The 478,299-nt window shown below is 33.8% G+C and overlaps 45 protein-coding genes, 3 long non-coding RNA genes, 1 other non-coding gene and 2 pseudogenes across 88 annotated transcripts; 23 read left to right on the forward strand and 28 right to left on the reverse strand.

Annotated features, from left to right (window-relative positions):
* Positions 1-10,382: 10,382 nt before the first annotated feature.
* Positions 10,383-17,620, forward strand: LOC149730908 (bone morphogenetic protein 1-like). Its single transcript, XM_089884136.1, has 9 exons — positions 10,383-11,230; positions 12,590-12,791; positions 13,123-13,298; positions 13,984-14,164; positions 14,281-14,453; positions 14,829-15,015; positions 15,337-15,512; positions 16,332-16,461; positions 16,889-17,620. Exons 1-9 carry the CDS (start codon positions 11,179-11,181, stop codon positions 17,097-17,099), a joined length of 1,488 nt encoding a protein of 495 aa, XP_089740262.1. The 5' UTR covers positions 10,383-11,178; the 3' UTR covers positions 17,100-17,620.
* Positions 12,302-14,146, reverse strand: LOC149730909 (uncharacterized). Its single transcript, XR_016385645.1, has 2 exons — positions 13,357-14,146; positions 12,302-13,295 (listed from the first exon to the last, which is right to left on the reverse strand). It is a non-coding gene; the product is annotated as an uncharacterized LOC149730909 (long non-coding RNA).
* A 1,324-nt stretch (positions 17,621-18,944) lies between the features above and the next one.
* On the forward strand, positions 18,945-31,505 carry LOC149730910 (protein mono-ADP-ribosyltransferase PARP14-like). 2 transcript variants are annotated; one of them, XM_089885201.1, is made up of 27 exons: positions 18,952-19,250; positions 19,915-20,365; positions 20,435-20,585; positions 20,960-21,017; positions 21,506-21,666; positions 21,807-21,994; positions 22,052-22,183; positions 22,239-22,392; positions 22,450-22,579; positions 22,925-23,124; positions 23,309-23,558; positions 23,829-24,019; positions 24,189-24,363; positions 24,435-24,564; positions 24,706-24,907; positions 25,046-25,207; positions 25,648-25,749; positions 26,171-26,524; positions 26,804-26,954; positions 27,294-27,533; positions 27,704-27,939; positions 28,588-28,733; positions 29,444-29,639; positions 29,700-29,811; positions 29,883-30,019; positions 30,614-30,800; positions 30,953-31,505. In XM_089885201.1, the coding sequence occupies exons 1-27, from the start codon at positions 19,100-19,102 to the stop codon at positions 31,243-31,245; spliced, it is 5,040 nt and encodes a 1,679-aa protein (XP_089741327.1). In that variant the 5' UTR covers positions 18,952-19,099; the 3' UTR covers positions 31,246-31,505. The 2 variants fall into 2 exon arrangements, with proteins under 2 accessions (XP_089741326.1, XP_089741327.1); XM_089885200.1 differs by having other exon boundaries at positions 18,945-19,250; positions 29,444-29,811.
* On the reverse strand, positions 30,587-32,932 carry LOC149730911 (uncharacterized). 2 transcript variants are annotated; one of them, XR_016385729.1, is made up of 4 exons: positions 32,805-32,932; positions 32,304-32,459; positions 31,789-31,882; positions 30,587-31,415 (listed from the first exon to the last, which is right to left on the reverse strand). It is a non-coding gene; the product is annotated as an uncharacterized LOC149730911 (long non-coding RNA). The 2 variants fall into 2 exon arrangements; XR_016385730.1 differs by lacking the exons at positions 32,304-32,459; positions 32,805-32,932 and adding an exon at positions 31,967-32,165.
* On the forward strand, positions 32,831-40,256 carry LOC149730912 (uncharacterized). Of its 2 annotated transcripts, XM_089885204.1 has the most exons (14): positions 32,831-32,997; positions 33,064-33,338; positions 33,673-33,730; positions 35,129-35,207; positions 35,673-36,046; positions 36,222-36,399; positions 36,728-36,978; positions 37,060-37,336; positions 37,639-37,784; positions 38,397-38,576; positions 38,631-38,750; positions 39,155-39,288; positions 39,483-39,700; positions 39,876-40,256. In XM_089885204.1, the coding sequence occupies exons 1-14, from the start codon at positions 32,847-32,849 to the stop codon at positions 39,943-39,945; spliced, it is 2,511 nt and encodes an 836-aa protein (XP_089741330.1). In that variant the 5' UTR covers positions 32,831-32,846; the 3' UTR covers positions 39,946-40,256. The 2 variants fall into 2 exon arrangements, with proteins under 2 accessions (XP_089741330.1, XP_089741328.1); XM_089885202.1 differs by lacking the exons at positions 32,831-32,997; positions 33,064-33,338; positions 35,129-35,207 and having other exon boundaries at positions 33,592-33,730.
* Positions 40,257-40,564: 308 nt separating this feature from the next.
* On the reverse strand, positions 40,565-49,213 carry LOC149730913 (protein mono-ADP-ribosyltransferase PARP14-like). Its single transcript, XM_089885209.1, has 17 exons — positions 49,048-49,213; positions 48,542-48,981; positions 48,269-48,326; positions 47,076-47,237; positions 46,115-46,332; positions 45,022-45,123; positions 44,501-44,854; positions 44,278-44,434; positions 43,923-44,162; positions 43,538-43,744; positions 43,275-43,354; positions 42,553-42,698; positions 41,788-41,983; positions 41,619-41,736; positions 41,409-41,542; positions 41,074-41,260; positions 40,565-41,013 (listed from the first exon to the last, which is right to left on the reverse strand). The coding sequence occupies exons 1-17, from the start codon at positions 49,196-49,198 to the stop codon at positions 40,727-40,729; spliced, it is 3,237 nt and encodes a 1,078-aa protein (XP_089741335.1). The 5' UTR covers positions 49,199-49,213; the 3' UTR covers positions 40,565-40,726.
* Positions 47,233-59,012, forward strand: LOC149730914 (uncharacterized). Of its 3 annotated transcripts, none has more exons than XR_016385731.1 (3): positions 47,233-47,474; positions 48,562-57,680; positions 57,997-59,012. It is a non-coding gene; the product is annotated as an uncharacterized LOC149730914 (long non-coding RNA). The 3 variants fall into 3 exon arrangements; XR_016385733.1 differs by having other exon boundaries at positions 47,233-47,444; XR_016385732.1 differs by lacking the exon at positions 47,233-47,474 and having other exon boundaries at positions 49,091-49,230; positions 49,666-57,680.
* On the reverse strand, positions 53,071-56,211 carry LOC149730915 (uncharacterized). The gene is made up of 8 exons (XM_089885205.1): positions 56,077-56,211; positions 55,685-56,019; positions 55,566-55,622; positions 55,009-55,198; positions 54,316-54,954; positions 54,114-54,259; positions 53,334-53,516; positions 53,071-53,208 (listed from the first exon to the last, which is right to left on the reverse strand). Exons 1-8 carry the CDS (start codon positions 56,157-56,159, stop codon positions 53,177-53,179), a joined length of 1,665 nt encoding a protein of 554 aa, XP_089741331.1. The 5' UTR covers positions 56,160-56,211; the 3' UTR covers positions 53,071-53,176.
* LOC149730916 (uncharacterized) lies at positions 56,860-67,548 on the reverse strand. Its single transcript, XM_089885199.1, has 31 exons — positions 66,870-67,548; positions 66,653-66,760; positions 65,988-66,102; positions 65,784-65,932; positions 65,400-65,503; positions 65,073-65,211; positions 64,911-64,969; positions 64,680-64,854; positions 64,351-64,512; positions 64,065-64,276; positions 63,741-63,928; positions 63,533-63,655; positions 63,120-63,273; positions 62,640-62,781; positions 62,375-62,583; positions 61,968-62,217; positions 61,550-61,758; positions 61,333-61,492; positions 61,144-61,276; positions 60,870-61,083; positions 60,676-60,813; positions 60,478-60,613; positions 60,170-60,415; positions 59,932-60,114; positions 59,745-59,869; positions 59,513-59,664; positions 59,047-59,245; positions 58,856-58,988; positions 58,249-58,472; positions 58,002-58,188; positions 56,860-57,661 (listed from the first exon to the last, which is right to left on the reverse strand). Exons 1-31 carry the CDS (start codon positions 67,036-67,038, stop codon positions 57,369-57,371), a joined length of 5,190 nt encoding a protein of 1,729 aa, XP_089741325.1. The 5' UTR covers positions 67,039-67,548; the 3' UTR covers positions 56,860-57,368.
* Positions 67,549-68,876: 1,328 nt separating this feature from the next.
* Positions 68,877-77,133, forward strand: LOC149730917 (matrilin-1-like). Its single transcript, XM_089885206.1, has 10 exons — positions 68,877-69,572; positions 69,932-70,002; positions 70,442-70,593; positions 71,071-71,182; positions 72,111-72,285; positions 73,019-73,097; positions 73,529-73,671; positions 74,146-74,251; positions 75,086-75,197; positions 76,043-77,133. The coding sequence occupies exons 1-10, from the start codon at positions 69,346-69,348 to the stop codon at positions 76,222-76,224; spliced, it is 1,359 nt and encodes a 452-aa protein (XP_089741332.1). The 5' UTR covers positions 68,877-69,345; the 3' UTR covers positions 76,225-77,133.
* Positions 77,134-79,172: 2,039 nt separating this feature from the next.
* On the forward strand, positions 79,173-83,469 carry LOC149730918 (integrin alpha-1-like). The gene is made up of 9 exons (XM_089885526.1): positions 79,173-79,290; positions 79,563-79,714; positions 80,167-80,287; positions 80,828-80,993; positions 81,168-81,240; positions 81,681-81,823; positions 82,178-82,280; positions 82,707-82,821; positions 83,381-83,469. The coding sequence occupies exons 1-9, from the start codon at positions 79,173-79,175 to the stop codon at positions 83,467-83,469; spliced, it is 1,080 nt and encodes a 359-aa protein (XP_089741652.1).
* A 1,186-nt stretch (positions 83,470-84,655) lies between these two features.
* On the forward strand, positions 84,656-94,777 carry LOC149730919 (integrin alpha-D-like). The gene is made up of 12 exons (XM_089885207.1): positions 84,656-84,800; positions 85,034-85,443; positions 87,698-87,777; positions 89,410-89,561; positions 89,997-90,117; positions 90,491-90,665; positions 91,115-91,187; positions 91,885-92,027; positions 92,727-92,832; positions 93,424-93,538; positions 93,992-94,074; positions 94,757-94,777. Exons 2-12 carry the CDS (start codon positions 85,217-85,219, stop codon positions 94,760-94,762), a joined length of 1,281 nt encoding a protein of 426 aa, XP_089741333.1. The 5' UTR covers positions 84,656-84,800; positions 85,034-85,216; the 3' UTR covers positions 94,763-94,777.
* Positions 94,086-119,702, forward strand: LOC149730920 (integrin alpha-X-like). Of its 2 annotated transcripts, none has more exons than XM_089885198.1 (38): positions 94,086-95,091; positions 95,338-95,432; positions 95,740-95,897; positions 96,518-96,653; positions 97,198-97,340; positions 98,424-98,540; positions 98,855-98,991; positions 99,353-99,546; positions 100,184-100,254; positions 100,817-100,944; positions 101,230-101,372; positions 101,431-101,618; positions 102,090-102,228; positions 102,967-103,109; positions 103,163-103,279; positions 103,781-103,917; positions 104,616-104,806; positions 105,328-105,398; positions 106,244-106,394; positions 107,362-107,447; positions 108,033-108,272; positions 108,737-108,949; positions 109,408-109,547; positions 110,052-110,200; positions 110,402-110,565; positions 111,600-111,697; positions 112,133-112,243; positions 112,854-113,013; positions 113,507-113,650; positions 113,840-113,928; positions 114,728-114,820; positions 115,235-115,337; positions 115,768-115,887; positions 116,554-116,688; positions 117,122-117,250; positions 117,784-117,888; positions 118,547-118,675; positions 119,224-119,702. In XM_089885198.1, the coding sequence occupies exons 1-38, from the start codon at positions 94,919-94,921 to the stop codon at positions 119,326-119,328; spliced, it is 5,145 nt and encodes a 1,714-aa protein (XP_089741324.1). In that variant the 5' UTR covers positions 94,086-94,918; the 3' UTR covers positions 119,329-119,702. The 2 variants fall into 2 exon arrangements, with proteins under 2 accessions (XP_089741324.1, XP_089741323.1); XM_089885197.1 differs by having other exon boundaries at positions 94,091-95,091; positions 100,817-101,178.
* On the forward strand, positions 102,348-102,502 carry LOC149730921 (U1 spliceosomal RNA; annotated as a pseudogene).
* A 137-nt stretch (positions 119,703-119,839) lies between the features above and the next one.
* Positions 119,840-128,927, forward strand: LOC149730922 (integrin alpha-D-like). Of its 2 annotated transcripts, XR_016385728.1 has the most exons (10): positions 119,840-121,556; positions 122,220-122,305; positions 123,047-123,183; positions 124,171-124,282; positions 125,233-125,410; positions 126,292-126,445; positions 127,093-127,190; positions 127,496-127,695; positions 128,000-128,179; positions 128,506-128,927. XR_016385728.1 is itself a non-coding variant. In XM_089885208.1 (9 exons), exons 1-9 carry the CDS (start codon positions 121,366-121,368, stop codon positions 128,077-128,079), a joined length of 1,236 nt encoding a protein of 411 aa, XP_089741334.1. In that variant the 5' UTR covers positions 119,840-121,365; the 3' UTR covers positions 128,080-128,927. The 2 variants fall into 2 exon arrangements, 1 of the variants encoding a protein (XP_089741334.1); XM_089885208.1 differs by having other exon boundaries at positions 128,000-128,927.
* Positions 128,928-130,325: 1,398 nt separating this feature from the next.
* LOC149730923 (DBH-like monooxygenase protein 1 homolog) lies at positions 130,326-155,516 on the forward strand. Its single transcript, XM_089885339.1, has 16 exons — positions 130,326-130,733; positions 131,880-131,990; positions 132,063-132,148; positions 133,149-133,209; positions 133,377-133,467; positions 133,689-133,870; positions 134,194-134,271; positions 135,696-135,807; positions 140,358-140,453; positions 141,221-141,390; positions 141,653-141,747; positions 142,237-142,396; positions 142,759-142,889; positions 143,253-143,349; positions 144,183-144,281; positions 155,179-155,516. The coding sequence occupies exons 1-16, from the start codon at positions 130,575-130,577 to the stop codon at positions 155,404-155,406; spliced, it is 1,956 nt and encodes a 651-aa protein (XP_089741465.1). The 5' UTR covers positions 130,326-130,574; the 3' UTR covers positions 155,407-155,516.
* On the reverse strand, positions 152,356-154,329 carry LOC149730924 (uncharacterized). Of its 3 annotated transcripts, none has more exons than XM_089885337.1 (3): positions 152,947-154,329; positions 152,794-152,875; positions 152,407-152,470 (listed from the first exon to the last, which is right to left on the reverse strand). In XM_089885337.1, exons 1-2 carry the CDS (start codon positions 153,709-153,711, stop codon positions 152,843-152,845), a joined length of 798 nt encoding a protein of 265 aa, XP_089741463.1. In that variant the 5' UTR covers positions 153,712-154,329; the 3' UTR covers positions 152,407-152,470; positions 152,794-152,842. The 3 variants fall into 3 exon arrangements, with proteins under 3 accessions (XP_089741461.1, XP_089741463.1, XP_089741462.1); XM_089885336.1 differs by having other exon boundaries at positions 152,794-152,878; XM_089885335.1 differs by having other exon boundaries at positions 152,356-152,470; positions 152,794-154,329.
* A 2,527-nt stretch (positions 155,517-158,043) lies between the features above and the next one.
* LOC149730925 (DBH-like monooxygenase protein 1 homolog) lies at positions 158,044-172,581 on the reverse strand. The gene is made up of 15 exons (XM_089884110.1): positions 172,368-172,581; positions 167,512-167,622; positions 167,293-167,439; positions 163,986-164,076; positions 163,623-163,804; positions 162,957-163,034; positions 162,456-162,560; positions 162,078-162,180; positions 161,335-161,504; positions 160,978-161,072; positions 160,338-160,497; positions 159,841-159,971; positions 159,253-159,340; positions 158,562-158,660; positions 158,044-158,362 (listed from the first exon to the last, which is right to left on the reverse strand). Exons 1-15 carry the CDS (start codon positions 172,524-172,526, stop codon positions 158,138-158,140), a joined length of 1,944 nt encoding a protein of 647 aa, XP_089740236.1. The 5' UTR covers positions 172,527-172,581; the 3' UTR covers positions 158,044-158,137.
* LOC149730926 (52 kDa repressor of the inhibitor of the protein kinase-like) lies at positions 165,157-167,160 on the forward strand. The gene has a single exon (XM_089884111.1). It carries the CDS (start codon positions 165,720-165,722, stop codon positions 167,007-167,009), a length of 1,290 nt encoding a protein of 429 aa, XP_089740237.1. The 5' UTR covers positions 165,157-165,719; the 3' UTR covers positions 167,010-167,160.
* Positions 172,582-176,127: 3,546 nt separating the features above from the next.
* On the reverse strand, positions 176,128-185,853 carry LOC149730927 (uncharacterized). The gene is made up of 6 exons (XM_089885059.1): positions 183,007-185,853; positions 182,223-182,613; positions 181,298-181,518; positions 180,587-180,711; positions 180,118-180,211; positions 176,128-178,057 (listed from the first exon to the last, which is right to left on the reverse strand). Exons 1-6 carry the CDS (start codon positions 183,388-183,390, stop codon positions 177,074-177,076), a joined length of 2,199 nt encoding a protein of 732 aa, XP_089741185.1. The 5' UTR covers positions 183,391-185,853; the 3' UTR covers positions 176,128-177,073.
* A 149-nt stretch (positions 185,854-186,002) lies between these two features.
* On the reverse strand, positions 186,003-203,900 carry LOC149730928 (integrin alpha-8-like). 2 transcript variants are annotated; one of them, XM_089885057.1, is made up of 29 exons: positions 203,200-203,900; positions 202,999-203,114; positions 202,592-202,728; positions 201,978-202,095; positions 201,404-201,581; positions 199,512-199,665; positions 199,145-199,242; positions 198,682-198,872; positions 198,322-198,389; positions 197,902-198,052; positions 197,746-197,831; positions 197,107-197,361; positions 196,442-196,642; positions 195,621-195,760; positions 195,058-195,206; positions 194,075-194,205; positions 192,192-192,289; positions 191,864-191,986; positions 191,104-191,257; positions 190,782-190,931; positions 190,165-190,253; positions 189,745-189,840; positions 189,372-189,483; positions 188,839-188,955; positions 188,290-188,424; positions 187,783-187,917; positions 187,343-187,447; positions 187,028-187,156; positions 186,138-186,454 (listed from the first exon to the last, which is right to left on the reverse strand). In XM_089885057.1, exons 1-29 carry the CDS (start codon positions 203,385-203,387, stop codon positions 186,338-186,340), a joined length of 3,921 nt encoding a protein of 1,306 aa, XP_089741183.1. In that variant the 5' UTR covers positions 203,388-203,900; the 3' UTR covers positions 186,138-186,337. The 2 variants fall into 2 exon arrangements, with proteins under 2 accessions (XP_089741184.1, XP_089741183.1); XM_089885058.1 differs by lacking the exons at positions 201,404-201,581; positions 201,978-202,095; positions 202,592-202,728; positions 202,999-203,114; positions 203,200-203,900 and adding an exon at positions 199,906-201,319 and having other exon boundaries at positions 186,003-186,454.
* Positions 195,832-234,683, forward strand: LOC149730929 (uncharacterized). 6 transcript variants are annotated; one of them, XM_089885061.1, is made up of 18 exons: positions 195,832-195,882; positions 219,115-219,603; positions 219,665-219,825; positions 224,296-224,433; positions 224,613-224,736; positions 224,803-224,911; positions 225,191-225,417; positions 225,583-225,723; positions 225,785-225,946; positions 226,007-226,143; positions 226,196-226,298; positions 226,364-226,447; positions 226,502-226,682; positions 226,785-226,874; positions 226,931-227,065; positions 227,437-227,502; positions 227,623-227,810; positions 227,876-228,445. In XM_089885061.1, the coding sequence occupies exons 2-16, from the start codon at positions 219,583-219,585 to the stop codon at positions 227,445-227,447; spliced, it is 1,824 nt and encodes a 607-aa protein (XP_089741187.1). In that variant the 5' UTR covers positions 195,832-195,882; positions 219,115-219,582; the 3' UTR covers positions 227,448-227,502; positions 227,623-227,810; positions 227,876-228,445. The 6 variants fall into 6 exon arrangements, with proteins under 6 accessions (XP_089741187.1, XP_089741188.1, XP_089741190.1 ...); XM_089885062.1 differs by lacking the exons at positions 195,832-195,882; positions 226,364-226,447 and having other exon boundaries at positions 218,996-219,603; XM_089885064.1 differs by lacking the exons at positions 195,832-195,882; positions 225,583-225,723 and having other exon boundaries at positions 218,996-219,603.
* LOC149730930 (uncharacterized) lies at positions 209,838-215,685 on the reverse strand. Of its 5 annotated transcripts, none has more exons than XM_089885074.1 (12): positions 215,562-215,685; positions 215,238-215,367; positions 214,828-214,974; positions 214,375-214,491; positions 213,296-213,376; positions 212,951-213,068; positions 212,690-212,783; positions 212,310-212,349; positions 212,041-212,087; positions 211,825-211,983; positions 211,519-211,630; positions 209,838-210,049 (listed from the first exon to the last, which is right to left on the reverse strand). In XM_089885074.1, the coding sequence occupies exons 2-12, from the start codon at positions 215,353-215,355 to the stop codon at positions 209,979-209,981; spliced, it is 1,104 nt and encodes a 367-aa protein (XP_089741200.1). In that variant the 5' UTR covers positions 215,356-215,367; positions 215,562-215,685; the 3' UTR covers positions 209,838-209,978. The 5 variants fall into 5 exon arrangements, with proteins under 5 accessions (XP_089741200.1, XP_089741198.1, XP_089741199.1 ...); XM_089885072.1 differs by having other exon boundaries at positions 213,281-213,376; XM_089885073.1 differs by having other exon boundaries at positions 213,296-213,382.
* On the reverse strand, positions 215,653-216,982 carry LOC149730931 (thiopurine S-methyltransferase-like). Its single transcript, XM_089885083.1, has one exon. The coding sequence runs from the start codon at positions 216,904-216,906 to the stop codon at positions 216,202-216,204; it is 705 nt and encodes a 234-aa protein (XP_089741209.1). The 5' UTR covers positions 216,907-216,982; the 3' UTR covers positions 215,653-216,201.
* Positions 227,824-230,150, reverse strand: LOC149730932 (uncharacterized). Its single transcript, XM_089885077.1, has one exon. The coding sequence runs from the start codon at positions 230,148-230,150 to the stop codon at positions 229,098-229,100; it is 1,053 nt and encodes a 350-aa protein (XP_089741203.1). The 3' UTR covers positions 227,824-229,097.
* On the reverse strand, positions 230,060-235,610 carry LOC149730933 (uncharacterized). Of its 3 annotated transcripts, XM_089885081.1 has the most exons (7): positions 235,457-235,610; positions 235,235-235,395; positions 231,815-231,952; positions 231,512-231,635; positions 231,337-231,445; positions 230,632-230,841; positions 230,060-230,514 (listed from the first exon to the last, which is right to left on the reverse strand). In XM_089885081.1, the coding sequence occupies exons 1-6, from the start codon at positions 235,475-235,477 to the stop codon at positions 230,678-230,680; spliced, it is 717 nt and encodes a 238-aa protein (XP_089741207.1). In that variant the 5' UTR covers positions 235,478-235,610; the 3' UTR covers positions 230,060-230,514; positions 230,632-230,677. The 3 variants fall into 3 exon arrangements, with proteins under 3 accessions (XP_089741207.1, XP_089741206.1, XP_089741208.1); XM_089885080.1 differs by having other exon boundaries at positions 230,060-230,841; XM_089885082.1 differs by lacking the exons at positions 230,060-230,514; positions 230,632-230,841 and adding an exon at positions 231,060-231,246.
* Positions 235,611-237,646: 2,036 nt separating this feature from the next.
* On the reverse strand, positions 237,647-241,697 carry LOC149730934 (TNF receptor-associated factor 3-like). Of its 2 annotated transcripts, XM_089885078.1 has the most exons (7): positions 241,557-241,697; positions 240,337-240,465; positions 238,742-238,937; positions 238,565-238,647; positions 238,193-238,367; positions 238,040-238,122; positions 237,647-237,986 (listed from the first exon to the last, which is right to left on the reverse strand). In XM_089885078.1, the coding sequence occupies exons 1-7, from the start codon at positions 241,584-241,586 to the stop codon at positions 237,759-237,761; spliced, it is 924 nt and encodes a 307-aa protein (XP_089741204.1). In that variant the 5' UTR covers positions 241,587-241,697; the 3' UTR covers positions 237,647-237,758. The 2 variants fall into 2 exon arrangements, with proteins under 2 accessions (XP_089741204.1, XP_089741205.1); XM_089885079.1 differs by lacking the exon at positions 241,557-241,697 and having other exon boundaries at positions 240,302-240,440.
* On the reverse strand, positions 241,684-245,510 carry LOC149730935 (uncharacterized; annotated as a pseudogene). The gene is made up of 2 exons (XR_016385718.1): positions 244,081-245,510; positions 241,684-242,194 (listed from the first exon to the last, which is right to left on the reverse strand). The product of XR_016385718.1 is annotated as an uncharacterized LOC149730935 (transcript).
* A 172-nt stretch (positions 245,511-245,682) lies between these two features.
* Positions 245,683-250,948, forward strand: LOC149730936 (dual specificity mitogen-activated protein kinase kinase 7-like). Of its 2 annotated transcripts, none has more exons than XM_089885068.1 (8): positions 245,683-245,978; positions 246,804-246,942; positions 247,456-247,633; positions 248,174-248,293; positions 248,677-248,784; positions 248,940-249,119; positions 249,419-249,639; positions 250,039-250,948. In XM_089885068.1, the coding sequence occupies exons 1-8, from the start codon at positions 245,822-245,824 to the stop codon at positions 250,370-250,372; spliced, it is 1,437 nt and encodes a 478-aa protein (XP_089741194.1). In that variant the 5' UTR covers positions 245,683-245,821; the 3' UTR covers positions 250,373-250,948. The 2 variants fall into 2 exon arrangements, with proteins under 2 accessions (XP_089741194.1, XP_089741195.1); XM_089885069.1 differs by having other exon boundaries at positions 246,858-246,942.
* An 832-nt stretch (positions 250,949-251,780) lies between these two features.
* On the forward strand, positions 251,781-254,422 carry LOC149730937 (carnitine O-acetyltransferase-like). Its single transcript, XM_089885060.1, has 2 exons — positions 251,781-251,980; positions 252,122-254,422. Exon 2 carries the CDS (start codon positions 252,132-252,134, stop codon positions 254,037-254,039), a length of 1,908 nt encoding a protein of 635 aa, XP_089741186.1. The 5' UTR covers positions 251,781-251,980; positions 252,122-252,131; the 3' UTR covers positions 254,040-254,422.
* A 220-nt stretch (positions 254,423-254,642) lies between these two features.
* Positions 254,643-256,174, reverse strand: LOC149730938 (IST1 homolog). The gene has a single exon (XM_089885070.1). The coding sequence runs from the start codon at positions 256,129-256,131 to the stop codon at positions 254,986-254,988; it is 1,146 nt and encodes a 381-aa protein (XP_089741196.1). The 5' UTR covers positions 256,132-256,174; the 3' UTR covers positions 254,643-254,985.
* A 2,777-nt stretch (positions 256,175-258,951) lies between these two features.
* On the reverse strand, positions 258,952-267,637 carry LOC149730939 (growth hormone secretagogue receptor type 1-like). The gene is made up of 9 exons (XM_089885517.1): positions 265,421-267,637; positions 264,353-264,481; positions 264,167-264,296; positions 263,983-264,111; positions 263,653-263,783; positions 261,944-262,080; positions 261,602-261,727; positions 260,964-261,090; positions 258,952-260,675 (listed from the first exon to the last, which is right to left on the reverse strand). The coding sequence occupies exons 1-9, from the start codon at positions 265,465-265,467 to the stop codon at positions 260,594-260,596; spliced, it is 1,038 nt and encodes a 345-aa protein (XP_089741643.1). The 5' UTR covers positions 265,468-267,637; the 3' UTR covers positions 258,952-260,593.
* A 334-nt stretch (positions 267,638-267,971) lies between these two features.
* Positions 267,972-278,663, reverse strand: LOC149730940 (whirlin-like). Of its 2 annotated transcripts, XM_089885512.1 has the most exons (16): positions 278,449-278,663; positions 277,462-277,620; positions 276,928-277,052; positions 276,626-276,715; positions 275,811-276,008; positions 275,436-275,578; positions 274,878-275,005; positions 273,499-273,684; positions 273,021-273,146; positions 272,469-272,597; positions 271,929-272,033; positions 271,300-271,563; positions 270,220-271,052; positions 269,623-269,674; positions 268,987-269,166; positions 267,972-268,659 (listed from the first exon to the last, which is right to left on the reverse strand). In XM_089885512.1, exons 1-16 carry the CDS (start codon positions 278,542-278,544, stop codon positions 268,477-268,479), a joined length of 2,997 nt encoding a protein of 998 aa, XP_089741638.1. In that variant the 5' UTR covers positions 278,545-278,663; the 3' UTR covers positions 267,972-268,476. The 2 variants fall into 2 exon arrangements, with proteins under 2 accessions (XP_089741638.1, XP_089741639.1); XM_089885513.1 differs by lacking the exon at positions 276,626-276,715.
* Positions 278,664-278,854: 191 nt separating this feature from the next.
* Positions 278,855-279,848, forward strand: LOC149730941 (anaphase-promoting complex subunit CDC26-like). The gene is made up of 3 exons (XM_089885519.1): positions 278,855-279,047; positions 279,423-279,625; positions 279,701-279,848. Exons 1-2 carry the CDS (start codon positions 278,979-278,981, stop codon positions 279,621-279,623), a joined length of 270 nt encoding a protein of 89 aa, XP_089741645.1. The 5' UTR covers positions 278,855-278,978; the 3' UTR covers positions 279,624-279,625; positions 279,701-279,848.
* Positions 279,849-279,960: 112 nt separating this feature from the next.
* Positions 279,961-281,008, forward strand: LOC149730942 (U7 snRNA-associated Sm-like protein LSm10). The gene is made up of 2 exons (XM_089885518.1): positions 279,961-280,179; positions 280,797-281,008. Exons 1-2 carry the CDS (start codon positions 279,961-279,963, stop codon positions 280,923-280,925), a joined length of 348 nt encoding a protein of 115 aa, XP_089741644.1. The 3' UTR covers positions 280,926-281,008.
* LOC149730943 (TGF-beta receptor type-1-like) lies at positions 280,099-287,918 on the reverse strand. 3 transcript variants are annotated; one of them, XM_089885516.1, is made up of 14 exons: positions 287,811-287,918; positions 287,329-287,514; positions 286,976-287,097; positions 286,427-286,613; positions 284,556-284,591; positions 284,373-284,498; positions 284,005-284,119; positions 283,621-283,781; positions 283,073-283,240; positions 282,659-282,815; positions 282,218-282,342; positions 281,951-282,081; positions 281,576-281,734; positions 280,099-280,896 (listed from the first exon to the last, which is right to left on the reverse strand). In XM_089885516.1, exons 2-13 carry the CDS (start codon positions 287,381-287,383, stop codon positions 281,606-281,608), a joined length of 1,512 nt encoding a protein of 503 aa, XP_089741642.1. In that variant the 5' UTR covers positions 287,384-287,514; positions 287,811-287,918; the 3' UTR covers positions 280,099-280,896; positions 281,576-281,605. The 3 variants fall into 3 exon arrangements, with proteins under 3 accessions (XP_089741642.1, XP_089741641.1, XP_089741640.1); XM_089885515.1 differs by having other exon boundaries at positions 280,099-280,899; XM_089885514.1 differs by lacking the exon at positions 280,099-280,896 and having other exon boundaries at positions 280,958-281,734; positions 287,811-287,917.
* Positions 287,919-292,903: 4,985 nt separating this feature from the next.
* Positions 292,904-309,948, forward strand: LOC149730944 (transforming growth factor-beta-induced protein ig-h3-like). Its single transcript, XM_089885568.1, has 13 exons — positions 292,904-294,276; positions 300,550-300,669; positions 300,993-301,087; positions 301,330-301,482; positions 301,805-301,923; positions 302,599-302,806; positions 304,233-304,412; positions 304,911-305,066; positions 305,543-305,682; positions 307,870-308,166; positions 308,711-308,815; positions 308,888-309,026; positions 309,308-309,948. Exons 1-13 carry the CDS (start codon positions 293,132-293,134, stop codon positions 309,526-309,528), a joined length of 3,078 nt encoding a protein of 1,025 aa, XP_089741694.1. The 5' UTR covers positions 292,904-293,131; the 3' UTR covers positions 309,529-309,948.
* Positions 305,406-305,477, forward strand: Trnap-cgg (transfer RNA proline (anticodon CGG)). The gene has a single exon. It is a non-coding gene; the product is annotated as a tRNA-Pro (tRNA).
* Positions 309,949-310,863: 915 nt separating the features above from the next.
* LOC149730946 (uncharacterized) lies at positions 310,864-316,770 on the reverse strand. The gene is made up of 9 exons (XM_089885569.1): positions 316,207-316,770; positions 315,415-315,570; positions 315,216-315,299; positions 314,673-314,836; positions 314,084-314,264; positions 313,516-313,740; positions 312,998-313,185; positions 311,844-312,685; positions 310,864-311,363 (listed from the first exon to the last, which is right to left on the reverse strand). Exons 1-9 carry the CDS (start codon positions 316,321-316,323, stop codon positions 311,233-311,235), a joined length of 2,088 nt encoding a protein of 695 aa, XP_089741695.1. The 5' UTR covers positions 316,324-316,770; the 3' UTR covers positions 310,864-311,232.
* Positions 316,771-318,449: 1,679 nt separating this feature from the next.
* On the reverse strand, positions 318,450-321,719 carry LOC149730947 (uncharacterized). Its single transcript, XM_089885527.1, has 5 exons — positions 321,403-321,719; positions 320,672-320,930; positions 320,007-320,120; positions 319,280-319,354; positions 318,450-318,761 (listed from the first exon to the last, which is right to left on the reverse strand). Exons 1-5 carry the CDS (start codon positions 321,625-321,627, stop codon positions 318,577-318,579), a joined length of 858 nt encoding a protein of 285 aa, XP_089741653.1. The 5' UTR covers positions 321,628-321,719; the 3' UTR covers positions 318,450-318,576.
* Positions 321,720-323,010: 1,291 nt separating this feature from the next.
* Positions 323,011-334,032, forward strand: LOC149730948 (dipeptidyl peptidase 4-like). Of its 2 annotated transcripts, none has more exons than XM_089884118.1 (22): positions 323,011-323,208; positions 325,001-325,135; positions 325,843-325,937; positions 326,074-326,148; positions 326,458-326,510; positions 326,566-326,638; positions 327,070-327,199; positions 327,481-327,635; positions 327,762-327,855; positions 328,149-328,282; positions 328,376-328,519; positions 329,119-329,219; positions 329,393-329,589; positions 330,489-330,662; positions 330,775-330,844; positions 331,251-331,375; positions 331,842-331,914; positions 332,277-332,331; positions 332,384-332,483; positions 332,562-332,693; positions 333,418-333,491; positions 333,744-334,032. In XM_089884118.1, exons 1-22 carry the CDS (start codon positions 323,127-323,129, stop codon positions 333,864-333,866), a joined length of 2,394 nt encoding a protein of 797 aa, XP_089740244.1. In that variant the 5' UTR covers positions 323,011-323,126; the 3' UTR covers positions 333,867-334,032. The 2 variants fall into 2 exon arrangements, with proteins under 2 accessions (XP_089740244.1, XP_089740243.1); XM_089884117.1 differs by having other exon boundaries at positions 323,012-323,208; positions 327,762-327,859; positions 328,150-328,282.
* LOC149730949 (uncharacterized) lies at positions 333,875-335,620 on the reverse strand. The gene is made up of 6 exons (XM_089884119.1): positions 335,460-335,620; positions 335,268-335,395; positions 334,815-334,995; positions 334,632-334,756; positions 334,348-334,422; positions 333,875-334,144 (listed from the first exon to the last, which is right to left on the reverse strand). Exons 1-6 carry the CDS (start codon positions 335,515-335,517, stop codon positions 334,049-334,051), a joined length of 663 nt encoding a protein of 220 aa, XP_089740245.1. The 5' UTR covers positions 335,518-335,620; the 3' UTR covers positions 333,875-334,048.
* A 3,163-nt stretch (positions 335,621-338,783) lies between these two features.
* On the reverse strand, positions 338,784-340,084 carry LOC149730950 (uncharacterized). Its single transcript, XM_089885002.1, has 5 exons — positions 339,925-340,084; positions 339,719-339,846; positions 339,467-339,647; positions 339,200-339,399; positions 338,784-339,112 (listed from the first exon to the last, which is right to left on the reverse strand). The coding sequence occupies exons 1-5, from the start codon at positions 339,977-339,979 to the stop codon at positions 338,987-338,989; spliced, it is 690 nt and encodes a 229-aa protein (XP_089741128.1). The 5' UTR covers positions 339,980-340,084; the 3' UTR covers positions 338,784-338,986.
* A 1,091-nt stretch (positions 340,085-341,175) lies between these two features.
* On the reverse strand, positions 341,176-348,747 carry LOC149730951 (uncharacterized). 3 transcript variants are annotated; one of them, XM_089884984.1, is made up of 4 exons: positions 348,612-348,747; positions 348,136-348,222; positions 347,675-347,805; positions 341,176-347,503 (listed from the first exon to the last, which is right to left on the reverse strand). In XM_089884984.1, the coding sequence occupies exons 1-4, from the start codon at positions 348,745-348,747 to the stop codon at positions 344,864-344,866; spliced, it is 2,994 nt and encodes a 997-aa protein (XP_089741110.1). In that variant the 3' UTR covers positions 341,176-344,863. The 3 variants fall into 3 exon arrangements, with proteins under 3 accessions (XP_089741110.1, XP_089741108.1, XP_089741111.1); XM_089884982.1 differs by having other exon boundaries at positions 348,136-348,288; XM_089884985.1 differs by lacking the exons at positions 347,675-347,805; positions 348,612-348,747 and having other exon boundaries at positions 348,136-348,266.
* A 51-nt stretch (positions 348,748-348,798) lies between these two features.
* LOC149730952 (dynein axonemal assembly factor 4-like) lies at positions 348,799-350,908 on the reverse strand. The gene has a single exon (XM_089884998.1). The coding sequence runs from the start codon at positions 350,367-350,369 to the stop codon at positions 349,065-349,067; it is 1,305 nt and encodes a 434-aa protein (XP_089741124.1). The 5' UTR covers positions 350,370-350,908; the 3' UTR covers positions 348,799-349,064.
* A 19-nt stretch (positions 350,909-350,927) lies between these two features.
* LOC149730953 (DDB1- and CUL4-associated factor 17-like) lies at positions 350,928-361,444 on the forward strand. 6 transcript variants are annotated; one of them, XM_089884989.1, is made up of 11 exons: positions 350,928-350,948; positions 353,868-354,057; positions 354,627-354,780; positions 356,291-356,500; positions 357,768-357,831; positions 358,201-358,474; positions 358,603-358,881; positions 359,496-359,646; positions 360,024-360,166; positions 360,518-360,716; positions 361,098-361,444. In XM_089884989.1, exons 2-11 carry the CDS (start codon positions 353,881-353,883, stop codon positions 361,346-361,348), a joined length of 1,902 nt encoding a protein of 633 aa, XP_089741115.1. In that variant the 5' UTR covers positions 350,928-350,948; positions 353,868-353,880; the 3' UTR covers positions 361,349-361,444. The 6 variants fall into 6 exon arrangements, with proteins under 6 accessions (XP_089741115.1, XP_089741119.1, XP_089741114.1 ...); XM_089884988.1 differs by having other exon boundaries at positions 350,929-350,948; positions 356,291-356,503; XM_089884991.1 differs by having other exon boundaries at positions 350,929-350,948; positions 356,291-356,503; positions 360,024-360,161; positions 360,519-360,716.
* On the reverse strand, positions 361,437-364,191 carry LOC149730954 (lysosomal thioesterase PPT2-A-like). Its single transcript, XM_089885001.1, has 6 exons — positions 363,910-364,191; positions 363,690-363,843; positions 363,305-363,400; positions 363,130-363,237; positions 362,100-362,332; positions 361,437-361,950 (listed from the first exon to the last, which is right to left on the reverse strand). The coding sequence occupies exons 1-6, from the start codon at positions 364,051-364,053 to the stop codon at positions 361,807-361,809; spliced, it is 879 nt and encodes a 292-aa protein (XP_089741127.1). The 5' UTR covers positions 364,054-364,191; the 3' UTR covers positions 361,437-361,806.
* Positions 364,192-374,882: 10,691 nt separating this feature from the next.
* LOC149730955 (MAGUK p55 subfamily member 7-like) lies at positions 374,883-396,010 on the forward strand. 3 transcript variants are annotated; one of them, XM_089884994.1, is made up of 16 exons: positions 374,883-375,043; positions 376,760-376,884; positions 377,811-377,879; positions 379,931-380,050; positions 384,033-384,143; positions 384,491-384,572; positions 384,834-384,991; positions 387,873-388,013; positions 388,508-388,587; positions 388,948-389,048; positions 389,582-389,665; positions 389,998-390,192; positions 390,662-390,755; positions 390,996-391,104; positions 391,615-391,770; positions 395,266-396,010. In XM_089884994.1, exons 1-16 carry the CDS (start codon positions 375,022-375,024, stop codon positions 395,440-395,442), a joined length of 1,824 nt encoding a protein of 607 aa, XP_089741120.1. In that variant the 5' UTR covers positions 374,883-375,021; the 3' UTR covers positions 395,443-396,010. The 3 variants fall into 3 exon arrangements, with proteins under 3 accessions (XP_089741120.1, XP_089741122.1, XP_089741121.1); XM_089884996.1 differs by lacking the exon at positions 387,873-388,013; XM_089884995.1 differs by lacking the exon at positions 379,931-380,050.
* Positions 396,011-396,816: 806 nt separating this feature from the next.
* Positions 396,817-412,785, forward strand: LOC149730956 (uncharacterized). Of its 2 annotated transcripts, none has more exons than XM_089884999.1 (6): positions 396,817-397,063; positions 397,659-397,816; positions 401,171-401,247; positions 401,969-402,151; positions 402,417-402,617; positions 404,646-412,785. In XM_089884999.1, exons 1-6 carry the CDS (start codon positions 396,911-396,913, stop codon positions 404,846-404,848), a joined length of 975 nt encoding a protein of 324 aa, XP_089741125.1. In that variant the 5' UTR covers positions 396,817-396,910; the 3' UTR covers positions 404,849-412,785. The 2 variants fall into 2 exon arrangements, with proteins under 2 accessions (XP_089741125.1, XP_089741126.1); XM_089885000.1 differs by lacking the exon at positions 396,817-397,063 and adding an exon at positions 397,113-397,268.
* LOC149730957 (uncharacterized) lies at positions 411,006-421,948 on the reverse strand. Of its 2 annotated transcripts, XM_089884987.1 has the most exons (3): positions 416,590-421,948; positions 416,358-416,514; positions 411,006-412,782 (listed from the first exon to the last, which is right to left on the reverse strand). In XM_089884987.1, exons 1-3 carry the CDS (start codon positions 417,474-417,476, stop codon positions 411,385-411,387), a joined length of 2,442 nt encoding a protein of 813 aa, XP_089741113.1. In that variant the 5' UTR covers positions 417,477-421,948; the 3' UTR covers positions 411,006-411,384. The 2 variants fall into 2 exon arrangements, with proteins under 2 accessions (XP_089741113.1, XP_089741112.1); XM_089884986.1 differs by having other exon boundaries at positions 416,358-421,945.
* Positions 421,949-425,222: 3,274 nt separating this feature from the next.
* Positions 425,223-433,574, reverse strand: LOC149730958 (uncharacterized). Its single transcript, XM_089885552.1, has 8 exons — positions 433,397-433,574; positions 433,175-433,300; positions 429,793-429,834; positions 429,382-429,477; positions 427,496-428,817; positions 427,100-427,342; positions 426,770-426,964; positions 425,223-426,527 (listed from the first exon to the last, which is right to left on the reverse strand). The coding sequence occupies exons 1-8, from the start codon at positions 433,501-433,503 to the stop codon at positions 426,439-426,441; spliced, it is 2,220 nt and encodes a 739-aa protein (XP_089741678.1). The 5' UTR covers positions 433,504-433,574; the 3' UTR covers positions 425,223-426,438.
* Between the last annotated feature and the right edge of the window lie 44,725 nt (positions 433,575-478,299).

A 478,299-nucleotide genomic window follows, 5' to 3' on the forward strand; every position in this document is an offset into this window, starting at 1 on the left:
CTATCACACGGGTTTAACACCTCATGCCAGCTTACGAGTTACCATGTATGTTGGGGTAATGGGCCAAGTCTGGCCTTAATCCTAGGTTCTCACAGACCTCACCCATACAGAATAGAATACCATGTATGTTACTTTGTAGGTGATTATTTTTTTGGATTTTTTTATTTTTTTTATGTATGGCTTTTTTATGTTTATGTATAATGAAAGAATGAATGAATGTCATTTGCTTTATTCTCGCGTGGCCAAAAAAGACAGCCGTTATAAAACGGTTGTTTTGTTTGATGCACCTTGTGCCAGCTTACGAGTTACCTATATAGTTATATATGTATGTTACTTCGTGAGTGATTATTTTAGAGTTTTTTTCATTTTCTCTTGTGGCTGATAATTTAGACAAGCCATTAATGACCAATGGTTGGAGCATTTTCCGTTAAGTGCCTTGCCAAATGACGCATACGCCCAAGGGCGTAGCTAGCCTGAAATGTTGGTGGGGGCCAAATGTTTTACGGTTGTATTTTGGGTTTAAAAAACCTCCTAATTACAACACAAAACACGGGTGAATGGCATTTATTTTTCACAATTACGCCGTATGAAAACACAACGATCTACAACTACATTTAAAACTCCATTCGTTGCCTGCCATTTTTGTCACAAATCTTGAGATTTGTTTTTCTTAGCTAGCAGGTAGACTGTTTATTACGAAATAGTATGGATTCACACGTGAGTTCATCCATCATAATAGCGATTGTTTGACCTGGCAACTAATTACGACATAATAGCATTTCACACGGCGATTATTTTCTAAATGTAACGGACACCAATCTCTAATTGTATATGAATTCAGGTTATATAAGTGTGCGCTTATATAAAATACAAAAACTTAACGACTAATGTTTGTTGATATACAACCGAATAAATATGAATCATTGAAACTAAACGTCATAACAAATGACAACAAAATCAACCATAGTGTTTCGTATCATCAGTATACCAAAGTACTGTGATGGTTCAATGGGTGTATAGAACTTGGTCCCGAAAAACGTAATAGAAGCAAACTTGCCTGCTTTAAAGGTAAGGTTTAGAAAATTTAAATTTGTTGTACCTTCAACTTAATATGTAATTTTCTATGAGGCATATGGATTAACCGGATATTCGATTTTGTAAACATAAATTACGAAAGTGCGCATGCGCTAAGTTACACTGACAAAATAATCAATCTGAATCTTTCTCATAAACTTTCGTTTCGTGGATCTTATTTCCACAAATATGTTTTCCTCTTCTGATAAACCCATCGTAAGCGTATTGCCTGACATTTGTTTTATCTGCTTCGGATTCGATGTCACATAATTGGTTAACTTATGTGTTACCAACTGTACGATGTTTTCAAAAGTGTATTCACTTACAATTTAAATGGGAAATATAACACGTTTATGATAAGCAGCAGGTGACATATGCCGCAAGACTTTTTCTGACTATGATAACCTTCCGTGTTGGTACTAATGCACTTAAACCTGGTTTATGTTGCTTGGTTTAGGCCCTAAGCCCTAAGGTGCTTGAACGTTATCATGTAGCCTGCAGTATATGTTGCATAAACGTTTAGCAACATAATTCATTAGGTTATCGATACTAAACTAATAAGTTTATTTCATTTTTAAAACGTTTTATATATTAATAGAGTAAAAACTTAAATCTGGTTGAAAGTCTTATTAATTCTGATTTCACATGAGGGAAAGATGGGACACCTTTTCATTCTATTTTCTCGTCCCCTTTGGCAGTGAACAAACGACATTTAAATAATTATAAACCTGTTTCTTCATAGACCGTTTTTAGTTGTTTAAAATAAAACACGATGAATAGATTTGGATATTATGTGCTTAAGGTGTCCCGTCTTACCCCACCCTGCTATATATACTTACTTACTTAACTGTATTTACAATTATATTTAAATATCTAAGTTGTACAAAATTGTGTTAATATATTTTTATAATCATGATTATATAGACAGTATTAGTAAAATGCGACAAATTTCTTTCTCCATGTTCAATCTTGCAGCAATATTAATTGCAGGTAAGTTTGTGGTAGTTGCAAAGATAGCTGGTGATCTAACCAACGTTGCATATATTCTATGGCCTGATAAAATATACTTTGATGGGGAAAGATGAGACACTATTTTTATTTCGTTTTAGTTCTATATGGTAGCAAACAAAGAATATGAATGAATGAATGAATGAATGAATGAATGAATGAATGAATGTAACTTACTTTATCCTCGCGTGGCCGGAAAATGACAGTCGCTATCACACGGGTTTAACACCTCATGCCAGCTTACGAGTTACCATGTATGTTGGGTAATGGGCCAAGTCTGGCCTTAATCCTAGGTTCTCACAGACCTCACCCATACAGAATAGAATACCATGTATGTTACTTTGTAGGTGATTATTTTTTTGGATTTTTTTATTTTTTTTATGTATGGCTTTTTTATGTTTATGTATAATGAAAGAATGAATGAATGTCATTTGCTTTATTCTCGCGTGGCCAAAAAAGACAGCCGTTATAAAACGGTTGTTTTGTTTGATGCACCTTGTGCCAGCTTACGAGTTACCTATATAGTTATATATGTATGTTACTTCGTGAGTGATTATTTTAGAGTTTTTTTCATTTTCTCTTGTGGCTGATAATTTAGACAAGCCATTAATGACCAATGGTTGGAGCATTTTCCGTTAAGTGCCTTGCCAAATGACGCATACGCCCAAGGGCGTAGCTAGCCTGAAATGTTGGTGGGGGCCAAATGTTTTACGGTTGTATTTTGGGTTTAAAAAACCTCCTAATTACAACACAAAACACGGGTGAATGGCATTTATTTTTCTCAATTACGCCGTATGAAAACACAACGATCTACAACTACATTTAAAACTCCATTCGTTGCCTGCCATTTTTGTCACAAATCTTGAGATTTGTTTTTCTTAGCTAGCAGGTAGACTGTTTATTACGAAATAGTATGGATTCACACGTGAGTTCATCCATCATAATAGCGATTGTTTGACCTGGCAACTAATTACGACATAATAGCATTTCACACGGCGATTATTTTCTAAATGTAACGGACACCAATCTCTAATTGTATATGAATTCAGGTTATATAAGTGTGCGCTTATATAAAATACAAAAACTTAACGACTAATGTTTGTTGATATACAACCGAATAAATATGAATCATTGAAACTAAACGTCATAACAAATGACAACAAAATCAACCATAGTGTTTCGTATCATCAGTATACCAAAGTACTGTGATGGTTCAATGGGTGTATAGAACTTGGTCCCGAAAAACGTAATAGAAGCAAACTTGCCTGCTTTAAAGGTAAGGTTTAGAAAATTTAAATTTGTTGTACCTTCAACTTAATATGTAATTTTCTATGAGGCATATGGATTAACCGGATATTCGATTTTGTAAACATAAATTACGAAAGTGCGCATGCGCTAAGTTACACTGACAAAATAATCAATCTGAATCTTTCTCATAAACTTTCGTTTCGTGGATCTTATTTCCACAAATATGTTTTCCTCTTCTGATAAACCCATCGTAAGCGTATTGCCTGACATTTGTTTTATCTGCTTCGGATTCGATGTCACATAATTGGTTAACTTATGTGTTACCAACTGTACGATGTTTTCAAAAGTGTATTCACTTACAATTTAAATGGGAAATATAACACGTTTATGATAAGCAGCAGGTGACATATGCCGCAAGACTTTTTCTGACTATGATAACCTTCCGTGTTGGTACTAATGCACTTAAACCTGGTTTATGTTGCTTGGTTTAGGCCCTAAGCCCTAAGGTGCTTGAACGTTATCATGTAGCCTGCAGTATATGTTGCATAAACGTTTAGCAACATAATTCATTAGGTTATCGATACTAAACTAATAAGTTTATTTCATTTTTAAAACGTTTTATATATTAATAGAGTAAAAACTTAAATCTGGTTGAAAGTCTTATTAATTCTGATTTCACATGAGGGAAAGATGGGACACCTTTTCATTCTATTTTCTCGTCCCCTTTGGCAGTGAACAAACGACATTTAAATAATTATAAACCTGTTTCTTCATAGACCGTTTTTAGTTGTTTAAAATAAAACACGATGAATAGATTTGGATATTATGTGCTTAAGGTGTCCCGTCTTACCCCACCCTGCTATATATACTTACTTACTTAACTGTATTTACAATTATATTTAAATATCTAAGTTGTACAAAATTGTGTTAATATATTTTTATAATCATGATTATATAGACAGTATTAGTAAAATGCGACAAATTTCTTTCTCCATGTTCAATCTTGCAGCAATATTAATTGCAGGTAAGTTTGTGGTAGTTGCAAAGATAGCTGGTGATCTAACCAACGTTGCATATATTCTATGGCCTGATAAAATATACTTTGATGGGGAAAGATGAGACACTATTTTTATTTCGTTTTAGTTCTATATGGTAGCAAACAAAGAATATGAATGAATGAATGAATGAATGAATGAATGAATGAATGAATGTAACTTACTTTATCCTCGCGTGGCCGGAAAATGACAGTCGCTATCACACGGGTTTAACACCTCATGCCAGCTTACGAGTTACCATGTATGTTGGGGTAATGGGCCAAGTCTGGCCTTAATCCTAGGTTCTCACAGACCTCACCCATACAGAATAGAATACCATGTATGTTACTTTGTAGGTGATTATTTTTTTGGATTTTTTTATTTTTTTTATGTATGGCTTTTTTATGTTTATGTATAATGAAAGAATGAATGAATGTCATTTGCTTTATTCTCGCGTGGCCAAAAAAGACAGCCGTTATAAAACGGTTGTTTTGTTTGATGCACCTTGTGCCAGCTTACGAGTTACCTATATAGTTATATATGTATGTTACTTCGTGAGTGATTATTTTAGAGTTTTTTTCATTTTCTCTTGTGGCTGATAATTTAGACAAGCCATTAATGACCAATGGTTGGAGCATTTTCCGTTAAGTGCCTTGCCAAATGACGCATACGCCCAAGGGCGTAGCTAGCCTGAAATGTTGGTGGGGGCCAAATGTTTTACGGTTGTATTTTGGGTTTAAAAAACCTCCTAATTACAACACAAAACACGGGTGAATGGCATTTATTTTTCACAATTACGCCGTATGAAAACACAACGATCTACAACTACATTTAAAACTCCATTCGTTGCCTGCCATTTTTGTCACAAATCTTGAGATTTGTTTTTCTTAGCTAGCAGGTAGACTGTTTATTACGAAATAGTATGGATTCACACGTGAGTTCATCCATCATAATAGCGATTGTTTGACCTGGCAACTAATTACGACATAATAGCATTTCACACGGCGATTATTTTCTAAATGTAACGGACACCAATCTCTAATTGTATATGAATTCAGGTTATATAAGTGTGCGCTTATATAAAATACAAAAACTTAACGACTAATGTTTGTTGATATACAACCGAATAAATATGAATCATTGAAACTAAACGTCATAACAAATGACAACAAAATCAACCATAGTGTTTCGTATCATCAGTATACCAAAGTACTGTGATGGTTCAATGGGTGTATAGAACTTGGTCCCGAAAAACGTAATAGAAGCAAACTTGCCTGCTTTAAAGGTAAGGTTTAGAAAATTTAAATTTGTTGTACCTTCAACTTAATATGTAATTTTCTATGAGGCATATGGATTAACCGGATATTCGATTTTGTAAACATAAATTACGAAAGTGCGCATGCGCTAAGTTACACTGACAAAATAATCAATCTGAATCTTTCTCATAAACTTTCGTTTCGTGGATCTTATTTCCACAAATATGTTTTCCTCTTCTGATAAACCCATCGTAAGCGTATTGCCTGACATTTGTTTTATCTGCTTCGGATTCGATGTCACATAATTGGTTAACTTATGTGTTACCAACTGTACGATGTTTTCAAAAGTGTATTCACTTACAATTTAAATGGGAAATATAACACGTTTATGATAAGCAGCAGGTGACATATGCCGCAAGACTTTTTCTGACTATGATAACCTTCCGTGTTGGTACTAATGCACTTAAACCTGGTTTATGTTGCTTGGTTTAGGCCCTAAGCCCTAAGGTGCTTGAACGTTATCATGTAGCCTGCAGTATATGTTGCATAAACGTTTAGCAACATAATTCATTAGGTTATCGATACTAAACTAATAAGTTTATTTCATTTTTAAAACGTTTTATATATTAATAGAGTAAAAACTTAAATCTGGTTGAAAGTCTTATTAATTCTGATTTCACATGAGGGAAAGATGGGACACCTTTTCATTCTATTTTCTCGTCCCCTTTGGCAGTGAACAAACGACATTTAAATAATTATAAACCTGTTTCTTCATAGACCGTTTTTAGTTGTTTAAAATAAAACACGATGAATAGATTTGGATATTATGTGCTTAAGGTGTCCCGTCTTACCCCACCCTGCTATATATACTTACTTACTTAACTGTATTTACAATTATATTTAAATATCTAAGTTGTACAAAATTGTGTTAATATATTTTTATAATCATGATTATATAGACAGTATTAGTAAAATGCGACAAATTTCTTTCTCCATGTTCAATCTTGCAGCAATATTAATTGCAGGTAAGTTTGTGGTAGTTGCAAAGATAGCTGGTGATCTAACCAACGTTGCATATATTCTATGGCCTGATAAAATATACTTTGATGGGGAAAGATGAGACACTATTTTTATTTCGTTTTAGTTCTATATGGTAGCAAACAAAGAATATGAATGAATGAATGAATGAATGAATGAATGAATGAATGTAACTTACTTTATCCTCGCGTGGCCGGAAAATGACAGTCGCTATCACACGGGTTTAACACCTCATGCCAGCTTACGAGTTACCATGTATGTTGGGGTAATGGGCCAAGTCTGGCCTTAATCCTAGGTTCTCACAGACCTCACCCATACAGAATAGAATACCATGTATGTTACTTTGTAGGTGATTATTTTTTTGGATTTTTTTATTTTTTTTATGTATGGCTTTTTTATGTTTATGTATAATGAAAGAATGAATGAATGTCATTTGCTTTATTCTCGCGTGGCCAAAAAAGACAGCCGTTATAAAACGGTTGTTTTGTTTGATGCACCTTGTGCCAGCTTACGAGTTACCTATATAGTTATATATGTATGTTACTTCGTGAGTGATTATTTTAGAGTTTTTTTCATTTTCTCTTGTGGCTGATAATTTAGACAAGCCATTAATGACCAATGGTTGGAGCATTTTCCGTTAAGTGCCTTGCCAAATGACGCATACGCCCAAGGGCGTAGCTAGCCTGAAATGTTGGTGGGGGCCAAATGTTTTACGGTTGTATTTTGGGTTTAAAAAACCTCCTAATTACAACACAAAACACGGGTGAATGGCATTTATTTTTCACAATTACGCCGTATGAAAACACAACGATCTACAACTACATTTAAAACTCCATTCGTTGCCTGCCATTTTTGTCACAAATCTTGAGATTTGTTTTTCTTAGCTAGCAGGTAGACTGTTTATTACGAAATAGTATGGATTCACACGTGAGTTCATCCATCATAATAGCGATTGTTTGACCTGGCAACTAATTACGACATAATAGCATTTCACACGGCGATTATTTTCTAAATGTAACGGACACCAATCTCTAATTGTATATGAATTCAGGTTATATAAGTGTGCGCTTATATAAAATACAAAAACTTAACGACTAATGTTTGTTGATATACAACCGAATAAATATGAATCATTGAAACTAAACGTCATAACAAATGACAACAAAATCAACCATAGTGTTTCGTATCATCAGTATACCAAAGTACTGTGATGGTTCAATGGGTGTATAGAACTTGGTCCCGAAAAACGTAATAGAAGCAAACTTGCCTGCTTTAAAGGTAAGGTTTAGAAAATTTAAATTTGTTGTACCTTCAACTTAATATGTAATTTTCTATGAGGCATATGGATTAACCGGATATTCGATTTTGTAAACATAAATTACGAAAGTGCGCATGCGCTAAGTTACACTGACAAAATAATCAATCTGAATCTTTCTCATAAACTTTCGTTTCGTGGATCTTATTTCCACAAATATGTTTTCCTCTTCTGATAAACCCATCGTAAGCGTATTGCCTGACATTTGTTTTATCTGCTTCGGATTCGATGTCACATAATTGGTTAACTTATGTGTTACCAACTGTACGATATTTTCAAAAGTGTATTCACTTACAATTTAAATGGGAAATATAACACGTTTATGATAAGCAGCAGGTGACATATGCCGCAAGACTTTTTCTGACTATGATAACCTTCCGTGTTGGTACTAATGCACTTAAACCTGGTTTATGTTGCTTGGTTTAGGCCCTAAGCCCTAAGGTGCTTGAACGTTATCATGTAGCCTGCAGTATATGTTGCATAAACGTTTAGCAACATAATTCATTAGGTTATCGATACTAAACTAATAAGTTTATTTCATTTTTAAAACGTTTTATATATTAATAGAGTAAAAACTTAAATCTGGTTGAAAGTCTTATTAATTCTGATTTCACATGAGGGAAAGATGGGACACCTTTTCATTCTATTTTCTCGTCCCCTTTGGCAGTGAACAAACGACATTTAAATAATTATAAACCTGTTTCTTCATAGACCGTTTTTAGTTGTTTAAAATAAAACACGATGAATAGATTTGGATATTATGTGCTTAAGGTGTCCCGTCTTACCCCACCCTGCTATATATACTTACTTACTTAACTGTATTTACAATTATATTTAAATATCTAAGTTGTACAAAATTGTGTTAATATATTTTTATAATCATGATTATATAGACAGTATTAGTAAAATGCGACAAATTTCTTTCTCCATGTTCAATCTTGCAGCAATATTAATTGCAGGTAAGTTTGTGGTAGTTGCAAAGATAGCTGGTGATCTAACCAACGTTGCATATATTCTATGGCCTGATAAAATATACTTTGATGGGGAAAGATGAGACACTATTTTTATTTCGTTTTAGTTCTATATGGTAGCAAACAAAGAATATGAATGAATGAATGAATGAATGAATGAATGAATGAATGAATGAATGAATGTAACTTACTTTATCCTCGCGTGGCCGGAAAATGACAGTCGCTATCACACGGGTTTAACACCTCATGCCAGCTTACGAGTTACCATGTATGTTGGGGTAATGGGCCAAGTCTGGCCTTAATCCTAGGTTCTCACAGACCTCACCCATACAGAATAGAATACCATGTATGTTACTTTGTAGGTGATTATTTTTTTGGATTTTTTTATTTTTTTTATGTATGGCTTTTTTATGTTTATGTATAATGAAAGAATGAATGAATGTCATTTGCTTTATTCTCGCGTGGCCAAAAAAGACAGCCGTTATAAAACGGTTGTTTTGTTTGATGCACCTTGTGCCAGCTTACGAGTTACCTATATAGTTATATATGTATGTTACTTCGTGAGTGATTATTTTAGAGTTTTTTTCATTTTCTCTTGTGGCTGATAATTTAGACAAGCCATTAATGACCAATGGTTGGAGCATTTTCCGTTAAGTGCCTTGCCAAATGACGCATACGCCCAAGGGCGTAGCTAGCCTGAAATGTTGGTGGGGGCCAAATGTTTTACGGTTGTATTTTGGGTTTAAAAAACCTCCTAATTACAACACAAAACACGGGTGAATGGCATTTATTTTTCACAATTACGCCGTATGAAAACACAACGATCTACAACTACATTTAAAACTCCATTCGTTGCCTGCCATTTTTGTCACAAATCTTGAGATTTGTTTTTCTTAGCTAGCAGGTAGACTGTTTATTACGAAATAGTATGGATTCACACGTGAGTTCATCCATCATAATAGCGATTGTTTGACCTGGCAACTAATTACGACATAATAGCATTTCACACGGCGATTATTTTCTAAATGTAACGGACACCAATCTCTAATTGTATATGAATTCAGGTTATATAAGTGTGCGCTTATATAAAATACAAAAACTTAACGACTAATGTTTGTTGATATACAACCGAATAAATATGAATCATTGAAACTAAACGTCATAACAAATGACAACAAAATCAACCATAGTGTTTCGTATCATCAGTATACCAAAGTACTGTGATGGTTCAATGGGTGTATAGAACTTGGTCCCGAAAAACGTAATAGAAGCAAACTTGCCTGCTTTAAAGGTAAGGTTTAGAAAATTTAAATTTGTTGTACCTTCAACTTAATATGTAATTTTCTATGAGGCATATGGATTAACCGGATATTCGATTTTGTAAACATAAATTACGAAAGTGCGCATGCGCTAAGTTACACTGACAAAATAATCAATCTGAATCTTTCTCATAAACTTTCGTTTCGTGGATCTTATTTCCACAAATATGTTTTCCTCTTCTGATAAACCCATCGTAAGCGTATTGCCTGACATTTGTTTTATCTGCTTCGGATTCGATGTCACATAATTGGTTAACTTATGTGTTACCAACTGTACGATGTTTTCAAAAGTGTATTCACTTACAATTTAAATGGGAAATATAACACGTTTATGATAAGCAGCAGGTGACATATGCCGCAAGACTTTTTCTGACTATGATAACCTTCCGTGTTGGTACTAATGCACTTAAACCTGGTTTATGTTGCTTGGTTTAGGCCCAAGCCCTAAGGTGCTTGAACGTTATCATGTAGCCTGCAGTATATGTTGCATAAACGTTTAGCAACATAATTCATTAGGTTATCGATACTAAACTAATAAGTTTATTTCATTTTTAAAACGTTTTATATATTAATAGAGTAAAAACTTAAATCTGGTTGAAAGTCTTATTAATTCTGATTTCACATGAGGGAAAGATGGGACACCTTTTCATTCTATTTTCTCGTCCCCTTTGGCAGTGAACAAACGACATTTAAATAATTATAAACCTGTTTCTTCATAGACCGTTTTTAGTTGTTTAAAATAAAACACGATGAATAGATTTGGATATTATGTGCTTAAGGTGTCCCGTCTTACCCCACCCTGCTATATATACTTACTTACTTAACTGTATTTACAATTATATTTAAATATCTAAGTTGTACAAAATTGTGTTAATATATTTTTATAATCATGGTTATATAGACAGTATTAGTAAAATGCGACAAATTTCTTTCTCCATGTTCAATCTTGCAGCAATATTAATTGCAGGTAAGTTTGTGGTAGTTGCAAAGATAGCTGGTGATCTAACCAACGTTGCATATATTCTATGGCCTGATAAAATATACTTTGATGGGGAAAGATGAGACACTATTTTTATTTCGTTTTAGTTCTATATGGTAGCAAACAAAGAATATGAATGAATGAATGAATGAATGAATGAATGTAACTTACTTTATCCTCGCGTGGCCGGAAAATGACAGTCGCTATCACACGGGTTTAACACCTCATGCCAGCTTACGAGTTACCATGTATGTTGGGGTAATGGGCCAAGTCTGGCCTTAATCCTAGGTTCTCACAGACCTCACCCATACAGAATAGAATACCATGTATGTTACTTTGTAGGTGATTATTTTTTTGGATTTTTTTATTTTTTTTATGTATGGCTTTTTTATGTTTATGTATAATGAAAGAATGAATGAATGTCATTTGCTTTATTCTCGCGTGGCCAAAAAAGACAGCCGTTATAAAACGGTTGTTTTGTTTGATGCACCTTGTGCCAGCTTACGAGTTACCTATATAGTTATATATGTATGTTACTTCGTGAGTGATTATTTTAGAGTTTTTTTCATTTTCTCTTGTGGCTGATAATTTAGACAAGCCATTAATGACCAATGGTTGGAGCATTTTCCGTTAAGTGCCTTGCCAAATGACGCATACGCCCAAGGGCGTAGCTAGCCTGAAATTTTGGTGGGGGCCAAATGTTTTACGGTTGTATTTTGGGTTTAAAAAACCTCCTAATTACAACACAAAACACGGGTGAATGGCATTTATTTTTCACAATTACGCCGTATGAAAACACAACGATCTACAACTACATTTAAAACTCCATTCGTTGCCTGCCATTTTTGTCACAAATCTTGAGATTTGTTTTTCTTAGCTAGCAGGTAGACTGTTTATTACGAAATAGTATGGATTCACACGTGAGTTCATCCATCATAATAGCGATTGTTTGACCTGGCAACTAATTACGACATAATAGCATTTCACACGGCGATTATTTTCGTCATAAAAGGATTGGCACCAAATCATTTAGCATGTGTAAGAAATTTAAAAACAGGCTTAAATGTGTAACACTGTATTTTATTTTTTCACCAATAACATTACTGTAAAACTCAAAATTTGGTGGGGGCCATGGCCCCTCAGGCCCCCCCTTGGCGACGCCCATGCATACGCCCACACTAGTAGCAGCGACGAGCCTTGAAACCATTACCTCTCGGTTACAGGCGAGCGCGAAAACCACTTTGCCACAGGTCCGGAAATTCATCAGTAAAATTATTCTTACGACTCGGAATTGCTCCAACCCAGTGGTCACTAATGGGTTGTCCATAAAAAATAAAAAAAACACAGGAATACAGTATGTGAACGGTTGCAACATGCTCTATTTATCCGGTGGTGCTGGTTATAATTCACCTTACTACACTTCACCAAATCTGCCAAGCAACAGCTCTCACAACTTAGATTGTTACTACAAGATAAATGCACGAAGTCGTCTCAACTTCATTAGAGTTTCATTCGACTCGTTTCACTTGGAACAAAATAGTCGTTGCGGGTAAATATCAAAACTGGTTTGACGTAATAGTATCTACATTATATAATTGGGTGGGAAAAAACGGGACACCTTTAGCACATAATATTCAAATATGCTGATCGTGTTTTTAAACAATTAACAACAGTGTATGCTGGAAGTCAAAACAACATCATTTTATTTTTTTTTAATGTTTGTTTGTTTACTATTAAATGGGACGGGAAAAAGGGATGAAAAACTGTCCTGTCTTTCCCACCCTACTCAGTGCTCTTATTTCCGTTTCTTGTGCTACTACGGCTTATTGGGGATATCTTATGTACGTCGTTGTGCTACTTAAACGCATTTATTGCTGCAGGTACGACCATATTGCAATCTACGAAGGTTCAACCACGTCCTCACGTCTCATTGGGAAGTATTGTGGAATAAAAACTCCTTTTACCGTCATGGGTCGGGGACAATACATGTACATGCATTATCATACGGACTCAACTGTGGCGTCTACTGGATTTCGATTCCGATTTAGAATCGCTGGTAAAGGATATAAATTATGAACAACATATAAATAGTTTTGTGGAATAAGATGGGGTACCTGGTACCACATTATCTTATCGTCTTCAATAAATAACAACGCCCGCGACTCTAATATTGTAGCGGCGGCGACCTGCTCTCGGGCCACTCAACACTCTGCGCTGTACGTATAGTCAGTTCACACCCGAACCCTCTTGTTTAAATCAAGGTTATTGGAAGGCTCCCGCCTCGCGGTAACTAAATTGAAAGAAATACGGGTAAAAATACCCGAACGAACGAAGTACAAAGACAAACATAAATGCGGACATATACCTGAAATAATTCTACGTAGGAGAGCGTCGAAGCAAAGTCGTCCAACGACGTCTCTACAAATTACACAATATTGCTAATGCCAACATAAAACACCATACTAACAAAAGACGAATAAAGTAACACATACCTATTAAATGCAAACCGGCACACAGCAGCAACGTTACCTCCGTCCCCTAACGGTTGTAATCAAAGAAAGAACTAACGCGAAGCGAACGAAATAAGGTCAAAACACAGAAACAATATAAACCAAGTATTACGTCACGTGAATAATCGCGAAACAGACTGTACCGCAGTCACAAATATATTAAAGTCGCGGGTTTACGTTTCTGCATTACGTACTGTATAGATTCTGTTCTTAACTGAAAGTATATTTCAGTATCAAGAACACAGTCATGCGAACAACCTTCATTACGCGGTCCCTTCGGACACATATCTTCCCCAAACTTTCCATATAGATACCCGGCTTATGCTGACTGCAGATACACATTAACCTCATCCGGTAGAACTCGTCGTATCTATTTATGGTTCCAAACATTTGACTTGGGAAGTAACTGCAAGTAAGAGTTGTTATTGGTCGAATAGTTAAACTTAAATAATAATTAACCATTTCTAATTCTTTTTTTAAGGCGTGTAAGCCAGAAATACTAATCACCTAAAGTCAAAATATCTTTAGCGATTATCTGGACATTCGAACTGGCCTTTTGGGAAATTGGTCACCAACTTCTAAGAGATATTGTGGTTCAACCCGTCCCAGAACTTTGCAGGTTATAACAGACCAACACCTTTTTATTCACTTCGTTTCGGCTGGAAGAGGAACTGGGTTTCTCATGTATTACAGTGGTTCAGGTAAGCTTTTATTATTAGGTCTTTTTTTATTATTTTATTATTTTGTTTGGTATAAAGTGGGGCAGGATGGGACTTTTTCTTTTTTAAAAACTGGGGGTAAACGAAAACTATTTACAGAATTATAACCGTATGGCCCGCGAAAGCGTTGTTAATTGTTCAAAACACGACCAGAAACTGTGAAATTTATGCGCTAACGGTATCCAATTTTCCCCCAAAGTACGATACGTCTTATCGGTCTTGTCTGAATATGCGAAACCGTTTTTGATTTTATTGTATGAAAGTGACTTTATAGTCCTACTGCGCGACACGCCAGCAGGTCTGCTTGCATTTAGTCTAAAGCTCATTTACCACAGAACATTAAACATTACATCGCAGGACAAACTTGCGACCAGTTTAATATCAGAGGAGCACCTGGCAGCAATGGTCTGATACAATCACCAAACTTTCCCGACGAATATCCACAAAACATCGATTGCCATTACAGAATTGGAAGTCTGTCTTACAGAAACCACATTACTGTTACATTCCTTGCACTAAATATAGAATACCATGATAGTTGCAGGTGAGCTAGAGTAAATAAAAATATAGTATATAGGCTGGGGTAAGATGGGACAACTTTTTATTAAATTTTCCTATTTCATCTGGTAGCAAACAAAGAACATTCGAGCACGCAATCGGGATAAAGGTGTCCCGTCTTTTTCCACCTTACTATATAGAAGGTCGGGGTAAGATGGTACGGGTTTTTGTTCTATTTCCTTGTCCGATTTGGTAGCACAAACAAAGAACATTCAAAGAATAATATAACCGTACCTCGCGATTCTAAAAGCAGTGGAGTTTAATGTATATAGTTGTAAAATAATGTACTTCTTATTTTCATTTTTAGATACGACAACCTTGATCTGTACAATGGAAACGTAGCTAGTTTACCTACCATAAGAAAGTTCTGCGGCACCACCATCCCACAACCAATAAATTACACCACTGCTTACATGTCATTCAGATTTAAAACGGATAGTAGCGTTGCTCGATCCGGTTTTAGCATAAGATACAACGTCACAGGTTAGATAAACTGCTAAGCCTATACTTATTTGTAAGCAATGAGACATATATTTCTGTTACTGCAGTTCCCTTTATTGTACTTCGGCGCCGTAGCAAAGTTGGTTAGTGCGCTACTTGCCTAGAGGTAATGGGTTCCAGGTTCTTCTCTGCTATCATTATGGGCGTATGTGTCCTTGGGCAAGACACTTAACGGCAATTGCTTCAACCCAGTGGTCACTAATGGATTGTCTAAATTATCAGCCACACATAAAAAATCGAAGAACCCCCGTAAAATAATCACCCACAAAGTAACATACTTGGTAACTCGTAAGCTGGCGCGAGCCGTCTAACATCCGTGTTATAAGGACTGTCGTTTTCCACCAGGCGGGGATAACGAAAATTACATTTATTTGTTCAAACTGTGAGTTGGAATTTGCACATGCACATATAACGTATTTATCTAGCGTTCGATTTTATTTACATTATTAAATGAATTATTTTTAGGCAACTGCAGTCGTTATAATATGGGTGTTCTGCTCCACACACTTGGCCGCTCACAAGCTATACCAGCAGCACATATATATCTTTGTTGCTGATTACTTTTTTCATTTTGTTTAATGTATGATTGACACTTTAAACAACCCATAAGCAACCACTATGTTAAAACAACGGGCTTTAAGTGTTTTGTTTAAGGACAAATGGGCCAACAATGGAAGACGTTGGTATATGGCGTCCAGCCCCGAACCCGTATATAGAGTCAAATGCAGGCACGCTTATCCCTATGTCACGGCGCAGAACACAACCTTATTGATGTTACTTATGGCTGTCATTATCACACAGGACTCTACTACCCGACACATGGATGGATACGTTCACCAGGTTATTACAAATATCCCAACAATGCTGAAAACAACTTTGTCATTCAACTACCTGGTGCAACTGCAATAAATCTGGTCTTCTCTTATTTCAAGTAAAATAATTAAAAAGCTTTTAAACAAAATCCTCCTCTTTTTTAAATTTTTTAATGTTTTATGAATGAACGTAACTTACTTATCCCAAAGTCATCGAAAACCCTATTAGAACAACCCATTGTTATATATACGTCAAGGCAAATTGGCAATTTAATTTAAGAGTTGGATAGTTAAAAACACCGGTTATTTATTTAAGTAACACACCTGTTTTGACGTAAGAACTTAAATCCAATAACATACAATACAATTTTTGATACTCCATCTCTTTCTCACAGTCTTATTTTTTGAATTTGAAAACATTGGCAATATATGCTTAAGGGTCCCGTTTCCCCCCTCTGCTATACTTATTTTAGCCATATTTAACAATAGTGTATTAAGATTATATATCATTTATTTTGTTCTTTGTTTTATTATATTTCTCTACAGTTTGGAGGGCAGTGAACCGAGCTGTCGACATGACAGTTTAGTTATCAGACGAGGAAACGAAACCGGCATTATGTTGAATAAATTTTGTGGATATAAATTGAGATTTTCAAGAAGATACTTCGTGACGAAAATAACTCTGATGTTCAAAACTGATCATTCAGTTGTCCGGGGAGGATTCAGCTGCTTTTACAGCAGAATTCTCACAAGCTAAATTATTTCAAAATATTGTTTATTGGAGACTGTTTATTTAGTGGGTCGGGGGCAACCGGGACACCTTTATCACATAATTTCCAAATATCCTGATAGTGTTTTAAACAAATAACAATGGTATATGAGAGTCGCAAAGATACGGTTTATAATGTTTTTTTGTTTAGCCTATACTATTAGATGGGGCGAGAAAATAGAATAAAAAGGTGTCCCATCTTCCCCAACCCTACTATATATAATATTAAGTTCGTTAAATTTTACCATTTCATAACATTGGGCATTTATCAGCATTGTACAGTAATGTTCCATTTTATACTTCATGGTCAAGTTAAAGGGTGCAAAAGTATATTTTGACCCTATATCAGTGTTCTTCTATTTTATTTAAACTAAATTTTCAGACTTAAAAGCGCATAATTGTTGAGACATTGACGATTAACTTAAAAAGGTTAATTAATCGATTTCACTCGATATATTATTTCTAATCGAACATAGTTAAATGAATTATAGTGTATAGTAGGGTGGGGGAAGATGGGACACCTTTAGCACGTAATAACCAAATATTTAGATCGTGTTTTAAACAATTAACAACAGTCTTTTGGAGTCGTGAAGATACAGTTCTGTGATTATTTGAATTTTCTTTGTTTACTGCTATATGTGACGAGAAAATAGAATGAAAAGGTGTCCTATCTTCCCCCACCCTACTATATATAGTCGCTCAATTAACGAGTTAATGATTACAATGCTCGCGACCAAAGTTAACTTTAACGCGTCAGAAATCGGTTAGTAACTTGTATATTTTGGCTAAGTGTAGATTATTTAGGGTTTGTCGGATTGTCGTTTCCTAGTCTAGGTTATCTAGGACTTCCACTTGCGCATCGGTGCTAACTCTGTTTACGGTAGGGTGCATCCGTCCCGTTATGGGAAAGTTAGGGCGCGACATAAAACATTTGAGGTCAATATTGGGTACCATAAAATTTGTGTGGTGTAGTACTAGGTCAAGGCGCTACAACCACAGCACAAACTGAACGGTTTTATAATTTAAATATAAGTCCGACAGGCGTAGGCAAATATTTAGTTACGAAGCTTCTTTATTCCCATTGTCTGTAACTCTTGTTCTAGGCCTACTTTCATATTACAACGTTTAAAATGGCAATCTCAAAGTTATTTTAGAATCAATTGACGCAGGATGTCACTTTGCTTGTGTATTATTTTATCAGCACATATTTGATGTACTTTGAGCAAACATTCGGTATATCGAATAGGTGGAATTATGCAGTGAAATATTTACCAACCTCGATAAGGCGGGGGATTGAAATGTTCGGTGAATACCCTTATTGACAGTGAGTTTCTCTGACACAAACAGGTGACGAACAACCTTATATAAAATTTACTGCAAGTTCGGATAACATCTATAGGGATAGCTTATGGAACGAACCACAGTTTTGTACTAAACGTTAGGCACAGAATACTTACGCGTCAGAAATTAAGATGACCAATAAAACTTTAGTCCAAGATTAAAATAAATAAATAATTTTACCTTTTTCCTTGCGTGTCCGGAAAAAAGTCTTTCTAACACGGGTATTCATACACCCCGCGTCAGCTTACGTGTTATCATGTATGTTACTTAGTGAGTGATTATTAATTTCTTTTGGATTTTTTTCTTTTTTTTATATATGGCTGATAATTTGAACAACGCATTAGTGACCACTGGGTCGGAGCACTTGCAGTTGAAAGTTTTGTGATCAAAGACAAAAAAAATGCACAATGGTAGCAGTGACGAGGCTTGAACCCATTACCTATGGGTTACAGGCAGGCGTGCTAACTATTTTGCCACAGCGTTATTCAAGGTGTTACGTATTAGGTTTATTCGTCAAAGTTTTCCGCGTTTAATCAACTTTATAGTCGTATACCTAAATTTCCAGTAGCCTGTTTGTTGAAATATTTCAGTTGTGCTTTGAATTACGAAAAAAGAACAATTCGGACGTTTGTTTTGAAGACTGTGGAATGGGTTATAGCGTCCTCGTAAGAGGTGTTCCGTCCGGCATTAGCTTGCATAAGTTTCAAATTTGGCTGAAAAGCGAAGTGAAGTCGCTTGAAAGTTTATCAAGAACCGATGATGGCAATTCTTTTAAATTATCTCTGACCGACCAGCAAGGTTTGTAATTATATTTATATATAGTTGGATGGGAAAGTTGGGACTATTAGTATAAAGTATATGTTGTCCAAAAATTTATAGAATATTAAAATAAGTGACGGTTTTGGGTAGATCCGGTGAATCTATAATATCATCAGTGGCGCACTCAGGCGGGAATATGGAGAAAGGTGGTGGGGGCAGGTTCGCGGCCGTGTAATGCATGAGAGAAATGTAGTTATGAATACTGGTTTCGTAATCTCTCCTGAGTGTACCGCTGACTTTCTTTAGTAATTAACAACAAACGGTGCCGTGGCGCAGTTGGTTAGCGTGTACTAACTAGACCCCAGCGGCACCGATTTCAAAATAACATTTTACATACGTGGTAACTGGTAAGCTGGCACAAGGTGTATGAAATAGAACACAGGTTATAACGACTGTCGTTTTCCGATCGCGCAACGTAAAGAAAGCTACATACCCTTATTCATTTCAAAGAAATATATTAAAACGGGGCAATATGGGACACTTCAAAATTCTTGTTTATTTTGATTAATAAATGAATTTATTATTATATTCAATTAACACAAAATAATATTTTACCACTTTGTCCCATCCTAGCAAATGAACATGTGTATGAAAACAAATTTGGCAATCCAAAGTTTTGGCTTAAATTTCTTTATATTTCCAGAGTCGGATAATATAATTCACAAAACTCTACAGTATAGTTTTGGTGGAGTGAAACACAATATCACCTTTGAGAATGATCACCCCAGCGTTAAAGAAAGAGTTAAAGCACTTTCAAAACCAGTTACCAGAGACTCATATGAAAATGTTCGCCCTAGAACTCCAACGATTCCACCAAAACCTATTGTGAATTTCCCACCCATTTCTGCTCCAACGATTCCACCAAAACCTGTTGTGAATGTTGCATCTATTTCTGCTCATGACTTTCCAACAAGTCCACCAATTCCTTCTCGCGCACATATACCAATCGACTTCCCTAAGCCAAGCCCTCTACTGTCACCACGCCCTCCAATTCCACCTAAACCTATAAGTAAAAGCAACCCACCTGCCACGAACGAAGGAACGAAATCCAAGGCTGTATCAGGTGTTCCCAAACCTATAAAAAAAATGAAAGGGTATGCACTAGTTTATTTTGCTCTTTGAATCTATTTCTCCAATCTACAAACATTCTTTTTTTATTGTAGGCCTGTGCATTTTGTGAAAAAAAAGTTATTTTCACCGCAACCAAAGAAAACTGATCAAGATGACCCTGTAGATTATACAAATCCAGAATCACAATCAATGGATGCAATCCAAAGCACCTCTAATGATGGGATGTATGGAAATGCGGTACAGGTATCTGTTAGATTTATATTATAAGTGCTATATATCAAAATATAAGAGCCAGTTCTGCGATGCTTTAAAGATTTTCTTGTATTGGTTGTTGATGAATGTAACCTATTTATTGTAGCATGGTGGGCAACGACAGTCTTTATAGGCAACATGGTATTCTTTTTCATACACCTCATGTCCACTAACGAATTACCGCTTGTTTTGTGAGTGATTATTTTTTTCTTTTTTCTGTATGGCTGTTAATTTAGACTAGTTCGAACAGTAGCATCAATAATTTAAAATAACTTGTTCCAAAATTAAAATTTATGTGCGATCCTAAAAGTGCATATGCAGTTATCCAACATTTTTAGTTTTTACAACAATTTTCATTTTCTTAGGGAGATGTTGGGACTTTAAATATCCGCCCAGGTCAAATTTATATGGAACCGGTTGAAGGTTAGTGGTGTTATCTCGGCCTGCTGCGAGTAAATGATTAAACGGTATTCAGAAAATTGACCAATGTTTTACCAACCGTTTAATTACATTAGTGTCTCAAATAAAACTAATGAACCTGCTACAAACAACCCACTGTGTACATCCCTGTGTTTTAAATGTGTTTACTCAATTACACAATAACAAAGTAAAAAATCTCACTTACTTCTATTATTCTTTTCTCAACTCATCCAGTATGATAAAATGTACTGTATTTCTGACATGTGGTCATTCCCTGATGAAGTCTTTCCAGATGGCAACTGAAACGAATACCTCTAATACTTTAATTCATTTCCTTTTAAGTCATCTTTTTAATATGATGTTATAGCACTATTGTACACCAGTTACAAGTTCCTATAATTTTGCTAATTAGAGGCCTAAATCTCAACAGCAACCATAAACCAACACATTTTAAAATACAGTTTTTTCTGCATTATGTATTTTGGCTACAGGACCAACACCTGTCTCTACCAAGTTTTTTGAAATTGGATGCCAACTTCATCCTGATGTAATTGAATACATCAAAAAAAGTGATTCCATAAAACTGTCTGGGGCACAGGTCAATTTTATCAAAACAGGGAACCAATACAAACTAAGAATCACAACAAAATTGGTAAAGTATTACACATGATTAAGCTTATTAATTTTTTGTTAAAGCATGGAGACTAAAAGAGCATTTGTTATGTTATGAATATGTACCCAATTCAACATATTTTAGCAATGTTTAGATAAAATATTTAAATTTATTTTCAGGCAACTGATCAAACATATTTTGAAAATTCATGTAATGAAATTGCAAGTTCACTTGTATCAAAATATACCCATAAGGAAGTGGAAATGGACCGAAACTTGTTAGAACAAAAGAAAAAACAGATGAAATGGGTGAACAGTGATCTGAACACTTTTAAGCTCGGTTCTGGAAGCGTGAGGGTCTTTTTAAGGTTGCTAAATATGTTTTGTTTTAAACAGAAATGATTATATACACTTCCTAATTGCAGGTTTACCCAGATTTCACCTTCACAACTCCGAGTTGAAATATCTGGTGAAGTAAACGTTGTAAAAATGGTTGTTCAAGAGCTAAACTTTGAATTAAAACAACTGGGCTGTACGCTTAGCTTAACAGATTATAGGTAAGATCCATACACTGTCTTTAAATAATGATTGATAGATTAAAACGTACCATAGGAAGTGGGAAGAATGTGGATGCATGCAGAAGGTTACAGAGGAATTTCAAAGTTTGGTTTCCATATTTTGTGATAAAGCAACATTGACAGTTCATCTGCATGGACATATGGATGATGTTAAAAGAGCTGAAAATTACATTCATCAATCAATTAAGGTTTAATTATTATTTTTTATGTTTAAGCTAGTTATAATTTTATATGTTAACATTTAGGAGTTGCAAGAATGTAAAGTTATTCTTGGGACATTTGAGCAGCAATTTCTGTTAGGTTGCCTTAAAAGTGAAGATTATGGATTGGTACAGCAAACCATTCAAGATTATTTTAAAAAATGTGGAATATTAGGTAATAATCTATGTTTTAAATATACTTATCCAAGTTTCTAAATTTATCTGAAAGATGGACATGTTGTTCAATGGCCTGAATATTTTATACATAGTCTTTTTTTACTTCAAATCCTATTGAACGTGTGTTATTAAACTGCACGAAAGATTAAAACACAAAACACACCAGAAATGATTTTAAACCTTGGTTAAATGGGTCAGCTTTTATCACAATTTTATTTCTTTCATTAACTTCGGCTTGAGCTATTTCAAGACCTTCTTATGTAATATTACACAAAAATTGTGTGTTAAACATTTAATTCATTAAATGCATATTTCTTTTTCACTGAAATTGCTTTATTTTTAGCTTCCCTTCAAGCTGTTGGTACTACCTGCTACCTGTATTATCCTCCGGGATGTGAGTCAGGCAGTGATGTGTTGAAAGAGCTTTTATCAAGCAAGCAAGAACCTCTACCACAGCAGTTTTATGATGTAGTGATTACACCCCTGTGGAAAGGTTTCACAGTTTCATTAACTCAGAAGCAATATCGCTACTATGTAAAACCTGTGAGTTGACAAACAATTTTTGCTGATGTTGCAACCAGACATATAGAAATGTTTGTCAATTTTGTTGTACCAACATTGTGATGTTCTTGTTGCTTAAACTATGAAAGATCTTTTTTAATTTGCTAGTGAAACATATTTTACAAGAACAATTTTTTTGAATAAATAAATGTTATTTTTTCTTTAGGGTACTTCTAACTTTCTTATTATTGCTGGATTGAAAGAAAAAATTGAAGAAGGGAGAACATTTGCTCTAAGTTTCTTAGAAAAGAATATCAAAGTGTGCAATACAGTTCCCTGCTCATACCGAGCGGCATCTTTTCTGAAAATATTGGACAAAGAAGCTGCTAAAGAACTTTCTCTGGTAAACTGGGATATAACCAACAGCAATGGAGGGGGTATTACAGTTGCTGGTACAAAGTATGATGTTACAAAAGGTATTGTAGCGTATCTTATATTTATTGGTAAACCTTACGTGATCAAACCATATTCCAACTGGCGAACACGTGACAAACACGTCACACACAGGAGTACACACGCGCGTTACAACAACATAAATAATATTAACTGCAGTTGGGGCGCAGAACGCACATTACAGCGCGTTACATGTGGAACACCAAGGAGCGCTACTGTATTTTTACTATTTCACTATTTTGTAAAATAAAAACTCTTATGTTTCTAATCATTACCAAATATGGTTTGTTCAGCTGAAGCCTGGATTCATAACAGAGTGTCGACCTACGTTCAACCACACGGGTGGCAAGTCCGTAATCGTGGATTTCCAGACTTCTTTCGAGCACCAGAAAACGCACATTTAATTAAACAAGTTCAAGCTCAAACAAATTGCCTTGTGTTAATGGACCATGATGGTATTGCAATACAAGCTCAATGTACAATGGTGATTTCTAACCTTATTTACAAAGAAACTTAGTTAACATAGATTGTTGTTTGCCTAATCCTTTAATCCTACATAATTCAGGTGTAGGTATTACATGGATATCACAAAGAACAGTTTGTTTAACTACCCCCTAATTTTTAAAGAGGTTTAAAAAACTAGTTTTATACAGGCAGGTGCACAAGGCACAAATTCTTCAACAAAAATGGTTATTTCTGGCACCAATGTTACAATCAGTACAATTAAAGCTGATCTGACACAACATCAGTGTGACGTCATAGTGGTTCCCATCAGCAGTAGCTTGTCCCTGAGTACACAAGGTGTTGCAGGTGCTATAGCAAAAAAAGGTATAAAAAACTATAGATTTAAAGAGTTTCTAAACTTCCAATATGTTATTGATTTAAAATCTTTCCAATAGGTGGAAAAGGAATTGTTAAAACTATGCAAGTTGGCAAAAACTTTCTAGGCACAGGTGGAGAAGTGGTGATCTCTGGACCTGGCAGTATTACAAACTGCAAGAGTATTATTCATGCCGTTGTTCCTGTCAGGTTGTATTTCAGTTATATTTTAAAACTAATTTGTTCCTAATAGATTAATACATAAACAAATAACCGAATAGTAAATAACATAAAAACTTCAAACAACGCCAGAGTTTTGTAACTGATTGTATAATTTGTGTGTTTGTTTAGTTGGGCACTTCAAGGGTCACAAGACGTACTAAATTGCTGTGTGCGTAAAGCAATGCAAATGGCAAATCAGCAACAAGCAAAATCTATTGCATTCCCTGCACTATGCTGTGGTCAAGATGGGGGCAAACCTGAAGATTGTATCTCAATAATGGTTCACGAAATAACTTCATACCTGAGACTTAACAATTCATCCATTGAAGAGGTATTAATATAATGAATTAATATCGAACAGTTTATGAAAAAATATTTAGCGCTGGTCCGATATTAGCTTGATTGCAGTTCTGTGTTTTCTTGAGCAAGTGCTGATAAATAATTTACATTTATTTAACTTGTTACCAAGGTGCACTTGGTGGAACTTAACAGGGACAATGTTTTAAAATGTTTCCACAACGAGGTACTTAGAGTCTGTGTGTCTTCAATTACACAACCCACAAACCAAGCATCGAACCAATGTACCATACCACAAATCACCGTAATAGTGAAAGACATCACTCAGCAAAAAGTAAGTAGAAACAATTACAACTTAAAACCTCAGTTATGATTTAGTTATATTCCATGTAATTCGTGTTTTGTTTCAACTCATCGTAATCACCAAATAAATAAAAATGCTAAAATATAGAAAATAATGTTTTACGCTACCCCATATATTCACAAGCATGAAGCTACCATTGTGTATGTGTACTTCGACAAAAACTTACCGGAAATTGCTTCGACCCAGTGTCATTAATGGGCTGTTTAAATTAGTAGTCATACAGTAAAAAATTTAAGAACTCGCAAAGTTAATATGTGGACCTCGTAAACGGGTACGGGGTCTATGAAACAGAACCCTGTTGTATAACGACTGTCATTGCCCCGTAATGCCTGAGTAAATGTCTGTTTTAATTATGAATAAACTAAATAGTATTAAAGAACATTTACCTATTTTCTGGTTACATTTTCCAGGCCGATGTAATAGTGAACAGTACAACATCTTTTGCAGTAAACAATGTTGATGGTTCCGCTCTTTCCAGAGCCATTCGTGATGCTGCTGGCAAGAAACTTCAGGTATTTCTTATAATGTAAATTATAAAAACACACTGTACACTCAAAAATCAAGACCAATCCGATTTAAATAACAGACTGGCGTTACCATTTAGGTGAAGTATATCTGTCTTTTATTATACAATTGAATTATACAATTGACTTGATTTTTCCTGTTAAATTTTCGTAGCACCAGATCCACATTGTAACACTTATTATTACTAAAAGCATATTGAATAATTATTTATTTAAGTGGTGTTTTATATAGAATGCCCCGCATTTTAATTTCACACAATAGGGCATTTACATGATGCACACATAGGTTAGAAATTGTTTCAACTGCATTTTAAATTGTATATATTTATTTGTTTTATCTTCCCTTATCATGGCCTATTTATTTTTATTATCATGTAAACTGTTTACTATAATTAAACTATTGGTATAGGTTGAGTGCAATGCCATTCCACCAGCATCGAAATGCACTTGGGGAGTGGTGGCAACAAAGGGTTATGATTTGCCTTGCAAGAACATATATCATGCAATGATTGCTGGTTGGGACTTCAGTGATGAAAACACAAGCAGATCCCATCTGAAACGAGTTGTGGCCAAGAGCTTAGAAATGGCAACAAAAGATGGACATACAAGCATTGCATTTCCCCCTATTGGTTGTGGAGGTTTCAACATTCCACCATATGTACTGGCAGAGGTTATTCAAGAAGAAGTCTATGCAATAGGCAGCAGTTCATCTCTGCAGAACATATACATTGTTGTGCACCCTTCACAACCTGAGCTTACAAAGGTACACCAATTTTTCTTTTATAGCATCTAGGTTCAAGGCTTGAAACTGCTACCATTGTGTGCGTACGTGTCCTTAGATGAGTTAATGGCTGCAAACATGGATTGTTATTGGTTTCCATATACTATATATACATATATTTATATATATAATCACCCACCAAGATAATATGTGGTAACCCACATGCGGGGATGAATTTTGTAAAGCAGAACACTATAGAACAAGATACATTCATTCATAAAAAGTATTTTATAATGTTGTATGATTTTATTTCACATCTAGGTATTTGAACAGAAGTTGAACAAAAGTTCCGGCAATGTTTCTCAAATTTATGGAAATCTTAATGTTGAAGTTTGTTGTGGCAGCATTGAAGAACAACATGATGATGTGATCATAAACAGTGTTACCACATCTATGGATCTAATGAAATCAGGTAGGTAAACTATACTGCATGACTATCACTCTTATTGGTAATTAGAAGGGTGGGTGTGGAGAGATAATATACAACAACTGAGAAGTAAATACAATTAAAATTTGTAAAGTGTTTGATATGCTTTGTTACATATATAGTGTTCCACTATCTAGTTCCAACATTGAAAGACTGAACTTGGACTCTTAGTTAGTTATAGTATATAGTTAGTCGAGCTCATCAAGTTAAGCCCGTGGTTATGAATTATGATGCAATCATGTAATACAATACATAGATATTAAATACTTCATGATATATGATAGCATGAATATAAACAATGAGCATGAACACTACAACATACAGGTAAACTTTCCCAGTCGATGGCTATAAAAGGTGGTTTTGTGATAAAGCGTCAGTTCCATGACATGAAGCGAAAGTATGCAAGTCCAACCATCAGAGTAACAGATGGTGGCAACCTTCCTTGTGATGTTATTATCCATGGTGCAACCAGTAAACTTGGTATCCAACAATTGGTGACAGAGTCTCTCAACATTGCTGAGGAAATGAGAAAATCTACTGTTGCTATTCCAGCACTAGGCACTGGTAAGCACAATTTAATTTCATAGTTACATTAATCATATGCATTTCATAATTGTAATATTTGTTTGTAAAAAAAAATGCATATTTGTTTGTTAAAACTATGCATAATATCCACATTGTACTATATATATTTATTGTGTATTAAAAACCAACATAAAACTTTCACACTGCAGGTGCAATGGGAAAACCACCACTGGAGTGTGCAAAATTAATCAAACAGGGCATTATTAAATTTGCCCGGAAAAACCCAGTTCATGTTAAAAATGTAAAAGTGGTGGTGTTTCAAAACAATATGGTAGCAGAGTTCAGAAGTAACTTACTTTTAAATTCAAGTGTAGCTCCTTCAACAACTAGCAGTGAGGTTGTTACTTTCTACTTATGTGGTTTATCCCAAGCTGATGTAGATCATGTAAGTGGCTAAGACTAGACATAATGGTATGTCAGTATTAACTTTGAACTTGGTACTCTTCTTAGTGAAAAGATTTATAAACTCTTAATATTTTGACCCCAAACCATTAATGTAGATATGTTTGCAATCAACATGGTAAAGGAAAGGTCTTTAAATTTTACATTAGGTCACCATATTCATAGGGCATTTCTTTATTTAAATGGCTCTCTGGCGCCACTGCCTTTTGATTTTAAAAAGTTTCCTGCCTTTGATTACTTTTAAATACAGTCATTAACACAACCAATATAGGCCATATACAAATATAACACGTCTAATATAACTTTGTTACATATATTTAAAATTTCCTAAAATTAACTTCAAAAACCCCAGGCACCAGAAATATCGAACCATGTACTTTTGTTGTATGCATTTCGGGAATCTTCTATAATATCTTTTGCGCCAGTGTTTCCCATAAAATATAACCTCAATATCACTTAAATATGCGACCAATCAAATATTCGATCGAACCGACTTCCAAAACATGACTACAGGGCACATTAGTAGTTCAGTTAGTTGCAAAGTGTGAAATTAAATGTGTTATGTACTCTTATTTGTCTTTTTATATAAACTTTAGTTCCTTTTTTAATTTATGAACTTAAAAAATTCTAGGCTAAAGGGAAGTTAGAAGACGTGATAAAAAAAGAGGAAGAAGTAAATAACATTGCCGATCCCTGTATTTCAAAACTGGATGCTGAGTTTGAAAAAGATATTATTTTGTTGAATCAAAAAAATGTGGAAGTTAATGTTAACAAGAGGTGAATGAAACTTTCTTTAGTGTTATTGCTGTAATGTTTTAATTGTAAATTTATATAATAGTGTAGCAGTTAAGTGTGCGTCAAGCACAGATTTCATATTATAATTTATCCATAATTTACTTAATGCATAAAGATTGAATATTAAACAGCTGTGTTGCGCAACTATTACATCTGGCGTAACTCTGCTTATGAAACATTTTGTGTTTTTTTCTGCAAAACAGGAAACTATATGCCCAGTCCGCTCGTTTGGCGAACGGATGCCACTTTTTTAGTGTAAAAAGTTCTTTCCTGTTACTGCTTTCGCACAAGTGTTTTATGCTATAAATGCCCTCCTATTTTATGTGTTGAAGGGGCAGTAAGAGCTTTCTTATACTCTTGCTGTCCTGACGTTTGTCCCCAGCCTGGTGCCACTTGTTTGTTTGATTAAAAAACTGTGTTGTCACCATAGCGTTATGAAGTCTATATGTTGAGATGGGTACGACTGCTGAACTGGTTCCTGCATCCCCCAAAATAGCATTGTTTTTAAATCATAAAAGTATATAAAAAATAGCTTGGTATTAGCTATTATAACTATAATTTCTTATGCTGTTTTGTCCGTTCAATTTTATTTTGTTTAAATTTTTTAACACTAAATTTTACATCTTAAAAACTATTTACTATAAAATCTACTGTTTAATTATAATTACTAATGTTCTTACACCTGCTTACAGCAAGGGCATAGTTGAAGTACGTGGGGTTGCCAAGTTTTCAAGAAAAGCTTTCATGGATGTCCAGAATATTCTTGGAGAATCTACACAAGCTGAAACTCTAAGAGAGCAAGTTCAGTGGCTGTATTGTTTGCAGGGAAGCAATTCATTTGAAAAATTTGGATTAAGACATAACATGCAGCTGGAAAAATCTTTCAAAGTAAGACATGTTATACTGCATATACTGCAAATTTCAATGTACATTTGTTTATTCATACAGAATGACAATAATGGGAAACTAACTGTTTCTGGCTTATCCATTGACTTCAGTTCAGAGACGGGTCAGTTAAACAACTCTGCAATTCAGATTTTTAGAAAGGATCTTCAAAAAAGTACATTTTAATTACATAATCTGCTAAAATTTATGTTTGATATTCAAGCACCAACCAATACATTAATTTAGATTTTCCAAACACTTGGGCACCAATGAAAATAGGTAAAAACTATGTAACTCCAAAAGTTTCCGAAAGCAGTCAAGAATATAAGGATGTCAAGCAAAAGTTTATAACCACTGGGACACCAATAAAGGCAGTGCAGCAAGTAGGTTGTTAACTTTTTTGGTACAAAAATATAATCCACAGTTTCTCATTGTCAAGTATACCGGAGTTCTCAGTAATGCAGAGTTTTGTAAGATTATGATTTTAAAGTTCTTACAACGGGCAACACTTGTATCTAGACCCGTAAGCAACGACTTTTATTTTCAAACACACACAGTCTTATTTGAAAAGAATATAACATTAATACAAACACCTTTCAAGACACATACGACACAATAATAATAAACTGCAAGCCTTTAACATCATGGCTGCAGAACTCCAAACACCTTGCAACATTTCTCTTTACAAAACTATTAGTATGCGGGTTATAATGGCTTGCTGGCGAAGTGTTTCTTCTTGACCGCACTTAATCAAGCACACAGTAGTAGTTTCCGTATGCAAATTATCGCCTTGGTTTTAAACAAGGCATTAGTGAAACACATACATCTGTAATACATTGTTTTTCTCCAATTAAATGTAAGTCTGTTTTTACTGTTTTGTGGCTATATCCTGTCATTTTTTTTAAATATTTTTAAATCTTTGCTACCATAATCAAAAAAACATTGCTATTATTATTATGGTTATTGTATTTTTTCAGTTGCTAAGAATACAGAACTGTTCACAGTATGGGCAGTTTCAATCAAAGAGAGATGAAGTTATGAGTGAACTGAAGGCAAACGGACTTCCTTACCCGCCAACCAGGGAATTGTTTCATGGAACTACTAGTGATATTACTGAAAAAATTTGCAGAGAGGGATTTAACAGGAGTTATGCTGGAGAAAACGGTTTGAAACAGGGTTAAAATATTATCTGGATGTTAGCTAGTTTATGTTAATAATTTCATTTGTTTTTAATAATTTCATTTCTATTCTTGATTTATTCAAACCAAACAGTTTAGGCAGTTAATTGCTCCAATACTAAGACTTATACATAACAGGGATAAGGTTTGGGAAAGGAATGTATTTTGCCGTAAAGTCATCATATTGCCACGAAAGAAACTTTGCAATGCCTGATAATAACAATGTACGAAGAATGTTTCTTGTTGAAGTAGCAACAGGTGAATATGCACCAAAACCTGGAAATGAAAGCATGATCACACCCCCAGTCAGAAACCCCTCAAGCAAAACTGATTCATACCACAGCGTTGTTGATAACCCACAGTCACCAGAGATCTTTGTAGTGTTTAAGGATGCTTGTGCATATCCACACTATCTATTGACCTACACCTAATGTGTGTATGTGTTTCCACTTGTTATGCAATTATACTAGGTACTTTTATGTTATTGCCAAATGATACGAATTAGGACAAAATATGACAAAACTTACTTTAATTGTTTATATAATCGATTTGATGATGCGTGCGCTACCATATATTTAGACATGTAAATTCCTATTCTGATCTGTGTTTATAAAAATATATATTTGCTTTAAGTAAGATACATTTGTTCATTAAAAACTTGTTTTCACCTTTACTTTTATCATTAGGTTTACATTCAAATATTAGCAATTCATTTAAATTTCTTATAGTAGGTTTAAATGTTATACATTATGAAATAGCCTACTTTAAGCGACAAAACATTTTTAATTTCAAAGAAACTGTTTGCTTATTCTCCAATTTTTTAATAGTTTAGAAAACCTTCCAATAAAGAATCCCCGAGATAAATTTTATGCGTACAATATTTACAGTAATTCATTAGAATATTTAAATCTTTAGAAAATTAAAAAAAAAAACTTTTAATAATAGGATAAAATAAGGGAAAAAAACGCTCTAACCGGTAGAAAATCATAGTGGAGATCCAATCTTTAGCTAAATAGGGATGGCTCTTACTGGTGAGGTAATCCGGACTTTTGTTTATTCCATTCCAATCTAAAATAAGTGTTAAGATAAACATTGGTATAAACAAAAGAGTGATATAGCATGAAATGATATGATATGACGTTATTCTGCGACCTTGGAATTCTATACGACTCTTCGTTGAAAACGTGCCAGGTTTACACGTTGAAACTGTAGTTTTCGGTACCGGACCTTATTTCAGGTTTACACGTTGAAACTGTAGTTGTAGGTACCGGACCTTATTTCACCAGTCTTGAACAATATTTAGCACAACTTACTGCGCAAGCGCGGACCAACATCCGGGATCAAGTTGTACATGACACCGACCTATGTAATGTCAACGCGCAATTATACTCTTCAATTGTGTTATTTTATTAACATATATTTGCATGTATTTGATGTTCTTTGAGCAAACATTCGGTAAGTGGTATTGTGCAGTGAAATATTTACTTACCTCGATAACGCGGAGGGGTTGAAATATTCGGTGGATACCACCATTCTTTGTGCTGACAGTGAGTTTTTTTGATAAAACCAATTGACGTAGGGCGTAGGCCACAACCTCACACAAAAGTAATTGCAAGTTCAGATAGCAGGCGGAGTGGTAGCGAAACTATAGACACAGAAGGGGCATGATATCGACCGAGTGTCTATACAAAAGACGACAATGCAGTTTTAGGTGAAGGTTATTGTGTAAACCATTTAGTTTTCAAAAAATTATTTTTGATTTAAAATAAGCATCTTACTATTATGCCTTTTTCATTCATTGAAAAATATTATATTCGTTTATCTCCCAATTTTGTTACTTAACAACAACTATTGCGTTTGTCACGCAGTTTATTTGACCGTGAAAATACTTTCAAATAATACTAAACATTTATTTTCATCTCCTATCAAATGAATACCCATAAAAGACGATTTTAAAAAATATTCCATTTTACCCCATTTCTCAACTTACCCCATCTTACTAGAATCTGATGTTTGTTTTGAAGACTGTGGAATGGGTTATAGCGTCCTCGTAAGAGGTGTTCCTACCGGCATTAGCTTGCATAAGTTTCAAATTTGGCTGAAAAGCGAATTGAAGTCGTTTGAAAGTTTGTCCCAAGCCTATGAAATCAATGCTTTTAACTTATCGCTGACAAATCATCAAGGTGTGTATCTGTGTGTGTAATACATGCATTTGTGTATAGTGCCTCTTTAACTGCGTTGTTTCCCAGAGTCGAATGATATAATTCACAAAACTCTACAGTATAGTTTCGGTGGAGTGGAACACAATATCACCTTTGAAAAATCAACCCCCACAATTCCGCCAAAACCCGACCTTTATCTTGCTTCACCCATTCCCACCCAAGACCTTGTAACAGATCCACCCGGTCGCCCTAATATACATTCGACAAATAAAAGTCCGGAATGCGACAAGTCGACCTATACACATACGTCAGAAATGCAACCCGAAAATGACGTTCCCAACACTGCGACAAACAGAAATCTGGTAAGCACGTTTTAGCATATTGTGTGGTTTAGTCTCTGTTAGCACATATAAGATAACCAAAACAAGGTGTACCTTTTGACTACTTTCTACTTCATTAGCTAATGTAAAAATATGGTTCTGTGGGGCAAAATGGGATACTGTTAGCAGCTAAATCCCATTAATGCTTCCTGATCGCGTTTTAAACAATAACAACGTTTTTCAGTGCCGCGGGGCCACGTTCATATATTAGTGAAAATGTTTTTTTTGTTTACTACCAAATAAACAATAAAAGCGATTAGAAACATGTCGCGTCTTACCCCACCCCACTTCTTAAGCACATCAGCTATCTTTATAGGGAGATTTCAAGCATTATCAGCGGAGGCCAGATCTAATTTATTCGCAAGCGAACGAAGGTCAGTATTGCAGCTCTATAAACAAAGATTTATTGAGCACGTTATTAACCAAGCTTATAGTTCCTTTTTCTCGAACAGTTCCATAGGCTATACTCATGAATTTTAGAAATATTGATCCGACTTAAAACCGCATACTTTTCTATAATGAACAACTATTTCCTGTTTGATCCAAAGCGGCACGTTCCAAAATACATTTATCCCTAATTAATTGATTGCCAATATTTATACCAGAGCATCGACTTATAAATTAAAGTGTATAAAATTGTCTAAATGATCATAAAGCTTACAAGCCAAGTAATTTTTACAGGTCAAGAAACACGACAAACAGAGCAGTAACCAGCAGTGCCTTTTGATTATGTTTACTTCACAGCGCAAAAATAGTTCAAAAAGATTAATAAACGCTCCAATCCCTTATTAAAATGAAATAATGTTACTGGCACCGATAAAGCCATACACCGAACAGGTTGAAATATATACTAGGGTGTTTATTCAGGCAATAATACAGAAAACTATTTTTTTGTATAATACATATTTACGCAGTAACTTTTAAAATGACATTGTAGTTGTTTTCATGTCCTTTCATTAGAGCTATGCTCTATTGTATTGCTCAAATTATTATTGCGAAATTTAATGCAGTTCAAGCTCTTGGTTTAATTGCACTGAAGATTAAATATTTACCAAAACTGATACACATGAAAAATAAACATATTAATTGACTTGGCGGCGTTTATTACCACCATGTTGCAATCACCTGTTATCTTTGTTTCATAATATCGGTAATTCAGTCTGTTGTTGTTCAGTTAAGTATGTAAATATCAGCAAACATACCTTATGCTGTGGATGACCCCTTCCGTGCAACGAGGTTCGAAGTACAGTGTGTAGTGTAGGCCGATGGAGTTGCTAAACAATACCTGTTAGTGTTACCCTAAATTTTGAAGGGTGGATGACATCTAAAAAGCCTAAAACTTTGGTTCCCAAATTACCCCACATTGCAAGTTAAAGGTATTTATTGCCAAACTTATATAAAAAAAAGTGTATAGAAAATATATTAGAAATTCAGTCACATGTACTTGGAGATAAGTTATGAAAAGTCGCCTGTGCAAAATATATTAAAACAGTAACCAATTTGTTGCAAATTATTTATCAATTGAAATTTTAGCCAACTCCTCATACAAAAACATACTGTAGGTATAATGTCAAAAACTAGATATCCCTGATACTCACTGTATAATTTATTTTGCGAAAAATGTTCATGTCGAAAATTAACTTAATACGCGAAGAAGTATTGCATCATCACATTTTCCATAACCTTACCGTTCCCGATTAAATTAAATCTGTATATAAATATAAATAAATTAACGAAAGTAATTTTTTAATTTTTGATTATTGATTTTACAGATGTGGTCATGATATTGAATAAATATGAAGTTGAGGTTGTAAGATTTTGGCAAACATCCCAACAACTGCCATGTATTTGGTAACTACTAAACAAAAATTAACTCGCATATAGGTTTTGTTTTACACTGAGGCTAGTATGCAGAAAGTGTCTATTTGAACTATGACAGCTCAATGTATTTGAATTGTGACCTAAAGTTGCCAAAAAAACACTTTATACCAAGTTACTTTGAAAAATACCAATTCGCCACGCCGTCAGAAACTTCAGTGACCAGTTTCGTTGTTTGTTTTCTTTGCTATAATCAATGAACAAAAAAACTTTAACTATACTTTCTGCAAACCGGTTAAGTCGTTGCTATGACAAGAAAACTTAATCATTGATCAAAGTTACAGTTTCTGCATACCACTCTCTAAACATCTGACCTTAAACAACCATAAATGTAGCATACTTCATGTTTTCATGCTGACACACATAACAAATAACAAAATCAAATAATTTTTTTAAGTCATTTTTACTAAGAAACATAATATAAATATGTTACTCCAGGGTAAAGTATGAAGTCCATGATGTTTCTTCTGATAAAAGAGTTCAAAAAATCAACTTACCAAAAGAAAATGTGGTGGGGTTCATGCAGGAATTTCAATCTCTACATAATGAAGCGAACAATAAAACTGTACATCAATTTTTGAATGTCCCTGAAAGTTCAGAAATTATTAAGAGTCAAATAAAATCATTGAATAATTCATGCAGAACAACTCACTGTGCTTTTTATTACAATGCACCATGCTTGGTGGTTATAATGGGAACAGATGATTCTTTGTTGGATCATTGTCACAGACAACTACTCAAGTCAAGTCAACCAATCACAAAATCAAACTTCGGTCAACATGTTGATGTTCAGGTTCTGTCTACTGTCAAAGGTGTGTTTCATGCAATTTTTTTTTAATTTTTCAAATCAATGGCTTGGAAGTGTGTTAAATAAAGATATTATCTGCACCTTCTTTCCTGTGAAAGATGTGTTAGCTAATAACATTATAACAAGCAATAGCCATTGGTTAACATTAGTGTACCAAAAAATAACTTATATGTCATAAGATGATGAATCCAGCTCAGTGAAACAAGCAAAACATGAACCACAAAATCTGAGTGATAAACCCAGGTCATTAAACTTGCATGAAGTTTTGGGAAAAGAATACACTGACACCATTACCATGAACAAAGATGTATATACCAACATAGAACATTACAGGGCCAAAGATATTAGGGAGATATGGTAAATATTTGTAATATAGCATTGCATGTTTCACTGTATATAATAGGCTTATACATGATGTTGCAGCCTCTAACCCAGAGGTAAGGGTTCAAGGCTTGTCGTTGCTATCATTTTCGGCGTATGTGTCCTTGGGCAAGACAATTAACGGCAATTGCTTCAACCCAGTGGTCACTAATGGATTGTACAAATTATCAGCCAAACATAAAAAATAATCACCCACAAAGCAACATACTTGATAACTTGTAAACTGGTGCGAGGTGTTCTGTGTTATACCATCTGTCGTTTTGTGGCCTTGTGATGATAAAGTAAGTTACATTCATTCATTCAGTAAAAGGCACCAAATCAAGATCAAAACAAGGGTAGCTGATCAAGATAATTTATACATTGACTTCATCCTTTCTGGAAGCAGCAACAAAATTTCAAAAGCTATTAAAGAATTTCAAATGTTAGACCAAGATGCAACGGTGCAAAAGAAGCCAGTTAATAAAAGGACAATTACTGTTGTGGAAACTGACAAAACGGGTTTGGGAATCAAAGAACAAGTTATCATGCTTTCAGATGGCAAAAAAACTTTAAGAGGTAATATATGTATGACTAAAACAGCTGGAATAAGAATTATATTATGTGTAAAAGCAACTACATCAAAATCACTTTCCTCAGAAACTCATAGTTACACTGAAGTTTATAAGTTTGTGACTAAAGTTGGCATCAGTGTATCAGTTGGTCATGGCAACATAGCACTTCAAGATGTAGATGCAATTGTCAGCGATTCAAACCCACATATTATGAGGGCGGAGATCGCTGGAGCTATATTTCAAAAAGGGGGTCCGGACTTCATTCAACTTTGTCGAGAAGCTGTAAAACTTCGTTATTTTCGACCATTAACCGTTGGTGAAGTGATTTCTGTCAAGGCAACTGGAGGTCTGCAGTGCAAAAGGTAATTAGTGGTGTTTTGAATGATTTCTTGATGCCGCTATCATTGTGGACATTTGTCTCATTGGGCAAGAAACTTAGTAGTAGTTGTTCTACGCCAATCAACCCTAATGGGTTGTCTAAGTTGTCCACTTTATGAATAAAATATAAACACCCACAAAGTTCTGTACGTAGTAACAGCTATGAGTATAAAAAAGAACAACCGTCTTATATCTTTTTACGTTTCCTAACCGTGTAAGGATAAATAAATGAGGTATTTATTCATTTTTTTGGTGACTTAATAACCTGTATATTATACTTTTACAGAGTTTTGCATGTAGTTGTACCACAGTGGAAAACGTACTCAGACAAACAAGAAGCCTACAAATTGCTTGAAGATGGCTTATTATCAGTTTTAAAGGAATCTGACCAATGTCGAGCAACGACACTTGCTCTGCCTCTTGTAGCTACTGGTATGAAACAATGTGTCTTTGGAATTATATATTTTTTAAATTAAAAAGACAAAAGAGCTTTTGCTAAATTAAACTAAACATTCAATTTTAGTAGAAGTAAAGCTTAAAAAATATGTAAAATAGCAGACATTACATCTGTTACCACCCTTTCTGCAGTGCTCACAACTTATGTCTTGTCCTCTTATCCTTCACATGCCCAACCATATCGCAGTCGAACATACATGTACACAGAAATTCTAGGTCTTGTTTAAATAAATGATACTTTATTTATTGTCGCGTGGCAGGGCAGCAAATTATCGGCATCAATATCAAACATGGTACCATTCAGTTATGGTGCAAGCGCCCTAACCACTGAGTCACAGCGCATGACATGCCAAAAAACTTTGAATTTATTGTGCTTTTGCTTTGTGACATGTGAATGCTTTTCATGGGTCTACAAATAAACCACAGGGATTAAAATGCTGCACACATTTTTCATTTCTCCAGACTAATTATAAACCACTGCAACATTTCATGTTCATGCAAATCTTGTGCTTTTTTATTTTGTGAAGTTTTCTGCATTACTTTATTATTGTCTGACTTGCCCAAACCTCAATGCATTGTGTTTTTCAGGAATTTATGGACCACTCAATGTTTTTGTACATGCAATAAGCAAAGCATTGGTAATTTTCGAGACCACGTATAAACCTATACTCACTTCCATCAGAATTCTCTCAAGTAACCATTCAATTGTAAATGAGTTGGCCTTCATCTTTTCCTCTGCAGGGGGCAAACTGTATTCTTTATGTCTTGGTAAGAATATTTTATTTTTTTTCTTTAAGTTCACTATGGAATCTTTGTATTCAGATTCATCTAGTCTTAGTAGGAATAAACAGCCACTGGAAGTTGTGTACGGTCGTCGCAACAGCCACCAACACCACACTGTTCAGAGATCAGAATCTTGCATCCAAAAGTGTAACCATCAAAGTAAGCTAAACCAATTCCGGCGCCGTGGTATAGTGGTTAGCGCGCCTGCCTGTAACCCAGAGGTAATGGGTTCAAGGCTCGATGCTGCTACCATTGTGTGGCGTATGTGTCCTTGGGCAAGACACTTAACGGCAATTGCTCCAACCCAGTGGTTACTAATGGGTTGTCCAAATTATCGGCCATACATAAAAAAAAGAAAAAATCCAAAAAAAAATAATTACTCACAAAGTAACATACATGGTAACTCGTAAGCTGGCACGAGGTGTTAAACCCGTGTGGAAACGACTGTCGTTTTCCGGCCACGCGAGGATAAAGTAAGTTACATTCATTCATTCATTCAATTATAATCAAAGAGATTTCTTTCACATATATCAGATCAATAACTTTTCCCCAAAATGCACAAGGTGTGAAAAAAATTAAGGGCAACCAACCAAATGGAATAATGACAGTAAAATTAGAGCGAGGCATCCATCTTCCTGGATATGAACAATATGGTACTATAAGAATTCAGTACTACTTTAAAGATGGAAAACAAGAGGTTTGTAGTTCTTTGTTGTTTTTGGTGGATTTAACTTGCCGGTGGTATCAAAGATAAAATAAATTCATTAAAAACTGAGTCTTTTGTTTGACATTTACTGTATTTAGGGAAAAATAATTATCACATAGAAAATGGTTGCTTAGAGCAGAGGAAATATTAATTATTTTGTGCTTTTACCCTTTTTCCAATTTCAGCCTGAACATCCCCAGCCCGGAACTGATTTTACCGGCACAAATAAAGAAGCTTATCTGCCAGACAATGAAGAAGGAAGAGAAGTTTTGCGATTGCTAAGAGAAGCTTTTTACAAACAACTAATTTTTACAATTGGAAGATCAGTGGAAACAGGAATGGATTACCAAGTTACATGGAATGATATTCCACACAAAACCAGCATTTTTGGTGGTGCAACCGGGTAAATGGCCAAATTGTTATGTTATACAACTGACTAAACAGACCATCGGTGAAATTGTAATTCACATTGCTCAAAAACTACATAAATAAACAGTTTGAAGGTAGACCTACAAAAGTTAAAAAAATATACTTTATGCTTAAGTTGGTTTTAAATACTTTTATGTATTTAATCACAGGTTTGGATATCCAGATCCTGACTATCTAAATAGAGTGAAAAAGGTACTTAAAGCAAAAGGAATTCAATAAGATCAATTTTGAGTGCTTCATTATTTATCTGATATCCATTTGACTAGAACAATCTTTGTTTTTTTCTTCGGGAATTTATAATTTACTGCCAGTTGGGTTATTTATACAGTTGTGGGATGTTTATTTTTATTAGAAATTATCATTTTTTTTAGTTAAAATTGATAATTATTTATTTATACATGGTGAATTCTCCAATAACATTGATGATAAAAGTGGTAACATTTATATATACTGTGTAGAAATTACTATTAATTTGTTTATATATTATTACTCTTTGATTTATATTACACTATTAAAAAGTTTTAAATTTACCTATATCTTCAATCTATGCATTATGTGCTTTAAATTAAAATAATGTTCAGAATTTTAGTCATAGGTGACCAGAGAACTAGAAGTTAAATATAAGTTTTGTATTTATGTGGACCATTGTGTGATTAATGAAGGATGTTGGTAATGCTAGGTAGTGTGGAAAAACTTTAAAACTACAGCAAAGCAGGGCTCTGATAAATTTGTTTAAAGGACTATTTGCACAGAGGTGTTTTACAGCAGACACTGCTCACTCTAATAATAATTTTTGATAGAGATTATGACAGCTATATTTTTGAGAAATGAATAACAATAAACATTACAAGGTATTTTACTTATAAAAGATCAAATCAACAATTAGGCAGTTACAAGAAATCCAAGAAAATGGACATACCATATTTTTTAAATAAAAACATATTACAACAGATTCCCAAATGCACTGTTATTGATAAAGAGTAATCACATTGTTTATTGGTTATATGTAGGTCAATAGATAGTGTGGATATGCACAAGCATCCTTAAACACTACAAAGATCTCTGGTGACTGTGGGTTATCAACAACGCTGTGGTATGAATCAGTTTTGCTTGAGGGGTTTCTAACTGGGGGTGTGATCATGCTTTCATTTCCTCGTTCTGGTGCATACTCCCCTGTTGCCACCTCAGCAAGAAACATTCTTCGAAAATTGTTATCATCTGGCTTTGCATAATCATGACAATATGCAGAGTTTCCAGCAAAATACATTCCTTGCCCGTATCTTATCCCTGTAATACATTTACATTAGTTTTATTATTATAGAATTCAGAAGAAAACAGGTTTCAAACCATTTTTCCCAGCATAACTCCGGTTAAAACCCTCTTTGCAAATTTTGTCACTCATTACACTAGAGGTCCCATCAAACAACAATCTGGTGGGTGGGACATTTATTCGACGTGCATCTAGTTCTGTCTTGACCTCTTGGCATTTAGCTTGAAATTGTACATATTGACAGCGGTTCTGTATTCGCTGCAGCTAAAATTTGATAATATGTACATTTACAATAAGCTTCAGAAATAGTTTTTACATGAACACAACTACCAATAAACACTATATGATACAAAGAAAAATTTCCGTTATCGTAAGGATCATCTATAAAAAGGTAAAGCAAAGAGAAACCAACCCGCACTACGGCCTTAATTAGAGCTCCACTTTTCAGGAATTCTGATTGGATTTTTCTATATTCATCACTGTTTTCAGGGACATCTACATTTAACCAATTTTCTCTTTTCATTGGCCTCCAATTTCTAGGATAACCTAAAAAATGTAATGTTTTTTGTTAACAACAAAATAAATCTTTATAGTGAATATAACTGATCCAGTTAAAATTTACTTTTCTGTTTGTCAACCCTGAAAATTTCTACAACTGAATTTTTAAAATATCCTTCCGCTTTTGAGAAATCAAAAAAGTCATCTTTGCCAGGCATCTTTAAGATCCCATTATTGTCAACCTAAAGGTAAAGAATATTATATTAAGATATTAAGCAACATGACATGCTTACCTTGAAAGAATTCTCAAGTTGCATATTAATTCGTAATTCAAATGCCTGAAATGAATTACTTCCTTGGACACAATACATCCACTGAACTAGTTCTTTTACAGCTGTAGCTTTGCTAAATTCTCCAAGTATTCTCTGAATGTCAATGGTAGCATTTTTAACAAATTTGGTGATTCCACGTACTTTAATCATTCCCAATCTAACAAAGATTGTTAAATTGAAGTAAAGTTAAAATGTTTGTGTTAAGAAGACACAATGTAAATTTAAGTTAAGGGATATGTCAATTAAAATAAAAGTTTGTGCAAGGATAGAAATGCTTGAATGTGACCTAAAGGTAGGCTAGCTACTTTGGGTAACTACCACTAAAGTTTCAAAAAATGAAGCAGCCTCTAAAACAATCTTGCGCTTTAGATGCAATTGAGCCGCTGAAATAAAAAGACTCGGCTGTGTGCTAAAGCATGGGATAGCAGCACTGATTGTACGATTTTGAAATTTATTTTTAACATAAAAGCGAAACTTTTTTTACTAATTTAGAAGCAAAAAATGCTCAAAAGTTGGTAGACATTTTATCTTACAGGAAATACCATGCATTGTCGCTCAGGTGAAATGTTTTACTCAAATGGTGTGATTTTACCTGATTTTTTCTATGGTATTCCCCTTTAGGAAATAACTGTAAGATGTAAACTAACCTTTGAATTAATAAAAAAATTATAGACTTGCTATCAATTCTTGAAAACAGAAATTGCAACAGAAAAAAATCCTAATTACCTTGTATCCACCTTGATCTTAACCATTTCTTGTTTCACAGATAAAATACCATTTTTAAAATCAGCATCTAAATGTGCGATGCAAGGATCAGAAATTTGATTGCTTTCCATCTCTGTTTGGATCAGATTTTGTAACTGCATTTTAGCCTACAAAAAAGGAAATTTAAGTATTGTAATGCATAACAAAACCATAACTTAAAACCTAATGCCTTAAGTTTTGCTCTTGATTTACCCCTATCAACGTAGGCACATCATGTATATAATAAAGTCAGGTTTAAACCACACAGCGTACTATAGCCCCCACTGAATAAACAGGATTGCTGGTTGGGTTAAGTGACTCCATGTTGATCCGACTTCATATTCAGGCTTTAGTGGGGTGCTATATCTACTGTAGTACTAATTGCTTCTATAACCAGAGACCAAACAGAGTTCATGATATCTTGCTATGACAGCCCGGCAAGGGCTCGTCAAGCTCGCCATGAGCCATTAACCTCGTATAACAGGGGGGTTTGTTTTCATGAGAATAGTCTCCCATTAGATAAGTCGTATCTGCAGTGTTGGCATGATTAATGGAGTACTGTGGTGGGTAATGTGACGTCACTTTGGGCGTCGAGTTGCAACAGTTCATTGACTACTATTTGGTATTTGGGGTAACCATAAATAACAAGACAGTCACATTAATCTGAGATCCATACATTAAGCACAAATTGGAATAATACTCACATTGTTTACATTTGATTTGAAGCGTCCACAGAAGGAAAAGGTAACAACCTGGTCTTGGTTTGCTCTCAGAGATTCTTTATCTGTGTTATGTAAGAAAATAGAATATTACAAATTCTAAACTATGAAAAATAAAATACTCAGCCAAAAATTACAAATGAAATATTCACATATGACCAATGCTAACTTGTTGAACGAGTCTGAGACCCTGTTAACATTTATTTTAGTATCTGCTCTCATATGCCTTTATCACAAAACTGCTATACCTTTGTCAAAAGTTTTCTGTTCCAAAGGAACTTTTCCACCTGGAGATGCTGTTATTGAGTATATGTTGTTTTTAAACTCTTCCAACATTTCCACTTGAAACACCACCACTTTTACAGTCTTAACATGAACCGGATTCTGTTTCTCAAACAAAGTAATGCCATGTTTTATTAATTTTGCACATTCCTGTGGTGTACTTCTCATAACTCCTGCAAGAGCATTAGGTAAATTACCACAAAACAGTGTAAACAAACCTACGTCAATAACTTAGACATTAAATCGTATACCAAAAATTTGTTGTTAATACCCTCTTTACCAAAAAAATGTGGCTAATACGCTCTTGGATTCAGTGTGTTACCTAAAGCACATCACCAAGATGTCTCTTACCGGTGCCTAAAGCTGGTATAGCAACACTGGATTTTCCCATTGCCTCAGCAATTTGCAGAGATGTAATGACAAGTGAAAGAATGCCTAGTGTGTCAGTTGCACCATGGATAATAAAATCACAGGGAAGATTTCCACCATCCGTTACTCTGATTGTTGGACTTGCATACTTTCGCTTCATGTCATTGAACTGCTGCATTATTACAGCACCACCTCTTTGAACGATGGACCATGAAACTGAACCTGTTTGAAATGCCAACTGTTTATAGCTAATTGAACTAGCAAATTAGGAAATTAACAAAACTCTACAAGGTAAATCAAGTACTCTTTAGTGACAATACTCAAACACCATACCAACCAGATCCCATTAAATCCATATTTGTTCCAACACTGTTTACAATCACGTCTACATGTTGTTTCTCAAGGCTACCACAACAGACATCAACATTAAGATGGCTGAACCCTATGGTGGGTTTATTATTACCAAAACTCATCTTTAGCTTGTCTTTGAATATCTGTATATGTCACAAAAAGTTACTTAATCTTTTTAGAAGACTTTGACAAATTGTTAGTTGGAATACCTTAACTAAATCTTGACATTTAGGGTGCAGAACAACATATACATGCTGCAGAGATGTATCGCTGCCTAGCGCTTTAACTTCTTCTTCTAGTAACTCTGCCAGTACATTTGGTGGAGTCTTGAAACCACCACAGCCTAAAGCTGGAAACGCTATGCTTGTATGCCCATCTGTAGCAGCCATTTTAAAACACTCAGATATGGTTCCTTTTAGAAGAGATCTGCTTAGATTTGGATTTGTACAGTTCCATGTATCTATCATTGCATGATATACGTTCTTGCACGGCAGATTGTGACCCTTTGTTGCCACCACTCCCCAAGTGCGTATTAATGCTCGTGGAATTGCATTGCATTCAACCTATATAAAGTTATAAATATTTTACATAAAACAAAAATGACAGAACAAGTAGAACCCAACTGACTTGTATGGAAATTAAGTTTTGGTTGAAGAACAACTATATAGGCTAAAATACTGCTAGTAATACTACTATGTTAATTTATTTATTTCATTTTTATCAAAAAAACCTGAAGTTGAGGGCCAGCAGCAGCAGCAATAAATCTCGAAATTACAGAACTGTCGACAATGTTCCCTGTATTTACTGCTGTACTGTTCACTATTACATCTGCCTAAAAATATCAAAAACAAAAATTAGGCATATCCAAGAGTCAAACTTGCCCGCCGCTAATCGGGATGGATAAATCGTCGAATCTTAACTTCAAATATAGCCTACAGGACATGTGAGCGCATGTGCGATGAGGACCAGGTCAGACTAAGTATATATTTTCAACGGTTGCTATTAACCTTGTCTTTCCTATTTTCGTTCCCGTTTTATTAGTAACATTTAATGGTGAAAATGAACGTCGTCGGTATTAATATGTGAAAGTAAAATTTGCGACCAGTTTGCACTTTCCTATTTGTCTAACAGATTATCCCACTGTTGCAAATTCGCTGTGGCATCTTTTGCAACTGTCGCAAAACAACGCTTGTTGCCTCGGTCGCAGACGTTGCGGGTTGTTATTAACCCCCATGCTACTAATTCGACTTTTGTATATATAGTACGAAGGGGTAAGATCGGGCACCCTTTCATTCTATTTGTCGTGCTACTTGGTATTAAACAAATAACATTCAAATAAATATACAAACGTATCATCACGACTTCCATGGACCGTTGTTAATTGTTTAAAACACGATTAGGATAATTGGATATTATGTGCTAAAGGTGTCCCATATTACCCCACAGGACTATAATGTTAACTTAATACTAATATAGAAACCCAGGGCATCTGATTGTTTACTAACCTTTCTTAACGGTAACAAATATGTTTTTTACCATGAATCTATACGGTAGCATATTTGTCCTACAGCGTGGCAGAGCAACTACAGTCGCTTTCGTTATAACACGAGTGTTCTGTTTCACACACCTAGTGCCCGTTTTGCAATTTCGACAACCCATAAAGGACCAATGGTTTGAATCATTTGCCGTTAGGTGTCTTGCCAAGTGACACTCACTACTCATACCAACGCTGGTAGCAGCAACCCGAAACTCTTAGCAAGAGAAAGGCCTGCTAAAAGCTTTGCAACGGCACCGAAAAATCATGTGTCATAATTTATACTTACAGCTTGTTTAGTGATGTCATTCTCTATTATTGTGATTTGACTGATTTGAGGTGCGGTATATTGGTCCACCATCACAACACAATTGGTTTGATCCTGCATTTTGTTAAGAAAGTGCTTGTATTCTGGTGCCGTGAAAAACTCTGGAAATCCACAATTACTGACTGACCATTCTTCCAACTCATAATAAGACGAGACTCTGTTTCGGATCCAAGTTTCAGCTGTATTTATAAAAAATGAAAATTTAATTTGTTTTCGATTTAATGGCTTTTCATTATACCTATAGTATAGTGGGGTAAATTGGGACACTTAAGGCGCGTTTACACTACGGCGGGTAAGCATTGGAAATGGCAGAGAGCAACTATCATCGGTCGAGAAAGGATTGACGTGAATGAATGAATGAATGAATGTAACTTACTTTATTCTCGCGTGGCCGGAAAACGGCAGCGTTATTACACGGTTTTAACACCTCGTGCCAGTTTACGAGTTACCATATATGTTACTTTGTGGGTGAATATTGTTTCGGGATTTTTTCATTTTTTTTATATAGGCTATGGCTTATAATTTGGACAACTCATTAGTCTACTGGGTTGGAGCAATTGTCGTAAAGTGTCTTGCCCAAGGACACATACGCCCACAATGGTAGCAGTGTCGAGCCTTGAATACATTACCTATTGGTTACAGGCATTAGAAGCGTGTTAACCACTATGCCACGGCGCCGGATACGGTTTTTAATTTTTTTTGAATGATTATTTGTTTACAACCAAATGGGACGAAAAATAGACTAAAAAGGTGTCCCATATCCCCCTACCCTACTGTACAGTGAGTATCAGGGATACCTAGTTTTTAACATAATACCTACGGTATGTTTTTGTATGGAGAGTTGGTATTGTTTTAACAATATTTGGTATTGTTAGAAATTTCAAGGGATAAATAGTTTGCCACAAACCCCACCCTACTATACCTTTAGCTACGTCTGTCTTTGTACCAGCAACTGTAATCCCCCCTCCATTGCTGTGGGTTAAATCCCAGTTTACACGAGAAAGTTCTTTTGCAGCTTCTTTGTCCAATATTTTCAGAAAAGATGCCGCTCGGTATGAACAGGGAATACTCTTGATATCTTTTTCTAAAAACTAATTCGTTTAAATAATTTAAAGTGCAATTCTTTGCACTCTCCCTTCAAAATTAAAATGGGAACATACGTACAAAGATTAACCTTTTTTAATATTGTAACAGTTTTCTAAAAAAATGCAAGTCTAATTTCAACTATAAGTGTTGTTTAGCAACTCCATCCTACACTACACACTGTACTTCGAACCAGGTTGCACGGGAGGTAGGTCAATGGGGTCACCCACAGCATAAGGTATATTCACTATATTGCTGATATTTACGTACTTTGCCTGCTGGCGACAGACTGAATAAATGATATTAATAAACAATGATAAAAGGTGATTGCAACATGGTGGTAATAAACGCCGCCAAGTCAATTAATATGTTTATTTTTCATGTGTATCAGTTTTGGTAAATATTTAATCTTCAGTGCAATTAAACCAAGAGCTTGAACTGCATTAAATTTCGCAATAATAATTTGCGGAATACAATAATGAAAGGGCACGAAAGCCACAAAAGTTACTGCATATAAATGCTATTACAGTAGAGAGACAATACGGTGGAAGGAAACATATAAATAGTTTGTCACTTCTGTATTATTGGCTGAATAGCCCTAGTGTGTATTTCAACCTGCTTCGATATACGGTTTTATCGGTGCCAGTAACATTATTTCATTTTAATAAGGGATGGGAGCGTTTATTACCACTCCGTTTTAACTATATTCGCGCTGTGAAGTAAACATAATCAAAAGGTACTGCTTGGTTACTGCTCTGTTTCTCACTGGTTCCTGATGTGTAAAAATAACTTGGCTTGTAAGCTATATTTGATCATTTAGACAATTTTATACACTTTGATTTATTTAATTAAATTAATTAAGGGTAAATATATATTTGGAACGTGTCGTTTTGGATCAAACCTTTCCAGCAAAATGTGCGGTTTTAAATCGGATCAATATTTCTAAAATTCATGAGTATAGATTATGAAAACAACTATTGAAAAGGGAGCGAAAAGGCTAATAACGTGCTCATATAGAGCTGCAATACTGACCTTCGTTCGCTTGCGAATAAAGTAGATCTGGCCTCCGATGAAAACGCTTGAAATCTCCCTAGAAAGATAGCATATGTTTTAAAAAAGTGGGGTGAGGTAAAATTTGGATATGGTAAACAAAAAATTATTTTGCTAACAGTATCCCCTATTTCTGCTAACAGTAGCCCATTTTGCCCCACTAAACATTAGCTAATGAAGCAAACAATAGTCAAAACATAGACCTTGTTTTGGTTATCTTATATGTGCTTACACAATCTGCTAAAACTCTCTTACCAGTTTTCTGTTTGTCGCAGTGTTGGGAACGTCTTCACGTTTTGGAGGATGCGATTCCACAACCTCTGTTTTGGTGTCGGGGGCGCGTGTGGTTGCATTTTGGGGTTGAATTGGTGACATATGTGTATAAGCCGACATGTCGCATGCCGGACCTAGATTTGTCGGTAGGCCTCCCAACGAAATACTTGAATAAATCGAGTTGTCGGTATCATCTTGGCTTGAGTTTTTCGGTTGAAATTCAGCAGGGTGTGAATATTCCGCCGCGGAACGTATACTAGGGCGACCGGGTGGATCTGTTACAAGGTCTCGGGTGGGAATGGGTGAAGAAAGATAAGCGTCGTGTTTTGCCGGAATTGTGGGGTTTGATTTTTCAAATGTGATATTGTGTTCCAATCCACCAAAACTATACTGTAAAGTTTTGTGAATTATATCATTCGATTCTGGAAAACAACGCAGTTTAAGAGGCGCTATACACAAATGCATGTATTACACACACAGATACACACCTTGATGATTTGTCAGCGATAAGTTAAGTGCATTAATTTCATAGGCTTTGGACAAACTTTCAAACGACTTCACTTCGCTTTTCAGCCAAATTTGAAACTTATGCAAGCTAATGCCGGATGGAACACCTTTTACGAGGACGCTATAACCCATTCCACAGTCTTCAAAACAAACATCAGATTCTAGTAAGATGGGGTAAGTTGGGACATGGGGTAAAATGAAATACTATTTAAACCTTTTTTTATGGGTATCCATTTGATAGGAGATGAAAATAAATGTACAGTATTATTCAAAATTATTTTTACGACCAAATAAACTGCTTGGCAAACGCAATAGTTGTTGTTAAGTATTAAAATTCAGAGTTAAATAATCAAAGTTGTAAGTTGGGTTAAACAAATTTTATGTTTGATTCAAAATGAGCATTTCACTTTTTTTAGCCGTTGAAAAATATTGTCTTCGTTTAAAACTAAAAGCGTTACACAATAACCTTCACTTAAAACTGTAGACACTCGGTCGATATTAAGTCCCTTCTTTGTCTATAGTTTCGCTATCACTCTGCCTGCTATCTTTAGTCGCAATTCCTTTTGTATGAAGTCCTACGTCACCTGTTTTTTTATCAGAGAAACTCACTGTCACAAAGAATGGTGGTATCCAACGAATATTTCAACCCCTCCGCGTTATCGAGGTTGGTAAATATTTCACTGCACAATTCCACTTACCGAATGTTTGCTCAAAGGACATCAAATATATGCAAATATATGTTGATAAATAACACAGTTGAAAAGTATAATTGCGTGTTGACATCACGTAGGCCGGTGTCATGTACAACTTAGTCCGGGACGTTGGTCCTTCCGCAGTAAGTCGTGCCAAATATTATACGAGACCCATGAAATAAGGTCCGGTAGCGTTTCCACGTATGCAACTTTGTGAGTTACATTTGGCTAACGATTTGAACAACCTTTAGTGACCATTGGGTTGGAACACGGCGCCCTTTTTTATTCAAACAATACCAATTGTTATATATATTGTAGGGTAGGGGAAGATGGGACACCTTTAACACATAACATCCAGATATTCTGATCGTGTTTTAAACAATTAACAACGGTCGATGAGAGTCATAAGGGCATAGTTTCATATTTCCTTGAATGTTCTTTGTTTAATACTAAATGGGACGAGAAAATAGAGTTAAAAAGTGTCCCGTCTTCCCCCATCTTACTGTACAATAATATAATGTAGGTAACATGTTAAAAAACTATAGCATTAGGGCAAGGGAAAGAATGTTTAAACTTGATTTTCAAAGCGTACAGTGTTATTTTGTGTTATTTATGTGTATTCCTAATAATAAATACACTTATTAATAAAAATTAACAATGATTTTAAACTGTCCCGTCTTATCCTGTGTTTTTTTTCGAATTGGTAAAATTTCACCTGTTGTGCGAATCGCTAAATAACTCCTCGTGTGTTTTATTATATTTGTTTGAATTGTTGTCAATTAATAAAGGAATGATAGTACTAATTCGTGGTAATAGCCCAAAACCGCCATCTATTTTGATTTTGGGTTAGAGGCCGGCCCGCTAACCAACTGTGCTACGCCCAGGACAATGTGAAAACATAGTGGGCATTTTATTTACTTACTGTCGCGTGGCAGGGCAGAAAAATTGCCCACTCGGTTTCCACAAGTAAAAAAGACCCAGAGATTCTGTGTGCATGTGTTTGACTGCATTGCGCTTGGTCACGTGGAGGATAGAAGGACAAGACGTAAGTTGTGAGCAGAGTCCAAGAGTCACATTTATTGCATAAAAGACATATATAAGCAGTCTGGTAGTAATATACTAAATCTGGCGTAAATCCCAGGTCGTCGGAAAGGAACCCATATAGAATAAAAGGTATACTTATTCTACCTATTCTAATGATTACCCATATTCTTACATGACAGAAAGCATGGGGTCAGATATAACGGCCCCTGTTCTCTATCCTTTTTTCAACTTCATTACTAACTTATTTATCCTTACACGGCTGGGCAACGTAAAAAGATATAAGACGGTTGTTCTTTTTTATATTCATAGCTGTTTTCAAGTTGCAATGCACAGAACTTTGTGGGTGTTTATATTTTATTCATAAAGTGGATAACTTAGACAGCCCATTAGGGTTGATTGGCATAGAACAACTACTACTAAGTTTCTTGCCCAATGAGACAAATGTACACAATGATAGCGACATCAAGAAATCACTTCACATTAGGACTTCAAACACCTTTTGCACTGCAGACCTCCAGACAAAAATCGCTTCACCAACGGTAATATTAGAAAATAACGAAGTTTTACAGCTTCTCGACAAAGTTGAATGAAGTCCGGACCCTCCTTTTAAAATGTAGCTCCAGCAATCCCCGTCTTCATAATATGTAGATCAGAATCGCTGACAATTGCATCTACATCTTAAAGTGCTATGTTGCCATGACCAACTGATGCCACCTTGAGTTACAAACTTATAAACGTCAGTGTAAATATGAGTTTCTGAAAAAAGTGACTTTCATGTAGCCCAGTTGGTTTTACATGTGATAGAATTCTTACTCCAGCAGCTTTGGTTATACACATTTCTTATCATCTGATCCACTCCTTTTTATTAAATCAAAATCCCTCCTTTTTTATTTCCTTTCTTTCCAAATACCTTACCATCATAGCCTACTCTACCTTAAAGAAGTAGGCCTATGCTAGACAATCTTTTATTAAACTTATCACTAACAATGTAGTAAACAAGCACAATGTGGCAGATAAAACAAACACGCTTCACAGCTTAGTTACTAAGTACATGGTAGGTAAAGAAATGTTTGCCAGAATTTTACAACCTCAACTTCATTTAATCTATAATTTTATATAATCAAAGTAAAAACAGAACTTACATGTACATTTTTGTGAGTCACTTCTTTAAAATAGGACTCTGGGATTTGTTGTTTGTCTGGCCTGTTAGGGCTATATTCATGTGCCCGACTGTACCGGTAGATAAATGTCAGCTGCCTATTCTAAAAAATTACAGATTTGGTAACCGTTTTCAGCTTTTCCTTGAGTAGAATATTAAGCAAAATGATCATTTAAACTATACTGCATTTCTGCATGTTATACAAACCAAAAAGCAATTCAAATTCTGTTTATTTCAATTATTATTATTGTCCGGCGCCGTGGCGTAGTGGTTAGCGCGCCTGCCTGTAACCCAGATGTAATGGGTTCAAGGCTCGTCGCTGCTACCATTGTGGGCGTATGTGTCCTTGGGCAAGACACTTAACGGCAATTGCTCCAACCCAGTGGTCACTAATGGGTTGTCCAAATTATCAGCCATACCTTAAAAATTAAAAAAAATCCAAAAAAAAAAATAATCACCCACAAAGTAACATACATGGTAACTCGTAAGCTGGCACGAGGTGTTAAACCCGTGTTATAACGACTGTCGTTTTCCGGCCACGCGAGGATAAAGTAAGTTACATTCATTCATTCATTCATTCATTCATTCATTATGATTGTTATATCAGAACGTTTACTGTATTTGAAGACGCGATGTTAATATTTTGTCACATACATTTAGTAAACTTGCCATAATGAGGAATATAATTTCCCCACATGGCACATAAAAAGGTCAAAAGATGACAGAGAAACATGGCAGGGCTGTTTATTAAAAGTAAACACTTATTGTTTGCTAAATCTGGAAAAGCAAATTGTTTGCTAAATCTGAAAAAGTTTATTTGCTCGTGCTCATTAGTACCAGCTTGATCGTTTTGGCTATCTTAATTATTAAGCTCATTTAATTATATTTCATCGGCTGAACCCCTTTGTTCAAATTTCATTTTACAACTTGGCACTAAATGCAAAATTGTAAACAGAATATACACGCAAAGTATGGGTTAGAACACTGCAACAAAACTAGTAGAGGCCTATCAGTAGTTATTACTTCACATAACACCAGAAGTACATAAATATAGTTTTTGGCTCAGATCTTTAATCCACTAAAAATTATTTGTTAAAATTCATTAGAGTTTCAGTTTATATTTTAATAAAAATTTAATCAGCAGGAACATATGTAAATAAATAGGGGTTTCAGATATGATAACACGATGAAACGAGACTAAACATTTTTGCATTTTCATATGTAAACTGTTCCACCAACTTTATTTCCTGAAGACAAAAATTAATTACAAAAATATAGAACTCTAATTTAGCTGAAATATATAAAAGCAAACATTTGACTAGAATATAAAAAGCAAAATTGCAGCTAAAAAATAAAGTTAATAATTTCTTACCATGCCATGCATGAGGTTGACGGGATAAAAACATGGTTTTCAAATCATTAACAGTGTCTTGGTCAATTGACAGAATTCTAATGTAATGCAGAGAACGTTGGTGACGAGAGATGTTGGTTTCAAAACATGTCAGTGCTGTGTTCATTGCTCGCACAAAGAGTTTAAGTGGGGTTCCGTAAATACCTGAATAGAAAGCAGAATTATGCAAATAATATATAGCTAGTATTATGGCCATGCATTGAAGCATCTTAAATATGGGTAAAAGGTATATCAAGTTTGCTATGTCATTTTGTTATCAGTTGCAGCTTTGTCTGGTGTAGCAGGTGTGGTAAAGTCTTTACTGTTATTGTGAGCAGGATTTTATTATTGTGTATTGTTTAATTCAAGTGAATATCACTGTTTTTTTTTTCTTTCCCCCTGATTATTTTCGTCAATATTGTTTGTTGTATGTGGTTCTTGCTAAATCGCTGTATATCTATACACCTGTACAGATCCAGTGTATCAAGTGAAGAGCATTATTTATAGTTATAGACGCTTTAGTTCCTTATTGGTTACGTCTAAAACTGCAGTTGCGTTGGAGGTAAACCCTAGCTCTTACCATATTTAATTCTTAATTACTATTTGTTTGAACTAAATGGTGCAAAAATCATGGACAGAAATTCCAATATAATTTGTGTTAATTCAACATCTATAAATTTGAAAATGGTTCAGTTTATATTACCTTGTAGTTTCAAAATTTTAACATTTTAAGCAAATCATACTAATGTGATTAATGCATACCTGTAGCTACAGGTGGGAGGGCAAGTGTGGATGCTTTACAGTAATTAGATTCCTTTAAAACTGATAATAAACCATCCTCAAGTAAATGATATGCTTCATCTTTATGAGAATAATTTTTCCACTGTGGTCCAACCAGATGCAAAACTCTTTATAATAATTAATATGTTAATAAGTTAACACTTAGATAACACAACATAAAAACCTTTTGCATTGAAGATTACCAGCTGCCTTAACAGAAACCACTTCTCCAACTTTTAGCGATCGATTTTGACGATGTTTCATTGCCTCCTTACACAGTTGTTCAAATTTCGAACCTCCTTGCTTAAAAATAGCTCCAGTGACTCCAGAACCATTTTGAATGTATTTATTTGCAGCATTAACAATTGCATCTACATCTTGAAGTGCTATGTTGCCATGAGCAACTGATACGTTGATGCCATCTTTAGTAACGAACTTGTAAACTTCAGTAAAATTATCCTGATCTGGTGCAGAACGTGGTTTTGCTTTTGCCATGGTTAGACTTAAACATTGTTCAAAAATATATTTAGCTTGTTTTAAAGCTTCTTTGTCTTCAGATAACATCGACACTTTATTGCTGGTTTCGAAAACATAGACATGTTTGTTGCCAGATTTTACAGCATCAATGGCATATTTTATATGATCTACTGCATGATCTTTCAACTGCATATCCTCCTGTTTTATATGATCCATAACATCTTGGTATAATGATTGAAAGTCGCTAATTGCTTTGGAACTTTTTTCTTTGGTGTCAGAAGTGAACTGAATCGATAGATTGTGTTTATCAAGCTTTTTTATTTTTATCTGGACTTCGTGCTTCCTCCTGAAAATGAGTATTATACCAATTGGACATACAAAGCTATGTTATCATAGTTACCATATCTGAATAACACGGTGGGCATGGGAAAGTTGAATGTAGCCATAAATATCCTTATCCACACTGATGGTGTCGGTGCGACATTTTCCCACCTCATGCGCATTTCTATTGCTGGACAGTCCAGTTTTGTATCCTTTATTCCTATTTGGTTTAACACTGCCTTGGGGTTTTGCACTGCTGACTTCATCAACTTCATTACAAGAAGAGGTTGGAAAAAATATAACAATTTAATTATTTAATGGAGGTTCTATAATTTGAAGGAGTAGCAACAGCAAGTCATTTGTGCTTTTTATATTACTGATTTTTTTACTGCATGTGAAACAAATTTCATAAAAAAATCTTTAACCTGTTTCAAATATTGCCAAAAGAAAATCATTTGCACGCCATTCTATCGTAAGATAAGCAAATGCTTAAGCCAGAAGCACAGGTGACAATGTTGTACTAAATAAGGCCAACAACTAAAAAACAGTGCTGTTTGAAACAAATGGCATCGTTACAGCTGAGTAAGGATATTCTGTTCACGTTCACTTTCCGTTTTCTTAACTAAGTTGGCTTACCTTGTGTTGAAGTTTGTGTTTGTGAAACATTAGCAAATGGAACAATACTCTTTGAATCTGGAAGAAACATTATGAACTACATAATGGTTTAAACCTAAAACAAGCTGTTTATTTCTTACATTGCCTCCAATATTCGTAAAATTGTGATTCTCTTTTATTCCATTCCTCTTTTTTACAAACCAACACTAGAAGGTTACACATATTTGCGCGGCTACCACAATACATTTTGCTGTCGCTGTTAAACTCATCAATTAATTCGATCAGACGTTTCTCATTTAATGATCCACCAAAATCAACTTTATATTCCGCAATACATATCTGCTGTCTGTAATCTTCAATTGTAGACATAGCCCGATTTGCAATTGTTTCCCATGTTTTCTTATCTTTTCTCTTTTTTTCCTTTAAAATTTCATACTGATCACCAATTCTTTTTCTATGAATGGTAAATGTTGACCTGCAAAGTGGTCATGTTTTATAATAAACATTGATAATCTAAAAACACAGTACGCACCAAAGATTTTGCACATCATTATTCCGTGAATAAAATTCATATAGATGATAATCCACATATTTCTTGACAGCTACTTTTGCCATGGTGACTATATCTAGACACAGCTGTTACAAAAAGGATTATGCAACATTAAGATATTAAAGATAAGAGAACTTCATGTAACACTTAATAAACTTGCTTGTCAATACCATTTGATTTTTTCAGTAGAATGAATAGATCAAACATAAATCACACCAGTAGTATATAGGCGTATTTCTTGTGTTGACTATTCAGCTAAAACAATCATTAATCTAGAATGTACTTCTGCATCTCCTCTGCATTTAGAATTTACTCAATAATAACATCGTGTAATCATAATGTACTACCCATCCAAACAGATAAAATTCTTTTCCGTAGTCGGGAATTTCCCTTGGCATAATTACCCTGTTTTGATGGTTTTGACATACAAACTGAAAAGCATGTCGAATTCTATTTATACAGATTTATTTCTAATGAAACTAAATTCATGGCAAAACACACGTTCATCCGATTCTCTTTGTAAAGAACCGTTATAAAGCTGTTTATTAAAAGTAAACACTTAACAAATTGTTTGCTTAAGCCAAGGTAGTTTATTTGCTTATTTGCACATTAGTACCTGCATACACGTTTTGGCAAACCTAATTGTTAAGCTGAATAATTTATATTCTACCAGTTCTTAACCCTTTGTCCTATTTTTTATAAACACCATGTTTTTTAGTTTTCCCACAAAAATCTAGCACTAGATGTGGAATTTTAGACAGAACATAGTCTACACATTAAGTATATTTTGAATTACTCCATGGTAGTATAATACAGTAACGATGGTTGCTGTGACCACCAGAAAACCAAACAAGCTTAAAGTATCCGCTTGTGTACCAATATCACATTTGAGTATCCATGTATATGTAAATCTTTCCCAAATTTTAATTTTGGACATATTTATGCTTTCGGATCATGTGCAACTGTTGTACAAGTACAAAACAAATGTTATATAGTAGTTATATAGTATGGTGGGGGAAGATGGGACACATTGTCCAACAATTAAAGACTTATACACCCCTATTTTCACAACTCCCATAGACCATTGTTGGTTCTATAAAACACGATCAGGATATTTGGATATTATATGCTAAAGGTGTCCCGTTTTACCCAACCCTTACTGTATAGAAAATGGTAATAAAAAAAGCAGATATACAAGTTTGATATATGTGTAGTTTTTTACATTTGTGCAAGTTTAAGACCACAACATAATTTTAATTGTAGTGTTCCATTGTTTATGAAGTGTAGGTAAGTAGATACTTCGGATAAGCACTAGCATCTTTAAAAACTACAAAGATTGTTGGATTTGACGAATTATCCACAACACTGTCATACAACTCAGATTTACTTAAAGCACTTTGTCGTGCAGGAGGAGCAATTATGTTTGCACTGCCTCCACAATACTCTCCAGTTACCACATCAGCAAGAAACATTTTGCAATGATTCGAATTGTTTGGGTCCGGCTTAGCGTATCTACTGGAGTAAGTGGCGTTCACAGCAAAGTACACACCCTTTCCATAAACAGTTGCTGCCAAGGGAAACACATGGTAGGGTAGGCTTAACTATGTATTGTTATATGTTTTAAAATGTTACGTTCATAAACTGCTGCTCTGCCGCAGGTACTCTAGAATTAAATATTAGTATGAAAAAAATTGTGTTTTTTACCAGAAGAACTATTTATTTATATAATCTGTTATGTCTGGTAGCATTTTGATTAACATATTTGTCATGTAGTGTAGCAAATTAGTATTGAACACACAACTGGGAATATAGATTCATTTAAAACAACAGTTGTTGTCTCCTACCACATGGTGTTAAGCAAAATCTGTTAAAAATATTTAAAAAATAAATTTTTAAACATAGCCTACCATTTGCTCCAGCAAAGTTTCGGTCAAACCCTTGCACATAGATTTTTTCTGCCACATCAAACGGGGTTCCATGAAATAATTCTTTCACAACTTCCATTTGGACATTGTCTTTCTTCATTCGCGCTTCAACTTCATTTTTCTTTGCAACAAACTGTTTGTACTGTGACTTATGTTGAATCCTCTCCAACTAACAACAAGTATAGATATTATAAATTAAAAAAAAACAAATGTTCATGATTTTACAAACCGACACCACTTTTGGAGGCAAATTTCGAATTTGCAGTTTCTGTTGCACACGACCATATGATGTCATGATCATGGCATTACCAAATCCAACTGGTTGGACTTGGAATTCAAAAGGCCCGCTTGCATTGAATTTGGCCATGACTTGATTGTATTCTGGTGTCCCGGGTTTTATGGGAACTTTAGTCATTGCCATGTTTTGCATAGGTACCCAGTTGCTTGGCACATCTAAAATACTAAAATGTTAGAATTGACTAATATAATGTAAAATTATCCAATGTACTGGTACAATAGTTAGCATGTGTTTCTTACCTAAAGGTTATAGGTTCAAGGCTTGTTACTACCTTGTGCGCTTATGTGTCCTTGGGCAACACACTTAACCTTAATTTATCCAACCCAGTGGCCACTAATAGGTTGTTTAAATTGTGAACCATATTGATATATCATTTATGGAGTTACGAACATGGTAACTTGGAAGTGGGCACGTGTATGAAACAGAACACCTGCGTCATGGAGAGTGTCTTTGCCCCACCACGCAAGGGTGAATAAGTTAAATTTATCCAGTCAAATACGAAAAACATGATTATTGTAAAAAACAGTTTTTTTCTTGCCATCATTTTTCTCTCGTCTTGCAACTTCTGTTGTTTTATTAGAATGAACGTAAACGGCCGTAGAGTTTTTAAAATTGACTTTAATTTTTTGCCCATCTTGTGTCATTACAGTTTCGTTTCCAGATTTGTTGAGCTGAAATAAATGAAAAGATGATTTTTTTGTTTTATTCTGTGCGTAAAGCATGCCAAACCCCAAATGCTCTTTCCAAAGCTGCATTATTTCGATTACTGAATTTGACTATTGATTTGGTTCTGACATCAACATATTCCCAAGACACATATCTTGAACAAGTCTCTCCTTCTTTAAAAACTCGGATTATTTCTTGGCCTGCATGTTTGGCTTTGAGCACATCCTTTTCCAATCCCTTTATTACATATCTCATTACATACCTGAGGAAGTAAACAGCATCATTATATTAGTTTAAACTTTGGCAACACACTGGATTTCAGTAGGTAATAACCAAATTGTTCTAGTTAGAGAGTAAATAAACATTTTGAGCAACTAATGGAATGCCAATATTTTTACTAATGTTGCATTAAATCAAAATGCTTAGTTACTTCAGTTAACTTATAGTTGTGAAAGATCTTGTCTTAAAAATCTACCGCAGTTTGTTTAAGAAATGTGTACATGAAATGTAAGACAACACATCCACATACATGTTGCTGACGTCCTTAATCTCAACGTTAAACTTGTTTTCAAGTGCCAAAATCTCATTTTTGTCTTCATCTTCAAGGCGAGAAATAACTTCATCTTCCAGTGGTTGGCTTGCGGAATTATCTTTGATATGAGCAATAATTTCCTTCTTTGCCTATTAAAGGTTTACCATTTGGGTAAAGTCGTAAATAAAGTATATCCACTAACTTGCTAAACGGAAAATACTAAGTATACCTTTTCTATGTTGGATCTGTTATCAGCGCAAAAGTAAAACAAAACTTGTTTCTTTGGATCAAGCTCAGTCATTTGCTCTTCAGTTTCCACCCCGGTAAACGCACTCCAGAGACCTCCAAAGAAACCTTTTGTACAAAATTCAATATTTTCAATCTCTTATGTGTAAAATTGCAATACAGTTACTTACCCTTAAGTTTCCCCTTTTGTTTTACATCAGCAAACAGACCCTGACGAAACTCAGCTACCATGCTTTGTTCAAAGATCACAACTTTTATTGTGTTTAAGTTTGCTGGAGTGTTTGAATCCACATATTCTTTGATGGCACCACGTATGCACTGTGCAATTCTCAAACTTTCAATACCAAGGTTTCCTTGAAATTTATTGTTTAAGTAATGTTTTTAAAATATTTTCATGATAAAACCTACCAGTACCAAGAGCAGGAAGTGCAAGTGTGGCTAACCCAAGCTTATCTGCAATAGTAAACACTTCTAGCAGAACTGAAGTAATCTGCTTTGTATTGTTTGGAGTAACAATATGGAATACATAACGACATTGCAGTTTTCCTCCGGAAGTTACTCGAATTCTTGGTGAATTCCATTGGCCTTGCTGGTTTTTACATTCATTCAGTACAGTTCGCCCTCCCTTTTTAAGTATCGCTTGTGATATCATGCCTATAAATTAATTATCATCTTTTTTAAAAATATTTGCTTTATGTAATATTACCAGACCTTACCCTGGGTTAAATCAAACTGTGGATTAGTACTGTTTACTATGGCATCAGAGTTGTCAAGTGTAAGGTCACCTTGGCTCACAGAGATGGAAATACTGCCAAGTGTAAGTGTGTCACTTTGACTGATGACTCCTTTATGCTGCAAGCCAAAAAAGTTGTCTAAATCGAAATGAAATAATTATAATCATATTTAACTCTTACCCCAACTACAATTTGATTTTTTACAGAGCGTGTTTTAGGAATTGCACCTCGTTGATTGTATTCAACCTCTCGTAAAACACCAAGTGCATTTACAAAGTTCACTAGAATCAAATCCGTTGTCATTTCAACAAAATCTACCTAAGAAATAATTTTTTTTTGGTTCGGATGGGTTAACAAAGCAGCTACCTCCATACCCGTGTGATGCTACTGTTTCTTTTTTGTTTAAAATAATCCAAGACTGTATCGACAATGAGTGGAATGCAAACAGATGGAACGCCACCAAACACACCACAACTTATCGCAGGTATGGAAATAGAACGAAGACGTTTACTTTCTGCCTCTTGCATAGCATAGTTTATGCAGGACTGAAGATATTTGCAACATGTGCTGTGGCTGTGCTCAGCCCACCTGAGAAAATATAATAACTAATTAAATAGAACTTATTATAACACAGCTGGTATTGCATACCTTGGTCCCACAGCATGAATAATAAACCTACAGGTTTTCAATTTACCAGCTCCAGTAATAGCTGCATCGCCAGGAAACAATTTTCCCCGTTTGCTTATCACTGCATGCATCTCTTCCTGAATCTTGTCTCCCCCTGAATATTTCGTAAACAAGTTAAACATCAATCAAACACATCATAAAATTTATCACCTGTTTTTTGAATTGCACCAGATATACCTCCAGGAAGAAGGTCTAGTTCTGGGTTAGAAGCATTTAAGATTGCATCACATTCATGTTGTGTGATATCAGTTTTCAATACATTAATAATTGCTCTAGAGTTTGTAACTTGAACTGAGATCATTGGCTTGATCTATTAAATGGCTTAAGTTAATACTTAAAAGTTTAAAGATAAAATTGCTGTTATTACCGGTACAGCAGTTTCAGCGATGAAGCTTTTTCCATTTGTATGCTTCTCGGTTTCAGGGTTGGTTTCAATGACGCAGCTGGTTTTTAATTCAGTGTCTCTCAAGAACCTTTTCCCTTGCTCACTTCTAAAGTGTTCTGGCATCCCAGGATCATGAATGTTCCATTTTAACTCGACATATTTTGCCAGTTGTTCAGAAATCAATTTTTGAGCTGATAAGATGAAATATAATAACAAACTGGGAGCTCTTTATGTTTAGGTGATATAGTATTTAAAAACATTGGATTCAAGCAAACTACAATAAAGCAACTCGTAAGGAAAAGGTAATCAAAAAAGAACAATGCTGTTTTAGGAAAACAGTGACACTGTATTAGCCTTCTATATATATAACAATATTGCTCAAGCCAAGCTGTAATTATACCTGCAACAATACCAATTTTCTTTCCTTCTATACAAATGCTATTTCCTTCGGATTTTTGATACTTTGTGTTCATGCCTTCAAGTTTGTGCTGGGTGGCTTTATCAAATTCAAGAAAATATCGTTGGATAAGTTTAGAGGCATTTATCTGAACCATCCGTACTTCATTGTTTTCCAGAAAATCCAAAACCTTCAGTTTTCCTTCATTAAGGCCAATTGTTAATCCAGATATTGTGACTTGTTTTGCTTGTTTCTGTAGAAAAATATGTGAATACTAAATCCAAATATGTGGCTTTGTTCCTTTTCATGCCCAAAAACACAAAGATCCTGCATATTTTTAAACAGCTTCCATGTAAAAAGTTTTTACCAAAGTTATTATTTATTACTTTTTACTCTCAACCATGCCTTACATCAACAAAAATCCGCCTTGATCCAGTTGTACAAAGTTGTTGCTGCTGGTTTTTCCATTCAGTAGTCATCAGTGCATTTATCTGAGCCGGTCTATCAATTGAAATATAAGTACTGGACACCAGTGTCTTGATTATGCCAACTGCAGCTATGTAACCCTTCTCATTGTGATAATACAACACAATGTCCTCATCTTTCAAGTGTAGGGAAGCTGCAATGTAAAAGTATTGCTACAGTTACATGGCTATGAGCAGCACATACAATTACCTCGTACACCCCTTTCTTCAAACTTGGCCTGAATGATTGCCCGTACATTTATACCATGTCCTGATTCTGAATGTTCAAGTACCGCCTCAAGATATCTTTTTTCCTTTTCTCCGATATCCTTTATCTTCTTTTCCTCCAAATACTGTAATAATAAATATTTGGTTGTTACATTATTTTTCATTCATCTGGCGTAATGGCTCAAGTGGTATAACTCTCGCTCTACACTGAAGGCTACTTGCATTGAAATATTTGTTGTTGTGCAAGACAACAGCCATTGTTTTAATTGTCCAGAATGGAGTATCAAAGTTATCAGCGATACAAAAAATAAGAGATAGGCCTACTATCCAAAAAAACAATCACCAACTAAGTTACATATGACCACAAGTTGTATGAAATTTGTCATCCGAGTTATAATATCTAATGTTGCCTAGTCATGGGGGAATAAATAAGTTAAATTTATATTGCATTTTACCATCTTACTTGCAATTGCATAATTGTATCCGTTACAGCAGGTTGTAAATACTCTTTTGGACCAACATACTCCAAACTATGTGTGGCTTTTACAGCATTAACTTTCACTTTTCCCTTTTGTTTAGAACCAATTCTTTCAAGACAACCAGTTTCACTTAGTTTACTAAAAAGAAAAACAGATTAAATCAACAGGATAAAGTTGTTTGTTTGGCCATATAGTTTTATATTGCATGGCATGCAAAACTGTGATTTAAATTATTACCTTAATTAATAAAAGAATTAAAAGAAATTTGAAATGTGTAGTATTAATATAACATTTTTTTAAAAAGTTGTCTGGATTTAATATAAATGTATGTTTATTCTGCTTTTGCTTGCTAAATAAAGCAATGCATATTATAGTTAAACACGCCAATATTACAAACCAAAAATCTCTTTGTTTGAATTTCTGAACGTGGATTTCGACCTTGTTAAGTTCTTGTAATATTTGCTGAGCCTTCCTCACATCATTAATTAAACCGATTATCTCTACCATGTTTGATTTCCACCTGGTTCCAGTTATTTATCAATAATTAGTAAACAATAAATCTTTTTATTTGCCCTTCACGTTAGTCATATTAATTATTAACTAACTTTATATAGACACCAACTGTGCCTCCTTCGCTTGGAAGTTCAATAAATTCTTCATCACTTTTCCAGTTGTTCCTTTTTCTTAATTGAGACAGTTTTTGAGCATCAAACAACACATTTTTTAAGGCAAAACTGTCGAAAAAGTTTTCAAACTTACGCCGGCATTCTTCCTCAAATTCATCCGGTAAATTCTGTAAGTTGTGTTACATGTCATTTTACAGTTAACTTGTTGTGACTCATTTTGAGTTGTTTTTTTTTAGACACCATTACAAAGGTTGTATATTTCCCTTAGCAATAAGAGCAAAAACAAACAATAAATTAAACCACCTGGTTGGGTTTAGGTGTCACAACAATCCCAGTAAGCTTCCTTTGTTCATTAAACTTGCATTTTACATTTGCAACCTTGTCAAACATATTTTCAAAGATTGCATAATGAGGTTGACTGTTTTTAATAAAATCAATAGCCTCTGGTAACTTGGGAACAAAAACAAGAGATTGGTGACATTTGTTGTTTTTCTTCATTGCTGAGGTTCCTTTTTCTAAGACATAAAAAAAATGTAAATTATCAAGATCCAATATTAGTCATGCAATAAAATGTGTTTGTTTAATAAACCTTGTATTGGAAAAGGTTTTGTTTGCTTAACTGAAGAATAAACATCAGGTTTTAACTTCAGGTGATCATTGAAGAGACAATGGTAGTAAAATGTAACTGTATGAGGAATTTTATTGATGGTAAACTGATTTTCGGCCCAGGTTTGTACAACACGTTCTGCAACTGTGGAAGAATATAGAATAAGTTATTGACAGAAATTGTAGAATACTCAATACTGAATTATTTAATATAGAATGTGCAAGATTTTTAACACAAATTTTGCCATTAATTATAGTCTAATGTTAGTTATTCATTAATAAACCATGATAATAACTTTACTTTTAACTTACCTTGACATTCCGCAAAATGCACAAGGGCAATCTTATCACCACATCGTTGAACAAGAGTAACTTCTCCACCTCTTGATCGCTTGAAATTCTCCATGTTTAGTCGGATTGCATCATTACTCAAAGATTTTAGTTCACCTCGAATTTGAACACAGTTTGTTCCTGTTACAAACTTTGTCTAAAAAAATGAATCTGTTTTAAACTCTGTTCAGTAAAGGACCATATATAAATTACCTTGATGTAATGTTTTTCAAGTTTTTCTTGCTCAATTTTTCTTGAAAATTGCTTTAAGTCTGCGAACAAGGATTTGTTAAAGCACTTAAAAAATATCCATCCAAGTTCTAAGAACTTTTTTTGTTTTAAACAATTTATTTTTTAAATCTTTTATCAACTTACCCATTGAGTTTTCATAGATAACCATGTACTGGCCATCTTTGTGACCTTTAATAATATCCTGTGGTTCTCTTTCCAGTGGTTTGTCACAATTTTCCAAGAACAGCATTATTGTGCCCTGCTGTGTGCCTTCTGGAACATTCTGAAATAAATGGTATGTTAAAAACCTTTTTATTCATACTTGTTACTTCTTTTTTAATTTTTAGACTTTAGTATAGTCTTTCTTTAGAAATTTGCAATATAGCACTTATTCTACATATCAATTTATTATTTAATGTTTCTAACTTTCTACAAAGATTTATTCTACAATGAAAAGCCTAATTGTCATACCTCTAATATAATTTTATTTGTGCTCATATGAGGAACAGTACGCAGATACGTTGGCATGTCTTGATCGTTGAAACTTTGCTTTTTCTTTGCCACCCTTTCAGCCACTATATACAATATTATGAAAACCTATATCTTAATTATGAAACATCTTTTAAATGCAATTTGCTTTCAAATGTATTTTAAAATATGGTTTGCCTCCAATATGCTTTAATAATAACCAAACTAAAACATGTATGTACAAAACAAAATGACAAATATCCATGGTTTTTTTTCAATTCAAGCATTTTTGAATTGATTAAGTTGCGATGTAATTGTATGAATGTCAGATTTTGTTGATATTTGCCTCTGTATTGTATAAAATATTTCTTGTATATATCGTATTACCTGTATCATCCACATATTGTATAAGGATACCATCCACCATTTTTATCATATTCTTAATTTTGTCACCTCCCGAACGCTTTGTATTTTCAAAGTAAAGTTGGAGCATCTGGCTGTCACTGGTCTGTGTTGTATCAGCCAGTACTATACACCTGGTTTTTTGATTTTTTAATAAATATTTAGAGAAAGTTTTGCTCACATGCTCACTTTGTTCCAGCAGCTATCGGCATTCTTCCATATTGTTCCAGCATTGAGGACCATGTATATGGTGCATTTTTATCATCTACTATAATATCATGCTGTACATGTGTTTTAGGAAAATCTGAAAAAAATCATTTAAACGTTTGTTTGCTTTTCTTTCTTATAAACTGTATTTGGCAAAGCATTCTTTCACTTTTTCAAGGCTAGTGGTTCCAACATGTTTTCTTGTGCTTGTGGGCATGATTTAAGTTGCACTTCTGTTAAATCTGGCATGCATTGCATTTATAAAGTTTAACTGACAAACTTGTGATATACCTTGAATATCACTTCTTGGGGTCCCAGTTGGGACCCACTGGCAACTCATAGCATACCTGACTCAAAAATGTTTAGTTTATATTGTTAGTTTTACTACTTACTCTTTGATATAATATAGTGGGGTAAAATGGGATACAGTTAGCAAATCCTTCATTTTCTAAAAATGTTTTGAAAATTTTACAACGCTCGCCTTTTAGTGTTACCAGGCTACAATTATATAGTTCTGTAAATATTTGGTTACCACTGAATGTTAAACAAATAGGTTAAAGAAATGTTCCACCTAAATGAAAAGAAATGTTCCACCTAAATGAAAGGAAATGTGTTTTCATTCTGCTATAATAAGTTATAACACTTACCATACACTATTTCTTGGGCCTGTTCATTGCGAACCACACAACATGAAAGTTTGTAAGTTTCAGCACCAAAATTAACCTGTAAACCTTTTTCAACAAACTGGTTTGCATCTGTGCAGGAAATAATGGCATATCAAAACAAGTTTTAACGTGTTTTAGTTGCATCAATATTCTATGATGCCATGTAATTTAAAGTTATTTTATAAAAGTAGTATTATACCTTGTAAGTTTGGAAAGAGAAGTTCCAATATTTTGTTGCCGTCAATATCTTTCTTTGCAGTAATCGTAATTGATTTATTTTCTGCTTCAAGTTGAGCTTTTAACTTGAAATCGCTAAAGCCGGGTGGAAAGTTTTTCACTTCGACTCGTGTTGGATCAGGCTGCTCCATAGTGTTGACTACACCAAAGCTTGTGAAAAACCACTAATCGTCTTGGCTACTAGTGTAAACTTGACTACCCCAATACAAAATTACGGATAAAATATATGTTCTACGCTGCAATTTATTACGACATCAAATCTTTTTGAAATGCATTTCTCAAAAAACATCACGACGCTTTCTCTGTAAAGCTGATTCAATATTACCAATCACTTAAGTATTTACAAATTGCTTTAAGTACACGAATAAAGCTACTAACTACCTCCATAAAGGCTGTGCTCGTGCTGTCTTACATTATACTTCGAATTTCCTGTTGCTTAGGTTACGGTAAACGATACAGATATTTTGAGATCGGGAATTACCCGGATATACGTCATTGGGGATATTTAGTTTTGTTGTTCAGGCGAATCGAACTTTATATTGTTGTCGTGCAAATCTTTACCGCTGCTACGTTTGTTGAAGAGTAAGGTTACATTTGTCGTTGGATTTATTTTATACTTGTTCTCTATGCAATCGATATGGTTTCCGTAAAGTAAAGCGACATTCTGTATAACATAAATATATATATATTTTTAATATTGGCGGCTGTGATCTCACATACAAAGAATGTGTTTACGGCTTTACGCTCATGAAAACGGATGGTTTATAGAACATGTTAGAAAATAGAAAATTCAATACACATGATGCCGTGAAAAATGAAGTACAACATTCAGAGTTTGCAACACTAATTGATTTAAGAATGCAACTATTGAATTACACCAGCTACAATTTAAATTAGTCTGTGTTATGCAGATACGTCTTCGAATATTACAAAGGATTTTATCACAGTACACAAAGTCAGGCCATTTAGTTCAACTACTATCATTGAAAATGCACGGCCGTGGCAAAGTGGTTCACGCGCGTGTAGCCGGGAGCTTACTTATTAATGGCTCGATGCTGCTCTGTATAATTGCTCTGTATAATTATAAGCCGTACACTTCCAAAAATACGTCTAAAAATATTTACCCACAATTTTAACGATTAAGCTGACACGAAGTGTATGAATACCACCTGAGGTTTAAATTATTGAATTAAAAACAATCCCCATAAAAGTTTGGCAACACAACTACAAAGTGGAAAAGACGAGACGAAAAAAATTACTCCACATAAACTCTCAGATATCATATTATAAAACAAACTATCGCTTACAAGCAGCAAATAAAAACACACCGACCATGCATTTGTATGGGCAATTCACGCTCAACGATCTAAAATAGCGGCATCATCGCCGTTTTCTGACGTGACGTTGGTCATGACCGGTTGGAAAGTAAAAAAAAAAACAGTCAAGAAATACATTTTTTGTTATCTTTCTTATTTTCATTCTCGTCGTCGTGTTATCAGTTTTCTTGAATGCGGACTGCGGAGCTTGCCGCGAGTAATTGTATTTGTCTCCGATTGCTTTCTCACTTTAATTTCTCAGTTCTGCGTTATAGCTTGAGTACGGACTGGTCGGATTTTATAAGAAGATAATTGTAATCATTTTTTTGTTTAACTGACGGTTTGTGGTGTTTTACACATTATAGCTAGATTAGCAGTAGCACAGCCGTCATGTCAATATATTGATAAGAAATAGCAAAACCATATGTAAAAATATGCAATGTTTCTAAAAACGAGTTTTTTTTGAGAAAATTAAAGTATATTGTCGTATAGTAAAGTTATGATACTCGTATTGAACCTGTATTTAACCAACCAGTTACTATAGACCTATACCATGTAAAGAATCCCTAGTCATGGAAGTATCCATTATGGCAGATAACTTTGGTTGATATCCTAATATTAATTATTAGTAATGCCTGCAATTGTATGGAAGCCGTTCCCATGCAAAACTATAGCTGCTTCTCGTGGGAACGTCTTAGCTTACACTTTCCGTTTGTTAACAATAGGACTGGATGTCTAAGCGCTTCATGTCCATGGGAAGTAAAGAGCATTCAGTCGAATGTAGTGGAATTGTATGAATTCACTTGGCTAAAATGTGTTCTGCTTTTCGCCTTTATTAAAGGAAGTCTAATTTTAATATTAATGTAACAGCCACAGGAAAGATTATACAGCATAGATGAATGTTTTTTGTCTTTATAAAACTATGTATAGCAGTGTGGGGTAAGATAGGATGCCGTTAGCCCCTAAATCCCTTTATGGTCGTGGTTCAAACGATTAACAAACCTATTTTAGAATCGCGGGGTCACGATTATGTGATCTGGATTTATTTGTTTACTAACAAATAGTTCAAGAAAGAAGAATAAAACTTGTCTCATCTTACCCCACCCTACTATATCTATTCACATGCTTGATTTGTTTATGACTTTGCATCGTCATCATATAGGTATAATTCAAACTATGCTATTTTTATTAACTATCATTGGCTTGTGTTTTGTAAACGTGGTGTCTTTCAATATTGCAAGTGAGTTACATTTACTTCGTTATTTGAAACAACCGATGCAAACATCTTCAAGCGGGCCTTCATATTTCGGATTAAACTTTAAAATATTTGAGAATGGAACCCACTCGAGGTACAGTTGTAGGGAGCGACCACGCTTAAATTCTTTAAACTAGATGTAAATATGTTTTTAAGTGTAAGCGTGTTTTATCAACTGTTGTTTTGTCGCTGTACCCTTTTTTGTTTAAACTATTTTTAAATCATAGCCACCGTAAAGAATAAAGTTTTTTTCAATAAAAAGTCTTATATATCAGGTTTTTATTATAATGTTTCATTTGTGTAAGCATAATAGGTGATAAAATACAGGAAATTTAATATAGGATAATAGCGTGGTGCAATTTAAAATTAATGCCGTTTAAACACGCTATTTGTATTACGTGAAAAATTAAATTTAGTTTAAATAATGATTTGACTATTTTTTATTTATTTTAGTATTGTTGTTGGAGCACCAAAACAACTAAAAAGTTCGAAGTTAAGTGAATCGTGTGCTTCTGTGTTCGCAGGTGAAATATCTGATGTTATAATATATTTTTATAGTATAGAGTGGCACGTAGTATATTTAAAATATTTGAATCGTGTTTTAAACAATTAACAGCGGTCCATGGGAGTCGTGAGGATACAATTTTAAACTCTTTGGCTGGTGTTTTATAAATATTAAACGACATACTGAAATGCTGGAACCTTTGAGTTTTAAGAAATTATAAAAAAAAGAAAAACAAAATGAGATATTAACATACATTAATATGTTAAAGTAAGTGTTGTTTATTTATAGTTTACATTGTATTGTCTGTAGGGTGTAACGGTCACGACTTTTATCCAAAGCATTCTTTCTTTCCTTTTTTATTAATAAGCGTGTTTTAACAACGTTTTGGCTTTTATTAACTTTCCTGTCTCTCGTTATCGTAACCGAGAAAACGAAATAAATTTCATTCATTAATTCAGCGACGGGAGATTTACTTGAATGTCCAGTTTCGAATTTATTTTCATCGAATCCACCATCAAGACCAGCGTGTAACTCTCGTAACCCACCAGGAGCCCAGAGGGGAGACGCTTTCGGATTAAGCGTGGATGTTTCGCCAACTGGTAAACTATTGGTAAGTTTTTTTCCTTTTTTTATTAATTTGTTTTTAAAAATTTAAACAAAAAGCATTTTACCGATTACCTGCAGTAGTTGTATGCTTTAACATTGGCCACTAGCAACGCATGTTTTTTTGTTCTGAAATGTCATAGAGGTATAAATAAATGTATGTTGCGATTTTAAGATTTTTGTAATAAATTTTGTAGACGAAATTACTTTTTTTTGTAGAAGAAATTACTTTTGTTAGTAAACAAAAAACATTTAAAGAGTTATAAACCGTATCCCCACAACTTCCATAGACCGTTGTTAATAGTTTAAAACAAAGTCGTAAAGATACGGTTATATAATTCTTTGAATGTTGAAAGGTGTCCTATCTTCCCTCACCCAATTCTTTAAATCAATGAAAAGGTGTCCCATCTTTCCTTACCCTGTTCTTTGAATAAATGAAAGGGTGTCCCACCTCCCCCCACTCTAATATGTGTTATACTTACAGTCGTGTTCACCAACAAAAGTACAATGCTGTGCATCCGAAGTTTTTATGCCTGGATACTGTTACCAACATTACGACAACGAATGGGCACAAGACGGAAAAACGGTTGAAAATAGTAAGTTACGGAAAAAAATTGTTTTTAATTTTTTTTAAATTTTTTTATGGGTGAGGTCCTTGTCAAGGACCTGGGATTTAGGCCAGATTTGGTCAAGGACCTGGGATTTAGGCCAGATTTGGGGAAAAAAATTGTTTTTATTTTTTTTTTAATTTTTTTTATGGGTGAGGTCCTTGTCAAGGACCTGGGATTTAGGCCAGATTTGGCCCATTACTCCAACACCCGGAAAGCCCATTTAAGTCCTTCTTGCGAGCGGTGCCGCGAAATCGCATCGCAGTCTAACACGTAATATTGGCACCATTTTTTTATCCTCGTGTGCCTACTAGTTACCATACTTTTCAACTTTGTGTATGATTTACTTTACCTAATGTTAATGATTTACATTACCTAGTGTTGTAAACTCGCCCAGCACCGTGACAAGGTACTGAAAAGGCTTGGTGACGCATTTATGACCAAGCATGTCCCATGTCAAGACGCTTAAAAGCCCAGTTGCTCACTTTTTAACGCAGTAGCTCAATTTTCCATAACATTAAAAAATAAAAACAATAAAAAATAATAATCACTCACGAAGTTGCATACATGGTAAATGGCTAATACCTAGTAGATAAATGCGGTATTTTATAGGGTGGGGTAAGATAGGAAACAATGGATACTATACATTCAAACAATTATAACACGGTATTCTTATAACCACAAAACTATATTACATATAGTAGAATGGGGGAAGACGATACATATTTAGCATATAATACCCAATAATCCGGATCGTGTTTTAAATAAGATTCATGAGAATACCGTTTTATAATTCTTTGAAGGTTCTTTGTTTACTACTAAATACGACGAGAAAATAGAAAGAAAATGTGTCCCATATTCCCCGCCCTACTATACGCTGACTTCCTTTGCTTGTATTAATATATCTTATTCACAGAATGTCCTCCGATTTATCTTGATTTAATATTTGTTCTTGATGGTTCGGAATCTGTGAATATTTCGAACTTTCAAATCGTTAAGAGCTGGACAAGTCAAGTGGCAAGTAGTTTCAACATAAATGATGATACCACACATATTGGAGTTATTCAGTATTCTCACTACTACGATAACTTGTGAGTTTTTTTGTTATTCTATGTCTTTTAAACAAATAAATTAGGGAATGTAACTTTTATACCTGCGTGGCAACCTTATGTGTTACAAAACGCGTACACCTAACTGCTCGGTTAAGAATTATAGTACTGTGGTGTAAGATGGGGTACCTTAAGCACATATTATCCAAAAATCTTGATAGTGTTTTAAACAATTAACAGCGGTCTATATGGAAGTCGTGAGGATACGGTTTTATAGTTCTTTGAATGTTCTATGTTTACTACCAAATCAGGCTAAAAATTTAAATGAAAAAATGTCCCATATTTGCCACACCACCTTATTAAACAAATAAAAAGGGGTGTAACTTTTATCTTTACGTGGCAACCCTATATGTTACAAAATGCTCTGTTTTATACACCCCTCGTGCTCGCTTTAAGAATTACCACATATAGTAGGTTGGGGTGTTCGTTCTATTGCTTCGTCCCATTTGGTAGTAAACAAGGAATATTTATAGAAATATAAATAACTGTATCCTTAAGGGCTTGTCTTGTTGTAAAAAATACGACCAGGTAATGATGAGATCTTATTTGCTAACGACAGCCATCTTACCCCACCCTGCTTTATGCCACGGATGCATTATTGCGGGGAAATGTTACAATTGAAGATACAAATAAATTTAATATTATTAGCGAACACGCTAAAATGAAACAAAGTACTATAACATTCAACGTAACAAGTATTTCATGCATTCAACAGGCCGTCGTCTGACGAGGTGCAGGTTTACATTAAGACCGAAATACCGCTTGGTAGCATCACGTCACACAAGAAATTCAACGTAATTATTTTTTTCGTACTTTGTTCTGCTGTCTATTAGTATATAGGTTGTATTCTAATTCTATTACAATCACAATCGTAAGAACTAAATGGTAGGGTGGGGGAAGATGAGACACCTTTTAAAGGTGGCTGTACCACACAGTATCCGGCATGCGAATTCGCTTGCGAAGTCGTATGCAAACCCATTACCGAGTTCCGCATGCGGCAGCGAAATCCAGACGAAACAAACAAAACGGACGAATTCCGAATACTGTGTACAGTCACATTTATTCTATTTTTTCGTTCCAATTTGGTAACATTCAAAGAAATATAAAATCGTTTTCTCTCGGCTTTCACAAACCGTTGCATATTGTTTAAAATACGACCGGGATTGCTGGACAATGTGTGCTAAATGTGTCCTGTTTTCCCCACCCTAATATACGTGCTCTACAGGAGCAATTACAAAATATCGAATATCATCGTTTCTCCACCTACACTGCTCATGCCTTGAACAAAACCGTGAGAGATTTTCAAAAGTCACCTCGATGGTCAGATCAAAATACACGAAAAGTTATCGTTTTACTGACCGACGGAAAGTAAGTTAGATATAGCCATAACATATCTTTTGAGTTTGGATATTATCGCTAACCCCTGTATTTGTTCTTTCTTTTACTTTTATTTTCTGTGGACAAATTAAAACGACACGGGGTGTCATGTACTAAAAATTTAGACCAGAGTTGGTTCATTTAATAATAATAATAACTTTGTTTGTCTCTTCTATTATGGTAGCGAAGATTTAAAGATTTAAACAAAACGACCGGATACAGCGACAAAACAACAGTTGTGAAAACAGGCTTACAGATAACATATTTACATTTATTGTTTACCTTAATAAACAGAGTAACGCAAGGGCTACACCATACTCCTTTGTACGAAGGTGTTTTATCGATTAGCCACCATAATTGAAGGGACAAATAATAGTTTCTTTATGTAAATTATGCAGATTTGACAAACTAAAAAAAAAACTACATGCATCATTCAGCATGTTAAAAATACAAGCTATGTTACAGATCCACTGATTTCCCGTACTTGAAGGCAAGCGCAGACTATGCACGAAGTCTCAACATTACTACGTTTGCTATTGGTGTTGGGACAGCAGATATTAACGAACTCAGGGTAGATGCATTTGTTCTTTTCGTAGAAGTAATTCTAAAACAACCTATTTATAATTTATATTCGTCTCCGCTCAATGTTAATCACAAATGCTTAATGTCTGTTTCCTTATAGACCGGACACGTAACTGTTCTCTCTATACTGTTTCTATATAGTTGTCACTAATGGTTTGTCGAAATGGTTAATCATCGCATGCAGTTGGGTTGGGTAAGACTCTATGACGGGTTTTGGGGTGATACTACGAACTAGTTATATCATACATTTATTATTTGACAACACTCTGACAACACTTCAATATATGAGGAGTTACTTAGCGATTCCCAAAAGCACACCAGGTGATGTAGTTTTAGCGATTCAAAAACACACAGGGCAAAACGGAACAGTTATAAATACAAATTAGCTTGTAAAAACGGGAATTGATAATAATGATATAAAGTGTATATTTTAAAAAAAGTTTATTTATTATCTCCCATTTATTGTGTTTGAATTTGATTACCTAGAAAACCAAAATGTTGTATTCGTTCAACACTGAACTTTATTTTTCAACAACAGTAACCGCCTTTGCCGCGCACTTTGTTGAACCCTAAGAATGCTACTGGGACATTTTATTAAAAGTCCCGCTTTACCACGGGTCGCGACTTGTCCTACCCTATATACTATATCAAAAAGACACAGAACAAAAGCAAAACGTATATAATTATTGTTGCTATACCGCCACCGCGAGCTTTTAGAAGTAGAACAATCCAGAACACTGCTAATCATATACGGACGTGTTTCCAGAATTACATCTCACGTATGTCGGATTCTACAGTACCAATGTCATTTTTTTGTTCTAAGATTATTGCCACTGGAACTTCGTCCAACAAACGCGTGTTTTTCACCGATTTTGAAGGTCTTGATGAAATCGTGCAGGAATTGAACAACCAAATTTTTGTTCTAACATTAGAAGGTGAGGTATAGTCATTTTGCGTTTATTGCACAATTGTGCAAGCGAATCTATGATGAAAGATTGAAGGAATGTAGCTTACTTTATGCTCACATGGCCGGAAAACGATAGTCGTTATAACACGGATGTTCATACACCTCGTGCCAGCTTATACCTTGTATGTTACTTTTTGGGTAAATATATTTTTTTCTTTTTTTTGTGTATGGTTGATAATTTGGACAATCCATTAGTGAGCACTGGGTTGAAGCAATTGCCGTTAAGTGTCTTGCCCAAGGACACATACACCCACAATAGTAGCCGCGACGAGGCTTGAACCCTTTACCTCTCAGCTAGAAGCAGGCGCGCTAACCGCTTTGCCACGGCGCTGGACAAAAATGATCTGAAATCACGTTCTCAATGGAGTTTCCAAGACAGTTTTATAGTTTCGCTTGTCCGGGGTTAGTCATATCATTTAAAACTAAGCAGGCCACGCTATACGACTTGTTCACTTAACCTTGCGTACATTTTTTTAAAATCCGGCGCCGTGGTACAATGTTTAGAGCACGAGTGATGTATACGAAACAGAACACCCGTGTTATAACGACTGTCGTCGCCCTGCAACGCACGTATATATAGTAGGGTGGGGGAGACGGGACACTTTTTCAATCTATTTTTTGTCCGATATGGTAGTAAACAAAGAACGTTCAAATAATTATAAAAAAACGTATTCTCATGACTTCCATTGACCGTTGTTAATTGTTTAAAACACGATCTGAATATTTGGAACATATGTGCCTAAACTGTCCCGTCCCTCCACCCTACTACATTTTAAAAACGAATGCTTAGATAAAGGTTTAAATTAAACATAGGTTCAAATGGAAACGAATCGTCTCTAACCAACAGTTTAAACTTCGCGCAATATGGTTTCTCAACTCATTATAGTACGGTAAGCTGGTCATTTTTCTTATCCACTTATTTGTTGTTCTTGTTGTTTGTGTTTGTCTTGTTTTTGTTGTTCCACCGGAAAAGAAGGAAAACTAAAGAAAACTGACATGTTCGATTCCGCACTCAAAATACGTCAGGTAAGATCAAAATATTTTTGTGTTAAAAAACAACTGTAGGAAAGTAATGAATCATGGTATATTACCGTTGCGTTGAATCTTTAAGTTAGGGAACTAAAAACGTGGTTTATTCCGCTACGACAAATCAAACAAATGTTTCGAAGTCTACAGATATGGTAGGATGAGGGAAGATGGGACACCTTTAGCACATAATATCCAATTATCCTTATAGTTTTTTAAACAATTAACAATGGTCTGTGGGAGTTGTGAGGATACAGTTTTATAATTCTTTGAATGTTATTTGTTTACTACCAAATGGGACAAGAAAATAGAAAGGATTTCCCACCTTTACCCACTTTACCGTATATATTTTTACAATGCTGATTGGCGAAGTTATAACAACAATTTAAATATTAAATACAGACCAAACATGAAAAATTTGAATACAAATCCATTAGAACCTTTTAAGGTAAGCGAGACAAAATTTTACAGTTTTCTAGCGAGACAACTAAATTATGAGACTGTTACGTCACCGCAAAATTTAGCGATGCTTAATTTAGTAATAAGGATAACCAGTCAAACCACGACTAAGATCCAACAGTTCTCAGCCAAGCTTTGGCCGCACACTTTGTTAAAGACAAACAGACACCTAAGAAGTGGTGTAGGTTCAGTTTAATTTAAATAAGTGATTTATTCTAATATTTTTTTTGGTTATAGATATAAAATATAACGACATGCGATTGACAAATGTGAAACTAGTATATATGTTCTGTTGGTGCACACTCTTTACGATTTTTGTTAAAGGTTTCAATGTGGAAACTAATACCCGGACGTTACGCTTCGTGTTCTCACCTCTCGTGACTTCGTCCAACTCAACAACAAGTAGTTTACCATCTGGAACGCCTCCTTCGTATTTTGGATATGACTTTGCTCTGAGAAAAACCGGTAACAATTTAAGGTTAGTGAATGTGGTATTGTTATATTACTTTCAAATTTGCATTACCGAGATTTTATACATTACATCAGTTTTACATGTACGTTCATTGTGATATAAATGCTTCCGATAAGCCATTGTTTTATCATTTTCCGCACAACTAAATTATTTAAATCATTGGCTAAGAGATATGAATGCTTGATTGTAGCTGTTAAAGTTAGCTGTACAGTGGAAATCAGACACATAGCAAAAGTGTATTAGCCAAGCGTCGAACTCGCAACCTTTTGGTCTTAATAGGAACCAGAGGTACTAGGAAACTGGTTCAAACATGAGTCGACAATTTTTTTGTTGATATTGTTATTTACGTGTCAATAATCGTTCTATGATTTTGTGTTGATGGCGCTGCGTGTCCGGATGTTAACAGTAATTTGTCGAAGCGATCGTGTGTTTGATGTAAATAAACAAATAGTTGTCATAGATCGACCACATAAAACTTTACTAAACGCTCAAAATGTTTTACCCTTAAACTTAATGCTATATACAAGTTATTATAAAAGCAACATTACATATAAGGGGTTTAGATAAGATGGGACATTTTATCTTGTCGTCTAGTTCGGCAGTAGGCCGAAACCCCAAACAAACAAAATTCAACGAATTCTATACCCGCAGTCTCACGACTCTGACAGTACGTACGTTGTTAATTGCTAAAAATACGATCAGTAAATATGAAATATTATGCGTCAAAGTTATTCTATTTTACCCTACATTAAGAAGATTTTAACATGTATAGTGGGGTGGGGGAAGATGGGACACCTTTACCACAAAACATATAAATATCCTGATCGTGTTTTAAACAATTAACAACGGTCTATAAAAGTCGCTTGAAAAAGGTTTTATAATTTTTTGAATGTTCTTTGTTTACTACCAAAATGTACGAGAAAATGGAATGAAGGTGTCCCATCTTTCCCCATCCAACTATATAAACAAAGGACAACTCGATAAAACCTTAAAATATATTGCGGCAGTCTGTACATAAATTACACAGAGTTTGTTCTTTAGTTTAACGTCTATTCGTTACATAAGCGAAATGTTTGGTTGATTAATCACTTCGTTAAAGGAAGCTTAGTTTCCGGTACTTTGGTTCAACGAACGGTAACTGTCATGTTTTTAAGAGTAATGGATGTGGTTTAGCTGGAATTAACTATCGAAGGGGTGTCTCGAAGCTAGTCCCGTTAATCGTCGTAGTTAACGTCGTGATGCTTGTTCCTTCTACTTACAACAACACGCAACTCAGTTTAGTTCACCCTTGTATAATCATGTTTCTTATGGACTTACGATACGCTTATATACGAAACAATTTCACGACGAAGGACGCAAACAAAATAACTTCGTGATAACTGCACCATTTAAATGCGTAACAGCGGGAATGTTACGTTCCACGACTTCCCCGATACGTAATTATCGTTGTAGATAATTACGTAAGCTCACACGCACCAAACATGTGCAAAGGAAATAGCAACATATTACGTATGTGAGCATGAGTTGTGACAGTAACCATAAACTGCATGAATAAATTATGTACCTTGTATACGCCTTTCTATGGCATGAACAGTGTGCCTCGTGTAAAAAAGACAACAAATGCTGTTTAACGTGGATAAATGAAACGTCAAAGCACGATACTTATATTTTGACGGCTAACAATGTTTCTATTCTGGTAACGCTTGGTATCGGGTTTCATAAAGTGGAAAATATGGTTAAAAGTTAAATAATATGTATAGTTGGAAAGATGGGACAAATTTTTATTCCATTTTATCGTCCCATTTGGTAGTAAACAAAGAACATTTAAAACATTGAGGAACCGTATCGTAACGACTGGCATAGACCGTAGTTAATAGGTTTAAAACACGATCAGGATATTTCTATATTATGTGCTAAAGGTGTCCCATCTCCCCCTACAAAACTATATGTATGGTGGTAAACAGTCGTCATATGCTAATGTACGATATGCAAGCGTTAAACTTATATCATATTTTATATATTTCTTATAGTTTCACAGTGGGTGCACCAAAATCTGTTTCACCAACTGAACCACATTTACAAAATACTGGAGACTCAACCAAAAGTAAGACACTTGTTTCCCGTCTTGTATAGTATTTTGGTGTAATATAAAACATGTTTTCTTTATCATTATCTTCCCCTATTTGTTGGCAAACAAAGAATATTTACAGAATTGTATAACCGTAACTCCGCGACTGTAAAGGAGCGTTGTTATTTGTTAAAAATACGTCCTGCCAACTGTATATATGCATCATCATATTCAGAAGTACTATGTACATAAAATGTGCGTAAATTTAAACAGCGTGTAAAATACAAATAGGCATTTTTATTTAACAGCGACGGGAGATTTGCTTGAATGTCCAGTTTCGAATTTATTTTCATCGAATCCACCATCAAGACCAGCGTGTAACTCTCGTAACCCACCAGGAGCCCAGAGGGGAGACGCTTTCGGATTAAGCGTGGATGTTTCGCCAACCGGAAAGATTATGGTACTGCATAATGAAGCAGTTTGTGCGTGGTAACAACTAAGTTGGCACGAAGTGTGTATATAGGGAACATGTATCGCACATCCTTTTAACCTGGACCTAGAGGTTACGGGGTCAAGGCTACCGTTGTGGGCGTATGTATTTTTGGGAAAGGCACTTATTAACGGCAATTGCTCCAACCCAGTGGTTCTTAAAGGTTGTTAAAATTGTTAGCCCTAAATTCAGAGTTGTCAGGCAAAATCTCCATAAATAATTGCCAACAAAGTTACACACACATCATGGTTACTCGTAAGTATGGGCACAACGTGTATGTAACAGAACATCTGTAATATAACGACTGCCGTTATTACCCGTTACCCAAGGATGAAACAAGTTTCAGATATTAATTCATTCACCTATACGTGTTTTCTTAAAATAACTACATATTTGGCTTACCAACTTTCCTTGTATTTCAGGCGTGTTCACCAACGAAACAGCAAAACTGCGGTTCGGGGAATATTTACTCTCCGGGATATTGTTATAACCGTAATCGTCAAACTAACCGATGGACGAAAGACCCTGAAACAGCGAAACTCGGTATGTTTATACGAATAGTTTTTTTTTTCGTATGCGTGCTTGGACAAGATACTTTGACGAAAACTCTTCTAACCCGGTGGTCCTATTCTGGCTGTGCGAATTTTGTGAGCACGAGATGCATGAAACCTGAGCACCAGTGTTATAACGATTGTCGTTTCTCCCCACGCCAAGAAAAAACTTCTTTAATTCATATTCGCGGGTAGAGTTCTTATAGAATAACATTCGTTATCCATTTGAATCTAAACACTTCATTGCAATTCTCCAACAAGAACACTTAAAGCGGTATATGTGGCTATATACTGGGTTGGGGTAAGATGGGATATGCCTTGATTCAATTTTCACAAAGCATGTTTACAGAAGAATATAACCCTAGCATCACGTCTGTAATGGACCGGTTTTAATTGTTTATAATACAATCAGAAAATATGAGATTTAAATTCCTACAGTATCCCATCCTACCCCGCAGCATTATATCTTGTAAAAAAGTGTTTTTTTCATTGACCACGTATCAGCTTATTCACCCCGTTTAAACATCTTTAGGTTGTGGAAGTACATTAGATCTAATGTTCGTACTTGATGGGTCCAGCTCAGTAAAAGCGGACAACTTTGAAATTATTAAAAACTGGGTAAAAAATGTTTCGGAGAAAATGAACGTTGGTGAAACACAAATAGGAATTGTTCAATATTCAACTTACCTCGCATCTTTGTAAGTGCTTTATTGTACTTCGGAAAAAAATTGAAATAAAATTATTTTTTAAGTATCTTGTGGTAGTTTATTCTCTTTTATCTTCCAAATTGGTAGTAATATAAATAGCATTTCTGTTTGCTATCTATGTTGCTTGGTGTTTTTACTGTTTATATTTTATTTTATTTATTTTAGACCACTGGAGAAACAACCATATGTTCAAGTTGTCGTGCCACTCGGTGTACAGAGTAACGAAACAGCGTTTAAGGTACGTGGCCATATATCAAAACTCAATATCATTAATAGTTACCCAAGTTCAAAAATCTACATGCGTCATGGCACAGTTATAAGCGCGTCTGCTTCAAACACGGATGCTTTGGGAATCAAGGCATGTCGCTGCTACTATAGTAGCGCATGTGTGTACTTGAGTGAGAAACTTAACGGCAATTGCTCCAACCCAGGGGGGAGTAGTCGGGGGGAATAGTCACGGCGGGGAAGTAGTCGGGGTAAAAATAGCCAGGGGGGAAATCGCCGGTGGGAAAACGCCTGGGGGGATATAGCCTATAACCATAGGGAACAGAGCATCCGTGTTGCAACAAATGTCGTTTTCCAGCCACGCGAGAATAAAGCAAGCTACATTTATTCGTGCATACTTTTATGTTCAAAAAATTATTTAAGTTTAATTATGGGCGATCTTTACCATTGCAGAATTCCGTCGACAGATTGCGGTTGAAAAATGGCGTCACAGCAACATCTCATGCATTGAATCTTACCGCTATAGAGTTCGCAAAGTCCAAGCGATATAATAAACCCAACAACAAAAAAGTGGTTGTATTGTTGACAGATGGAAAGTAAGAAAACATGTGGTATTTTTAGTAGAATGGAGTAAGATGGCACATGTTTTCATTTACTTTCTTGTTCCATTTGGTAGTAAACAAAGAATATTTCCAGAATTAAAAAAACATAGCCGCACGCCTCTGAAAGAGGTTTAAAAGACCATCGGTGTATATAAGGGATTTTTATGATGTTTAATCGAACAGCTTTCTGTGAAACAATCCAATGATTAAGGTTTGTGGGGTAAGGTGAATGCCGATCGAACGTATAATACCCCATATTTCCTAATCGTGTTTAAATAATTACCAACTGTAGAGATTTTCTTGAAGTTTTTTTAATTTTACTTCACATTTTTTATTGTATTGTTATAGGTCGAATAGTGGCAATCTACCAGAAACGGCAAATTACGTCAGAAGTTTAAATATCACAACATTCGCCATCGGTGTGGGAAGATACAATGTACCTGAATTGAGAGTAAGTTAATTGACTTCTAATCAACTGGTAGCCTTCTTGTTTAACATCGTGAAACTCAACATAAATTTAATAGAACAAGTTTGGTTTGAAACTGATACGCAATACCTGCTGTCTGGAGTTATTGAATGTAGGCTATAACTTATTATTTATCCTCGCATGGCGGGGCAACAACAGTTGCTATAAGACGCTATTCTGATTCGTTTCTGACTTTTCTTGCTCGCTTACCAGCTCATCACATATGTAACCCGTATTCTCTGGGCTATATAGTAGTAGGCGGACCAGGGCTTATACTAGAGATATCTCTAGTAGGCCGTGGACGGACCAACCATTCTTATATACGGTGCCGTTCATAGTAATTATTCGCATATTGTCTTAGTGTAATTATAGCTTAGTTCAATATTAAAATAAAACATCATTATATTTCAGCAAATAGCTTCTGGTACGAACAACGACACAAGGGTTTTTAAACTCTCGGATTTTGACGCACTTAACGGCATTACAGAGGATCTTTCAAGGGCAATTTTAACGCATGCATTAGAAGGTAACATTATCACCACAAACACATTTTTCAGACAAACTTCCTTACGCCTGGAAGCAGCGGTTTATAAACGTTGTTCTATGAAAGTTTGTTTAAATTTAAATATACGGCACTTCTCTTACAGCTCATGTACTCGAATAAAAATTGACATTTGGTATTTAGGTATAGATAAATATATAACATAACACGATATAGTAAACTGGGTCAAGGTAAAATATATTTTATTTCTATTTTTTCGTCCTGCTCCATAGTAAATCTTGATCGTGTTTTAAACAATTAACAACGGTCTGTAGGATTCGTAAAGATCTAGTTTTATAATTCATTAAATTTTCTTTGTTTACTCTTCAATGGGACAAGAAAACAAAATGCATATGTGTCCCATTTTCTCCCACCCTACTTTTAACTCTCTCATGACTGTAAAGAGTTCTCATGACTGTAAAGCAAGCGTTGTTAAGTGGTTAACATACGATTAGGTAATTTTGCATTTATGATATTATGTGTTAACGATGATCTTATTCCGCCAAACTAGAAAATAACTCAACTGTTAATATTTTGATGTTAGGGTCAAATGGTAATTCGTTAATATCTACCTACAACATGGAGTTATCAGAATCCGGATTTTCAATTCATCATGCCAAACGAGTAAGCTAAACTTTCTTTTCTTTCGTTTTTTATGTGCACGTTGACTATTTGTTCTTTTTTGCTTTTTTTGTGCGTTGTCTCGTGTATTTAGTAAGCAGGTGGGTTGAATGGACTTTTGGTCTCTCCTTTTTCCCCCTATGTTGGGACAGAAGATACAACGTGGAGTGCTGAAACAGCATCTGTGTTGGTTTACATAAATGAACGCGAACCTTTTGCTTGAAACAGGTATGTATTGTTCAATTTGCCATTTAATGTATGCCTCTTTATGTAGGAAGTGTAACAAATGGAGCAGCCATTATAACGTTGAAGACTGAATTCATTGTTCGTGTACATAATTGTAAAATTTGATGTACCATTATATGTATTGATGTCGTTATGTTAGTAATCCAAATAATCAAATCAGGGAAATGTTTTTTTAGAGTTTTCACTCGACATTTAAGTGTAAAAGATGATTTATTTTTGTCGCTAGGTGTCACCACGAAGTCAAAAATACTACGTACATCGTGCATCCAATCGTGGCCATACTATTTACCTCAGAGTAGGAATCTTATAAAAGCGTCTTATAGGCAATCTGTGAAACGTATAAATTATATTCGAATCGGTTGTAAAGTAAATCTATAGAATGAACTAATAGAATAATACATGATATTAAAGGCATATTAAAACAAAATCTGTAATAAAACATAGGCGCATATTCTAAGAACGAGAGGCTATTAACCTGTAGAAACAAATAAAACTTTAGTGTGGTGTTTTCCGGTCATCTACGTCGCAATTAGCATGAAGTGTTCAAATTAAACCGGACGTTGTGAGGTCACAATACATGCCATAGCGAGCCGTGTGTGGCGTCATAATAAGTTCAGGGTAATAAGTTTACGTCTCTGTTTTTTTTTTGAGCCAAAATTGTCGTTTTCTATTTAGAATTGCATGCTATGACTCGAAATATTTCGTTGCCTTATTCTTGGATACGTAAGCTATAGATAGTAAGCATTTGAACTGATTAACAGTGTAGCAACGTCGGGGTAAAAATCAGGCTCTGGTCTATATGTTGTGATTGCTGTTCGAAGGATTGTCTATTCTCAGTAATCTGGAAGCCATTGCTTTTACTTAGGGATGGCACCCGTTTTATCCGCGCCACAGACACCAATCAGTTGTTGCTTCCAACGCGTGGCATGTTTCCCGCTGCTCTCGCTTTAAATAACAACCGCGCATCCTGGCGCTCTAGTAGTCTATACTCTATGCTATTAGCAGGAATAGAGCGGTTATCAATTAAAACATGTTTTAGATCGGTTCAGATTAATGTACTACCCGCGTCAGGAGTGAATTATTAAGACAGTGAAAAAGTACGTAAACCCTGACTATGCCATGAAGTATACACAAACGTATAAGTGTACTGCTAGTCTGCTACCAAGCATGGCTACGTGTGGGCAGCATGCACCAAGCGTCACTGCACGTTCCGCATGTTAGTAAATGGACGAACCACGTATGCAATAGAGATTAAAATGAGTTTTCAAGCTTGCATATAACGCAGTGTATATTATCTCAGAAGTTAAATAATATTTGTTGCTTTCAACAGTAAAACAAAACGAGAAAAGCAAAAGATTTAACTGGTAAGCGCAGGGCTGTCTGCTGTCGCACGTTCAAACTACCAAAAGTGCGCGAATTCAAAAGCGGAATCGAAGTGTCATATTTCTACTACAGGCGGCTGAACCGAAGTCTGAATTCCACTTTATCTTGCAATACGAGAAGTGGTTGAAGCATGGATAGATGCATTTTATTATGCTGTTGGACTATACTACATTGTACATTGTCAGTAAAAAGTTTTAATGTGGAAACAAAAGCGTTACGCTACTTACAATCACCAGTAGTTAGAGCTGTATCTAATTCAGCTTCAAGTACAAATCCAGGACAGATACCAAGCGGGACATCACCGTCTTATTTTGGATATGATTTTCACCTTGGAAAAACCGGCAACCAGCAGTTAAGGTAGGACCGAATCATTTAGACAGAAGTTAATATATAGTAGGGTGAGATATAGATGAGACACTTTTTCATCCTATTTTCCCATTTCATTTAGCGTTAAACAAAGAACTATCAAAGAATTATAAATCAGTATTGTGATAGGTGTGTCCTGTCTTCCCCCTATCCTACTATGTCGATATAACGTCCGAGTTTTGATTGAGTGTTTTATAACTCTTTACATTTAAAAACGGGAAGAACGCTATATATTCGAGGTAAAAAGCTCATGTTTTATCAGCCAATCTGTCAAAATTGAATATTTGTAGAATTGTTAACCGTATATACCCACGATTTTAAACAGAGTGGTTAATTGTTAAAACATGGTTACCATTTACATTAGGACTTCGACTAGTAGTTTCCAGATGGTATCATTAGTGTGGTTAACGACAAAGTGTATCAGTTTATTGAGGAAACAGTATCAAGTTAAAACGACTATAGAGGCGCTCGCAAAACGGCTTATGTTTGGATTTTCTTTCTAAATTTCCACTGTTGAATGTAAAGATTAGCAATCGATTAGATTGTACCAAGACCAAATTACGATTGCTGAACGTAAAGCTAGGGTAATTTCGATAACCGTTGCACGTATAGCAGCGTTTTAAGTAAAAATGCATAGCCGGCAAACTTGTACCAAGTTATCCCAATTAACTATGGTAACATGCATATTGTAAGCATGGTACATTACTTATTGCCGGTATATTCAAAGTTATTGGGTTGAAGGCATTTCGTAAAACTTTACTTAGGGTATCCGGATATTGCTTCTTAAATACTTTCTACGTACATGTCACGATATTCATGAAAAGGAATCAGTCATGCACGTTCAGACAAGCGTTGACGTCACCTCATTCACTTCCTGTCAAAAAGACTGACACAAATTAATAGATTAAAAATCAATATATACATATATAGTACGATGGGGAAGATGGGACACCTGTGTTTTTTGTCTTTTTTCTCGCCCATTAAAGATTAAACAACAAACACAGAATTAAGTAACCATGGCCCGGCGACTCCAAAAGAGCGTTAATTGATAAAAAAAACATGATCAAGAAATTTGGGTTAAAGTGTTATCGGTATCGTATCTTTTTACACAGTATAACACATACGTCACCAAAGGCGACTGTTTTAATTCTTTACTAGTACCAGCAGCAGTACATGAATCCCACATTCTGTTTGTTTATTTCACGGTCCAGACTGAATTGGCTAATGAATAAATTCAATGACCCTTTTAATTGGTGTTTGGAATCTGTTCAAGTTCCCATTCGCTCATTGAAAACAGTAACCATTCGTAATTCGCATTTTATTGACTCACAATCGAAAGCAACCAAATTGACATAAAAATGTTAGCGATTTTTACCTATTCGCGAAACACCTATGTATGTTTTAAACCGAAATATAAAACCACATGTCACATAACAACTTTTGTTTTGTCGCTATATATATTGTCTATTCGTTAACTTTAAAATATCTTTAAATTTTCGCCTTGCCGTATTCAAAGAAACAAATAAAGTTATTATTAATATTATATTACATAAGTGATAATAAGCATAAAGCCATATACCGTGTCAAAAACATGAAAGTATGCATGCAATTTACCACCAACAGTCTTGAAGTTGGCCAGCTATACTGAAGTGCTTTTCGCACAACGTGACGAAACGCTGTGACTAATGACTGTTCCGTCAACTTCCTTAATTAGGGTTCGAGTGTTTCAAGGTCTACAGCATTGCAAACTATATTTCCACTTCTATTTTTTACTGTAACTAATTAACGATTTTCAACGGAAACGGAACTAATAACCGGACCCTGTATGTCAAGCCATATAGGAATACTGAATGAGGACAATTTTGATCGTAATTAGCGGTGACCATACATGTACTCACATATTGCAGCTACGTGCCATACCAGCATTTCTGCCTCTACTATACCAAATGTATATACGCGTATCATTTTTGTTTTGTTTGTAAAACACCCGACGTCCTACTTTTTGTGCATATTCGTTTTTATTATTTAAATCTCTTTCCTATAATCGGTAAAACAAAACGATATCTATGTATTTACAGATGGTTATAAAATATTCCTTAGATGTTAACAAATATCATGTTATAGTATATCTTTTGACAGTCGACAAAATTGTTTTGACCACTTTTTACCAATATATTTATTATTCAGCTTTGACCATTCTTTTGCTATAGGCTATAAATCTTATAACAGTTGATTATATTTTTAGATTTACAGTCGGTGCCCCAAAGTCGATCGATCCTTCCCAGCCATCATTACAAACAACACCATCTGCTTCGGCCGCACCAGGTAAACTATATATTTATCCCATCATATAGTATAGGCTGGGGTAAGATGGGATATGGTTTCATTCTGTTTTATCGTTTTTAATCAAACATTTCTATTACCCCACCCCCGCGACTAAAAAACAGGTTCGTTAATTGTTTAAAAGACGGTGAGGCAAATTGGGATATAGGTTTTAACGGTATCCCATTTTAGTCCACACACAGTAGCCTATATTAGTTTTGTTTACTTTAGCAAAACCTGTGCATAACAGTATTCCTATGGCGTAATACGTCGCCATTCTTTGATTGCGTTGTGTCATGTGAAATTTAATAAAGTTAGTGAGAGTACCATATTATCATGTTCGCGTGCTGTTATTGGAACATATATGTGGAAAACATCCATTCGTATCGTTTGGGCAACGAAGGCGACAAACATAATACTCTGGGGTAAGATGGGATATTGTTAGCATATATCCCAAATTCCCTATAATAATGATTTATCAAGTAACCAGACTCTTTTAAAACCATAAAAATATTGTTATATAATTCTTTACATATTCTTTATTTACTACTAAATTGGAATATTAAAGAAATTGGAAACATGTCCCATGTTACACCACCATATAGTATATCATCATATTAATTTTAAGATACGGACTTAAGTAATTAAATTGATATCCTAACAATCGAAATTCTCGCGAAAAATGTTTTTGTTATTATTTCAACAAGCGATTAAACAGAGTTTGAGATATACTTTTAATGTTGTATACTCTACTTCTATTTTCTTTATTAATTTTATAATTATTAGTCAAATGTTCATTTCATATCCAAGTGCCGGATTCCACGCTATAATATTTGAAGATATTAATAAATATTATAATGATATTAGGATATGCTGTATGTTTTACTCGTTGAATAAAAACATCACAATATTTTAGCACGGAGTGTTAAACACGGAAGTATAAACACAACATCGTGCTTTACAAAATATAGGTATTATTATAACTTCAGTGGTTGCATGTCTTGTTATGTTGCCAGCAATACCATCACGCGTGTTGTGACCTTATTTTGATCGGGACACTGTGTCGCGAGACGTGGCGTAAACAGAAACAGGGGTTTAAAGAGTCTATAGTAGGATGGTGTAAAATGGGACGTTTCTGTTTTCTTTTTTCGTCTCATTTAATAGAAAACAAAGAATTTAACGGAACTAAATATTAGAGGTCCCGTGACTCTGATCACATATTGTTAATTGTTTAAAACACGGTCAGGGCATATGGGATTTAGGTGTTAACGGTATCCCATCTTACCCCACATTACTATATCACAAAATTTCGACATTGCTAGAGATAGATTAACTTTTTTAAACAAGAACTTTTAAAAATAACGACAATATTGTGTCATATCTATTGGCTGTAATGTATGTAACACATAACAAACCTTGTGGTGCATGTACTTTTTTAAAGTAGTAAGGCTGCAGTAGCATTGTTTAAATATTTTGTTTACCACCAAAAGGAAAGATAAAAGAGGTTGAAAAAATGTCCCATATTACCCCAGGCTACTGTCTATATCCCATACAATTCCTAACTCTTTTGCAAACAAATATAGAGCCAGAGAAAGGTAAAAAATTAAACCCTTTAAATATTTTTATCAATAACAGCGACGGGAGATTTACTTGAATGTCCAGTTTCGAATTTATTTTCATCGAATCCACCATCAAGACCAGCGTGTAACTCTCGTAACCCACCAGGAGCCCAGAGGGGAGACGCTTTCGGATTAAGCGTGGATGTTTCGCCAAATGGAAGGCTATCGGTATGCTATATAAATCACATACAAAGCAATTAAAGTGAATATTTTTTTTTGTTTTTGAGTAGATATAAATATTTTGTATAACACTTTTCGGCCCGCTTTATTATACCATAAGTCATTATGGCCATTAAATACTGCATGCTAAAATAACTGTTGATTGTTTATTCTGATATAGTACAATGAGGTAAGATGGAATACCGTTATTCCATATTTCCTGATCGTGTTTTCAACATTTAACAACACTCTTTTTGAGTCGTGAGGATACGGTTATATAATTATTTACTGTTATTTCTTTGTTTATGACCAATTGAGACTATAACAGAGAATGAAAACATGGCCCATTTTACCCCACACACTACTATATAGTCTATTTTAAACAAGCACGCTTGAGTTCTTCTACACGCAACCTCAGTGTATATACACAGCATAATTTTTCAGGCATGCTCACCCACCAAGCAACAAAACTGCCCACCGGATTCAATATATTCTCCCGGTTATTGCTACAACAGTATGAACCGAGGCTCTACGTGGGCTCCTGGACCTGAGACAAATAAGATAAGTAAGCAAACATTGTGATGTTTAATCTAAAAAAAGGTTTTGCTGTTGTATTGAAATACAGGTGCCGTGGGTTAGCGGTTAGAGCACTGACTTCGTAACTGGTTTCGATGCTCAATGCTGCTACCATTGCGGGCGTGTGTTCTTATACAATACACTTGACGGTCGTGACTATAACTCAGCTGTTATAACTGTCGTATCGGAAGCAATGAAAATAGATCAAAATAAAACCCGCATAGTTAGCGTGGTAACTTGCAATACAGGGCTGGATATAACAAGACATCATGACATCTGTATGCTATAACGACTATCGTGGGCTTACTGGAGTGTGGATGAATAAGTGATGTCTTTCATATACTTATCTATATTTTCTGCAGGATGTCCTATTATTGATTTGGACATGTTGTTTGTGCTGGATGGTTCCGGGTCAGTTGGAAAAGATAATTTCGAAATCGTAAAAAACTGGACAATAAAGGTTGCAAACAGCTTTGATATTAGTGATGGCTACACACAAGTCGGGGTTATTCAATATTCACATTACTGGGCAACGGAGTAAGTATTGTTCTCTAAAAAGTATTTTTTGGGGTGCAACACGCTTTTTAAACGTCGTTTTGCTTTTGACTTTTCTTCTGAAGTGTTTCGCTGTCTAGTGCTGTAGTTTAGACTGGACAAGGGATTGTTGTTTGTATCGTTGTAATTCTACAATAATGAGATTGAATGCTTAGCGTGGTTACTATGAAATATCCAGTCACGTGGTACAAATATAGAATTATATACTGCGTAATATAAATTCATAGGCATTACATTTTCGTTCTTTAATGAATATGATTTTCAAAAACATTCTAGTAATTATAAAACTGTATCCTCGTGAACCCCATGGACCGTTGTTAATTGTTTAAAAAACAAAAAATTTTAAATATTATGCGCTAAAGGTGTCCCGTCTTCCCCCATGCTACTATATATAATATTATGTTTACACTAACTTATTTTATTTTATCCAGACCATTAGACAAACAGTCTTACATCAAAACTGAAGTTCCGCTTGGAAAATACCGCAACAAACAAGAGTTTAGTGTAAGTTTATATTATGTAGGTTATTTATAGACAACGTTTTGTGTCGAAAATATGACATCCCCTAGAGGGCAATAGATATGCAACAGTAAAGTGTCGACCTATTTGATCGTACACAGTTGCAACGTTTGTTGCTGTCATCGTACTCACCAAGGCTGAACTTGAATGCAACTTACTTTATCCTCGCGTGGCCGAAAAACGACAGTCGTTAAACACGGGTGCTATGTTTTATTCACCTCGTGTCAGCTTACGAGTTACCTTTTACTTAATGGGTGATTACTTTTTTCCCTTTTTTATTTGTGGCTGATAAGTTAGCCCATTATAGTGACCACTGGGTTGGAGCAACTGAAGTGTCTTGCCAGAGCAACTGTTGCTCCGGTGCTAAATTGGGCATACTAACGAAAAACCTGTTTCGTTTGGTGGTACCTTTAGATCACATTTGGGCATTTCTATCAATACACAAGTTTTATTTTTTGCTGGTATGCCCTCTTTAAACAAAACCCACCGAATTGGTGTTGGAGAAGCTTTACAAATATTGTAAGACACTTAAAACCCAGATTACTAAAAAAGTTTTTTATCTGAATTCATGTATATACGGCTTCGGACGCTTTAAGATAGCTGTAGATGGTAATAACGTACCAGGCAAGATTAAACACACAACTTAAGCTGTGCAATGACTTTTATTCATATATTTGTATAGGCAGCAGTTCGCAACATATCGTTACATGAATACACAACATACACTGCGCATGCCCTAAACAAGACGGTTTTTGATTTTCAACAATCTAGTCGTTGGAATCGACCGAAGACAAGTAAAGTTCTTATCCTGCTGACCGATGGATTGTAAGTGAAATAATTTCAAACTGAATAATATTTTTTGTAAAAAATCTTCTAGCATTTTTTTGTTTGTGGTCTTTTAAGACTTTAATACCGGAAGATCTCTTAAGACTTGTAATATGCCTGGCATAGCAACAACATGTAAATATGATTGATATTTCGATTAAATTTGCAATCGTTTATTTTATCTGGCTTCTCTTTCATTTCTAAGAGTTATTTAAGCGAAAAGGTATAATACTGTATTTGTATCCTAATGTACCTTATTCTTTGTCTTAACTTTTAATTTTTGTATTCTCAATCATTTAAATCCACAAATTCAAAAGCAATATATATTAGGGTGGGAAAAGACGGGACTTTCTTAGTACTATTTTTACGTACATCCATTTCACCATATGTTTCGACTTCGGAAATATTGGGCACTGTGTGCTTAAGGCTCCCGTCTCCCCCTACTATAATTTTAAGGTTAATAATGAGCTAGAGAATAAGAGGTTACAGGGTAAATGTCTTAGAAAGGTGTATACTGTACAAAGTGTTGCTCTGGGTGTTGCGATTAAAGTAAGTTATTTTTTTAGCTTTCGAACATAACTTCGAACTGAAAGCTTTCGTTGCATCGTTATACTGTATTATATATATAGGTTTGAAACTGTCTAACGCAGCGTATACTCGCTATATGCAGTAATAATAATGTTCTTTTTTACGTCCCAGGTCCACTGACAAACAGTTGCTACCATCAAGTGCAAATTACGTTAGAAGTTTAAATATAACAACCTTCGCTGTAGGAGTGGGTGAGGCAAACGAAAAAGAACTACAGGTTTCTGATTAGTTAATCAAGTTTACACACATTCCTTGGGCGTGTGGTCACGAATACACTGTCTATAGCTATACTGTCAATACCAAAAAAGACCCCACAAATTATATTATTCACGAAGTCATTGAGTTGGTAATTCATCAATACACGAGTTGTATGAAATATTTCGTACATCCGTATACATTTCTACCAGTCCGGTGCCTTTTAATGGTTAGATGCTTGCAACGCATAACCGAAATTGTACCTGGTTCGACACTCGGAACGGATGATACCGGCTCGATACCGATACTGACATCGTGGGCAAGAAACTTAACGCACATTACTCCAACCCAGTGGTGTTTTATTGTTTCCTAAATTGCCAGCAATTACAAAAAGGAACCTCCAAAAATAAGTTACCCAGAAATTTACTTTGCGTTGTGACATGTAGGTATACGAGGTAAAAACAGTACAGTGTTATAAAGACTGTCGTTACCCTGCCATGCAAAGTAGATAAACAATTTACATTCCTTTAAACTATAAGTTGTCCAGTCACGCAAAGTGCCAATTATTCATATTTAACTTTCAAAAATTTTGTAATATACGTTTACTTAACAGGAAATAGCAAATGGACAAGGAACAAATGAACGTGTTTATTACACATCGAATTTTGCTGGTTTGAACAAAATTGTCAGTCAATTGAGATCTGCCATTTTAAATTTCGTTTTGGAAGGTAAGTGCAATGGGTAACGATGAAATAAAATATTCTTTATTTTATTAGTCAGTGTCATTGGCCATATTTTACTTCGAAAGTAACAATTAATGTGATAAAGATTAATATAGTGGGGTGGGGTCGTGGGGAAGACGAAACACCTTTAGCACATAATATCCAAATTTTCTGCTCGTGTTTTAAACCATTAACAACGGTCTATGGGAGTCGTAGGGATATAGTTTTATAATTCTTTGAATATTCTTTGTTCACTACCAAATGGGACGTAGAAGTAGAATGAAAAGGTGTCCCATCTTCCCTAACCTACTCCATTACATTAACTGTTACATTTACAGTAAAGCGACAGTAGACATACGAAAAATCTCATCTTATAAACAATAGTCTACTAAATCGTTCTAATATTAAATAGTTATATATACTCAAACAAATATTGCTAATGTGTTTTTTTTATAACAGGTGCAAACGCTAACTCTACTGTATCAGCATTTGGGCGGGAACTTGGACAAAGTGGATTTTCCATAGCTTCGGGAAAACGCCCGGTAAAATATGTTTCATTCTTGTTACATCATCATTGCATGTTTTTTGTTAATGTTTGCATGATATTGAGTGGTGTGCAAAGCCTAGAGCAACTCGCCTTTAATGTGATACAATGTACTTGGAGAATATACAGTAAGGTGGGGAAAGATGGGACACATTTTACCTCTATTTTCTTGCCCCGTTTAGTAGTAAACAAAGAACGCTCAAAGAATTATAAAACCTTATTCGTACGACTCCCGTAGACTGTTGTTATTTGATTTAAAACACGATCAGGATATTTGTATATTATGTGCTAAAGGTTTTCCCCCCACCCTACTATATATAATATATACCAACCAATACAGTGGCTCTGCATACCACTGTACATGCCGCATGTTGTTTTGTGTTGTGTGTGAAAGTACTAGTTTAGATATCTGAAGATGAAAACTTCCCACAAAATGAAAAAAAGGTAAGCAATCATAGGTTATATTGGTATAGTGCAAACAATATAGTATTGCGTAGAATACGACTTACTGTGGCCATAGCACAATGGTGTTACTTTAGTATGATCAGAATCTTTTAATACCGATTTCCATAACCCGATAACGTATACAATAATTTAAAACTTAATCGTGACGTATCTGAAAAAAGGAAAGCACCATATAATGACGTCAAACGAACACAAACTTTTTATAAATTTCCCAGCCTTAAAAGAATCGGAATGTGAAAGGAACTACTGAATAGGTTTCCTCAGTGCGGAACCAAGAGGGCAGGCTAAACGTATGACGGGTTGTAATGTTGATAGTATATACCTGTATTGTAGGACCGTTTTAACTAAGTCTTTCTTGTATTACTACATCAGGAAATATGTTCGAGTTTTCAGTGACGTGTTTTGTGTTTTTGCATTCACTTCATGTATATGGATTTAACTTAGATGAGGAAGTAGTTCAAAGAGATTTCTCAGGTTTCGGTGTGAAACAATCGTCCATTTATTTCGGCTACACCGTTTCTCTACTTAGCACAAGCAACCATGCACAGGAGTAAGCGCAACACGTATTATATACTAAGTAACGTATGGTGATAAATGTATGGTGATAATGGTGATAAATACACACCTAATTATATTTAATTAGCAATTTTTCTTGTGCTTACTATTGTGAATATCCCAGTCGAATATTGATACCATTGAAACCTTATCTTGAAAAGCTTGGACGCCAAACTGGATTCGAAACAGTATCAGCACTTTATGTGTATATAACATTACTAAAACCGCTACTTTACAACAGGTTGTTCGTCGGCTCTCCCTTTGATAAAATACAAACCATTAATGATAAACAACTTGCTTATCGTGAAAGGTCGACCGGGAATCTCTACAGATGCGGTAAGAAACATTGAATTAATGTCACTTACCTTATCATGGCGTGGCGGGAAAACGACAGTCATTATAAAACAGGCGTTCTGTTTCATACCCCTCGTGCCAGTCACATTTGTAGCTTTGTGTCGTGCCAATACGCCCATAATAGAGGCAGCGACAAGCCTTGTAACAGCTTAGTAAGAGCCAGGCGCAGTAACCACTGTGGCATATTTTGCTTGCTTGAGTTACCTAAAACTGGATGTCCAAAAAATGCATTTGGTCTAATTTTTTTTTTAATGTTAAAGCAAAGTAATATAAGTTTGCAACATCGCAGGTGATTTAAATCTTGATAACGGAGTCACTTTTGTTCATCGAAAGAATTGTTCCATCGTATCCACCTCCCAAGAAACATCTGTTGCTGGGAATCTACTTCAAACACTCACTATGTCGATGGTGGGGGCGAGTTGGGACGAAGGTCAAAGTAATCTCGTTGTAAGATTCAGTAAAATAATAGTTTTAATTGTTTCTTCGATTACGGAAGCGAAGATTTAGAAATATTTTAAACGAAAAGACAGGATATAGCGACAAAACAACAGTTGTTAAAACACGCCTACAGCTAAAAACATGTTTACGTTTAATTGGAAGAAAATAAGCGTAGTCTCTATAAACCACAATGCAGGTCTATATCAGTTAAACTCTTTATCCCATCAAATTGGTATGTAGGAAACACGTTTAACGATCATTGCTCCAATTAACTCGACTTAAGGGTTGCCCCAACTGTAAGATATTAACAAAAAAGTAAAAATATATATACAAGTTTACGTGGTAACTCGAAAACGGATATAAAATAAAACATCTTGTGGTATAACAACTTTTGCCTTGCCTAGGTGATTCATTCATAATTCATATTCTGTTACTTCTGCTACCCAACATATTGTAATAATCATTTAACCGCTTACGAAACGTCGGAAATACTGTACGTTTTTTATTCGAGATCAGCCGTTGAAAAATTATTCATAATTCAGTCAACAATAGCCTACAACTTAAACTTATAAGCGATTCGTTAAGTTTTGGGTGAAGTAAACCTTATGTAATACAAATGGTTACTTTAGGTTTGCAATAATATGTGGACAAGGAACTGTAAAGATGCCTACAAGACAGAAGGGGTTTGTTACGTCACAAATACAACTTCGGAGCTCAACGTCCTTAATCGACCAAAATGGAAACAATTATCGCCATGTAAACGAGGTGAGAAACATTTATTTAACGTAACAGGATTCGAGGCTCAGCGCTGCTATGAGTTTCGGGGTATTTGTTCTTGGATAAGACACCTAACGGGGGTCCCTTATGGCTTAATTATACCTACAAAGTTACATAAGTAAAAACTCGTAAGCCGAAACGAAATGTATGAAACGTAAATACGTACACCAAAGTGGAATGCATATATTTCTATTCTGTATAGATGAGCTACTGCAGTGAGACATGCAAAGGGACCTTAGTTTTAGGCTGTAATTGGCTCGTTACCGTCATGCATTTATTTGGTACAGATCAGTAAAGTTTTCCGCTATAAAGCGTCAGGACAACATCTTTAATTGGGGTGGGGTAAGATGGGACATGTTTTCATTGTCCCTGTCGTTTTTTATAGTAAACGAAAGGTATTTACAGAATTTATACCTGTAGTTTTGTGACTAAAGTAGCGTCGTTAATTGTCCAAACCTGACCAACAAATACTGCGTTTAGGTGCGAACAGTATCCCATCTTACCCCACTGTACCAATTATTATTGTTTTCAGAATGTTACAAGAAAATGATCGACTTTATGTTTGTGGTTGATGGCTCCCGCTCTGTCGGGAACGAAAGTTTTGAAGTTGTCAAACATTGGATACAACAAGTGACAAGTGGATTCGATATTTCAAGCTCGGTGCAAGTCGGAGTTGTAAGTCATGTTTGGCATGCTGTGGGTTGCAATAATACCTTTTATTGGTTTCTTCGATTACGGTAGCAAAGATTTTGAAATATTTTAAACAATATTTACATTTAGTTTGAAGAAAATAAGCATGGTCGCTACACCTAGCAGACAAACGAGCCGTTTCTGCTTAATTAAGTTAAACTTCTAGTAGAAACAAAAGTATGCATAAAGACACAACCCATAGTCCGCTTTAAACAGTATTAAACCTATGATTGGGTCACGATGGAAAAACAAATCTACTGCAAAAAAATCCCAGCAATAGTCCACAATAAACTGATACAGCCGCACACTTGTAAATTATCGAATGTTATTACATGACGTAATTCTGAAGCGCGCCCACGAATCTTAATAGGCCAGTGGTTAATATGACATTGAATAATTTGGTCTAGTGTCGTTTTTAATTGATTGGAATACAGCGCATTGTCAACTTGGTTCAGTAAAATATCGTTATAGGTCCTTGGGACGATTACAAGCATTGAATTACGTATCTAAGATTCTAATGATCACGAACATGAGTCTTGAGAACCGAGTTCACACACACATGGTCCAGTCTATACTTTAACTGACCTAACCACCACGCCTTCCGTGATTCGTTTTTACTGACGCTCTTTCCCAGTACAAATTTATATCCATAGCGTGTTGTTTTTTTAAATAATAGGATCGACGAATCGACGCTACTTTTTTCTAACATTAAGCAAAAAATGAAATATTTTATGTTATTCTTTTTACTGACGATTAACTGAAACTTTAATATGCTAGATTATGTGTGAAGCAACTACAACATATGTGAAGTAACGGTTAAAAATATGCCACTGCGGGATACTATTATAGCATCTATATTATAATACCCGTATTTCCTGATCGCATTTTTACTTTTAACAAATTGCAACGCTCTGTTAGAGACGCGAGGCTACGGTTAAATAATTCTGTACATACTCCTTATTTATTACTAAATGGGACAAGAAAATAGAATAAAAAGTCCCAACTTACCCTATCCTACAATGTATTGAGCCATTGTTAAAACTAAACCCCTTCTATAACCACATACAGGTTCAATATTCCACTTACCAATACCGGAAAGTTGTCCAACCTTTTATAAAAACGGAAATCCGTTTGGGCGAATACAAAGACCACATATTGTTTGATGCAGCTGTGGATAAAATAAAAGTAAGTAAAAATTGTTTGTGGCAAATTGGGCAGAATATGTCTGGTTCGACACTAAATACTAGTACCGGCCAGGACATTAGGGGCTAAATTGTGTATATTTTGGTTGTGTGATTGGATGGAAAAAGATGAAACATGTTTTCATTTTATTTCTTCGACCTATTTGGTAGTAAACAAAAAATATTTAGTAATATTATAAAATCGTAGCCCCGTCACTCTAAAATGGCATTGTTAATTGTTCGGTGTCCCATTTTACCCCATAGTAGTACATTGTTCATTTAATATCTTATTTGCTTTAACTGAAAACGTTCTTGTAGTACCACGATCGGAGTACGTTCACTGCTTATGCTATAAGGAAAACTGTCAACGAAGATTTCAAAGGAAACATGAGCAGGTATCCTGATTCCCGACGAGTTATGGTTCTCCTTACAGACGGACAGAGTACTGACAAAGAGTAAGACGGTGCTTGGCATATTACACACTTCTTTTAAATGATGAAAATGGTCCCATCTTCTTTTCTCCTAATAAAAAATGGAACACCTTTCCATTCTATTTTCTCGACCCATTTGGTAGTAAACAAAGAAGTTTCAAGGAGTTATAAAACTGGACCCTCAAGACTCTCACAGACCGTTGTTAGTTTTTTGAAACACGATCAGGATATTTGGATATTATGTGCTAAAGGTTTCAAGCCTTTCCCCACCCTACTATTTCTCTGATAATATATTATATATGGGTGATGTCCAACAATGGAATGTAAACCTAGCTTGACCTGTTACCCCAATTTCTATGAAATTAAATATATACATATATTTCAGAGACTTGTCGTCTGCTGCAGCAGAAGCCAAGCAAGAAGGAGTGGAAACTTTTGCTGTGGGGGTTGGGTCTAAGATTATCCTAAGTGAACTTGTCTTGATAGCTGGTTCACCAGATAAAGTTATTACTGTCAATGACTTTAATGAATTGCTAGGAATAGTGAACCAACTACAAGGAGATATACAATTACTAGACGGTAAGTACAGCATTTTTTTTCAGTCAAGTTAAGCATATATAAAATACTGCGGGGTAACATGTCTACCGTTTGTATAAAATCCCGTATTTCCTAATCGTTGTTTTAACAATTATTAACTCTCTTTTAGAGGCTTGAGCAAACTGGTAAATAAGTCGGTAAACTTACGTCATTTTGCGACCAAAATTGATGATTAAAAACATGGACCATCTTTACCACCCTACCATATTACATAGTATAAAAAATGGTTTTGTATAGTATCCACTTTAGGGTGTAGGGGTGTACAATAAAAAAAAAACAATGTCTACTGCTTATGCATATGTATTATATTAAGGTGGGGTAAGATGATACACATGTTCCGTTTTTTTTTCTTGTCCCATTTGGTAGTAAACAAAGAACATTAAAAGAAACATTAAACTGGATCCTTACGACTCCCACAGACCGTTGTTAATTGTTTAAAACACGATCAGGATATTTAGATTAATGTATTAAAGATGTCCAGTCTTCCCCTATCCTACAATATGGTATAATGTTTGTGCAAGTAAATATTGTATATGTACAAGATTAACTAGAATAACGGCTCATATTTCAGTACTATTATCATCGCATTTTGTTTACATCCCAATTTCACCCACCGTAGGTACATCAAACAATGAAACCAACAACGATCTCACACAATGTCAAGCTGGTACATCATCAACATTAAGTAAAGTGAGTTTGTTTTATTTCCTTCATGCATGTTGTGCATGAAGCTGATTATTTTACGTTCGGCGAAATTGACGCTACAAACTTATTCGTTGCTCCGCAAACTGCCTTTATTTTGGTAGTAGATTGAATAAGATAGAACATTTTTTATTTTCTTTCAAGGGACATTCGGAAATATAGGACGTTATATAGTAGTTTGGGGGAATGTGGGACACGTTTTTAATCTTTTTTTCTCGTCCCATTGGAAGTAAACAAATAATGATTACAAAACCGTATCCTTATGATACCCATTGAACGTTATTGTTCAAACTCATCAGGATATTTGAATATAATGTGTTAAAAGTATCCCATATTCCCCCACAGTATTATGTGTGCTAAAAAGTTCCCATTTTTTCCAACAATATATATGTGACATACCCAGTAAAATGGAGATAGGTTTATGCTCGTGTTTTAGTAATAACATGGGTTTATATGTTTCACTTCCATCCGCGTACTGTGCGATACGGGAGTTCTTTTAACGTAACGTACTCACATGGAAGCACATTTCGATTCATTCATGTTGTATAAGAATGAAGTTTCGTCATTTCCTCTTCTATTCAAACTTTCTCTCCGGCGTTTGGTAAACGATGGTTTCAAACCTGAAAATCAAATTCATATTTTCCACAGGGATAACTTGCATTGCTGTTTTGTAGCAAGGTCAGTAATGGGCAGAAGGTTGTTATTATGGCCAGCGTTTGGTTTCGTGTGTGAAGTATTGTTAGTAGTTAGTGGATTTAACATTGAAGCGAGTGGTAAAACTGACCATCGTTTTACGCGAGCAATTGAAGCCAATACATTTGGTGAGACTCATCAAAGTTTTAAAGGAACTTCATATTTCGGTTACCAGTTGTTTCTGCAAGTAATTAACGACGGAACAGAAGACACGATACAGTCGGTAATTTCTATTACTTTGGAATAAGTTATTTTAGAATGGTTTTACAGGTTAGCTGCAGGTGCCCCAACAGAAGAGGTCAAAACTTACAAAGACACAGACAAGGAAGATGGAACTGCAATAATCGAACCAATACCGTCACTAAGAGCTGCTCTGACATCAACTTCGGCCATGGGCGCGCTATATTACTGTGGTATGCTGATGTAAAAGGAATTTTGATAACAACTTTACTAAACAAATACTTTTCTCAGAAAACATGCAGAAAAACTTTAAGAATATTTCTGGTACGCGTTATCACAACTGTAGTATGCGTGCGGGTGTTCAACGAGATCTAAGCGGGTTTGAAATCAGTGATAGGGATGCCTTGGGCATTTCGCTTACACATGAACCATTTTACTCACCGGATGGTTATTCCCTCGAAACCAAGAATACACTTGTTGTAAGTATTCGTGCTTTAATAATAATAATAATAATTAACTTTATTGGTTCTCGTCGATTAAGGTAGCGAAGATTTAAAAATTTATTAAACGAAAAGACAGAATATAGCGACAAACAACAGTTGTTAAAACACGCTTACAGCTAAAACATTTTTACATTTAATTGGAAGAAAATAAGCGTGGTCTCTACACCTAGCAGACAAACGAGTCCTTTATGTTTAATTATTATCAAGTTAAACTTCTAACAGAAACAACAGTTTATTCTTGTAATAGAAACAAACAAATATCTATAATATAGTAAAGTGGGGGAAGATGGGACACCTTTAACACATAATATCCAAAGACGGTTTTATAATTCATTGAATGATCTTTAAATAAAAAGAGAAAACTAAACGGAAAGGTGTGCCATCTTCCCCCACCCTACAATATACACTGTATTGTTTTGGAGGCATGTCCATTTTTTTCTATTTTAGACTTGTGCCCACTTGCGTATCCACGACTGTGGTGCTGCATACAAAGCTGAAGGTGCTTGTTATGTTTCGGAATCAACTCCTGGTCGTGGCGATTCAAACATGATCACTAAGTGGCACAAGAGGGTCCCATGCAGAGACAGTAGGTTAAAATATTTTAACTTGATTTTATAATTATTTATACAACAAGCTCTGATTAAACCGTGTAAACTGTGATTTGGATTTAAAATACAAAACATTGTATGCAGTGATAAAATTTTTTAACTTACCTGACGAAGGCCTTCACTGCGATCAGGCAGGCAGTGGGTCCAAGGTGAGACTATAGGCCATTGCACATCGGCTTAGCTGACCCTTGCGATTACTTCAAATGTAGGAAACTGCACGGTCGTATAATTTCTGCTAGCGTTCGCACTACAAAAAATGTTTGGCTAAAACATGCTTTAACCGAATAACGATTTTTAAAAATACAAAACAAAGTTTACATAAGAATAATTACGAAAACAAAATTTTCGAAACACAATTTCGTTACCGTGTCAATTTGCGTCAGTTCGTGACTGCAGCATTTTAAAATTGTAAAGCCTAAAATACATTAGTGTCCTCACCTATAATCTTATATGTTTAAACATCAAACTTTTGTTAACAAATATCTCATTGTACAATTCCGAAGTATCACAGAAGAGAATTAGTTCTATTCCATTCTATGTGGGTGAGGTCCTGTGGCGTGGCACGCCATCGGTCCTAGGATTTAGGCCAGGATTGGGGTATTACCCCAGAAAGATAACTGGTTATCAAAATATTAATTTCAATTCAAAAAGAATCAGTAAAATACAGTTTGACTTTAAAACCTAGCCAAGACTGTTCTCATTTTGTTCGTTGCCAGGTTGTTTTGAACGAGACATAGATCTAATGTTTGTCGTCGATGGTTCTTACTCGGTCGGAAACGAAAGTTTTGACAAAGTAAAAGTCTGGATTAAAGAAGTGACAAACGGTTTTGAAATCAAACAGCAAGTGCAAGTTGGAGTGGTAAATATTTAGAGTCAAGTTAATTGTGTCACGCTTTACGTTTTTGCTTACAGGTCCAATACTCTTATTTTTATCCGAATCGTGAGGATCAGCCGTACATGAAAACTGAAATAAGTTTGGGTCAATTTAAAAACAAAACTCTCTTCGACCAAGCCGTGGACGCAATTTACGTAAGTTAGTTTTAAAAGACGAATTATGCAACTTATGGTTAATACGGACATTTTTTCACCGAACAGAGTAATATAGAGTGGCAACGGTTGTTAAAACTCACTTAGGTTACAGTTAAAAACATAGTTATGAACATATGTAAATACTTTGGGTGGTTTGTGTAATAAAAAAATTCCTAATGCCATTAATATAGACTTAAGTAAGTACATGAAGTAATATAGTCTTTGATAAATTTAAATGCTTGTATTAGTAGATGCTTGCATCAGTAGGGTTAATATATACCATTGCCACATAATATCCTACTTTCTCGATCATGTAACAAATAACAACATTCCTGTAGAGGTATGACGATACGGTTATATAATTTTGTAAACATTCTTTGTTTACTACGAAATAAGACGATAAAAGAAAAGAAAACATAAACCATCTTACCCCAACTTATATTCTGTAACATCATTATTTTACTACATCACACAAAGTTCATCACAACGTTATTATTACAGTACCAGCAATACACAACGTACACAGCTCACGCTATAAACAAAACAGTTAAAGAAGATTTCAATTCGGGCACGAGCCGTTACCCCAGTGCTCGAAGAGTAATGATTCTGCTAACAGACGGAAACGCAGACGATGCCACGTGAGTATACAGCGTATTTTGTACAATCAGTTACAGACAAAACAAGCGACGTGCAATAAAATGTTGTGATGCCGACAATATATCCTGTTGTTGTATTTATAAAGCATTCGTGTTTATAGTATACGGGCATTCAAAGAAAATCGTTTTGTGGTAAATTTGAGGTAGTAATGTGGGGTAAGATGGGACACTATTAACACATTATTTGATCGTGTTTTTAACAACGGCTCATCAGAGGCGTAAGAGTGCGTTTTTTTTTGAGTGTCCATTGTTTACTACCAAATGGGACGAGGAAATAAAAAAGGTGTCTCATCTTCCCCCATCTTTACTATATACGGATTTATCGACGAAAAAGTGAAAACTACACAAATGTGTTTAACATTATTCAATTGTCGTATTTTTCGGACGCATAACCAGTGGTTTAACAGAATGGTATTTATTTACAATGTAAGATGGGAAACAGTTAAACCCTAAATCCCATATTTACAAAATGTGCGTTTACCAATTAACAACGGCCTTTAAGAGGGACTACGGTTTAATTCTGTTAATATTCCTTGTTTATTACCAAATGGAACAAGATAAGATAATGAAAACACACTGTACGTTCGTATAAAGATGCAATATATTTGAAAACCTAAACGATTTGTGCGATTTTCTCAGTGGCAAATTTTTTTTTGACTAATACTCATTTCATTTTCCAGGCAGCTTCCTGGAGCTACAGCATATGCAGAAGCACAAGGTGTTGAATCGTTTGCTGTGGGTGTTGGACAATATAAGTTAAAACAACTTGAGTTAATTGCTGGTTCAAAGGATCGAATCATTACAGTTGACAATTTTGATGACCTATCCAGTGTGGTGTCTCAGTTACAACGTGGGATTCAAATTATGGAAGGTGAATTAATACAAGCGTTTAGATTAAATAAGAACTTTATTACTTCGTATACTTACTTTATTTTATATTAATAACTTTTTATTAATTATTATTCTATTACTCAAATTATTATTCTATTACTATTTTATATTAATTATTATTCTATTACTCAAACCACCAAAACATCCACATATGTTTATTATTATATAGTACAGTGGAGTAAGATGGGACACTTTTACCACATAAAATCCAAAAAACCTAGTGGTATTTCAAACATTTAACAACGGTTCATGGGAGTCGTGAGCTTACGGTTTTATAATTATTCGAATTTTATTTGTTTACTACCAAATTGGACTAGAAAACAGAATGAAAAGATGTCCCATCTTCTCCCACCTTACTATAAGTTTTTAATTGAAAGAGTATTTAAACAACTGTTGTTTTGTTGCTATATATTATCTTTTTATTTTAAAATATTTAAATCTTTCCTACCGTAATTAAAGCGAGAAATAAAATTTATTATTTTTTATTTTTTCTTACTTTAGGTTCGACGGCTCCAGGTGTTACTAACGAGTTAATGCAATGCCAAGCCGGTTTTTCCACAAGTTTTGATAAGGTGGCGCCACTAATGCACTGTCTGTATAATATAAAGTCTATTTCCCTCTAAATATATTTGTCATATGGCAGCAATTTATTAAGAACCAGTAGGTTTAAAATGCTTAAATTTACTTTAAAAAAGCTTAAATTTACTTTTGACTCAAAGGTAAAAGCATTTCATTTCTGGTTTTAGTGTAGGTCCTATGACGGTGTAGTGATAGTGTATATCAATCAGACAAATCTTTGAGTCTAATTGCTTTTCTTATGACGTTGTCCATATACGTACTTGCGTCAAAGCCCAAGTTACGTCATTTCCTTTCTCTCTTTTGTTGAATGTGCATTGCATGAGCAGCGCGAGCGTGAGATCATTTCCGGTTGAAACGGGCTCGACTCTATTCGATCATAATACAAAGCATTGTTCTTTGTTGTGGCGCCGGTCACACGGAGAAAAATAGAACGAGTAGCAATTTGAGCTTTTTGTTTTACGACGAAACCTTTTAAGTTCGCAGCAATATGAAACGAACGATGCAATAACAAGGTTGTATTAGTGCTATTTATCAACGTGTGATTACATAGTGAATATTAGGCAACAGTTAGTTTAATTTAAAACATCGTGTTAATTGTACGTTATGATTTAAACATTCTTTTATTTTGCAGGTTATTGAAACGTTTCGTCGTTTTATCATTACTTGTTGCATGCAGTTAAACAGCTTTCTTGTATTTTCAGGCAGCAAGTCTCCATATGTGTTTGTCTTTGTCCATGTTTTATGTTTATATATGTCTTTTAAGTTGATTTATGTATATGCATGTTTATGTGTCTGTTGTAGCTAAATAAAGCCAACTTACGCTGTTTTGTATACACAGTCAGGTCGTTTGATACTTGGTGCACCAGGTGCATACGACTGGGCAGGAACCATCACCAAGTACGACTCTGCATCAGACACAACAGCGGATATTCCAACATTCACTCAAGTACAAGGTGTCTTACCAAACCGAACGAAGGAATCTTATTTAGGTTCGTTTATTTTTACTTTATAAAGCTACTAAATGACGATTATTACATGAAATATCGCCTTCATTGGTAGTATTGACATGTTTATTTAAACGTATTTTTATTTTTAAGAGTTAGAACTTTATAAATCTCGTTAATTTTACGAGAAAATGTTTCTGATTGATTTATTTTCTTAACTGCCGCTAGTCAGCTAGTGATACTGTTTAGGACTTAGGTGGTCACTCTAACGGTGCATAAATTGTCGACTTTTGTTTATTGACGTCTGACACAGAGTCTCGTGCGCAATCGTTGTTATGATTATACACGGTTCTATTGTCGATACGCATGTACGTGACAAAAGGTGAAATACGTAAATATTCCTGGAGTTAAATGAACATACGACGTTGTTTTGCATGGCGTGTGGCAGGGGGTAAGATGATGTATGTATTTATACCGTCACATTCTTGCAGTAAACAAAGGATATTTAAAAATAAAAAAACGTATCCCTACGACTATAATGATGCGCTATTTAGTATTTAATGTTAAAAACACGTTTGGAAAATATGGGATATTATGTGCTAACGGTATCCATCTTACTCTACAATACTATAATACCTATCACGAACAGACGTCATTGCTTCATGCGTTTCCGTATATAGTTTTAAAGGTGATATATTTGCTCCTTAGTTTACGTTTGGAACATTCGCGTCTTAACGTTTTCGATGACAATCAAATTATATAGCAGAGTGGGAGAAGACTGGACACTTAGGCAGATATTGCCCAATATTTCCAAAATCAAAACATATTGGCGATTTTTGGGTGGTACCACGAATTAGTACTATCATTCCGTTATTAATTGTTAAAACTTCAAAGAAATATAACAACACACAAGACATTTTTTTTAAAAAGGACATCTCTTACGCCAAGTCCCGTCTTCCCCCACCCATACTATATATTGAATACGAAGTAACGAGCTTCTTATAAATTACAGGATATTCTGTGTCTACTGGTTTGTACGATGGCAGCGGCAAACAGTTTGTGGCAAGTGGTGCACCCCGATATATGTTGGAAGGAGGGGTAAGTTATTAAAATTGCATATTTTCAACTCGGTTATAATAATATAATACAATAACTGCTTTTGTCTATTCAATTACGGTAGCGAAGATTTAGAATGTTTTAAATAAAGACGTAGGATTTAGCGACAGAACAAAAGTTGTTAAAATAAAGTACAACAAAACAACAGGTTAAATAAAGTATAAGTTGTATGGACAATTGTTATATAGTAGGGTGGGGGAAGATGGGACACCTTTAGCACATAATATCTAAATATCCTGATCGTGTTTTAAACAATTACCAACGGTCAATGGGAGTTATGGACATATAGTTTTATAATTTCCTGAATGTTCTTTGTTTTCTACTAAACGGGGCGAGAAAATAGAGGTAAAAGGTGTCCCATCTTCCCCCACCCTACTATACTTACGTATTAAATCGTCAACTACCATTTACATGAATAAAAAAATACGAGGCACGTTGGTACAACGAACAAAAAATATCGCCAGCCACGGCCTACTAGAGATATCTCTAGTAGGCCGTGCGCCAGCAAAACGGGCGTTTCACTATATGTACATTGTATTGCGATTTATAAGGTAAATTCATGCACAGGTTGTTTTGTATGAACCACAAGTCGGCAGCAGCAACTTTACCAACTCTCAAACTATTCAAGCATACGGTAGCTACAAACAACTTGGAAGTTATTTTGGCGCAACATTGCTCTCTGCTGACATCAATGGTGATGGAAAAGATGATTTACTTGTTGGGGCTCCTCTATATATCGGTGATAATTATGATGAAGGAAGAGTCTTTGTTTATCTCTCTCAAGCTTCAAACTCCATACAAGCTTGGGTAAACAGAATTAGTCATACAGTAGAGTGGGGGAAATGGGACACCTTTTCATTCTATTTTTCGTCCCATTTAAGTAGTAAACAAAGAACATTCGATGAATTATTAAACCGTATCATCCTCACGACTTCTATGGACTTTTGTTAAATATTTAAAATACGATCGGGATAGTTTAATCTTATTTGCTAAAGGTGTCTTCCACCACCCTACTACACATTGCGTTTAACTATTCTTTTACTTTGTGAAATCTGCGATGGCCAACTGTTTTAAGTTGATTGCGCTGATAAGGTGTCAAAATAGACCTACCATGATTTTTAAATCTTAACACTAAGACACATGGATCTTAAATATTACAAGTAAACCATTTACGTCTCTGTATACTAAGACACGTTAAACTTCTACTGCTGGTGAATGTGCATGTGTCGCTCGAAAATGGACAAGAAATTAAAATGAATTTTTATATAAAGGCAAGTCCAGGGTTCGTACCAAAAGTATTTTCCGGAATGAAAGACGTGGGTGGTCGATTCGGTTCAGCGATTTCATCGGCAGGAGATCTTAATAATGATGGTTTTAAAGATGTCATAATTGGTGCACCACTCGCGGACAATGGAGCAGGGGTTGTGTATGTTTACCACGGAAGTAGTGACTTCGGCACAGCTAACAGTCTCCAATACAAACAGGTAAGAATGTTGTTTACTAAATTTCACCAACGTCGAATGATTTTTAATATTACTTGGTGTTATTTACGTGAATTTCCATTATTAAATCATGTATTAATCAAATTAACAAGGCTGTTCCATCTTACCCTGTGTGTTCTCGAATTAGTAAAATTACATCTGTTGTGCGAATCGTTAAATAACTCCTTGTGTGTTTTAATATATTTTTTGAACGGTTGTCATTTTATAAAGATATGCTAGCACTAATTCATGATATTACCCAAAAACCATCATGTGTTTTGATTTGGAAAAAAATTAGACAATATGCACTTAAGTGTCCCGTCTTCCCCCACAAAAGTGTGCGGAAAGACACCACCTGTACAGTGGGGGAATTAGCTGTTAAACATATTCATTCACTCTTGCTTGGTTTAAAAAACTTTAAAGGTAAAGCAATTGTTTAAAATGTCTTTTATGTTGTTTAGAGAATTGCAGCCACTGCATTGTCTGGAACAAATCTTCAATACTTTGGTCAATCTCTTCAAGGTGGTGTAGATTTAGATGGAAACCGTTACCCTGATGTTGCAGTGGGGGCTCCAAGAAGTGACACTGTTGTCATATTTAGGTAATTTAATTGTTTCAAGCTAGTATACAAATCTCCTGTTAAGGGAGCAGGAGGTGCCTGATCTGCTAGGTGTAGCGACCACGCTTATATCTTCCAACTAAAAGTAAATATGATTTTAACTATAAGCGTTTTTTAACAACTATTGTTTTATCGCTATACCTTGTCTTTTTGCTTAAAATATTTCTAAATCTTCGCTACTGTAATCGAAGAGACTAATAAAGTTATTATGATATTATTTTATATGAAAGAGAACATCCCTGTTATAATGATCTCTTCCCAGCCACGCTTGAATGAATAAGTACTAACTTACATTCATTTATGTTGTTAACATTCACATTTTTTTACTGTTTCTCGTTTTTAAATGCATCAAAACTGTGTGCATGTTGTTATAGAATATTCTAAGATAGTGAGAAAAAAGTTATGCTCCATGTTATGTATTGAATAATGGAATCAGGTATCTTTGTTTTTACAGAAAGTAATGTATTACATTTTTGTAATTTACAGAACACGACCGGTTGCCAAGTTTAATACAACACTTACCTTCAACAAGTTGAATGTTCCGATATTTGAATGTTTTCGGAGAGAATTTCGTGACTGCTTGCAACTTCGTGCATGTATTGGACTTTCTGGAAAAGGACTTGAAAAAAGCATAAGTAAGATGGTTATTTCCTTCCAATTAAATGTAAATAAGTTTTTACCTGTAAGCGTGTTTTAACAACTGTTGTTTTGCCGCTATATCCTGACAAAACAGCAGTTGTTAAAACACTTTTACGTTTAAAAACCTATTTACATCTTACTGCATAAAATCACGACCCGTACAAACATTTTACTAAATATCAATCTTGTTTTTTCAGAAACTCTCTTCTCTGTTGTATTGGACAGTTCAGTCACTAAAAAGAGAGTGGAATTCAGAAATCAGGCCAACCAAACTGCTAATGGTTACACAAGTCGAGATATTGTTTTGAACATTACTACTCCTGCTGCCCCTGTCTGTTTTAATTATCCTGTCTATGTTAAAGTAAGTAAAAATATTTTTTAATGTAACTTTTTTGTTGTAACTCCTATGGTGTAACTGAGTGCTACCTGCCTTATCCTTGCCTGACTGGAAAAAGGCAGTTGTTTTAGCAGGGTTGTTTTGTTTTACAAATCTTATTCCCACTTACGATTTCATGTATATCACATATATGGATGATTGTTTATTCTGTATAACTCATACTTTAGACAATCCATTAGTGTTCTGTGGGTTGGAGAAATTATAAAATGTTGGGTTACATATTTCATTTGGGCAGCTTACTGTTGCTCAAGTTTTTTTTACTAACACAGCCCAGATAACGTTAGATAGAAGTTGTGCTGTGAACTATTTTGTTGGTGTTGTCTATATTTGTATATATTTTGGCTAATTGGTAAACAAATCAGCCCGGATGAGATGGTTATGGGTCATGGCTTCAAGTCCTACTGGTTCAAGGCTTGACGACGTTACAATTATGTTACCTTGATAAGACACTAAAAGCAGTTACTCCAACCAAGTTATGGCTTGCTGTGTCCCCATCTGTAACTTGTAAGCAGACATGAGTTGTGTGAAACTGAAAACCTGTGTTTCAATGACTGCCATAACCTGACACATGGGGATAAACAGTTACATTTATATACTTTTACACCCAGTAGTGGGGCATTCTTGAAAACTGAGATATTGCCTCCATGTGTGTGGTTGAGAAATGGCTAAAAAATTTAAAAGGAAACTTACATCTGATGTGGTGACAAAGTGGTTAGAGTGTCTGTTTGTTACTCAAAGGTAATAGGTTCAAGACTCGTGTCCTTGGGCAAGACACTTAACAGCAATTGCTCCGACCCAGTGGTTACTAATGGGTTGTCCAAATTATCAGCCATACATGAAAAAAAATCCCCCACAAAAAATAAGCACCCACAAAGTAACATACATGGTAACTCGTAAGCAGGCACGAGGTGTATGAACACCTGTGTTATAAAATCTGTCTTTTTCCGGCCACGCAAAGATAAGGTAAATTGCATTCATTCACTTTAATTTGATTTCAGACAAGCATTGAAGATTATTCTGAACCTATAGTTGCTACAATGACTTATTCATTATCAAGCAGCCATCTGGCAGTTCCTCTTTCTTCAATAAGTGACCCGTAAGTTCGTGTTTACTGTTGATTCATACTTCATATTTTGAAGCAATTCTTGGATAAAAGACACATTTTATAATGGTGTCACACGTACGCATAGGTCTTTTTTTTCAGAAGTTTAGGCTGTTTTTTTTGTATTATGTTTTTGTTCTCTACTTAACTGTGGACAGTAATTCAGATTTAGGGACCTTCAAATTATACAAGTCTGACTGTTAAGTCCAAACGCACCAACTTCTAACTAGCAGACTTTAAAAAGTTTACTTTTAGTAACTTAATTAAATCTTAAAAAATGTTTCACTTATTATAAATCCTAATAACACATTCCAATAACTGTAATCATATACGTACACAGTGTGATATAAAATGGTCAGAAATATTAAAATGCACATTCAGTAAATATCATCTAGTTATTCTAGTTTTCTATATTAATTTGTTTCACAGGTTTATCCCAAAAGTCAAAACTGCATCGACAAGTTTTGAAACCGATTGTGGAGTTGATCAAACCTGTTCATATGATTTGTCCATTGCTGGAACGCAATATATTATTCCTAGGTAAGTAATAAATATTCATAAGATTATCATAACGTTGCTTTAAATAGAAAATGCATTAAATAACAGTGCCCTGGTTTACATAAGCTGATCATTTATCTTTCCATGTTGCAACTGTAAAATTACCTTATTACACACCTTTTAATATTTCTATATGAAATAACTAAAACAAAGAAATAACTATTTCCTTGAAATTTAAATAACCTTTCTATCATAATGAAGTAAATATACATAAACTACACTTAATATAACAAAGATCAGAGTTACTGATCACATTACTATAACTTGACACTTTAAATTACAAATCACCAAATTTAAAATACATCTGAATTCAACAATCTTTTTCAAACATCTAGTGTACATCATATGTGTATTTACTTTATTATGATAGTAAGGCCATTCAAATTGCAAAAAAAGAGTTACCCTATACCATTATTTTAACAAATTTAAAACACAATTAAATTTATCATTCTTTTTCAAACATCTAGTGTATTTCCTTAAATATGATAGTAAGGCAATTTAATACCAAAAAACAGTTATATTAATATTTAAAAAAATTAAAATTTACCAATTTTTAAAAATACATTTAAACTCAACAATCTTTTTCATGCAGACCAACCCCTGACTTAAGCAATGGAGGAACTACCTTGGTTATATCGCGTGGTTCAGACACACAACGGATAGTTGCCAAGCTTAACCTTACAAATACCGGTGAACCTGCCTTTGACCCTCAAGTTACTCTTAGTTTTACATCAGCACTTGGATGGGGAGGGGTAAGAATTATTATCTTTTTTGGTATATTATGGTTCAGTTGACTTTGTTTCAAAATTCCAACTTTATATAGGCATAGATAACTTTAAAAAAATGCAGTGGCAAAGTAGTTAGCGTGCTTGCCTGTAACCCAGAGGTAATGGGTTTAAGGCTCGTTGCTTCTACCATCGTGGATGTATGTGTCCTTGGGCAAGACCCTAGGGGCAATTGCTTCAACCCAGTGGTCATTATTGGGTTGACTAAATTATCAGCCATACACAAAAAAAATCCATCAAAAAATAATCACCCACAAAGTAACATACTTGGTAACTTGTTAACATGCACGAGGTGTATGAATACCTGTGTTATAACAACTGTTGTTTACCGGACTCGCAAGGAGAAAGCAAGTTACATTTGTTCATTTATTTAAACATAAATATATATACATAACACTTTTTAAAAACGCTAGTCTTCTGTGTCAGATAATAATATTTAACTCACTTATTTCTTTTATAGACTCAGAATGTACAAAGTTCCAATCCAGACTACGTTCAATGTATTCAAAGTCAAGACCCAACAACAGTTGGTTCAACCAAGTCAGTTGTGTTAAGTTACAAATATAATGCATTCCTTGGAAGTATTATGCAAAGAGGACAGTGGGTAAGATTTAAAGATTAGAAATAAAACTATTCATGTTGATCTTGTAAATCCTGTCTTTGTAAAACCAAATAAAAAGAAATTTAAATAAATTATTTTTATGTGGTAATTGTTTTGATAAAATTTTAATTTGTAAAGGTGTAGTAAGAAGAAAGGAGTGCATTTAATTGAATATAACTTCATTCTTTTCAGTGTTATTTTGAGTTGAAGCTTTCATACAATCAACTGACTAACATTGGAAATATTCCCCGGGTTTTAGTCAATATACTAGCTGATACAAAGTAAGTATTTTTGCTGGTGATGATACAATATAGTGTTCACTCTTTTTAGAATTAGTTAAAAAAACCTTTACCTATCGTTATTTTTTATGTTTTTTTTAAAACATTTTACACTTAGCGACTATGCAACTTGCTTTAAAGTTCAGTGTTTTTATTAGCGGTGTCTATTCCTGACAAAAAGTGAAAGGATCACTAGTTTTAATATCTGCACATAGTGTACTATACCTTTTTGATGCTTCTTTTTTTAAAGCATTGTTTGGCGCCTTGGCACAATATGTGGCATGCCTGCCTCTAACTTAGAGGTTACCGGTTCAAGGCTCGTCACTGCTACCATTGTAGGCGTATGTGCAAGACACTTAACTACAAATGCTCCAACATAGTGGTCACTAACGGGTTGTACAAATTGTCAGCCAGACATTAAAACAAAAACATTCCCTACAAATAATTACCCATAAAATTACATACATGGTAACTTGTAAGCAGGCATGAGGTGTATAAAACAGAATACCCGTGTTATAACGAATGTCGTTACCCTGCCATGAGAGGGTAAATAAGTTACACTCATTTAAGCAAATAGAGTTTTTTTGCTCTGAAGAAATACATAGTAATCTTCACACATCTGTTTAAAACTGTTTGTTTTATTCTTTTTCTAACTTATCTTTAAGGTTTAATTTATTGTCAAGTTTCCTACTTCTTATTCCTAGTTTTAATGTTTAAATCAAAATGCAACCCTGTATATTTATTTCCACTTGGTTAAGTAATTAAGTAAATGTCCTGAAATTATTTAAAAAATTTATTTTAGGAAATTTGGTTTAAGCAATGATACAAATCCATCTGACAACAGTTTTCAATCAACCACACCAGTCATCTATGTTGCAGCAGCCGATGTTACCAGGTATTTCTTGTTAAAGTAGATGATAATAATAAAAATATTTTTTTTGCAACCAGTTTTTGAAGTTTGTTTTGTATTACACTGTAAAGATAAAAAAACTTTTAAATAATAGTGATAATTTGTGTTGATTTTTGATGTTTTTTTATAGCTGTTAATAATAATAACTTTCACTGTCTCAATAATGGTGCCAAAAAAATTATACAAAAAGACAGGTTTTATCGTCAACAGTTGTTAAAACACACTAACAGTTAAAACCTAATTACATTTATTTGGAAGAAAATAAGCGTGGTCGCTACACCTAGCAGACAAACGAGCCGGTTATGTTTAATTATTATTAAGTTAAACTTCTAACTTATAGAAACAAAAGTTAATGTTAAGTCTTACTTTTATTTACATATTCTTATCTTTCATCAACAGCCAAGTTAATCTTCAAAACATTCCATTCAACTTCACCGATACAAATGTAACTATTACATCAGTTGAAGAAATTGCTGATCGAGATATTCCCATTGATTTTGAGGTATTTATGACTTTTTAATTAAACTCATGTATATAGCAGGTAGGGGTAGATGGGACACCTTTTCATCCTATTTTCTTGTTCCGTATGGTAGTAAACAAATAAAAAGAATTATAAAACCTCCCACAGACCATTGTTAATTGTTTAAAACACGATTAGGATATTTGGATATTATGTGCTAATGACCTTTAAAAAAAGTGGCCCTTTAAACATATTTTGCTGTTTGATAATATTCAAGAAGATAATTATAATATGCCACTTGAATGCATTCTTCCGATTACTCAACTGTACTAAAATTTTACTTTTGTCCAAAAATCACCAACAATACCCTTCTACTTTATTGGTTGGTAGCCCTACAGTTATTTCAACAATGCTGGTGCTAGTATAATTTTTTTATAGAGTATAATAATTATTAATAAAAGCGACTTGACAGATCAAAGGAAAGGGACATGCAGTTGTTCCTGAATCGACTATAACCCTCCACTACCCCAACAAAATAGGAGATCTCATGCATTTGTTTTATCTGTACAAAGTAGATTGTCTTACAACTGGGGTGGGTAACAAATACTATACTCTAAGATGTGATATTTGACATAGATTTAAGTATATTCTTAAAGTTAGTTTAAAATCTTCGTTTTTTTACATTTCTAGTTAAAATAATTTAGCTCAAACATAATATAGCGTCTCCTGTTTTTTGGTCAGTCAAAAACATTTTTAACTGCCATTCCCATTCACTACTCTTGCCACACCCAAAAAGAGAAAAAATTGTGACAAGCACCTGTCATACAGGAATAAAAATGCATTACAGACCCTTATTGGGCTGTTTATATTGTCCAGGGCCGTGGCATAGTGGTTAGAGCGCCTGCCTGTAACCCAGAGGTAATGGGTTCAAGGCTCCACGCTGCTACCGTTGTGGGCGTATGTGTCCTTGGGCAAGACACTTAACAGCAATTGCTTCAACCCAATGGTCACTAATGGATTGTCCAAATTATCAGCCATACATAAAAATAATAAAAAAATACCCAAAAATTCACCCACAAAGTAACATACATGGTAACTCATAAGATGGCATGAGGTGTATTAACACCTGTGTGTTAAGGACTGTCGTTTTCCGGCTGCGCGAGGATAAAGTGAGTTACATTCATTCATTCACACACAATATTAGTCATAAACATACACAGAATTACAATAACAAGATTATTTTGTATTACTTATACAGGGCAATGCTCGATGTGTGTGCGATACTTCAATAGTCAACCCATACCAACTCTCACTTGACCCACCCAATGTTAACATCACCACTCCTAATGTTACCATACTACCTAATCCAGATAATTTGAGTGCTGGCACTTACGTATGTATTTTTATCCTAAGTTTACAATACTATGTGACTAAAGTAAAGCTGGGTGTAGATGTGTAGTCCCTGTAGTGGTAATGAGCCAACTCTGGCCTAAATCTCATGTCCTTTTGGATCCAGATGTGTGTATCACAGTTTTACATCTGCTAAAAGTAGTGCATGTGGTTTTATAAAAGCAGTTAACAGAAATCCCGGGCAAACCCAAATACAACAGTAAAAAATATCTTATCAAATGTAAAATACTGGAGTAGTAACCATGCCCATTTTCTAATTTACACAACTGAAGCAATTAAACCAACCAATAGGCTAGTTATTGGGTTATTAATTCTTAAATATAATTGATAAATCTCAACAGAATTTTAGGTATATTTTGTTCATGAAAGAACTCTTCTCTGTAATCGTAAACTAATAGTTTATATTGCATTTATAGGACTGCAGTGGTCCATCACTACCAGGTTATTGTCAAAGTTTGAAATGCAACATTTCCAACCTTGCTCAAGATGATGTCGTGAAATTTTCAGCTAAATTTAAACTTTGGTCAAAAACTTTAAGGCAACAGGTGTGTATGTCATAAAGTTATTCCCAACGCTGTGTTGCATCATGTGGGTCTTATTACTCACCATTTATGATTGGTTCCTACACCCAATGTTCATTTAACAGTCATTTGTTCAAAAGAATTTTGTTGTTGTTTTTATCCGACTTGCTGCTGTTTAAAATAAATGAATATGTATGTATAGGTGTCAACTATTTTTAACTACTTTATAAAACTTTTTTTGTAATTTCAATCACACCTCCTATAACTTATATATTGTAGGGGTTGTGTCTTTACGCAAACTTTTGTCTCTGTTAGAAGTTTAACTTGATAATAATTAAACATAAACGGCTCTTTTTTTGTCTGCTAGGTGTAGAGACCACCCCTTTTTTCTTCCAAACAAATGTGAATATCTTTTTAACTGTAAGCATGTTTAAACAACTGTTGTTTTGTCGTCATATCCGGTCTTTTTCGTTTAAAATATTTCTAAATCTTCGCTACCGTAATGGAAGCGACAAATGAAGTCATTATTATATACTAAGGTATTGTTTTAATTGCAGAACAAGACGCAGATTGACTTTGTAACAACGTTTCTGTTCAGTGCAAACAAATCAGCTTACCTTGTCGATGCACAAGGAAACCCACTGACGGATATTATTCAAACTGTGAGTCAATCAATAAATTTGTTTATTGTTGTGATTGTAGCTTATTTAGTTTTAAAGCAACAGTCAAATTAATATTACATGACAAAAATGAGACAAAAATATTTATATATACTGTAGTGAGGAAAAATGGGACACCTTTTCATTATATTTTTTTGTCCAATTTGGTAGTATATGAAGAACATTTAGACCATTATAAACCGTACCCTCACAACTCCTCTAGACCATTTTTAATTGTTTAAAATATAATCAGGATACTTGAATATTAGGTGCTAAAAGTGTCCCATCTTACCCCACAGTATAACCTAAAATGCATGATGCTGACATTTAAAGTGTTTTATGTTTAAATATAGAATTAAGCTTCGACAATGAGGTTATATATAGTTTGGTGGAGTGGAACATAAGGTGTTTTGGACCAAGAGTCGGGAATTGCTCATTAGAAACTTTTAATTTTAAAATTTAAACTTAAAATAGCATTTAACCCAATCAATTTTATAAATATTAAACCAAAACTTAAGTTAATCTATCAGTGGAAATTTGTGCAATTTGCACTGACCCTTATGTCTGTGGTTATTTATGTCTGTTTGACAGTTTTTCCAAATAATTTGTCAGCAACCACTAATTCTGAACCTTGTAACAACATAGTGAACATCAATTTCAGATCACCACACCAGCCAACCATTGGAAGGCACCTGAATTTGTTACAACAACTGATTATCTATGGGTTTATATTCTTGCTGCTATTGGTGGCTTGTTGTTGTTACTTCTTATTATTGGAATTATGTACAAGGTAAGTTGTAAAATAAGTTCCATGGTTTGTCACTCAACCAAGAAGGTTCTTAAATTTTATTCCATGGAACCTCTATGTCGAATTCTAATCAGTAATAGTGCCAAATTTTTAAGTAGTTTATTTCAGCACACATATGTATACTTTTAAAAACTGCATTTTGGCAGAAGATGAGACCCCTTTTCATTATATTTTCTCATCCAATTTGGTAGTAAACAAAGAACACAAAATTATAAAACTGTATCTTTACATCTCCCATAGACCATTGTTATTTGTTCAAAACTTGATCAGGATATTTGGATATTCTGTGCTAAAAGTGTCCCATTTACCCCACAATGACTTTAGCTGTATTTTTATTGTTTAAAATGCATGTAACTTTAGTTGTGTAAATAAATTATACTCGCCAAGATACCCACTTTTTTTCTTCTTTTTTAAAACATATTATGACAACAATTTCTACATTGAGTAACATTGAACATAATATGAGAACTATGTAAACCAGTAGTATAAACAACAGCATCTTTTTATATTTATGTTCATTGTGTCATTAGACTGGATTCTTCAAGAGTAAATATGCGGAGATGAAACAAGAAGCCTTGGAATGGAACGAGGCAAACCCGAACGGCAATGTTGAGGAGCATATGGCTGCAGATTGACCAGAATGATGTTTTATTACATTTCTAGCACGCTAATACACCGCGAGGGATTGTCTTTTGCCTCCTGCGTTGACGGCTTCGATTTATATTAACCTTGATTTTTTATTTTGCTGTATACTGTTCGTTGTATATACTTTGTTTCAAACGTAAATTTTGCAGTCATTTTTGTAATTTTTCAGAAGAATTAAAAATATTCCACAAATAACGCACACACAGTATATAACTAACGGTGTACACTGTGTTTTGTTAAATTGTGCAATTAGAGTCTCGTGCGTGCCTACCATAAAGTACCAAAACATGGTCACGCACATTACTTCTTCAACAATGTTATTGAAGTTGCTTGGTGGAAATATAATACATTAGATGCAAACAAATGCGTGTCACTGTTCACTAAATAAATCTTAATTTATTCTTACGTAGTAGGGCATGACAGCCGTTATCGTCCGATTTTTTATATTTTCTAATGAAATGGAGGCGGAAATGGGTGTTAAATATAAAAACCAAAAACGTATGGTCATAACTTGAATCGTAAATATTAAATTTTCGAATATTTTTTCAAAAATATAACCCACGCATACGTCTATGTAGGTCACTAACATGTTATTCCCATCAAAATAGGTTAATTTCATTTTTTTAATTATGAAAATTGATGTTCGTCTTAAATATATATTTATAAAATCTTCTACTTTAAAAATCTTTATACTATATATTTATTTTTAATAATAAGTTTATTTAACGAGCACGAAGTATATGAAACCGGACATTCGTGTTATAACGACTGTCGTTAACCCGCCACGCGGGGATAAATTGAGTAAAATAAATTTATTTATAGTGATAAATATTTTTAGCGTATTTAGGTTATTTAACGTGTCCCTGACAATTTTCCCAATCCATATTAAACTACTGCACAACGACACACATATGCACATAGTGGCCACAAAGCCGCGAACACGTAACAACCTTTAGGCTGGAGGCGTTTGTTATAAGATGTTGAGCTCGTAAAGTGGTCGCTATAGAACCTTTTTTGTCGGACAGTTGTTCTTGTTGGTATTCTTGCCATTAATATTCTCTCATGTCTATTATTTCCCACATTTATTCTTTGATCTCTTGAATAAAATCATAAATGTACAGTAGGATCGGGGAAGATGGGACACTTTTTAACTCTATTTTCTCGTCCCATTTAGTAGTAAACAAAGAACTTTCAAAGAAATATGAAACTATGTTCTCATGACTCTCATAGACCGATGTTAAATATTTAAAACACGATCAGAATATCTGGATATTATGTACTAAAGGTGTCCCATCTCCCCCCACCCAAACATATATTTATAATTTTTTTGAATCAATTTTCAGATTTAAAACCGCCTATTTAGCAAGTAATTAACAATTACTTTCCCAATTGATCAAAAGCGGTAAATTAACTTCTAACACTACCTAACTACCGCGTGACTAAAGCTTGTTCAAATTTACTAAAACGAACATAAAACGAAAGCGACGACAATGTAAGTTTACAAACTAACGCATGCTGGTGCCGAGTTGTACCAAGTTTGACGTTTTGTAATATACAAACAAGTTTAATTCATAGTAAACATTTTTTTCGTAATTAAATGTTTACATTTGTTATATGGTTAAACAAATAATGTGGATTTGTTAAACTTGTATCTTCGCGTACAATAACACTTTCGACTGCATTCTACCTATTGCTACACAGTCAACCGTGATGGGGGTAACAAAATTATGGGTATATTATAATACGTGCTCATTAATTAAACCCCCGCTTCCTGTGATTGAGTAGTTGTGATGTTTATCGTTTGGTTGGTATATGTTGTCCTTTCAAATATACACAGGTGAAACGTAATGGCTGCTCTGTTAGTTTGAAAAAGAAGGAAGAGATCTGTATATATGCGTTATTCTAAGGAACGCATGATAGTTTGCGTTTGGATTTCCTTGTAATTTAATGCCTCATAAACAAATGGATTCTGTATTCATTTGTAATGTCTACACTCCTGTTGTATGATCGAATAGGATAGCATTGGTATGGAGAGAAGAATAGCCTTAATATTAATTTGCCTCTTCCCTTTTAAACTGGTCTCAAATGTGCAGTCATACAACTTTGAAACCAATATCTCAAGCAGAATCAATTTAACTGGGTATGCACAAACAAGTTCGGCCAGCGAAGCATATGCAGCGTATAACATCATCGTCGGTGAAGAAAATTCGACACTAAGGTATATAGTACGATAAGATATATATTCAATCTCTTTATTGGTCTTCTTGGGTTATAAACAAAGAATATTTACAGAATTATAACCGTAATCCCGCTTCTATAAAAAAGCGTTGTTAATTGTTTAAAAAACGATCAGGAAATATGGGGTTTAGTTGCCAAGGGTATTCCATCTTACCCCGCATGACTATATGGTTTGTTTAATGTATTGTTTACCAGTGTATAAACTATCGCTGCCCTTTGCGACTCCATGCGCCCTTCGCTTGTTTCCCTGAATTATCTGCGCTGATTCCCTAATTGGTCGATCGACGTATATTTTATCATTTCGGTCGTTTTTTCCTAGAGTTGGAGTAAAAAAATGCGCGAAAATCATTAGAATTGTGTCAAATCAATTAATCAAGAAATGACAGTACTAAATCGCAGTACTAGAAATGATTACAGTTGAGTGACATTCTCTCTTATGGAAAATCCTATGCATTGTCGCAGGACCGATTTTTTTACACCAGCAGGTCTTTATATGCGTTTATTATCATAGGCTAGGGCAAGTATATGTTTCCAGTCGTGGTGGTAATGTTCAGGTTTTTAAGTAACGTGTTTAGATTTCCAACACTTTAGTAATAGTTGGTGTATAATACGCCATTTAAAAGTTGGAGATTATATTTTGCAGGTTGATCGCCGCAGCGCCAAAGTTTAAAAATGGAACTTCTTCTGGTGCAATTCTAGATTGCGTTTCTGTCCTTAATTCAACAACAGGTAAGCTATTTTAACATTAGATATTTTTAACTTTGTTTTTCTGAATTAGTTTACCATAAATATAACATTCGATGTATAACAACTGTCACCTGTAGTTGTTGCAGTAGATGGATTGGTAGTCATTTATATATTAATGGATTGGTAGTCATTAATTCCCAATAGCGTTTATTACGACAGCAATAAGTGCATGATAAGGCTATTATACAGTATACACCATTAACTTGTGTCGATCTAATACTATTTCTACGAACGTAATCTACAAAGATCGTAATGCGACCTTTATATGTTAGCACTGTGAGCATGCTGTGTGCGTCAATCGATATGTATATACGTGTGTCTATAACTACGTCACGTCGCATATTCTGAACTAGCGAGGAGGCAGCGACCGGACTATTTTCAACCCAAATAATTTTTAAGCAAAAAGCCATTTTAAAAACTGCCGTTATGTGGCTGAATTCTGTATTTTTTTTGTTGCTTTTATTGTGTTCCAATCTTCGCTACCGTATATTCGAAAAAATTTAAAACATAACACATATATTTCTTTCACTTATCTCTCAGTTATCAAAAAGAAGCGAATATCAAATTAGTTAATACAACGAATAAAATGGAATTATCAAAACGACAGTCGTTATAAACGCGGTGCGGTAAAGACTATACTTAAGTAAAGATACCTAATAAAGGCGTGGCTGCTAAACCCACAAACCCCCTGAAATTATTTTTCCTGATCGTTTTTTCATGCAGACTGGGTAACAGAAACAAACTGTCAATCATTAAGCAGTCGGCATTTCCCATTAACTGCAAACCAAAACTCGTTCAATGACGCGCTTGGATTGTCACTCACTCACAATCAAATCTCCACGAAGCCTAATCTTTACACGGTTGGTGATAAATGTAATACTGTATTTACAGTTTGTTTAGATATAGTAGGATGGTGGAAGATAGGACACCTTTAGGACATAATGTCGTGTTCGTGGTTTGAACATTTAACAACGAACGTAAGGATACGGTTTTAAATTCTTTGCATGTTCTTTGTTTCCACTACATAAGAAAGTAGAATGAAAAAAATATTCCACTTCCCCCATCGGACTGTATTTTTCTACAGGAAATGGATGATAAATATGGAGTTTTATATTATTACAAACATATATTTAGAGTATCCCAGTATATATATTTATAGTACTTAACAGTGTCGTAATATATTTGTTCCGATTGATATATTTGTACCGGGCGCTGCTGCGCATGCGCCAAGATGCTACTGCGCATGGGCAACAGCTCGGAACAAATACAATGACCACCCGGTTCTATCGTCATAAAAAAAACTATTTATGGATTTTTTTACCGATCCAGCTTTGAATATGTTATAGCTCTACGTAACACATAAAAACGAATCATAGCGACGCCAACAGTACAGATGGTAGAATATGTTTTGTAATATTTTCTCCGGAACTTTTTTTAGTGGGTCTGTATTTATTAGAGCTCGTGTTGTATTTGTTCCGAGCTACTGCGCATGCGCAATAGCGCTCGGTACAAATATATTAATCGGAACGAATATATCACGACGCCGGTATATATGTAACAACGGCAAACAAATGGCGAATTAACAGAGGCGGTCGCCCCTCAACTTTGTCTTTCCCTGATTATAACGCTTAGTGAAAGGAACTTACATGTCTGAAATTGTAGGAGTATTTAACTCAAAGAGTAGTTTCTTAACTGTTGATATAATTATATTTACAAGGCATAATAGAGTATACATCATATATAGCTTGCTCGAAGTTGCTGTTGCCATTGTTGCCATATGCCATCAATGGGAATGAAAGGGTTGTTTTATTTATTGTACGGTGGGTTTTAACTGCGCGCATATTTAGGTTTGTGCTCCTGGAAGGCAAAAGCAATGTGGACTTGTTGATATGTTCAACCCTGGTGCTTGTTACGATGTCAATGCTTCCTCTGTTATGTTGAGGAACTGGGGTGAATTCCGTAAGTTAACTTTCACATGATCCTTTCTCCGCTAATGTGGGACACACGCTGATTTGAAGGCGTGTAATCACTTATTATGATGTTAAAACAATATTTGAAATGTATCGCGTACAAATATGGAGAGAATTATAATCTATAATTCCGTTGCCAAAAAAACTATGCTGAATGGTCACGTGAACACCACAGAAATGAAAAAAAGTAAAAAAGAGGACCGAGAACGCGCAACCGCCCAAAATTGTGATGGACTCTTCTTTCGGGCCATGTTGACTGCCACGTCAGTCCCCATTTCGCTTGGTCTCCATTGTAAAAGATAGGACCAATTTGCTATTCTTTGAACTAAACCAACCATTCAAGTTTATTATAGGCCAGTTCAGTTATTTGGTAGGTTAATGCTTACAGTTAAGCGCTTGTAAATTATTTAATCAATTTAGTTTAAAAAGTTCAAACAAACGGTTTGTTAGAAATATATATGTACATGGAAAAGGTTTTTTTCCATATAACAAATAAAATAAATAAAAACTGCATAAAAAACCTGGATTCCATTGACTACAATGGGCCTAAGAAACGGGATCGTCCTGTGGTCACGTGACCATTGAAAAAATGTAAATCAGCTCTCCCATTTACCGACATTAAAACCGCGCGTATTCTTTTGTATTTCTGTGGTGAACACACGTCAACTCTGGCGAAAAATGCTTCTTTATGGCCCGGCCTAGTTCGAAAAGACTCTTTCTCATTTGCCATGTGAACGGGCTATTTGTGTCTTCGGTCACTGACTTCGGTTACGGGGCCAACTCTGGCCTTACCATGTGTCACAGATGGCTAACCACGGTGTGGGACCTCACCCACGTAGCATAGAATATAGTATGCCAAGTTCTTACACAGTCGACATACTTGCTACGTGCAAAATATAATAATGGACATTTGGTAAATTAATCAGACATTTTATGCAGAATGTTTTCAAAATTTTCTGGACGTGGTGTTCGTGATTGACAGTTCAAATTCTATCTCGGATAGTGATTTCACAATCGTAAAAAACGTTCTGAATGACATAGCAAATTCGTTTGCTGCTACTTTGGGCGACAGTGTTCAGATTGGAATTCTGCTTTATGGCAACGCTGATAATGTAAAGTAAGTAAAACGGTGTCGCGTGTTTGAAACATTTTAAATTCTAAAACGTAAATAGAACAATTAAAGCGGCAGTCCCATATGTCCCATGCATTGTCGCACATCCATTTTTTACTTTAGCAGTCCGATTTTACGTTTTTTTTTCGGGAGTTGTTTCGTTCTTTAAGCTAAAGTTTGGATCACATTTAAGCATTTTTATAAATAAAAAAATGTATTTTTTTGCGTGTATGCTTCTTTAAGTTAACGTTAAACAAAGTTAAAAATATACAACCATTTTGTCTGTGGAAAACAGATTCGTAGAAAAACAGCTTCACATCGAAAATACGAAACCTTAAAGCGTTTAGGTATACGAGGACTTTATCATGTATACGGTTAACAACCATACGATAACATTTAAACATGGTTTTATGACAGAATAGTATTATGGTGGAGTGGGGAAAGATGGGACACCGTTTCACCAATTTCTCTCGTCTGATTTGGTAGTAAACAAAGAACATTCAAATAATTAAAAAACAGTATCTTCACGACTTCTATGAATCGTTGTTAAATATTATAATATAGAACTGTGGGGTAAAATGGGACACCTTTAGCAAATATTATCTAAATATACTGATCGTGTTTTAAACAATTAACAACGGTCTGTGATAGTTGTGAAGAAGCTGTTTTGTAACTCTTTGGATGTTCTTTGTTTACTACCAAATGGAACGAAAAAATAGAATGAAAAGGTGTCATATGATGTTCCCCCACCCTATACTATACTATCAGGATACTTGAATATATTTCGGCTTGCCTTAGTAGAGTACAAATTATTAAACAAATGTTCTGTACTTTAGAAATTATTTAATTAATTACTGTTCCGATCGTTTGCCATATTTTGTTTGCAGTATTGCATATGACGCAAGCACAACCATTTACTACACGCCGACCAAGCTTGGCGAATGCATGACAGTTGCTTGCTTTAAAACTGCCATAAACTCAATTACGCACCTGAAAGCTGCAAACACTTACACGGCATTGGCAATTGAGCGTGCGGTCAAGGTAATGAAATAATTTAATTTTTTGATATAGCAGGGTAGGGAAAGATAGGATATATTATCACTATTTGTTCTGTTCCAATTTGGTAGTACTCAAAGATTATTTACAATTATGTAACCGTAGTCTCGCGACTCTAAAAGAGGTCTATTAAAAAGAAAAACTGAAGTCAAATTTTATAACTGGTGGGCAAATAATCTTTAAACTGAGCTGAATCTGCAATTCTATTTTTTCCGTTTAAAAACGGTACCGATTTCGAGTTATCGTCAGTCGTCACTTACATTTTTACTGGTGTCGTTACTAACGATTTTCTTCTGGCGATATCTCGAAAACGGCTGAAGATTCTTCAAAGATTCTTTTTTTTCACAGACGCATTAATACTGATAGTTTAATAACTTTCGTCACCAGCAAAAAAGTGACGATAACTCGAAATCGGTACCATTGTGAACAAAAAAATGAAATGGTAGGTTTAGCTTAATGAAGACTATCTGCACATCAGTTATAAACTTTGACCGAAGTTGTCCCTTAATTATTTATAACACTATCAGGAAATGAGGGGTTTAGGTGCTAGTATTCCACCATACCCCATAGTACTATACCAACTATGGCCTACTATCTTTACTAGGCCGTGTACTAACCTGATGCTATTGTAGGTTGAGTTTGCGGAATCGAAAAACAAAGATAAAGCAGTGAAGATTTTGGTTTTAATCACTGATGGGAGCGCCACAGATAGTTTTTTGCTACAAAGAAGGTAAGACAAAATTCTGGCATATTTATTTTTTACTTGCACTACAAATTTAACTAACCATTGAGTTCGTGAAAAGATGAGTAAACTACACATGGTAGGGTGGGTAAAGACAGGACATCTTTTTATTCTATTTTCTCGTCCCATTTGTAAACAAAGAACATTCAAAGAACTATTAAACCTTATAATCTTCACGACCCCCCTAGACTGTTGTTAAATGTTCAATACACGATAAGGTTATTTGGATATTTTGTGCTAAAGGTGTCCCGTCTTCCCCACCTCACTATATAATATTACATTCAATTCTGCAGCTTTGGTATCTCGAGCACTAACAATGTGACTGTGTATTCTGTGGGTGTTGGAGCTGGCGCATCTGTCGCGGAACTTTCGATTAGTGCCAACGGTGGAGTGGATACGACCACTCGAGTACTATCCACGTCAAACTATGTCGAACTACCTGCTGTTATCTTAAACTTAACGGACGCCATTTTTTCTTCATCTCTTATTGAAGGTAAATAAAAGTTGTGTATAGCGGTGTGTGGGGGATGATGGGACACCTTTTCATTTTATTGTTTCGTTCTGTTTGGTAATAAACAAAGAACATTTAAAGAAATATAAAACCGTATCCTCACGACTTACATAGACTGTTGTTAATTGTTTGAATAACACGATCGCGATATTCAGATATTGTGTGCTAAAGGTGTCCCATCTCCCCCACAGTACTCTATATTTACTGTACAATCATTTAAGTAACATAAACTGATGTAAACACATGGTTGTAATTATAAAGTATGGACTATGATATTATTTCGCAGGGCAAGAAAGCAATGGTACCAACCAAAGAACGTTGGAAAACGCAAATTTTGGATTTTCCGGTCATTCTGATAAGGTATGAATTATGGCATGCTGCATGTTTATATTGTTTTTTGTTATTTGTGTTTGTCACATCAAGCAATACAACACAATCGAACGAAGCCATCATTGACATATAAAAGGTTTGTGTTAAATTGATAAATAATATGAATAAATGATATTACTTATTTACCCTCTTTTGGAAAAAAAAACCTTTTGCGAATTCTTACGAATGTGAGTGTGTTTCTGACTGCCATAATAATATTTATATTTGTCAATTTGGACATTCTTTTATGTTTGGGTTTCTTAACAAAGTGAATCTTCATGTTCACATTATTAAATAAAGTGTCGAGTAAAACCGTGACTGCTAAACTTACCGTAAAGTATAATCAAAGCGTATATACTAATATATATGCTTTGGTATAATTTAACTTACATTATAAGCTGTATTTAATCAAAACAAATTAAGACGTACTTGAAAGTAAAGACATGACCCGTACAATGCTGGAGTCGGCTTCAGAGAAGTTTGATTTTGTGGGGGACGGCTAGCAAGCTAATATACATATACATCGTGTCCACATTCCGTAGCCTCGTGACGCCGTTCCTGCTACAACGCACACGCTATCCGACCCCGCAAAGAAATTGCACAATAATGTAGTACATTGTTAAGAAGAGTGACATCGAACTTTTTAGTTCAAAAAGAATCAAAGTGCCATGGCAATTATGATCACCTCAAAAGACACCAACGACAAAAATGCAATGCGTTAATGCAAATTTCATAAAACGTTATTTTCATGTGAAGGACAAGGCGCACAATACCCACTTTCACTTATAATAATGCTCCGCTTTGATAAGTTCTTTTCATAGCCTATTAAATTGTTGTTAACTAGAGTTTTATGATATTGTTACTCAAAACCTAAAAAAATTAGACAACAATTTAGACAACGAGTTAATAAATTTAGACAACGAGTTGTAAAGAACAGCTGCTGCTAACCAGCAAAATGTAACTAACGGTAGGCCTACAAATGCTGAATATCATTCAAGAAATACCGACGAGAAAACAAGCATTCTTAGAAAACAATAGCATTATTTCGTCATCATACAAAGCTACAAACGAAATGAAGAAAAATATTCACAAAATCGTTTGGGAAGTAAATCACATTTTAACTACTCCTGTACTCCACTTTAGTTTTTAATTTACTCTTGAATACTGGAGTAATTCACAAAAAATATTCACAAAATTGCTATATTTTAAACTAAAGTATAGCAATGCGGGGCCCCCTTCCTCGGGGGCCCCGGTGCAGTGCACCGGCTGCACCGCCGGTAGTTACGGTGTCGCGGAAATCTGGTTCCCAAGAAATCTGGTTCCCATAGGCCAGAAAAACCTGTTTTATGAGGAATTCAAAACTATGCTGGTTGCGACTAAAAATACTAGTTGTTAGATGCGAAGTATTTTATACTCTAATTCTTTTTAAAGATTTATCTTCTTAACAAAAATGTATGCTGTATTTTAACATAAATTATACATAATGCCGTATGACCAATGACTACTGCCCGTATCACGTCATCGACAACAAATAAGGGCGACAAACCTTCATTTTTACATTAAATAGAATAAACTATCTAAAAACATGTCTACGTGTATTCAAGTTAACTTCTGGGAACCAGATTTTTAGATTTCTGATTAAAATGCATTGTGTCTGCGCATGCGCAGTAGCCGATGGGAACCAGATTTCTTGGGAACCAGATTTCCGCGACAACGGCCCTGCATGTGCTTAAGGTTTCCGTCTTACTCCATTCCACTGTATGTGTTTTTTTCTTATTTGTGTTTGTTTTAGTATATGTGACCCATTAAGAAATACAACACAATAGAATGAAGCCAATAATAGAATAGGTTAATCTTAAATTGGTAAATATAATGTAAATAGATAATATTAATTATCTCTTGTGAAGATGAAACGATAGTATAACCATCGTGTCTGCTTAATACAAGGTTTTGCGAACGTAAAGTTATAGCTGAGTTTCTTGCCCGAGGTCACATATGCTGGGATAACAACATTAAGTAAAACCTAACTCGGTGTTTTGGCCAAGTTCTAACCTCGCGTGAGTGATCACATGATCTCCGAACCATGACTTCTGAGCATGCCTGCACGTAAGAAATACGTCAAGAATCACGCGCTGTATGCGACAAACAAAAAGAACAGAGTGAAAGAAATTTGTTGTGGGTGGAACTCGTTTGATCAATGCCTGCTCAGAACTGTAAGCGTTAGTCTTCGAAAATTCGTCTATAATATAAAGGGTACGATGAGTGTGAGTTAAATGCCTTTGTAGTTTTAAAGAATATAAATAAAGTATCTTTTTTCTAAATCCTTTTTTTCAGTTAAGGTCGTTTTGCTCTTACGAAAGTTAAAGCATAATTACTTTTTCTCATTGTCACAATCGTAAACGTTTATTAATATTAAATCTATGTCTTCATTTACTGGAAATAAATAGGTTTTCAATATTGCTGTTATCGATAAGTTATCGGCAACCGTAAAAATGAATTCTTTTATAATTATTTTTCTTGGGTTAAATTTAATAAACTTGTGTTTATCCGACGTGAGTCCAACCGATAATTATGAACATTTTGCTGTCCTTAATCAAGCCGCGAAACTCAAAGTGTATTGGAAGTTTAACCAGACGGACATAACGTTTGAGGTAAGCAGAATGCTAAATCAATTAACAGTATTTTAGTTTATTTTTAATCTGAATGATATATAAATATAGCCTGCTTTATCCTGGCGTGGCGAGAAAACTACAGTCGTTATACCACGGACGCTCTGTTAAATACACCTGAATCCTACTTACAAGACCACGTATATATGTTACTTTGTTAGTAAAATCTTGGCCAAGGAAACACTACAATGGTAGTAGGGTTAAAAGCAGACGCGCTAACCACTGATGTTCAACGGAGCCGATGTCGTGATATATTCGTTCCGAATGATATATTTGTACCAGGCGCTACTGCGCATGTACAGTAGGGCAAAAGAAATACATTACCCGGTCTATTGAACACGGAAGGGCTGAAAACACGTTCCGGAACAAAACAATACATTTAACATCATTTTAAGGTATATTTCTACCAACTGTACTGTTGGTGTCGCTATGGCTGATTACGTCAGACATCATGTTGTGCCGATAATTACCAGTAATGATATAAACATTCAAAACGCTTCATTGTTATACTTGAATCTGTTAGTATTGTTTTATTTTGTAAACCAAAGACAAGTTCGCAGTTTTTAATCAACTTAGGCAAATGATCCGTTTGTATTTTGCACAGCATATTTTCCAAGTCATTTTACAATTAATAAGAAAAGTATGTTTATGTCCATCCTGTTTCAGAAAAGTGTTGGTAAATTGAATAGAATATACTACTATCTAAAAGAAGCTTTTTGTAGTACAGGCTACATAAATCCTACTCAACTTTGACTCTTGCCAATTTTTATATCGACTCTGGTACAATCCATTAATTAAGGTTTAAAAGATACAGTAGGGTGGGGAAAGATGGGACACCTTTAGTACATAATATCTTAATATCCTGATTGTGTTTTAAACAATTAAACAACGGTCCATGGAAGTTGTGAGGATACGGTTTAATAATTATTTAAATTTTCTTTGTTTACTACCAATTGTGACCAGAAAATAGAATGATAAGGTGTCCCATCTTCCCCCACCCTACCATACATCTTTTATTTAGCGCTTTTGATGAAACACGAATAAATCGTACTCTTTTAAATTACTCGTACTAATTTAAATTACCTTTATAAAATCATTAAAAATTTCACTCGCATATTTTTTACACAGATTCATGGTAACACTGTTGGTTGGATCGGCATGGGGATTTCCCCTAACGGTGCAATGACCGGAGCCGATATGGTTGTTGGTTGGGTGAAAAACGGAATCGCTGTTGTTACCGTAAGTTCAATAAACTTTAATAAAGTAATAAAGTTTGATCTTTCTGCGTCGTCAACTTTGGATTTGTTGCAGGATAGATACGGAGTAGGTAATACGTTTCCTCCAAAAGATCCTGAACAAAACATTGAACTTTTGTATGGGACAGAATGCGATGGGTGGACGGTTATGGGTAATACTAATTTACGGGAATACGGAAATACGGGAACGACGGGAATTGCAATCTAATTTACGGGAATACGGAAATACGGAAAAGACGGGAAAAACTGCAAACTAATTTACGGGAACACGGGAACTTACGGGAATGTGTTTTAAGCTTGTTTTAAGCCTACACCAATTACGGGAATGTGTTTTATGCTTGTTTTAGGTATTTACCAGTTACGGGAAGGTTACGGGAATGTGTTTTAAGCATATTACAGTTACGGGAAACTTACGGGAATGTGTTTTATGCTTGTTTCAAGCCTACACCAGTTATGGGAAAATTACGGGAATGTGTTTTAGGCTTGTTTTAAGCCTACACCGGTTACGGGAAGGTTACGGGAATGTGTTTTAAGCATATTACAGTTACGGGAAACTTACGGGAATGTGTTTTATGCTTGTTTTAGGTATTTACCAGTTACGGGAAGGTTATGGGAATGTGTTTTATGCTTGTTTCAAGCCTACACCAGTTACGGGAAAATTACGGGAATGTGTTTTATGCTTGTTTTAGGTATTTGCCAGTTACGGGAAGGTTACGGGAATGTTTTTATGCCTTTTTCAAAAAAAACATTTACCAGTACAGACGGCCCCAATGAGGATCGAATATGTAAAATGCAATCAAAAAGACATTGCTGGGCCCTGAATTGTTTTGTGGGAGTTGGAAGTATACAGAAAAGAAACTAATTATTAGTACTACCCAAAATTTTCCCGTAACTGTAATATGCTTAAAACACATTCCCGTAACCTTCCCGTAACTGGTAAATACCTAAAACAAGCATAAAACACATTCCCGTAATTGGTGTAGGCTTAAAACAAGCTTAAAACACATTCCCGTAAGTTCCCGTGTTCCCGTAAATTAGTTTGCAGTTTTTCCCGTCTTTTCCGTATTTCCGTATTCCCGTAAATTAGATTGCAATTCCCGTCGTTCCCGTATTTCCGTATTCCCGTAAATTAGTATTACCCGACGGTTATCAAGTTTAGAAGACAAATCCTCGCATGTGAAAGCAACGACAGACCAATTACTGTGGGTATTGAGATATCAGTGTTTGGAATTTGTGTAATTTTTACATTTAAATGTATCTGTAGTTAATAACACTGTAGCACACTATTTTTAAATGTGCTGTCTGAATTGTTTATTTGTCATTGGTAATTGGTATGTTATGTAAAACTTCTGTTATTACATTTGCCCAGGCTGATACTATACGATTGATATACGCCTATGGAACAACGGATCCAACAGGAGATGATATAGTAGTTGCAAATTATCATGGTGCTAATAGAGGTTGGTTTGTGATATAACAATGAACAAATTTTAATTTATTTTAAATGGCAGACAGGGGCAATTGTTATAACACAGGTGTTCTGTTTCACACATATCATACCGCTTATGAGTTACCATGTATGTTTTTCTGTGGGCGATTTATGAATGTTTATGCGCAGTTGATTCGATTTAAGATGTTGGCGACAAAATTAGGTTAAAGCAAAATTAAAATTTACATTTAGGTGCAAAGAGTATTTTACTCCTTGAAACAATTGGTATCCTCAACTTCCAATACCCTGCTGGTGAAATTCGTTCAAGCTTTGAATTCTTAAACAATCGAACAGAAATCCCATCCAGAGATACTTATTACAATTGTAAATTGATGAAGTTTCCAACATTCTCATCAAAACAACACATAGTTGAGGTAAAATGGGTATTTAAAATAAGACTATTTAAATTAAAAAGTTCAGTTGCTTTTTTGTTCAAGGCTGCAGTAAATTCATAAGTAAAGTGCTTTTTTTATTGTTGCATAATTAGATTTAAACATATTATTGTCCCATTTAGGACATTACAAGTTATTTTTTATATTTACAAATACAAGGTATTTGTGAATCAAATTTAGAATTATATGAAATTTTTACTATAATAATAAGTTTTACCTTCAAACCAAAAATTTTAATATTTTAAATGAGGTAAATTAACAAAAACATTATCTAATAAATATAATGCGATGATCATCTATTACAGATAGCTCCTGTGGTTGAAGCTGGAAATGAACAAAATGTTCATCACATTCTACTCTATCAATGCATTGGAGATATAACTGTAAATATTAACTAAGTTTATGTTTTATTGTCCATGTGACGCAGTTAGTTAGCATGCATGCCTCTAACCCAGATGTTAGGGTCAAGGCACGGCCCTGCTACCATTGAAGGCATATGTGCCCTTGCGCAGGTCACTTAAAACGAAAAAAATTTTTTTTTATATGGAAAGATACGCTCAAATGTAACCTAAACGTACCATCAAAGTTTGTCAAAATGATACGGCTTCTAAAAAATTCGCGTGAAAAAAATCTGCTAGAGTAAAAAAAATCGGCTGTTTCGACAATGCATGGGATTTCTCATAAGAAAAAAATTCACTCAACTTTGATCGTTTCTAGTTTCTAAAATACTAATAAAAATTCAAATTTTATTTCTGATTTGGTATAATGAATGCTTCTTCTTAAAGAATATATAAAAAAATTGTAAACATAGACTTTATTATGTTTAATTTTTCGATTGAACGTAGGTACATACCAGATTATGCTGATTCAGCATATTTTCAAACCGAATGTTAAACACGAAAAACTGACTTTTTTATAAAAAAAATGGTACAGTAGGTACTAGTGAGACATAATGAACATATTAATATAAAAAAAGGGCTAAAAATTAACTAATAAGGAAAAAAGTGCTGAGTCAGCACATTATGTAGCTATGTTCAATCGAAAATTAAAACATAATAAAGTCTATGTTTTACAATTTTTTTATATAGTTTTGAAGAAGAAGCATTCATTATACCAAATCAGAAATAAAATTTGAATTTTCTTTAGTATTTTAGAAACTAGAAACGATCAAAGTTGAGTGAATTTTTTTCTAATGGGAAATCCCATGCATTGCACAACGGCCAATTTTTTTTTTACTGCAGCGGTCGAATTTACGGTTTTCAAACTCATTTTTTCAAAAGCTGTTTTGTATTTTCAAACTTTGATGGTAGCTTTAGATCACATATGAGCATATCTATCAATACACAAATTTTGATTTTTCGTTGGTATGCCCCTTTAGCCGCAACTGTTCCAACTCAGTAGTTACTAATGAGTTGTTTAAGTTGTCAGCCATACATTCAAAATAATATCCCCTAAAAATCTGATTTAATATTGATTGACAGGAAAATTAAATATTAACAAAAAAAGTTATTTATATAAGTATAACTGTTTAGTTTTAATAAAATTAGTCAACCTTACAAAAACCTCATTCATTGTTCTGGTTTTAGAATAATGTTTATTTGTTACTATCTACCTATTTATGGTTACTTTTTACTATACTTACTTGACACAGACCTTTGTTCTAAGTATATACACTTGCAACTTGACAACAACACTTTTCAGCCTAATTTTTTTAGTTGAAGAAAAAACTTTTATCAAAAGTTGAAAATATTGCGATGTTGATCTTTTTTTCTTAGATCTTATTTTTTATCTTCAATCTAATTCACAGGACCTTGGATCTGTTGGCACAAGTGCAGAATGCAACACAGCAAATATGCCACCAGATTTCTCTAAATGTCAGTCTGTAATACATGCGTGGGCAATTGGGGGTGGGGTGAGTTATACTACTGCATATAAACACTGGAATATTTTTTAAATCATCTTTTGCAAATACTTGAATAGGTGATTGGTTTATAGACAGCATATATTTAACAGAGTTTGAGGAATTTCTTTTTATATTATGTTTTTTTTTGTTTTATAACATTTTTTATTCCAGTGTTGCCACATGCTTCTGTATTGGCACGAGTTGCCAAAATTAATAAATTGAATCATCTGAAACAATATAATTTTTTAGACGTTCTACTATCTGTTGTAAACTGTTTATCGTGTCTGTTCACTCTAGACTTATCGCGCCTTACGCGCTCTAAGCTTTGTTGCCCGAGGTTGCCTTGCCGCCGCGTGTCCTTCTTTCCTTGTGTTAGACTTATCGTGCTGCTGGGTTCACTGTATTATAGTAATAGTATGCGAAGGTTGTTGTGTTAAGTATGGATGTAGAACCTTAGAATTACGTTGTATATATTGTGCGCTTTGTGTATTTAACGTTGTGTGCGTTTGCAGATGCAGTCCAATAAAGCCTATATTATTGAAACTTGTAATTAGGTTACGACAATTTATTGGACTGCATGTAATACAATGGACAGACTTCTACGACCAGGAAAACTAGAAGTAGATCCAAATGCACAGGACGGTGCACAGACATTTAAACACTGGTTAAGGACATTTAAATCTTTCTTAACGGCAGTTGAGGCAAACGCCAGTGAAACAGCAAGGCCAGCAGTGGACAAATTCGGTTTGCTGATCAATTTTCTCGCGCCATCTGTGTACGCCTACGTTGAAGATGCCGCAAGTTATGAAGACGCGTTAAGGATTCTAGAAAAAGCGTACGTTAAACAAAAAAATGCCGTTTTTGCTCGTCATCTTCTCGCCACCCGACATCAGCAACCGGGAGAAACACTTGCTGAGTTCTTGCAAGCGCTAAGAACGTTGTCAAAAGACTGCAAATTTGAAAACGTCACTGCATTGCAATACCAGGAAGAAATGATTCGTGATGCTTTTATAAATGGGCTATGTTCCTCAAATATCCGACTTCGTCTCCTCGAAAATGATGACCTTACGCTGCAAAAGGCGTATGATCAAGCATCATCATTGGATCATGCTCAAGTTCAGTCTCACCACTATCCAAATCAAACGTTTGTGGCCGCAGCACAGAACGAAGTCAAAAACATGAGACAAGACGCCGCCGAACCATTATACGGCGCTAATCGACAAACCTCAGTAACTGCAACGACACAATCTAGAGATAAATGCTTCTTCTGCAACGGCCCCCGGCACCCTCGATCGATGTGTCCAGCTAGGGAAGCCGTGTGTCATTCGTGTGGCAAGATCGGCCATTTCGCAGCAATTTGCAGATCAAAGAAAAAATCAACGTCTTTCGCCTTGGCAACCATACAATCCAGGCCTTTTTTATCTTCACTTACTTCAGTCGTAAATCATTCACTGAAACATGCTATCATAATAACTAAAATCAATGGAACACCAGCAAATACGTTAATCGATTCCGGGTCTTCTAATAGTTATATAGATTCTGTTTTTGCCACAAAACTTGGATTGCGACCTCAAGGCCACCCTAGCGTAATAGCGATGGCCTCAACACACCTCGAGGCCAAGATAAAAGGGTCAGTAACCGCCAACATCAACTTTTCTGAGGAGAAATATCCTTGCTTTTCATTAGGAGTAATGGAATCTCTGTGTACCGAGGTCATTCTTGGACAGGATTTCATGGCGCTGCACGCAAAGGTTATTTTTCAAACGAATGGAAAAAGAAAACCAATTGTAGTAAAGGGCCCACAGATACATCAAGAAACTTGCAGCGTTGCGGCTTCCAAGGTAAATCCACCAAGAATTTTTAAGCTGATTGATGAACACTTCAAACCAGTCGCAACTCGCTCTCGCAGGTTCAAGGAAGAGGATAGAATCTTCATAAAATCAGAAATCGAAAAACTGCTGAAAGAAGGAATCATTGAGGTATCTGAGTCTCCGTGGCGGGCGCAAGTTCTGGTTACGAAGGATGAGCGTCATAAAAAGAGAATGGTTATAGACTACTCCCAGACGATTAACCGTTTCACATCACTGGACGCCTATCCGCTGCCAAGAATTGATGATCTGGTAAACAAGATATCACAATCTAAAGTATACAGCACGTTGGATCTGAAGTCCGCGTACTACCAAGTACCTCTTGCGATAGAGGATCGACCATTCACAGCGTTTGAAGCAGAAGGAAAACTCTATCAGTACTGTCGTCTCCCTTTTGGTGTCACCAACGGTGTGTCTGCTTTTCAGCGAATAATGGACAACATTATAGAAAAGTACAAGTTAAAAAATACGTTCGTTTACCTCGACAATATAACGGTGACGGGGATTAACCAAGAAGATCACAATCACAACCTTACGGCTCTAATGGATGCAGCCCGAACAGAAAATTTTACTTTTAATGAAAGTAAATCAATCTTCTCCGTCTCTGAAATAGATATCCTTGGGTATAGGGTGTCCTACGGAGTGATCAAACCCGATCCCGAACGATTACGTCCGTTGCTAAAACTTCCCTATCCACAGAATCAACGTGAACTTAAAAGAAGCGCTGGCATGTTTGCTTACTACGCTCGGTGGATTCCAAATTTTTCAAAGAAAATTCTGCCTCTTACACGAGTTGTGAGTTTTCCACTCAGCAAAGATGCTGTCATCGCCTTTGATTTATTACGAGAAGGTCTGATCAGCGCTAGTCTACGTTGTATCGATGATGACCAACCGTTTACAGTCGAGTGCGATGCTTCCGACTTTGCAATCGGGGCGATTCTGAGTCAGGGGGGACGACCAGTTGCCTTCATGTCTCGAACACTTTCTCCAAGCGAATGTCGCTACCCCACAGTTGAAAAAGAAGCAGCTTCGATTATCGAAGCTGTACGAAAATGGTCCTACTACTTGCATGGGCGAACTTTTACCTTAATAACAGACCAAAGATCAGTAGCTTTCATGTTGGACCCAAAGCGAAAAGGAAAAATAAAAAACGCGAAGATTCAATTGTGGCGAACCGAACTTGGTACGTTTAGCTACCAAATCAAACACAAACCGGGAGTACAAAATGTCGCTCCAGATACTTTTTCTAGGATCTGTGGATCAGCACACGCTCCGCATCTTGACCAAATTCACGAAACGCTTGGCCACCCTGGTATCGCTAGGCTTTCTCATTTCGTCCGAAGCAAAAATTTACCCTTTTCGGTAAAAGATGTAAAAAGGACATGCGCCAGATGCCGTACATGCGCTGAATTGAAACCCCGGTTCTACAAAAAGGAGAATGAAACTCTTATTAAGTCTACTCGTCCATGGGAACGCATCAGTATCGATTTTAAAGGTCCCGTAAGAGGGAATAATAAATATATCTTAGTTGTGGTTGACGAATACAGTCGTTTTCCATTTGCCTTTGCTTGTCGAGATATGACAACCAGAACGGTGATATTGTGTTTAACCAACTTATTTTGTTTGTTTGGACTTCCAGGTTACGTCCACAGTGATCGGGGAGCATCTTTTATGTCAATGGAACTGAAAGAATATCTTACCTCGCGGGGTATCTCAACAAGCCGGACCTCACCGTATCACCCAACAGGCAACTCACAGTGCGAGCGTTGGAACCAGACGATATGGCGAACTATTAAACTTATGCTCAAGAGTCGCCAACTGCCGGAAAACTTCTGGGAAGAGGTGCTACCTGACGCCCTCCATTCAATAAGGTCCTTGCTCTGTACTGCAACGAATACCACACCACATGAGAGGTTTTTCAAATTTCCTCGAAAGTCTATGCACGGTAAGACATTGCCCAGTTGGCTTGTTAACCCGGGTTCAGTTTTGCTTCGTAGATTCGTAAGAAGCAAAGGCGATCCACTTTGCGACGAAGTTGAACTCCTTGAAGCGAACCCTAGCTTCGCGTACATACGTCATCAGGATGGCAGGGAATCCACAGTGTCGACTGGAGATCTGGCTCCTTGCGCATTGCCGGGTGCTGTGACCGAGTCTAATTCGTTTGTCCCACCCGCGAGCGAAGGCGAGAGAGCTATGGACGAAACTGACAAAGTAGCAACAACCGAAGAAGCAACTACCGAAGGAGTGCGCGACCCCGGCCCTCTGACGGAACTGAACGAGGCTGTTCCTGAAACCCGAAGTCTGAGACCAGTCAGAGCAAGAAGGCCGCCTGTTCGATATGGCGATTATGTAACCTAACTTTTCTCCTCCCGTCAAAAATTATATTGGGTGGGAAGAATGTTGTAAACTGTTTATCGTGTCTGTTCACTCTAGACTTATCGCGCCTTACGCGCTCTAAGCTTTGTTGCCCGAGGTTGCCTTGCCGCCGCGTGTCCTTCTTTCCTTGTGTTAGACTTATCGTGCTGCTGGGTTCACTGTATTATAGTAATAGTATGCGAAGGTTGTTGTGTTAAGTATGGATGTAGTACCTTAGAATTACGTTGTATATATTGTGCGCTTTGTGTATTTAACGTTGTGTGCGTTTGCAGATGCAGTCCAATAAAGCCTATATTATTGAAACTTGTAATTAGGTTACGACACTATCCACAACATGTTGGGTTCCCTCTTGGTGAAGCTGATTCACCAAAGTATGTTGTCATGGAAACACATTATGATAATCCAACTTTAGCACAATGTATCATGGTTTAGTTTTGCATTATTATGTTTAGCCAACCCACTGATTACTGTACTTGCTTCTTAACCAAAGAATACCAAATTTAAAGCTGGCTGCTGCTATTACTGTATGGGTGTATAGCTTTGTGCAAGTTATTTAAAACTAACTGTTTCTGTATTGAGTAGTAATCATGCTACTTGATTGTGCAGAAATACAAAAAGTTTTAACTAGGTAACCTTTAAAGGGGCATAATGCTCACAAAGGAAAAGTCAAAATTGGTGCGTTGATAAAATATTCAAATGTGAACATTTCCAATTTTTTTGCCTGTTTTATTCTTTAAAACTTTGGTAATCCTTCCGATCACAATCCTTCCGATCCTTCGATTCCGATCACAATCCTTCCGACATCCCGATCACAATCCTTCCGACAAATCCTTCCGATCACAATCACATCACATTGGTAATCCTTCCGATCACAATCCTTCCGATCCTTCGATTCCGATCACAATCCTTCCGACAAATCCTTCCGATCACATTTGGTAATCCTTCCGATCGAACTTTGGTAATCCTTCCGATCACATTTGAGCTTCTCTATCTATAGACAAACTTTCATTTAAAAGTATATCCCTTTGAATGAATGGTAGTTATGGGGGATTGCATTGTAGGCAAAAACTCTACTGTACCATTGGCTGTGGGTGAACTGGTAAATTCTGTGTATAATTAGCAACCCTTATTTAAAACTGTAAAAAAAACATGTGTAACCAAAGCTATCATTACAATCCATGTTAGGTATTATTGATTCATCTGGTTTGCGTATATACCACACATCGCAAGTCCGTCAATATGATGCGGGGGTTCTGGATGTTGGACATTTGGTTTCACCGGTTACTCAACTTATTCCACCAAATGCGGACTCTTATCTTCAGTATGGTGAATGTACTTCGGACTGTTTAACAGAGGTTTGTAATCATAGTCACACCCGCAACCAAAGATACAGGGTACAACATATTAAAGACTGCTTGTTTTAAGTTCCATCTCATTCACTAGGGTGTAAGTTATTTTAATGATGAACATAAAGCGTATGTAACAAAATTCACTTTATATTATTTTAACTTTAGAACAAATGCACAATTACAGATTTCTTAAAAATGAATTAAAAAAATATGAATCAAAGCAAGAACTTTTATGGATAAATTTAACTTTTAATTTCCTCCAATTAAGGTCATGCAAAGAGCTGGTACAAGTGAGATAAAACTTTTCTCTGTTATGTTGCACACTCACTTACTTGGTAAAAAGATTGAACTAAAACACATCAGGTTAGAATATGGATGTGATATAAATCTAAATGTTTTATATCCAGTTTAGTTTTAAAAAGATTCAAATGAATTTTAGCTTAACGATGGTGTTAAAGTTTGCTATGTCCTGTCTATTCTTTTACACCAAAAGCCCTTACTTTAATATGTAACATACGCATTATATAATTTGATAAAAACAATTTTGTAAAAACACCCCAAGTATGCCTATGTATTAAAAATCAAACAATTAGTCTTAATGAACAACTTTGTTTCTAGAAGACTAACTGGATAATAATTAAACATAAATAGCTTGTATGTCTGCTAGGTGTAGCGACCATGCTCATTTTCTTCCATTTAAATGTGAATACGTTTTTAAGTGTAAGCGCATTTTAACAACCATTGTATTGTCACTATATCCTGTCTTTTTATTTAATATATTATGAAATCTTCCCCAAATAAAGTTATTCTAATTAATATTTGTAATAACCATTATTGTTATTGCTATTACAGGAATGGAACTGAACTTCCATATCTCTCAAGAGAAAACAATTACGACTTTAATTATCAAGAAACAAGACAACTTTCAACTGAAGTTATAATTAAACCTGAAGATACACTTCAACTTGTGTGTGATTATAAATCTTCTGGTGTGCGAAGCAACTTCACTTTTGTGAGTTTGTAGGCCTGTTGGTCCCAGGCTTGTATGTCAATAGCCAAGCAACAAAAGCAACCCAGTAATCCACTATAGGTTGTCCAAATAGTCAGTTCCACATGGAAGAAATTAAAAGATCTTAAGAAACAATAATCCCCAAAGTGGCATTGTAACTTGTGAGCGTATATGAAGTGTATAAAATAGGGCCACATGTGTTATAATGACTTTTATTGTCCTACCAACTTAAGGTGAATTAGTGTAACTTATTCATTTTGCCAAAGTTATTTTAACCATTAAATTTAAGAAAAAATGACAACACTAAAAAGGCTGGTTGCTATAAACTTTGCTGACTTTTTATTTTATTTCTACAATATAATAAGGGTGGGTTTGGAACAAAAGAAGAAATGTGTCTCGCATTCTTGTCCTACTATCCCAAGATTCAAGTCTCAAGCTGCCTTACTTTTCCAGCAATTCATCCTCTTATAACTTACTTTGGCATCGAAACTTACAGGTATGCTAAGTTAAAATGGTTCGACAGGTTCCTCGGCTCAGTTATCGGCTTTTAGCCTATAGTTATATGTTCATGGATGAATGTTACCACTGTTGCGGGTGTATGTCATTTGGGTCAACACAGGTAACGGCCATTGCTTCAACCCAGTGGTCCTTGGGTTGTAATAACGTACAATATCACTTCGATACATGGCAGTGACTTCCTGCTTAGGCAGTCTGTTTTAAATTGTTTGTTTTGGTTTATTAAAAATCACTAATTAGTTGCAGGAAAGTATTTCAGTGTTTTTAACTTTTTAAAAATTTAATTTGAAAAGTTTTCACATGAATACAATTTCTCAAATATTAATTCTTTTTTAAATCTTAGGTCTCCGGGTCTGAGATTTCAGGGTTATACTTTAAATGATTACATAATCACATCTGCAGAGCTGAACGGCACAAGTGTTCAGACCTACATAAACAGTGTAAGTTGTATGAAGTATAATAATGAATGAATGTAACTTACTTTATCTCTGCGTGGCCGGAAAACGACAGTCGTAATCACACGGGTTTAACACCTCGTGCCAGCTTACGAGTTACCATGTATGTTACTTTGTGGGTGATTATTTTTTTAGATTTTTTTTTTTTTATGTATGGCTGATAACTAGGACACCCCATTAGTGACCACTAGGTTGGAGCAATTGCCGTTAAGTGTCTCGCCCACGAACACATATGCCGGGCACTGGACAAATCTTGTTATTGTTGCTTAAATATATTTTACACATACCTTAAATCCATTTTAACAGACAAACTGTTAACAAATAGTGTATGATTTATTTTAAATTAGATGACGTGAGGTAATATGTTGGCATATTTCCTTAAAATTACACCTGAATGGAACATTGAAAAGTCGGTACACAAAATTAATTTCCTAAAAATGCACAACATTTATTTTGTGCTTAAACACAGAAGATTTGTTTTAATTAATTTGGAATTTTTTTGGGGGGGGCTTTGTTTTCCTATCATGACCCAATCTTTAGGTCAATCCCATTGCCAACTTAAAATTTAAGTTGGTTATGGTCAATCCTGTTTAATGCTGACTTTCCCCACTGCGGATTGTGTCTTTACGCACACTTTGGTTTCTATTAGAAGTTTAACTTTAAAATATTTAAACATAAATGGCTGGTTTGTCTGCCAAGTGTAGCGACCATAAATATTTTCTTCCAATTAAATGTAAATGTGTTTTTAACTGTAAGGGTGTTTTAACTGTTGTTTTGTCGCTAAAGTTATTTTTATTATAAATGTTTATTGTTTCCAGTTGCCCTGGGATCAAGCAAGAGCTGAAAACATGAGTGAAGCTCTACGTGTTATTAGAAGACATCAAATTTGTTTGTACAATGGATCATTCGCGGTCGGAGTAAGTAACATTGTTTCTTATATCATTGTCCGGCCCTATAGCACTGTAGTGATATATGATCTCTATGTAACACGTGCATATAAATACGCCTGTCGACCTTGATCGCTCTCTTCCTTTCTCACTAGACGTGCTACGCAATACAAGGCAAGCTAACACTAATCGACTCCTATAGAGACTCACTACATGGTGTCAGAATGGCATTTCAGATCTCGCCGCCAGAATCCTTTAATTTTCAAAGACCACAAGAATGGAAATCGTGGATAAGAAGGTTTGAAAGGTATAAGGAAGCTTCAGGGTTGGTAGAAGCGAGCGCATCCAAGCAGGTTAACACTCTCATGTACCTACTTGGATCTAAAGGTGATGACATTTTAAGTTCATTTCATTTAACCGAGCAACAAGCGGGAAATTACACAGAAATTAAGGGACGATTTGATAATTATTTTAATGTCCGGCGTAACGTAATTTATGAAAGGTCATTGTTTAACCGACGTTATCAATATACGGGAGAATCGGTGGATGACTTTATTACGTCTTTGTACACGTTAGCTTCTAGCTGTAACTATGGTCAATTACGGGAAGAAATGATTCGCGATCGGTTAGTTGTAGGGATTGGTGACCGATCACTATCAGAAAGGCTGCAATTAATGGCGGACCTCACGTTGGAAAGAGCCATAAGCGTGATTAGAAATACGGACGTCGTTAAAAAGCAACAACCGATGCTCAAAGAACAGCATAGCTCCTCGCTCGACTTGGTGCGTACAAATAGAGGCGGGGGTTTTAAAGTGGAAAACCGCCGTGCACCGCAACCGTTTTTTAATCAGCGTTCTAATCAACGTCCCAGAGTGGCAGCTCGTTGCGAATGGTGCGGGAGAAACGCGCATCCGAGGAAATTCTGCCCCGCGAGCAATGCGACATGTTACGCGTGTGGCACTAGAGGACATTTTAAATCAAGGTGTAAAACACACCGAGTGCACAATATGGTTATAGAAACCGAAACTGCTTTTCTGGGCTCAATTTCTACGTCAGGTACGGACGAACGTTTCATAATCGTGCACGTAAACGAGATACCAGTGGAATTTAAAATCGATACGGGAGCGGATGTTACGGTTATCGGAAAAGACATTTACGAACTATTTAAGACGCCACTAGAACGTTCCGCTTTGGCAATTTCTGGACCAAAAGACGAATCGTTAGCACACGATGGAATGTTCGTCGCTAAATTAAGAATCGGTAAGAGAGTTTGTAAAGAAGAAATACATGTGATCCCTGGACTATCGCAAGCATTACTTGGGTGGAAGGCAATTAAAAACTTAAAGGCGCTGGCAAAGATTTGCGAGCTAGAAGTAAACCTATACCGAAGACGGTTTCCCAAGTTATTCAGCGGGTTAGGCAATTTTGGTGAGGCTTATAACATTAAATTAAAAGATAACGCAAAACCATTTTGTTTGTCTACGCCAAGAAGGATAGCCCATCCGCTATTAAAACGAGTGCAAATAGAACTACAACACATGGAAGCATCCGGGGTCATCACGAGGATCACGCAACCGACGGACTGGTGTTCAGGAATGGTCGTAGTCCCGAAGCCAAATGGAAAGGTGAGAATTTGCGTTGACTTCACGTCTTTGAACGAGGGCGTATGTAGAGAACGCCTAATGTTGCCGACAGTAGATGAAACACTGGCTAAACTTTCCTCGGCTAAAGTATTTACCAAGCTTGACGCCAATTCGGGTTTTTGGCAAATCCCTCTAGCAAATGAAAGCAAACCATTAACAACCTTTATAACACCATGGGGGCGATTTTGCTTCAATAGGTTGCCGTTTGGCATCTGTTCAGCTCCAGAACATTTTCAAAGAAGGATGTCGCAGATACTAGAAGGAATACCAAATGTACTTTGCAAAATGGATGATGTTTTGATCATAGGTAGTGATCAAGCGAAGCACGATCAAACATTAAACGAAGTTCTTGAAAGACTTAACAAAGCAGGAGTGACATTAAATGATAAGTGTGAATTCTCTAAAAACTCAATTAAATTTCTAGGCCACATAGTGGATGCATCGGGGGTGCACGCAGACCCGAGGAGAATATCGGCCATTGAAGAAATGAAGAGACCTACGGATGTGTCGGGCGTACGAAGATTTCTCGGAATGGCAAATCAACTAGCGAAATTTATTCCAGGATTTTCAGGCATGACCGCACCGATACGTAAGTTACTACAGAAATGTAACCTATGGACGTGGGAGAAGGAGCAACAGGACGCGTTTTTGAAGATTAAGGAGAACTTGTGCAAATTGCCAGTTTTAGCACATTACGATCCAAAGCGAGAGACCACAATTTCCGCTGACTCATCCTCTTATGGACTTGGAGCCGTTTTGCTACAAAAGGTAAATGGATTTAACAAACCAATTGCATTTGCTTCTAGAGCGTTAAATACCACTGAACAAAAATATGCGCAAATTGAAAAAGAAGCGCTTGCAACTACCTGGGCTTGCGAAAAATTCAAAGACTATTTAATCGGTCTCGAATTTGAAATTGAGACAGACCACCGACCCTTAGTCGCGTTGTTGGGAAAAAAAATGTATAAACGAACTGTCCCCAAGAATACAACGGATGCGAATGAGGCTAATGTGGTTTACATATAAAATTAAATATGTTCCAGGTAAATTATTGAGCACAGCAGATGCACTATCTAGGTCTCCAGAAACAACTACAAACGATGATGAAAATTTATGTTCTGTACTTAGCAGTTATGTACAAGAAGTTTGTAGATCCTTTCCGGTGACGGATCAACGTTTGGAAGAAATCAAGCAGCAGACGGAGAGAGACGAAATGTTGCAAACCGTAATTAAGTATATTAAATCTTCATGGCCGGAAAACGCAAAACTAGATTATCGCATGCAAGCATTCAAAACTGTCTGTTCAGATCTAACGGTCGAAAACGGGTGCTTGTTAAACGGATGTCGAATAGTAATTCCTCAAGCCTTACGTAAAGAGATTTTAGATAGAATTCACCATGGGCACCAAGGAATAACCAAGTGCCGAAACCGGGCAAAATCGTCGGTTTGGTGGCCAGGACTAAATAGGGATATCGAGGCCCTCGTTTCTAACTGTTACGTTTGTACTCATTATAGATTTATCAATTCTGAACCGATGATGAAGAGCATATTGCCGGATGGTCCGTGGCTGAAAGTGGCTTCCGATTTATTCTATTGGCAAAACAAGACGTACTTGTTGGTTATCGACTATTTTTCTCGATTCATCGAGATTGCTCTGCTAGACAGGGGAACCACCTCTGGTAATGTAATTCAAAGCTTAAAATCTGTTTTTGCTAGATACGGGGTGCCTGTCGAATTCGTCTCCGACAATGGACCACAGTACGCTTCGTATGAATTTAAAGCTTTCGCTACAGAGTACGGGTTTAAGCATACGACGAGCAGCCCACGTTATCCTCAAAGTAATGGGCAAGCTGAGCGGGCAGTGAGGACAGTAAAAGAACTCTTGAAAAAGTCGAACGATCCATACTTAGCCTTGTTGGCTTATAGAAATACGTCACTGGAGTCGGGATATTCTCCAGCGGAATTGCTCATGGGCAGATCTCTTCGAACACCTCTACCAGTGTGGCCAACATCACTTCGACCGAGATGGCCATACCTAAAAGATTTTCGCGAACGAGAAAATCGCATAAAGGAGAGACAACGACGAAACTACGATGATCGACATCGAACTCGGACATTGCCGAAATTGTCACCGGAGACATATGTCTGGATAAATGGACATGATAAAAGGGAACCCACTCGACGCGAGGGTGTGGTTGAACGAGCGCACAATAGTCGTTCATATGTTGTTCATACGGAAAGGGGTTCGCTTCGTAGAAATCGTAGGTTTCTTCAACCAATTCCACCGCCAAATTCTAATCCTATTACTTCTGTTACGTAAAGTGTGGTCCGGGACGCTGCTCTAACGGCCTACCGCGACTGACCAGACTGATGTAGGATTTCTTAACAGTTTAATAACATATAAAAACTACTATAATAAAACGATTAGAACGGTAAGGATAACGCTCAAACACTATAAAGTTTTGACCAACGTAACCGAATACAACCACGTTACAACCACGTTAATCCAATACACAATACAACGTTTCTACACCATATACACAACGAGAACTGCCGATCTTATGCAATCTTTGGGCTGATGCAAGTCAAACAGAAGAAAAAGGCGCACTCGCGCCACGACGACCAATCATGCTTAGAGGTTAACAAGCGCGAGACGTATCAATTCAACACAAAAGCCAAACACAAAATGGAAGTAAATTGGGAAACAACACACAAGAACGCCACAGCAAACCACACACAAAAACCAAAACCGTTCAACGCTAAACGAAACAATACGTTACACTCCCCCACTCATAATGATCCTACTCCTGGAGGATTTTTAACAATACAACAACAACAACAAAAAATTATAAATAAAAAACATCATCCGGGTAGCGTGTTGATCTGTGTTTTACGCGCACCGGCCGCGCACCAGCCGTGCCTTCGGAACAGATCCCATCGGTACCAAGGCTAGCTCCCCTGGCGTCTACATTGTCATTGTGCTCATCGTGCTCATCATCGTGCTCGTCATCGTGCTCGTCATCGTGCTCGTCATCGTGCTCGTCATCGTGCTCGTCATCGTGCTCGTCGTCGCGCTCGTCGTCGCGCTCATCGTCGCGCTCATCTTCGCGCTCATCGTCGCGCTCATCGTCGCGCTCATCGTCGCGCACATCGGTCGTCGAGGGTTCCGCCGTGTGACTTAATACATGGCCCCAGTAGGGTAATGACGGTTGTGGTCGCGGTGATGGTTGCGTCTCGTCGCAACTGTTTCCATTTCTGTTTGCCCAACTTTGCCAAGGAACCGTTGTGGGCTTAAGCCTGTTGTAGTGTACCGTTTGTTGTTTGCCGTCGCTATCTTGTATAACGTAGTTGACTGGGCCATGACGTTTGATAATCTGAAAGGGGCCTTTGTATGGAAGATGAAATTTTTTGCATTTTCCAACCGGCACCGCTGGGTTAGTTAACAAAACTACGTCACCGAGATTCATTTCGACTCCGTGTTTCTTTTTGTCGTATTGATTCTTCATTCGTTCCCGTTGCTGTTCTAATTTCTCGCGAACTACTTCTTCTGCCAATAATAGTTGTGCCTGTAACTCTTCTAAATTTTCTCCGGCTGTGTGGTTTAGTGTCGGATTCATCAAGTCTGCTGGGAGACGAAGTGTTCGACCTGTCAACAGAAAATGAGGTGCGACGCCAGTGCTCTCATGCTTACTTGAATTGTAAGCGGCTACCACGGCTGACAATGCATTGTCCCAGCCCTTCTCGTCCTTTTGAACGTAGTTTCGGATCATGGCAGTTATTGTTTTATTATTACGCTCAACTCCACCATTGCATGCCGGATGATAAGCCGTGCTGCGAGTTTTATTACTCCCCATGAGTTGAACGAACTCCTGAAACAATTTACTCTCAAAATTTGTACCTCGATCCGAGTGTATAGTTTCTGGCACTCCATGTACGGTGAACCATCGATGGTACAACAGGCTTGCTGTCTCCTTCGCTGTCTGTCGACGCATTGGCCAGGCTCGTACATACTTGGTGAACACATCACAGGCGACGAGTATGTATTGGAACCCTAGTGATGTCATTGGGAGGGGGCCAAGGACGTCAATCTCGATCCGCTGCAACGCTCTTGTTTCCTGTGATGGTACTAAAGGTGCGGTTAAATTTTTGGTCGGTCTTTTGTTCAGTCCACAGGTTTTACACTGCCGACAATAGGTTTGAACATACTCTCGCCACTGTGGCCAATAAAATCGTTCCGAAATCTTTCCCAGAGTCTTTGTCATTCCCAGATGTGCCCCACCGTGTGCTACATCGTGAAGGGAAAACAAGATTTTCGGACGTAATTCCTGTGGTACTACAATTTTATCTGTTACACAGCCGGGTATGGTACTGACATCGCCTCTTACGTATATAACATCGTTTTCGAGTCTTAATTTCTGAAACAGGGTCCAATAATGACGAGATTCTGAGGGTAGTTTTTTAACTTTACAGTATTTGGGTCTGACTCCACGTTCTAGCCAGCTAAAAACCGGGGCCAGACATTCATCGCTACGCTGGGCTTCGCGTAATTCGGTCAAAGGGCAGCCCCATGAAGTAAGTAAATCAATTCCACATACCTTGCGAATTTCATTTTTGTTGCTTGATATCTTTTCCTCCTTGACGTTGTACGGACAGTTGTCGTCCTCGTCTCGTCGACTCAACGAATCAGCGTTCTTGTGTTTGACTCCTGGGCGATGTACAATCTCGAAGTTGAATTGGGCCAAGTATTCTACCCAACGGGCACATTGCGCGTAGATTTCCCGAGATTTCCATAGCCATCGGAGAGATGCGTGATCTGTTCGTAGTGTAAACTTCCGGCCTAAAAGATAGCATTTAAATAGTTTTGTTGCAAAGATTACTGCGAGTAACTCCTTTCGCGTGGTAGAGTAATGTCGTTCTGCTTTCGTGAGTGTCCTGCTACCATATGCCACCACATGTTCTTTCCCGTCAATGACTTGTCCAAGCACGCATCCCAGGGCGTGGTCAGAAGCATCTGTGTCTACTATGAAAGAACGAGAAAAGTTAGGGTATTGCAGTATAGGGGCTACAACCAGCATATCTTTTAGAGCGGAAAATGACTGTTGACATTCGTCTGTCCATTCGAACTTGCGTCCTTTCTCTGTAAGCTTATGCAACGGTGCGGCAGTTTTTGCATAATCCTTTACAAACTTCCGATAATACGAAGTCAAACCAACAAACTGACGTACCTGTTTCACCGATCTGGGTACCGGCCACGAAGCTACAGCTACAATCTTGTCCGGATCACAGGCTATGCCATCTTTAGAGACAATGTGTCCAAGAAATCGAACCTTTTCTTCGAACAGGTTGCACTTCGATGGTTTCAGAGTGAGTCCCGCATCTTCGATTCGGTTCAGCACTTCATCTAATCGTTGTAAGTGTTCATCGAAATTGCGTCCATACACAACGATATCGTCCAGATAGGCCAACACTCCCTTCCATTCCATACCTGTTAATACTATTCGCATAAGATTTTGAAATGTGGCTGCGGAATTAGAAAGGCCCATTGGCATTACGGTAAATTCAAACAGTCCCGCGTGACTAGCAAACGCGGTTTTCTCTGTTGAATCTGCATCCATTGGTATTTGCCAATAGCCAGATTTTAAGTCCAGCGTTGAAAAGAAAGTGGATCCGGCCATTTCGTCCAAGCTGTCATCGACGCGTGGTATAGGGTAACTGTTTTTCTTAGTTACCTCATTTAGCTGGCGGTAATCAATGCAAAAACGTGGCTCACCCGACTTTTTCCTCACCAAAACAATTGGACTTGACCACGGAGAAGTTGAAGGTTTTATCAAGTTCTGACTTCTCATTTCCAAAATTATATCCTCGATCTGCTGTCGCGTGTGGTGTGAGGTTCTTCTTGGGGGCTGCCTTATCGGTCTTGCGTCTCCCGTGTCGATGTTGTGTTTTACCCAGTTCGTCTGACCTAAATCTGTGCTCGAAACAGAAAAAGCATTGGTATGGTCGTGCAACATGCGTTCTACGGCTTTCCTCTGTTGTTCATTAAGTTTGTCACTGAGGTTCACGCCGTCGACCACCAACTTATGTTTAGTTGCAGCAGATTGATTAAGGTGTTTGCGGGAAACTGATGCGACACTGCGCCTTGGAGCGTTTCGTTCGTACGCGGTTTCTCTTTTGTTACATCCTAGTACTACACAAGTACTAGGGGGACAGTCCGACACATCACCATACGCAGATATGGGAACAATGGATGCAATCCGCACTCCATTCGGTATACACACAGGATCATTCGTAAAATTTGCCAATTTTACATGTACTTCATTATTTTTAACTGTCGTAATACCGTTGGCCGTCAATAAACCGAACCGAGAGCAAAACTGCTCGTTTCTTTCGACAAACGCCGGGAATTCTGGTGTAAGTTCATTATTTACTCCATGTCGACTGAATAAAGCACGTACTATTACCTCTGTAAACGCAGGAACTTCGACTTTTTCAGTTACACATACTTCATGACACTCCGGGATATAAGGTTTGGACAAGAGTGGGACGTTGGATTTCGGCGTAGACATCAAGTTTGATCTATAACACAAACGGCAATGATTTTGCTGCAAAAAGTCCAATCCCAGAATGAAATCGTACGAGATATCTCTCGCAACGTACACCTCGGATAACGTTTTCAAACCGCCGATAACTAGTGTTAGTTTCGTTTTACCCAGTACAGTCACCGATCTACCATTCGCACCAACGAATTTAACATTAGGAGGAAGTGGAGACAATCCGTTTTGGGGTTTCAAATCCATATATTTATCATAATGTAATAAAGTTACAGCTGAACCAGTATCTACGAGAGCGGGAAGCATCATATTCCCGATCATAACGTTTGTAAAGCGGTATAGGCTCACCGTTTCTTCGTTTCCTGTTCTTTTGGTTCGTATCTCATTTCTTGCGGAGTCAGCACGAATATTTCGTCCTGTCGAATGCACCCTGCTGTAAGGTTCTCGGTTATTGAAATGTCCATTTCTCACAACATTATCAGAAATCGTCCTGTTCCTTACCCTTGGTTGCAAGTTTGGGCAAAATCTTCGGATGTGTCCGTACTGACCGCAACTGAAGCATTCGCGACCAGCAGTTGGGGTGGGTCGTGTTGGTACGTTTCCCACTCGTGATGCTCCAGATGAAGCTAACATGCGCTTCATGTTTTCCAATTCTAACCTCATGGTGATCAAGTCCTCCCTCGTCGTGTCTACTTGTTTTGTCACGCTTTCCTTTTTGGGAACATTCGCAATAGGAGCTACTTCCAGTACTTGAGATGAGGATTCTGAATTGATTACAAGCTCCGCTGCATCCCAGAAGTCTCGGGAGTACCCTATTTTCTTTGGTATTGAATTCGCCAGTTCTTTGTCGACCAGGCCATGCACTAACGCCAGATAGAGAACTTCGTTACGCATGCTGGTTTCCTCCTCGTCCGCGTACGCGCGGGAGCCGAGATGCTTTAGGGCGTAGACAAACTCGCGCTTGCTTTCGTCTCGCTTTTGTTGGCGAGTAAACAGCTCGGAGCGCGTCTTCTCTCGGTGAGGCGTGCCGTTGATCACTGCAATAGCTCTTTCCACGATCGTTTTGTAGGGCAACTTGAAAATGCAAGGGTCTTTTCCCTGAATTTGCCATTTTAGTTCATTGTCTATTGTCGATATAAAGAGGTGACGCTTAACCTCTTCACTGGCTTTCACGCTCTCACAGTAAGAATTAAACAACGCCAAAAAATCCGTTATATCTCCGGTAGGCGAGTAGGACGGTGGTGTTATAAAAAGATTAAAAGCCATAATATCAAGGATAAAAATCGTAAAACGCTAAAAATACTCTAAAAGCGATATAAAAAAGAGTCGTCGTGGAGTCCTCGCTGTGCTGAAATACCTACAACAGTCAAGCGGTAACAGCGTCCTGGCAGGATTGCCAAAAGTTGTTACGTAAAGTGTGGTCCGGGACGCTGCTCTAACGGCCTACCGCGACTGACCAGACTGATGTAGGATTTCTTAACAGTTTAATAACATATAAAAACTACTATAATAAAACGATTAGAACGGTAAGGATAACGCTCAAACACTATAAAGTTTTGACCAACGTAACCGAATACAACCACGTTACAACCACGTTAATCCAATACACAATACAACGTTTCTACACCATATACACAACGAGAACTGCCGATCTTATGCAATCTTTGGGCTGATGCAAGTCAAACAGAAGAAAAAGGCGCACTCGCGCCACGACGACCAATCATGCTTAGAGGTTAACAAGCGCGAGACGTATCAATTCAACACAAAAGCCAAACACAAAATGGAAGTAAATTGGGAAACAACACACAAGAACGCCACAGCAAACCACACACAAAAACCAAAACCGTTCAACGCTAAACGAAACAATACGTTACACTTCTGAATCTAATTCTAATCACAGTCCATTTTATCATACTCGTAGTGGAAGGAGAATTGTACCCCCAAATCGTATGAATCTTTAAATGTTAATATTGCCTTGCCGTGTGTTTATTGTGTATTATGCTTGATAGAAGGTGACTAATTCTGTTTACATTTCTTTTACTTACTAAGTTTTAAAAGGGGGATGTAGTGATATATGATCTCTATGTAACACGTGCATATAAATACGCCTGTCGACCTTGATCGCTCTCTTCCTTTCTCACTAGACGTGCTACGCAATACAAGGCAAGCTAACACTAATCGACTCCTATAGAGACTCACTACAAGCACTAGTCAAGAGGATTTGATGACCGGTGCTGTTATGTGCAAACTTGGCCTTGGGCAAGATACTTATTTTTAACAGTTTTAGTATAGACCTTTTTTCTTAATTTTATATTTTTTAAATTTACCAATATCGATATTTTACAGTATATCAAAACATATGAAAAATTATTCAAAATTTTTCGCGTATTTAAGTTATTGAAAGTTATAAAAGAGAAAAAGTTGTTGTTATGCCTGTTTTCATTAGGTGACATCATATGTGTTGCTATGATATGACACATATAGGCATTAAATTTTGCAGCACCTACAGGTTAATGAAACACTTGTCTGACCACACAAGCGATTTATATATCTGTGTATTATGAGAGCATATTTACTGATACCGAAGTATAAAATGGCTGTCTTCAACTTCTTAACTGCATATATTTAACAGTTTCATTTTGCTTAGCTTGGACATCATTTTAAACTGCTGTTTTCAAACTTGCAATAAATTTTAAACAATTTTTAATATTTTATCAATACTTATTCTATCAGGTCCCATTTAGTCGTCCTGCAGTAGAAATTAAACAACGATACATTGAACCAATACAAAACTGCACCACCCCAGTAACTGGAATGGCAACCAGCGCACCTGCGTCAACATGTGTTGTCGCAACCACACCATCAATTAATAATCCAGACCTTACAACATCAGGAGCATCTCATCTCTTCTTCAATTCATTTCTTATCACACTGATGTTAATCACTACTGTACTAGCCTAAAACAAAAAAAGTCATATATATCTATAATAACAACCTTAATTAAATCTGTATTAACAAATTTAATTATTAACTTCTGATGTTGTATATATTAATAAAATTTCTAATATTAACATTTTTTGGTTTATACCCTTTGTTCATTAATTACGTATATGTGTATGTATGTAACTTCTTACTTTATCCTCGCGTGGCCGAAAAATGACATTCGTTAAACAAGGGTGTTCCATTTCATTCACCTCGTGCCGACTTACGAGTTACTAAGTGGGTTACATTGTGGTTGATTATTTTTGGGAGGAGCCGGACTTTTTCATTTTATATGTTGCTGATAACTTGAACAACCCATTAGTGATCACTGGGTTGGAGCAATTGTCGTTAAATGTTGCCCAAGGGCATCTAGGCCCACAATGGTATCTGCAAAAAGCCTTGAACCTATTATCTATTTGTTGATACTACTTGGTAATATCATACTTTTATTAATTAACAACAATTTAAAAAATATATTAAAGTCAATTCAAAGAAAATACAGAAAAAAAGTGATTTAGGGTTTCGCACTTGCCTATTACGGATTTTTGAATACATTTTCCAAACATTAACTTGTTAATATATAAGTAAAATTCGTTTCAATTACTCCTGAGGTATAAATTATTGAACATACAAAATTAAAATGTGGGTAAGAAGAAACAAAAAATTTAAATATTTTATACCGATAGTAACAAGTCATATTGACCTCTTCCTATTTTCCTTATGTTTATATCTCATTTTATTTCACAAAACTAAAAAACCAAACCAAAGAAACTATTCCAGTTTGTTTTTTTATAAATATATGAAACTTGATTTAATTTTCACACTTGCAAACTTGATTTAGCAAGCATTCAAAATTAGCATCTTAATATGTCCCATTTTTTTATCTGTTTAAAAAGACTGTTTCTATTTAACTCATTTTTTAATATTTAACAACAGAAATCAGCTTTGATGCGCGCTTTTTTAAAGTCGTGGTAATACTGTCGAATAATTCTGTAACATTGCTTTTCTATTTATCATTAAATAGAGACCCATTAAAGCAAGATTAAAAAAGTTTTTTAGACAAAATTGGCTTCAGAGAAAAGTTTGATTTAAAGTGCACCAAGAGGCTTTTAAGAGTTTCAGAGTATCCCAAGGCCATGTGTTTAGGCATATAGAACCAACATGAACATATCAGTCAAAGAGCAAAAATGTTTGTTTCGCATATTTAATGTACGTAGTGAGTAAACTAAAACCGTGGCGGCCGGTTCTAGGCTATATCCCCCCAGGCGTTTTCCCCCCGGCGATTTCCCCCCCGGCTATTTCCCCCCGGCTACTTCCCCGCCGTGACTATTCCCCCCCGGCTACTTCCCCCCCGTGACTATTCCCCCCTGACTATTTCCCCCGGCTAATTCCCCCCCGTGACCATTCCCCCCCGGCTACTCCCCCCCCCTGACTATTTCCCCCCCCGGCTATTTTCCCCCCCGTAACTATTCCCCCAGGCTATTTCCCCCCGGGACTATTCCCCCCCGGGACTATTCCCCCCCCGGGACTATTTCCCCCCGGCTATTTCCCCCGAGAGTATTATCCACGGCTAACCCCTAACCCCTAACCCCTAACCCCTAAACCCTAACCCCTAATCCCTAATCCCTAACCCCTAACCCCCTAACCCCTAACCCCTAACACCCTAACACGATGGTCACAGGGGGAAATAGTCATGGGGAAACAGCCGGTGGAGGAACAGTCGGAAGGGAAATAGCCGGGGGAAATAGCCGGGGGGAAATAGCCGGGGGGAAATAGACGGGGGGAAATAGCCGGGGGGGAAATAGCCGGGGGGAAATAGCCGGGGGGAAATAGCCAGGGGGAAATAGCCGGGGGGGAATAGCCGGGGGGGGAAATAGCCGGGGGGGAAATAGCCGGGGGGAAAGAGCCGGGGGGAATAGTCACGGGGGGAATGGTTACGGGGGGAACTAGCCAAGGGGGAAATAGCCGGGGGAATAGTCATCGGGGGGAAATAGCCGGGGGGGAAAGGTCACGGGGGGAACTAGCCGGGGGGAAATAGCCGGAGGGGAATAGTCTTGGGGGGGAAATAGCCGGAGGGGAATAGTCACGGGGGGGAAATAGCCGGGGGGGAAATAGCCGGAGGGGAATAGTCTTGGGGGGGAAATAGCCGGAGGGGAATAGTCACGGGGGGAAATAGCCCGGGGGAAATAGTCTTGGGGGGGAAATAGCCGGAGGGGAATAGTCACGGGGGGGAAATAGCCGGGGGGAAATAGTCTTGGGGGGGAAATAGCCGGAGGGGAATTAGCCGGGCGGGAAATAGCCGGTTACGGTGGCGGCCATATAGTAGCCCACGGGCGACCAAAAATATTTAAAAAATATTTTACTCATAACCACTAGTTAAGCGGCATGCGCGCTAACCAACTGTGTCACGGAACCGAAATGTGACTAGGTGTGTTATCTGTCAAAATCCGCTGGAAATCCTTTTGTCCACATCATACAAGAAAACAAATGAATAGTGTCAAAAAGTTGCTTTGGGAACAAATAAACCTGTAAAGAGAGCTTGCAACAGAGGTGGAAGATACTGAAGAGAGACTCGATATACATTCAAAAAAGACTAAGAATCTACGCACAACAATATTTTTTTAATATTAGAACTTTTATTGATATATACAAAATCAAAAATTAATTAATGGGTATGTTAATATAGAGATATGTATTTTTATATTTTAGGCTAGTAAAGTGTAACAATTAACATCAGTGTGATAAAAAATGAATTGAAGAAGATATGAGATGCTCCTGATGTTGTAAGGTCTGGATTATTAATTGATGGTGTTGTTGCGACGACACATGTTGACGCAGGTGCGCTGGTTGCCATTCCAGTTACTGGGGTGGTGCAGTTTTGTATTGGTTCAATGTAACGTTGTTTAATTTCTACTGCAGGAAGACTAAATTGAACCTAAGAGAAAAATATTAATAAAAATATAAAAAATTGTTCAACAAAAATATTAAAATTGTTAAATAATTTGGTTATCGGTAAAACTATAAAATATCAATAGCGGTGAAGCAAGGAATATAGGTCTGTCTCTAGTCGAATTGTTGTTAAGTATCTTGTCATAGGTCAAGTTTGCCCATTATTAAGAATCAAGGTTACTTACTCCAGATGGGTATGATCCATTGTACAAACAAATTTGATTTCTTTGGATAACGCGTAGAGTTTCACTCATGTTTTCAGCTCTTGCTTGATCCCAGGGTAACTAAGAACAATGAACATTAATAATAAAAATAAATTTTATTTGTCTCCTTGATTATGGTAGCGAAGATTGAGAAATTTTGAACAAAAAGACAGGATAAAACGACAAAACAGAATTTGTTAAAACACTTTACAGGTAAAAAATAATTACATTTAGTTGGAAGAAAATAAGCGTGGTCGCTACACCTAGCACACAAACGAGCCATTTATGTTTAAATATTTTTATTTTCAAGTTAAACTAATAGAAATCAAAGTGTGCGTAAAGACACAACCCGTACAGTGAGAGGAGTTAGCATTAAAGAGGATTGACCATAGAAAAGGTAAATTTTAAGTTTGCAATACAATTGGCTGAACAAATTTAAGCACAAAATAAATGTTGTGCTCCTCTAAGAAATTAATTTTGTGTACAGACTTTTCAATGTTCTATTCAGATGTCATTTTAAGGAATTATACTAACATATTACCTCGCGTCTTCTCGTTTAATATTAATCTAGCATTAATTAATAACAGTTTGCGTGTTAAAACTCATTGATATAAGCTATGTGTAAATATATTTAAGCTATAATAACAAGATTTTTATACTTTATACAACTTACGCTGTTTAAGTAGGTCTGAACACTTGTGCCGTTAAGTTCTGCAGTTGTGATTATGTAATCATTTAAAGTGCCACCTGTTCCCTGAGATCTAGTGTTTAAAATGTAAATTTATATAATAAAATGGAAATTGTATTTATGTAAAAACTGTGATTAAAGCTTATCAGGTTTGGACCAATTAAAATCAACATTGGTGTAAAGGCATGTGCCAGTAGTTCAAAGTCTAAGTTTTAAAATATTTGATAGATAACTTTTTATCATTTTGTTTAGATTAAGTTTTTGGTCAAAGCACTGTTATATTTCTTTGTAACTGATTCGTGTGAGACTTCGCAATAAAACGTATTCTGTTATATACGCCTTATGCCCACTGTTCAGCTTAGAAGTTATTGTATGTAAATTTCAAAATTTGTACGTTATGCTTTTTTTTAAGATAACCTATAAAGAACCACTGGGTTGAAGCAATGGCCATTAAGTGCCTTGACCAAGGCAACATCGCCCCCCAATGGTAAGCAGAGCCATGAACATATGAGTATAGGCTAAAAGCCGAAAACTGTGCCACAGCACCTGGCGGATTATTTCAACTTAGCATACCTGTAAGTTTCGATCCCAAAGTAAGTCATAAGAGAATGAAACTCTGGGAAAGTAAGGCAGCTTGAGGCTTGAATCTTGGGATAGTAGGACAAGAATGCGAGACACATTTCTTCTTTTGTTCCAAACCCACCCTAGTTAATATATTGTAGGAATAAAATAAAGATCATCAAAGTTTGTAGCAATCAGCGTTTTCAGTTGTCAAGTGGCTCTATTTCATACACCTCATACACGCTCACAAGTTACATGCAACTACGTGGGATTATTATTTTTAAAGCTCTTTTAATTTGTTCCATATAGAACTGACAATTTGGACAACCTATAAGGAAACACTGGGTTAAAGAAATTAGTGTTTGGTGGCCTGCTTACCAGCAAAACGTCTAAACCTTGTAACCTCTAGTCTAGAGATGAAACTTTAAACACTTTGCTAGCAAAATTTCAGGCAATATGTTATTTTTCTATTTTTTCTTAGTAGCCCCACTGTTGTAAAATAAACTCACAAAAGTGAAGTTGCTTCGCACACCAGAAGATTTATAATCGCACACAAGTTGAAGTGTATCTTCAGGTTTAATTATAACTTCAGTTGAAAGTTGTCTTGCTTCTTGATAATTAAAGTCGTAATTGTTTTCCCTTGAGAGATATGGAAGTTCAGTTCCATTCCTGTAACAGCAGTATTGGTAATGGTTATTACAAATATTGTTATATAATAATAACACCTCCATTTAGGGAAGATTTAAAAATCTCTTAAAGGAAAAGACAGAATATAGCGAAAACAACAGTTGTTAAAATACACTTTCACAAAACATATTTATATTTAATTGGAAGAAAATAAGCATGGTCGCTACAATTATCAGACAAATGGGCCATTTAGGTTTAATTATTATCAAGTTAGTCTTCTAATTGAAACAAAGTTGTTCATGAAGACTAATTGTTTTATTTTCAAGTACAAAGGCATACTTGGGGTATTTGTACAAAATTGTTTTTATCAAATTATATAATGTGTATGTTGCATGTTGAAGCAAGGGGTATAACAGGACAAACAGGACATACCTAAATACCAGTATCAAGCTAAATTTAGTTTAATTCCAAAGTTAAACTGTATACGAAACATTTGGATTTATATAACATACACATTCTAACCTGATGTGTTTTAGTTCAATCTTTTTACCAAGTAAGTGAGTGTGCAACATAACAGAGAAAAGTTTTATCTCACTTGTACCAGCTCTTTGCATGACCTTATTTGGAGGAAATTAAAAGTTAAATTTATCCATAAAAGTTCTTGCTTTGATTCATATTTTTTTAATTCATTTTTAGGAAATCTGTAATTGTGCATTTGTTCTAAGGTTAAAGTAATATAAAGTGAATTTTGTTACATACGCTTTATGTTCATCATTAAAATAACTTACACCCTAGTGAATGAGATGGAACTTAAAACAAGCAGTCTTTAATATGTTGTACCCGGTGTCTTTGGTTGCGAGTGTTACTATGATTACAAACCTCTGTTAAACAGTCCGAAGTACATTCACCATACTGAAGATAAGAGTCCGCATTTGGTGGAATAAGTTGAGTAACCGGTGAAACCAAATGTCCAACATCTAGAACCCCCGCATCATATTGACGGACTTGCGATGTGTGGTATATACGCAAACCAGATGAATCAATAATACCTAACATGGATTGTAATGATAGCTTTGGTTACACATGTTGTTCTATATAGGTATAAATAAGAGCTGCTAATTATACACAAAATTTACCAGTTCACCCACAGCCAGTGATTTGATAAATATTGGGAAAGCTTGGTAAGCAGAGAGTTTTTGCTTTCCATGCAATACCCTATAACCACCATCCATTTAAAGGGGAATACCAATAGAGGAAAATTTATATATGGATAAAGATGCTCAAATGTGATCGGAAGGATTACCAAAGCTTTAAAGACTGGAACATTTTAAAAAAATGGAAATGCTCACATTTGATTTTTTTTAACCAATGCACTAATTTTGATTTTTTTGTAAGCCCCTGTAAAGGTTACATGGTTAAAGCATTTTTGTATTTCTGCACAATCAAGTAGCATGATTACTATTTAATACAGAAACAACTAGTTTTAAGTAACTTGCACAAACCTATACACACATACAGTAATAGCAGCAGCCAGCTTTAAATTTGGTATTCTTTGGTTAAGAAGCAAGTACAGTAAACAGTGGGTTGGCTAAACATAATAATGCAAAACTAAACCATGTTACCTTGTGCTAAAGTTGGATTGTCATAATGTGTTTCCATGACAACATACTTTGGTGAATCAGCTTCACCAAGAGGGAACCCAACATGTTGTGGATAGTAGAACGTCTAAAAATTTATGTTGTATCAGATGATTCAATTTATTAATTTTGGCAACTCATGCCAATACAGAAGTGTGTGGCAACACTGGAATAAAAAAAAGTTTTTTCAGGCATATTTATTGTAACTTTTAAAATTGGTGTATTTATAAACTAAATATACATAATAAAAAAAGAAATTTCTCTAACTCTGATATGTTGTCTATTAACTAATCAACTATTCAAGTATGTACAATAGAAGATTTTAAAAATATTCCAGTGTTTATATGCAGTAGTATAACTCACCCCACCCCCAATTGCCCACGCATGTATTACAGACTGACATTTAGAGAAATCTGGTGGCATATTTGCTGTGTTGCATTCTGCACTTGTGCCAACAGCTCCAAGGTCCTGTGAAATAAGATTAAGGATAAAAAATATGATCTAAAAACAAAAGATCAACAGCACAATAATTTCTACTTTAAAAAAATCTTTTATCAACTACAAAAAAGTAGATAACTAGTGTTAAGGGGGAAGTGTAAATACTTCAGGTAAGTTTAAGCAACCAACAAACAATTGATAGTTTTTTGGGGGCGATATTCTTTTGTTTTTATGCATGGGTGACAATTTAGACAATCCATTAGTGATCACTGAGTTGAAACAATTGCCGTTAAGTGTCTTGCTGGACACATTCGTTCATAATGATTTCAGAGACAAGCCTTGAATCCATTACCTCTTCGTTAGAGGCATGCATGCTAACTAACTGCGTCACATGGACAATAAAACATAAACTTGGTCAATATTTACAGTTATATCTCCAATGCATTGATAGAGGAGAATGTGATGAACATTTTGTTCATTTCCAGCTTCAACCACAGGAGCTATCTGTAATAGATGATCATCGCATTATATTTAATAGATAATGTTTTTGTTATTTTATCTCCTTTTAATATGTAAATACTTTATATAATTGAATGGTTAATCCTTGTGTGGCTGGAAAACGACAGTCGTTTTAACACAGGTGTTCATACACCTCGTGCCATCTTACGAGTTACTATGTGTGTTACTCTGCAGGTGACAATTTTTTTTATTTTTTTTGTATTTTTTTTATGTATTATAGTTTGAACAACCCATTAGTGACCACTGGATTGGTGCAATTGGCAATTGCCGTTAAGTTTCTTGCCTACATACGCCTATAATGGTAGCGGCGACGAGCCTGAACCCATTACCCCTGGGTTACAGGCAGGCGCACTAACCACCTTGCCACGCCAAAAATATTACATGATAAACAAATACTTTGTTTTTGTAAATATAAAAATAACTTATATTGTCCTATATAAGACAATAATATGTTTAAATCTAAATTATACAATAATGAAAAAAGCACTTTACTTATGAATTTACTGCAGCCTTGAACAAAAAAGCAACTGAACTTTTTAATTTAACTGGTCTTATTTTAAATACCCATTATACCTCAACCATGTGTTGTTTTGATGAGAATGTTGGAAACTTCATCAATGTACAACTATAATAAGTATCTCTAGTTGGGATTTCTGTTCGATTGTTTAAGAATTCAAAGCTTGAACGAATTTCACCAGCAGGGTATTGGAAGTTGAGGGTACCAGTTGTTTCAAGGAGTAAAATACTCTTTGCACCTAAATGTAAATTTCATTTTTTCTTAAACTTAATTTTGCTACTAAATGATTAATAACAGTATCTTAATTTGTCTTTTCGATTACAGTAGTAATGATTTGGAAATATTTAACACAAAAAAACAGGATATGGCAACAAAAAAACACATTCAGAAATCACCCACAGAGTTAAATATATACAAACCTCTACTGGCACCATGATAATTTGTAGCTACTATATCATCTCCTGTTGGATCCGTTGTTCCATAGGCGTATATCAATCGTATAGTATCAGCCTGGACAAATGTAATAACAGAAGTGTTACATAACATACCAATGACAACCAGGGGCGGATCTAGGGGGGGGCGAATGGGGCGATTGCCCCCCCTAGACCTGGCCGTAAAAAAAAAAAAAAAATTAAAAAAAAAAAATAAAAAAAAAAAATAAATAAATAAATAAATAAATAAAAAAAGTATGCACTTTTACATTAAAAAACTTTTAAATTAAAAAAAAGTATGCACTTGTTGTAGTTGCCACAAAAACACGAATCATAAAACAGGTTTTCTATGGCTTTGACCTGACGTGAGCTATCTTGTTGTGTATCGTGAAACGTCACAGTATCGTATTTATGCGTCACAATGGCATGCATTTGTCTCCTGATTAGTTATGAAAATATACCGTATTACGTGGTAATTTTAACCTAGAACTTAGAAGCAGATAAGCAGTTGCTTACTTGTTGCATTTTAATTCGTACAAAATGAAACGAAATCAGTATCAAGCAACCTTAGATGGATTTATTAAAAAGCGAGAATGCCTTGTAAATAGCAGCGAGAATGTGGTAGGTGAAAGCGCACATTGTTCAACTTTAGGGTCTGACTGCGAGAAAAGTGACAACATGGTTGCTAAGTGTTCTACGACAACAGAAGAAATGGCGGATCCGCCAACCTTTCAGCGATCCAATGACATAGGATGTTATGTCGGGAATATATGCAACATTTCTGACAGAACGAAGTGTGAATTGTTGGAATCACCTTGGATTCCTTCCGATGATTTTGTCTTGCCTCATTCAACACATCAAAAACAGGGAAAGATTGAGAAAAGATTTTTAAAGCACTCACATTTGAAAAAATTTCCTTGGCTTGTCTATTCGGATGTTGGGAAAGGGATATTTTGCAAGTACTGCTGTTTATTTGTTGTCGGCGGGATGGGAGGATCCAATAAACAGGTGCACCTAAAAAAACTTGTAACAGCACCCCTGACACTCTTCGCAAAACTTTTGGGCAAGGACGGTGAACTTGTTAAACACGAACAGCAGCAATATCACAGAGATGCTGTCGAAGCCGCAACGGACTTTTTGCGGACGTTTTTTTAACCGAGGAACGACATCGCCAATAAAATTAGCTCGCATCGACTTCAGCAAGTTGAGGAAAATAGAAAGCGGTTAAAACCTATCGTCGAAACCATTTTGTTACTGGGCAGGCAGAACATAGCTTTTCGGGGACATAGGGACCACGGGCACGGAATTATTGAAGAAGCAAAACCTTTGGTCAACGAAGGCAATTTTAGAGAACTTCTAAGGTACAGAGTTGCTGGTGGCGATACTGCGCTGAAATGTCATCTAGAGAATGCAGCGGCCAACGCAACATACATCAGTAAAACTGTTCAAAACCAGTTAATTTACTGTTGCGCAGAGGAAATTAAAAGTGTCATTCTCGAAAGAGTAAAAAAGGCCAAATATTACTGTGTAATATTCGACGAAACGACTGACATTTCAAACTCTTCACAATTGTCGTTGTGTGTGGCATATGTGCATGACAACAAAAGACGTGAGGATTTTATTGGTTTTTGCGATGTGCATGAAAGTTGTTTTGAAGGCGTGTCAGCGGATTTTGAACCAAAAGTAAATGGAAGAGTACTTGGTCAACTGGTGATCACAGAAATGAAACGACTAAATTTGAATTTGTCGCACTGTGTGGGTGTTGGAACAGACGGATGTTCATTAATGGTTTCACAACAAAAAGGAGCAGTAGCTGAAATAAAAAAGGTGGCGGTCAACGCAACAAGGTGTCCGTGCTTCAACCACGCACTCAACTTATCAATGTCGAAGACATCTTCTGTATCAAGCGTTAGAAACTCAATTGGAATAATCAAGGAAGTTATTGCTTTCTTCAACGCTTCTGCTAAACGAAAGTGCGTGTTATTAAACGTGGCCAAAGCTAAATTAATTGGGATGTGCGAAACCAGATGGGTGGAGAGATCAGAATCTTTGAAGCAGTTTGTTGGTCAGCTGGTCAACATACTAAAGGCCTTGGAATATATATCTCGCTGGGATGATGCGAAAACATCGTTTAAAGCTAAAGCACTAATAACGTCAATTAAAAATGTTGAATTTGTGATTACTTTGTACAGCCAACTATCCGTATTTGCGTTATGTCTTCCTCTTAGCAGGTTGTTTCAGAAGAAAAGTCTAGATTTTTGTGACGCTGCTACACATGTTGCAGATCTAAAATCTATCTTACAAGCACGAAGAGAAAACTGTGAAGAAGAATTCTCGCGGATATATAAAAGTGCAGAGGAAGTGTTGTTCGAACTGGAGATTACAATCGATCTGCCCAGAATTACTGGCCGACAAATATTTAGAGCAAATGTAAAATGCACATCCACCGAGGAATACTACAGAAGGATTATTTACAATCCTATGTTAGATTCGATAATTCAGGACCTTGGAAACAGATTTTCATCATCAACTTTGTCATCGTGTCATTTAACTTCATTATTGCCAAGAAATTGTTTGAAGATGGATACAAAGGAATTGTCAAAAATTATTTATGAAGAGTATGAGGGTCTCCTTCCGAATACAACAAATTTAGAGACTGCTCTTCATTCGGAAATAATGTTGTGGAAAGAAAAGTGGCGACGTTCTGCTGAAACGGCCCAAGTTTTCCCAATAACATTGAAAGAAGCTTTAGAACAGTGTGATGAAAATGTGTATATGCTCGTTCACTTGCTTCTAAAAATCTTGTTCACTCTACCTATCAGTGTTGCCTCAGCAGAAAGGAGTTTTTCATCGTTGCGATCGCTCAAAACCTGGTTAAGAAGCAATATGGGCGAGGAAAGGCTCAGTGGTCTAGCTCTAATGCACCAGCACAGAGATATTGTTATGGATCCAGATGCTATTATTAACCGTTTTGCAAACAGTAAAAACCGCAGATTGGATTTTGTAGTGTAGGCTAAGTATTTTGGCGTCTATTTCGCTCGATTATGACCTTTCTTGTACATTATTGTTGTGTGTGTTTTCGGCGCTAAAAATACATAACTTTTGTCTGTTAAAGGTTTTCGAGTTTTTAGTAACAAAATCGCCCCCCCTAAAGCAAATGTCTGGATCCGCCCCTGATGACAACTAAACAACTATGACAACATGTTAGAAAATACTGTGCCACAGTGTTATTAACTACAGATACAATTAAATGTAAAAATACAAAAATCACAAACATTGATATCTTAATACCCACAGTAATTGGTCTGTCGTTGCTTTCACATGCGAGGATTTGTCTTCTAAACTTGATAACCGTCCACCCATCGCATTCTGTCCCATACAAAAGTTCTATGTTTTGTTCAGGATCTTTTGGAGGAAACGTATTACCTACCCCGTATCTATCCTGCAAAAAAGCCAAAGTTGACGACGCAGGAAGATCAAACTTTATTATTTTATTAAAGTTTATTGAACTTACGGTAACAACAGCGATTCCGTTTTTCACCCAACCAACAACCATATCGGCCCCGGTCATTGCACCGTTAGGGGAAATCCCCATGCCGATCCAACCAACAGTGTTACCATGAATCTGTGTAAAAAAAATTATGCAAGTGAAAATTTCAATGCCTGTGAAATATGTTTTATAATAGCACAGTTGACTCTTGCATTTAGACTTTATATACGTTTTTTTTAAACAAAATTCCAAATTTTCAAACCGGTAAATTATCAAGTAATTTATGATTATGATCCTGCTTAAACAAAACCGATGAATAAAATATGTACCTTTAACTTATGAATGAATGTATGTAACTTATTTTATCCTGGTGGCCGGTAAACGACAGTCGTCATTACACGGCTGTACTGTTTTATACACCTCATGTTAGCTTAACGAGTTACCATGTATAGTAGGGTGGGGAAAGATGGGACACTTTGTCAGACGAGACTTTTTTTTAATTTTTTTTTTACGGACCTCCATTTAATGATAATCAGGAAAATAAAGTTACAGAATTATTCGACAGTATTATCACAACTTTATAAAACGCCCGTCAATACTGATTACTGTTTTTAAATATTAAAAAAATATGTAAAATAGAAACAGTATACTTTGAACAGGTAAAAAATGCGAAATAGTAAGGTGCTATTTTTTATTTGCTCGCTAAATCATAGTAAAGCCAATGATTTTTTTTTAGTTTGCGTGTGCGAACGATTAAACTAGTTTCATAGCTTCATAAAACAACCTTGACTATTTCGTACAGTTTGATTTTGTCTCATAAAACTAGTTTTAGTTTTGTAAACAAACACCGAGATATAAGCATGAAGAAAATGGGCAGGGGTCAATATGACTTTAATTTGAGATAAAAACAACAAAAAATATCGGTTTAACGTTATATATATATGAAGTTTACATGGCAAAGAAGCTAGTACAGACTGTTAAATACGGTAGGTTAACTACAATTTGCAGAATACTACTAATGTAAATAAATAGAGTCCCATCTTCCCCCACATTGTAGTTTTGTATGTTTTCATTGTCGAACTTTAAAGATTTGCTTTTAATTTAGTAATTTATACCTCAGGGGTTATTCAACTATAGGATACTGATATAATAAAAAGATAATATTTTGATATAATAAAAAGATAATATATAAAATATATTCGAAATTTGGTCATTTGCGATAATTTTTGAGAAGTGGCTTGTGCCAAAAACAGAGCAGTAATACCTAATTTGAAGCAAAAATAAAGATTTATCAATAGTTATAATCAATTTTCTGTTATTACAAGTTCATATGCACTTGTAGGATACAATTATTTATCCATTGATGTTCGAACATTACCCATTGTCGTTCAAACAATACCAATTGTTATGCAATAATATAAGGTATAGGTAACATGCCTGTTTAAAGGGCCTAAACACACCCCACGTCACTTTTATTTTTTATTGTAAATTCATAAGGCGACCGTTTTATTGATTCCAAAAATACTTTGCTTATTAAAATTGGTCCAGTATAGGCGGAGATATTCGTCCTCAAACAGTGATCTCTAGCGCTATCTTTTTATTACTACGAGCTCCGTGATTGTGACGTAGGAACGTACTAGTCACGTGACTGACTCAATCGTAAAAGCGAAACCTGCGTTTTTTTGTGCTTTTTTGCGTTTTTTTTGTTCTCTCGTTTTTCGCTGAAAACACTGCCTCTCGCTTTTCTGAATGATAGCGGCCACGCTTCAACAATTTTGTGACGTGTTTTGTCACGTGGGTAGTACACTTCTCAATTTTTTTCGCCACGCAACTTTCAAATCAGTTTTTTGAATTTCACGGTGTTTGAGCTGGAATATCTTTGGTTATACAGAACCGATTAAAACAAGTAAGGTGTCGTTGGAATTAGAAAAACACACTCTATCGATTAAAGCGAAGTACTATTGGGGTGTGTTTAGGCCCTTTAATCTTCTTTTTACGAACGCCTGTTTAATGATAATCAGAAAAAATAATGTGACTTTATTCGACAGTATTATTCGACTTTATAAAACGCGCTTTAACGCCGATTACTGTTCGTAAATATTTAAAGAAAATAACATGCTAAATAGAAGCATTTTTGACCATTTAAATATATGCGGAATAGTGAGGTTCTAATTTTAAATGCATGCTAAATCATAGTAAAGCCGATGAAATTTTGTAGTTTGCGAGTGTGACCTATATTCAAAGATTCAGCTTGCTTTATTTTTCCTCGTAAAACTATAGTTTTAATTTTGTAGAAAAACACTGAGATATAAACATAAGAAAAAATAGACAAGGTAAAAAGCTAGGTTTACTGCAAGTTGCGGAATACAATTAATATACAAATAATTCAATTTATGCCCCGTCATCCCCCACATTGTAGTGTTGTAGGTTCGCATTTAATTCGAAAAGTTATGCTTTAGGGGTAAAAGTCAAATATAATATAGTGATGTAATAATAAGATAATATATGAAAAATATATTCGAAATTCTATAACTTGCACTTAGAGATAATTTATAGAAGAGGCTTTTGCGAATTATACAATAGCAACACCCAATTTGTAGCAAAACTATAAATATTAATAATAGCTAATATTTAATTGGCGCCGTGGTATAGTAGTTAGCGCGCCTGCCTGTAACCCAGAGGTATTGGATTCAAGGCTTGACGCTGCTACCATTGTGGGCGTATGTGTCCTTGGGCAAGACACTTAACGGCAATTAAATTATCAGACATACATAAAAAAAAAAGAAATCCAAAAAAAGTAATTACCCACAAAGTAACATATACATGGTAACTCGTAAGGTGGCACGAGGTGTTAAACCCGTGTGATAACGACTGTTGTTTTCCGGCCACGCAAGGATAAAGTAAGTTACATTACATTACACATTAATTGTTTTGTCCCATTTTTTGTTTTGGTAGTTTAGATACTGGAAACGGTTAAACTTAAAGAGACACTTATTTTTATGGGAAATCCCATGTATTGTCGCACGGTCCGTACTATTTACAGTGGGATTTTTTACACGATATTTTCAGAAGCTGTTAAGACTTTTGAAACTTTGACGAAACTTTTATACCTCAACTGTCTATATACAAATATTTATTTTTCGTTTGTATGCTTCTTTTAGACTAGTTTTATCCGACAAAATTAAACTGTGCGAAACATTTCAAGTAATTTTAAAAACGTCGTTTTAGTATGATTCACCATGCATTCAACTGTGCATCTTTCATATTAGGCACTTTTTAAACATTGAAAAAACTTGTATAAAATGAGGACTCATAAAAGAAGATTTAAAAATATTCCAGCTTGGCCAGGGTCTTAACATATACCCGACCCGACTATATTATACAGTACGACTAAAAATTTAGACATGTGAGATAAAGCAATGCAGCTATATGTGCCTTACGTAGACAATGATATAGCAGCACGGATCCTCATATTAATTTGGTTAAAGGCAGACGCATTATAAGCAACGTGGGCCAATGTATTACGAAATTAATATGGCTGCTTTTATAGTCTCATAATTGAATGTATGTGACAAAGAAGAGGAAATTCTCGGGCTTAACTAGCAAACAAAAAATCACCCATCATGACTCCACACATTTGTACAGCATCTACGCACTAAAAATAACGGACATTAAACAAAAAATAGTTGATTGATGTTTTGGACGCTTTGTCCGAATCGCCAAAAAGCAAATATCAAATAAAGTCCGGTTTCTGAACAGTGAACAAAGTAAATATTTTCCAAGGGTTGCCCCTATCATTGTAACCATAGCAACTGGGTTTATCGATATTTTGGAGTGTCTTTTTTATTGCAAATTAAAAAGAGAAGAGTCGTTTTGTGAATTTAAACGTTGTTTTTTTTAGCGAAATCTTGCCACGTTTTCATACAGTAGTGTGGGGGAAGATGGGGCACCTTTTAACTGTATCCTGTTTATTAGTAAATAAAGAACATTCAAAAAATTATAAAACTATATCCTCACGATTCCCATATTGTTAATTGTTTAAAACACGATCAGAATGTTTGGATATTATATGCGCCAAAGGTGTCCTATCTTTCCCCTCCCTACTATATATTCCCAAACGACGAATATGCGGGAGTTGTACAGTAGGGTAGAATAAGATGAGAATTGGGGTAAGATTAGACAATTTAATTAAAATCTTCTTTTACTTGTCCACATTTAATAACAATGGACAAAGAAACGGTTTTATTTGACACATACATTCTTATGGTCCAACAAAGTGTGCGGAAAAGTTATTACTGTTTTTAAGTAATCGAATTCGGTGGTATACGAACACACACTTCTCTCCCCGGCGCCGTGGCATAGTAGTTAGCGCGCCTGCATGTAACCCAGAAGGTATGGGTTCAAGGCTCGACGTTGCTACCTTTGTGGGCGTATGTGTCCTTGGGCAAGACACTTAACGGCAATTGCTTCAACCCAGTGGTTACTAATGGGTTGTCCAAATTATCAGCCATACATAAAAAATGAAAAAATCCCCCAACAAATAATTACCCACGAAGTAACATACATGGTAACTCGTTGGCTGGCACGAGGTGTTAAACCAGTGTGATAACGACTGTCGTTTTCCGGCCACGCGAGGATAAAGTAAGTTACATTCATTTATTCAATGGCAGAACAAAGTTTAATAAGATATCTATGTTTTGTACCAAAAAGATATACGTGCTTAAGTATATATACGTGGTGTCTTGTAAGTAGGATTTAGATGTATTTAACAGAGCGTCCGTGGTATAACAACTGTAGTTTTCTCGCCACGTGAGGAAAAAGTAAGTTACATTCATATTTAAAAACTTAAATACTTTCAATTAGTTTAGCATTTTGCTTACCTCAAACGTTATGTCCGTCTGGTTAAACTTCCAATACACCTTGAATTTGGCGGCTTGATCAAGGACAGTAAAATGTTCATAATTATCGGTTGGACTCACGTCGGATAAACACAAGTTTATTAAATTTAACCCAAGAAAAATAATTATAAAAGAATTCATGCTTACGGTTGCTGATAACCTATCAACAGTTAAATTTTTCTTGATATAAAAACGAAATCATAATTATTTCCAGTAAATAAAGACATAGATTTAGTATTGATAAAAGTTTAAAATTGTGACAATAAGAAAGAATATTTCTGCTTTTCTTTTATTGTTTCAACTTCCATAAAGGCAAAACGATCGTAACTAATAAAACCTTCAGGTCAGCAACATAAATGCAGTCATTTATCTTTTAAAAACTTGAAATACATAACTCACACGCATCGCACATAGACGAATTTTGAAGACTAACTCTTATTTGTTGACGAGCTTAGCTGAAATAAAGTGTCCTGGGTTCTGACACCAAGCTTTTAAACATTCTGATCATGCATTCTTCAGATGAGTTCCACCCCAAATTTTTTTTTTCCTTCGAAAATTTTTAGTTTGGAGCACATCACTCGTGATTACTGACGTATTCTCACGTGCGTACATTCAGGCGTCATGGTTCGGAAATCATGTGATCAGCACTCGCGTGTGGTTAGAACGTAAGCGATATAGCCAACAAAGCGTGATATGTTTTACTTGATGTTGTTATTTCACTGCATAAGTAACCTCGGGCAAGCAACTTTTTCTTCGGCAATAAAGTTACATTCGCAATACTTCGCGTAAGCAGACACGATACGTACCCTTGTTATAATGACTATCGTTCCACAATGTGTTTGAAACAAACACCTGTGTCATTTGAATCTTCACAAGAGAGGGTAAATAAGGGATGGTATTCTCGGTTACCGACCAAACTAGTCGGTCGCGGTGGTTATTAGTTACCGCGTTTTTTTAGTGACAGAATAAAATTTGGTTGGTGTATTTTCACATTTAGTCGGCCGGCTAATTTTCCGTGCATTACTCATTACAGAAGTTAGTCGACCAAAATCAACCGACTAAAATTTTAGTCGGGCGACTAAAAAATAGCCAAGAATGCCATTCAATTAATATCGTTCATTTACTTTTATTGCTGATTTAAGACTAAACTATTATATCTTTAACTTCGTTCGATTTTGTTGTATTTCTTAATGCGTCACATATAAACAAATAATTTCAAAAAATCACAAACACACGCAGTAATATGAAGATGGGAACCTCAAAAAGATGTTGCCCATTGTTTTCAAGCACAAAATATATAACAGTTTTAGGGTAATACCGCTTATTATACGATCTTACCTTTAGTAATTAACAAGATATATTAAAATGCAGGACGAATTATTTTCGGGTAGCAGGTGTAGTTTTAGCGGTTTAAAACCTGGTGGGTAAAACGGGATAGTTTAAAAACCGTGTTAATTTTGGTTAATATATAAATTTATTATCAGAAATGACACGAAATTATATAGTGTACTCTAAAGAATCAAGTTTACGCCTTTTTTTATTACCCAACTGCTTTAGTTTTTAAAATGTTTACTATAAATATTTTGTAGGAAGAATTGGCATTGTTTAAACACCAATTTATAAATACTGTATTCTACAAATTCATATGTATGTGTGGAAAAAAGTCGCCCAAATAACAAGAAGCGCTTAACGAAAAAGGATCTGTATGACTAATTACGTGCTCAATGAAATATAATAGTGACACAAAGTTGTACATACACCAAAATCTGATAAAAATACTTTCTGAAATATAGGCATACCAACGAAGGTTAAATACGAAATGGTTGATTGATGTTTTGGACGCTTAATTGTCCGAATCGCCGAAAAGTAAATATCAAACAAGTCCGGTTTCTAAACAGTAAACAAAGTAAATATTTTCCAAGGGTTGTTCCTGGTCATTGTAACCATAGCAACTGGGTATCATCGAAAATTTGGACTGTTTTCTATTGCAAAGTAAAATAAAAAATCGTTTCGCTAACTTAAACACTGTTTTACGCTTTTTTAAATATATTTTAGAATGGTAATTATGGAGGAGCTTAAAATAAAAAATAAATGTTTAGCTTTTTAACCCTCGCGTAGTCGAGAAATGACAGTCCTTATAACACGAATGTTTTATTTCATTCAGCCATGCCCGCTTATGAGTTACCGGCGCTACTTAACTTTATAGGTAATTTTTTGGTTATTTTCATTTTTCCTTGGACCGTAACGTATAGAGGTTATAGAAGACGCAGAATAAGAGTGTCCTATTTTATATTCCTCGCAATGAAAAGAAAACATGTTTATGGTTACCGATAACCTCATCACCAATAAGTGTATTTTATTCGATACAATTGCATTTATTTTAATATAAAACGACATTGAAAAAACCAACAATAACCCTATACTTGTCCATGTGCGTATTTAGAACAATGTATCCTGGCGAGTTGACGCCAAGCTTTTATAAACCTTCTGAGCAGAAAACGTCAAATTTTCAAAAGAATTTTATAAAAAGGTGTTAGGAGTCATGGGCAGAAAATAATGTGTTCACCGATGCTTTACGCATACAACATATTTCCAACAGGGAAAAAACATAATAATAAAATGCTCATTTTGAATGCTTGCTAAAACATATTAGAACTCCCGAAATTTTGTAGTTCGCGAGTTTTAATCATTAACCCAGTATTGAAGTTTAACAAAATAGGCCGAAATACTTCATACAGTTGGATTTTGTCCAATAAAATTAGTATAGTTTTGCGAGAAAAGCTAAGATATGTATATGAGAAAACAGGCAGGGTTTAATATGACGTCACGGAAAAAATGTAACATCATGAAAAATGTGACGTCACGGTAAAAATGTGAAAAAAATGTGACGAAAAGGAAAAAATGTGACCTCATAAAAATGTGACGTCATGAAAAGTGTTACGTCACTGAAAATGTGACGTCACTGAAAATGTGACGTCACGGAAAATGTGACGTCACGAAAAAATGTGACGTCACGAAAATCAGTGACGTCACGAAAAGTGTGACGTCACGAAAAGTGTGACGTCACGAAAAGTGTGACGTCACGAAAAATGTGACGTCACGAAAAAATGTGACGTCAAATGTGACGTCACGAAAAATGTGACGTCACGAAAAATGTGACGTCACGAAAAAATGTGACGTCACGAAAATCAGTGACGTCACGAAAAGTGTGACGTCACGAAAAGTGTGACGTCACGAAAAATGTGACGTCACGAAAAAATGTGACGTCAAATGTGACGTCACGAAAAATGTGACGTCACGAAAAATGTGACGTCACGAAAAATGTGACGTCACGGAAAATGTGACGTCACGGAAAAGTGTGACGTCACGAAAAATATGACGTCACGAAAAATATGACGTCACGGAAAATATGACGTCACGAAAAATGTGACGTCATGAAAAACGTGACGTCACGAAAAAAGTGACGTCACGAAAAGCAGTGACGTCACGAAAAATGTGACGTCACGGAAAATGTGACATTAAATGTGACGTCACGAAAAATGTGACGTCATGAAAAATGTGACGTCATGGAAAATGTGACCTCGCGGATAATGTGACATCACGGATAAAGTGTGACGTCACGAAAAAGTGTGACGTCACGGAAAGCTGTCACGTCTCGAAAAATGTGACGTCACGAAAAATGTAACGTCACAAAACGTTTCTACCTTAAAGGGCCTAAACACACCCCACGACACTTTTATTTTTTATGGTAAAATCATAAAGCGACTGTTTTATTGATTCCAAAAATACTTTGCTTATTAAAATTGGTCCAGTATAGGCGTAGATATTCGTCCTCAAACAGTGATCTCTAGCGCTATCCTTTTTTTTACTACGAGCTTCGTGATTGTGACGTAGGAACGAACTGGTCACGTGACTGATTCATTCGTAAAAGCGAAACCTGCGTTTTTTTGTGCTTTTTTGCGTTTTTTTTGTTCTCTCGTTTTTCGCTAAAAACACTGCCTCTCGCCTTTCTTAGTGTCTCTGAATGAGAGCGGCCACGCTTCAACAATTTTGTGACGTGTTTTGTCACGTGGGTTCTCAATTTTTCTTCTCAATTTTTTCGCCACGCAACTTTCAAATCAGTTTTATGAATTTCACGTTGGTTGAGCTGGAATATCTTTGGTTATACAGAACGGATTAAAACAAGTAAGGTGTCGTTGGAATTAGAAAAACACACTCTATCTATTAAAGCGATGTACATTTGAGTGTGTTTAAGCACTTTAAAGTAACTTTTCGGTGTGTTTCAAGTTTCCTATTTATAAGTCCTTTAGCGAAAAAAGTAAGTTTGTGACCATTTAAATTTTGGGACGATCATGATGTTGTTTGTGAGGTTCACTTAAAAGCCACAGCCATGGAACGAACAGGCAACAAACGTGAAAAACCATGCTGCGTCTATAAACTGTTGGTTACGCAAGTTATTTTTGTCACGAAAATATTTTGTCTATCACGGAAAACTTTTCTGCCTACTGTCGCGTCTCGTGTGTCGCAAACTTATTTTCTCGTCAAATAACATATTCGATATTCGCAACAATTATTAACGCTGAAATTGTTGTAAACTAATTTTTAATTGGCGAAAACTATTTCAAATACAAGCACAATCACAATGTCTTTGCTTCAGCATTTTGCAAGTTAATATGACTTTCAAAACCCTATTTCTTATTTCTTAATCGAGCTCGTTCCCTCGTTACGGTGGTGGTTCCTGATGACGTGACACGGGCGATTGTGACGACTTTATCTTCTTTTCTCTTTTTTATTCTTAAGAGTTCTGAGATTCTGTTAAATTGTTTTTTATCCGTACTCCCGCATGCCGGCGACTTTTCTCGTTCAACACCGCCTATAATATTCGTCTGATTTGTTGGTATGTTCTCATTAGCTTCATTGTTTGGCGGAACGCTGGACTTAACAAATATAATAGGTTGATTATCTTCTAAGCTTTCGAAGGCTCTACTGTTTACTTGTTTTGCTTGTCTACCGCTTCCTGATACTGTTCTTGTGGTTCGGGCATACAAAGCTCTGATGCTGCTTGCGATATTTTGGGAACTTTCTTCGCTTGGTGGTGCTATCGAGTTGGTGGACTTTTTATGGTAAGTGGTGTTTGAAAGAGCTCGTCGAAAGTTATCCAATTTTTGTCTTTGCTCGTTTGACATTGCTCTACGTTGCTGAAGGTTATGAATTTCGGCAGCAATTTGAGCTTTAAGGCGAACTTCTTTCTTTTCTGTCGCATCTGTAAATTGGGTGGTAACTTCAACTTTTCTTTTAAACTTAGAAGAGCTTAATTGCTTTGGAACCACCGTATTAATTTCCAAATCGTTTCGAAGATAATATTTTTGTAGAGCTGTAGTTGTTTCTATGTCCGGGCTTATACTTCGTGAACGCAAATATCTCGAATTTCCGAATATTTTGTGGTTTATTTGGTACGGGGTAGACTCGTTTTGTTTGAACGCTGATGTGACGTCATCTTCAGATTTATTCGAATCTCTAATGACGTCATCACCATGTAAAGTGGGTTCGGGCGCAGTATGGATACACCGAGCTGTGTTGTACATTGGGCCAACCGCAGTGGATTGAGCTAACGTTGAACATTCCTTGGCTGCTACCTCATGTTCAGCTGAAGGTTTTGAACAAGGTCGAACCTGGGAGGAAATACTTTAAATATAGATGTTTGTGTGTGTTTGATAATGACGTTGTTTGAACCCCTTGTTGCGAGGCAACGAAAGGCGCTATAACACGCGTACTTCAAATATATCGTACGAGCTTACGAAATGGCAATTATGTCGTTTCGCGGTAGGTGTTTCTTAGTGTGACCACGGCCTACTATAGAGATACAGTCGAATAATTCATATTTTACGTTTGAAGTTAAAACGCGTATTGTATGTAACAAACATCATTGTTATCCCATCTCTGGTAGGCCGTGGTGCGGCGACAGTTTGGACAACTAATAAAGCGCAAAAGTAAAGGTTAATACAATCTGTCTAATCTATCTATAGAGTGGGGGAAGACGGATCGCTTAAGAACGTGTTGCTCAATATGTCCAAATTTAAAATATATGACGGATTTTTGATGATAATACGAATTAGTACTATCATACCTTTACTAATTGACAACAATTTAAAAAAGGATTGGCACAACAGGTGTAATTTAGCGAATTTGAAAACATGTGGGGTTAGACAGGACAGTCTAAAATTCTTGTTATTTTAAATAATAAGTGATTTTATTGTCAGAAATACACGTTTATAACACGAAGTATTATTGTACGCATTGGAGGAAGTTGGGACGACAAATTGATTTTTTTGATATTGGTAAAATTAGATTAAAAATGGCACGTCTTACGCAGATTTCCGTCTTCGTCCACCCTAATATACGCCAAATAACGTTCGTTTTTGCCGATTTGTTGTTTTAAATGCCGGAGGTTAAAATCTCGTCCCGCGTTTACCATCTGTGGTTATTTAAACAAAGCGTGTTTTGCTGCCTGTATTTCATCTTAATGGAAAGGTTTGTATCAACTAATCATTGATTGTTGTTTTAAGCGGTGAAACACGCACCTGACTATCATTACTGGCTTACAAATATATATGATATAGTAGGGTTGGGGATGATGGGACACCTTTTCATTCCATTTTCTTTGTCCGAGGTGGTAGTAAACAAAGAACGTTCAAACAATTATAAAACAATCACGACTCACATAAACCGTTGTTAATTGTTTAAAACACGATCAGGATATTTAGACATGAAGCGCTAAAGGTGTCCCGTGTTCCCCCATTCCCCCTATAGAATACCATATAAGGTGAGAACAGATTTTGCACGTAATATACCATGCTAACAAACGAGTTTTTAACAGTTACACCAACGCTGTTTTAGAGTTGTGAAGAGACGGTTAAACTCTGTAAATATCCTGTGTTTACCACTGAAAATGGTCTATAAAATTAGAGAATTATTTAACACCAGTAAGTACCACTTATACCTTTTGAAGTATTACGGGAGCGGACTCTATATCTTTTTGCGGTTGTGTTAAAGTTTCTAAACCTAGTTCAGTATAACTTTCATAACCTTTTTACAGTGTTTAATCGTAATTAATAACTGCGTTGTACATTCAAACTGGTTTTTCATTTACCGTTTGTTGTTCTACGAGTCACACAAGCACACATGGTAAACGTTACTCTGCTAATTCGGAAAACAAAATTATTTCAAACATGAAAGATATTTTGTACACGAAATGTTATTGCGACAGTGTTAATATTGTAGGTAACGTGAATACTGCAAAACAACAATGAAAACAACGACAAACAGCAACGCAAATAGAAAGGAATGAAAATGCGATAAGAAATTTATTCTAACACAAAGCATCTTATTAGCACTGCATTAAATATTAGCCGGTTCAACACGTTAAGTTCGGTTGTGGATCCTTCTGACTCTGACTGGAGAAGCCAAAGTGATGTAGGTTCGTGAAAGTGAATAAGTTTGACGGATATCCTGTGCATGAATCTTTTTAATAGGACTGACATGTTATGTGAAAGTGTGTGGGGAAACTGAAGGAAGCTACTCGAGGGAATCCAGCCGCTATCGATAGTTAGTTACAAACTTTGTTATGAAAACAATGCAAATGTAATATTAGTTAAGTACGAAAACGTGCTCGGTTAGTAAAACCATACAAAACATGTTTTATCAAACGACACCACATTGTGGGATAACCAACCTGGTTTTTAACTGCTGGTACTTCCACATTATTTATTTGTGTCCCAGTTTTGCGCAAGTCGTCTTTCCACGCTTTACAGATCGATCCGGATATTCTTCACAAAATATGAAAAAGTATAAATCAAACAGTTAGAATATATACGGCTATAGACAATCAAATAGTTATAAGTAAATATTTCTTTAGATAAACGTAAACATATTAATTATCATCGTTTGTAGGTATAGTTGAGTGGGGGAAGATGGGACACTTTTTCATTCTGTTTTCTTGTCCCATTTGGTAGTAAACAAAGAATTATAAAATCACATTTTAAAGAATCCAATGGACCGCTGTTAATTGTTTAAAACACGGTCAGATTATTTAAATAGTATGTTCTAAAAGGGGCCCTCTCTTCCCCCACCCTACTATATGTAATTTCATAATCGAACCACGAACGAAGCAATGGTTGTTTTTACCTACAAGACGATCTTACCTAGCATGTGGGGCGTCATGAACTTTAGATATAGATCTCGGGTTGGTGGGTGATTTGTTTTGATGTGGAGGACGTAGAATTACAGGCGTTATGTTGTGGTGTTGGTGGGAAGGGTGGTCAGATCCCTGATGGAACGTATATGGTTCGAATATTGAATAGGTCAACAAAAAACGAAGCAGTATAAATGTATTTTATGACGGTCATTACTGTACGTAATTTTGTTAATATTATTTATAGCGTAACGGACAAATTAAAGAATAAAGGATAATAAAAAAAAGTATTTTCTACAAAATGTTGTTCTGGGCTCGTGGCTTTACGCATAATTTTATTTCTATTAGATGTTTATTTTGGTAAAAATAAGTGAATTTAAATGGATCGTCGTTTGTCTGCTGGGTATATAGCGACCACGCGTCTTTCTCAAATAAACTATGAAAATGTTTTAACCATAACCGTTTTTGTACCTATATCCTGTCTTATATCGTTTTAAATACTTTTCAATGTTCGCTATCGTAAATGTAGAGATAACTAAAACGTATTGTAAATATTTATAAACAGTTTGCACTTATATTTAATCGCCTATACCTCATGCCGTGCCGGTAAATAAGCGAGTACATTGATTCAAACTATTTAAACCACGGCCTACTGGAGATTTTGAATAGTTTGAATAGAAATGCAGAACAAATATAACAAACTAAACAAAGTCTCCCGCACCTTCATAACAGCAGGTCGTGCGTAATTGGTTCCATTCACACAAGGCTCTCCACATGCATCTTGCCCAAACTTGTCAGGAAGATTAAAATGAGAAACGCTTGTTAGTCTATGTTTCTGTTGGCTCCTTTCGACCATGGACGACAAATCAAGATGAAGTGGAAAGTGCATTTCTTTCGGCTCCCATCGTACACACTGGTTCATGTCCAGTTGCTCGCGGTATCCTGTTAAAATGCGCTTGATTAAGTTAAATAAAATTTATAAGAAAAAAATGATGCTAAAGTTTCGGAATATACTAATTTTTAACGGCAACGACAGTCGTTTTAGTACAGGTGCCCTTTTTAAACACTCTGTGTCCGTTTTCATGTAACCACGTATGTAATACATATTTAGCGAATAATATGTAAATATCCTGCTCGTATTTTTTTAAATCAACAAAGGTCTGTAGGAGTCACGAGGGTATACGGTTTTAAAATTATTTGAATTCTTGTTTATTACCAAACGGGAAGAGAAATAGAATAAATGGTGTCCCATTTCCCTACCCTACTACATATCTAATTTGTAGTTTTCGGTATATATTTTTTCTGTGTGGCTGACAATTTGGATAACCTATTACAGTGCTCTTCAGCCTTTTTTGGGTTGGTGAACCCCTAAAGTTGTTGCGACAAACGCATGCACCCCTGATTGTTTTAACGTAAAACTCATGACGTTTCTCGATTACCAGTGATACAAGATATAGAATTCATATAAAAAAACTGTAGGAAAGTGGCTAAGTTTGTTAAAAATATTCAAAACTGAATATTATTGCTGAAAATTGTTGAAGTTTGTGATGCACCCTTGTATACCCTTTTGTTCTGGTGTACCCCAGGCATATTTTGTGTACACCGGTTGAAGAGCACCGACCTATTAATTATAAACATACACCTACCATTCGCTTGCAAGTTAATCGTGTTGTATTGGCAATGTTCTCTTCGATATTGTTTGATATAAAGCGCAATATCAGTGTAGTGAAAAAACTTGTCATTTGAAGTTGTGTTGGGTAGATACTTGTCATGGAGATTGTTTCGTTCCTTCGACGATTTTACTGTGAACGCGTTTGCTTTGGGTTTCTGTCTTTTATCAGCAGCTCGTTGCGTTAAAGTTTGTTTGCCTGACTCCCACCCGCTCAGCAATGTTTTTCGGGGTTTGGTTGATTTTACCACCGCTTGTTTTGTGACTGGAATTCGGTTGTTACGGTTATTACACATCGGAGGCTTTTTAGAACCGCTTTCGTATTTCCACTGCTGATACATTTGATCAACCGATGGAATATTCGAAACCTGCAAAATTGAATTGCTGTTTCCAGTAACACTGCGCATGATATAGTATGATGGGGGAAGACGGGACACCTTTATCACGTAATATCCAAATATCCTGGTCGCATTTTGAACAATTAGCAACGGTTTATAGTTAAAGGTATCTTCCCCCACCCTACTAAATTACTATATATGAAGTCTATAATTGCCGAAAAAGTGTACAAACGTTTTGCAGATCAACGATTATATGAAAATGTTATCTATCAAAGAATTATGGTGGTTTCGTCGACGTTGAAAAGAAATCGACAGACTAAAGGATCTTTAACGGTAAAGTACCCGTTTTTACACGTTTATCATCACATCACAAATGCCACTAACGTTAAGGTTTAACGCTATATCTGTATAAACGAACTGTACCTCATCGAATTCCTCCTCGTCTAGTTGAATCAAATTATCAAGCAAAAGTCGATCTTTTCCCACACTAAACTTCGGTAAAGTTTCCGATATCTCGGATACGAGGTTTGATGACGATGACGATCGTGTTGTCACTTTAGATCCGGACTCTGAATCATTATCTTCGATCGCTGATTGGCTGCAGGATCCCGACTCACTTGAGTCCGGTTTGCAAGGTTGAGTTCCATCGTGGCTGTTTGCATGTGAATGGGCTACTTTTTTTGACTTAGTTGGTATAGAGTTGTTATGTCTTGGTACAACATTCGTGTAATCCAGCGTAGTAATCTGGTGACCTGGTAACTCTCCCAGTTGTGTTGCAGTTATACCTACGACCTCGACAGTCGCCATTACTATTCAGGTAAATAACTATGAAGTACCTGGAAAGCAAACAGTACATTTTGTGATTGGTAAAAGCGCGTATTTGTGACTGAGCTTGGTGGTACGACATATATAACTCGTTCAAAGCAACCAAGATAAAGTAAGGGAGGTAAGACACCTTTTTATTCGTTTTTCTCAGTCCATTTGGTAGTAAACTAAAAACATTCCAAAACTTATAAAACCGTATCCTCGTCACGACTTCCATGTACCGTTGTTAACTGTTTAACACACGATATTATTCGCTAAAGGTGTACCGTCTTCCCCACCATACTATACATAGATTAACGTAGTTATTATTTTTTAAACTATACCGAACACAAATCACTTGTATCTATAAACCCAAACTAAATAATTTCTACACAAAAATGTATAGCTAGAGCACATTACTAAAATAAGGAACAATCCCAACGGGACTTTAGTACTTGAGACAAACAAAAAGATTTAACTTTTCGTTGGTTCAAGGAGCACCTTTGAACCTGGGATCCTCCAGTACTTCGCACGAGTTTATTTAACCACCGACTGCGCGGGTTAATTGAGTGTCCTTCAAAATTAAATTAAAGACCATGGGTGGCAATAATGTCCTACACTTGCCTTACAGATGCGCCTCCTTCTTACAGTACCCATGTTCGTATCTGTATATGTAACTAATTGATACTGTGTAATAAAACACCCGGTTTACTTGGGACTACCACTATGTGTGCCTCATGAAAAATACGGCACGTCACAGAACAATAAACGAGATTTGTTTGAGCTCATACTCACAATAGAAATGTAACAACACACTGCTTGCGGTAGACAATGGCCGAACGTAAGTACATAGCAGGACAAAGGTTTGAAATCATCATAAGATACATCTCTCACAGATTTCGTCGAGTGGTATACATAACAGAAGCTACATGGAATCCACATTTACCTAGTCTTATAAACTGTACGATTTTTTAAAACAATGTCAATTGCTGCTCTCTTTAAATAGTTTTACACACCTTTTACTATGTAACATTACCGCTAGATTAAACCTGTTAACAACCCACTTACGAATCGCATACTTTTATAGCGTCGGTTTGTTATCTGATAGCCAATATGCGAACGCGAGTACAAGTTAAGATTTAAAGCGTGTAACTGAACGAAACTACTTGATACAAATTCACGTGTTGGTTTCTATCACACCAGACATTTTATCCGTATCCAATGACTTTTTTTGCCTTTTTTTCTTTAATCTTTTCCCACCTCAAGCAATAAACGCAATTAAGCGTGTTATTTACCCCGAGGAAATAAGCTACCTAATTAGGACGTCTAAACGTGGGTAGATAATTCGCCGGAAGAGCTATTTTATATTTGTATCTGACAGCAAAAAATATCTGGAGACGTGAATAACTGTTCCTCAACATCTACACGCATTTATATTATAACGGTTGCTTACTATGCCCTTTACGATCGGTTATACGCAAAAAGATGGTATATGTAGGGTGGGAAAGATGGGACACCTTTAGCACGTAATATCCAAATATCCTGATCGTGTTTTAAACAATTAACAGAGGTCTACGAGAGTCGTGAGAATTCGGATTTGTTATTCTTTGAATGCTTTTTGTCAACTACTCATTATCTTTCCCCACCATACTATATATCAGACATCATAAACTCCTTATAAACATTACACTCAGCACCTGCACAGTTTAACCATCAGTACCCTCTAATACTTTCCTTTGGTTCAGCTGCTGTCAAATAAAACTCTTTTCGCTTTGACCACTAAAGTTGTTATTTGGTTATTTGCTACTACCAACATTTTTGGCAGTGTCTGTAGTCTGTATTTATCGAACAATCCTAATGGTCAGAATTTACCTACATTGTGATTAAAATTAAACCACACAACAACTGAATATTATTTTTTACTGCTTTAAAAGATTTCTAAGCATACGTTCTCAGAACTATCGGATTATTCAAACCATCTCAATAGTAACCGTCATGTTTGTTAAACTTAGGGTCATAATAGCCTCTATACTCGCTACGTGAATTGAATTTTCAAACTTCAAAGTGAAGTACCTCGTTATGTTTATCAACGAAGTCTGAAACAACATTGCAGTGATTCCTTAGCCGACATCACAGTGTATTCAATTTACCATATCAACCACGCTATATCAATCTTTGGCGCAGTGTTAATAAAAAAGGAAATTCATGTTTAACTGTTTTTTTTGTTTTTTTTTCCGCTAAAGACCCATGAGGACTAAAAGTTACATAAGTGGAAACTCATAATCGGGAACACGGCGTGTGAAACCGAGCACCCGTGTTAAAACTTTTGAAGTCGACCCGTTACGCGAGGATAAAATAAATATCATAAATTTATTCATAACTTCTTTTTCGCGCCAGCATTGCTAACAAACTGATCTGTTTTCTTCAGCATTGGAATTACAACCACTCTAATAAAACGGGCCCATTTGTTGCTCAAATCCTGAGAATGTGCCTTTTATACTCGTTCAATGATCGACAAAACTAACTTGTTCCCGGCACTGCCATTCACAAAACTTTAATCTTACCTACGTCATATCGTTAAGCAAATGGCCAGCAATACCAACATTACTTCAGCATTAAAGACACTGACTTAAATTCCCATTCAAACGCAATACTTTACGCGACTAAATACTGACATACAATAACGATTAAGTCAAGCCATAATAGCGAGGCATAAACTTTCGAAAGTTCTATTTACTCAGACACTTGAGTTTCAATAGTTAATTATTAAACATGTGTGTTTAATGCCAACATTTCTTTGATGGGCATCGCGTTATAAAATAAAACCGTTTTGATATAAATGCAAAAGAAAATAAGAAAATCACACTAAAATAAAAAAAGTTTAAAATACAGATATATATATATAACAAAAAATATAGTTTAGAAATTTCACAAATAATAACTTTACAATCTATTGTTTTAAATCTTCATCATACACCTCATCAGTTCTTTCTTGTGTAGCATTACCTTCCTGCCAATGTTTTTCTTCTTTCATTAATTTGTTGTATTCACTTTCGAAAAATCCTTTCTGGAATGCAAATTATGTTTTGATAAAGATGTGTTTGCTTACGTTGTGGTAAATTTAGCAGTTTCATGTTATTTGGTAACCAGAATCGAAGCCTAAAAAATGTTTTTAGTTTATCAGAACAGCCTTACAGTAAGTGGGAGACATATTAAACTGAGATTGGAAATAATCCTATTTCTTTGGTATCCGCACAAAACTAAACTTCACAAAGCTTTAATCTTAAAGAGTACTCATTGGTGTATTAACTTAATCTAGGGGCGTATTATAGACCCCGTGAACCCCGTAGCCATGTAAGTCCAGACCAATTATGAGGCCACTATAATATCCAATATAAAACAGGTGTTGGCATTTGTATGCACCTATATGTTAGAATATTAAATTGTTGAGTATATGATAAACTCTTGAAATGCTGACATCAGAATACCAAGTATGAAAAGTCTTTAAACGCCACTGACTTAATCGCTTTTGTTTTTTGGATATCTAATGGATAAATATTGTTTAAAAAACCTAATACACATTATGAATGTTGTGTGGCTTCAAATACTTCACAAAATATAAGTGATGTTGCCATATTACCTTGTACAATGCTCCAAGACCCGCAATAACAAGAAGCAAAGTAACTGCAGCAGATATAATAACGATCAACAAAAGGTTTAGTTGCTCTATTACAACAGGTGGAACGTACTTCTTCACAGCAACTTCTGTCTAATGTACAAAATAACTATTTATTTGCTGATAAAATTAAATAAAAAAAATTTTAGACAAAAGAGCCATTAACATTTGTTTTGTAAAGTCACTGAGATGCCTTTTTTTGCAAAACACAACTGAATTAAAACTGATCCATGAAACATAGAAAACAGCATAAGCCTACCTAAAAAAACAAATAGTTACCTCAGCAGAATATTCTGTGATCATTGATCCATTCTTATTGATAACCAACTTCGACTGATTTGTTGTGTAAGAAAATCCAGTAACAAAAGTAACAGTGGGATAATCCTAAAAGTAATAAATTTGTTTGTAAAGTAAAAATAGGCATATGTTGTGATTTATTTCTTCGAATACACATTAGCAAAGATTAAATTAAATACAACAAAAAAAATTATACCCCCAATACAACAAAAATTATGTCATATTGAGTTGTATAACACAAGAATTAGTAACTAGACTCAAGTTTTTCATAACAGGAATGATACCTATTTAGTTCAAGCTTACTGGAGACACAATAGTAGTAGTACCTTATTGAGTTCACTAAATGTAGTTTTTCTATGTACTTATTACTTAAAAGACTTGACAAATTTCTCAAACTATGCATGCAAACAGCTTATACTTACAACGAGTTTAACAGAATGCGACCAAAATCTAAAACTTGCTACAAAGTTAACTTTAGATCCTTGAACAAGATTATTTACTGAACAGTGCAGCTCTTCACAGTATGCTGGTGGATCAACTATGCTGCTGGAACAGTTCTGAAAATATTTAATAAATTAATCATGAATGTAACATTTTTATCCTGGCAAAAAACGGCATGGTCGCTCAGTATAACACAAATGTTCTATTACACACATCTTATATTCAGGTTAGCACAAATGTAACTTTGTGGGTGATTTTTTTAGTATTTCTACATTGTTTTGTATTACTGACAATTGTAAAACCAATTATAATCACAGAGTTGAAGCAATGGTCATCTTGGCTAAGTTCACATACGTGTATCGGTATCAAGCATTGAACTGGTATCCCTTGATCACGATGCAGGCACCTAACTTACATGCAAGCACTTAAGCCAACAGTCATGACAATATTATAATGTTACTCGTTTATATAAAGTGTCCATCACTTACATATAAAGACAGTGGAAGTTGTGTAGGGTTAGGCAACAACAGGATACTGGGACCAGATTTGTCTGTGGTATTGGGTGAGGTAGATAAATGATATCTGTTAACATTTTGTGTGCTACAGTTGCACATTACCGGCCCCTGCAATAAATAATTGCTATTTAGTCAAACACGAATAAAATATTAATTGTGTGAGAAAATTTGAGCTTAATTAAACGTCTGCAGTGGTTACAACCCTTGCCATGAAACCAAAGTTACCTAGTTTGAGGTTCAATGCTGCTGTTTAACATGAATTTGACATTATATAAATAAAATAATTTAGGCTCAAGTAGGCATGAGGTGTATGAAATAGAACATCCTTGTTATAACCACGGACATTAGTATTAAAAAAAAATTATTTACATTATTTCATAAAAAAAATAATTACATTAGTTTATAAATTAAGAAATTCAAGTTAGATATAACCCAGTTTTTTCTTTATTGGGATATCATTTTATTTACTACTATTTTTAATTGATAGCTAGGTTTTAAATATAGAAGAAATATATTTGTAACCTGAGATCCAATGCAGCTAACTTTGTATAAATAGAGAAGATTATGTTCTGATATGTTAGTTGGGTAACGAAGGAATAAACTTGACGATGGGACAACAGAATAACCTTCACTAGATATCTGAGAATACAAATTAAAATAATTTGAAAAATGAAGTTTGGCATTGTTTATGCACTGAATAGTAAAATATTATTGTAGTGACCTGTTAAGTTTTTATAAATGGTAGCTTTGCTTAGTTATCGTTTTGACCAAAACAGCGACACATGCATTAAATAAATTCCCTTTATTTTATTCTACTTTATATGTTTGAGATCCTATGGCAAAGCACGCAAGGAGATTTGGGATTAAGAACATTGTCTATGTACCCCAACACTACAGGGGGTGCTACTGTTTGAACATAACCCCATGTTAAAGCTCTTTACCAAAGCCGGGCAACAGGGACTTTTAGTTTGGACAAAGTTGGAAAAAGTTACTTCGGCCAAGCATTTACATATGATAGACATTTACGAACATGATTAAAAAGGCAAACATTTTACCTCATATGCAACAGCTATTGTAGAGACATTTCTACCAATCTCATAAACAGAATGCACCGTCTCATTTGTTTTGGGGAAAGTAAATTCTCTAGTCACAAATTGGGTAGACTCTCTGAAAATAATACAACATGTTCTTGTAGGTTTAATGAAAAAATAGAGCATTATGTATGTTAGTGGAAGTTGGGGTAATGGGCCGCTCTGGTATAAATCCCAGGTACCCTGGTGCGCCAGGGGGAATAACCTCACACATAGAGAATAGGAAATCGACTGTTACACAACATAAATTAAAAATCTTTATGTGAAAAACTGCAAATATTAATTGAGGTATTACTGCAGACATAGAGTTTAAGTTCATGCAAACAAGTTTTATTACCTTCTGGTTACCGATACATCAGATACATAACGTATTGTGCGTGTGTAGTTTGCCACATTGTTTGTAGGATTGCTGTCATTACCATTAGGAGCATACCTGATGTAAAGTATTTGTTAGTGGTATGTACCTTTAGATCAAATCTACAAATATTCAATGCTGCTTTCATTGATGGTAGAAATAATAGGAATTGTTCCAATGCAGTGGAAATACTCAGTAGTCAAAACTTTTAGTTTAAATATAATACTGTGAAATACATATGCTGGCATGAAAGATATGAAATGGAACCCAGTGTTTTACTTCTGAAGTTGTTTTGTTGAACTTAAAAAGTATTTTCTGTAATACTGAGTTTTTGAGATTTTATACCCAGCCTAAACTAAATATACATAAATATAGAAATAAATATAAATTTATATATCTTACATTGTGTATACATGTAGTGCGGCATACACATTTTGTATGACTCCACTTGTCTTAAGGTTGGTTGGTAGGAGGTGGATTTCAAATGAACACTAAACCAACAATGTAACATACTTTAATTATGCACAAAATATTTGGGAATTAAAAAAAAGTATGAATTATATTCAAGTAAAAAAAAATTCAAAGAAATTATAAACTACTTATTTCCCCACAAGTTTAGATTATACCTATGCTTAAATCTTAAATTCCATGGCCTGTCACGCTGCAGGACTTCCACTTGTATAAATAAAATTTGACATGTTGAAATTCTACCCAAGTCATAGTATTTGTTTTTACGATTGTTTTTATTTCATGCTATTCTTTTTATTTACTGGTGTTTTTATTTGATTTCTGTTTTTTTTGTCAAATTGCAACAATTTTACGAATTGCGTGGCTATAGTTCATAAGCTATATTTAAGGCGACATGAAACGTTTTTTAACTTGTTAGCATGGCACCTTGAAATACCATCGTAAACTTATTTAAAAAACCCAGCAACTCAAGGTAAGAAGGAATCTACACTTTATTTAAAAACCACTGTTCAAAGTTATAAAAACATTAAAACAAATATCGCAAATCCTACCGAATCTCCAGCTGGCATGATGCTTCCTAAGTCTTCATTATATTTATAAGTCAAAGATTTGATTTTCAATTGCCCGTGAGTTTGATCCTGTGTACTCACTTCATCAAAACAACTTGCGTTTCTGTGGTTTAAAATGTTTGCTTCTTTTATCTGTAATGCAGGTAAAATATTACAAAATATATTTAAAAAAAACGATAGTTTACCATAGTTTTAAAGCAATAGTTTACTTTGTAAAGGCAATACTTTACCTCATAATATAATGTTATGATATGATTTAAATCTTATGTTTTATCCCTCTAAAATGGACTGTAGAAGTACTCACCCCATTCCATATAAGTGAAGATGAATAAGTTACATCAAATTTCACACCATATGCATTCTCACCAACATTAGAAATGGTCACATGTAAAATTATTGGCTTTGTAGCAGTGTCCTTATCAATAATGATCACATCGCTCCCGAGCTTACTATTTAATCTATTAATAAAATATCAATATTTACAAAATATGCGGGTAAAATACAAAGTGGTTAGCGCGTCTGCCTTTAGCGCATAGGTTACGGGTCAAGGCTCAACGCTGCTACCATTCTGGGATTTGTTAGTCTGTGGGCAAAATACCAGAAATTTCGTCAACCCAGTGAAACTTTGTGGGTTGTTTATAAATTTCCAAACATATAAAAAAAATTCCAGTCAATAATCACCTAGAAAAGTTACATATGTAATAACTTTTAGGCGGGCACTAGTTGCGTGAAACAGAATACCCTGTTATAATGACTGTTGTTGACCGGCTACGCAAGGATATACAAGTTACATTCATTCAAGTTGTAACAAGGTATTTTTGAAACTGATTTGAAAGAGATTTTATTTTTTAATAAAAAGCAGGAGATTTTTATTTTTTAAAAAACACTGCAGGGTTAATTAATTCGTATGAATAAATAATTTAACTTCTTTATTCTTGCGTAATACATGGGCTTACAACAGTTGCTATAAAATGTAGAATTCAAAAATACATTAACTTCATACATTTGCACACAAAATGATATTACATCATAGCAATAAATTTTAATTTGCAATAACAACTTACTCCTGATTTGTAGTTTTGGGTAATGTAATGCTGCTATTTACCATCAAATCATATGAACAAAATAGATCACTTGTACATCCAGTGTTAAAACTGGCAGTTGTGCTCACTTTGTTGGTTGCAGCCCTGAATTACACATCACACAAATTATAACATGTTAGTTCTAAACATAATCATTTGTTATAATCATAGGTACTTAGTTATACTTTTTTTAAAAATGTATGTTTTAATATTTTGCTTTTTTTGATTTTCACTTATAATCAATTCACAATACTATAACGTATAACAGTACATGGAATTTTTTAAACAGAAGATATATACAAGGACTTACGGATCAACCATAGAGGACATAGGTGTGTTGCTGTGAGTAGAAGTAAGGGAATACTGAACCTCAGCAGATAACGGACTGACAAAATCTATCATATTTTTCTAAAAAACAGTAAAAGAATAAACAATAAATAAAAAAAGGGCCACTCAAATCTGACCATTTCTAGTTTCTAAACTATTAAAGACAAATTAAAAAATTTGATTAGATGTATAACGAATGCATCTTCCTTGTGAATATATAAAAAATAAAATATAGTCTATATTACGTATTCATTTTTGATTAAAGATATCTACATACTAGCACTTTTTTTCAGATTAATTAATTTTTAACACCATTCATATATTCAAAAGTTTATTATGTCTCAAAAGTTCCCATTAAAATTCTTTAAAAAAGTTTTTAAAAAATTATTATGTCTTATTTTAAAAGTTTGTTATATCTCACAATTCCTATTAAAAATCAGTTTTAAAAAATGCTGAGTCGGCCTAAACTGGTAAGTAACTAAGATTCATTAAAAAAATAAAAGACAATAAAGTCTATATTTTGACTAAATGAATAAACGAAATAAATGAATGTAACTTACTTTATCCTTGCGTATGTTACTTTGTGGGTTATTTTTTTATGTATGGCTGATAATTTGAACAACCCATTAGTGACCACTAAGTTGTAGTGATTGCCGTAAAGTGTCTTGCTGAAATACACATTGGCCCGCAATGGTAGCAGCGATGAGCCTTGAACATCTGGGTTACAGGCAAGCGTGCTATCCACTTTGCTACAGCGCCAGACTTGATCCGTACTGTTACGTTGTGGGTATGAGGGCTTTGAGCCCACATACGCTTATTTACTTTTATGTTGTGTGTGCTTTTATGTTTGCATTATTTCAGTCTTTGTTGTGTGCGATGTTTAATTTGTCGGTTTCATTGTCTATTTTTATTGGTTTTCCTTATCACTGTTTCACTTTTGTACACTGTTGTCACGTTTGGTTTCTGTGATTATTCACACGTTTATGTCTCGGCGTTTTCTGTGCCGTTGGGCTGATTGAAGTAATTTGCGTATTTTCTATTTCTCGTTTCTATTCGCTTGTTGGGTTAGTTCTCGTTGTGTCGTGTTGTTGAACGGTTGTGTAATTGTATTAGAGATTGCAAGTATCATTTGAGTGACCGGCGCCGTGGCCCAGTGGTTTAGGCGCTTGCATCGAAACCAAAGTGTCCCCGGTTCGGTGCTCGGCAGCGGTACTACCACTGATCGGCGTATGTGTCCTTGGGCAAGACACTTAACGGACATTGCTCCAACCCAGCGGTCACTAATGGGTTGTCTAAATTGTAAGCCATATCAAATAAAATCATACACAAAGTTGAAAAGCATGGTAACTCGTAAGCACACGAGGATAAAAAAATGGTGCCAACAATACGCGTCTGACTGCGATGCGGTGTCGCGGCACCGCACGCAAAAAAGACTTAAATGGGCTTTTCCGGGTGTTGGGGTAATGGGCCAAATCTGGCCTAAATCCCAGGTCCTTGACAAGGACCTCACCCATAAAGAATAAAAAAAAATAAATAAATAAAAATATCATTTGAGTCGTTTTACAAAATACGGTTGTTTTGAGTAGTTACATTGTCCCTGTGTACGCTACCTTGTTTATCGGTCATCACCACTTTTATATTTTAGAACGTCTGTTTTTATATTTGCTTTTATTAAAACGATATACCATTTTATATAGTTGTTTTAGTTTAGAGCAGACTATACGACAGGCAGGCCCCGCGATTGGCCGTTAAGGCAACGTCCCGGACCAAACACCTCAAACAGGTAATAAAAACTTTATAATTTTTTATACATTCACAAGGATGAAGGATTCATTATACCAAAAATAAAAATGTGAAATAACTTACTGTTACATAAACATCATATGACCAACAACTCGTGACATTTCGTGACAATTTAACTTCTTTTGTTGCATTATTAAAACCACCAAGATTTAAACGTTTCTTGGATTTATCAAGCAAGATCATAACGTTAACATCTGTGATAGAGAATTTATTTTTATACATATTGGGGCAATATATTGAAATAGGTAACTAGTATGGCGTTTGGTCAATGATTGCCAACCTGCAAGGTATTAAGTCCATAAAATTAATTGGGAGATGAATTTTATTTTATTGGCACAATGTAATAGAATAGGTGACTAGTATTACGAGGGCAACCACATTAGTACGTCATTAATTTAATAAATCTTTGCTAATCTGTAAGTAAGCATGTGTGGTACTTATATATTTAAAAATGTATACAGGTACAGGTTTTACCATATAAACATATTTTCCATTTTTACTATACCTAATCGGCATAATTTAAAATATTCAAAATATCTAAGGCATTACACCATTATAAAGATGAATGAATAAATATAACTTGCTATATCCTCTCGTGCCCGAAAAATGACGGTCATTAAAAACTGGTTTTATGTTTCATACACCTTGTGTCAGCTTACGAGTTACCAAGTTTGTTACTTTGTGAGTAATTACGTTTTTGGTATTTCATCATTTTTTATGTATGGTTGATAAATTAGACAACCCATTTGTGACCACTGGGTCGGAGCAATTGCCGTTAAGTATCTTGCCCAAGGATACATACACCCAGCGAATAGCCTTGAATCCAATACCACTGGGTTAAAGGATTGTAGCAATTACCTTAAGAACACACACTTACAATAACAACGCTCCAGTTCAAGGCGAGCATGATATGTTATCACACCATTGCGTACAGGTTATATATACATGTGTGTAAAAATCTGATATTCCAAATGATATATATATATATATATTTATTATATATATATTTATATATATATATAAATTTGATGTTCCAAATGACTTACCAAGAAAATCTTCAACTGATTTTCCATAAACTGTTAAACATGAAGTAACATTAAAACATTTTCTACTTGGCAATTGTAAACATTCAAATATATCTCTTCTTGGTGGAGTCAAAGTTATTTGAGCTGAGAATCGAGCAACAGGGCGAGATCTATTGTAATGTTAAAATGAAAACACAGAAACATTTAAAAATTTAAATCAAATGTATTGTCGAGGTAAAACCAAAGTAGCTTATGTCACATTTTTTGAAAAGTGCCTATTATATAATTTTGCATGCTGTTGGACAAATTTTGGCAATGTTTGAGCAATCTCAAAAATATTGGTTTTACCTTGACGATATATAGTCTTGTATTGAAATATACAAGTGTTTTTTTTTTGTCTAATCGAAAAAAAATTATGTAACAATAATAAGCTATAGTACTTAATAATTTATTTATTCTGGTTAATTTATAATGTACATTTATAAACTTTAACAATATTATACTAAGATCAAATTACATGATTCGGGGTATTTTAACCACCATAGCCAGAGTATATTGTAAAAAAATGTGATTTTAAAACAAACCTGAATATAATAGCTAAATTGCTATTTGGTGCACCCACCACTACATCTGGATATTTATTTCCATCAAGATCTGCACCAGATGAGGTTGACAATCCAAAGTTTGAAAGATGTGGAAATTGCAATGATGAAGATTGGATTCTCTAAATGTAAAACTATTAAAATCTTAAATACATAACTTGAATGAATGAATGAGTGAAATTTATTTCGTCTCTTCGGTCACGATAACAAAGAACAAGAGAGTTGATAAAAAGCGAAAAGACGGGTAGTAGTAACGGTAAAACAACAGTTGTTAAAACACGCTTGTTGATAAAAAAGAAAGAAATAATGTTTTGGATAAAAGGCGTGACCGTTACACCCTACAGACGATACAATTTCAAAATTAAATAAATAACATTTAATTAAACATATTAATTGAAAGAAAAGTGTGCGATAAGGACACAACCCGTACAATGGGGGGAGTCGGCCTTAAAGAAGATTGATCCAAAGATTAGAACATGATGGAAAAACAAAAGCCCCAAAAAGGAATTCCACCAAAGTTTACAGTAAACAGTTTCGAGTGCACACTTATATAGAATTTAGAAACAAGTGCATTACATCAATCACATCACAGTATAAATAAACTTGGAATAGGAGAAGAAACCTTATGTGTTTGTTGAGTACACATGGTAACAGGTATTACATGAAACATACAGGTACCAACAGGTGATATGGCCTAAATACCACGTTTTAATAAAAGGTAGACCCCAAGTTAATATGACTATCCATATATAGAGTACTGCAAAGTTTTAAAGAAAACGTTTTTAAAAAACTAAAGTACAAACCTGGCTATAAACAGTGTTCAAATTGTTTGAGCCGTGGTAAACATACACAACTCCTGCCCCATTGTCCGCCAGCGGTGCACCAATTATGACATCATTAAAACCATCATCGTTAAGATCTCCTGCCGATGAAATTGCTGAACCGAATCGACCACCCACATCTTTCATTCCGGAAAATACTTTTGGTACGAACCCTGAACTCGCCTTTGCATAAAAACTCATTTTAAATTTTTGTCCATTTTCGAGCGACACATGCACATTCACCAGCAGTAGCAGTTTAACGTATTAGTATACAGAGATGTAAATGGTTCACTTGTAATATTTAACATCCATGTGTCTTAGTGTTTAGGTTTAAAAATCACGGTTAGTCTATTTTGGCATCCTATGAGCACAATCAACTTAAAACAGTTGGCCTTCGCAGAGTTTACAAAGTAAGAAAATAGTTAAACACAATGTGTAGTAGGGTGGTGGAAGACGGGACACTTTTAGCATTTAATATCAAAATATCCCGATCTTATTTTAAATATTTAAAAAAGTCCATAGAAGTCGTGAGAATACTGTTTAATATTTCTTTGAATGTTTTTTGTTTACCACCAAATAGGACGAGAAAATAGAATAAAAAGGTGTCTCATCTTCTCCCACTCTACTTTATGACTAATTCTGTTTACCCAAGCTTGTATGGAGTTTGAAGCTTGAGAGAGATAAACAAAGACTCTTCCTTCATCATAATTATCACCGATATATAGAGGAGCCCCAACAAGTAAATCGTCTTTTCCATCACCATTGATGTCAGCAGAGAGCAACGTTGCGCCAAAATAACTTCCAAGTTGTTTGTAGTTAGTTGAGCAGGAAGAACAATTATTCGGTTTGATGATTCTGGGGTTACTGACGCTGTTGTCAGTTTGAGGCTCATACACAAGAACCTATGTTCAGAAAGAAAATTACATAAACGGGTAAATGTTATTTATTTGTCTTTACATGACGAGGAAATGTGAGATGTTATTACTGCGGTATTTTTTTTTTCATACTTCTTCTGGTTAATTCAAAGTTAATAAATAAATAACTTTGTTGGTGATTGGGGTGATTGCTTTCGTGTTGTTTCTTTTATATAAATACAATTTTGACAAGCAATAAGAAACTACTGGGTTGAAGCAATGGCTATTTAGCACAAAGCCTACATGGTAGCAGTATCTAGCCTTTAACCAATTTAATCTCTTGTTTAGATGCGATCAAAGTAACCACTGTGCCATAGAGATAAATAGGCTAAGCTAAACAATCTGTTGGCATAAAGTAACAAAGGTGCATACCAGTCCTAGTAGTGCATGTCTTGGTGCTCCAGTTGCTACATACAGTGTGCCATTTCCTTCAAAGTAGCCAGAAGCAATGGAATAGCCTGCCATCATAGATTTATTAAAAATCTTATCACACTTCATAAGATTAGGTGAACTATAAACACTACAAACCTAAATAAGAATCTTTTGGAAACTTTGGAAAGAGTCCTGGGACTTGTTTATGACTGGTAACATCACCTTTGGTGCTGCTTATTGAATCATATTTTATTATTGCACCTGAACCATCGTAAGACCCAACACCACTGAAAAATAATTTTCCTCCCTATAAAGATAAACCATATGGTAAAAAATAAACAAAATCAATTTTTTAAACTAACCTTATTTAAACAGTTGCTGCGGGCAACAACTGGTGGTATAACACAGGTGTTCTGATTCACACACCTCATGCCTGTCCATGAGTTACCACATATGCAACTTAGTAGGTGGTTTTTGGAATTTTTATCATGTGTGGCGCTAACCACTATGCCACCATGTCAAATAATGTTGAAGTGCTCTAATACACCAACCACTAGACATATATATTGAAGTTACCTTTGGATTATAGTTAGCAGAAACTCCAAGCACTGCATTTTCCAGAGTAATACCACCAGTGGCTTGACCTATATAGAAAACAAACATTGGTTATAAAATTAGGAATGGCGATTATTCATCCCCATCCTCAGTGATGGTAGCAGCGTACAGCCTAGGAATGACAATTATTTATTTAAATGTTGTCGAGCGTTTATCTCTGTAGAAAAGTGGTTTGTGTGCCTGCCTCTAATCTACAGGTAATGGCTTCAAGGCTGTTTGCTGCTACCATTGTGGGGCAGGGCGCAGGGGTCTAACCACTAATAAACTATTGCGTCCAACAGCTACATTTTCATTTTTTAACATTCATTACAATGGCCAAACCTTCTCCACTTGACTGAGCAATTGTTTCTGTTAAATTTCGTAGAGCTTTTGATAGTTCACTGTAGTTAGTAGCATCCAATACTCGTTCTTTACTTACACCACCATTTGCACTTATACGAAGCTCTGCATCAGATTTTAAAGCAACACCGATGGCGTAAACCGTGATATTGTGCGATTGTGTTAATTCATAACTGTTGGATGACAAAATAACTATATTAAGCATGCACTTTACAGTGACACAGATCAGATGTACAAACGCATAAATATATTTAACATGAGTGAATGTCAACACACATATCAGCATAGCAACAATAAGCTTAGAGCCCAGTGTACTGAATATAAAGCAGGCATTGTATAGTTACTACGCAAGTTAAACGCAATCATGTCAATTACATGACAATAATGTATTTTAAGGTGCTAGGAATATCATAAAGACTATTTTTAGATATTAAGTAATGTTTACCTCTTAATTAACTGGGATTGAAAGTTTGCTTTACCATCGGTTATAAGAACTAAAATCTTTTTTGCTTTATCTTTGTTTTTTGATTGTGCAAAGTCAAACTGTATGGTTGATACAAATTTATTAATAATAAGCATGGGTGATTATTTGATATTTTAGTTATGTAACTTGTTTATCTTCACAAGGTTGGCAACTACAGAAATTATAACACGGATGTCCTATTTCGTGCACTATTATTTTAATTTGTTTGATTTTTTCAATTGAGTATACGGAGTATAATCAAATGGAAACCCCTAGGACTTTTGATTGACCTATAGATGTACTTAATTTTTATATAGGTTCTTTTGCGGAAAAATAAATGAACAATTACCTCTACTGCCCTTTTTATTGCGTAGCTTGTAAAAGTGTTTGCTGCTTTTAGATGTATCATGTTAGCTTTTATGGCTCGGTTAAAACAATCGATGTCATTGCAATCTCCGAGTTTTGTTGGTGATTTGTAATATTTTGAATCCGTGTGATCAAACCTGGTGATAAAAGATTTAAACTTGTTGTTGTAAACTGTTTATAGCATCTGCCAGCTGCAGACTGATCACGTGCTCTAAGCACTTTTTGCCTGATGTGGCCTTGGTGCCACCTGTCCTTTTTTCTTAGTATTAGACTAATCGTGCTGTTGGGTTAACTGCATTATAGCAATGAAATACGAAGGCTGTTGTGATGAGTACCTTACGAATACGTCGAATACAGTTTGCGGTTTGTGTATTTACCTCTGAATGTGTTCATACCCTTCCTGCCAGCTGACCCAGTTATGTTACTTTGTGGGTAATTTTCTTGAATTGAATCTTGAAAGTAAATGTCTTGCCCAAGGACACATACGCCAACAATGGTAGCAGCGTCAAGCCTTAAACCCATTACCTCTGGCTTACAAGCAGGCGCGCTAACCACTATGCCACGGCACCGGACAAACCTTTTTGGGATTGTTACTTATCATGCGGGCCGGGGTGTGAGAGTCGTGTGAAATGTTTTACCTCACAAATTGGATTTAACACTATTGTGAAGGAGCATAAATATAAATTTTACATGTGTCCTGTTCTGTACTTACAAAAACAAGAGATCACAGATCTAATGAATGAACACGTTTTAAACTAATTAGCATAAGATAGTAGAGCCGGGGAAGATGGGACACCTTTAACACATATTATCCAAATAGCCTGATCGTGTTTTAAATAATTAACAACGGTCTGTGGAAGTCGTGAAGATACGGTTTTATAATTCATTAAATGTTCTTTGTTTACTACCAAATGAAAAGAGAAAACAAAATGAAAAGGTGTCCCATCTACCCCCACCCTGCTATATTAGTTAATCCTTTTACTACAACGGTCGACTGGGCTCGATCAAAAACAAATCTGAAGTAACCAACAAAACGGGTTCTAGTCGCCATTGGTGACTGTGGAGCAGTAGGCAGAATGTATTTATACATGTATTATAACTAATGAAACTTATGACGTATGAGGATTGAGTGATTGGTAAAGAATATGTGTAAATACGCTTTGTACAACTCCTGTACCATGTGTTTATTGTAAACTTACACTAGTTAACGTTGTCGTCGCTTAAAAACGTTTTCATGAATTTTGACAAACCGTAATCACGCAGTAATCAGGTAATGTTAGAAGTTAATATTAATCATATGATGTTGAATTAAAAATAATGTTTCAATTACGATTAATGATAATACGGTATAAGAGTAGTGCATTTAATGCGTCCCCACTTAAATGCTAATAGTTTGATTCAGTCGTGAATCGTTGTGTAGATACAACACGCTTGCCGTCGTTTCCCGCCAAACTGCCAGACAGTGTTTCCGCTATGTAAAGTGCATGAGGAAAGTAATCGTTAATTAATCGCTCATCGTGCGGTTTTAAATCTGAAAATTCAGTCTAAAAATTATAAATATATATTACGATTTGATTTCAATCAAGAGATTAAAGAAAAAATGCTAGAATTAAGAATTAGGATAAGTGCGGAAAATAATCACCCTATCAGCAACAACAACAACAACAAAGCCAAGAACAACTGTTCGACGAAAAAGGATCTATATGACCACTAACGTGTTCAACAACTGTTCGACGAAAAAGGATCTATATGACCACTAACGTGTTCAAAAAGCTAAGAACAACCGTTCGACGAAAAAGGATCTATATGAACACTAACGTGTTCAATAACGTGTTCAATCAATATAGAATAGGTAAACAAGTATAGCCTACTTACCACGCCGAATCTAAGTTCCCGTATTGCAATACAGCGACTTGTGTAGTATCACCAATGCTTGCTTTAAAAGCTTCTGAAGCATTGACAATAATCTGTTTCATGATGGTAAAATTTGCATCTGATATGGAATTTGAACTGTCCACTACATAGACAAGGTCAAGGTAGTTCTTAAAACATGCTGAAAAAGAGATGTTTTAGGCGTTAATTTACATTTCAGGTAGGCTACTTTCGTTTAGTCGCACATATTATTCGATAATCGAATATATACTTCTACGCAAAAGTAAAAAAGTCTTTAAACAGCCCATATATTATATTTTGGAATCGCAATTCAATTAGTACAGAAACTTTGTCATATGGTAGGGTGAGGAAGATGGGACACCTTTCATTTTGTTTATTCACATTTGGTAGGAAACAAAGAACATTTAAACAATAACGTTAATGTATCTGCAAGACTCCCATAGACCGTGGTTAATGGTTAAAACCCGATCAGGGCATTTGGACATTATGTGCTGAAGGTGTCCCATCTTTCTCCATCCCGCTATATTATGGGACTAAAATCAGTAGAATTACTTACGTATCTCTCCCCACCCCGTTTTCATAGTCATAGCAGCTCCAAGCGTTCCTGTGTAACATGCACCCGGGGATAACCTCAAACTACGTCCACATATCTTCCTTCTTCCGGGCGAACAAACCTGTGACGTCACATAAAATTCGTCATGATGTTACATGAATATTAATATACCTTATTACTCGCTGCCCACGTTGTTGGCGTATATGTATGGCTCTAACCATCAACCTGGTGGTCACTAATGGATTGTCTACACGATAAGTTATAAAAGTGAAAACTTGTAAACTTGCACAAGGTGTATGAAACAAATCACCTGTGTTATACCGACTGTCGTTTTAACGTGTTTCCTTATAGGTTACCACGCATCGTAACTGCTGTGTTCGTGATTATTTTCTGCTGCGTGGCTACAGTTATATAATTCTAAATATTCTTCGTTTAATACCAAATGGGAAGTTTCATCCTATCCGACCTATATTCATTTAGGATAAAAAGAAGTATGAAATCAATTTTTACAACCTGGTGACAGTATTTAAGAACAAAACGTTCAACACTTTGTTAAAACGCTATATGAACAAAGCATAATTACATTTCCGCTATAAGTATTTACACTGGATACTCACGGCTGTTTTATTTCCCCCTAACGGTATCATAGTCATTCCAATGGCGTCTGCAGATTTGTTTTGATTATCGCCGGTCGGGACTGCGTTGGTATTCAATACAACAGAGCAGCCATGATCGGTCATCCATTTCGTGTTTCCTTTTACAAATACAGTTAATGTTATGATATAAGTTCGGACTTCCACATTACTCAAAGGTGATGACGTTTGCTGGTTATAGACGGACACAAGATTGTCTACACTTCGAACTTTTAACTTATGTTGCTTTCTTGGGTGTCAGATTACTTAGTATGCGATGTTAAATACGTAAAAAACATTTGTAAAAAAGAACATGTGAAATATTTAGTAGTAAGGTAAGACAGGACCCTTTAGCACATATTGCTTCAAAATTCACAAATTCAAGAAGGTACCTGCTTTGGTCGCTGAAGAGAACGGTTGGACGTTAGCTGAACATTTAATGACGGCCCCATCACCAGTGGATCCAACATTATACAACCCGCTGAACTTTGGCGCACCCGCTAACAAACTACAAACATTATTTGGTTGTATTTTGTCTGTACAACTTTTTTGCGCCTTATTTTTTTTTAAATGGCGATTAAATTTAATTATACCTGATAACGTTTTGTTCCATTGATGCAATCAAAGCGTATCCAGGTAACGCTCCGTTGGTCGTTTTAACGTCAATCGTATTGTTAAAATTAATAGCGTTCGTCGCATTTTCTCGCACTTCAAGAAAATATGCTTCACTTTGCCAAAACAAAACGGCACAAATCAATATGAACTTTAATAATTCCCTCATGTTCTGTTAATAAACTGATATTCTTTAAAAAATAATTCACTGCATTTGTCAAACCTTATTCCTGAAATTATGGGTATATATTTAAAACAAATGAACTCTCGATGGTTTTTCTATTGTTACGTCATAATTACGTAATTGTTTCCGCGTGGAGACACGAGACTGGTTGGTTGAATCATTTTTCGCGGTTTCGTATATGGTGCAGTGTTGTTTCAACGCAGGTACGTAACTGATAGTAACTACGTAACCGAGATCACTATACGTCACCTAACCGTGTTATTGCCTTCGTCGTACAGTAAACGAATATATGGTAGGGTGGGGCAAGATGGGACACCGTTGGTTAACCCACCGTATTGTTAAAATTAATAGCGTTCAAATTAATAATAAAATTAATAGCGTTCGTCGCATTTTCTCGCACTTCAAGAAAATATGCTTCACTTTGCCAAAACAAAACGGCACAAATCAATATGAACTTTAATAATTCCCTCATGTTCTGTTAATAAACTGATATTCTTTAAAAAATAATTCACTGCATTTGTTAAACCTTATTCCTGAAATTATAGGTATATATTTAAAACAAATGAACTCTGGATGGTTTTTCAATTGTTACGTCATAATTACGTAATTGTTTCCGCGTGGAGACACGAGACTGGTTGGTTGAATCATTTTTTGCGGTTTCGTATATGGTGCAGTGTTGTTTCAACGCAGGTACGTAACTGATAGTAACCACGTAACCGAGATCACTTTACGTCACCTAACCGTGTTATTGCCTTCGTCGTACAGTAAACGAATATATGGTAGGGTGGGGCAAGATGGGACACCGTTGGTTAACCCACCGCACTTTAGAAGTTGATGACGTAAAAATAATGAAAGGGAACAATATACGGAAGTATTGCACATACAACCAATATCCTCTTTCTTTTTATTATTCATTTATCTCGTGCGTCTTACTTTCTTTTCTCGTTCCATATACCACTCGCTATACGTGTATCATCACACGTTATTCCTAACCCTGTAGCACATTTTCTAATTAGAAGCAAGCAAAGTGTATGCGCAGTCTGTTACATGTAATACTACACTGTTATAGCTCGTTGTTTTTCTCGTATCACCTCAGCAACCTGTGTAGGAGTATAGCTACGTAATTCCTATGCTACAAACCTAATATCTATTGATGGAAAACACGTAGGCAACATGCGCAATACGGTGGTGGGTTAAATACACTATATGAAGCACTATGTTTATATTCAAATGGCCATCCAGTCAGTTAAAAACGGCCTTTGTTACTTCCAAAATCACCCATACCATATAACGCGTACTTTATACATGAGTAGGCTATATATGCTCACAACTATAGAGATAACTAATGCTAAGTTGAATCTTCCTGACTGAGGTTTAAATTAAGTATAACCTACAACGATACTGTCGCAACTTCCACTCGCGTGATAAACAACAACAGTCCGATATCCTGCCTTTGCGGAAGTCTTTAATAAAGCCTTGTTGATACAAATATAGGAGCTGGGATCCAAGCCACGTTTTAACATTTTGGTAATGTTTTGATCTAACCCGTAATTTGAATATATCGTTGAACAAAAAGGAACATTGTTCTAAAAAGGCCGTTTGAGGACGCAAACAATATTCTGCACAAAATTGGAATGTAATATAATATAGCCAATTATGAAATGTAAGAAATGTTTACAGTGGGTATAAGTTTTACAAATACGAAGTATTTATTTATTAGAGGTATAGTAAACGTGCTTGCTTTGCATTTTCTCGCTTAAGTAATCGTTCATTCCTATTACGCTGACCGTCGCTTTAACCTTATCTATTAAGTCTCGCATCTAATGTACTTAAAAACTATTCGAATAAAGAAACGCCACAGACAAAGTACCTGCTTGTGGCGACTTTCCCTACATATTGCTTTTTTTTCAATGGGCGAATATTTTTTTTCAATTGGCGACAGGAGGTGGGACTTTAAAATTATTAGACCTAAATAATGTTACAATTTTATACGACAGTACTCTCACGGTCAAACACAGTCGCGTGTTGACGGTTACTGTTGTTAAACATAAAAAATCGTTGTAGAATGAAGACAACAGTTTTTCAATGTATGAAAACAGAATATGTATAAAATATTCTCATTTTGCATGCTCGCTGAATTATATAAAACCAACAAAACATGGTAGTTCGCGGGTTTAAATCAATAATCCAATACCGTAGTTTAATAAAATAGAGTCTAGACTCAAATATTTTATTCAGTTTAGTTTTAGTTTTGTAAGGAAAACTAAGATAAGCAGGCTTAGGACCAATATTGCTTAAATCAGATACGAAATCAGCAAAAAAATACCGTTTTAAAATTATACATAGTGGAGCGGGGGAAGATGGGACACTATTGCCCAATACTTCCAAAATCAAAATATATGGCGGGTTTTGAATGATACCACTCACGGCCTACTAGAGATAGGCCGTGTACCACTTTAGGTGATGGGTATTGTTCGAACTTTAATTGATAAATATTGTATTCTACAAATGCATATGAACTTGTAATAAGAGAAAATTTAAAATAACCAGCAAACAAATTTACATTTATGTTAAAAAACTACGATGCTGGATTGATGATTAAAACTCGCAAACCACAAAATTTCGAGGGTTTTATGATTTTGATTTAGCGAGCGTTCAAATTGAGCAACTTATATTTATATTCCTTTTTTCAGTTATTGAAAAAGGTTATATTCGTTCAACGCCGAATTTTAATACTGAGCAACTGACAATGGTAAACTGCCTTTGTCGCCCACTTAGTTGGACAGTAACATTTACTTTTTTGTTCATTAGTGAATGATTGGTTTCCGTAAAACAAGGTTTATTAACAAAGTCAGATCTTTGGCCGTGTCCCGTCTCACCCCACCCCACTATATATAAAGTTTACGCGTCAAAGAAACTGGCACAGCTAGGCTGTTAAGCTGGAGAATAATACTAACTAATATCATTAATTTTTTGTTTATAGTTTTGTTGTTTTATATTGCCAGACTTTGAAAGCTTTGACTCTGATTCAACAAGTTTTACCTCAAGGGTGGAGGCCTAATTCAAACGCCATATACTGATACATATTACCACAATAATCTACGAAAAATATATATATTCGAAATTCAGTCATATAGGCACTTGGAAATAATTTGTGATAATATATTTGTGCGAAATATAGTAGGGTGGGGGAAGATGGGACACTTTGTCAGACGAGACTCTTTTTTAATTTTCTTTTTACGAACCCCCATTTAATGATAATCAGGAAAATAAGGTTACAGAATTATTTGACAGTATTATCACGACTTTATAAAACGCGCGTCAAAGCTGATTACTGTTTTTAAAAATTAAAAAAAATATGTAAAATAGAAACAACAGGTAAAAAAATGCGAAATAGTAAGGTGCTATTTTTGAATGCTCGCTAAATCATAGTAAAGCCAATGATTTTTTTTTAGTTTGCGGACGATTTAACTAGTTTCATAGCTTCATAAAACAACCTTGAATATTTCGTACAGTTTGATTTTGTCTCATAAAACTAGTTTTAGTTTTGTAAAAAAACATTGAGATATAAGCATAAAGAAAACAGGCAGGGGTCAATATGACTTTAATTTAAGATAAAAACAACAACAAATTATCAGTTTAACGGTATATATATAAAGTTTACATGGCAAAAAAACTAGCACAGCCTGTTACACTCGGTAGGTTAACTACAAGTTGTAAAATACTCCTAATGTAAATATATTTCAATTTAGAGTCCCATCTTCCCCCACATTGTAGTTTTGTATGTTTTCATTGCCAAACTTTGAAAGATTTGCTTTTAATTTAGTAATTTATACCTCAGGGGGTTTTAAACTATAAGATACTGATACTGATATATTAAAAAGATAATATTTTGAAAATATATTTTCGAAGTTTGGTAATTTGCACTTGGTGTTAATTTATAAGAAGGGGCTTGTGCCAAAAACAGAGTAGTAATACCCAATTTGTAGCAAAAATAAAAACTTTATCAATAGTTATAGTCAATTTTCTATTAATACAAGTTCATATACATTTGTAGGATACAATATTTTTCCATTAAAGTTCGAACATTACCCATTGTCGTTCTAACAATACCAATTGTTATGCAATAATATAATGTATATAGGTAACATGTTAAAAACTATAGCAGTAGGGCAAGAAAAAGAATGTTCAAACTTAATTTTTAAAGCGTACAGTATTATTTCGTGTTATTTACGTATATTCCGATTTATAAATACACTTAATAATCAAAATTAACAATGATTTCAAACTGTCCCATCTTATCCTGTGTTTTTTTCGAATTTGTAAAATTTCACTTGTTGTGCGGAAAGTTAAATAACTCCTTATGTGTTTTTTTTATATTTTATTAAATTGGTGTCAATTAATAAAGGAATGATAGTACTAATTCGTGGTATTAACCAAAAACCGTCATCTATTTTGATTTTGGAAATATTTGGCAATATGTGCTTAAGTGTCCTATCTTCCCCCAATGTACTATAGTATTACCCAGTTTGTTGCAAACATATATATTTTACTAATAGGATTTTTAAGCTTACATTAAAACGTACTTTGTCTTTTTTACGTTAATTCCCGCGCCCGCTATTAAAGGGGCATACCAACGAAAAATGAAAATTTGTATATGGGTAGATATGCTCAAATGTAACCTAAACGTACCATCAAAGTTTGCCAAAACGATTTGGCTTCTAAAAAAATCGAGTGAAAAAAAACCGCTGGAGTAAAAAAAAATCGGCTGTTTCGACAATGCATGGGATTTCCCATAAGAAAAAAAATCACTCAACTTTGATCGTTTCTAGTTTCTAAAATACTAAAGAAAATTTAAATTTTATTTCTGGTTTGGTATAATGAATGCTTCTTCTTCAAGAATATATAAAAAAATTGTAAAACATAGACTTTATTATGTTTAATTTTTCGATTGAACGTAGGTACATACCAGATTATGCTGATTCAGCATATTTTCAAACCTTTTTAAACACGAAAAACTGACTTTTTTATAAAAAAAATTATACAGTAGGTACTAGTGAGACATAATGAACTTTTTAATATAAAAAAAGTGCTAAAAATTTACCAATAAGAAAAAAAGTGCCGAGTCAGCAAATTATGTAGCTATGTTCAATCGAAAATTAAAACATAATAAAGTCTATGTTTTACAATTTTTTTTTATATAGTTTTGAAGAAGAAGCATCCATTATACCAAATCAGAAATAAAATTTGAATTTTCTTTAGTATTTTAAAAAGTAGAAACGATCAAAGTTGAGTGAAATTTTTTCTTATGGGAAATCCCATGCATTGCGCAACGGCCAATTTTTTTTTTTACTCCAGCGGTCGAATTTGCGGTTTTCAAACTCATTTTTTTCAAAAGCTGTTTTGTATTTTAAAACTTTGATGGTAGCTTTAGATCACATTTGAGCATATCTATCAATACACGAATTTTGATTTTTCGTTGGTATGCCCCTTTAACACAGAGATAATGGATTTAAAGTTCGTCGTTGCTACCAGCATTGTCGGCCATGTGTCTTTGAACAAGACACTTAGCGGCAATTGCTCCAACCTAGTGGTCACTATAATAAGTTGTCCAAATTGTCAGCCATACATACAAATCCCCCAAAGAGAATCACGCACAAAGTGACATTAATTCCTGGTAACTCGTAAGTTATATTCTTTGATAAAACTTAATTTGTGATATTAACCGAAAATCGTAATTTATTTTAAGATTGAAAATATTAGACAACGTGTGGCTCGTGTGCTTACGGTACCAGTCCTAAGCCATCCTACTATATATATCACGACATCCGGCAATTAACTGCACTGCACAATGTTATGAATCGTAGTGGGGTAAGATGGGACACCTTTAGCACATAATATCCATATATCCTGGTCGTATTTTAAACAATTAACAACGGTAGTCGGGAGGATATGTTTTTTTAATTCCTTGAATGTTCTTTGTTTATTGCTAAATGGGACGAGAAAGTAGAGTTAAAAGGTGTCCCGTCTTTCCCCACCATACTGTACTAATTTGCGCTGTCTATTTTTATATGGCTGATAATTTGAATAACCATTAGTAAAAACTAGGGTGGAGCAATGTATGGTATGTTAAGCGTCTTGATCAACAGGACACGAGACACGCTTAGTACAATATCCTGATTGTATTTTAAAATTAGCCACGATCCGTGGGAGTCGTGAGGATATAGGTTTATAATTTCTTGAATATTCTCTGTTTACTACCATTTAGCACGAAAAAATAGAATAAAAGGTTTTCCCATCTTCCCCCTTCCTACTACCATGAAATCATGTGCTGTATCCTTTCGCAGCGCTTTTACCTGCGGCCACGTATTTCTTGTAACAATAGACCCTTCGATACGTTTATATGCCTAATAAATAAGAAGCCTTGGGCACAAATGCGGGTCTTAAAAAATCATGTTATTTTAAGAACACAATCAAGCAATATGTACATAATATTATTTTCACAGTAAAACTTGGTCAGCGAGAACCATACAATATATAATTAAACAAACAACGATATATATTCCAGTTCATCTGTCAATCATGCGAAAGTATAGCTTCGTATTTAAACGCTGGAGAAGGACTATTAATACAGGTCTCATCCATACCTGTATTAGTTTTTATAATATGTTAGATGTTTACAGTTGGTTAGGGCAACAGGATAATATGCATATAATAGGGAAAGGCTGAAATCCAAATTATTACTATTCGGTCCAATACTCAATCGAATCCGAATATTGGGTGACGTTATTTAACACATGAATATACGGTTGAGTTTAATTCACATGTACCTTTAGTCAGGCATGTGAAATGCGCAAATCGTGATAGTTTCGGTAATGTGTAAATCACTGAAATCGGACATTGTGTAAAGCTGTGCTTCTACGGGTGCGGCAATTAATAATGAATGGAACTTGCTTTATCTTTGCGTGGCAGGAAAACGGCAGTCGTTGTAACACGGGTGTTCTGCTTCATACCCCTTGTGCCAGCTTACGAGTTACGTATGTTACTTTGTAGGTATTTATTTTTTGGGATTTTTCTTTTTTTATGTGTGGCTGATAACTTGGACAACCCATTAGTGAATACTGGGCTGTAGCAATTGTCGTTAAGTGTCTTGCCCATGGAAGCATACGCATGCAATGGTAGCAGCGACAAGCCTTGAATCCATTGCCTCTAGATTAGAGGCAGGTGCACTAACCAACTATGCCGGAGAAATAATTCCGGCGCCGGAAAATAAGGAGAAAAGGCGTACGAGAACACCTTTGGTATTAGTGAGAAGGCCGCCCATTAAAATCGCACAGAAAACGTGGTTTTCCTACAAATGAACACGTGTGGTTTACGATCAAAGAGACACATAAGTCAAAGAGTTTTCTGAATTGCAATGTTGCAGGATGACAAGATGTACATTTCATGTAAAAAAATAACCAAATTTATTTAGAATTGTTACAGGAATCTTTTTTTTTCGCTCTCAATTGTGAAACTCGCGTAACTGTTGGTTGTATATACCATAAACAAGATCGTTTTATAAACGGAAGGTCACAAAATTAGTTTTCTAGTGCATTTAGTAGTGTGTGAAACAATTCGCTGGTAGAGAATTTTCGAATTCGATCGAATATGAACAAATATGCACCAAACAACAACAAATACTCTGAACCAGATTTGATTAGGCCCAATTCTAAATATTAATGAAGGTAACTTATTTATCCCCACATGGCAGGGAAACAACACTCATTATATAGTATTGTGGCTTGTGGGGTAACATGGGATACCGTTAGCACCTAAATCTCATATTTCCTGGTTGTGTTTTGAACAATTACCAACAAATTTTTTTTCCAATATTATCCCACCCGACTATAACACAGTTTTTTGTTTCGCATTTCTTGTGGTCACTTATGAGTTACCATATATGTAATCTATGGTTGGCGATTTATAACCCATGAAGGACCACTGATTTCTATTGGAAGTTGATAACACATCCGTTTATGCACGTAGCCATAATGTTAACGTCTTTGTATAATTACAAATTATATAAATGTGATACCTATTTACAATTAAGATATATTTTCTACATAATACTTACTATGTTGTAAGAATGAGACATTGCTAAGTGGTGAGTCGAAGTCATTACTTTCTTCACACAAGTTGTTGCTAAACTGCTTCATTTCAGTTTCACTATCTTCACTAAATATTATCTAAAAATAAAATACTTAAATATAACTCTCATTTTATTGCTCACAAATACTTTGCTACAGTAAAAATATTGTTATTAAAATTTTTGGTCACATTTTATTGCACAAAACCACATACGTGCACATTCAACTCAAACCAGCTTACACATATGAAAGGTTTATAATCAATACTCAATAGGTTTATTTATCTAACTTACATCCAGAGGTAAATTTCCTATTTCATTATTCCAGCTGCCATTTGCTTTATAACTTGAATGTTGCAAATTATTAATTTGAACATTTGACATATTTGTACAGCTTGGTTTGTCACTGACATCAGGTGGAATTGTTTTTATTAAATCTTCCAACATCAGCTTCTAAAATTAACTCATTAGTTTTTTGTTAGTTAGTTATTTATTTAAAAATGACTCAACTTTTTTTGGGGGTGTGCATTTCTCAAATCCCACTTCATTTGGTGATACTGCAAAATATATGAAAAATTGTAATAATAATAGAAATTATTTTCGCATGGCAGAACAACGGCAGGTGTTATTTATTTACAGGTGTTTAGCGCACCTTGTATATAACTTTGTGGGTTTAGTTTATGAAGGTATTTTTAACGTATTACTAGCCCTTAGTACTGTTTCACTACCACTACACAGTGATCAAAACAGTAAAATATTTTATGCTAATAAAAACTTACCTAGATGAAATCGTTTAGATCTGGTTTCTGGCAAAATCCTCTAAAAATAAAAAAAACAAACATAAACAGCTGTGAGATTCATCATTTATTAAAGAGGCATAACAACAAAAATAGGTATATGTCTTTTGGCAAGACACAACGACAAAAGCTTTAACCCAGCGTTCACTAATGGGTTGTCCAAATTGTCAAAACAATCACACACAACCAAAAAGTTACATGTGGTAACTTGTAAGCTGGCAAGAGATGTATGAAACAGAACATCAGTGTTTTAAACACTGTTGTTTTCCAGCCAGGTGAAGATAAAGCTTACATTCACTTATTCATTCATGCGAGGATACATAAGTTACAATCATTAATACATAAAACAATCAAATCATTACATCTATCCGTGCATCAGAGATATCATGTTTGTTTTCTTCAAGTTGAGCATCTAATGCAACTTTGTTCAAGGAACTCCTGATGTTTTCAAAGAACCTGTTTTTAATTATAACTTTTAACTTGTGTTTTTTATCGCGTCATAGCCTAATGGTTAGTTTGCCTTTCTTTAATCTAGACTAGAGAGATTACAGTTCAAGGTACGTCGCTGTTATTTTCCTGGCAAATTAAACAGGTGTAGCCGTGTAGGTTGAAAAAATGTTTACCTCAAACTACTTTTATCTACTTGCAGAACACTTGTGAAACTAGATAGAGCGAGCGAAAACCGGTCCTGGAGTGTTGCAAAGAAGTGGCTGTCAACACAATTTTGCTGCGATTCATCAACTAAATAAATAAAAATATTACTTATATGGTAGTAAGTGTTTAACAAGTAAGTTATAGTTGAAACATAGAATTCAGGTAAGTTTTCAGTAAACTGTTTGGAAAAAATTGGTTAAATCCAATAGTCATTAAACAAAAAAGTTAAAAGGAAACTGTAGATAATACGTTTAAATATGGCTAAAAAATACATGTAACTAAAAACTACTTAAACGTACATAGGAATATCCAACCTGATTCATCTTCAGAGTTTTTATAAGGAATTTTGTTTTCTTTGTCTGGCAGGTGATGTAATGATGTGTCTAGTTCCCTTACTACGTCTTTAAAAAAAATTAGGGCAAAAAATAAGGTTTTCTACGAGATATCTATAAACCAGGTTTCGATCAACATTACTTAAACGAGCATACCAACGAAAATCAAAAATTGTTTATAGATACAAATACTGGAATGTGATCTAAAGGTACTTCAAAACTGGAAACAGCTTTAAAAATGCGTAAAAATTTAAAAAATTTCTAAAAATTCTAAAAGACTAAAGAAATAAAAAAAATCCAGGTTTGGTACAATAAATGCTTCTTCTTTAAAAATACATAAAAAAATTACAAAATAGTCATAGACTTTATTAAGTTTTCATTTTTCCATTTGAACCCAGCTACACTAGATTATGCCGTTTTAAACTTGGTTTAAAAAAGGCAAGAAAATTTAAATTATTTTCAATTGGTTAACGAACTAGAGACCATCAAAGTGTAATGAAATTTTTCTTACGCAAAAAACAATGCATTGTTGCACGTCCGATTTTTTTTATCGCAGCGATTGAATTTGCTGTTTTGACACTCCTTTTTTTAGATTACACTTGAGCATTTTTATCAATACACAAACTTTAAGTTTTTAATTGTATGCCCCTTTATAGTATTAAGGGTTTGCGCCTTTTATAGTTGATAATAACAAAATTTGGGGGAAGTTGGTCATACACCGTAGTACTGGGATGTGCCAAGTCCCTTTTTTAACGCTAGGCACTTGCTTAATAACTGGGCCAAGCGCCGAGCCATATGATATTGCTATAATGTTGCAATTAAAGGGGGGGGGGGATATTAAAAGTAAAAAATAAAGCAACTAAAAGAAGACAAGATTTTTTTTTTAATAAGTGAATTTTTTCTGTCGAAAGTAACAAATTTCAACATCAGCCAATGTGCCAGTGAAGAATACATATGTTACTTATGTTAGTACCTTGTGGCTAAAAACAGACTTCTAGTAAAAGCTGAAACTTAATTTCTAGTAAAACAAAACTGGTGTTAATGGATACAACACAAAATACCTTTAGTTGTTAACCACTGTTTTAATGAAACATTATCATTGGATGTTTTGAGCTTCCTTTTCACATTAGTTTTATCTTGATGTGATGTTACATCATTGTAGACCAAGTTAATGGGATCTGAAATTAAGTTATAAAATTAAATGCGCCGCATGAAAAAATAAAAGAAAATTAATTAGCCCTTTTATTACAACAGTCTAAAAAACTTGATTAAAAACAAACCAGAAGTAACCAACAAAAAGTATTACTACTCGTGACGAATTCTGATGTATGAGGATTGAGTAATCGGTAAAGTTTATCATATGTGTCAATACACTTTGTGAAACTCTTACACATACATGCTAAATAAAGACTCCTCTCTGTACATGCTTACCACCTGACTGAAATCTGAATTTTACCCTTGCTTACTGAATTTTTTATAACAGCTTCTGAATAAATATTTGTAGCAAAACTCACTGCAAGTAGATGAAAGACAATTTTCAATCGTTTTCTTCGTTTTTATTCTGTCTGCCAACCGAAGATTATCTGTCCATAACTTGGAATGGTTAGCTTCCATTGAAAACCTCGTCCCACACTTTGTTGTTTGGATAACATTTTCTTTGTCTTAATATAATGAATATTTTGTTATCACTGAAAAATGATACCCTTTTTATATGTTACATAGGTAGATAATTCCTTCCTTTTTTAAATAAAATAAAGCGTTTTTTTCCAACTATAACTAAACTTTTTTTAAATTTTTTCCTACTATAAGTGGAAATGGTTAGCAGTTAGCACTTGTAGTATTCTAACTACATATTGTAAAAAATAACTAATTATATTTATATATTTTTTATTGACAACTTATTTCACTGCACCAGACAATACACCTTTAATAGGAGCCTGTACTCTGTAGGTTTTACATTCTGGATTGTCCTTGGTCACTCTTATTCTTTTAAAATGTCTCTTTTCTCTCTCCATCCACTTTGACTTTTTATTTCTTCCCATTTTGTCTCTAAACTAGACATTCAGCTTAAGCTAACCTGCAGGAGTTTTTGTTTGGTTGAACTTTTACATACAGTCACAGTATGTGTGACTTTTTACTTTATGTTACAAAATTAAAATAGGTCCTATAGATAATATGGTAGAACTCTATAAAAAAACTTTTACCACTAACAGGTTGCAAATTTGCAACAATTATTGCACATACTTACCAAACCACAATCTGAAACTTTTTTCTCCACCAGCAAATACAATATATGTTTTTCTGTATGTAAAAAATCCTACTTGGTTTCTATACGCTAGTTCTGGATTTGAAATTTAGCAAATTTATTGGGTAATACACTTTGTTAATAAAAACATCAGTTAATATTTAATAAACATAAAACAGTTTACTGAAAAGTTTTAAGCAATAAAACATGATTGATAACTTTTAATGAATTTGCAACAGTTTTAGATAAAGGAATAACATTTGTAACATGGTGTTGTCAATTTAGCTTGTCTTAATTGTTTTATTTGTGGTGTTTTTCGACATTCAGTTGGTGGCAAACTATGGCCCCAATTTCCGCAAAAAAAACGAAATTTCATCATCAGATTCAGTAGTAATACGTAAAATAAAATTTGCGCATGCCAACAAATAAGATTCAATCAAGTGCATATAAAACTTGGTGGTCCCTAGCTTATAAACAAGTTGAGGTAAAGAGAATTGGTCGTACAAACTCTTAGAGGTTTCTTATTTCTAAATGTACCAAGTTATAGCTGATAAACTTTAACTGTGATTTATTGTTAATATTAATTAAGATATTTATACAACTATACTCAACTTAGCTATTACATAATGATGCTTAGAACATGTTACATTTTGACCAATAAGTTATTTCTAATCACAAAAGAATCAAGCCCCCAAGATCTCTGTCTGTCATTAATGGCTTCAAATTCTCCAAGTGCTTTGATTGTGAATCTGTTTTCAGATAGTTGAGCAATTTCTTGGTCTTCTATACTGAATGGTGGTCCACAATACTTTGTAGGATCATATCTGAACGTGTTTAAAAGATATTTAGCTCCAACTTTCATAACTTCAGACATCACACCAAAATAAGCATCACGCTGACTGGGATTGATTGCAACGAATGCACCTCGATCCCAAGTTGCATCAAGTTTTCCACTGACATCAGAATTGAACAGAAACAAATCTCCTTGATATATGGTGACACTTGAATCTTCAGATTCGAATATATTAAAATCTGAAGTTGCATGTTTAGTCTTGTTAAACTTTATGTTATGCTCATTAAAAAAATCATGAATAGCAATTTCAGAGAATTCAAGACCAACAACTTTGTGACCTTTATCAGCAATGTACTTCATGTCAATCGTTTTCCCGCACAAAGGAACAAAGACAGACATGTTCTGCTTGTCAAACAGAACATTCTCATGTTTAACCAAATTTTCATTAACTTTAGGCAAATGAAACGCTGTATGTTTCTTTTGCCATCTTGAATTCCAATCATCAAGTGTCATCACAATGTTCTCTTCGTCTCCATATGCATTTATCTTACTCATTTTATTTTCTTGTTTAAATACTTAAAAACTACAAGGAAGCAATGCAGAATTTAGTGGTGCAGTACGTATATGACCATAGATACCTAAAAATATGTTTAGGTAGCTATGAAATGACGATGCATTTTCAGCCCCCTTTAATTGGTGTATGTCCACTATGAATATTGCGGACATGGTAAATGTTGTGGACATAGTCAATATTATAAATATAGCGGAGATGCACTAATTAAGGGAACCTATGCAAATTGGCCACAGAAATAACGCCCAACTGCTCAAAACCGTGATACAATCTTCGTCCCTATTTCGCTTGGTGACAGTGGTTTTAGGAGGTTTAAGCGTGTACCTAATAAAACTACGGGTTGCACCCAGTTGCAAACATTTTGGTTATTTCAACCAGCTACGCGACCACACTCAACAGATGTCAAATGACAATACGAGTTTAACAAACCAACAGCCTTGAATTTCGACATTTCGTGATTGTGAGTTTCGTATAACTGTAAATACGCAGCCACAATCATGAAATTCAGGGCTGTGTTTTAACAATCATAAACTTCAGGTCTGTGTTTTACTACTAACCGAAATACCTTTCTCCACGTTGTAGATCGGTAACTAAAACTGGCTTAATAAACTTTGGTTGGTGTAGTTTTTAAAGAAACAGCTAAAACCTACTACAACCACTGTGCGCCTGTCTTTTGCTATTTCGCCCTTTTACCTGTTCAAAATATACACATGGAGCTATACAGAGAAGACGGAAAATTTTTTCCGCTAGGAGGCGATGACAAATTCGTTTCTCTATTTTATGAGGAGCAGTTAGTTTCACGGTTTATACCACAGAAATAAAAAAGAGTAGAACGCGCAACTGCCCAAAATCGTGATGTGTTCTTTTTTTCTATTCACGTGACCGCCAACTCCGTCCCCATTTCGCTTGGTCTCCATTGTAAAATATAGGCGCATAGTATTTTTAAGAGGTTTTAGCTGTTTATTTCAAAAACTACATCAACTACTTAAGTTTATTAGGCCAGTATAGTTATTTGGTAGGTTAACGCTTACAGTTTACCACTCGTTTGGAAAATTTAATTATTTAATAATTTTAATTAAAAACTTTGAACAAACGGTTTATTAGAAATATATATATACTAGAAAATAGTTGTTTTACCTTATAATTTTTAATTAAATCAAAAAACGAATAAAAACTACATAAAACACCATCGATTCCATTGACTACAATGGTAAACGGGAACGACCCGCGAAAGAGAGAGAGTGTATCACCTCTCTCCTTTACCGACATTGGAGATGCGCGTTCTATTATTTTTTATTTCTGTGGTTTATACATATAAGATATAAACCCCTAACCCCTAACCCCTAACCCCTAACCCCTAACCCCTAACCCCTAACCCCTAACCCCTAACCCCTAACCCCTAACCCCTAACCCCTAACCCCTAACCCCTAACCCCTAACCCCTAACCCCTAACCCCTAACCCCTAACCCCTAACCCCTAACCCCTAACCCCTAACCCCTAACCCCTAACCCCTAACCCCTAACCCCTAACCCCTAACCCCTAACCCCTAACCCCTAACCCCTAACCCCTAACCCCTAACCCCTAACCCCTAACCCCTAACCCCTTACCCCTAACCCCTAACCCCTAACCCCTAATTCCTAACCCCAAACTCGTCAAACAAAAAAAACTTGAAAAAAAATATAAAAAAAGTATTCCACTGTGCGGGACTCGAACCCGGTAAAAATGAAACAAAGAGAATTTACGACCGCACGCAAACCGCTACACCACAGACTCGACGACAGTAAATACAACGAAAGAGCGTATATAACCGACCTAATGTGGGAAATATGTTCTTACTAGTGTTTTATGTATTTAGAAAGCTATTTTTATTATTTAATTAATTTGTTTTACACTTATTAACACTTTGTAGTGCTGTTTTGTTCGTTTTTCCGTATTTTTTAATTTAAATAATTACCGCCTCTAGCGGAAAAAATTTTCTGTCTTCTTTGTATAGTCCCATGTAAAATATACTGTTTCTATTATACATGTTTTTTTATATTTAAAATGAATGAATGAATGAATGAATGAATGAATGAATGAATGAATGAATGAATGAATGAATGAATGAATGAATGAATGAATGAATGAAATTTATTTCGTCTCTTCGGTCACGATAGCGAAGAACAAGAGAGTTGACAAAAGCGAAAAGACAGGTAGTAACGGTAAAACAACAGTTGTTAAAACACGCTTATTGATAAAAAAGAAAGAAATATTGTTTTGGATAAAAGGCGTGACCGTTACACCCTACAGACGATACAATGTGAAAATTAAATAAATAACATTTAATTAAACATATTAAAGTTCTAATTTGAAGAAAAGTGTGCGTAAGGACACAACCCGTACAACACCCGATTAGTTACGGTTGAGTCGTTAACAAACGGACATATGCTGATTGGTTGAGACGTTTCGAAACATGCTGTATTATAATATGGTAACACGTGTTATAATACGGATCGTTTTCTACGCTGTTTCGTCAATTTACGTGACGTAAATATTTTGACCCAAATGTTGAAATATATTTAGGATATTGTTTACCTCACACACGGTTATTTAAATTAAAAGCTATTAATCAAAAGGAATAGAAAGTTTAAACGAATCCCTATATTAGTTTTAGAAGGAAAATGGAACAAAAAAGGACAAAGGTTTGTATTTTTAATTTCTTTAAATTAAGAAATTAAACAAACGTCAAATCGTTTGTTTCAGTTGGTGAAAAGAAAGGCACCACAGTATAAGATTAAAGTACGAGGAGAAAAGGTTAAAAAAACAAGCTTGTTCTATCAAGACAAAAGAGAAGCAAAGCAGAATGCTGGTGTTTCGGGGCTTTCCTCTGCGTATGATGATGATGCAGAACAGTATTGGTCCAGGTCAGTGTATTCAGCAAGGTAGAATGTGTGTTATTGAATGCTGTTGACCTGTCTTGTGTGATTTAAGAGGTTTCAGATTATATCGATACTATTCGATAATATCATTTAACTTTAGTATATTCCTGTCCAGCGCGGTAGCACAGTTGGTTAGCACGACTGACTCCCAACCCAGAGGTAATGGATTCAAGGCTTGTCACTGCTCCCATTGTGGGCATATGTGTCCTTGGGCAAGACACTTAACGGCAATTGCTCCAACCCAGTGGTCACTAATGGATTGTCCAAATTATCAGTCACACAAAAAAATGAAAAATTAAAAAAAAAATAATAACCACCCACAAAGTAACATACTTGGTAACTCGTAAGCTGGCACGAGGTGTATGAAACAGAATACCTGTGTTATAACGACTGTCGTTTCCCGGCCACGCGAGGATAAAGTAAGTTACATTTTTAGTAACATTACTATACAATCATACCGACGGGGACAATTCCAACCATCATGAGCACATACACCCAAACAGAGTGTTATAATAAACATATGCAGCATACAAAGCTAATACACGCAAAGAACATGTTATACAGAGTATATACGAATGGACAACATGTTAAATGGCACATACAGCATAATATACACTATACAGGGTGTCAACCAAAAATGTATATTTGTATATATATATATGCTCTTTAAATGACCATATTACAGCAACATTTGTTTTAATAAAGAAATTTCTTTTAACTTCCTCAAACTTCCGTCTAGCTTTTGCCATTATTTACACCTGAAAAAAAAATATTTAAAATAAATATTGCTATTATGGGCATTTAAAGAGTATATAATGTATATATATATATGTTTTTTCGGACACCCTGTAGACCACATGCAGTATTATATACAGGAGAGAATACATATAGCACAGATGGCACAGACTTGCCAACAGCATATTATAAACCAGGCATGTGAAACCTGCGACACGCGTGCCAAATACGGCTCGCACAAAAAAGTTGTACGGCCCGTGAAGCCAGTTGCATATTTTCCACTGAATGTATTTTAATGTGACAATAAAGTAGCTGTTTTCTTCAGAAATTTATGCATCCGAACTCTATATTTCTACCAGGAGATAAATTAGATAACCCCTGTTTAATATCATAAGATTAAAGACTAGAGGTCGACCGATGTATCGGTTCACCGATATTATCGGCCGATATTTACGTTCTACCGATAACCTTCTACCGATAAGTGTTCATACGGCACATGGAGCACATAGTATACATACGGCACATGGAGCACATAGTATACATATGGCACATGGGGCACATAGTATACATATGGCACATGGGGCACATAGTATACATATGGCACATGGGGCACATAGTATACATGTGGCACATGGAGCACATAGTATACATATGGCACATGGGGCACATAGTATACATATGGCACATGGGGCACATAGTATACATATGGCACATGGGGCACATAGTATACATATGGCACATGGAGCACATAGTATACATATGGCACATGGAGCACATAGTATACATACGGCACATGGAGCACATAGTATACATATGGCACATGGAGCACATAGTATACATATGGCACATGGGGCACATAGTATACATATGGCACATGGGGCACATAGTATACATACGGCACATGGAGCACATAGTATACATATGGCACATGGAGCACATAGTATACATACGGCACATGGAGCACATAGTATACATATGGCACATGGAGCACATAGTATACATACGGCACATGGAGCACATAGTATACATATGGCACATGGAGCACATAGTATACATATGGCACATGGGGCACATAGTATACATATGGCACATGGAGCACATAGTATACATATGGCACATGGGGCACATAGTATACATACGGCACATGGGGCACATAGTATACATATGGCACATGGGGCACATAGTATACATACGGCACATGGAGCACATAGTATACATATGGCACATGGAGCACATAGTATACATACGGCACATGGAGCACATAGTATACATATGGCACATGGAGCACATAGTATACATATGGCACATGGGGCACATAGTATACATATGGCACATGGGGCACATAGTATACATACGGCACATGGAGCACATAGTATACATATGGCACATGGAGCACATAGTATACATACGGCACATGGAGCACATAGTATACATATGGCACATGGGGCACATAGTATACATATGGCACATGGGGCACATAGTATACATACGGCACATGGGGCACATAGTATACATATGGCACATGGGGCACATAGTATACATACGGCACATGGGGCACATAGTATACATATGGCACATGGGGCACATAGTATACATATGGCACATGGGGCACATAGTATACATATGGCACATGGGGCACATAGTATACATATGGCACATGGGGCACATAGTATACATACGGCACATGGGGCACATAGTATACATATGGCACATGGGGCACATAGTATACATATGGCACATGGGGCACATAGTATACATATGGCACATGGAGCACATAGTATACATATGGCACATGGGGCACATAGTATACATACGGCACATGGAGCACATAGTATACATATGGCACATGGAGCACATAGTATACATACGGCACATGGAGCACATAGTATACATATGGCACATGGAGCACATAGTATACATATGGCACATGGGGCACATAGTATACATATGGCACATGGGGCACATAGTATACATACGGCACATGGAGCACATAGTATACATATGGCACATGGAGCACATAGTATACATACGGCACATGGAGCACATAGTATACATATGGCACATGGAGCACATAGTATACATACGGCACATGGAGCACATAGTATACATATGGCACATGGAGCACATAGTATACATATGGCACATGGGGCACATAGTATACATATGGCACATGGGGCACATAGTATACATACGGCACATGGAGCACATAGTATACATATGGCACATGGAGCACATAGTATACATACGGCACATGGAGCACATAGTATACATATGGCACATGGGGCACATAGTATACATATGGCACATGGGGCACATAGTATACATACGGCACATGGGGCACATAGTATACATATGGCACATGGGGCACATAGTATACATACGGCACATGGGGCACATAGTATACATATGGCACATGGGGCACATAGTATACATATGGCACATGGGGCACATAGTATACATATGGCACATGGGGCACATAGTATACATATGGCACATGGGGCACATAGTATACATACGGCACATGGGGCACATAGTATACATATGGCACATGGGGCACATAGTATACATATGGCACATGGGGCACATAGTATACATATGGCACATGGAGCACATAGTATACATATGGCACATGGGGCACATAGTATACATACGGCACATGGAGCACATAGTATACATATGGCACATGAAGCACATAGTATACATACGGCACATGGAGCACATAGTATACATATGGCACATGGAGCACATAGTATACATATGGCACATGGGGCACATAGTATACATATGGCACATGGGGCACATAGTATACATACGGCACATGGAGCACATAGTATACATATGGCACATGGAGCACATAGTATACATACGGCACATGGAGCACATAGTATACATATGGCACATGGAGCACATAGTATACATATGGCACATGGGGCACATAGTATACATATGGCACATGGGGCACATAGTATACATATGGCACATGGGGCACATAGTATACATATGGCACATGGGGCACATAGGAGCATAAATAGGACAGGTGGCAAATTCAGCAAATACGGCACACATAGCACATACCGCACATAGTATACGTATGGCAGAATTAGCACATACGGCATATAAAGCCCATACAGCATATATAGTACATACAGCACATGGTATACATACAGCAGAATTAGCACATACGGCAGATAGAGCACATACAGGTCATACGGCACATACAGCACATTCGACACATACAGCACGTAGGGCACATAGTATACATACAGTACGCACAGCACATGCAACAAATACACAGCACATAGTACACATACAGCACATACGGCGCGTACACACAACAGCTTGTTATTCAAAGCACCCACACGCGCAGCCTTGTTTATTGATATCACACACACACACGCATTTGCGATATTGATATTATTTAGAGTTGTCCCCCATAGACATTATTTAGAAAACCTTACAACTGGAATGTAATACAATCTGATACTGATCATTTAGCATATCTAAGGTCTTATACTATAGGGATATTGTATATTATGATACAGTGTTGCCACAATTAAAGGTTAGACATAAGTTTTTCTTTCGCATAACAGCTTGATGTCATTTATATACTTAACTTACTTATAGGTAAAACTATTTACTAAGAGAAATCAGTAAAAGCTTTGACTTAGTACAACATAAACTATTATGTATTATCCAAATATACATTTATTTGTGGTATAGTTCAGAAACAAGTCCTGCTGAAACCTATGAACAAAGAAGAAAACAGTTATCAGAGGACTGGCGGCAAATGGAGGAAAATCTTTTTAGTCTCAGAATAATATCTTTTAAACCAGCCTCATTTCTGTGTAATATATGCAGGTAATATATTGATATTATAGATAAATGAATTGCAATCAAATCCGAATAGAATGTGCGTTTCAAGTTTTCTTTACTTTACTAAAGGCCGAGACAGAAGCAAAGAAACTGCAAAAGATATAAAATGCAGCAATGAAGACGAGCTCCCTAATGAGTGAAATTACCATAATTTTTCCATACAGACAATCCACCAAGAATATTGTGCGCTGCAGTGATTGTGGGATTCCAAGCTATTTTTGTAAACCATGTTGGTTAACATTTCATGAAAACATCTATTATCATGTTCCAGATATATGGAATAAACATGTATGTACATCAATGTTCATTGTATTTTTATTTGGTATTTTAAAATGCTATGGATATAAAATTTAGAAAAGTGTCTTCATCAAAATGGAAGTTCCCGTAAAAACCTTACGACGATTGGATGCTCATGAATGTGAAACATCTTATGTAAAGCAAATGGTTGTAATTGACAACAAAGGTATCCAAGCACTTTAATATACATAGCATACTCTTTGTTACTTTATTTAACCTAATGCGCACTTGTACTGGCTGACACTTGTGTTATTCACATAATTGTTAAAATATTAAATTGGTTGGTAAGGGCAGGACGATCATATTGTCATGTGTGGCTCATTTTTATAGTCAACCTGACATGGTATAATTATCATTTGTCAACACAAAGTAAACCACTAATTTTCTTACTAGTTTAGCTGTATTGAAATGACCATAGCTCATAATTTATTTTAAACTTTAAAAGGATTTCAACATAGTATTGATGCCACATTCTGCCAATGCGAGGTAGAACCGGTCACATTACTTCGTTGGAATTTGTGGCCTGGCTCTGCTAAGAGTCCGAAAGTAGCATTTTCAATTGATTACTTGGAATTTTTACGAGTACTCATGCTTGGAAAGCAAGTTTCTACTGAGGGTTTTGTGAACTGTATGCATTTAAGATATGTACCAGTAATTGGTTACAAAACAAAGGTTAGTTTCTTTGTATTTGCTCCATGTTGCTAACTTGTTAAACTTGGTTGGGTTGACTTTTGTTGTGTCTGTGTTTTTAATGTACAGTATATTTTTCAATAATATTATTTCAATCAATAATTTTAGATTTGCTTAGACATATAATGCCATTAAATTTGAATTCAGATTAAAAATATAGCGAGAATATTATTAAATGAAGTCATGGAATCCTACAGACACCATGTCTACAAATTGCAGAATGCGCAATTGCCAGAATTAGTGACTGCTGGTATAGATAATGGAACTGAATGTCCATGCTGCTACCTTGTAAGTAAAAACATTTATAGTTACTACTGATCATTCACGTTACATGCCAATATTAACACAGGATGAAAAAAAGACATTCTATCTTGATGGTAATTTTGGTCTCGTGCGGCGTCAAACTGGTCACAATAGTATCCAACCCCACCACAAAGATCTATATTTCCTGGAGCAAACCGCAGTTGATGAATTTGTTCAGCAATACACTCAGCGATTTTATCCAAAACAAGTGAGTTAAATGAGGACAATATCTCCTAGGAGTCTTGCCTAATCAAAACAAATGTTGCAGGATTGCAGTGATTTTCAGGCTGGAAGTACTGTGCGATCAAAAAATAAAAACAAGAAACTTTCTGTCAATGGAGTATTTGGCGCATGTTGCAAACATGAAATACCAACATTGTTTATGAACATGAAGCATGGTGAAAGGTAGTACTGTGATGTAAGCATTGAAATCTTTAACTCCATCTATTTTCTTCAGGTTCAGTTATCCTGTGTTTATCATCAGACAATTGTTGTTAAAATGTTCATCCCCCATCACTATTTTTTATGACATAGCGTGTCGCATATTTGCTCATCTACGGGTAATTATTTGTTTTTAACTGTTTATTTTTAGTATGAAATGGTAAATTAAGAAATCACTGTTTAGTTGAAGCAAGACACAGATATCCTTCCTCTTGTCAAATTTGTCGTACCAGTCTTTCATGGCTATGGTCACAATGTTAATTGTCAGGTAGGTTTTGTGTCAATGCTATTAATTTTAGATGTTAATTTGAACCATTTATAGGCTCAATTTAGCCCGAGAAAAACGCTGCAATGTGGTTTGGCAGATGGCGAAGGAATGGAGCGGTTGTGGTCTTTTCTCAGAAATTTTAATAAGATTTCAAAAGAAATGAAAACGGAGCACCGTGACGACTTACTTACGGATGGGTTGTTACTATATGCTGATAAACAAAAAAAGAAACTTGGTATATAACTCTTAATGAAAAATTGCTACAAAACATAAACATATATATATCAATATATGACTATTTAATTATAAAAGTAATTGCCATTATTTTTCTCCATAGGCTTGGTGTTAGTTCAAAAACTTGAAAAAGCAAGGGCAATACAGAAAGAAAGCAAGGAACGTTTGAGACATATGATTAATGCTCACAGCTGTTAGTATTAACTATTACATAACATGTTAGAAGCTTATACCTTTTGGTGATTTTAGCCATAGAATCATTTGATGACGTGAAAGCAACTGCAGATACGTGGCAGCACATTCCATCAATACAAATTGACAGTTCTGAACAATTGGATTACCATGAAGAATATGCCATGAAGGTCAATACCTTGCGATTGAAAGGTTGGTAAACTTTAACCCATTGTAATTTGGTCATGCATGCTAAAGCCCAGTCGCATTATGGGTAAAATCGCTACCTCAAATACAGAGGTTATGGGTTCGAGGCTTGATGCTGCCACCAGTGTGGTTTTATGTGTCTTGGGCAAGACAATTACCAGTAATTGCTCCAACCCAGTAGTACCAAATTGGTTGTTTAATTTGTCCGTACATAAAAAGTCCCAAAAAATGATAACCCACAAGGCTCCGTATGTGGTAACTCTGAAATGTGGGGTGTATGAAATAAAACACTGATGTATAATGACTGTCGTTTTCCAGCAAATGTGGATAAATAAGTTTTATTTATTCAGTTGTTTTATATAAAGTTTTTGTTTTAGAGCTGTTTTAGAAAATCTAAAGAGTGATGATCCTCAAAAGGCTCACCAATCTGGACAAATTGCTCGGTAACTAACTTGCTCTGGTAGCTTTTAATTTAACAATAACTTGTATCTGGCTAGTACTTGATAAAGAATATAAGAAAATGCTCAGTTAGATACCATATTAAAGGTGTTATGTATGTGTAGATTGGAACATGAAGCATTGATGTTGGAACAGAGGCTTAAAATCCCACACCGATGGGGGAATGCAAATCCTGATTTCAGAACATACACACTTTCTGCAGTAAATAAAATTCGCTCAAAGTTACAACGAAAAATTTCAAAACTGAACATGGAGGCAAAATTTGTTTCTTCCTTGTTAAAAAAATATCCAGGTATGCACCAGAATTGGTAACCTCTTTATTTATTTCATATGCACTACAGTGGTTATTGTTTTTAGTTGGTCAAGCCATATCCAGTCGTATCTTGAAAACACTAAAAAGAATAAACAAGAATATAAAAATCACCATGCAAGAGTACAACAAATACAGTGATCTTCCACCCAGTCCACTTCCACAAACAAGTAAAATTGATCAGGTTACAATGCCTGATGATGACTCAGGTGGAAAACAAGATATGGTGGACTGTTACAATATGTTATTGCGATCTCAAGAAGAGGAAACATTTACATTACAAGAAATGAGAAGTGCATTGGCCTTTTACCATAGGCAAATTGAACTCTGTACAGGGTGCATGGAAAAAATACCTAGTCCATACACGCCGTATGTACATACTCAAATTTACATTAAAAAAACGCATTTGCGTGAATTGATTACGAAATTCAAAATGTACATCGATGTACCGTCCGTGATTTCACACATCGTGGAAAGTTCACAGGATGATTGGTGTTCTTATGACATTGAAAGTGATTATGAAACTGACTCCAGTGTTGACGAATGAATCTCTATACTGGCACTCAACCCATTAATTTCCGTTATTTCATATCTTGTTAATAAACGTTGATAATAAATCTTGTTTAATTTAATTGATGTTAGGTTAATTAAAATATTCAAAACGTAGGGTAAAGAACAAAAATGGAGTACGTAACACAAGGGCAAAATATATATTTATGCCAGCGAGATGTCCATCAATATCAGGATCTGTAGCAGCAGCGTGATATTGTGCTTGACCGCAAGGTGTCGCTGCGGTTCATCCTGATCGGAGTTTCGTTATCTTATCGGTGTTAGGTGATCGCCTCCAGCAGGCTGTCTATAGCTTCCAGAGTTATTGAGTCTCTCCCCCGTGGGTCCAGTACGAATTTGCGTTTTCGTTTTTACGATAACGCTTTATAGCCCCCACTGAATATACAGGATCGCTGGTTGGGTTATATGACTCCGTGCTGATCCGACTTCATATACAGGCTTCAGCGGGGTGCTATATCTACTGTAGTACTAATTGCTTTTATAACCAGAAACCAAACAGTTCATGATGTCTTGCTATGTTTTATTCCTTTTTTCTGGTATACAAGTACACGATACAGTATCGGGCAAAACCTTACTTGACGGCCGGGCAAGGGCTCGTAAGAGCCCGCCATGAGCCAAGACTGACCTCGAGGTCTCAGTGCCGATAGTGGCGTTAGTTCGGTAGTTCTCGTTTTGTTATTGTGTTAGGGCAAAGGCGAATTATATACCGGACAGAATTTCGGTTTGTTCTGTGGTGAGTCCTTCCATATTACACTTTGGGCAGTTTACCGGTAGTTTTTTTTCACTGACGCTAGCCGACTTGACTCTAGTGTTTCTTTGGTCATCAGGGCTGGGATAAGCTCTCTTGATTCGAGCAGCGGTTGTTTCGCTCTCCATAGCAGTTGACGCCTCCTGCGAGTCACGCGCTACCTGCGGCAGCGTGCTGGCGTTCTTATCTCTGACGTCAGGTAGCCTCGCACTGGCTGTCGGAGTATTCAGCTTCAGGCCGGACTCTTGCTCGAGCGTGGCAGTTTCGAGACGAGGGAAGTCGCTTTTTCTCTGTTTGCAGTCTGCTTGTTTGTGACCTGGTTTTGAGCAATATTTGCATGTAATCTTTTGGCCAAAGTATGAGACATAAAACTCAAGATTGTTAACTACGATATAACTGGGAATCGGTTTTTTTTCCACATCTTCTCTTTTCATTGTTATGTATCTGACTCCGGTCTTGAACCCATCTTTATCTATTTTGTGAGTGCTTTTAATTGGTTTGCCATATTCCTTTTCAATGTGTTCCAGCAGCGTTTTCTCAGGAAAGGGTATTGGAACCCATCCTATTACTACATTTACAATGTCGGATTCGTACAGTCGAAGGCCGTAAATTTCGTTTACTGTCGTTAACTTTTCGAACAGATCCAGAACATTCTGCCTGGTAACACAGGTGACATCCACTTTGTTACCTTTCATTGCTGCAATGCCAGCTATTCTGTTTTTTGTAAAACCTGCTTCTTTTAACAGAAATATTATCTCGCTTCTTGACATTAGCTTGTTCGTTCTAAACATAAGGCATGTTGGTCTTTTAAACACTATTCCTGGTGTATTAGCTGCCACCATCTGAGCGAAGCTGGCCCTTTCAGGTGCTGCCCTTGCGGACAACCGTCCGCTAGCCATACTAAACGTGAATGTTTCGCAAGGATAAAGTCTAGTACGGCGCGCGATAGTGCGATGATTGAAGCGCCTCCTAGCGGTTACGGGTTCGACGCTAGTCATGACCATTGCGGGCGTAAACGTTCTTGGACAATACAGTTAACGCTAATTGCTCCTGGCCAATGGTCCCCAATTGGCTGTTTAAATGGTCGGCTATATATAAAAAATGGACCTATCCCCATCCAGAAAATACACTCACAGTAACACGTTATAGTTCGTAAGCGGTACCGACGTGTAAGAGAAATACTCCTGTGTAGGCTGTGTTATTATGCCTGAATTTGCAGTTGCCCCGTACCTTCAGACACCCTTTATAAGTTATCGTCCCATATCGGAACTCCAGTAAAAGCGTATTCCGATAAAGCTTGAGCCAAACCACATATTTTTATTCGTCGTGCGGGCACTGTGACGTCACGTGGATCAATTTCCTCCTCTGCTATAAAATATTGTTGTTGCTTGTTGTTAATTTCATTGTATGACCTATAATCTTAGGTAATCTTATAATCTCTTTGTGCATTCAGTATAGCCTGTTCATATTCACCACAGAACTTACATTGTCCGTTTCACTTTATTATGGACGTAAAATTATGTGTTGTTTATCAAGATGTAGCTTGGTAATGCGGGGGGATAATGATAAGTAGACGATCGAAGTTTGTAATTGCACGCACCCCGTCGTGGATCCTTCCAAGTAGACTAGCTTGTCGCACCCGGCATTCGCCCACGGACAATATAGCTATATCGCAGACTTCCCCAACGCGCCATCCTGCATCAGCACATATTTTAGACAACTCGTCGGTTTAATGTATACGATAAACAAGCGGCAATAGGTAGGTTTATAGCATAATGCAACAAAACATGTAACAAAGACAGGAACAGATTCAAGAATACGCCATCTAGTGGTAATTTAATAACGAAAATCACCTCTTATGTGTTATTCACTTTTCTTCCATGCATCATCTGGTAATTAGAATACTACGAAAATAGACTAATCGTTTATTAAAACACACACTGGTGCAACCCGAACATTCAATTGACACAAATTACAGGACCTTTTCCGTATTTTTTTCTGTACTGATAATTTGTACTCTCAGTAGGAACGATTCATTTAGAGCAATTGCTGTTAAGTGTCCATCGCAGCAATGACAACTTTTCAACGTTGAGTCGATATCTTTTAACACAAGTGTCAGCCAGTACAAGTGCGCATTAGGTTAAATAAAGTAACAAAGAGTATGCTATGTATATTAAAGTGCTTGGATACCTTCGTTGTCAATTACAACCATTTGCTTTACATAAGATGTTTCACATTCATGAGCATCCAATCGTCGTAAGGTTTTTACGGGAACTTCCATTTTGATGAAGACACTTTTCTAAATTTTATATCCATAGCATTTTAAAATACCAAATAAAAATACAATGAACATTGATGTACATACATGTTCATTCCATATATCTGGAACATGATAATAGATGTTTTCATGAAATGTTAACCAACATGGTTTACAAAAATAGCTTGGAATCCCACAATCACTGCAGCGCACAATATTCTTGGTGGATTGTCTGTATGGAAAAATTATGGTAATTTCACTCATTAGGGAGCTCGTCTTCATTGCTGCATTTTATATCTTTTGCAGTTTCTTTGCTTCTGTCTCGGCCTTTAGTAAAGTAAAGAAAACTTGAAACGCACATTCTATTCGGATTTGATTGCAATTCATTTATCTATAATATCAATATATTACCTGCATATATTACACAGAAATGAGGCTGGTTTAAAAGATATTATTCTGAGACTAAAAAGATTTTCCTCCATTTGCCGCCAGTCCTCTGATAACTGTTTTCTTCTTTGTTCATAGGTTTCAGCAGGACTTGTTTCTGAACTATACCACAAATAAATGTATATTTGGATAATACATAATAGTTTATGTTATACTAAGTCAAAGCTTTTACTGATTTCTCTTAGTAAATAGTTTTACCTATAAGTAAGTTAAGTATATAAATGACATCAAGCTGTTATGCGAAAGAAAAACTTATGTCTAACCTTTAATTGTGGCAACACTGTATCATAATATACAATATCCCTATAGTATAAGACCTTAGATATGCTAAATGATCAGTATCAGATTGTATTACATTCCAGTTGTAAGGTTTTCTAAATAATGTCTATGGGGGACAACTCTAAATAATATCAATATCGCAAATGCGTGTGTGTGTGTGATATCAATAAACAAGGCTGCGCGTGTGGGTGCTTTGAATAACAAGCTGTTGTGTGTACGCGCCGTATGTGCTGTATGTGTACTATGTGCTGTGTATTTGTTGCATGTGCTGTGCGTACTGTATGTATACTATGTGCCCTACGTGCTGTATGTGTCGAATGTGCTGTATGTGCCGTATGACCTGTATGTGCTCTATCTGCCGTATGTGCTAATTCTGCTGTATGTATACCATGTGCTGTATGTACTATATATGCTGTATGGGCTTTATATGCCGTATGTGCTAATTCTGCCATACGTATACTATGTGCGGTATGTGCTATGTGTGCCGTATTTGCTGAATTTGCCACCTGTCCTATTTATGCTCCTATGTGCCCCATGTGCCATATGTATACTATGTGCCCCATGTGCCATATGTATACTATGTGCCCCATGTGCCATATGTATACTATGTGCCCCATGTGCCATATGTATACTATGTGCTCCATGTGCCATATGTATACTATGTGCTCCATGTGCCGTATGTATACTATGTGCTCCATGTGCCATATGTATACTATGTGCTCCATGTGCCGTATGTATACTATGTGCCCCATGTGCCATATGTATACTATGTGCCCCATGTGCCATATGTATACTATGTGCTCCATGTGCCATATGTATACTATGTGCTCCATGTGCCGTATGTATACTATGTGCTCCATGTGCCATATGTATACTATGTGCTCCATGTGCCGTATGTATACTATGTGCCCCATGTGCCATATGTATACTATGTGCCCCATGTGCCATATGTATACTATGTGCTCCATGTGCCATATGTATACTATGTGCCCCATGTGCCATATGTATACTATGTGCCCCATGTGCCATATGTATACTATGTGCCCCATGTGCCATATGTATACTATGTGCTCCATGTGCCGTATGTATACTATGTGCTCCATGTGCCATATGTATACTATGTGCCCCATGTGCCGTATGTATACTATGTGCCCCATGTGCCATATGTATACTATGTGCCCCATGTGCCATATGTATACTATGTGCTCCATGTGCCGTATGTATACTATGTGCCCCATGTGCCATATGTATACTATGTGCCCCATGTGCCATATGTATACTATGTGCCCCATGTGCCATATGTATACTATGTGCTCCATGTGCCATATGTATACTATGTGCTCCATGTGCCGTATGTATACTATGTGCTCCATGTGCCATATGTATACTATGTGCTCCATGTGCCGTATGTATACTATGTGCCCCATGTGCCATATGTATACTATGTGCCCCATGTGCCATATGTATACTATGTGCTCCATGTGCCGTATGTATACTATGTGCCCCATGTGCCATATGTATACTATGTGCCCCATGTGCCATATGTATACTATGTGCCCCATGTGCCATATGTATACTATGTGCCCCATGTGCCATATGTATACTATGTGCCCCATGTGCCATATGTATACTATGTGCTCCATGTGCCATATGTATACTATGTGCCCCATGTGCCATATGTATACTATGTGCTCCATGTGCCATATGTATACTATGTGCCCCATGTGCCATATGTATACTATGTGCTCCATGTGCCATATGTATACTATGTGCCCCATGTGCCATATGTATACTATGTGCTCCATGTGCCATATGTATACTATGTGCTCCATGTGCCATATGTATACTATGTGCTCCATGTGCCGTATGAACACTTATCGGTAGAAGGTTATCGGTAGAACGTAAATATCGGCCGATAATATCGGTGAACCGATACATCGGTCGACCTCTAGTCTTTAATCTTATGATATTAAACAGGGGTTATCTAATTTATCTCCTGGTAGAAATATAGAGTTCGGATGCATAAATTTCTGAAGAAAACAGCTACTTTATTGTCACATTAAAATACATTCAGTGAAAAATATGCAACTGGCTTCACGGGCCGTACAACTTTTTTGTGCGAGCCGTATTTGGCACGCGTGTCGCAGGTTTCACATGCCTGGTTTATAATATGCTGTTGGCAAGTCTGTGCCATCTGTGCTATATGTATTCTCTCCTGTATATAATACTGCATGTGCTCTACAGGGTGTCCGAAAAAACATATATATATATACATTATATACTCTTTAAATGCCCATAATAGCAATATTTATTTTAAATATTTTTTTTTCAGGTGTAAATAATGGCAAAAGCTAGACGGAAGTTTGAGGAAGTTAAAAGAAATTTCTTTATTAAAACAAATGTTGCTGTAATATGGTCATTTAAAGAGCATATATATATATACAAATATACATTTTTGGTTGACACCCTGTATAGTGTATATTATGCTGTATGTGCCATTTAACATGTTGTCCATTCGTATATACTCTGTATAACATGTTCTTTGCGTGTATTAGCTTTGTATGCTGCATATGTTTATTATAACACTCTGTTTGGGTGTATGTGCTCATGATGGTTGGAATTGTCCCCGTCGGTATGATTGTATAGTAATGTTACTAAAAATGTAACTTACTTTATCCTCGCGTGGCCGGGAAACGACAGTCGTTATAACACAGGTATTCTGTTTCATACACCTCGTGCCAGCTTACGAGTTACCAAGTATGTTACTTTGTGGGTGGTTATTATTTTTTTTTTAATTTTTCATTTTTTTGTGTGACTGATAATTTGGACAATCCATTAGTGACCACTGGGTTGGAGCAATTGCCGTTAAGTGTCTTGCCCAAGGACACATATGCCCACAATGGGAGCAGTGACAAGCCTTGAATCCATTACCTCTGGGTTGGGAGTCAGTCGTGCTAACCAACTGTGCTACCGCGCTGGACAGGAATATACTAAAGTTAAATGATATTATCGAATAGTATCGATATAATCTGAAACCTCTTAAATCACACAAGACAGGTCAACAGCATTCAATAACACACATTCTACCTTGCTGAATACACTGACCTGGACCAATACTGTTCTGCATCATCATCATACGCAGAGGAAAGCCCCGAAACACCAGCATTCTGCTTTGCTTCTCTTTTGTCTTGATAGAACAAGCTTGTTTTTTTAACCTTTTCTCCTCGTACTTTAATCTTATACTGTGGTGCCTTTCTTTTCACCAACTGAAACAAACGATTTGACGTTTGTTTAATTTCTTAATTTAAAGAAATTAAAAATACAAACCTTTGTCCTTTTTTGTTCCATTTTCCTTCTAAAACTAATATAGGGATTCGTTTAAACTTTCTATTCCTTTTGATTAATAGCTTTTAATTTAAATAACCGTGTGTGAGGTAAACAATATCCTAAATATATTTCAACATTTGGGTCAAAATATTTACGTCACGCAAATTGACGAAACAGCGTAGAAAACGATCCGTATTATAACACGTGTTACCATATTATAATACAGCATGTTTCGAAACGTCTCAACCAATCAGCATATGTCCGTTTGTTAACGACTCAACCGTAACTAATCGGGTGCGTACAAGGGGGGGAGTCGGCCTTAAAGAAGATTGATCCAAAGATTGGAGCATGATGAAAAAACAAAACCCCCAAAAAGAAATTCTACCAAAGTTTACAGTAAACAGTTTCGAGTGCACACTTATGTAGGATTTAGAAACAAGTGCATTACATTAATACACATCACAGTATAAATAAACATTGGAATAGAAAATAAAACAAAAAAAAAACAATCATAATAACAAATAAATAAGAAACAAAATGGAAAAGGGGCAGCAAGTATAATTTCGGATTTGTTGCGAATTGTTTGAATTTGTCCATTGTTGCTGTGGATCAATCCTTGTGATGCCTGGAGCTCGGGTTCATGAAGGGTTCCTTCGATTTTGGTTTACACCTGCAATTTAAAGTATTTGTGGGCAGTAAATCTGTTTAAGGTTTGCTTTGGAATTGAAAAGTTAGTAAGAATAAGATGAAAAAGTAAGGAAAAAATATATAAACAAATACTAAAAAGAAGAGACAATCAACAGTATTGAATAAACAAAAAAAAATTAAAAAGCAGTAATAAGCTTTGACGTGGATTTTATAAAGTCGTGATAAGACTGTCGAATAATTATCTAACATTACTTTCTGAACATCTTTAAATTGGAGGGGGGGGTACCGAGACCGACTACCGGGTAACTAATACAACTGGTTGCACGCGGCTGCAAACGGTTGCAGATATTTTGGTTATTTTGACCAGAAACGCTACGCGGCCACGTCCAATAAATGTCAAATGACCATACGAGTGTAACAAACCAACTTTTGGTCCGATACCTCGAATGGTTTTTAAGTTGTGGTCAAACAGACATTACGCGATTGCAAATGGTTGCAGATATTTTGGTAATTTGTTTATTTCGATAACTCTCTAGTAGGCCATCCATCTGTAGTAGGCCGTGGTGTTATTTACGTATTTTCCTATTCATAAATACACTTATTAATCAAAATTAACAATGATTTTAAACTGTCCCATCTTATCCTTTGTGTTTTCGAATTTGTAAAATTTCACTCGTTGTGCGGATCGCTATATAACTCCTCGTGTGTTTTATTATATTTTATGTTTTTAAATTGTTGTCAATTAATAAAGGAATGATATTAGTAATTCGTATTATCACCCAAAAACCGTCATTTATTTTGATTTTGGGAATATTTGGCAATATGTGCTTAAGTGTCCCATCTTCCCCCATTGTACTATATATAAATAAAATGTGCTTATTAAACTAGCATAAAATAAGTTTGTTAGTGGTAGGCCTACTAAAATAAGTTTGTTAGTGGTAAACTTTTCTCGGCTACAAATATGAATAAATGAATGAATGAATGAATGAATGAATGAAAAATAACATACCAACTCAATTCTACTGACCTTAAATAATAAAAGCTAAAGTGTTAACGTGAAAACGTCGTGTATGTAACGTTTACAACGGAGGGTCGTAACAAACTTGGACCGGTTGCTCATTCTGTTTGTTTCGTCCTATGCGCAATATAGCGCCCGGTACAAGTATATCATTTGGAACGAATATATCACGACACTGGTTATTTATATTAACTTTAAGTTGCAGAACACTATTATTAAAAAAAATAATTTTTTGTTTATCTTCTTCCACATTGTAAATTTTTATTGCCAAACTTTGAAGTCGATACTTAAAACTGCATTTACTTCCCATTGTTTTCCGATGCCATATAGCGATTCGCTTTACTCTTCCAAGTGAGTTTTAATACATATTTTTGAATTGTTGTCAATTAATAAAGGAATGATAGTACTAATTCGTGGTATCGTCCAAAAACCCTTCTGTATTTTGATTTGGGAAATATTTGGTTATATGTGATTAAGTGTCCAATCTTTTCCTACTCTATACTATAATATTACCAGCAACCTAATTCTTACTGCAGAAATATTTAATATGGCAAAAACCGCCAAACAACATAAATTGTAACTTGTAAAAATACACTGTATATTGCTGTGTTTGTGTAACTTTAGGTTAAAATAACTTTAAAATGTTTCTAAGTCTGTTGTGTCCACGTGAATCCGTATAAAGATGACGTCATCTTTGACATAAGAACTTCCTTCTATTAGGTTATGCGCGACAAATAATGGACAACCGCATGCTATGTTCATGTCGGAAGTTGGTTTCGTGAACGACGATGACGTAGGGTCTGGTCTGAACATGTCTGACAAATGACGTCGTTCTAAGCCTTGGTCAAGTAGCATGAGCGTCACCTGGCATAGGGTATTGATTATATAAAAATACGTAGAAATTAAAAGTAATTTACTTTTTGTCGGAAAGGCCAGGGAAGAAGATTGTCGTATTCTCCTTTCATGAGGACGAAAAACAGTGATACGTGGGTTCCTTTACCTGCGTTTGTGCAAGTTTTGTATTAAGAATAAACGTACACGGTACCATTAATGATGTTAATTTGACTGACCCATGCCATCTCCATTGAGATATACACGGGCACACATCTTATATCCGTAACGACTCGTGTAAAAAGGTTGGCTGTAAATTGATAGAGCTCGACCGCTCTCTGCTTCCCTCTTGCGGCGTTGAAAATTGTTGATCTTCCACAGAGCGACACCAGAATAACTCGTAGTTTCAAGAACCTGTGATATATAAACTGTTGTTTTCCAGACACATTAAATTCGTTTTCAAAAGACGATATTCTTGCACATTTTGCGTACTGATGTTTTAGCGGCCTGCACACGTCTTCGTCAGTGTGAATGAATACGCCAAAAAAGCTTGATTGTAGAATGATAAACTATGATTTATATCTTATTCAAAACTTAGATATAACGCCCACCTGAAATCGCTGGTCCATGTCAGCAATTCTTACGTCATAAAGACCAATCTGCTGCTCAAATCCATTGATTTGCGCCAAAAAGTCTGCATAAAATAAAACTATGCTTAAAAGAACTCTTAAATATTTATTTAAATATTAGCATTCGTAAGAAATATTTAAATAATAGCATTCGTATACTTTGTTCGTTCTCTTGGTTGCGTGTTGATAGTTTTCGTTCAAGCTCATTTTGTTTTTGTCGTATTCTAGTCATCTCTTCAATCATTTCTTTTAACTTCTGGTTTAATTCAGGAATCATTCGCTGGTTAGATATGTCAGCGTTTTTTATTTCGTTCTTAATTGCAAGGCTGTTGTCGATTTGCTGTGCAGCTGTTCTCTGCAGAAAAATATCGGAGTTTGTTAAAGCCTATGTCCTAATGGTATAGGTTTGGGTAAGATAGGACATGTCGAAAGAATGAAATTTATTTCATCTCTTCGGTCACGATAACGAAGAAGTTGACAAAAGTGAAAAGACAGGTAGTAAAGGTAAAACAACAATTGTTAAAACACGCTTATTAATAAAAAAAAGAAATATTTTTTGGATAAAAGGCGTGACCGTTACACCTTACAGGCGATGTCAAATTGAATAAATAATATTTAATTAAACATATTAAAGTTCTATTTTAAAGAAAAATGTGCGTAAGGACACAACCCGTAAGGGGGGGAGTCGGCCATGGGCGTCGCCAAGGGGGTGCCTGAGGGGCCATGGCCCCCCCCAAATTTTGAGTTTTACAGTAATGTTATTGGTGAAAAAATAAAATTAAAGTGTTAAACGTGCTAAACAGTGATGTTCAAATGGGGGATCTCGATCCGGTTCCGGATCTTTTTCTAATTAAAAGAAAAAGAAAGAAAACATTTAAGCCTGTTTTTAAATTTCTTACACATGCTAAATGATAAGGTGTCAGTCCCTATTATGACGCAAATAATCGCCGTGTGAAATGCTATTATGTCATAATTAGTTGCCAGGTCAAACAATCGCTATTATGATGGATGAATTCACGTGTGAATCCATATTATTTCGTAATAAACAGTCTACCTGCTAGCTAAGAAAAACAAATCTCAAATTTTGTGACAAAAATGGCTGGTGGTAGGCAACGAATAGAGTTTTAAATGTAGTTGTAGATCGTTGTGTTTTCATGCGGCGTAATTGTGAAAAATAAATGCCATTCACAGTACGCCTTTCCGTGTTTTGTGTTGTAACTAGGTGGTTTTTCAAACCCAAAATACAACCGTAAAACATTTGGCCCCCACCAAAATTTTAGGCTGGCTACGCCCTTGGAGTCGGCCTTAAAGGAGATTGATCCAAAGATTGTAGCATGATGGAAAAACAAAACCCCCAAAGAGAAATTCCACCAAAGTTTACAATAAACAGTTTCAACTGCACACTTATGTAGGATTTAGAAGCAAGTGCATTACATTGATATACACCAGCATGTTCTTAATCTATTTCAACTTCCTATTTAGAAACAAGAAATATTTGCAGAATTAAGGAAACCGCATTTCCGCGACTGTAAAAGAGCGATGTTACTTGTTCAAAACAGCATGATCAGGATATATGAGATAACAGTGAATGGCGCCAATTAGTTTCGTTCAAATGATCACAATTGTAATTGTCAGTCATTATTATTTAAATATAACGGCAGATTTCCAGCTGTTTTAGTTACAAGTGATGAATAAACCAACGAACTAAAGGCTACCCACCCTGTTGACTATTGTAACTATATATGAGTTCATACCTGCATTCCGACCATCTTTTGTTCTAGTTTTGCAACAGCCGATGTAACTGTTTTTACATTATTGGTCGTCTTCACCTTTTCCAACTGTTTTTTGATTCCATCCAACATAGCCCATAATTGCTCATGTGCCTATTGATATTTATCTTTATTGGATATTTATGGTTTAGGTCAATATAAATATTAAAGTCGGGTAGAATGGAACACGTTTATTGCTTATTTTTTGTTTCTTATTGTAGAAAGAAAGAATATTGAAAGAAATATATGTATGGCCCCGCGACTCTAAAAGGGCTTTGTCATTTAAAAAAACACAATGAGATTATGAGATATAGGTACTATCGAAATACCATTTTACCCGAGAATACTACAGTCTAAAATTGTCAATGGACTGTAATCATAACCGACTCGGGCGTTCCTAGGCAGTTATCCTATAGCTCAAATAAATATAATTATTTTATATTATGGTAGGTGCATGGCGGAATTTGGGTGATACCACGAATTAGTAGTATCCATCTTTTGAATGACAGCAATTAAAAAAATGTCGCGTCAACTTTGGTTCGCATAACAGGTATAACTTTACAAACTCGAAAACACACAGTGGTAAGAAGGCTCAGTTTAAAATCTTTGTGAATTTTGATTAATAAATGAATTTATTAATAGGAGTTTTTTAACATGTTACCCATATATTATATTATTGGTATTGTTTGAATGTTAATGGGTATACTGTTAGAGCATCAATTGGTAAATATTGTATCCTAGAAATGCAAATTTAATTGTAATAATAGAAAATTGATAATAAAGTTTACATTTTAGCTACAAATCGAGTATTGCCACAATTTTGATTGAATTTTGAATATATTATCTCGTCATTACATCATTATATTATGTTTAGTTAACCTTGAGGTATAGTACAGTTGGGGGAAGATGGGACACTTAAGCACATACTGCCAAATATTTTTAATATCAAAATAAATAAAGGTTTTTGAGTAATATTACAAATTAGTACTATCACCTGTTCAGCGAATCGCTAAATAATTTGTTGTGTGTTTTAATGTGCTTTTTTTGAACTATTGTTAATAAGTAAAGGTATATGTGGTAGTACTAATTCGTAGTATCATCTAAAAATATTCTGGTCAACATGTGCTTAAGATTTCGTCTTTTCCCACACTACTATATAATTTATGTAAATAATTGTTTGACAAAGATACATTGTAGTAACTAACCTGTGTACACGGTGCTTCTACTGAATTCATCGGAAACTAAGACAGGGATAAGGTAAGATCGGTAAATAATTTACCAAACAATATATATTTAAAACAAAATTAAGTGCGATAGGAAATATAACAACAATTTAACATAACCATTTCCATTTTAATCCTTTGTATCGTTCACAAAAATGTACAGTTACAAAGTTTACAGTCCTACTTCAACCGAACGACTTTTAAATAACTTTACTAAATCTATTATTCTCCTACATATATGCATCATATAAAAAAATGTTTGCATGGTAAATAACAGACAAAATAACCAGGAGAATTATCCGAGGGGGAAAATAAAATAAAGGCAAGCAGCCAAGCAGAGAACGTTTGGGTAAAGTTTAACGGTGCGAAAATAGGGGAAGCACCAAGGAATTGTTTTGAAGAGGTGCGCATATAGCTTGTGGGGAATTCCCGACATGGCTTTTCGTGTGAACAGATTTCGACACAGAAAATCCTTTGTTAAACCATATAGTATACTGAAGTGTACTATGGTTAAACGCTGGCGCAATCTTTAGCGAGCCCGGTGTCTTGATATACTCGTTCCAGCTGATATATTTGCTATTGCGCATGCGTAGTAGATCGGAACCGAGTATGGTAGTGACCTAAATAGATGTATGCGTAAGTTATATTTTCGCGAAAATATTAATATTCATATGATTTAACTTATGGTCATACTTTTTTTTATATTTAACAAACACCTCCGCACTTTTTTAGGAAAATAATGTTTCATATCGTAGATATTACGTATAGCGATACAAAACTGGATTAGTAGAAAATCCTATAAATAAGTTTAATGACAAATATTAATAATTATAGCTAATATTTTTCGAAATATTACAATTTTATATTAGAACCGGTGTTATGATATATATTCGTTCCGATTGATACATTTGTACCGGCGGGAGCTATTGCGCATGCACCGAGATGCTACTGCGCGTGCGCAGTGTGTGGGAATAAATACAATACGAGCTCCAATAAATACGTACCGACTGCAAAAAGTTACGAGAAAAATTAGTAGTTTAATTTTTATTGATGGTATTCCTGAAATATAGTTGGATCTGCTCTATACAACCAACCTAAAATATCCTTTATTGGAGTTTATAAAATATATGTGTAAAACTGTGGGCTAAGATGAGTTACCGTAAGACCCATACTTCCGAATTGCTGTATTTTTGTTAACAATTAACAACAAAAAAGAGAAGCGGGGTTATATAGTTTTATATTACTGTAAATAACAATCGTGAACTGGAGGTTACGATTATTTCGGAACGCAAACCAGTTCGAATAATACATCGTCCAAAAGCTATTTCATCGTTTAGTTTAGAATGAGCGAAAGGGAAAAGCGTCACAACTTATAGCGGGAATGGGAGACACGGTAAATTAGGGCCGTGTGAGAAAGTTATTGGGTTCGTGGGAATCGTAGCGGGACATTTCCGCGCTATGACGCCGACGCTGGGAAATGGGACAACATGATGGAAGACGTTAATTAAATGAATAATGGACGACGTAAATAGGACGGGAACGCTATACAGCAATATTAACGATATGTACATGTATAACTGCCGATCTTACTACTACAATGTGGGGGTAGAGACTCTAAATTAAAATATATTTACATTAGCAGTATTCTTTAACTTGTAGTTAACCTACCGAATTTAACAGGCTGTGCTAGCTTCTTTGCCATGTAAACTTCATATAGATAACGTTAAACAGATTTTTTTGTTGTTTTTATCTTAAATTAAAGTCATTTTGACCCCTGCCTATTTTCTTCATGCTTATATCTTAGCGTTTTTTTACAAAACTAAACTAGTTTTATGAGACAAAATCAAACTGTACGAAATAATCAAGGTTGTTTTAAGAAGCTATGAAACTAGTTTAATCGTTCGCACACGCTAACTAAAACAATCTTCGGCTTTACTATGATTTAGCGAGCATTAAAAAATAGCACCTTACTATTTCGCATTTTTTTACCTGTTCGAAGTATACTGTTTCTATTTTACATATTTTTTTTTAAATATTTAAAAACAGTAATCAGCTTTGACGGACGTTTTATAAAGTCGTGATAACATTGTCGAATAATTCTGTAACTTTATTTTCCTGATTATCAATTATTGGGGGTTCGCAAAAAGAAAATTAAAAAAGAGTCTCGTCTGACAAAGTGTCCCATCTTCCCCCACCCTACTATATATATATTTCGAAATATTTGAAACTTGTTTGCGTTCAATTCAGTCCAAATGCGTTTGTATCATTATCGGCGTGTAACCCTTTGCAGCACGCGGTCGTCTTCGGTTTGTTTATCATGCAACCGGAAGTTTTACCGAATTTCTCCAGTTCGGCTAACAACGCCGATATGCTTGAACGCGTATCGTCTAGAAAACACTAAGTTCAATACAAAGAACAAAGAGGGTCGGAGATAAAGGGTCTCCCGGTCTTACTCCTCGTTTAATTTTAACGGCCACGATAAAAAAAATAATGTTGGTAATAATACCTTGTGGCTCCGTGTAAACTAATTTCTCCCATTTAATTAAAGTCTTTTTCAAATCCATACTGCTTTAGGGTCCGCATTATGATTTTTCACGAAAGCGTGTCAAATACTTTATAAATATCGACAGCAACCAGAGCTCCCTTTTGTTGCCGAATTCGTGCATAGTCCGTAATGTCGAAAAGCTGAGCCCCGTAAATATGGCATTTTGTTCTTTTATTGTTAGGTTTCCTGATTGAAGTTCATTTATAGCACGTTTATCCTCTTTTCTTTTTATCAGATTTAGGAAGAGCGCGTGCACTTCTCATCCTTTCCTGCCCTTGCACGACTCCCGATTGCCGCCGCATTCCCAATAATCTACGCACGTGAATCCTCAGTTATCTTTGTTCTGTTGTTCCGGAATTAATTTCTTGCAGCAAGGCAGTCTTTTCATTGCCTGATTGCATTTCACGCAATTGGTCAGCTGACAGTTCTCGTCCACCACGAATCGGACGTATTCCTCACAGCAAGAATGCACAGCGCTATGTTCTGTTTTGCACAGACTCATGTTTTTGGGGTCAGGTTCTCCATCTATTTCCAATGGACTTCTAATGGTTCGTTTGCTTGCGGCTTGAGTTTGAGTAAGGGTTTCCATATTTTTATTTTCCATTCTAACTTCGCTTACGTTCTTGTAGGATGTGTTTTTTAAGATCCTGTCACTTTTGTAGTTTTCCCAGGCGTAGACGTCTTACTACCCTGGGAACGAGTTGCAGCTCCTCGGTGCGTTGCGGCGTCTTATTGCTCTCGACGTTTGCTTCAGGCGCTGACAGTTGCGAAACTCTTTCGCTTTGGTTTGGCAATCTCCTTGTTTCTGTCCTGCCTTACTGCTTTACTCTATAGGTAACATACATCTCTTCTTTTTTAATCCAAAAATAACTGGAAATTGGATTTTTGTCCAGCAGGTCGTCGTTTTTTTTTAATTGCTACTCGGCGAATAGTCAGTAGCGCGTCTTTATCTATTCTTCCAATGATTTGTATGCCTTGTCGTACTTCGTTAATTCGTCTTTTATATCTTCATGGCTCGTCGGTATTAGAACGTACGATAGGTTAATCCAAAGTTAGTAAAGACGTACGTTATTTCACATTTATGTAAGTGAACTGCTGCTGTAAAGGTAGCGTTTTTACTGAGATTTTTCTGTAAAAGTTAAACCTGTTTTCTATTTTTACATGTAATCCCAACAAGGTTGCCTTTTCTTTCCGCAATTCCCAATATTGAAGTAAGCGGGACATTTTTTCATGATTATATTGACAATGATTTCTCGTTTTAGACCTTCCTTTCTTCTTCTTATCCAACAACATTTCGGCCTTGTTGACAAATGGCTGTATTTTTTGGCAATACGCGTGAATACAATTGTTTCTGTGACATGGCTGAAGTCACTCTAGGATCCTTTCACCATAGTTGATGAGAATAGAATATTCTCATCAACTATGCTTTCACTACGCCGACAAAAGAGAAAATAATGTTTCTTGAAATCCTTTAACTCCCCACAAAATTAATAAATAAACTTAGCGCCGTCTGGCGGAATTTGCCATGTCTAGTTGTAAATGTAGGTAATAATTAAATGTTGATTGTTGGTACGTACTTTATTTTCGTTTGTATACGTCTTGTTGTTTAAACATGCAGGATACGAACTTTTCTAATCCAGGGTACAGTTTTTTAAATGCGTAGTTTGCTGGTTGTAAATGTAAAGCCAGCATCTGTTACACAATGACAATGAATGGTTCTGTTGATCTTAATGCACTGGAGAAGCGAATGAAACAACTTGAATTAAACTTTCAGCAACAAAATGCGCGAAAAAAGCCAACTAACCTCGGAATGGGAAATATGTCGAATTCGCAGCAAACTTCATCAGCAAGACCACATAGTGAGTGAATCAATTGGGCACTTAATTATGTTAATTTTTAATTTTAATCAAGTTCTTTTTTATAATTGTTTGAATTTTTTTAAAACTTTTCTGCTGTGTAATCGGCGCTTGGGTACAGTGGCTAGCGCCCAGTGTCCCAGTCTGCAGAGTATGGCAGGTGCACGAGCGTTCTTTTTACAAACTTTTGTTGATGCACGCCACAATTGGCCTACGCGTAGGCTACGCATGCCAAATACCTGAACAAAGAAAAAAAAAGGTATTAGGTTAAGCAAGATTTCCTAACCTGGATTGAAAATGTACATGCTTTGCCCCCAGATTTTTAATGATAGCATGCACGCACACGAAAAATACCCGTCTTGCACGCGCGAGATCTCATTAGGAATTGCCATACTCAGACTGGGTTAGCGCACCCGCCTCTAACCTTTTATGGGCATATATATGTTTCCCTGGGCAAAACACTTAACGCCTGTATTATGTTCTAACCCAGTGGTCCTGTATATATGTTGTCTAAATTATCAGCCCTGTATAAAAAGCAAAAACATTTACAAAACAATAAACACCCACAAAGTTACCCTACCTGGTAACTCTTAGGGCACGAGATATATGAAACAGAACAAATCGTGTTATAACCTCTGTTTAAGGCATGTAAAATCAACTTCAAAATAACTAATCAATATGTTTGTCCTATATTTTATTATTTTATTGCGGTATTTCTAATCTTGATTTGTTAAATTCCAAAGATTTGTTTGAATAGCCTATCCAATTAATAAATCAGCTTGTTTTTTTTTAATTATGGTGATTTGCATTTGATTTTAATTATTTCAGTGTCACTTAATTTTTCCAACTCTTCACCTGCATCACTGATGAAGTCATCCTCAGGTGCGGTGGATTCGGCTGCAAGAAAAAAGCAAATATCCTTTGCCCTTCCTGCCTCAATTCCACAACCAGAAAAAACACAAGAAAGGTAAACATTAATTCATAAATTAGCCATGTATCACTTAAAAAGATGTAATAACAGACAGTATAGGAGGATTTTATTTTACATAGGAGGATTTTTAGACAGTATAGTATAAGGATTTTATTTTACATAGGAGGATTTTTAGACAGTATAGTATAAGGATTTTATTTTAAATTAGGCCAAAAAGTTTGCTTTGTATCATTGCCATTTCTCTCTCTCTCTATATATATAACTAAAAGCTTTGTTATGTCAGTCGTCAGATAAACTAAGTAGCCCAGCACCTGTTTTTTTGTGTAAGGTTAGTCAATGCCTGAAGAACAGCAAGTACATTTCACCTTAATATCCTTTCTAACTTAAGAGGGTAAATCGCCATGCATTTTTGTTGTTACTTTTATCCTTTAACTTGTTCTTTCGTGTTTTGGGTTGGTTTACTTTATATTTTATGTTTTTATTATATTTTCAATCAAATATTTTATCGATGAATATAAAACTTGTTCTAATATAACTTACTCTATGTAGTGAAAAGATTGACGCAAGGTTACAAGAAGTGATTCGACAAACTGGAAAATTAAGAATTGATTCGATGATTTACGAAGCAAAAGTTGAACAATTTGAAAATCTTGGTCAGATTGGAAGTGGAACGTGTGGCCAAGTTTATAAGATGAGATATATCACAGGTCATGTGATGGCTGTAAAGGTGAATATGCAAATAAAGTTTGTTTTGTGTGACTTGTGTCAGATAAAAAGGTCGTGTGATATAGGACATTTCATTCTATTTTAGTGTACCATTGGATAGCGGATGGGCACAAAGTATATTTTCAGAAATATAATATTAGTAGCTCTGCGACTCTAAATGAGTGTTTGTAATTATTAAAAACACAATCAGAAAATTTGGTTTTACATGCTAACAGTATTCCAACATACCCAACAGACATATTGACAGGATTCAGGACTGTACAAAAAGCCTACTAAGTTATAATTATTAATGACCATTGTGTCATGTGTGGGTCACATGAACTATTATATACCTTTATATAGTTATACAGAAATGATTGCTTTAATATTTATTTTTTTAATGTATGGTTTAGTAATGGTTTATCCTGTTCTGTGTATTTTGTTGGTATATCAATCATGGATATTTCTCTTTGGTGCATTTAAAACCTGATAAAATGGCTTTTTAATTTGCATGTATGCTAAGTATTGTTTGGCATATAATTAAATAATCCTCCCATTATAGCAAATGCATCGATCAGGAAACAGAGAAGAAAACAAGAGAATATTAATGGACCTTGATATTGTACAAAAAAGTCATGATTGCCCAAACATAGTTAAATGCTACGGTACATTTGTAACAGAGGTAATGTTGTTTCTAATTCTTGTTTGTGGTAGTTTTTGTTTATCCTTTGGCTTTGTATAAGTATTAGGTAACACAGTACACAGATTAATGCACAAATGCACTGCATCATTGTGTCTTGTGTGGAACATTTTTCTCAGCAGGTTTTGTTTTCAATGTGAAAAAATAGAAAAGTATGTAACTGTATAGCATAAGTAATAAGTTACAAGTTATGTATTGCAATAATTTTTAATACCATCATCTAGTAAACCTAAAAAACATTGTTCCCATTGTAGCACAGTGTTATTTTGGTTGTGGTGCAACATTGTGTATATTAATAGTAATAGATATTGTGTAATGTACCCACACATTATGTTGCAATATTCACAAATAGCCACATGATTCAGGTGAATGTGTGGATATGCATGGAACTTATGGAGACATGTTTCGATAAGTTAAAGAAGAAAATAAATGGACCCATGCCTGAGAACATACTTGGAAAATTGACTGTTTCTGTAAGTCTAATTATATATTTCATGTTAATTAAACACTTAATAAGTGGAAAAGGTGTGGTTTGTTACCAAACAAATCACTCCTTAACTTAATGATAATAATGTACTGTTGTCTACTTGCTGATCATATTGTCAAATTTATTGCAAACTTGTTGCAGGTTGTGAAAGCTTTACATTACCTTAAAGAGAAGCATGGAGTAATACATCGAGATGTAAAACCATCCAATATATTGGTTAATAAACTTGGTGATGTTAAACTCTGTGATTTTGGAATTAGTGGTCGTCTGGTTGATTCACAAGCTAAAACAAGAGCAGCGGGTTGTACTGCGTATATGGCCGTGAGTATCCTGTTCTGTGTAGAAAACGGTTTCTAATGTTTTGTTGTCATTAGAAACCGTCACAATAGCAGCACATTATTGTTTTATGAATTTTCCTGCTTTATTCCCTATAATATTGCTTATGTTATGTTTATCTTATTAGCAATGCCTATAACCTTCACAGCAATAAGGGTATTTGCATAGTATATAAACAAAATGCATGTGGTTTCATGCTTTTGAAACCTGTTGACAGATGCGTAAAACAGTACACCTATATTTTCTTTATTTTCTCATTAATCAATTTCTTTTTCAATCCACAGCCGGAAAGGATAAGTCCCGACCCCAGTCACCCAAACTATGATATCCGCGCCGATGTTTGGAGTCTTGGTATTTCATTGGTGGAACTTGCAACTGGGGTATTCCCCTACCATAACTGCAAAACTGACTTTGAAATGTTGACCAAGATATTAGAAGAAGCACCTCCTGAATTACCAAACGATCAAAACTTTTCCATTGGTTTTAAAAGATTTGTGTCTTTCTGGTGGGTATCAACTAAGTATAATTTTTACATTCTTTCTTTTTATCTATAATGCGTTTACTAAAATGTGTTCAATGTACATTCTGTTCTGTTTACCTGTCGGCTGTCGCGCACCGCTTTTTTAATAACTCAGTTTTGTGGAAATTCTGACTTGAAAGTTCTTACAACATACAACACACTCGTATATAGCGCTAACAAGCCAAACAAAACAATGGATCACACAGCCATCCCTTGAATGAACAAAACACATTTGTACCAATTATCAATAGTTTATTTATATTTAAAAGCAACTGTTCATATAAGTTAATTGTAAGAAAGTATAAAAATATTTAAGTTTCAAAATTATTGAAGGCACTGTTTTATACTTCATTAAAATGTTATAAACATTTTTGTTTCTTCCAGTTGTACCAAGGATTACAGGTACCGCCCAAAATATCGAGACTTGCTTGAACATGAGTTTGTACGACGACATGAACATTCAATGGTTGATATTCCTGCATGGTTGCGTAAAGTATTGATCACACAGACTAAAGCAGCCTCATTAGATCGTTGTGGTAATCCAATGCAGGGAAATATTGCTTCGAGTAACGATCCCTTTGCGTTTGCAGCTGAAATAACAAAAGCTCAGTTTGCAAAACACACTCGAACCCGTTCTTTGGGCACTGGCTTTGAGTTTACAAAGATCCCACCAAACCAAACAAACAAACCTACTTCAAGTAAATCAATATTCAGGTGAAACTTGATTTAGTGATTACCTCTAATGGTGCAAGTCCTTTACCCAAGTGAGATAGACCAGAGTTGCTGCTAGTTGCTACGTATAGTCATACAAGATACAACCAAAATGCTTCTATTTGCACACACATTAAAGTTGAGAACATGTAGAAAAAAGACATTTTGTATTGACACAAAATTGTTTTTTATAACATGTTTTACATTTTTTAGGGTCTTATATAGAAATATATGAGTGTTGTTTTAACCTGGTTGACGTGCTCTATTTGTTGTAAACTTAATAACATTCTATTCATACCATGTTACATTGTTAGTCAGCAATCTGTTTGATTAACTTTTTCCTTAATTTTTAAGATTTTACCGAAGGGTGATGTACTTAGTATTTAACTCTTTTTTGCTGTTTAACACTTTTTCTTATACTCACCAGGTGATGTGAATAAAAGAATGTTTTAAACTTTTACAAAAATGTTTTTATGCTGACTATTAATATTTTAAAATCGCTGATATTACTGCCTCGTTGCACCAGTGTTGTTGCGTTCGTATATAATAATAAAAACTTTGTTATTAAAATTAAGTCAAAATGTTCAAGTTGTTATGTAAGGTTGTGTTTAAAGTATAGGGAAGATGGGACACCTTTTCATTCTACTTTCTCGTCCCATTTGGTAGTAAAAAAAGAACAATCAGAAAGTTATAAAACCGTATATTTACGACTCCAATTGATCGTTAATCGTTTGAAACAAAATCAGGATATTTGGATATTATGGGCTAACGGTGTCTCATCTTACCCCATAGTAATATATCACATTAGGTCCCTTTAGCGTAATAGTTGTCATGCGGAGGTAGGCTTGTTTGGAGTGTGATGGTTGGATGCTATCTAGACACCCATGTTCGTACAGTTTGTATTTTGGTTGCAGTTAACTTAGTATTGCGCTCGCGGGTATGAAAAGCTACTTCCCAACATGGGTTATCCAGAAGTTGTCGGATTGTCGTTTCCTGGTCCGGGTTATCTAGGATTTTTACTTATTGTGTGCTCTTGGTTACAGTAGCTATGATTTCCTGTTCACTTCTAATTCTCGTACCTCTCATTTTCCATAACGGCGAGGACACAACAGTATATATAGCAGCCGTGAAATAGCTGGTAAATGATGTTGAACGATTTTACAAAGAATGTGAGCATCGGCGGTAACTCAAGCAAAGGGCGGGTGCATCTGCCGCGTTATAGGAAAGTTAGCATGGGACGTCAAACAAAAAGGTCGATATTGGAAACAATAGAACTTGTGTGGCGTGATTCTACGACCGGTCGTTACAGCTGCACGATGTTTTTGGTTAGCAATTAGCATACTAGAATTTATACACGTATAAACATAAGCGAAACAGGTCTACACAAACAGAACTGTATACAATATAAATATACACAAATTTGCGCAGTCATTTGTTTCTTCGTGTACCAAGGTAACCTCGCTGGCAATGTTGTCACTTAGTCATCTCCTGACCTTTGTACTGCACACATACGATATGTTGACAAAGAAAGAAAGCAGTCTTGCTGAGATCGATCGAACGTGCGGCGTCTGCGTTGAGTAGTTGTGAACGGGCTTGAAAGGATCATCTGTTAAACGTAAACGCTACAGTTTTAATATTATGTTTTTGTGGGTAATTGTTTATTAATTATTTGGTTTAAGCCCCCAAGGAACTGTGTTATAGTACTTTTCAGTTTATGTTTGTATATATACTTATTCTTATTTAACTTTTGTTACAGCAAGGCAGAAATGATTTATTCGAAGCTTAGACCTCATTTGGTTCGTCATTCCTTGGTCAGTTTGCACGGACAGTTGGTACCAAAACATGGAGTGTTGTCTGTACCATCTTCAAGATTTTATAGTCACCAAGAGAGCCTACCTAATCTACCAGTACCAACACTGCAACAAACTTTAGACAAATATCTGAAGACAGTGACTCCATTGGTAAATGAAAGTGAGTTTAATCATACACAGAAGTTGGTGCAGGAATTTGGAAAAGCAAATGGCATAGGGGAAAAGCTGCAAGAATTGTTGCTTCAACATGCAGATAAAAAGGAAAACTGGTTGTCTGACTGGTGGCTTGATGAAGCTTACTTGAAGTCTCGTGCTTCTGTTGTTATTCATTGTAGTCCTTCGGTTTCTTTTCCCAAATATAAATTTTCTGGAGTTAAAGGTCAAGTTGAACAAGCTGCAAAAGTTGTAGCAGCTATCCTTGATTACAAAGTCAACATTGATAATGAGACACTGCCTGTCGAAATGCTTGGTGGTAAACCACTTTGTATGGATCAATATTATCGTATTTTATCATCATGTAGAATCCCAGGAATTGAAAAAGATGGTTCAAGATGCTATGCCAGATCATGGAGACCACCACGTCATATTACTGTCATATGCAAGAACAAGTACTTTGAATTGGAAGTTTATAACAGAGATCGTACACCACTAACTATTAGACAGTTGGAAACACAACTCAGTCGTATTGTTACTGCCACAAATGGAATGCCACGCTCAGATCCAGTTGGAATTCTAACATCAGAAGATCGTGATACTTGGGGTTCTGCTTACCAAACATTAATGGAAGATCGCCAAAATCAGGCATCCGTTCGTTCCATTCAGAGATCAATTTTTGCCCTTTGTCTGGATGAGCGATCATCCAAAGTTTCTGAGAATAGATGGAGAAGTGATATGGCCGGTCGTTGCTTGCATGGAGGTGGGAGTCAATACAACACAGGGAATCGATGGTTCGATAAAACTGTGCAAATGATTGTAGATCAGGATGGTGGAGTGGGTCTTGCTTATGAGCATTCACCAGCTGAAGGACCTCCAATCGCTGCATTGCTTGATCATGTGTATAAGTATTGTGATGAACCAATAACACAACCAAGATCTTCCATTTTATCTCTTCCCCATCCAAAGTTTCTCCCATTTAATATTAAGGAGGACACAAAAATGAGAATTGAGAATGCCTCCATGAAAGTGGATAGTTTGATCAACAATCTCACCATTGAAGTTCTAAACTTCAAAGATTTTGGAAAAGATTTCATAAAGTCTCAAAAGCTCAGTCCAGATTCATTTTTTCAAATAGCACTGCAGCTAGCTTACTATACCCTCCATAACAAACCACCTGCGACATATGAAAGCGCATCACTGCGAAGATTTCGACTCGGAAGAACAGATACCATTCGCTCTTGTTCCAGCACATCTCAAGCATTTACTGAAGCTGTAGTTTCAGGAAAATCTTCTGTCCAAGACCTTGCAGCAAAGTTACGTGATGCAGTCGCTGCACATCGTGCTTACACTGTGTGTGCAGTGTCTGGTAATGGAATTGACCGACATTTGCTTGGTCTTAGATTAATTGCAACCAAATCGGGTCTCGAAACGCCAGAAATCTATAACGACCCAACGTACAAAAAGGCAATGAGTTTTAACCTTTCAACTAGCCAGGTTCCATGCAAAGCTGATTTATGCATGGCATTTGGACCTGCAGTTAATGAAGGATATGGTGTATGTTACAACCCTAAAAATAACAAAATCTTGGTTTCCATTTCTGTATTCAACACAATTCCAGAATATAATACTGTTAAATTTAAGAATACGCTGATCTCTTCGTTGCAACGCATGAAAGATATATTGGTGGCTGCCTCACCAAAACTTTAATCTTCTTTTTCACCCAATATACAATATGCAAGTGAAATCATTAAAATATATGTATATCAACATTACTCCAGTATGTCATTGTTGTGGAAGATTAAAGATGAAGCAGTTCTAATTAAGTAGCTTAAAATACTGCACATTCGTCACCTGGTGCAATAATGCATAAGAAACAATCAAAACCTTATTGTATTTAGAACCGCAACATTATGTGTTAAACAATTTATTTTACATCGTTAGAAATGTTTCTCTGGTATCGGTATGTGTTATTACTCATTTATGTATGTAAGGTGAAGTTTTGCGTGTTTGATTTCTCGTTTTTGTTTAATTTCTTTTCACTGAAACTGGATGCAATTGAAAGTGTTAATTAATATACTGTTTCCCTTGAACCAAGTGTTTCATACAATGTTAAAAGACAGTTTATTTTATGCAGAATCATGTCATCTAGACAGAAAAAATAAAATCCAAACAGCATAGCTGATCGCGCTTATCCACTGCATGAACCCATTATTGTGAATTCATGACATATTTAGGGCCCAGATTCTGTTTGTACATGGTCTAATCTGAGCCTTATTCTTAAATGTACTGCAAAACCAAAAACTCTGAACATGGATTAACTTAATTTTACTGCTTACACGCATTCAGCACAGAATATTGCATATAGAACATGCAGCGTTTTATACTAGTAAGTGCAAGTATGAAGATATCTTGGTAGTTTTACCAATTCAAAGGCCCAGAGACACAAATTAGCTGTTTCAGTTTTATATTGTTTTAAATCTGATAATTAATGTTTGATAAAAAAAATATGTATCAATGGCAAATATAAACGGCACGGACAAGTTTCATTCTACCTGTACAATATTTATATATAAACGTTCACATACGCATGTCCACTACTACTAGTATGTTGTGGAGTAAAACTATAGTTCCTGTTTTGGACTGTGGTATTAAATTATGTTTTCTTTCTGAGGTTTTCAAACCTTCGAGACAGATCATCGAAATTCACATCGTCATCATCATTGTTGTCCACAGGAGCAGATGGTAAACTGTTACCTGGAATATTGGTTGGAACAGATGGCAGATTTGGAAAGTTGGGGGTTGTACTTCGAGGTGCAGGGACTGGTCCTTGTGATCCATTGTATGGGGGTAGGTGGGGTGAAACTCCTGAGGGATCTTTGGACAAGTCGCTTTTTTCCGGAGACCCAACCGGACCTTTTCCTGGAAGAGGAGGAGCTTGTTTCTCATCTGGTGGAAGATAGTTATCTGGTGCTCTGTATGGATCAGTTGCCGAATAAGTAGGTGGTTGTGGTGTGGTGAATGTTGCAGCTGGATCATTGTAAACGGCAGCAGCAGGACCGCCATATGCTCCACCTATGGGTGTAGATGCCGTTGCTGCTTGGTAGCTAAACTGTGGTGTTGCTATTTGCCCTCCACCACCACCACCACCACTAGAACCACCAAAATTTGAAGGTGGTGCACCTGGAAAGTCACTATTAAAATCCATAAAATCTGTATCAACTCCTTCGATTTTCGCAATGTCTTCAGCCATTACTCGAGCATCTGGAGTGAAGGGTACATCCGCAACCTTACAGATTTCAACCAGGTAGTTTTCAACAAGGCTTTTCTTTGGTGGCGATGGGTCTAATTTTGCCATCACCTTATCACACACAGTCCCAACCTGATTACTTAAACAAGCCTCTACATATTTCTTACCATAATAAGCACCCAACAGATCACGCACAATCTTTAACTCTTGGCAATATTGGGTTAACCTAGGTGCTGCCCATATGAGAGTAGATATGGGAGTCTTTAAACTGTCATCCAGTGCTTTGGATTGCTTCATAAGTGGCACCCTGCCTATGAGTAGATCAGCATACATCTCAACAAGCTCCATGGCCTCTACAAGATAATCCTCTCTTATAATGTGTTCAACACGAACTCTTGCTCGATCAGTTTTGGCAATCTTTACATACTCGGCGATTTCAGGACGCGCCCTCATGGCCAAGTCAGTTTTCTTCTTTTCCATTAACTTTAGCCGTGTAACGACCAAGTTAAGGTTTACTTTTAATTTCTGCTCATTAAAACGAGGTCCAAACATTTTTTAGATTTTTGATATTACCTAAAAGAAGAAAATGTAATAAATTTAAAAAACAATAGCCTATGAACAACATAAAGAAATATTTCAACATTACATTAAAATTGACGATTTATACATATATACATTACCATAAATATGTTTCTCGGCTAAGTTTCCTGGTGTCTGTACTACGTGTCCATTACACTAAATTACGTTTAAGAAACTAACTGCGTCACTTTTTAGTTGTTTTTTTAATTCCTCACAAAACGATAGGCCGCGAATTTACACTAACACACATGAAACAAAATATGGACATTTAAACTACTTGTTGTAAATGAAAGCCATTTCTGCCATAACCCTAATCATCAATGCTAAGGCTTACTAAAAAACTTTTTGGCGTGGGACTCTTATGTTTGTTTGGGTCATGATGTCATACCACGTGACTCACATGACTGATCACATTGTTATAAAGGCGTAACGTCACGCCTAATGAAAATGATTCATGCGAATCAAATAAAACGTACAATTTATCCTCACATGCCTGAAAAACGTCAGGCTTTATAACTAGGTTGTGCATACACCTCGTGCCAGCTTACGAGTTACCATGTAGCCTATGTTACCTTGTAGGTGATTATTTTGGGAGATTTTTTTATGTCTGGCTGCTAATTCGGAGTTTGGACAACCCATCAGTGACCAATGGGTTGGAGTATTTGGCGTTAGGTGTCTTGTCCAAGTACACATACGCCTACAATGATTGCAGCGATGAACCGTTATACTGGGTTATACCGTTAGAGGCAGGTTGGGTGCACTAACCAACTATATGCCAAGGCGTCCATTGGTCATGCGCAGAACGTCGGAATAAATATAACGACAACCCGGACTAAATTTTATGCTTTCCTCCGTTGAAAATGGTCGGGACACGACGATACAAGTTGCAATTCTAGTTTTCGATTTTAAGTTAACTAAGCTATGTTATATGTAGCCTAGAATAAGCAAGACAGTCCTCTTATATTCATTTTAGATTAGTTTATAAGCACAATTGACTTAATTTCACGACAACGTGTCAAAGTGGTTAGTGTGCTTGTCTTCAACCCAGAGCTAGAGGTAATGGGTTCAGGCGCGTCGCTGTTACCGTAGTTGGCGTATATGTCCACTAAATCCACAAACAAAACGAACACACCCATAACGTATAGGCAGCATCGAGCATTTAATGTGGTCCTCCAAGATGATATCACGATACCAGTTCACTACCATTAAATTGGTAAACACATTTTGCCCAACAATAACAACATATTGTACAATGGGGGAAGATGGGACAAATAAGCACATATTGCCAAATATTTCCGAAATCAAAATAGGTTGCGGTTGGGGTAATACCACGAATTAGTACTATCACTCCTTCATTAATTGACAACAATTCAAAATAATATTATAAAACACACGACGAGTTGTTTAGCAATTCGCACAACAGGTGAAATTTTACAAATTCGAAAAAAACACAGGATAAGATGGGACAGTTTAAAATCATTGTTAATTTTGAATAATAAGTGTACTTATTATTAGGAATATACGTAAAAACACGAAATAATATTGTACGCCTTGAAAATCAGGTTTAAACGCATTCTTTTCCTTGTCCTACTGCTAAAGTTTTTTTTTAAATTTTCTTTTTTCAACCAAGTGTCCCATTTTTCCAATTAAGTGTCCCATTTTCCCACACATTGTAGTTTTGTATGTTTTCATTGCCAAACTTTTAAAGATTTGCTTTTAATTTATTAATTTATACCTCATGGGTTATTTAACTATACGATACTAATATAATAAAAAGATAATAATTTATAAATATATTCAAAATTCAGTCATTTGCACTTGGAGATAATTTATGAGAAGTGGCTTGTACAAGAAACAGTGTAGTAGTAATACCAAATTTGTGACAAAAACTGCAAATTTTCTGTTATTACAAGTATATATACATTTGTAGGATACAATGTTTATCAACTGATGTTCAAACAGTATCCATCGTTGTTCAAACAATACCAATTGTTATACAGTTAATATAATGTAGGTAACATGTTAAAAAATATAGCAGTAGGGCAAGGAAACGAATGTTTAAACCTGATTTTCAAACCGTACAATATTATTTTGTGTTATTTACGTGTATTCCTAATAATAAATACACATATTAATCAAAATTAACAATGATTTTACACTGTCCCATCTTATCCTGTGTTTTTCCGAATTTGTAAAATTTCACCTGATGTTGTGCGAATTGCTGTATAACTTCTAGTGTGTTAAGTTATACTTTTTAAATTGTTGTCAATTAATAAAGGAATGATAGTAATAAATCATAGTATTACCCAAAAACCATCTATTTTGACTTTGAAAATATTTGACAATATGTGCTTAAGTGTCCCATCTTCCCTCATTGTACTATATATTATCTTGTTATTATATCAGTAGCCTATATTATATTTGAATGACCTCTGACCTATAAATTAATGAATTAAAAGCAAACCTTTCCAAGTTTGGGATTTTAACCTATAGAAAACTACAATGAGGGGAAAGATGGGACTCCTAGTTGAAATATATATATTTACATTAGCGGTATTCTGGAACTTGTAGTTAACCTACCGAATTAAACCGGTTATGCTATATATAGCTTTGCTTTGTGAACTTTATATATATATAAATAAATGTAAAACGATATTTGGATGTTGTTTTTATCCTAAATTAAAGTCATATTGACCCATGCCTATTTTTTACATGTTATGTACTACGGTTGTTTGAATAAAAAAGATAAAAAAGGATGTAGCAAATTCTGAAACAGTTTTTATTCATATGTAAATTGATTTTGCCGAAGCAAATAATATGAGCGTAATTAGATTTTCAACTTTAATTCATAGCGACTATAAACTATTCAAAACACGATCAGAAAATATGTAATTTAAGTGCTAACAGTATCCATATCTTTTCCGACAGTGCTGTACATAAATGTTCGTGTAGCCAAGATTGCAATACTATATTTTAATATATAGCCTACTGTGAAGCCTTGGGATCAATAAATATGTTTATCGTTTCTATATACCACAACAATAACATTTCATTGTAATTGTATATTCGCCACATCCTTGCAATTCTATTCACAGAATTCCGTTAGCAAAATATTGACAGCGATGAAGCTCTGTATGATGTGTTTATGGGCGCTGTTAAAATATCGTGTAAACAACAGAATTAAATGAACAATCAGAAGATAAGATTGTAAACCATATAGACTATACTGACGCGACTTATTCATTGTATACCAGAATAAACAATGATACCGATCTCGAATGTATAGTAGGGTGGGGGAGGATCGGACACATTTTCAATCAATTTTCTCCTCCAATGTGGTAGTAAACAAACATTTAACGATTTTTTATAAAACTTTATCATCACGGCTCCCATAGACCGTTGTTAATTGTTTAAAACACGATTTGAATATTTGGTTATTATGTGTCAAAGGTGTCCCATCTTCCCCCACCCTACTGTATCTTCTTCAGAACACTGTTAAAGTTTAACTACAATGACGTTCTGTGACCGAGACAGGCAGACATTTGTACTGAAAATAGTTAATAAACCCAAATCTTCGTAATAGTGAATTACCACCCTTTTAAACGAAAGTATTCAGTAGGGCTTCGACTTTTACATTGGACAATGCTGTAACACCGTAGGTGTTTTGTGCAACTCATGTCTTCCATGTGTTACAAGCGGAAAACTGCCTTATTGTAATACTAACACTGTTTTGTTTAGTTAATAGTGTTACAATAAACAAACTACAAATACACGTGTTACAAATGGCAGTCAAAATGTAATAGGAAATGGCAACTAGGGATTTTGTAGTTAACGGTAAACGTTAACACCCTACAAGTTTGTTTTCATGCAAAGTACTTTGATACGCTTAGAAAATGAATACCTGATTTAATAATGAATACAATATAACCTGGTGAACATTTTAAATGTAAAAGAGCTCTTCCATGCACACAAGGAATAAAAATAATGAAGTGTCTGCGCATCATTAGAGGATGTACCTTTACGAAAAGTTTTATATACTGCACAACAATTTTACAGTTTCAGTGTCCACACACGGGTTACTACGTATGTAAGTTTGTGGGTGATTGTTTTTTAGTTTTCATCCCCTTTTTTTCTGGATGTTGGAAAATTTGGACAACCGTGACCATCTGTGATGGAGCAGTATCGTCCTTAAGTTTTTTTTCGCAAAACGGTACGCCTAGAGTGGTTGCAGCACGGAACAGTGATTCCAATTTACTTTAACGCGTGTTCGAAAACGAAAGTCGTTATATGAAGCGACAAGGCTTGAATTCTTTACCTCTCGGTTATAGACAGGTGCGCTAACCAAGTGTGCTACGGCCCCGGACACACCTTATCGCCATAACGACGGTTCATATTTCTGAGGAGAGCCACACTAATATAGGCTTCCGATAAATGTTTAAGTATTATCTGTTCTCACGGTACTTAACCCCTTTGTTACATGAAAACCGAGTGCTCTCTTTGATTCATTCCTCAGCGAACTGTGAAAAAAATAATAAACCGTCATTCTTATTTCAGCGATGCTTTTACGAAAGAACAAATCTAACAAGCGTTTTCCTTGAGATCGAGGAAAGAAAACTATAGTTTTTTTATAACACGGATGTTCTGTTTCATTCACCTCGTGCCCGCTTACAGGTTTCCATGCGTACGTAACTTAATGGGTTAGTAGCTGACACATTAAACTATCTATTATTAAACAGTGGGTTGAATGCTAACCACCTTGGCTTGGCGGCAGAGTTACAAAACTGCACATCAATTAAGAATGGTACCTTGAAGCCACGTTATAAAAAACTGGGTTAAGACATTCACTTATTCTTCTAGTTACGAATTGAATAAGACTAAACCACCAATCCGCTGTGGGGGCGAGCCCGGTCTCCGCAATCCAGAATCGGAACACTGTTGAAAAATAGTTTCGTATAAACTAGGATCCTCTGCCGTGATTAACGTCAATACGAACTTTTTTAATGTGGTGAGGCTTTGTTGGGGCCAGTTTAAATAAAATCTGTATGCCATTTTTTGTGCAAGGAGATCAGTTCTTGTATAATATCATGTATAGTAGGATGGTTTAACCCTTTCATCCCCAAATTATGAAATACGGATCAAAAAAATATTCCTTTTCAGAAAATGATAGTACAAGGTATCTAAATCAATTTTTTTTAAAGGTTGCAATCCGGGGCAAGTGTAAAAAGTTTTTAATACTCCATAATTAAGAGGTCCCTATTTGATGTATTTATGTATTTATTGGAAGCGTTATCAAACAAAGGTATGATAGTACAGACTCATGGAGTCACCAACAGCGTTATAAAATATGGGCCAAAATACGTGCTTGAGTGTCTCATCTTGCCCCAACTATATGTCTGATTGTATAAGTAGCAGAATATTTAACTTTGAAATTATCGGCACTAACCAGCAGAAGGAATGTAACCAAGTAAATATGACGCAACTATTAATCCAAGTTGTAACATCATTTTGTTTTCCTTCGCAACCCGCTTTCGATCTGATGCATTTTCGCTATTAGTCAAACTGTAGACACCTGTTTAATGTAAATGTATTATATAAGTAATACAATTTAGAACTGAATTAAAAGAGCTTATTCTTATTATAAGGTTGAAAGTTTGTTAAACGCGACAGCAGAACTCAATTGGCAAAAACAATACACAATTAAGTTTTTCTCAGTATAATTGTTTTCTATATATATATTTTAAAATAAATGTAACATAATACAAATACATCTTTAAATTAAACGCACTTTTTCTGTTCTTTTGTCTCTTTTTCCTTGAACGCAAAACCAAAACTGAGATTCCCAACGAAAATATTGTAACCAATATTATCGGGATGAATATTAAAACCACGAAGGTGGCTCTAATGTATATGATTGCTGATGGGCTATAGAATGTGAATGGTTAAAGTTAGATAGCCACTTCAGGTGTTATTAAATTAGTGTTTACGAGTATTACGGAAACTTTTGATTAGAAAATATTTTGTTTATTTATATATACGGTAATTGGAGTTTTCATATAAGTGGGGAATACGGGACTTGGCAAAAACGGAATTCTTTTTAGAAAATTCGTCAATTACTATATTTAAAGTTCAGTCTCAGGCACTTCGAGACAATTTTGAGAAGTGGCTAAATGGTGTGCGAAATATTGAGTAGCAAGATTTGTGACAAAAATAAAATCTTTATTTAGATATTATTTATTTTCTGTAGTTCGAGGTAATGTGCATTTTTAAAATACAATATTTATCAATTGATGTTCTAAAAATACGAAGAATACCAATTCTTTATATAATAATACATGGTAGGTTACATGTTACTATAACAGTAGGGCTGAAACATATTTTAAACTTGATTTTCACACAATATTATTTCTTGTTAGTTATACTTTTTGTGGGTAAGGTCCTTGTCAAGTACCCCGGATTAAGGCCAGATTTGGGTCATTACCAACGTCGCGGCAACTCATCGTAGTCTGACACGTATTTTTCGAACCATTTTTATCCTTGTGTGATAACGAGTTACCACACTTTTCAACTTAGTGTATGATTTTTGTTTTTATGTGGCTTATAATTTGGACAACCCATTAGTAACCGCTGGGTTGGAGCAATACCCTTGAAAAGACAACTAAAGGAAAAGCTTACAATTGATATTCCTGACTAAGCTAAATCTACCATTCTAATTTTTCGTTCAAAATGATACCGAAACGGTATACCGTTTAAAACGGTACCGATGTTATAAAGTGGACTTTGATTTAAACAAATTGTTAGACGAGCGATAGTAAATAATAAATTTTTAATAAATTAGGAAACTTATAGGTATTCATACGTCTATGAAAAAATCTTTGAAATATCTTTAGTTGTTTCCGAGATATCGCCAAAAGAAAATCGTTAGCATGCCATTTTCCTTTGGAAGGGATAGGACGCGCACAAACAAGAAGCACCAGTGACGTCACCAATAAAAATGTAAGTGACGATAACTCGAAATCGGTGCCGTTTTGAACGGAAAAAAATAGAATTGGAGAATTAGCTTATAGTGTAAAGATTATCTGCGCACCAATTATAAAATTTGACTTTAGTTGTCCTTCAAGTGTCTTGCCCAAGGACACGTACGCCGATAAGTATTAGTATGAATAGTATCTTGTGTTATTTAAATCTATTGCCACGGCCTACTGGAGATATATTCCTAATAAAAAGTGTGTATTTTGAATCTGTATTTCTTTGAAGTTGTCAATAAATAAAAGTATGCTAGTACTAATTCAGGGTATCGACCCAGAACCATATATTATTTGGCAATATGTGCTTAAAGTCCCATCTTTCCCCACTCTGCTATGGGGAACAAGAGCTTATAGACATCATAATTCTTTAATATGTGCAGTCGTGTATAAACCGTATTTTCAATTGTAATCAACTTTATATGATGAATTAAAACAAGAATACTAATAATCTATGTAATTTTTTCCTTACTCGGATGGTAAAATAAGGCAAGAAGCCATAGTGGGCGGTGTTCTGCTGTCCCTTTTTATAACTGTAGACCAAACATAATAAGGAACAAAACTAAGCCCAAGCGTTATTGTCCATAACACAACGATGGTGATCTGCATAAAAATGTTCTTTGAGATTCGTGACTATAAGTTTAACTAGTTTTGTAAATATTGTTCAATACCAAATGGAGGATAAAGGAGAAAAAAATAAATGCTATTTTACTTCAATCTACTATAATATCTTACGGAAAATTATCAGAGAAATTTTAACTGAAATAACTCGGGCAACAGGCAGTATAGTAAATATGTTTACTTGAGAATGCCTCGGCCTGATTCGATTGAAGAAATGCGGATAACGAACAGATATAAATCTTAATGTTGCAAAGCACAGTATATGAAGTGAAGTGACATGAGACGTCCAATGTTCTAAAGCCCAAAGTATCTACAAATAAAAGTTTATCTAAAAGTCAGGTAGAGCACAAAGCAAATTTGCAGACCTGGCAAACGGGTTTAGAAAGAGCCCACGTTTCATACCCCCATGTCCTTTGATACAGCGAGAATGGACTGTGTAAAGCTGACGTTAGATCACTGACGCATAAACTTAGTATAAAGAGGTTAAAAGTTGACCTGTGGAAAAATACAAATGTAAGAAATCTTAAAACACTGCGAACGATGTGGCATACTTGAGTTTTGGACACCTAGCAATCACCCAGATAGTCAGCAAATTTGAGAGAGTTCCAAATATAGTGAGTGGAATCAGGAACAGTGACGCAACAATTACACCCACTGTGTCGAATGGAGCAATGAAAGTACTGAAAACACATCAATTTTAACTTAAATACTGAATTGTGCATTAAATACCTAATTTGAGTGAATTGTGTCTCTTGCTGTGTACAAACAAATAGCCTTCGCCTTAATTATACCGACCGCAGAACAGAATACAAGTTTCCGAAACGGAACTATTACTGTGTGTGGTGCAAATCAGGAAGTGTAATTTTAATGTGAACTAATTATTGAGTTGCCTGCTGTAAAATTAAACCAAGTTTTAAATCTCGTCACATCATAATTGCTAGATAGAATATTAAATGCATCGAACTCTTTACCTTGCCTATCAATGAAGTTTAAAGTAATTAACCCACCTTTTTTTGCTGTATTTTAAATCTATAGTTTACTGTGTTTAAATTGCATGATAATTTAGGTAGCCTACAAAGAAATTGCTCCAAATTATCTTTAAGACACACTTAGGTTAAAGTAATGCCAAATAAGTGACGAATAATCAATTTTAAATCCTCCCATTATAAAACGCCAAAAGTCAATCGATGGTGTTTTACTTTATTTCTCAAACCATGTGCAGTAGCAAACCTCTACAGCAATCTACATTTAAGTCTACATTGACAAACACAGGTTTTGACGTCATAAAGATCGTGCGAAACACGAAACGCATGTAGTTATGACAACTGAATTAAACATGACTTGCATAAACTCCGCAGCCGCAGTATAGTGTGTCGTTTGCCAAATGTTTCTACCGTTGCATTTATTCTGTTTTTAAATTGTAAAAAAAAACACATTCAAGTTATATAAATATAGGCCTACCCCAAAGCAACTAATACGGTGGCCCGTTATAATACAAAATTAAATGCAAAATATTCTTCGCGTTTAATTTATCCCGATATATCTTAGAATATAAGTTTGTTGCCTTTTATAGAAATATAGTTTATTTTTATATATTCTTGTACATAGTATATAATTACCTGTTTCCATCAAACTCTGGAGTTGTTTCGTTTAGGAAGAATGACATCCTTTATACTATACTTCCTTAGGCTATAATACTACTGTTGGATAAATTCAGAATATATACTGTAAGGTAAAATTAATTATTGCCCTGTAATGTAACTCGCACTGTTATAATCACTGCCACACATTATATCGTTGATCTAGCTTTTTGTATGCGTGTAATCATGTAGACCGCTTACTGGGTTAAAGAGAAAAACTGCATCAAGCATATACCAGGGTAAAATTTAGGAAGTGACGTTTGGTTTTATAATCACCGCCCGACCGGCGGTTACGAAATAATATGCAGGCTCAGGTGTTTATATAAAACAATAACTAGTTTGTCGGCTTTCCTTACATTATAAATGGTTTGTTTATCGTGACGTAACATTTCAAACGTAAAGTTTTCACTGAGGTCAAACGGTGACGGTAATAAGGAATAAGGTTTAATATTACCTTGGTTTAAAAACGTCACGAAGCATAACAGCCATTGTCTTGTTACAACACGATTGATTTGTTCATAATTTATAACAAAAACACAACCATATGGGTATATTGTTGCAAACACAGCATACATATGCTGCACCTGCTCTATATGCTATATAAATATACGTATATTATGTTCGTAATAAAATTTTCTTGCTGCCTACACAGTTAATATTATTCATATGGCAACATTTTACGCATGACTAAAAACACCCTGACCAATGAAAATAAAACGTGTGTATCCCACGAAATCTGTGTTGCGTAATCGCATGCAAATATATAAGAGTATTTAAAACACTGTAGCCTATACAAAACCTGACACGAACTTACACATCTAACGCATGCACTGAATAAACATACGCACTTCCAGCTAATTTGGAATGTAAATTCTGCTTATATTTCGTATAAAGTGATTTCACGTCCGCTGTATGGCGTATAGAAAATACGTATTAACCATTTCAGAGATACCTGTATTATACTTACGCCTAATGTACAGGCAATATACCTTCAAAACATTAAGCCTTACCTTAGTAATGTAATTACCACCTGAATCTTATCACTTCTTAATGTAAAGTAGTTTGACATTGAATTACTGAGATAAAACACGAACGAAGTTCTTACTGAAACAAGAAGTTATCTCTATAATCTCTATATTGATATTAACAATTTGCGTATTTTAACACCCAAGTATTTATAACTATATATCTCATTTTATTAACCGAATATCTTGCCGCCACTAAAAACTAAACTCATGCCTTTTGTCAATTTTTTAGCTCTCAAGATATTTTTATTCGTTCTAGTAATGTTTCGTATAAGTGTCCTCGGGCAAAATAGTGATTGCTTATGTCAGCAATTCAAATAAGTTTAAAACTTTCATGATCACTATATGAGCTTGATAACTGCAATACATGCGGTGTGCGATGATGTGTAATCAATAACGCATAAAAAGCCAGTCAAGTTAAAATGCTACAATGCACAAATAGACGTTTAAATCGGGCGTATAATTGATATTGAATATAAGATATTAGCATTTTATTTTTAATATGTTTTGCAATAATAGGGTTTTGGTAACTATAGGACAGTACAATTCACTGTGGTAATGTTAAATTAATTTTACCAAAATACGTTTAGAATTGAGTCACCAGCTCATCACTGTACCATATAATTTCTAGTATAACTGGACTTGTATAGCATCAGTTACCCAGTAATTCGTTGTAAGTTGAACACTTGCCAATTTGCAGCAGTGCATCTCGTGTTACACACGCATATAGCACTGAAGATACAGGAATAACTATTTACAGGATACTCAACCGTATGCTAAAATAAACATAAAAAAGGACAAATCGTGAGAGTTAATGTATATTGACACATGACGTTCATAATCCAACTTTGTATCACATGACGTCATCGTATAATGTTAAATAAAGATAATGCTAAAATGCATAGAATATCTTTTTACATAAGTTAATATCACGTGCAGGTGATGTCATTCTGCAAATTTAAAACAATCAGATAACCAGAATAAAACGCTTCTTGTGGTAAGATTTAACCCGCAGTTTGTTCTGATAAAAGTTCGTCTTGGTAAACCGAAACTAATTAAATAACAAACAAAAAAACAAAAAAATGGATCCTTTTATATAAACATTCGCAAAGAAGGATAGTTGAGAACTCGTCATCTGACACGAGGTATTTGAAACAGAACAATCGTGTTTAACGACTGTCGTTTTCGGCCACGCGAGGATAAGGTAAGTTACAATCATTCATTCGCACGTACACGGCAGAAGCCGTTCCTTAACCTCAGACCATAGATATCTAAACATATGCTTAGATGTTTACTTTCTACCTTGCGATCAAGTTTATCAAAGGTGACGTCCTACAAAAACATAAGCACTATAGAAATGCTATATCCATTTTCATTTTAAGACTTGAATTTTTAGGTTTAGTGGTAATTTCTCTTTGTATTTAATCAGCTTCATTCCAAAAATAGTATTACGGTATTTTGGGACATTACATTGTCAGTATGTACACGAATAGCAACAAGCGCAGTGAATTTCTGAAACTTTATTTACTAATATTTTACAATACTAACTAAAGCAAAGGCAGTAACACCACAAGAAACACTACAGTAGCAAATATACAATATAAACCATCACAATGTCATGCACAACACCAATAAATTAAGATTCAAAGAATCTATTGAACAGCATTAAATGAATTTTTAGAACGAAAGATTGTGCAAAAGCAAATATACAAAAAAAAACTCTCAATTACTTGAAGACAACATACAAAGAGGTAAATGCAAGGTATTCTAGTCAGGCAGTAACTATAAAACAGGTAAGTACATTGGATGGGCAATACTATTGCTATGTGTAATCACTGGTGTGGGCAGTATTGAACTGGAGGTAAAGATTGTCATTATTTGATCAAATTGTGCTTTGTTTTGAGCAACAGTGTTGTGAGATTATTGCAATAAAACATCAGGAACATGAATTGGAAAAAAATATTCGGAACTTGGTTAATTTGTTCAAAGTTTTGAATATGTACAAGTCAGTTACATAGGCAGGTATGGACCACTGACTATAAGTTCAAGCGAATCTCGGCCTTCCTCTTTAAATGCACGAGCAATTGATTGAATGACTTGGTCATGTTTGAGTGGTCTCAGTGGTGTACCATTCACTTCATGAATCACATGACCAATTTTGATTCGACCACATAGGTGCGAGCAACTTCCACGCTGTTAAAGAGAAAAATATATTAGTTAGTATTTTTGTAAGGGTTTTTCATTAGTATAACGTGTTGTACAGAAAAAAGTTTTTTACGCACGCTACAATAACATGTAAATTATTGCGTTTAAACAACAATCTTTTATTTGTTTTTTTTTTACTTTTCTATTTCTGAGCTACCAAACTCAGACAAAGGAAAAACATTGACTACAACTGTTAATAAAAATTCCAAACAAACAAAAACCTAACCTAAAACTCTTAAGTTTTCAAGAATAACAAACCAATTACCAATAACTCCTTCATGGCATAAAATCAACTTGGTAAATAGAAACAATTACCTGGATCTTTACAACTTTAGGCAAAGGTTGTTTAGTGCCAGCACCACCGGCAATTGTCAATCCAAGTGCACCAACTGTTTGGAAAATCACAACTTTCTGTGTTTCAACATTTGGTAGAAAGTACGGATATTTTGATTCATCTTCCGAAGAACTGTCATCACTTAAATTTAATTTCTTTCCCTGAAAAGAATAGTTAATTAGAAGCAGCTTTAGCATTTATAAGCACCAGTGTTATGGCACAGTGGTTAATGGCTAACGCATCTGCCTCTAGAACAAAGAGTATTGCCTGAGTTGTCAGCCATTCACAAAAAAAATAATCATCTACAAAGTTAAATAAGTGGTACAATGCAAACGGCACGGGGTGAAATCGAATTCTCGATTCATAACAACTGTCCCAACTGCACCATGTGGGGATAAATAAGTTATATCCAGCTATTTTGGACGACTGCCAGTTTTTGACACCTTAGGTTTCAACTGGTAATTCTCATTTACACTATAACACATTTGCTGCTTCTGTTGGAAAGTATTTTAGCTTACATTAGGCTGTTTAAAATAATATTATTGATACCTGTTTTACTCGATAAATATTTTAGATACAGTTTAGTAAAAAACAAGATAATATTCAACACAACTTACATTGAATGCAGAATTCGAATAATCTGTTTGTTTATTTACTGTCCTGGGTAAACTGTAATATATTAAACTGGTGTTTACTTTTATTTTAATAATAACCCAGATACTCTGTTTATATACGGCAAGTTTTGTTTATCCTTGGTGTACAATGCTACAACATGGCATGTCATGCGCCTTGGCACAGTTGATTGGCAGGTCTGCCTCCAAATTAAAGGTAATCGGTTCAAGGCTTTTTGCTGCTACCATTGTGCGCATAGGAGTCCATGGGCAGGACAATTAACCTCTAACCCAGTGGTCACTAATGAGTTGTCTAAATTGTAAGCCACAAAAAAAGTTACTATCGTGGCAACTTGTAAGCCGACACGAGGTATATAAAACAAAACACCCGTGTTATGACAACTGTCTTTTTTCAGCCACGCGAGGGTAAAGCAAGTTACATTTATATATAGTACAAAATACCAATGTTTACTGTATGGTATACCTTTGCAAAATAAATATAGTGAATTTATTTTTAGGAAGTAAAAACATCTTAGATTCCAGTTTAAATTAAAGGATTGATGGTTGATACATTATTGTACTGAGACTTGATATGTCACCTACCTTTGACTGTGAACTTCAGCAGTGACTGCGTACTTTCGAGCACACGGCGATGGTTTTCTGTTAAATGATGAAAATGATGTTGGACGAAGATGTATCTCGGCTGGGGAGTCAGTGATTCTGGGTGGATGGGAGGACCTTTCGCTCATCGTGCTCGATGCGGAGGAGCTAAAGGATAAAGGAGGAGGGGGAAAATCGGAGTCGCTCGTGGTTGAATCGTGGCAGGAGATGGAGTTTTGATTTTGTTTATTGTTCTTAAATTGAACCGGAGGTTCGAAAAACTGTGGACACGGCAGGGAGGGGTGGATGGGGTTGCTCCCGGCTTTGATCCTCCCTGAGTGAGAAGATCGATGTTTCTCCAGAGCCAAACTGAACGGACTGATTGAACGATCCGATGTTTTGATTGTTACTTTGGAGGTTTCTTTTTTTTCCGATGGAGGGTTTGGTTCTTTGTATTCAAACGAGGATGTTGTGTTAAAGATCTTCCTTTCTCGGAAAGATCTTCGTGGTTTGTTGGGAGGAGCTTTTGGAGGAACGGGAGGAATCTTCACTTTCGGTTCCTTGTTTTGATCCGGAAGACGCACAGGAGAAATCATCTCAGCAGATTCAGTGTTTGATTCACTCGATTGAAATGAAGAATTTGGGGTTGATTGTAACTTAGGCGGTTGTAACACTTTGTTGCTTGTTTCGTTTGTGCTGATTGACTCAGTGGAATTCGTGGTGTCTTCCTGATGCCTGCTCCTCAAAGCTTCCACCTCTCGTCTCAACACAAGGACATCAAATCGATCCAAATCTCGATGACTGATGTAATCCCTTATAACTGACATCAGTGAGAACTGAAGAGAAGTTACAAATTTAAGGTTATTATTAAAATTTTGGCAAAGAAATAATCAACAAATTTTTAACTAGAAAGTTACTTAGGTATGATAGAGCTGTAATTAAAAAATATTTTTGTTAAAAAGGGGAACAAAATTTCAATCAATAAAATCATGATCATATGAACATGAGACCAAATCACGAGTAAATGAACTCAATATGTACAGAATGTACAGCAAACCCCATGAGAATAATCATAAAATTTACCTTCTCATGATCTGCAAGTAGTTGGGATAACGCCAACACAAGTGCGTCGGGTGACACGTGGCTTGACAAATATTCCTTGACATAATATTTCAACGACTTCTGTTCTTCCTCCGACAGCGTTTCCCACACTGGATTGCAACTTAATGAGTTGTTGAGAGATGAAAGTTTCATTGGTAGTTTACTATCGCAACCCGTTGACCGTTTTAACATATTAGGAAGAATCATTTGTTGATGGGGGCTCGTTATTTTGCGTTGGAAAGCTCCCTGAAAATAGGAAAAAAATCCCTGACAATAAGTTTTGGGCGAATTGTTGCAAATACAGACTGTATGTGTATTATATTTTATAAATACTTGCATTTTCTGATGTACATTAACAATTAATATAACTTGCTTTATCCTTGGCCAGAAAAAGACAGTTGTTTTAACACGAGTGTTCTGTTTAATACACCTCATGCGGGCTTATGAGTTACCATGAATGTAACTTGATGGGTGATTTGTTTTTGTAGTTTTTAGGTTTTTATGTATGGCTTACAATTTCTAAATATGATTTTTTTTAAGTTTTAGATTCAAGTTCATGTTAAAAATACAGTATTTGTTGTCATGATGTAATAATTTTAAACTTGTCTTACCCTGACTCCATTTGGTTGTAGTTTCCCCACCACCTTACCACCCCCGATGCTGCTGTGAAGTGAAACACGATCATCTATTGGTTGGTGATGTGATGTTTTGGCCGACTGTATATTGGTATATCAGTGTGTTAGAAAATGTTTTGTTACTATCATTTTATAAGTTCGGGTCAGATTATTGTGGTCAAATATACTAATGCTAAGATTAAGTACGTTTGCCTTATCCTTGAACACTAAGAAACAAAATTTGTACCGCTGAGTTGCGGTACAGGTTAAAAAGTGACAGGCACAAAGTTTACTTGTAAAACTATTGACAATTCTGCCGCACTGCAATATCTTCAACAACTCAACTAAAATATGGCAGCAGGGAACCAACAAAAATTGTCCAAGTTAGAAAAAAACTACAAACAAAAAGTACAAACATGGAAGTTAAACATGTCTACTAATTGTTATTACTACACTTTAATATCGCAAGTAAGACGATATCCTTTGCTGTTTTCTAGCTTTAACAACATCATTTTAATGATGTAAATAAATATTTACCTGAGGTATTCTCCCAACATATCTAACTGTCATAATCAACATTCTACTTGATCTGATCAACTTGACAGCATCAGCGTGACTTAGTCCGCCCAAACTAACATTGTTGACTTCCAATATCTCATCTCCTGCCTTTAATATCATTAAAATACTGTTATAAAACAAAAATAGTATAAATAAAACACATCGCGACAGTAGGTTTAGTATCAATACTAATGAACAATCAATTCAGGAAAAATAGGACAAAAACAAGTTTGCAAAACAAAGTTATATTACCACTATTGTGTTTTAATAAACATTATTTTAAAAGATTTTTTTAAACAAAAACATTTTTTAAATTAAATAAACATTAGGGGCAGCCATACTTTTTTATGCCCCATGAATGCTCCAGTTGGTAACAAAAATATTTTGTGTTGTTATGTCAAATCTTGATGACGTTCGAATACAATGAACATGTTTTTATATGTATACCAGATAAGTCCAAAAAAAATATTTGGCATTATGTCCTGTACGCTTGTAGCAAAAGGTAACAGGTATGGGTTATATAAAACAAACCTTTAACCCAGAATTCTCTGCTGCTGAACTTTCATCAACAGCTGTAACAAATATTCCCAACCCATATTCAGATCCACCCCTGATCATCAAACCCAGGTTTTGACCTTCTTTAACGTTTAAGTTGATCTGGAAAGTTCTTATTTAAGTTTTCTAAGGTTAATCAAAGTTTTCCTAGGTTTTTTACTTGAGGATTTTGCGAGGTGAATCCCAATCACTTCCACATGCGGTTATAATAATTTTACTCAACTCAAATATATAAATAGTATATAATAGTCATAGTTTTATTAGATTGAGATTGGGACAGAGAAAAAACTCGAAAAAAGAAGATTTGTTATAAGATACATGCAACATAACATGGCTACCTTTTTTTCCAATTTTTTAACCAGACACTCGCACTGTTGGTTTATATTTATGAGGTCGCAATTTGACAGTACAGTTTGTATATATGAGGCCTTGAATGCTAAAAGTAAACAATTACCCTTCGTTGTCCTGATGATAAAAGACGTAATCCACTTTTTGCAGTGTCAACATTAGCAGAGGTGTGGTCCTGGGTAAAAACTGGGGGTGAGGGGGGTCTGGTTCGAGGGTGGGGCTTGTTACGCATGATATGTTTCGCACCTTGGGGTTTAACATGTAGCACAAGTTTGTCACAATTTTTCAAAATCTGTGGATTAGAAAAAAGTTAAAATATGTAATGTGTAATTGTGATTAAACTGCGTTAAATGAAAATAAGGCCTATACTACTAAAACATCTGATGCATTTAAGTTATGTTTAAATCTCTGTTTAGGAATGACCAAAAGTTTACTTTTTTCAGCTCACTTAATTTTAAAATAGGTGGAACTTTAAACTTATTTGAAAGTAAGTTCAATATAAATAATACAAAATATTAGAGAGATACCATACATGATACAGTATGTGTGTTAAGAGTAAGACCACATACAGAAACAGTTTTAACAAAAAAGAACAATTCCTTGCCCACTGTCCTATTAGATCATGTGTACATTCATACTTGAAGCATAGGAATATAGCACTTGAAGGAAAGTGGGTTATATGACGCGGTATTTTAGAACGAAACTTAATACTACGTAGTTGATTCTATCAAACAAGTGTTTGAAAATCTAGAGTTCCAGGGTCACAACTCAATTATATTGAAAAGCACTTTACGCTGAAGTGTGCTTATGTGTGCTTGCTTCATTTAGGTTTAGAAATATTTGTAGCTGGTGAACCACACAGCGATGTACAAAATCAAACTCTTGTAAAATAAGAAATATTATGCTAATCTCATTAACCCAACCATAACAGTGATAACACAAGTTACTTAAAAATTGATGTAATTCTAATGTAATCAAGTTGTAGAGTAATATAATAATAATATCCCACGTTTGTGCCACAAACTTCAGTTTAAAAATATTTTTAATCCAAGTTAGTATCATAATAAATAATGATCATTATGACATCACTGAAGAACGAACCAGTCACTAAACAGAGACATTAATTATTGATTTATAACCACAGCTTAATATAGCAGCAGTTGAATGGTGGGAATAAATTGTGTGAATAAAACCCGCTGCTTCATAATATAGTGAAGTTTTAGAAATTTAAAAATAACATTCAACAAAAATAAAAATCAATGTGTTTAAAAATAAGTCAAACAACATTGGAGAGAAATAGTTTTATTATAAAGTATTTTATCATATCTAGAAGTTTTATGTTAAATTGTCAATGTTAATTAAGAATAGTGCTGTACTTAAATCAGTGTTGTTAGGTTATAATACTAAACCTCATGCCCCTTGTCAAATTCCATACAAAACAATACTAAATAAAGGTAAAAAATAATAAGCATTCTATATGGTTACCTGCACAGCAACATCGTGTGAAACAGCAGAATGTAGAGCTGTATCATTAGCTTGGACGATTAAATCTCCAGGTTTTAGGTTTGCTTCATTTGCAGCTGATCCTTCTTCAACATGAGAAACAAATATCCCTGATAACATTACATATATTATTTATTAAACATAATCTTTGTACATAGTTTGACTTTGTTATGTAACTTACTTATCAATGCATGGCGAGCAAAATGCGATGTTATAACACAGGTGTTCTGTTTTATACGCCTGTTGCTTGCCTTTTAATTACCACATATGTAACTTTGTAACTTTTTATTTTTTTTGGAATGTTTTATTTATGGCTGACAATTTGGACAACATATAGGGGACCACTGGGTGTGAATATTTTTAACTTCCTAACCACTTTGCCACGACACCAAATGAAACTGAATTCAATCCTTTTTCAGAAAACATTTTTTTAAACAAGAATATATATAATATATATTATATATATATGTAATATATATATACTATATATGTAATATAAATATATATATATATATATATATATACTTAATTTAAACAAACCTGTTCCTAGTTCAGAACCACCTCCAATTATAAATCCCAATCCACGTTTTTCAGATTTTAATCGATTTAATTTGATCAAAACGACATCACTTTGTCGGGAGGTTGATGAAACATCAAGATTGCTTGATTTCTTTTTCCTCATGCTGTAATTGTAATAAAATAATAAAATAAATCCTGATTTAAATTAATTTAGACTTTACACAAACCAAAATAGAGACACAAGATGCAATTTAATTTTAATTGTTTTTGTAACATGTTACATTTTTAAAAAGTATATATAATATATAAACATAATTATTATCACAAAATTTAATATGTTTAGGATGTTTCAGATGCAATATGAATAAAACTATATAGACTAGCAAGAAGATTTACCTTGATTTTTTAATAAAACTTCCAAATAATGAAGATCCATCTTTACCCGTCTCTGAAAGATGAGTCTCAGAGTAATGTCTTCGTCGATCTGAAGCTTTAAGACTGGATGTTGATGCTCTCCGTGAGAGAACAGCTTTTACTCTTCTTCTTACAGCAGAACCAAATGTACCAGAAGAAAAAAGTTTTGAACTTTTGCCGCTGTAAAAAATAATCAACTTTATAAAATAAAATATCAACTTCATTATGATTTTAATAAGTTTAATAGGCTGAGTTATGAAGAAAGAATGCACCTATAGAACAATTAACCTCAAACGAATGAATGTAATAACTTACTTTATCTCCTCATGACTGAAAACAACAGTGGTTATAACACGGGTGTTCGGTTTCATATATCCCGTACCATCTTACAAGTTACCATAATTATTTTACTTTGTGAGTAACTTTTCAGGAAATTTGATTTTTTATGTATGGCTGATATTTGAACAAACCATTAGCGACAACTGGTTAGAGCAAACCATAATATGTCACAACAAACAACTACTTTTATTATTAAACCATGTTTATTGTGCTAAAATGGTTAAATCTTATTATTTTAGGCTTACAGATGAATTATAAATGATGGTTGGCAAATTTCTTGCTTTACAAAATATTTGAAGAAAAAATTTAATAGATGACCATGTTCTATTTAACAATGTTTAATGAGGGTGCAGTGTGATGGAAAAAGATTGCTTCATATATATATATATATATATAGCTTTTGTTTTACTAAAGATTCTTTTTATATTGTATATCCTTTTAGTTTCATATAATCTAACCTTATCTCAGACATGCTTGCTGAACGCACAGGACGATTTTCTAAATTTGATTTCAAATCATTTGATTGTGAATTGCCACAAGTAGTTATCCTAAAAACCAAATATATGCGTTTGTTTGTTATACATAACAATTGAAACTAATTACAAAATTGCAACAAAACAAACCATTTTTTTGTTAACCCAAACATAACCCTATAAATACAATTTCTAAATATTTTTTAAAAATATATTTTTTTTTTAATATAGCTACAAATGTAAAAAAACAATATATATTATCTATTGAATTTAAAGAAGCAGCTCACCCAATACCAGAATCATCAGTCTGTTGCAAAGATACGCTACTCTCTCTACTTGAACCTGACCTTCTAACATACGTCCCTTCACACGTGAATTGATCAAATGCTGCACGATCAACCACTGGAATTATCTTAATAAACATCACAGGTAAGTCAAGAGTAAATAAGAGGAATGTTATGACTTATAGCCTTTAAGTCATAAGTTATAGGTGTATAATATAATCCGAGCAATCATATTTCAACAATTACAAAACAGTGCTTGTTCAACTTTGTTACCATAAAAGGCATTTATTCAAAACACAAAGAGTAACAAATATAATATATATATATCAAAAATAACATAAGCGTGTTTCACGTGTTTGGTATGAATGTATATATATATACTGTATAAATAAAAGAATTCGCTTTAAAAAAGGTAAACTTGGAACGGTTACTTATGTTTCAAATCTGGACAGTACAATAAGAACAGCATGATCATATACATCACAAATCAGTTCATACCAAAAACAGTACTGGTAGTTAACGTTAAATTTGACTTGCCTGTTTAAGCAATGGAATAATACTCCTCTTTTCTTCATTGTCCAGCACAGATTTCAAGGATTGAGTAAGATAATAGACATTTCGGTTTTTGTGATAACAACTTAAGATATGCGTCACTTCATTTCTTTCTTCTTTTGTTAAAACTTTACGCATCCGAACCTGAAATTTAAATACCACTCATGTTATGAGAGTCGTGATTTTACAGTTCAGTAATCATACTACCAAAGCGTGCAATTAACATCAATTAATAACTTTTTATGAAGATTACAGCCTGTGTTGGGGCTGGTGTAATAGTTTATTCGCATCCATCTTAACGGTAATAACTCCGTACACCAGGTTGACAACTTGGCTTGACAAATACACAACAACTTAGCTTGACAAATACAAGATGAGTGGCATTAGGCTTTAAACAAACGCAAATACAGCAGAGTATAAGAAAGTTTCCCCTCTTCCCCACACAGATACTTGGAGACAGGAGACTTATATAGTGTGAAACATGTATGCAAACACAAAAAAGAGATAATTCACAAAAAAGAATGGCAGATTGGCATATAGATATCATTTACTTATAATGATTGGAAAAAATTAAGTGCTAGTGAAGAATCCTCCCCTATGTTAGGCAACATGCAGGGCAGTAAAATTAAACCATTAGCACTCTTTTCCTAGTTACTTGTACAACTGCGTAAAAAGGTGTTTTTATATGTTTCATCCTATGTTTCTGTTAATTGTAATGTATTAGTTTAACAAAATTGGGCGTGCGCGTTTTGTTGCAATCTTGAGGGGCGAACTTTAAAAAGGTTAAGAACCCCAGCAATGCCTGCATTAGGTTATATTCGTTTGAACTATATCATTAAATACCTGTGCTACACAGTCAAGTCAACCGTTACACCTGCTAACTTACTAATCAAAATTCATTATTTCAAAAAAGTTTGACATACATATGTACGAAAATTTTGAAACGCTGTGTACTGTACTACATAAACTTACTTGAAAGTTATAAACATTTACGTTCATTTTCTTTTTACCCGAACCACTACTTGACGCGTTCGAACTCCAAGTCTCATTTCCGTTATTTGTCGCCATTACTAGCAAATTGGGAACATTTCGTATTCCATTAATGCAGACGTCTACAGATAAATTGTAACTAAGGCAGGGACGCTATCATCTCATTTCAAGCATTGACCAATTGCGCAATGAACCAGAACGATATTCTTATTGCGTCATTTAGCTGTGATTTTATTTTACATGTGGGAGCTTTTGATATTATATTTGAATGCTACGTGTAACGTTGAATTAATTGCATCAACTAATATTATTTGCAATTTTTATAAAAACACAATTGTATTGTATTTTTCATGGTTGTTTCAAAACTGAAAAGAGTGATTGCTATGTTTATATTAAAATTGAAGGCATTGCATCGATTAGGGAAAACACCTATAGTACCAAATTGAGTATAATTATATAAACGTATTAAAGTCTTGAAACTGCTTTGCATGAACAATTGAATACATATTGATATGCTACGAAGAAAACCTTCAAAAATTAAACTACAAGTTGAAGATCTTCAAGATTATCTGAATCATTGTGTAAGTTATATTTCGCATATATATTATTATTTAATATGGAAAAAAGTAATTAAATAACCGGCTTCATTATTGCAATGGCACATATAAGTGAATAATATCTTAGGGGTTACAAATAAAACTACAGGTTGCAAACGATTGCAGATGTTTCGATGAAATTAAAAGTTAATTGGTTAGCTTCGTAATCGTATGGTCATTTAACATCTTTTAGACCAGGCCGCATCCCGCATATAGCATTCCGGTCCAATTTACCGAAATATCTACAATCCTTTGAATTTTATTAGGGACCCGATTCCGAATTTAAATCAACATTTTCGTTAAAAGGTTTGACATAGATATGTTTATTTGTGGCCTTAACATCATGATATTTTTTTACAGAAAGAAACGAACAAAGGAAAACAGAGTCACAGCGAAACAATAACTAAAGATTTTGATGTAAATCAAACGTTCACGACTATACCGGCAAATCCAGGCGGTATTCGAAACACACGGTCTAGAGCAGAAGTTCATCGTAGAATTGGATATCAACCTCAACCTATAACTCCAGAAAGTACTTCACAGTACAATAATATTCATTAGAGGTATGGGTTATAATTTAGATGGGCAATGTAAGTTTCATTAGCTAGTATTTTTAATTTTATACATTTTTTTTTCAGTAAGCCTGTATGTTACAGAGAGTATGTATGTTTCACTGCTTGGTTAATAATTGGGCATAATGTGTTTATAAAGAAATGATCTTTTCTGAAGCAACAAAACCATGATGCAGACAAAACTTTGGTTTTAATAAATTCCACATTAACTGTTGTCTGTTATATACCATAACATGAGTTCTTCTAGAATACATGCATATATTTTATATATATATAAAATCGGACTTCAAACATTATCGTTTAACAGAGATTCGATCAAGTGAGGCATGGCAGCTTCAAGTCGAGAAAAATTTTACGCAAATAACACTTTAGCTGTTCTTTTGATTGCAATGGAAAATAACAATGTTAGGGTTGAAACTAAGAATGAAAGTCTAATTAAAGGTCGTCTAATCAATTGTGACGGCTTTGGAAATCTGAATTTAATAAATGCAACTATTATCAATGTTAGAGGAACAAAAATTAAAGTGGATGAGATTTATATAAAGGTGCGTAATTGTTGTAAACTTGATAAGCCTACTTTGTAAACAATTTAATAACACATACATTTTAAAATCTAAGTTTGCCTATAAAAACTATTTTCTATTTAATAAAGTAAAGTACCACATCATCCAGGGGCGGATCCAGACATTTGCTTTAGGGGGGGCGATTTTGTTACTAAAAACTCGAAAACCTTTAACAGACAAAAGTTATGTATTTTTAGCGCCGAAAACACACACAACAATAATGTACAAGAAAGGTCATAATCGAGCGAAATAGACGCCAAAATACATAGCCCACACTACAAAATCCAATCTGCGGTTTTTACTGTTTGCAAAACGGTTAATAATAGTATCTGGATCCATAACAATATCTCTGTGCTGGTGCATACTTTTTTTTAATTTAAAAGTTTTTTAATGTAAAAGTGCATACTTTTTTTATTTTTTTTTTATTTTTTTTTGTTCTACGGCCAGGTCTAGGGGGGGCGATCGCCCCATTCGCCCCCCCCTAGATCCGCCCCTGACATCATCAACAAATATATGCTATGTTTCTGCAGATTTCGATGTGGTTGCAATTTAAAATAGCAGTCTATCCATTATTACAACTGCTAATACTTTTAATAAAGGCATCATCCGTGAGGTATGTACAACTCCCAAGTAAGATTAACCCGATTGAAGAAATAGAGAAGCACATCTCTCGTTCAAAACAGAGAAAACCACAGATGCCTGCTAAGTATAAAAAAGAAAAAACTTAATCTTCTTGTACATTCACATAAAACTCTGCATGTTGATTTATAAATGTTTTATATACACAATACAACCAAAATTAAGTTAGAAAGTAATTTGTACATAGTTGCAAAACAAGGTAACCATAATTACATATGAATGCACTGATTATAGAGGATGCTGGTAAACAACGGAGAAAAAATTTAGTTCATAGAATTCTACAGAATGCTGCAAACCATAGTGCAATGTTGTTGTTGGTATTAATATATTTGATAGAGAATTTTTGGACATTTTCTATGGGTGTATGTACAGACACAATACTTATCACCATTAGCCAAAAGCTGAGCAATTATACAAAGCAACAATTAAAATTTTGTTGGTTGTTCACCTGTTAAGAGTGCACACTATGATCAGACTACAGACCCTGCTGGTTTTAGATACTACCAAGTGAAAGTCTTATACATAACAAGAAACAACAAACACATAACACAACATACATTGGCAACATTGTGAACTTTTCAATAAAAAGAAGTTTAAAACATTTGTACAAACAGAACAATAAAAATATTTCATAAAAGCAGTGTACAAGATCTAAAACTAAATCCTGATAAGATTTTGAATTGTTTTTGTTTTGAGTTAAGTTGGGTAGAGGTTAACATAAGTGATGGAAGTAATTTACATTGTATGAAGAAACCACCACCACCACACATCAAATATTCTTCACTCCTTCCTCATCTTCTATCTTCGCGATCGTCTTCTTTACTCGCAGTGCAGTTAAACGTGCGCATCCGCTTTCGTACCAACATTCATTCATCAGTTTCCACATTCGCTCCATGGTCTGCAACAAACCGTACAATTGTTTTTCCTACTCTTTTATAGCTTATTCTAGTAACATATTGCTCTTGTACAATTTTACTGTTTGATACAAACTGGAGAAAAGGTATCAAATTTGCAAAGCAAACTGATATTGGTTGGCTCTATAATTAATTCAATGTAATTCGCCCTATTGGTTTTAACAGCCTCATTTAAGTGACCAAAAACAAGAGAAACTTACATCATATTTATGCCATGTTGCTTCCTTCTGTGGTCTAAACATCTTCTCACACACAACAACTCTCATTTGTTCAATTGTTGGATCATCAGGTACCATGTTGTAATATGGAAGTTGGTAATCAAGATTCTGACCTGGATAGTTACAAATATTTCAGTAAATTTGTAAAATACCATAGGGTAGAACGACTCGCAGATAAGAAACACACATTGCTGCCAAAGTTTATTTAAACTTTAATCATCCTTGTAAAGATAAGAAACCACTTTTTACCTCCAATGCTACATCTGCGACCAATCTCCCACAGCACAAGTCCCAGTGAATATATATCCGCACGTTTGAAAGAGTCAAAATGTAACATGTTTAATGTGTCATCCAGTATCTCAGGTGCCATGTATCTAAACAAGTGCAGTTCATAAAACACTAATTATGCGATGTGCTAAGTAAGTGATAAAAAGTTAATACCAAGCAGCTAATATAGTGGTTGGAAACTATGAAAAAAAACTTTGTTACTATTATATCGAATTATTTGATTAAAAACACTTAACCACTACTGGATCAAAAATCACAAGGAATTATAATCAATACTAAACTAATATTGATCCAAAAACCTATGTCTTGCCTTATGACCTCACCCATATTGAAGAGAAACTAATATTAAATAATCTTCTACATGATTTAGGATCACTAAATACAACTAACCACGAATCTCACCTTTTGGTTCCCACCCTGTTATTAGGAGGAATGTCAATAGTGTCGGTGCTTGAATCATGTCTGACCGCCAACCCAAGATCAGCAATTGCACATTCACCATTTTTTTTCACCAAAATATTCTTTGACTTTAAATCACAATGAGCTATTGGGGGTTTTCCTGTCATAAAGTAAATAATAATTTACTCAAACTCTGTAAAATGTTTGTTAATGTAACTAAAATATGTTTTTACAGCCATTTGGAAGGTTTTTGCTTTTAAATGTACCTTAACCTTTTTATGTAAAAACTTAAAAATACAGTAAAAAGCAACCTCATTTAAACAAAACCAGGACAAAGTTGTTTAGAATAAATACTTAAAACTGACCATGACCATCCTATAGTTTACCACTACCATCTATACACCACAGTCAGCTTACCTAAAGTACCAACAATCTCATTATGCAAATGAGCCAACCCACTAGCAATGGAGCTGCATAACTTAAGCATGGCACCAACATCCACACGTGTTTCACCAAGATAATCAAACAAAGATCCATTCTCGTGGTATTCCGATATCAACCATAGTTCAGTCCATGTCCCAACATCTAATATTGTAATAAACAATACGTTTACATGAAGTAATATAGAAATAACTTATACTCATAGATGATATTGTGAAGTTTAATATAATAATAACATTTACCAATGAAACTGGTGTGTTTGCAATACACTGGCACCTTGATATCGAAACCAAAAGTTTGTTTGTTCAATTGTATATATAAAGGTTGTTTTATTTGTTCTGCAAACTATAATCTTAAAATGTTCTGTTTTTGTAATAAACTGCATATAGTTTCTGCTGACTGTCAATAAGCCAATCTTTCATATCTGTGTTGAACCCTATACAAACAGCTTGTAATATAATGTAGTTGTCCTATGTCAGGTTGTGGTTTTGACACACGAACACCAGCAGCATTTTGCTTCCTACCTTTGTTATCTGCAGCAATGAATCCGAGTATATTCTCATGTCGTAACATGATGGTTTGATAAATCTCTGCCTCCCTTGCCCAGGATCTCTCATCGCGAGTCACAAACTTCTTTACCGCGACGTCTTCACCCCTCCATTTACCACGAAACACCTCACCATACCTGCCATTAGTGCCATATATTAATATTTCATTTAAAGCTTAGCTAGTATAGAGCGTTCAAATTATGGTGCTAGGCTTCCTACATTTTTACTGGCGATCCCCTTTTAATTTCCTAAAATTTTCACAGAATATGTTTTGCTTTTTCGGTATAGTTAAAAATGTTAATTTTATTTCTGCTAACAGAATCCTGCATATAATATTTTAAAAAGTAGCATCCTGCTCACCTTCCCTTTCCAATAACTTCTTGTAGTTGAATTTGTCGAGCAATAGTTCGATGGACAAGTAATGGCAATCCTGAACCTGAACCAGTAGTAGAGAAGTCCTTGTCGTCCAAGAGATCTTGTGGGTTGTATGAATTAAAATTCAATTTAATTTGTAAACTCAATTGTAAGTTTCAATCATATTTCTTTAAATAAACTTTGGGTAATGTATAAACACTATAAAGTAAAACAAAAAGTTGTTAGAGTTAGAAGTAATGCATCTATGGCAAGTTTTATGATATGCGTGTCATAAAAAAGTGTTGTCTTTCCAGGGTAAATGACATTGTTAAGCTATTACTGACAGTTATTTAAAGCAATGAACACATAAAGACCTTGCATGTTAGTGTCTGGTAGGCTTGAATTCTGGCTTTCCACCAATGGGTCATTTCTCTTGCTGTGTTGCTTTTTATAGAAAACCGCAACAAGAACAAGCATTGCCATCAACAAGAACCCGCCAACTGCGATAAAAAACACAGTGTTAACTATTGTAAGTTGCTTAAAAAAAAGCAGCTTACCTGATAATAAAACGATTAATGTTGTTGACAGTTGATCTGTGAAAAAGAGAATGGAATAAACAATAGAGTAAACAATTGAAAAATGTGAAAAAAGTCGCTTAAATAACAACAACACAAACAAATTGTTGCTGTTAAAATATATATTAATGTACATATATATATTTATATATATATATATATATATAAACCCATATAATAATAAATGTCTTTATAATATTAAAATGTTGTTGCATTGGTATGTTGAAAAAGTGCCATCACTTACTCGTGAGACAACGCATTTATTTAGTTCATTATATAAACGCAAATGAGTGATCACATACGTGTGCTACGTAGTATTGGACATATCACGTTGTTTCAAATCGTGAAAGTAGCCGCATATTTCGAGACATTGTAAATAGGTATTTTACATGTAAGTGACGTCACACAATAAGGGAAATTGGAGCCGTCGCAATTCGTCTAAATTACTGCTTGTGTTGAATAAGACATTCGCTTTTTATATAAACAATGATAATTATTGCCCTATACGCCCGATTAAAGTAATTGGTGTTAATTTCACGCCTGGCTTACCACTATGACGTAATAATATTAACTCTGACTACAATTCTTTGAGGAAATATAAAGTGATCGTAAAATCGAGACGATTTTCTCACGGAGACTAATCCACTAAGATCAATTGCAATCGTGGCGCCGAAAATCGCACGATGAACAAGGAACGATTATGATGTAACAATCGAAATGGAAACAACAAAGGAACGACGCCGTAGACAACGTGGAATTGTTTCGCCGACTTATGCACTCATGCATGCCAGATGTCGCCGTAATATTTATTCGCGGCAAGGGATTTAAATTTCGTGGCCGAATACACCCGAATAGAAGTGGGCCGTATATCCTTCTGTTAAGCTTTATTATCGTAGCAATACTTCCCTATGTAGTGATGTCATATGTTACTTAAGTTGGTTCGTGTTTTATGCGCATTATTTCAAAAGGAAATAGACGAATAATTAACATTTCATGCTTCCCCGTTTACTTGGCAAATTCGCACACAGTGACATTACATCTTGAAAGTAAAAACTCCGCTGTGCGTGTAGATAGCTAAACATTTGCGATTCCATTAAATCAAGCAAGATCTTAGCCCAGTAACCCGGTTGTGCGACCTAAATGTTCGGCAATCGTGTCAGACCAAAGCACACAGTATCGTTGAAGGGGTTTAAAACCACGAAAAAAATAGAGTGACATGAATTCGTGAAACGGTAAAGTTTACTTTTAATGTAACACAGTTAATCATTAAAATAAATTATGTTTATTACACGCACATTTATAATAAAGAGTTACATGCTGAAACGTGTATTTGCATTTTATTTTACCTTTAGAAAGACACTTAATAAAAAAGACCACAATCAATTTAAAGCAATATCAAATTAAGTTTATTTAAAATAAAACTCTCTGGTTAACTGATGCTCATGTTACTAAACCTGTCTTCAATGCATAAGTGTTATGGGAAGTTAGATGTCCAGGAAAACAAAATATTTATACTGCGTCTGCATATTAGATTATTAAAACATTTATATAAAACAGTATGAACTTAATGGATGTCTATTTTGTTGGTATCAAGAAAAAAATGCTATATATTATATATATATACATGACCTAACTATGCTACCATAAAGAAAGATAGCACAGCATTATGTTTGGTTTATAATTTTTAGAAATGGGAACAATAAGTTTTTTATCAGTTGCGCCATTGGATTAGCAAAATACTTTCTTTATCTGTAGTTTGCCATTTTATGATTATTTCCATTACCATATTCTTTGGTATATGTATAATTATAACATAGCCACATCATATAAATACTCTTTTTTATATTAGTTACCTTGATTAGTTTGAATGCTGGCAGTTGTTGTGGGCAATGTTGGTGCTTTCATTGCTTCAGGATGGTTACAGAAGTCTGTTTTGCAACATATGACTTGATGGTTGGATTTATTGACTGGTTCACATACAAATGGTCGGTTGTATGGCACCAATCTGTTTTTTCTAAAACATCCTCTTTGAGTCAAAATCTGCAAGAATTAAAAAAAGGAAATATAAAATTTGCTGTTGTTGGCATATATTTTAATATCTGCTTTATTGGGATAAAGGGTAATGTAAGGCAAAGGGTAATTGGCAATTGACATAAAAGTTTCTTTTACTATTTAGCAAGGAATTAAACAGCGTTTGCTGTATTATAAACAAATGATTAAGAGGAAAAAATAAATAATTTAATTTAGATCTATTTTCCTTTACCCAGTACTTTAATATTATTCTTCAATGTAAATACAAATCCTAAAATTTATGTTTTAAAAAACATCATCACAATAACAATGACTGCATTGAAGCACAACTGTTGTTGCTTTAACAAATTTACACTAAACACTTGTTTTACATTTTTTGAAATAGGTAGAACTTCCGTCATGGCATAACAAACACCTTCTGGCACAGTGCAGTTAAATACATTTCTTTCACAATATGGGTTTTCTCGTGAGCCACCACAGTAACATGTTAGTGCTGAAATACAACAAATAATGTAAAACTGTGTCTTCTTTCAGTTATTTGCTATACAAAATTTTTAGAAAATCCGCAGTAACAGTATAAGAGCAGTTTTAAAATACATAATAACATATCCTTTTTTGATTTATACAAAGTTCATATTTAATCAAAGGGAAATAAAAAAATCAAAAAAACATTGTTCTTGACTTCTAGGTAGAAAACATTGAAACCAATAACAAGAAACGAAACCTGTTGCTTGGTAGAACCAGAAACATGAGAGGAATAGAATTGATAAACAGTTCATCAGAAATGTGTGATGATCTCACTGCTTCTAGTTATGTTCAATTATATTTTCCTTCTGAATTGCTCGGTGTTCATGTAAACACACTAATCTGCTGTCATTATCAAGGCTTGTAGTATACGTATTAAGAAATGCTGTATGAAATAATAGAAATAATTATATACAACAACAACATATAAAGTACTTAATATTATAGTGGTAGTGGTATAGCATTATAAAACTAAGAACAAGCATAAAATTTGACAATACATGGTCATTGCATTGTGCTTTACTACACACTCAAAGACTTAATTGAATGTATGTGTATACACGAAGAATATCCAACAACTATCACCAAACAAGGCCAAACGTTTCAATTCCGGAAATCAAACATGCTTTGCGAAATTTCTCTCTCTAAATTACTGGACATCTTAACCAAATAACCAATCACCTTCAGTCGAAAATGTTTCCAAATCTTAATATAAACAACTTAACAAATGATGCTTTAACCAAAACTATCATGTTTATAAATACATATTCAAAGCAAGATGCCAAAACAAAACCGCTGGACGAATTCTAACAACGAATAACTGAAATTCAATCTTTGAATGAAATGACCAATCTCGGTTTCCTTTTTCTGTCGCATACCTTTCTCTTTCTCATTAATACTTGCTGCGTTGCTCGCTTCTTAAATCCCATGATGGGAAGGACATTCTAATGCAGAGTCGTATAAACACCGAGTAGTTCAATACATTTCTACGTCAACGGCAAATTTAACGCCAATTTATCCAAAAAATTACAGTAGATATAAGGAAAATGCATATTTTTGGTAGTTAGAAGAAAACTTGGACTTGAACCCATTACCTCTGGGTTACAGGCAGGCGCGCTAACCACTATACCACGGCGCAATATGGGTCATTTGTTTTCAGTATCGAAAATGGAAAAACGGGCTTTAAAGGTGGTTAATTTGTGAAGTTTTAGTAATTTAATATGGGTAATTTTATATACTGCACAGATTTTTATATTTAAGCTGTCCGGCGCTGTAGCAAATAAGTTGTTGCTGCATCCGCCTCTAACGCAGGAAAATCGTGGCTTATGCGTCCTTGGGCAATACACTTAATGGCTATTGCCCAAACCCAGTAGTAACTAATGGGTTGTCTAATTTATCACCCAATTACATTAAAAGTGAAAGAAATCCGCGTGGCCGGAAAAAGGCAGTCATTAGGCCTATAGTAGATTGGGGAAAGATGAAACACTTTGTCGACGAAACTTTTTTAATTTTTCTTTCATGGATCCCCCATTTAATGATAATCAAACGTGTACAGAATTATTTAACAGCTGTTGTTAAATATAAAAAAAAACATATTAAATATGTACAGTTTTTTAAATAGATAACGAATGCGAAATAGTAAGGTGGTAATTTTGAATGCTATAGCTAAGTCATATAGTATAGCCGCCAGCCAATGACATTTTGTAGCTTGCGAGTGTAAACGATTAAACTAATTTCTCATAGACTCACCTTTTCGTATACAGTTTTAATATTTCGTACAGTTTGATTTAGTTTTTGTCTTGGCCCACAAAAACTACGCAATGTCATGGCCTTTACTATAACGATATACAACAAGGACGATATCTTAAGTAGGCCATGGGTTGTGTAAAAATGAGATATATAAACACGAGGAAATGGACAGGGGTCAATATAACTTTCCATCTTTCTCTATTGTAGTTTCTTACGGCTAAACTTTAAGGTTGCTTTCAGTTCCATAATTTATAACTCAGGGTTTATTCAAACATGTAATATATATATTACTAGTATACTGATATAGTAACAAGGTAATTTTTGAAAAATATGGGTCACTTAAACACATGTTGCCCCATATTTCCAAAATCAAAATACATGACTCAAAAAACTAACCGGCTGCGCCATTTTCTTTGCCATGTAACCTTTATATATATATAACCTAAAACAATATTTTTGTTGTTTTTATCTTTAAGTAAAGTCTACCCCTGCCTACTTTCCTCATGTTGTATATATTTTTGTTTTATCACAAAACTAGTTTTATGAGACAAAGTCAAACTGTACGAAATATTCAAGTTTTTGCTATGGAACTATAGCAAAAACTTGCAGCAACAACGATTTTTCTGCTATGGAACTATAGCAAAGACTTGCAGCAACAACGAGTTTAATCGTTCACATTTGCAAACTACAATATTCCATCGACTTTACTATGCTTTAGCAAGCAACCAAAATTAGCACTTTACTATTTCGCATTTTTTACCTGTTCAAAGAATACTGTTTCTATTTAACAAAAATATTTTAACAGTAATCTGCTTTGACGCGCGCTCTATAAAGTTGTAGATGGGACGAAGATGGCACACTTTGTCAGACGAGACTTTTTTAATTTTCTTTTTACGAACCCCCATTTAATGATAATCAGGAAAATAAGGTTATACAGAATTATTCGACAGTATTAACTATATAAAACGCCCGTCAAAGCTGATTACTGTTTTTAAATATTAAAAAAATATGTAAAATAGCTTCATAAAACAACCTTGAATATTTCGTACAGTTTGATTTTGTCTCATAAACTAGTTTTAGTTTTGTAGAAAAACACTGAGATATAGCCTAAGCATGATGAAAATAGGCAGGGGTCAATATGATGTGATAATTTATAAGAAGTGGCTTGTGCCAAAAACAGAGTAGTAATACCCAATTTGTAGCAAAAATAAAAACTTTATCAATAGTTATTATTAATTTTCTCTTATTACAAGTTCATATACATTTGTAGGATACAAAATTTATCCATTGATTTTCGAACATTACCCATTGTCGTTCAAACAATACCAATTGTTATGCAATAATATAATATATATATAGGTCAGTGCTCTTCAAACTTTTTGGGGTTGGTGGACCCCTAAAGTTGTTGTGACGAACTCATGCACCCCTGATTGCTTTAAAGGGCCTAAACACACCCCACGTCACTTTTATTTTTTAAGGTAAATTCATAAAGCCACCGTTTTATTGATTCCAAAAATACTTTACTTATTAAAATTGGTCCAGTATACGCGGAGATATTCGTCCTCAAACAGTGATCTCTAGCGCTATCTTTTTTTTACTACGAGCTCCGTGATTGTGACGTAGGAACGTAGTAGTCACGTGACTGATTCATTCGTAAAAGCGAAACCTGCGTTTTTTTGGTTCTCTCGTTTTTCGCTGAAAACACTGCCTCTCGCCTTTCTGAATGAGAGCGGCCACGCTTCAACAATTCTGTGACGTGTTTGTCACGTGGGTAGTACACTTCTCAATTTTTTCGCCACGCAACTTTCAAATCAGTTTTTTGAATTTCACGGTGTTTGAGCTGGAATATCTTTGGTTATACAGAACCGATTAAAACAAGTAAGGTGTCGTTGGAATTAGAAAAACACACTCTATCGATTAAAGCGAAGTACATTTGGGGTGTGTTTAGGCCCTTTAACGTAAAGCTAATGACGTCATCAAGGAGAAATGCGTACGAGAATAAGTTCCTGTTTAGTCGAATAGCACCGCTAATCAAGATCATTAGGAATATGTGGTTTGCAGTTAAAGAAAAGACTAGTTTCGCAATTCGCAGTGATGCAAGATATAAAATTCATATAAAAAAAACTGTAGAAAAGTGGCTAAATTTATTAAAAATGTTCAAAACTGAATATTATTGCTGAAAATTTTTGAAGTTTGTGATGCACCCTTGTATACCCTTTTGCACTGGTGCACCCCAGGCATATTTTGGTGCACCCTAGGGTGCACCGTGCACACCGCTTGAAGAGCACTGATATAGGTAACGTGTTAAAAACTATAGCAGTAGGGCAAGAAAAAGAATGTTTAGACCTAATTTTCAAAGCGTACAGTATTATTTCGTGGTATTTACGTATATTCCTATTTATAAATACACTTAACAGTCAAAATTAACAATGATTTTAAACTGTGCCATCTTATCCTGTGTGTTTTCAAATTTGTAAAATTTCACCTGTTGTGCGGATCGCTATAAATAACTCCTCGTGTGTTTTATTATATTTTATTAAATTGGTGTCAATTAATAAAGGAATCATAGTACTAATTCGTGGTATTACCCAAAAACCATCATCTATTTTGATTTTGGAAATATTTGGCAATATGTGCTTAAGTGTCCCATCTTCCCCCATTGTACTTTATATTTCTGAGTATCATTATACGGGGCCCTTAAACAGAAAATTAAAAGAAAGTCTCGTGGAACAAAGTGTTTTATCTTTCTTCACGCTACTATACAATTTAATATTCTTTTGTAGGATACATTATTTATGAATTGATGTTCGAAAATTACCCATTATCGTTCAAACTATATACAATTTTTTATTCAATATTATATTAGGTAACATGTTTAAAACCATAGCGGTATGGAAAGGAAAAGAATGCTTAAATTGATTTTCAAATAATAAATTTCACTTATTAATTCTAATAATAAATTCACTTATTAATCAAAATTAAAAACGATATATTTTTTTGATATATTTTTTGAATTGTCATTTTATAAAGGAATGATAGTACTACTTCGTGATGTCACCCAAAAGCTATCATGTGTTTAGAATTTGGAAATATTGGGAATATGTGCCTATAAGTGTCACATTTTCCCCAACTCTACTATAAACATTATACCTCATAAAGCCCAAAATCGTTTCTTTTGACAAAGTCAGATGTATTACATCAACAGTTTTAAAATCACTTAACCTGCATGCTTGCATTAGGCAGTTTGCTGAATAAAATAACTCGCAATATGGGCGGACTATCTGCGAACACCTGTTATAAATTTTTTACTTTACTCCCCTTTTGAATTTATCCTAAAGTAACCCTGCCATGCAAAGATAAACGAAACCTTTATAATGCACAGTTGTCCGATAGGTAGTGCAAGAGAGTCGTTACTATACAACTCTTTTTTTGTGTAGGATCAGTACTCTTTAACCTTTTTAAGGTTGGTGAACACCAAAAGTTGTTGCGACGAACTTATGCACTCCTGATTGCTTTAACGTAAAACTAATGACGTTTTGCAAATCCCAGTGAAGCAAGATATATAATTCATATAAAAAAACTATGGGAAAGAGGGTAAATTTGTTAAAAATTATAAACCTATAAATGTTATTGCTAAAAATTGTTAAAATTTGTGATGCACCCTTGTATACACTTTTGCACTGGTGCACCCCTGGAATATTTTGGTACACCCTAGGGTGCACCGTGCACACCGGTTGAAGAGCACTGGTGTAGGCGACTTATGTTGTTTTATTAGGTATATAATCAAAGTCGGGACAGATTCGCATTTCTTTATAGTTTTTAACGGTTGTCCAAAACTTGCGCTTTTGATTATTCATCACAATGGCGTTGAAAATGAACGATATGTGTATAAAACACATATAAATCACATACCACGCTCAACATATAACGTATTTATTGAAATAAGTTAAAGCACGCACATAAATCAATATTTAATCGCACTTCCATAGAAAATCAAAATTTAAATATACATAATATGTTCTTTAATACTTAATAAGTTAAAATATATGTTTCTTGTTGTCAAATACATACTTATTGCTGAACTATTTCTGTGTGTTGGTAGAATTATACAGACAGGTTATTCAAATTAAAAAATATCGAACAACGATTTATCCTCTTACAAACCATGAGTTTTGTCACCTGTGCCTTTTTCTCAGCCCTTAGCTCTTCTCGTATAAAGATGCTCAAGGTAGAGTGTGGTAAGCAATGCATCGATGGAACGCAAAGTTATGGGCTCGTCTAGCAAACACAGTGGTTTGAGTTGGCGTGGCTATAGTGTGGTTTCAGTTCTTTTAGTGACACTTCTGCTTGTCAAGTCAGCGAGAGTCTATCAACAAAGAAGCAACAGCTATTCCAGAAACCATCTAACAGGCCGTCAAGTTCCGTTGCAATTCCCGGATAGAATATCTAGTTCAAGAAGGCATATTTTTCCGTCACCAATAAGTACTTTCGGAAATCAAGATGCAGTTACAGTAACAAGGTATTCTCCAACTTCTGGGATAACCCAACTGCAAACTCGTCAGTCAGTTCCTGTGCATCGTTTAGCTAAAAATAGCAACAATAGATATCAAATACTTACCCCTCACTCGCCAGCAACATACAGACCAAGCAATGCACCAAAACTGATTTATCCCACCAAACACGTCATGCCATTCGTGCAACGAAACAGTGTCCCGGGGCGTAAATTCACTTCGGACAACGCTGAAGCAAGACATCGGGTCCAAAGCATCGCTGCTGGCGGCAAACCTACGCGCTTATCCCGGCGCAAGTACGGCAGAGTTCGGTCTCCGTATCCCTTGAGATTTGGCATACCAGTTTCTGACAGTTTGGTGCGAAAACCATTTAGAAAACGGACAAGAATTGTTGTATCAAAGTATAGACCAAGACCAACAACACGAGATGTGAACACCAATCGTATTCAACAACCAAAACAAACCGTGGAAATGACGCCGATGACCCCAAGACGACGGTTCAATACATTGGTTGCTCCTCCTGGGTTTAAAATCACACCTATCAATAACACACCAAAGCAAACAAAATTATCATCGAAATCAGAAGCGCCAACCAGCCGCGTTCTGACCCGGCCCACCGAACCACACACATCACAAACTATTAAAGACACAGTTGGCCCCAGGGTTAACAACCCTACACACCCATCGTCCACTGCCGTGCTGAAAATTCGCACCACATCGGTAAGCGAGGCACGGCAGCTTTTGACAAATATTGGCACTGGATTCAAAGTGCGAATTGTTAAAACGCCGACAAACGAGACTGAAAATGAGGCCGGTATTTCAGGAAATAAAACGGCGACAGCGAACCGTCGAGATACATCTGGGCATAAAGTACGATGGTGGAAAGGGTAAGTAACGTTTTATCAATTTATTGTGTTTTATTGCGAGCACTTAGGCGCTGTACGGTTTTATATCAGCATAGCGTAACTGGGTCGGTTAATCCGACTTGTCAAGGCAAACGAAAGTGGGCAGTAAACATTCTAGTCTGCACGAAAGCTGTAATGTAAATGTCACAGTTAAGTTTCGATACAACAAATGTGTTTCAACGACTACCCGCGTGTAAATACTGTTGGCTCGCACGTGCGTTTTCAAGCGCGACGAACCTCTGATTAGATAATCACCTGAGCCCGAACAACCAACCCCACTTAGACAAGTCGGCTAATTTAGTTTTACTTATTTGTGGTTCGCTGTACTAGTTTTACAACACCATGTACAAGGACGTACAAGCACAAATTCGTGTTACGAGTTTGTCATTCGCTAGGGAATAAATACCAACTATAAAAATCCTAGGCAAGGTTTACAATTACATTAAAATAAAAATCGACTAATACATGTTCCAACTTTTAACCAAATTAGCCGGAATACAATAAGAAACGTACGTGAGGACATTAAACATCTTCGGAAAAAAGTCGAGTTATTTTTACAGACAAAATGTTAGAAAATTGGCTTTTAAAAGAAAGAAATTGCTATATGTTTTTGATGACCACTGTTCCCACGTTAATGTGTCAAATGCATTGAGTTATTACGTGAATAAAGGCACATTATGTTTCGATAAATCTTAAACGTTATGTCCATTATGACGTAACATAAATCCATTGTTTGAAAACAAACCGTATTTGACCTAGTGAAATATCAATAATCGTTAACTCGATATAAAACAAGCGAGAGCCAATCAAAAGCCAGTAAATCTCGGCAGCTTAGAGAACCCCCCACGAAGTATATATGACGTCATATTTGCTAACACTGTAGTATATTTGATGTCATATGTGCTAACGCTTCATAAATATTGCGCCAATAAAGAGTTAACAGTTTCGACATAATGTCGATTTTCAAAGTAATCCACAAATCAATAGAAATTAAATTTGGACGCTAAGTTGGCAGTTGGTTATCAATAACCCTCCCGCAGTGGCAATCCTACCTAAAATAGCAACGACGTGTTACTAATGCAGACAACGCCAGAAATAAAGAACTAAGACTTCCAAACGGGCAGTCATAAGCAATTTATGAAAAAAAAGAACTGAACGAAAATGAAAGTGCCCTTAAATTAACCCATTCAAACGCATTTGGCTGAGAAATTTGGTAGACATAATTTCCTGTCAACTTTGCCCAAGTAATCATATTTCTGGCGACACCCGTGTCGTTGCAGCACAGCCGACCTCGATTTGCTGCTTGAACCTAGCCAAGTTTATTTTTTTAATTCCTTGAGCTCTCATGGTTGTTCACAGAGAGGGGAAACAACAGCAAGCATAAAGCTGTGGGGAACATGAATCAGTGTGAAATTGTTGAAGGGTCGTAGCCATGAGTCAGTGACAGCAATCTAAGGCTCTGTCTCATTAAAACAGAATTTGGTTTCCTTGTCTCTTGCAACTTCTGCGGACTTTTTCGCTAATCTACAGTAGTTTAAACCAACCTCTTACGGTTAATATTTACAAAGTGTTTACCACGTACCAGATATTTGTGGTTCTGAGTAAATTCCTGTTAAATTAACGGATCTTTAAGCCCATTAACAAACTGTAAACAGTTAACACTCTGTGTATGTAATTTACAACGTATTGCGGTTATAAAACCCTACAGGCCTATAATAACCTACACTGACCAATGCGTTGGTTTATTTTAGATTAAACGGCTTATGTTCTGATAGCTTTAACTAAAATAGCTTTTATGCTGTAGCGGTAAATAGATGAGCTGTTTTACCTTAAACATGACGTTATGTTTTGTCATCGGTGCGATAGGCTGACCCAAAGGGGCTGACCAGGCTATGCATGACGTCATTTTCAGTGAGAAATGTAAGTTACCACTTCTACGTCACAATTACCGTTAGTTTGGGGGGTGGAGGGCGACTTTAAGCTCTTACGTGGATAAAGTATATTTGTGAAACAAACTGTGCAAACAAAACACAAACGTCGGTAGATAAGGATCTACTTGTTCTTAGCCGTATTACAAATTACCAGTCAGTTTAATGGGTGGTCTACCTCAATGTTTTAAATCCCAAAAAATGAATCTTTAGTTGTAGCTTTGTAACCAATAAAATAAAACTACTTAAATTTTACAGTCTAAAGTTGTTAACCATAATCGTTGAAAACTGTTTATTACACCATACATGAATCATAAGCGGTTACGCGAACCAAAACCGCACATTTGCAAGTAATGCTAATCTCTGTTTGGTAAACTTAAAAGAACCACAGACAAACAAGTCGTCAGGCACAATATCCCATGCTAGGATATAATAAGTAAGAGTTCCTCTCGTATTTCGTACTTGGTAGATCGGAATACTACAATTACAAACCATATCCGAAGTTAATCTTTTTGAAATTTAGGTTCTTTGTCATATCATCACCACTAATTACAGTTATTAAGTTAAAATAGCGTGATCGATATCATTTTGTTTACAGGTTTGAACAAGTTTACGTGTAATAATAATAGGATTTGTTAAATGTAATGAACGTTTCACTGCGTCCAAAATTTTCTATTAAGACATTTTATTCACGTAGTTTTGTGGAAAACGACATTTATCAACGCCACAGTCGTGCTTTTACCTTACGGTAATGTTGCCTGTGAGGATGTTTATATTTACTAAACCGACGACCTCGGACAACCAGAGCTTTGTTTTCGCGTGTAAGCGCTCGTTGCAAAAACTGAAGCGATTTACCGATTACTGTCATCTTCAAATTTCAAACCGGATAATTTTACGTCATAAGTGCTCGAGCGTGAACTTTCTTAAAACTTTAGAATTTCAAATTGTGACGTAACATTCCACGCAGTTGCAAAATTAAACATTTTCAATTTTCCGAAAGTTTTTCTATATTTTCCATCTTAGTTATGCTGATGCTTTAAGTGCGTATTCATGCCAACACATATGTTATTCACGTGGGACATTCGGCATGATATTCAATACGTTCCCCATGTCGAACAAACGCCACTGTGACGTCACATATGTAACATTGTACATCCGGTAGATGTTTGAATATTTATAAATAGTTGTGAATTTATCCCACAACAAGACAAACGGTTTATTACTTATCTTATATTATTTAAAGTGAAATTTAACTTTTCGTTCCTGAGTCACAACACCTTTTTATGAAGCAAATAAAAGTAAATCGCTATGATTTTATGTAACAATGGCTTGTGTTAGGAGAGAATGCTTTTCCCGATTTTAAGTACTGACATAAGGACTTGACATCCGTTGTTAACCTTGTGGTCGCAACAATGACTGTTGTTTGATTATTTAAACAACCTTCCATTATTCTAATGCGGTTTATTTGTGGCACATAATCGGCCTTCATATCAGAACTTGTATAGTCTATCGTCCCATGACATTTCATCAACCTTCTTGGCTCGTATGTCCACAACACTTATTCACCGATGTTCATATTCCTTCGTCGGGAGGTTTGATTGCTTCTCACGTCAATCATCGACCATATCTAAGCTACCTCGCTCGAACAAAACCGCATAAAACCACGCAAATTTTGCCAAGCCCACCCATGCAAACCCAACCGAGTAAGATGTCTTTATACTTGCTATGTCTTATATTTTGGCAAGAAAGTACATCTTGCGGCATTCATTGCATCTTAAAGCCCCAAGCAACCACGTAGTGCAGATCGAATTATGTTTAATGCCACGTTTACGCAACAGCATAGGGTTTAGTTCCCGCACACCAAATGTCAAGTTTAGATGTTTGTTATTTCTTGCTATCTCGCTTAATATTGTTCATATGTGCTTTATCGTCCAGCATGGTGTGCATTCCATCGCCATAATGACCGAAACACAAACCGGACTAAAATAAACAAACCTGAGACGTTGGTCTGTGTGAAGCTATACCCGACGTCTTAGATGAAAACCCGACACCACTCAACCGTAGCCACGGGTTATGCACACGAATAGGATTAAGCTCTTGCAAAAAATGACGAAATGTTTTCTCATGTCTATCAATCACAAAAAAGAATATCTTAACGATTACGCCAAAATCCGATCGTGTTATCTACCTCTGTGATCTTAGTACGAATAAACGTCTCCTATGGTAATGAAAGAAAATACCAAAGCAGGTTTCAAAACGTGGCCTTATTGTTGACACGAGCCACACAAATTCGACGTTTTAATTTAAACTTGGAAAGATAATGTCTGAATATTTTTCAATGAAACTTTCACACGAATACCGAACAAAGAAATGATTGATAGTTACTATCAAACACCTTCTTTTGTGAACAAACCATCTTAAGAAATTTGATATTTTGTTTGTTTTAACTACGGTTTCGCGACCTAAACATATTAGGTTGACGCGCCTAAACTATAATGTAGGTACAGCCCTTACGACCAGCGAGGAAGGATACCGCAGGCTGTGGTTGTCCACCATGCAGGCTAACAGTGAGCCTTTAAAATGTCTCGGCTCATTGCTTCGCTAAATTCGTGGGCGACAGTTTTAAATCGACATCAAACAAATCACTAAACCGCGTTCACCTTGTTGCGTTAACTCTCAGTCGATAAACCAATAAAAACATCGAAGTTTGTGGTGAAGTCTAGTTCAAAGTTTAAGAATATTTAAAGTCACGTGCACGTTAAATATGTGGTAAAAAGATTTGCAAACTTTAAAACAATTTTCTTTTTAATTGCGATTTACTTCTTGTAAATAAAATATTTTAAGTGTAATTAACAAACGGGTAAAAATGCTAACAAAGGCTGCCATAAGAACCAGATGTATAGTACAGTGGGGGAGATGGGACATCTTTAGTACGTAATATCCAAATATCTTGATGTGTTTTCAAGAACTACCAACGGTCTATGGGAGTCGTGGTCATATATGGGTATACGGTCTTTATAATAATTCTTTAATTGTTTTTCGTTTTCTACCAAATGGGCCGAAAAGTTGTGAAGTTGTAAAATACAACAAACAGTTAAAATGTATGAATATGATTTTCATTTTGCAAATAATTTGATCTAATGTTAACATCTCCACATTCGTACCACTTTTGGTGTTGTACAACGTATACTTTGTAATATACACGTAAGTATATATACTATATGTTCACATCCACCGGACATAAGGATCGATCCTAATTTATTAACCATCTAACCACTTCGCTTGAAATCATAGAAATATTAAAATGGCTCTAAAAACTACAAAGCCGTTTTAAAATAAGCTTATGGTTAAGTTTAAAATAAGCTTATGGTTATTGCTTAGTAAGAAATTAAGCTACTCGAAATTAATTTTGTTTACTTTGGCATGTATGTTCATAATCCAGCTGTCGATACAACGACAAGCTTTTAACCCGTGCCAGTGTAAGGTGTGCTGGGTTATTGTAAGTCAATGACGTAATATAATTCTTCTGTTGCTACCAATATTTTTTTCATCTTTGCAGCGAATATGATTGATTAAATGTTTGTATATTTGGGAAAGTATTTCTAAATCACTGAGGTTGCAATTCTTATGTGTTATGTTAATACATTTAAGGTATATTTCTAAATCAAATTAAAACAAAACCCTTTACTAGGTTTAATGTTATAAATCTCTTACCAATTTTCGCTATAAGCCTTGCTGTCGAGCAAAATCCCGCAACAGCTTTTGTTCATATCGCAAAAGTGCAAAATATCAATTCGTTCCATGTCTTGTGTGGAAGATCGGTTATTTGTGTAACGAGTTCTCGCAAAAGAGCAAGCAAATAATTGGTTAACAAGATTATGCTTCAAAAGAAAGCGATGTCATACAAAGTATTAGCAGATACCGCGTGTGGTCAAAATTGACTTAAAACCATCATCTGCTACTGGCTCCCACGTTTATTAAAATTCTATTTTCGCAACGAAACTGTGACTTGACCTTAAAGGTCATGGTGTTGCTTCTACAGCCGTGGCCACCACTCGTGTTTTCATTTAACCAGTTAAGTGTGCGGAGCTGGTAACTAGATACACCCGACTAAGTAACTTTGGCCCATAAAATTGACTCCAAAACCACCAGCTCGAGTTCGAACTGATGCATTGATGTGTAGTCTAACATTCATAAGGAGGTTTAAAAATTGACAGATTTTTGGGATAAACTAAACTGTTGCTGCTACCTATAGGCAATAACATAAATCTAACGAATCTCCCCTAAAATATGTGGATACTGTGTCATATATTCATTGCATTTACAGGGATCACGTTTGTCTGGAGGAAATTGGTGGCCTGTACGGACTCGGGGAAGAAATCATGAAACGAATTAATGTGGTTGAAACATGCGTGGAAGAAGACGCACAATACATTTGCACCGAGAAGTACGTAAATTACCAAGTTTGTATAACTGCGTGTATAAAATAAAGAAGCATACTAACAAAAAAATCAGAATTTGTGTTTTGGTAAGAAATGCTCAAATGTCATGAAAAGGTACCGACTCTAAAATATAATCGAAAGGTTTACCAAATTTTTAAGTGTTGGTAATTGTAAAAGAACAACCAGGAAATGTAGAATATAGGTGCTATCGATATCCCGTTTTACCCCATAATTAAAGTCCTATATACTTCTTATTTAAAAGTTTTGCGTAATCTTGAACGCTTATATTCGTTTTATTAAGAAATGTACTCTGTATCTTGTTTCTCAGGTTTGGTTCTGGTATCAGGGCGCCACGGAAAATCATAATATACGAGTGTTGTGAGGGATACACTCTCAACTTAAAGCGAAAGGCATGCGTACGTGGTAAGTTGTTATTACAAAATATAATTCATATATGTACAAACATATCTACCGTGGGGTAAGATGAAATACCGCAAGCACCTATTCCATATTTCCTTGTTGAATTTTTATCAATTCACAAAGTCGTAAGGCTACGGTTACGTAGTTCAATAAGCATTCTTTGTTTACCAGCTTTTTATCGTATGTCCTTACCCCATCCTACTATACTGGAAAAGAAGTTGCAAAGTAAACCGAGTGCATTACAGGTAGCATATACCGTCCAAGCAATATCGTATCCTCGGACACGAATTGGGTGAACAGACTTACACATGCAGATGCATTAGCTGTAAGACGCCAAGTAGAAATACAGCCACAGTTTTTAACAATATTCATGCCAAACGATGAAGTCGTATCTAGAAGTAAGTCATTTAACAATCTTTAATATAAACATTTTAATTTGATTTAGACAAGCTACCTGAGTTAAACACTGAAACATAATTTATTTTTGTTTCGCAGTTTCGAATATTGCGTATAATGAAAGTAACTTGCTTTATTCCCGCGTTGCCGGAAAACGACTGAGTCTGTATAAAACGGGTGTTCTGTTTCCCACATCCCGTGCCAGCTTACGAGTTAGCACGTATATATATTACTTTGTAGGTGATTTTTTTAATCTCTAGACATGTGTATTTAAATGGGTCAAAGCATTGATCATATACTATTTTTATCTTTAAATATTTTTAGCGCTTTCTTTCCAAAACGGAAGTGACGACAGTTATCAAGTAGAACAATTTCTTGAAAACCACGTGATCCCAGATCAAAAGTTATTATCCACACAAATCAAAAACGACCAAACATTTCAAGTAATGATTTACAATATTGCTTAATTGTTTATATATCGTGCAGTTGTTGGTAAAATATATTGTAAACGTTTCGTATAGTACCGTGAGGTAAGATGAGATACCAAAAGCACCTAAGACCCATATTTCCTGCTGATCGTATTTTTATCAATTGACGGTCTTCTTGATCAATTAACTACGGAGTCTTGAGGCTTTGGGTTTATAATTCAGCATTATTATATTTATACTTTTGTTTGACTCATTTTACCTTATAAGTTGTTCTTGTTTTTTGCCATGATCATTTCCACGTGTTTTAATTGTTAGGTCTTGCATGTATTGTTTAATATCGATAGAAATAAAGTTATAATTTATACTCACAAATTTCAGAATTAATTGTCAAATTTAAAATTATAACTATCAAGTAATTGACAATTACTTTCCTGTTAACTGGTATAGTGTAAAGATTCTTTCAACGGCTCGTCTGGTATAAAAAAGTAGTGCATTTCCGACGTTTCGTCCTCCATCCGGCAGGCCACGCGATCAGACCAAACGTGGAAATTTACACCCCGTTTTTTTTATACTACCATTTTTCGTTGCCGAATTTAAAAAGTTAGAGATTTTTTTACAATTAACATTGAAATTCTTACTGTACTTCCGTCTTCGCAACTCCTTGATCTATTTTAAAAACTTTTTTTACAGGCAGTATCCGGCAACCAAATTAGAATAAATTTCTTTCCTTCCGATTTCGAGGAGACGATGACAGTAAACTGCAGGAAAATAACCGCTCGTGACGTCACAAACGATAACTCGGTTGTTCATTTTATCAATGACGTCATCAACGAAGTTCCTGGAACGATTTATGATGTCATCGCCTTGCAACCGGAAAAGTTTTCCACTCTAATCTCAGGTAAAGAAGTTTTCCACTAATTAAGAGTTGCAAATTACTTTGATGTGAAGTTGTGTGTTGTCGGCAAAATATCAAACGTACTGTGGATTGACCCTTCAACCTTACGTTTCCATCATAATAGCAACACCCATTTATCTATATTTATTAATACGCGAAAATGGATGGCTGTTGCAAATTTGAAACAAATTATCCAATAATAAGTCAAGACCACCAGGTAACGAGATACATCAACTTGAAAGGAATTTTAACCATATTTTGGAGACTTTCATCTTGCATACCAAGGTGATATACGTGGGAGAAAGTTATTGTAAAAGCAAGGTATACTCTACAAGTGGTTTTGTAACGTTAAGCGCACAGACAGGGAGGAAGGATTTTTTGCCGAAAAAAGTCGTCAACGAGACAACATAAATAACTTTTGTAGCAAAGTCGGAAACTCGGTCTGAGAATACACTCGACAACTTTGTACTTAATCCTCGTGGTTTGAGTTTGTTCAGTCAATTAACTCGACCTTTTGAAAGCTCTTCAAAGTTAAATTCGGTATAATGCATTTTTTTAAACAATTATGTTGGATTTGTTCGTTTTGATTAGACCACTACAATCGTTCTCAATTTGAGCGTTAAGCCAGAAGACACTTGAGCCAAAAAAGTAACATATTCCCATTAACAAGATTGCAAAACGGCATCAAACAAAAATGCGAGTCTTTAACACGCAGTGTTGTTAAAAAATGTTTCAGAAAAGTTACCAAATAAGATCGCGTGCTTACTGTTGAATTTCCTATGATGAAGTAATCATGATCTACTCAATACATGTATTGACTTGGCAATGGACACAACAGTGATTACGTTTATAATTTCAGCGTCACTGTTGGCCCGCCATAACGAGTGTTTATGTATGTGTTTTAACTAAGAATAACCCGAAAACCTGATTACTAATAGTACATATACAATATACTAACCAATCTATAGAACCACTGAGTGCTATATTTCTCATTGTGTGACGTATACTACCGACGTATACTGTACGAGTTATAGTCGTGTTGAAAAAGACAAAAAAATTTTTGATAAATAGCAGTCAGTATTAAAGACTCCGAAAAGTCTACATATAGAGGGGTTTAGTCCAAGAGCACGCAACCTCGGAAGTCAATACACAATATCTACTATATAGCACTAACAGGAAAGCGGTACCACAAAACCCTGTAATCTCACGGCTTCCACATTTATAGCTATAGCGCTATGGAATAAGATCAGATACCTTTTGCAAACAAATATCACATTTATTGATCATGCATTAAACAAATAAAAAGGCTCTATTAGATTCTTGGGGCCACGGATATAAAATTCTGTATTATTTTTTGTTTACTACCAAAGGGTTGAGAAAAGTTAATAAAAACACTTCCCTCTCATCCTCTGCACTATATATGTTACAGTGATGAGGAATGCGGGTTTGGATGATCTACTTCGGGATCCGAGTAATAACCTCACTTTATTTGCTCCGACCAATCAAGCTTTTATAGACGCTTCAATAAACAATCAACCTGGCAACTGCTTGAACGCATTGGCGCGTAACCACATTTTAAGTCACGTGTTTTGTACTCCCGCAGTTGATGGTGAGTCTAAAGTTTTAAATATATTTGCTTAATTTTTTTTGCATATCCGTTTCCTTGGTTAAATAATATAATTCTACTCAATCAGATGAATTTGTAGCACTACTGAACTTTTCGAATTAAATAACTCAAAGATACATCTTTTATTTATTTATGCATCCACGCAAACACCACGACGCAAATAAAATAATATAAAAATAAAATTGGCCATTACGTATGGTGCGTTGCAAACCTGCCTCGGTACCCGGAGGTACCTGGTGTTAAGTACATGCTACTGCCTTAACAAAACAATTAAATGCAATGGCAGCGTAAATATAAAGTATGTCTTTGTAAGTTTAATTCATTTATTTAGGTATACGGTGTTCCAGTGTCGTGGTGTATTTAGGCCGGCCGTTAAATTTGTGGCGGAAGCTTTACGTTTAGATTACGATTACGAGGAGCTCTACGTTTAGATTACGATTCGTAAAACACACAGATTATAGGTTATGTATATTGTTTCAGTTTATGAGAAGAACTACACAACACTCTATGGTAAAAATCTCACCGTTTTTCACGATGGTGCAGTTTACGTCGACACCGCTGAGGTCACCTCTCATGACGTCATGGCCTTAAATGGAGTGGTACACGTCATTGACTCTGTGTTGAAACCAGTTGCAGGTGATCCCATTTGTTTTAATAGCATAATATTAAAATCGCATTTTGATTCTTAAAAAACAGAAAGGTATGGAATAATTTATACACTAATCTTTATTTGCTTTAGCGTTTGTGAACATGAGTTTTGGGTTGCATTATAGGGTACAAATTAAAATACCAAATTTACCACGAAACAGTGTTATTATCGGTCCCAGTAATTAGAATCGAGCCAAACAAAAATATTACAAACAAATAAGCATAATTTCAACTCTCAAAATACTAATACAGTATAAGTAAACATGCCGCGACAGTTACAGAATCGTGTTGTTCTATATAGTCGTTGTTCACAGCGATTTGGAGCGTGGCTCGTTGGTCTAGCGGTATGATTCTCGCTTCGGGTGCGAGAGGTCCCGGGTTCAATTCCCGGACGAGCCCGATTATAATTTATACTAGAAAAATTGAACTTTTAATAATTTAATTTTCGTTTTACCTTTTCTTAGTTTCGTCAGTACTTGATGTGCTGGAAAGTGATAGACAACTATCCACAGTTATCAGCATGTTCGATACTGCGGGAATTAGAACTTCTCTCGCCACAGGCAGCAACTTCACTTTGATAGCTCCAGTAAATAAAGCTTTTAAGGTTAGTTTCTCGATTTAAAATGTAATGAAAGAATGTAGAGTACCTATCTCTTTTGTTTCTTTTCTATCGTAATAAAATATGACGTTTATTAATACGTCGACAAGTGCTTTGTTGCATGTCCTTGCATTCATAAAATACGGGATACGCTAAATGTCGATTTGGCCATAATCTTTCTACTTTTGCGTGTTTGATGTCTCTTACCTCGTTAGTGCCAACCAGACCGGATATAAACGATGTTGGTATCTTTAGTTTCTCCAAATGAACTTTTAATCCGGTGTTGGTGTCTGCATAAGCTGTATCGGTATAGCCTATATCATCTTACGTATACCGGCTTCAAAATTCTCATTCTATCATAATTTGCTCATAAGTCACATTGGTAGCTCCTGTTTAGCTAATCCTATTACTTCGCCTCTAATGCAGACGAAGGGTTATGTTACACTCATATCGGTATAAGATTCCAGACAGCTGTTTGTTTTGAAACGGTCACTTTGCCATGATAGCTTCGTGGTCTGTGGATTGGCACATGGTTTCAGTTAAATATACAACGCGGCACATGTTTACAAACCACACGACGAACTCCTTTCCCGCGACCTTTGTATTGTAACTTACACCAATACCACTTACTTGTTATAAACTACGGTGAATATACGATACAGCTAGACGCTGTTATGGCAACTAAGTGATTACGATTTATTAAGCACTGTAGCCAAGATGACAACACGGAAACACAGCTGTCAAAGTGGGAAACGATAATAGGCCCACTATGTTTTCTTTTGGGAACCACCGTTTCCCACATTTTTAATAAAGTGTTTTTAACCTCCGACCTCAAACACTAAATCTTTGGACCACTACCAAATATGTCCTATTTTTAAATGTGGCAGTAGTCTTCCAATACGCGACTGTTTGTAGACTGATATGGATTAAAATATTAATGCAAAAATTCCAAACAAAATGGTTTAGGCATTATTAATAAAAGAATAAACAATGGTTATATAATTCTGTAAACATTCTTTATTTACTAACAAATGGAATAACAAAAGAGGTTAGAAGCATGTCTTATGGAAGCATGTGTCTACTTACATCAACCTACTGTAGAGTACAATGGGGGAAGATGGGACACTTAAGCACATATTGCCAAATATTTCCAAAATCAAAATAGATGACGATTTTGGGGTAATACCACGAATTAGTACTATCATTCCTTTATTAATTGACACCAATTAAATAAAATATAATAATACACACGAGGAGTTATTTAGCGATCCGCACAACAGGTGAAAGTTTACAAATTTGAAAACACACAGGATAAGATGGGATAGTTTAAAATCATTGTTAATTTTGATTATTAAGCGTATTTATAAATATGAATATACGTAAATAACACGAAATAATACTGTACACTTTGAAAATAAGGTCTAAACATTCTCATCTTTCTTGCCCTACTGCTATAGTTTTTAACATGTTACCTATACATTATATTATTGCAGAACGACAATGTGTAATGTTCGAACTTCAATGGATAAATATTGTATCCTACAAATGTATATAAACTTGTAATAACAGAAAATTGATAATAACTCTTGATAAAGTTTTTATTTTTGCTACAAATTGGGTATTACTACTCTGTTTTGGTACAAGCTACTTCTTATAAATTATCACCAAGTGCAAATGACCACATTTCGAATATATTTTCAAAATATTATATTTTTATTATATCAGTATCTTATAGTTAAAACCCCCTGAGGTATAAATTACTAAATTAAAAGCAAATCTTTCAAAGTTTGGCAATGAAAACATACAAAACTACAATGTGGGGGAAGATGGGACTCTAAATTGAAATATATTTACATTACCAGTATTCTACAACTTGTAGTTAACCTACCGAGTTTAACAGGCCGTGCTAGTTTCTTTGCCATGTAAACTTTATATATATAACGTTAAACCGGTATTTTTGTTGTTGTTTTTATCTCAAATTAAAGTCATATTGACCCCTGTCTATTTTCTTCATTTATATCTTAGTGTTTTTTTACAAAACTAAAACTAGTTTTTATAAGACAAAAAAAAGTCTAGTCTGACAAAGTGTCCCATCTTTTCCCACCCTACTATATAAAGAGCATACTAGTGCTATCACCGTGTTGAAGGTATATTTGCACCTTTTACCAATATAAGATGTTTTCGTTTATTTAGAAGCTGAGTTCGTTGGAAAAGACAAAACTTCTGCTTGACGCTGACCACCTACGTAACGTTCTCATGTACCACGTGATACCTCGCATTGTGACGTCGGACGACCTCCAATCACATGATGCATTGGAAACTTTGAACCCACCAATGACAATACGAATCACTCGGTATGTGAGGGTTCGTAGAATACGACAGAATGGTCAACGTCGTGCCGTGCGCACAAGCGCCACTGGTCTCCAGTGTTCAAGATTAATCCGTCAATCTTCCCAACCGTGTAACGGCGTTATGCTTGTAGTAGACAAGGTAAGTCAAGCATATTGTAGCAAATATAATCGACATTCTAACATAGCATGGCGCAACGCAAATCAACATCATCTAGTTATATACAGTCTACCACACTGTAAAGGTTCATTGATAATTGTCTCTAATTAACCTTCCTGGTTATTTCAATCTTTGTGGGTGTTTCTCCTTATACACTGTACTAGCGCACTCTTTTTAAGTTCGCTTATAAGAGAAAACTATTTTCTGCCTCAAACTTTAAAGCCTAATTTAAAAAGCTACTTAAGTTTTCCATGATTACATGAACCAAAATTTAAAGTTCAATCCTATTTGCAAAACCAATAATTAGGTCGTATACGATAGAACATGATAGTAAACAAAGAATACCCACAGCACAACATAACCATAACTCCCCATCCCGACTCTAAAAGAGCGTTGTCAATTGCTAAAAACAAAATCAGGAAATATTAAGTTTAGGTGCTAACCGTATTCCATCTTACTCCGTTTTAATATATGCAAAAGAAATAAGCTGTCAGACATGTAGAATTGATACATTTCCCATTCTAAGGTTCTACACCCACCAATTGGTTCCATTCTAACAACGCTGATGTACTCGACGAACACAAACTTCTCAATCATTATATCTGCAATTAGAATCACAAAAATGCAGCGGGTAATTGTGTTTTAAAGTCGTCTGTAGAATAACATGGTCGAGGCACATATTTTAATCTTAATGTTCTCATAGATTTTAGATGGTGACGGTGACTTCACATTTTTTGCTCCAAGCAACGCAGCCTTTGAACGAATCCCTAGACATGTTCGCAACCGTTTATTCAGGAAACGTCAACTTCTGACTCGAGTCATTCGATTCCATTTAATATCGGGTGAGCACGTTTTGTTCATTATCTTACCATATCTCTGCATGTTCAAAATATTCTCTGGAACCGCTGGGTTAAAACATTTGTGTTTTATCGTCTTGCCCAAAGAAACATGTATACGCTCACAATAGCAGCACCGCCAAGCCTTGAACCCATCAACTGTGCGTTAGAGACGTGATCTATATAAAAAAGACTGTTCCACGTCGCCGGTTACAATATTCACGAAATTAAATTTTAACGAAAAAGTATGTGTCATTTATTATCAAAAAAATGTGTCTAAATTTCAGGGTTTAGTTGTTCTGATAAACTCCAGCAGAGATCCTACCGCCATCGTACCCACCTCGGTGGATCCGTATTCACTTGTCCAAAGAAAAGAGGTATTTTTCTTGGTAGAAAGCGAAAAAGACTTCGAGCAAAAGTGACGGAGTCCGACATTGAAGCTAGCAACGGAGTCATCCATGCCATCAATAACCTTCTGCTTCCTCGCAAGTTTAAACTACTTCATTAACGTCATCATGATGTCATGTGATACGTGGCAGTGCCACAACTAGTAAAAGCATCGTGCCTATTAACGCCAAGCTAACACGAGGCTGGTATCTCTTATTTGCTTCGCTTGTATTTTTTGCATATTGCCAATAAGACGGCAAAAGTCCCTCGGACAGTGCTCAGCATAACCTGTTACTTTTTATTTTATTTACCGCTTCTTAGGTTATTGCATCGCAAGCTGCGCTAAGTAACTCACCACGCGCCTGTTTCCCCAAATACTGTGTCGTATTCACCGATCATACCAGCATGATAAAATTTCGCCAAGCGACCAAAACATCGGGAATTTTGGTCAACTTTTATCAAACGTTGACCTTCTTTGCAGTTTATATTTACGTATCAGCATAGCGTGTATACAATTAATAAAAGAGCCAAGCCGTTTAAACTTGTTTTAGTAATGTGGTACAATACGAATATGGACCAGTACTAATAAGGAGAAACAAATCGAACATAGTAAAACAAACAGCACTGTATTCGTGATGGACAAAATATATCTGTGACAAAAAAAGCTTAATTTCATAAACAACTAACTTATAAAATCATCAATAAAATCTTCGACCTGACTTTCATTTCTAACCTTGATCGTACGATCGAGTGCCTTGAAAGATTTTCTCCTAAGTAGCTTTAATTAAACGCCGTTTATCGCATAACAGAACGAATTGTTAAGTGCGAACCTCAAAATAGCACCTGCTATTATTACCTGAGCCAATCTTAATTACTTGTGTGAAATAGTGACAGTGGATTATAGGAACAAAACACACAGTTGAGTAAAATTGCCAATAAAATTCCACTGATTCTTCAAACAAAACGGGCGAAAATGACACTGTTTTTAACCGCGGGCTATGAATGAATAAATGAATGTAAGTTTTATTTTGCGTGGCTGGAAAACGACAGTCTTTATAACATAGGTATTCATACTCCTCGTGCCAGGTTACAGTTACCATGTATATGTTACATTGCGGGTGATTATTTTTTGCGTTTTTTTTAATTTTTTATGCATGAATGCTAATTTGAAAAACCTATTAGTGGCTACTGGGTCGGAGTAATTGTCGTTAAGTGTCTTGCGCAAGGTCTCATACACCCGCAATGGTAGCAGCGACGAGCCTTGAATCAATTCCCTCTAGGTTACAGACAGTCGCGCTAACCACTTCACGGCACCGGCTGTACGGTTAAACAATTCACATAATTTGGTTTATAAAGAATGAACAAAACAAAAGAATGAAAATGTGCACTTCTGCACCAGTCACCATGTTATATATAGTCGACTACTCAAGCTATTATACCTCTAATACCAAACACGTTTTTGTATTTTCAGATTTAAATTGAGAAATGGTACTTGTTAAATCGAACAAAAAAATACGCACAGAACACATTGTTATTTACAGGTAACACATTAGTAACACACCAGATCACAGCGCTGCTATTGCATGTTAAGTTATATAACGTTGTGCAGTACTAGCTATCGCAACCGTAATCGAATTCAAGTGTTCTACTTGCTGGCGGGTGAATAGGAGATGACAGAGAAGTAGATTGAACTTGAACCTTGATGTAGGTTGTCATAGATCATTGAAGTACAATGACACCTACATTGTTAAAACTAGCACTTTGTGTATCACACCAACATGTATTTCTCGTTGTGTGTACTTGTATCTAACCACGTATGACCCGCTTAACTTCTTGGAAACCTCATCCCGCGATCTTCTGTGAAGTGATATTTTCGTCGGTCGTCACGTGGCAACGGTCTTGTTTTGTCATAATACGTTGGTGGTGACGTACCGCTCTCATCAGTGGGTACATCGCCTGTGGTAAAAGATAGTTTAAATATTACCATATTATTGTCACATATTCATGGCCAGTGAATTGTGCATGCAAAAACGATGCTGCACTTTAGGATTCTATACAATTTAGTATAATTGTCATTCATTGATATAGAATGTGCTATATTACAGCACATTGAAACTAGTTTCCCTTTATATATATATTCGAATATTTTTTTTTCAAGTTCCAATCCTTCAACTTCTGGTTCTCTAATATATTAATAACGAATAAAATTTGTCATGTTTTTATTATCTTTTCTTTTCTTATTAGGTAGTAAACAAAGAATATTTTCAGAAGTATGTAACTGGGGCTCCGCGACTCTAAAAATCGTTGTTTTGTTTAAAACACGATCAAGAAACATCGGGTTTAGGTGTTAACTATTCCATCTTAAGCCACAGTACCATACTTTCAATAAATTTAGCCCTTCAATATATGCAATAACCATAATACTTTTCGATAAACCTGTTGGCGTGTCAGTTACTTCGGGGAGATAGTAAGGTACGGAGTAAAATCCTCTGTTTCGTTCTGATCTCTGCGAAAATTCGTCGCGATCCAATCTCCATACACGCTGTTTGTCTCGAAAGTTCGGGCGATCGGATGTGTGGTCTGAATAGGATTGTTCTGTTGGGTTTCTGTTAGATTGATTTCGCTTCACTTTGGACACTGGGGTAGAAGCAGAGTCGCTGTATCGGTCTTCAGCATGAGTTGAAAAAGTGACGTTTCTTCGGTCTGATATGCGCTGTCGAACCACTGGGAGATTTGAATCATATCGCTTTCGGTGCGCTTTGACGCGTGTATTCCGTGGCTGTCTTGGTGAAAGTTTAAAGTTTTGTGCGTGGCGTAACAGTATTCTTGTAAGAGAAAGATCGTTTTGTAACCGCTGTTGTCTATCTGGGGCTTGTTGGTATGGGTCTTTCGGTCGAGTTTTATGCTCGTTTGGATGATTTCGGAAACGATCGGAAACCTTCGGCTCTTTAAGTCTAGTTTCGCATTCTTGGTTATAACTATACAGCGGGTTAACCCGATGAACAGGCGCGTCTCGATACACTGGGTATCTTTCGCGATAATTCCGGTCTCGCCACTGAGATCGGGTTTCCCTACGGTCCATGGCGGAAAATTGATCATTGGATCTCCGCACAGCATTCTGCCCAGTCCCGAAACAAATTGCGTCAACACGAGTTGGTTCTCTGAGCGGTCCCGCGTAGTTTTCAACAAGAAAGCTTTCGTTTCTTATAGAGTTTTCGAACCTTGAGAAACTTGGTTCTGGGCTACTTACAACACTGGGACTTTTAAGCGGAGAGATTCTATAGAAAGATAGGAGATACAGAAATAAACATCGTAAAAAAAAGTTTTACTTTTTGCAACTTTTTATGTGGTCATATTTTAACACTTTTTTTGGTGCGAATATTTATCTCTAAAATAAACTGTAGTGATTAAAATGTGCTTATTTTGATGCAGCCTTATAGGCAAAGAGAATATGAGTTGTATAGTTAAAGTTTGAAATAACAACAACCTGTGTTATAATGCACATTACACAGAGAAATAATGTCACCCTACAATGCTCGGGCATGTTTATAAAAGTTGTATTACCCCATCACTCACGAAAACTCATTCACCTGCTGCTCTTCTGTTCTGCATTGCAATATCGAAAAATCTCTGCCGCCCTCTTACGGTGGGGTTTATGAACGATTAAAATAAGAAACGGTTTCGCCATAGGAATAATCAACAGCACCACGTTCGTCATGACATCAAACCATTGATTTGTACCACCGGCAAACACACTGTATCTCAACAGGTATCCCACCTGTTAATACAAAATAACGCAAGTGTGTATATACTGGTTTTAATTTTTACAACAGGTATATAGACAATATGACGAACACTACAGTATAGGTTTTGTTTAATGTGTTGGTAGACGGTCTGTTGTTACATTCGCTTGATAACAACCAAGTTATATCTTGACCAAATGCAATGTTTCGAATAAAGTTACATTTTAATGTGCATGGTTGGTATCACATTGATATAGTCTATGTTAACCAAAACAAGTCGAAACAATGTTTCAAATTTTTTCACGTAAGTTGTTTGCCGATTTATTATAGTTGACTGACACATTTTAGAATACTTGGAATCTTACTGTAAGTGGCAAATAGATGACGATCGTAACCACAGCAATTGAAATGAAAAGTATGCTGTAAGTCAACCACGTTTTTGACTTTACGATCATGAATTCACCGAATAACAAGGAGCAGTGACTACCACGACCCTCCTCGTACCTGAACTTCGGAGCAATTTGCGCCCGAAACATAAGAAATGTCGTCACCAGCATAATGCATATGAGCAATGTACCAATGCCAGCTGTCTGTTTAATAAAGAAAACATAACGGCTTACAGTTTGTAAGCAAATTCGGTTTCTTTTTTTTGTTTATTTTAATTTAGAAGAATTTGATACGCAGGCAAATTAATATTTAAGCAAAAAGAAATGAGTTTTTTTAAACAATTAACGCTTATGAGGGTGTTGGGGTAATGGGCCAAGTCTGGCCTAAATCCCAGGTCCTCACAGACCTCACCCATACAGAATAGAATAGAATAGAAACAATTAACGCCCTATTAGGGTCAAGGGGCTACGGTTATATAATTCTGTAAATATTTTTGTTCATCACAAAATGGGACGTTAACAGAGAATCAAAACTTATACATCTTACTAAGTAAACCAAGCCTTTGATGGTGGACGTCTGTATCGTGTGTGATATCCAACAAACTTTGAAGAACTCCTTGTAAACATAATGTGTTCCAATACCAAGCGCTGGTAACGTGAATGAGAGGATGACGGCAAAAGTTGTGCTTATAAAGAGGGTGAGCATGATGCCAGACACAGTGTGAGATCTATGTATGAATGCAATTAGATGGAATAAAAAACATATTATTATTTATTTACAAGTATTATTTATTTAGCTTTTTGAATATATACTAGTGTGGGCCAAGACGGGTTGTGGTTTTATTCTCTTTTATTTTTTCATTTTGCACTAAACAAAGAATATTTACAAACTCATATCACCGTAGCCCCCACACGCGTTTACCAAAGTTTAGTACAATCAAACATATAGAAACTATTACTACTATTTTTTAATTATAAATTTCTAAAAAAAGTTACCTAAAAATCTATACCGTTCCCTAAAAAATAACAATTGTAGATAAATTTAAGTATAAACATTAACTAAGTATTTATGTAAAACATTTAGGTTTCAAATTTTACGACCTCATATTAAAACGCGCGAGTAGTAACAATCTAACCTAAACTGATACATCTGCCAACCAAACGTCGCAATTGTTCTCTCTATGGTTGCCACAGTAACTGTAACAAGAGGAAGATAGATAAAAAGTCCGAGTAGCAAACCAGAGATGCGACACGATGTTCCTCCAGTTTGATAACAACATCCAAAATCATCTTCAACGATCTAAGACAGTATTTTTTATTTTTTAATACAGCCATAAAAACATATCAATTTAATTTAACCAAGATGCAGGTAAACAAAAAAACTACGGTCGTATGATGGGATTTGTTAAAAAAAACAACACATTGTTTCTTTGCCATGTATACGAAAATATTCCTTCATTACTACTAAATGGGACAATATAGAACAATGTAAACATGTCTTATTTTAGTCACGTTGATTTTATTCAACCGTAATATATACAAAATATAATGGTGGAAATACATATATACATAATATAGTGAAAAGTGTTTTACAAGCTGAGCTGAGTCAGCGTTGTCACGTACTGTATTTCTAAAGTGAGATATTTCCAAAGTGAAATGATTTACTAGATTTTACTTACAGGTTGAAGATTAAATTTGTTTGGAACTTGAGTTTTCGGAAGTGACGCTGTAAAAACGAAAGGGAAGAACAGCAAGTGGATTGTCTGGAACACGACATGAAATTATGCACAGATGTTACTAGATGAATAATACGTGTTGTGTAGTTATCAAACAAACATTTGCTATTTTACTAAAATATTAATGATGTTTTAGGTTTACCATTGCTGTGGTACATATGTTCACTATTACGATGCATGACGTAACAAATGTAGTTGCCCTTCTTCTCACAGTGGTAGCTATGACGTAACAAGCAAATATGTTTGCCAACAATGCTAGGCCAAGATATAATTCAATGAAAATACGTTGTTTGGTCCACTGTGACATAACAAAGGGGTATTACAAATTAGTGGCGCCAGAGGATATAAATATTTAACAGCTTGTTGGTAGACGATTGCTTAATTGTGTTCACGGTAATTTACAGGCAATTATACTGAAACAAGTTAAATTGTTTTTGTTTTCTTAGCATTGTAGTATCAGCATACAAATGAGGGCTCCTTGGCAAAGTGGCTAAAGCGCCTGCATCTTACCCGTAGGTAAATCCCTCTAAAAATTACCTACAAAGTAACATACATGGTAACTCGTAAGCTGGCAAGAAGTGTTTAAACCGTGTGATAACGACTGTCGTTTTCCGGGCACGCGAGGGTATAGTAAGTTACATTCAACAACTGTCGGGGTAAAATATGAGAATATTTTAGTTTTTACCGAGTATTACACGTTACGAATATCATTTATCACACTGGCTAAGGTTATATGCAGAAGTTAAATTTAAAAAATGTGAAGCTCATATGATTATGTCGGTTATAGCATTTGAAATGTAAAATTTTTCACATACCGAAATTCAATTATGTTTAATTAACAAGCGCGTTCTATAGCTAGATTTTTAATTGAAAACCTAAACCTGTGTGCTTAATTTTCAATAACTTTAATCAGAACTCAAACAATACAACCAACCTGAGCACATGTGTCGCTTGTACTTATGTTTTGTACAAAAGTAGTTGCATCTGTGACGTCATATGGAAGTGATGACCATCCACTGAATAAAACCTCCTTATCGCCGCTTATTTCCATACCAACCGCTATTTTAGCTTTTTTTTATTTACCATGAAGAGTTTTCTCAATGCCCTAAATCAAGTTAGCGGCTTTTGGTTCTGCTCACAGTAAAATAAGGTTCGATTTAGCGGATAAAGAAATATTAGGAATAAAACAGTGCGCACAAACACAAATTTAAGAGCCTTTTTCTAATGCTTTTCATGTTTCTATCTCAAATCGAATAAATTGCTTCTTACTTTCACTGAATACAAACAAAATCAAGAATATAACATTGCGTAAACATATTGTGCACCAAATCGAATACAACAAAATACATACGGTACTACCTCACTAAAACCGTTCCTCTTCCTAAATTTCAATCAGTGTTACTTTACGGCACTTAACACCACATGATCAGTCGCGGTTTAAAAAGTCTGGTCTTAATGTGGCGACCCGACTTCGAAAGCTAACTCGTATTTTCTGCATGCGTTGATGAGCTTACTGTTAATAAATAATGAAAAACTCAATAAAATATTTATGACCAAAGAAAACACACAAAACACTTTACTCAAGTAACAGAATACATATATAGTGGCTGACATGATTCGAGCAAAATTAACATTTTTGAAAACAAATGCGGTCTTTTACTCAACGTATTACCAGATTTTACAAAATTCGGCGTTAAACGAATACAACGTTTTTTTTTAATGACTAAAAAAAACATAATAGTAAGATGTTCATTTTGAATGTTCGCCAAATTCATATTCAAAATCCCGAAATTTAGTAGTTTTTGATTTTAAATTATCAATCCAGTATCGTATTTATATACAATCGGCTGAAATTTCGTACAGTTTGATTTTGTCGCATAAAACTAGTTTTAGGTTAGTGAAAACATAAAATATAGCCAGTTGCAAATAGGCAGGGGTCAATATGGCTTTATTGAAAAAAAAATAGAATATCGTTTTAAAATTATATCAAGGCTCGTCGCTTCCATGATTGTGGGCGCATATGTCCTACGGTAAGACACTTAACGGCAATTGCTCCAACCCAGTGATCACTTATGGGCTGTCCAAATTATCAGCCATACATAAAATAATTATCCGGCCACGCAATCGTTCGTTCATATAAAGTTTACGTGACAAAGAAACAAGCACAGAAAAAATATTTTATTTTTTTGTCCTGTCTCCCCCAGATTGTAGTTTTGTAGAGTTTTATGGCCAAACTTTTTAAGGTTTGCTTTTAAATCAATAATTTATGCCTCGGGGGTTATTATAATATAACATACTGATACTTTCGAGACAGAATCTATTAGAAGTTTAGTTACTTGCACTTTTTACATTTATATTATTGCTACAAATCGGGTATTGCTGCACTATTTTCGCACAAGTCACTTTTACAAATTATCTCCGACTGCAAGTGTTGGAATATATTTTCCGTATATTATCTTGTTATTATATCAGTGTATTGTATTTGAATAAGCCCTGAATAAATTATCAAATTAAAAGCAAACCTTCTAAAGTTACACAATAGAAACCTACAAAACTATAATGTTGGGAAAGATGGGACACCAAATTGAAATATTTTTATATTAACAATATACGGAAAGTTGTAGTTAACCTATTACCGAAATTAACCGATTGTGGTAGTTTTCATGTAAACTTCACATATATAACTTTAAAACAATATGTCTGTTGTTGTTTTTATCCCAAAATAAGTCATATTGACCCCTGCTTAATTTCTGTTCCATTTACTTTTTTTTTAATATTTACCAAAGCAATCGGCTTTGATGCGCATTGTATAGAGTCATGATAATACTGTTAAACAATTCTGTAACATTATTTTTTTGATTATCATCAAATGGGGGTTTGTAAAAAGGAAATTAGAAGTCTCGTCAGAGAAATTGTCTCATCTTCTCCTATCCTACTATATCTCTTAATTTTAATATTTGTCAACTACTAATACATTTCTTTGAGACTTTGTCTACTAATAATGGTACAATAGTTCTATCTTGTATTTGAAATTTAGAAATGTCGGGCAATATGATCTTAAAGGCTTCCGTCTTATATCTCACTGTTCTTTTGTATTATTGTTGTTATTCAAATTGCTACATCTTAAAAAGCGCATTAACAATTTCACTTCAATTTACTTCATCTGGTTATTATAGTGCTTTCAAATCTGATTTATTTCATTCAGTTTTATATTGACAATATTTACCACAAAATGTAATTTAACAAATGGTAATGAAACATAAATTATATATATATACGTAGTTTAAGAGAAAAATTATAAAGCTTATTGTTTTCCATCAGTTCGACTACCAGGTGTCAAGCCTGACCCGTCATGAAACGAAAGATACATTGCGTCATTTCCCGATGACGTGAGACGAGGAGAATTTGAAGGAGTGACGGCGGGAAGACTCGATCCCAGGGCCGAGAATGTTGAAGATATTCTACGAGGTATGGCAGTGAACGCGCTTGCTAGGAAAATATTTGATAACAAATCATAAATTTGATACACTTTTTTAATACAGTAACGAAAATCCGATTAATCAAGCAGAGAAGAAAGATGCTTTCTTCTTTCAAAGACGTCAAAGCTAATACTTCTCAAGTAAAAACATTAATTATTAATTAGTCCAAATATAATTAAAAGCTAAGAGCGCGTAAAATATATGTTTAAATAAGCAGATATAGCATTAACAGCACATTGTGCTGTCGAACGGGTTACCGCAGAGTTCATTTGCTGTACGAAGTATAGGTTGAAATAAGATGGCATAAATGTTTTTATTCTTCTATTTTCTCGTCGTTTCATTGGCTAGTAAACGATAAATTCAAATAGTTTTAGAACCGTATCCTCAGCAGTCGTTGGTGTTTTTAATTGTTTAAACACGATCATAAAATGTTTAATATTGTGTATGAACGATATATCTTGTCTTACCCACAGTACCTTATTGGTGGAAAAACATCCATAATGGGCAAAGATTATGTAACTGGCTTACCGAGTCGGTTTCTAAATCCACGATCGTTGTCAAAAACTTCGGCAGAATCGACGAGGTTTGGTACTCTGTATTGAACTGTTGAAAACAAGAAATTATTGTTCGGATGGAAACATATATATATACCCTGCTAGCCTATACGTTGAAAATTGTACGGTACACATGCCATTAAAGAAGTGCAATTATGTGGTAGCTTATATATGGTACAACGGGGGAAGATGGGACACTTAAGCACCAGTCTATTTTTCCTATACATATATCTCAGTCTTTTTAACAAAGCTACAACTAGTTTTATGAGACAAAATCAAACTGTACGAAATATTCAAGGTTGTTTTATAAGGCTATTTAACTAGTTTAAACGTTTACACTTGCAAACTATAAAATTTCATCGGCTTTAGTATTATTTTTGCGACATTCAAAATTAGCACCTAACTATTTCGCATTTTTTTACTTGTTTAAAATGTACTGTTTCTATTTTACATATTTGTTTTAATATTTAAAAACAGTAATCAGCTCTGACAGGCGTTTTATGAAGTCGTAACAATATACTGTCGATTAATTCTGTAACATTATTTTCATGATTATCATTAAATGAGGGTCTGTAAAAAGAAAATTAAAAAAAATCTTATCTGACAAAGTGTCCCATCTTCCCCCATCATACTATAAGTCTTTTCATTCAACGTAAAGAATGTATGTATGTAATTTATAGTTTAATCAATGTTATTTTCACCTGGGCTTATGTAAGTCTCTTCAGTGTTGGGATTTCGTTTCCCGGGATTCCCCAACCCTACAGGTGTACTCGCACCAAGAGCTGGACTTGGTTTTGGTTTGGAAGAAATAGATTCTGTACATAATAAGGGCAGGTACTATATGATAGCGTATCATAGGGCATAATGTTCATGCATGCTGATTCACCAGACACTCTGTCACATACCGAATACTAACGTGTTACCTCATTTAAAATGCTTAACACCAGGATTATAGTAGGTTGAGGTAAGATAATACATGCTCTTTTATCGTTCCGTTTGATGGTAAACAAATACATTAAAATAAATATATAACCGTATTCCCACGACTATAATAAAAACATTGTTAATTGCTAAAAACACTATTAGGGAATAAGGGATTTTATGTGCAAGCTATAACGATATCCCACCCTACTCTTGATACTATAAAACACATTTAAAGCATAGTAGAGTGGGCAAAAACGGGACACCTTTAGCGCATATTAGCGAAATACCCTGATCGTGTTTTAAACAATTAACAAAGATCTGCGGTAGTCGTGAGGATACGATTTATAATTCTTGGAATATTCTTTTTTTATTACCAAATAAGAGGTGAAGATAGAATAAAAATGTGTCATACCCGCTACCCCCGGTACTATACCATAAATACCTTGGTCTAATGTATCTATCAAGTCTGCGTATTCTCCCGAAGGTTTTGATGCTCTTGAAAGTGGAGAAGCTAAACGACTTTGACCCCTCGCTTTACTACGGCGTATATGGGCATACGTCATATCTTGTGACGTCATCGACTCTGTTTTGTCATCGTTAGCAATGACGTTAATGGTTGGAATAACCACGGGACACGAATTCGTTTCATGAATAGCGTTTAGTGTCGGTCGATTGTTGTTGTTAAGCATTCCAGATGTAACCTATATCCATTTAATTAGTAATTTAAGCGGAAGCGGTTTAATTTTATTATAAGACAACCTGCGACATTAATTTATACATACAGTAGGGTGGGGGAAGACGGGACACATTTTACCTCTATTTTCTCGCCCCGTTTAGTAGTAAACAAAAAACATTCAAGAAATTATAAAACTATATGCCTACGACTTCCATTGACCGTTAGTATGTGTTTAAAACACAATAAGGAAATTCAGATATTATGTGCTAAAGGTGTCCCATCTTCCCCCACCCTACTATATATATTTTGTTTATCCACAATGACTGTAGTGTCATTTGTTATTTTGCGAGCCAAACAATCGGTGCGATATCGATATATATATATATATAGGATATACCAAAACGCGTATTTGTACATGCGCATTATAGTTTACAAATCATAAATTGTGTTTTAAACTGAGACATTTAATTGTGTGTTGCAACAAATCTACACCTTACTTTGATTTCTGGATTGCGCCGATCTCTTGCTCTTCCAATAGTAATCATTCCAGACGCTTTTTGACACCTTCTATTGATCCTTGATTTACGCAATCTCCACCGGATAATCACGATCAATGCAGCAAAAACAAGGAGTACCAACACAGTTAAAGCAACTGAAAGCGCAATTTTATAAATCCAACACCCACCAGCAACAGGCGATAATGGTGCAGCCATTGTTGGCATTGTTAGATCACAATATTCTGACAACCAAAAATTGCTGTTCCTAACTGTACAGTAACCGTGCGAACTGGTTTCAAAGCCTGAGTTTTCTCCGAAAGAAACGCACGGCACTGATTGTTTTTTAGTTGCAAAAGCGCCGCGTGCCTTATTCTTGCAGCGCAAGTTTTCTTGAAGCAATTATTAGGCTACAAACGCATTTTACTCCTAGTGTGAATTATGGTGTCTCGCATCATCGGGTATGTGTAAATATATTGTTTTATTTGTTTCCAATCTTTATTGTTTGTAATAAATACGAATGTGGGATGTTCTTATGAATTTATGGTCTATTATATTTTGAAAGTTTTTGCCCGGGTGTCGCAGAAATCTGGTTCCCCTAGTAAACTGGTTCCCACAGGCCACTTATAACTTATTTTATGAGGAATCTAGAAAAAATAGCAGTTGTAAGATGCGACATTCTTCGTAAGTTTATGTTTATCCTTTTAATAGAAATTTATGCTGTGTTTTATTTTAAATTATACATTATGAGTGATGACGTTTAACCAGTGACCACTACCGTTAACACGTCATCAACAACGAAAAAGGGCAACAAAACCTGCACTTTCACATTAAATGGAATAAAATATATAACAGCATGAATATATGATTTGTTTGGAACTAGGATGAAATATTTCCGATAAAAATGTACCGTGTCTACCTGCGCAGTAGCCAATCGGAACCAGATTTCCGCGACACCGGTCTTGTTTTGGTCAAAGTTCATAGAAATTACTTTCTATGGACTTTGGTTTTGGTATTTGGTTTAGAAATACGTTGCAAGCAAATACTTTGAAGTTGCGTTTGCGAACCAGTCGTAATGTTCTGCTTTAAAACCATTTTCAGAATATAATGCAAACAAATAAAATGCAATATCGACTTGAGCACACCAAGGTATCAATTACTCTTTGATTTGACGTAAGCACAAAACAAACAAATCTCACTTCTTCAATACTGAAATTGCTTTTCAATGATTAACTTTAAGTTGCATTATACGCAATTACCCTCGTAATCATTAACTGGGTGAGCGTATGTGGTGTTACATAAATTACTCGGCTATCACGCGCCGAACATGCGATAATGCACTTCGCATAGAAGCAGTAAGTCACGTTCGTTCGGAAACTTGATGGTGGTATACCAACTTAGGAAAGCCTGTTTTAGTTTTTATTATTAGTTAAAAAGTACGTTGACTGGGTTTGGACCAGAGATTTAGAATATAGAGTCGGTTCATAAACTTAAGTTATATAAGAAAAACTTCTATGACAACAATCAATGTAATTTGTTAATATCATAGAATTGGTCTTTAATTTAACACCTGACAGACTAACTACAGTTTCTAGGAATTGCTAACTAAACCCGTGTTTAAATTCTACCCACGATGTTTCTTTAGTTTAGTCAGTAATCATAGAAACCCGTGCATGTTCTATTCTTGTAGTTGCAGTTAAAGTTAATTTGGAATCCTCTACTGGGAGATGCTGCGGCTTAAGTTGTTTGTTGCGGGAACGTCGGCTGTCGCCTTACTGATCACACTACTTGTAGTGTATCAAGATTCAGGTAACGTATGTGTTTGTGTTTGATGTGTTGCTAATGGCTTGAACCAATGTAGTAATCGTTGGATGCTTATTATAGGCGCCAACATACTGTATACTAAATGTTTTAATAAATGATGATATCTCCTGTTCCAATAGAACCATTACCTACACTATAATACGTTCCAAGCATTGGTTTGTCTTATCAAGACACTTAAGTGATTACCCCAAAATTTTAAAACTTTTTTGTTACATTTTATAGAAGAGTGCGGGAAGACGAGACTTTTGTTTAAATATTTTTTTTGGGTGCCCACTTCATGATAGACAAAAACAAATGTTACAGTATTGACAGTGTTCTCACGGTCCAATAGAGTGGGGTGGCAAAGGCGGCTAGTGATGTTAAAGGGGCACACCAACGAAAAATTAAAATTTGTGTTTTTAAAAAATGAGTTTCAAAACCGCAAATTCAACCACTGGAGTAAAATAAATGGCTGTGTCACAATGCATAAGATTTCACCTAAGAAAAACAATTCGCTCAAACTTGATCGTTCCTAGTTTTTAAAATACTAAAGAAAATTTAAACTTTATTTCTGAGTTGACATAATGACCACTTCTTCTTTAATAATATATAAAAAAATGTAAAACATAGACTTTATAAAACAAGCTAGTTGTTCGTGTTGAACACTCAGTTTGAAAAGTTGCTGAGTCAGCATAATCTAGTATGTAGTAAGGTTAAAAAAAATCGAAAAATTAAAACATTATAAATGTTACATTTTTATATTTTTGATATGTTTACAAAAAAAGCTTTCATTATACCTAATCTAAAATAAAATTTGCTTTTCCTTATAGTTTAGAAACTAGAAACGGTCAAGTTTCAGTGTCTTTTTTATGGGAAATTCCATGCATTGTCGAAACGGCCGGATTTGTTTTACTCCTGCGGGGCCTTTTACGCGATTTTTTAGAAACTTTATTATTTTGGGAAACTTTGGTGGTACTTTTGGGTCACATTTGAGTATCTTTAGTCATATACAAATTTTCATTTTTCGTTGGTATGCTCCTTAAAGTATTTAAATTTGGTGTTAAACGAATGTAATCTACTTCCAATGGCTAGTAAAAAGGCATAATAATAACAAGATGTATTTTTTTAGTGCTCGCTAGGATAACTACAAGTTGCAAAATACTATTAAGTATAACAAATATTTCGTTCCGTCTTTCCCCACTTTGTGGTTGTGTAGGTTTTTGTTGCCAAAGTTTGAAGGGTTTGTTTTATTTCCACAATTTATTATCTAGGGGTTATATTCAAACATGGTATACTAATCTAATAACAAAATAATGTATGAAAAAGATTTTACTTTATTATTCAAAACTAATAAGGATTTTAAACAATATGGGTCTTAAGGGTATCTCCCCATTTATTATACAACAATGTTAAAAGAAATGAGATACGCGGTTTAAATTTGTTTTGCAATTGACCTTCGTATCAAGTTAGCGTGTCATAAACTTAATACGGATGTATTGTGGGTTTTAATTGGGGTAAGTTAGTAAATGTTTTTTTTATCTTTTATTGTCTTATTTGCTGGTAAAAAAACGAGTTACCACACGATTAGGTAATATTTCATTCGTTTTTTTAACCACACGATTAGGTAATATTTCATTCGTTTTTTTAACCACACGATTAGGTAATATTTCATTCGTTTTTTTTTAACCACACGATTAGGTAATATTTCATACGAAGAGCTCCAATATTCATTGTGTTCTAACGGTATCCATCTTACCCCACCATCTATGTTTATTAAACACCTTTTTGCATCTTGCAGGATTCAGTGAAATTAAATCACAAGAAATTCGAAAATCTTTGGTGGAAAATCGGGCCGGGAAAACAAAGTTTACATTTAATGATATTTTTGGATCGAAGTTTAGCTACAAGTCGGTTAATCCAAGATGGGTATCGGGTGAGACATTTTGTGTAGTGGTATATTCATATATAGATGGTTAGATTCATACACTGGATTGACATATAGGGCACCACCAATGTTTAAACATACATACAGAAGTTTTTGGTGCGTGGTTACACGTAAGCTGACACGAGGTGTATGGAATAGAGCATTCGTGTTATAACGTTTGTCTTTTTTCCGACACGCGAGAGGACGTGACACACATAAGGAACACAAAAGAATAGGAATATAAATAGTGATAGGAAAATGAAAAAGAACACAAGCATTACGAAAATAAACGCATTTACAACTAAACGGGCATTGCAAAAAATGGGTGATAAAAAAAAACGAACACAATTTAAACTAAAAAAAAATACGTTCATAGGCATATAGTAGGGTGGGGAAGATGGGACACCTTTTTGTGCTATTTTCTTGTCCCATTTGGTAGTAAACAATGAACATTCAATAAATTACAAAACCCTTATCCCGACGATGTCCATGAACCATTGTTAAATCTTTAAAACACGATCAGGGTACTTAAATATCATGTGCCAAATGTGTCCCATCTTCCCCCACAGTACTCTAGATTTTGGTTTCAACACAAAAGTAACTATATAGTGGTAACACTGTTTAGGTGTTAAACAATTTTTAACTTTAATGCCACGACATTACACAGCTACATATAGTAGCGATTTGATCGTATATTTACCAAACCATGTATACAGATCACATGTACATTATTCAAGCCACCAATGAAGACATCATATTAAAATGTGCCATGGATCAACATGAATTTCTCATCATGCCAGGAGCAATTTATGTAAGGTTATACTAGTTTTATGAAGCCCATCTACAATAAGGTATTAAGAAAAATGTAAAAAAAGATGCACGTAACTTACCGACTAGGTGCGATATAACCACTGTTATCACTATGCTAAACATATCATATTTTGCAGACAGACAAGGGCGCTCGTTCCTACCAAGTCTCCGCCTCCCAAAACTTCGTGCTCTTATTAACCGATTACGTAAAGGTAAACGTGTGTTAATTACATTACAACACATAAGATTCCATATTTTATAATCGTGTTTTTAGTAATTATCATAGCTATTTTATAGTTTTTGATGATAAGGTTCTTCATTTCTGTAAATGTTTTTCTTTTACTATAAATGGAACGATAAAAAAGAATGAAAACATATACACCACTTTACGCAAACCTATCATAAAACAGTTTTCATGTATATACTGTGTTCATACAAATCGATTTATTTTACTATAAATAATATTGCCCAGAGTCTCTAATGCGCTTTCGTAATAGTTGTAGTTAAAATACTTTCTTTAGGGTTGGAGACATTCTTACAACGGAACATACATTGTGTATGACGTCAATCAGGAGTAAGTTATATTTAAAACAAGCTGTACAATATTTAACCTGTTCCTTATTATAAAGAATGATCCGAGATGACATTACATTCCCAAGTGATGTTCAATATATCACTTGGTCTCCGGTGGGCGATGCTGTGGTAAGTTGATATATATTTAATGGATTGAATTTAAATTATAAACTGTACCCGTACTCGCGTGTGACGGGCAGCGACAGGCAGTTGATATAACAAAAACGTATGTTGGATAAAACTTGTGCGCTTACTATCTAGCACGTATACAACTATAAAGGTGACCACTTTTTGTAATTCGGTATGGTAGAACAAACTTTATATGAAATTATAGCGCAACCAGTGCTGGCACTGACAAAAAAGTACGAGGAAAAAATAGAAATGTTGTTTACATTAACTAAGCTCAAAAATGTAATTAACGTATTTTTGTTACTCAAACTTAATAAACGTTGTCCAACCTGATCTATAGTATGTTGTAACGTACAATGTTGGACATAATCTGCTTGCAACAGTGTGTAAACATCTCGTACAATCGTTTCGTATTTATGTTTGCTTTGTAGGCTTATGTTTACGACTTCGACATTTATTACCGAGCTGATGTCAACGACACTACAACGAATGATATCAGAATCACTGACGACGGAAGTGCGAATTCTGTTTACAATGGAATTCCGGACTGGGTATACGAAGGTAACAAAATGTTTTCAAGACCGTTTTTACGACTTGCAACGCGGATATTGCGCGTCTTTCATTTATTATTAGCGAATAGTACTGTAAGTGAGATAAAATACTGTTAGCCCCTAAATCTCATATTTCCTGGTCGTCTTTTAGAAAATGATCGACGCTCTAATAGAGGTCCGCAGGGCTACAGCTGTTTATTTCTGTAAATATTTCTTGTTTACTACCAAGTGGGACAAGAAAAAGAAACGAAAATATGTTTCATAAGTTTCATTTGCACATTCATTTGACAGAGGAAATGATTTCGACCAACAACGTAATCTACTTTTCACCGGACGGAGGAAAGTTGGCGTATGCTCAGTTCAATGACACTGAATGTTCTCATATTCAATTCTCCCGTTATGATTCCAAGCAATACCCAGAGATGATTGACGTATCTTACCCCAAGGTATAAACCACGTTTGGATCTTAACATAAAGTAAAGAATCGAATGTATATAACCCCCCAATAAATGTCACTCGTTATAATACACATTTATTTTAGTTCTTGTGCTTACAAGTTTGTTAATACACAGGCAGGCACAACACAACCAACAAATAAAGTTTACGTTTATGATATTGCATCGGGAAGTAACAACGAAGCAATACCACCAACAACATTATCATCAGCTGGGTAGGTTTTCTGGTAATAACAACAGGCTTTTCGTTTGCTCAATATTACGGACTGGCCATTGCAACTGATATGGGCGTATATGTGTCCAAAGTTTTTACAATTTTCGGCAATTGCTCCAGCTTGGTAACCAACAACATGTGTCTAATTGTCCACCATACATTAAAAAACACACTATAACTCACATAATCGTAAGCGGACATGGTGTGTATGAAATAAAACACCCAGCATGTCATCATTCAGTCATTTATTTATTCATTTATTCATTCATTCATTCATTGTGTTGTTTACAGAGACTATCTGTTCAGCCGGGCAGTATGGGCAAATGAGTCACGTGTTGCAGTCACGTGGTGTAACCGATTACAAACTTGGAGCATGATGGTGATGTGTGACATTTTGGCTGATGGAAGCATGACGTGTCCAAGTGTAAGTTTTACGTTCAAACCATTGCAATGCATTCCGAAAAATTGTTTTATATCGTGAAGTTACTTGCAGTATATTAGTTTGTATTCAATCCAGGTTCCACAGTTCGAACACAAAACAACAACCGGTTGGTTATACCAGAGACGGCCATATTGGATTCCTGTGTTTGGCCAAAGTGCAGAGGAATACTTCGTTGTTCTGCCAAACAATAAATGGCAGCATTTGGCAAGAGCAGATAACGTGAGAAATTATTATAGGATCTCTCTTTTATTTTTAGTAATAGTGTTTACGGTTATTGCATTATTGAATAAAAAAGGGGAAAATGTTTTATCCTTGTGTGACGAACAGGGCATTTGTTGTAACATTGTTGTTTTGTTTCATACACCCTGGGCCCGTCACGTAGGTAACTTTGTGGGTGATTATCACGGCCTACTAGAGATATCCCCAGTAGGCCGTGGTGGATATTTATTTATTTTTACTTTTATAAGTTTGATAACCTGTAAAGTTTGATTAGGTTGTACTAAAGTGTCTTGCTAATACAAAACACATACGCCTACAATGCTGTAACATATAAGAAAGCCTACAGATTGTACACTATATTTGTGTTTAAATTCAAATCTATTTTGTCATACGTATGCTATTTTACAGTAAATATACATATTTGTTTAGTTCTTAAGCGCCCTTTAAAAAAGATTTTTTTAAATACAACCAAATATAAATCGTTTATCGTGGACATGCTATATGTTTTAGTAAACATAAAACAATGTTAATTTTTATTAAGGGCACTTTGCGGGAAACCTATTTAATAACATTACTATAAAAAAATATTTTCCGTGTAGACTGGAAACAAGGAATTCCTAACTGAAGGAGAATATACCGTGACATCATATAGCGCATCCTACCCAGCGGTTGAGTTTTACAAGAGTGCAAACGACTACGTGTAAGCTCATTGGAATACAAACATTTTTAGCAGTGTGATTAAAATATACACAAGGGAAAATATGTTCTAGTGGGCGAGGGTGGGCATTAGTATTTAAGGGTTAAAATGCTTTTTATTTTAGTTCATTGTTTGTTAATACCAAAATATACGCAGCGGCAAAAAACTATCCCCAGGTATTTTCTTTCTACGTTCGATGGAACAGAGAATCGTCAAGTGTACAGAAGGAAAGGAAGGCTGTTGCCCACCATGTCCGCTGCCGAACCACCAGAGTGCATAACATGTCCGCTCAGAACTGAATATCCGGACAGGTGTAATATTGCTACGTCGTCATTCAGCAAAGGTGGCAGTCGCGTTGTCATTGCATGCAGAGGTAAGCACGTGTTACGTTTGATAACAGGGGTTTGGTCCGGGACGCTGCTTTAACGGCCAATCGCGGGGCCTGACTGCTGTAGTCTGTTGTAAGCTACACTGAATACGACTTAATTATAAAAACATGTAATTTAATAAAAACTGAATAAAAACGAATGGCATTAAAATACACGCTAAACTGTTAAACCACATAAACCACAACTAGATACCACAACAACTAGATACAACAAAAACTCGATACGGCTTTCGCTCGATAAAACAGTTCACAATTAATACAACCTTTCGTCCACACGATACAACAAGAACTGCCCGATACACCTAAAACTAAAAGGAGGAAAAGCGCGCAAAGCGTGACACGTGACAAGCAATTCGGCTAACGGCAATGACAGCAACAAAGGAACACGCTGGAACGTTAAAACAAGTGCGGGAAACAAGTCGTTCGTGAATAACAGTGATAAGGAAAGCAAAATACTAGGTCAAATAGTGACAAGGAAAACACAAAAGAACACGACTAGTGAGAAGAAACACATTTAAAACTAAACTAATATACAATACAAATACTACGTAAACAACAAAAACAGTACGCGTGTCAATAAACTAAGTGCTAAACCCACGACATTACACACGTATAACTTGCCATAGAACTTTCCATTTATTGTTGCCCTTACCTATCCCAACTTTATCGTTTTTGTTGACAGTTTTCAGTTTATAGTAGAGAACACAGTTCGTTATTTTTTTGTAAATTACCCACAATGCAGAATACTACCCCACCCTGCTATAATAGTACTAATTCGTGTTGTCACTAGTAACCGTCATATATTTTAATTTGGGAAATAGTGGGCAATATGTGCTTAAGGGTCCCGTCTTTCCCACTTTACTATATATGTTTATCCTTGTCAGGTGAAGGAGCGCCTCTTTACATTCAGTTTACGGTCAACCACACAGCAACGGACCCTGCTAATGTCCTGATCGACAAAGTTCTGTTGGAAGAGAATTTGGATCTTGTAGAAAATATAGCAGCAACAGAAATGCCGGTGAAATCTTATGGCAATATTGATAGCAAAACAGGATACAGTAAGTTAAACGAATATAAATAAATTATTATCTTATTTTATAATTTTATGTGTTTGTATTTAATTTATATTTTGTTGTTGATAATATTAAATACCTGCAACTCATTTTTTAGAATTCCGTTACGAACGCTTGGACCCTCCAAATTTCGATGTCAACAAGAAATACCCTCTTCTAATTGAAGTGTAAGTCCCACAAAGTTATACTGCTGTTAATGTTCATTTTTAAATGCAGCTGATATCGAATCACCAACCAGTCAGACACGTGATAAAACCGCCTAATATAACGCTAACAGCCCAAACAAACAATAGTCTACATGTCCATTTTTTAAATCAGCAAATGCATCTGTGACAAACATTATCAACTACTGAGGTCGCAGGACATGGGTTACGTCGACAGTTGCGTATGCCTACCAAATTATCAGCAGCCACACATAATACAAATAAAAATCCACAAAAAATATTTACTACAAAAAGTTACATAATTGGTAACTCGTAAGCTTTCACGAGGTGTATGAATACCCATGTTATGAAGACTGTCGTTTTCCGGCCATGCGAAGATAAAGTATAAGTTACATTTATTTATTCATAGTTACGCTGGACCAGGATACCAGAACGTTGACGCCTTTTGGTCAAGAAGTTGGGGTTCAGCATACGTTCCTGCGGGGTTGGGTGTCATACTTGTAAGAATCGATGGACGAGGTTCTAACTTTTATGGTAATAGCCCAGTCTTGTTGAAAATACATAAAAGCTAGAATAAAAAAATAAAGACATACCAGAATATGCTGACTCAGCACTCGCAAACTTATTTTTTTACACGAACCAGCCACTTTTTTAAGAAAATGGTACAGCAGTTGCTAATGACGAGATATAATGAACATTTTAAAATGAAGTGTTAAAAATTAAATATTAGGGGGTAGTTTTGGTCATAGTTGAGTGATTCAGTAGTTTTGGTCATAGTTGAGTGATACTTATTTTGATGAGAAGCCCCATGCATTGTTGCTCTGCTGACTTTTTACAGCGGTTTGATTTTGACACAAATTTTTTTCACAAAATTTGGTTGTACCTTCAAATTACATTCGAGTATTTCTATTAATACACAAATTTAAATTTGATTTTTCGTTAATATGTGTCTCAGCATTTGCAATGTAAAATGCGTTAACAATGTACTTTCACTTTATAGGGGATGAATTCATGCACGAAGTTTACCAAGGACTTGGGCAAAAAGAAATCGAAGATCAAATTGAGGCTGCCGAGTTAGATTAAACTTTAAATAATTTACGTACAGTTGGGTGGGGTATAATGTATCGTTAACACATAAACCCATAGTTTCTGATCGTGTTTTTAACATTTAAAAACGCGGTGCGATAAAAGAGAATGAAAACAGGTTCCATCTTACCCCACCCTATACTCTATGTATAAAATAAATAGGAAACCGCCAGATTTCATCAAGTAAACACAACTAGTGTCTCAACCAGCATAGCTTTAGGTTTGATATCGGTAAATCTTAAAAGTAAAGTTTCAACAACTGTTTTTTGTTGTCCCCCAATAGGCGAGCATAAAATAATAATTTACGTTCGTTCATTCAAACAAATGTTTTAAATTATGTTTTTTTTAGGTACTTCGGAACACTCCCCGAAGTTGATTCTAGCAAGATAGCCATGTGGGGCTGGGTAGGAGATTTATTAATAAAATTTAGAAGTTATAATATTTTTTTATTACCAGTCATATGGAGGCTTTGCAACATCTCATGCGCTTGGATTAAACACAGGAATTCTGAAATGCGGGATGGCTGTAGCGCCTCTGGTGGATTGGAGATACTACGGTAAGTAAGAACCTATAACACAATATCATACCCATAACATATTGAAAAACAAAGAAATGCAACATGTTTTTTTTCTAGACACAATATATGCTGAAAGGTACATGGGTCTACCAGCCATAAATACAGATGGTTACGATAAAGCAAACATAATAAACAAAGCTGAAAACTTCCCTCAGTCAAGTTACTACTTGATACACGGAACAGCAGATGGTAACGCAAATATTTTATTTATATTCTAAACCACATGGTTTCTAAATATTTTTTACAAAGTTACATTTGAGGTAACTTATATGATGGCACGCTTTATATGCAGCAAAACACCCGTGTTATAAAAAAAACTGTCGCTTTCCGACTACGCATGGATAAAGCGAGTTACATTTTTTACATATAGTACGCCTCACGATTTTGTTTATCATTTATTCGTGCATTCAATACATAAATCGTGCCAGCTTTCGAGTTACCTCGAATGCAATTTGTTTGAGTAATTGTTTTTTGGATTTTTTTATGTATGGCGGACAATTTGGAAAACTCTTTAGTGACCACTGGGTGAAAACAATTGCCGTAAAGTGTCTTGCTTCAAAGCACATACGCACACCTTGGTGGCAGTCATGAGCCTTGAATCCATAACCCCTGGATTGGAGGCATGCACGCTAAGTAACAGTGCCATGGCACCGGACTACTATATATAGCAGGGTGGGGGAAGATGGGACACCTTTTTATTATATTTTATTGTACCATTTGCTTGTAAACAAAGAAAATGTAAAGAATTATATAACCGTGTATTCTCACGACTCTAAACCAATGTTGCTAATTGTTGAAAACAAATACTCCAAGTAAATGTCAGAAGATGGTTACCGTCCAGTTAATTTAAATTGTCAAAAATAATAACGTATACTTAAACATACAGCACTTAAAAGAAATAATGTATTTACAGATAATGTTCATTTCCAAAACTCTGCGCAACTATCTAAGGCATTGGTGGAGAATGATATTCGCTTTAACAACTTCGTAAGTAATATCTTAAACCAGCACCGTATATGTACTTTTTTTAATACAAAGCCAGTACATCTGTAAAAAATTATTTACAGAATTGTTTAACTGCAGTTCCGCGGTTCTAAAACAGCGTTGTTAATTGCTAAAGCACGTTTAGGAAATATGGGGGTTAAATGTGAACGGTATTCTATTTATCATACAGTGAAAGTATACTCATCTGCTATAGGCTATGAACAAATCCCATTCTAACATTACGTCTATATGCAGTTTTATGCTGACCAAGACCATTCAATTAACGTTGGCAACGCATATACCCACGTGTACAAGGTTCTAACACGACAGCTGTGTCAATGTTTCAATCTACAAGTTCCCGACGATGTTTGGAATTAGAGCTTCACTTTATCTCACATTAATAATTTTATTATAATTGATCACCCAGAGCGCAATTTATTATCGGTCGATTACTTTAACATATGTATGTTTGTTATCATGCAAATTTAAGGAAAACGCAAGTTTCTTTTTCAAGATATTAGAAGATTTGATTTAAGTTTATAAATGATGATGTTTGCTTTTTAAATTTCTTCTTCCTCTTCGGCTCCTTCCACGGAGGAGAGAGTGATCTCACTTGCAGAGAACCATCTTGTCAAGTAGTTGAACTCGAAACGGAACTGTTAAAAAGTGTTTGTTAACGACAGTTTAATACCATGAATAAATGAATGAATAAATAAACGTAAATTGTTTATCCCGCATGGCGGAATAAATAAACGACAGTTGTTATAACAAGGATGTTATGTTTCATACGCCTAGTTGTCGCTTAACGAGTTACCAAAAATGTAACTTTAATTTAGACAACTTTGTGAAAAAACCTTACCTCTTTTTGAACCCCAAAGTTACCGATGGTATAAGCATTCCCGTTTACAGCTTCTACAACTGCTGGGGCATCAACCTGTAACAAATACTTTTAGCATAAAAAAAAAATTGGTTCGGCAAAAAGTTTAGAAGTTTTTAATTTAAAGTTTTCTAATGATGCATTGCTACTTTAGTTAATATAAACAACTAAACTATTTAACAGCTTTTTTATGTTTCGGAAAACTGTATAGTTATTTTGTAATATAACGCAGAGGACCCGAGTTTTATAGGAAACATCATATTTACCCCGAAATTATCTACAGAGTCAGGAAGTGTAAGGATAATCTTGGTTTGGTCGGTCATGTTCAAATCTGTGATTCGTGCTCGGGTGTAGTTCTGCTCCATGTTGTTTGGGAATGACTCAACTGAAACTATAAACAACAAGCGTAAGACAAAAATGGTATTTGGCTTACGACATCACCAACTCACGTGGGCTACTATCGCTGACGTCACAGCTCCACAAAATTTGGGAGGCGTTAAAGGTTTCGAAGAAAAAGTTAACGACAAATGAAAAGTTTCCAGTGTCTTGCCAATCCTTATTTGGTGCGGTGATCGCGTATAATCCTTCGGAGACGCTAGACTTTGATGGCACGATGTCTCCGTCGAAAATCTGTAAACATTATTTAAATATAGTTGGTTGGGGCAAGATGGTACATATTTTTTATTCTTCTCTCTTGTCCCATTTTTAGAATAAATAAAGAACGCTTACTGAATTGTGTAATTGCCCAAAGACTTTAAATGAACGAATTGTTTATTGTTAAAAACCCGACAAGGAAATATTGAACTTTTGTGCTATGAACTGTATTCCACCCTACAGTGCTAAATATAAATATATGGTATAATAGTTTTAGGATTATGTACAATGGTCTACAGAATACATACATGGAACCAGTAGACAGCATCTGGAAACTTCAAGGTACAAGTTCCGTTCCCGATCTCGTTATAACCTACAACACCTCGGGCTCCAGCTGGTGCTTGGTCATTAGCTGGCCATGTATCAACGTATGCAACTGTGGAACAAAAATATATCTTTAGTCTCATAATATTTCTAATCCACTATTTATAATAACGTACCTTGGGCGTAGGTAATTCCAAAAAGAAGAGACAGAACTGCAATAACTTTTAAGGACATCTTTCAGAAATAGTTTTCTTGAACAACTTTAGTTTTATATAAGTCGATTCTGCTGGGCTGGTTTTCGTTAAAGTAAAGGTTCAAATGCGCGTTTGCTTTTATACACGAGTAGTTTACAAGAACACGTATCACCTGACTATCACAGAAGCAATTTGTCACAAATTAGTTCAAGTAGCGACGTGTTTCATCGTTTAATTACCACCCTCCCCAGATATATTAAATTTATTTCGTCACACTCCGCGATGCCTCAAAACGATTTAATGACGCTTAATTGTAAAGTATTGTGCTTTGTTGGTTGGCAATAAATGAATAATTGGTTTAATGTGACCAGGTTGGTCCACTTATACAAGTTCGTATATTGCATACGCTACGATGACAAAAATCTTTCATGTAGCCTGGTATTTAAACAAACAATTTCCACAGTCGTTCTTTGTTTATCGAAATGTAAAATAAAAACTTTTTGCTATGTGAAATTTAGGTGTGTCCTTCTTAATATTTCATTAAAACATCCTTAAAGACACGCATACAAGGTTTTAAATGAAAATATACACTTCATTAATACTGTATGTAGTTGGCAAAAAATTCTTCCATTGTTGCGTTACTAGCGGGCACGATGACGTAATTTATACGGGTATTACATTATTTCAGTTTTTTAGTTTTCAATAGATTAACAATATATGTTTCTCTCCTGTTCTCTAACAAATAACGCCCACCCCTTGGCGCAATACCGCCACAATATAAAAAACAATATTCTTGCATTAATTATATTATTTTTATTTTTCCGCCCAAGGTAATGACGTTTGTAGCTAATCACAGTCGCAGCCAAAAAATGATGTTTTAATTGCAACATTTGTAATCGATAATGATCGAACAAAAATAGAGGTCAAAAAAATAAATTTCCAAAAAATTAAGGTAAAACTTTGAATATTTTATATAAATTTTGTTCGGCAGATAATGTAAATGCCCCACGCAACTCTATGCCAAAATCTTCAAAATAGAACTATTGCCGATATTTGTATTTGCCGCTGGAAAAAGACAACAGAAAGGTTCCACCAGTGCTAGTTAAAAATATAAGCAAAGAACTTTATGGTGACAGTTCAGTTTTAATAGCCCACTTGTTATATACAAAATGTGATTTATGCAAGAATTGTTTGACCTACAGCATCTCCTTTTTGAGCACGTAAGTGGTCATACAGATCCTTTTCTGTCAAACAGTTGTTCTTGTTGTTATTTTTTTGTGCGACTTGTTCCTGCTCGTTTCTCAACTCTTAATTAAGACATTTTTTTTCTTTAATCTCTTGAAAATTCAATCACAATATAATTGTAGAGTAAATTTCCAGAACTAAAACTACACATAGTTAACAATTTATTAGCTTGTTTTGTGACTGATTCTTCAAGATATCGGGAGTTCTCCTACGGATCAACTCCAATTTTGCTTTGCACTGTTTATGTTGCGTTTGCGTTCGGTTTGGTTTAGTTTCGTTACGGTTATTTGGTACTTGCTTTCGTGCGGCCAATTCCGCTATAGACAGTTTATATCGAGAAACACGGTATGCTATAGCTACTCAGCACTGTGGAGATGAAAAATATTTAACAACTAGGGATTATTTAATGCTTGTCGCTGCTACCATTGTGGGCGTATGTGTTCTTGGGCAAGACACTTAAAGGCAATTGGTTTAACCCAGTGGTCACTAATGGATTGTCCAAATTATCAGCAAAACATAAGAAAAAATAATCACTTACAAAGTAACATATATGAGAACACGTAAACACCCGCGTGTTATAACGACTATCGTTTCCGGTAACGCGAGGATAAAGTAAGTTACATATATACATTCATTCATTTTTCTTAAATAGAGTTCTTAAATAAAGCCAACTTAATAGCATCAGGCAACTTAAATTTGTAGTTACCTACATTTTAATACTGTTACTCAAAGGGGCATACCAATGAAAAATCAAAATTTGTGTATTGATAGATATGCTCAAATGTGACCAAAAGCTACCATCCAAGTTTTAAAATACAAAACAGCTTTTGAAAAAAAAAGAGTTTTAAAACAAATTCGCCCGCTTAAGTAAACAAAATGGTCGTAGCGCAATGCTGGGATTTCCCATGAGAAAAATCGCTCAATTTTGATCATTTCTAGTTTCTAAACTATTTAGGAAAATTTAAATTTTATTTCTGATTTGGTATAATGAATGGTTCTTCTTCAAAACTACAAAAAATAAAACGTCGACTTTATTATGTTTTAATTTTTGATTGAACACATAGCTACATAATATACTGACTCAGCACTGATAGGCACCATTATTTATCTTTGCCTTGTACATTGTAAGTCATATTGTATTCTGTATAATATATAATCTGTAATGCAGAGCAAACTCAAGGAAAGCATATAAGTTAAAGAGGTTGTCTTTTATGCATAGCAACAAGGAATCGAACATGTCTTTTCAAATAATGGTTAACTATAGTAGCATAATACCTCATCATATTTATGTACCACTATTCATAGCCTTCCAGTTAGTGTAATTAAATGTACTTTACTTATTTTTTTACATTGTATCGTCTATACGGTGTAAAGTTTTCATATATATTTTCAAAATTATATCTTTTTTATATCAGTATCTTATAGTTAAATAACCCCTGAGCATGGCGCCCTCAATTTTAAATTATTGAATTAAAAGCAACCCTTTTAAAGCTTGGCAATGAAAACATACAAAACTACAATTATGTGGGGAAAGATGGGACTCTAAATTGAAATATATTTACATTAGCAGTATACCGCAACTTGTAGTAAACCTACCGAATTTATTCGGCTGTGCTAGTTTCTTTGACATGTAAACTTTATATATATAACGTCAAACCTTTTGAAATAAATTAAAATATAAACCGATATGTTTGTTGTTTTTATCTTAAATTAAAGTCATATTGACCCCTGCCTATTTTCTTCATGCTTATATCTCAGTGCGTTTTTACAAAACTAAAACTAGTTTTATGAGACAAAATCAAACTGTACGAAATATTCAAGGTTGTTTTATGAAGCTATGAAACTAGTTTAATCGTTCGCACACGCAAACTAAAAAAATTGATTGACTTTACTATGATTTAGCGAGCATTAAAAAATAGCACCTTACTATTTCGTATTTTTTACCTGTTCAAATTAAACTGTTTCTATTTTACATATTCTTTTAATATTTAAAAAAAAAAAATTAAAAAGGTCTCGTCTGACAAAGTGTCCCATCTTCCCCCACCTTACTATACGAAACAATGCTATTTGAATATTGTTTATTGGCATCGGTTCCTACATGACAGAAATTCAACGAATAACAATGGAAATTATACATTACTAATATTATTCGGTGATTTTAGGACGTAAGAGCGATAAATCTTTATCAGGAATAATAATTTAGAGTATTAAGGATTTGGCTGTATTTTGAATTATAGAGCTCTACAGAAGGCGATATCTACAAATTAAAAGTGAGCATTTCGTCGTTTTCTTGAAGTTTCTTCTTCTTCCTCTTCAGCTCCTTCCACGGAAGAGAGAGTGATCTCACTTGCAGAGAACCATCGTGTCAAGTAGTTGAACTCGAAACGGAACTAAGTGAAATGGTTTCGTTATCGTTTTTAATACAATATATCGGAATGGAAATATAGCCTATAAGATGTATGGAATTTAAAGCTTACCTCTTTTTGAACCCCAAAGTTACCGATGGTATAAGCATTCCCGTTTACAGCTTCTACAACTGCTGGAGCGTCTACTCCAAAATTATCTACAGAGTCAGGAAGTGTAAGGATAATCTTGGTTTGGTCGGTCATGTTCAAATCTGTGATTCGTGCTCGGGTGTAGTTCTGCTCCATGTTGTTTGGGAATGACTCAACTGAAACTATAAACAACAAGCGTAAGACAAAAGTAACACAAAATATATTTGGCTTATGACGTCATCAACTCACGTGGGCTACTATCGCTGACGTCACAGCTCCACAAAATTTGGGAGGCGTTAAAGGTTTCGAAGAAAAAGTTAACGACAAATGAAAAGTTTCCAGTGTCTTGCCAATCCTTATTTGGTGCGGTGATCGCGTATAATCCTTCGGAGACGCTAGACTTTGATGGCACGATGTCTCCGTCAAACATCTGTAAAGTTATTATTAGTAAAAAGTAGTTACAGCTACACGTTTGCACAATTGCGCATGTATTTAACTTACATGGAACCAGTAGACAGCATCTGGAAACTTCAAGGTACAAGTTCCGTTCCCGATCTCGTTATAACCGACCACACCTCGGGCTCCCGCTGGTGTTTGGTCATTAGCTGGCCATGTATCAACGTATGCAACTGTAAAAAAAAAACATTACACTTATCGATCTGAACCATGTTCATACATGTATAAGCAGAAACATTTATTTAACTTACCTTGAGCATAAGCATAGCCGAAGAGAAGAGCAATAAGTGCAACTGAAACTTTCATTCTTTCTGTTGTTTTAAGTTGACCTGTGTTGGTTGTATCTAAACTTCTGATGATATATCTGCATGATCGATTGAACTTATATACCCGAAGTGTTTAGATTAAAACTTACTTCTGCTACAATAGAATTCCGTTTAATTGGAAGTTAAACACTTCTCGGGAGACGTGTTCATGGGTAAACGGTGCGTTCTAGTGACTAGACCGTTACATCACCGATATAAGAAGAAGCCCGACAACTTCAGAGCATCGATCTTGACTTAATGATAGATGATTACAGGTTTAATTGCCCAGCTGGCAATTTTTACCGGAGGCATGAGACGAAACAACGCAGGTGATTTGACTTCGTGATCTAACCTGTCTCATTAAATCGCCCACATTTATGTTTCAACTCGCTTAATTAACTCAATTTTTTTGGGCGTACTTTCAACACGCATTGGGCATGCGGTTACCGCGTGGTCTAGCAAATTCTTAAATATGCGAATGGCAGTATAACGGATTTTAACTAAATACAAATATAGTACAATGGGGAAAGATGGGACACTTAAGCACATATTGCCAAATATTTCCAAAATCAAAATAGATGACGGTTTTTGGGAAATACCACGAATTGGTACTACCATTCCTTTATTATTTAACACCAACTTAATAAAATATAATAAAACACACGGGGAGTTTAGCGATCCGCACAACAGGTGAAATTTTACAATTTTGAAAATACACAGGATAAGATGAGACAATTTAAAATCATTGTTAATTTTGATTGCAAAGTGTATTTATGAATAGGAATATACGTAAATACCACGAAATAATACTGTACGCTTTGAAAATTAGGTCTAAACATTCTTTTTCTTGCCCTACTGCTAGTGTATGAACTTGTACTAATAGAAAATTGATAACAACTATTGATAAAGTTTTTAATTTTGCTACAAATTTGGTATTACTACTCTGTTTTTGGCACAAGCCATTTCTTATAAATTATCACCAAGTGCAAATGACCAAATTTCGAATATATTTTCAAAATATTATCTTTTTATTATATCAGTATATTGTAATTGAAAACCCCCTGAGGTATAAATTACTAAATTAAAAGCAAATCTTTCAAAGTTTGGCAATGAAAACATACAAAACTACAATGTGGGGGAAGATGGGACTCTAAATTGAAATATGAATGTAACTTACTTTATCTTCTCGTGGCCGGAAAACAACAGTCATTATCACACGGGTTTAGCACCTCGCGCCAGCCTACGAGTTACCATGTATGTTACTTTGTGGATAATTATTTTTTTATTTTTTTTATGTATTGCTGATAATTTGAACAACCCATTAGTGACCACTGGGTTGGAGCAATTGTCGTTAAGTATCTTGCCCAAGGACACATACACCCACAATGGTAGCAACGTCGAGCCTTGAGCCCATTACCTCTGGGTTGCAGGCAGGCACGTACGTTAACCACTATGCCACGGCGCCATTAGCAGTATATTCTACAACTTGCAATTATAACCTACCGAATTTAACAGGCTCTGCTAGTTTTTTTTTGCCATGTAAACGTCACAAAATAACGTTAAACCGATATTTTTTGGTGTTGTTTTTATCTCAAATTAAAGTCATATTGACCCCTGCCCATGGCGCCCTCTATAAATTAAAGTCATATTGACCCCTGCCCAGAGGGCGCCATGCCCCTGCCTATTTTTGTTCATGCTGATATCTCAGTGTTTTTTTACAAAACAAAAACTAGTTTTATAAGACAAAATCAAACTGTATGAAGTATTCAAGGTTGTATTCGCATACGCATCCAATAAAAATCATCAACTTTAATATGATTTAGCGAGCATTAAAAATAGCACCTTACTATTTCGCATTGTTTACCTGTTCAAAGTATACTGTTTCTATTTTACATATTTTTTTATTATTTAAAAACAGTAATCAGCTTTGACGGGCGTTTTTATAAAGTCGTGATAATACTGTCGAATAATTCTGTAACCTTATTTTCCTGATAATCATTAAATGGGGGTCCGTAAAAAGAAAATTAAAAAAGTCTCGTCTGTCAAAGTGTCCCATCTTCCCCCACCCTACTATATTTTTTTAATATTTGAAAACAGTAATCAGCTTTGACGCGCGGTTTATAAAGTCGTGATATTACTGTCGATTTTTCGTGATTATCATTATATAGGGGTCCGTAGAATTTTTTTTAAAAAGTCTCGTCTGACAAAGTGCCTCTTCCTCCATCCTACTGTATCCGAAATTTCCTATTGTAGCCTTGTTAATGGAATTCAGAGCGTTTTATTTAATTTTTCGTTTTTTTTTACTTAATTTAAACTTGTAGGGAAAAATAACTGTTTCCAAATATATAAATATTTTTAACAAATCGTTTGTTTGAACGTTTTTAAATAAATTTCTTAAATTTTTCAAAAATTTCTCAAACAAGCGCTAAACTGGAAGTGTTAATCTACTAAATAATTTAACCGGCCTTATAAACTGTAGTTTTTAAAATAAACAGGTATATCTTCCTAAAACCACTGTGTGTCCATCTGTTACAATAAGACCAAGCGAAATGGGGACAGAGTTAACAAAAAGAAAGTATAGTAGGGTGGGGGAAGATGGGACACTTTGTCAGACGAGACTTTTTTTTAATTTTCTTTTTACGGACCGCCATTTAATGATAAACAGGAAAATAAGGTTACAGAATTATTCGACAGTATTATCACGACCTTATAAAACGCCCGTCAAAGCTGATTACTGTTTTTAAATATTAAAAAAATATGTAAAATAGAAACAGTATACTTTGAACAGGTAAAAATATGCAAAATAGTAAGGTGCTATTTTTTTAATGCTCGCTAAATCATAGTAAAGCCAATGAATTGTTTTAGTTTGCGTGTGCGAACGATTAAACTAGTTTTATAGCTTCATAAAACAACCTTAAATATTTCCTACAGTTTGATTTTGTCTCATAAAACTAGTTTTAGTTTTGTAAAAAAACACTGAGATATAAGCATGAAGAAAATAGGCATGGGTCAATATGACTTTAATTTGAGATAAAAACAACAAAAAATATCGGTTTAACGCTATAAATATGAAGTTCACATGCCAAAGAAACTAGCACAGCCTGTTAAACTCTGTAGGTAAACTACAAGTTGCAGAATACTGCTAATGTAAATATATTTCAATTTAGAGTCCCATCTTCCCCCACATTGTAGTTTTGTATGTTTTCATTGCCAAACTTTGAAAGATTTGCTTTTAATTTAGTAATTTATACCCCAGGGGGTTTTCAACTATTAGATACTGATATATTAAAAAGATAATATTTTAAAAATATGTTCGAAATTTGGTCATTTGCACTTGGTGATAATTTATAAGAATTGGCTTTTGCCAAAAACAGAGTAGTAATACCCAATTTGTAGCAAAAATAAAAACTTTATCAATAGTTATTATCAATTTTCTGTTATATCAAGTTCCTATAGATTTGTAGGATACAATATTTATCCATTGATGTTCGAACATTACCCATTGTCGTTCTAACCATACCAATTGTTATTCAATAATATAATGTATAGGTAACATGTTAAAAACTATAGCAGTAGGGCAAGAAAAAGAATGTTTAGACCTAATTTTCAAAGCGTACAGTATTTTTTCGTGTTATTTACGTATATTTCTATGTATAAATACACCTAATAATCAAAATTAACAATGATTTTAAACTGTCCCATCTTATCCTGTGTGTTTTCAAATTTGTAAAATGTCACCTGTTGTGCGGATCGCTAAATAACTCCTCGTGTGTTTTATTATATTTTATTAAGTTGGTGTCAAATAATAAAGGAATGATAGTACCAATTCGTGGTATTTCCCAAAAACCGTCATCTATTTTGATTTTGGAAATATTTGGCAATATGTGCTTGAGTGTCCCATCTTTCCCCACCCTACTATATCACACAGTTTTGGGCAGTTACGCGTCCTAGTCTTTTTTATTTCTGTGGCGTTGACGCGCATTTTATAAGATTGTTATAATACTGTTAAATAATTCTGTAACATTATTTGTTTGTTATTAAATGGGGGTCTGTGAATTAAAAATTAAAAAGTGAGGTCTGACAAATTGTCCCATCTTCCCCACCCTACTATACTAGATATTATTTATAGGACTGAAACAAAATTTGATATTTGGAGTTACACGATCACCTCAGTTTTCGGCAATTTATAATTATTTTGTACAAGAAATAACATCTTTAACCAAATATTATGTTAAAATATACAGGATTAAAATTGAGCTTATCACATGTTTGCATGGTGTACACGATTCCAACAAAACTAGGTAAAACATTTTACTACAATTGCTTCAATACAATTAGTTTTATATACTAATAATATGTGAAATTGATAGCTGTTCATAAAAAAGAGGAAACAATTATTAATGAAGTTGCATGGCCCATAGCAGAGCTTACCAAACTTGGGGTCTCGACTTTGAAAAAAAATTTAGGGACTAACCAGTTACGAGCACCACAAATTTTAGGAGGTTAAAATAGGTCACAAGCAAAAACGTTGAAAAGCCCTCTTGTTCATGGTCTATAGAATACATGAAGTGCAGAAGTAGAAACCACATTGTGGGTAATAATAAGTGCTAATATTAAATAGAAAGGGAAATGTTGCGGAAAAAGGTATGGCAATTGATAATAAGCAATGCCTGGAGTTTAAAAACACACCTGGCAGGCAGAAATTCGGGCATATTAATTTTAAAATGTTGCCTAAAGTGACATAATTTACATCAAAGTGAATAAAAGTAGGCAGACTATGGTTTTAGCAAAATCTACTAATAAAAGCTATGCTTGTATGATATACCTTTTATATAGGCAATATTATAAAGCCATACTAAAACCAACATTTTGGAGGTAAACAAGTTCAATGGTTGGAAATACAACTGAGTGTGTCAATATGTTGTTGTAGTGTTGGCTTCCAAGTATCTACAATTCCCGGTAGGCACAAAGTTTTTCTACAATGTTTGATTGCATGTTCTTTATGTTCCACATGGCACACTCCGGTTGTTTCATAACAGCTTGCAACAGCTCTTGCATAGTTGGTAATTGCCCAAGCAAATGTATTTGGTTTGTACTGAATGCAATGGTATAGTCCATAAGTTTTTCCATCTTTGGTTGTGTCAAATCCTTTCATAAATGTATCAAACGAGTCTTTATAATTACCATATGCTGCCAAAAACTTTGCTGCCTGTATCACACAATGAGGAGCCATGTCTAAGTTAATATTTTTTAAAGCCAAAGCAAGCATATCCATGCATTGTTGTAACTTGGTGCTGCTTCTATCCGTTTGGGGGAACTTGAGTAGTTTTGTGTTTGCTTTGACTGTTTGTTTCATTGCATTAAGTTTTGTATAATCTGTTCCAACTATTTTTCTATACAATCCATGTTGATGCAGTTGTGCATCTACTTCATAAAGGCTGTCAATTTTTGCACAAGCAAGCTCTAGTCGATCAATACTTTGTTTACTGCTTTCCCCCATTTTGTTATGCAGTAGCCTTGGAACCTGACAGTTTGCCACCGTAGTATATTCTTCAAGGATTCCACAGCGTACTTTAGTGGAAGACTTGGTGATAATAGAACTGATAGCTTTCGCAATGCACTGACTAAACTGTGAATAGTATTCACACTTTGCAATGCTGTCCTGATCCATAACCTCATGACAGTAAAGCACTTCTCGTCCGTATGTATGGAATATACTACAGATCTGCTCAGAAAGAAAAGATTGTCTGTAACATTTTGAAGACAAGAACGATCCTGATTTCCTTAAACTTTGAAGGTGGTCATGAGTTAATAAGCAGTGATTTTCCACAGCCGTACGAACATCTTTTAGAATATAACGAGCTTTTTCCTTTCCATGTATTTCTGCTGCATGTTCTTCCAATTCATCTAATTTCTGTTTATCCAACAACAATGTAGAAACAATAAATTTATCAATGAACTTTTCATTCATTTGTAAACCCGCTTCTGCACATTGTTTTGCAATTTTTTTTGCATCTTTGTTTGGATTTTTGCCTATCACATATTCCAAAGATTCTGGTACAGACATCTTAAAAAGACCACAACCAGCTGAGCAAGAGTACGAGCATGCCACATTCCATGTGTATGTGGCAGCAGTAAAAAGAATATCCAAGGCTTCTCTCCATTTTGATGTTATTCTGTTCTGAATCAAAGCTTGTCCAAGAATATTATACAAGCGACAACAAGCCATCATTATCATAAAATCAACTTCATCTTGTTGTTTTAATTCAAAGTTCAACGAAAAATATTTCCCAGCAAATTCCAACAAGCTTTCAATGTGTGGACGCAACTGAAAGAGCTTCATGTCATCACTTTTTTCCCGGTTGTCCTTGCTGATCATTCCAATCATGATTTCAATTGCACATTGAAGATTCTTTTTACAATCATCAGATTTGGCATCGGCTCTGCAAGAATCTATAATATATGAAGGAAGACATATGCATCCATACTTTGATAGTACAAATGCCTCATGATCTCCCACAAGTTGCAATAAATCTTTAACAATCACTGATGCTTCATGCTGATTCAATGATTCTTTCTCGGTAAGTGAAAGCTCATTATTATTTGTTCGGAAGTATTGAGATATTCTGCTGATGTAAAACACTGGTATATCCTCATTGTGCAAATATGAAAGTATTGCCAAGTATTTTCCATATTCATTGTGTTTATGGTAATGAAGTGCATGATAAGATGCTGCAACATTTGGGTCAATTTCATAAAGTAATGCTTCTTCTTCTTTATGAATAGTTTTCATTGTGGCAGGCTCCTTCATTGTTTTCAAGTAATCAGCATAGCCCACAATGAATCTTTTGCAGTAAAGTTTGGCTGCTTTTAAACACACTGGGTTGCAAGCCATGTATTGTGCCAACTTCAGAGAATCAACCCTATTGAATGGTTGATTACTACATGCACATCCATTAATTTCCAATGCAAAACGGTTCATTGGAAAAACCTCTTTAGAACTAGCCAGGTAGTTGCACGCTTCAGTAGGGGTAAAAGCTTGAATTAAAAAGCATGAAAAATGATCATCTTTTTCAACACCAAAAATTGCGTTACATTGACAAGCCAAGGAAATAAACACAGCTTGAATCATGGATTGATGTTTCTCTCGGTTAAACTGGTTCAGTTGCTCTATAAACTCCCTGGTACCTTCTGTGTCATGTAAGGCAAACACTGTTTTGACACGAACATGAGTCAAAAGCCCAAATAAGCTGTAAAACTTTCCTTTTTTGAGATCATCATGAACAAGAGAAGTATCTAAAACGCTACATACTTCCCGTAGTTTATCAAGTAATAAACTGCACTGCTTAGTGACATCACCAAATTCAAACACAATGAACTTTCGATGAGATCTCTTCATACGAAAAGATAAATCATGAAGTAAAGCAGACATGAAGTAAGACTTTCCTGACCCACGACACCCATGTAGATGAAGGATAGATGAATGTTCCGATAAATGTAGAAGATTTTCGTAGCATTTTGTTTTCTACGATTAAATGCATTTTCAATATAGTTGTTGTGATTACATATGCTCATATTATCATTATTTGTTTATGGATTGTAAACTTTGAAATGTATATGTTTTTAGCTGTAATGTTTAATCCTTATGAGCAAAGGTAGCTTAAAATATAAATTTTATTTTATAACTTTAACTTACAATAAAATCTGAAGGTTTTTGTTTAAATTGTTGAAAACAGAACTCTATAGTTGTTTGATGCAAGTTCTTGACTGCTGAATGAGCAGAAAAGTGTTTGTTTGTTTCACAACTTTGTTCTGCATTAAGTTGCTCTGCAGAATTAACAGGCTTAGTATTTGTATTTTAAATATTTAGTTACAAAGAAAGAGCTTTGATAACAGGCACAATAAAATAGATCAATGGTTAAACTAAATAATTACTTAATTTATTGGTTAAAATCTTAAACTTTCCTACAGATGCGTCTGTTGGCAAGACACTCCTATTGCTCTAAACTGATGTTAAGTAATGGGTTGTGCAGTTTGTAGTTAAAAACCACAAAGAAAGAATTGGTAACAATAAATACACCTTTAGGATGTGTTTTAATCAGGATTGTTTAAACAAAATAGCTCTATGTTATATTACCATACTTAAACATAACTCACCCAGTTCAAGATTTAACCATCGAAGCAAAATTTGTTTCCAATCTTTAAAATCGGATTTTTGAGATTTAATTCCTTCTTCCACCATACCTGTGTGTGAAAGAAGTTGGTGAATGCCCTCTTTCCAAGCATCATTTCGAACAACTAATTGGCAATCTGAAATATGAAATCCCATTGGTCTTGGTCTTTCATTGGATGTATTATACTCATATAGCTCACAGGTACCCCATATACAACCGAAGAGACAAATAAAAGTTATTACTATAATGTTATAGGAAAAAGGATCAAATGTACAATAAATAATAAACTGAGCATATTTATCTCAAATACAAGTTATGAAAGAAGCAGGATTAAAGATTGCTATACATAATCCTTAAGCACTTAAGTAGCACCTAAAAGTCTTCAACATCTCAGTTAGTTAATGTAGTGTGAACTGCTTTATTATTAGGTAGGAATGCCAGAACTAACAATTTAATTACCGTGTGCTGACATGCTATTTATCCAGTTTATAATGGATTTAAGAAATCCAGAAACACTGCTTTCTTGTTTCTTAATTTGATCAATAATACCATGCGGAAAATTACATTTCCTTAGCTTTTCAACCCACAAGTCCATGATTATACAAAGTTTAGTTACATCTAAAAAGTTTAACCTAATTCTATAAACTTCTACAAAAAATTTTTTAGTTATTCAGGTTAGGCTATAACACAGTTATAAATATTTTTAATGCAACACAACATACAATCACAGAATAATTTGAGCTGTGTTAAAACCTGTTTTTAATCATTTAAAATATATGGAGATTTAAATGTGTTGTAATAACTTCAATGTAGGCTGATTTTCAAAGGGTATTTCAATGCTTCAATAAAATGAATAACTATAAACATACTACAGAAAGTCAAATTATACAACACAACAAGTCGTTTTATAAATCAGCTACTTTGAATTATTTCTCTTATTTTGTTTGCATCTTTTAGAATATTTTCATTATGTGGATTAATTTTTAAAGCGGCTTCATAGTCCATCAGAGCCTCAACATAAAGTTCTAAACCACAGAAAGCAGCAGCTCGTCTCAAGTGAGCTTTCAATCTTCCCTTTGAGTTTCCATCAACAGCTGGCTGCATTAAGTTCAATGCAGTTGAACAATCTTCGGAAGTTTTAAAAAGATTTCTTAACTTTAAGTGACAGGCGGATCGATTAAGGAACAGAATCGGATCTTTCGATTGTATTTTAATTGCGAGGTTATATGCGTTGACTGCAGCCAGAAAATCTTCAGCTGCGAACAGTTGAGCTCCTTTATCTTTCAGCCAATCTGGATCTTTTTCATGCTCTGCAAGATCTTTGTTGTCAATATCCATTCTCTTCCTTGCATCCGCTTGTTTTTGAAGCCACTCATCTTCTTCTTGAACTTTTGATTCTCTCTGCGGAGTTGGAAACACTCTTGGTGTAAAGGTTATTGAAATTTTGCCACTTTTTCTTGGACCCAAAGCAGGTTTTATTAAAACCTTTTTCTGTGGAGGAACTGCAACTGATGCAACCTTATGCTCCTCCAACTCTTTTTTATCAGAGGTGTCATAAAGAACTTTATCATCACCAAACAGCTGTGTAATTTTATTTTCCATCTGTGGCTCTATGTTATCTGTAAAAGTTCCCTCCCGTGCTCTACTTTCCTCTATTCTCTTTTTTTCTTCTTCTTCTTGGACCAAACGAATCTTTTCCTCTTCTGCCTCTTGCTTCTTCTTTTCCTTCCACTTGTTTAGTTCATTTGCGGCTTGTATCCTCTCATTCTCCTTCTCACTTTCTATCTTACTTCTTTCTTGTTCTTCCAGCTGCATCATTTTCTTGAGAGCAAATTTCTTGTTTTGTTCTTTGACTTCAGATTTTTCGATGACTGCTGTTCTTGTTCTTTTTTCATCATATGCAATTGCTTCTTGTTTCTTTTTAAAATGAAATTGTGTATCAGCAGCATTAGGCGAAAGCAACTGAGTCCAAATTTCGGGGATTTCTTTTATTAGTGTAAATATCACACAACCATCGCGAATTTTCGCAGCACTTTTAGCATCAACAATGGGAGCATACAACAAAACCTCAAACAAGAACGGGGGATAGCTTGCTTTTATAAACTCTGGAGTACACATTATATCCACATTCGAAGCTCGTACTCCTTTTAATGGAACTGATATAAATAATTGCTCCTTCGTCTCAGACCATCTGTAATCTTTAACTGAGATCGGCATTTTACCACAGTTTTCTAAATTTTGAACAAATGGTTTTCGTTGTTTTCGTTTTGGCTGTACTAGCAACCGTACATAGAAATCAACGAAAATGTTTTCACTACGAAAACGAGATTGCACCAAATACTAGCAATAATACAACAATATTATTAAATTAGCGACTGTTTTAGGTATCCCTACAATCATGTTTCATGATAGGTTTTACGTTTTAGTTTCGTCAGGGAATTCAATCCATAGTAAGTTCCGCTTTCGACATAGCAAGTTCCGCTTCTGTTTAACCACTTTCGCGGAATCTTTTGACGCCAGTCGACCATTAAAAGCAACGAAACTGACAATTTTCAGACATGATCTGGTTATAGCAGAGTTTACTGTTTAGTATACTCTGGTCATGGTATGGTTTTGGGTTTCGTTTGCTAAAATTTTAAGGGAAATCGGCAGAGGTTCATAGGGTATCTCCACTTCGAATTTTTATTGCCGTATTTATTTGGGGGATTTTCAGATAGCGGTCGCTGTAGCTCGACGAAATGACAATTGTTATTGTGATGTAGAAATAAATTTTACAGCGCATTACTCAAGATACAGGTTTGATTAAATGGGTTTCTTGAGTGTTATGATACAAAATGCTATGTACAGTGGTTGTGTATTTAATTATTATTTTTACATGGCATTAATTATAGAAAAAATTGGCGCACAATTTCCGTTACGTGGCGAAAACAGAATTTGTTTTTCCATTTTGCGGGCAGCTGTTTGATTTACATTGTGTTGAATTCTTATTTATTTAAAGCAAAGAGATTAAAACACGCGCATACGCAAAAAAAACTGTCTTGCACGCGTGAGATCTCGTCAGGAACTGCCATACACTGCAGACTGCAGACTGGCACATGGCACTACAAGGAGAAGTAGGTGCACAATTTCCGCTAGGAGGCAATGACAAGCTCCTTTCTCTATTTTGTTGGAAGCAGTTAGTTTTATGATTTACACACATTAGATTTAAACCCCTAACCTCTAACCCTAACTCATGGTAATCAGTTATTCACACAAAAAAACCTGTTCGTCTGTGCGGGACTTGGAACCTGGTAAAAGCAGAGAGATTTTACGATGAGATTTTTCGTCGGCATGCTAAAAGTTACACCACAGAGCCGACAATAGTAAACATAATTATCGTCCCTAGCGGAAATTGTGTACCTACTTCTTCGCATAGTCCCAACAGGCCAAGTGTTTTAATCTCTTTGGTTATAGTTATGTATTTGTTTTATTTAGAGCTTGTTTTATGTTTTATTCTATGTTAAGTTACAGGGTGTGTGTTAATTGCCATTGTCGAGTAGTAGGTGGCCATAAATGGTAGTTCACTAGATTTTCCTCCCTATGCGTACTTGATCCTGATCCACTTCTAAGCGATCAAAATGACTAGCAGTAGCACCAAACTCAACAGATTATTGACTTCTTTATTGACAAGCCAACGGTGGTGGAGAACATTGCACAGAAACGTAGTTACGAATTAGGATGTGCTTTCATGATAATGCCATGACGAAAAATGTAGTATAGTCCGCTGCCGTGGCATAATGGTTAGCGCGTCTGCCTGTAATGTAACCCAGAGGTAATAGGTTCGGTTCAAGGCTCAACCTGCTACCATTGTGTGCGTATGTGTCCAAGACACCTAACAGCAATCGCTCTTAACGGTGGTCACTGATAGGTTGTCCAAATTATCAGCCATACATAAAAAAATAAAAAAAATACCCTCAAACAAATTAACATACCAGGTACATCGTAATCTTGCACAAGGTGTTTAACCCGTGTGATAACGAGGGTATCCAATATTTGGGCAGTTTTTTTTATAATAGACATACACACACGGTAAAGAAATGATAAAACTCCCAGTAAGTTTGCTCCTTAGGGTGTGCATCGTCAATAAATGTTAACAGATAGACATTAAGAGAATCGGGAGTGTTTTAATTATGCATTGCTGACATAGGCATAAAGTTTTACTAAACGTTAGGGTTGCAAAAACCAGAAAAAAAGGAAGTCTTCGCGCCGGTAGGCGCGAAAAAAAAAACGGTTTGCAACCCTTTGTTTTCGGTTTGCAACCCTTTAAATATGTGCTTTGTAAAAGCTCATACAAACGTAAACGTATTCAGAATTACGTAAGGATGAGACAAATTAAAATTACGCGCGTTCGGCGAGTCCGTGTAATGAGAAACGGTCGAATCCGATTGCCTGGCGAGTGACGTCACAGTAGCTATGTCGCATGCGCCTTTCGTCAAGCCCGCACGAGTGTGTGGTTATCTTACAAACGAAGACCCGTCCGTCGGAAATAGTAGGTTTCCAGAACGAAATATCGCAGAAATAAACTGCCTAAAACGTTTCCAACACTGCTTTATATTTATATACAATGTTTTCCTCAGCCAAGCAGCATATTTATTACGAAATAGTAGGGATTCACACGTGGATTCATTGCATCATAATAGCGGTTGTTTGAACCTGGCAATTGATTACGACATAATAGCGATTCACACGTTGATTACTGACGTCACAATAGCGATTCACACGCGAATTATTTAGCAAACAGGAGTTTAAATACCAGTTGAATGCATTTGTGTCGTGAATGACGCATCGGTATTGACATATTTTAACGAACGTAAACGAAGTTTGTTCGCAGTAATAATGGCGTCTTCGTTTGGTCGAACGTAATTCCTTACGCATTATTAGTATGGAGAAAATCAAAGGGTTGCCAGGCAACCCTGCAACCCCGTAACTTTACGCCAGTGATTGCTGATACCTTAAATGTCTTCCTTTGAGCGTACACAAAGAGAACGTAAATTTATACGTTTGCCAGAATGGTAAATATAAAAAAGTGGTTATTAGAGAGACGTAAGTTATACCCACTAAACTTTGAGACTTTAGTATATTTGTTGTGGAATTAAATTATAGATTAAATCCACTGCTTTCCCACATCAACCACTACAGCAGCATTTCTTTGTTTTACATTATTATAACATTTCTGTGTTTTCGGTGTTGCTGTTGATTGGTTAATCAGTGGGCGGGACGTTTTATTTTATAGCTAAAGAAATAAATCAGTTGCTTGTGGTTAAGTTCGTCAGCGGTCTTACTTTTATCTAACATATTTAACCCTAAATTTTAACCCTAAACCCCAAACTCGTGGTGATCATAAAAAAATGTTAGAGTATACAAAAAAAACTAAATGATCAGTGTTCTATTGTGTTTTATTTGAACCTGGTATAACCAAAATAATAGGATTACACACTAACGGTTCCCCACAGAATTGTCCTTACTAGACAGAGCGAAACACCATATGTAGGAAAGCTGTTTCTAATAGTGTTTTATGTATATATTTATAAAGATATTTTTGGAATTTGGTTTTACACTTTTCAACACTTCGTAGTGTTTTTTTTAATTTTAAGTTTAAATAATTAATACTTTTAAGCTTAAATTTTATAGCTTACTTACTTTTTCTTGTAGTCCCATCTACTGTTTTTTTTACAGCACAACTTAATAAATGGCTAACAATATAGAAGTACCCACAAATGTTATTTTGTTGTTAAGAGCAAATGAGTTCGGTTCTACTCTCAACCGTTGCAAGTTCGCTAAGAAATATTCTAAATATCATGACCGCTCACATTCGGACTTCAAAATATTAAGATCACTTTACTGTTCGAGTGGTGCTTATCTTGAGGTTTGTGGATTGATATTGGGTATTTCTCAAGCAAGTGACCAGTGACAATTTTAGTCTAAATATCTTCCTTTCGCATTTCAAGAATGCATAAAAAAGTGTTGCATACCGAATTTTTCAAGTGAGACATCATGAATTAAAAATATAAAGATTATTACATCATAAAAAGATGGTACGCTAGTTATGGTTACGTCATAGTTATGTAATTGGTCTTCACTTCGTATTTCCCACTGAAGACAGACTTTTGATTTCATTTTTTTACATTTTAACACAAAAACATCAGGAAAAATGCAAACAAAAATGAAATCCTGCCAGCTGCCACTAGTAACCACTTTTTGTTAAAATAAATAAAGGAAATCAGTCAAGATATAATATCTCTGGCGTTGACTCCAGTGGTGATCTGTAAGGCATATGGGACGTTTATAAAAAAATTGTCACTGGTCACCATTGCAGAGTAGTAACAAAATGCACATTGCAGTACCATTTTTGTGCTCGTAAAAAGGATAAGGAATATGTCAAATATAAGTGAATAAATTAAGGTATATTTCTAGTTAATAACTTTGCATCAACAGACAATAGCCTGTCGGAAAGTTGAAGCAGCAAAGACTCCTGCATTTTATCATGGAAGATTATTCACACAAAACTTTCAAACTTGGTTTAATCTTTTTACCGGTCCAACATCAGGACCCAGCCTCATGAATTCCAACATTCTATCTTCATTTAAACGTTGGTAGATACGTCTTTATTGTAATCTTCATTACCTATTATAGGGGGTCAATCTGGTCAAAACACAACAAGAATAAAACACATTTAAGATAATAAGTTGTACTATTATATTATCACAAGTTGTATGTTTTACCCATACATCACAACTTTTGTCACCTCATGACGTGAATTAATATTACATCATCAGTTGAATTATTTTCACGTTGTAACTAAAATATTTTTTACATAACCGTTGCAACTTGTCTTTTTGCACGTAAACTACAGTTGTTTTTTTTTAGAGAACTTCAATTAACATCAGGGTATTACCACATCTACATGGCATAATATGGGACATACTTTCAGATTGCATTGTTATTTGTTTAAAAACACGATCAGGAAATTTCATTACTAAAATCCTTCTGCGCTGTTTTCGTCCACTCTTTTCGTGTCTGAAATTGCAGTTTGCAAGAATGTCATTTTATCGTCGTGGTAGTACGCTAAACTAAAAATTTCTCGTGATAATTATTGAGATTAAGCAATTGTATCAAAATCCCTGTGCTTCTTAGTTTATCCCGTGCGCGACACCGCATTGCAGTAAGACACGTACTTTTCGCATCGTTTTTTTCCTCATGTGCTTATGAGTTACCAGTTATAATTTCTAACAACTCATTTGTGATGTTAAATGCATGTTATTCGTGTTGTTTTTTTGACCAGGTTGTGCCCCGATAACCTATTAGCCCAGCTAGTGCTTTGAATCTGTGGCTGTGTTTCCCATTCAATTTATCTAATACGTTAGTTCAAGTCATTTCATTGTTTACTTACAAAAGGTAAATGAATGAATGAATGAATGTAATTTACTTTATTCTCACGTGGCCGGAAAACAACAGTCGTTATTACATGGGTTTAACACCTTGTGCCAGCTTATGAGTTACCATATACCGTTGGGTGTTTTGCCCAAAAACACATATGCCCACAATGGTAGCATTGTCGAGCCTTGAACCCATTATCTTTGGGTTATAGGCAGGCGCACTAACCACTATGCCACAACACGGGTGTTTTTACATAAAACCAGATCTTCAAAGCTATACTGTTACATTAAAACTTTGATTTGTGTCAAACAATGGTTCCTAAACAATGCAGTATTGGAGTTTTATTTAATGATCTATACTTGTAGATGTCTAATTCTGATAATGACATAGAGTGGTTTAAAAACACTCAGGATGGGTACAGTTTAAATTCCTGGTTAATTTTTTATTAAAAATTAAGTTTAATATTAGGAATACGCGTACATAGTTCAAAATAATACTGTACGCTTTTAAAATCAAGTTTAAACACTCTTTTCCTCGCCCTACTGCTATAGTTTTTAACAGGTTACTAGTGTAGTAAACGTCAGGGTCGGCTTTCCACCCTAGGTTTGGTGCCTTTCTATATTTGTATATCTTATTCTTTGTTCAAGGTAACCACATGATAAAGAATAATGGATTAAGCCATCTACAGCAAGTGTATTTTAATTATTTACATATCAACACAGTTGAGAATGAGACCATCAAGATAGTTGACGCAGTTTGTATACAACCCCCATACTCATGTACGCCACCAAGTGATGGAAGTTCCAGGGGAGCGCAAGTCATTCTTCTGAGTAAATCTGGATGTTTGTTTCAAGTGGATGCAAGGAATGGAAATGTTCTTGATTCGTTTTCTATTCCAAGCAAATATTCAATGAACAATGTCATTTCTGACGGTGGTAAAGTTTGTGTTTTTCTTCATATGTAGCCAACAGGAGTAATAACAAATAATTGGGTACGGGGGTTAGGGGGTAAAACAGACAACCCCCACTAGCTTGCTAAAAATAGGTTTACAAACAGCTTTTGTAGGTATAAATTACATTCGTTCGGCTTATATTTTATCTGGTAATGTGTTTCCCATTTAGTATTTTTTTAAGATGTATTTTTTGCCCCATAAAACACAGATTACCAAATCGAATAAAAAATATGAAAAATACTTTATAGTCCTTGGCAATTTTCTAAACTTATTATTGCGAGAAGGCCTTTTTTGATAAACATAATTTATTAATTTGTATGCAGTTATTTGCTAAGCTGCTGATGTATTTTATTTTTCCTTGTGTTTTTTTTACTTCAACCAATAATAACTTTATGATTGAATTGATGTATAGGCACATTATTTAAATTTCATGAATGATTTAACTAATCTTAAAGTTAAAGTTATTTAAGTACCAAATCTGATATTTCAAAGCTTGGCATGTGCTTTAGCTGATGTAGTTAATCTTAAAGGTTTAGAATGTTATGGGTCATTATGTAGTTTAGATTTTCCAAATCCTTTATTATCCATCAGTTAAATTTAGAGCAATGTTTTAGTTACTTTTCTTACTTCATCAACATTATGAAAATGCCTTGATTTCATTCTAATAATTGAGATTTGTGAAGGAGCCAAATATTTAGGGGAGTAGGTAATTAAAAATGGGGAATTATAAGAGAAAATAGAAGCTAGAGGATTAATATTGCTGAAAAAACATTGACTGCATAAAGTTGTATGATTAAGATTTGTTAATTTCTTTATTTATTTTGATTTAATAAGTTTTAATTACTCTTCAAAGCATTGTGTTTTTTTTCCTACAAATGTTTTTTTGCCTGAAAGTTGGGAAAATAAAAACCGAGCCCAATTTTTAAGAACATTTTAAATAATTATAGAAACCTACAATTTTTTCTAGATAACACTGTTTGGTAAATATTGTTTTTTTTTACCCCGTTTGACTTGACTATATAGATTTGATTTAAAAAACTTAAAAAAGCAAATTTATGAGGTGAAAATATAAGAATACGTGCAGTCTGTGCAGTTTAGGTATGGTTTAATCTAAAATATATACCATCGCTACTCACTTTAAACTCGAACAAACACAATTAACTTATATGTAGCACCATATAACTGTAGTGTGAGAAAGCATTATATTATAACATATGTATTCTACCACTTATTAAATTGTATTACAGATTCAGAAGCACCATCTCAACAATTTCAACCTATCCATTCTTATCACTATGCAAACACTAACAGGTCAATTATGCCAAATTTTGTTTATATGATATTAGAATTAATGAGTGAAACTCATTTACCCCCGGGTGATATGCATAGGCGTAAAGTTTTAAAACAGAAGGATTGTCCTGGCCACATTCTAGTTACTTAGTGAGTGATTTTTTAATATGTATTTAACCCATAAAGGACCACTGGGACAAGGCACGTGCTGTTATGTGTTTGCCAAAGCAAGTACACACTTGCCCAAATTGGTAGCAGCTACCTGGTAGCCCTAACTTCTGGACTAGAGGCACCCACACTAACCACAATGGGCTATGCCATGGCACCTAGACCTAGTTATAAGAAAGTCATGGCAATTTTTCAAATTTTAAATTATCCTTTGTTGTTCAGAGATTCGGAAAGCATCGTCATTAAATCTGCTCGCAAAGTTGTTCAAGGTGTCTCGAGTACTTCATTTCTCATCTTGCGTTTATATCCAATTCGTATCTATTGTCACTTTCTTATCAACGTGAAAACTCATTCAACGAATCCACCAATCACAGCAGAGGTCACTGATGACTTCTTGGTTGTTGCGGCAACTAAAGCATCTAAAATAAGTTTCTATTCACTTGATGAAATTGTTAATGAGCATAAATACAAGATACATTGCAAATTAAAAGAACAAGTAAGTAACACAAAGTATTAATGGTGTTACTAAACGCAGTATAGTCTAAAAGTTCCACTATTAAAACTGTTAAAACTACCAATTTAACAGCAATTTTGCTTACTCAATAAGTTGATGTTTTCTTTCAGATTAAAGTAGTATGTCCAAATGGTTATAGAGAATATGTAGAAGGTAATATTGGAAATAAGAACATTGGGATTCCATACACTATGCATTGTGTGCAGCTATCAAACAAGGAGCCTATGTTTGACAAATGTTCATGTTTATTCAAAACCGCAGCGCCAAAACATAGCATACAATTTGGTGGAAAACCGTATCATTATATTGTGGCTGGAAACAAACGTGGCACAGTATGGTCCCTCAAACATTTAAGTAATTGTGTTGATGCTACAAAAGATAAAATACAAGTAATGAATTTTGTTAATAAATCTAATTTTAATTAATTATGAAATCTTCAACACGATGGTGCAATGGTTAGCGTGCTTGCCTTAACTGCAATTGCTCCAACCCTGTAGTCACTAATGGTCTGTCTACATTATCACCCACACATTTAAACAATTTTTTTTCTTAGAAAGTTACATAAGCCTGCATTCCTGGAAAACACTAGTCATTAAACACTGGTGTTCATACACCTCGTGTCAGCTTACAAGTTGTTACTTTGTGGGTGATTATTTGTTCTGGATTTTTTTAATTTTTTTTAATAAGATAATTTGGACAACCCATTAGTGACCACTGAAAAAATAAGGAAAAATACCTACAATGGTAAGCACTACGAGCCTTAAACCCGTTACCTCACTTTGCCACGGCGCTGGACAGAACATGTGTTATACTGACTGTCGATGCTCCGCCATGCAAGGATAAATAAGTTACATTTATTCGTTTTTATTTTACCTAACTGATTTACATTGTTATGTTCACATTTAGTGAGAATCTATAGACTCACTTGCTATGTATAGCCAAATAGATACATTAAACTATCAATGCAATTTTTACCTATAAAATATTGATGTTTGCTTCCAAGGTATCAGAGAAATGGGATTCAACTCATTGGAACAGTGTTCGTTTCCATGACGATGATACAGGCCGAATTATCATACAGGATGTTTCTTCATTGGAAATACTGTCAATCCATCATCCGACAGATGTTGATCAATCAAACAACCATGGTGGGAGTGGGTACTGTACTGTTGTTGCACACTGTTAAAAAGCTCACCTTAAAACTAAAGGATACTAAGTCGAAGCTTGCTGTTGCTACCCTTGTGACCTTGGGGAAGACACTCAACTTGCTTCAAGTCAGTGGTCACTAAGGATTTGTCCAATTTATGACCCATTTAAAATATATCCAACAACAATAGGACAGTCTGATAGCTCTTGAGTTAAATAGAACATCCTTAAGGTTATAACCCTTAAGATAAAAAAACTGATACCAAGGCACTAAGAAGGTGTACAAAAATATATTATTTAGTTTATTTTAGTTACAGTAGCTTTGAGCGGTATGATCACTTTATATATAGCTAACTTTATAGTTATACCTCTATATCTTTTACAGCCTGTGCTTCTAAAGGAAGTACTGATGTTTCCAAATGTAGCTTGGTTAGCAACTTTCGCATTTGTGTTGATTCAAAATTGGAAACACCTGACACCATCCAAACTCAGTGGCAATATCCTTTCTCACATGACATGCAACGTGAGATTATTGTTTTTAATAATAATGTTTGTTTATCATCAATGGTTAAATTATACTGACATAGATTTTGGAACATACCCCAACCCCATTAAGCCAACACCATTTTTCAGATGGTGTAATGTACATAAATGCCATTGCAACAAAGTATCTATTTTTATGGGAAAGCTGTATAAAATAGCTATGGCACAGTGGTTAGCCCGCCTGCCTTTAAAGTTAACCCAAAAACTGTGGGGCCATGTGGTATGTGTTCATGAACAAGACACTGAAGACAGTTGGTCCAACCTAATAGCCACAAAGTTGCCACATGGGGATAAAACAAGTAGCATTCACCTTTATCTGTCTTCCTGTTTGTTTCAGCATTGCCTCCACACACAATAACCACCCATGGTCGAGCAAGCAGACGGCCACGACCATGGTATGACAGTTTATATCACCGTAGTCAACGGGTTGATGACAACGAAGGTCACCTGCTTGCCCATGTTGAATATGATGCAGACATTAACATGCTTGGACTTCTATATTTTAAACCAATCGGTCCTGCAGCTCCTGGTTGGGGTGAGTATCGGCACAGTAACTGGAAAGTATTAAAACCGCCTTTGTAAGTGTAAATGAATGAATGTAACGTTTTTTTATCCTCCCATGGTGGGGCAAGAAAGTGTTAAACCACAGGTATTCTGTTTCATACACGATGATACATCTCTTCTGTTTACTAGTTATTGTGTTTGTAACTTTGTAGGTGACTGTTTGTTATAATATATGGCTGACACTTTAGATAACTCATAACGTATCTTGGTTTGGAGCAATTGCCACGTATGCCCAGAATTGTAGCAACAATCACTTGAACCTATCACAGGGGCAGGGGCTAACCACTGTGTTTGTCATTCAATATATTTAAACTTTAATGATATGACACTTAACGATAAATACCATGTTTAGAGTTACAAGAAGATGGAGCAAACCTACACCTATCTCTATATGATAATTTTAATGGGAAATGTCTTGCAAGTTTTCTCATTGACTGGGATATTTCACCATCCGATCGTGACGTTGTTTCAATAACTATTGACCAAGATACAGTGATATACATGCGATTACGTGCTAATGATCACAGGGTTCAGTATCGTGTGTTAAGGTTAAACAGACAACCGGGGAGTGATGTTGTTGTTGTGGAAGATGAATCAACTTAATAATAAAATTCAAATCAAAATATGTTGCATTTATGATTCATAAAGAGCATGTGCTTCACTTAGTATGTCATTCCAATAAACCACACACTTTTTAAATCTGTTGTATTTATCCCCTACCTATTCAGAAGGGTGAAGAGACAAGGTTCGCAGCAATAGCTTGATTAATAAAGTATACAATAAATTGGAACAGCTACAAATATTTACAATGTATGTACATTTGTACATATATACAAATTTGTACATTTACAAAAAGAAGGCTATTTTTCAATTACAAATAAAAAACATTGTATGCTGAGTTTAAAATCTATTAAGAAGCAGTGTGAACAGTGTTGACATTTTATAATCAAACTTAGTAAATAACACTTAAAGGTGTGGGTAAAAGTTGCAGCTAAACAAACATGTGCAACACTGTTCTTTACAATAGACAGCTAGATAAACAAATTGAAGTTAAGCAACTTCTATGTAAGAAGGGGTGCAATACAATCCAAGAAAACAGTTTCGTTCTTATGCCACAATGTATGATGAACACCTGGTATAGTACATTCCTGTAATCTTCCTGTTTCATCAAGAGTTTTTAAACCAATCTCATCTTTTTGGTACATCTAAAAATCCAATAGTTAAGAAATTTTATTCTTGTTTAAACATAAAATCACATATTTTAAAGATTAAACATGTGACACCATAAAAGAATGATCCAAAATTTCAGTATCAATTACACCTAAGATTCAAAACAATCTGAAGAGTGACGAACCTGCAATTTTCTCATCGGAATCACTTTTTCTTCTTTGTTGTAACACCCAAAATGAGCGGACTGCCAGGGAGCAATAACTCCATCATCCGGACCTCCGATCAACATCATGTTCTTTAATCTTAGCAAGTTCCCCTTCCAGGAAGAAGGAAACTTAAAATCTTCCCTTAAACTTTCATTGTTCAACGCTGCCAAGTAGTCACTGTACTGCCTGTACATAAGTGGGTGGTGTGGGTCTGTGAAATAAATTAATTATGCTGCTACCTCTGTTTAATTAATCTCGCTATTAAAGCCTTTATCACAATTATATGTTGTAATTACAGTAGTTAAAAGAGAAGTGAGGTGGTTGTAAAATCCTGACATTCCATTCAATATGTTATATTTAATATTGTTTAGCTTTTGAGAACATATTCTCTGTTCACCCTTCCTGATTCATTTGGTTATAGCAGTTAGCCCTTTTTTATCCGATGTAACCAAACGTTTGTAAAAATTTTGTAACCAATCTGTTAATATAAATTTAGTGTTTGTTGATGCAGTCTAGTTGTCAAGCCTTACCATTCTATTTGAATAAGGTTTTAAAATGGTAGTGTTTTTAACCCTAAATTCAGTACACCTACATTTTTGTCACCCTGTTAGCATATTCTATCGCCAAAACGTTTATTCTAATAGCAACAGTACATCCAGTCAGTTATCTGTACTTCTAATAACTTCTGTTACAAAAATGGCAAAAGTTTCAAGAGCTGGTATGGAGCTGAGAGAGGCCGTGTTAGGACAGAAAGGAGCTCACACCTTATCAGTCAAACAGTCATGTAGTTTTTGGTATACTGCTGTGGGTGTGGCAGGTCAAGCCGGACAATGGAGTTCTAACAGTGCTTTTTAACGGTTACCGGTATTGTTACACACGATACATGGTGACTTTGTACACCTCATGATTCAACTTGCCAAGTATAATATGTAGGCTAAGAAGTGCATTTTTTTTAATAAAACCTAATATCACTTCCACCTTGTTAATAAGAATTGAAAAACGCTTTACCTTTCCAATAATTCCCAATAGACCACAGTTGTCCATAATGTGTGTAAAATATTTTGTACAACTCCTCTTTCAGTGCAGATGGAAACAGCCAATTAATAAAGGATGTATCTGTAATAGTAAATTTGTGTATGAATAACTAAATGGTATGAATATAAACGGAATATTGCTATTTTACCTCCAAATTGTCCATTGAGTGGTGATGACAAAGCAATGAAATTGTGAATGTTATGATCATTACTTGTCTGCACTAAACCTCTGCCAACGATTCCACCTGCAATGTCGTGTTTTAAATAAGGGTCACGACCGTTTTAACAAAATCTTGCGCGCGAAATCTATTATGACGTCAGAATTGAAACAGCGCGGTTGACCAACAAAGGTAACTATAGGTCGAACTAAACGCGCCCAGAAGCGGGGCGATCAGCTGATCTTTCGTCCGATAAGGTTACTATAGGTCACTTGCCTATGAGGTTACTTTAGTGCAGACAGTTCTGTGCGACTGATTAGCTGCATAGCACATGGCGTGATGGCAGTTTACTTTGGGTCAAAAACTAAAATCGTACCTTGGGAATAACCGATCAAATGAACACCGTCCTTGGCTTTTTGCATAATCGGAGCTGTAAAGTTTTTGATTGTATCGAGTTGATCCCAAAGTGGAATGAAGCTGTGGTAATGGTCAAAGAGATCTAATGTGTGTACTTCGGTACCAGGGTGATGCTGTAGTGTAAATATTTAAATATTAAAATGTCACTAAACAAGCACAGATTACAAAAAAATGCTTACCTTAGTAATAAATTTGGTCAAATGACTTAAATCTTTAGCATCGTCTAGGATACCGTGTACAACGATAACTGGCTTGTATCCAAAAGTCTTGATAGCTTGAAACAGCAAAACTATAGTTGACAATAAGCTTCTCCAGGTCGTCATATTGTAATCAAATAAACAAGCTAGAAACAGGTAAACCGTCCCAATCTATACACCACAGAATGTTATAACGAACTCAACTTAGACGTTATGAAACATTACAGAACTTACGAGTGATTCGAATAATAAAATGACGTAACGCACGAACACAAAAGAAAAAAACAACGCAATACCACGTGACTACCATAACAACATCCTGCCTTTCTCGCAAACCTAAGCTGACGCCCGGCATATGTTTGCTATTTAGACCAAACCTCTTTGTTTATGGATCAAACGCTAGCAGTAAAACTGTTGGATACCCTTATAAAAACTATACACTAAATGCACAATACCACCAGCACAGCCAAGGGCAACAAACCACTATTTAATTGCATGTAAGGAGCAGCTTGAACACATGACATGAAGTAATCTCTACGACACAATAAGTCTCAAACCCCGCGGCAGTGAAAAAGGAGAAAGCGCGTGATCAATACAAAGTGCTGAAAACGGGTCATTGCTTGTGAATGACATTCGTAACTACGTGACACCATAGTACCGGTACGCCAAGGAAGTACCAAGGTGACATTACCTGACGCACATGAACATAATAACTTCTCATTAATCAAAATCGTGAAAAAAAAATATTTCAAACCCACAAAACATTACACGCAAACATATGAAATATCATACGTAATCAATGCTTACAATGCATATAATTCGTATCGAGATCGGTCGCTTTTCTGTAACTGATCAAATGTGTCAAAGGTTATTCTTATACTTCGCTTTGGCAAGAGTACGCAAGATACATGTAGACTTCTTGTTTCCGAGCGTTTGAATAGTATAATGTTAAAACTTGGTTTAAATCAACTAATGTCTTCAATTATACTGGATAAGACTTGATATTTGACAGTACGCTCATCACATACAGTGGTACATGGTACTTCCGGATTATAAGTTCCAATACTAATAACATAATAGTGAATTCCAAAATCCTGTATCAACTATAATATCCCAACATAACCACTGACCAACACGACTTCGCGATGTGAAATAATAGGCCAAACAACAAAGAGAAAAAGTTTGTAGACTGATTGTACTCGTTTCACCCTTGCAGATAAAAACATGTTTTTCTGCGAGAGGGCACAGGTCTGCAGGTGAGAGTTGCGAATATAAAGTTGTTGTTTCCTTAACTTTTGGGTCACCCCACTTCATTTGCGATTCTACTATCCAATCAGAATTAGTTATTAATGGGCGTTGTTAAAAGGCGCTTGTTGGAAGGCGTTCCTGATAACACACGAGATTTGCAATCACGTGATATTATGTTTGATGCGAAAATATTTTGCTTGTGTGGCCAAAATGGGAGGTATATTTTATTAAACTATTAAGGTATAGCATATTTAAAACAATATACCCATTATCAAAGGCATATTGTTTTTAGGTATATTTGCAGCACCTATCACCCAGAGCCATAGAAATACCGAGTAGTCCAACCCATTGTTACGTAAAACACAAATTGAACGGCAATTTGGGTCCAAAATAACACAGTAGGTATAGGAAAAATGTATGTTTTTCGGTAAATTGCAGAAAAATTTGGTCCTAAAAACAAATTTAAAGGTTGAAAAATGTAAAAAACATGTGTTATTTGTTTTCTGTGTCAAAAAAAGTCAAAAATTAGAATTAGAAGCGGTTGATTTTCGACATTTTAGTCATTTAATGCGGCTAAATTTATACATTTTTTTCTAAAAAATGTTTGGTAAGGTAAATAGAAGCTGTTTTACACCTTCCCACAATAGGAAAACACAAACAAAACTTAACAAGTTGGTTTAAACCCATTGTCAAAGTCACCACTTTTGCTCTATTTTGGACCCACATAGACGGCAGTTGGACTACTCGGTGTTTATACGACTCTGCTATCACCCAGACCCATATCTAGTCTAAATCGCCCAGACCCCGATCTAGTCTAAATCGCCCAGACCCCGATCTAGTCTATACGGCTATAATTTATATTAAATCACTTCAACTGCCATAAAACAGTTGCCATTGTAGCGGTTGACTGTGCTTCGAGCACTTCGAGCACTGATGTATTGGTACAGTTTATCTTTGCTAACAAAATTTGTTAAATATAGATAAAGATTGAACATTTAACAGCTGTGTTGCTTAACTACTACCAACGTCTACTACATCTGGCGTAACTGTGTTTATGATTAAGCGACACATGTTGCGTTTTTCCAGTAAACACTACAAACTGGCGCCACTTTTTAGCGTAAAACATCCTTTCCTTGTTTTGCTTTGTGCTATAAAAAAACTCATATTTTCTGTGTTGTGAGGGCACTAAGAGCTTTCTTATACTATTACTTTTCTCACGTTTGTCCGTTTAATAAACCGTTGAGATGGGTGCGCGCTTGAACGCCACGGCACCCGAACACCTCCATAGACCAACATATCACGTATGTTGGTGTATGACCACGCCAACCTCTTTAACCCGTATAAACAACCAAGGTGATTTTGGAGTACAGAAATGTTAGAAACCATTTTCGATACCTCCTGCTGGTGGCACTACCTACCAACAGTACGTCATGGAAAAAGGAAAATATGTTCACCGTGTAAAATCATTATTGACTAAATATAGATTGCAGCCGTCAACGTAGTGATGGTAATTCGATTTGTTCATGTGCGAATGGATGTCTTGACTATAACACTAATTGCTGCTTGCATTTCTTTGATGTTTGCAATATCTCGCTTGACGCGAGAGCGCTTGTTTATATTTAACTTAAAATACAGTAGCCTATTTACCATTGCAGAAACACAAAATATCAGATAAAAATGAGGAAGTCAGTGAGTAATTAGGTTAAATAATAAGTTAATGCGGATAAACTTCTATTTGATATTTTTCATCTTCAAAACAGATATCGTTGTTATAAAAAAAACAGATGAACCCCACCCCACTCTATAAGTTCTAATATAAATCTAGTTATATAATATTAAATCTAAAAATTAATGTGGAGTAAATTGGTATTTTTACTGGTTTTTAGCGTAACAGTGTGATTTACGGGATACTTTACGTATGGGCGATTAATACTAGCAGCAATCAGCTTAGTTTACATAATAGTGTATGCTCATACCTACGAATCTACGGAACCACTATATATATACTACATTTAATTATAACCCAACAGGCGTGGACATGCAGCCCCAAACAGCTAAGTACTAGCAGATGAGGTGTTTCGGTTTTCCGGTTTCCTAAAGACCCGGAACGTAGAAAGAGTGGTTTTTTAAGTCAAACAGTGGACCAAAATGGTAACCCAGTATTGTTTTCCTTAATGTCACTTCGATATTAGGCAAATTTTACAAACAACCTTAAGTTTCGTTACAGGGTATACACTTGTTAAGTTTGTGAGTCAAAAAGCAAAATCACATCACGGCAATTTACAGGCAAAACTGCAGCTAGATACACCAGTATATGTTAATGTTATTCGTTTTTGTTTGTACTTTTATATTTTAAACATGCTCTTTTATGTTTTGGTTGGTATACTTTTTTTAGCCTTTTTTTACCCTTTAATCGATTGAGTGGTCAATAAAAGTTAGTTATGTGGGTGGCGGTTAATGTTGAAGTTGTGGTTCGCGCTCCGCAGCCTCGAGACGACGCTGTTCCATTCTGCCCCGATGCACACGCTATCCGACTCCGCAACGAGATTGCACATCGATTATGACACTTGTACGGCACATCTCAGTTTATTGTATACGGAGAACGAGCGACATCGAGCTTAGAGACAAAGTGGGAATAGCAGGGTATTGCAAGCCCCGTACTGCCCGGTAGTACAGGAAAGTGCAAGGTTTATATAACGAAAAACACGTGTAGCATAACAATAAAACGCGTCATTGGCATGTGTCATTTGCCTCGCCTGGCATACACAAAACTGGATAATAGTTTTATTATCACGTTTAGAATGACGGGAAGTAGATTTTACGTAAGCAGCGAAACTGCATTCAATCCCCGTCCTACTTTTGTTTTCGCTATACAGCGTTGCTCAATATTCAATATGCTACAGTTATTTATGTGAGGTTTATTATTGTGATAAGATATAACGTTGGTAGAAAAAAATTTACGCGCAGAAGTGCTTGGTTCTTAAAAAATCGCAATAGTTAGACGAAAAACAGCACCCAGCAATGATAAAAGGCTACGCTGTGGGATCCGCAATGGCGGCGACTATAACGTTACAATGAAAAACAAGACTCATAGTTTTACAATCCGTTTTCTAACTTGGTCTATTCTATACTAACTTTGGGTTGGACTACTTGGTATTTCTATGGCTCTGTTAATAGGTAATATATAAACAAGAGAGCAAAGCTATAATGAGTAAGCACGATCTAATCTATTTATGAGTCCCTTTACTATACAATGGTCGACTAAGCGTAGTCAAAATCCAACCAGAAGTAATCAACAACACGGTTTTAGTCGCCATTTTTACTACGGAGTAGTAGGTATAGAATGCATGAGCTCGACAGACACTGTGGAATCACCAACTCAAATAGAGCGCGCGCACTCTTTCATGCCGCCACGAAGATTCGGGAACCGCCTTCGGCGATTAATTAAAGATGCGCATCCTGCCTTGCCTTAGGATTGTGTTCAAAGGTATTTGGTTGAACAATTCATTTCGGGCTTGGACGAAATGTCGATAAGACAAAACCTTGCGCAAACACTACCAAATACACTATCAGAAGCGGTAGATATGGCGGACCGATTGCATTCTTTCGACTTTCACGCGATTCAGCAGACACCGCTTCATTAATGCCAGGGTTCGAGCGGTACCAGTGGAGTGCGTCGTCCTGTGCAAGTATGTGCATTTTGTGGCGGAACAGGCCACTGGAAAAGTGATTGTCGACACTTTAATGCGTCGCGTCATGAGATGAGAAGATCAAATCAAACTTCTTTAAACGGGCGGTGACTGGTGAAAAGGCCGATTCACCAGTTGTGGAAGACGAGGCTAGGTGGACACATGTTTTTTATGTTCTCTGCATGCTGCAAGGTTTGTCTAATCCTAAGTTTTTGGTTGATAGTGGGTCAATTGCTACTATTCTGGACCGTTCTCTTTATGAACAATTGTTATTATGCAGTGCTATTGGCCAGTTAACTCCGTGTGGTGTCATTCTTACGGCCGCTAATAAAGGAAATATAAAGTGCTATGATAGTGTTCGGGTCTGTCTTAGCGTTGGAAAAGTACAGACAAATGTAGTTGTTTAGAAAGCTGATATTGGCACCCCTTGTGGTATATTGGGTTCGGACATCCTCATATAGGCGAAGGTTGCCTGATAAATTTTAAAACACGATCGTTGTTGATTAACGGCCAAACAATAAATATGGAAGCGTGTTCGTCGACACATCAAAACAATCCTCCCTGTACTAAACCGGCATTAGCTCTCCACGATCCCTTTCCAGGACATCTGAAATGTTTGCTCGAACCCTTGCGCAACGAAAAGCTGTGCGGGACCTCCTTTTGCAGTACGAATATAATTGATATAATTGAACCGTGCATTGGTCCGTGGTCGTCTCCGATCTTATTGGTAAGCAAAAAAGATGGAACGCATCGATTCTGTGTGGACTACAGCAAACTCAACGCAGTGACACGCAAGGACGCTTATCCCTTACCCCGAATCGACGACATCCTGCTGTGGATACTCTCGGCGGAGCTAAATATTTAGTACGTTAGACTTGGCCAGAGCGGCTCCGCGTCGCCGGTCTGAAATTGCAGCCGGGAAAAACTAAGGTTATTCGGATTCCAGACTGTGCAGAACCCGGATGTCTGGTACTAGATGCAACTCAATGCGCACACAGATATAACAAAGAATACGTCACAACAAAAACATACGTTACAACAGAGAATACGTTACACTACAGAAACTTGACGTTGGTCGCAAACAGTTTGCTTTTTCTCTTGTTTGTTTATACCATGCCTATGTTTTTTATGTCTACTCTGTTTTTTTAATTGTTCTTCTGTTTTGTTTTAATTGTATAGTAGGGTGGGAGAAGATGAGACACCTTTTCGTTTAGTTTTCTCTTTCCATTTGGTAGTAAACAAAGAACATTCAATGAATTATAAAACCGTATCCTCACGTTTTCCACAGACCGTTGTTAATTGTTTAAAACACGATTAGGCTATTTGGATATTATGTATTAAAGGTGTCCCATCTTCCCCCACCCTACTATATTTACTTTCCGAGGTCGGAAAACATTTTTTAGGGATGGGGGTAGTGTAACGTACGTGCGTATTATTTGTTATGTCTGTATGCGCATTGAGTTGCATCTACCGGACATCCGGGTTCTGCACAGTCTGGAATCCGAATAACCTTAGTTTTTCTCGGTCATTATATTACGTGACACGCTATCGGGCGGTACGTTATAAACCGCAGCCTAGAATACCAATCGAATGAAGCTGTAATTGTGACAAAGTTGTTACAGTAACACGTGCATATAAATACGCCTGTCAACCATGATCTCTCTCTTCTCCTCTCACTAGACGTGCTACGCAATACGAGGCAAGCTAACACTGATCGACTCCCATAGAGACTCACTACACTTGCTTGATAATAAATTTTATCAGTATCCTATCTCCAATGTATAAAATGACTTCCGATTGTTCTTTGCTAATACTGTCACAGCAAATAAGTTGCTTTATCGTGTTTGGAGTGTTTAACCTGCAAATCATTTGAGGCAGCATGAACCCCCAAATAAAATTTAAACCTCGTCTCCAAATCATAATATCGTCTCCAAATCATAAAATACACTCTCTACCCCCACCCCTGGTACCAAGTAAAATTATTACATTTCTACACTACCTATACCCCCTGGTACCGAGTAATTTTATTACACTTTTACACTGCCTAAAACGCACAACTGCCCAAAACCGTGATACATTCTTTTTTCTATTCACGTGACCGCCAACCCCGTCCCCATTTCGCTTGGCCTCCATTGTAAAAGATAGGCACACATTTGTTATAGGAACTTTTAACTGTTTATTTTAAAAACTGCACCAACTATCCTAGTTTATTGGGCCAGTTCATTTATCTGATAGGTTAACGCTTACAGTTAAGTCAAATCTCTTTGGTTAAGTAAATTTGATTATAAATTTTAACTAAAAACGTTTAAACCAGCTTTGAATAACCCTACGCATACATCTATGTAGGTAACTAACATACCATTCCCATTAAAAAAAATATTTAAATTTAATTTTTTTTTAATAATAAATATTAATATTCGTCATAAAAACATATTTGTAGAATTTTCGCACGAACCAGCTTTGAATATGATATAGCGCTACGTAATAGCTTCAAAATTAAACAATATTTTTTTCAAACAAATAAATTAAATTCTCGATGTTTCTCAGGTATACTTACGCACGGATAGGATAAAGTAAATGATGCGGCAGTCGAAGACTCATTATATTATTTTTGATAATGTGTATATTTTTTGCGTTCGTGCAAATAAAATATACGAACAAGGGATTAAAGATATGACCATACTTTTTTGTATTCTGAACCCAAGCCAGCATTTTTTTGAAAAAATATTGTTTCATTTTGTAGCTATTATAACATATTCAAAGCTGGTTCGTGCGAAAATTCTATAAATATGTTTTTATGGCGAATATTAATATTCATAAGTAATATTTTTTCGAATTTTTATTTTTATTTTAGAATCGGTACCGCTGGGGTCTAGTTAGTACAGTGTCTAAATTTTAGGTTGGTGGCACCAGTAAAAGGTATCGAAAATGGCCGCTATAATATCTGTATTCTAGGATCACCTTGGTCACTGTTAGTGTACTATGGTAAGAGAGTACTATGGTATCAGGTATCAGCTCTCTTTTACTGACATTGGAGATGCGCGTTCTATTCTTTTTTTTGTTTCTGTGTTTGACCTAACTTATGTGTGGGGGAGGTATTAGCTAATTTAGTTTGTACCTAAATAAACAACAGATTATGCCTGAGAGTAGAATAAACAACAGAATAAGCCTGAAAGTTCAATATACACGAGATTATGCCTGAGAGTCAAATCAAATATACAACAAAGTAAGCCTGAGAGTTAATTATGTTCCAAAGATTCAAAGAATATGCCAGAGATGACAGAGAGTTAATAAAAAAAGGGTGCTAGTGAAGAATCTCCCCCCACCTTATTTGCTAACCACTAACCACTATAACCACTAACTACTAACCTCTATAACCACTAACCCCCTAACCATCAACACCTAACTCCCTAACCTAAAGGTTACCGGTTACGGTTAGCAAATAAGGTGGGGGGGGGGACCAAGGTGATCCTAGAATACAGATATTCTAGCGGCCATTTTCGATACCTTCTACTGGTACCACTAACCTAAAATTTGGAAACTGTACTAACTAGACCCCAGCGGTACCGATTCTAAAATGAAAAATTTAAAATTCGAAAAAATATTAATTATGAATATTAATATTCGCCATAAAAACATATTTATAGAATTTTCTCCCGATCCAGCTTCGAATATGTTATAGCGCTAAGTGATACCTAAAATATGAAACATTATTTTCTTTAAAAAAGTGCGGGGATAGATGTTAAATATAAAAAAGTATGATCATAACTTGAATCATATAAATATTATATTTTCGATTTTTTTTGCGAAAATATAACTTACGCATACATCTATGTAGGTCACTAGCATGTTATCCCCATCGAAAAAAAAAATAATTTCAACTTTTTTTTATAACTGAATATTAATATTCGTCATAAAAACATATTTATAGAATTTTCTCCCGATCCAGCTTCGAATATGTTATAGCGCTACGTAATACCTAAAAAATGAAACATCATTTTCTTCAAAAAAGTGCGGGGAAGGGTTCAGAATACAAACAAGTATGGTCATAACTTGAATCATATAAATATTAAATTTTCGATTTTTTTCGCGAAAATATAACTTACGCATACATCTATGTAGGTCACTATAGCATATTATCCCCATCGAAAAAATAATTAAATTATTTTTTTTTAAATTTGAATATTAATATTCGTCATAAAAATATAATTATGGAATTTTCTTCCGATCCAGCTTCGAATATGTTATAGCGTCACGAAATACCTAAAAAACGAAATATCGTTTTCTTCAAAAAAGTGCGGGGATGGATGTTAAATATTGTGGAGAGTATTAATTACTCGAATTTCGTGTTTATATATTTTATTTGCACGAACGCAAAAATAGTACATATTAATCCACATAAATGTTTTTATAACAAAATTATAACAGTAAATATAAGAATATTTATATACCTAGTGAGGCTAAAAGTATCGGCGTTAAATGGCTTTGTATCAATTGCTCTGACTAATTTGTTTACTACCTATGATAACTATGTGTTTTCAGTTATATTCTACAGGAATCCGACGATGATCAACGAACAGACAACGAGGAGATCACTAAATGTTTGGTCACTATTCCTCACTTTTTACTCTTCTATCGTATCAGTTTGCAGAATAGTAGAAGAGTAAAGTGTTTAGATTACAACTGCACAAAACTTCTCTCCTGTGGACCTTGCCAACAACGTTAAAACTCTATAAATGCCAAAGATGAACACATTCGCAAATTAAATAACGGAGGTGCAAAGATTTTCATAAAACGGGCGAAAGCGACCTTGCACCTCTACTTCAGGCGTTTCTATAACAAACAGGTTTATCTTCCTTTCCTTTAGACATTTATTATTGTCTGCGACAATTCGATCGAGCCTATCAATTAATCTTAGAGGCTTCAAGAACAAACAATCTTTTGTATTTATTGAAACAAATAAATTAAAATTCTTGATATATTTCCAGGTACGTAAGTACGGACAGGATAACCGTAAATAACCCGAAATTCGAGTAATTAATACTCTCCACAATATTTAACATCCATCCACGCACTTTTTTGAAGAAAACGATATTTCATTTTTTTAGGTATTTCGTGGCGCTATAACATATTCAAAGCTGGATCGGAAGAAAATTCCATAAATATATTTTTATGACGAATATTAATATTCAAATTTAAAAAAAAAGTTGAAATTATTTTTTTTTCGATGGGGATAACATGCTAGTGACCTACATAGATGTATGCGTAAGTTATATTTTCGCCGAAATATTTTAAAATTTAATACTTGTATGATTCGGGTTATGACCCTCATACTTGTTTGTATTCTGAACCCTTCCCCGCACTTTTTTGAAGAAAATGATGTTTCATTTTTTAGGTATTACGTAGCGCTATAACATATTCGAAGCTGGATCGGGAGAAAATTCTATAAATATGTTTTTATGACGAATATTAATATTCAGTTATAAAAAAAAGTTGAAATTAATTTTTTTTTCGATGGGGATAACATGCTAGTGACCTACATAGATGTATGCGTAAGTTATATTTTCGAAAAAAAAAATCGAAAATATAATATTTATATGATTCAAGTTATGATCATACTTTTTTATATTTAACATCTATCCCCGCACTTTTTTAAAGAAAATAATGTTTCATATTTTAGGTATCACTTAGCGCTATAACATATTCGAAGCTGGATCGGGAGAAAATTCTATAAATATGTTTTTATGACGAATATTAATATTCATAATTAATATTTTTTTGAATTTTAAATTTTTCATTTAAGAATCGGTACCGCTGGGGTCTAGTTAGTACAGTGTCCAAATTTTAGGTTAGTGGTACCAGTAGAAGGTATCGAAAATGGCCGCTAGAATATCTGTATTCTAGGATCACCTTGGTGGGGGGGGGGGGAGATTCTTCACTAGCACCAAAAAAAGTTGTGTCTGAGCTGAGGAGCTGAGGGTACATGTTTTGGTATCTACCGGTGTAAAAGTAGAAATAACCTTGACAAACGGGGTTCTTCTTCATTAGATGAATAAATCGTAATAGGAATGCTTGTGTTTAACTGGATCAGTAGATTTGTAAAACTACACAAAACGAAGTAAAATTTCTGGATACCTTTGGTCTTTAAACTATCAGTATGCCTTCTAATACAAAAGAAGGTAAGATATTAAACAATAAACGTAATCACCAAACATCTTGTATTTATATATATCAAGCAGCGTTTGAACGCAAACACGTGTTCTGTATGATTTTTATTAGCGGTGCTTTTCGATCAATCAGGTACGATTCTTGAACGCCCTTTTCCTTGAAAACGTCATTAGCACTCGGCTCGGCGCTCATACTTTAGCAATATTAGCACATCTCCAGAAATATCTTTTTCACACACTTTGTCTGGGTTTAGTAAAGATTTTTTCCATTGAAACCGATAATTGACACTATAACAAAACATATGAAAAGTATTAATTAAAATTAATAAATGTATTCACGATGTTGCAAGTTATAATAAAGAAAAAATGGTTGTTCTGCACGTTCTCGGTAGGTAACGTTATATGTGTTGGTTTTCTTAAACAATTTTGGAGGAACGACCAACGTGAATACTAAATGTTAACTATGGCACACATAAATGCTAAATTACGACGCACGTAGACGTTAAACTACGACGCACAGAAGGCTAAACTACGACATACGTAAAGGTCAAGTAGAACGCACGTCGCTTCGCACGAACTATTTTATATATCTGTGTATTATCCGCGCATTTTTACCGATACCGATTATCGGTAAAATGTAAATTTTGACCAAACTCTAGTTGTCAGCATCTCCAAATATTGGCTAAGTGTCCGCCATTGGTTACATCATAGTATTGAAGTATTGACATATTACGTACTTTACAGCACGTTATAATCTTGTTTGTCGCATTGTTTTATGCATAGGAAAAACTCCAAAACCCTAACAAATTATGTAATCTGTAGCTTAGAAATCAAACGTGGTAATACGCATTCTATAATGTAACCTTTGCTTAATTCATGACAGCTTGTGTAGAAAATACGGTGACTTAGCACGATTTTGAGCACTTTCAAACTTAATTTTTGATACAAACGCCCTATTTAAAAAAACATTATACAGCGGGTTCGTTTACGTTCGTTAAAATATGTCAATACCGATGCGTCATTCACTACACAAGTGCGTACAACTGATATTTAAACTCGTGTTTGCTAAAAAATCCACGTGTAAATTGCTATTATGGGGTAAATAATCAACGTGTGAATTGCTATTATGTAGTAATCAATTGCCAGATTCAAACAACCGCTATTATGATGCAATAAATCCACGTGTGAATCCCTTCTATTTCTTAATAAATATGCTGCTTGGCTGAGGAAAACATTGTATTTAAATATAAAGCAGTGTTGGAAACGTTTAAGGAAGTTTATTTCCGCGATATTTCGTTCTGGAAACCTACTATTTCCGACGGACCGGTCTTCGTTTGTAAGATAACCACACACTCGTGCTGGCTCGACGAAAGGCGCGTAGGACATACCTATTGTGACGTCACTCGCCGGGCACTCGGATTCAACCGTTTCTCATTACACGGACTTGCCGAATCCGGGAAATTTTAGTTTTGTCTCATCAGTCATCCCTAAGTAATTCTGAATACCTTAACGTTTGTATGAGCGATTACAAAGCACATATTTAAAGGGTTGCAAACCGAAAACAAAGCGTTGCAAACCGAATTTTTTTTGCGCCTACCAAGGCGAAGACTTCGTTATTTTCTGGTTTTTGTAACCCTAACGTTTAGTAAAACTTTACGCCTATGATGACATGGTCTAAAATTTACCAATAAATATAACGTTTTCAATAAGATATTTCTACTGTAACAGTGTCTTCGGTACTTAACGTGGTTGAGCGACTTCGTGTTCGAATGAAAAATGAATCTGATGGATTTAATGGAGTGGATGATCTCGACCAAATATTTCGAAACAACCAGATGCAAGCTCTTATAAGGGTGTGTGGTGTTGAGGGGCTTGTTTGCTTTTTGGGTTGGAATGTTTTCATCGCTGGGAAAATTCAAACTATTCAGCCGGTGGTTTAGGGTAAAAGTGAAAGTTGAAACCATCATAATATCACTACCTATACCTAAATACCTGTAACCTCCTATGTTAATAACTTTCAGCTTTTAGGTAGAGTAACCGCCAGTTTGGAGTGGCAAAGACGTTTATAATATGGTATATATTATATATAATAGTCAGAAAACATAAACTTTCAATTTTCTCCCAAAGTAATAAACAAAAAAAAATATTTTTAGTCTGGAGGAACAGTATTCATCATACCTTAATGTCCAAAAAAGATTGAAGGATTTCTATGAATACTTAAAATGTTATTTCATTTTTTATTTTCTTTTATAGTTTTATAATTTATCATTTTTACTTCAGTACTTACTTTTAAACATAAGCTTAACCGCAAATAACGTTTATTGAACTAAAAACAAATCCCATAGTTTAATAACCTATATAAAGCACAGGAAGTAATCAGAGTATTACCATTGATTGAACTAAGTTATTAAGGCTTTTGAAAATCTAAATGACACCTTGACTTGATCTAAACTAAATTCAGCAACATATTCTTAAAAATGACCTGTAGCTAGGGATGCACATTACAGAATAATTAAGTATTCTAGGATATCCTAGAATACTTTATTTCGAATCTAGAATTCCGATTTTTTATTAGAAGTTATTATAAAAAATCTGTTTGTGATGAATGTAGAAAGACAGCTATTATAAAAAATCTGTTTGCGATAAAATGATTTTTTTAGCGTGGGGGGGGGGGGGTACTTACTACTTTCTTCCCCCAAGTACTCCAGTTTTTATTACCCCACTTTACTATATATTTATATATATATATATATATAAATGTTTTTGTTATTTTTTTTAGATGCATGAAGTAATTCAGCCGGATGGACGAACTTCAGTTCATAATGATTCGCTTGATTTAATTGATCAGGTATGATTATATAATACATATTTAAATAGCTAGTATTGGCTTGTAAAGGCCTTAAGTCAAGGGTCGGCAACTTTTTTCATTGCAGCGGCCAAATCGCAGATTTATATTCCTCACGCGGACCGCACATGGAAAGCTAACGTATTTTAATAAAAATTAATGAGAATAAGAACACAAATGCGTTAAACCCGTAATGGTTGGTTAGTTAGTGCAATGTTTAATGTTGCTTGAATTTTGAAAGCTTTTCCTTGTCTGGTTTCAAAGAAGTAGAAACAAGATAAAGTATACGTCTAAATACAAATCAGTGGGTTATGTTCGCATTTTGTTCTTGGGAAATTTTATTTTGAGGATAATTGCTCACACATGTAGGTGCTACTGAAAATGCAGGCCATCATTTCAGCATGTTCTATTAAATTTCCGAAATATTTAAGGAGCTGACTCCATAACTTGAAGTGTGTTCTTTTCTGTCCTTTCTCCTGACTTCTTAAAAAATTGAGCTTTGTTGTTCCAGGTTCCATTTAAGTTTGTTCATTTTATTAATTCTGGACTGCCCTGCAACAGTAAACGACAAACCGCTGATACGCTAGGTTTTCCCCATAACGAAATATTGTATTGTGTTGTGACGTCACAGTGCCCGCGGGTGATGTTTTTTTTAAATCGAATCTTCACAAACTAGCTGTTAATTTAGCATTAGTAGGCATAAAACTTTATTTTTATGTAAAAAACTGCGCAACTATGAGAACCATGGGACGGACTCTTTAAGGATAATCAATCAAACTGATGACATGACTGTGCACTGGTGAATTAAATAGACTAGACCAGGGGTGTTCAAATGAGTTCTCCCGCGATCCACCACAGCCAAACTTGGCAACATGATGATTCACTAACTACGAATAGTAAACAGATTAAACATGCTTTAAAACGCGCCCCATACCCTCCCTGGTTGGCGATATCTGTATTATTGCGTGAACCGCATTATCATGATCAACTTAAAAAATGAAATAAAATAACCATTCGGTTTAGGTTTGCGTCCTAGGTTAGCCTTATATATACCATGTTTTTCTTGGCCAGGTAGACTGTTTATTACCAATGGTGTGAATTCACACCGGGATTTATTACATTATAATTGTTTGACCCGGCAATTAATTATAATAGCAATTTACACATTCATTATTTGCGTCATAATAGAGATTTACGTATTTGGATTAGGCATGTATGAGGTTTAAACACAAGCTTTAATGTTAAATAGGCATTTGCATCGCATTTTAGCCTTGACGTGCGTCGTTTTTTAGCCTTTTATTCAAGACTACATTGAAAGATCCGCACAAACAGTTGAAATGATTCGGATCCGGTCTGTGATCTGCCATTTGAACATCACTAGACTAGAGAGGGATACAATAAAAACAAAAGACTCCTTGCTGGAGGCTGAAGCTCATAAGCAATAAATTGTTCAAACGGGGTCGTGTGTAAGGAAATTTACAAAACAGTGCGTGGGCGGGTCAGGTTGCCAACCTTTGCTTTAGGTGTTAGCCAAAATGTGTAAATTACTTCAGTAGCCTACAGTTGCAATAAACTTTTTTTAAATTGTAAAGAAAGTGTTTTCTCAAAGTTAAAGCATTTTTTGTCATTTAGTAGTGTAAAAATAACAAGAGACTCTAACAATGCATTGGCATTCAGTAAATTCCTGTGATGTGACTGATGTCACAAAACATAATTTAAATTTTATGTTATAACTTGCCAAGAATTAGCACTATTGCACATTTGTTTTATTTCATAGATTATGTTTTGTCATTATCACTGGCTTCACAGCTATGGAATATATTACACAATATGAAGATATATCCATATGTATATATAATTTATTATATATATTACGCCTAAATGGAATTGTCAGTCTATTATTCAAATAACATCCTCACTTGTAGCCTCAGTTTCTTACTGCATTACTTAACACAAGAATCGTTCAACTCTATAAGCCAGACCAGGTTCAGATTCGCAAAATTTATTATAGTTATCATAATTCCACTTATTTAAAAAAAATTATTTTCAAATAGATCCATAAACTTCATGTATCTCACCCAAGCAATGATGTTCTCGGTTCCCTTTCGAAAATGTTGGAGACATCACCTTATTTGTTATCTCTTTTATCTTGTCATGATAAAATAGCTAATAAGGTAAGGACAATTTAAATTTTCTCATAAGTAGTGGTTTGGTACACCTGTGTAAACTATAATTACTCAGCTTCAGCTATGTGGTACATATGCAATGTAAATTATGGTTGGTCACAATTAAAAGTGTATTTTACATTCTTTACCACATAGCTGAAAAAACCTATGCCGGGCATGTTACTTTACCTAACTTTAAATGAATAAATAAATCATGAATATAACTTTTTTGTGTTATACACCTCGTGCCACCTCACGAGTTCCCACAAATGTTACTTGGTTGGTGATTGTTTTTTTTAATGTATGGCTAAAAATTTCAGTGTTTCAGACAACCCATTGGTTAGAGGCATGCGTGGTAACCATGTGCTAGAATATATACATTTTGTGCTACAATATATACATTTTTTATATTTACTGTGCCACGATATATATATACATTTGTTATTTATGTCATAGTGCCCACAAGTAATAATTCAAAAATAATTAAACAGATAGTTTTTATGTGTATATTGTCATTTAAAACCAACTTGTAAGAGCGTGGTCCAGACTCTTTTTATGGGTAGCGCAATTATAAGCTACGGTTTCTTCCTTGTTTATGATTGCTAGTTAGTTCCCAATGTTACTTAAACACTAACGGCACACGAAAGCCTGACTTGTTATAGCGGCTTGTGGTCAGGAGTCCGGCACGCACATGTCTTTTTCCCAATCCAGTAAAGAAAAAGAGAAAACATTGCTATAATACCTCCTATACTGCCATGTATATTGTGTGATTGCCTGGTCTAGCACAGGCAATAATGCCAATTGTTCCACGATTCCTTTGGTTCTGATTGGTCAATCGAGGCAGGAGAAAAATTGCTGTGATTTTCCAAATATTCACAAACAATAGGGTGTTATGTTTAAATAATTATAACTGCGCAAATGGAAGTCAAATTTTGACACATTTCTTTACGACAGGGGTTATTAAACTTTTTGAAGCACGTCCCCCCAATGAGGATCTTAACGAACTTGCGCCCCCCTTTTTTGTTAAACTAGCACAGTGGTGTTTAGTAATTTCTACCATGATCCTCCACAGCCAAACCTGACATATTGGACATGCTTTAAACCGCGCCCCTTTGGTTGACTGTATCTGTATTATTGCGTAAAACACATCATCGCGATCAAGGCAAAAGTGAAATCAAATAACCATTCGGTTTACGATTGCGTCGTAGTTTAGCCTTATATTTACCTTGTTTTTCTTAGACAGGTAGACTGTTTGTTACGAAATAGTAGGGATTCATTGTATCATAATAGCGATTGTTTTGCCTGGCAATTAATTATGACATAATAGCAATTCACACGGCGATTATAATAGGGATTGACACCTCATCATTTAGCATGTGTAGGAGGTTTAAAAACAGGCTTAAATGTTTGCTTTTTTAATTTACCTTTTACGTGCGCTGTATTTTATCATTTTGAACACCAATGTAATAACACTTTATTTTATAGTTTTTCGCGCCCCCCCTTCCGAGTGTTACAGACCCTCCCTAGGGGGGCACGTCCCTCAGTTTAAAAACCACTGCTTTACGAAGTAATGTGGTAATTGTCGCTGTCGAAATTGTAACATTATGTGCGGTGGATGTGCATTAAATAATTGTAGCAATTTAAAAACTGGTTAGAGTGTGTCGCCTGTCTGTAATATACATCAAAAGTAAAGTAATTTGATACTGATCAAGTTTGCAGTGCAATTTTTAGGTATTTCTGTTTATTCTTGAAATATTTGTTATTTATTACTGAAAAGTTCATTATGTTGTCATCAGGATTTTGATGACATCATCAAAAAGTGATTCTTCGTTAAACATAGCAAGGAAATAAATATTTTACAAAAAAAACTGCGAAACATGATTGAATCTCAAAAAGTACAGTCCAAAGCGTTTTAACTAAATAATGAAATGTGATACTGTCACATTCTTCTATTTAAACTCTTGATTAATTTTTCGTTCAAGAATTCTTCTAGGCTAGCCTTGCCTAAATACTGATTATTTGGAATTTTTAAAACATGTAGAACATTGACTTCATATAACTTCATGAATAATAATTGTCAGAAACAATGAATTTATTGCATTACATTTAATCTACTGTTGTGCACGAGTTGTATTGTTATATTACATGACGTATAGTTTATAACTGTTAAGAATCAAATAATTACAAATTCATATGTTCAATAATACTGGTCTAGTCACTTATTGTTATTAACCCTGTCATAACCACATCAAGGCTGTTGTTACTTGTTTTTTTTCTTAATCAATGCACATATGAATGTTAATTGGTAAACAAGTGCTCATAAATATTGCTTTACTTTAAACCAGTGTCCTTAATTGAACTGCCCAGAAAGGCACCTGCATGGCAATATATTACCAAAGGACGTTTTTATATTCGTAATATGTTTGGCAACAACTGTTTATTTATTGACACTGGCGTATCAAATAACCTATTTAAAAAAAGTATCTGTAACAAGTTAGTAAGAATCCTATTTTAAGTAAACTCCCAATTAAAAATGTGGCATATTAAACCATGTTTCATTCCTATGAATAAATGCTATTATTCATGAATAGGGGTATAGGTGCATTAAGTTTTTGCATTTGTTTTACTGAAAAGCATTCTATGTTTATTATTTCACTACTTTTGAGTAGTTACTATAACCGCCAAGCTTCTATGGCAATTATTATTCTTTTATTGGTGCCGCATTAGTCAACACATTTCCTTTTTGTTTTGTTTATTAACGGATGGTTTTCTGTATAACAAATAAGAACGATTAAATAACGCAAATTTAAGGAACAACAAAGTACTTACAAATTGTTTGCGGCTAATAATATGATACCATCATTTAGGATTATAGTAACTTATACATCTGGAATAGGGAAGAATAATTGGTTAAACGATAAACTTAAAGCGAATATATAAGGTTGGCTGTAAAACTAAACGTACAAACTAAACTCAAAGTCAATGCAACTACAACTAAAGGACGTATAGGAAAGCAAGGAAGTAAGCCAAACCCGCGAGTGATGCGGGCGGCGCTGATTGGTTAGGGCACATAAACTTAAAGGCACATAAACTAAACTTACACGCACGAACACAAATACACGATTCATTGAACTTACATACGATTAACGGTAAATCAAATGCGGGTAACAAACTAGGTTCGAACTTAAAGTTAACTAAACATATTTACAAATATATCTTGCGATAACAGTTACTAAATTTTCCGACAAAGATATTTGGTAATCTAAAACATTTGTTCAAATGTAAACTTAAAATTGAGTGCCCTATTAAACTTCATTGTTCTATGTTAAGTCCATTTTTTGTAACAACTGATTGAAAAGTACGAGTAAATTGAGTATATCACTTATTTTGCTATGGAGTACATTGGGTATGCCAGATAACTCAAAGTAAAATCGGGGAAAAACTTTTGTGTTCATTTTGTTCAAACTATTTTATGTTTTATTCAATATTTATTATTTTATATTTTATTAAGGTGAATTATATGCAATAAGCAATTTGTGTATTTCAGACACTTTCTGTGCAAACCATAAATCCATGATTTTTAGTGGAAAACAAGGCCATGGTCCTTTGTTTGCTGCTAAAGTATCTGATTCAGACAACTTCTTTACTCTCTTGGAAGTTTTATAAAAAGCTTCTGTAGGATAAATTCATAATTTCCCCTTAATAAGTTAGAAAAACCGAGAGCACTATAGAAAGGAAACTTTGTTTGGGGTAGTAAAGTGCATAAGCCAAGGCAAGTCATGTTTTGGTGCAGCAAACCAAACTAAAATACCATATCCGACTTTATGTTTGGCCTTTAATAAGGCATAGAGTTGCTCCACCTGTGCCTTCACAAAAAGAAAGGTTGATCTTAAGTGCACAGTAATGTTGATTGCATTTAAACATTAAATTTTAATTATTAAGAGTGATTATTCTTAAAAAACATGATTGATCATGGATCAACCTTATTCAGGAATATGATGAACCAAGATTAACTGAGATTGTTGATGATAATTATGATGAAGTGAAATCAAGTGAAGAATCCATGAAAGTTGTTCGACTCGTCAAAAGTGATGAACCGTTGGTATGTTGAAGTTAAGAAGTTACATTCAGTATATAATTATTTACCATCATTATAAGGTGACAAACATCCTCAATAATGGTACTTTCAGAATTGATATTAATAATGTCCAAATTGGATTAGTATTAGTAAGAACAGGAATGATGTATTTTTAAAACAATAGGTTTTTTCACCAAATGCATTTTTTATCTTTAGTGTAATTGCTACATTCTAATTCTTAATTTATCGGTAAATATGCATTTCGCTGGAAAGATAGTTAGTTAAAGGTATCCTTATTTCAATGTGGGTAGCTTTAAACTTGGCTAAACTTATCCATGCAAACTATTAAGGGATTTATTTTTACACACTAGGGTGCTACCATCGCAACAGATGATATATCAGGTAATATTGTTGTTGCAAGAATATTAAAAGGAGGAGCTGCTGATAGGAGTGGTAAGTAAACTGCTGCTTAACATTATTTTATTATATATTACACATTAAGATTATTTTGTTCATGCAGTTAGTGGTTATGCGTATTTAAGAATACACATGTTCTACTATAGTTCAAAACTGAAATTTTTAAATTTCTGCAAATATTTTTTAATCCTTTGTATCTTGTTAATGTGTTTAATTTAGTAAAGAACTTGTATATGGTTAAAAGTTGTAAATATAATTTAACTCTTCACACGCATGACTGATTGATTCATATCTAAGGGTTAATTCATGTGAATGATATCATCGTTGAGGTGAATGGTGTATCAGCCCAAGGTAAAAAACCAGAAGAATTAATTCAACTTCTTGCTGGCTTTTCTGGGCCCCTCACATTCAAATTGATACCAGGGGAAATATCAGCTCAACCAAGAGCAGAAGAGGTACATATTATTTATCCTGTGTACAGTACAAGCAAGTGTAACGTTTATAGTTTTTGAACAAATTATGTTACCAATAATTACCATTTCTGAAATGCCCAATCAGTAGTCAAAACATAGAAAACCTCCTTAATTAGTTTGGTAAATGTAATCTAATTTGGCATTGCTTGTTTTGTGGACCTGTATCTGCAGGGTTAGACTTTTTATTTTTAAAACTTAGTTGCTAAAACATATTTTTAGTATGTTACACCGACGATTGTTATTACACATGCCACTGGAGAGAGTCTAGAAACTTTTATTTCTTATCTCTAGAACTTCGATTCTTTACCTATTTATAGGATAGCATTAATTTTACCAACACACATGAGTTATTTACACTAACATAGTAACCTTGGTTAAAAAAAAACCATGAAATAGAAATATTGTGTGTGTGTCCCACTAAGTATTTCTGGGTCGGTGCTGGCGAATTGTCATATCAGGTTTCACATTATACTTTATGCGTTAACACTGACAAAAACCGTCAGCCCGAGAATTTTTGGCCGGAATAGACTAGAGGTGGTATGCAGAAAGTATAATCAACTTTGATCATTGTTCAAATTTCCTTGTCGGCATAGCAATGATTTAAATGCTATGCAGAATGTATAATGTTGATTATCTATTTTTGATTATCCACCATCGTCAAAAACTTAAACAGCGAAATCGGTTGTTAAAGAGTGTCTGGCAAGGCAAATTGTGAGTCTTCAAAGTTGGTAAGGCGACATAAGAGTAATTTCTGCAAATCCAGGTGAAAACGATTGTGTTGAATTGTTTTTATAGGTTGTAACAGAATCTGGGCCCTTTTAAAAAATACGGATTTCGGTTCGCAGAAGTTCGGTAATTACTCCGACTTGCTACTACTCTTTCCATATTATTTATACTGTTTATATTGATTACTATTTTGTTAAAGGTATAAAAACAATGACAAAATTATTAAACATATCACAAGTACAGAAAAGACGATTTATGCTAAGCTCAGAATCACTGATTATACTTTCTACATATCACCCTATAATAAGCAAGTGCTACCTACTATCAGATTAGTTTAATACCCATATTTTGGGGATGCCACAAAAAATCAAAATTTGTGTGTTGATAGAAATGCTCAAATGTGATCCATTTCTAAAGTTACCATCAAAGTTTTAAAATACGAAAACACAACTTCCGTTTAAAAATACGAAAAATATGAAAAAACGGCGTCAACCGCTGGCGTAAAATTGAACCGCTGAAGTAAAAAAATGGCTGTGGCACAAGGCATGGGATTTCCTATAAGAAAAATAATCACTCAACTTTGTTCGTTTCTAGTTCCTAAGATGCTAAAGAATTTTCAAATTTTATTCCCAGCACTTTTTTAGTTATTTTTTTACATTTTTTATATTAAAATCTTTATTCTGTCTCTATGGTACCTGCTGTATCATTTTATTTATATAAAAGTCAGTTGTTCATGTTGATTATTAGGTTTGAAATATTGCAGAGTCAGCATATTCTGGTATCTAGCTCGGTTTAATCGAAAAATTAAAACATAATAAAGTTTACATTTTTAATTTTTTTTTGTATATATACAAAGAAGAAGCCTTCATTATACTAATTCAAAAAAAAAAATTTTTTTTCTTCAGTAGTTTAGACATTAGAATCAGTCAAAGTTTAGTGCCTATTCTTGTAATGAGAAATACCAGGCATTGTCGAAACAGCCAAATTTGTTTTACTCAAGCGTTTTTTACGCGTTTTTTTTACGCGTTTTTTTTACGAGTTTTTTTTAAAGCTTTATTGTTTTAGGGAACTTTTATGGTACGTTTAGATCTCATTTGAGCGTCTCTATGCTCTATCCATATACAAATTTTCATTTTTGGTTGGTATGCTCCTCTTACTTACCAACACTATTGCTTAAACAGATTTCTTTACATTGTAAAATTTGCTTAAAGAAATATGCTGTATATTATACAAACTAAATTTTGTCTTAGTTGATCAAAAGTAAACAATGCTAAATGCGATGTTTTTAACGGTGCAAGTGTAAACCTCAACCACTAACAAATTGCATAATTTGAAAAGTTGTAATATGCACTCAGCACTTTGTCACGTAATTATCAACAGGATTGCCGTTAGGCGTTATGTAACAATGATGTCATTTATATATATGAATCATTGTTCTATGTGATGTTGCATTGTTGCGACTAAACCTCAATGGGGAAAATAACAACTACGTGTCTATATATGTCTGTTCAATTGTTCATCACTAAAGAGTTGACCTTTAGTTTAATATAGCTATCTAGTATGAGTTGTATAACAAGAATAATATGTTTTCTACTAATCTGCATAGTCAGCAAACTTTATAAAATGCATGGGAGGCAGAGATAGTTAGACGTGGATTCCTATAAAATAAAACAAATTAAACATATCAGTTGCTAACTAATATAAATGCAGTGAAGGACATTGTACAGTGAAATTGCTCTTCCTGTGGTGTTAGTTAGTAATAGTTACGGTGTTAAATAGTAATAGATAATAGTTACGATTGTGTCAAAATGTTTTCAATGCTAACAGTAGCGAAATAGGGATACTATATACAGTAATCGTCTGCTATTATAACTTAAATAACGAATGTTAATAGCAAGCTGTACGCTGCTCACTGTATGTGCCTTGAAAGCCTTGCTGGCTTTCAACGCTTGTTCTTCTAGAACTTTTTTTAAAAAATTGCCATCTATGGACTTACTTACCCTGCCACCCCCAAGTTTGAAGTCTATGGTTATCTCAGATAAGATACTTTATCTGTCATAATTTGGAATAAGACATCATTATATATAATTTAACATTAAGATAGCACCAACTAAAATAACAATGTTTTTCACCCCAGATGTTTTTACGACCCCGTTTCACTTTTCTACCTAAATCTGATTCATTGATTCCATGCAAGGAAGCTGGCCTTGCATTTTACCCGGGAGATATCTTACGTGTTGTGTCTAAGGATGATGGTTCATGGTGGCAAGCTACCAAGGCTTGTTACGTTTGTTATATGTTATATATAAAACTATAATTCAAAATCCTATAATTATTACACCAGTTTTTATTAAAAGGTTCAGAATTTTGGCATTTTGCTTTTATCAAAAAATCAGATATGTAAACACTGGCAACTCTTGTGATTATTGGGGGACAGTTCCCCAATCCAAGTGATGCAAATGGCAGAATTCATAGGCTATATCATAATGTAATTTAAATTTTACTTTTTTTGGTACACTAGTTTTAATATTTTTAATTTTTAAAAAATTTTTCACCTAAAAATTTAATACGGAAATACTGGTCTTTTTTTTGGACAACTTATTGGGACTACTAGATTAAAGCAAATGCTTTTGCAAGGGTTCACATATCTACTTGTTTGGGTGGCAGCACCAAGCTTCAACCCTGCTATCCTTTGGCCATGATGCAATCACTTTAACCACCACTGTAAGATATCCTGGGTGTTGCTTAATACAAGTGTTGTGTATTTGTTAGATTTGTTCAAGTAATTTTGAATCCTCCAATCAGAGCATTGGACGTGCTGGACTTATTCCGAGTATAAAACTCCAAACCAGGTAATAATATGGGTAATGCGAGTGTGTCTATTTGTACTGAAACAATCCACAATTACATGCATTTTTAACGTATTTTGTACCGAATTAGATTAAAATATGTGTATTTTGTTTTAAAGTCGACTTAGGTATTTGGTATGATAAGCCAACTCTGGTAACTCTGGTGTATATCTTTATCCTTTCAGAAGGTTTTGCACTCTTTATTTTCGTTAATATCATTGCATCTTAATACCCAGCATGATTTGTTTCCCACATAGGGAAGGCTTTATTTAAGAAAAATGCATTTGACACCATGGCACCATAATACATATGCACTTCACAACTCTATATTGCCATCGAATCTTATTGCCTTTGGTTTCTCAGGAGAGAAAAATTAAAAAAACAAAGTAACTGTAAGAACACACCATCTCCATCTATCAAAGGAAGCAATCTGAGTTTAATGAGCAATGACAGGAAGACAGCATGTAAGTGATAATCATGTCTAGGTATATCTTCACACTTTTAGTGCTAACCAAAAAAACAAAAAAAAATAGTATGAAGATTTTTTGGTTTGATTTTCTTATTTTATTAGTATTTGCCAGTTTTGGTAGATTATTAGCATCCGACACCAAAATTACAATTCTCAAAACCTCCAAAAAACCTGTTGTCGCCAGGGATTTTCTTGTATTCATTATTGTTCTTTTAATTCTGATAACCTCAATCTTACACATGCGGACTATGATTTATTTTAATATTGATGGCAGTTTTGCAGCAATTGAAGTTTGTTATTGCAGCTTTTGTTGGTCATAGTACAGCATTAAGCTGTGTTTCGCAACAGGACGTTATCCTGATGATGGGATCTTGTATAGCACGTCAAAATTAATATTTTATATCGTATATATTTGTATTTCATGTAGTCAGAAACCATTATTTTGTTTGGTCACGAACTATTATATTAAAGTAGACCTTATAAAATAGTTAATTGAGCTAATATTTTCAAATGAACAATTATGAGCAGGGTCTGTGATCCGTGCTAGTTTTCGAAGAAAGAGGAATTCCCCGCATCCAGTTACAGGACCCACACCTCCAAATAAATCGGAAGGTAACTGTTTTGGGCAGAGTAATCATCTGGACTACTGTTCCTTTTAATTTTTATCTTGTTGGTATTATGGCCAATTCAGCAAAACAACAAAAACGTATCAATAACTTTTATTTAAATCAAGTAAGCAAAACCAAAAGAAGAGAAAAAATGCGATGATTTGCACAAACAAGAAACCGGCATCAGAAATGCTTGACTTTACTATTGGTTTATTTATTTTTTCTAAATTATTTTTAAAGTTTTACTCTTTTAATTTCATTACACTTTTAAAATTTTAATCTTTTTTGAGTCCAGTATTATCGCAGACGTTTTCTGATTTACATTTTATTTTTTAGGAAGTAAGTTTGAGCCGCCATCTTTCCCCCCTTATGAGGTGGTTTCCCAGCTTTTACCCCGCCAAAGCGGGATAAATCCCCAACCCTCAATTTATCGCCCCATTATCCTGGTGGGGCCACAGGGGGTTGGGAGAAACGAATTGAAAGATCGACTGATTGATTCAAACCCCACCCATTATGGAGTACCTGTACCACGTGAGTGCTTTACAAATTGTGTATGTAAGAGTGTGTGACAATTTGATGAGGATATGTAGAAATGTGACTGTGTTTTTATGTTTTTGCATTGTTTTTATTTGTGAATGTTTTTTTTAATTTTGTAATATTCCCCAAAAATTCGTTTTTGCAGTTTATAGGTTCATACTTAAGTCGGTTTTACAATTTTCAGTTTCCTAATCTTTAAGATTCAGATTTGTAAAATTTATGGGTTGTCACACCACCATTAGAGTTCGTGTGTGTGAATAAATGAATGTAGCTTATTTACACTCACGTGACGGGCAATGACAGTCTTGCCCAAGTAACATACACCCAGTGGTAGCAGCGAGGAATTTTTATAATAGAAAAAATCCTAATAATACGAAATCAACTTTCTTACACGCAGCGGCCATTTTTTAAATTGAGGCGCCTCTGGTCATAATGTATTTAATAATTGCACATACTGTTTCAGACACATCGCGTGGTAAACAGATGTCCGAGGTGGATGGCAGAGATTATCACTTCGTTACACGCGAGTATATGGAAACAGGAATCAGAGATAATTTGTATGTCAAGTTTGTTTGATAAACATTACAATAAAAATGTCGGAAGCATCTTGATGTTGGGTTTAATAGGTTAAGTCTGGTCTAATTTCCAGATTCCATGGTGTGTCTCATTCAAGAACCACACCCTTACAGAATAAAAAAAATATTTATACTCATGGTTTATTAAACAAGCATAACTTATGAAGCAAATCCTATGACAAAGTTTAAAATCTCCGCTCTATTGTTTCCTAATTCCTATAGGTTTCTTGAGTATGGTGAATATAAAGGTAACTTGTATGGAACAAGTTTATCAGCAGTTCGAAGTGTCATTCAAAACCATCAAGTCTGTGTTCTCACTCCTTACCCACAAGTGAGTGTTCTTTTGGTGTAATGGGTCAACAATTCTGATCTAAATCCCAGGCCTTGCTACCGAACCATTTAGTCTGATATAGAATACCGAACACATTTTGACAGAGGTTCTCAACTGATTAGAGTTACAGCACACTTAAAAGTAGAGTGTACACTATACATGCTGGAACCTTCTATGTATTGTTAATAATAATTAGTTTCTTAGCACACATTTATCTGAATCTAAACTCAGTTTATTTGTATTGCTTTATTTTACTTATTTGCTAGTCCTATATTTGCAGAAGAGATTTTAGAAAGGGGTTTTACTTTAAAAAATAATCTTAACAAATAACCTGTCACATACCAGTTCTTACATATTATGTACCAGCAGAACAAATAGGTAAACAATTAATTATAGATATTTATTGCGGAAAAAGCTGTGATATGTTTTTTAACAATTGTTTCTGTTGTATCTGTATCACATTGCCATCATATTTCACCCATATATAAATAAATTTCTTATTATCAACAGGCACTGAGTGTGCTTCGAACAAAGGAATTGAAACCTTTTATCATCTTCATTCAACCTCCACCATTGGATCAGATGGATTTGAATATTCCTGGTGATTTGGCTTCCAATGTGAGAGCAAAACTTACAATTGATCGCAATAGAAGTTTGCCTTTTTCTGTGAGTTTTTATAAATGTCACTTTTTTATTCTGGCATGAGGAATGGCTACTTAATACCAGCATTGTAAATTAAAGACTTTTGGCGAGCACTTTAAGTGGGCGTACCATCTAAAAATAAAAACTGTATATGAATAGGTGCTGAAATGTGATGTACCGTTAAAGTATCCATTTTCAAAACAGCTTCAGAAAAAATCGCACGAAAAAAAACTTGTTGGATTAAAAAACAAATACGGTCACGCAACAATGCTTGAGGTTTCCCATTAGAAAAAAACGGCTCTAAAATTTGATTGTTTCCTGTTTCTAAACTACAAAAGAATAATCCAAAAAGATTTCGAATTTGGTATAGCAGATTAGCGAATGCTTGTCCTTCTGAATTTATAAAAAAAATATGAAATATAGACTTCAGTTTGGGTTTTTTGGGAAATTTTCTCAGCAGCTTAGGAACTAGAAACTAACAAAGTAGACTGACATTTTTTCTTATCGGAAATCCCATGCATTTTCGTATGGCTGATTTTTTTACTCCATTGGATTTGTAGTAATGACACATATTTTTTAAATTTTGGTAGAACCTTTAGATCACGTTTTCACATTTCTATTAATACACTAATCTTAAATTTTTCGCTGGTATATCCTATGTAGCATGACACTGTATACAGGAATGAGAATGATTGAGACACTTTATCCTTGCATTGTAATGCAACAGTAGTCCTTATATCACAGCTGTTTCATTTTATATATCGGTTAGAGGCTCGTCACTGCTACCATTGTGCGTGCATGTGTCCTTGGGCAAGACACTTAACGGAAATTGCTCCAATTGAAAGTTAGTAGAGACCAAGTTAGGGAACGGATCGTAAAACAATGAGTCTTGTTCTCCATTATCTCAGTTTTTTTGTGACGTCATCATAGCAGTCATTAGGACTCTCTATCTTAAGGCATACCATTTATTATTGTTGAGTGTAGTTTATTGTCTGAATATTGCGATTTTTCAGAAACTAAGCACTTCTCGGCGTAAAAGTGGCTTTCTACTTACTTTAACAAAAAAAACTGACATAAATAATCGACTTTTATTGAACAGTCTACCAGTTAAAGAATATAGAACAAAGAATATTAAGTATACCAACCAAAACTCTAAAAGAACATGTTTTAAAAATGAAAATACAAACAAAAGATGCATAACATTAACATATACTGGTGTTTCCAGCACCAAGGTGATCCTAGAATACAGATAATATAGTGGTCATTTTTGATACTTTCTACTTGTGCCACTAACATAAAATTTGGACACTGTACTAACTAGACCCCAGCGGTACTAAACTAAAAATAGTAAAATTCAAAAAATATTACTTGTGAACATTAATATTTGTCATAAAACATATTTATAGAATTTTCTCGCGATCCAGCTTAGGATTTGTTATAGCGCTACATCATACCTAAAATATAAAACATTATTTTTTTTAAAAAAGTGAGGGATGGATGTAAAATATAAAAAAGTATGGTCATAACTTTAATCATATAAATATTAAATTTTTGATTTTTTCCGCATACGTCTATGTTGGTCACTGACATGTTATTCCCATCAAAAAAACAATTATTTAATTTTTTTAAAAACTGAATATTAATATTCGTCATAAAAACATATTTATAGAATTTTCGCCTGATCCAACTTTGAAAGATTTATATTAACACTCTTCCATAGAATGTTTATTATAAAACAAGATTTATATTAACACTTATATAGTAGGGTAAGGGAAGATGGGACACTTTGTCAGACGAGACTTTTTTATTTTCTTTTTACGGACCCCCATTTAATGATAATCAGGAAAATAAGGTTACAGAATTATTCGACAGTATCATTGCGACTTTATAAAACGCTCGTCAAAGCTGATTACTGTTTTTAAATATTAAAAAAATATGTAAAATAGAAACAGTATACTTTGAACAGGTAAAAAATGCGAAATAGTAAGGTGCTATTTTTTAATGCTCGCGAAATCATGGTAAAGTCAATGAATTTTTTTAGTTTGCGTGTGCGAACGATTAAACTAGTTTCATAGCTTCATAAAACAACCTTGACTATTTCGTACAGTTTGATTTTGTGTCATAAAACTAGTTTTAGTTTTGTAAAAAGACACTGAGATATAAGCATGAAGAAAATAGGCAGTGGACAAAATGACTTTAAATTGGAATAAAAACAACATAAAAATATCGGTTTAACGTTATATATATGAAGTTTACACGGCAAAGAAACTAGCACAGCCTGTTAAACTCGGTAGGTTAACTACAAGTTGCAGAATACTGCTAATGTAAATATATTTCAATTTAGAGTCCCATCTTCCCCCACAATGTGGTTTTGTATGTTTTCATTGCCAAACTTTGAAAGGTTTGCTTTTGATTTAGTAATTTAAACCTCAGGGGTTATTCAACTATAAGATACTGATATAATAATAAGATAATATTTTGAAAATATATTTTCGAAGTTTGGTAATTTGCACTTGGTGATAATTTATAAGAAGTGGCTTGTGCCAAAAACAGATACCCAGTTTGTAGCAAAAATAAAAACTTTAACAATAGGTATAATCAATTTTCTGTTATTACAAGTTCATATACATTTGTAGGATACAATATTTATCCATTGATGTTCGAACATTACCCATTGTCGTTTAAACAATACCAATTGTTATGCAAAAATATAATGTATAGAGAACATGTTAAAAACTATAGCAGTAGGGCAAGAAAAAGAATGTTATAACCTAATTTTCAAAGCGTACAGTATTATTTCGTGTTATTTACGTATATTTCTATTTATAAATACACTTATTAATCAAAATTAACAATGATTTTAAACTGTCCCATCTTATCCTGTGTGTTTACGAATTTGTAAAATATACCTTGTTGTGCGGATCACTAAATAACTCCTCGTGTGTTTTATTATATTTTATTAAATTGTTTTCAAATAATAAAGGAATAATAGAACTAATTCGTGGTGTTTCCCAAAAAACGTCATCTATTTTGATTTTGAAAATATTTGGCAGTATGTGCTCAAGTGCTCCATCTTCCCCCGTTGCACTATATTTTAAATACTAAAACAATCGCTATACGTGTTTTCTGGCTCTTTATCGCTTGCAAGCACTAAATAAACATACGCTGACCATGCATTTGTATGGGCGATTTACGCTCTGAGAGTTCCGTAATGGTGGATACAATTGCTGTTTCCTGACCTCACGTTGCTCCAACCCAGTATTTCCTAATGGGTTGTCCAAATTATCAGCCATATAGAAAAAAAACAAAAATAATCACCTACAAAGTAACATACTAGGCAACTCGTGAGCTAAAACAGAACACCCGTATCACAACGACCGTGTTTTCCGGCCACGTGAGGATAAAGCAAGCTGCATGCATTTATATATAAACCAGATGTATATATATATATATAAATATGAAATATATATTTACATGTATGAATGGCAATCATAACCTTTTTTTTATTCCATACGTTAGAAAGAGGAATTGGCTGATTTAGTTCGAAGAGGAGACAAAATGAAGGAACATTATGGTCGTCTCTTTGATGCTAAGATAATAAACGAAAACATCGATGTTGCATTCGAACAACTCAAAGAAATGTCTTTCTTTCTTGAAAATGACCCTCAGTGGGTCCCAGCTGAATGGCTTCTATAAACAGAATTTTATTGATTTGATTTATTTAAAAGACTAATTTTATAATACTTTTTAAAACTGTCTGTAACTAATACAGAAATAAGAAAACAGATTATCTGATTGACCGAATTTACTTTCTTTCTAACAATTAATGTCAAATTCAAATTGTAATTATTTCTTCCATATTTACCAATCGTTGTGAAAATTATGCTTCCAAACGTATCTTACTGTTACGTCATAAATCAGTTTCATTGTGTGTATTCAGTCGTGAATGTTTTAGTTTTTATTTCGTTTTTTATCGTTTTAGCTTCTTTCATAAGCACCATTATTGCGTCATGATTCACTTACAAACGACCAAAAGCGATATTTTATTTGTAAAAAGTTTTTTTTCACGGTTTTGTGCCTTTTTTTTCACATGTATATCACCATACAAGCTATTTCAATACACATGGTACTCGCCGCTGAAAGGACAAAGAAAGTATTTGTTCATTGCGGCTTTTCCTGTATTAATTTAAACTGATGTGTTAGTTTGGTACATTTGTACTTGGTGCTTCGTAGGAGCTTTAAATAAACATACTACGTTACTCTTTGTACTGTGTGCATACATATGGACAATTAAAGCATGCGCTGTGTTGTTGCATTAAAAAAATTATGAAGACTGTATATAAGGATTTCTCAAACTATGTGAAAGGGGGTTGAAATTCTGCAAAACTTCCAATTATCGACTACAGCTTAAGAATTAACATTCGCTTGTAATGTTAAACGTATGAAATATAGTAGGGTGGGCTAAGATAGGACGCTTTTTCATTGTATTTTCTCATCGCAATTGGTAGTAAACAGAAAATTTTCATAGAATTGTAAAACCATAGCCTCACGATTTTCATAAACCATAGCCTCACGTAAAACCATAGCCTCACGATTTACCGTTGTTAATTGTTTAAAAACGATCAGGACACTTGGACATTACGTGCTAAAAGTGTCCCATGTTGCCCAACCCTACTATACGAGCTTTTGCAAGTGGGCTGCACCTCTGACGGATCCATTATAGATTTAAATGTGGCGTCACCTGAAAAGTTTTAAAAGCGTGTATAAATATATTCTAAAAAAGTGCTTCAAAGTACGGTTTTGAACATTTTTATTAAGTGTTTTCAATTGCTTGTCATAAAATCGTCGGCTTAGCTATTGATAACACTTCAATACGAGAAGCACGCGAAATGGACAAAGGAACAATTGTAATCGAGAACTACTAGGAACGAAGGCTTCATTGTATAAGCGCAGTTGAGGTTATAGCGCTGATGTGTGTACAGTGTACACATAGGTATTGTAACATAAGTTGTAATACTAAGTAACCAAGCAGATGGGTAGAGTTTTAAGGTTATTTTAGGAAAATTTTGTACGAGATTTTAAAACACTTTTTTACGCCAAAGATTAGGTTATTATGTTTTATGATCGTTTTGATTAAAATTGTTGGTATACTGGTAACTTCATAATGTCGATGGCTCATCCGTTGCCAGGTGGTGGTCGACGAAAAGTAGCGCGACATCGTCAACAAATGGGTCGGGTCGCGTCTGCCCCTCCAGATATTATTCGCTTGCGGCAGATGCTTCGACCTTTTGAATTGGCAAAGATAAATAAGATACGGGTAAGCTGACTTGTTTATACCTAAAACATGAAAGTATTTGGAAATAACGTTTTTCAAAGGGTTTCGGGATAGTTTACTTTGTCAGATATAGAAAGGTTTAGGCTTTAGATACTCAAAGATGAACTTGTTTAAGTGCAAAATTCATCCCAAACAAAATCAAAATTCAAGATATAGTCAATTTAAAACTCTCATAAAATCAGTAGAGGTAAATTATTTCTGCTTTCTATGTTTGGAAATCATAAAAAGCGTTGTTATTTAGTGTTTAAAACTTCGATCTGTACTGTATCTATGATTTGCGTGATCTTTCAAACCTACGTTGTTAATTTAATATATGTATACATTACGGTAGAATTAGATTGGATATATTTCATTCTCCTTTCTCGTCACATCATCTCGTAGTAAACAAAGTATATTTACATAATTATATAACCATAGTCCCGCGACTCTAAAAGAGCGGTGGTATTTGTTAAAAATGCGATCAGAAAATATGGGATTTAGGTGCTAACATTATCCCATTTTACCCCATAGTACTATGAGCCAAATTTTAATAACCCTTGTAAATCATTTATATTTACCGATAAATTCTAATTGACAGCAAGATGCGAAAGAATCATGGAAATGTGAACTCGATCGTGAAAAATCAAGTGTGACGTCATATAATGGGTCACATTCGCTTAAATTGCTGGACGAACCTACTCAGACAAGACTGAGACCCTCTTCACCTCGCAGGCAAAATAATCCGCACCCTCAAAAGTAGGTTTCGGTGTTTGACCTGTAAGCATATGCAAGAGCTATAACATGGTTGACATCACTGATTTGGCAATGTTGCTTAGTGCTAACAATGTTTGCTTGGAAATCAGATGCACCGAATTCGATACTTGCTGCTACAATGCTGCTACCATTATAGAAGGGTGTTACCCTGGGCAACAATTAACTGCAATTGCTCGTGTGAAAAAAAGTACAAAAAACAAACTGTAACCACTCACATAGGTAAACTTGTAGTAACTCGTCAGCGGGTAAAAGTGTAGGGAATATAGGCTTTCCGCGTCTCTATGATAGCCAATGACCCGATACGACGGTTAAATATTAGTCTGATCATCATAGCGTATTTGGCGTATCATATATACGTGGGCAAATAGTTGATAAAGATACTTAACGGTTGCTCCAACACTGTGGTGACTAATATGAGTTGTCTATCTTGTCAGCTATACAGAAAACAAGAGATCACAGATCTAATGAGTGAGCACGTTTTAAACTAATTAGCATAATATAGTAGAGTCGGGGAAGATGGGACACCACATAATATCCAAATAGCCTGATCGTGTTTTAAACAATTAACAACGGTCTGTGGAAGTCGTGCAGATACGGTTTTATAATTTATTAAATGTTCTTTGTTTACTACCAAATGAAAAGAGAAAACAAAATGAAAATGTGTCACATCTCCCCCCACCCTACTATATTAATTAATCCTTTTACTACAATGGTCGACTGGGCTCGATCAAAAACAAATCTGAAGTAACCAATAAAACGGGTTCTAGTCGCCATTGGTGACTGTGAAGCAGTAGGCAGAATGTATTTATACATGTTTTATAACTAATGAAACTTATGACGTATGAGGATTGAGTGATTGGTAAAGAATATGTGTAAACACGCTTTGTAGAACTCATGTAGCATGTGTATATTGTAAACTTAAACTAGTTAACGTTGTCATCACTTAAAAACGTTTGTTTTCATGAATTTTGACAAATCGTAATCACGCAGTAATTAGGTAATATTAGAAGTTAACATTAATCATATGATGTTGAATTAAAAATAATGTTTTCAATTACGATTAAAGATAATAAGGTATAAGAGTAGTGCATTTAATGTGTCCACACTTAAATGGTAATAGTTTGATTCAGTCATGAATCGTTGTGAAGATTTCTTATATATATCTTACCAACACGTGCAGTCGTAAACAAAGCCAAAACTTGTGTTATACCAATTACTGTGTTATTACTGGGTTCTCGATATGGCAGTTTCACTTGACTCGCAAGCGTTATATTCATTAATTACTTATTAATTAGACGATTTCATACACTGTGGTTCATAAGACTAAACGTAGTTAGAATTAATGTATCGAATACATTTGATTAATTAATGTTAAAGTATAGTAGGGTGGGGGAAGATGGGACATTTGTCAGACGAGACTATTTTTTAATTTTCTTTTTACGGACCCCCATTTAATGATAATCAGGAAAATAAGGTTACAGAATTATTCGACAGTATTATCACGACCTTATAAAATGCCCGTCAAAGCTGATTACTGTTTTTAAATATTAAAAAATATGTAAAATAGAAACAGTATACTTTAAATAGGCAAGAAAATGCGAAATAGTAAGGTGCCATTTTTTAATGCCCGCTAAATCATAGTAAAGCCAAGGATTTTTTTTAGTTTGCGTGTGCAAACGATTAAACTAGTTTCATAGTATCATAAAACAACCTTGAATATTTCGTACAGTTTGATTTTGTCTCATAAAACTAGTTTTAGTTTTGTAAAAAAACAAAGAGATATAAGCATAAAGAAAACAGGCAGGTGTCAATATGACTTTAATTTGAAATAAAAACAACTAAAAATATCAGTTTAACGGTATATATATAAAGTTTACATGGCAAAGAAACTAGCACAGCCTGTTAAACTCGGTAGGTTAACTACAAGTTGTAGAATACTGCTAATGAAAATACATTTTAATTTAGAGTCCCATCTTCCCCCACATTGTAGTTTTGCATGTTTTTATTACCAAACTTTGAAAGATTTGCTTTTAATTTAGTAATTTTTACCTCAGGGGGTTTTCAACTATAAGATACTGATATAATAAAAACATAATATTTTGAAAATATATTCGAAATTTGGTCATTTGCACTTGGTGTTAATTTATAAGAAGGGGCTTGTGCCAAAAACAGAGTAGTAATACCCAATTTGTAGCAAAAAATAAAAACTTTATTAATAGTTTTAGACAATTTTCTGTTAATACAAGTTCATATACATTTGTAGGATACAATATTTATCCATTGATGTTCGAACATCACCCATTGTCGTTCAAACAATACCAAGTGGTATGCAATAATATAACTAAAAACTATAGCAGTAGGGCAAGAAAAATAGTGTTTAGACTTAATTTTCAAAGCGTACAGTATATTTCGTGTTATTTACGTATATTTCTATTTATAAATACACTATTTAATCAAAATTAACAATGATTTCAAACTGTCCCATCTTTTCCTGTGTGTTTTCGAATTTGTAAAATTTCACTTGTTGTGCGGATCGCTAAATAACTCATCCTCGTGTGTTTTATTATATTTTAATAAATTGGTGTCAAATAATAAAGAAATGATAGTACTAATTCGTGGTATTAACCAAAAACCGTCATCTATTTTGATTTTGGGAATATGTGGCAATATGTGCTTAAGTGTCCCATCTTCCCCCATTGTACTATACATTTTAGAAAAAAATAAACAAACAGAAAAGTAATCGTTAATTACTCGCTAATTAGGCGATCGTATGCAGTATGATTTATAAAAACTGTGCTTAGTTCAGAATATTTTATAGATTGCAATCATTTTAATTAAAGTTTAACCGGTATATTTTGAATTTAGCGCTTTTGATCAAACAGTAAAGTAATCGGTAATTAATCGCTAATTATGCGGTTTTAAATCTGAAAATGTAGTCTAAATATTATAAATATATATTATGATTTCAATCAAGAGTTAAAAAAAATGCTAGAAATAAGAATTAAGATAAATGCGGAAAAAGTCGCGCAAAAAAACAACAACAAGAAGAACAACTGTTCGACTAAAAAGGATCTATATGACCACTAACATGCTCAATAACGTGCTCAACAACAATCCTCCATAAAGTTGAATACGTGCTCGTAAGCGGAAACGGGGGTGTATGAAAACAGTGTTATAATCTTCCACCATGCAAATATAAAGCAAGTTAGATTCAAAAACGAAAATTGGTTGATTAACTATTGTTATGTTTATGGACAATTTATACAAAGTTGGCCCAGTTGGATTTAAACAAGAAGCAGGATTCGAATTTGTTTAAAGACTAATTTTTTTCCTTAGCGTTTTCCTGGTGACAAGATTAAAAAAGGTGAAAGGATGTTTTGACGTAGACGAGGCAACGGTTCGAAAATGTAGAGGTAAACTTATGTTCTACAGTTGTCCCATCTTCCCCCACCATACTATATGTGTTTCTGAGGGCAAAAGTGGTACTACTACCCATTGTATTGCCATAAAAGGCAACTATGAATGTTTACAATATACATAGTTGTGCAATGTTAACAAGCATAATAGTATGGGGTCTCCCAGTTCGGAAGTACTAAACATAAAAGTGCAGAAAGATGTATATTTAGTCTAACGGTTTTCAACAAGAACTCGTTATCCCCTAAACGTCAACATACATGCAGACGTATTAATCTGATCCAATCCGATTTCATTGTTAATAAAACGAAGAACAAACCTATCCACGAAAGTTCCCAAATAAAGGAATATGACGGTTGGCCAAACAAACTGTATCGGAAAAGTTGTTACAACAGTTTTTATACCGCTGTGTTATTTCTGGATGTTTTGCTAGTATACCGCGGTGGGCGATAAAAATTCTTTCTAAGACGTTTACTTGCGCCGTGTGCAAAACACCCTTGTTTTGGACAATTGTCTCGGATTTTTTTTCTCGAACGTTATGTTAATAGCATGGGTATCGTAGCAATACGACTCTTAATAGGCGTTTAATTGTTAAAACACGAACAGAAAATATGCGTGCAAGGTCCCATCCTACGCTACAGTATATACAGCAATCCAAGACGACGATCATTAAAATCAACTTGAACACTAATTAATCATACACCTCAACAAAATCAACAGGTGATGAAAAAACTCGATTGAATGAATTTGTCAGCAGCCATGAATCCGAGATTAGACGAGCGATGGGCAAGCTCCCGAACCGACCCAACACGTCGGTGGTTACGGAAAAAGAAATGTCCGCCGTGATTGGACAAGTTCCTGCTCGTGCAGCTGAAGCATGGATTAAGCTAAGTAGTGATAAAGGTAGGCTAAGGGTTTAATGGAGTAGTTATGTCTAGTTACATACTTTTTTTTAAATACCGTAGCGAATATCAAATTAATTAAAAATAACGAAGAGAAGGGAATAAGTAGTAAAACAGCAGTCGTTAAAATATTTCACGGTGAAAAACAGCGTGAATAAAAGTGTCAAATAAAATGAAGTATTTTGCGTACATTGCTCCTGTGTTACGTTGATTTATACAGGATATTTTTTCCGAGTTGAAAATAAGTTAATATATATCTTTTGTAGATAAACAAGCCATCAGTAAAAGATTTCGTGAAACGGAAAGTCGAATTAAATTTGAACTTGACGCATCAGAAGCAAAGTTCGCAAAGTCTACAAAAGGAACAACTTGTAGAAAGTCTTACCCAAGTTTGCGAAGACCGCAGCAGCAAAATATTAGAGAGATATATTCGTCGACGCGCTGGATTAAAAAAGCCGGAAATCAAGGTAGTTTATATGTGTGTTGACTGTACATCGCCAATTGTATTTACGACGATTAATAAGCTAATTTGTCTCCCGCTGCACCTCAAGCATGGTTGGAATGCTGTTTAGGTAAAGATACACTTGTATCGAGCTTCTGGAACGTTTCGTTGTGCTCCGTATTAAATACATATATAAATAATGGTATAGCTCACGACAGTTTACAATCGCTCGTCCTCTTCGAATTGATTAAATAATAAATAAACAACTTGGGAGAACCGATGTGACTGAACACACCCGCAATTGCTCCATTCTATAACCTGGTTTGTGTATATAAGTATTCACTATAGAATTGTACATATTGTCAGCCATGGGGTACAGAAACCACAATCTCTCCAAAAGTTGCATATAGTAGAGTTGGGGAAGACGATATCTCTAAGCACAAATTGACCAATACAAAAAATATATAAAGAAACAAAAAATAGATATGGTTTTGGTGGGATAACAAAAATTAGTACTATCATCTTTATTAAATGATAATTCAAATAAATCTATGAAAACACACGAGAAGTTGTTTATCGATTTGCACACCAGGTGTAATTTTACCTATTCTGAAACACACAAGACAAGACGGGACAGGTTAAAATCGTTGTTAAATTTGATTTATAAGTAAATTTAATAGAAATACACGAACACTATACACGAAATGATATTGTACGCATTAATAAAAATTAAGCTTAAGCATTCTTTTTCTAGCCCCATGTTTATATTCACTTTCGTTTCTATATCAGAAGACTAACTTAATAATAATTGACAAGAGAGCACAGCTCTAATGGATGAACACGTATAATTTAAATCGGTGAAAGAAACACCAAGTGGTCTCACTGCTGCTATTGTGAGTCTAAAATCAAGCAAACACCCTGACTTTTCAATGTGTTTGGACAACTATGTTTTGTTGCAAGCGTAAAATGGCTTACATTTACCCTGTCAAACATCTTTAGAAAAAATATAAGATAGCCCATTGGGTTTAAACGAACTTCAAGTTTTGTTTGCGTTTTCTTTTTGTGGGAAGGTGTAAAATAGCTTTTATTAATCTTTTAATACATTTTTTTGCAAAATAATATAAAATTTACCCTTATTAAATGACTAAAATGTTACCGGTCCGTTTAATTATTGCAAGTTCGTTATGTCCACAATATTCAGTTCACTATGTCCGCTACGTCGGCTACGTCCGCTATGTGCACCATGTTCGCTATGTCCACTATGTAGTGAATATCGTGGCCACATCGGACATGCACTAATTTAAGGTACCCAAATTTCACAAATTACCCACTTTTAGGTGTTGTTTTTGACTTTTTTCAAAACAGAAAACAAATTACAGATGTGTTTTAGACTATCAAACATTTAAATTTGTTTTTAAGTCCAAGCTTTACCTAAATTTACTTTTTACGTAACATTTTATTGGCTGTAGGAGATATTTTTATTGAGATGTCGCAAAAGTAAACAGTAGGTGTACCCAGAATCTGCATTCTCCAGTTACCTAACGAAATAGATAAGTCAAATCGACTACTTAAAATTCAATTAAGTCGAAGTGTATTTGTATCATTAAAAAAAATTACGCCTGGTCCCTTTTGTACGTCGCAACCACTACATTTTTCTAAAAGCAACGCCACTGCTGTTATATTGCAAATAAACCTATTGGGGGTTGCAACATTCTAGTTTTACAAAGAATAGTAAAGTTTGACAAAGAATACATAAAATGTTTATGTATATTAGCTTATTGCACATTTATTACTAACTGCACACATACATCAATATTTGGATACTATAACAAATAAAGACGCATTGTGTGAAATGGACCGTGAGAATACTGTCGAATAACGCTGGAACATTTTTTTGTCTATTATAAAATGGATGTCTTATAAAAAAATATTTAAAAAAGTCATATATGTTCCTATCCTACTATATATACATGGTATTGTTATAAAATAGACATTACCTTGACACGCAAAAAAGTAAGTGGCAGTTTATTCTTTCAACGAACAAATATTTCAGAATCAAAATCGGTTCAAAAGTTGATTGAGTGTCTTCGTAAATCTCCACCCCGAAGTCTCCCCAAAGAAGGACCACACTTTCACATCACTGATTACTCGCCCATGTTCGCCCCTGTACCAAGAGAACCGTATTACGACTTCCAAATTCACCCGGAGTGGCACCAGCCGTGGCACAAGAAATATGAGTCATCTACACAAGCGTAAACACATACCTACATTATGCACCGTTGTATTTAACTGTAAACAATCTGGTGTTACAATGCCGTATTATACACGTAATGCCGAAATTAATGTAGGTATGCTAGTATGCTGTACAAAGTAAATTGCATCAAAACTCTTCTGTTTACTTTTTTTTTAAATAACTTACTGTAACATGCTCATTTTACAAGCAACGCAAACAAAACGTTTTAGAGATTTTAGATTTTATCTCGCTTTTGCATAAAACATCTTATAGTAGGGTGGAGGAAGATATAGGATACTTTTAGCACATAATATCCAAATATCCTAAACGTTTTTTTAAACAATTATTAACGGTCTATGGGAGTCGTAAGAGAGCAGTTTTATAGCTTTTTGTTCTTTGTTTACTAACAAATGTGAGGAGAAAATGAAATGAAGGGTGTCCCATTTTTCCCCATTCTACTGAAAAAGGACGTTTTAATAAAATATTCTGGTTCATAGGAGACAACAGTATTATACAAAAAAATATTTTATAATAAAAAAGGGACCTATGGTAACTATACATATAATACAAACAAGGCCTCCTACTAGGTTACCTGTCGGTTAGAGGCAGGCGCGATAACCACTATGCCACGGCGCCGGATTGACCATCAAATGTACAACTGCTGGTTGCTGAGTGGTCCTGTCATACATCTAAAGAAAGCATACTCTTTAGATTAGACCATATATTGCCAGTGGATGTCCAAAACCATTACATGAAGAAATTGGTAATAATGGTATATTGATATTACTTGCGTTGGATTCGAAACAAACATTGTTGTTAAAGTAGGATGAGCAAGATGGGATATCCCTTTACTCTATTTTCTCTTGCCATTTAGTACTAAACAAAGAAAATTGAAAGGATTATAAAACCGTATCTTTACGACCCTAATAAACCGTTGTTATTCGCTTAAACGCGATCAGGATGTTTGGATATTATGTGTTATAGGTGTCCCATCTTTTCACACCCTACTTTTTACCAAGCAGGCAACATAGCAGAAAATACTTTTTCTTTGTTATGGCCAATATATTTGTTTTCTGGGTGCAACTTGTAACACATTAAAGCATACATTGTCACTGTTATTCTTTTACATAAAGACTAATGTCAATTATCAAGTTGTTTGAGGCAATAAAATAAGTGTCAATCTGACAACACAGAGGCCCATGAGATGATAAAAATCTAGACACCCGACTGGAAATTTTTCATGGTCGACACATGTGAAGCTGAAATATATGGGCAGTGCTGTTGTAGGCCTACGACACACACGACGTTACCTTACGCTGAATTAAGTTTCAATGCACCAACAATATATTAACATAAAAAACACCAGAAAGGGATCTTGTTCCCTTGACCGTTGGATTAAGTCCAACTCTCTATCAGCTAAACTAACCGTGCTGTTACGTTGTGGGTATGAGCCCACATACGCTTATTTACTTTTCTGTTGTGTGTGCTTTTAGGTTTGCATTATATCAGTCTTTGTTGTGTGCGATGTTTAATTTGTCGATTTCATTGTCTGTTTTTATTGTTTTTTCTTATCACTGTTTCACTTTTGTTCACTGTTGTCACGCTTGGTTTCTTTGATTGTTCACATGTTTAAGTCTCGGCGTTTTCTGTGCCGTTGGGCTGATTGAAGTAATTTGCGCGTTTTCTATTTTTCGTTTCGATTCGCTTGTTGGGGTAGTTCTCGTTGTATCGTGTTGTTGAAAGGTTGTGTAATTGTATTAGAGATTGTGCATTTGAGTCGTTTTACAAAATACGGTGGTTCTTAGTAGTTACATTGTACCTGTGTACGCTAACTTGTTTATCGGTCATTGCCACTTTTATATTTTAGAACGTCTGTTTTTATATTTGCTTTTATTTAACGATATACGATTTCATACAGTTGTTTTAGTTTAGAGCAGACTACGACAGGCAGGCTCCGCGATTGGCCGTTATAAGGCAAAGTTCCGGACCAAACACCTCAAACACGTAACAGTGCCCTGCCGTTGTTTCGGTAAGACATTAGCCTATGGCCTATATAATGGTTAAACTGAGTTTAAAAACACCAGCGACGTATCAACATTCACGATAAGCGTCTTGAACACTTGACCATAGGATTAAAAGTCAACGATCCACCGACTAAGCTAACCGAGCTGTGCTGTTGTATAACCCTTCGACAGCACCTTCGAAATGAACTTACTTTGTATAGAGTTTCAAAGCACCAATCAAATGCAAACATAACCACAGCCCTAAAACGGACTTGCACCTATGACCGTTGGATTTAAAGTTGAACGTTCTACCGACCGCGTTAACTGGCACTGCTGTTGTTTTTTTTTATATTATATTAACTAACTTTGATAACATACATTCAAAACGGGACATGAACCAGCGGCCGTAGAAATAAACGTTCAACACTTCACCAGTTTAGCTAACCGAGATAGGCCATTGATGCAACACGACTTTATATAACGTTGAATTGAATTTAAATGGAACAACAGCATAATACCAAAAAATAATCCGTATAAGGGACTAAAACTCTTGTCCGTAAAATTAAAAGTACATCACTCCATCAACTGAGCTAACCGGGTTCTTTTTTTTCATATGACATTAACTAACGTTGATAACTTTGATAAAATAATCCTAATAAAGGATTTGAACCTTTGCCCGTCACCGACTAAGCTAACCGGCCGGGTTATTGTTTTGTTTTGCTACGATATTTTCTTACATTGAATGCACCAAGAGCATAGTAACATAAGGAAATACTTGACCGTTGGATTAAACATCCAACGCTCTACGCCCCACCGGCTGTGTTAAATGGGCCTTGCTGTTTTTTCTATATGAATTTAACCAAGGTTTAAAAATGGATTTACATTAGTTTTCACAACATTTTTAACGAGTCCGGCCCGTGGTGAACGTTTAAAAAAATCAAATTTCAAAGTTGTAAATCACGTCACTTGCGAAACACCCGGCCTATCAGAGGTTTATCATTTATTGTTGCAGTTTTGATAAATAAGCAAATCAAAACGTTAAATGTAAATAAACTTAACGTGGTCGGAAAACTGATGTCGTTAGACGGATTTTATGTTTCATACTGCTTGCCCCAAGCTACGAGTTATAACTTAGTGGGTGATTTTGTTTGTACTGATTTCGAGAAATTTATGTTGGGTGTCTTGCGCATAAACCATGGCGTCCTCTATATCTGCCCTCTCTTATAGAGGGCGCCATGGCATAAACCCAAACGTCCTCAACGGTAGGAGCGACCAAAGTTAGTATAGACCAAGTTAGGAAACGGATTGTAAAACAAAGAGTCTTGTTATCCATTGTCTCGCGTCTATGACGTCATAGTCGTCACCATTACGGAGCCCACGGCATAGCATTTTATCATTGCTGGGTGCTGTATTTCGTTTATATATTGCGATTATTTTAAAACCAAGCACTTCTGCGCGTAAAAATGGATTTCTACTAATGTTATATCTTATCACAATAATAAACCTCACAAAAATAATCAACTTTTATTGAACACTCAATCGATTAAAGAGAAAAAAACAGAAAATATCAAGTTTACTAACCAAAAACATAAAAGAACATGTTTAAAATATAAAAATACAAACAAAAACGCATAACATTACCATAAACTAGTGTATCTAGCTGCACTTTTGCATGTAAATTGCCGTGATTTTACTTTTTGGCTCACAAACTTAACACGTATACCCGGCAACGAAACTTAAGGTATCTTTGTAAAATTTGCCTAATATCGAAGTGACATTGACGAAAACAATACTGAGTTACTATTTTTGGTCCTCTGCTTGAATTAATAAGCTACCTTTTCGGCGTTCCGGGTCTTTATGAAATCGGAAAACGCGAACACCTTATCTGCTAGTACTTAAGCAGTTTGGAGCTGCATGTCCGCTCATGTTGGATTATAAATGTAGTATATAATGGCTCTGTAGATTCGTAGGTATGATCATATACTATTATGTAAACTAAGCTGATTGCTGCTAGTCTTAATCGCCAACGTAAAGTAGGGGAGACCGGGGATACTTCGGACGCGGGGATACTTCGGACCATGTACATGACGTCACAATAGAGCATTGTGATATCATTATTAACAAATCTTATTGTTTCCATTACAAAGCAGCATAATGTTTGGGGGCATGCACAGTTCAACCGATTAGTTAAAATAAAAAAAGTTAGTTTAACAGAAATATCTACTTTTTAAGTTTTTGGTTGTAAGGGTATAGTTTGGTTACTGATAGCCGAAATTAATTCTTTTGCGGTGGAAGTCGTAGTTTAGAAGCAACACTTCAATAAGCAAACGTAGATTTTGAGCAGGAGGTAAACAGGCGGCTATGTTTTTGCTTTTTTTATGTCACCATGTGTCTGGGGATACGTCGGACAACATGCCCGAGTTGGTAAGGTGTATTATGTTGTATGCTCACAATAGTTTTAGATCATAAAAAATAGTAAGAACGTTTAAAAGAAAGACGACATCAGGAGAGTATCAAGCGACTGAATGAAAAAAAGCTATTTTCCAGTTATTGAAGATGATACTCGTACAGACAGGGGACTATTAAGGATTAAGATTTCTCATCAACCTTTCCTGTTTTAATATGCGCTCAAGTACCAGCTTAGCCTAGTCGATTTATATATTAGATGATTCATTATTATTTCGTTTGTCGTTTTTACCAACGGTGTCGAATAAAACCAAAAAACGTATACTGTCCGAGGTGACCCCGGACATGTCCGATGTTACCCCGGTACCGGGGCAACACCAGACACTTGAGAGCCTTCGGAATTTGACCTTTTTCATGTATTTCTAGTTTTCTTTGGCATGCGACTCTCCTACCCTTTTTCGGCAAAGCATCACCCTTTACAACAAACTAACATTTAAATTCATGTGATGCATATAAAAAGAATTATTAGCAATTTTCAAAAAAACGTCCGAACCATCCCCGGTCTCCCCTACCCTGTTAAACCACACTGTACGCCGAAAACCAGTCAAAATATTAATTTACTCCACATTAATTCCTAGATTTTATATTATATTACAAGATTTATATTATAAATTATATTTTAATGTTAAAACATCCGCTATACGTGTTTTCTAGCTTTGTATCGCTTACAAGAACTAAATGAACACATGCCGACCATGCATTTGTATAGGCGATTAACGCTCTGTGGGCTCCGTAATGGCGGACACGAGCGACGTTTCCTAACTTGGTCTATACTAACTTTGGGAGCGACTTGCCTTAAAAAAAAAGGAGCGACTTGCCTTGAAACCGTAATCTTTTTTTGAAACGCGGACGCGCTACCATTGTGCCGCGGCGGCCGACTGTATTCTACTATTTTGTTGGCGACAAAGTAAGCTTTGTAGTGAATGGTCGTATGCGGGGCACGGCCCCTCAGGCCCCCCCCCCCCCCCTTGGCGACGCCCATGCCAGTATCTTATAGTTGAATATCTCCTGAGGTTTAAATTACTAAATTAAAAGCAAACCTTTAAAAGTTTGGCAATGAAAACATACAAAACTACAATGTGGGGGAAGATGGGACTCTAAATTGAAATATATTTACATTAGCAGTATACTGCAACTTGTAGTAAACCTACCGAGTTTAACAGGCTGTGCTAGTTTCTTTGTCATGTAAACTTCATATATATAACGTTAAACCGATATTTTTGTTGTTGTTTTTATCTCAAATTAAAGTTATATTGACCCATGCCTATTTTCTTCATGCTATCTCAGTGTTTTTTTTACAAAACTAAAACTAGTTTTAGGAAACAAAATCGACTGTACGAAGTATTCAAGGTTGTTTTATGAAGCTATGAAACTAGTTTAATCGTTCGCACACGCAAATACTATGATTTAGCGAGCATTAAAAAATAGCACTTTATTATTTCATTAAAAAATAGCACCTTACTATTATTTTAATATATAAAACAGTAATCAGCTTTGACGGGCGTTTTTTAAAGTCGTGATAATACTGTCGAATAATTCTTTAATCTTATTTTCCTGATTATCATTAAATGGGGTCCGTAAAATAAAAATTAAAAAAAAGTCTCGTCTGACAAAGTGTCCCATCTTCCACCACCCAACTATACACTTAATATGTATGTGTTAACTTGGACATGATTATAATCTATTAGAGTGCAGTCGTGAACATATCTGATCCAGAGTACAGATGTTTATTATCTATTGCTGCCCGCTTACATATATTATAGAGCATATTACTCAGACCTTTTTCATTATTTAGATATTTTGTCAGAATTTTAAAAAACAATTTTAAAAGTAACAGTAAAATAAAATATTAAAACTACATGAAAAGTAATTATCAAAGTCGCACTACGTAAAAATACGTCAGGCTTTAGATTAAAAGCAAATAAAACATCTCCTGCAACTTATAAAATCGCAATTTACTGCAACATTCTAAGTAACCCGCGGATCAAGTAAAGTTCACAGTGGAAGTGGATGTATTCTGTACAAAGGCCATTAACACTTCGAAATGGTTGATTCTTGGCGCCTATTATAGCAAAACAAAAAACATTTGTTCAACTTAATAAAGAGAATCGAGCATATACAGGATGGTGGTCGGAAATTGTTCCTGTTTCATTTAAAGTATGACTGTCAAGTAGTCGAAGCCCTCGATAAAATATATGGTCAACCACAGCAAAACGGTTCAACAAAGTTGATTCATACAAATGTGGATCCATCCCGAAATGAACAGAACATTTAAGATCTAGATCGGTTCTCAAAATATTCAGTTCTGGTTCAAATGGGTTCAGATTAAAATCGCCCATTACTATCACTGGGACATAAGTGTCTAGCTTGCGCACTTCATCCGCAATCCACTCGAGTTGAATACGAGACATGTTTGAGAGCGGAGGACTCGTCCAATTTTTAAAGACTCCATGTAAATTAAAAACGTGAAGAGTCAGATTTGAAGTAGTGCTGGTATTAAGACGGAACTCAGTATGTGTCATGGTATAGTGCGGCAATTTTCTATTCTTTTTATCTGATGGTAGTATATGTGCTGTGTGATTTATGACGTTACGTTTGGTAAGTATCCCAACGCCCAAACTTGATTTTAATGGATGAACACCAGGATATTCCTTCATTCCATCAAGTGAATTTTTCAAATATGCCAGTATATCTTTTCCTCCCCAATATGCGGGAAGCGCATCCGATTCTTGAAGGCCAATAATATCTGGCTGCATCTTGTTAAGAACAGTGTAAATACATGGCAGGTTATCCCGTCCGTTTAAATCGTGGCCGAACTGAACGTTCCAGGATGTCACAATCAGCGTGTCTTGACTAAATCTTGGATATTCGCGCTTTGTAAATTGTTTCATCGTCTCCTGGTGTTGGATCTGACATTGATGGGAAGAAAGGCTTGTACCAACAGCCAATCCAACGCACAAAACAAATAATGTGATTGCGACGATAATTACTGGTTTGATGTTATTCCGACATTTTCCTTTGATATACTCGGAACAAGAGGAAGGAGCAAGTTTGTTGGTAATAGAAGGACTCATCTGCTTTGGATGCAGTCTGGTATCAATCAAGATTGATAAAATAGATGCAGAGCTAACAAGCGCGATTTTTAAACCAAGAATCACATCCATTCTTCCAAAAAATATGAGAGAAATCTTTGGATTGATAAACAGAATGAATGCTATATGGAGAAGAGTGAAACCGAGGCCAGTGAACCAAGCTACGATTCCCGGTAATAGATTAAAAAAAACTGTGTTTTCCTGGAAGCGAAAAATAACCCAGCATGCATCAAAACTTATCACCAACGTCGTAGGAAGGATTAGGCAAATAAGACACGAACCAGGAAAGGCTAAACCAAGTTGTCCTCCGTGTATAATCATGGCAGAAGCAGACGCCAGCAAAATTGTGATCAACGCAGTTAAACTTATCGGCGCAAGACGTTTATTTCGTAGAATCTGCACAATAAAATAAGTTTTTTTTTCCAATATTTCTGGGCTACTGTCAATTTTAACTAATATGGTTATACTATTTTTTTTAAAAACTATGTCATATGTTTTAACGAAATATGTTTTAAAACATAAGGCGCAATATAACGAATTCCACTTCTATAAATCAGAACGATTTTAAGTGAACAAAGCTGAAGGGGTCTGGGGTGCAACAAAATTCTTGTGCTACATAATTTAATAAGTTTTGTTATTTCTTTACCATGTAAACTATACATACAATATTAAAACGTTATTGTAATAGTTGCAACCCTAATGTGAGCCACATTAAACCCTACCGATTTTCTCAAATACAGCAAAAGGCGTGGTATAATACTACACTAAAGCACATATTGACCACTGTTTCAAAAATCATGATACCTATGCTTTTTGGGTGATATCATGACTTTTTATTATCTTACCTTTATTAATTGACAGCACATCAAAAATTATACTAAAACTCACAAGCAGTCAATTAGCGAATCGCAAACAGGCGGGCAATGATGGGATAGTATAAAAGCGTTGTTCATTTTAACCAATAATAAATTTATTATTAGGAATACACTTAAACAACAATAAATAATAATACCTGCTTTGGAATCTAGATCCGTTTATCTTGCCCATTGGTGTGATACTTTAATCTATATTATAATTCAATTACCCAAAATGTATAAATAACTTATTAACAAACCTTTAAAAGTTTAGCTATAAACACCTGCAAAAAAAGTGGGGCAAGATGGAAAAAACAATTGACGGAATTTGTGGGATATTATATACTACAAAGTATTTTATTCCTAATTTAAGTAACATAGTAGGATGGGGGAAGATGGGACACTTTGTCGGACGAGACTTTTTTAATTTTTTTTTTACGGATCCCCATTTAATAATAATCAAGAAAATAGGGATACAGAATTATTCGACAGTATTATCACGACTTTATAAAACGCCCGTCAAAGCCACAGAAATAAAAAAGATTAGAACGCGCAACTGCCCAAAATCTTTTTTCTATTCACGTGACCGCCAACTCCGTCCCCATTTTGCTTGGTCTCTATTGTAAAAGAAAGGCGCATGGTAGTTTTCGAAGGTTTAAGCTGTTTATTTTAAAAACTACACGAACTATTCAAGTTTATCAGGTCAATTTAGTTATTTGGTAGGTTAACGCTTACAGTTTACCACTTTTTAGGTAATTTAATTATTTAATAATTTTAATTAAAAACCTTCAAACAAACGTTTTTTTTAAACATATATATATATTAGAAAATAGTTGTTTTACTCTATAACTTTAAATCAAGTCAAAAAACGAAGAAAAGCTACATAAAACGCCCCCGAATCCATTGACTACAACAGTAAACGGGAACGACCCGCGAAAGAGAGAGAGTGTATCACCTCTCTCTTTTGCCAACAGTAGAGATGCGCGTTCTATTCTTTTTTATTTCTGTGGTCAAAGCTGGTTACTATTTTTAAATATTAAAAAAAAGTAAAATAGAAACAGTATACTTTGAACAGGTAAAAAAAAACGAAATAGTACGGTGCTATGTTTAATGCTTGCTAAATCACAGTAAAGCCAATATTTTTTTTAGTTTGGGTGTGCAAACGATTAATCTAGTTTCATAGCTTCATAAAACAACCTTGAATAGTTTGTACAGTTTGATTTTGTCTCATCAAACTAGTTTTTATTTTTGTAAAAAAAACACTGAGATAGCATGAAGAAAATAGGCAGGGGTCAATATGACTTTAATTTAAAATAAAAACAACACAAAAATATCGGTTTAACGTTATATATATGAAGTTTCCTTGGAAAGAAACTAGCACGGCCTGTTAAACTCGGTAGGTTAACTACAAGCTGCAGAATACTGCTAATGTGAATATATTTTAAATAGAGTCCCATCTTCCCCCACATTGTAGTTTTGTATGTTTTCAGTGCCAAACTTTGAAAGATTTACTTTTAATTAAGTAATTTATACCTCAGGGGGTTTTTAACTATAAGATACTGATATAATAAAAAGATAATGTTTAAAAAAAATATATATTGGAAATTTAGTCATTCGCCCTTGGTGATAATTTACAAGAAGTGGGTTGTGCCAAAAACAGAGTAGTAATACCCCATTTGTAGCAAAAATAAAAACTTTATCGATAGTTATTATCAATTTTCTGTGATTACAAGTTCATATACATTTGTAGGATACAAAATGTATCCATTTATGTTCGAACAATCTGTAGGATACAAAATGTATCCATTTATGTTCGAACCGGCGCCGTGGTATAGTGATTAGCGCGCCTACCTGTAACCAATAGGTGATGGGTTCAAGGCTCGACGCTGCTACCATTGTTGGCGTATGTGTCCTTGTGCAAGACACTTAACGGCAATTGCTCCAACCCAGTGGTCACTAATGGGTTGTCTAAATTATTAGCCATACATAAAAAAAAAATAATCACCCACAAAATAACATACATGGTAACTCGTAAGCTGGCACGAGGTGTTAAACCCGTGTTATAACGACTGTCGTTTTCCAGCCACGCGAGGATAAAGTAAGTTACATTCATTCATTCATTCATTCATTCAACATTACCCATTGTCGTTCAAACAATACCAATTGTTATGCAATAATATAATGTATAAACATGTTAAAAACTATAGGTAACATGTTAAAAAAAGTAGGGCAAGAAAAAGAATCTTTAGACCTAATTTTCAAAGCGTGCAGTATTATTTCGTGTTATTTACGTATATTCCTATTGATAATACATTTATTATTAATCAAAATTAACAATGATTTTAAACTGTCCCATCTTATCCTGTGTGTTTTCAAATTTGTAAAATTTGTGTTTTATTATATTTTATTAAATTGTCAATTAATAAAGAAATGATAGTACTAATTCGTGGTATTACCCAAAAAAACCGTCATCTGTTTTGATTTTGGAAATATTTGGCAATATGTGCTTAAGTGTCTCATCTTCCCCCATTGAACTATATTGTCCACTGCCCAATTTTTTTTCTCAGTATCTCAGTTTTTTTACAAAATTAACATTAATTTTATTAGGCGCGTTTTTTTGGGACCTGAGGATATTGTTTAATAATACTGTAACATTTGTTTTCGTCTCTCATCAAATGGGTAGATTTACAAAAGGTTTTTCAACGTGCACCGTATAGCAACCTATACCCCATCCCACTACTGATATCTCACATTTTTTGTTGCTAATTTTATTAATTCCTGACCATTTTTATCAACAACGAGAGTGGTTTAAACAAACTTCAAGATTTCAGCAAATGGCTATAAAATTTAGCGGGCATTCGCATTCCTAAAATTCATTTTTTAAATGTTGTGTCTAATCCACAATTTGTTGATAGTGAATAAGAACAATTGGCTTAGGAGTGCACTTTACAAAGCCGTGAGTAGAGTACTGCTTATTACTACTGTATTACTTCTACACGTTACAGAGATAAATAAAATGAAGCCATCTTGCCCGCGCTGTTATATATTTATCAAAACTGATCGGTTTTTCATGCTATATAAATTATTAAAAGGTCCAAACCAGAATATTTTGTATACCTGAAAAGACGAAGAACATTTTTTCCCTTGGTTTGTCGAGATCATATTCCATGGTCTCGCTACTCCGATTACGACGCCAATTGCAAACAATACCAGAATAATTACTCCATTGGGATAAGGCGATTTTTCTCCAAGTCGGCATGGCAAGGAAGGAGAACTGAAAATCCATAGAAATACCATTAAAATAGCTCCAATCGCTAACCCGGTAACCATTGAAACACATAGTACCAACATTTGGTAACAAGCAGTGTAACATTTTGGATTTTCGATTTCAAAAGTATTGGAAACGTAGGCAGTCGATGTTTCAGAAAAATACGATTTTATCGTCACATCAGGTGGATTTCTTGTTTTTTCGAAACTGACAACCTTTTCAGATCTGCTGTAATTCACTTCACTATTCTCCGCGACAGTCGAACCTGTGGATTTTCGCGACGGATTGTCTGTACGAACTGCCGAACAACGAGACCTGGTTTGTATGACATAAATTGGAACTCTATGTGCAAGAACAAACATCAAAAGAATAGAAGGAGCTTGCCAGGTCTCGTAAAAAACATTCATTGACGACGAACACCATCGAACCATCATAACCAAAAAAACAGCGGCGAGAAATTCATCAGCAAGACGTTCATTTCCTTTCCATTTATTTTCTTCCTTTGTTATACAACAGTTTGCTATTACCCCACTGCATGAAATCCTGTTGAACATTGTGTTCCTTTGAAATGGACCTTGAGTTGGTTTCGTGACAACCCACATTGTGACGAACGGTATTAAGGCTACAGCGGTTCCCAACAACCATGTTCTTGCTGAAGGTGATTCGCCAAGAGTTTCACTTGAAACCACCAGTAAAACGCATGGTGCGAATGTTGATAAAGTAAAAATTACCTCCGGATTCGGTCGGTGGTTTCTTAAGGCGGTAATACACACAAACAGGGGAGTGATACACGTGCATGAAACGAATAGAGCGGCCGCCCACAATGAGAAACCACTAGTGCCTGGTGCAGTAAAATGCCACATGTTTGCTTCCACGAAGGACATGGTCACGCACCAGTTCGCTAATATGATAAGTATGTGGCCACAAACGTCAGCCAACTGACAATAAAATGTTTTGGATATTGCCATTTTCGATACAAAACTTACGTACCTGTCATGTAAAAAATGTAAAGCTGTTAGTAATTGCTATATGATAAAATAATAAGAACAGGATAATCAGTAACTATAGTGTCTTTTTTTATTATAACTACAGAAGTAGTTCCCCTTATCTGAATCTATGATAAACAAATTTTAATTTAAAATCGCTTTCCAGTTATCTTTACATGTTTTATTCAATGGTGCCATGTACAATTTAGACAAGACAAAATATAACATGTTGTACTGTGTTATAGGGGTAATATGATATGATTAATAGACAATAAAAATGTTGCTCTTTGATCAGAAATAGGACTGAAACCAGAATTTTGCTTTTATGTAGTATAAGGTCACCGAGTTTTATGTAATATAATGTCACTTACATGAGTTAGTACTGCTAGGTATTTAGTGTATCTGTTATGAAAATACTGTCACTCATTATTGGTTTTTGAATAGTTTTAGCAGCATATCTAACATTAATTACCTTGACTACTATAGTAATACAATGTGAAGTTAGTTGGACAATGGATACAAAACAACCTTTGCTGTAGATCAATTAGGACAAGTGCAAAGGTAAGGTTTTATGTGCAATAACACATTTCGAACAATTCTAACAGTACGTTAGCCTACACATACAGAAATTTGTTATTGGGAAAACTGCCATTAAAATTTATGTTAAGTTTTATGTGGTATAAATATATACCCGGGGCTTAATAAAGACAACCATTAGAAAGTTTTAACATATTTTGAAGCCAGCACACTAACTGGTTATTAATAAAAAAAATAAGGTGAAGTCCGGCGCCGTTGCAAAATGGTTAGCGCGTCCGCCTCTAACTTAGAAGTAAAGGGTTGAAGGCTCGTCGTTCTTAGCATTACGGGCGTATGTATTCTTTGGAAAGACACTACGTTCAACCGAAAAATTAAAACATGATAAAGTCTATGTTTTACATTTTTTTGTTCTTGAAGAAGAAGCATTCATTATACCAAATCAGAAATAAAATTTGAATTTTCTTCAGTATTTTAGAAACTAGAAACGATCAAAGTTGAGTGATTTTTTTTCTTATGGGCAATCCCATGCATTGTCGAAACAGCCGTTTTTTTTAACTACAGCGGATTTTTTTCACGCGATTTTTGAGAAGTCGAATCGTTTTGGCAAACTTTGATAGTACGTTTAGGCTACATTTGAACATATCTATCCATATACAAATTTTCGTTTTTCGTTGGTATGCCCTTTTATGGGCAATTGCTTTAACCCACTGGTCACTAATGGGTTGTATAAACTATAAATAATTACCAGTCATACATAAAAATGCCACTCTCCCAAATAATTGCCTACAAAGTAACGCACAAATTGTTACTCGAAACCTGATACCAGTATGAACATTCGTGTTATAACGGCTTTCGTTTTCCGGCTAACGTAAGATAAAGCAAGTTACGTTAATTCATTCAAGTATATAGTCGATTTTTAAAACCTTAAAACTCCACGTCGGGGCCTGCAAGACTCTACAAAATATGTATGTGCTACAGCACGGCATATAGTTATAGTATGATTTTCAATATTTAAAAAAATATAATGCGGTTTTTGTATGATATAGTACAATGGGGGAAGATAGGACACTTAAGCACATTTTGCCAAATATTTCCAAAATCAAAATTGACGACGGTTTTTGGGTAATACCACGAATTAGAACCAATTCAATAAAATATAATAAAACACACGAGGAGTTATTTAGCGATCCGCACAACAGGTGAAATTTTCCAAATTAAAAAAAAACACAGGATAAGATGGGACAGTTTAAAATCATTGTTAATTTTGATTATTAACTGTATTTATAAATAGGAATATACGTAAATAACACGAAATAATACTGTACGCTTTGAAAATTAGGTCTAAACATTCTTTTTCTTGCCTTAAAGCTATAGTTTTTAACATGTTGCCTATGCATTATATTATTGCATAACAATTGGTATTGTTTGAACGACAATGGGTAATGTTTGAACATCAATGGATAAATATTGTATCCTACAAATGTATATGAACTTGTAATAACAGAAAATTGATAATAACTATTGATAAAGTTGTTATTTTTGCTACAAATTGGGTATTACTACTTTGTTTTTGGCACAAGCCCCTTCTCATAAATTATCACCAAGTGCAAATGACCAAATTTCGAATATATCTTCAAAATAATATCTTTTTATTATATCAGTATCTTATAGTTGAAAACCCCCTGATGTATAAATTACTAAATTAAAAGCAAATCTTTCAAAGTTTGGCACTGAAAACATACAAAACTACAATGGGGGAAGATGGGACTCTAAATTGAAATATATTTACATTAGCAGTATTCTGTAAACTTCATGTAAACTTCATATATATAACGTTAAACCGATATTTTTTGCTGTTTTTATCTTAAATTAAAGTCATATTGACCCGTGCCTATTTTCTTCATGCTTATATCTCAGTGTTTTTTTACAAAACAAAAACTAGTTTTATAAGCCAAAATCAAACTGTACGAAATATTCAAGGCTGTTTTATGAAGCTATGAAATTAGTTTAATCGTGCGCACACGCAAACTAAAATAATTCATTGGCTTTACTATGATTTAGCGAGCATTGAAAAATAGCACCTTACTATTTCGCTTTTTTTACCTGTTCAAAGTATACTGTTTCTATTTTACACATTTTTTTAATATTTAAAAACAGTAATCAGCTTTGAAGTCGTGATAATACTGTCGAATAATTCTGTAACCTTATTTTCCTGATTATCATTAAATGGGGGTCTATAAAAAGAAAATTTAAAAAAGTCTCGTCTGACAAAGTGTCCCATCTTCCCCACCCTACTATACAAAAAGTTCTTACTATTATATCATTACTAATTGACAGCACTTGTATATTAATGGACCTATTTAGCGATTTGTAGCCTAGTAAACTAGGACAATTTAAGCAGCAATGTAGGAACAAATAGTACATTATGAAATCCCCGTTACCTTTTGATGGGTCCCTCTAAAATGTCAGTGTGCGCAGTGTGCGCAGTGTGCCGCAGTGTGCCGCAGTGTGCCGCAGTGTGCCCAGTGTGCCGCAGTGTGCCGCAGTGTGCCGCAGTGTGCCGCAGTGTGCCGCAGTGTGCGAAAAGTGTAAGAAACATGGGCATACTACGCACACTGCGCACACTGACAATTTAGAGGTACCGCCTTTTAATGATAGCGAATTTATTATTAGAATTATACGTAAATAACACGAAGTAATATTCTACGCTTTGAGTTTTGTGTTACATTTGAGTTAGCCGTGAGGTACGAATTATTACCAGCGCCGTGGCATAGTGGTTAGCGCGCCTGCCTGTAATCAAGAGCCCGTGTTATAACGACTGTCGTTTTCCGGCCACGCGATGATAAAGTAAGTTACATACATACATACATATACACACACACACGCACGCACGCACGTACGCACGCACGCACGCACACACGCACACACACACACACACACACACTTGATTCTGACCAAAGGAAACAAACTATGCCTGACGTAAGTTGAACAAGTTTGTACATAGTTAACGCCCATTAAACCTGCAGTTGTATGTTTTTTACATTTAGTAACCCATAATTATAAATGTTTTATCCAGACGAAAGATTCAACTATAAAAACGTAAACAACAACAACCATATTTTGGTTTATTTACCATACTCCGTAACACCTTTTCCTCATACGGGTATTGTTGTTTTGTTGGAATAAATATAGAAGGTCTTCTAATGCCGACCTAACTGCTTGCTCTCTTAACTCTCTCTATTGGACACTATAATCCTGATTTGGTATTAAAATCGTACCGTTTGCGTAGTACAATGCAACTAATTTAACGCTTAAATCGCAAACGCTACTGAAAGCAGCAACACAATTGCTTCCTTTGGTTTCTATTCTTATTCTCAGAGTCGGCCCTTACATTTCAGAATCTGTTATCGCTTACCAATTATACTCGATGCATTCTCTTCTCTTTTAAACTCTTGTCATGATGTCAGCCAAGCCCTCAAGCCGGTTCGTAAATTCGTTAAAACAATCAGTTTTAATAAAGACAATGGTTCCCAAATATTTAGTTACGTCAACAAAAGGGTTAAGTTGTTCTATTGCGATCGTAGAATTACATACTTTTTATATAGCCACAAAGAAATTTTATTTTACATTTTAACCTACCAATGCAGACAAAAAATAAAGCATTATACTTCCAACAGCAATATCTACCGCACTGTATTTATAATCCATGTAGCCTACACAATGTTTCTACAAAACAAGGAACTGCTAGCGTGCACAAAAAATATTACGTAACAATCGCATCATGAGTTTACAATCAGCGGAAATGTCCCATACACCTTGGTCTATGGCGCTTTTGTCTAAAGTGGTAAATGCTGCTTGCATTTCTATATTCTGCAATGATCACCCTTTTGTTTGACATTTGAAAACTTTATCCTTATAAAAATCCAAGAATTTTAACAGCTACCTTGCCAAACTGCATTGTATTAACAGCGCGTATAGCCAAAGGCGACATACCGTTCATATAGCATACCAACCACCTAAAGTGTTGTTAATGTTTTGGCTAAAACTAGAATTTGCAATGTACTGTATTCTAGTGTAATATAGCCATAAACATAAACCTTATCTGTGTCATCACTTAAAAAACCATTTTACTTCACGAAAAACAATTCGAAAAACATTTACGATTTGTTTCAATTTAAACAACTAAAAACAACTGATTGTTGTTGAGTTTGAGAACAAACTAAATCAAATTAATATTACAACAGTCCATTTTAATTTAACTGCAATTTTCCTACAATTTAATTATGACAGCATAACATTTAATATAATGATGAATCCGATAACTACTCCGTAGTCAGTGTTTTAATTGTCATAAAGCAGGTTCACATTATAAACACATCAACAGGCAATGTTTAAGTATACAAAAGAACAACAGCACGCCTAAACCGGAAAATGTAAGTTGATATGTGGTAACTGTCGGCATACATTCAACACACAACTGCAACTAGCATGCAATATACTAGGTATAGTACTCTGTTTTTTCCTGCTTATATGTATGTCAGAAGTAACGGTTCTAATATAACATATATTATTGTCATTTTTGTATAACCGATGATTAATCATTCGCCTAGATTGTTCTACCAATCTACCCAACGTCAGGTCCGCAAACGGCGCTTGTGTCCGCCATTACCGAGCCCGCAGAGCGTGAATCGCCTATATACAAATGCATGGTCGGCGTGTGTTTATTTGGTTCTTGTAAGCGATACGAAGCTAGAAAACACGTATAGCTGTTGTTTTAAAAAATATGAATTTCTAATATAAATCTTGTTATATAATAATAAATCTAAGAATTAATGTGAAGTAAATTAGTATTTTGACTAGTTTTCAGCGTACGGTGTGGTTTATTAGGGTACTTTACGTTGGTGATTACTACTAGCAGCAATCAGCTTAGTTTACATAATAGTTTATACTCATACCTACGAATCTACAGAACCATTAGGATATACTTTATACTACATTTATTATAATCCAACGTGAGTGTACATGTAGTTTCAAACTGCTTGAGTAGTAGCAGATAAGGCGTTCACGTTTTCCGGGGGGAAAGGTCACGGCGGGGAAGTAGCCGGGGGAAATAGTTACTGTGGGGAAATAGCCGGGGGGGGGAAACAGTCGGGGGAAAACAGTCGGAGAGGGAAAGCCGGAGGGAAATAGCCGGGGGGAATAGCCATGGGGGGAATTAACCGGGAGAATAGGCTTGAGGGGAAAATAGCCGGAGGGGAAGAGTCACGGGGGGAAATAGCCGGGGGAAACAATCGGGGGAAAACAGTCGGAAAGGAAAGCCAGGGGGAAATAGCCGGGGGGAAAATAGCCGGAGGAGGGGGGGGAATAGCCGGGGGCATAGTCTTGGGGGGAAATAGCCGGAGGGGAAGTTACGAGGGAAATAGTCATTGGGGGAATTAGCCGAGGGGAAATAGCCGGGGGAAATTAGCCGGTTACGGTTTCAATGCCATCAAGATTGCTTATAATTTGCATGAATACGCCAAGTACGAATTATATAGTGAAGACGAAGATGTGTATATAGCCTTCACTTAAGTTGGTATTACAAATGAACATCCACATCCAGATTCTTGCTTTGAACCATCGCACTATACTTGCTTATATTCTTGGTATATAGTAAGTTGCAAACCTCTCGAAGAAGAGACTTTGTTTTTGGCTGCTCTCTGTCAATCAGCGATGGTAAAGAGGTGTGACAGACTTGTAGAAATGAAGATGACCTAGTCTGTGCCCGTATTAGTAGTGTAATCGAATTGTGATGGTCTGATGGGAATGATAGAGGTTGAGCTTGTACTTTAGACAAGCGTTCTGGTAACGAATGTAAACTGTAGTTTCTGGCAAAGTGCTTGCAAACAAACAATCGGTGTGCTGATCATACCTTCAGTGGCAATGCGCATACATTTGTTTTGTATACGGTTTGTATTATACGCTTCTGTTGGAATGAGATGTAGAGAAGTATGCTTCGATTCCGTACTCAATGACGGACGTATCGAAGCTCGGTAAATAGCAAGCAAGGCTGATTTTTGCGTTCCCCATTTCGATCTACAAAGGATATAGAGCAGATTTTTTCGTCGTAGGCATTTAATAATTCGAATAGTTATGAAGGTTGTATATAAGACCCTCGTTCCACACCATATCATAAGCTTTTTCGATATAGAAGAAACACACATAAAACCAAAGAGCAATTTGCCATGGCTTACTGCACGTCACTACGAAGGTGAAGAATGTGGTCGGTGGTAGATCGTCTGGTTCCAAATCCACTTTGTGACATATGTATAACATTTTTACTTTTACTTGCCAAAAAGAGTCTTTCCATAATTTTGCACTTGCTTGACGTAAGAGAAATTGGTCGATAAGACGAAGCAGTATTCTTTGACTGCCCAGATACTCTGATTTTGGTTTATTTGCAAAAACTGCAATATCTCTTTACAACATTTGTGTTTCCTCTCTGCATATATTAATTGACATTTTCCAAGCTCGCACCTGAAAGAACAGTTACTTTCATAACAGTTATTTTTTTAATTTTTTTACATTTAAAAATCTTACCAATCCTTCGCTTCACATCGCCCGGAGTTTGAAACTACAGCTGACTTTTCGCTGCTAACTCTTTCTAAGATACATTCTGGATCAAATAAACAGCCTACAGCGGGGCATAAAAATGTTGATTCAAAAAGTTTATCATCAGAAAAGAAAGAATCCGAGTTTCAAGAACTTGTTGAATAACTATCGTTACTTGTAGCAAGTTGTAGGTGTTTCAGACATCACTTAAAGGCCATATTATGATTTATAAACAAACTGGAAATCTAAGTATTTATTAGTGCCACTATTAACCTAGGTAGTACATGACTAGTCCATGATTACCAAAAAATGACGTTTTTAAAATTCGCGCTATATCCTATGTAACGGTTAGAAACATAATACTTTTTTTCAGAAACATTTTACCGAGAGACGTTTATGGTTAGAAACCTAATTTTGGAACACATTATTAGGTTCCGGAAACCTAATACCTATATTTTTAACAACCAAATTACCAACCGTCAGTGGGCAGCATGGAGCTAAAATGCAATTTTGAATAAAAAATGAATAAAAATAATGAAAAAGAGTTACACAACTCACGCACAACAATGTGTATATTATGATAGTTAATCAACGAGCTAGTCATGTATTCAGCTTTATTGTTGAAACGAAAGTCAATTTAACAGTTTATGAACCTATAAAAGCACATTATTATATACACTTCAATACAATATAATAGAAATATAGTCTATGGACCCATTAAAACACAATACAGTACAAATAAAATCTATGGACCCATTAAAAAAACAATGCAGTACAAATATAGTCCATGGACCCAATAAAACACAATACAGTACAAATATAGTCTACGGACCCATTAAAAAACAATGCAGTACAAATATAGTCTATGGACCCATTAAAAAACAATGCGGTAGAAATATAGTCTATGGACCCATTAAAAAAACACAATGCAGTACAAATATAGTCTATGGACCCATTAAACACAATGCGGTAGAAATATAATCTATGGACCCAATAAAACACAATACAGTAGAAATATAGTCTATGGACCCATTAAAACACAATGCGGTAGAAATATAATCTATGGACCCATTAAAACACAATGCGGTACAAATATAGTCTATGGACCCATTAAAACACAATACAGTACAAATATAGTCTATGGACCCATTAAAAAACAATGCGGTAGAAATATAGTCTATGGACCCATTAAACACAATGCGGTAGAAATATAGTCTATGGACCCATTAAAAAACAATACAGTAGAAATATAGTCTATGGACCCATTAAAACACAATACAGTAGAAATATAGGGACCCATTAAAACACAATACAGTACAAATATAGTCTATGGACCCAATAAAACACAATGCGGTACAAATATGGTCAATGGATGCATTAAAAGCATGATGAGGTAGAAATATAGTCGAAGAAATCTCTAAAAATACAAGGCGGTAGAATTATACAACCCATACTAGAGCATGACTGATAGTAGCGTTTTTGCTAATTTGACGATTACTCAGAAGAGGGGCATTAATATTGCTGTGAGTTAACCAGACAAACGAAAAAACATTCATCATTATAAATTCAAAAAGCAAACTGGTCCGCAAACATTACCTAGTTTATAAACCTAAGTTACTATCAATTAGTTTATAAATATTGATAGCTTTTAGAGCAACCAAATATTGGTTATATGCAACTTAAATTTGTATAATATTAGTATCACATCATATTGAAAAAAACAATGTCAGTCAGGCTCCAGTGTATAATCCCAATCGTAAAAACAATGCAGTAAAATATACAGTCTAGTCTTTATACAGTAAATTAAACAAGGCAATTAATATAACAGCTTCTTCTTTCTTTTTCGCTTAAATGGAGATTCAGCTACAAACTCATCATCAGAACGCACTTGTTTGCATGGGGACCCTGTAAAATAATACATAGTTAAGTATATCTGAAGACGTTAATAAAAAAGAATACTTTGTGTTAAAAGGGACAACTATTAATCAGGTGAACAAAGACAAAACCTGAACCACTAAAATTAAATTCAAATGAGTAAACATGCAAAAGATAGAAAAGCATGTGTTAAAAAAACAGACAAGATATGAGCATACATTTAAAGGTATATGCAAAATAAAACAGACAAATTATCCAGAAATACCACTCACAAGTTGTCACAACACGTCGAGCTGGATAAAAAAGGTTGTCTGCGGGCCACCTCGCTTTGCATTCTTCTTCCATCTTAATTTCATTAAACTGCTTGATGCGTTTCCCATTTTTTGTTTTTAAATCCCGCACACGGTAAATATCTATTACTTCAGCATCATCAGAAAATGCAACCCGAATAAACTTTTCATCTTTATCTGCAAAATAAATGTCAGCATTTCATTTTCACATAAAAAACAGTTACCTGCTTGACGTTTATGTTATGTAAAAATTAAGTCCAGAATTTAAACTACTCATTTAAATATACAAAGTAAAAGTACAACATAACTTACTTAAGTCAGCACACACAAGATCAGTCTCTTTATCTACCGCAGTCGGATCAGAATCAGTCAGTGTAACACCTCTTTCTTCCTCAGCAGAATTGGGATCAGGCAGTCCAGCACCTCTCTCTTCCTCAGCAGAATTGGGATCAGGCAGTCCAGCACCTCTCTCTTCCTCAGCAGAATTGGGATCAGGCAGTCTAACACCTCTGTCTTCCTCAGCTGAACTAGAATCATGCTCATTACACTTTTCATCTGCAAAATAATTTTAAAATAAGGAATTTGGAAAGCTACAACGTTTATGTTATTTTTAGTTGTTAATAAAAGGATTATTTATGAAATGTGGCTTTATAATAAATTAAAGAAATATGGCATTTATGTATGTTATAAATATGGATGAATTCTAACCATTTGCTAACTGTTGCAATGTTGTACGACCCTGTTCCACAAGCTCATGCGGATGCGAAATGTCATACACCTTATGAGCTACAGCAATTGAGTGACCTTTAGACCTAGCAATGGCAATTTGAGCTGATTTCGATTGTTTACTTGCAACCATCGTAATTAACTTCCGGACATCTGTTACTGTTATATCCTTGTTTGTTGAATGAAATACTTGACTGCTTGTTTTCTTCCAATATCTATTAAATTCTGTTGACTCCATTTTTCTGTTACAACTTATTGAAGGAAACACTTTATCTAACTTGGTTGATTTTTGTTTTTTTGTTGCCCATAAATGATTTGAGGTAGTCCTCATATCGTGCAATTCCTCAACACTTAGCACTAAACAGGCATGTTCATTTTTTAACTTTTGGTCTTTAACGTATATACTATAATTTCCTTTCGGTGTTTTTTCTGCTGAATCTAACTCTTCTATTGTGACTCCGGTTAGCACAGATGGTCGACAACCAGCTCGACAAACGACTCTTAAAAAAACATCACCACATAATTCTTGAACTTCTGATTTCGACAAACTGCCAACTTCACTTCTGCGTAACTCAGCTATGGTCATTCCATGATTTTGCTCATACTCTAAAATTGCCCGGTAGGGCTGTGGCAAACCACTCAACTTTTTTCTAGAGTGCTGTTTGACAATGTTTTGCCTTTTTTCTTTCCGTGCTCTTTGTCGACTCAACCAAGAAACTGTGTACTTTATTAGTTTATGAACACTCTCACTCATGTACATTGGATATTCCAAGTCTACAAACTCCAAAAAGTTTTTTAATGTAGCCAGGTACGCATATTTTGTTCCATCTCGGCCATCACCAACAATGCTCTTTTCAATATTGATAAAAATGCGCTTGGGGTCTTGTATTTCACTAGGATTTTGAATCATCTTTTTAACCTGATTCATATATGTTTTAGCTGTATCTGCATTGACTGGATTTCTTTTTCCAACCCCAATATCTTGTAAATGTCTCTCGTACATTAATAAAATTTTGTTGTACTGTGAAGTTTCAGTATTGCAATCGACCAACATATTTTGAAACTGAGTGCCTTTTATATCAATGTCTGGATGAGCTTTAATGCAGTGCCTTTTTAAACACTTTACTACAAGGTGACATATGCTGCACTCATATCCATTAAAATCTTTATAGTTTCCCTGTTTTTGAAGTTTTAACTCAGAGTCATAGAGAAGCTTGCTTTTTGGCAAATCTTTATGGTGATTGTTATAGTGTGTTGTTACATTATAAAACATTTTGGAGCAGTAGGGACATTTTCTTTGGCGTCTGGAATGAAAAAAGATTAGTCTGTGAACACAAAATCATAAAGCCAGCAGACACACTTAAAATAATAATACAAATATTTAGGTTTTGATTTTTGCACTTTCAGTAAACACAACATTGCAGCCAAACTTAACAAGCATTGCATTGCAGGTTGCCTCTAGCACTTACTGAGATAAAAATAATTTAATGTGTATGTTAAGGATATACCATTCCATAAACCGATAGGAATTGTGGATCATAGGCGAATTGCCTTCCATGGATTATTAAAATTAGGTGCCGGCATCATTAACCAGTAAGGCCTAAGAAACATTTTGACATTCAAATTTTCACTAGTAACTGATTTTACTGGTTTTACTAAAGATTAGCCTACCCATCGGTTACACTTTAGATGGAATGCAAAAGAATAAATTGCGATAAGTGTTGCTTTTTTGGTCCATTTATACTTAAAATATAAAACACTTAAAAAAAAGTTAAAACTTTTGGTTCGACCCAGAAATTTAGAACCTTAATTAACTTTTATAATCAGATTATCAGAAATACACATACATTTGAAAAATATCATCTTACCTGCCAGATTTCGAAATCTTTCCAGTTTTTAATATTGTACTACTTTTGGTGGATAACGGTGTACTACTTTTGGTTGATAATGGGGAAGAAGTTGCACTGAAACATAGCATATGTAACATAACAAACTATTGCACAAATAAAGTAGGTGATTCAAAAATGCGTTAAAAACTCGAGCTTTATTGGGTTTGCTTGTGGACAATAATACCCATTTTAATAAAAAGAATATAATATATCAATATATATTGTTAAAAAGACGTGTCTTAATTGGTATAAACAGATGAAACATTGGTGCAATTTTTATGCATGTTCATCGTGGATAATGTAACGATTATTTGCACCATAATACCTTTGATAACCTATTACGATTATTACATCACAAACAAGAATGTAACTAAATATTTAAACACATACTTCGAGCTGGTTCCAGAACAGGTTGGCTGATCACTAAATATCCTGTAAAGAGAAATTATTGTTTATTAACCAACCATGATGCAGGGTTGATATTAATTATTAAAAGGAAAAACATAGTATTAAACTGATTTACTGCCTATACATTAATTTGCAATGCTCAGATAATATTCGTATTGCAGTAGTATATACTATGTTGCACATTTAGATATTCTTCTTAATAAACTAGATGCCCATAGACAATGTATATAACATTAGAATGTTAGATATAAATAATTGAACTTCCAGACTCCAGTCTTAAACCCAACCTGCTTTAGCCACGAGGCAAGTACACTTATTGCAAAGCCATGGCTATGGAATAATAAATATTGAATTAGAATATACATACAGTGACGCACCCAGACGGAAATAAAGAGGGGGGGGGGGTGGGGGGGACGAGTTCGCGACCTCTTAGGATCGTTTAACCAGGGAGGAGTTGGCGGCTGTGTAACGTAGCATATTTTAACCTAGGACGAGTTCGCGGCCGTGTCAAGTATCATATTTTAACTGGGGACCAGTTGGCGGACCTGTAACCTACCATCGTTTAACGTAGCATCGTTTAACGAGGGACGAGATCGCGGCCGTGTAGCATAGCATCGTTTAACCGGGGACGAGTTCGGGGACGTTTAACGTAGAATCGTTTAACGGGGGACGAGTTCACGCCGTGTAACGTAGCATCGTTTAACCGGGGACGAGTTCGGGGACGTTTAACGTAGCATCGTTTAACCGGGGACGAGTTCACGCCGTGTAACGTAGCATCGTTTAACCGGGGACGAGTTCGCGGCGGTGTAACGTAGAATTGTTTAACAGGGGACGAGTTCACGCCGTATAACGTAGCATGTTTAACCGGGAACGAGTTCACGCCATGTAACGTGGTATCGTTTAACCGGGGACGAGTTCACGCCGTGTAACGTAGCATCGTTTAACCAGGGACGAGTTCACGCCGTGTAACGTAGCATCGTTTAACCGGGGACGAGTTCACGCCGTGTAACGTAGCATCGTTTAATCGGGGACGAGTTCACGCCGTGTAACGTAGCATCGTTTAACCGGGGACGAGTTCACGCCGTGTAACGTAGCATCGTTTAACCGGGTCGAGTTCACGCCGTGTAACGTGGCATCGTTTAACCGGGGACGAGTTCACGCCGTGTAACGTAGCATCGTTTAACCAGGGACGAGTTCACGCCGTGTAACGTAGCATCGTTTAACCGGGGACGAGTTCACGCCGTGTAACGTAGCATCGTTTAACGAAAGACGAATTCGCGGCGGTGTAACGTAGCATCGTTTAACCGGGGACGAGTTCACGCCGTGTAAGGTAGCATCGTTTAACCGGGGACGAGTTCACGCCGTGTAACGTAGCATCGTTTAACCAGGGACGAGTTCACGCTCTGTAACGTAGCATCGTTTAACCGGGGACGAGTTCACGCTCTGTAACGTAGCATCGTTTAACCAGGGACGAGTTCACGCCGTGTAACGTAGCATCGTTTAACCGGGGACGAGTTCACGCCGTGTAACGTAGCATCGTTTAACGAAAGACGAATTCGCGGCGGTGTAACGTAGCATCGTTTAACCGGGGACGAGTTCACGCCGTGTAAGGTAGCATCGTTTAACCGGGGACGAGTTCACGCCGTGTAACGTAGCATCGTTTAACCAGGGACGAGTTCACGCCGTGTAACGTAGCATCGTTTAACCAGGGACGAGTTCACGCTCTGTAACGTAGCATCGTTTAACCGGGGACGAGTTCACGCCGTGTAACGTAGCATCGTTTAACGAAAGACGAGTTCACGCCGTGTAACGTAGCATCGTTTAACGAAAGACGAGTTCGCGGCGGTGTAGCGTAGCATCGTTTAACCGGGGACGAGTTCACGCTGTGTAACGTAGCATCGTTTAACCGGGGACGAGTTCACGCCGTGTAACGTAGCATCGTTTAACGAAAGACGAGTTCGCGGCGGTGTAGCGTAGCATCGTTTAACAGGGGGCGAGTTCGCGGCCGTGTAAGGTAGCATCGTTTAACGAAAGACGAGTTCGCGGCGGTGTAGCGTAGCATCGTTTAACCGGGGACGAGTTCGCGCCGTGTAACGTAGCATCATTTAACAGGGGGCGAGTTCGCGGCCGTGTAAGGTAGCATCGTTTAACGAAAGACGAGTTCGCGGCGGTGTAGCGTAGCATCGTTTAACCGGGGACGAATTCGCGCCGTGTAACGTAGCATCGTTTAACAGGGGGCGAGTTCGCGGCCGTGTAAGGTAGCACCGTTTAACGAAAGACGAGTTCGCGGCGGTGTAGCGTAGCATCGTTTAACAGGGGGCGAGTTCGCGGCCGTGTAAGGTAGCATCGTTTAACGAAAGACGAGTTCGCGGCGGTGTAGCGTAGCATCGTTTAACAGGGGGCGAGTTCGCGGCCGTGTAACGTAGCATCGTTTAACAGGGGGGCGAGTTCGCGGACGTGTAACGTAGCATCGTTTAACGAACGACGAGTTCGCTGCGGTGTAGCGTAGCATCGTTTAACAGGGGGCGAGTTCGCGGCCGTGTAACGTAGCATCGTTTAACAGGGGGGGCGAGTTCGCGGACGTGTAACGTAGCATCGTTTAACAGACGAGTGCACAAGCTGGTGTGTTTGAATCAACAACGAGTTCTGGAATTTTACACCGGATGCTTGTTGAGCCCAAACATATTAATATGTCAATTCGTCGGCATCTTATCTAGACCTATCTGGAATTAAGTTAAAGTATCCAAAGACGCACAGTAAGCTAACACATTACATATGGACACATTACGAGAATGCGAATTTATATTTCTGTAATGGTTGAAGGGAATTGTTACCATTTATTGATATCAAAAAGGGGGGCTGGTCCCCTTAATTTCACTCCCCCTGCATGTGCCACTGTATACATACAACAATTTAACAAATAAAAAACATAATTTTAAAACAGTTTTGTTTTGTAACATTTCAATGCTTGTTGTAAAATTCCTGACAACATCTCGGAGCATCTGTTTTTTCCTTCTAAATCATAAAAACATTGGAGAGCTACTTAGTTATATATTATGAAAAAGGGGAAAAGCAGACTTGCGCAAAAGTTTTTTAAGTAGAGAAACTAATATAGACTATAATATATAATTATATAGCCTATGTCACCAAAATTCAACTGGCTTTTTGCGCATTATAAAAGTTCAGTTTTAGTACTAAAAATTAAAGACACATTTTTTTAAAAATATTATATAGTGGGTATCACCATGTCAGTGCGAGACCTAAGGAACATTTTAACACTAACAATTTTACTAATCACCAGCTAAAGGATTGCCCAACAGACTACAAATACAGTACTAGATAGTACTCGTAGTAGGTAAGGTACCTGTTACATTCTCGTCCTAATAAATGTACATTATTTTGTGTACAATTAAGAACATTTTCATTATCTTCACTTAACACTTCTGAATCTTCACTTACTACTTCATTGAAATCTTCTTCTTCTAAATCTCTGTAATAAAAAGAAAACTTATGCAATGTGGAAACAGGTACAAATGGTGATACCGAGTCTGAACAATCGCATTCGATATACAGCAAATTCAAATACCTTTCTAAAACAAACGAGTCGGCATGAACGGATTCCACTTCACCATCACTTGGACTACTCACGGAAGAATCGGTAATTAAATTATAAAAACTTGACACGGACGACATTATTTTACAGCTTACACATTCAATAACTCTTGCTTCTCAACTTCTGTAAACTAAATTCCCTCCTAACTGAAAAAAATACCCACAATGCAAAGCCAGAAAAACGTGTTTTTACTTGATTCATTGTTACGTTCAACATACCTACTGTTACGTCAGGCAGCAGGACGCCATTTTGTATGAAAATAACACAGCGGACATGCGGAAATGCACATATTTAGCAAATGAAAGGAACTATACGCATAAAACAATTTTAACGATGGAAAAGTGAAAAAAATGTATTGACGTGTTACTAAAATAAAAACTCTTGCTTCTCAGCTTCTGTAAACTAAATTCCCTCCCAACTGAAAAAAATTACCCACAATGCAAAGCCAGAAAAAACGTGTTTTTACCTGATTCATTGTTACGTTTAACAAACCTACTGTTACGTCAGGCTGCAGGGCGCCATTTTGTATGAAAAATAACACAGCGGACATGCGGAAATGCACATATTTAGCAAATGAAAGGAACTATACGCATAAAAACAATTTTAACGATGGAAAAGTGAAACAAATGCATTGGCGTGTTACTAAAATAAAAAACGAATGTAAAGAAGGCCAATTTGTTAATGTTTTGGCTAATTGTTGGTACCCGAATCGGGCCAGTCATCGTTTTCTAAAAATGAACACCATGAACTCGTAAAAATAAAAGTTTGCGTGTTGCTGTAAACATAGCCATAACACTCGACTTAAGAAGTTTTAATTGGAATACATTTTTTCGTACTTGTTATTATGAATCAAATTAGGTTTGTATGTATTTGTCACTGTGGCTGACTTCTTGATAAGCTTTCGGCCATATGTCTATGACTCTATACGATCATAAAAGTTTCGCGGGATTTTAATATTCAGATATTGCACCAGTAAGTTGCTCTTCGGTGTCCCCACTGATCAGACTACGACAGAAAAGCGATAAATGAAGTATAAACCCACAACACTTGACATGAGGGTTGATGTGACGTCACGTGACAAAACCAAGTAAAATATTTTAAAATAGACTAATAGAGCATTGTCAACACAACTACCAGAACTTATCTCGCGCGACTGAAAGATAATTTAAGCCTTGGGCAATTCTCATGAACCAGCTCTCTGTTGGCCGAAATTATCGATGTTTTACAACATGATCAAATGTCGTCCTTCCCTATCATCTGACGTCAGGTCGCTGTCACGTGATTTTATTCTTCATGCATAATTCGCCATTTTTCGTCCGCCAAAATTAAAATTAACCCAACTACCTTGTACTGCGTCTCCAGATCAACTTATTGGCCACAGGCGGCTCTGAAACTATTGGAAAATAATGCCACTGAAACTCACCACAAAATACTTTCTATCACAATAGCATATAGGCTACGCTAATGGGAGTAAATATTTTCGTTCCACAGATATATGTAACTTATACGTTTGCCACACACGAAGAGTACATGAAGTACATATAGAAAGCATAAATTTATAAAAAAAAATCCACTTCACCTGTAACTCCTTGATCAAAAAAACGTATCGGTCGGTAGCCCGGTTTCGGTGATGCCAGGATAGAGGATATACACGAAAAATGTCATTGTTAATAATCTCGGGTTTCGAAAATCCTACGTCTACACTCTACAAGGTGATCTCTGTTTGAATCAGAAGGAAATACCCAACAAGACGTGCGTGATGAAAAATTTCCCAAACCAAATAACTTCACTAAACAAGTGTTATAACGGCATATGTAGATTAAACTAAAACGTTAAAAGTAAATCGTGCCCACCACGCATCATCATGGAAACAAAATATTTCTGGAAAAAATATATTTTGCAGCAGTACAATTAATAATAAAAAAGAAATTTGTCAGTAAATAAGCGAATACATCCCATAAATGGCAACGAATAAGAAGTTAGCGCCACCTAGCAGAAAATGTGCAGAAATAAAGACTTCCGGGGCAGTGGCAATGTTATTAAACTTACAAATAATACTATACGAACACCAAATTCTTTCTGTTCACTCACTTTAAGCGCTGTTCAGTTAAAGTTTGGGTGTGTTTCGTTGGCAAACTGATTACCGCTAGAAAGCCGGAGACTTGAATTTGGATTCTAGCTCCGGTAACAGCCAATTAAATAAATTTAAATAAAAAATACTGTAAACTTTTATTGTGAGCTAAAGTTAAAAATCCACTCTCGACACAGACCCACAAAACCGTATTCACTTGCGCAATACATTTAACCCATGCGCCAGTTTTATATTCACTTGCGCAATACATTTAACCCATGCGCCATGATGTTTTTTATGCGTGCGCCGTATTACAGTGCAATAACTGCTGTAAAAAAAACTAATTAATTGAATATGTATTATTGCATTTACAAAGATTAATAATTTTATAAAGTTATTTAGAAACCTTATTACGATTGTATAACATTATCGGCGCTGTAGCACACTTGGTTAGCGCACCGGCATCCAACCCAGCGGTAATGGGCCCAAAGGTCCTCCCCGTGATCACAAATGGGTTGTCCAAATTATCAGTCACACTTAAAAAAGTAAAACAAAATTATAATAATTATACCCACAAAGTAACGTCCTTGGTAACTCGTAAGGTGGCACATATGCTGGTGTTTGAAACAGAACACCCGTGTTATAACGACTGTCGTTTTCCGGCCACGCGAAGGTAAAGTAAGTTACATTCATTCATTATATACGGTTTCGGAAACATAGTCCAGTTTTTGGAAACATAATCATACAGACTCAGAAACATAATCCCATATCTGGTAACATTATAATGTTTCGGTTTATGGTAATATTGTTTCGGAAATATTTTCTGAAACATAAAAAATCGTTCTCAAAGACGGCAAATTGTTTCGTTTATTATCGTTAATGCACGGACCTAATTGTATATTTAATAATAGGCAGTCGCGCGTACCAATTTTAAATTATTATTTTTTTGTTTTTTTCATATTTTCAGGAGCGCGTTTAAAATGCGTAAAAACACCCCGCGTTACTTTATTTTTTGTGGTAAATTCAAAAAGCGACCGTTTTATTGATTCCAAAAACTTTGCTTATTGAAATTGGTCCAGTATAGGCGGAGATATTCGTCCTCAAACAGTGATCTCTAGCGCTATCCTATTTTTACTACGAGCTCCGTGATTGTGACGTAGGAACGTACTATAGGCACGTGCTGACTGATTCATTCGCGAAAGCGAAGCATGCGTTTTTTTGTTCTCTCGTTTTTCGCTGAAAACACTGCCTCTCGCCTTTCAGAATGAGAGCGGCCACGCTTCAACAATTTTGTCACGTGTTTTGTCACGTTCGTAGTACACTTCTCATTTTTTCGCCATGCAACTTTCAAATCAGCTTTATGAATTTCACGGTGTTTGAGCTGGAGTATCTTTGGTTATACTGAACCGATTAAAACAAGTAAGGTGTCGTTGGAATTAGAAAAACACACTCTATATATTAAAGCGATGTACATTTGGGGTGTGTTTAGGCCCTTTAAGCGAGAAGCACCAACTACATTACTAAACCACTTTACAACCGTCTTGCCCGCTAATAACTGTTTCGTCACAATCCTAATTGTAATGTCATACACTGCCGTAGCTCCGTGCATATAGGCGCCGGTGTCTTGATATATTCGTTCCGATTGGTATATTTGTATTGCGCATGCGCCGCGACTCCAATATGACCATCCGGTCCAAATTTATTACCACCCTCCGTTGAAAACGTTGCAGACTTTTACACGTTGGAACTTTAGCTTTTGATTTAAAGTCAACAGAACTAAGTTGAGTGTTATTTGTGCCTAGAATAATTTGAGATTAGTAAAACTAACAAATTTCTCAAACAGGATGGCTTACATAACACCATACCTTTCTCATTCATTGTAAACTTACATAAACAAAATCAGCTGTGTATAATACAAACAAAATATTTCCCCCAGGTGATCAAAAATAAACAATGCTAATTTCGAACTAAACTCTTTGTTTTTGCTTTACAATTACATAATAGAAAAATACTAACATAGTCAAGTGTAACAACGAAGTGATTTGAGTGTTTATTTCATTAATGATAATTATCGGCACAGCATGATGTCTGATGTGATTAGACATAGCGACGCCGAAACAGTGCAGATGGTACAAATGTACCTTGAAACGGTGCAAAATGTGTTTCGTTTTGCCCAGGAACGTATTTTAGCCGGTACGTATTTATTAGAGCCCGTATATAAGTTCCGACCTACAGGGCATGCGCAGTAGCGTCACGGCGCATGCGCAATAGCGCCCGGTACAAATATATCAGTCGAAACGAATATATATAGACACCAGCTTTTTGAAAAGTAGTGCGGAGGCGAAGTCGATTATTACGTAACACAGTTGTGACGTCATAATACTTCGGTGTGATTACTCATGACTTTGGAACGACTCTAAAACAGCCGAAAGTGAGCTATAGTACTGGTATTAGTGTCGTAATGCTACCGCAAAGTTCTATCATTTTATCAAACAATCAATTTATTTCAGTGCAATTGATATTAAGTTAATGCGGTAATACAGTGACTATATGCGCCACAATTTCTTTAAAAACAAAAATGTTACGAATATGTTTGTGTGATGAACAGTTGTAATCAAGTAAAGAAAACAGAAAACGTTTTCGTGATCACTATACTGCCTTACATTTCCGTAGGATCGTCTGGTCTGTTCATGAAATAATGCTATTTGTGTCGATTAAAACGTCACAATCGAAATTTTAAAAATGGCTTTTTGTAACTTAGGTGTTTTTAGGGTATTGCGTCCTACCAACCATTGCTGTTGCATTACAGACACGAGTATATTGACAATCTTGCGCAAGCCCAGTAGTACACCTGCAAGTAAAGCGAATTCATTACGTCAAAGGCGTTATTGTGATGTAACTGATTATCGTACTGCATAATAGTAAACATATATTGAATGCATGTATTATATAAGATTGTAAAACCGTCGTTAGTTTCCTTGATAAGATCCTTGATAAGACACCATTTTTCTCGTTAGGTGGCAGTACATTTATGTATTTTGAATTTAAGCAACTAAAACCAGCACTACAAAGTGTTAAAGGGTATAAAAAAAACGAATTAAAAAATAAACTAATTATATAACAAAAGTTAAATCACTTAAAACAACATCGAATATAAACTTTCCCGCCCTATACTCAGTTTGTAAAGGCACTTATGACACCATTTCTACCGGGTTCCCAACCTTGTTAACTCTTTTAAAAGTTTTTTTTTGTTTACTTAAAGTCTTAAAATGCGTAAAAACATATGGTAATAATGTTTCGGAAACATAATATGTACAATTTCAGAAACATTATTATGTTTCTAGTGTGATAATAATGTTTCGGAAACATAATACCATTTCAGAAACATATTATTATGTTTCTAGTGTTGTATTATGTTTCGGAAACATTATTATTACACTAGAAACATAATAATGTTTCTGGTGTTGTATTATGTTTCGGAAACATAATGCCATTTCAGAAACATATTATGTTTCTGGTGTTGTATTAGGTTTCGGAAACATAATGCCATTTCAGAAACATTATTATGTTTCTGGTGTTGTTTTAGGTTTCGGAAACATAATGCCATTTCAGAAACATTATTATGTTTCTGGTGTTGTATTAGGTTTCGGAAACATAATGCCATTTCAGAAACATTATTATGTTTCTGGTGTTGTATTAGGTTTCGGAAACATAATACCATTTCAGAAACATTATTATGTTTCTGGTGTTGTATTAGGTTTCGGAAACATAATGCCATTTCAGAAACATTATTATGTTTCTAGTGTTGTATTAGGTTTCGGAAACATAATGCCATTTCAGAAACATTATTATGTTTCTGGTGTTGTATTAGGTTTCGGAAACATAATGCCATTTCAGAAACATTATTATGTTTCTGGTGTTGTATTAGGTTTCGGAAACATAATACCATTTCTGAAACATTATTATGTTTCTAGTGTTGTATTATGTTTCGGAAACATAATACCATTTTTAGAAACATTATTATGTTTCTAGTGTATCGAAACTGTTCAGTTTTAAAAATGCGAAAAAATATGCTCTTTGTTGCCACCTAGTGACATTTTTTTGTACTTAAGTTTCGGAAACATTATGTATTAATTTTGCTAAAATCTTATGTTTCTGGATTTTGTTTCGGAAACATAATTCAACCAAGGTATTAGGTTTCGATTCCAGGGATTATGTTTCTGGATTATGTTTCTAGAAACTTTATCTTTGAATTAGAAACATTATACACGCCTGAGAAACGAAAATAGAAACATAATACCGACTCCCTATGCTTAAGTATAGGGTGAACAATTCCCTACACGCAAAAATCAAACTTTTTAATCCGTAGCTTGTTTAGGAAACCTGGTAGTTGCTAATAAAGCTGTTATATCTTTGCTACACTAGCTTTTTTTCAAAAGTTCGGTATGCAACGTCATTTTTATATGATTTATCAATGTAAACACTGAATAGGAAAGTCCCTGGTTTGTAGACTACAGAATTCGTTCATGCGTGAAGTTGATATGGCGGTGTGTGACGCCACGTACCGTTTTGGCGTATATGAATTTCAAACGTATATAAATCAAAAAATAAAGGTTTTTTGTTTACTTTTTTTAAAATTAGTGTTATGATTGACCAAAATAATATATATAATGAGAATTGGCATTTTTTATACTGTTTAATGTGTCTTTAATTCTTTATTGTTTAAAACAAGTAACTGTATTGTACAGTTTAAAATAAAACTTTTTTTTTTCGTTTTTTTTTTTGCATAAAAAAGTAGTTGTACTAAATTAAACTTAAATTTTTTTTGCACAAAAAAAAATTGTTGTAAAAACTGATGTTAAAAATTTTTTCTAATAAAATTTTAATTTTTTATTGTTTAAAACAAGTAACTGTTCAGTTTTAATAAAAACATTTTTTGACTTCCTTTGGAAAACATAAAAAAATGATTTTTTATTGTTTTTTTTTTGCATAAAATTTTTAGTTGTACTGTTATGAATTTGAAATTTTTTTAAAAATATTTTGGGAAAAAAAATTGTTGTAAAAACCAATGTTAAAAATTTTTTTTCAATAAAATTTTAATTTTTTATAGTTTAAAACAAGTAACTGTACAGTTTTAATTAAAACAATTTTGTGAATTCCTTTAGGAAACATGAAAAAAAATGATTTTTTTTTGTTTTTTTTTATAAAAATTGTAAATGTATCGTTATGAACTTAAATTTTTTTCGAGAATATTTTGCAAAAAAAAAATTGTTGTAAAAACTAATGTTAAAAACTTTTTTTATTAAAATTTTAATTTTTTATTATTTAAAAGAAGTAAATGTCCAGTTTTAATTAAAACATTTTTTGGCTTCCCTTGGGAAACATGAAAAAAATATTTTTTTTGTTTTCTTGCTTAAAAATTGTAGTTGTACTGTTGTAAACATAAAATTTTTTCGAGAGTTTAAAAAAAAAAAATGTTGTAAAAACTATTGTTAAAATTTTTTTTTAATCAAATTTAAATTTTTTATTGTTCAAAACATGTAACTGTACAGTTTTAATAAAAACATTTTTTGACTTCCCTTGGGAAATATGAAAAAAATATTTGTTTTTGTTTTTTTTTGCTTAAAAATTGTAGTTGTACTGTTGTAAACATAAAATTTTTTCGAGAGTTTAAAAAAAAATGTTGTAAAAACTATTGTTAAAAATTTTTTTTAATGAAATTTAATTTTTTACTGATTAAAACTTTGCAAAAACAATTGTTGTAAAAACTTATGTTAAAAATTTTATTTTAATAATATTTTAATTTTTTATTGTTTAAAACAAGTAACTGTACAGTTTTAATTAAAACATTTTATTGAATACCTTTGGGAAGCATGAAAAAATTGTTTTTTTTGCAATAAAATTGTAGTTGTACTGTTATGAACTTAAAGTTTTTTCAAAAATATTTTGCAAAAAAAAAAATTGTTGTAAAAACTAATGTTAAATTTTTTTTTTAATAAAATTTAATTTTTTTATTGTTTAAAACAAGTAACTGTATAGTTTTAATTAAAACATTTTTTTGAATTCCTTTGGAAAACATGAAAAAATTGATTTTTTTTTGTTTTTTTGCATAAAAATTGTAGTAATACCGTTATAAACTTAAAATTTTTTTAAAAAAATTTTGCAAAAAAAAAAAAAATTGTTGTAAAAACTTATGTTAAAATTTTTTTTTTAATAAAATTTAATTTTTTTATTGTTTAAAACAAGTAACTGTACAGTTTTAATTAAAACATTTTTTTGAATTCTTTTGGGAAACATGAAAAAATTGATTTTTATTCTGTTTTTTTGCATAAAAATTGTAGTTGTACCGTTATAAACTTAATATTTTTTAAAAAAAATTTTGCAAAAAAAAAAAAAAATTGTTGTAAAAACTTATGTTAAAATTTTTTTTTAACAAAATTTTAATTTTTTATTGTTTAAAACAGGTAACTGTACAGTTTTATTTAAAACATTTTTCTGAATTTCTTTGGAAAACATGAAAAAAATGATTTTTTTTTGTTTTTTTTTTGCATAAAAATAGTAGTTGTACCGTTATAAACTTAAAATTTTTTTAGAAAAAATTTTGCAAAAAAAAAAAAAATTTTTGTAAAAACTAATGTTAAAAATTTTTTTTTAACAAAATTTTAATTTTTTATTGTTTAAAACAGGTAACTGTACAATTTTAATTAAAACATTTTTTTAATTCCTTTGGGAAACATGAAAAAATTGATTTTTTTTGCATAAAAATAGTAGTTGTACTGATATAAACTTAAATTTTTTTCGAAAATATTTTGCAAAAAAAAATTGTTGTAAAAACTAATGTTAAAAATTTTTTTCTAATAAAATTTAATTTTTTTATTGTTTAAAACATGTAACTGTACAGTTTTAACTAAAACATTTTTTTGAATTTCTTTGGGAAACATGAAAAAATTGATTTTTTTTTTGTTTTTTTGCATAAAAATTGTAGTTGTACCGTTATAAACTTTAAATTTTTTTAAAAAAATTTTGCAAAAAAAAAAAAATTGCTGTAAAAACTAATGTTAAAAATTTTTTTTTAAAAAAATTTATTTTTTTTATTGTTTAAAACAAGTAACTGTACAGTTTTATTTAAAACATTTTTTTGAATTCCTTTGGAAAACATGAAAAAATTGATTTTTTTTTGTTTTTTTGCATAAAAATTGTTGTCGTACCGTTATAAAATTAAAAATTTTTTAAAAAAATTTTGCAAAAAAAAAAAATTGTTGTAAAAACTTATGTTAAAATTTTTTTTTAATAAAATTTAATTTTTTTATTGTTTAAAACAAGTAACTGTACAGTTTTAATTAAAACATTTTTTTGAATTCCTTTGGGAAACATGAAAAAAAGGATTTTTTTTCTGTTTTTTTGCATAAAATTTGTAGTTTTACCGTTATAAACTTAATATTTTTAAAAAAAAATTTTGCAAAAAAAAAAAAATTGTTGTAAAAACTTATGTTAAAATTTTTTTTTAATAAAATTTAATTTTTTTATTGTTTAAAACAAGTAACTGTACAGTTTTAACTAAAACATTTTTTTGAATTCCTTTGGGAAACATGAAAAAACTGATTTTTTTTTGTTTTTCTGCATAAAAATTGTAGTTGTACCGTAACAAACTTAAAAATTTTTAAAAAAAATTTTGCAAAAAAAAAAAAAATTGTTGTAAAACTAATGTTAAAATTTTTTTTTCAATAAAATTTAATTTTTTTATTGTTTAAAACAAGTAACTGTACAGTTTTAATTAAAATATTTTTTGGAATTCCGTTGGGAAACATGAAAAAATTGATTTTTTTTTGTTTTTTTTTGCATAAAAATTGTAGTTGTACCGTTATGAACTTTAAATTTTTTTAAAAAAATTTTGCAAAAAAAAAAAAATTGTTGTAAAAACTTAAGTTAAAATTTTTTTTTTAATAAAATTAAATTTTTTTATTGTTTAAAATAAGTAACTGTACAGTTTTAACTAAAACATTTTTTTGAATTCCTTTGGGAAACATGAAAAAATTGATTTTTCTTTGTTTTTTTGCATAAAAATTGTAGTTGTACCGTAATAAACTTAAATTTTTTTTTTTAAAAATTTTGCAAAAAAAAAAAAATTGTTGTAAAAACTATTGTTAAAATTTTTTTTTTAATAAAATTTAATTTTTTTATTGTTTAAAACAAGTAACTGTACAGTTTTATTTAAAATATTTTTTTGAATTCCTTTGGGAAACATGAAAAAATTGATTTTTTTTTGTTTTTTTGGATAAAAATTGTAGTTGTACCGTTATGAACTTTAAATTTTTTTAAAAAAAATTTGCAAAAAAAAAAAAATTGTTGTAAAAACTAATGTTAAAATTTTTTTTTTAATAAAATTTAATTTTTTTATTGTTTAAAACAAGTAACTGTACAGATTTATTTAAAACATTTTTTTGAATTCCTTTGGGAAACATGAAAAAATTGATTTTTTTTTGTTTTTTTGCATAAAAATTGTAGTTGTACCGTTATAAACTTAAATTTTTTTAAAAAAAATTTTGCAAAAAAAAAAAATTGTTGTAAAAACTTATGTTAAAATTTTTTTTTTAATAAAATTTAATTTTTTTATTGTTTAAAACAAGTAACTGTACAGTTTTAACTAAAACATTTTTATGAATTCCTTAGGGAAACATGAAAAAATTGATTTTATTTTGTTTTTTTGCATAAAAATTGTAGTTGTACCGTTATGAACTTTAAATTTTTTAAAAAAAATTTTGCAAAAAAAAAAGAAATTGTTGTAAAAACTAATGTTAAATTTTTTTTTTAATAAAATTTAATTTTTTTATTGTTTAAAACAAGCAACTGTACAGTTTTATTTAAAACATTTTTTGAATTCTTTTGTAAAACATGAAAAAATTGATTTTTTTTGTTTTTTTGCATAAAAATTGTAGTAATACCGTTATAAACTTAAAAATTTTTTTAAAAAATTTTGCAAAAAAAATAAAAATTGTTGTAAAAACTTATGTTAAAATTTTTTTTTTAATAAAATTTAATTTTTTTATTGTTTAAAACAAGTAACTGTACAGTTTTAATTAAAACATTTTTTTGAATTCCTTTGGGAAACATGAAAAAATTGATTTTTTTTTTGTTTTTTTGCATAAAAATTGTAGTTGTACCGTTATGAACTTTAAATTTTTTTAAAAAAATTTTGCAAAAAAAAAAAATTGTTGTAAAAACTTAAGTTAAAATTTTTTTTTTAATAAAATTAAATTTTTTTATTGTTTAAAATAAGTAACTGTACAGTTTTAACTAAAACATTTTTTTGAATTCCTTTGGGAAACATGAAAAAATTGATTTTTCTTTGTTTTTTTGCATAAAAATTGTAGTTGTACCGTAATAAACTTAAATTTTTTTTTTTAAAAATTTTGCAAAAAAAAAAAAATTGTTGTAAAAACTATTGTTAAAATTTTTTTTTTAATAAAATTTAATTTTTTTATTGTTTAAAACAAGTAACTGTACAGTTTTATTTAAAATATTTTTTTGAATTCCTTTGGGAAACATGAAAAAATTGATTTTTTTTTGTTTTTTTGGATAAAAATTGTAGTTGTACCGTTATGAACTTTAAATTTTTTTAAAAAAAATTTGCAACAAAAAAAAAAATTGTTGTAAAAACTAATGTTAAAATTTTTTTTTTAATAAAATTTAATTTTTTTATTGTTTAAAACAAGTAACTGTACAGATTTATTTAAAACATTTTTTTGAATTCCTTTGGGAAACATGAAAAAATTGATTTTTTTTTTGTTTTTTTGCATAAAAATTGTAGTTGTACCGTTATAAACTTAAATTTTTTTAAAAAAAATTTTGCAAAAAAAAAAAAATTGTTGTAAAAACTTATGTTAAAATTTTTTTTTTAATAAAATTTAATTTTTTTATTGTTTAAAACAAGTAACTGTACAGTTTTAACTAAAACATTTTTATGAATTCCTTAGGAAAACATGAAAAAATTGATTTTATTTTGTTTTTTTGCATAAAAATTGTAGTTGTACCGTTATGAACTTTAAATTTTTTAAAAAAAATTTTGCAAAAAAAAAAGAAATTGTTGTAAAAACTAATGTTAAAATTTTTTTTTAAAAAAATTTAATTTTTTTATTGTTTAAAACAAGCAACTGTACAGTTTTATTTAAAAGATTTTTTGAATTCTTTTGTAAAACATGAAAAAATTGATTTTTTTTTGTTTTTTTGCATAAAAATTGTAGTAATACCGTTATAAACTTAAAAATTTTTTAAAAAAATTTTGCAAAAAAAATAAAAATTGTTGTAAAAACTTATGTTAAAATTTTTTTTTTAATAAAATTTAATTTTTTTATTGTTTAAAACAAGTAACTGTACAGTTTTAATTAAAACATTTTTTTGAATTCCTTTGGGAAACATGAAAAAATTGATTTTTTTTTGTTTTTTTGCATAAAAATTGTAGTTGTACCGTTATAAACTTAAATTTTTTTAAAAAAAATTTTGCAAAAAAAAAAAAATTGTTGTAAAAACTTATGTTAAAATTTTTTTTTAATAAAATTTAATTTTTTTATTGTTTAAAACAAGTAACTGTACAGTTTTAACTAAAACATTTTTATGAATTCCTTAGGGAAACATGAAAAAATTGATTTTATTTTGTTTTTTTGCATAAAAATTGTAGTTGTACCGTTATGAACTTTAAATTTTTTAAAAAAAATTTTGCAAAAAAAAAAGAAATTGTTGTAAAAACTAATGTTAAATTTTTTTTTTAATAAAATTTAATTTTTTTATTGTTTAAAACAAGCAACTGTACAGTTTTATTTAAAACATTTTTTTGAATTCTTTTGGAAAACATGAAAAAATTGATTTTTTTTTGTTTTTTTGCATAAAAATTGTAGTAATACCGTTATAAACTTAAAAATTTTTTTAGAAAAAATTTTGCAAAAAAAAAAAAAATTTTTGTAAAAACTAATGTTAAAAATTTTTTTTTAACAAAATTTTAATTTTTTATTGTTTAAAACAGGTAACTGTACAATTTTAATTAAAACATTTTTTTAATTCCTTTGGGAAACATGAAAAAATTGATTTTTTTTTTGCATAAAAATAGTAGTTGTACTGATATAAACTTAAATTTTTTTCGAAAATATTTTGCAAAAAAAAATTGTTGTAAAAACTAATGTTAAAAATTTTTTTCTAATAAAATTTAATTTTTTTATTGTTTAAAACATGTAACTGTACAGTTTTAACTAAAACATTTTTTTGAATTTCTTTGGGAAACATGAAAAAATTGATTTTTTTTTTGTTTTTTTGCATAAAAATTGTAGTTGTACCGTTATAAACTTTAAATTTTTTTAAAAAAATTTTGCAAAAAAAAAAAAAATTGTTGTAAAAACTAATGTTAAAAATTTTTTTTTAAAAAAATTTATTTTTTTTATTGTTTAAAACAAGTAACTGTACAGTTTTATTTAAAACATTTTTTTGAATTCCTTTGGAAAACATGAAAAAATTGATTTTTTTTTGTTTTTTTGCATAAAAATTGTTGTCGTACCGTTATAAAATTAAAAATTTTTTAAAAAAATTTTGCAAAAAAAAAAAAATTGTTGTAAAAACTTATGTTAAAATTTTTTTTTAATAAAATTTAATTTTTTTATTGTTTAAAACAAGTAACTGTACAGTTTTAATTAAAACATTTTTTTGAATTCCTTTGGGAAACATGAAAAAAAGGATTTTTTTTCTGTTTTTTTGCATAAAATTTGTAGTTTTACCGTTATAAACTTAATATTTTTAAAAAAAAATTTTGCAAAAAAAAAAAAATTGTTGTAAAAACTTATGTTAAAATTTTTTTTTTAATAAAATTTAATTTTTTTATTGTTTAAAACAAGTAACTGTACAGTTTTAACTAAAACATTTTTTTGAATTCCTTTGGGAAACATGAAAAAACTGATTTTTTTTTGTTTTTCTGCATAAAAATTGTAGTTGTACCGTTATGAACTTTAAATTTTTTTAAAAAAAATTTGCAAAAAAAAAAAAAAATTGTTGTAAAAACTAATGTTAAAATTTTTTTTTTAATAAAATTTAATTTTTTTATTGTTTAAAACAAGTAACTGTACAGATTTATTTAAAACATTTTTTTGAATTCCTTTGGGAAACATGAAAAAATTGATTTTTTTTTTGTTTTTTTGCATAAAAATTGTAGTTGTACCGTTATAAACTTAAATTTTTTTAAAAAAAATTTTGCAAAAAAAAAAAAATTGTTGTAAAAACTTATGTTAAAATTTTTTTTTTAATAAAATTTAATTTTTTTATTGTTTAAAACAAGTAACTGTACAGTTTTAACTAAAACATTTTTATGAATTCCTTAGGGAAACATGAAAAAATTGATTTTATTTTGTTTTTTTGCATAAAAATTGTAGTTGTACCGTTATGAACTTTAATTTTTTTAAAAAAAATTTTGCAAAAAAAAAAGAAATTGTTGTAAAAACTAATGTTAAATTTTTTTTTTAATAAAATTTAATTTTTTTATTGTTTAAAACAAGCAACTGTACAGTTTTATTTAAAACATTTTTTGAATTCTTTTGTAAAACATGAAAAAATTGATTTTTTTTTGTTTTTTTGCATAAAAATTGTAGTAATACCGTTATAAACTTAAAAATTTTTTAAAAAAATTTTGCAAAAAAAATAAAAATTGTTGTAAAAACTTATGTTAAAATTTTTTTTTTAATAAAATTTAATTTTTTTATTGTTTAAAACAAGTAACTGTACAGTTTTAATTAAAACATTTTTTTGAATTCCTTTGGGAAACATGAAAAAATTGATTTTTTTTTTGTTTTTTTTGCATAAAAATTGTAGTTGTACCGTTATAAACTTAAATTTTTTTAAAAAAAATTTTGCAAAAAAAAAAAAATTGTTGTAAAAACTTATGTTAAAATTTTTTTTTTAATAAAATTTAATTTTTTTATTGTTTAAAACAAGTAACTGTACAGTTTTAACTAAAACATTTTTATGAATTCCTTAGGGAAACATGAAAAAATTGATTTTATTTTGTTTTTTTGCATAAAAATTGTAGTTGTACCGTTATGAACTTTAAATTTTTTAAAAAAAATTTTGCAAAAAAAAAAGAAATTGTTGTAAAAACTAATGTTAAATTTTTTTTTTAATAAAATTTAATTTTTTTATTGTTTAAAACAAGCAACTGTACAGTTTTATTTAAAACATTTTTTTGAATTCTTTTGGAAAACATGAAAAAATTGATTTTTTTTTGTTTTTTTGCATAAAAATTGTAGTAATACCGTTATAAACTTAAAAATTTTTTAAAAAAATTTAGCAAAAAAAATAAAAATTGTTGTAAAAACTTATGTTAAAATTTTTTTTTTAATAAAATTTAATTTTTTTATTGTTTAAAACAAGTAACTGTACAGTTTTAATTAAAACATTTTTTTGAATTCCTTTGGGAAACATGAAAAAATTGATTTTTTTTTGTTTTTTTGCGTAAAAATTGTTTTTTGCGTAAAAATTGTATTTGTACCATTATAAACTTAAAAATTTTTTAAAAAAATTTTGCAAAAAAAAAAAAAAAATTGTTGTAAAAACTTATGTTAAAATTTTTTTTTAATAAAATTTAATTTTTTTATTGTTTAAAACAAGTAACTGTACAGTTTTAACTAAAACATTTTTTTGAATTTTTTAGGGAAATATGAAAAAATTAATTTTTTTTGTTTTTTTGCATAAAAATTGTAGTTGTACCGTTATGAACTTTAAATTTTTTAAAAAAAATTTGGCAAAAAAAAAAAAAATTGCTGTAAAAACTAATGTTAAAAATTTAAAAAAAAAAAAATTTTTTTTTTTTTATTGTTTAAAACAAGTAACTGTACAGTTTTATTTAAAACATTTTTTTGAATTCCTTTGGGAAACATGAAAAAATTGATTTTTTTTTGTTTTTTTGCATAAAAATTGTAGTCGTACCGTTATATTTTTGTATAACCGATGATTAATCATTCGCCTAGATTGTTCTACCAATCTACCCAACGTCAGGTCCGCAAACGGAGCTTGTGTCCGCCATTACCGAGCCCGCAGAGCGTGAATCGCCTATATACAAATGCATGGTCGGCGTGTGTTTATTTGGTTCTTGTAAGCGATACGAAGCTAGAAAACACGTATAGCTGTTGTTTTAAAAAATATGAATTTCTAATATAAATCTTGTTATAAAATAATAAATCTAAGAATTAATGTGAAGTAAATTAGTATTTTGACTAGTTTTCAGCGTACGGTGTGGTTTATTAGGGTACTTTACGTTGGTGATTACTACTAGCAGCAATCAGCTTAGTTTACATAATAGTTTATACTCATACCTACGAATCTACAGAACCATTAGGATATACTTTATACTACATTTATTATAATCCAACGTGAGTGTACATGTAGCTTCAAACTGCTTGAGTAGTAGCAGATAAGGCGTTCACGTTTTCCGGGAGGAAAGGTCACGGCGGGAAAGTAGCCGGGGGAAATAGTTACTGTGGGGAAATAGCCGGGGGGGGGGGGGGGGAAACAGTCGGGGGAAAACAGTCGGGGAGGGAAAGCCGGAGGGAAATAGCCGGGGGGAATAGCCATGGGGGGAATTAACCGGGAGAATAGGCTTGAGGGGAAAATAGCCGGAGGGGAAGAGTCACGGGGGGAAATAGCCGGGGGAAACAATCGGGGGAAAACAGTCGGAAAGGAAAGCCAGGGGGAAATAGCCGGGGGGAAAATAGCCGGAGGAGGGGGGTGGAATAGCCGGGGGGCATAGTCTTGGGGGGAAATAGCCGGAGGGGAAGTTACGAGGGAAATAGTCATTGGGGGAATTAGCCGAGGGGAAATAGCCGGGGGAAATTAGCCGGTTACGGTTTCAATGCCATCAAGATTGCTTATAATTTGCATGAATACGCCGAGTACGAATTATATAGTGAAGACGAAGATGTGTATATAGCCTTCACTTAAGTTGGTATTACAAATGAACATCCACATCCAGATTCTTGCTTTGAACCATCGCACTATACTTGCTTATATTCTTGGTATATAGTAAGTTGCAAACCTCTCGAAGAAGAGGCTTTGTTTTTGGCTGCTCTCTGTCAATCAGCGATGGTAAAGAGGTGTGACAGATTTGTTCAGTGATTTCCCTTATTGGCGAAGTGAACCTTTGGATTATACCGCAGTTTCGGTTGAGAATTTCCCCGTAACTTGTAGAAATGAAGATGACCTAGTCTGTGCCCGTATTAGTAGTGTAATCGAATTGTGATGGTCTGATGGGAATGATAGAGGTTGAGCTTGTACTTTAGACAAGCGTTCTGGTAACGAATGTAAACTGTAGTTTCTGGCAAAGTGCTTGCAAACAAACAATCGGTGTGCTGATCATACCTTCAGTGGCAATGCGCATACATTTGTTTTGTACGGTTTGTATTATACGCTTCTGTTGGAATGAGATGTAGAGAAGTATGCTTCGATTCCGTACTCAATGACGGACGTATCGAAGCTCGGTAAATAGCAAGCAAGGCTGATTTTTGCGTTCCCCATTTCGATCTACAAAGGTTATAGAGCAGATTTTTTCGTCGTAGGCATTTAATAATTCGAATAGTTATGAAGGTTGTATATAAGACCCTCGTTCCACACCATATCATAAGCTTTTTCGATATAGAAGAAACACACATAAAACCAAAGAGCAATTTGCCATGGCTTACTGCACGTCACTACGAAGGTGAAGAATGTGGTCGGTGGTAGATCGTCTGGTTCCAAATCCACTTTGTGACATATGTATAACATTTTTACTTTTACTTGCCAAAAAGAGTCTTTCCATAATTTTGCACTTGCTTGACGTAAGAGAAATTGGTCGATAAGACGAAGCAGTATTCTTTGACTGCCCAGATACTCTGATTTTGGTTTATTTGCAAAAACTGCAATATCTCTTTACAACATTTGTGTTTCCTCTCTGCATATATTAATTGACATTTTCCAAGCTCGCACCTGAAAGAACAGTTACTTTCATAACAGTTATTTTTTTAATTTTTTTACATTTAAAAATCTTACCAATCCTTCGCTTCACATCGCCCGGAGTTTGAAACTACAGCTGACTTTTCGCTGCTAACTCTTTCTAAGATACATTCTGGATCAAATAAACAGCCTACAGCGGGGCATAAAAATGTTGATTCAAAAAGTTTATCATCAGAAAAGAAAGAATCCGAGTTTCAAGAACTTGTTGAATAACTATCGTTACTTGTAGCAAGTTGTAGGTGTTTCAGACATCACTTAAAGGCCATATTATGATTTATAAACAAACTGGAAATCTAAGTATTTATTAGTGCCACTATTAACCTAGGTAGTACATGACTAGTCCATGATTACCAAAAAATGACGTTTTTAAAATTCGCGCTATATCCTACACGCAAAAATCAAACTTTTTAATCCGTAGCTTGTTTAGGAAACCTGGTAGTTGCTAATAAAGCTGTTATATCTTTGCTACACTAGCTTTTTTTCAAAAGTTCGGTATGCAACGTCATTTTTATATGATTTATCAATGTAAACACTGAATAGGAAAGTCCCTGGTTTGTAGACTACAGAATTCGTTCATGCGTGAAGTTGATATGGCGGTGTGTGACGCCACGTACCGTTTTGGCGTATATGAATTTCAAACGTATATAAATCAAAAACTAAAGGTTTTTTGTTTACTTTTTTTTAAATTAGTGTTATGATTGACCAAAATAATATATATAATGAGAATTGGCATTTTTTATACTGTTTAATGTGTCTTTAATTCTTTATTGTTTAAAACAAGTAACTGTATTGTACAGTTTAAAATAAAACTTTTTTTTTTCGTTTTTTTTTTGCATAAAAAAGTAGTTGTACTAAATTAAACTTAAATTTTTTTTGCACAAAAAAAAATTGTTGTAAAAACTGATGTTAAAAATTTTTTCTAATAAAATTTTAATTTTTTATTGTTTAAAACAAGTAACTGTTCAGTTTTATTAAAAACATTTTTTGACTTCCTTTGGAAAACATAAAAAAATGATTTTTTATTGTTTTTTTTTTGCATAAAATTTTTAGTTGTACTGTTATGAATTTGAAATTTTTTTAAAAATATTTTGGGAAAAAAAATTGTTGTAAAAACTAATGTTAAAAATTTTTTTTCAATAAAATTTTAATTTTTTATAGTTTAAAACAAGTAACTGTACAGTTTTAATTAAAACAATTTTGTGCATTCCTTTAGGAAACATGAAAAAAAATGATTTTTTTTTGTTTTTTTTTATAAAAATTGTAAATGTATCGTTATGAACTTAAATTTTTTTCGAGAATATTTTGCAAAAAAAAAATTGTTGTAAAAACTAATGTTAAAAACTTTTTTATTAAAATTTTAATTTTTTATTATTTAAAAGAAGTAAATGTCCAGTTTTAATTAAAACATTTTTTGGCTTCCCTTGGGAAACATGAAAAAAATATTTTTTTTGTTTTCTTGCTTAAAAATTGTAGTTGTACTGTTGTAAACATAAAATTTTTTCGAGAGTTTAAAAAAAAAAAATGTTGTAAAAACTATTGTTAAAATTTTTTTTTTAATCAAATTTAAATTTTTTATTGTTCAAAACATGTAACTGTACAGTTTTAATAAAAACATTTTTTGACTTCCCTTGGGAAATATGAAAAAAATATTTGTTTTTGTTTTTTTTTTGCTTAAAAATTGTAGTTGTACTGTTGTAAACATAAAATTTTTTCGAGAGTTTAAAAAAAAATGTTGTAAAAACTATTGTTAAAAATTTTTTTTAATGAAATTTAATTTTTTACTGATTAAAACTTTGCAAAAACAATTGTTGTAAAAACTTATGTTAAAAATTTTATTTTAATAATATTTTAATTTTTTATTGTTTAAAACAAGTAACTGTACAGTTTTAATTAAAACATTTTATTGAATACCTTTGGGAAGCATGAAAAAATTGTTTTTTTTGCAATAAAATTGTAGTTGTACTGTTATGAACTTAAAGTTTTTTCAAAAATATTTTGCAAAAAAAAAAATTGTTGTAAAAACTAATGTTAAATTTTTTTTTTAATAAAATTTAATTTTTTTATTGTTTAAAACAAGTAACTGTATAGTTTTAATTAAAACATTTTTTTGAATTCCTTTGGAAAACATGAAAAAATTGATTTTTTTTTTGTTTTTTTGCATAAAAATTGTAGTAATACCGTTATAAACTTAAAATTTTTTTAAAAAAATTTTGCAAAAAAAAAAAAAAATTGTTGTAAAAACTTATGTTAAAATTTTTTTTTTAATAAAATTTAATTTTTTTATTGTTTAAAACAAGTAACTGTACAGTTTTAATTAAAACATTTTTTTGAATTCTTTTGGGAAACATGAAAAAATTGATTTTTATTCTGTTTTTTTGCATAAAAATTGTAGTTGTACCGTTATAAACTTAATATTTTTTAAAAAAAATTTTGCAAAAAAAAAAAAAAATTGTTGTAAAAACTTATGTTAAAATTTTTTTTTAACAAAATTTTAATTTTTTATTGTTTAAAACAGGTAACTGTACAGTTTAATTTAAAACATTTTTCTGAATTTCTTTGGAAAACATGAAAAAAATGATTTTTTTTTGTTTTTTTTTTGCATAAAAATAGTAGTTGTACCGTTATAAACTTAAAATTTTTTTAGAAAAAATTTTGCAAAAAAAAAAAAATTTTTGTAAAAACTAATGTTAAAAATTTTTTTTTAACAAAATTTTAATTTTTTATTGTTTAAAACAGGTAACTGTACAATTTTAATTAAAACATTTTTTTAATTCCTTTGGGAAACATGAAAAAATTGATTTTTTTTTTGCATAAAAATAGTAGTTGTACTGATATAAACTTAAATTTTTTTCGAAAATATTTTGCAAAAAAAAATTGTTGTAAAAACTAATGTTAAAAATTTTTTTCTAATAAAATTTAATTTTTTTATTGTTTAAAACATGTAACTGTACAGTTTTAACTAAAACATTTTTTTGAATTTCTTTGGGAAACATGAAAAAATTGATTTTTTTTTTGTTTTTTTGCATAAAAATTGTAGTTGTACCGTTATAAACTTTAAATTTTTTTAAAAAAATTTTGCAAAAAAAAAAAAAATTGCTGTAAAAACTAATGTTAAAAATTTTTTTTTAAAAAAATTTATTTTTTTTATTGTTTAAAACAAGTAACTGTACAGTTTTATTTAAAACATTTTTTTGAATTCCTTTGGAAAACATGAAAAAATTGATTTTTTTTTGTTTTTTTGCATAAATATTGTTGTCGTACCGTTATAAAATTAAAAATTTTTTAAAAAAATTTTGCAAAAAAAAAAAAATTGTTGTAAAAACTTATGTTAAAATTTTTTTTAATAAAATTTAATTTTTTTATTGTTTAAAACAAGTAACTGTACAGTTTTAATTAATACATTTTTTTGAATTCCTTTGGGAAACATGAAAAAAAGGATTTTTTTTCTGTTTTTTTGCATAAAATTTGTAGTTTTACCGTTATAAACTTAATATTTTTAAAAAAAAATTTTGCAAAAAAAAAAAAATTGTTGTAAAAACTTATGTTAAAATTTTTTTTTTAATAAAATTTAATTTTTTTATTGTTTAAAACAAGTAACTGTACAGTTTTAACTAAAACATTTTTTTGAATTCCTTTGGGAAACATGAAAAAACTGATTTTTTTTTGTTTTTCTGCATAAAAATTGTGGTTGTACCGTAACAAACTTAAAATTTTTTAAAAAAAATTTTGCAAAAAAAAAAAAATTGTTGTAAAACTAATGTTAAAAATTTTTTTTCAATAAAATTTAATTTTTTTATTGTTTAAAACAAGTAACTGTACAGTTTTAATTAAAATATTTTTTGGAATTCCGTTGGGAAACATGAAAAAATTGATTTTTTTTTGTTTTTTTTTGCATAAAAATTGTAGTTGTACCGTTATGAACTTTAAATTTTTTTAAAAAAATTTTGCAAAAAAAAAAAAAATTGTTGTAAAAACTTAAGTTAAAATTTTTTTTTTAATAAAATTAAATTTTTTTATTGTTTAAAATAAGTAACTGTACAGTTTTAACTAAAACATTTCTTTGAATACCTTTGGGAAACATGAAAAAATTGATTTTTCTTTGTTTTTTTGCATAAAAATTGTAGTTGTACCGTAATAAACTTAAATTTTTTTTTTTTTAAATTTTGCAAAAAAAAAAAAAATTGTTGTAAAAACTATTGTTAAAATTTTTTTTTTAATAAAATTTAATTTTTTTATTGTTTAAAACAAGTAACTGTACAGTTTTATTTAAAATATTTTTTTGAATTCCTTTGGGAAACATGAAAAAATTGATTTTTTTTTGTTTTTTTGGATAAAAATTGTAGTTGTACCGTTATGAACTTTAAATTTTTTTAAAAAAAATTTGCAAAAAAAAAAAAAATTGTTGTAAAAACTAATGTTAAAATTTTTTTTTTAATAAAATTTAATTTTTTTATTGTTTAAAACAAGTAACTGTACAGATTTTTTTAAAACATTTTTTTGAATTCCTTTGGGAAACATGAAAAAATTGATTTTTTTTTTGTTTTTTTGCATAAAAATTGTAGTTGTACCGTTATAAACTTAAATTTTTTTAAAAAAAATTTTGCAAAAAAAAAAAATTGTTGTAAAAACTTATGTTAAAATTTTTTTTTTAATAAAATTTAATTTTTTTATTGTTTAAAACAAGTAACTGTACAGTTTTAACTAAAACATTTTTATGAATTCCTTAGGGAAACATGAAAAAATTGATTTTATTTTGTTTTTTTGCATAAAAATTGTAGTTGTACCGTTATGAACTTTAAATTTTTTAAAAAAAATTTTGCAAAAAAAAAGAAATTGTTGTAAAAACTAATGTTAAATTTTTTTTTTAATAAAATTTAATTTTTTTATTGTTTAAAACAAGCAACTGTACAGTTTTATTTAAAACATTTTTTGAATTCTTTTGTAAAACATGAAAAAATTGATTTTTTTTTGTTTTTTTGCATAAAAATTGTAGTAATACCGTTATAAACTTAAAAATTTTTTAAAAAAATTTTGCAAAAAAAATAAAAATTGTTGTAAAAACTTATGTTAAAATTTTTTTTTTAATAAAATTTAATTTTTTTATTGTTTAAAACAAGTAACTGTACAGTTTTAATTAAAACATTTTTTTGAATTCCTTTGGGAAACATGAAAAAATTGATTTTTTTTTGTTTTTTTGCATAAAAATTGTAGTTGTACCGTTATAAACTTTAAATTTTTTTAAAAAAATTTTGCAAAAAAAAAAAAAATTGTTGTAAAAACTTAAGTTAAAATTTTTTTTTTAATAAAATTAAATTTTTTTATTGTTTAAAATAAGTAACTGTACAGTTTTAACTAAAACATTTTTTTGAATTCCTTTGGGAAACATGAAAAAATTGATTTTTCTTTGTTTTTTTGCATAAAAATTGTAGTTGTACCGTAATAAACTTAAATTTTTTTTTTTAAAAATTTTGCAAAAAAAAAAAAAATTGTTGTAAAAACTATTGTTAAAATTTTTTTTTTAATAAAATTTAATTTTTTATTGTTTAAAACAAGTAACTGTACAGTTTTATTTAAAATATTTTTTTGAATTCCTTTGGGAAACATGAAAAAATTGATTTTTTTTTGTTTTTTTGGATAAAAATTGTAGTTGTACCGTTATGAACTTTAAATTTTTTTAAAAAAAATTTGCAAAAAAAAAAAAATTGTTGTAAAAACTAATGTTAAAATTTTTTTTTTAATAAAATTTAATTTTTTTATTGTTTAAAACAAGTAACTGTACAGTTTTATTTAAAACATTTTTTTGAATTCCTTTGGAAAACATGAAAAAATTGATTTTTTTTTGTTTTTTTGCATAAAAATTGTAGTTGTACCATTATAAACTTAAAATTTTTTTAAAAAAATTTTGCAAAAAAAAAAAATTTTTGTAATAACTAATGTTAAAAATTTTTTTTTAATAAAAATTAATTTTTTTATTGTTTAAAACAAGTAACTGTACAGTTTTATTTAAAACATTTTTTTGAATTCCTTTGGGAAACATGAAAAAATTGATTTTTTTTTGTTTTTTTGCATAAAAATTGTAGTTGTACCATTATAAACTTAAAATTTTTTTAAAAAAATTTTGCAAAAAAAAAATAAATTTTTGTAATAACTAATGTTAAAAATTTTTTTTTAATAAAAATTAATTTTTTTATTGTTTAAAACAAGTAACTGTACAGTTTTATTTAAAACATTTTTTTGAATTCCTTTGGGAAACATGAAAAAATTGATTTTTTTTTTGTTTTTTTGCATAAAAATTGTAGTTGTACCATTATAAACTTAAAATTTTTTTAAAAAAATTTTGCAAAAAAAAAAAAAATTTTTGTAATAACTAATGTTAAAAATTTTTTTTAATAAAAATTAATTTTTTTATTGTTTAAAACAAGTAACTGTACAGTTTTATTTAAAACATTTTTTTGAATTCCTTTGGGAAACATGAAAAAATTGATTTTTTTTTGTTTTTTTGCATAAAAATTGTAGTTGTACCATTATAAACTTAAAATTTTTTTAAAAAAATTTTGCAAAAAAAAAAAAAAAATTTGTAATAACTAATGTTAAAAATTTTTTTTTAATAAAAATTAATTTTTTTATTGTTTAAAACAAGTAACTGTACAGTTTTATTTAAAACATTTTTTTGAATTCCTTTGGGAAACATGAAAAAATTGATTTTTTTTGTTTTTTTGCATAAAAATTGTAGTTGTACCATTATAAACTTAAAATTTTTTTAAAAAAATTTTGCAAAAAAAAAAAAATTTTTGTAATAACTAATGTTAAAAATTTTTTTTTAATAAAAATTAATTTTTTTATTGTTTAAAACAAGTAACTGTACAGTTTTATTTAAAACATTTTTTTGAATTCCTTTGGGAAACATGAAAAAATTGATTTTTTTTTGTTTTTTTGCATAAAAATTGTAGTTGTACCATTATAAACTTAAAATTTTTTTAAAAAAATTTTGCAAAAAAAAAAAAATTTTTGTAATAACTAATGTTAAAAATTTTTTTTTAATAAAAATTAATTTTTTTATTGTTTAAAACAAGTAACTGTACAGTTTTATTTAAAACATTTTTTTGAATTCCTTTGGGAAACATAAAAATATTGATTTTTTTTTGTTTTTTTGCATAAAAATTGTAGTTGTACCATTATAAACTTAAAATTTTTTTTAAAAAATTTTGCAAAAAAAAAAAAATTTTTGTAATAACTAATGTTAAAAATTTTTTTTAATAAAATTAATTTTTTTATTGTTTAAAACAAGTAACTGTACAGTTTTATTTAAAACATTTTTTTGAATTCCTTTGGGAAACATGAAAAAATTGATTTTTTTTTGTTTTTTTGCATAAAAATTGTAGTTGTACCATTATAAACTTAAAAATTTTTTAAAAAAATTTTGCAAAAAAAAAAAATTTTTGTAATAACTAATGTTAAAAATTTTTTTTTAATAAAAATTAATTTTTTTATTGTTTAAAACAAGTAACTGTACAGTTTTATTTAAAACATTTTTTTGAATTCCTTTGGGAAACATGAAAAAATTGATTTTTTTTTGTTTTTTTGCATAAAAATTGTAGTTGTACCATTATAAACTTAAAATTTTTTTTAAAAAATTTTGCAAAAAAAAAAAAAATTTTTGTAATAACTAATGTTAAAAATTTTTTTTTAATAAAAATTAATTTTTTTATTGTTTAAAACAAGTAACTGTACAGTTTTATTTAAAACATTTTTTTGAATTCCTTTGGAAAACATGAAAAAATTGATTTTTTTTTGTTTTTTTGCATAAAAATTGTAGTTGTACCATTATAAACTTAAAATTTTTTTAAAAAAATTTTGCAAAAAAAAAAAAAATTTTTGTAATAACTAATGTTAACAATTTTTTTTTAATAAAAATTAATTTTTTTATTGTTTAAAACAAGTAACTGTACAGTTTTATTTAAAACATTTTTTTGAATTCCTTTGGGAAACATGAAAAAATTGATTTTTTTTTGTTTTTTTGCATAAAAATTGTAGTTGTACCATTATAAACTTAAAATTTTTTTAAAAAAATTTTGCAAAAAAAAAAAAAATTTTTGTAATAACTAATGTTAAAAATTTTTTTTTAATAAAAATTAATTTTTTTATTGTTTAAAACAAGTAACTGTACAGTTTTATTTAAAACATTTTTTTGAATTCCTTTGGGAAACATGAAAAAATTGATTTTTTTTTGTTTTTTTGCATAAAAATTGTAGTTGTACCATTATAAACTTAAAATTTTTTTAAAAAAATTTTGCAAAAAAAAAAAAAATTTTTGTAATAACTAATGTTAAAAATTTTTTTTTAATAAAAATTAATTTTTTTATTGTTTAAAACAAGTAACTGTACAGTTTTATTTAAAACATTTTTTTGAATTCCTTTGGGAAACATGAAAAAATTGATTTTTTTTTGTTTTTTTGCATAAAAATTGTAGTTGTACCATTATAAACTTAAAATTTTTTTAAAAAAATTTTGCAAAAAAAAAAAAAATTTTTGTAATAACTAATGTTAAAAATTTTTTTTTAATAAAAATTAATTTTTTTATTGTTTAAAACAAGTAACTGTACAGTTTTATTTAAAACATTTTTTTGAATTCCTTTGGGAAACATGAAAAAATTGATTTTTTTTTGTTTTTTTGCATAAAAATTGTAGTTGTACCATTATAAACTTAAAATTTTTTTAAAAAAATTTTGCAAAAAAAAAAAAAATTTTTGTAATAACTAATGTTAAAAATTTTTTTTTAATAAAAGTTAATTTTTTTATTGTTTAAAACAAGTAACTGTACAGTTTTATTTAAAACATTTTTTTGAATTCCTTTGGGAAACATGAAAAAATTGATTTTTTTTTGTTTTTTTGCATAAAAATTGTAGTTGTACCATTATAAACTTAAAATTTTTTTAAAAAAATTTTGCAAAAAAAAAAAAATTTTTGTAATAACTAATGTTAAAAATTTTTTTTTAATAAAAATTAATTTTTTATTGTTTAAAACAAGTAACTGTACAGTTTTATTTAAAACATTTTTTTGAATTCCTTTGGGAAACATGAAAAAAATGATTTTTTTTTGTTTTTTTGCATAAAAATTGTAGTTGTACCATTATAAACTTAAAATTTTTTTAAAAAAATTTTGCAAAAAAAAAAAAATTTTTTGTAATAACTAATGTTAAAAATTTTTTTTTAATAAAAATTAATTTTTTTATTGTTTAAAACAAGTAACTGTACAGTTTTATTTAAAACATTTTTTTGAATTCCTTTGGGAAACATGAAAAAATTGATTTTTTTTTGTTTTTTTGCATAAAAATTGTAGTTGTACCATTATAAACTTAAAATTTTTTTAAAAAAATTTTGCAAAAAAAAAAAAAATTTTTGTAATAACTAATGTTAAAAATTTTTTTTTAATAAAAATTAATTTTTTTATTGTTTAAAACAAGTAACTGTACAGTTTTATTTAAAACATTTTTTTGAATTCCTTTGGGAAACATGAAAAAATTGATTTTTTTTTGTTTTTTTGCATAAAAATTGTAGTTGTACCATTATAAACTTAAAAATTTTTTAAAAAAATTTTGCAAAAAAAAAAAAAATTTTTGTAATAACTAATGTTAAAAATTTTTTTTTAATAAAAATTAATTTTTTTATTGTTTAAAACAAGTAACTGTACAGTTTTATTTAAAACATTTTTTTGAATTCCTTTGGGAAACATGAAAAAATTGATTTTTTTTTGTTTTTTTGCATAAAAATTGTAGTTGTACCATTATAAACTTAAAATTTTTTTAAAAAAATTTTGCAAAAAAAAAAAAATTTTTGTAATAACTAATGTTAAAAATTTTTTTTAATAAAAATTAATTTTTTTATTGTTTAAAACAAGTAACTGTACAGTTTTATTTAAAACATTTTTTTGAATTCCTTTGGGAAACATGAAAAAATTGATTTTTTTTTGTTTTTTTGCATAAAAATTGTAGTTGTACCATTATAAACTTAAAATTTTTTTAAAAAAATTTTGCAAAAAAAAAAAAAATTTTTGTAATAACTAATGTTAAAAATTTTTTTTTAATAAAAATTAATTTTTTTATTGTTTAAAACAAGTAACTGTACAGTTTTATTTAAAACATTTTTTTGAATTCCTTTGGGAAACATGAAAAAATTGATTTTTTTTTGTTTTTTTGCATAAAAATTGTAGTTGTACCATTATAAACTTAAAATTTTTTTAAAAAAATTTTGCAAAAAAAAAAAAATTTTTGTAATAACTAATGTTAAAAATTTTTTTTTAATAAAAATTAATTTTTTTATTGTTTAAAACAAGTAACTGTACAGTTTTATTTAAAACATTTTTTTGAATTCCTTTGGGAAACATGAAAAAATTGATTTTTTTTTGTTTTTTTGCATAAAAATTGTAGTTGTACCATTATAAACTTAAAATTTTTTTAAAAAAATTTTGCAAAAAAAAAAAAATTTTTGTAATAACTAATGTTAAAAATTTTTTTTTAATAAAAATTAATTTTTTTATTGTTTAAAACAAGTAACTGTACAGTTTTATTTAAAACATTTTTTTGAATTCCTTTGGGAAACATGAAAAAATTGATTTTTTTTGTTTTTTTGCATAAAAATTGTAGTTGTACCATTATAAACTTAAAATTTTTTTAAAAAAATTTTGCAAAAAAAAAAAAAATTTTTGTAATAACTAATGTTAAAAATTTTTTTTTAATAAAAATTAATTTTTTTATTGTTTAAAACAAGTAACTGTACAGTTTTATTTAAAACATTTTTTTGAATTCCTTTGGAAAACATGAAAAAATTGATTTTTTTTTGTTTTTTTGCATAAAAATTGTAGTTGTACCATTATAAACTTAAAATTTTTTTAAAAAAATTTTGCAAAAAAAAAAAAATTTTTGTAATAACTAATGTTAAAAATTTTTTTTTAATAAAAATTAATTTTTTTATTGTTTAAAACAAGTAACTGTACAGTTTTATTTAAAACATTTTTTTGAATTCCTTTGGGAAACATGAAAAAATTGATTTTTTTTTGTTTTTTTGCATAAAAATTGTAGTTGTACCATTATAAACTTAAAATTTTTTTAAAAAAATTTTGCAAAAAAAAAAAAATTTTTGTAATAACTAATGTTAAAAATTTTTTTTTAATAAAAATTAATTTTTTATTGTTTAAAACAAGTAACTGTACAGTTTTATTTAAAACATTTTTTTGAATTCCTTTGGGAAACATGAAAAAAATGATTTTTTTTTGTTTTTTTGCATAAAAATTGTAGTTGTACCATTATAAACTTAAAATTTTTTTAAAAAAATTTTGCAAAAAAAAAAAAATTTTTTGTAATAACTAATGTTAAAAATTTTTTTTTAATAAAAATTAATTTTTTTATTGTTTAAAACAAGTAACTGTACAGTTTTATTTAAAACATTTTTTTGAATTCCTTTGGGAAACATGAAAAAATTGATTTTTTTTTGTTTTTTTGCATAAAAATTGTAGTTGTACCATTATAAACTTAAAATTTTTTTAAAAAAATTTTGCAAAAAAAAAAAAAATTTTTGTAATAACTAATGTTAAAAATTTTTTTTTAATAAAAATTAATTTTTTTATTGTTTAAAACAAGTAACTGTACAGTTTTATTTAAAACATTTTTTTGAATTCCTTTGGGAAACATGAAAAAATTGTTTTTTTTTTTGTTTTTTTGCATAAAAATTGTAGTTGTACCATTATAAACTTAAAAATTTTTTAAAAAAATTTTGCAAAAAAAAAAAAAATTTTTGTAATAACTAATGTTAAAAATTTTTTTTTAATAAAAATTAATTTTTTTATTGTTTAAAACAAGTAACTGTACAGTTTTATTTAAAACATTTTTTTGAATTCCTTTGGGAAACATGAAAAAATTGATTTTTTTTTGTTTTTTTGCATAAAAATTGTAGTTGTACCATTATAAACTTAAAATTTTTTTAAAAAAATTTTGCAAAAAAAAAAAAAATTTTTGTAATAACTAATGTTAAAAATTTTTTTTTAATAAAAATTAATTTTTTTATTGTTTAAAACAAGTAACTGTACAGTTTTATTTAAAACATTTTTTTGAATTCCTTTGGGAAACATGAAAAAATTGATTTTTTTTTGTTTTTTTGCATAAAAATTGTAGTTGTACCATTATAAACTTAAAATTTTTTTAAAAAAATTTTGCAAAAAAAAAAAAAATTTTTGTAATAACTAATGTTAAAAATTTTTTTTTAATAAAAATTAATTTTTTTATTGTTTAAAACAAGTAACTGTACAGTTTTATTTAAAACATTTTTTTGAATTCCTTTGGGAAACATGAAAAAATTGATTTTTTTTTGTTTTTTGCATAAAAATTGTAGTTGTACCATTATAAACTTAAAATTTTTTTAAAAAAAATTTTGCAAAAAAAAAAAAAATTTTTGTAATAACTAATGTTAAAAATTTTTTTTTAATAAAAATTAATTTTTTTATTGTTTAAAACAAGTAACTGTACAGTTTTATTTAAAACATTTTTTTGAATTCCTTTGGGAAACATGAAAAAATTGATTTTTTTTTTGTTTTTTTGCATAAAAATTGTAGTTGTACCATTATAAACTTAAAATTTTTTTAAAAAAATTTTGCAAAAAAAAAAAAAATTTTTGTAATAACTAATGTTAAAAATTTTTTTTTAATAAAAATTAATTTTTTTATTGTTTAAAACAAGTAACTGTACAGTTTTATTTAAAACATTTTTTTGAATTCCTTTGGGAAACATGAAAAAATTGATTTTTTTTGTTTTTTTGCATAAAAATTGTAGTTGTACCATTATAAACTTAAAATTTTTTTAAAAAAATTTTGCAAAAAAAAAAAAAATTTTTGTAATAACTAATGTTAAAAATTTTTTTTTAATAAAAATTAATTTTTTTATTGTTTAAAACAAGTAACTGTACAGTTTTATTTAAAACATTTTTTTGAATTCCTTTGGAAAACATGAAAAAATTGATTTTTTTTTGTTTTTTTGCATAAAAATTGTAGTTGTACCATTATAAACTTAAAATTTTTTTAAAAAAATTTTGCAAAAAAAAAAAAAATTTTTGTAATAACTAATGTTAAAAATTTTTTTTAATAAAAATTAATTTTTTTATTGTTTAAAACAAGTAACTGTACAGTTTTATTTAAAACATTTTTTTGAATTCCTTTGGGAAACATGAAAAAATTGATTTTTTTTTGTTTTTTTGCATAAAAATTGTAGTTGTACCATTATAAACTTAAAATTTTTTTAACAAAATTTTGCAAAAAAAAAAAAATTTTTGTAATAACTAATGTTAAAAATTTTTTTTTAATAAAAATTAATTTTTTTATTGTTTAAAACAAGTAACTGTACAGTTTTATTTAAAACATTTTTTTGAATTCCTTTGGGAAACATGAAAAAATTGATTTTTTTTTGTTTTTTTGCATAAAAATTGTAGTTGTACCATTATAAACTTAAAATTTTTTTAAAAAAATTTTGCAAAAAAAAAAAAAATTTTTGTAATAACTAATGTAAAAAATTTTTTTTTAATAAAAATTAATTTTTTTATTGTTTAAAACAAGTAACTGTACAGTTTTATTTAAAACATTTTTTGAATTCCTTTGGGAAACATGAAAAAATTGATTTTTTTTTGTTTTTTTGCATAAAAATTGTAGTTGTACCATTATAAACTTAAAATTTTTTTAAAAAAATTTTGCAAAAAAAAAAAAATTTTTGTAATAACTAATGTTAAAAATTTTTTTTTAATAAAAATTAATTTTTTTATTGTTTAAAACAAGTAACTGTACAGTTTTATTTAAAACATTTTTTTGAATTCCTTTGGAAAACATGAAAAAATTGATTTTTTTTTGTTTTTTTGCATAAAAATTGTAGTTGTACCATTATAAACTTAAAATTTTTTTAAAAAAATTTTGCAAAAAAAAAAAAAATTTTTGTAATAACTAATGTTAAAAATTTTTTTTTAATAAAAATTAATTTTTTTATTGTTTAAAACAAGTAACTGTACAGTTTTATTTAAAACATTTTTTTTGAATTCCTTTGGGAAACATGAAAAAATTGATTTTTTTTTGTTTTTTTGCATAAAAATTGTAGTTGTACCATTATAAACTTAAAATTTTTTTAAAAAAATTTTGCAAAAAAAAAAAAAAATTTTTGTAATAACTAATGTTAAAAATTTTTTTTTAATAAAAATTAATTTTTTTATTGTTTAAAACAAGTAACTGTACAGTTTTATTTAAAACATTTTTTTGAATTCCTTTGGGAAACATGAAAAAATTGATTTTTTTTTGTTTTTTTGCATAAAAATTGTAGTTGTACCATTATAAACTTAAAATTTTTTTAAAAAAATTTTGCAAAAAAAAAAAAATTTTTGTAATAACTAATGTTAAAAATTTTTTTTAATAAAAATTAATTTTTTTATTGTTTAAAACAAGTAACTGTACAGTTTTATTTAAAACATTTTTTTGAATTCCTTTGGGAAACATGAAAAAATTGATTTTTTTTTGTTTTTTTGCATAAAAATTGTAGTTGTACCATTATAAACTTAAAATTTTTTAAAAAAAATTTTGCAAAAAAAAAAAAATTTTTGTAATAACTAATGTTAAAAATTTTTTTTAATAAAAATTAATTTTTTTATTGTTTAAAACAAGTAACTGTACAGTTTTATTTAAAACATTTTTTTGAATTCCTTTGGGAAACATGAAAAAATTGATTTTTTTTTGTTTTTTTTGCATAAAAATTGTAGTTGTACCATTATAAACTTAAAATTTTTTTAAAAAAATTTTGCAAAAAAAAAAAAATTTTTGTAATAACTAATGTTAAAAATTTTTTTTTAATAAAAATTAATTTTTTTATTGTTTAAAACAAACAACTGTACAGTTTTATTTAACCCTTTAACTGCCGCCTATTTTTTCAAAATTTTTAATTTTTGACCAGGTATCATCTAATTGGATTTTGTAGCCAAACTATAGCAGTTAGAGCAAAACATGCTATAGAAAGTTTGAAGAGTATAAAATTTTTTTCAACTTCATATTTTTAATTTTTTGATGACGTCATCAAAATAACGATGACGTCATAATGAATTTTTCAATATAGAATATTTCAGGAATGAACAAAAATATCCAAAAGTAATGCATTGCAAACTTAATCAGTATCAAATTATCTTTCTTTTGATGTATAAAATGTACTTCTAGCATGTTCATACAGGTAAAAATCTCATAAAGAGCCATTGGCGTCATACTTTCAGCCTCCTAATGATGGTGCTATTGGTGCTTTTGACAAACTTATTGTTTTCAGTGAATAAAGTAAATTGTGGTCTGTTGTATTCATCAATGAGGCTCTAGAAAACACAAATTCAATGACAAAACAAAGTAAATAACAAAGCTTTGAAACATCAAACATAGTTTGAAGTGTCCTCAGGATGATTCGCTTGATTTTTATTGAAAGGAAGTAAAGTTTCCTCACTTCAATATCCTATAGGTCCTATATCTGCTGAATACAACATCAAATCTCGTTCAAAACATAATATATATATATTTTTTACCCATCAACTTTAGTACAAATATCATAAAAAGTAGTCAGGCATAATAGTCATAAATTTTTGAAATTTTTAATTTTCAAACAGATTTGCTTATTTTGGACATATAAACCACACTAATTAGAGTAATACCAGCTCATTCAACAAATAAAAGCAAAGAAAATGCAAGCCTATATGTCCCAGTGTCCATTTGAGCTACTTTGTACAAAAATTCTGTTCTAGTACCCCTACAATGAGTTTTTAAAGCTAAAAATGCTTTGCGAAGCCTAAACAACGCTTGAATACAAGGGGAAACCCCTACTGCAACTCCGAATTGGCGCGAACAGGAGATTACAGCAAAATTGGGGACATAACTAAAGGAAAATGGCTAAATTTGGCTAAAAATCTTCAAAAACTTTGACAAAACAATACTCAAAATGTTTAAATACGTTGATATATTTTTTATTGCTGAAATCAAAAGGAAATTGCTTCCTCTTTCAAATGAAACCAAATTTGGGATCGATAATGGAGAAATGACCACAAAATCGCCGTTTAAGTGACGTGTGGTCCCAGAGCGACTTTAGTCGCCATGGGCAGTTAAAGAGGCAGTTAAAACATTTTTTTGAATTCCTTTGGGAAACATGAAAAAATTGATTTTTTTTTGTTTTTTTGCATAAAAATTGTAGTTGTACCATTATAAACTTAAAATTTTTTTAAAAAAATTTTGCAAAAAAAAAAAAATTTTTGTAATAACTAATGTTAAAAATTTTTTTTTAATAAAAATTAATTTTTTTATTGTTTAAAACAAGTAACTGTACAGTTTTATTTAAAAATTTTTTTGAATTCCTTTGGGAAACATGAAAAAATTGATTTTTTTTGTTTTTTTGCATAAAAATTGTAGTTGTACCATTATAAACTTAAAATTTTTTTAAAAAAATTTTGCAAAAAAAAAAAAATTTTTGTAATAACTAATGTTAAAAATTTTTTTTTAATAAAAATTAATTTTTTTATTGTTTAAAACAAGTAACTGTACAGTTTTATTTAAAACATTTTTTTGAATTCCTTTGGGAAACATGAAAAAATTGATTTTTTTTTGTTTTTTTGCATAAAAATTGTAGTTGTACCATTATAAACTTAAAATTTTTTTAAAAAAATTTTGCAAAAAAAAAAAAAATTTTTGTAATAACTAATGTTAAAAATTTTTTTTTAAAAATTAATTTTTTTATTGTTTAAAACAAACAACTGTACAGTTTTATTTAAAACATTTTTTTGAATTCCTTTGGGAAACATGAAAAAATTGATTTTTTTTTGTTTTTTTGCATAAAAATTGTAGTTGTACCATTATAAACTTAAAATTTTTTTAAAAAAATTTTGCAAAAAAAAAAAAATTTTTGTAATAACTAATGTTAAAAATTTTTTTTTAATAAAAATTAATTTTTTTATTGTTTAAAACAAGTAACTGTACAGTTTTATTTAAAACATTTTTTTGAATTCCTTTGGAAAACTTGAAAAAATTGATTTTTTTTTGTTTTTTTGCATAAAAATTGTAGTTGTACCATTATAAACTTAAAATTTTTTTAAAAAAATTTTGCAAAAAAAAAAAAATTTTTGTGATAACTAATGTTAAAAATTTTTTTTTAATAAAAATTAATTTTTTTATTGTTTAAAACAAGTAACTGTACAGTTTTATTTAAAACATTTTTTTGAATTCCTTTGGGAAACATGAAAAAATTGATTTTTTTTTGTTTTTTTGCATAAAAATTGTAGTTGTACCATTATAAACTTAAAATTTTTTAAAAAAAATTTTGCAAAAAAAAAAAAAATTTTTGTAATAACTAATGTTAAAAATTTTTTTTTAATAAAAATTAATTTTTTTATTGTTTAAAACAAGTAACTGTACAGTTTTATTTAAAACATTTTTTTGAATTCCTTTGGGAAACATGAAAAAATTGATTTTTTTTTGTTTTTTTGCATAAAAATTGTAGTTGTACCATTATAAACTTAAAATTTTTTTAAAAAAATTTTGCAAAAAAAAAAAAATTTTTGTAATAACTAATGTTAAAAATTTTTTTTTAATAAAAATTAATTTTTTTATTGTTTAAAACAAGTAACTGTACAGTTTTATTTAAAACATTTTTTTGAATTCCTTTGGAAAACATGAAAAAATTGATTTTTTTTTGTTTTTTTGCATAAAAATTGTAGTTGTACCATTATAAACTTAAAATTTTTTTAAAAAAATTTTGCAAAAAAAAAAAAAATTTTTGTAATAACTAATGTTAAAAATTTTTTTTTAATAAAAATTAATTTTTTTATTGTTTAAAACAAGTAACTGTACAGTTTTATTTAAAACATTTTTTTGAATTCCTTTGGGAAACATGAAAAAATTGATTTTTTTTTGTTTTTTTGCATAAAAATTGTAGTTGTACCATTATAAACTTAAAATTTTTTTAAAAAAATTTTGCAAAAAAAAAAAAATTTTTGTAATAACTAATGTTAAAAATTTTTTTTTAATAAAAATTAATTTTTTCATTGTTTAAAACAAGTAACTGTACAGTTTTATTTAAAACATTTTTTTGAATTCCTTTGGGAAACATGAAAAAATTGATTTTTTTTTGTTTTTTTTGCATAAAAATTGTAGTTGTACCATTATAAACTTAAAATTTTTTTAAAAAAATTTTGCAAAAAAAAAAAAAATTTTTGTAATAACTAATGTTAAAAATTTTTTTTTAAAAAAATTAATTTTTTTATTGTTTAAAACAAGTAACTGTACAGTTTTATTTAAAACATTTTTTTGAATTCCTTTGGGAAACATGAAAAAATTGATTTTTTTTTGTTTTTTTGCATAAAAATTGTAGTTGTACCATTATAAACTTAAAATTTTTTTAAAAAAATTTTGCAAAAAAAAAAAAAAAATTGTTGTAAAAACTAATGTTAAAAATTTTTTTTAATAAAAATTAATTTTTTTATTGTTTAAAACAAGTAACTGTACAGTTTTATTTAAAACATTTTTTTGAATTCCTTTGGGAAACATGAAAAAATTGATTTTTTTTTGTTTTTTTGCATAAAAATTGTAGTTGTACCATTATAAACTTAAAATTTTTTTAAAAAAATTTTGCAAAAAAAAAAAAAATTTTTGTAATAACTAATGTTAAAAATTTTTTTTTAATAAAAATTAATTTTTTCATTGTTTAAAACAAGTAACTGTACAGTTTTATTTAAAACATTTTTTTGAATTCCTTTGGGAAACATGAAAAAATTGATTTTTTTTTGTTTTTTTTGCATAAAAATTGTAGTTGTACCATTATAAACTTAAAATTTTTTTAAAAAAATTTTGCAAAAAAAAAAAAAATTTTTGTAATAACTAATGTTAAAAATTTTTTTTTAAAAAAAATTAATTTTTTTATTGTTTAAAACAAGTAACTGTACAGTTTTATTTAAAACATTTTTTTGAATTCCTTTGGGAAACATGAAAAAATTGATTTTTTTTTGTTTTTTTGCATAAAAATTGTAGTTGTACCATTATAAACTTAAAATTTATTTTTAAAAATTTTGCAAAAAAAAAAAAAAATTGTTGTAAAAACTAATGTTAAATATTTTTTTTTAATAAAAATTAATTTTTTTATTGTTTAAAACAAGTAACTTTACAGTTTTATTTAAAACATTTTTTTGAATTCCTTTGGGAAACATGAAAAAATTGATTTTTTTTTGTTTTTTTGCATAAAAATTGTAGTTGTACCATTATAAACTTAAAATTTTTTTAAAAAAAATTTGCAAAAAAAAAAAAATTTTTGTAATAACTAATGTTAAAAATTTTTTTTTAATAAAAATTAATTTTTTTATTGTTTAAAACAAGTAACTGTACAGTTTTATTTAAAACATTTTTTTGAATTCCTTTGGAAAACATGAAAAAATTGATTTTTTTTTGTTTTTTTGCATAAAAATTGTAGTTGTACCATTATAAACTTAAAATTTTTTTTAAAAAAATTTTGCAAAAAAAAAAAAAATTGTTGTAAAAACTAATGTTAAAAATTTTTTTTTAATAAAAATTAATTTTTTTATTGTTTAAAACAAGTAACTGTACAGTTTTATTTAAAACATTTTTTTGAATTCCTTTGGGAAACATGAAAAAAATGATTTTTTTTGTTTTTTTGCATAAAAATTGTAGTTGTACCATTATAAACTTAAAATTTTTTTAAAAAAATTTTGCAAAAAAAAAAAAAATTTTTGTAATAACTAATGTTAAAAATTTTTTTTTAATAAAAATTAATTTTTTTATTGTTTAAAACAAGTAACTGTACAGTTTTATTTAAAACATTTTTTTGAATTCCTTTGGGAAACATGAAAAAATTGATTTTTTTTTGTTTTTTTGCATAAAAATTGTAGTTGTATTATTATAAACTTAAAATTTTTTTAAAAAAATTTTGCAAAAAAAAAAAAAATTTTTGTAATAACTAATGTTAAAAATTTTTTTTTAATAAAAATTAATTTTTTTATTGTTTAAAACAAGTAACTGTACAGTTTTATTTAAAACATTTTTTTGAATTCCTTTGGAAAACATGAAAAAATTGATTTTTTTTTGTTTTTTTGCATAAAAATTGTAGTTGTACCATTATAAACTTAAAATTTTTTTTTAAAAATTTTGCAAAAAAAAAAAAAATTGTTGTAAAAACTAATGTTAAAAATTTTTTTTAATAAAAATTAATTTTTTTATTGTTTAAAACAAGTAACTGTACAGTTTTATTTAAAACATTTTTTTGAATTCCTTTGGGAAACATGAAAAAATTGATTTTTTTTTGTTTTTTTGCATAAAAATTGTAGTTGTACCATTATAAACTTAAAATTTTTTTAAAAAAATTTTGCAAAAAAAAAAAAAAATTTTTGTAATAACTAATGTTAAAAATTTTTTTTTAATAAAAATTAATTTTTTTTTGTTTAAAACAAGTAACTGTACAGTTTTATTTAAAACATTTTTTTGAATTCCTTTGGGAAACATGAAAAAATTGATTTTTTTTTGTTTTTTTGCATAAAAATTGTAGTTGTACCATTATAAACTTAAATTTTTTTTTTTTAAATTTTGCAAAAAAAAAAAAAATTGTTGTAAAAACTAATGTTAAAAATTTTTTTTTAATAAAAATTAATTTTTTTATTGTTTAAAACAAGTAACTGTACAGTTTTATTTAAAACATTTTTTTGAATTCCTTTAAGAAACATGAAAAAATTGATTTTTTTTTGTTTTTTTGCATAAAAATTGTAGTTGTACCATCATAAACTTAAAATTTTTTTAAAAAAATTTTGCAAAAAAAAAAAAAATTTTTGTAATATCTAATGTTAAAAATTTTTTTTTAATAAAAATTAATTTTTTTATTGTTTAAAACAAGTAACTGTACAGTTTTATTTAAAACATTTTTTTGAATTCCTTTGGGAAACATGAAAAAATTGATTTTTTTTTGTTTTTTTGCATAAAAATTGTAGTTGTACCATTATAAACTTAAAATTTTTTTTTAAAAATTTTGCAAAAAAAAAAAAAATTGTTGTAAAAACTAATGTTAAAAATTTTTTTTAATAAAAATTAATTTTTTTATTGTTTAAAACAAGTAACTGTACAGTTTTATTTAAAACATTTTTTTGAATTCCTTTGGGAAACATGAAAAAATTGATTTTTTTTTGTTTTTTTGCTCAAAAATTGTAGTTGTACCATTATAAACTTAAAATTTTTTTAAAAAAATTTTGCAAAAAAAAAAAAATTGTTGTAAAAACTAATGTTAAAAATTTTTTTTTAATAAAAATTAATTTTTTTATTGTTTAAAACAAGTAACTGTACAGTTTTATTTAAAACATTTTTTTGAATTCCTTTGGGAAACATGAAAAAATTGATTTTTTTTTTGTTTTTTTGCATAAAAATTGTAGTTGTACCATTATAAACTTAAAATTTTTTTAAAAAAATTTTGCAAAAAAAAAAAAAATTTTTGTAATAACTAATGTTAAAAATTTTTTTTTAATAAAAATTAATTTTTTTATTGTTTAAAACAAGTAACTGTACAGTTTTATTTAAAACATTTTTTTGAATTCCTTTGGGAAACATGAAAAAATTGATTTTTTTTTGTTTTTTTGCATAAAAATTGTAGTTGTACCATTATAAACTTAAAATTTTTTTAAAAAAATTTTGCAAAAAAAAAAAATTTTTGTAATAACTAATGTTAAAAATTTTTTTTTAATAAAAATTAATTTTTTTATTGTTTAAAACAAGTAACTGTACAGTTTTATTTAAAACATTTTTTTGAATTCCTTTGGGAAACATGAAAAAATTGATTTTTTTTTGTTTTTTTGCATAAAAATTGTAGTTGTACCATTATAAACTTAAAATTTTTTTAAAAAAATTTTGCAAAAAAAAAAAAAATTGTTGTAAAAACTAATGTTAAAAATTTTTTTTAATAAAAATTAATTTTTTTATTGTTTAAAACAAGTAACTGTACAGTTTTATTTAAAACATTTTTTTGAATTCCTTTGGGAAACATGAAAAAATTGATTTTTTTTTGTTTTTTTTGCATAAAAATTGTAGTTGTACCATTATAAACTTAAAATTTTTTTAAAAAAATTTTGCAAAAAAAAAAAAAAATTGTTGTAAAAACTAATGTTAAAAATTTTTTTTTAATAAAAATTAATTTTTTTATTGTTTAAAACAAGTAACTGTACAGTTTTATTTAAAACATTTTTTTGAATTCCTTTGGGAAACATGAAAAAATTGATTTTTTTTTGTTTTTTTGCATAAAAATTGTAGTTGTACCATTATAAACTTAAAATTTTTTAAAAAAATTTTGCAAAAAAAAAAAAAATTTTTGTAATAACTAATGTTAAAAATTTTTTTTTAATAAAAATTAATTTTTTTATTGTTTAAAACAAGTAACTGTACAGTTTTATTTAAAACATTTTTTTGAATTCCTTTGGAAAACATGAAAAAATTGATTTTTTTTTGTTTTTTTGCATAAAAATTGTAGTTGTACCATTATAAACTTAAAATTTTTTTTTAAAAATTTTGCAAAAAAAAAAAAAATTGTTGTAAAAACTAATGTTAAAAATTTTTTTTTAATAAAAATTAATTTTTTTATTGTTTAAAACAAGTAACTGTACAGTTTTATTTAAAACATTTTTTTGAATTCCTTTGGGAAACATGAAAAAATTGATTTTTTTTTGTTTTTTTGCATAAAAATTGTAGTTGTACCATTATAAACTTAAAATTTTTTTAAAAAAATTTTGCAAAAAAAAAAAAAAATTTTTGTAATAACTAATGTTAAAAATTTTTTTTTAATAAAAATTAATTTTTTTATTGTTTAAAACAAGTAACTGTACAGTTTTATTTAAAACATTTTTTTGAATTCCTTTGGGAAACATGAAAAAATTGATTTTTTTTTTGTTTTTTTGCATAAAAATTGTAGTTGTACCATTATAAACTTAAATTTTTTTTTTTTAAAATTTTGCAAAAAAAAAAAAAATTGTTGTAAAAACTAATGTTAAAAATTTTTTTTTAATAAAAATTAATTTTTTTATTGTTTAAAACAAGTAACTGTACAGTTTTATTTAAAACATTTTTTTGAATTCCTTTAAGAAACATGAAAAAATTGATTTTTTTTTGTTTTTTGCATAAAAATTGTAGTTGTACCATCATAAACTTAAAATTTTTTTAAAAAAATTTTGCAAAAAAAAAAAAAATTTTTGTAATAACTAATGTTAAAAATTTTTTTTAATAAAAATTAATTTTTTTATTGTTTAAAACAAGTAACTGTACAGTTTTATTTAAAACATTTTTTTGAATTCCTTTGGGAAACATGAAAAAATTGATTTTTTTTTGTTTTTTTGCATAAAAATTGTAGTTGTACCATTATAAACTTAAAATTTTTTTTTAAAAATTTTGCAAAAAAAAAAAAAAATTGTTGTAAAAACTAATGTTAAAAATTTTTTTTTAATAAAAATTAATTTTTTTATTGTTTAAAACAAGTAACTGTACAGTTTTATTTAAAACATTTTTTTGAATTCCTTTGGGAAACATGAAAAAATTGATTTTTTTTTGTTTTTTTGCTCAAAAATTGTAGTTGTACCATTATAAACTTAAAATTTTTTTAAAAAAATTTTGCAAAAAAAAAAAAAATTGTTGTAAAAACTAATGTTAAAAATTTTTTTTTAATAAAAATTAATTTTTTTATTGTTTAAAACAAGTAACTGTACAGTTTTATTTAAAACATTTTTTTGAATTCCTTTGGGAAACATGAAAAAATTGATTTTTTTTTTTGTTTTTTTGCATAAAAATTGTAGTTGTACCATTATAAACTTAAAATTTTTTTAAAAAAATTTTGCAAAAAAAAAAAAATTTTTGTAATAACTAATGTTAAAAATTTTTTTTAATAAAAATTAATTTTTTTATTGTTTAAAACAAGTAACTGTACAGTTTTATTTAAAACATTTTTTTGAATTCTTTGGGAAACATGAAAAAATTGATTTTTTTTTGTTTTTTTGCATAAAAATTGTAGTTGTACCATTATAAACTTAAAATTTTTTTAAAAAAATTTTGCAAAAAAAAAAAAAATTTTTGTAATAACTAATGTTAAAAATTTTTTTTTAATAAAAATTAATTTTTTTATTGTTTAAAACAAGTAACTGTACAGTTTTATTTAAAACATTTTTTTGAATTCCTTTGGGAAACATGAAAAAATTGATTTTTTTTTGTTTTTTTGCATAAAAATTGTAGTTGTACCATTATAAACTTAAAATTTTTTTAAAAAAATTTGCAAAAAAAAAAAAAATTGTTGTAAAAACTAATGTTAAAAATTTTTTTTAATAAAAATTAATTTTTTTATTGTTTAAAACAAGTAACTGTACAGTTTTATTTAAAACATTTTTTTGAATTCCTTTGGGAAACATGAAAAAATTGATTTTTTTTTGTTTTTTTGCATAAAAATTGTAGTTGTACCATTATAAACTTAAAATTTTTTTAAAAAAATTTTGCAAAAAAAAAAAAAATTGTTGTAAAAACTAATGTTAAAAATTTTTTTTAATAAAAATTAATTTTTTTATTGTTTAAAACAAGTAACTGTACAGTTTTATTTAAAACATTTTTTTGAATTCCTTTGGGAAACATGAAAAAATTGATTTTTTTTGTTTTTTTGCATAAAAATTGTAGTTGTACCATTATAAACTTAAAATTTTTTTAAAAAAATTTTGCAAAAAAAAAAAAATTTTTGTAATAACTAATGTTAAAAATTTTTTTTTAATAAAAATTAATTTTTTCATTGTTTAAAACAAGTAACTGTACAGTTTTATTTAAAACATTTTTTTGAATTCCTTTGGGAAACATGAAAAAATTGATTTTTTTTTGTTTTTTTTGCATAAAAATTGTAGTTGTACCATTATAAACTTAAAATTTTTTTAAAAAAAATTTTTGCAAAAAAAAAAAAAATTTTTGTAATAACTAATGTTAAAAATTTTTTTTTAAAAAAAATTAATTTTTTTATTGTTTAAAACAAGTAACTGTACAGTTTTATTTAAAACATTTTTTTGAATTCCTTTGGGAAACATGAAAAAATTGATTTTTTTTTGTTTTTTTGCATAAAAATTGTAGTTGTACCATTATAAACTTAAAATTTTTTTTTAAAAATTTTGCAAAAAAAAAAAAAAATTGTTGTAAAAACTAATGTTAAATATTTTTTTTAATAAAAATTAATTTTTTTATTGTTTAAAACAAGTAACTTTACAGTTTTATTTAAAACATTTTTTTGAATTCCTTTGGGAAACATGAAAAAATTGATTTTTTTTTGTTTTTTTTGCATAAAAATTGTAGTTGTACCATTATAAACTTAAAATTTTTTAAAAAAAATTTGCAAAAAAAAAAAAAATTTTTGTAATAACTAATGTTAAAATTTTTTTTTAATAAAAATTAATTTTTTTATTGTTTAAAACAAGTAACTGTACAGTTTTATTTAAAACATTTTTTTGAATTCCTTTGGAAACATGAAAAAATTGATTTTTTTTTGTTTTTTTGCATAAAAATTGTAGTTGTACCATTATAAACTTAAAATTTTTTTAAAAAAATTTTGCAAAAAAAAAAAAAAATTGTTGTAAAAACTAATGTTAAAAATTTTTTTTTAATAAAAATTAATTTTTTTATTGTTTAAAACAAGTAACTGTACAGTTTTATTTAAAACATTTTTTTGAATTCCTTTGGGAAACATGAAAAAAATGATTTTTTTTGTTTTTTTGCATAAAAATTGTAGTTGTACCATTATAAACTTAAAATTTTTTTAAAAAATTTTGCAAAAAAAAAAAAATTTTTGTAATAACTAATGTTAAAAATTTTTTTTTAATAAAAATTAATTTTTTTATTGTTTAAAACAAGTAACTGTACAGTTTTATTTAAAAACATTTTTTTGAATTCCTTTGGGAAACATGAAAAAATTGATTTTTTTTTGTTTTTTTGCATAAAAATTGTAGTTGTATTATTATAAACTTAAAATTTTTTTAAAAAAATTTTGCAAAAAAAAAAAAAATTTTTTGTAATAACTAATGTTAAAAATTTTTTTTAATAAAAATTAATTTTTTTATTGTTTAAAACAAGTAACTGTACAGTTTTATTTAAAACATTTTTTTGAATTCCTTTGGAAAACATGAAAAAATTGATTTTTTTTTGTTTTTTTGCATAAAAATTGTAGTTGTACCATTATAAACTTAAAATTTTTTTTTTAAAATTTTGCAAAAAAAAAAAAAATTGTTGTAAAAACTAATGTTAAAAATTTTTTTTAATAAAAATTAATTTTTTTATTGTTTAAAACAAGTAACTGTACAGTTTTATTTAAAACATTTTTTTTGAATTCCTTTGGGAAACATGAAAAAATTGATTTTTTTTTGTTTTTTTGCATAAAAATTGTAGTTGTACCATTATAAACTAAAATTTTTTTAAAAAATTTTGCAAAAAAAAAAAAAAATTTTGTAATAACTAATGTTAAAAATTTTTTTTTAATAAAAATTAATTTTTTTATTGTTTAAAACAAGTAACTGTACAGTTTTATTTAAAACATTTTTTTGAATTCCTTTGGGAAACATGAAAAAAATTGATTTTTTTTTGTTTTTTTTGCATAAAAATTGTAGTTGTACCATTATAAACTTAAATTTTTTTTTTTAAAAATTTTGCAAAAAAAAAAAAAATTGTTGTAAAAACTAATGTTAAAAATTTTTTTTTAATAAAAATTAATTTTTT

This window comes from Ciona robusta, chromosome 9, assembly GCF_009617815.1.
Source record: "Ciona robusta chromosome 9, ASM961781v2".
Lineage (NCBI taxonomy): Eukaryota > Metazoa > Chordata > Ascidiacea > Phlebobranchia > Cionidae > Ciona > Ciona robusta.

Excerpts from the sequence above, each read along its gene's own strand:
- LOC149730955 (XM_089884994.1), top strand. The coding sequence starts at position 375,022 with ATGCCTTCTAATACAAAAGAAG. Across the intron at positions 377,880-379,930 it reads CGCTTGATTTAATTGATCAG|ATCCATAAACTTCATGTATC; the intron begins GTATGATTATAT and ends ATTTTCAAATAG. Across the intron at positions 388,588-388,947 it reads AGTATAAAACTCCAAACCAG|GAGAGAAAAATTAAAAAAAC; the intron begins GTAATAATATGG and ends TTGGTTTCTCAG.
- LOC149730926 (XM_089884111.1), top strand. The coding sequence starts at position 165,720 with ATGAAACGACTAAATTTGAATTTGTCGCACTGTGTGGGTGTTGGAACA.
- LOC149730931 (XM_089885083.1), bottom strand. The coding sequence starts at position 216,906 with ATGAGTAAGATAAATGCATATGGAGACGAAGAGAACATTGTGATGACA.
- LOC149730957 (XM_089884986.1), bottom strand. The coding sequence starts at position 417,476 with ATGGCAATATCCAAAACATTTTATTGTCAGTTGGCTGACGTTTGTGGC. Across the intron at positions 412,783-416,357 it reads AATGTTCTTCGTCTTTTCAG|ATTCTACGAAATAAACGTCT; the intron begins GTATACAAAATA and ends TTTATTGTGCAG.
- LOC149730930 (XM_089885071.1), bottom strand. The coding sequence starts at position 215,355 with ATGGGAAGAAATAAAAAGTCAAAGTGGATGGAGAGAGAAAAGAGACAT. Across the intron at positions 214,975-215,237 it reads AGTACAGGCTCCTATTAAAG|ACAAAGAAAATGTTATCCAA; the intron begins GTGTATTGTCTG and ends CATTATATTAAG. Across the intron at positions 213,383-214,374 it reads ACAGTGGTTAACAACTAAAG|ACGTAGTAAGGGAACTAGAC; the intron begins GTATTTTGTGTT and ends TTTTTTTTAAAG.
- LOC149730924 (XM_089885335.1), bottom strand. The coding sequence starts at position 153,711 with ATGGCTTTTAATCTTTTTATAACACCACCGTCCTACTCGCCTACCGGA. Across the intron at positions 152,471-152,793 it reads GAACAGGAAACGAAGAAACG|ATCAAACTTGATGTCTACGC; the intron begins GTGAGCCTATAC and ends TTTGTGTTATAG.
- LOC149730934 (XM_089885078.1), bottom strand. The coding sequence starts at position 241,586 with ATGAATTCAGTAGAAGCACCGTGTACACAG. Across the intron at positions 238,648-238,741 it reads CAACCAAGAGAACGAACAAA|ACTTTTTGGCGCAAATCAAT; the intron begins GTATACGAATGC and ends TATTTTATGCAG. Across the intron at positions 238,368-238,564 it reads ACATGGACCAGCGATTTCAG|GTTCTTGAAACTACGAGTTA; the intron begins GTGGGCGTTATA and ends TATATATCACAG.
- LOC149730936 (XM_089885068.1), top strand. The coding sequence starts at position 245,822 with ATGACAATGAATGGTTCTGTTGATCTTAATGCACTGGAGAAGCGAATG. Across the intron at positions 248,785-248,939 it reads TTGGAAAATTGACTGTTTCT|GTTGTGAAAGCTTTACATTA; the intron begins GTAAGTCTAATT and ends AACTTGTTGCAG. Across the intron at positions 249,120-249,418 it reads GTTGTACTGCGTATATGGCC|CCGGAAAGGATAAGTCCCGA; the intron begins GTGAGTATCCTG and ends TTCAATCCACAG.
- LOC149730933 (XM_089885081.1), bottom strand. The coding sequence starts at position 235,477 with ATGGAACAAAAAAGGACAAAG. Across the intron at positions 231,636-231,814 it reads TTTCTGTGTAATATATGCAG|ACAATCCACCAAGAATATTG; the intron begins GTAATATATTGA and ends TTTTCCATACAG. Across the intron at positions 230,842-231,336 it reads GGTTGTAATTGACAACGAAG|GATGGCGCGTTGGGGAAGTC; the intron begins GTATCCAAGCAC and ends GTGCTGATGCAG.
- LOC149730913 (XM_089885209.1), bottom strand. The coding sequence starts at position 49,198 with ATGGGTTATAGCGTCCTCGTAAAAGGTGTTCCATCCGGCATTAGCTTG. Across the intron at positions 43,355-43,537 it reads ACAGAAAACTTTTGACAAAG|ATAAAGAATCTCTGAGAGCA; the intron begins GTATAGCAGTTT and ends TACATAACACAG. Across the intron at positions 41,737-41,787 it reads AACTTGAGAATTCTTTCAAG|GTTGACAATAATGGGATCTT; the intron begins GTAAGCATGTCA and ends CTTTACCTTTAG.
- LOC149730941 (XM_089885519.1), top strand. The coding sequence starts at position 278,979 with ATGCTACGAAGAAAACCTTCAAAAATTAAACTACAAGTTGAAGATCTT. Across the intron at positions 279,048-279,422 it reads AAGATTATCTGAATCATTGT|AAAGAAACGAACAAAGGAAA; the intron begins GTAAGTTATATT and ends ATTTTTTTACAG.
- LOC149730943 (XM_089885516.1), bottom strand. The coding sequence starts at position 287,383 with ATGAACTGTTTATCAATTCTATTCCTCTCATGTTTCTGGTTCTACCAA. Across the intron at positions 283,241-283,620 it reads CATTGCTGCAGATAACAAAG|ATGTTGGGACATGGACTGAA; the intron begins GTAGGAAGCAAA and ends TTACAATATTAG. Across the intron at positions 281,735-281,950 it reads CAACATGGCATAAATATGAT|ACCATGGAGCGAATGTGGAA; the intron begins GTAAGTTTCTCT and ends GGTTTGTTGCAG.
- LOC149730929 (XM_089885061.1), top strand. The coding sequence starts at position 219,583 with ATGGAACAAAAAAGGACAAAG. Across the intron at positions 225,418-225,582 it reads TAATTGGTTACAAAACAAAG|ATTAAAAATATAGCGAGAAT; the intron begins GTTAGTTTCTTT and ends ATTTGAATTCAG. Across the intron at positions 226,875-226,930 it reads TATGATTAATGCTCACAGCT|CCATAGAATCATTTGATGAC; the intron begins GTTAGTATTAAC and ends TGGTGATTTTAG.
- LOC149730938 (XM_089885070.1), bottom strand. The coding sequence starts at position 256,131 with ATGTTTGGACCTCGTTTTAATGAGCAGAAATTAAAAGTAAACCTTAAC.
- LOC149730950 (XM_089885002.1), bottom strand. The coding sequence starts at position 339,979 with ATGAAAGTTTCAGTTGCACTTATTGCTCTTCTCTTCGGCTATGCTTAT. Across the intron at positions 339,648-339,718 it reads ATGCTGTCTACTGGTTCCAT|ATGTTTGACGGAGACATCGT; the intron begins GTAAGTTAAATA and ends ATAACTTTACAG. Across the intron at positions 339,400-339,466 it reads CGTCAGCGATAGTAGCCCAC|TTTCAGTTGAGTCATTCCCA; the intron begins GTGAGTTGATGA and ends TGTTGTTTATAG.
- LOC149730958 (XM_089885552.1), bottom strand. The coding sequence starts at position 433,503 with ATGTCGTCCGTGTCAAGTTTTTATAATTTAATTACCGATTCTTCCGTG. Across the intron at positions 429,835-433,174 it reads TTAGGACGAGAATGTAACAG|GATATTTAGTGATCAGCCAA; the intron begins GTACCTTACCTA and ends TTCTCTTTACAG. Across the intron at positions 428,818-429,381 it reads AAGATTTCGAAATCTGGCAG|ACGCCAAAGAAAATGTCCCT; the intron begins GTAAGATGATAT and ends TTTTCATTCCAG.
- LOC149730915 (XM_089885205.1), bottom strand. The coding sequence starts at position 56,159 with ATGGCAAAAGTAGCTGTCAAGAAATATGTGGATTATCATCTATATGAA. Across the intron at positions 55,199-55,565 it reads AACACAAACTTCAACACAAG|TTGATGAAGTCAGCAGTGCA; the intron begins GTAAGCCAACTT and ends CTTGTAATGAAG. Across the intron at positions 53,517-54,113 it reads CCTCCCACCTGTAGCTACAG|GTATTTACGGAACCCCACTT; the intron begins GTATGCATTAAT and ends CTTTCTATTCAG.
- LOC149730951 (XM_089884982.1), bottom strand. The coding sequence starts at position 348,747 with ATGGACTTGTGGGTTGAAAAGCTAAGGAAATGTAATTTTCCGCATGGT. Across the intron at positions 348,289-348,611 it reads AAATAGCATGTCAGCACACG|ATTGCCAATTAGTTGTTCGA; the intron begins GTAATTAAATTG and ends TTCATATTTCAG. Across the intron at positions 347,504-347,674 it reads AAAAACCTTCAGATTTTATT|AAAACAAAATGCTACGAAAA; the intron begins GTAAGTTAAAGT and ends ATTTAATCGTAG.
- LOC149730940 (XM_089885512.1), bottom strand. The coding sequence starts at position 278,544 with ATGGCGACAAATAACGGAAATGAGACTTGGAGTTCGAACGCGTCAAGT. Across the intron at positions 277,053-277,461 it reads TTATTCCATTGCTTAAACAG|ATAATTCCAGTGGTTGATCG; the intron begins GCAAGTCAAATT and ends ATGTTTATTAAG. Across the intron at positions 271,564-271,928 it reads TACAACCAAATGGAGTCAGG|GGAGCTTTCCAACGCAAAAT; the intron begins GTAAGACAAGTT and ends TCCTATTTTCAG.
- LOC149730946 (XM_089885569.1), bottom strand. The coding sequence starts at position 316,323 with ATGGAAATAAGCGGCGATAAGGAGGTTTTATTCAGTGGATGGTCATCA. Across the intron at positions 312,686-312,997 it reads GCAGAACAGAAGAGCAGCAG|AATCTCTCCGCTTAAAAGTC; the intron begins GTGAATGAGTTT and ends ATCTTTCTATAG. Across the intron at positions 311,364-311,843 it reads AGTAACTGACACGCCAACAG|GCGATGTACCCACTGATGAG; the intron begins GTTTATCGAAAA and ends CTTTTACCACAG.
- LOC149730927 (XM_089885059.1), bottom strand. The coding sequence starts at position 183,390 with ATGGCGACTGTCGAGGTCGTAGGTATAACTGCAACACAACTGGGAGAG. Across the intron at positions 182,614-183,006 it reads ACGAGGAGGAATTCGATGAG|GTTTCGAATATTCCATCGGT; the intron begins GTACAGTTCGTT and ends TCAATTTTGCAG. Across the intron at positions 180,212-180,586 it reads CATGACGCCCCACATGCTAG|AATATCCGGATCGATCTGTA; the intron begins GTAAGATCGTCT and ends TATTTTGTGAAG.
- LOC149730948 (XM_089884117.1), top strand. The coding sequence starts at position 323,127 with ATGCTGCGGCTTAAGTTGTTTGTTGCGGGAACGTCGGCTGTCGCCTTA. Across the intron at positions 325,938-326,073 it reads TCATGCCAGGAGCAATTTAT|ACAGACAAGGGCGCTCGTTC; the intron begins GTAAGGTTATAC and ends CATATTTTGCAG. Across the intron at positions 332,332-332,383 it reads AGATAGCCATGTGGGGCTGG|TCATATGGAGGCTTTGCAAC; the intron begins GTAGGAGATTTA and ends TTTTATTACCAG.
- LOC149730932 (XM_089885077.1), bottom strand. The coding sequence starts at position 230,150 with ATGGTCATGACTAGCGTCGAACCCGTAACCGCTAGGAGGCGCTTCAAT.
- LOC149730956 (XM_089884999.1), top strand. The coding sequence starts at position 396,911 with ATGTCGATGGCTCATCCGTTGCCAGGTGGTGGTCGACGAAAAGTAGCG. Across the intron at positions 397,817-401,170 it reads AATAATCCGCACCCTCAAAA|CGTTTTCCTGGTGACAAGAT; the intron begins GTAGGTTTCGGT and ends TTTTTTCCTTAG. Across the intron at positions 402,152-402,416 it reads TAAGCTAAGTAGTGATAAAG|ATAAACAAGCCATCAGTAAA; the intron begins GTAGGCTAAGGG and ends TATCTTTTGTAG.
- LOC149730954 (XM_089885001.1), bottom strand. The coding sequence starts at position 364,053 with ATGACGACCTGGAGAAGCTTATTGTCAACTATAGTTTTGCTGTTTCAA. Across the intron at positions 363,401-363,689 it reads TTTGATCGGTTATTCCCAAG|GTGGAATCGTTGGCAGAGGT; the intron begins GTACGATTTTAG and ends ACGACATTGCAG. Across the intron at positions 362,333-363,129 it reads TATTGGGAATTATTGGAAAG|ACCCACACCACCCACTTATG; the intron begins GTAAAGCGTTTT and ends TTTATTTCACAG.
- LOC149730952 (XM_089884998.1), bottom strand. The coding sequence starts at position 350,369 with ATGCCGATCTCAGTTAAAGATTACAGATGGTCTGAGACGAAGGAGCAA.
- LOC149730925 (XM_089884110.1), bottom strand. The coding sequence starts at position 172,526 with ATGAATTCTTTTATAATTATTTTTCTTGGGTTAAATTTAATAAACTTG. Across the intron at positions 167,440-167,511 it reads ACGGAATCGCTGTTGTTACC|GATAGATACGGGGTAGGTAA; the intron begins GTAAGTTCAATA and ends GCTTTTTTGCAG. Across the intron at positions 163,805-163,985 it reads TTATCATGGTGCCAGTAGAG|GTGCAAAGAGTATTTTACTC; the intron begins GTTTGTATATAT and ends ATTTACATTTAG.
- LOC149730937 (XM_089885060.1), top strand. The coding sequence starts at position 252,132 with ATGATTTATTCGAAGCTTAGACCTCATTTGGTTCGTCATTCCTTGGTC.
- LOC149730942 (XM_089885518.1), top strand. The coding sequence starts at position 279,961 with ATGGCAGCTTCAAGTCGAGAAAAATTTTACGCAAATAACACTTTAGCT. Across the intron at positions 280,180-280,796 it reads TGGATGAGATTTATATAAAG|GCATCATCCGTGAGGTATGT; the intron begins GTGCGTAATTGT and ends CTTTTAATAAAG.
- LOC149730923 (XM_089885339.1), top strand. The coding sequence starts at position 130,575 with ATGAATTCTTTTATAATTATTTTTCTTGGGTTAAATTTAATAAACTTG. Across the intron at positions 141,391-141,652 it reads CTTCGGACTGTTTAACAGAG|GTCATGCAAAGAGCTGGTAC; the intron begins GTTTGTAATCAT and ends CCTCCAATTAAG. Across the intron at positions 142,397-142,758 it reads TGCGAAGCAACTTCACTTTT|GGTGGGTTTGGAACAAAAGA; the intron begins GTGAGTTTGTAG and ends CAATATAATAAG.
- LOC149730949 (XM_089884119.1), bottom strand. The coding sequence starts at position 335,517 with ATGTCCTTAAAAGTTATTGCAGTTCTGTCTCTTCTTTTTGGAATTACC. Across the intron at positions 334,757-334,814 it reads CGTCAGCGATAGTAGCCCAC|TTTCAGTTGAGTCATTCCCA; the intron begins GTGAGTTGGTGA and ends TGTTGTTTATAG. Across the intron at positions 334,145-334,347 it reads ACTTTGGGGTTCAAAAAGAG|TTCCGTTTCGAGTTCAACTA; the intron begins GTAAGGTTTTTT and ends ACTTTTTAACAG.
- LOC149730939 (XM_089885517.1), bottom strand. The coding sequence starts at position 265,467 with ATGTCATTCTTCCTAAACGAAACAACTCCAGAGTTTGATGGAAACAG. Across the intron at positions 261,091-261,601 it reads TGGTTACATTCCTTCTGCTG|TGTTCCGATTCTGGATTGCG; the intron begins GTTAGTGCCGAT and ends ATTTTTCAACAG. Across the intron at positions 260,676-260,963 it reads TTTTATAACGTGGCTTCAAG|TTCGCTGAGGAATGAATCAA; the intron begins GTACCATTCTTA and ends TTTTTTTCACAG.
- LOC149730916 (XM_089885199.1), bottom strand. The coding sequence starts at position 67,038 with ATGGAGCAGCCTGATCCAACACGAGTCGAAGTGAAAAACTTTCCACCC. Across the intron at positions 63,274-63,532 it reads TTCAAACAAAGAGATTTTTG|TAAACTAAGTGAAACTGGTT; the intron begins GTTTGTAATATT and ends TTTTCTTTTTAG. Across the intron at positions 59,870-59,931 it reads ACAAAAGGGGAAACTTAAGG|GTTTCTTTGGAGGTCTCTGG; the intron begins GTAAGTAACTGT and ends TTTGTACAAAAG.
- LOC149730920 (XM_089885197.1), top strand. The coding sequence starts at position 94,919 with ATGTTCGAGTTTTCAGTGACGTGTTTTGTGTTTTTGCATTCACTTCAT. Across the intron at positions 101,619-102,089 it reads AAACCAAGAATACACTTGTT|ACTTGTGCCCACTTGCGTAT; the intron begins GTAAGTATTCGT and ends TTTCTATTTTAG. Across the intron at positions 113,929-114,727 it reads AATATACTAGCTGATACAAA|GAAATTTGGTTTAAGCAATG; the intron begins GTAAGTATTTTT and ends AATTTATTTTAG.
- LOC149730944 (XM_089885568.1), top strand. The coding sequence starts at position 293,132 with ATGGAACGCAAAGTTATGGGCTCGTCTAGCAAACACAGTGGTTTGAGT. Across the intron at positions 305,683-307,869 it reads CAGTAAATAAAGCTTTTAAG|AAGCTGAGTTCGTTGGAAAA; the intron begins GTTAGTTTCTCG and ends TCGTTTATTTAG. Across the intron at positions 309,027-309,307 it reads TCGATTCCATTTAATATCGG|GGTTTAGTTGTTCTGATAAA; the intron begins GTGAGCACGTTT and ends TCTAAATTTCAG.
- LOC149730947 (XM_089885527.1), bottom strand. The coding sequence starts at position 321,627 with ATGCCAACAATGGCTGCACCATTATCGCCTGTTGCTGGTGGGTGTTGG. Across the intron at positions 320,931-321,402 it reads GGCGCAATCCAGAAATCAAA|GTTACATCTGGAATGCTTAA; the intron begins GTAAGGTGTAGA and ends AAATGGATATAG. Across the intron at positions 320,121-320,671 it reads GATAGATACATTAGACCAAG|AATCTATTTCTTCCAAACCA; the intron begins GTATTTATGGTA and ends TATTATGTACAG.
- LOC149730917 (XM_089885206.1), top strand. The coding sequence starts at position 69,346 with ATGCTTGATTTGTTTATGACTTTGCATCGTCATCATATAGGTATAATT. Across the intron at positions 73,672-74,145 it reads GTTTTACTGACCGACGGAAA|ATCCACTGATTTCCCGTACT; the intron begins GTAAGTTAGATA and ends GCTATGTTACAG. Across the intron at positions 74,252-75,085 it reads CAGATATTAACGAACTCAGG|ATTATTGCCACTGGAACTTC; the intron begins GTAGATGCATTT and ends TTTTGTTCTAAG.
- LOC149730918 (XM_089885526.1), top strand. The coding sequence starts at position 79,173 with ATGCAAGCGTTAAACTTATATCATATTTTATATATTTCTTATAGTTTC. Across the intron at positions 79,291-79,562 it reads TACTGGAGACTCAACCAAAA|CGACGGGAGATTTGCTTGAA; the intron begins GTAAGACACTTG and ends TTTATTTAACAG. Across the intron at positions 82,822-83,380 it reads TTTAACGCATGCATTAGAAG|GGTCAAATGGTAATTCGTTA; the intron begins GTAACATTATCA and ends TTTTGATGTTAG.
- LOC149730919 (XM_089885207.1), top strand. The coding sequence starts at position 85,217 with ATGGATAGATGCATTTTATTATGCTGTTGGACTATACTACATTGTACA. Across the intron at positions 89,562-89,996 it reads CGCCAAATGGAAGGCTATCG|GCATGCTCACCCACCAAGCA; the intron begins GTATGCTATATA and ends ATAATTTTTCAG. Across the intron at positions 90,666-91,114 it reads TCACATTACTGGGCAACGGA|ACCATTAGACAAACAGTCTT; the intron begins GTAAGTATTGTT and ends TATTTTATCCAG.
- LOC149730910 (XM_089885200.1), top strand. The coding sequence starts at position 19,100 with ATGGGTTATAGCGTCCTCGTAAGAGGTGTTCCGTCCGGCATTAGCTTG. Across the intron at positions 24,565-24,705 it reads CATGCCGTTGTTCCTGTCAG|TTGGGCACTTCAAGGGTCAC; the intron begins GTTGTATTTCAG and ends GTGTTTGTTTAG. Across the intron at positions 30,801-30,952 it reads GAGTTATGCTGGAGAAAACG|GGATAAGGTTTGGGAAAGGA; the intron begins GTTTGAAACAGG and ends TATACATAACAG.
- LOC149730928 (XM_089885057.1), bottom strand. The coding sequence starts at position 203,387 with ATGAGGGAATTATTAAAGTTCATATTGATTTGTGCCGTTTTGTTTTGG. Across the intron at positions 198,873-199,144 it reads CAATCCCAGTTAATTAAGAG|TTATGAATTAACACAATCGC; the intron begins GTAAACATTACT and ends GTCATCCAACAG. Across the intron at positions 197,362-197,745 it reads GACATGCACTACTAGGACTG|GTTCTTGTGTATGAGCCTCA; the intron begins GTATGCACCTTT and ends TTCTGAACATAG.
- LOC149730953 (XM_089884988.1), top strand. The coding sequence starts at position 353,881 with ATGGCTAACAATATAGAAGTACCCACAAATGTTATTTTGTTGTTAAGA. Across the intron at positions 358,475-358,602 it reads ATTGCAAATTAAAAGAACAA|ATTAAAGTAGTATGTCCAAA; the intron begins GTAAGTAACACA and ends GTTTTCTTTCAG. Across the intron at positions 358,882-359,495 it reads CTACAAAAGATAAAATACAA|GTATCAGAGAAATGGGATTC; the intron begins GTAATGAATTTT and ends TTTGCTTCCAAG.
- LOC149730912 (XM_089885204.1), top strand. The coding sequence starts at position 32,847 with ATGGGTTATAGCGTCCTCGTAAGAGGTGTTCCTACCGGCATTAGCTTG. Across the intron at positions 33,339-33,672 it reads CTGCGACAAACAGAAATCTG|GGAGATTTCAAGCATTATCA; the intron begins GTAAGCACGTTT and ends CTATCTTTATAG. Across the intron at positions 37,785-38,396 it reads TCTGCCTCTTGTAGCTACTG|GAATTTATGGACCACTCAAT; the intron begins GTATGAAACAAT and ends TGTGTTTTTCAG.
- LOC149730908 (XM_089884136.1), top strand. The coding sequence starts at position 11,179 with ATGCGACAAATTTCTTTCTCCATGTTCAATCTTGCAGCAATATTAATT. Across the intron at positions 12,792-13,122 it reads GAACAAAATAGTCGTTGCGG|GTACGACCATATTGCAATCT; the intron begins GTAAATATCAAA and ends TTATTGCTGCAG. Across the intron at positions 14,454-14,828 it reads CATGTATTACAGTGGTTCAG|GACAAACTTGCGACCAGTTT; the intron begins GTAAGCTTTTAT and ends ATTACATCGCAG.
- LOC149730922 (XM_089885208.1), top strand. The coding sequence starts at position 121,366 with ATGGAGAGAAGAATAGCCTTAATATTAATTTGCCTCTTCCCTTTTAAA. Across the intron at positions 122,306-123,046 it reads TGTCCTTAATTCAACAACAG|ACTGGGTAACAGAAACAAAC; the intron begins GTAAGCTATTTT and ends TTTTTCATGCAG. Across the intron at positions 127,191-127,495 it reads AGTTTTTTGCTACAAAGAAG|CTTTGGTATCTCGAGCACTA; the intron begins GTAAGACAAAAT and ends TCAATTCTGCAG.